Genomic DNA, 576,716 nt, shown 5'->3' on the forward strand with positions numbered 1-576,716 from the left:
GGACCCTGACAGGCACCTGTTTCGTGGAACGCTTTATCAAGAGGTTGCGGCTGGCCCTGTCTTTTACATTGGTACTGTCCTGTTGAAGAGAGTAATAGTAAAATACTGTGCAACTTCGAGTGAACTTGAAAACCTTTAAAAACCCAGCGTGTACTTACTTGGTGCAGCTCATCACAACATGTGTGCCGTCGTATATTTAAAAAAATGGCGGCAGCAGCATTTTTTTTTAAAGAGCTGATGAACCGGAAGTACCGGATGAGGCTACTGGAACCTGAAGCCAGCTGTGTTTAGTCAACAATACCGGACCTGGTCACATGTAGCACCCCCAATGCATGTGCGTGTTGAGACCCGTAGGTTCCATAGTGTCAAGATGATAAATCCAAAACAGTTCTTTCTGTCGCAGTATCCTGTTAATGTCACCTCCTCATTGAGAGAGAGTAAGATTATCAATAGTCATACATTGTAGATCATTGAAAGCATGCGTATGGGAAATGCAGTGTTGTACTAGCGGGGCTCCAATAAGTTGTTGGGTGATACAGGAGCGGTGTTCAATCATCCATGCGTGTATTGACCCGGTAGTCTTGCCTATGTATTACTTATTACATGGAGATCTAATCAGGTATACCACTCTAGGAGTTAAGCAGTTGGTATGGTGTTTCAATTTGTATAGCTTATTGTCAGCCCCATTTCTGAAATTGTCCACCTGAATAGTCATTGGACCTGTGCTGCAATTGCATCTGTTGCATCTGAAGTGTCCTGCTGGTAAGCTGTCATCCTGTAATTTGCAATCCGCTGGTAATGTGGCTGGACTCAAAATCTCTTTGAGGTTTCTCGTACGGGAAAATGCTATCCTTAGCTGTTGGCATAGGCGTAGTTTGACTGTTTCATTTGGGGGGACAAAGGAAGGGGCGGGGCATATTAGCATATTCATTTGCATATATGTATATGCAAATTATGCTAATATGGAGGAAGGAAGGGAGCAAGAGCTGGCTTTTTTGGGAATAACCAGTGTTCGTTTGCCAATGGATAGCCACTGAATCGGAGAGGCAGCGGGTTTGGCGACAGGCAGTGGTGTGCTGGTAAATGTTTAACAGGCTCTCCCCCCCGGTCCCCCTCTGCGCCCCCCCCCCCCCCAAATTGCAGAGCTGGCTATAGCCGTGGAGAGAGCCTGGGGGGGGGGGTATAAATAAGTAAATATAAACTTTTAAGGTTGAGCACCTGATTCTCAAAGTGAACATATTCCAAAACACTATATGAAAATAAAATGGTTTTTTTTTATCCCTTGTTGTCTGGTGGACTGTTTTTCTGATCATGATGGTCCAGTATCTGATTCTGCTGCTATCTGTCTCTTAACTACGTTTCAGGGCTTCCCTTTCCATTTATTTCTTCCTCCTTTCTTCTTCATTTCTGGCCTCAGATTTGCCTATTTTCTTCATCCATGTGCAGTTTTTCTCCTCTCTTCCTTTCCCTCATCTCATCTCCTTCCTCACTCTTTCCTCCCCTCCCTCCATGTCCAGCATTTTTTTTCTCTCCCCTGCCCTCCATCCACCCAGTCCCGCAGTGACCCTCCTCTCCCCTGTCCCCATACGCAGTGGCCCTCCTTTCCCCTGCCCTCCATCACCCAGTCCAGCAGTGACCCTCCTCTCCCCTGTCCCCATGCCCAGTGGCCCTCCGCTCCACCTGCCTCCATCCACCCAGTGGCCCTCCTTTCCCCTGCCCTCCACCACCCAGTCCAGCAGTGACCTTCCTCTCCCCTGTCCCCTTGCCCAGTGGCCCCTCCTTTCCCCTGCCCTCCATCCACCCAGTCCAGCAGTGACCCTCCTCTCCCCTGTCCCCATGCCCAGCTGGCCTCCTTTCCCCTGCCTCCATCCACCCAGTGGCCCTCCTTTCCCCTGCCCTCCATCCACCCAGTCCAAGTAGTGACCCTCCTCTCCCCTGCTTCCCATTATCGGTCGAGGACGCCCACGAGTTAGGCATGCCCCAGTCCCGCCTTCGCTATGCTTCTGACACCCCCTCGTGAACTTTGGTCATCCCCGCGATGGAAAGTAGTTGAGGATGCCCCAAAATTGGCTTTCGATTATGCAGATTTGGGTGACCCTGGGAGAAGGACGCCCATCTCCCGATTTGTGTCAAAAGATGGGCGCCCTTCTCTTTCGAAAATGAGCCCAAAAGTAAACTAATATCCTTCTCTGAGATGCATATAAAGAAAGAAATAGTAAATTTGGCTAGATCGGCAGAGCTGACAGTATGCGTCTGAGCAACGTAGCCTTGCGCCTTTTTGAAGTAGAGAGATACTGGATGGAGAGAGAGGGTAAGGGGAGAAATATTGGATGAGGAGAGAGGGAGACAAGGGGAGAAATGCTGTAGTGGTGGACACTGCAGCATCTGTGTAGAACTGTATTTATGTTACCTGAAGGAGGGTAGACGGGTTGGAGTACATTCAGATTGGATAGTAAGAAAGAACTAAATGTGGATAAAGGCAGAAAATAAAATTGAGGAAAGCTGAAAGGAGAGAAAAATTACAAACAGGAAATCCTGGCAATAAAGTAAAGAGAAGATGAGGAAAGTAGAAACCAGAGACTGGGACCAACACAAATGAAAAGAAGTACATGGCCAGACAACAAAGGTAGAAAAAAAAATGTTATTTTTATTTTATTTTAACATAAAGTAGTGTGGTAGCTGTGCTATTTTTTTTGTTTGTTTTATTTGTAGTTGTTAATTATTTGTAGTTGTTAATTTGTAATATAGTGAATGGAATATTTGAAATTTGTGTCTGCTGTTTTTATAGCAAGGGGAAATTTTTTTTTTTCTGGTGTTATCCTGTATGCCAGAGTCTGTATTTTGAGGGTTTCAGATGATTTTTTTGTCTACATATTTTATTAGTTTATAGTCAGTTTTAAGGGTTCTTTTGTTGGGCCTACAGACTTGTGTACTATTTCAATGACACCTTTTTATATGCTCCATGACTGGTTAAAATAGGTGTGGCTACTGTAGGGGTGGCGCCATAGTGACCCTACCCTTAAGGTTGGGCACTGTATGAGTACCGACATCTTTTTTTCATATTAAAAAAAAAAAGCACTGGTTATTCAACCAAGCCTACCAACAAGACCAGATGACTTTTATCTATGGGTAGAGAAAGGGTGGGGGAGGGGCAATAGGCTAGTGCCAAAATACTTTAAGGAAATAAAGTAACTAGGAAAACCACAGATAAATATCTAATTTCTGCCAAGACCAGTGGTAAACAGTTTTTAAAATGCAGTGCACAGGTTCAGAGCAAGACAATTTTAGTTTTTTGGAATAAGCACAGAAAAAGTTGAGAGAAACAGAATAGATCTCCACAAACCACAACACAAAGGTAAGGATTAGCCAGTTAGATATAAGGAGAGAATGCAGAAATACGCCTCCAACCGCAAGGCAGACCACATGTTAGGCCTTAGCTTCCCCATTTCAGAAAAGTAGCTGTAACCTAGGGGAAAAGAAAAATAACTTTTTTTTTTTACCTGGGGGGGGGGGGGCTTTCGGGGGCTCCAGAGAGTTCCGGAGGCTGCCTTCTGGGTCGGAGTGGTGGTCAGTCGGGAGAAGCGCTGCAGGAGGCAGCGCCACTGTTTTGAGTGACCTGGGACGTTTGGGCACGTCTTCGGGCCGTCGCGGAATGGAGGAGGCAGTCCCAGGAGGTCTTTGGGCGGGGTTTGGGCCTGAAGAGGTGGACCAGGCACTGCCGTTGTTTTTGGCCTCGTTTTCGGGCCGTCTTCAGCCGGTGGCAACGGTTTGGGGGAAGCATGGGGGTGTGCGGGGCCGTCCCGATAGTTTCGGGGCCGTTGGGAGTCCTCGCGGCGGCCGTCTTGGGCCGGTGGCAGCGGGCAGTGCTGTCCGGCCATTCTGAGGGGTGAAGGCGCTGGGATTTTGCATCCGCTGGGATCGTGCGGGGATGCAGGAGGCAGAAGAGTCCAGTTTTGGGGCCGGAGGGGGACAGCGTGCGGCTTGTTTGGCCAGGGAGGGCGAAGAAGACGTCGTGGGGGTGCATGCGCATGTCTCGTGCGCGCACTAACGTCCGTGTCCGGAGCTCCGGTAGGCCTCACTGAGGCCTAGGCCTAAGTTTGAACTGGAGTTCCAGGGAAATGGTGATTTTTGGGGCCGTTTTTTGTTTTGGCTCCATTTTTGAATGGTGACATTCGGGACCGGAACCACTGGTGGTGGTCGAGAGAGGAGAAATTCCTGAGTAAGTAGCCACACCTCTGCTTTTCATAGCCTGCCTACAAGACCAGGTGGCTTTTAGCTATGGGGAGGGGCAGGAGGCTAGCGCAAAATACCTAAAGGAAATAAAAGTAAGTAGGAAAACCAGAGGGAGGGATAGGGAAGCAGAAAGATACTGGACACCCTTTTTTTTAGGGGGGGGGGGGGGAGGTAAGGAAGTGGAGAAGCTGAACACCTGGGGAGGGGAGGGAAGGGAAGGTGCTGATCAAGAGATGTTGAACACCTGGGGGGTGGGACATGCTGAACACCTCAAGGAGGGGAGGTAGGGAAACAGAGATGCTAGACACCTTGGAGAGAGGAAATAGGGACAGGGAGATGCTGGACACTTTGTTGTGGGAAGGGAAAGTATGGAAGATGAGATGTTGGATATGGGGGAGAGGGCCTTGATCCACCCCTTAGTGTGGGGGTGCACAGTTTAAGGTTTGCCTAGAATGTCAGATACCCTGGGGCTAATCTTGCTAGGGTTCCTTCTAGAACCATGTAATTATGAGCTATTAGGTGTTGCTGTTGTGAATGATCCTAGATCCTTCTCAGTATGTTGGTGATGCCTATCTTTCAATACAAATTGAATCTGCTTTAGGAAGACAGATTTATGCTAGTCATTTCTTTATTTATTTTATAATATTTCAAGCATTTTGAAGATTGATGTGTGAATTCTTTGGCTCATAAAGAGTCTTTACTCTTTGATATCTGCTAATGAATTTATTTTAATGTAATGATACCCAGTTTTGCACCATATGTTGGGTAGGTGGCAAAAGTGCTATTCAGTGCACTTAAATGTATGGAATTAATTTGCAGACTCATTATCATTATATTGCTGTTCTTATGTCCTGTTAGCTTCCATTGGCCACCCGAGATCAACAAACCTGCAAAAAGCTTGAAGAACATATATCTGCCCCTTGGAGCTGGGGGGCTTGGAAGGGTTAAGATTTTTAATGCAGGATTTGTTTGGCAAAGCCATACCAAAACATTGCATAAACTTTGCAAAAGAACTTTCAAATGCAGCATGATACAGATTAGACATATTAAAAATATATAAGCAACTTACAGCAAGTGCATTGATTAGGATATCTGCACAGACTGAGAGAGAGTGAGATCACATCCAAATGAGATCTGTGCATTTTACCTTCCTGTTGTGGTATTCTTCCTTCTTGGCCTTTCATCGATTTTATCTTTTCTTAACTGGGCAAAGTGAATGTCAGTTTGGAAATCTATTTGTGTATTGAATTGATTAAGCCATTAACATGAATTTTCCTGCTAGTTTTTTTTTTTATATTATCATAGGGGCCCTTTTACTAAAGCTTAGCACACACTAACAGATATTAGTGTGCGCTGAGTGTCATGTGGCCCGTAGGTATAAAATAGGATGTGCAGCATTTAGCTCAGGCTAATGTCCATTAGTGCGTGCTAAGCTTTAGTAAAAGGGCATCTTAGTTATTTCTATTTTGTGTTATAAGAGACAGTGGATGCTTAACTGTACAGTTTTTTTCCCCATTTCATCTTCCTATTTATTTCTATCCTTACCATCCTTTTCTACAGCTTTCACTCCCCCCCCCCCCCCCCCCCCCCCATATATAACAGTTCCACAGATAGTCACTTCACCTGTTGTGAATGCTGGGAGCTGCTCCTTCCTGGAAAACACATCACTTTACGTGATGTTGGAGCCTATGGAACCAAACATCCTCAATTCCTTTTTTGCAATTTGTTGGAGAAAGAAGGTGTGGTCCTGTGAGTGAGGTTGAGGGTGGGCCTTCACATAACACAGCCGGACAAGATTGTAAACATGAAATAAGTGCTTATTAAACACTAGTAAAAGAGGTCCATTTCCAACAGAAAGGAAACGGGCGCTAGCAAGGTTCCATGGCCCCCTCCCTACTTCCCTCCCTCCGTCCTCAGATATCCAGGTGCCCCTCCCCCCCTCCCTCCTCCCACCTCCACCTCTCCCCCTCCCCTCCCCCTCCCCCTCCTCCTCTCCTTTCCCCCACATCCCCTCCCCGCCCCCACCGCGACCCCCGCTAGATACCGGAGCCACAAGGTGAGCCGACGGCGAGGGGGCCGTGCTCGCGGCGGTGCAGACGGAGAGAGAGCAGTCAAGTGGGGTGATTAGTGGCTGAGTCGTGGGAAGCCATGCCATCGAGGAGTGAACCGATCGGGCAAAGGTGGACCTGCTTCCTCACAGCAAGCCGGACGCTTGTGCTCGCAGCGACTCGCCCTCGCCCCCTTGGCGGAGTTGCAGTGAATGGACCATCCTCCACTGAGATCTCAGGGATCGGGGTCTAGACCACACGCAGGACCCTGGAGTATTGCAGCACCGCAATGGACGAGCCACGTGTAGCCCAGCTGTGGGAGCAATGGCAGCTCATTGCCCATCCAGTTTGCTTCCCCACCACCTGAACGAAACCACAATTCACGTCTAGACTGCCTTCTGCCATACAGAAAACCCACCTCTTCATCAGACTTCTACCCCCAAACACTGAAACAACTTTAAATATCAGAACCTGGGAAAAATATCTACACATCTAACTGTGAGTAAACTAGTTATTTTCAACCAATCAACCCGCTCACCATTACTATAATGGCATTAGAGCCACCTCGGACCCTTAGATACCATCCTAAGAACTAAGCACTACATCACAATCATCAAACGTGATCAACCATCAGCCCGAAACGAACCAGCACCACAATGAACACCACCAAACTGTTCCTAATAATCTACTCCCTATCCCTGATCCACCATACATTAACCACCCCTCTTACAGAGACCAACATCATACCCACAATACTCAACTTCAAGACTGTCCAGATACAACACACCTTACCAAACTAACAACCAAAACAATGGAAGATCTCCAATACGCGGACAAAATCAGCCCAAAGGAAAGAAAGGACACAACAAACCCACACTACAGGAGAACAGACAGCTAACAAAAATCAACATAAATTAGAACTTAAATGACCCTTACCAAATAATTCAAGTGGGATACATAAACGCCAGATCAGTAGTTAACAAAGCAACAACAATAACAGACTGGATCATATCAGAAAACTTGGACCTACTATTCATTAGTGAAACCTGGATTCACGATCAAAAGGACCCCATAATCCTAGATCTATGCCCCCCCCAGGTTACAAAATCACTCACTGGACCAGAAAGGAAGGCAGAGGCATAGCACTAATCCATAGATCCCACTTCATCGTAGCCAGTGTTGTGATGGTAAATGTTTAACAACAGGCTCTCTCCCTGGCCCACCTATGCGCCCCCCCTCAAAATTGCAGAGCTATAGCTGGGGAGAGAGCCTGGGGGGGGGGGCAATGCATTACTCTCTCCAGGAAAAAAAAATTAAATGATCCCAGGTTCTAAACTAATTCATGTTTAATGTGGGATAAAATGCCATAAATAAGTAAATATAAACTTATAACATTGAGCACCTGATTCTCAAAGTGGACATATTCCAAACACTATAATGAAAATAAAATTATTTTTTCTACCTTTGTTGTCTGGTGACTTTGTTTTTCTGATCATGCTGGCCCAGTATCCGATTCTGCTGCTATCTGTCCTCTTAACTCCGTTTCCAGGGCTTCCTTTCCATTTATTTCTTTCCTTTCTGCCTTTCTTCTTCATTTCTTGCCCTACATCCATAAGTAAATGCTGGGTCCTCTGCAGACTTGACTGTCCAGTGGATCCAGCTTCTGCCTATTTTCTCCATCCATGAGCAGTTTTTCTCCTCTCTTCCTTTTCCCTCATCTCATCTCCTTCCTCTCTCTTTCCTTCCCTCCATCCATGTCCAACATTTCTTCTCTCCCTTCCCTCTCCTCCATCCATGTCCAGCATTTTTCCTCTCCCTTCCCTCTCCTCCATCCATATCCAGCATTTTTCCTCTCCTTTCCCTCTCCTCCATCCATGTCCAACATTTCTTCTCTCCCTTCCCTCTCCTCCATCCATGTCCAGCATTTTTCCTCTCCCTTCCCTCTCCTCCATCCATATCCAGCATTTTTCCTCTCCTTTCCCTCTCCTCCATCCATGTCCAGCATTTTTCCTCTCCTTTCCCTCTCCTCCATCCATGTCCAGCATTTTTCCTCTCCCCCTCCATCCATGTCCAGAATTTCTTCTCTCCTCTCCATCCATGTGCATCTCCTTCCTGTCTTCCCTTCCCTCCCCTCCATCCACCCATGTCCAGCAACCCTCCTCTCTCCCCTGCACTCAATCCATCCATCCATCCATACCCAGTAATTCTCTTCTCTCCCCTGCCCCCTTCATCCATCCATACCCAGCAATTCTCTTCTCTTCTCTGCCCCCCCTCCATCCATCCATCCATACCCAACAATTCTCTTCTCTCCCCTGCCCCCCTCCATCCATCCATACCCTACTCTACTTAACATTTCTAGAGCGCTACTAGGGTTACGTAGCACTGTACAAAATAAACAAAGAAAGACGGTCCCTGCTCAAAGGAGCTTACAATCTAAAGAATGAAATGTCAAGTTGGGGCAGTCTAGATTTCCTGGGTAGAGGTGTAGAGGTTAGGTGCCGAAGGCGACATTGAAGAGGTGGGCTTTAAGCAGAGATTTGAAGATGGGCAGGAAGGGGGCCTGGCGTATGGGCTCGGGGAGTTTGTTCCACGCGTGGGGTGAGGCGAGGCAGAAAAGGCAGAGCCTGGAGTTGGCGGTGGTGGAGAAGGGTACTGAAAGGAGGGATTTGTCTTGAGAGCGGAGGTTACGGGTAGGAACGTAAGGGGAAATGAGGATTAAGAGGTAAGGAGGGGCTGCAGAATCAAGTACATTTGTAGGTTAGAAGCAGAAACTTGAATTGAATGCGGTACCTGATCGGAAGCCAATGAAGTGACTTGAGGAGAGGGGTGATATGAGTGTATCGGTTCAGGCGGAAGATAAGACGTGCAGCAGAGTTTTGAACGGACTGAAGGAGGGATAGGTGGCTAAGTGGAAGACTAGTGAGGAGTAGGTTGCAGTAGTCAAGGCGAGAGGTAACGAGAGAGTGGATGAGAGTTCGGGTGGTATGCTCAGATAGGAAAGGGCGGATTTTGCTAATGTTATAGAGGAAGAAGCGACAGGTCTTGGCTATCTGCTGGATATGCACAGAGAAGGAGAGGGAAGAGTCGAAGATGACACCGAGGTTGCGGGCAGATGAGACGGGGACGATGAGGGTGTTACCAACCGAAATAGAGAGTGGAGGTAGAGGAGAAGTGGGTTTGGGTGGGAAGACAAGAAGTTCGGTCTTGGCCATGTTCAGTTTCAGGTGGCGGTTGGACATCCAGGCAGCAATGTCGGATAGGCAGGCCGATACTTTGGCCTGGGTTTCCGCAGTGATGTCAGTTGTGGAGAGAGAAAGCTGGGTGTCGTCAGCATAAAGATGATACTGGAAGCCATGAGACGAGATCAGGGAGCCCAGGGAAGAGGTGTAGATAGAGAAAAGAAGGGGTCCAAGGACAGAACCCTGAAGGACTCCAACAGAGAGTGGGATAGGGGAGGAGGAAGAACCATGAGAGTGTACTCTGAAGGTACAATGGGAGAGATAAGAGGAGAACCAGGAGAGGACAGAGCCCTGGAACCCAAAAGAGGACAGTGTGTCAAGAAGTAAGTTCTGATTGACAGTGCCATACCCAACAATTCTCTTCTCTCCCCTGCCCCCCTTCATTCATCCATAAACAGCGATTCTCCTCTCTCCCCTGCCCTTCCCTCCCGCTCCCATCCATGTCCAGCGATTCTCCTTTGCCCCCACCCTCCCCTCCCATTCATATCCACCTGCCCGCCCTCTTCTCCCCCCAAAATCCCTCTTTTTTTTCTTCCTGCCACCCTGTATGGTTTAAATCTCTTTTATTAACTCCGTCGAAGTGGCCGCGTCATTAAAAGCCCTGCCCGTCTCTAGCCTTTCCTGAGTTCGTTCCCTCAGAGTCACACCCTCGCAGAAAGAGGAAAGGACATCAGAAGGCGGGACTCTGAGGGAACGAACTTGCGAAGGGAAGGCTAGAGACGGGCAGGGCTTTCAATGACACGGCCACTTCGACGGAGGTAATAAAAAAAGATTTACCCCCCCCCCCCAGGGCAGCGCAGGCAAACGAGGGCAGTGGTGAGAGGTGAGGTAAATGGGGTAAGCATGGGTTGTGGCGCCCTCCTGCTATGCTTACCTCGTTTACCGGAGCCGGCTCGCTCTGCAGAACAATCGGCTCGCAAGATCTTTAAAAATTTAACAACCTGCTATTGCGAGCCGGTGCGAGCCGGCTCCAGCACACCACTGACCGTAGCAATCATAACCGAGTCCATAACACCCCAACTTGAAATCGCCTCAGTCAGAATCCACCATATAACCTTGCTTGACCACCTTAACTGTGTCTTGTTTTACAGACCGGTAACTGGCATGAATGCTAATCACATTTTATGGATTTCATATCAAATACCTCTGTATCTAACTCCAATCTAATCATATTAGGGGACATAAACTTACACCTAGAACAGGGGCGTAGCCACGGGTGGGCCCAGGCCCACCCACTTTCCCTCCAGGGCCCGCCCATCGACATCTCCACCTTCGTTCCGGTCTCCCGCTGAACTCCACTGCTGCAGCTGCCGCCGCTTCTCTCCTGAGCAGCAGCAGGAACAAAAACAGGCGCTTCGCCGAGCCACCACTTCAGTTCAGCCGGCATAAGAAGATAAACAAGCGCGGGGCCGCCCACAGCAGCCTTCAGTCATGCGCTGTCGGCTCTGCCTGTCCTCTGCTCCCGGAACGGGAAATTGACGTCAGCGGGGGCAGAGGATGGGAGAGCCGAAAGCGCATGACTGAAGGCTGCTGCGGGCAGCCCCGCGCTTGTTTTTCTTCTTGTGTTGATGACGCTGCTGCTGCTCCTGTTTCAGAGGGCCAGAGTGAGAGAGGAAACATGGCTGGTAGGGGAAGGGTGTCTGAGAGAGCAGAGGGGAGAGAAAAAGAGAAGAGGACGCTGGAGAGTACAGGGAGAGAGGGGACATGGAAAAGAGCAGGGGAGGGAGAGAGGGGACATGGAAAAGAGCAGGGGAGAGCCAGAGAAAAAGGGGACATGGAAAAGAGCAGGGGAGAGCCAGAGAGAGATGGGGAGAGAAAGAGGGGACATGGAAAAGAGCAGGGGAGAGACAGGCTGCTGGGGAGAAGGAAGGTGAACAAGAGGGATACCCTGACTGGTCAGATGGAGAGACAAAGAGGAGAAATGCTGGATGAAAGGAGGGTGAAAGAGGAAAAATGCTAGAAGGAGGGGCAGAAAGAGGGAAGATGCTAGATGGAAGAGGGGTACAGAGAGAGAGATGAATAGAAAGATGGGGGAGAGAAGGAGGGGACATGGAAAATGGCAGGAGAAAGAGAGAGAAGCTGCTGGAGAGAAACTGGGGGAGACCTTAGCTGGTCAAATGGAGAAATGCTGGATGAAAGGAGGGAGAAAGAGGGAAAATGCTGGGAGCAGAAAGAGGGAAGACGCTGGATGGAAGGGTAGGAAGAGAAAGAGGAAAGGCACTGGTAGGATGAGAGAGGACATGCTGAATGGAAAAGGGTAGACAGATAACTGTCTAGAAGGAAGGGGAGATAGAGGGAGACGATGGATGGATTGGGAGAGGGTAATAGTTGGAAGGATGGAGAGAGAAAGAGGGATGACACTGGATGGAAGGGTAGGAGAGAAAGAGGGAAGGTGCTGGATGGAAGGTTAGGGAGAGAAAGGAGACGCTGGATTCAGAGAGAGGGAGAGACACTGAAATATAGGGAGAGAAAGGGGGAGAGGATAGAGTTAATGAAAGACTGGAGAATAAGAGGAAGGGGCATGGGGAGAACAAAAGTGAGGAAAAGATGAAAAGGGATAGGTAGATGAAGTAAAAAGAGGGAAATTAAAGAATGGATAGTAAGAATTAATTAAATCTGGACAGAGAATGAGACAGAAAAATAAATTGAAGAAAAAGAAAAAGGAGAGAAAAATTACAAATGAACAGGAAACCCTGGCAAGAGAGTTAAGAGAAGACAAAGGAATGCAGAATCTTGACTGGGACCAACACAATTAGAAAAAGTAAATGGCTAGACAACAAAGGTACAGAAAATAATTTTATTTTTAATTTAGGATAAAGCAATGTGGTAGCTGTGTTAATGAAGGCTAATAAATGCAAATAAAATAGAAAATAAGGTGATACCTTCACTGATTTTTAAAACACTTTTGATTAGTCTTCAGAGACCAGCACTTCCTTCCTCAGGTCAGGAGAGGATGTCCTGACCTGAGGCAAGAGGATTTGGCCTCTGAAAGTTAATTGAAAAGGGTATTAGACTATTAAATAAAATATTTTCTGAAATGGCAGTGGGATTAAGTTGTGTCAGGGGGTGGAGCCAATACAGAGTAGGGCAGGGCTGGGGGTGTGTACTAAAAATCTCTCCCTCAAAAATTGGGACCCCTTGGCAGCTCTGAATGCGCCCAGATCGGATGAAAGTTCCAGAGCGCGGAGCTGCCTGGAATGAATGGCGGCACCTGCTCAGCTGCCAGTCCAGGACTCCAGTCCAGCCCACCACCACCACGTGCACGTCATGCAGTGCACGTTTTACAGGAGGGTTGCGGAGTGGAGGTGAGGAGCACGAGCCTGGCCCTGGAAGGTTCTTCTTCATAATCGACGTTATTTCGAGGCGAGCCCAGCAGCAATAGGAGCCGGTAATAAAAATTTAAATACTTTTTTTTTTCATCATAATTTTTAACATTGTGTGATGTGTGCTGTGTAATTTTTTTTAAATTGAGCTAGCTGGGGCCTGCTGCCTGCCTGGGGCTGGTGGTCACTATTAAAATTTATTGTTGGGGAATTTCTGGGTGGGGATGGGCTCCTCATTGCCCTAGGTAATATGGGTGGGCACTATATAATATATATATATATATATATATATATATATATATATATATATATATATAGTGCCCACCCATATTAGCTCTGGGCCCAGCCAAAATATCAGGTCTGGCTACGCCACTGGCCTGAACAAAAAAAATGCATCTTTAACAATTTCTTAAATTGCAAAACATTTGAACATAAACACAACTGACCAGGTACAGCGTTCCACGTTAAACAGATAACATGAAAATGCCTTTATGGGATGAGGAATGGGTAGGGACTGTGCCTTACAGGGAAACTGGAGGTCTATATCTTCCCATGTGTTAACTCAGGGGTCCAGTCCTTAGAACACACCCAACCAATCAGGTTTTCAGAATATCCACAATGAATAAACCTGACTGGCTGGGTTGGTTGAAAAACCCCTGTGTTAATTGTTAAGATGACGCACAGAACAGTGGTTCCCAAACCTGCTCCTGGAGGCACCCCAGCATAGGGTTACCATACTTGCCTTGCCAAAAAAGAGGACACCAATAGCCAAGCCACATCCTCACCCCACCATGCCCCTCCCCTCTCTGCTATGCCCCTGTCCCCACTCCACCACACCCTCTGCCATGCCCCCACCTCCATGCCACACAGTCACCTTGATCCCCCTCACCAAAGAAAGCCTCCCTTACTACCTTCTACCCACATTCCATCCATGATCCACATCCCCTTCCCTACCTTATCATGCCCTGGTGGTCTAGTGGCCTCTTTGGGGGCAGGAAAGGACCCCACTCTTTCTTGCCCAGCGATGCTGCTGCCTGCTCATTGCAAGCGCCATTTCAAAATGGCTGCCGAGACTTCAAGCAGTGTGACCTCACAAGACTTCTGCGGAAGTCTCGGCAGCCATTTTGAAGTGGCGCCAGCAGCGAGCTGGAGCAGCATTGTCAGGCAGGAAAGAGAAGGGGTCTTTTCTTGCTCCGAAGAGGCCACTAGACCACCAGGGCATGATAAGGGAGGGGAGGTGGATCATGGATGGAATGTGGGGAGGACACTCTGAGGCCAGCCTGCCCGCAAACCGGGACAAACATTCAGAAGTCCTGTGGTGTCCTCAAAGGGAGGACAGATCCGGGTAAAAACGCACATTATGGTAGCCCTAACCCAGCAAGTCAAGTTTTCAGGATATCCACATTGCATATTCATGAGAGAAATTTGCATATAGTGATGGCAGTGCATGCAAATCTCTCTCATGAGTATTCATTGTGGATATCGTGAAAACCTGAGTGGCTGGGGTGCCTTCAGGACCAGGCTTGGGAATCACTGGCATAGAAGTTAATGCCACCTTAAGAGGTGTAACTAAATACATTGCATGCTATCGGCTGTGCCATTAATGCATGGTAGGAACTAGCTGGTAGATATCCAACCGGTGGCGGTCAGCCTTTTTTTAAATGCTGACTGTCAATGGCTAAATTAGCCCCCAATATTCAGTGCTGGGCCATGTGCAGGCACCGGCACTAAATATCCTGGGCTATTTGAAAAACCAGTAGTCACCAGATCTTATACAGTTCTGTCTGATATTTAGCTGGGGCCCACCTAAGACAATTATGCGGGCCCCGGCTGAATATTGGTCAGGACCCGCATATCTTTTAAATGTTTCTCAGCCCATCCAATCCTTTCTGATGTCCTTCCCCCTCAGATGACCCCCATTCAGATTTCCCTCCCTTTGAAATGACCCCCTTCCTATTCCCTTCCCCCTGAAGCAATACCCCCACCCAACCCCCCTTCCATCACAATGGCCCCCCCCCGGCCTACCTATCATCCCTGGTGGTCCAGTGGGGGACAGGAGCAAACCCCACTCACTCCTGCCCCTAGCAACTGCTTTATCAAAATGACTGGTATAGCTAGGCTTCCACTAGCGGTTACGGAAGCCATTTTGGTGAGTCATCCCCACCAGCAAAGGTAAAGGGCTGCTGCAGTTCTGGAGGGGGCCTGAGCCCAAAGTGGGGGGGGGAGGGGGAAAGAACCAGGCCCCCCAAGACCCTCCCATGGCTATGCCACTGCTGTTACAGATTGGGACTGTGAAAAAAAAACAGAACGATCGTAACAAGAACATAAACACTGCCATACTGGGAAAAGACCAAGGGTCCATCAAGCCCAGCATCCTGTCTCTGACAGTGGCTAATACAGGCCTCAAGAACCCGGCAAAAACCCAAAAACAAAACAAAAATTTAAATTAATAATGTTCAATGGACTTTTCCTTTAGGAATCTGTCCAGACCCCCTTTAAACTCAGCAAGGCCAACTGCTATCACTACATTCTCAGTGAATTCTGCTTTTTTCAAGCTGATAAAGCTACCAAATTGGTAGAGGGTTTCTTTTATGTAAAAAAAAAAAAAAAAAAAAAAGATCTTGGACTTCTGTTCTCCATTGGCAGTACAGTATAAATGGAGAAACAGATGCCAGTGGATACACCATGCTTTTTCTGGTACTGATCAATTGGCTGTATTTATTTGAAGGAAAGTCAAATGCAGTGCAGTCAGATCCTGGAACTGATGACATTGAATCCAAGATAAATGCATTGAAAGGGGAGAATTACTGAATCTTTAACTATGATGATTCTTAAATTCAAGTAAGTGATCAGAATAATTATATTTAGGGATTTATTTTCTAAGTTGCATTAGTTAATAATATGGCAATTAACTTGTGCTAACAGTTAACAGAGGCACCACCTTACGTTAGCTGCTGGGTTAACAGCTTTAACATGGAACAGAGCAGAGAATGGGCGGAGATTGTAACTTATAATTAATGCAGAGGTAGTTAGCACACCTAGGGCCTTGTTTACTAACGTGTTCTAGCGTTATTAGCATGCGCTAACTAGCGCATGCTAATGCTAGAGACAGCCATATATTCCCATGGGTGTCTCTAGTGTTAGCGTGCACTAAAAACATTAGCGAGCCTCAGGGGCGTAGCCATACTTCGGCGGGAGGGGGGTCCAGAGCCCAAGGTGAGGGGGCACATTTTAACCCTCCCCCAGGCGCCGCTGACCCCCCTGCCATTGCCGACACCCACACCCCCACCCGCCTGCCTGCCCACCATTGCTGACTTTGCCCCCCCCGCCGCTGACCATCTCGACCCCCCCCCCCGCCACCAACCTGCCGTTGCCTACCTTTGCTGGCGGGAGACCCCAACCCCCACCAGCCGAGGTCCTCTTCTTCTCGCAATAGGCTTCCTTCTGTTTCTGACATCCTGCACGTACAGTTGGGGTCCCCCGCCAGCAAAGGCAGGCGATGGCGGGTTGGCAGCGGGAGGGGGGTTGGGCGGGTCATCAGCAGGGGGGTCCAGGGCCAAATCTACAGGGGCCCAGGCCCCCTGGCCCCACATAGCTATGCCACTGACGCGCCTAGAGCGCGGGTTAGTAAACAGGGCACCTAAAAAGGTGAAGCTAATTTCAGATGTTACTGCTCCTTAACTATGCTACAGGTAATGGCATTTGGTCTGTGTTAGTTGAACAAGAAACTGCTTGGAATATCAACAGTTAACGCAAAAGATGCAATTACTGTATATCAAGTTTAGTAATTGACACATAAGTGCTAAATCTTACCACACTTTAGTAAATAGGACCTTGGTATTTTCTAAATGCATAAACAAAATACAAACGTTTCCATTTCTCCAAACAGTGTGTGAATTGGAAGCTCCATCTGAGTATGTTATAAATAAATTGTGAAGCAGAATTAATAAATGGTAAATGGGGTTTAAAAACAAGTGTGCTAGGAATTATTAGGAAAGGGATGGTAAATAAGACCAAGAATATCATAATGCTTCAGGTTTATTTATTTATTTGCTGCATTTGTAGCCCACATTTTCCCACCTCTTTGCAGGCTCAATGTGGCTTACATTATGCCGCAATGGCGATCGTCATTAACGGAATGAGAAGTACAGAGTATTATTACAACTAAGGTACATAAAATATCAAGTAAATTAGAAGTAAATAAATAAATAATATCAGGTATATGATATCAAGGATAAGGTATAACGTTCAATAATAACATTGTGATTAAAGTAACCAAATTAAAAGAGTTCAATGTTGGCTTGTTGCAACCTCACCTTGAGTATTGCATTCAATTCTGGTCGTTGTATCTCAAAAAAGATATAGTGGAATTAGAAAAGGTTCAAAGGACGACCAAAATGATAAAGGGGATGGAACTCCTCTCATATGAGAAAAGGCTAAAGAGGTTAGTTACATTTATGTTCAAATGTTCATTGTGATTGAGATTAGAGATATATAGCATTAATCAATGTACGCCTTCATTTAGCACTGTTAGTACAGGGTATTATTTGTACCTGCGGTAAGGATGTGTAGAGGTATTATACTGCATAAATCTTACTATATATGCATAGACATTATAATATATGTAGGTAGAATTTTAAAGGCTGGTTGTACAGCTTCTGCTTCTGTTCTCAAGTTCCTAGCTTTGAAAGTAATTGTGCATAGGTTCTACTTATCTTTTTACTGTGCATCGCTGGATTTGGGTCCTTGACTACAATATTAATTGTGGGTTTTGTCCTTTTTAAAAATATATATATTTCTGAAACACATGTTTCTCTTTCCTTATGTTCATGGAACTTTGGTGCAGTTGGAGCTGCTAGAAATATATTTTGAGAGTTGTTTGCTTTTGCAGACTGTCGGTTCTTCTGCTACAATAATTAGCTGTGAGACAGATGCAGAGGGAAATAATCCCACACGCACAAGACAGGAAGACAGGGACAGTAGAAAAGGAAAAATCCCAGCTTGAATCCCAGCTGCCCACTATGCATCATATTGCAGCTTGCCAAGAAAACTCAGACTAATGTAGAGAGAAAATCGGAGAAAACCTGTTAACCCCAAACGTCTTGGATGGGTTTCAATGTCTGTAAAGTCTTGATGGCTACTTGGACTTTAGTTTAGAATAATGTGAATTATTGCCTTGAATTTTTCATATGGCATTGCTCACAGCTCTTAAACAGTCCAAAGCATGTCTTTCTTTTGAAATTTCCTTATTCTTTGCCCATGTGATAGACAGGGAAAGTTGTCCCATCTGAAGAGGGATAGAAACTGGGCTACCTTTAGGGGGGGACCAGGGCAATTACCCTGGACCCCTATGCCACAGGGACTCCAAACATTGTCCAAAGGGGAGGCTTTGGGAACCCCCTCTTCAGTTTTTGCCCAAGCACCCTTTCCATAACACCGGCCCTGGGTAGAAAGTAAAGTTTTGGAGCTGAACAGTTTCCTGCTGCTCTTAGGTCAGTCTAGCTATGTAGTTGTTAATCTTCTACTTTGTGGAATGAATTTCTCAGTCTGAGCCATGAGCTAAGGAAAGTCTTTTCCTGGCCTCGTAGCTGAAATTGAAAACGTATTCACTGAGGTAGGGGTGTGCATCTATTAGTACATGTTCACTCAGGGTCATTTTACTAAGCTGTGTTAGCATATGAATTTAGCACACTCTAACACCAGACTTTCACAGGTGCTAAGCCCATTTCTAGTGTGGCCGTTAGACATTTTTCTATTTATTGAATTTCAAGCCATGTGCTAATCTTAGCACTAACGTGCAGCCATTTCAAAAAATTAAAGCAGGAGCACTTAGCTATTTAGGAGGTGTTAAGGGCACCAGTAATGTCAGAGTGCTAGCTGAATAGTGCTTCCATGCCCATTCTCTGCCCCTGACACACCCTCTCAAAAAAAAAAAAAAAGTACTGCATTCTCAGTGCATTCAAATGGTAAAATGAATGCAGAGCATAAGTACATAAGAATAGCCATACTTAGTCAGACCAATGGTCCGTCTAGCCCAGTATCCTACTTCCAACAGTGGCCAATCCAGGTCACAAGTACCTGGCAGAAACCCAATTAGTAGTGACATTCCATGCTACCAATCCTGGAGCAAGCGGTGGCTTCTTCCATGCCTATCTCAACATCAGACTATGGACGTTTCCTCCAGGAACTTATCCAAATCCTTTTTTAAATCCACATTTGTTAATCATTGTTACCACATCCTCCGGCAGTGAGTTCCAGAGCTTAACTATTCTTTAAGTAAAAAAAATAATTCCTCCTATTTGTTTTAAAAGTATTTCCATGTAATTTCATTGACTGTCCCCTGGTCTTTGTACTTTTTGAAAGAGTGAAAAATTGATTCACTTTTACCTATTCTACACCACTCGGGATTTTGTAGACCTCAATCATATCTCCCCTCAGCCAAGCTAAAGAGCTCTAATCTCTTTAGCCTTTCCTCATATGGGAGGAGTTCCATCCCCTTTATCATTTTGGTTGCCCTTCTTTGAACCTTTTCTAATTCCATTAAATCTTTTTTGAGATACGGTGACCAGAATTGAATGCAATACTCAAGGTGAGGTCAAACCATGGAGTGATACAGAGGCATTATATTATTCTTGGTCTTATTTACCATCCCTTTCCTAATAATTCTTTGCATCCTAATAATTTTTCGGCCGCTGCTGCACACTGGACAGAAGATTTCAGTGTATTGTCTAGATCTTTTTCTTGGGTGCTGACTCCTAAGGTGGACCCTAGCATCAGGTAACAATGATTTGGATTATTTTTCCTGTGTGCATCACTTTGCATTTGTCTGTGCTAGGTCATTTTTCCTGTGTTAAGTGTGCATTAGTGCTTAATGCAGCTTAGGAAAAGGGGTCCCTTCAGTTAGAATGGCTTAAAAAAATTGATTCAATGCATGGTTAACCTATGAATGAATGTATGTTAAGGGGAAGGGGTGGGATTTGATATACCGCCTTTCTGTGATTACAAAGTGGTTTACATATTATATACAGGTACTTATTCTGTACCTGAGACAATGCAGGGTTAAATGACTTGCCCAGAGTTACAGGGGGCTGCGGTGATAATCGAACCTGGTTCCCCTTATTCTCAGGCTACTGCACTAACCATTAGGCTACTCCTCCACTCAATCAATACTTGCTCAAAGATTATTTATAAAAAAAGAATGTGTGAAACAAATATTTAAAAAATGTCCAAACATTGGGGGAAAGAAGGCCAAACAAACCAAAATTGGTTTTCCCTGTGCACATCCCTTTTATGAAGGTTTTAATGCCTTTCCACCAAAACCCAATGGGGATATGACCGTATAGCAACCATTGCCAAAATATAAATAAAATTCACATGTTGAGAGCAACTCTATAAAGGGTGACCAGAAGAAGCCTATTTAAAGGAAGATTGCTGCTTACTGCCCAGCAGGGCAAATATACACCTATATTTTAGTCATGTGCACTTAACACTAGTCATAGAGCTGGTACAAGCGCTCACTCTTAGATTGTTAAATACATGTAAATTATTGGAGTCTATAACTTGCCTGTAGATGTGCACCCTGCCCAAACTCCTATCTTCAAACTAAGTACCATTGCATTTATAGAATAGCAAATAGCCAGAATACTTGCATTTGAGCCCATATATGCATAGAAATGTGCATATATCAGTTGACTTGAATTCAGCCAGTATTCAGGTCATTTATGTGCATTCCTGGCACCTGTTTCTTGACACCTTCTTCATAGATGTGCCTACATATGGTTTCACAAGAATCTTTAGTGCCTGTTTCTTGATTGCTGGCAAGGTCAGAAAGAATCATTTGTTGCCCCTACGATTTACAGAGATTAGCAAAGTGCCTTGGCAACAGTTGGAGGAAAGTGGAGTTGCCTTCTTTGATGTATTGCTTTGGTAGTCTTAGATCAGCTTGCATCATTAGAAAAACAGGGCCATGTGGCCAGATGCAGAGGATTTGTGCTGGGAAGCTTGATTTACATGGAAGGTTCCTGCTAAAACTTAACATATTTCTATAGATGTGAGGTCCACTTGGCTGAGATGCTGAAAACAGAAAAATCTAGAAAGAAATATATTTTGCCAGTACATTTTAAAACCTTGGTTCATTTTCTAAAACTTTTATAATGTTTATTGAAACTTGATGAAACAACATGATTTTTATTATTATTTTTTTTTAAACAGGACCATGAACCTTTATTTTCAAACTGAATTGAAGTTTGGAAAACCCTGGAGTATGTAGGGCCATTGATAAACATGCTGAGGCCCAAGGCAAAAATTTGGGAGGAGGCCTCAAAACCTATTAGGCTCTCAGGCTGTACCTTCTTGAGCTTCAGGTAGGCTTGAGGGATCAAGGCAATTTTGTATCCCCCTTACATTGACCTTGGGAGTATGCCTGTTTCTGTCCCATTTCTGTCTCTAGTGCTGTATTAAATCCTTGCATGCAGAGGTGATTCATTTGAACTGCAAAACAGGGCCACTGAGAGGGGGGGCAGGGGGGACAAACTTCTCCGGGCTTGGGTCTCTAAGGGCGGCCCGGTGCCAGGGTCAGGCTGCCGGCGCTGCAGACCCCGGCCTCACCTGCCTGCCCTCGGCTCCGTCCGCCACCGGGCCCCCTGCATTAAGATCACCAGCACCTCAGCTCCGTTTGGAAAGGCAGATCGCCTTCCTTCAGGCCCTCCCTGTGTCCCGTCCCCTCACGGAAACCGGAAGTTACATCAGATGAGGGCGGGACACAGTGAGGGAAGGCCTGAAGGGAGGCGATCTGCCTTTCCAAATGGAGCTGAGGCGCTGCCGATTTTAATGCAGGGGGCCCGGTGGCGGATGGAGCTGAGGGCAGGCAGGTGAGACCGGAGAATGCGGCAGCGGGGGGGGGGGGGGGGTCCTTGCCCCAGGCCCAGCTTAGTCTCTCGGCAGCCCTGCTGCAAAATGAAACATATAATTCACTACCATCACCAGAAAAATTAGCATTTGCCTTAAACCCCCCCCCCCCCCAAAAAAAAAAAACACTTTAGCATTTTATTTACTATGGAATGATGGTGGCCCTTGCACCCTGGAGGTTTCAGTTTTGGTGCTCAGCAGCCGAAGTGGCGCATAATTGATCTGAGAGCAATTACTATAGACTGCTTTCCCTGGAGGATAAAAAGCTCTTTGCTAAAACTCTATCACATGACCTGATTTTTAACAAATCAGACTAACATTTCAAAAGTGTCAAGGTCAGTGCCAGGAAAGACATGTAGCATTTCCTACATATTACATATTTTTCAGCAATAGAACATTAAACCCTATGCACACGTTGTACTTTTTGAATTGTAGCCCGTGAGAATAGTTCAGCTTAAATAAAGTGTTGTTGTGGGACTGATACATGGCAGCTGTAGGTTGCTTAATAAGCAGCTAATTTAGCTAGCTGTATTCAAGGATATTTCCCAGATCTCCAGAACAATGAATAGCAGCGTTGTTCGAGACTGCTCACATCCTTCTTAGCCTGGAAGCAGAGGGAGGAAGCCTTTATCTGTGCTTCTGTGGCAGGAGTGCATGATTAGTGGTTAGCCTAGGATAGGAACTCTCAGGGGAGCAAAGGGGATTGAACTTGAAGGAAGGAAGGAAATACTTTGCACAGGATAAACATAGAAAGCCTCAGGAAGGTTCTGCAGATGGGCAAGAATTGGTAAATCCAAATCCTCACGGGGCCTTGGAGTTTTAAGTAAAAAAAAAAAAAAAAAGTTTTGATTGCTCAGAAAGCAAGCACAAAACAGACATGGAAACTGCTGGAGATCTGCCCTATCCCAAACTATTTGGATCATTTTATAGTGAGTGATAGAAGTTCTGATCAAAGTGTATTTATATGTGAAGAGTACAGTAGCGTCTTGAAAAACAAAGGAGGTCATAAAAAAAAAAACAGGCTGAAACATGAAACAAGTGAGGAAGGCATATTGAGCATGATTCATGAAATTCATTTCAACCCCTCTCTGGACCAAATTCTATAAAGCCTACAAAAGACCCCTTGAAGACACAAATCACCTCCTAAACTATCCTATTCTAACACCATCTTCTCTAACTCCTCATCCATCTTCTGCTTACTTTTGATTGTATCCAATATCTTGTCATGACTCTGTCATAACAACACTCTGTAAGCCACATTGAGCCTGCAAATAGGTGGGAAAATGTGGGGTACAAATGTAACAATAATAATAATAATACATGGCGCTAAAAATGATAAGCGCTAAATGCTATTCTATAAACAGCACTTCGTCAGGCACAGTATAATGCTGGGATCTGTGCCTAACTTTTAGGTGCTAGGATTTACACCAACTGAAACCTAGTGTAACTCCCTGTACCTACATTATGCACGGATCAGGTTTATTCTGTAACAGTTCGCACAAATACTTGGAATGCCCATAACCCACCCATGCCCCTTATCAGATCCGTGCACAAGAATTCACGCACACATTTTTATAGAATAGTATCTAGCAAGTTGTGTGCATAAATTCTAACTATTGCCAATCGGCGCCAATAATTGCTTATTAGCTCCCAATAAGCGCTAATTAGTTCATTACTCAATTAAATTGGGCGCACACCCAAATTTTCACACACAACTTTGTGTGCCAAATATAGAATCCGAGAGTCTGTAGGCAAGTCTGTGTGTGCCCTCATGCATGTGTGGTTGTGTATTTGCATCTGTTTTCCCTCTTTGTATATGTGTGTATCTGTGTTGTTGTCTCTATATGTGCCTCTGAATTGGAGAAAAGGAATCAGCAGTTTGACTGGAGAGGTTGCCAAACATTCTGTTGGTTTCCAAAGAAGAATAAAATGAAACCATGTGTGGTAATATATTTAGCCATTAGATGTCACTCAACAGATTTCAGAGGATGCATTTTACATTTATTATTATTATTTGTTGCATTTGTATCCCACATTTTCCCATCTATTTGTAGGCTCAATGTGGCTTACATTGTTCCGTAGTGGCGATCGCCATTTCCGGAATGAGAAATACAAAGTGGTATTGCATTAAAGTTCATAGTGAGAGTAGATTAAGCAATCAAGTATAGAGAATTCATTATCGTAATGAGAAATAAAGTGGTATTGCGGTAAAGTTCATTCGTGACAGAGTACTGAGGTAGTCAAGTATAGAGAGATTGGTTTTGTCCAGTTTCGGTATGAGTTTTGTTGTCTAGTATTTAGGATGGATCATTGTGGTATGCCTTATTGAACAGGTTGGTTTTTAGTAATTTTCGGAAATTAGTTATGTCGTGTATTGTTTTTGTGGCTTTTGGTAGGGCATTACATAGTTGCTTGCTTATGTAGGAGAAGCTGGATGCATATGTTGATTTATATTTTAGTCCTTTGCAGCTGGGGTAGTGGAGATTCAGGAATGTGCGTGCTGATCTTTTAGTGTTCCTGGTTGGCAAGTCTATGAGGTCTGACATGTAGACCGGGGCCTCCCCATGAATGATTTTGAATGTAATACATTAAGTGGGAGCCAGTGTAGTTTTTCTCTTAGGGGTTTGGCGCTTTCGTATTTCATTTTTCCAAATATAAGTCTGGCTGCTGTGTTTTGGGCAGTTTGGAGTTTCTTAATAATTTGTTCTTTGCATCCGGCATAGATTGCATTGCAGCAATCTAGTTGACTTAGCACCACTGATTGTACTAGGCTGCGGAATATTTCCCTTGGGAAGAAAGGTTTTACTCTTTTGAGTTTCCACATTGAGTGGAACATTTTCTTTGTTGTGTTTTTCACATGGCTTTCTAGTGTGAGATTTCGGTCAATTGTAACTCCGAGAATTTTCAGACTATCTGAAACAGGTAGTGTAAAGTTTGGGGTGTTTATAGTGGTGGGTTTGTTCGTGTTGTATTGAGATGAGACGATGAAACGTATTTTTTCTGCGTTGAGTTTTAGTTGGAATGCATCCACCCATGAATTCATGATTTGAAGGTATGGGGGTTTATGTTTATGGTATGGGGGTTTATGTTTATATTCCAGTTTAATATGCCACCTTTCAGGCAAGCCAAGCAAGGCAGTTTTCATAAAATCATTAGTAAAAGGAAAGGAGCGCCAATCAGTAATAGGACAGAGGAAAGTATAGGACATAAAGTAAGCAGGACAAGCCCAGAGTTCAGAGAAAAACATTCACAGGTTAGCCATCCTAGCAGCCCACAGCATCCAGGGATTGTCCATAGGCTGTGGTAAATAGCCAGGTCTTTAGGCCTGCTCTAAATTTAATGTGGGAGACAGTGGGAGGGCTCAATACACAAAGACACAGGTATGGTTATAGTTTATTAAAACTTGTTATACTGCTCTAGCTGCCATGGCAGGGCAGAGCAGTGTACAATCTAAAAACAGAAAAAGGAAAGGAACTCCCATGTATTCAAAACTGGAGAATAGGAAAAAAAAAAAGCATAAACAGGAGAAGGTTTCAGAGGTCCCTTACTGTATCACCCTGGGCTGTCTAACGAAGTTTGATCTCCTAATGCTTCTTTGAAGAGCCAAGTCTCCAAATTAGGCTTGAAAGACTTAAGACACTAAGACTTAAGTGATAGGTCACTGCGAAGGGGAAGGGGTAGAGTATTCCAAATGTGGGGAGATAGGAAGAAAAAGACAGTGTCTAGTAGTTTCTAAATGGGCAGATTTTGGGCTAGAGAGTACTAGGCGATGATCGTTTATAGAACGAAGAACTCTAGAAAGAGAATAGGGTACGGTAAAACTTGAAAGGTAGTCGAGAAAACCAATTCTAAAACCCTTAAAAGTTAAGAGAGCTATTTTGTAAGTAAGCATTTGAGCAAAGGAGTAATATAATCTGAATGACAGGCCTGGTAAAGGAGTCTGACGACAACGTTTTGCAATAGACCAGTGTAAATGACGTAACGTGCAGTAAATAGAGAGGATGAGGGTATGAAAGCTATTATAATCAAAGAAGTGGCGAACCATCCGCAACTGATGAAAAGTAAAAAACCAAAGATTTGATAAATGTGAGATGTGACATAGGGAATGAAAGGAAGGAGTCCAGAATTACTCCTAAATAGCGGAAGGATGACACCGGTTGTTCCATTGTAATGGTGCAGTGCCAAAGAAGGCCAAGTGCCTTGTTGATTCCAGTCCTGATTGTCTTGATGAAGGGATGTGAAGTTGAAAGTCCTGAGCACACCGTAGGGTTCTACCAGGGGCACAGGGCCGCCGAGAGACTGAGCAGGGCCCGGGGTAGGGTAGCTGCTGCTAGGCCCTCCCCCCCCCCCCCCAGGACCACCACATAGCCAGACCACAAAAATTGGGGGGCATAGCCCATAGTGTGTGTATTGGGGGGGGGATGTTTTGCCCCACCTCCCTGTCCCCTGCCGCAACTCCACATACCTTGGCTGGTGGAGCCCCAAGCCCCCGCCAGCAGAAGTCTTCCTCCAACACTGTTCTCCACCGCATTGCCTGCCCTGTGGCTGCTTTTCCCCTCACATTGCACACCCGGGTCCAGCCAGGAGCAGGAGAGAGGCAGACTCTGGCACTGGGCCCCCCATTGGATGCTGGGCCCGGAGAGAATCTTGCTCCCCCCCGACCCCCTCTCAGCAGTCCTGCAGGGGTTATAGGGTGAAATGAAGGTAGCAAAATAAGAACAGGTGGTAATATAGAGAGCAAATGCATGAATTTTAAACTGAACTCGGAAGGTAACAGCCAGTGATGGTACATTAATAACGAGGTAACACAATCGTGTCTTTTTGCATAAGAAAACAACAGTATTTTGAACGGATTGTAACCATCAGGTTTAAGATATTGACATATACAGGCTAGACTGTACTGTCTTGGGTCAGAGGAGGCCTGTCCCCTGGGACCCCAAAGCAAGCAGAATCAGCCTTCTTTAGTATTACTATTATTACTACTACTTATCATCTCTACCATGCTGTACACAAACATGAAAAAAACAGTCCCTGCTCAACACAGCTTACAATCAATTCATGACAGGCAAACAGGATAAATAAGGGATTAAGTGGTTTAGCCCAGGTATTTGATTATTTCCAATTTTAGCACCCTAGGCAGTTGCCTTTATTGCCTATGCCAAACTCCCGACCTGTTCTCCATTGCATAGCACACTATAGCAAACTGCGCAGTTCAGCCACTAGGAGGGTAATTCTATAACAGGGCGTCTACTATATGAGCTGGTTATGGTGTCTAGCTTAAGCCTATTCTGTAAAGAAAAGTAGGTGCTAGCACAAGTGGCAGAAAATCTGCATACATTTAGCTAGAGTAAATATCTGTGCCTAGATGTATGCACGAGTACACATAAGTTAGAGTATTCTATCATTTATGTACGTACATGTGTATTCTGCCCATGCACATGCCTACCAGAACAGCATTCTAAATATTTGCTAAATTATAAAGAACAGTGTTGGATTTTTCAAGTAGATTCGGTACAACCTTATGGTTTAAATACCGAATTGGACTGGTGGTCTCTGGTTTGACTTTTGTTAAATGATGAATGACAATGGATTATGGCCGATCAATCATGTGTTGTAGTCATATGACTACATATTCAAAAACGGGTGAACACCAGTGCCATTTTTATGCGATAGATGCTGAAAGAATGGACCACACATTACTCCCCGGATTCTATATATCACACTGCCATTTCTGCATGGAAATTGAAGCATATTCCATAATACTACATGTAACCTAATTGGTTAACAAGCCAATCAGTGCTGATAATTGCTAATTAACAAGCAATTATTGATACTAATTGGCATTAATTAGAATTCATGCACAGAACTGTCTAGGTGTATCCTATAATGTACTATGTGTAAATTCTAAGTCGCATAGTTGAAAGGGGGCATGGAATGGATGGGTCATGGGTGTTTCTAGAATCTATGGGCATTAATATAAAATACACCTTGTCTGCGCTTAATGTAGGCGTCAGCATTTACACCAGGTTTTACTTGGTGTAACTGCCCATTACTAAATTTAGTTGTACGTATGGGCGCTTGGTGTATTCTATAAACCGTACAGAAATTTAGGCTTATTCTACAAAGTTTACCTAAATTGAGACATACTTTATAGAATGTGCTTAGTCGAATTTCATTTCGGCGCCCAATTTTTAGGGATGATATACAGAATCTAGTCCTACATGTCAGAACCAGAATGTTAATATGCTAGCAATGTAGGATATGATTTTGGGATGATTATTTTTTTCTCTTTGGTATTGTTGTTTTACAGCAGACCACTCCCCTGAAGGCGTGAATGAAACACTGGCCATTTTGGCAGTGGATCCGGCTGAGCAAAGATTTAAGCTAAGTGTGGATTTTCATAAATTCCACAGGATTGTGAATTTTTTTTTTTTAATATGAAAAGTTTTGGAAAAAAAGAAGAAAATGTGGAATAAGAGAATTGAAATAAAAATTATATGATGCACTAAAATATAAAGGACCAATGACAATATAGCTGAGCAGTGAGCAGTATATTCTTTATTTGTTGAGTTTGCCGTCTCTGAGGGTCCTATTCACCAATGGAATGTACTGTGGATAAATAATGAATTACTGTTTAGACTGGTTCCTCTAGTTAAATATATAGGAGCACAAGAGGTGTAATATCGCTGGGTGGTTTTGGAGAATGGCACTAGAAAAGCAAAGCACATACTTTCCAGCTAACTGGTATTTACCCATGTAAGTACCCAGTTGCGCATGTAGCACAGTAGTACATGAACAGAATATTTATGTGTCTTCTTGCTGCTTAAAGTTAAGCAATTCCTTTATAGAATTACCTATCAGGTGCCATTGTGACTAGTTCTGATCCACAATGGTAATGAAAACTGAGCTAAGCGGTGAGCGCTAAACGCAAGAGACAAGGGGATGTGATCTGGTTGTGTTTCGGGTGGGATTAGTGCAGGCCTAAAAAATACATGTCCATTTCCCATTTCAGAAGGGGAAGGCACATTCATTTTGTGTGGCGCTGCACTGGAGAGATTAGGAGTGGTCTCCTCCTTAATACCATAGTGTCTTTTATTCCACACCCCTCCCCTTCAAAGTAATATCAGAAAGGGATATCGGGTTCTCTGTCAGCTTTGGAAAACATAGATGTGTGTTTTTAAAATGGCAAATGAATTACAATCTGGTAAATAGAGAACGGAAACATAGGCACCCCGTATTAGAGGCTTAGCCTCCCCAGCCCAACTGTGACCTTCCCCTGCTGCCCCCACAAGCGCAGGGCTGGTGCAGCACTGCAGCCAGGCAGCTCTCCGACGGTCCCTTCTTCCTTCCTGCTCTCAGCTCCCCGACCGGCAGCCCTCCTCCTCTCCGTTCCTCCCTTCCCCGCCCGCAGGCGTGCTAACCCTTTTACTTTCTGTGGCAGCGACGTCAGTAAACAAGGCGGCACTGCAGGCTCGCCTCCAGCTTCTCCCTTCCCTCTTCACACAGTGTCCCGCCTTCTACGATGATGCATTTCCTGTTTTCGTGAGGGCGGGACACTGTGTGAAGAGGGAAGGGAGAAGCTGGAGGCGAGCCTGCAGTGCCGCCTTCTTTACTGATGTTGCTGCCATGGAGAGTAAAAGGGTTAAATGCTTGAGGGGGGCAGGAAGAAACGGAGAGGAGGGCTGTCGGGGAGCTGAGGGAAGGTAGGGAGAATCGCTGGACATAGAGGGCAGGGCAGGGGGAGAGAACAGATCGTTGGACATGGAGAGAAGGGGAGGGCAGGGGGAGGGAAGAGATCGCTGGAGGGGAGGGCAGGGGGAGAGAACAGATCGCTGGACATGGAGAGAAGGGGAGGGCAGGGGGAGAGAACAGATCACTGGAGAGGAGGGGAGGGCAGGGGAGAGAGGAGAATTGCTGGACATGGATGGATGGATGGAGGGGAGAGAAGGGGAGAGCAGGGGGAGAGAAGAGATGCTGGACAGGAAAGGAGGGGAGGGCAGGGGAGAGAGGAGAATTGCTGGACATGGATGGATGGAGGGGTGGTCAGGGGAGATTCTAAATAAGAATTACATAACCACTGCCCCTCTCACTTATTGTAAGAAAAAGAAACTATTTACTGATCCGATACAGCTTGAGAAACTTATAGAAGGGATGCCTGGTATTAAGTCTATTTAATTTCTTTATTTTAGTAGACATGAGTTTGTTACCCTGTTGACCCTGTTGAAATTTTAGATGTTGATACTTATAAATTGGCTGCTCTCACAGTACATAACCACTGCATACACATCCATTCCTAAATATATTTTAAAATTGGCTGTACGTTAGCAGATCCTGTTCTAAAATACTAGTGGAACTTGACATGTCATAACCTGGAAATTTCAATTCCAATTTGCATGTCCTTTCTGAAATCCACCTCATAATATATATTCACTACTATGAACCACTTCTAGCAATTACTATCAGAAAAACGTCATACCAAGGGCCTTGTTTACTAAACCTCACTGTAGGTGTGCTATTGTTTTTAGCATGTGCTAATGCTAGAGACATCCATAGGAATATATGGATGTCTCTTGTGTTAGTGCACACTAAAAACGCTAGAACGCCTTAGTAAACAGGGCCCCAAACATGTTATGGTTCCTGTATACAAATATTTCCTAATCAAAGCATATTGAATTCTACTTATTCAGAGGTAATAGAGAGCACTTTTCCTACTATTTACCCCACACTTTTAACTGAAAGAACAATTAGAAATAGTAAGAATATATATATATTAAGAATAAGGAACCATGGAGTCTTCATTGCGTAACTCTCACACTGTTGTAGCAAATCCAAACTAACTCCATTTCCAAACTTGCCTTAAAAAGGCTCATAATAAGATGAGTAGAATCTACCTGTATCCAATCAGAATAGTTTAGATGAGTCAGGTATTTCTGAATGAGAATTAGGCTCTGCTGTGTACAGTGAAAGTGAAACAAAAGTTTAAACATTCTGAAGAGGAAGCTGCCAAAAGAACACTGGAATAAAGTTATTCAAAGGTACAGCTTGGGGGAAGACTATAAGAAAATTTCAATGTGTTTGAAGATCTCTTCGAACACTGTCAGATCCATTATTGTAAAGTAGAAACATTTTGGCACCACTAAGACACTACTACTACCTCAATCAGGTCACCTTTCCAAAGTCAATAGCCATGGGTTGCGGACAAACTGATGAGGAAGGTCAGTACAATAACATTTTATGCTCTGTTGCATAGGATTTTTCAGTTCTTGGTAGAACTTTTCTTGGGCAATTGAATGGTTCTGACAACCTTCCTTATGTTATCTGCTGGGGAGGTACTTTTATAAGAGAGAAGATCTGCCAGTGAGCGGAAAACTCGAGCACCCCACGGTAGAAACAGTAATGTGTAAAAAGTGGGAGTACGACCAAGGATACCAGAAACTGGAAGATGTTCTTAAATAAAAACTTTATTGAAGGTTTGAAGACTCGACACAACGTCGTGTTTCGGCCGTCATACATATCATATATAAATGTACTTTTTATAGACTCCTGATGCAGGCCTGACGGCCGAAACACGACGTTGTGTCGAGTCTTCAAACCTTCAATAAAGTTTTTATTTAAGAACATCTTCCAGTTTCTGGTATCCTTGGTCGTACTCCCACTTTTTACACATTTGAGGTACTTTTATAAACATTTTTGAAGGTACGTATGGGCTTTTATAAAATTACTTTTGGAGTTACACACATAAAAGTACATGTGGCACGAAGAAGGAATGTACTTTTATGGGACCTGCATGTAGACGTGTCTAGGGTGAAGTAAAAATAAAGCATTACACAATAAAAAAAAAAAAAAATCTCTCATATACTCATTTCTATTATCATATCTAATGGAATTGCATATCCATGTTCATTCATTTTAAAAATCCACTGTCTTTCTACTACAATATTTTCAATCAGAATAAAATTCCAGCTGTAGTCTCCCTTTAAGTGAAGGACATTTCCTAAAGTCAAAGTAATCCCACATCAACCTCATTTCTTTTGGTATGAAATTTCAAATAACGGGACGTGTACAAGAAAAAGCTTGATTCCTAGCATCTTTATATCATATTTCTGAGGGAGAGAGTATTACTAATAAAAAAAATCTAGAGAAGAGCAGAGGACCCTGATGGCATATAAAGTACTAGCTTCTCCCTTGTGTTTACAGGACCAGATATGAACAAACCCATAAAGATAGTGATCAGAATTTAAGGCTTAGATCTATAAAGATCAGGTGCCAAGGAAGGGTCTTCAAAGCATGATATGACATGATCTCTCAATTTTAGACCCAGTGAAATCCAAGCTGCTGTGCCATGGATGTGCTGTAATCTGGCCACCTGTTTCTTATAGGTTACAACTAACAATGAATTAGCATAATGACCCAACAATCATTGCTGCAGATTCCTAATAATACAAAGCTGAACAAAATAAATCCTTAATTTCTTTATTGATATCCTGTGGTATTTTCCCAACAGTTTTTCTTTGTTATACATGTAATTGTTCCTGTAACTTCACCACCGACTGGGGCCATCTCTATCATTGCTGACCTCCTAATCCCAAGGATCTCTGTCTCTGCTGAATAAACTAATTGACAGATTGTAATTTTCAATCTGCTTATACAGACGGTCTGTTCATGGGTCTTGTAACTGACTAGAGCTCTGTGGTCAAATTTATTTCAGGTTTCATGCAAGTAAACAAACACATTGAAGCAGACAATCTGGGGCCTGTTTTAATCACTCCAAGCAGATCTGTCAAATATAATTTGGCACCAATTTCCCCCTCCTTTATAATTTCAACATTTTTATTGTGTTAGTCTTCAGTTTTTGATTATTTGAATCATTTGCATGGTGCATGTTTATACACTTCTAAACTAAAACTATGTGGCACACCTGACTTTAAATAACTTTGTGGTGTAATATTAACAATTTTATTTTTAAAATGTTTGTACGATTTTAGAGAGTGAAGCCTTCTATTTTGGCCACCGTTTTGTGAAATGACAACTTCATTGAACAGCCTGCAAGACCATCTGATGCCTTCACAAGCACTCTGTTTTCTTGAAAAGCGTATGTAGAAAAAGACAGTATTTTGAATAATGACAGGAGAATGGAAATGCAAAATTTGAGGAATTGTTTTAAAAAAAAATATGAATTAAACTAAGAGATTTTCTTCAGATTAATGACTGCAGTGCCAGCATCAGCCACTCAGACATTGCCATGGGGTGGCCCTAAGACTCGATTACTCCACCAAGAAAGTTTCATGTGCAAGTTATTAATATCACAAAGTGACATGGAGGCTGGAAAAGGCCACAATCTTCTGTGCTTAGGAATCAGCGATCCTGGGTCCTAGCTCCAGTTTTGCTACTTAATGTGGTTATTGTCTCTTTCTGGATCACTGTTTTCCTATCTCTAACAGAGATTTAAAGCAGCAGTTTTCTTTTTTTTTTTCTTTTCAAAACTGTGCTGAAATGATCAGGACCCTGTTCTGTGGATGCAGCTCTGCAGCATGTGTGTGTCCAAGTGATGTGTGAAAACTTTCAGCCCACTGTCAGAGATGAGGTTCGATATCTATTACAAATAAGATGTACCATGGGGTGCGCTGAGGCATTCTGTGGTAATTTTGGGATGTGCACGTGCTACTCACACAAATTTTTTTGCATTGGGGAAAGAGAGTGGGCGTGTTCTGAGCTAATTGATTAGTTTAGCTACATTGCTGCATACTAAGGGACTCTTTTATTTATTTTTAATTTTGTTACATTTGTACCCTGCGCTTTCCCACTCATGGCAGGCTCAATGCAGCTTACATGGGGCAATGGAGGGTTAAGTGACTTGCCCAGAGTCACAAGGAGCTGCCTGTGCCTGAAGTGGGAATTGAACTCAGTTCCTCAGGACCAAAGTCCACCACCCTAACCACTAGGCCACTCCTCTGCTTACAAAGGTGCACCAAAAAGTGGCCTACGGTAGTGTGGGCACGTGTATTGGATACGCGCTAGACCATTTCTCCAGCACGTCTGGGATAACGGGGGGGGGGGGGGGGGGGGGGTTGGGTCGGGAAATGGACAAGCGGCAAAATGAAAACCAGCGTACGTCTATGTACAGCCTGAGCCCTTACCGTGGTAAGGGCCCACAGACTTAGTGTTAAGGGCTCATATATTACCCATGTGGTAACCATCCAGCATGCGCCAACTGCCAATTACTGCCAGGAACACCCCTGCGGTAGAAAATTATTATTCCTACCGCATGTTTTTGGTGCATGCCAAACTCAGAATTACTGCCAGGTGCACGCACTAGCCAGGCGGTAATGCCGATTTGATATGTGCTGCACACGCATAGGCCATTATGCACCTTTGCAAAAGGGCCCCTAAGCAGGGCCGCCAAGGGGGGGGGGGGGGCAGGGGGGCAAAATTCCCTGGGCCCAGGACTCCAAGTAGGGCCTGGCACCGGGGTCTCTCGCCCTCTCCTGCTCCCAGGCCACCGGTGCCGCAGTCCCCAGTCTCCATCTGCCTACCTTCAGCTCCCTTCTGTCTGCCACCCGGTCCCCTGTATTTAAAAAAAAAAAAATCTCGAAATCGGCAGCGCAGTGCCTTCTGTGTGAAAGCAGCAGATTGCCTCAAGTGGGCCTTCCCTCACTGTGCCCTGCCCTCCTCTGATGTAACTTCATATTTCTGCGAGGGCGGGATACAGTGATGGAAGGCCCGCCCTAAGCGATCTGCTGCTTTCACACAGAAGGCGCTGTGCTGTCGATATCGAGATTTTTTTTTAATGCAGGGGACCGGGTGGCAGACAGAAGGGAGCTGAAGGAAGGTAGGTGGAGACTGAGGACTGCGGCGCCAGCGGTCTGTGAGCAGGAGAGGGAGGCGGGGCGATCCTTGGGGAGGGGGGCTGGGGTGGCCTTGCCCCGAGCCAGGCTCAGTCTCTCGGTGGCCCTGCCCCTAAGTAATTAGTGCTTGCTTAGCACGAGCTCTAACCGCCTACATAATGGATGGTGGTCAGACTCATGTGCTAATCTGTTTAAATAGCCACACGCTAATGGAAAAATCAGTGTGACCATTAATATAAAAAATTTTACCCCAGTGGTAACAATGCTCTTAGCGAGTGGGAAAGACTCATGTAAGAGTGTGCTAAGGCAAAGAGCCCCAAGGTTTGACCCACAGTTATTTATTTTGTTTTGGAGTTTTTTCATTGTGAATGTAATTGTAAGTGAGTGAAATATTTGTTGAGATCCTCATCAGATTTTTAAAAAGTGATATGTGTTGTTCTTTTCTAGTATTGTATGTAATAATAATAAAGACCTTACTGAAACTCCTATATACCAAGAAAATCATCCTTATAAATATGTGATAAAATCTATAAAATTGCAACAGTGGATTATATTGTTGTCAAGTGACTGTATGATGGTGCTGGGTTTTTGTTTTTTTTTTAGCAAACTTTCAAAGTGTGGACTATATTAATACTTTGTCCATTTTTTTCATGACCAATCCTCAAAAAGGTGCCCAAACTGACCAGATGACCACCGGAGGGAATTGGGGATGACCTTCCCTTACTCCCCCAGTGGTCACCAACCCCCTCCCACCCTAACAAGTTTTTAAAAAAAAATTTTGCCAGCCTCTATCCCAGTCTTAGGTGTCATACCCAGCTCCATGACAGCAGTATGCAGGTCCCTGGAGCAGTTTTAGTGGGTGCAGTGCACTTCAGGCAGGTGGATCCAGGCCCATCCCCACCTACCTGTTATACTTGTGCTGGTAAATGTGAGCCCTTCAAAACCCACTCGTAACACACTCTACCCACCTGTAGGTGCCCCCCTTCACCCATAAGGGCTATGGTAGTAGTGTACAGTTGTGGGGATTGGGTTTTGGGCGGGGGTTTGGGGGGCTCAGCACTGAAGGTAAGGGAGCTATGCACCTGGGAGCAATTTGTGAAGTCCACTGCAGTGCCCCCTAGGGTGCCCGGTTGGTGTCCTGGCATGTGAGGGGGACCAGTGCACTACGAATGCTGGCTCCTCCCATGACCAAATGCCTTGGATTTGGTCGTTTTTGAGATGGGCGTCCTCAGTTTCCATTATCGCCGAAAACCGGGGACAACCATCTCTAAGATCGATCATCTCAACATTTAGGTCGACCATCTCTAAGATCGACCTAAATGTTGAGATTTGGGCGTCCCCGAAACGAAAGATGGACGCCCATCTTGTTTCGATAATACGGGTTTCCCCGCTCCTTTCCCGGGACGTCCTTATTGATGGTCGTCCCTGTTCGATTATGCCCCTCAGTGACACCTAGATCTTTTTCTTTGGTGCTGACTCCAAAGGTGGACCTTAGTATCAGATAACTATGATTTGGATTATTCTTCCCAATGTACAAAACTTTGAATTTGTCCACATTAAATTTCATAGATGCCCAGTATTCCAATTTCCTAAGGCCTACCTGCAGTTTTCACAGTCCATATGTGTTTTTAACAACTTTGAATAGTTTTGTGTCATCTGCAAATTTAATCACCCCACTTGTCATTGCAATTGCCGGATCATTTATAAATATGTTAAACAGCACCATTCCCAGTACAGATCCCTGCACTACTCCACTATTCACTCTCCTCCATTGAGAAAATTGGCCATTTAATTCGAACCTCTGTTTTCTGTCCAAAAACCAATTCCTAATCCACAACAGAACATTGTTTCCTATCCCATTACTCTAATTTTCTCAGATATTTCTCGTGAGGGACTTTGTCAAAAGCTTTCTGAAAATCTAGATACACTACATTAATCGGCTTACCTTTATCCACGTTTATTCATGCCTTCAAAGAAATGAAGCAAATTGGTGAGGCAAGACTTCCCTTGGCTAAATCCATGCTGACTCTGTCCCATTAACCTATGTTTATCTATGTGTTCCGTAATTTTATTCTTTATAATAGTTTACAGTATTTTGCCCAGCACTGACATCAGGCTTACTGATCTGAAATTTCCCGGATCACCCCGGAACCCTTTTAGAAATTGGTGTTACATTGGTCACCCTCCAATCTTTAACAACAGATAACAGACCACTAACAGCAGATCAGCAATTTTTTTGTTTGAGTTCTTTTAATACCCTATGGTGCATGCCATCCGATCCAGGTAATTTACTACTCTTTAATTTTTCAATTTGGCTCAGCATGTTTTCCAGGTTCACCGAGATTTCTTTCAGTTCCTCCACATCATCATTCTTGAAAACAATTTCTGGTACAGGTAAATCTCTTACATCTTCTTCCATAAAGACTGAAACAAAGAATTTATTCAGTCTCTCTGCTATGGCCTTGTCCTCCTCCCTTGAATGCTTCTTTTGCTCCTTCATGATCTAACGGTCCCATGGATTCCCTCACAGGGTTTCTGCTTCTGATGTACCTGAAAAAGTTGTTACTGTGAGTGTTTGCCTTTATGGTAAGTTTCTTTTCACATCCTCTTTTAGCATTCTTTATCAATGCTTTGCATCAAACTTGCCAGTGCTTATGTTGCTTCTTATGTTCTTATGTTCTTCATTCAGGTCCTTTTTCCATTCTTTGAAGGATGTTCTTTTGGCTCTAATAGCCCCTTTCTCTTCACCTTTTAACCATATTAGCTATCATTTGCTCTTTTTTTTTCAACTTTGTAAACATGTGGAATGCATATAGTCTGGGATTACAAGATGGTATTTTTAAACAATGTCTATTCCTGATTTAAAATCCTAACCTTTGCAGCTGATCCTTTTAGCTTTTTAACCATTTTTCTCATTTTATCATAGTCACTCTTTCGAAAATTAAATGCTGCTACAGTAGATTTTCTTTCAGACATCACTCCAGATAGCTCAAATTTGATCATGTTATGATCACCGTTTCACAGCAGACCCAACACCGTTATCTCTCAAACTATGCCTTGCATTCCACTAAGGACTAGATCTAAAATAGCTCCCCATCTTGTCAGTTCCTGGACCAGTTGCTTCAAAAAACAGTCATTTATTATGTTTAAGAATTTTACCTCCCTAGTGTTCCCTGATGTAACATTTATCTAGTCAATATTGGGGTAATTGAAATAAAAAAAACTATACATAATATTCTACTTAATTATCTATATCATAGGACCTGCTGAAACCACTAAAAATGTGGAGAAAAAAGACCTCAGTAGAGGAAAAGAGATACACCTAATCTATATGGCAAAAGCTTCAATATAGAGGTGGCTCACATTAATCATTGGCCATTTGAAGATTTTTGACTATCCCAGTCTAGAAAGACTATTTTTATGTTGTAGTCATGTGAATATTCTTGATTGTGGCCCTTACCCCTGAAGCAGCAAGTACAATAAAACAGGGAACCCCTGTTGGGATTTTGGTTACACTTTAAAGATAAGTATTAATTTGCTCAGAAAGATTGAACATTTATAAGTTTGATGGCTTTTTTTTCTTCTATAATAGTTGTGTTCTGTATGGTTTGGACATTTGCTGAACAATTAGGATTGTGGATTTTCACCATATTAGATATATGTGGAGTTTTTTTTATGACCGATGATTAATGTGAGCCACCTATATATTGAAGGATTTTGCCTTACAGATTAGTTGTGTTTCCTTTCTTCTACTGAGGTCTTTTTTCTTCACATTTTCAGTGGTTTCAGTAAGTCCTATGCTAAGTAGTATATTATTGTCACAAAACCCTAGCTACCCACCTGGAGTTACCCCACAGTCACTCAGAGGGTCTATCCCCAGCACAGCTGGGGTCCACCTGCACCTGCTGCTTGTCCTCTTCACTAGCACTCTTTTCCACCGACTGGGTCACAACTGCCTCTGGGTGAGTCTCCCACTCTCAAATTATCCCCAGTGATTTCTAGGTTACTGGAGGCCACTCTCCCAATGGTTCCATAGTTCCGAGAGGACACTCACAGACTCAACACACAAATCACCAGGATTCTTTATCAGTCCAGACAGGCAGAGTCAACAAACTGAAAATTGTTTATTGTCTTAAAAATTGAACAGTGAAACAGAAAAAGTGCAATCGGCAAACAATAACAGGTAAGTGAAATATAGATCAGTTATAAAACTATCTGAACATTTGTTTCCTTTCAAAAAAGTACCTGAGATCCAGAAATACACAGATTATCAAATATAACTGATCACAGGGCCTCAGCAGAAAGATCTGTCTCTCTCTTCTCTCGGGCTAAGACTGGGGAAAAAGCCAGTAAAATCCAAATGAAATGAGCTCCTGGTACAATCAGAGCCCAGAACAATGATCTTTGAAAGTATACTGCAGACTGCCTTTCCAAAAGGCTTAAACAAAGAAAACAGATTTGGTTCTGCAGCAGCTTCAAAACAAATATGCACACCTGCTGGCCAAACTAGAAAAATACACTTCAGGAAATACCCAAAACATTTTACAGGCTTAAAACACAATGTTCTGTCACAATTATGTATTGATTTCTGATTGAATTCTATTGATTCTTTATGTTTATGGTAATTTAAATCACCCATTGTTATACTGTTGCCCAATGTGCCAGCTTTCCTAATTTCTGTAAACATTTCTTAACCTGTTACTTCTGTCCTGGCAGATGGTAGTACAGTCCTACCAGAATACTCCTTCCCTTAACACGTGGCATTTCTATCCATAAAAATTCTATGCTGCTATCTTTCTCATGTAGAATGTTGATTTTGTTTGATTCAGTTCCCTCTTAAACATATAGTGCAACCCCTTCCAATTTGATCCATTCTATCATTTGGATATAATTTGTACCCTGTTCACCCAGAATCCCATTGATTGTCCTTGTGACACCATGAGCTTGGGTTGGGATTGGGCTGGTAAAGTAATACAGCTAGACAAAGGGGTGAAACCAAAGATAAATATTTATTCAAGGGAAATCTCAGGCCTGTTCCTTTCACAGGGTCCGAGACATAGGGTAGTCTTTGCAGCCTCTGGCGGTAGGCCAAGCACAGTCTGCGACTGCCGGTGTTGCCACGTACTAAACACAGCCAATAAGTCCAAGGTTCTTCCCCGAGGTTCAGGTCTGGCTCCAGCCAGACCTCAAAGCAAAACTTATGAAGCTCAATCTGGTAAATCAAATGGCTTACCTTAGCCAGGTCGTGATTATGGAACAATACCTTCTTTATGCTGGGGATTTAAATCTTCTCTCCCTGGGCCTCCTTATCTTCAGCGTTGCTCTCTTTCATATACTCCCAGGTATGGGCTCCGTTCCTTTCAGCTCACTTCCTCCTGGCGCAGGATTAATGATCTTAAGGTAGTCCAGGCTATTGGAGGAACTTTTCTTAAGGGAGAGGGGGCAGTGTTCTGTAGAACCCCCTCACAGTCCTCCTTCTACCAGGTCTCTGAGATGCCTATTATATTTACTTCTTTATTTATTGCTATATACGCTAACTCTCCCATCTTATTTTTTAGGCTTCTAGCATTTGTAGACGGACACTTCAAATTGTGTGTTTTTTTTTTTTTCTTGCATCTTCAAGCTGCCTAGAAGCTGATGGGGATAATTTACTATTCAGATTTTGTTTGCACATTTCTATTTCTAATGGAGGATCTTATACTGTATTTAGTGAGGGTCTGTCTGTCTGTCTGTCTGTGTGTGTTTATGGAATAGGATTCTATTAGCTTGTAGTTTTCATGTAGGGATCTATCACAATCTGATTTATTTTGTCTTTCCAGTGGGAACTGAATTGGTGGATTAGAGCCTGGTACAGTATTTGCAGTGTTCTTTGCAGTACTTTGTGAGTCCTGGAAGTTCGTGCTCTTTTGGTAGGACATATTTTCCATATAAGTGCTATTTGTTTTCTTGCAGGATTTTCAGAATTGTTTGGGTTGTCTTTAAAGCCAGTATATCAATAAAGCTGTATTCAAATGTTTAGTCACTGTGGTCAAGTTGTATGTTTTAATGAATCCCTAAATGAAGAAAAAAATGACACAATTTCTGCACGGTACAAAATTTTAAACATAAGATCTTTCTTCAAATTGTTAATGCATATTTATTATTTATTTGCTGATTTTAAGAGATTGAAAATAATAAAAAGTGATATTTCATGTGCAAAGCTTTGGACACCTTTGCAGTGAAATCATTATTACTTTTTTTGTAAAGTTGTTAATAAAGCTCAAAAAGCAGATTGACTCTTTAAGCCTTGAATTAGTCAGCTGAAGACAATTCCACAGAGAACAAATATTCTGACCCTTCTAATCTCTCAGGTTATGATGATTGTTCTAATTTCAACAACAATGGGATTCCCTATGCAGCTGGCTGAGCAGTTGAAAGTGAAGATAGTCTTCACATGCTTTGTAAATATTAACTATTTTTAAAAAAATCTCGAAATGCTTCCAGCAATTTCAATTGCCAAAAACATTGTTAGTTACATGGAACTGTTGAAGTCAAAGCACAATCTACAAAAACAAGAGAAATCTGGTTGACCTGGCTAAACATTGGTCAGATTTACAAAACAGAAACTTTAGATCATTGCAAAATGATCTGTTGAAAAGTTTGTCAACACTGGAGCAGTGGTCTACAGTACTGTGTGTACAACAATGATCTGCATGGGAGAGTTCTCAGATGGAAGCCTCATCATCGTAAAACTCATTTCTATAGTTTGCAAAAGAAAGCTTTGATAAGCTTGAACAAAGTACTTCAGTGAAATTAAAATTGAACTGTTTGGCCACAATTACATATGACACATTTGGAGAATAAAGGTTAAGGGCATTTGAAGAAAGAACACTTTGCCAAGTGTTAAGCACGGGGGTGGATCTATTATGCTTAGGGGATGTGTGTTTTCCAGTAGTACAGGAAATATTATGTGGGTGGAAGGAAGAGTGGATTCAACTAAATATCCAAGCAAAAAAGAAGAACCAAATTCCACACTCCTCAACACAACATAGGAAACAGTGGAGATGACCAACGAAACAGCACAATAACCAATGATGGGATAATGACTTTATTGATTGGCTTTGATACTGACTCGACATGGGCTGTGTTTTGGATGAATGGCCTGCATCAGGACAGGAGTCTGACATCATAATGAATTATGGCAGATACAGTCACATTGGAGTGGAGGAGTAGCCTAGTGGTTAATGCAGCGGACATTGCTCCTGGGGAACTGGGTTCAATTCCCTCTGCAGCTCCCTGTAACTCCGGGTAAGTTACTTAACCCTCCATTGCCCCAGGTACAAATAAGTCCCTGTATATACTATGTAAACTGCTTTGTAGTTGCAAAAACCACAGAAAGGCGGTATATCAAGTCCCATTTCCCACTGGTAAATCCAAAGCAACAAAGCACTGTTATGGTCATAAATTCAATGAATATTGGATATACAAACTCATTTCAGCTGTCTTCTTGATGAAGCTTTCAACAGCCTGTTTTTTTTTTTTTTACAGTGTTCCAACATTCCAGAGGCTTCCTGAAGAGATGCTTTGTAAACTTGCTGATGCTCTAGAAGAGTTAAGTGCTTCTTGATGTAAATCTTTCAGTCATGATTTTGTAGATATCTCTTCTCTCTGGGTCGTTAAAAGGCAGCACCCTAGAATACTGAAATACTTCCTCCCTCCTTTCATGCTGTGAGGGAGTCTGTAGGCCATTGCCCCTTTCCTTCTATTGCCTTTCTCTGGATTATTTTTGCTGTTCACCACCTTGGGTGAAATTCTTCAAAAACATGGTAAATAAATCCTAATAAATAAAATAAAACACCTGAAAATCAACCAAACATGATGATGAATTCATATGGTCTGCCAGAAAAATTGACTGGCATTGGTGACCATTGTTGAAGCCTTTTCTACGTGTTTTTGTGTACCCTTGTTTTAGCTGAGGCAACGGAGAGTAGTTATTGGCACGTGTTTAACTTTGTAGCATGTAGGGGGTTGTGTGGGCCTTTGTTCACTTAGGGATTATTGAAATATACTATTTGAGCAGGGATTGCCTAAATGTTTGCACACAATTGTACATGTCATATTTCATCTTTATTTGATATAATGCAAATCATTAAAAAATCTAAGCAGTTTACAAATTAAGGGGCCCTTAAGTGGTCAACGGTAGTGTGGGTGCATGTTTTGGGCGTGCGCTGGGCCATTTTTTTTTTTACTGCAAATGGGAAAACTTTTTTTTTTAATAGGCTGGGAAATGGGCATGCATTGAAATTAAAACTAGCGCGCTCCTATTTATGGCCTGAGTATTTACTGCCACCCTTTGACCTAGCGGTAAGGGCTCACACCCTACCCTAGCAGTAACAATGCAGTGCGCACCAACTGCTGATTACCACAAGGAGCGCTCTCCGTGGAAGAAAATAGAAAATTATTTTCTACCACAGGATTTGGCACGCGCCAAACTCAATTACTGCTAGGGTGCACGCACTAGCCCAGCTGTTAGCCCTCCCGTGCCTTAGTAAAAGGGCCCCTAACATTGGGGAAACAAGAGGAAACAATTAAACAAGGATATACAGACAAGTAGAAAATGAGAAAAGAGCAAACCAAAGGAGCTAACATTATAATTCCATAACTTCTGAACAATAGGCTACATAATGGAAAGAAAGTAATATAAGACATGGGCAACACTGCATTCTCCCCCCCCCCCCCCCCCCCCCCCCCCACACACACAATCTGGGCTACTGTGGGATGGGTCAAAGTGGTGATAGTTTTACCTCAGACTATTTTGAACATTTCTTTATTAATATGCTACATTTAAATATCCAGTCATATTCTCCTGTTTCCATGTAAAAGAAATCAAGTAGTATAAATACTGAATATCCTATATAATAAAATGCACCTCCAACATTCTGAAGCCGAGAAAGTGAAGCCTTCAAGCCTTGAAGCATTCCTGCAACGTTCCGGAACTACGTGTCATCAATTGAGGAGATGACACAGAGTGCACGAATGCTTCAAGGCTTGAAGGCTTCACTTTCTCACACACACACTCACTCTCTGTCTCTCACATACACTCTCTCTCACACACAGACTCACACACACACACTCTGTCTCTCACACAAACACACACACTCTGTCTCTCTCTCTCTCACTCATTCTCTCTCACATGCACACTCCATCTCTCACCCACACACTCTCTCTCAAACATACACACTCCGAGGAAAGGGGGGCACGGAACACGCTGGGGAGGAGAGGGAGGGGGGCCAAGAACTCGGAGGGGAGGAGAGAGGGAGGGGGGCCTGCACCTCGGACGGAAGGGGGGCCTGGAACTCAGAGGTGAGGATAGGGAAGGAGGGGGTCATGGAACTCGGAGCCCCCCCCTACTCACACACTCTCTGTCTCTCACATACACTCTCTCTCTCTCTCTCACACACACATACACTCTGTCTCTCACACACACTCTCTCTCTCTCTCTGACACAAACACACACACACTCTGTCTCTCACTCACACACACTCTATCTCTCACACATACTTTCTCTCTCTCACACACACACACACACACTCACACTCACACTCACTCTCTCTCTCTCTCTCTCTCACTCAAACATACACACTCTGAGGAAAACCTTGCTAGTGCCCGTTCCATTTGTGTAAGAAACGGGCCTGTTTTACTAGTGTATTCATATTGTCAAATAATTTGTGAAAGTGAATCGAATATATGTTAAGGAGGAAGGGCAAGGCTTGTTTATTCCATTCTTGATATGCGGTCTTTCTGTAGTACAAAGCAGATTATATTTTACATACAGGAACTTTGTCTCTAGTGGGGTCCCAATCTAAGTTTTGTACCTGAAGGTTCACCCAAGGTGCTGAAAACTCGGTTTGGCACTGCACAGCCCCACCAGTTCCTAAAGGTAAGAATAAAACCAATCCATCACTGGAAATAAATTGTAGCTCTATGGATTGGATATGCCTGAGTGCTTGCATGTTTCTCTTTGTTATTTAGTTTAGACTAGCTATGCAACCTTCCTCTTTTTCCATAATTCAACCCATCTGCCAACTCAGAAAAGTAGTTGGCAATGATGGCAAAGGGTGGGGACTGGTGGTTGTAAAGAAGGACCAAAGCTGTGGCATACAGCTCTTTCCTTGCAGACACTGTGCAAAGAAATGACAGCTCCCACCAGTACTTCATGTCAATCCCAGATGTCATCTATATGATCAAGCTTTGTCTGAGAGATTGAATTTTGGATCCACTATTTGTTCGCTTGTCTGTTCTCCTGTGGAGAGATCACCTTCTGTGGGTGTTTGCAGAGATTGAATTTTTGCATAAACTCTCAACTTGCACAAATATCATCCTACTCCAGTAATATTCGCCACGTGTGCACTTTAACACTCTGTGAATTGATCCTATAATAATAATTTATTTGTTACATTTGTATCCCACATTTTCCCACCTATCAGGAGGCTTAAAGTAGCTTACATAGTTCCGGAGAGGTGGTTACAGAATCCGGTGTAGTAATAATAATAATAATAAAATAACAAGGCACAGTTATCCATGAATTAAGATTTTGGGTGCAATATTTGAAAGGTTACTCAAAAGGCATGGTTTTTTGTTTCCCAGCCTGGAGGTTTCCTCCTGTTCCTCTGGACCAGCCCATATTGGATACAGAGCCATGAGCTTTTGTTTGACCGTATTTTATATCCATCTGATATCTCACTTAATCCTAGCATTGCACTGACCATCCTTGGCTTAGATTAGGCTTCCTTCTGAAACACTGTAGCCTCCTCAGGCTGACTCCCCTTTTTCCCATTTCTGTCTTCTTCAATCACTAACAAAATGTGGCTGCCAGAAGGGTTTCCTAGCCCAGTGCTTTGACCCTGTTTCCTTCCTTTTTCAGTCCCTCTCCTTACATATCTTTCTTTAATTCCCTACACATGTAGCATTGCCACAGCACAGTCCCCATTTACAAAAATTTGCTCAGAACTTAAAAGGAAGACCTTTCTGACTTGTAAGAGGATGTTAAATGGGTGTAGTCTCTCAACCCCAAAACAAGCTAAAGCATCTATACAACCTAGGCACGCACTACCCACCAGTCGGGCAGGCCACAAGCACTCACTCCCCTGATACACAACACACTCATTATATCAGAGGTTCTAAGACTTTATTAACATATCAAACTACAGCACATAGTAACTTTACTTTGTGAAAAAGAACAGCACCAGCAGCGTTGAATAAATAAGCACACATAGTAAGTAACAAAATCCAAACGTTGACTTTATTTACTTATGACATTCATATCCCACATTATCCCAAAGAGTCTTGAGTTCAATGTGGCTTATAACAAGGATTAATCATTATAGCAACAACAACTACCAGTACATTAAGTATTATAAGTACAATACATTGACAGTTAGAATACAAGGAAGTTGCAGAATATCAACATATTGAGAGTTTAGTTTTCCATTGTCAAGAATTTGAAAAGAGATATGATTGCAAAGATTTTTGAAATTGAAGGTAGTTATGTTGATGTTTAATTGACTTTGGTAGGGATTCCTACCTCCAGTTCAGAAAGGACCTAAAGACCACCTCTTCAGGAAATTCTATGAGTAAAATATGCACTAATCATTCTGGAACAATACTACACAACACTACCTTAAACTGTAATGCATCTTTTCATACAAATTAACTAAGACCTATCTTCTCAAGAAACCCAATTACTATTCCATATGCACTGACAGTTATCTTGCCAACCTACTACTACTACTATTTAGCATATCTATAGCGCTATAAGGCGTACGCAGCGCTGCACAAACATAGAAGAAAGACAGTCCCTGCTCAAAGAGCTTACAATCTAATAGACAAAAAATAAATAAAGTAATCAAATCAATTAATGTGAACGGGAAGGAAGAGAGGAGGGTAGGTGGAGGCGAGTGGTTACAAGTGGTTACGAGTCAAAAGCAATGTTAAAACGCTATAAAACACAGCATCATACAATCTTGTAAAGGTAATTGAATCAATGCAATCTCTAACAAACTGTTAAAGGTAAACCACATTGAACCAAAACTCATTTTTGGATAATTGTGGGATACAAGTACGAATGAATGAATGAATAAATAAATTCCACCATTCTGTGTCTTGATAGGTGAAGTCAGTGACTTGATTCCCATCGGCCTAGAGCTGCAATTGCAATATATTTAACATCTATACTTATTGACCAAAAATAAAAATAAAGGAGGACCAATAGAATTCCAACTTGAGATGGAACTGTATTGATGATCCTCCCTTATTTTCATTTTTGCTCTGTGCCTTGATGCAGAGGGGTTTTCGCTTCTTTTTTTCATCTATATTTATTTACATTTTGTAACCATTGCCCAGCAGCATCCTGCTCTATTAATGCTGCCGTTCAACACCCTGAGCACTAGCTGCTCTGTGCTACTCCAGTTCTCTTCTAGAGTAAAATGCCCCCACCCCAGGTTTTTATTTATTTTGTTACATTTGTACCCTGCACTTTCCCACTCATGGCAGGCTCAATGTGGCTTACAAGGGGCAATGGAGGGTTAAGTGACTTGCCCAGAGTCACAAGGAGCTGCCTGTGCTGGGAATTGAACTCAGTTCCTCAGTTCCCCAGAACCAAAGTCCACCACCCTAACCACTAGGCCACTCCTCCTATAGCTCTGTTCTAAGGATCTCCCACTTAAAATCTGCTCCTCCTTGTAGTCTTTCCCTTTTCTTTCCACTTTACCTGTGCTATCTCCCTGAGAGATGCAGCCCAGAGTTATGTGAGCCACATTCTTACATGAGGGCCAGGCTTCCTTTATGTAGTCAGAGCACAATAATTTTAGAGAGCAATTTTCTTTCTTTTGACCTGTTCTGTACAACATTTTATGTCTGTGCCTTTTGTTTCTATCCTGTCACAAAGCTGCTGGGTTCCCAAATCCAGGAAGGAGAGTTTTTTTGGCCTCTCCTGGTTTTGAACTTATGCCCCAAAGTAGTGTGGGATTTGTAGTCCCTCATAACACCCATTGAAAACAGTGCTGCAAGTCCTATATTGCATCAGGATCAGGTTGTCTGAAATGTTTCTCTTGGACCTGGGTAACTTGGCAGTTCTGGTTTCATCCTGCTAATACAATAAAGGAATAGAAATGAAGGTAGTGCACCTTGGCGCCCAATTACAGCAGCTCCCCCATTTTCCCTCTATGCATGAATGAAACTATCACTTCCTATCCATTCATCAGGCTGTTGCTGGCCAAGGGCATCAAACCAATGAATTGATGGGATTAAATTTTGTTAGAATGGTCCATATTGTCTGTCCTCAGCATTGTTAACTTTGATATTAAAACAGAAATACCAAATTCATTTGTATACTGCGGAGGATCTTTATCCCTTCACTTGAGTAATTGCTATTCAAACTGCCTCCAAAATTAGTTTAGCGTCTGGGGAATATTGAATAAGCAGCAGCAGCAGCACCCCTACAGATTTTGGGATGTTCTCTAAGTGATCACTTGAAATACCTCATCCCAGAAGGTCTGATTTTTAGTGCATTCTCACCAAATATGGACAAAAAATTCATCATAGGCCACATTGATGTATGCAGCCCTTGCTCACTTCTTTATATGTAGTATTCAAATGTACCACGTTAATCACTGTGACCATTGAGGACTCTAAGGCAGATTCCTCAGTAACCAAGTCCTCTTTAATCATTTTTCCTAGCAAGAAAGTTCAGAATTTGTAGATAAGAGAATCAGCTGTGTACTAAGCCAGAATTGCACTCTGTCTGACACATCCCTTGGTGTCCCTGCCCCTCTCACTGTGCCATGCTCTTGCTTATGCCAGTGCCAATCTCAAAATGGCTGCTGGGATATCCTGTAGCAGTCTTGGCAGCCATTTTAAAGCAGCAGTGGCACTAGGCACAGCATCGGCACTGGGCAGGAAAGAGTAGGGTTCTTTCCTGCCCCTGGTCATGAGACTCTAGGGCTTGTTAAGGTACGCGTGGGGAGGGCCTACTGATGGTCAGAGGGCCAGTTTAGTAGGGGTACTCATTTTCATTGGGAGTGGTCAGTTGGATAACTCAGGGAAGGGTTTTGGTTTTGGCCAAAAATGTCCAAAACCTGGATTTCAGAATCGAAACCAAAATTCAGTCGACCTCTAGCGCATCCAGAGAGTACCTGATTGGTGCATATTCTATAAGGGAAAGTAGGTGCTTTATGGTGTTCTCTGGAACATTCTTAGTGAGTGCAGTGGGACTATCAGCATAGTACTTATCTGTTTCACATAATGTTTCATTTATGATTTTGGTATCTAAGTTGGGATCAGTGGCGTAGCAAGGGCGGAGCGGTGGGGGCGGTCCGCCACGGGTGTCAGCAGGTGGGGGGGGGGGTGCTCCGCTCCTGCTGCTCCCACCCAAAGGGCCGCTGCTGCTGCAGTCCCTACCTGCCTACCAGCTCTGTCGACAGACAACAGCCCTCTTCTGCCACCACCCTGCCTTTTAAAAAAAATCTGTGAAGTGGCATCTGCCTCGCACCTGCGCTACTTGTAAAAGAAGTAAATCTCCTCATTGTCATCGGGCCTGCCCTCCTCTGAGGTAACTTCCTATTTCCGCGAGGGCGGGATACAGTGAGAGAAGGCCCGACGACGAGGAGGAGATTTGCACCGGGCCCCCCCTTGAAGGCCGGGCCTAGGGAATTTTGCCCCCCCCCCCGCCCCTCCTCGGCGGCCCAGAGTAAAAACATCCCTTAACTGACAGTCCCAACTTTCTGAAGTTCATCAGAAAATTATATTTCCATTTTCCAGGGTGCAGTTTAACAGTTAGATGAATTTGTTTATCTGATCACCTATCCATCTCTCCAATCCTCTTTTTCCTTTCAGATTATCACGGCAATGCTTTGATGTAATTCACATATATATTCTGGCTCCCAAAAGCTAGTCAGAAAATGTATTGCTAGTTCAATAAAAACATATCACTTTATGGTGTCTTTTACTAAAGATTAGCTCATGTTATCTGCCACAGGACCCATTTTATTCCTATGGGCTCTGCTGCAGATAACATGCCCTAATCTTTAGTAAAACATCCCAGATATTCTTTTTTTGTTTATTTGTGTTTTTTTTGTTATTTATTTATTAACCTTTATTTGGCTAATCAGGCATGGGGTTTATCTGTCATAGAACAAACTCTAGTTAAGGATTTTTAAAAGAAGTGGAAGACTGTTTTTGAGGCTTCTGATTAAGATCAAACTGTGTCAAGCCTAGTGTTAGCATTTCACCTAAATATCTACATAACAGGGGCAGAACAGCAGGAGACTTCTGCAGCCAACAGATAAAACACAACTCCACCCAAAAATATCTTGGTTGCTATAACCAGTACCAGTGAATCAGCAGAGCAACTTTCCCAGTGACTGATTACATCACAAAGCTAACAGAAGTTGGAGTCAAATCAAACATCATATAACAGAAACGTTTCACTTAACTCCTAGGTGACTGTGCTAGTTGAATTCAATTAGATTAATGTGCTTTTTTCTTGATTTAATTGCTTCTTTTTTTTAATCTCATTAAAATCAAATGTGAGCGCCTTTCATGACTGCTGTGATATTTGTTTCTAAAACTCTGCTTTTTGGCATTCACCTTCCAGTTGTTCATGCAATATTTAATGCTTTAAACGTGCCCCTGTACCACTGTCTCCTGAAGAATGAAACAGAAATCAGAACATAAAACTACGACACTGTTTCATTATGAAACGTTGAATACCACCCAGCTGGTGCAGCAGACAAAAAGACTGACTTAACTCATCCTTTGCGAGAGCCCTGCCATGGACACCGAGTAGGTGACCCAGGGCACTGGACAACCACTTCTGTATATGTCCCTTAACTAGCCACAAATACATCAAACTAAACACCTCTACTAGTTTTATACAAGATTGATTTCATCTGACTGGTTTGTAAAACTGTATTCAACAATTCCCCCACCAATACTATCTAACCTAAGTTCCACTTATGATGTAAACTGCACTGGACTCCGAACAGGGGATATTAGCAGTATATAAGACTCGAATTGAATTATCCCCCACCCAGCTTACTGTGCTATGAAAGGCAAAAGGTTGATCTTATAATAGCCCTGGTGGCCCAATCTGTTTGGCTGCCTGTGGGGTGATGATGCTTCTTGAGATGAGGGACCCTGCATGTGTCAGGTAGCTCCTGTTCCAAGGGGGTCTATAACATCGTAAGTTGTTGGTGTTTGTCCTGCTTCTCACATCTTCAGAAGAGCACAGGATGGGTGCTGAGTACCAGCTGACTTTTCAGCTGGTGAAAAGGTGGCGCTATACAGGAAGCTGTGGCTTGTGTTGTGTGGCCAACGTTCTGAATTATAAGATTAGGTTCCTCTGTGGTTTGATGACATAAGTGGAAATAAGTATAAATATATTTTATTCCTGACCAGAGAGAAAAAGTATATTTATACAGTGGAAACTATATATTTTATTTCTGATGCAGTGGGTTTTTATTTTGAATCTCTACAAATATATTTAGTCCTCTCAATTTTCAAGCACACCCAGTTTCTTTCACTTAATAATACTGTTTTGAGCTTTATGTAAGACAACTTCATTTAAAGGAAGAGTAAATGAAAACTATGTGAATGCCAAGCTGAGTTACTTGAGTGGATGAGTTAAGGAAACTTTTTTCAAAGAAGAACCATATTTAACTTTTCTCCCTTTTTCCCTCCTCCTTCCTTTAGCTACTATCCCCCACCCTTGCTCCTCCTGGGTTCTCCATCTCCATTTTCTTCCCCACCTTCCCCAAATTCCCTCTCCACTTAGGTCTATTCCATCTGTCTCTTTGCTTTCCCTTATCTCCACTCTGTAGTACTATGTTTTCTGCAAGGAAAGTGGTAATGGTCAGTTCTTCCCTGTGGGCCCTTTCTTTAGTTAATCATTTATGCTGGAATTGGACCTAACAAGGCAACAGACATTCCATATTCAACCCTGCTGAGGCACCATAGAAGTTCCACACTCTTGCACCATCTCCATCCCACCTCCAACTTACGCTCATTCCCTACTCCCCTGTTCACTCGCTGATGCTCTTCCATCCTTCCCATTTCCTTTTCCATCCCTCTGTGTACGCCTATGGATAGAGTAGGGCAGTGAATGAAAAAGGTGGACTATTGGGGGTGGGGGGGGGGGAGTGTGAGTGAGTTTATGATGAAGTGTTGAGTGTTCAGGGAGTATGAAGAGGATTGTGGGGTATGTGTGTAACAGCGTTCCAAAACTTTGTTTAACCTCCACCCCCCCCCCCAAAGCAAAGCGTAACACAGCTGTAGCAATGAAATAAAATATTTATCTGTATATCACACACAAATTAATGTATTACCTTAAACCAGTGATTCCCAAACCTATCCACAATGAATATTCATGAGATCAGTTTGCACATACTACTCCCTTGGTATGCAAATCCATCTCATGTCGTAAACGTATAAATAAATGTAGAGAGAGACCATCAGCCAGCACCCCTTTTACTCCGTAACAAATACTGAGCCAACCCTAGGTATGTGCACGCAGTGTTTCATAGCCTTATTAACATGACACTGATTTCTTATGATCTCATAGGTCTCTCACTATGTATTGCATGTGTTATTAAGTGTCCAAAACAAGTCTAAACTTGTATTCAAAAAATAACAAATATGTATAGTTCCAACTTCAATGCACTACTAAAAATTGTGTTGTCATTAATTCTTACTATAGCCCAGCCAGTGGCGTAGCTAGGGTAGTTGACACCTGGGGCTGGTCATTTTTTAACACCCCCCTCCAAAATCCAGTACTAGGCATACCGAGAATACAAAACACTCAGGACCTATAGAGCAATTCTACCATACCATAAGCAGTCATTTCTACGACTCACACAAGGAAAAGGAAAGCATCTTAAACACTACAGTGAGCACTAGAACATCAATTCACCTATTGTAAAATGAAACCAGACAGAATAGTACAGATCGTCGATCCTGCACAGTCAATGCCAACTGAAAGCCATGTCTTTTTCACAAACAAAGATACACCCTAATCCACTATAGAATAAGTAATCATAAACTTTCTATTTAGACAAAAATTAAACTGAACCCCCAAGATGCCAGACTCTGCATACAATGCAACACCACAGAAACAGAAAATGTCCCCTAGTACCGTGCAAAATATAAAGACAGCAGATGTAAATTTGAAAAAACTAACAAGTACCAATCACCACTTTACAAATTAACAAATAGAAATAAAACAAATCTACAAAATAAAATAATACCATTTTATTGGACTAATACATTTAGCTTTCAGAGGCCAAAGCCTTCTTCCTCAGGTCAATACAGTATAGTGCTGTTACAGTATCCTATCCTGACCTGAGGAAGGGGGTTTTGTTATGTGAAAGTTAGTGAAAATGTATTAAAATTAGTTCAATAAAAAGATTACCTTATTTACATGTTCTATTTATAAACATTTACTAACACATCTACAATACTACTTTATCCTAAAGCAAAAAAATAAAAAAATATATTTTATTTACAGTTTGTTGTCTCTGGTTTCTGCTTTCATCTTCTTTTCACTGTCTTCCTTCCATCCAGCATCCGTCTTCACTCTCTCTCTGCCATCCAGTGTCTGCCCTCTCTGCTGTCCCCTCCATCCAATGTCTGCCCTCTCTCCCTGCCCCTTCCATCCACTGTCTGTTCTCTCTCTCCCTTCCATCCAAATCTGCCCTCTATCTCTGCCCCTTCCGTCCACTGTCTGCCCTTTCTCTCTGCCCCTTCAATCCACCATTTACCCTCCCCTCTCCCATCCATCCAGGGTCTGCCCTCCCTCTCACTCCCCCTTCCATCCAGGATCTGTCCCCTTTCTCTCTCTCTCTGCCCCCTCTTTTTGGCCCCCCATTCCAGCCCCATTATCCCACCTGCCCCTAGTTCCAGTTCCAGCCCCAGCCCACATCTCCCACCTGCCCCACTTTTCAGCCCCCAGTTTCATCCCCACTATCTCACCAGTCCCCAGTTTCAGCCCCAGCCCTTTTCTCCCACCAGTCCCGAGCTTCAGCCACTTCTCCCTGTCCCCTTTTCAGCCCCCAGTTTCAACCCCAGCCCTTTTCTCCCACCAGTCCCAAGTTTCAGCCCCAGCCACTTCTCCCTGTCCCCTTTTCAGCCCCCAGTCCCCACAGTTTCAGCCCCTGCCCCTTTTCAGCCCTCAGTTCCAGTACTAACCCCCCTTATCCCACCTACCCCAGGAATACCACATGAGCAGTGGCGTACCAAGGGCAGGGCAGTGGGGGCAGTTTCCCCGGGCGTCAGCAGGTGGGGGGGGGGGGTGCTCCGCTGGCGCCATAGTCCAAACCTGCCTACCAGCTCCGTCAACAGACGACCCTCTTCTCCTGCCACCCGGCCGGCACCCAGCCTTTAAAAAAAATCTGTGAAGCGTTTCGCGTCTGTTCTGCTGTAAATGAAGCAAATCGCTTCATCGCGTCGGCCCTTCCCTCACTGTGTCCCACCCTCTGGTGTAACTTCCTATTTCCGCAAGGGCGGGACACAGTAAGGGAAGGGCCGACGCGACAAGGCAATTTGCTTCATTTACAGCAGAAGAGACGCGAAACGTTTCACAGATTTTTTTTTAAAGGCTGGGTGCCGGCCGGGTGGCAGGAGAAGAGGGTCGTCTGTCGACGGAGCTGGTGGTAGGCAGGTGGGGACTACAGTGCCAGCGGAGCACCCCCCACCTGCTGACACCCGGGGTAAACCGCCCCCCCCCCCCACCGCCCTTGGTACGCCACTGCTCATGTAGTATTCCTGCACTAACCAGTTAGCATGTGTTAATGTAGATACACTGTTTAGCACAGGAGCACTCACTCTCTGCCCCTGATGCCCCCTCAAAAAAATACTGTAGCGTGTGCAGATTTGGCAGTTGCTGCAGGATGCCCGAATGCGTCCTGTAGTCAGCCATTTAAGCTGTGTTAGGTACGCCTTAGTGCCTAACGCATTGATTCACACGCTTGGGGGCTCTGATCATGGGGCGGTAGCAAACGCAGGTGCTAGTATGGCGCTAACAGCCTCTAGTGCCTGCGTTTGCTTCTGATCATCGGCATAGTAAAAGAGTCCCCAAGTGAACTTTAGCATATATGTGTCCTGGTACAACAGCAAAACTATATAAACTAAAGCTACAGCCATTTGCCTTGGGATTCCTTCATAAGAAAGAAACTCCTGGAGCAATAATTTTGACATAGTTATTAACAGATCAAAACAAATCAATCAGTCAATAAACTCTGCAACATAATATTCTGTGCTAAATATTTCTAGTTTCTGCGACTTTTCTGATTGCTGCATAAAGTAACATTTATCAGCGGCTCAGAAACTGGAATCGTGCCAGAGGCCACTTTTTCAGAGCTGTCCAAGCCAAAGGTATTTTCCTAATCAAAACTGTAACATAATCCTGCCACAAAGCTCCATGTGAAACACATAATTAGGATTGCCAACTGACTCCAGTTTTCAGGACAAGCTGATCCAGTCCTGGTTTTACCCTGCAGAATGCGGGGAGTGAAGGAGTTGCCCAGTAGTTAAGGCAGTAGGCTAGGAACCAGGAAAACCAGGCTTTAAATCCCACTGCTGCCCCTTGTGATCTTGGGCAAGTCAGTTATCCTGCCATTGCCTCAGATACAAATTTAGATTGTGAGCCCTCTGGGGACAGAAAAATGCCTACAGTACCTGAATGTAACTTATCTTGATCTACTACTGAAAAAAACTGTGAGCTAAATCCCAGTTCCTTCCACTTACTGATCTCTTCATGAGATTCCCCTAAGAAAAGCATGACTATAAGTCTGATTGCAGTGGGACAACACTAGGACCAGAATAGCTTGCCCTGAAAATCTGGACCAGTTGCAAACCTACAAATAATGCACTTAAAATGCATGTAGCAGGATGCCACAATTTTTATGTTTACTATGAGACTTTATATACTGTAGGTTCAAATAATTCAAAATAAAAATAACAAAAGAAGGAAAGGAACTCCAGCAATAAGATAGGAAAGACACAAGCATACCAAGTGTCATCCAATCAATCCAAACATAAATAAGAGTAAACAATAAATAATACAACAAAAATACTATTACAACTACTGTAAAACCTGAAACCAACTTGATCAGAGGCATCATCTCAATCAGGTCTATCTCCAGCCTGGGACCCCATTATGTCTCCAAAAGATAATTGAAGAAAATGTGTTTTTAAGGCGGTCTTAAAATGTGTCAAATTGGGTTCCGAACAAAGAGTGAGAAGGAAGTTATTCCAAAGGGAGGGAGCCATGAAAAAGAAAGCTGTATTTCTTGTACTCTCCCATTTTGCCTTAAAAGGCCCTGGAAGGACCAGTCTATAATCATTCATAGAGTGTAAAAAAAAAGGCTTCAGAACATAGGATATAATGTGCAAAGCTAAATAATCAGAGAGACCAATGTGAGCTTAATCCTAAAAATCACAGGTAACCAACATAGATGCTGAAGCAATGGGGATACTCGATCATATCTCCCTGCATTGCAAAGTAAACATGTGGCCGTGTTCTGTAATGATTGCAAATGCTTCAGGTTTGCTTGAGTAATTCTTGCAAAGACTACATTACAGTACCTTTCATACAGTAAGAGGAGCTGCAGCCAGAACAGGGCCAGTTAAAGTACTGAAGGGTGGTCTACTCTGGTGAATTCCAGTAATAGGAGTGCCTTGGAAGTTGCAGGGAAGTATAAAAACTGGATGTAGAGAGGGCCCAGAGTCTTCCTTCATACTTCCTCCCCAATGGGGGGAGAGGAAGGTGCTAGGCGCTAGGTTCTGTTCTATTATAAAATAAGGTCCTATTGTGTGCCCTTGGGGCACCTACATGGAGGCAACCAGTTATACAACTGCCCCAATAGGTAAGAGCCTGTTCTATTATGGAATACTAGTAAAAAAGGCCCGTTTCTGAAACCAATGAAACAGGCGCTAGCATGTGGCTTTTTGTGTGTGTGTGTGTCACAGAGTTATTTTGTGTGTGTGTGTGAGGGTGCGGTGTGTGTGCAGGTTGTTGATGTGTGTCTTTTTTTGTTTTGTTTTGTTTTTTGCTTGGGGGTTGGGGGATGTGCTGTGCTGTCCTTGGTCGCTGTTTGCTGCTGGCTGGGTCGCGGGTAATCCTTCCAGCTGGGCCGCAGCTTGTCCTGTTCGCCCATGTCCCAGATGGTGACGGGCACGTTGTTTTCTGGCTCCTCTGACTCCATGTCAAGCGATCCCAAATATAGTCTGTGCTATAGGCCCTCTGGCACTCTTCAGTACTGGCATTAGGCATTTAAAAATTCCCCCCCCCCCCCCTGTCTATTTTTGCACATACCCACAGCAGGAATATTCTTCTCTCGTTCCAGCGGTGGTTCTGTGCTCTCCGTGTTGCACAGATAATGAGCCATTCTGCTGGGGAATGCTCCTCCCTTATTGTCACGTAGTTTCCTCTGATTGGTCCGTCTTACGTTGCCTAGTGTTGCCTGGGAACGGTGTTGTGATGGTCCTTTGTGTTTCAGAATGTTGAGGGTGTTTTTTCTGATTGGTCCATCATGCGAGGGCGGGGCAGAGAGACATGGTCAGTGTTGTGGCTTCACCACCATGAATCCATGAACCCTTCAGGGAGTGACAGAGTGACTTCAGAACGTTGTCTTCAGAACATTGAGGGTGAGTTTTATTATAGTAGATAGTGCCTAGGTTCTATTATAGAATACCAGCATAATCCGCTATCAACACGTGTAACTTACAGTATTCCATAAGTTACATGTGTAAGTTGGAGCTCCACCCATGTGTATGTCTCCCCCTTGTAAATATGTGCTATGCAAGACAGACATTTATTTACAGAAAAGCATTTAGGTGGAGTGTGCGCACATAACCATATACATGCTAGTGTTCTAAATGTTTAAACTTCAGGAAATCACTAAAAACCTGTTTAAAAAGGCATATCCTACCGACCCAACATAAGTGCCTGAACTTTGCAACACAGCAAAACCACAGCTCGTAATGGACCCCACATAACCCTTCCTCTCTTCTATCCCTATTGCGTCCGAAACTCATGAATCTTATTCGACCACATCACCTTGTATTTGTAATCTACCGGACTTGGCGAACACCTTTACGGTACTATGTAAGCCACATTGAGCCTGCAAATAAGTGGGAAAATGTGGGATACAAATGTAATAAATAAATAAATGTGTGTAAACATTAGTTTCTAGTTTATAGAAGCCCTTTATCTCCCTCTTTCTAGAGCAGAATACCTAAATTTAAGTACTTATTGTGTGCTAAAACTTATGGAATACTAGCATTTAAATGACTAAGCAAATCACAGTTACCTGATGCTAGGGTCCACCTTGGGGGTCAGCGCTCAAAAAAAGGATCTGGGTGTCATTGTAGATAATACCCTGAAATCTTCTGCTGAGTGTGTGGTGGTGGCCAAAAGCAAACAGGATGCTAGGAATTATTAGGAAAGGGATGGTGAATAAGACCAAAAATACTATAATGCCTTTGTATCACTCCACGGTGCGTCCGCACCTTGAGTATTGTGTTCAGTTCTGGTCACCGTATCTCAAAAAAGATATAGCAGAATTAGAAAAGGTTCAAAGAAGAGCGACTAAAATGATAAAGGGGATGGGAACTCCTCTCATATGAGGAAAGGCTAAAGAGGTTAGGGCTCTTCAGCTTGGAAAAGAGATGGATGAAGGGAGATATGATTGAAAAATCCTGAGTGGTGTAGAACAAGTAGAAGGACACTCGAGGAAGTTACATGGAAATACTTTTAAAACAAATAGGAGGAAATATTTTTTCACTCAACGAATAGTTAAGCTCTGGAACTCTTTGCCAGAGGAGGTTGTAACAGCGGTTAGCATATCTGGGTTTAAAAAAAGGTCTGGACAAATTCCTGGAGGAAAAGTCCATAGTCAGACATGAGAAACAACTGCTTGCCCTGGGATTTGTAGTATGGAGTGTTGCCACAATTTGGGTTTCTGCCAGGTACTTGTGACCTGGTTTGGCTACTGTGGAAATCAGGATACTGGGCTAGATGGACCATTGGTCTGACCCAGTATGTCTACTCTTATGTTCTTATGTACACACATAAGTGGCAGAAGGGCACTCAACCCTATTTATTTCATCTCTCCTCTCTTCTTTTATTTTCGGAATGATTGTATTGTATGAATGATGACCTCTCTCCTATAATTTTATGCAGTTGTGTTCATACTTTTTAGTCTAGTTGTTTGGATTGTTCATTATTCTGATTTGCTTTGTAAAAAGAACAATTTTATCAAGCCTGAATAAACAAACATTCTATAATTATGCGCTAAAATGCTTAGCACATAGGGGAGGGGCTGACATTCTGTAAATTACATGGGTGAATGTTGCCTTTAGGTGCTAACATTTACGCCAGCCTTAGACCTGGTGTAAGTCCTAGGGGCCCTTTTACTAAGCCACGAAGGTGCCTATGCACGCCAATTTCAAATTACCACCCGGCTACTGCATGGCCCGGGTGGTAATTTCATTTTTTACGCATGTCCCCTATGCGCACCTGGGCGGTAAATGGCATTGTATGTGCATTGACCAATACCACCTGGTTAACATGTGAGACCTTACTGCTAAGTGAATGGGTGGCAATAAGATCTCAGACCCAAAATGAACACGCACCAATTTTCATTTTACCGCATGCCCATTTTCGTTCAAAAAAAAGGCATTTTTTTTTACAGGTGTGCTGAAAAATGGATCTGCTCGCGTCCAAAGCACATGCCTACACTAACACAGGCCATTTTCAGCACATCTTAGTAAAAGGACCCCTTTGTGCCTAAATGTTGACACTTTGATGCCATCTTATGCTAGCCTTCTATAACAGCAATTATGCTCATAAATTGCCATTACAGAATAGGTGCACTGCCAGCTTAATTTAGATGCCTAAATAGTGGCACCCAGTTATAGAATCTTCCCCTATGTGCCTTATTTTAATTGCTCTGCTTTTGTACATTTTTATTTGACTGGAGAGAGAGCCCAATAAATGGGTATATTTATAGAAATCCCTACCAGCCTTCACTGCTGATTCTTCCAGTGTGGTTGCATGTGCCTAGCCAGAGACTGTTAAAAGGATTTTCAGCCAGCCACCAGGGGTCCTTTATATTTGTTCTGTGTTGAAGGGAAGAAGATGATGGAGAAGAATTTGCAATTATAACCACAGACACCACAATTATTGTGTATGCCCATCTTTGAGATCACCCTCAGTCCTACAAATTGGGAAGACCAGCTGTTTCGCCCCCACAGTTGTAGGTGCACGTCTACACATATAATATAATTCAAGCTAGCATCAACTTCCTGTTGGACTTGTAATCTTTGTTTTCGTAAGTCACCCCTTGCATGTGATCCATTTCCTCCAGTCACTCCACTCCCTCAACCAACCATCCCAGGCCTCCTTCTCCTCTTTTCTTGACATCACCAAGGAGGAAACCACCCACCTCAACCAACCATCCCAAGCCTCCTTCTCCTCTTTTCCTGATATCACCGAGGATGAAACCACCCACCTTCTTTCCTCCTCGAAATGCACCACCTGTTCCTCTGATCCCATCCCCACCAACTTACTAAACACCATCTCTCCTACTGTCACCCCCCCCCATCTGTCATATCCTCAACCTCTCTCTCTCCACCGCAACTGTCCCTGACACCTTCAAGCATGCTGTAGTCACACCACTCCTCAAAAACCAATCACTGGACCCTACCTGTTCTTCCAACTACCGCCCCATCTCCCTCCTACCCTTCCTCTCCAAAATACTTGAACGTGCTGTTCACAGCTGCTGCCTTGATTTTATCTCCTCTCATGCCATCCTCGATCCGCTTCAATCCGGTTTTCGCCCTATACATTCGACAGAAACAGCACTCACTAAAGTCTGTAATGACCTGTTCCTTGCCAAAACCAAAGGTCACTACTCCATCCTCATCCTCCTCGACCTATTCACCGCTTTTGACACTGTCAATCACAATTTACTCCTTACCACACTATCCTCATTTGGATTCCAAGGCTCTGTCCTCTCCTGGTTCTCCTCTTATCTCTCCCATCGTACCTTCAGAGTACATTCATCTTCCTCTACCCCCATCCCGCTCTCTGTTGGAGTTCCTCAGAGATCTGTCCACGGACCCCTTCTTTTCTCAATCTACACCTCTTCCCTGGGCTCACTGAGCTCATCTCATGGCTTCCAATATCATCTCTATGCTGATGACACCCAGCTTTATCTCTCCACACCAGACATCACTGCGGAAACCCAGGCCAAAGTATCGGCCTGCCTATCTGACATTGCTGCCTGGATGTCCAACCGCCACCTGAACCTGAACATGGCCAAGACTGAGCTCATTGTCTTTCCACCCCAACCCACTTCTCCTCTCCCTCCACTCTCTATTTCAGTCGACAACACCATCATCCTCGGGGTCATCTTTGACTCCTCCCTCTCCTTCTCTGCGTATATCCAGCAGATAGCCAAGACCTGTCGCTTCTTCCTCTATAACATCAGCAAAATTCACCCCTTCCTCTCTGAGCACACCACCCGAAAACTCATCCACTCTCTCATTACCTCTCGGCTTGACTACTGCAATCTACTCTTCACCGGCCTCCCACTTAACCATCTATCCTCCCTTCAATCCATTCAGAACTCTGCAGCGCGTCTTATCTTCCGCCTTGACCGATATGTTCATATCACTCCTCTCCTCAAGTCTCTTCACTGGCTCCCGATCAGGTACTGCATACAGTTCAAGCTTCTCCTACTAACCTACAAATGCACGCAATCTGCAGCCCCTCAATACCTCTCTACCCTCATCTCCCCTTACACTCCTACCCGTAACCTCCGCTCACAGGACAAATCCCTCCTCTCAGTACCCTTCTCCACCATCGCCAACTCCAGTCTCCGCCCTTTCTGCCTCACCTCACCCTATACTTGGAATAAACTCCCTGAGCCCATACGCCAAGCCCCCTCCCTGCCCATCTTCAAATCCTTGCTCAAAGCCCACCTCTTCAATGTCGCCTTCGGCACCTAACCGTTATACCTCCATTCAGGAAATCTAGACTGCCCCATTTTGATTGACTGCACTTTTGTCCTTTAGATTGTAAGTTCCTTTGAGCAGGGACTGTCCTTCTTTGTTAAATTGTACAGCGCTGTGTAACCTGGGCAGCGCTTTAGAAATGTTAAGTAGTAGTAGTAGTCACTGAAAATCCTATCAGGTTCATGCTTTAGCCCAAAGCACAAGCTCTGAGCATATTGGTCATTTCATATTGGTCTGGCCCTCTTTTTCTTCTGAAGAAGGCATCCTCTTTTTCACCACAGATGCCCAACAACCTCTTCCCAAAATCTTTTCTGCACTGAACCCTGCATCTATCCAGTCAACAAACATCCCTTTTCCACTTCAACCACTGCAATAATTCAGAATCTGTCTCTCCAGTCACTCAACTTCCACTCCTTCAATCTAGGAGCCTATTATCCAGTTGATCAGTATCCAGTTTCAAGGATCATCCTGCCTGGGCAGATCTCTTGTTTTTCAGTTATCTACATGCTTGTAAGTTATCTGCTTCACTTATTTCCAATAAACAGTTGGAAGTTTAAAAAGCGAGTATTCCTTTGGCTGTTGGCTTGGTTTAGCTGTTTAATAATATATGGATAGGCGTTGTGAGAACAGCACACCAGCTACATGGATCTGAGTCCGTTTTATAGCTGTAAGGTACCATGCTATTCACTTCCACTCTGATACCTCTTGGTGCTGTAATGACTCCAAAGCCATAGACCAAACCATTTCTTCTCTTTCTCAATGCATGTCCTACTTGAACATTTTACAGAAGCAAATTACATTTATTGTTCTCTTTATTTTTTTAATTGCCTGAGTTCTGCTGTTACTTTCTTCACCCTGCCCTTAGGCCCTGGCTGATCTAATGTCTTTGGCAGGTTGCAGCTTGATTCCACGCTTCTATGTAGCATTCCTTGCCACTGCCACTAACTTACTGGGCTTGTCTTGCATGTTGGCTCAGTAGCTCACTTCTGAAACCACATCAACTTATATCTATTTGTGCAGCATCTCTGTTTATTTATCTAATAACTACGAGTTGATAAAGAGCATGATTCAAATATATAATATACACTGTGCTTGGAAAAAAAGTGAGCCCCCTAAACATTTTGCATTAGCAACCTCAAACCTGCCCTGAATTAAACTTTTATGTGCACAAAGTGACATCTATTTGTATCACCGATGCCAAATTACATAGGAATTCCTTGTCCTCTTTAAGAGATTTTTAATTTTTACAAACTGCGGTCACAAATCTTGGTTTCCAAAATGACTTAATTTCTTATTTACTCTCTGATGTCACCCATATCATTGCACGTTGATAAACAAAATGTTGTCAAAAGAAGTACATAAGTAATGCCATACTGGGAAAAGACCAAAGGTCCATCGAGCCCAGCATCCTATCCCCGACAGCGGCCAATCCAGGTCAAGGGCACCTGGCAAGCTACCCAAACGTACAAACATTTTATACAAGTTATTCCCGAAATTGTGGATTTTTCCCAAGTCCATTTAGTAGCGGTCTATGGACTTGTCCTTTAGGAAACCGTCCAACCCCTTTTTAAACTCTGCCAAGCTAATCGCCTTCACTACGTTCTCCGGCAACGAATTCCAGAGTTTAATTATGCATTGGGTGAAGAAAGTTTTTCTCTTATTTGTTTTAAATTTACTACACTGTAGTTTCATCACATGCCCCCTAGTCCTAGTATTTTTGGAAAGCGTGGACACTTCACATCCATCAGTTCCACTCCACTTATTATTTTATATACGTCTATCATGTCTCCCCTCATCTGTCTCTTCTCCAAGCTGAAAAGCCCTAGCCTCCTTAACATTTCTTCATAGGGAAGTCGTCCCATTCCTGCTATCATTTTTGTCACCCTTCGCTGCACCTTTTCCAGTTCTACTATATCTTTCTTGAGATGCGGCGACCAGAATTGAACACAATACTCAAGGTGCGGTCACACCATGGAGCGATACAACGGCATTATAACATCCTCACATCTGTTCTCCATACCTTTCCTAATAATACTCAACATTTTATTCTCTTTCCTAACCGCAGCAGCACACTGAGCAGAAGGTTTCAGTGTATTATCAATGACGACACCCAGATCCTTTTCTTGGTCCGTAACTCCTAACGTGGAACCTTACATGACGTAGCTATAATTCGGGTTCTTTTTTCCCACATGCATCACTTTGCACTTCTTCACATTAAACGTCATCTGCCATTTAGCCGCCCAGTCTCCCAGTCTCGTAAGGTCCCTTCTGTAATTTTTCACAATCCTCTCGCGAGTTAACGACTTTGAATAACTTTGTGTCATCAGCAAATTTAATTACCTCGCTGGTTACTCCCATCTCTAAATCATTTATAAATATATTAAAAAGCAGTGGTCCTAGCACTGACCCCTGAGGAACCCCACTAACTACCCTTCTCCATTGTGAATACTTCCCATTTAACCCCACTGTAGATTGAGTTTTAATTAAAATACTCAGAGTTGAAAAAGGCTGTGGCACTAAAAGATCAGATTTAAACATTCAGACTGTTCAAGTTGAGATTGACCATGTTGGAAACTCTAACTTTTGGGTAGTGTTATTTAAAATTTGACATCTCAGTAATATTAAAGTGGATTTCTATGAAACCACACAACATTGTTTGAAATAGATATTTTCTGCATGTAAAATTTTAATTAATTTGGTGCAGGTTTGCAGTTGTTATTGCAAAATGGTTAGGGGGCTCACTTTTTTTCCAGACACAGTGTATATCCATAATTTTAGAGTCTTTCTCTTTTGCTTCCAATTCAGTAGGTGGAATTCACAATTGGCATATCAGTAACAGAAAAGAAGTAATTTTAAATTTGTTATTTATGGAAGATCACCACTCACTTGTTCCTTTAATCTGCTAGGCAAACATCAAATGGGCTGCCAAAGCTGCAAGAAAAAGCAATACATGATCATATGCTTAGACGGCACAAAAATAAAGTCTGTATGCATTTGAAATCTCTTTTCAAGTAGCTAATACATTTATAAGGTCCCACAGATTCATTACCCATTGATTTTAAATAAACAGGGTTTTTTTTTAATTTAGGTATCTATCTAGGTATCTATCTATCTATCTTGTGGGTCATGAGACTTCTAAAGATGTGATGATCCAGGCTGTTCATCCGTTTTAGTTTTTTTCCTCTTGGGATGGATGTTTTATGTTCTGTTAATGATTTGAGTTTTGTTTTGTATTGATTTTATTTAATTTCATTGTGTATGTTTTATGTATGAAGATGTTATTGTGTGTGATATTGTGTGTGTGATATTCTGTGCTTCATCCAGAACCGAGAATGGGAAGGTTATAAATATTTTAAAAAATTTCCACCATCAATTCAAAGAAAATTAATTTAAGAAAAAGAGAATGAACATCATTTGTATAATATTGGAAAAACTGACATGGACTCAGTGGGAAGCACTATAAAAAAAAGTGTGCCTTTGCCATAATTTTAGAATGATTTTGTTGTTCTTCATATTTGGCCAGAGGTGAGAACCTCATTGGCTCTTGACTTCAGTGTGCCCCAGCCAGTATCTCTCTATCAACAGAGGGTCAGACAGACCATCAACATTATCATCTGATGCAAAAATTGCCTAAAAAGCCAAAAATACTATTTGCCACAGACAGGACTGATCGTTAGGGATCACTGCACCCTAAACAAATGCTGTTATTGGCACCCCACCTAGTGGAATCTTCACACACTAGCTTGCTGTATGGTTCCTGCCATTATGTTGTGGTTGGTTGGGCTGCTTTGGGTAGCCCAGAGCACACATGCCTAAATTTGGGGGAGGGGGTGATATCCTGAAGGCAGTGGCTCACCCCCTCTTTCATCACAGCATTTTCTTGGCTTGGTGCCTGTTTTCCTCATCTGAAGGTCCTGTAATAAACATACAACATGAAAGATGGGTTAGCAAGAAAGTGGACCAGAAAGTTTATTAATAGTATTATTAGTATTGTATTCAGTATATAGAGAAAATAGGAAAGTTAATGCACTTAAAGTAGGGTATGGGATATAAAGGATTGTGAAATTATTATAAATCCTTTTGCAAGGAAGGAAGTATTTAAAGTAGTACCACAACTGAAAGGGAGATGTAATCATGTACAACCCGGAACACCTTGGAGAGTTCACGAAAGTGCTGATTGTCACTATTCACAGCTCGGCTCAACCTCTGAGAATGGAGAGGGTCTGAAGGACTAGAGGTGAGCAAATACAACCCCATACCACATAACTAGGAACAAAAAGCTGGTGGGTCTAATTTTGCTAGTCAGAAAGGCTATGGAAATACTTCTGAAAGAATAACATTGTACCTTTAGTACTCAATGAGGTAGCTACATGAGTAGATAAATGTGGGGATGGTAGATATAAGCTTGTATAGACTTCAGTAAGGCTTTTGATACTGTTCCAAACAGAAGCTTGGTAAACAAGCTAGCTAGAATGAAAATAGAAAAGAAAACTTTTAAAGTGGGTGAGGAAAACTGGTTAAGCTGCTGAACACAAAATGGTGGGCAATGGAATTTAGTGTAGCAGCTCACAAACAGCACAATGTCCAAATTATCCTCCCTGGCATGAGTACCCCTGCTACAAGATTGGGGTAGTTGGCTCAAAACTTGTCCTTGGCTCCTCACCAACAGCTGCAACAAGGGGGGGGGAGGGTAATATCACTTAGAATAGGTTAATTTCTAGGGTTTCTTGAATATCAGTGCTGAATAAATGTTTCCCAGTGTCAGGTAGATGTATGCTATCTCTCCAAAAAAGACCCACACATTCATTATTAGTCTAAAACCTCCTAAGTGGAAATTACATACCCTCAGCTGTCTACTCAACTTCTTTTCCTTCGTTTACAAATTTTTATATGCACACAGTGACCCAAATAGGGTTCCAAAATATTTATTTGGAGTCACAACTGTGGCTGCAAACAAAACACTAGAGAGAAACATCACCGGCTTGTGAAGGCTGATGAGATGTTGCAACTCAGCCTGCATAAGCTTGATGGGAGGTGGGGACCTCAGCAGCATTGTTAGTAGATGCTACAATTTGGCCTTGAGCAGATGCATAGGTGAAAAGGTAGTGCTGGGTCACATGAAGTTTTTACCCACTAAAATGGGGTCACATATGCAAATGGTTTGTGAAGTATGCTTCTAGTGAATGGAAAGTGACCAATGGAGTGTCTTAGACCTCAATGCTAGAGAGAATTGAGGAGAAAATATGCCTTGAACAGGGCAGATTCAACTGAGAGTGGTAGAAGAGGACTTATGGAGAAAATATGGAGGGTGGTGGATACGTGGAATGCCCTCCCACAGGAGGTGGTGGAGATGAAAACGGTAATGGAATTCAAACATAAGTGGGATAAACACAAATGAATCCTGCTTAGAAGGAATGGATCTATGGAATCTTAGCAGACATTGGGTGGCGACGCTGGTATTTGGAGAATAAAACCGGTGGAGGGCGGACTTCTATGGTCTGCCCTGAGAAAGGCAGGGGCAAATCAAATTCGGATATACATATAAGTATTACATACCATGTAAAATGAGTTTATCTTGTTGGGCAGACTGGATGGACCGTTCAGGTCTTTATCTGCCGTCATTTACTACGTTACTATGTTATATGCCTTGAACAGGATAGATACACAGAGTGGTAGAAGAATGAAACGTCTGGAAAAAGTAGAAAACTGGTCAAGGATCTAGAACAGTAGTTCTCAACCCAGTCCTTAGAACACCAACTGGGTTTTCAGGATATCCACTATGAATATTTGTGACCCTCTTCCACTATAGAAGATTAGTGCCTGTCTCTTAGATTAGGGGTTCTCAAGCCAGTCCTTGGGACACACCTAGCCAGTCAGGTTTTCAGGATATCCAAAATCAATACACATGAGATAGATTTACATACATTGGAGATAGTACACATGCAAATCTCTCTCATGCATATTTATTTGGGGGGGGGGGGGGAACCCTGAAAACATGACTGGCTAAAAAGTGTAGCCTGAGGACTGGGTTGAGACTAGAGTAACATCAGGGAGTCCTTTAAGAGGCAGCCTATGAAAACTCACCATTAATGCAGGCAGAAGGGGCAGGGAGGAACATGACAATTACTAGCCTTTTGTGAACTCTATGCTGGCAAGCCTGGCCATCCCAGTTATCCCGGTTTCCTTCTTCAACCACTGGGATGGCATATGAGGGTCTGCTCCCCACATTCACACCAGGGAGACAACCCTAAAACAGCCAGTCCATGGAGGACTGTGCTTCACTGCTAGCGGATTGCCTTTTAAGGAGTGTATCCAAGGGGTTTGCATCTTTGAGTATCCCAACTCAAACAGGTTAGAATATGATCATAAAAATCACATAAATAATATCACAAAAGGACTCAAGTATATGGAAAGCCTATTAGACAAAGGGAACCTGAGTAAACACATAACATAGAGGGGCATAATCTAACGTCGCCGTCAAAATATTTTGGCAGCGGTGCAACAGCTGGCCGGAACCGTATTATCGAAAAAGATGGCCGGCCATCTTTTTTTTCGATAATACGGTTTAGTCCGGCCAAATGCCAGAGTTCGCCGGTTTTGTTTTTCAGCGATAATGGAAAAAAATGCCAGCCATCTCAAACCCGGCAAAATCCAAGGCATTTGGTCATGGGAGGAGCCAGCATTTGTAGTGCACTGGTCCCCCTGACATGCCAGGACACCAACCAGGCACCCTAGGGGGCCCTTCTAAAAATGTTTAAAAAATACCCAAATAGCTCCCAGGTGCATAACTCCCTTACCTTGGGTGCTGAGCCCCCTAAATCCCCCCCAAACCCACTCCCCACAACTCTACACCATTACCATAGCCCTTATGGGTGAAGGGGGCACATATATGTGGGTACAGTGGGTTTTGGGGGGGGGGTTGGAGGGCTCAACACTTAGCACCACAAGTGTAACAGGTAGGGGGGGGGCTGGGTCCACCTGCCTGAAGTCCACTGCAACCAACATAAACTGTTACAGGGACCTGCATACTGCTGTCAGGGAGCTGGGTATGACATTTGAGGCTAGCATACAGGCTGGTAAAAAAAGGTTTTTATTTGTATATTTTTAGTGTGGGAGGGGGTTGGTGACCACTGGGGGACTACGGGGAGGTCATCCCCAATTCCCTTCGGTGGTCATCTGGTCAGTTGGGGCACCTTTTTGAGGCTTGGTCGTGAAAATAAAAGGACCAAGTAAACCCAGCGAAATGCCGATTAATGCCGCTTTTTTTTCCATTATCCGCGAAAGCCGGCCATCTGGTAGCCACGCCCATGCCCGCCCATGTCCCGCCTTCGCTACACCGCCAACACGCCCCCTTGAACTTTTACTGGCGAGGCAACGGGAAAGTGGCGATGCTGTCAAAAAAGCCGCTTTCGATTATACCGATTTCGCCGCTTTTGATAGATCGCCGGCCATCTCCCGATTTATGTCGGAAAATGGCCGGCGATCACTTTCGAAAATAAGCCTGATTGTTTTTAAATTATTGCTTCATTTATTTAAGGAACAAAGGTCTTTTAATAAAGATCAGTGTATGTTATTTGCAGCAGGGCCCACAAGAATAAAATGAGTCCTGTGGCAGATAACATGACCTAACCTTTAAGAGACCCCTAAAGTTATCCAATACCCATATCACCCATGTGAAAAAGAAACTGCCCCTAAACTTAGGGAGTTTATCTTGTTGGGCAGACCAGATGGACTGTACAGGTCTTTATCTGCCGTCATCTACATGTTACTAAGGGGCCCTTTTACTAAGCCACGTAAGTGTCTAGGTGCGCCCAATGTGCACCAAAATCGAGTTACCGTCCAGCTACTGCATGGCTCTTGTGGTAATTTCATTTTTGGCGTGCATCCGATACACGCATCCAACAAATTATTTTCGAACTCGCATATTGGGCGCGCACCAAGTGGCATTTGACACACGTAGGTCATTACCACCCAGTTACCATGTGAGATTTATCGCTAGGTCAACAGCTAGCGAAAAGATCTGAGACCCAAAATGGATGCGTGGCAATTTTCATTTTGCTGCATGTCCATTTTCGAGAAAAATTTAAAAAGACATTTTTTACAGGTGCGCTGAAAAATGATTCTGCACATGCCCGTTACACGCGTCTACACTACCGCAGGCCATTTTTCAGCACACCTTTGTAAAAGGGCCCCTAAGCATTTTCTCCGGGAACAATATAGGACTATCGCCTCTGCCAGCTGGCATACGTGGATCCAGTTTAGTCCTATTCTTTTGTACGGTTATATGTAAAGTATCCTTTTCTTTCTTGCCCTTCTACTCTACTATTCTCATTTGTATCTGATATCACCCGGAGTTCTCTCTCTCTCTCCTGTTTATGTAAGCCACATTGAGCCTGCATATCTGTGGGGATAATGCGGGGTATAAATACCTTAATAAATAAATAAACCTGGCTGCACCACTTTTAGCAGCAATAATTGCAACCAAATGTTTCCTATAATTTGATAAACCAATCTATCAAATATAATTCCCACTAAACCTACTCTGGTAAAATCTATAAGCAAAAAAACTGTTAACAAGGGTAGCCTATAAAGTAAAAGTTAGAAGTTGAGGAGTATAAAGTTAGAAGTTGAGGAGTATAGAGCAAAATAAAGCTGAATGCAAGTATTGCTCTAGATAATTGAGAGACGCCGAGTAACGACGCCATCATCCGGGTGAGGAGCTACCACCTAGCAGATTTAAGTTAAGTGCGTTAACTTTTAGTGGTTTACGATTGCTGTCTAGATGATTTAAAGAGAACATTAACTGTTAGCTTTGTTAGCTTTGAAATTTTGAAAATTTAGCATATAAGTGTTTGCTTAGAAGTGTATAACATGTTACTATAATTCTGCTATGATATTGGTTAACATACTTTGGAAGGAGCCTGTAGACCAATTTAGGCTTTTTTTCCATTATGGTAGTCAGCTTTAAGATAGTATCCACAGGTGAATGTAATTAGTATAGGTCATTAAATACATTGGTTACTTGTGTAACCTTAAGAGAATTTTTTTGCAATGTTTTTTTTTGTTACATTTGTACCCCGCGCTTTCCCACTCATGGCAGGCTCAATGCGGCTTACATGGGGCAATGGAGGGTTAAGTGACTTGCCCAGAGTCACAAGGAGCTGCCTGTGCTGGGAATTGAACTCAGTTCCTCAGTTTCCCAGGACCAAAGTCCACCACCCTTACCACTAGGCCACTCCTCCAGCTTTTTTGATATCCAGTTTTTGATAGACAGTAGTGAAATTGAACTAGAGAGTCTTGAGTTTTAGTGCATGAGGTCAACAGTGGAAGTGATAGGATTGACCTCACTATTTAATAAGTATAATTTTTTTCCTAATTTTTTCCTGGTATTGGGTATTCACTATTTAAAACATAAAGAGCACAAAGAATGCTCAAAGAATATAAAAAAATTATCAGAGTACAGTCTCTTTAAGAGCTGTAACACTGCAGGTTAGCACTGAGTATGTGTAGGCAGTCAGCTGGTCTCATCTAGTCTAGCCCAGGAATAACAGCCTAATGGTTAGAACAGCAGCTGGGAAGCCATGTTGTTCCTTGTGATTTAGGGAAAGTATCTTAACCCTCCATTGCCTCAGATACATACTTAGATTGTAAGTCCTGTAGATACAGAAACTTACGTACTGTACATGAAAATAACTTGTCTTGAGATACTACTGAAAAAGGCATATGCTAAATCCAAAAATCCCTTCCCTTTGCTGTGCTCTGTGTAATGTCTAAAGTAATTATCTATAAAGATAAGAAGCCCTTCATATTTTCTATTTCTACAAAGCCAATTTTGCAAGAGTTGCCTGTAAATGTTCTTAAGGAAAATGCACTTATTTGTGTGTGAATGCATGTTAGGGTACGTAGCTTGTAAGCTATTGTGATTCAACTGCAGTTGTAAATTAAGTCAATGGAAATAATGCAGTTAATCTCCCAAATGTACTTATGATTTAATGTGAACTATATATTTGACAGAAGGAAAACTATATATTTGACAGAAGGAATTATAAGTACACGACGTTCGAGTTGGTGTAACTCATATAAATGAACACCGCACATGTGGAGGCAATCAGGTCATACGGTTAGCCTGAGCCAGGAGGAGATCTGCTTTGTGCCATGCCTAAACTTATTATCTATTTGTAATTAAGGGTAAATGCATGCTGCCAGTGAAGCACAAGAATCTTGAGCTGGAAACCAAAATAACTCTTAGATGTGAAGTTACAATAAAGAGGTGAGTGTCTTAATAAATGGTTTTATTTATTTGTTGCATTTGTATCCTACATTTTCCCACCTATTTGCAGGCTCAATGTGGCTTACAATGTTCCGTCATGGCATTCGCCATTCCAGATTAAAAGATACAATTGGTATTACATAAAGAACATGGATAACAATAGAATTAAGCAATCAGGTATAGAAAGAAAACAATCAGAGTAACAGGTAAGTGGAGATGCGATAGAGTTCCTATTATGGATCATTGTGGTATGCCTTGTTGAAGAGATACGTTTTCAGTGATTTACGAAAGTTGATTAGGTCGTAAATTGTTTTCAGGTTAAGTGGCAATGCATTCCACAGCTGCTTGCTCATGTAGGAAAAGCTGGACACATGTTTTAATCTGTATTTTAGTCCTTTACAGCTGGGGAAGTGAAGATTCAGGAATGTGTGTGCTGATCTTTTAGTATTTCTGGCTGGTAAGTTAATAAGGTCTAACATGTAGGCTGGGGCATCTCTGTGAATGATTTTATGAACCAGAGTGCAGACCTTGAACGTAATACGTTCTTTAAGTTCATTCCACTCACTATTCTGACATCACAATATGTCCTCCATTGGAAGAAGCACAGACCTTAGTAAACTGATTCACCGGCTGCTTTACAGTAAGGTGGCAATTTTATAAATTGGTTTCTCATTTTAGGTAACACAAAGGAGTTTGCTTAATGCCAATTCTATAACGGCTTAAGAGCATACCTCAGCCATTATAGAATACTAGTGCAAAGCCACATTGGTACATGCCCCCCTGATAGTTGTGCCTTATGTATTTAGGCATACTGTTTATAGAATAGCACCTAGTACTTACGTGCATAACTGTTTAATATTTAATAAAATTTGCTATAACACCTTTTCTGATGAACAGGACAAAGCGGTTTACAATTAAAAATAAGATGATAAAAAGAAAGAAAGGAACTCCAAATCAAGATAGGATAGACACAAACACTCAAGACCCACACCAATTAAGTAACTAATAAAGGAATCAGGATTCCTGACTACGAACTTAGTCCAAGCAAGAAAAGAGGAGGAAAAATCCCTCACATAAACGTGAATGACAAAAAAAAAACAACTGAGGTAGACTCAAGGAGGATATCAAGAAGTCTTTAATTCTAAACAGCATAAAAATGACCAGACATGGTCGTATTTTGGCACAAAGGCCTGCCTCAGGGGTCAAGTGGATCTCTTATCTCTTATGTTGTAGCCCAAAAACACTAACTAAAAGTCAAGATGCAGGCTGTTGAACCTTTGTATAATCTTCAGTAGGAAAAATGCTGTGCTGCAAACACCGTCTAACCAGCAACTGTAGGTGACATAAATTATGCATAATTACATATAAATATACATCACTGAGGGAGTGGACAACATGAAAAAGGATCTGAAAAAGTTAGTGTTTGCCAGTTAACATTTAATGTGAACAAGTGCAGAGTGACATACTTGTGGAGTAAAAATCCAAGGGAGTTGTATGTGCTAGGAGGTGAGAGTGGGGTGACAGTGTCTGAGGCTCTGAAGGCAATGTGGCCTCTCTCTATGCTAGGCTGCATAGAGAAAGGCCTAACAGCAGAAGAAAGAAGGTGTTGATGCCCCTATACAAGTCATTGGTGAGGCCCCAGTTGGAGTACTGTGTTCAGTTTTGAAGCCATATCTTGCTAAGGATGTAAAAAGACTTGAAGCAGTTTAGAGGAGAGGGGGAATAATGGTATGGGGCTTGCACCAAACGACGTACAAGAAGAGTCTGGAAGACTTGAATATTTATACCGTAGTGGAAAAGAGGGATAAGGAAGACATGATACAGACGTTTAAATACTTGAAAGGTATTAATATAGAAACAAATTGTTTCAAGAGAAGAGGTAAAGATAAATCTAAAGGACATGAACTGAGTTACAGGGTGATAGACAGGAATAATGTCAGGAAATTCTTTTTCATTGAGAAGGGGGTCAATGGCTAGATTGTCCTCCTGAAGGAGGCAGTGGAGACAAAAACAGTGATGGGATTCAAAAAGGCGTAGGATGAACACAAAGGATCCCTTAATTAGATAATGGATGGTTATAGAAAACAAAACTTCAATGACTGCATGTGTGTTGATGTGCCAAACAGTGATTAGATGGTAACTCTGGCTGTAAAGAACCAAGGCCAATGCTGGCCAGACTTCTATAGCAAGTTTAGGATGGGCTGAAGAGGGCTTTGATGGCAACTCCAGTAGTTGGAACACGAGGGCAATGCCATGCTGACTTTTTTGGTCTGATCCCATATATGACAGACTGGGATAGGCTGGAGTGAGCTTCAACAGTAACTCCAGTAGTTGGAATGTAAAGACAGGGCTAGGCAGACTTCTACAGTCCATGCCCCAGAAACGGCAAAGACCATGATTAAGGGGCCCTTTTACTAAGCTGCGTAGGTGCCTACTCGTGCCAATTCAGAACTACCACCTGCCTACCGCTTGGCCCGGGCAGGCAGCAATTTCATTTTTTACACGTTCAGTACGCACACCGGAAAATATATTTTTATTTTCCCGTGCTAACCAGGTGGTAATCAGCATTGTACGCATGCTGACGATTACTGCCCAGTTAATGTATGAGACCTTACTGCTAAAGTGAATGGGTGGCAGTAAGGTCTCACGCCCAAAATGGACGAGTGCCAATTATCATTTTGCCACACATCCATTTTCGGCAAAAAAAGGGCCTTTTTTGCAGGTGCGCTGAAAAATGGACCTGCACGCGTCCAATACATGCGTCTACACCAGCACAGGCCATTTTTCAGCGCACCTTAGTAAAAGGATCCCTAAGTATTTTACACCACATTCATTGCTTTGCTTGGGAGCTTAGCATTGGAAGGGGAGAGAGAGAGAGAGAGAGAGTAAAGCTGATGCAAGTGCCTACCCTGAATTCCACCGCAGTGGGAGACAGGAGCAAAGAGAACTGAGCTGGAGCTGTTTGCTACCTACTGATGGTCCAGGAAAACCCAGGTGCCAGGCCCGATTTTTCAGTTGCCATGGTGACCTGGCACCTGGGGTTTGTTAAGCCCTGCACTTGTTCCACTGATTTTCTCCATAGAACCTGTGTAGAGCTCAGCTTCCCCCATCCCATCCCTTGCAGCTCAGCCCCCTCCTTCCTATGACTAGAAGCCTTCCCATTGGCTGTATCTTACCACAGCTTCTGCACTGGAAGAGGGAGCATTAGTGAGCTTCTGGCTTTGAGACATTTCGTTTACAAATTTTTAGAATCCTGAAAATATCCAGACAGTTTGCAATTCTAGTCTCATGAATCTGGAGCACATCTGACAAGAACCCTCTAAACTTTTGGCCCAAGGCAGATACCTGATTTGCCTATGCCTTAATCTGGCTCTACTCCAAAGATCTATTAAAAATCAATTCTGGATAGGGTGTACTATATTGTAAAGATTTTAGAAGTAAAAGGAAGAGGCCAGAACAATAGTGAAATGGGGAAAGTGGCCAGAGAAATTTAAGAGGGAGCAGATGCTGGGCTAGAAGGGTTGAGAGAGGACATTTACATTGCCAGCCATGGGGAAGATTATTTGCATTTGAACTATACATTGTTGCAACTGACCTATAAGATTATGAAAGAAGACAGGGCAGACATTGCAGCGGCAGCCAAATTGTTGGTAGTAAGCTGGACATCACAGTCGGAGACAGAGTCACTAGCCAGAGCAACAACTGCTATCCTTATACAGCCTTCATAGAACTGCTTCTAAATTACAGTAAAGGACCCCTCAAATTGCAGTTTACACACAGTCTGTTTTATAAAGACACTACCAGGAGCCACAAAATGACAGAGCCTGGCACTTGCAAAATCAGTCTTAAATGAAAGGGCTTACTTTACGGCCTTCAGCTATAAGAAAGAATTATTGGGCCGTTTATACAGTGATCTGTCTTTCCAAGAGAAGCTTCTGATCAACAGGGTAAATATTAAGATGAAACTGACAAGAAGTAAAGATGCATTCTGTTTAATGAACGGGGATGCCAGAGAACACTACAGACTACAGATTTTGTCCTCCTCACTGTTTGTAATGAGAGTAAAAGTGTCACCAGGGCTAAGGTTGGGTCACGCAGAAGCACTGTGAAACTATCATGTACCACAACACATGTGGTTATCATTGCATGCTTTTCTTACATCATCACTGTAACGACATGTCTTTTGAAAATACCTCATACAAAAAGCAGTAATGTTAAGCCAGTAGTAGCTGTTTATTTAAATTCCTTTAATTAATCATAAACAACCTTATGATGGGCAAGATTGCGTCTTAGTAGGAAGTGCCGCTGGTCATTCCTCTCCCACCATAACTTTGTGGCAGTTTTTCACATTGACTTTCCTCTAATCTTGTGGTCACAAGCATGAATCCAGGACTGGTGTCTTCACTGCAGGTTGGAGCGCCAAGAAGTGAACCGCTCCTCCCTTTTGAAGCGGACATCTCACTTAGCCCAGAGATGTGGAGTCCTCCGACAATGCCAGCAGCCTTACTTGATGGTCTTGCTGGATCATTGTTCCCTGAAGAGGGTTTACCAGTTCTGGGAGCAGGGGTAGATCAGAGTAGTGGACTGCCGAGTGTAGCAGCGCAAGGAAGCGCTGCTCGAGATTCCATCAGAGTTCCTGGAGCCAATTTGGAGGAAGTGATTGAGCAGGACAGTGAACGCACCCAGGTGGAAGTCCCTGTTGCCTGCAAAACCAGCCGTGATTACTCTGGAGTTGATTTGGGAAGCCTTGGCGAGACTGGAGACTTCATTTTCCACTACAATTTTTAACTCTAGTGACTCAACCCCAATTAATCACTGGTAAAGTAGCTGACTTAAGAGTTGAAGGTATAGCGTTTGGAGATCTCCAAGTCATCAAATAAGTCTGAAATTGGAAAATTTCAAGAGGGACAATGTGCTTTAATTAAGAACTTATTACTGCAAAGGAACACAGAAAATTTTATTTATTTATTACATTTGTATCCCGCACTTTCCCACTAAAAGCAGGCTCAATGCGGCTTAAGACATTGTTTTATTAATTTTCCTACATTATCTGCTGTTGCCCCTCAAATTACTTGCTGAAATATTGAAAATATCAGAACAATCATATCCTCCTGTGTCTAGAATATATTATTTGACTTACATAAAGAAATCTTCTGACCAAGTGATAACAGAGGGGAATGAGATACCTTTTGATATTTTGAATTTGGCACAAATGATAGAAGATGAAATCATTGGAGCCCAGGCTGCTAAGCTGATTGTAGACTTTCAGGATCATTTTTGAAAGAGTTGAACATCCATCTTTCGACATAAATCGGCACTTGGATGTCCATCTCTCAGAGACGTCCAAATCTCAAGGGGGCATATCAGAGGCGTGGTGAAAGCGGGACTTGGGCATACCTAAGACTTGTACGTCTTTGAGGCATAATAGAAAAAGGCAGAGACATCCTAAACTAAAACTTTAGGATGTCTCTGCCTTTTTCTATTATGGCTCAAAGACGTACAACTCTTAGGTATGCCCAAGTCCCGCTTTCACCATGCCTCTGATATGCCCCCTTGAGGAGGCATTTCTCTGACTGTTATTTTTAATATTTTTGTCAGTGCAATGATTTTAATTTTATTGTTATTACTTAATTTAATTACCATCAGCATATTTTAATAGTCATTTTTTCTTAGTTATTTTTGTAATTGTATTTATATTAAAGTTGCCTGTATATGTGTTTTTTTAAAGAGGCGATTTGACTCCTAAAGCAGGCACTTGCAATGCCCAAATACAGGATGCGTCAAGTCACTTTTAGAACTGTTGAAAGTTGATTGACTACCAATAAACATCCCTGTGCTGGAACAACATTGGTCTTTTTTCTTTGTCCCGTTTGGTGTCCTTGGGGTCCCTTCTGCTTTTTTTGTTCAAGTTAGATGTAACACCATAATACGGCAGGCAAAAAGAGACTTTCAAAAGCAGCTTGCTGTAGAGGCAAGAACTAATACTACAATCCTTTTCAAGTACATCTGAAACAAAAAGACCATAAGGGAGCTGGACTGCTAGATGACGAAAGGGTGAAAGGAGTGCTCAAGAAGGATAAGGTAATAGAAAAACTAAGCTAATTTTTTTGTCTCCAACATCCTCTCAGTAGCCACATGAAAAACCTTCACTGATGGTGATGATTAAGAGTAACTAAAACAACTCACTGTAAGTCAGAAGCTGTAAGAGATTAAACTACGAAACTCAGGAGCAACAAATCACCAGGTCTGGATGGTATTCACCCCAAAGTTCTGAGAAATCTGAAACATGAAATAGGTTACTGATTACTAGTAACAGGTTAGCATAGTTGTTAGATAATAGGCTCAAGCTTAACCTGGCCAAATGCCACACCATGTGGACTGCAGACCCATGTTCTGCCCTCTCTCAGATACCTGCACCTACCTTTAAGGGACTATTAATTCCTCTGATAAACTCTCTTAAGGTCCTGGGCTGTCTTATTGAGTCTGGCCTTTCCTTTGACGCCATTAGATCCAGTTTTTGCTCTTCAGTGGGAGCCATTCGATCTTCCTTAGAGCCTGATGCATTACGTATGCTCCTGCAGTCTCTAGTTTTGTTTTGATTAGACTATGGTAATGACATCCTTGGTGGAATAAAGCAAAGGTAAGCAAAATACAACAGTGAGACTTTTACACCATTCCAATAAATTTGACATTATTTCCTTACTGGCCAAGGAACACTGGCTCCTGGTCAGTTACATTAATTCCTTTTAAAATAGTACTGCTTTTTCATACGACAGTCTCTCTTTTTTTTTTTTCTATTATTACTGGTCTCCCTCCTCTATTTGTCTAATCCTTTTATTATGTTACACTTTCAAAGCATTTAGATCACAATATGAAAACCACTGTCACCTGCCTCATGTCTCCAAATCTTATGATGAAGCAACAAAAGTCCACTTTTTTCTTTGCTGCCCCATCGCATTGGAAATCCTTTCCTCTTATTTACAAATAGAATCTTAACACAGATCTAAGCAGGGCCTTATTACTTTTTTCTTCTGTAGGGCTTTTGAAGAATAGTTGACCCAGGGGTATGCTGCTGTGCTTAACATGCTAATTCTTTTTTTTTTTTTTTGTCTACTTTTAACCTGTCAGCTTTGAGAAGCATTTTTGAAAGAACATCCAAGCCAGAATTGGGACTTCCCGCTCAATATAAAAAAAAACAAAAATCCATCTCTCAGCCATCTTCAAACAGGAAAAACATTAGGGTTTTCTGTTCAAAAATACATGAGAATGTCTAAAAATAACAGCCATTTTCTAAAATAACATGCCTAAATTATGAACACCAAAAAACTAGAGTGAAGGACGTCTGTCTGTTAGCATTTATACAGCTTGTTATACTGATTTTACAGTAGATGGGCACCTGGCTAAACCCTTTGGCTTTATTCTTCATGCTGGGGAATGCCTTTACAGTACTATGTAAGCCACATTGAGCCTGCAAATAGGTGGGAAAATGTGGGATACAAATGTAACAAATAAATAAATCTATACCTATTTCAATAAGGTGGAGCTTCTTGTGATCTTGGGCTAATCACTTAACGCTCCATTGCTTCAGATAAACTTATTTTATTTAAGTTAAGTTTCTTGCAGTATTTGATATACTGCCAATCCCTACAAAGCTTCAAGACAAAATACAATCCGTGGTATAACAAGTCTGTTGCATATTAATTCTGAGAGGGCATTATGGCATAAATGGAGGCCATGTAATGAGATAAAGATCCCTGGTTTTGGCATAGAAAACTGGATATTTTTAGAAAATGTGCAATATTTAAGATTTTAAACAACTATATAGGTTTAGATCTAATTTATTGTTTTTGATCAATTAGTATGCTCAATTCCTGACACAATTACATTTCAGATGTCATAAGGATGTTTATTGAAATGTACAATCCTCCATTTGATGTGATATGATTTTACATCCACCTACTATTGTGCATATAATGTATGTGATTCTATGCATTTTTATTTAAAATTGCTACGGGGCCCTTTTACTGAGCTACATTAGGCAATAATGCACGCTAAAACAGCAAAAAATGGACTACTGCGGGGCACATAACAGCATTTTGTGGTTGTTTTTGAATGTGTATGTGCTAACCACACTCTAAAAAATTTGTATTTTTTGTTTTTCGTAGGGAGATTGTAAGGGGTGGAGAATGGACATTCCTGTGCTAACCACTTAGCGCATCTATATTACTGTATGCTATTTAGCACATGGATAATGCAAGAGCCCTTACCGCCACCAAAACAAGTATAAGTGCTCCCACGGTAATTAAAAAAATGGCCACACTAATGGCAACATTAATGCACAGCCATTAATGGAAAAAATGAAAAATGGCCTTAGTGCGCAGAACAGCTAAGGTCTATTAATTAATTTATGCTATTTGTTTTTGTCTTTAGAATATTGTATACCCCGATGCAGCCAATCCAGGCAAAACATGGATATATCAGGTTATGTGATTCATTTTATGAATAAATATGATCTTTTTGATCACTCTCGTTTTGTAATTTTTTTGAGTACGCACTCTTTTTGTGGTTGCATTAACACAATCCAGGTCTCCTCTGTTGTTTTCACCTAGGTGGTATTCCTACTACTACTTCAAAACTAAACAGACATCTATAATTAATGTTCTCTTAAGAACAGAAGTTATTTCTTTAAAGTTCCATCATTCTGGTATGCCAAATATGACAAATCCCCCAAAATGTTCAATGAAGGTTCATTCCTATGAAAGCTCTCCTCATAGTGCTCAATATCTTCTCCTTAATGGTAAAGCTATGCAGACATGTAGCTATTACTCCTGGGGGAACAGGAGGAATTCTGTGCAGCATTTTAAAATTATATAAAATTCTGTATACTATATTTATCAAAATGATACAGTATAACTGCTGTCTGTAAGCAGCAACTAATTTAGACTTCTAGACAAAAACGTTCTTACTCAAAGATTTTTCCTAGGAGTACATAACATCATTTGTTTACATAACATCGTTTGTTTACTCTTTCCAAAAATACTTGGACTAGGGGGCATGCGATGAAGCTACAAAGTAGTAAATTTAATATGAATCGGAGAAAAATTTCTTTACTCAAAGTATAATTAAACTCTGGAATTTGTTGCCAGAGAATGTGGTAAAGGCGGTTAGCTTAGCAAGTTTAAAAACTGTCTGGATGGTTTCCTAAAGGAAAAGTCCATAGACCATTATTAAATTGACTTGGGGAAACTCCACTGCTTATTTTTGGGATAAGCAGCATAAAATGTACTGAGCTTTTTGGGGATCTTGCCAGGTATTTGTGACCTGGATTGGCCACTGTTGGAAACAGGATGCTGGACTTGATGGACCTTTGGTCTGTCCCAGTGTGGCAATACTTTTGTACAGTAATAGTGCACCAAAGCTAGGGCTTCTGGTTTCATTAATTTTTCCTGGGGGAATTCTGTGCAAATTCTGCAATGTGCAGAATTCTCCCTTGAGTAGCGTATGTGGGCACCTGTGTCTGTAAATGTGTGTGTATCTGTGTAGGTATACTGGGGGGTGGGGGGAAATCTACTGTCTTAGTTTAGGGTTTTCTGAATTTCCTATGTTTTAGTTTGGCAATCTGCATTTCCAAGACAAATTGCAGGTAACACCAACTTGTTTTTTTTCATCTGCTGACATTTGTAACAACAGTTATGACCACCACTGTGTTGCTGCAAGAAGGCAGCACTGCTAGCACCTTAGAGCTTCTCTTGGACTCAGTGTATTGCTGAAAAAAGAATTACTGAAAGCCAGAAGACCTAGCTATTATTGTATGCCTGGGGAAAATCTGCACCAAAAACTTTAAAAATTTGCATTTTTGAGAATGAACTTTTCTGCAGAGCAGTTTAAAATAACTACTACTTAGAGAGAATAGTTATATTGCATTATTTTGATATAGTATACAGAATTGTACATAATTTTAAAATTGTGTTTGCAGAAGGTGAAATTTATTCTTACCTATTAATTTTCTTTCCTTGAGTCTGTATATCCAGTCCAAACCAGCAGGTTGAGTCCCCCTACCAGCAGATAGAAGTAGAGACACTGAATTATCCCAGTGACACCAGCGGTATAAGGGATGGTGCAGCCTGGAATTCTCCAGTATGGAACTTACAAAATCAGCTAGGTCCATATAACCACATACCAACTTTGAGATCCCATAGAAACCACTGCAGTATACATCCTGAAGCCACAATATCTATATCCTATATAAAAAAACGCACCTCCAACATTCTGAAGCTGACTGCATGGCTGAGGCATTCCTGCTCTCTGTATCTATCTCCTGAATTGACATCACATACTTCTGGGTTCGTCACAAGCAGAAGTGACCAACCACACGAGGTTTCTCGGCTTCAGAATGTTGGAGGTGCATTCTATTAAATAGGATTGGTCAGTTCCTTGAAGCACAGCCACTCAGTGGAGTGGCGGCTTAGTGGTTAGGGTGGTGGACTTTGGTCCTGAGGAACTGAGTTCGATTCCCGGCACAGGCAACTCCTTGTGACTCTGGGCAAGTCACTTAACCCTCCATTGCCCGCCGCATTGAGCCTGCCATGAGTGGGAAAGCGTGGGGTACAAATGTAACAAAAAAAAAAAGAGCTCAGCGTCCTGCACAGTAATGCTCAGCCACCAGAGAGAGAGGGGGGGGCCTGACACCAGAGAGGGGGGGAGGTGTCTCTGTCACACACACATACACTCTCTCTCTCTCACAGTCAATGTCTTTCTCTCTCTCACTCTCACACACTGTCTCTCACACACTCTATGTCTCACACTGTATCACATTCACTCTCTCTGTGTCACACAGTCACTCACACACTCTCTTTGTCTCATACACTCAGTCTCACAGAGAGTCTGTGTCTCACACACACTCTCTGTACACACTGTATCTGTGTGAAACACACTCTCTCTCTCTCTCTCTCACACTGTCTCGCATACGCACTTGCACACACTCTCATTCTCACACACACTCTCTCTCACACACACATACACTCTCTCAAACATACACACTCTGAGGAAAACCTTGCTAGCGCCCGTTTCATTTGTGTCAGAAACAGGCCTTTTTTACTAGTCTATATCTATCTATCTATCTATCTATCTATCTATCTATATATATAAAATACAAAACTCAGGGAGAGAGCAGGCAAAGCCAAATCCCTTATTATGCTGCAAATCTTTCAGGGCGGGCCCTGGACTAGTCCAGCAGGATTCAAGGAAAGGACATTAACAACAAAAAATAAATTTCGCCTTTCATCATCCTGCTAGCCAATAGGATATTCAAAAGCAATACCTTACCAGCCAGGAGAAGACAAGGCCCCCTGAAAGCACTACTCTTCCAAAGGGCTGCATTGCCCTTGGATAGAATATCAATTTGTGGTGTTTCACGAATAAGTACAGTAAGGAAGTCACCCCTTGCAGATGGTGCAACTGCTTGTGTATACACTCAGAAATCCACCTGAGCTATAGTGGAATGAGCCTGTAGACCCATAGAGACCACCTTTCAACATAGGCCACCTCAAATGTAATTTTTTTTAAATTTGAAAATGTTTTAATCATACATAAACAAAGATGCAAAGAAAAATAATAAGTCCACAACTCCACATCAAAGGAAAAGCTGAATCATATCAAAGCAATCAAGGAAAACCCCCCAAAATATTCTGATACATCAGCACCTATACCATTTAGACTATTTTACTCTTTATCTCCTCACCTAACTGGTAATTACAAACATAGTATCAAGGATCAAAATCATTTAGCTTCTTTATAAGAAAATTTTCTGAGAAGGATCAAAGAAGATATAACGTAAATCAGAAAGCTTTAATATGCACTTGCAGTGGAAAAGAAAGTTGCCCCTATTGCAAGCATATGAGACTTTAACTGAAGAAATTGTTTCCTATGCAACAGTGTGAGACAAGTCACATCAGGAAATATGTGGTTTACCACCACAAAACAAATCTTTCTTCTTAAAATAAGACTTCAAAATCAACAGTTTGCCCTTTTCAGATACAAAAGAAACCAAGAGGGTAGCTCGCTCTGTGAAATTATCCTGAGACATTTCAAGGAACTGTGTTACATAGTAACATAGTAGATGACGGCAGAAAAAGACCTGCACGGTCCATCCAGTCTGCCCAACAAGATAAACTCATATGTGCTACTTCTTGTGTATACCTTACCTTGATTTGTATCTGCCATTTTCAGGGCACAGACCGTAGAAGTCTTGCCCAGCACTAGCCCCGCCTCCCAAACACCAGTTAATCTGGATCTATAACATCAGTCTCACCCTCCTTCTTGGAACTCTGTTTCATAGAGGGAATATAATAGCACAGGGAAATTAAGATATTATCAGATTCTGGTATTACCAAGACTTCTTTCAAGTATTTCTGGAATAGAACTTCAGATGACAATGAACAAATTGAAACATTTAATATTCTCAAGTTCCTATTTCTAGCCTGATTCTCCATAGCCTCAAGCTGCCTATGAAGAGAAAGGCTATCCTTAAAGCCAGAGGATCCATCATTCAGTAATGTCCCACATTTAGTCTCTAAAGAAGTCAAATGATCTGCCATTCCAGAAAATTTCTTGTCCATGGCATTCACCTTTGACACCACTTAAGAGGAAAATTCACATAACTGAGAAACCGGACCAGAAGAGAGATTCTCTAAACCCCTAACAACTCTCCATATATCAACCAAAGTTACTTCTCCTTGAGGAGTAATCTCCTCAGATGATAATGATCCTCTCTACAGTACTGGCAGTAGGGAAACGGAGGGATCTTTGGGTGATGACAGCAGGACAGCATCAGAGGAAGAGGATTTCTCTCTCAGAGGATCAGGGCACCCTGATAAGGTATCCCTAACTACTTCTGAACTCAAAGAAGCCATAGGTGGGGGTGGGGTAGGATGTTCCCCACTACTTAGTGAAACTCCTAACCAAGGGGTAGAGGAGGAAACTGCTAAAGATTCAAATGGGCCCACCTTCCCATGCTTGTCTATAGGACCAGATGACTTAACACCAAGCTGAGCAAGGGACTTACAGAAGCCTTTCCTCTTCCCCATAGTAAGGAAAAATAGTATCTTGGAAAAATTTCTCCTGGCTCCCTTGTCTTCTCTTGGGCTTCGAAGGGGTGCACCCCTTTGATCATGCTACTTCGGTCCGTGCCTCTGTGGCTGTGCTTTAATCTTCCCGGTCAGCCTGAGAGATTTATTTTTTTTATTTATTTTTGTTACATTTGTACCCCGCACTTTCCCACTCATGGCAGGCTCAATGCGGTGGGCAATGGAGAGTTAAGTGACTTGCTCAGAGTCACAAGGAGCTGCCTTGTGCTGGGAATCGAACTCAGTTCCTCAGGACCAAAGTCCACCACCCTAACCACTAGGCCACTCCTCCACTCCAGGCCACTCCTGATGATGTCACAGGACCAACTGCACTGTTCCAAGCTCCTTTGGGTTGGGTCTTCCACCTCAGGTACATGCTCTGGCAACCTCCAGCTCTTCAACTGAGCACAGAAGCGGCTGCGCTTTAATTTTCCCAGCCCAAGAGACGACATCACAGGGCCGACCACGCTGCTCCATCAAGCTCCCTTGGGCTGGTTCTTCCACTTCAGGTAAATGCTCTGGCAACTTCCAGCTCTCCCAAATGCAATCAAATGAGTTATGGAGAATTTACAGATTTCATGCCCTTGATGCAGCCCCTGAAACACAAAAAATTCTGACAGGTGGAAAAAGTTGATCACTTCCAAATAATGAATAACACTGCAGGCATCCAAGCCTATGAAGCTTCTGGGAGGGCTTTTAACTCCCATGCACTGAAAAGGTTGGGAGAGAAACTACTTGATTCATATGAAAAGAGGAAACTACTTCCAACAAAAATGAAGGCACTGTTTGGAGACACATTGGATCATCTGAAAAGGACAAGTAAGGATTTCTACAAGACAGGCCTGCAGGTGTGACACCTATCTGGCAGAACAAATGACTATCAGAAAAACTCCCTTTGTGAGATCATTTAGTGAGGGCTCCCTCCAAGGGTTTGAACTGCAGACCTGACAAAACATTGAAGACCAGGTTAAGATCCCACTATGGGAGAATAGCCTGGATGTTTGCGAAACAGGGAGCCCCCTGGAACTTATCCTAGAAACTTGAAAGAGCTGCCACTTGGACCTTCAGAAAGCTGAGGGCCAAGCCCTAATCAAGGCCACTCTGAAAGACCTCCAGTATAACTAGAACTTCCACTCACTAGGGGAAGTTCACACTATGCATTAGTGCACAACGATCCACATGGAGAAGACCAAAGCTGAGTAGCCCCTCTTTAAGCTCCACTTCTCAAAGGCCAAGCCATAAGCCAGAAGAAATTGATATCCTCCATGTCTACTTGCCCCTCCCTCAGAAACCATTGACCCCTCAACAGCCAGAGAGGGGCCCCCACCAGCAGGTGCACCAGATCTGCATACGAGGTATCATAAGATATGGATGCCTGGCTACTCTCTGGAGGATTCTTCCTATCAGGGGTCAAAGAAAAAAAAAGGCACCAGCTGCAGCCAGGGCTGCCCCAGTGAATCAATATCTGACAAAAGCCAAACTTCCTCCTGAAGCTGAAGAACTAAGCACTCTTCATATTCTGGTGTGAAGCCAAGAGGTCAGAACATTGTGGGTCCCAGCAATCCACTGGGAGCTGCAAGGCAGAGAAGCACAGCTCCTACTCCCCTGGATTGAGAGCATTCCAGCTGAGAAAGTCCACCTGCACATTTTCCACTGAAACTACAGATAGATAAACCTCCACCCAACTGTATCCGGCTTGCAGTGCCTCCACTTCCAAGTTCCCCCTTGCTTGTTGATGTAAGCCACTGCCAAACTATGTACATCATCACTCAGACCACTTTTCCCTTTATCAACAGGAGGAACTCACACAGTGTTAAGTGAATGGCCCTTATCTCCAGGCAATTAATGAGCCACATATATTGGGCAACCAAGACCAAGGCATTGGCTTCTCTACCCCTGAAGTTCTAATGGTGATGAACACTTCTCCAAGTTCTCACCAAAGAGCAACCAGCCCCTAGCTTAAATGAACCTCACAGGCTACACTGGCTGCCCAATGCTGCAGCCACAACTATCACCAGCTACAGGCAACTACCTCCAATGCTGCAGAGAGGAGATGCATATGAGATCACACAGCACATCTGCCAGGAAAGCCACCCCTGGCTCCAGATGCAAAACCTCTAGAGACTCTGGCAGCTGCTGAACCCAGTGGAGAAAAGCATAGGCCATGTAGCTGCCCATACATTGAAGTCTGGCCCCTGATTGCCAAGGAGATGAAAGTCTGTTTGAGAAGCTGTTCCACCTTCTTGTCATGGACATCCTTCAGCATAAAGCCCCCTTTGACTGGGGTTCATCATTTTCTTGGTCACTTCTTTGATCAGAGCATATACCTTAGGAAATAAAATCAAATTGACCAGGTACTCATGTGGCAACAAGTAGAGTCTATCCAAGAGTCTAGTACCTAAGAGAATACCATATGCAGCCTCCCATTCAAACAGTGGCATCTGATCTAGGATCCTATGCTGTGGAAAGGCCTTAGATGACCTCTGGAGTCCCTCAAGGATGGGGGATTCCTGTCCGATGGCTCTGCCTGGGAGGACATTGAAATATACAGGGCTATGGTCACTAAAGAATCAAAGGAAAAAGCAAATGACATAACCAACTACCGCCCAGTAGCATCTATCCCTCTCGCAGTCAAACTAATGGAAAGTATGGTAACCAAAACAGCTTACCGACTAGTTAAACAAATTCTCAATACTACATGAATCTCAATCAGGATTTCGATCCAACCACAGCACCGAAACAGTACTAATCACTCTTCTAACCAAATTCAAACAAGCAATTGTAACCGGCAACAGTGTACTTCTCCTACAATTCGACATGACAAGTGTGTTCGACATAGTTCACCATAGTTCACCATAACATACTATTAAACATCCTAGAATACTTCAGGATTGGAGGAAGCGTACTTAGTTGGATCAAAGGCTTCCTAACCGCAAGAACATACCAAGTGATATCAAATTCGAATACATTATCACCATGGAAACCAGAATGCGGAGTACCCCAAGGATCACCGCTATCACCGACCCTTTTCAACATAATGATGACATCACTAGCCAAATCTCTATCCAACCAAGGCCTTAATCCTTACATCTACGCAGATGATGTCACGATCTACATCCCGTTCAAACATGATCTAACAGAAATCACAAATGAAATTAAACACAGCCTCCAAATTATGAATTCGTGGGCGGATGCATTTCAATTAAAATTTAACGCAGAAAAAACACAATGTCTCATCCCATCATCACAATATAACACGAACAAACCCACCACTATAAACACCCCAGACTACACCCTTCCTGTTTCAGATAGCCTGAAAATTCTTGGAGTTAAAATTAATCGAAATATCACACTAGAAATCCATGTGAAAAATACAACAAAGAAAATGTTCCATTCAATGTGGAAACTCAAGAGTAAAACCTTTCTTCCCAAGGGAAATATTCTGTAGCCTGGTACAATCAATGGTGCTAAGCTACCTAGATTACTGCAATGCAATTTATGCTGGATGCAAAGAACAAATCATTAAGAAACTCCAAACTGCCCAAAACACAGCAGCCAGACTCATATTTGGAAAAATGAAATACAAAAGCACCAAACCCCTAAGAGAAAAATTACACTGGCTCCCACTTAAAGAACGTATTGCGTTCAAAACCTGCACCCTGGTTCATAAAATCATTCACGGCGATGCCCCAGTCTACACAACAGACCTCATAGACTTACCAACCAGGAACACAAAAAGGTCAGCACGCACATTCCTGAATATCCACTACCCTAGCTGCAAAGGCCTAAAATATAAATCAACATATGCTTCCAGCTTCTCCTACATAAGCACGCAACTATGGAATGCACTACCAAACGCCGTAAAAACAATGCACGACCTAACAAACTTCCAAAAATCACTAAAAACCAACCTGTTCAATAAGGCATACCATAATGATCAATCCTAAATACCAGACAACAAAACTTATACTGGACAAAACTGAACTCTCTATACTGGACTGCTTCATTTACTTTGTTACTAATGAACTCTTAACGCAATACCACTTTAGTTCCCATTCCGGAAATGAATTCTCCATATTTGACTGCTTAATTCACTCTGTCACTTATGAACCTAATGCAATACCACTTTGTATTTCTCATTCCGGAAATGGCGATCGTCATTACGGATTAATGTAAGCCACATTGAGCCTGCAATGCAATAAATAAATAAATAAATAAATGAGTTAACCTAGCTCCTCATGCCAAAACAGCCTTACAATGGGGGAGTCCTCCTGGTTCCAGGAAGGAGTCTTTCAAGGGAAGTACTACTACTACTAATTTCTATAGTGCTACTAGACGCACGCAGCACTGTACACGAAGAGACAGTCACTGCTCGACAAAGCTTACTTTCTAATTAGGACAAATAAGGGATAAGGGAGTTAACTAAGGTGGGAATGATAACCCATGGATACTGAACAAGTGAATAAGGATTAGGAGTTAAGAGCAGCATCAAAAAGGTGGGTTTTTAGCCTAGATTTGAATATGGCTAGAGATGAAGCTTGACGTACCGGCTCAGGAAGTCTATACCAGGTATATGGTGCAGCAAGATAAAAGGAACGGAGTCTGGAGTTAGCAGAGGAGGAGAAGGGTGCAGATAAGAGATTTACCCAGTGAATGGAGTTCCCGGGGAGGAATGTAGGGAGAGATGAGAGTGGAGAGGTACTGAGGAGCTGCAGAGTGAATGCACTTGTAAGTCAATAAGAGGAGTTTAAACTGTATGTGGAAACAGATAGGGAGCCAATGAAGTGACTTGAGGGTAGGACTAATACGAGCATGGCAACACTGGCAGAATATACGTCATGCAGCAGAATTTTGAACAAATTGAAGGGAAGAGAGATGGATTAGTGGGAGACCTGTGAGAAGCAAGTTGCAATAGTCTAAGCAAGAGGTGACAAGAGTGTGGATAAGGGATCTAGTAGTGTGCTCAGAAAGGAAAGGAAAAATTTTGGTGATATTATAGAGAAAGAAACGACAGGTTTTAGCAGTCTGTTGAACATGTGCAGAGAAGGAGAGGAGTCAAAGATGACCCCAAGGTTACAAGTTGATGAGATAGGGAGGATGAGAGTGTTATCCACAGACAGAGAATGGGGGAAGAGGAGAGGTTGGTTTAGGGGGAAAGATAAGAAGCTCAGTCTTGGTCACGTTTAGTTTCAGATGGCGGTGAGACATCTAGGCAGCCATGTCAGGCAAGCAGGCTGATACTTTAGCCTGGATTCCTGCTGAAATTTCTGGTGTGGAGAGGTAGATCTTGGAGTCTTCAGTGGAAATGTGGGATACAAATGCAACAAATAAATAAATAAATTAAAGGTGATACTGAAAACCATGGAATGAGATCAGAGTGCCAAGGAAAGAAGTATAGATGGAGAAAAGAAGAGGTCCCAGGACAGATCCCTGAGGTACACCAACTGATAGTGGGATAGAAGTGGAGGAGGATCCACAAGAGTATACATTAAAAGTATGATGGAAGAGAGAAGAAAACCAGGAAAGAACAAAGCCCTGAAATCCAAGTGAGGTCAGCGTATCAAGGAGTAGGCGGTGATCAACAGTGTCAAAAGCAGCAGATAGAGAAGGATGAGGATAAAATAGAGATCTTTGGATCTGGTCAGGAGCAGGTCATTGGAGACTTTAGCAAGTGTCGTTTCAGTTGAAAGAGGGCAAAAGCCAGATTGAAGTGGATCAAGAATAGCTTGAGATGAAAGTCAAGACAATGGCAATGAACAGCACACGTTCAAGTATTTTGGATAGGAAAGGGAAGAGGGAGATGGAGCGATAGTTGGAAGGACAGGTAGGGTCCAATGAAGGCTTTTTGAGTGGTGAGACTACAGCATGTTTGAAGGCATCAGGAACAGTTGAAGTGGAAAGTGAAAGATTGAGGATATGACAGATTAAATGGATGACAGTAGGAGAGATAGTGCTAAGTAGATGGGCAGGAATAGGATCAGAGAAACAGCTAGTTAGTTTCAAGGCGGAAAGAAAATCACTAGTCAGTGATTTCAGAAAAGGAAGCAGGAGTTGAAGGAGGGTTGAGAGAATGGACTAAAGGAAGGAAATGTGGAGGTGACTTAGTTGAGAATTCAAGTTTAATCCTTGGTGAGCCCCCAGGGATCCTTAAGCGGGGACTGGTGGGAAGGAGTCCTAGTCTGGGTTCAAATCCCTGTTGGGCTACCAAGGGCATTTACTGCCAAGGGTCAATGAACCTGGGCAGGTGGGGTCAGAGACCAAAGCTGGGGTGTGTTCTCCACCAGTCTATTTAATGCCTTCTATAATGGCATTCAACTGCAACAGGTGTCAGGACGACACATATGTCTCTCCCTCATCCCAGTAGACACACTCTGCTTAACAAAAATGGCAGGACAACAGCAACATGGCCACCATTTCTGCTAAAATCTGAGGTGCTACAGGCTGCATGGGTGAATCGGGAAAACAGAGAATCATGTTCAGTTCACTCTGTTGACTTTAGATACCAGGGTGCTAAAGTGGTGAAATTCACTGCCAATGACAATCAAGAGTCATCCTGATTACTTGGCATTTCGCAAAAGACTGAAAACTCTCCTCTTTGAGAGGTTTCTATCCATTGATGGAGTATCTTAGATTGCAACTGGCCATCAATGGTCTATAGTTGATATTTTGTTTATGGCTTTGTAACCTTGTCTATTTACTGTTAGCCACACTGAACTTGAGTATGTTCGGGATAATGTGGGGTATAAATGTAAAAAATAAAGAAATGATGCCCCTTGGATAGCTCACCTGAAGCACTTGGGAACAAATTAGGGTCAGGCCCACCACAGACAAGAGAATAGGAACAGACAGCAGGGCTGAGCCACCAGGTTCTAGCAGGCTCCACAGTGTTGGTCACCAAGCATGACAGGCCCTGTAGGCTTGTGGAAACACCTTTCTCTGAACCCATGGGCCTGACTGTGCTCTTACTGGAACTTCCAGGCCTAGCAGGTGTGGTGCTTGTTTCTCTCATCTGTGGGGGTTTTTTTTTTTGGGGGGGGGGGGGGGGGAATCTTTGTTAACATAATAGTGAAAGGAATAGCCAGCAAATCATTTAAAAATGTTTTTTTACTAGTCTCCTGCAGAGACACATGGGGAGGGGGCACAACTTTCCCTCCCAACTGGGAAGGGACCTGCAGGGACCAATGCCAATACGCCACACTGAGCTAAAGCCCATGGGATAAAACTCAAGGCTGCGGACAGACTTCTTTCCAGGCTAAAGCACCCCTTAACCAGTGATATCACTGGAGTATTCAGTATCTCTACCTCCATCTGCTGGTAAGTGGGCTCAACTTGTTGATCAGGATTGGTCAATAGAATAAGGAATTTTTGTGTCTGCAGAATTCTCATCAGTTTAAACACCCTGCTCCCTTAGATCATCCTCCAATACTCTATTGGCTTATCTCCTCCCACCCCCCATACAGACCCCTACCCATTCTCCATCACGCCTTTCACTCATTCTCTTCTCCCCTTCCACTTACCTTATGCTGTTCTAATGGTAATAGTGCTTGTAGTCTGCCAACTCCCATATATAGATTCAAAATGGATCACAGATTCAGAAGAAAAATCTACGTAAAAATACAGAACTAATAAAGGAACTTTTTAAAAAACAAATAGACCTTCAGTTGTTTATGAAATAACAGATAAGTAGGCATCACCCTAAGTTTGGCAGGCAGAGAACACCAAGTTAAAACTGCTTGGTACGGAATCAAAATTGCTAAAGATTTTTTTATATTTAACTAAAACAAAAGATGGGAAATAAATAAGACAAGGATCTCTAGCTTGTGATGAGGAAGGAGACAATGGGAAGGAAAATAAAGAAAACAGATATCTTGGACATGTATCTTTAAACATTATAAACCCAACAAGATAAATTAAAGAGAATACAAGCCTTAATGGGCAAACAATGAAGTTTCATCAAAGTAGACATAACATGATCCAACCTCATTTGTCTCAAAATCTTCTTGGCTGCAGTATTCTGTATCGCTTGCAATCTAGAAATCAGCTTAGTTGAAAGATGACAATATAGACTATTACAATGATCTAATTTAGAAAGAACTACTGCCTGGATTAAGATTGAAAAATGCTTTTCCTCAAAGAGAGAACGAATTCTTCTAAGACCATGCAACTTATAAAAAGTAGATTTAAAAACTATCTGTACGAGGCTTTAAAGATAAAGTTGTATCTAAGTAAACACCAAGTATCTTAGGTCTATATTAAAAGTTGACTATTTCTATCTAGAAGAGACAATTCTTTAGAAAATTTGTCTCTATTAAGTTTGAAACCATTTGCTGTACTTAGTATCTCCGGTTTTTTTCTACAAGACAGAATCAGCAATAGAGGCAATAGCAATGTATCCTGAATCAGTATCAACAGAAACATATCATCAGCATATGAAAAGAATTAACACCAAGAGAGAATAAATTATGGCAGAAAGATGTTGAATAATATCAGGGACCGTGAAGAGCCCTGAGATGGAATCCAACTAAATCATACCAATTCCGCAACTTAGACATCCAGGCGTCCGCTAACTTGACAACCAATGGTATGCTTGCTACTGGTCTATAACTTGCTGGGAGACTTACTTCCAAAGATGCACTTTTACGAAGTACAGTCAGAATAATTCCTCCTAATGTGTATGGGAAGAACATAAGAGTAGCCATTCTGGGTCAGATCAATGGTCCATCTAGCCCAGTATCCTGTTTCTAACAGTGGCCAAGTCAGGTCACAAGTATCTGGCAGAAACCCAAATCATGGCAACCATAGGTGCCCAGTATAAGAGGCTTGGAGAGGCTAAGCCTCCCCTGCTGCAGCAGGATGGATCAGCTGTGGAGTCCCGCTGCTCTGAGGGGTTTAAATTGTTGATTTACCTCCATCCTCACAGCAGGAGCTGCAGTGAAAGCCCTCTAGCCTTGTGTAACCAGTTGTAGAAATTGGTTTATGGTTTAATTTGTTTACCTTACTGCTGGGAGAGCGGGGGGGGGGGGGGGGGGGGGTGGGGGGTTGGCTGGAGGTGTCCTGGGTTGCCAGGGAGATATTTAACGAGCATGACTTCCTGACCTGCACTGAGGACAGATAGCAGCAGAATCGGATACTGGGCCAGCATGAACAAAAAAAGTCACCAGACAACAAAGGTAGAAAAGATCATTTTATTTTCATTATAGTGTTTGGAATAAGTCCACTTTGAGAATCAGGTGCTCAACATTTAAAGTTTATATTTATTTACTTATTTATGGCATTTTATCCCACATTAAACATGAATTAGGGTGTTTTGTGGCTCTACATGAGAATTGTGATGATATGATCCCTTGTTTCATATTGTTGATGGTCTGCATTTTCCGTATGGGTGGTATATTGGTGTATTAGGTTCTGCCCAGTGTAATATTTATGGTACAGTAAGGATCTGAGTGTGTTTTTTGCACGAAGTTGTGCATAGTGTTTTGCAGTTGAGCGATTGTGGTTAGAATATGCTTTGAGCAACCACTTTATTTTTTGACATATGATACATATCTAATATCTAAATTTAATAAAAGGAAATGTTAAATAGTAGTAGTAGTAGTAGTATTGTGACTTATTTTTATTTATTTTTTCTGTGTGTTATCAATTATGGATTTAAGCTCCACCCCTGGCCCCACCCCTAACCCCGCCCCCTTTAGCCTCCCCAAACAGTTGGGCCACCGACAGCCTATGATGGCAACATTCTATGCTACAAATCCCAGGGCAAGTACAAAGTGAACGGGTTATATCGGCATTACTGCACCAGCAGTTGCAGTGGTGGTGGGTAGAGTTATAACAAGAATAAACATTATAACAAGAACAAATCAGAATCCATAAGCCATGTTTCAGTAATAAATGTGAACCCTACCTGTAGACCCTTAGTTAAGTCCCTTATAATAATGCTTTTATTGCATACTGACCTAGCATTAAAATATATGCATGGAATTGGAAGGGATGAAGAATCCTCTTGCACAATCATTTTAGGAAGGTAGAAAGAGATTTCAAATTCACTTTAGATCTCACAATCTTTCTATTTCTATTACCTGGTCACTAATAATCTTAATAGGCTTCAAGAAAGAAAAGTCACATTGTAACGAGTCACAGAGCAAAGAGTTCTGATTAGTTTCAAAAATATTATAAAAAGTCATCATTCTCGTGTGCTCCCCACCCACCTCATAAAATAAATCAAAGAACCAATGCACGATACTTATAAGTACATAAGTATTGCCATACTGGGGCAGACAAAAGGTCCATCAAGTCCATCACCCTGTTTCCAACAGTGGCCAATCCAAGTCACAAATACCTGGCAAGATCCCAAAAAAGAACAAAACATTTTATGCTTATTCCAGAAATAGCAGTGGATTTTCTCCAAGTCCATTTTAATAATGGTCTATAGACCTTTCCTTTAGGAAGCTGTCCAAACCTTTTTTTTTAAACTCCGCTAAGCTAACTGCCTTTACCACATTCTCTGGCAACGAATTCCAGAGCTTAATTACACATTGAGTGAAGAAATATTTTCTCTGATTTGTTTAAAATTTACTATTTTGTAGCTTCATTGAATGCCCCCTAGTCCTAGTATTTTTGGAAAGAGTATACAGATGCTTCACGTCTACCCTTTCCATGTCACTCATTATTTTATAGACTTCTGTCATATCCCCCGTCAGCCATCTTTTCTCCAAGCTGAAGAGCCCTAGCCACTTTAGCCTTTCCTCATAGGGAAGTTGTCCCATCCCCTATATCATTTTTGTCGCACTTTTCTAATTCCACTATATCTTTTTTGAAATGCGACGACCAGAATTGAACACAATATTCGAGGTGCGATCGCACTATGGACCGATACAAAGGCATTATAACATCCTCACTTTTGTTTTCCATTCCTTTCCTAATAATACCTAACATTCTATTTCGTTTTTTAGCCGCAGCAGCACACTGAGCAGAGGGTTTCAACGTATCATCAACGTCCCTTTCCTGCTTGGTGACTCCTAACATGGAATCTTGCATTACTACTACTACTACTTACCACTACTACTTATCACTTCTATAGTGCTACAAGGCATACGCAGCGCTGTACACCATACATGAAAAGACAGTCCCTGCTCAAAGAGCTCACAATCTAAATAGGACAAACAGACAGAACAACTAAGAGGTAAGGGAATTAAAGAGGTGGGGATAAAAGGGGTACAGGGCAAGTGAGTAGTGGTTAGTAGTCAAAAGCAGCATTAAAGAGGTGGGCTTTTAGCCTGGATTTGAAAATGGACAAAGACGGGGCTAGCTCGGGAAGTCTATTCCAGGCATAATGTGCAGTGAGATAAAAGGAACAGAGTCTGGAATTAGCAGTAGAGGAGAAGGGGACAGACAGGAGAGATTTATCCACAGAATGGAGTATCCAAGGGGGGGGGGGCGTAGGGAGAGACAAGAGTGGAGAGGTACTGGGGGGGGGGGGGGGCGGTAGAGTGAATGCATTTATAGGTTAGTAAGAGAAGTTTGAATTGAACACGGAAATGGATAGGGGAGCCAGTGAAGTGACTTGAGGAGAAGGCTAATGTGAGCATAGCGACTCTGGCGGAAAATGAGTCACACAGCAGAGTTTTGGACTGATTGAAGAGGAGAGAGATGGCTAATGAAGAGTTATGCTAGCCCTTGCTCTCAGTAAAATACAGGCCAATGGCTCATAATAAGAGCTAGGCTTCTTAAAATCAGAATCATCTGATACAAAAGAGAGCTAGCTTGTAAAAATCAGAGATCACCTTTGAAACAGTTACATTTCACTGTGGCAAGTGCTGAACTGGCAAGGGTGGGGGCAATCTACTCTATAAACAATCCTGAGATTGGCACCTGCAAGATGTCATAAGCAAGAGTTGCTATGGTTACTTAGAGATAGTGCTGGGTCAGCTGTACCCCGGTTGAGAACATCCAAAGGGGGGGCTACAGGAAGGTTTGGGTACATGTGAAGTCATTCTGATCAACTGATAAGGACTAGGAGCCCTGTTGAGACAGCTGGGGTCCATTGAAATGAATAGGGCCAAAATTGTATATAAGCAGCAGTTTGAGGAGTATTAGTTCAGACGAGACGAGAAGAAGAAGGAGATGAGAGGAGAAGACGAACAGAGAAGGGAGACTCCAGAAGGCTAGAGAGAGAGGACGTGCCATGATATGCGGTTCCATTATGTGAATGCTTAACCTACCTGTATTACCATTGGTAAGATTGTAATAAACTATCTTATTATATCTACTACATACTGGGTTCCTTTCTAATTACAAGAGTCCATACTGCCTGACGGTGTAAGCCTGTCATGAGCAGATTCAAGGTTGGGAAAGCTAGATATTTGGAGGGCATATGTAACTTTGCCCAGAGAGATGAGACGGGCCACTGCTTGATTAGCAAAGGCAGATTCAGAAAAAATAAACACTAACAAGGAGGCCAGTGAGAAGCAGGTTGCAGTAATCTAGGCGAGAGGTGATAAGAGTGTGGATAAGGGTTCTGGTAGAATGCTCAGAGAGGAAGGAATGGATTTTGCTGATGTAATTGAGAAAGAAACGACAGATTTTGGCAATCTGCTGAATGTGAGCAGAGGAGGAGAGCGAGGAGTCGAAGACGACCCCAAGGTTACGAGCTGATGAGACTGGAAGAATGAGAGTGCCATCCACAGAAATTGAGAAAGGGGGGAGAGGAGAGGTGGGTTTAGGGGGAAAGATGAGAAGCTCGGTTTTGGCCATGTTAAGTTTCAGATGACGTTGAGACATCCTGGCAGCGATGTCAGATAGACAGGCTAATACACTGGTCTGGATGCTGGTTGAGATCTCGTGGGTAGAGAGGTAGATCTGGGAGTCATCAGCGTAGAGATGGTATTGAAAGCCATGGGATGATATCAGAGAGCCAAGGGAAGAAGTGTAGATGGAGAACAGGAGAGGACCAAGAACAGAGCCCTGGGGTACACCGATTGGTAGTGGGATAGATGTGGAAGAGGATCCACCAGAGTGTACACTAAAGGTGCGAAGCTATAGTTAGCTTATAGCTATAGTTTGGGTTCCTCTTTCCCACATGCATCATGTTGCACTTGTTCACATTAAACATCATCTGCCATTTAGACGCCCAGTCTCGTAATTTTTCACAATCCTCTTACAATTTAACTACTTTGAATAACTTTGTGTCCTCAGCAAATTTAATTACCTCACTAGTTACTCCCAACTCTAGATCATTTATAAATATGTTAAAAAGCAGCGGTCCCAGCACAGACCCTGGGGAACCCCACTATCTACCCTTCTCCATTGAGAATACTGACCATTTAACCCTACTCTCTGTTTTCTATCCTTTAACCAGTTTTTAAGCAGCAGTAGGACACTACTTCCTATTCCAAGACTCTGCAATTTCTTCTGGAGTCCTTTATTTACACAAGAACCCAAATATCTAAAAGCAAAACTCCCCTCTCTATAATCTATAATTAGAGAATAATTAAATATCAATCCAGTACGGATTTTCAATAACAGCTCTGACACACACATTTCTTACCCCTGCCCTACACTTTGTCTCCTCCAGTTCATCTCCCCTTCCACACATCATCTTGCCTTCTGTAATCCTCAATTCCCTCCTCCCCCCTCCACACATTCCCCACACAGCCTTCAGTTTATCTCCATTCACACATCCTCTTATTCTCTGTTCCTAGCATTGCCACCTACCGCCATCTCCTCTAGTTCATCTCTCCTTTCACACACATCCCATTATCCGCTGATTCTTCCCATCCACCTCCCACATTCCCTTAGTCCCTTGCTTCCCCAGTAGGTTCCTTTCCCTACTTCTCAACTAGAGAATGACACGGGAGCAGGAAATCGAGGTAAACTGCAGTAATCCGCAGTAAAACCGCAGGAATGGGGAAAATTTTCAAAGTTTTACCGCTGGTGCAAAAAGGGGTTATTTCCACGCCTCGCAGGAGCAGTAATAACCCCTGCACCCATGGTACAACAAATGCCTAGCCATGGGCGTAGTTTGGGGGGGGGGTGAGGGGGGCATTGCCCCCCCCCCAAATGCAGGGCTGGCGCAATTCTGCAGGAAGCTCTTCCCACCTTCAGCTCCCAGACAGGCTTCCTTTTTGTTCCTTCCTGCCCCACTCATGCGCGTTTAACCCTTTTATTTTCCTCTCAGCGATGGCCGTGAAGCGCACAACACAGTGGGCTCGCCTGCAGCCTTTCCCTTCCCTCACTCAGTGTCCCGCCTTCTTGCGATGATGTATTAATGTTTCTGCGAGGGTGGGAGGGGAGAGAGCAAATTTGCTGGATATGGATGGATGGAGGGGGCAGGGGAGAGAGCAAATTTACTGGATATGGGTGGATGGAGGAGAGGGCAGGGAAGAATGGAGAGTTGCTGGACACGTGTGGATGGAGGGCAGGAAAGAGAGGAGAATGGCTGGACATGGATGGATGAATGGAAGGGGCAGGGGGGAGAGCAAATTTGTTGGATATTGATGGATGGAGGAGACGCCAGGGGAGAATGGAGAGCTGCTGGACATAGATGGATGGAGGGGAGGGCAGGGGAGACAAGAGAATTGCTGGACATGGATGGATGAATGGAGGGGGCAGGGGAGAGAGCAAATTTACTGGATATGGGTGGATGGAGGAGAGGGCAGGGAAGAATGGAGAGTTGCTGGCCATGGATGGATGGAGAGAAGGGAAATCAGGAAGGAGATGCACATGGATGGAGGGGAGGGAAGAGAGGAGAAATGCTGGACATGGATGGAGTGGAGGGCAGGGAAGAGAGGAGAAATGTTGGACAAGGATGGAGGGAAGAAAAGCAACACCAGACTTTGTGGAGGGGGAGAGGGAGGGAAAGACACCGGACCTTGGAGGGAAGGGAGGGAGGGAGGTTGAGTGACACAACCTTGCAAGGGGGAAGAGGAAGGAAGGGCATGGGGTATAGGGCCTTGGAAGCAAGGGAATGAGAGAAACGGATGGAGCTGGGGACTGATAGGGTGATGAGATCCAGTGGAGGATAGATGAAGGCTAATAGGATGGGAATGAGGGCTAAGGAAGTGGTTGAAAAAAGATAGGGGTTTAAGAGACTGGATATTAAGTGAGAGACAGAGGGAGCAATGGTAAAAGCTAGTAGGTAGATGAGAAGTGAAACAGAGACTAAGGTAAGAGAAAGGGGGATAAACACAAATAGGGGGGGGCATGAAATGAAAGGTCACTGCCAGACAGATGTAGAGAAGGACAAAGGCAAGAGGAGAGAGAAGAAATGGAAACGCCAACGTGGAAAAGAATTTAGAGAAGACGGACATGTGGAAAAGAGATTGGGGCCATCCCAATTAGAAAAATAAAGTGCTCGGACAACAAAGGTAGAAAAGAAATATTTTTTAAAAATACTTTTTAAGGACTGAGATGTGCCTGCTTTGTGAAATGTACGTCTTTTCTATTTTTGTAGTTTGCAGAGTGCAGGAGAAAATACATTTCTGTTTCACTTTTACCAGTGTTTATTTATTATTATTAACATTTGTATAGTGCTACTAGACGCACACAGCGCTGAACACCTACCTGGCTTTCTTGAGGGAGATCTCCATTTCAGTTTTTCTGTGGTTCCCTGTTTCGTATAGTGAGAAAAGAATTAAATGTGCTTGGAGTTGTAGAATGATTAGAAAAATTAGTGCTCATTATTGTTTATGTGATTGAATATTCCATCACTGTTTCATTATTGCTTTCCAGACCAATTCAGTATTATCAGATTTTAAGGGCATTTGTTTTAATTTGTGTATGCAGTCCTTATATGCACATGATTTTGCTTTTTAAACCCAAAGGTAAATCTTAAGTGTGGTTAAACAGCGAGGCTTCTGTAGATAGGGACAGAGTTCGCGGGGACAGAGTTTGTGGGGACAGGGATAGAATTCACGGGGGCAGGGAAAGGGATAGAGTTCACGGGGGCGGAGACAAACTTTGTCCCCACGCCATTCTCTATTCTCAACCCTACCTCTGTCTCACCCCAGAATAATCACTGTTGCGGAGTGTAGCTGTCTTGCGATTCACAAATGCAGCTGATGCTGTGGCTTTCCTCCACTGTGCTTTTCTTAAAGTTTCAACATTCTTTGAGAACCATTTAATGCTGGAAGGCCACAGCAGCTGCTGAATTTGAGTCACAGCTCCACCTCCCAGTGGCTGAAGGTAAAATTATGTGCAAGTGTGCAATGCAGAATTTCCTGGGGAAGTTAGCATGCAGTGGACCCAAAGCATGTGTAAAAACTGCTTTATAAAATCTGTTAAGACAGTACTTCTCCTTGATTTTGAGTAGCCATCTAATAGAGCAGAGGGCTAAGGACCAGGGAAGCCAGTGTTCAAATCCCACAGACTCTGCTTGTGATCTTCGGATATTAACTCTCCACTGCCTGAAGTAGATTCCACATGGTAAGCCCTTCGCAGACAGGAAATCGCCTACTGTATCTGAATGTAACTCACCTTGAGCTAGTGTTAAATAAGGTGTGAGATAAATTCATATTTCCCCCTTTAATTGTATTCACTTACCTTTAAAGGGGGAAATATGAATTTATCTCACACCTTTTTTTTGTGTGCTCCCTTTCCCTTCTGGAACCCTTCCTTTTCTCTTAGATATTATACCCACTACTTTCAGGTTTTCACCATTCCTCTAAGCCAGTGGCTGTCAAAACCTGTCCTGGGTGACTCACATTGCCAATCAGGTTTTGAAGCTATCTGCAATGTCCATCCATGATCCAGATTTGAATAGTCTGCCTCGATTGTGTGCACATTTTCTCATGCCTAGTCATTGTGTACTATCCTTACAATCCAACTGGCTAGGGGGGGGGGGGGGTCCTCTAGGATGAAATTGGAAACCATGACTCTAGGTACTTCCATCTTTTTCTGCTTCTGCTTCTCCCTCTCCCTCCCAGCACTTTCATTCTCTTCTAGTTTCCAGTCCCATTTTCCACGTCCTCTTCCTCAACGTGCTCTCCAACCAGACTGGCTCCTCTTCACCCGAGCTTCATGGCACTTTTCCCCACTTGCCCCTTCTAATTATATTTCTTTCCAATTCTTCCCTTTCTCGGAATCTGAGTGTTAAGGGGTAGGCCCTGGATAAATGCGTGTGGGCCCTGCTGGTGAATGCAGGAGGTGCCTCTCTCCTAGCTCAAGATAAGCTCTGGAACGTGTAGCCAGAGTTGTAACAGCAGTTAGCATATCTGGGTTTAAAAAAGGTTTGGACAAGTTCCTAGAGAAAAAGTCCAGTCTGCTATTGAGATAGACATTTATCTATTTTATTTGAAACATTTCTAAACCGCACTATCCATTAGACCTAGGCTGTGTACATCAGGAACATACACAATAAATAAAAAAGGCATAGCAGAATACATAAGAACCACAACAAAGAATCACCAAATGAACTCCCCTTATCATTACTAGAAACTTGTGGCTGCAAGCTTAACTCAAGCTAAGTGAAAAAGCCTGGGCAAAAAGAAATAAATTTAACTGTTTCCTAATAGGAAAGGATCGAAGTTATAATACGTATGTTCACAGACAAAGAATTCCAAAGAGACGCACCTGCCCTGAGACTGGTAGCATGGAATATTGCTACTATTTGGGTTTCTGCCAGGTACTTGACACCTGGATTGGCTACTGTTGGAAAAAGGATTTTGGGCTGGATGGACCATTGGTCTGACCCAGTGTGGCTATTCTTATGTCAGCGGCCTATAGCAGAAACTCAATTCAGATAGCTAGCACAATTTTGATGTTTCAAAAATCTATAGCATTTTACAATAAAAAGGTTAAAAAAAAATTACAATATAGTTATGGAAGTAAAAGAAAATGGTGAGATATACAGAGGAAAGTTAAAGATGAATTCCAGGTTCTGTTGCTGGTCCCTATTGTCTCTTATAAGGCCTTATTTCTTGCCTGGTGGCAGGAAAGAAACTTTTGCTGCTGTAGATGTTTTTTTACCTTGCTTGTCCCAGTATTCTACAGTGCTTTCCCCACTAATTGTTTTGTGGAAAGTCTTACTTGTATCTTAAATCTTTTCATTTTGCTCTGTACAATGTACACAGTCTGATTTCTTGGGGGTTTCCTGTACAGTTTTTGTCTATGGTCACATTGTCTGTATAGTGAGGTTCTGTTTGTCTCTACCTACTTTCCTAGGCCCTGGCCTCATTGGTGGCAGTAACAGCTGTTTGTTTCCTTGGAGATGAGTCTTGCTAGCAGCTTGAAGCAGTTGAGTCTCAACCCAATCTGAAGTACAATTAATGGTGGCTGCACCTGTATCTTTCCTGGGGCTTGGTCCTATTGGCAGTAGTAGTTGCTTCCATGTCTCTCTGTGCCCTCTGGTGGAAACAGCCAAGGAGGTTAGATGAAAACAGGAGGCGGGATGACATCAAAATGTTGAAGTCAATTAGGTTAATTTCAGTCTCCTCCCCACAGCCGTCATACCCGTTCACGCAAAACAAAGCAAGCAAATCTATGAGCAGTTCTATCCACGAAGTCGTTCTTTATTGTTGGTAGCATTTTTATTTGATCTCACTTATATTTTTAAACATGCCAGCGTGTGCAGCACACAGATAGACACAGAGGAAGTGTTTCATCAGTTAGAGTAGTAATTAGTTCTAAATTTTAAGTTAAATGATTAATTGGCTTTCTTGAAAGGATTATATAAACCTTTGGCTTTATGACTAGGAACAAAAACATATACTTATTTATTCAATATCACAATTCCTCATGTACAGCCACAAAACACTCTTTTAGGGTGGCTAGTGTTCACAATGAGCTTCTTTTATTATCAACCAGATAAATGAGATCAGAGTTTTCAGTTTTGGCACAGTATAAGTCATCACAGAAACAAAATACAAGAAAACAAATGGACTGCATTAAGGGCTTGTAGCCCATTTAGTTATGATTAAACAAAAGAGCTGCATTAAACAAAATATTTATTTTTATTTTAACTTATAAAACCACTTGTCCCTGAAACATGTTCAAAACAGAATAATCCATTAGTGTATCTAAAATGTAAACTTCTACAAAACAGATGAAGATGTAATTCCATGTGCCCCAATGAAAGGAGAGTTTAATTTTACTTCCATTTAATTTCAATATATTCCATCTTTATAACACCAGGCTTCCCAAGGCAGATTACAACAGTTAAGATGAACCAATCAGGAAACAGGATATCCTCACTGAAATTTAGCCATCTGTATTTTATAGAATAGTGTAGAAAAATGAGCACAAAACAGAGTATATAGGTGCTGTTTCTACCAGCTACAATAATTTAAGCTGTTTTCAAGTGATATTCATTTTTTATTTCATGATATTTATATCTATATATGGGAAGCTTTCAAATAAATTAAAAACCTGTCAAATAGGTAAATAAAAAGGTCAAACTTTTTGTCCTCCACCTTTTAAGACACTGCCTATCCAAGTGGAACAGCTTTAGACTTTTTACAGAATGGACAACAAATAGGCAATCCTTTATTTCTAATGATCCTTGGCTATTGTTCTCAATAGTGTTTGCTATTGTATTGGGTGAGAGAAAATGGCGGCAATATCCTCCTACTGCCAGCAAGCTCTGCCTACTGTTTTCAGCCTATATAATCTGCTAGATAGTGCTCCCTGTCTCCTGTTTTCATCAAACCTCCATGGTAACAGCTTTTCTTACTTTTCAAGCTCCAGTTGATTTCAGAAGCCAAGGATTTTTATATTCCTGTATGTGGAGACCCAATTAAAAACCCAGTTGTTGTTGGAGAAAGTGCACACATGTGAAGCTGCACTCCCTTCCCAAAAAGTCAACACATATCTGCTTTCTATATGGATGTATGTCAGCAGGCAACACTAATTTGCTTTTGTTTTGTTCTCTATGCTGTTAACCATTCTTAAAAAAAAAAATAAAAAAAAAAGATTAAGGAATGAAGAAATGTACTTTTGGCTTGGCAGTTTCCTCCTGTTCCTTCAGACTTCCAGTACAAACACAATTGGCCTCCACTGTGTGCTAAAGGCACTGTGAGCCATCATTCACAACCACCCAAGGTATTTCCAATTTAACAATCATTCCACATAGCCAAGACCAGGGGTGCTCAAGGTCTGCAACCCCAGTCGGGTATTCAGGATTTCCACAATGACTATGCATAAGATCTATCTGCATCCAATGGAGGCAGTGAATACAGACCAGTCCTCTGCCAGAGCAAGAGGTTTCCTCCAGAACCTGCCACAAATATGCCTAACTCTAGCCACTAGGTGTCAACATTGAGTGGTTACTGAGACTCCCCATCCTCCATTAAGGTCTGTATAAATGCTGTTTCTAAAGTAGTGGTTTTCAAACCTGGAAGCTCTCCAGCCAGTCAGGTTTTCTAGATATCCACAATAAATATTCATGAGAGATATTTGCATGCAGTGGAGGAACACCATGCAAGTCTTTCTTATGAGTACTCATTGTGGATATCCTGAAAACCTGACTAGCTGAGGTACCCTCCAGGACCAGGTTTGGGAACCCCTGTTCTAAAGCATCCCATCTCTGCCCTCTCTATGGCAGCATGCTGAACTGCTGCTGAGCCACTAGACTGATCCCGTGATTTTGTTACAGCAAAGACAGCCCTGTTATTAGTGACTAAACAATGGGAGAATGAATGTTCCAGTTAAACAAGGTCAGACCTGGCTAATATTTGGACAGGACGCTGTTAGAAACTGCTAGGTGAGCAGTTTTGGAAATATAAGATCCAATCAGCACATTGAATTCACAAATATTTAAATCCTGGGGCCCAGGTCAACTGACCACATGTTAAAAGCTAGAGCTAACCCTTGCCCCCCCATCTACCTAATAATACAGTGGTGGGATCAATCTCTGTCTTCCTCTCAAATAGGAAAGGACATTCCAGAGTTCCAAAATGATCTATGATGGATTGTAAGTCTCCTTAATTGGCAATAATGGGTTCCAGAAGAGACCTGAGAATGGCCAACAGCCCACCTGTTACAAAAGAGAAGTTTGAGTGCTCATAAGAACCATGCCAGGACCCAAAGAGCCACTGCATACCTAGAGCAACCTCAAAAATGGTTGATATAGGTATCCAGATGCTATGCTAGAACTTCTTTCCATTAGGGCAGTTTCCAAAAACATTGCATGGTTTCCTTCTATAGGAAATACAAGAGACAAAATAAACATTTTGATATGATGTATTTATATTTACATAATACATTTTATAAAGCAATAACTACATTGACCCATACATATTAGAAACAATACAAAAGAAGTTAAGAACTAAAATGTACATCATACACTTGTATATATATTTTTTACACATAAGTAAAAATGCTTATATAAAAAAATCCATACAACAGGGTTTTACTTTTAGTATATAGATACATAAGGGATGTATGCTTTAGGCACTTTAATTTGTTAATGTGAATAACAGCTGAAAAATGATCATAAAACTTAAAAAAAAAAAAAAACAACAACTTTTGGGTTAATGTTTTGTTACCACAGATACAAAAATAAAATCTGGATCTCTGTCAGTGATTGATGTCAGTCTTGCAAAGCTGAATGGGAGAACACACTACACATGGCAGAGTGGGGATCAATGAAAACTATATACAAAAAGCCCCACTTCCTGACGCTGTGCCCTTGTACCAATGCCTTCACAAATAAAGCAGAAATGAAGCAAGATCTATATTGTCTTATAAAATAGCTGGAGAGGAGGAAGGAAGGACATTAACAATAATAATAATAATAATAAAAAGACACTGTTAAAAGCATTTTCTACAATAAGTTTACTTCAGTAAAAATAAATAGGGGCACATGATCTGACAACTGTAAGATCTCATATTAGTGTTGTGCTTTGTACAGATCCTACAGGGATGTGTGGATGTGGAAAAAAAAAAGGACATCCTATCACACTGTTTTGAAGCTGGCTTGATGTTCATTAGACACTATGGCGAGATTTGTCATCTGCTTAATAGGCACGCAATATTCATCCTTTTTACAACAAAGCTCTGACTACCCAGGGAAACCCATCCCTTTCCAATCTGAACTTAAATTTGAATCAAGACACAAGTCTAGCACTGGAACAGGCTGTATACTGCACATATTAGTTCATGGAGAATCTGTGAATGCTTTTTACCTATGAACTGTAAGAACATTTCAGTGAGAGTGGCAAGCATTTCTCAAATTTACTTGGCAAAATAAGTTCCTTTCTATTAAGACTAATGTCAATGTGCAATAAGAGGGAGGGTAAAGGCATGCATTCACTGGCAATTACTACACAGAGTAATTATGGCAGGAAAAGAAATGCCAGCATTCACAAGCCAGTCCCTAGCTGCCTCAAAAATATTCCGATTGTACTAAGCTATTTAGCTATAACTGTCTAAGTTTTTTTTTTTTTTTAAATACAAAATTATTTGGCTATCTCTTGCAATATATTAGAAAAATACTCTTTTCTAGCTAATTACAAGCCTTGTACAGGAGTAAAAGACAATGATGAAACTGTAATAAGGTTCAGATATTAATCACCAACAATGCTCAAAGCATAATATATAACCATATGTAACCACAAGTTAACATCCACTGGTTAAGAAATGACACTGCACGATTCCTGGAGTGGGGCAATGCTGTTCAAATACATGGTTTTATTTTAACACAAACTTAGAACTGCTCTTTACAAAGCACAAGTTTCACTTATGAAACAAATTAACAAAAAAAAAAAAAAAAATCATTCCATGTGTGTATAGTGTAGTGTAGTACACAAACACACCAAGCCACAGACAGATGCCAGATAACACAGCAACACCACCAGCTCCTCTCTCCCTACCCACAGCATGTGTGCATTCACAGAGCATTTTACAGATGGTAGAAGAAAGCACACTGGCATCATTTGTTTGCCAAGAATGTTCTTCCACAATGGGCTTTCAAAAATCATTTGCTCAATTACATATTATACCAGTAGCAAGAGAACATCTTAAGGGTACTGCAATTACTATGAATATATATCCAGCGACTGCCTTTTCTCTTTCCTTGAAATATTTTATAGCATATGATTTTCAGAATGGACTATGCTCATTAGATTCTGTCTATCAGACTTATAAAAACTGGCCAGATTTCTATATAATCACTTGTTTTATTTTTCCATGTCACCACTTTTCAAGATCCTCCCCACCCCTAATTGGAGCTATAGTACTTCCTAACTTGTTACTGATCACTTGCATAAAAATTAGTTTGATCAAGTCTGCACCAGATGTGTGTTTTACTACAACATGAAAACATTCAAAGTAAAATTACAAATCACTTTACATTCTACTGGATTTCAAGATTTAAATTTAGCTAAAAATGTTATTTATAAAACAATTTACATTCCAATTTCCCTTTTCTGTGAAATAAAACATCAGCTGAGAGAACTCAAACTTAAGGTAAGGCCCATTTCCCATTGTCAACTAATCGTTGATCCCTTGAAGGCTGAAAACAAAACATCTGCTTTTCCAAAAGAAATGACTCAAAACTGCTGCTTAAATGAATGTGGGATTTTTTTTTTTGGCTTGGAAGTGTAACAATACTGTGTTATGGTACAAGTTTGTTATGAGCATGCGTTTGATACTAGTTAAGCAAAGAATACCTGACTGTAGATTAAAATACTTCTGGTGGGATTTAATTCCTTTCTATCATACATTCCAAAACACTGCAGGAAGTGCCAAACTTGTTATGTACAGGAGGTACTTACTGGGCAAGCTTGGGCTAAACAAGTACAATCTGACCATTGTTTTCTCAAACCCCACCACACAGCAGCAAAGATCTCAGCCTTTTCACTGCTGACTAAAAAGTATATCATGTACCAGATGTTCTCCACGGTTACAGATTAATACAAAAGTCTATCCTTGTATATTAGTTTGTTAGATCCTCCAATGAGTGATCAACCCACAGTGGTCTTAAGACCAAACTTGATTTGCAGATGGTGCAAAAGCTGCCTGCACCAGAACATGAAATATTTTCAAACACTTCCGACCAATGTGCTCCTGGATTCTTAATCAAAGCAAAAAAAAAAAAAAAGTCTGTGTGTGGTCATCCAGCAGCTTTGTGTTTCCCACCACAGCACCTGCATATGACCCCACAGTGGTAGCATGCCCGTAGAGGCAAATAACAGCACATGCATGGGGCAAAGACAGACAAGGCGATAAGGGCCATCCACCGAAGGCAAAACTTTTCATCACTGGTGTCGCAAGAACAAGGGTCTGTATAGTCTCCTTCGGGATCAGACATGCAGTGATAGAGCAAACTGTCTGCACACCACATGCAACTGACTCGACGGATGCATGTTCTGATGGGATCTGGGGCATCCTGACACTTGCCCCGTCTATTCTCTTCATGATTGAACATGTCCCTACAGTATACACATCTTGACCTCTCGCCATCTTCCTTACTCCGTCTTGATTTACAACGTGTAGGTTGAGTCTTTATGACAGCACCCTTCAAGTCTCCTCCCAAACCAAAATCAGAGCTGTCTACATAGGGATAATTGTAATCATGTTTTGAGTTTTCACTTTTGGCAAAACGTACATATGAATCAACATCCTCTCGATGAATTGGAGCATGTCTGTAGTCTTCATAACCTCTCAGCCAACTTTTCTCCCGTGGATTAATGCGCACAATCTCTTCCTCATCGTCTGGAAAACTGACATGCCGAGGAGATCTAGTTTGACACTGGTGTGAAAATAAAGCTAATCAGATTGTACACTTTAACATACAGATAAGATATAACAACCAGAATGTAAACCCTTTGTTAAGCAAAGATCATGCAGATCCTATAGCCATTAGAAAACTGCATTTAAATCCTTAAAGGGGCCTTGATAACTGAGTTTTCTCAATCTACAAACTAGAGCAAGCAATGGGTCATGCATGACCCATTTTATCAGTGGCCCATGACCCATCAATTATGTGACCCATTTACCCATAATCCACTCACAATATATTGAATATAATCAATGACAATTTTGTGTTTAACAAGGAGAACACTGTTCCCAAGCATTCTGCCATCTTGCTAACCATGGGAAACATTCTCCCTTAAATGACCACAATAATAGATAATAGTGTGAAGTAATATTTGAAACAGCTTAAATAGGTAGGTCCCGACATTAAAATAAAGAGATCACATTTCAAATATATAGACCCATCAAATTTTGTGACTTTCAATCTGCTGACCCGTTGCTTGCTCTGTTACAAACCTATCAAGATTTTTTTAAAGTTATTCTTATGGAGTGGTGTTGCATGCAAAAATTATAAAATCTACTATAAATGTATAGAAGACAAAGCATGGCCAAGTCAGTTTTAGCAGTTTTTAAGCTGCCAGGTTAGGAACACAGTGCATTTAATATATAACAGCCTTAAAAAAAAATCAATTTATAGTTGTAATTTTAAGTTATTATTGGCATCAGCCTGCTAAAATTCTTTAGGAAATTTCTTAGCAGTAGCTTAAAAAACAATTATTAGACTGAAATGCTACATACACCACAGTAGTAGTAGTTGCATGGGTTAATCGCAAAGCAATAACTAGAAAAGGTAAAAAGATCAAGCACCACGCGAGTCAGGTTTTCTGGATATCCACACTATGCACAAGAGAAATTTGGAAGCAGTGCATGCAGATCAATCTCATGAATATTCACTGCAGATATCCAGAAATCTGATTAGCTGGTTTGGGAACACTGCACTAGGAACTCTACATTCAAAATTCCCAATGAAGTTTAGTTTTCTGGGCAGAACTATTGGAAATACTATTAATTGAAAATGTTTATTTTCTCCTGAATGTGAAGAGCTTGGTGCCTGGAATTTTCTTTGTAATTTCTGGAAGCAGTGTTGGAACATTGGCATTTTTCTGACCAGATGCACTACCAACAGCTGTCCCTAGGTTGCAAGCATTGCTTATAACCATGTCTGAAATAAATACTTGAAAGAAAACTGTAGTGGTGATCTGTGTAAGCTTCTAGAAGTGTTATAAAGGTTATTTGTTTTCTGAGAACTTGAGCTTTGAACAGTCTTCCTGATCAATTTGCTGTAACCAGTAAAAGCCAATAGTGAATAACCAAGTTGCTATGGACCTAAGTCTTATCAAACTAGCTTAGCCTAGAATATGAAAGAAAATACCTGACAAGCCATTGAAATTTAGGAGTATGATACAATAAAAAGCCATTTTGGTGTATGTGGCATTCAAAATAATAGAGTGAGGGGGTCTTTTTAGCTAAAGTTATCTGCAGCAGGGCCCATAGGAATAACATGGGCTCTGCTGCAGATAACTCGAGCTAAGCTTTAGTAAAACACTCCCTAATTGACTGATTTCTGTGTGGTTTATTCTAGTTTACAAAATACAGTGGATCTCTAACAGATATTTTGTTTTATAGACCTTTTGAAACAGAACAATCCAACCCAAATTTAAAGAAATGTCATGTCACCTTCTCTTGTTGATTTTTCCTGTAAAAATAATGTAATTATTAATTAAAAAGAACAGAAAAGAAAAGAAAAAAGCTCACTTGATCTAGGTGGTAGTGGTCGGAGCCATAATGGTCATGAACTTTTCCAAGAGTGCAATATCTGCTGTGCCTGCAGGGGAGAGGAGAGGCTAAAGCTCGACTGGGTTGTTCCCTTTTCTGAGAGGAATTAGAAGAACTGTCTGTGGCAGTCTAGAAAAAAAAAAAGAATAAAAAATACAGACGTATCTATTATGTGAGCTTTTAAAAAATATTTCCATTTCAATACAAGAATTATAATGTAATTATGCACAGTAAAAACTTCTCATCCTACTGTGAGCATCACATGCTTATTCTGTATTAACTTATCACCATCTATTTTAAAACTAAGTTCAGGGATCATCTTTTTTTCTCAAGTACTAATTTGTGCATAAAACATTGACAGTAAATATGCTGCTGCATTATTATTCACCAGGGGTTATCCTAGTATGGAGAAAACCCACACTGAGAGCTGTTGAATGCCTTAGGTGTATTAACCATATTTATCATACATGACAGATAATGTACCTATGCAATAGACTTTATACTATAACTTCAGCTGCGATGAGTTTAGCTGCTTTAAGAGGTCACTGTATATCATATCAATAGAATAAGTAGCAACATCTGAACTGATTTTCTAAAAGAAAACAATACTTTGGACTTTAGGCAGTCAGGTTTTCATATTGTTACAATACTGATAACATATAGAAGTCTATTTAGTAGTCAGGATCCTGTGATCATTCTACTGGATCTTATGACAGTCTTAGCCATAGGAGCCAACTTTTCAAAACGATTGGGGGTGCTGAACTTTTTTTTTTAACAGGTAGTGTATTCCCCCGCCCCCCTCCCTCCCCCTCCGAGTTCCAGTACCCTCTCTCCTCCAAGTGCCAGTCCCAACCCCAGCCTGACCTCTTCTCCCACAACAGTCCTCCGCTGGTCCATCCTCGCCTTCCTGCATGCCACCCAGAATTTTAAAACTCATCTTACCTCGGGGTCCCGGCAGCAGCAGTGAAAGGCGAGCAGGCTTGGCGCTTTAGCCTTCCCTTCTCTCTCAGCTCTGGTCTCGCCCTTGCGGAAACAGAAAATGAGAGCGGGACCAGAGCTGAGAGAGAAGGGAAGGCTGAAGCGCCGAGCCTGCTTGCCTTTCACTGCTGCTGCTGCCCGGACCCCAAGGTAAGATAAGTTTTAAAATTCTGGGCGGCATGCAGGAAGGCGAGGTAGGCTGGCTGGGAAGGGAACTTCCGACTTCCGGCGGGTGCAGAGCCGGTCCTAGGGTTTCTGGTGCCCTCCTGCAGCCTATTAGTCGGCGCCCCTACCCATACAGGGGTGGGATCACTATGGCTCCGCCCCTACAGTAGTCACACCCCTTTTACCAGCCATGGCATCATTGAAAACATTACACCAGTATAGAAGAAAAATAACTTGTGGGGTTTTTTTTTGTTTGTTTTCATTATAAATAATTTCTGTAAGCTGTTACAGCTCCATTATACTCTAAATGACACAAACCAAATTAGCATACAGACCATGAATTATGAGAACAGAGTCTTGCCAACTCTGAAAAACAATGTGTTAGCAAAATCTCAGAATCTAACAAACAGATCCCTATTCAGACACTTGGCCTTGCAGTCACACATGCAGAACAGAAATAGCCCCTCTTCAAATTCTTCAAAAATTAACCTGAAATCCTAAGAAGTTAGACTCTGCATGCAGCACAATACCAGAAAAACAAAGAAACACATTGCTATACATTGCAAAATAAGATAGCAGATGCAGCAGATGTAAATTCTGAAAGTGGACATATTCCAAACACTAAAATTAAAATAAAATAATTTTTTCTACCTTTGTCTGGTGACTTTTCTTTTCTGATCATGCTGGCCCAGTATCTGGTTCTGCTGCTATCTGTCCTCTTAACTCCATTTCCAGGGCTTCCTTTCCATTTATTTCTTTACTTTCCTCCTTTCTTCATTTCTTGCTGTATATCCATAAGTAAAAGCTGGGTCCTCAGCAGACTTGACTGTCCAGTGCATCCAGCTTCTGCCTATTTTCTCCATCCATGTGCAGTTTTTCTCCTCTCTTCCTTTTCCCTCATCTCCTTCCTCTCTCTTCCCTCTCCTCCATCCATGTCCAGCATTTCTTCTCTCTCCCCTCCATCCATGTCCAACAATTCTCTCCCTGCCCTCCCCTCCATCCACCCATGTCCAGCAACCCTCCACTGCCCTCCCCTCCATCCATGCCCAGCAACTCTCCTCTCTCCCCTCCATCCACCTATGTCCAGTAATTCTCCTCTCTCCCCTGCTGCCCCCCTCCATCCATCCATATCCAGTAATTCTCCTCTCTCCCCTGCTGCCCCCCTCCATCCATCCATATCCAGCAATTCTCCTCTCTCCCCTGCCCTCCCCTCCATGTCCAGCAATTTCTCCTCTCTGCCTGGGGCCTGCCCTCTCATCCATCTCCATCCATGCTCCTCTCTCCCCTGCCCACCTCCATCCATCTATATCAAGCAATTCTCCTCCCTCCCCTCCATCATGTCCAGCAATTTCTCCTCTCTGCCTGCCTGGGGCCTGCCCTCTCATCCATAGTAACATAGTAGATGACGGCAGAAAAAGACCTGCACGGTCCATCTAGTCTGCCCAGCAAGATAAACTCATATGTGCTACTTCTTGTGTATACCTTACCTCGATTTGTATCTGCCATTTTCAGGACACAGACTGTAGAAGTCTTGTCCAGAACTAGCCCCATTTTCAGGACACAGACCGTAGAAGTCTTGGCCAGAACTAGCCTCACCACCCAAACACCAGCCCCGCCTCCCAATCTCGGCTAAGCTTCTGAGGATCCAATCCTTCTGCCCTCTCATCCATGTCCATCCATGCTCCTCTCTCCCCTGCCCACCTCCATCCATCCATCTCAAGCAAATCTCCTCCCTCCCATCCCCTCCGTGTCCTGCAATTTCTCCTCTCTCTCCCCTGCCCGCCCACTCCCATGTCCACCTTCCCGTTGTATTTAAATTTACCTCCGACGTCACAGCAGCTGCTCATGCTCAGCGTTAGTGAAAAAGCTGCCCGACGTCTCTAGCCAATCCCTTCGCTTGTTCCTTCCCTCAGTGTCCCGCCTTCGTCTGACATCGTTTCCGCGAGGGCGGGACACACCCAATGGGGGATTTGGGGGCTGAGAGTTTATTTTTTTTTTAAAGCTGAGGAGGTAGGTATGTGTGTGGGGCCATGCTGTTAGTGTTGAATATTTGTAATTTAGACTTGGTGTTCCAGATGGTGTTTGCCAGTGCTGTTCCCTACAGCACCGGAGTTCTGTGAATTGAGCTCTTTGTGCCATCAGCAAATTTAATTAGCTTACTAGTTATTCCCATCTCTAGATCATTTATAAATATGTTAAAAAAAAAAAAAAAAAAAAAAAACAGCGGTCCAACAGACGCCTGCAGAATCCCACTATCTACCTTTCTCCTTTAAGAAAACTGACCATTAAATCCTACTCTGTTTTCTATCAACCAATTCTTAATCTATAATAGGTTCAACTCAATCTATATCTATAATAGAGCAACTCAAATGATAACGGAGATGGCACTCCTCTCGTATGAGGAAAGGCTAAAGATGTAAGGGCTCTTCATCTTGGTTGAGGGGAGGTATGAGTGAGGTCTACAAAAGCCTGAGTGGTGTAGAACGAGAAGAAGTAAATCTACTTTTTACTCGTTCCAAAAGTACAAAGACTAGGGGACACTCGAGGAAGTTACATGGAAATACTTTAGTTAAGTTGTGGAACTCTTTGCTGGAGGAGGTGGTAATAGCAATGATTTGTGTTTCTGCCAGGTAATTGTGACCTGGCTTGGCCACTGTTTGGAAAACAGGATACAAGGATAGATAGACCATTAGTCTGACCCAGTATGACTACTCTTATGTTCATATATCCATACCCCCAAAAGAACTCTAGAGAGGTTTCTGTGGGTAAGTCTTGGTTTACCAGAAGGGGCTATTCCTCCCTTTCAAAAAAAATTTTTTTTTTTAAATCTCCCATATAAAAAGAAAATGGAAGACCAGGGAGAAAGAGAACCCTGTGAAGGAATTTCTCCAGATAGTCGTGATGAACATTTTGGAGACTTCAAACCAGGAAAACACAGGACACAGGAAAATCCGTGTGATACCTGCCCCAAACACAACCCATACTGGAAAAGGTGTGTGGCAGCAGCCTGTACTTTGTGCTTTAAAACAGGAATATGAATAACTTCTGATTTTTTTTTTAGCTTAAACGCGCAGGACAGCTCCTTTCTGGAACACATATGCAGAACCATTCTTCATAAATGAATATGGGAGGGACCTGGGCCAGTCTGGAGGGACTAAAGGAAAGCAAATTAGCAGTTAAGATCTAATTTCTCCTTCGTTAGCATCCCTCCAGATTAGCCCAGGATTGGACTGATGGGAAGCAACAAAGCAGTAAACTTAAGGGAGGGACTCCATCAACCCAGATGTGAGAACCCTAGTTGAAAAAGACCGCTTCCTAACGACACTGTACGTCTAGTCTGTAATGCTTAGAAAAGGAATGCAAGGAAGCCCAAGTCACCGCCTTACAAATGTCCGCGGGCAGCACCAAAAATCTCTCCGTCCAAGAAGCTGCCCTAGTGAAATAGGCTTTGACCCCTTCCGGGACAGATTTCCTGACAAGCAGGTAAGTGGAAACTATCATTTCCTTAAGCCACCGATAGTGGGCATAGAAGTTGTCAAACCTACAATAAGCACAAACAGGCAGTCCTCCGTAACCTTAAGATAGTGGTTGATGGATCAGTTATGGGGTAGGTTTTGTGGGTATAAGTTTACTGGGTGGTAGGGCAATGGCAGGAGTAGTTTTGGGGGGTGGGGTACTATGCAGGATAGCAGGGAAGTTTGTAGGAGGGTAGTTTTCAGGTCTGAGGCAGTTTTGGAGGTTTAGTTTTGCAGGATGGGGCAAGTTAGGGGGTGGCAGGGAAAATAGAGACCACTATCTTCCTATACTATAAATGCTAGAACTCCTCCCAAAAACTGAATTGGGCCATTTCTTTTTTTTTTTTTGGGGGGGGGGGGGGGGGGGGGAGAGCTTATTTCCTGGTCCAATCTATTCTGTCCTTGAAGTTATGTCTTTTTACCGTTTTTCCCCATTGGGTTGGAAAGAATAAAAAGGGAAAACAGAACAAAATGACAACAAGCAACATTAAGGGGTCTGTTTACTAAACCTCGCTAGTGGCTTCCACGCAGTATTGCCAACACAGCCCATTCAAAGTGAATGGGCTGCGCCAGCACTAGCACACAGCCAGCCATGCTAGCGGCTTAGTAAACCCCAGTGTAAGTTTTTGATGGGAACAAGCATTTTATGCATATTTTTCCATGCCTGTATTCCCCCTTCACCAATGGCAACCTGGACCTAACAAAAACAGGCCCTAGGTGGGATAAGTTTGATACTAATGGTTTAGACAGGACAGACCAGGAGCAGACATAGGGAAGCTTTATTGGTTGCTTGTAAATGCATTTTGGATTAAATTGTGCAAGGAGCTGCAAATCTGCTGTAAAATTAAAGCTCATATAGCTTGGACCAGGAGGGATAGAACAGCTTTGTTTAGGCCAGGGCTAGAAGTGTGCACGGGGATGAAGACAACAGGAAACCTGTGGGAATGGGGACAAAAAGGTCATTACCACCGTGGAGACAAGAGGGGATGGACTGGAAGTGAATGGGGACAGGAGGGGATGGGGACCAGATTATGTTTCCATGTACACCTTGACTCAGCAACTTGACACGAAACATCTCAGTTATTTAAAAAAAACAAACCAAAACTATACATCCCCCGAAAGAGAAGCTCACTTTGAAGAAAACTGGTGAATGTGTTCAGCAATTTTGACAACAAGGGAGACCACTGATAAACTGGTGAGAATATCTGTTAATTTGTTTTGAGCATTTTGCCAGAGTATAATCTCAACTGAGCTAGTCTCATCTAAGCAGCTGATATGAAAGCAGCATTTTCAGATGAGGTTTGAATAGGCTGTTCAGGTCATAATCTCAATCTCTCTCTCTCTTACAGACTCCAGCCATCAAAAAGTGAAGTTGATTTGAATGACCTCACCACTGAGGTTAGCAAGTTTACAACATAGAGGCAGATGCAGCAACCAAACGTAAAAAAATCAAAATCGTTAAAGTCCCTAACGATTTTTAAAAAACGAAGAATGCACCAAAAAAAAAAGTCACACATGCTCAGATCGGTATTCAAACTTACAATGTATCAAAGAATCACAATACACATCGGTAATCGGCCCCTAAATCATGCGCAGAGCAGCCAAGCGTTTTGCTGGCTGCTCTGCGCATGCTGCAAATGTAAAAACAAACAAAAAAAAAAGCCACAACACATACACGTGGCTACCAGGTCAGCAAAATCCAAAAACAAAGGATCGGGAGGGGGCAAGGGCGCTCATCAGGAGCGTCCTGTATGGACGGCCTTGCCGCCCCCCCCGCTGCTCCCCACTTTCCGCCGCTCCCCCCCCCCCCCCCCCCCGAAAAAGCAAAATGCTAGCTGGCTGCCCCGGTCCCCCTCCCTTCCTGTTCCTGTGTTCTGCAGAGCGACCTCCGCCTCCCGCCATTCTTTCGCCCCGTGCCCCGCCCCCGCTGCCCCCCCTGAGGTCGACTACGCCGCTCCCCCCCTCCACCGAGACCCCCCTCCCTATTAACGACCCGAGCAGCGCCTCTCACCTCTTTCAGAAGCGCTGCACGGGCAGGAAGATCTATTGTGTTGGTTGTAGAGTCTCTTCTTCCCTGGCCCAGGCCCCGCCTCCTTCTTCTTGGAGACTCTACAACCAACACAATAGATCTTCCTGCCCGTGCAGTGCTTCTGAAAGAGGTGAGAGGCGCTGCTCGGGTCGTTAATAGGGAGGGGGGTCTCGGTGGAGGGGGGGAGCGGCGTAGTCGACCTCAGGGGGGGCAGCGGGGGCGGGGCACGGGGCGAAAGAATGACGGGAGGCGGGAGAGGGACCGGGGCAGCCAGCTAGCATTTTGCTTTTTCGGGGGGGGGGGGGGGGGGGGGGGGGGAGGAGCGGGGGGGGGAGCAGCGGGGGGGGGGGGGGGCAAGGCCGTCCATACAGGACGCTCCTGATGAGCGCCCTTGCCCCCTCCCGATCCTTTTTTTTATTTTTTTTATTTGATGTGTTTTCTGACGTCCTTTGGACCAATCACAGCGCTTTTAGCTCTACTAATGCGCTGGGATTGGCTCAAAGTTTGTTTATTTTTTCACTTAATGATTTTTCCTGGCACAGAGCTGTCCTAACGAGAGGGCCAGACCTCTCGTTAGATTTCCTGCCTTTTTCCTGCGTAAAGGCAATCGGAAAAGGTTAGTGCATGTCGTTTCAATGGGGTTTTCACACTAATTGCTCATCTCCATTCCGTTTTCGTTAGCTGCTGGCTTCCTCGGTAAAAGCCCTTTGATGCATGCAACGGATCAAATTTTCCTCGTTGGAGGGTCATTAAAGGCTCATTTAGCTTTAGTGCATCTGCCTCATAGTGCGAGAAGGTGGTTACACTCACTAATGCCCCTAAGATCAGAAGCCCAGCAGTGCTCTAAAATTAGTGCCAGAACATTGCGGGGCAATAATGTCCTTATGATCAGAGCTAACAGCAAGCAAATTTAGGTACGCTATTAGCTCTGATCATAGGGGAAAAGTGAGGGAGGACTGTGCTCTCGTGTCAGGGGGATGGAGAAGGCAACTGAGCCAGCAGGGAACACTATTGGGGGGGGGGGGGGGGGCGGGGTTAGGGGGGGCTTGAGGTCCACTGGAACAGAAAGACAAGTGCTGTGGTGGCAAAGATGTAGAACCTGCTTTGTGGAGGCAGGGAGGTCAGGAAAAGCCCCACACAAGTTCAGGGAGAGGGAGATAAAGAGGCCAATAGGGACAGAACCTGAGTTCAGGTAGTAGGGATGTTTACAGAGGGCAGGCATCGATTGATGAGAAAGGTCATACCCTAGTTCAGTGATGGCGAACCTTTCAGAGACCAAGTGCCTAAACAGCAATCCAAAATCTAATTATTTATCGCGAAGTGCCGGTACTCATTATGGGTGGGGTCACCACATATGACTCCACCCCTATGATAGCCACACCCCCTTACACCAGCCATGGCGCATATAAACAGACATCATTGAAAATATTATACTAGTATAGGAGAAAAAAACATGATTTTCTTTCATTATAAATCATTTCTGTAAGTTGTTACAGTTCCAGTATACCCAGTGCAAAATAAGACAGCAGATGTAAATTCTCACATTGGACATATTCCAAACACTAAAATGAAAATAAAATGATTTTTTTCTACCTTTGTTGTCTGGTGATTTTGTTTTTCTATCCATATTGGTCCTAGTCGCTGATTCTGCTACTCTCTATCTGTTCTCTTAAGTCCGTTTCCAAGGCTTCCTTTCCTCCTTTCTTCTTCATTTCTTGCCTCCATTTATTTCTTTACTTTCCTCCTTTTTTCATTTCTTGCCCTCCATCCATGTCCAGCAACCCCCTCCTCTCCCCTCCAGCCACAAATGTCTAGCCACCCTCCTCTCCCCCCTGCCTGCCCTCAAGCCCACCCAGCACCAGGCCGCCAGCCCTCCCACCCACTCAGCACCCAGCATCAGGCCTCCCTCCCTCCCAACCACCCACCCAGCATCAAGCCTCCCTCCCACCCAGCGGCACCCAACACCAGGCCTCCCTCCCAGCACTAAGCATTAGGTCTCCCACCCACCCAGCAGCACCCAGCGTCAGGCCGACCTCCCTCCCTCCCACCACCAGGCCGACCTCCCTCCCACCAAGCACCACGCCGCTTGCCCTCGCTCCCTCCCTCTTCCAAACAAGCATCAGCCCCGCCCGTCCTTCCTCCCTCCACCACGGCCCCCCTCCTCCTCCGCAATTGAAAAAACGTACCGGGTTAAGGCAGCGTCGGCAGCGGCAACGAAAAGCATAGTCTTAACTCGGCGCGCTTCCCTTCTGTCTCCCATGAGGGCGGGACCAGAGCTGGAGAGCGAGACAGAAGGGAAGCGCGCCGAGTGAAGACTACGCTTTTCGTTGCCGCTGCAGACGCTGCCTTAACCCGGTACGTTTTTTCAATTGCAGAGGAAGAGGAGGAGGGAGGGGTGGTGCTGGGAGGGAGAGAGGACGGGCGGGCTGATGCTTGTTTGGAAGAGGGAGGGAGCGAGGGCAAGAGGCTTGGTGGGAGGGAGGGAGGCCGGCCTGGTACTCGGAGGGAGGGAGGGAGGGAGAGTGGGCGGAGCGGACCAGCAACTGGTGCATGCCAAGGAAGAGGGCTCTGTGTGCCCTCTCTGGCACGCGTGCCATAGGTTCGCCATCACTGCCCTAGTTGACCCATCAGGACAGAGTAAGAATAATCAGGAAATGATAGCAGGTAGACAAAGGAACCAAGTTTGGCTGAGAAAGGGAGGAGGTCTTTGCAGGAGAATAGACCAGTGGCGTACCTAGGGTATTTGACACCCGGGGCCGATCATTTTTTTTTAACACCCCCCTCCAAAATCCAGTATTATACATACTGAGAATACAAAACAAAACAAATGTCATTCAGGACCTACAGAGTAATTCTAACCATATCTTAAAAAGTAACTTCTACGAGTCACACAAGAGTGTAGCTAGGAAAAGGCAGCATCTTAAACATTGCAGTGAGCAGAACATCAAACATCTATTGTAAAACTAAACTAGCCAGAATAGTACAGACCGTCGATCCTGCACAGTCAATGCCAACAGAAAACCACGTCTTTCACTGACACAGATACACCCTAATACACTATAGAATAAGTAACCACAAACTGGTTTTAATCATTGTGAACATTAAGACCTGCTAGTAAGCATTAGCAGTATAGCATATTATAAATAAAATATAAACTATAAACAACAGAAATATTTAGACAAAAATTAAACTGAACCCCCCAAGAAGCCAGAGTCTGCACACAATGCAACAACACAGAAACAGAAAGTGATAGTGATGTATGTCCCCTAGTACTGTGCAAAATATAAAGATAGCAGATGTAAATTTGAAAAAACTAACAAATAACAATCACCACTTTACAAATTAACAAATAGAAATAAAACAAATAAGGAAAATAAGACAATACCATTTTACTGGACTAATACATTTAGGTTTCAGAGGCCAAAACCTCCTTCAATACAGTATACTGCTATTACGGTATCCTGTCCTGACCTGAGGAAGGGGGTTTTGGTCTCTGAACGTAAGTCAAAATGTATTAAAATTAGTCCAATAAAAAATTACCCTTTTCCATTTTCTATTTATAAACATGTATTAACACAGCTACAATAGTACTTTAACCTAAGGCAGAAAAAATAAAAAACCTTTTATCTACCTTTCTCTCACTGGTTTCTGCTTTCCTCACCTTTTCTTCACTCTCTCCCTTCCATCCAGTGTCTGCCTCCTCTCTCTCTCTACCCCTGCAATCCAGCGTCTGCCCTCTCTCTTTCTGCCCCCTCCATCCAGCATCTGCCCCTTCCAACCACTATCTGCCCTCTTTCCCTTCCATCCAGTGTCTGCCCCTTCCAACCACTGCCGCCTCTCTCCCTTACATCCAGTGCCTGCTCTCTCTGCCCATTCCATCCACCGTATGCCCGTATGTCCTCTCTTCCCCTTCCAACCACTGTATGCCCTCTCTCTTGCTTCCATCCTAGATCTGCCCTCTGTCTCTGCCCTTCCATCCAGGGTCTGCCCTATCCATCCACTATCTGCCCTTTCTCTCACATCCATCCATGGTCTGCCATCCAGCTCTCTCCCTTCCATCCAGGATGTGCCCTCCCTCTTTCTCCCTTTCATCCAGGATCTGTCCTCTCTCTCTCTCCCTTCCATCCATCTGTCCTTTCTCTCCCTTCTATACAGGGTCTTGCCTCTCTCTCTCTCTGCCCCTTCCATCCACCATCTGCCCTTTCTCTCCCTTCCATCCATCCAGGGTCTGCCCTCCTCTCTCTGCCCCATCTTCCATCCACCGTCTGCCCTCTCTATCTCTGCCCCTTCTTCTGTCCACTGTCTGCCCTCTCTATCCTTTTTACTGGATCCATATCCCCCCCACCCCCAAATGCTGCTGCTCTTGCTTCAAGCTATCAACAGAAAAAAATAAATAAACCAAGATCGCGGGGCCTTACCTACTCGTGGCTGCTGACTCTGCTCCAGAACTTGAAGTGACGTCAAAGGGGCGGGATCGGAAGCCACGGGTAGCTTACACCCTGCAATTTTCCTGCTTTTCTTTACTCTACTGCTGCTAGTCTGCTGGATGAGAAGCAGCAGCAGCGGTGGCAGTGGTGACAGCTTGACAGGGCTGGAGGCTCCTGGAGGAAGGCGCGGAACCATCCAGCCAGAGGAGAGGCAATAGCAGCGGCAGTACTGGCAGGGGTGGAGCTGAAGGCGTGGAATCAGCCAGAAGAGAGGCAGGGACGACGGCCTGAACGGAGGGACTGGAGCAGCGGGAGCGGAGCACTCCCCCTTTGATCTGCACCCATGGCGGACCGCCCCCACCACCCCGCCCTTGGTACACCACTAGTAACAGACTTCATACAAACAAGCAGGGGTGGCTGCGGTACACACGAGACTACATTTCACACAATGCATTGCTCATATCTTTGCAGTGAAGACTGCAGCAGTAAAAATCCAAGTGAGAATAATAAAGGCATTAAACACATTTTAGGGCTATACTACAGGCTAGTGCAAGGCTGTTGGGAGAGAGAACACAAGTATCTAGCCAATGTAGTATTTGATTGCGGCATTGCCGCTACATTTGATGAGCAACCAGACTCCAATGCGAAATGTGGGAGGAACTTGAGGACTTGCCAAAACAAAACAATCGACCTCCTCTTCAACATATATGTCTTCTTCATCATTGACACTTCACCTCCAAACAAGTTGGGTACAGACACCTCTTTTGAGAATGTTACTTTTCGCATTTCAATGACGTTAGGCTGAACTGCAAGAACACGGTGAATGGATTTCGTCCCAGAACTGCCTTGACGCCACTATATGGTTTTTCTTTTTTTTTTTCTTTTTTAATCTCAAAAGCAACATGCAGGAAGCACAGTCTACATTAGCACTATTGTTTTTCAAGGAAGCTGACTTGCTTCTAAACTTCTTTTGAGGAATTTTTTTCAGTTGTATTTTTTGGCACATGGAAGATACCACCTTTTTACAAAGTCCACCAAAGCCTGAGCTTCAGCCTTCTGAGCAAGCACTGCATGATGCACAGAAACACAACCTCTCCACCAATGTCATCAACTGCACCCTTGCCATGAGTGGTTGCAAAGAAATTCCAGCTGGTATTTCTGCCAATGTGGGTTAGATGACAGAAGATACATTTTTGATTGAACTGGCCAGCACAGCCATGTGAAAAGATGACAACTTCAAAGGGATGTAAATAAATCCTCAAGGTGAACCTGGATAAGAGCCAGAAAAGTATAAACTGCATATTTATCGACTACAAGTGAACAAAGAAACTTGGTTATACGCCCAGTATGCTAACTGGATTTCATTCTGTGCTTTGGCTGTCTAGTTCTCTGCCAGATCCAGCTGTATAACAACCTTCTTTGAATTAGTTTTGAAGACTTGAGTTAGTTTATAAAGGTTGCTGCCTGAGCTCTCTTCACAAAGGTATGGAGATGGAAAAAAGGTGTCTGACCTTTCAAGAGTTTCAAATGGGACTCTGTTGTACCTTCCTGTGACTTTTTAATGATGCCACTGTACAAGTTGTTGGGGAGGCCCCACTTGGAGTATTGTGTTCAGTTTTGGAGACTCTATCTTGCTAAGGATGTGAAAAGACTTGAAGAGGTTCGCAGAAAAGTAACAAAAATGATAATGGGGTTTGGACCAAAAGATATATGAGAAGAGACTTGAGGAACTGAACATGTATATCCTAGAGGAAAGGAGGGATAGTGGTGATAGGATACAGAAATTTAAACAGTTGAAAGGTATTAATATGAAAACAAATCTTTTCCAGAGAAGGGGAAGCGGTAGAACTAGAGGGCATGAATTCAGGTTGCAGGGAAGTTAATTTAGGAGTAATGCCAGGAAATACTTTTTCATAGAAAGGGTGGTAGATGCCTGGAACGCCATCCTGTGAGAGATGGTGGATATGAAGAGAGTTTACAGAATTCAAAAAGGCATGGGATAAACACAAAGGATTCCTATACAGAAAGAGAATGGAAGCAAAGCAAAAGTTAGTGATGCATAGATGGTAACTCCAGTAATTGAGAAATAAGGCAAGTGCAGGGGAGACTTCTATGATCTGTGCCCTGAAATTGGCAAGAACAGAAAAAGATCAAGAATGTGTGTTATACTGCAACACACACTATGAGTTTATCTTATTGGGCAGACTGGATAGACCGTACAGGTCTTTATCTACCATCAACTACTATGTTACCATGTAATATCAAGTCCAGCTTTCTAATATGGTATCTGAACAGACAAGTGTTTTCTGGTATGTCTACATGCAACATCACATGACTAGGACAGAGTTCTGCAAACTTGGAAAATAAAATTTTGCTGTCAGTTTTCCTCTGTGAATATTCTAAAGACCTCTTTCAGTGTTGTCAACATGTACTGTTTTTTTTTTGTATAGTCTGCATTGCTTCACCAACTTGCTCACATATAGCATCTATTTGTCCAGGGCAGGTGTATGAGATTTCCATGTAAAACTCCTTCACTTTTTGGATAGTAGTTATACTTAGACGTCTTCCTTGATTTTGCTGGTTTATGGATGTTTAAACTGGCATCTTTAGCTATCTTTGCTATTGGAGCAGTCCGATATCTTGCAGATTTTGGAAGTAGTTTTTCAACCCTTTTAGCATTTCCTAGAACTCGTGGTATAATATACACTTTGGAGGGTAAGAAGTCACTCCTCGCAGCAGTGCCAGCTAAGGTTCCTTCACCAAGACCAAGAGAAAATCTATCCTGGCTCTCAATTTAACTTCCATTCCTTTTTCAGGTCTTTATCATACTCATAATTCTCTTCAGTTTCCTTATCCTTATTCTTTATCTGTTCCTTCTTTTCTTCATTTAATTGTATTCTAGCACTACATCTCTGCATATTTGTTTTAGCTGTCAGTGGTATTGACTAAATGAAAAATGAAGCAAGTTTAAGAAGAGAAGTGGGCAGCAAGTAGAAAAATGTATTCAAGGCTTATGGGATGTTTTACTCCCCATTGATTGTAGGGTCCTGGGCTCTGTTGGAGGGTGTTGGCAGGCAGAAGGGGTGGAGCAGTAACACCTGTGGACCCGGAAGCGCTCAGGCCACAAATGTCAGCAGCACTCCAGGTCCAGCAGGACAATGGAGAGCAGAGTCGCTGTATGGTAAATATCAAGAGAGCTACAAACTTGTAATTATTAATAAAAAAAATTGATCAATTACCAATTTGTAATAAGAGGTCAAAACTTTGTTCAAAGTAAAATGTCAATGTTTAAATATTTAAAAAGAAAACACGATTAATCCTAGATAATACAATTGACTGTGCAGTATGGAAACCTAGACATTAAAAAAAAAAAAAAAGGAAATGCAGTACTACTACTACTCAACATTTCTAAAGCACTACCAGACTTACGCAGCGCTGTACAGTCAAACATGAAGAGAGACAGTCCCTGCTCGAAAGAGCTTACAATCTAAAGGACATAACAGAGACAATCAAATTAGGACAGCATCGTACACCTGATTACACAATAGTTCATAGGGACAGACTAATAGATCTAAACAGCTAAAGACAATTAAGGTATGCAAATGCATAATACAGACAGATTGGTAGTGGTATTGAATAGAGGAGTAATGGTTAGGTTAAGTGCCAAAAGCAGAGTCGAAAAGATGGGCTATGAGCAAGGATTTGAAGATGGGTAGGGATGGGGCCTGAAGTATCAGTTCAGGAAGTCTATTCCAGGCAAAGGGTGAAGCGAGGCAGAAAGGGCGGAGTCTGCAGTTAGCAGAGGTGGAGAAGGGAGCAGAAAGGAGGGATTTGTCCAGTGAGCGGAGGTTACGGGTAGGAATTTAGGGGGAGGGTGGAGAGGTAAGGAGGGGCAGCAGAGTGAGAGCATTTTGTAGGTTAGTAGGAGAAGCTTGAATTGAATGCAGTAACGGATCGGAAGCCAGTGAAGTGAATTCAGGAGAGGGCTGATGTGAACATATTGGCTCTGGCGGAAAATAAGACGTGCCGCGGAATTCTGAACAGACTGAAAGGGGGATAGATGGCTAAGTGGGAGGCCAGTAAGGAGCAGGTTGCAGTAATCTAGGCGAGAGGTAATAAGAGTGTGGATGAGGGTGCGTGTGGTGTGCTCAGAGAGGAAAGGGTGAATTTTGTTGATGCTAAAGAGAAAGAAGCGACAGGTTTTGGCCGTCTGCTGGATATGAGCGGAGAAGGAGAGGGAGGAATCAAAGATGACTCCCAGGTTGCGAGCAGATGAGACCAGGAGGATGAGGGTGCCATCTACTGAAATAGAGAATGGGGGGAGAGGCGAGGTGGGTTTGGGGGGAAAGACAATTAGCTCAGTTTTGGCCATGTTCAGTTTTAGGTGGCGGTGTGACATCCAGGCAGCTATGACGGTCAAGCAGACTGAAACTTTAGCTTGGGTTTCAGCAGTAATGTCAGGTGTGGAGAGGTAGAGCTGGGTGTCGTCAGCATAAAGATGGTATTGGAAACCATGAGATGAGAGAGAACCCAGGGAAGAAGTGTAAACGGAAAAAAGAAGGGGTCCAAGGACAGATCCCTGAGGTACTCCAACTGAGAGTGGGATAGGGGTGTAGGATGATCCACCAGAACATACTCTGAAGGGTACAGTGGGAGAGATAAAAGGAGAAACAGGAAAGAACAGAGCCATGAAATCCAAATGAGGACAGTGTGGCAAGAAGGCGAGTATGATTGACTGTGTCAAAAGCAGCGGATAGATCTAGGAGGATAAGGATGGAGTAATGGCCTTTGGATTTGGCGAGGAATAGATCATTACAGACTTTAGTGAGCGCTGTTTCAGTCGAATGTAGAGGGCGAAAGTCGGATTGAAGCAGATCAAGGATGGCATGAGAGGAGAGAAAAAATCAAGGCAGCGGCTGTGAACAGCACGCTCAAGTAACTTGGAGAGGAAGGTTAAGAGGGAGATGGGACGGTAGTTGGAAGGACAGGAAGGGTCTAATGACGGTTTTTTGAGGAGCAGTGTGACTACAGCATGTTCGAAGGTGTCAGGGACAGTTGCGGTGGAAAGAGAGAGGTTGAGGATGTGACAGACAGAGGGGGTGATAGTGGGAGAAATGGAGTTAAGTAAGTTGGGCGGTTTCCTCTTCAGTGATATGAGGAAAGGAAGAGGAGGAGGCATGAGTTGGGTGATTGAAGGAGTGGGTTAAGGGAAGAAGAGGAGGCGGCGGCTTGGCAGAGAATCTAAGTTGATCTTCTGGACCTTGTCATTAAAGTAATCAGCCAGTGATTGAGGAGAGAGAGGGGGCGGGGGTAGGAGCTGAGGGTACTTTGAGGAGGGAGTTCAATGCAGCGAAGAGACGAGGAGGGTTAGAGCCAAGAGAATTAGTCAGATGGGTGTAATAGTCTTGCTTGGCGAGGAATAGGGAGGACTGGAAGGAGGTCAGCATAAATTTGAAGTGAATGAAGTCAGCATGGGTGCGAGACTTCAGCCAGAGGCGTTCAGCAGAGCAGGCACAGGACCGTAGGTATCGGATACTAGAGGTCAGCCAGGGTTGAGCGTTGGTACGCCTTATGGTACGGGTGGTGGAGGGTGCAAGAGTGTCCAGATCAAAGGAAAGAGTGGCATTGTAGGAGGAGACAGCCTTGTCGATAGACTTGGAGGACAAGATGGAAGAGAGGGGATTACAGACGCATGAGGAAAGGGAAGGAGGGTCAACAGCCTGGAGATTTTTGAAAGAAGTGGTAAGCGTCAGGCGGGACTGAGGGGGAGGGTGATGAAGTGTGAAGGTGATCAGGTGGTGGTCGGAGAGAGGAAGAGCTGAGGTGCAGAAGCTGGAGGGTGAGCAGATAGAGGAGAGGACAAGATCAAGACAGTGACCATTCTGGTAAGCAGGGGTGATGAAGCTCAGCTGGAGATTGAAGGAGGATGTCAGGAATTGAGAAGCGTAAGAGTCGGATGGGTCGTTAGTGTGGATGTTGAAGTCACCAAGAATGAGGGTCGGAGATGAAGGTTCAAGAAAAACGGAGAGCCAGGTATCAAAGTCAGTGAGGAAAGAAGAAAGGGACTTATCGGGGGGTCGGTAAATGACTGCAACTTGGAGTGGCAGCGGGTTGAATAAGCGGATGGAATGGACGTCAAAGGATGAGAAGGAGTGAGACTAAGGTATGAGAAGGGGCTGAAATCTGCAAGAGGGTGAAAGTAGAAACCCGACGCCGCCTCCGCGGCCAACTGGGCAAGGAGTGTGGGAAAAGAGGTAGCCTCCATGGCATAGGGCAGCGACTGAGGCACAGTTGTCAGGTGGGAGCCAGGTTTTAGTTAGGGCGAGGAGTTGGAGAGAACGAGAAATGAAGAGGTCATGGGTAAAGGAGAGTTTGTTGCAGACAGATCGGGCTTTCCATAGGGCGCACGAGAAGGGGAGGAAAGAGGGGGAGAGGAGGGGAATAGAAATGAGGTTGGAGACATTCCGGAGTGGTCTTTATAGATAGGATGAGGATTGGTGTGGGGGACCCGGATTGGGATTGATGTCCCCTGCGGATAGCAGGAGGAGTAAGAGAATACGAAGAAGGGTAGGGGAGGTAGGGCGACGAAGGCGGGATGTGCATAGGAGACATGGAGATGGGTCAACAGCAGGAAGGAAATGTTGAAGGTTGAGGGCTAAGGAGAAGGAAGGGGAAAGGAGAGAAGGTGAGGTGATGAGGGTAAGGGGAGGATAAAGTGTAGCAGCAGTGTAAAGTGTTTTTGGGCTAAGAAGTAGGTTGGGAAGGGACAGCATCAGGAAGAGTGTGCGCACAGGGGCCATGGTCATGGTCAGCAGAATTGGATTGCTGGAACGCTGGAATGAGTGAATCTGGTACCCTGGGCTACTGGGGGAAGGTGACGAATCAGGAACGCACTAAGATTGTTTGCTCTAGTGGAATCATGAGTAGTAGCCGGGATAAACTATGATAAAGAATAGATTGATTCAGATAAAGATGTAATTGGATGAGGTCAGTAGTGATAATTTGTGCTGTTAGGGAGGCTATTTAAGAAATGTCACTCTAGGGGTGGGTGGGTAGAGAGGAAGGGTGGGAGGGACTAAGCCTAAATCAGGAAGACAGTGCTGTCTGCAGCCTATCTCCAAAAGGGTAACCACTTCCTGTCCCACATTACCAGAATAAAACCTAGAGATTAAGCAGCTCTGCTATAGAAATTATATACCTCCATAGTATAAAAATTTACATTCATCTTTATGTAATTCTGTTACTGGAAAGCAAAGTTATTCACCGGTAGCAAGTGTTCTCTGAGGACAGCAGGCCAAGAATTCTCACATCTGACGGAACCCAGTGCGGATTCTGCCTAGTGTATACAACTACTTTAAAATTATAGCAGAAACCCAGCATGAATGCACAGGTGCCTTCCTGTCCAATGCACAAGTGCAGTTTCCTCAGTAGGTTAATATAGCTGAAGGAATACAACTTCTAGGAGAGGTGGGAGGGTATGTAAGACTATTTGGCCTACTGTCCTTGGAGAACATCTGCTACAGGTGAGTAACTTTGCTTTCTCTGAGGACAAGCAGGCCATTGGAATTCTCACATCTGGGAATCCCTAGCTACCAAGCTCACCAAAAACAATGCCAAGACAATAAGGACTCGAAAAGTCAAGGTCTGGTATTCAATCAACTTTAATCTATATACAATCTAGTTATAAAAGTGCAGCCTAGAACGTAACAAAATTGGGCCTAGGAGGGTGGAGCTGGATTCTAGACACCAAATTCTGCAGGACCACCTGACCAAAACAGCTATCATGTCAGGTATCCTGCTCAAGGCAGTAATGAAATGTAAAGGTGTGGACTGAAGACCATGTTGCAGCTTGCAAATCTTCTCGATGAAGGCTGATCTCAAGTGGGCTACCGACATAGGCGTAGCTCTGACCTGGGCATAAATGAAGAAGACACAATCTGCTACCCAACTGGAAAAAGTTTGTTTGCCGATGGCTACCCGCATCCTGTTGGGTCAAAAACAAAAGTTCAGTGGACTGTTGTTCGCTCTAGATAGAAGGCTAAGGCTCATTTGCCATCTAAAGTATGCACCGTGCTTTCACCAGGATGGGGATCTGGTTTTGGGGAAAATGTTGGCAGAATAACTGACTGGTTAAGATAGAACTCTGACACTATCTTAGGAAGGAACTTAGGGTGCGTGTAAAATGTAGGTACTTCTATATCAGATAATCACACAAAAGCAATTATTCTGGACTTGTTTGCTCAGGGATAGGACAGTACCTAATTGGCCCTTAGTTCTGCTAACTAGCTGTACCAATGAAAGGAACAATGCCACAGATGGAATAAATTATTATAAATATATGATTAGCCAAATAAACTATATGGATAAGTGATAATACAACTAATCACATCACTAATATCCTAAAGATTATTATGAGAACTTAAACTAGTATGTCTTGTGCAAAATACACACTTAGCAGCTAGCAATTCACTGACCACCAGTCCTGAAAAATCAGTCACAGATAAAACCGTGGACTAACTATTCTGACTGTAGGTAATAAATCCTATTCTCACCTCACCATCTTTATTGCAGACTTCCAATGGTAAAGAATTGGATTCCTCCACTGAGACTCAAGCTGAAGGCCCAGCGAGTCTCTCAGTCCAGGAATAAAATCCAAGGTTTGTATTCGGATACTGATAGCAGTCTTTTGGGTGAGGCCTAGTATTGTAGCTTAGCTGACCTTGTCAGTTTGTAACAAGGTATGTAGTTCACTGTGTATTTAGAAAATCAGTCTCTCACTCCTCTCAGAGCCATCTATCCACCAACAAGTCTTCTGGTCTTCTCCTCTTCAGTTCAATATTGGTATCTTTCTGGGTCAGATGACATCTATGGAACAATCACAAATGACGTAATTCTGTCCAACAGAATTCATGGTCATGAAGAGAGGCCTTAAACTCTTATCAGACTGTAGCACCCTCCCTGTAGATTTTCATACTCCCGGAGCCATCTGTCCCTGTGAAGTACGCTCCTACACTCTTCCCAGAAGATAACTGGAGCTAGTTGGCAGTAAACAACGTATCCTTGGATGGTCAGTATGGTATGCCCAGCAGTAATTTTTTCTTTCTGAAAAGCTGGCTTCTGATGGTTTCAGATGTATTTAGGGCACAGGCTGTAGAATCCATATTAGTTATAAAAGAATGGTTCAGGCTTATATAGGCCCTAGATCAGCAAAGGTGAGCTAGCAGGAAAATATCCCTACAAAAGAACTACTCTGTTGTAATGAATTTCTTATAAGGTGGATCAGCTACTAGAGTTTGAAGCTCACTGACCTTGCGACCTTAAGTGACTGCCATCAAAATACAATCTTCCAGGTCAGGCACTTCGGATAAAAGAAGCTTTCATCAGCTGGGAAAGGACAATGTTGAGATCCTATAACACAGTTGGAGGATTTGGGGGGGGGGGGGGCTTTGTCAACATCAAAACTCTCATGAATCGAACTAGAGGCTGCAGAGAGATGGGCTTACCTGTTACACGGAGATCGTAAGAACCAATTGAACTGAGATGTACCCTTACAGAGTTGGTTTTCAGAGAAGTACATGACATATTCAAGTAGTTTTTGTGAAAGACAAGAAAGAAGATCTATGGCAAACATTCTCCATTTAAAAGAATAACACCTCTTAGTGGAATCTTTCCAGGAAGCAGTGTGATTTTGGACACACCCTCAGGCAGATTCAAGGATTGAAATTCTACACTCTCAACATCCAGGCTGTGAAGGCCAGGGACTGGAGGTTGGCATGCAGAAGGGATCCCTCGTTCTGTGTTATGAGGGTCAGAAAACACTCCAATCTCCATGGTTCTTCAAAGGACAACTTCATCTGCCTCGGACAGTAAGTGGTGATTAGGAACAGAGTTCCTTGATGTTGCTCGAGTTTCAGCAGAATCTTCTCTATGAGAGATATCAGAGGATACACATACAGAAGACCCCCCACCCACGCCAGTGGAGAAGAAAGGCATCTGATGCTAGTCTGCCATGTGATCTGAGCCTGGAGCAGAACTAAGGGGACTTTGTTATTGAGATAAGTGGCAAAAAGATCCGAGAGAGTGCCCCACTCTCGGAGGATCTTGTGGACTATGCTCATATTGAGGGACAACGCGTGAGGCTGCATTACCCTGGTATGTCCACCAGGCTGCTGTTCTAGACAGCCAGGTACATGGCTTGGAGTACCATCCTGTGGAGGAGGGCCCACTGCCACATCTATACCGCCTCTTGACACAAGGGGTAGGATCCCATAGCCCGCTGCTTGTTCACTCAGTACATTGCAACCTGATTGTCTGTTTGAATGAGAACAATTTGGTTCTGTAGCTAATCTCTGAAAGCCTTTAGAACGTCCCAAATAGCAGCTCCAAGAGGGTGACGTCGAGATCAATCTCCTCAGCAGACCACACTCCTTGGGTGTGAAGCCCATCTACATGAACTCCCCATCCCAAATTGGATTTATCCGTTGTCAACATCTTCTAATAAGGTGTAATTCAGAATGCGAGTCCCATAGTAAAATTAGACCAAATTGTCCAGAGGAGGGAATGAACCAGCTCTAGAGGAACCTGGATGACATCTGCTAGGGTCCCAGTGATTTGAGACCACTGGGAAGCCACAGTCCATTGGGCGCCTCTCAAATGGAGACGAACCATGGGAGTGACATGTACTGTGGAGGCCATGTGGCCTAAATCTCAACAACTGCTGAGCTGTGACCTGCTTGCTGCTTCAGACTTGTGAGGCAAATGCTATCAAGGAGTCTGCTCTCAATAGGTGCAGAAAAGCCCAAGCTTGTAATGTATTGTGCAGGGCTCCTCTATATTCTAATTGTTGAGCTAGGAGAAGGTGGGACTTGAGGTAGCTGATGACAAACCATAGGAACTCCAGCACCCAAATAATTCTCCGCATTGACTTGCACTCCCTCTTACGATGTGCTCTTGACCAGCCAATTGTCCAGGTAGCGGAACACATAAAACTGTCAGTCTACACAGCGATGCTGCAACTACTGCTAGACATTTGGTGAAGACCCTGGAAGCTGACACGAGGCCGAAAGACAGAACATGATACTGGTAGTGGTGTTTCCCAACTTGGAATCTGAGATACTTCCTGTGCTTGGAAAGTATCAAAATGTGGATATAGGCATCCTTCAAGTCCAGAAAGCTTAGCCAATCTTTCTCCTGAATCATGGGAAGGAGGGGGCCCAGGGAAATCATCCTGAACTTTTCTTTGACCAAATTTCTTTGGGGTCTTTAGGTCTAGGACAGGACAGAATCCCTGTTTTTTGGGCACAAGGAAGTATCTGGAATAGAATCCCTTCCCTTCTTCCCCTGGTGGCACAGATTCAATTGCACTGGCCTGTAGAAGGGCGGAGATTTCCTCTACAAGTAACTGATTGTGCTGAGAGCTGATGTAAGATGCTGTTGGTGAGCAACTTGGTGGTTTGTCACACCAATGAAGTGCATAACTGAGACTGACTATTTGAAGAACCCACTGGTCGATGGTTATAAAGGGCCACCTTTGCTGGAAAAAATTTAGCCTCTCCCCCACTGGTAGGCCAACCAGAACGGTTACTTGGATTGCTGCTATGCTCTCCTGGAATCAGTCAAAAGCTCACCATTTGCTTTGACTCGGGAGCCAGCTGGGTCTTCTGTGGATGGGACCGACTTGGTCAGGAACGCTGGGCTGGGGCTGCTGGGTAGAAAGCGGGAAGGTAGTGGAAACCTATGCCTTTGACAGTAATCCACCTAGGCCCACTTGAGATCCTCCTAGTAGAGAAGGATATAGCTGGAGGCTGCCAAAAGAGGGACTGAATGATGTCAGTATGTTTTTTGGTGAGGTCTTCAACCACCTCCACCTTGTCCTCAAAAAGATATCTCCTCGGCAAGGTATACCTGCTAACCTCTCTTGAACCGCTGATTCAAGGTCAGAGATGCGCAGCCATGAGAGTCTATGCCTTCCACACTCATAGCAGAGAGCCTAGATGCAATATCAATACAGTCATAAGTGCTCCTGGCCAGATATATCCTGCACTACAGGTGCTTTTGGCCAACTGGTAAAAGTGGCCTGCTCCTGAGGGAGGGAATCTATGAAACTAAGTGTACTGTGTACCAAAGACTTCAAGTACATGCTTGTGTAGAGCTGGTGGGTCAGGATGCAGTTAATAAGCATACAGGCCTGAAAAGGTTTCCTCCCAAAGAAGTCCAGGGTCCGAGCCTCTCTACCTGGGGGAGCAGAGGCAGGAGTCCTGGAACTTTTAGCTCATTTGAGAGTAAATTAGACAACCAGGGAGTGGGGAGTCAATTGCACCCTCTCAAATCCAGGAGACTTCTGGATACGACACTGATTATCCACCTTGTTTGGTATAACCTGCACTGAGAGGGGAAATTCCCAATTCTTTAACAGCACATCCTTAAGGATAGGTTGTAACGGAACTGTGACCCCTTCCTTGGGAGGAGATTCATAGTCCAGGACAGATAATATTTCTGCTCTAGGCTCCTCCTCTGTCTCCAGCTTAAATGAGATGGCTAAGTCAGACTCTTCACAATACTCCAGATGGGTAGGTAGAGTCTGTGCCTGCACCAGCTCAGTGGAACTATGGCCAAACCCCAGAAGGCGGCAAGTTATAGCCTCTCTCTCATACTCCAGGGAAGTTTCCATCCCCAATGTACAGAGCAGCACCACATAGGTTGATGTTGACACCCATTGAGGAACTGGCGTTGAAGACCGCTCAACAGACAGAATATGGGTCTCAGGAAAGAGTTGAGGCTAAGTTGAAGCTGGCGCAAGCACAATTGATGACCGAGCAATGGGCAACAGAAACATCTATGCCAGCTCCTCCCTGAGCATGATCTGGTACTGCTCATTGAGGACAGGCATTGGCACAGGCTGGGGAGCTGGGTCTCAAGGACAGCTTGAGAAAGAGCAAGTGTCCAGAAGCAGGAACCTGGCTGCTCATAAGTACATAAGTGTTGCCATACTGGGACAGACCGGTCCATCAAGCCCAGCAGCCTGTTTCCAACCTTGACCAATCCAGGTCACAAGTACCTGGCAAGATCCCAAAAGAACAAAATAGATTTTCTGCTGCTTATCCTAGAAATAAGCAGTGGATTTTCCCCCAAGTCCATCTTAATAATGGCTTATGGACTTTTAGGTAGTTATTGAAACCTTTTTTAAAGCCTGCTAAGCTAATTGCTTTTACTACATTCTCTGGCAACGAATTCCAGAGTTTAATTACACATTGAGCGAAGAAATATTTTCTCTGATTTGTTTTAAATTTACTACTATATAGCTTCATTGTGTGCCCCCCTAGTCAGAGTATTTTTGGAAAGAGTAAACAAGCAATTTATGTCCACCATTCATCATTTTATAGACCTCTATCATATCTCACCTCAGCCATCTCTTCTCCAAACTGAAGAGCTCTAGCAACTGTAGCCTTTCCTCATAGGGAAGTCATTTTTGTCGCCCTTCTCTGTACACCTTTCCAATTCCATTATATCTTTTTTGAGATGCGGTGACCAGAATTGCACACAGCATTTGAGGTGAGGTTGCGCCATGGAGCGATACAAAGGCATTATAGCATTCTCATTTTTGCTTTCCATTACTTTCCTAATCCTATCTAACATTTTATTTGCTTTCTTAGCCTCCACTGCACTCTCAGCAGAGGGTTTCAAAGTATCATCAACGATGACACTTTGATCCAAATGGAACCTTGCATCATGTAGCTAGAGTTTGGGATCCTCTTTCCCACATGCATCACTTTGCACTTGCTCACATTAAACATAATCTGCCAGTTGGATGCACAGTCTCCCAGTCTCATAAGGTCCTCTTGCAATTTTTCACAATCCTCTTGCGGTTTAACAACTTTCAATAACTTTGTGACATCAGTAAATTTAATTACCTCACTAGTTATTCCCATTTCTAGATCATGTATAAATATGTTAAGAAGCAGCCAGCCCCAAGATGGCGTTGTGAATGGACGCACCTGTGTTAGCTCCTGGAAGTTGCTCTTTTTGTAGGTCCTCTTCGGCGCCTCTGTCGCCTCATCAAGCATGGGGAAACGGAGGGGAAAAGTGAAGGAACATCCCTCAGCTCCTGTGACTTCTTCAGCGACGAGGCAGACAACTTTGCAATTTTTCAGACAGCAACCAGGTCCTCAGGGCTTTTCGACCCCCTCTGCAACTCTCGGCGCTTCGGTGTCGATTGAGAATGGAAACGGGGCTTCCCTGAGCCCCGTGGAACGAGTTGCTCCACCCCAGCCTGGAGGGGAGTTGCTGGCAGCTCTGACAGGGAAGGAAGCTGAAGGGGCTCAGCCCGACCTGTTTGAGGGAGTGTCTGCAGTAACGGAGGCTGAATCTCAACGCCGAGAACTATTGCTACAATCAGCTTCAAAGGTATTGCCTCAGGATATAGTTTCTAAACTTGCTCGTGTTGAAGATCAACCTCACCCTTCTCCAGTCATTAGTGGTGTGAATAGACCAGCAACTGTGACATTAGAGTCACTATGGGATATGGTTTACAGCATTCACACTTCTATGCAAACTACTTTAAAAATGAATACTTCTGACATAGAGACTCTTTCTGAGGCTGCCCTGCTTCAGGCGCAAAAGACTGCACAGCAAACCTTAGATTTGGAGACTGTGAATATTAAAATTCAAGAAATGGGATCTGTAGAAACGGCTTTGGTTAAGGATAATAATTTCCTACATAAAAGATTGGAGTACCTAGAAAACCAGACTAGAAGATTTAACCTCAGGTTTCTTAATTTTCCCAAATCGCCTTTAATTTCCCCTTTGGACATGGTTAAAAAATATATGATTGATATTCTTGGAATGGATAAGGACTCACTGCCTCCCCTTACTCGGGCTTATTACATCAGGAGTGGTGGAAGAAAATCCCCCGATAGCAGGGGAAGGAATGGATATTACTTCTTTCCTTGAAAGTTCATTGGAGGTAATTACTCAGAGGTTGACTCTGCTTGTTACTTTTGTGCTGGAGCCTGACAGGAATGCCGTATTAAGGCTTTCCTTGAGACACTTAGAAAATCTGTTTTGGGGCTCAAAAATTCATATTTTTCCTGATCTCTCAAGGCCTACACAGATGAGACGGAGGGCCTTTTTGGAACTCCGCCCTAGGGTGGTGGCACTGGGAGCAACTTTTGTATTACGTTTTCCTTGTTATTGTAATGTAATGCTTGAAGGTAAACAGTTTCAATTTGTAGACCCAAAACAGTTAAAACAATTTCTAGACGCTAGAGTGGAATTGAATGTTGTGTGCCCTCCCTAAATGCAGGCTGGGGTCTGAACCAGAGGTTGCAACCACTAGTCCTTAATTATTGCTATATGTTTTACTTTAAATTCTAAATTATTGGATTCCAAAATTTCCTAAACTTGTGGACAGAAAGGCTGTTAATGATATTTCTCTATTTTTTATCTTTGCTTTTTGTATAAATGCCGATTGCATATTCATGTATTGTGATGATATATGGAAATATATGAATAAAGAATAAAAAAAAAATATATATGTTAAGAAGCAGCGGTACCAGTACAGACCCCCACGGAACCCCACTATCTAACTTTCTCAATAGAAAACAGTGAGTAGAGTATTACCAATCTTTCAACAAGTTTTTAATCCACAATAGGACATTACCTCTTATCCCATGACTCTCTAATTTCCTCAAGAATCTTTAATAAGGTACTCTGTCAAATGCCTTTTGAAAATCCAGATACACAATATCAACTGGCTCACCATTACCCATGTTTATTCCTTCAAAGAAATGTATATTGATGAGGCAAGATTTCCCTTCACTAAATCCATGTTGGCTTTGTCTCATTAATCTATGCTTATGTACATGTTCTATAATTTTGTTCTTTATAATAGTTTCAACCATTTTGCCTGGCGCTGTCAGGTTTACCGGTCTATAATCTTTTTAAAAAATTGGCATTACATTGGCCACCCTCGAATCTTCCAGTATCATGATTGATTTTAAAGATAAATTACATATTACTAACAATAATTCTGTAAATTCATTTTTCAATTCTATCGGTACTCTGGTATGTATACCATCCAGTCCAGGTGATTTGCCACTCTTCATTTTCTCAAATTGCCCCGCTACATCTTCCAGGTTTCCAGAGGTTTGATTCAGTTTCTCTGACTCGTCAGCATTGAATATCATTTCTGGCACTGGTTTCTCTCCCACTTCTTCCTCCGTGAAGACTGAAGCAAAGAATTTAATCTGTCCGCTATGGCCTTGTCTTCCCCCTTTTACCCCTCTGTCATCTAACAGTTCAACTGATTCTTTTAGAAACATGACAGCAGATAGTGGCCAAGTGGCCCATCCACAGTAACCACTAACTCTTTCTTTCCTAAGGGATCCCACATGCCTGTCCCAAGCTTTCTTAAATTCCAACACAGTCCTAATCTCCACGACCTCAACCAGGAAGCCATGCCATGCATCCATTACCTTTTCCATGAAAGAATATTTTCATAGATTCTTCTTAAGCCTATATCCTTTTAGCTTCATCATATGTCTCCTCATTCCAGAGTTTTCCTTCAAGGGAAAACTGCTCACCTCCTGTACATTAATGCCACTCAGGTATTTAAACATCTCTTATCATATCCCCTCTCTCTAGCCCCTCTTCCAGCATATACATGTTCCTAAGCCTGTCTCCATATGTTTTATGACCGAGACCGCTTACCAATTTTGTAGCTGCCCACTGGAAAGACTCTATCCTATTTATATCCTTCTGTAGGTGCAGTCTCCAGAACTGCATACAGTACTCTATATAGGGACTCTACAGAGACTTAAATAAAGGAACTATCGCCTCTTTTTTCCTGCTGGTCATACCTCTCCTTATGCAGCCAAGCATCCTTCTGGCTTTGTTCATCACTTTTTCTATCTGTCTGGAGACCTTAAGGTCAGACACAATAACACCCCCCGCCCCAAAGTCCAGCTCTTCCCATTATTTTGCTGGCTTCTTGCTTCTAATATACCTTAAAAAGTTTTTCCTATATGTTTTTAGCCTCCAACACCATCTTTTCAAAGTCTCTCTTGACTTTCTTATCAGCGCTTTGTATTTGATTTGTCATTCCTTATGCTGTTTCCTATTTTCAGTTGGATCCTTCTTTCATTTTCTGAAGGATTTTCTTTTAGCTCTAATAGCTTCCTTCACCTCACTTTTTTAAAGATACCGGCTATCGTTTGGCCTTCCTTCCTCCTTTTTTAATACATGGAAAATATCTGGCCTCGGCTCGGAGACTAGCGCACCAGAAGTTCCACTAAAGAGGGGGGAGCAATCTTCTCAGTGCCAGTGCTTCTTGGGTACCGGCGATGCCAATGTCCTGGCACTCCCAGCACTGTGCTTCGAAGAGGACCCACGCTTGTGCTTCTTTGGCTTTCCTTGATGCTCAGAATCTCAGTCCTTCGGTGCTGATGAGAATGACTTGGAACCCGTACATGTCCTTGGTGTCAAGTCCAATGCTGAAAGGTCTTGGGGATTACTATCAGCATCCGATGTCGAGGGAGGTGGAGACCTCCTCGATGCTGGTGCACTCCGAGTAATAGATGAAGTCTAAGAAGCCATCAAAACTGATGCTTCCGGTGGAATGTTGATGGACTGGCTTTCGAGGAGCCAATAAGTTTCTTCTGCTGGACCTGACATATACTCTGTGTCCTAAACTACATTTTTAAACAGAAAGGGTAACATCCTCTTGGGTCACTTGAAATGTGCCAGTCTTGAAAGGTCTGGAGTCCAGCTACTACTGCGATCCCCTAAATTTGCTCGAGGATGACTGATCCTTTCTCTGGGGATGCCTGGGTGGTTTTATGGCAACAGCCCCATCTCCTGCTTTGTGCACCAATGAGAAACTATGTAGATAATTTCTCACCTTCACTTGATCTTCAGCAACAGAATTACATCAATATCAGGACCAGTGCAGCAGAATTCTTCATGTGCACAGGATGAGATCGAATATGGTCTGTCTTAATGACCAGCAATGCTTGACCTCAAGGGGGAACAACATTTCCTCAATGTCAACACACCTCTAGCATCTGGAGCAGTTCAAGAACAAACTGATAAAATGAAGAGTAACAAAATATTAAACAAGATAGTATAATTACCAGAAACTTGATAAAAGCTATTCTGAAATAATTACTGCCCATGTGGATAAACAAGCTTAATGGGTAGTGCCAATATGGATTTTAATATAGGGAAGTCTTGCCTTACCATCTGTCAGATTTTTTTGTTAAAGTTGATAACAGGTAGATAAGGGGAAGGGTAAGTTGGTTGATCTAGTGTATCTGGATTTTCAGAAGGCATTTGACAAATGTCCTTCATAAGAGACTTCAGCAAATTAAAAAGCTATAGAAACATGATGGCAGTTTAAGGGCCAAAAGGCCCATCCAGTCTGTCCATCCTCAGTAATCACTAACTCTTTCTTTCCTAAGGGATCCCACTTGCCTGTCCCACATTTATCTTAAACTCTGACATAGTCAGCACGACCTTCATCAGTAGTTTCCTCATTCCACAGTTTTCCTTCAATTGAAAAAGGCTCACCTCCTGTACATTAACACCACTGAGGTATTTAAATGTCTCTATCATATCCCCTCTCTCACGCCTCTCTTCCAGCATATACATGTTGAGGTCCCTAAGCTTGTCCCTATGTTTTATAACCTAGACCTTTTACCAATTTCATAGCCGCCCACTGGACTGACTTCATCCTGTTTATATAGTTCTGTATTGCACACAGTACTCTAAATGAGGCCTCACCAGACTTATACAAGGCACTATCACCATTTTTTTCATGCTGGTAATCTCTCTCCTTATGCAGCCAAACATCCTTCTAGCTTTGACCACAGCTTTTTCTACCTATTTGGAGACTTTAAGGTCATGAGACACAATCACCCCCAAGTCCTGCTCTTCTTTAGTATGAAGCATTTCACCCCCTATATTGTACCGTTTCCCTGGATTCTTATAACCCAAGTGCATGACCCTGCATTTCTTAGCGTTAAATCTTAGCTGCCAATTATTGGACCATTCTTCAAGTTTCACTAGATCCTTCCTCATGCTATCTACACCCTCCGGTGTGTCCACCCTATTAGAGAGTTTGGTATCATCCGCAAAGAGACAAACCTTACCAGACAGCCCTTCAGCAATGTTACTCACAAAGATGTTAAAGAGAACCGGCTCAAGGACCGACCCCTGCGGTATACCACTGATAACATCTCCTTTCCTCAGAGCAAGCTCTATTTACCACTACCCTCCAATTTTTAACCCAGTAAATTTAGGTCCCATACTAAGGGCACTCAGTTTATTTGTCAGTCGCCTGTGCAGAACCCGTCAAAGGCTTTGCTAAAATCCGCCACATTTAGCAAAAAGCCTCCCAAGTCCAACTGTTTATTCACCCAGTGAAAGAAATCAGATTTGTCTGACACGACCTGCCTCTAGAGAAGCCATGTTGCCTCGGGTCCTGCAGTCCATTCAATACAAGAAACCTCACAATCCTCCGCTTTAGCGTTTCCATAAGTTTGCTCACCAATGAGGTCAGACTGACAGGTCTACAATTTCCAACCTCCTCCTTACTTATTCTGTTGTGCGGAGGGACCACATCCGCCCTTCTCCAGTCCTCCAGGACCACTCGAGACTCTAAGGAAGCATTGAAGAGGTCAGAAAGTGGAGCCACCAAAACCTCTCAGAGTTCATTGAGCACCCTCGGGTGTATCCCATCAGGCCCCATCACTTTACCTACTTTTTCTGTGGTCCTACCCCTAAGCCTTTCATCCATGAACACAGAACCGAAATAATTATTAAGCAGTTCAGCTTTATTCTTATCAGTTTCTACATATACCTCCCCCTCAGCTTTGAGTCTCAGAATGCTGTTACAGCACATGCTCCTGTCACTTATACAGTATATCTGAAAAACGTCTTGTTCCTCAATTTTACCCTATCAGCTATCTTTTATTCCATGTGCCTCTGCATTCCTGACAGCTTTTCCAGCTTCTCCTTGTATTTTTGCCTGTCCTCCTCTTTCTGAATCACCTTGTAATGTATGAAGGCTAACCTTCTTTCCCTTACTTTTTCAGCTGCTATGTTTGAGAACCAGAGTGGCTTCTTTTTTCTCGTACTTTTGTGTAATTTTCTAACATAATGGTATGTCGCCTTTAAAATACCTCCTTTCAGTTTTGCCCACTGATGCTCTACTTCCTTCAGCTGCTCCCATCCAACTAACTCTTTCCTAAAAAATTCCCTCATCTTGGCAAAGTTAGTTCGTTTGAAATCCAGGACCTTCAATCTCGAATAAGCCCTCTCCTCCTTTGTCTTAATATTGAACCACAACATTCAGTGATCGCTAGATGCCAGGTGATCTCCCACTGTAACATCAAACATTCCCGCGTATTTTCCTTTACCCACTGCTGAAACAATTCTACCTGTAGAGAATCCAAGATATCTTTGCTTCTAGAAGACAGACTGTGCAACAGGGAAGCAGCCCCAAATCAACGTTTGCCATGTTAAAATTGACTATTAGTAATACATCTCCTTTCCTAGCTATTTTGTGGATGTCTTCAATTAGGTCTCTGTCCATTTCTTCTGACTGTGAAGGTGACCTATACATTACACTAATGTAAATATATTTTCCTTTTCCTGTTACCAGTTTAACCCACAGTGCTTTAAGAATCCCATATCTCTTGCAGTTTTGTCACATATTATTTTTAACATATAATGCCACTCCTCAAGCCTTTTTTCCTATCCTGTACTTCCTGAATAGATTATAGACAGGTATAACTATATCCCTGTCACAGGTCTCTGTGAACCATGTCTCAGTGACCGCCACTAAATTCAAGTTTTTTTTTTATCATTGCAGCCTCCAGATCTAGAAATTTGTTTCCCATACTACAGGCAATGGTATACAAAGCTCTCCAGATGTGACTCTTTTTCCCCTTTTCTATAAGGGTATTTGATGTCTTACCTTCCTGATGGTTATTTACTACTACTTAACATTTCTAGAGCGCCACTAGGGTTACGCAGCGCTGTACAATTTAGCAAAGAAGGACAGTCCCTGCTCAAAGGAGCTTACAATCTAAAGGACGAAATGTCAAGTTGGGGTAGTCTAGATTTCCTGAATAGGTTAGGTGCTGAAGGTGACATTGAAGAGGTAGGCTTTGAGCAAGGATTTGAAGATGGGCAGGGAGGGGGCCTGGCGAATGGGCTCAGGGAGTTTATTCCAAGCATGGGGTGAGGCGAGGCAGAAAAGGGCGGAGCCTGGAGTTGGCGGTGGTGGAGAAGGGTACTGAAAGGAGGGATTTGTCTTGAGAGCGGAGGTTACGGGTAGGAACATAGGAGGAGATGAGGGTAGAGAGGTAGGGAGGGGCTGCAGAACAAGTGCATTTGTAGATTAGTAGGAGAAGCTTGAACTGTATGCGGTACCTAATCGGAAGCCAGTGAAGTGACTTGAGGAAAGGGGTGATATGAGTATATCGGTCCAGGCGGAAGATAAGATGTGCAGCAGAGTTCTGAATGGACTGAAGGGGGGATAGATGGCTAAGTGGGAGGCCAGTGAGCTAGGTTGCAGTAGTCAAGGCGAGAGGTAATGAGAGTTCGGGTGATGTGCTCAGAAAGGAAAGGGTGAATTTTGCTAATGTTATAGAGGAAGAAGCGACAGGTCTTGGCTATCTGCTGGATATGCGCAGAGAAGGAGAGGGAGGAGTCGAAGATGACTCCGAGGTTGCGGGCAGATGAGACGGGGAGGATGAGGGTGTTATCAACTGAGATAGAGAGTTGAGGGAGAGGAGAAGTGGGTTTGGGTGGGAAGACAATAAGCTCGGTCTTGGCCATGTTCAGTTTCAGGTGGCGGTTGGACATCCAGGCAGCAATGTCGGTAAGCAGGCCGATACCTTGGCCTGGGTTTCCGCAGTGATGTCTGGTGTGGAGAGATAAAGATGGTTATTTATGACTTTGGGGCTTTTCTCATCCATCCCCAGCAATTTTAGTTTTAAAGCCCTCTTTAGTACTTTAGCCAGTCTGTTACTGAAGACACTTCATGCCTTCTTTGAAAGATGGACACCATCACTGTTCAGTAGCTCTTGGAAAATCATCCCATGGTCCAGGAAACCGAAGTGCTTGCATTGGCACCATCCACGCAGCCACATATTTAGTTCCAAGATGCAAGCTATGATGTAGTAGGCAATGGCCTATTGGAGAGTGGGAACTGATTGAAAGATAGGAAATGGAGGACTAAATTGTCAGTTTTCTCAATGGAAAAAGACAGATAGTTGGGTGAAGTCCCAGGGAACTGTATTAGGACAGTAATTATATTTTTTTACATTTACAATCTGGAAAAAGAATGAATGAAATGATTAAAATCACAGGTGAACTGTGAGGAGGTGCAAGGGAATTTGGCAAGACTGGATGTCTAAATAGATATGGCAAAGGAAAAAAAATCAACTATAAACTATAAATGGCAGATGATATTTAATGTGAACATGCACAAAGTATGTTCCAGCTCTGGAAAGCCTATTTACTGGGTTTCATGTTTAGAGTCATGACCCAGGAAAAGGATCTTTCTATCATTACAGACAATATACTGAAATCTTTAGCTCTGTGTGTGTTGGTGATCAAAAAATACAAATAGAATGTGAGCAATTATTTGCAAAGGGATGGAGAATATAAAGGAGATTAAAATGCTTTTATCAACCTGTGATGTAACCACACCTTGAGTACTGTGTACAGTTCTTGTTACCCCATGTAAAAAAAAAAAAGGTGTGAAACTAGAGAAGGTATAGAGAATTAAGTAACCAAAATTATAAAGGGAAAGAATGATTTCCCTGAGAAAAAAAGGCTAACAGCCTAGGGTTTTTCAGCTTGAAGAAGAGACAGCTGAGAGGAGATATGACTGAAGTCTATAAAATCATGAGGTGGCAGAAGAACGGTTAAATAGGAGATGGTGGTTCATTCTTACAAATAAAACTAAAATGGGAAAATTAGGTTCTTACCTTGGTAATTTTCTTTCCTTTAGTCATAGCAGATGAATCCATTACAAATGGGTTGTGTCCACCTACCAGCAGGGGGAGATAGAGAGCACTGAAAAACCATAGTGCCTCTTGGCCAGGTAGCTCCATTTGCCTCTCAGTATTTGAAGCTTCCAAAGCAGTGTTACACCGCAAAGTAGAATAACATGAACTTTCCTCACAGCGAACAAACTCCCCAGAACAGGAGCAGTAATTCAAAGGAGGGACGAACTCAACCTCCTCTAACAGAACAGAAATCCTGAAGACTGTTTTCCAACTTCTCCCAATGAGGGAACATATCTACAGGAAAAACTGAACCCAAAACAGCATTAATCAATCAATCAATCAATCAATCAGGGAGCTCATGGATTCATCTGCTATGACTAAAGGAAAGAAAATTACCAAGGTAAGAACCTAATTTTCCCTTCCTTGTCATCAAGCAGATGACTCCATTACGAATGGGATGTATCAAAGCAATCCCTAGATAGGGTGGGAACAGGCCACACCATGCGCCAGCACTTGTGCTCCAAAATGCGCATCCCTCCTGGCAGCCACATCCAACCTGTAATGTCGGGCAAATGAGAACTTAGAAGCCCATGTCGCTGCACTGCATATCTCTTGAAGAGAGAGTGCTCCAGTTTCAGCCCAAGAAGAGGAAATCACTCTTGTGGAATGTGCCTTAAAGGCTTCAGGCGGAGGCCGGCCAGACAACAGATATGCTGAAAAAAATAGCTTCTTTGAGCCCACGAGCCAGAGTAGCTTTAGACGCTGGAGACCCTCTGCGAGGACCTGACAACAACACAAAAAGGTGATCAGAGGTCCTGAAAGCATTTGACATGCGCAGATACTGCAACAGAGCCTTTCGCACATCTAGAAGGTGCAATTGCAGAAATGGGTCTCGACAGGACAGCGCTTGGAGCTCAGACACCCATTTCGCCGATGTAATGGCCACCAAAAAGACCGTCTTTAGGGTCACATCCTTCTCCGAAGCTCGCCTAAGCGGCTCGAAGGGCGAACACTGAAGGGTCTTTAAAACTAATCCCAGGTTCCAGGCCAGACACGGAGCCGCACGGGAGGACGGAGCCGAAGCACCCCTCTAAGAAACCGTGCCACCTCCGGATAAGCAGCCAGGGAGAGGCTAGCCACCTTCCCCCGAAAACATGCTAAGGCTGCAACTTGAACACGCAGGGAATTATAGGCCAAGCCTTTTTGTAAACCATCCTGCAAAAAGTCAAGTATCGGCAAGACAGAAGCCCGCATGGATGTAATCGCTTTAGCAGCACATCAAGCCTCCAACTGGTGCCAAATCCGAGCATAGGTAACGGAAGTGGAACGCTTGCGGGCCTGAAGGAGAGTGGAGATGACCTTGTTGGAATAGCCCTTGTCTCTCAATTGCGCCCTCTCAATAGCCATGCTGTAAGACCAAAGCGGCAGGCGTCCTCCATGGTTACTGGCCCCTGTGACAACAGGTTCGGTACCAGAGGCAAAGAAAGGGGAGCCTTCACCAGCATCCGCCAGAGGTCCACATACCACGGCCGCCTGGGCCAATCCGTGGCAATGAGAACCACCTCTCCTTGATGTAGCCGAATCTGCAGGAGTACTCGCCCTATCAAGGGCCCAGGAGGGAACACATACAGGAGGCCCTGAGGCCAGGGTTGAGCCAAGGCATCCAACCCCGCCGAGCGAGGATCTCTCCGTCTGCTGTAAAGCACGGGACTTTGGCATTTGCGCTTGACGTCATAAGATCCGCTATGGGCATCCCCCATTTGGCACAGATCTGAAGGAACACTTCGTCTGCCAGTTCCCACTCCACTTGGTCGATTTGATGCCTGCTTAATCGGCTAGCACATTGCTCTGACCTGCAATGTGAGCTGCTGACAGAAACTGCATATGTAGCTCAGCCCAGTGGCAAATCTGTGCGGTCTGTGCCCTGCACTGAGTGCCACCTTGTCGATTTATGTAGGCCACTGCTATCGTATTGTCCGACAGAACTCTGACAGCCAGTCCCTCCAGGGTCGTGTGAAAGGCCAGAAGCGCCTGGAATATCGCTTTCAACGCCAAGTGATTGATGGACCACTCAGACTCCTCAGGTGTCCAGAGACCCTGGCCTGCCTTCCCTGGCAATGTGCCCCCAGCCCTTCAAGCTGGCATCTGTTACCACCAGGCACCAATCAGGAAGCGCTAGCAGCATTCCTCGCCGCAGCATGCTGAGAGCCACCACTCCATACTAGGCCGGGCTGCAGGGAGCCACGAGAGTCTGCGCTGGTAATCCTGAGATATTGGAGACTATCGTTGAAGCAGGGAACACTGCAGCGGTCTCAGGTGCGCTCTCGTCCATGGCCGTCATCGACCCCAACAGCTGGACTATGTCCCAAGCTTGCGGGCGAGGCATCCTCAGGAGCAGATGGACCTGGTTCTGAAGCTTGCACCGCCTTTACTCGGGTAGAAAGACAAACCCAGAGGCTGTGTTGAACCGGACCCCCAAATATTCTAGAGATTGATTGGGGGGGGGGGGGGGGGTGTCAGGTGACTTTTGGGTATATTGACGACCCAGTCCAGAGATTGAAGTACTGAGACCACTCTGGCTGTTACATGATGACTCTCTTCTGCAGAGTCCGCTCTGATGAGTCAGTCATCGATGTACGAGTGAACCCGGATACCCTCTCGCCTGAGAAAGGCAGCTACTACCACCATTACCTTAGAAAAGGTTTGGGGAGCTGTGGCGAGGCCAAAAGGCAAGGCCTGAAACTGGAAATGTTTTCCCAACATCACAAACCGGAGAAACCGGTGGTGCGGGGGCCAAATAGGAATGTGCAAGTAAGCTTCCTTCAGGTCCAGAGACGTGAGAAACTCTCCTGGCTGTACCGCCGCAATGACGGAGCGCAGGGTTTCCATGCAAAAATGCCGCACTCTTAGGTGACTTGTTGACTTCCTTTAAGCCGAGTACGGGCCGAAAAGACCCACCTTTTCGCGGCATCACAAAGTAAATGGAGTAACGACCGTAGCCGATCTTGGCGGGAGGCACAGGGACCACCGCCCCGAGGTGCAACAAGCCTTGCAAGGTCTCCTCTACCGCCACATCAGGACTCCACAAACACGTCTCTCAACGGGGCACTGAATTCTAATCTGTAGCCATCTCTGATCAGGTTCAAAACCCACTGATCTGAGGTAATCTTGACCCATTCCTCGAGAAAGAGGGAAAGACGTCCTTCAACTGCAGGAATCGAGGAGTGGGCCGGCGCACCATCATTGAGAGGATCGCCTATGAACTCCAGGCCTTGAGCCGGCCGCTGCGGAACGTTTGTCCGAGCAAAAGGAGTTCCTCTGCTGAAAGCGGGCACGTGAAGTAAACCCAGCAGAACACTCCGGGCGGTACCTTCTAGCTTCACGGAAGCGAGGTCTGGAAGAGGAGGGAACCGCTTGACCCTTGGAAGAAGGTTGCGGCCTATCCTCGGGTAAGCGCTGGGGTTTAGTTTCCCCCAGGCCTTTAATAATTTTCTCCAACTCCTCACCAAATAGGAGAAGGCCCTGGAAGGGCAACTTCACCAACCTTTGCTTAGAGGCCATGTCAGCCGCCCAATGCCGTAGCCATAGAAGGCGGCGAGCGGCCACCGCCATCTGTTTAGCTGAAGCTCTGACCAGATCATAGAGGGCGTCAGACAAAAATGACAAGACCGACTCCATCCACGATGCCACCTCCGCAAGGGCTCCGCTCCATCCCCGGGCTGTTCCACTGCCTGTTGCAACCAAGTGAGTCAGGCTCGAGCAGCATAACAACTGCACACAGATGCCCGTAAGGCTAGGCCTGAAATCTCAAAGGACTGTTTGATTGCTGATTCCAGACGTCGGTCCTGCATGTCCTTCAGGGGGACCCCTCCCTCTACTGGGAGGGTAGTCTTTTTCGTCACAGCCGTGACTAGGGCATCCACTTTAGGCATGGCCAAGTGTGCCAAGTGCTCCTCACTGAGAGGGTATAAGTGTCCCATTGCCCTGGCAACTTTCAAAGGCCCCTCAGGGTCAGCCCACTGATACGAAATAAGCTCTTGGATGGAGTCATGCAAAGGAAAGGCTCAAGCAGGCTTCTTAGTACTTTGCCATCCTCGGATTACCAGAGGAGGCTTCGCCCCATCACAGGATCTTCAATAGAGAGGGCCTGTAAGGCATCAGACATAAGCGCTGGCAGCTCCTCGCGGTGGAAAATCCTAACCACAGTGGGATCATCTGGATCCAGTGGCAATCCTACACCTTCCTCTGGCTCTTCGGACCACGAAGGCCTGCCAGACCCCTCAGAATCCCCACAGCCCGACCACGAGGGAGAAAGGGGGGTGCGCCACTCTCTGAAGGGGAATTTACCCTTCTGCGCTTGTCTTGCGGCCAACTGTCTGGGGAAAAAAATGCCTGATGGCAATCCCAGGCCGGTCTCCACCGGAGGGTAACCAGGTAGCAACGCAGAGTAAGACATCTGTGGCAGAGCTCTTTTTAACATGAATGCTTTATGTAAAAGCAATACAAACTCAGGGGAGAAAGGCTCACCTTAGCCTCCCGGTTCCAATCCAGGGTAAGCAGCTCCGCTGGTAGCCTCCATCTGAGGCTTCCCTCCGGCCTCAGACCGCTCCGCTCCTGCAGGGGTCGAGCCATGCGGCGCATCCAAGATGGCGCCCGCTGCCAGCTCACCGAGCGGGAAGAAACCTCGCTCGCCATCCTCGGGCTGGCCCTGATGTCTGAAGAGCATGATTTACAGAGCCCCGCTGCGGATCTGCGTTTGCCACAACGTGAACAGCGCTTAACAACCTCCGCAGCCATTGCCGAAAACGGCGGAAAATTTCAAAATGGCGGATTCGCGCCAAAAACGCCCCGATCGCGGGACCTCCTCGGAGGAGCTACAAGACTCTCTTACCTCACCAGACCGAGTCACAGAGCTCCGGTCATGCTGCACAGACAGAAGGAAGCCTCAGAATCGCAGCGCTAACAAGCGCGTTTTTTTTAACGCTGTGAGGAACGTTAGAGGCAACAGCTACAGAGGCACTCTGGAGGTTCAGGAGAGTGGGAAAGGCAGGGAAAAGACGAACCAATATGCCTGCATCCACATAGGGGGAAGGGTAAGGCAGGGAAAGGGCTAACCTATGTGCCTTTAAAGTGAAGCTGCAATAGCCACAACACCCCTGCGACAACTGGCAAAAGCCCAGGAGCCACCCCAGGCAGATATTTGAAGGAGCTGAATAAGCTGCGTCCAACCCTGCTGGGGAGATAGAGAATACTGAGAGGCAGATGGAGTTAGCTGGCCAAGAGGCACTATGGTTTTTCAGTGCTCTCTATCTCCCCCTGCTGGTAGGTGACACAACCCCATTCGTAATGGATTCATCTGCTTGATGAGAAGGAAAGCACATTTAAAACAAACCCAGAGAATATTTTTCCCACGCTACATACAATTAAACTGGAAAAAGTGGACAAGGTAGTTGACATAGCTGGCCCTAAAAGTTTAGACAAGTTACTGGAAAAAAAGGTCATTAACCATTAGCAGTCATTTATGTTTAGAAAAGCTACTGCTTATCAAACAAACAAATTGGAATTAATCTACTCCTTGAGATCCTGCAGATACTTGTGACCTAGACTGACCACTGTTGGAGATAGGATGCTAGGCTCGATGGACCCACGGTATGATCCAGTATGGCACCTCTTATGCAGACAATGATACACTTGTATTGGAGTTAGATGAATCAAAAGAGCTCTTCCTTGTGCTTTTGGATGGCCATAAAGACCCCTAGGGTGGACAGGTGGCGCAATGAAGGATATTATGCACAGTCTCAAGGCACCACAGTCACAAGGAAGAAAAAATGTCTGACACTGTGCTGCCTCACCATCTATACATTGCCATGGAGTCTTTTGCTTCTAGGATCATGGAAGAAAACAGCAAGCAGAAAATCAAATGATTCATTTTGAAAAGCTTACATACAATACTTTTAACAACTTGAAGCCATGCTAAAAATAAAGAGAGCTTTAAAAATGACAGAAAATTTTGATTATCCCCTGTGAGAATGCAACGCAAAACTGAAGCAACCTTACGAAAAACTTTTAAAAGTTATTCATGTCCGAAAAAAAGCCACAAATTTATTATCTATCAAAATTTGTGTCGCTCAATCACCACAGGGTCAGTTACAAAAATACATGTAATGAAATAAGTAGGGGTGGGCCCAATTCTGTTTAATATATTTGTGAGGGACATTGCTGAAGGGTTAGAAGAAAAAGTTTGCCTTTTAGCAGATGACACAAAGAAAGCCAATAGAGTGGATACCCTGTAGGGAGTAGAAACCATGAGAAGGAATCTTCAAACATTGGAAGAACGGTCAAGGGTCAGGCAATTAAAATGTAATGCCAAAAAGTGCAGAGTGGTGCACCAGAAAGGAGGGGAGAGATTGGTAAGCTTGGCTCAGGAGAGGATCCTGGGGGTGATGGTGTCCAAGGATCTCAATGTGACGAAACAATATGACAAGGCGGTTGCTGTGGCCAGAAAGTTGCTAGGCTGCAGAAACAGGGGTATAACCAGAAGAAAGGAGTTAAGTCATTGGTGAGGCCCCACTTGGAGTATTGTGACCAGTTTTGGTGGCCATACCTTGCTAAGGATGTAAAGACTTGAAGAGGTTCAGAGAAAAATGACGAAAACGATATGGGGTTTATGTAGCAAGATGTATGAGGAGAGACTTGCTGACCTGGACATGTATACCCTGGAGGAAAGGAAAAAACGGGACGATATGATACAGATGTTCAAATATTTGAAAGGTATAAATTTGCAGACAAACATTTTCCAGAGACGGGAATGTGATAGAACCAGAGGACATGAATTGAGGTTGAAAGGGGGCAGACTCAAGAATAAGGTCGGGAAGTATTTCTTCACTGAGAGGGTGGTAGATACTTGGAATGCCCTCCCATGGGAAGTGGTGGAGATGAAAACGGTAATGGAATTCAAAAATGCGTGGGATAACATCCAAAGTAGCTTAGCGAAGATTAGGTAGCAACACCGCCAATTGGGAAGCAAAGACAGTGCTGGGCAAGATTTCTAAGTCTCTGCCCTGATTGTGGCTGAATAGATTTGGATGGGCTACACTGCAGTTTTCAGGGGCTTTGACAACTTCAGAAATTTAAAACAAGGACAGTGTCGGGCAGACATCTATGGTCTATGCCCTGAAAATGGCAAGGACAAACCAAGACCAGGTATACATATAAAGTATCACATCATAAACTCATTACATACACTACATATGGTATCTTGTTGAGCAGACTGGATGGACTGTGCAGGTCTTTATTTACTATATGTGTAATAAAAGCTCCAACTAAAAGTATCTTATTCCATACATAGTAACATAGTAGATGACAGCAGAAAAAGACCTGCACGGACCATCCAGTCTGCCCAACAAGATAAACTCATATGTGCTACTTTTTGTGTATACCCTACCTTGATTTGGACCTGTCCTCTTCAGGGCACAGACCGTATAAGTCTGCCCAGCACTATCCCCGCCTCCCAACCACCAGTCCCGCCTCCCACCACTGACTCTGGCACAGACCGTATAAGTCTGCCCAGCACTACCCCCGCCTCCCAACCACCAGCCCCGCCTCCCACCATTGGCTCTGCCACCCAATCTCGGCTAAGCTCCTGAGGATCCATTCCTTCTGAACAGGATTCCTTTATGTTTATCCCACGCATGTTTGAATTCCGTTACCGTTTTCTTTTCCACCACCTCCCACGGGAGGGCATTCCAAGCATCCACTACTCTCTCCGTGAAAAAATACTTCCTGACATTTTTCTTGAGTCTGCCCCCCTTCAATCTCATTCATGTCCTCTTGTTCTACCGCCTTCACATCTCCGGAAAAGGTTCGTTTGCGGATTAATACATTTCAAATATTTGAACGTCTATATCATATCACCCCTGTTTCTCCTTTCCTCCAGAGTATACATGTTTAGGTCAGCAAGTCTCTCCTCATACGTCTTGTAACGCAAATCCCATACCATTCTCGTAGCTTTTCTTTGCACCGCTTCAATTCTTTTTACATCCTTAGTAAGATACGGCCTCCAAAACTGAACACAATACTCCAGGTGGGGCCTCACCAACGACTTATACAGGGGCATCAACACCTCCTTTCTTTTGCTGGTCACACCTCTCTCTCTATACAGCCTAACAACCTTCTAGCTATGGCCACCACCTTGTCACACTGTTTCGTTGCCTTCAAATCCTCAGATACTATCAGCCCAAGATCCCTCTTCCTGTCCGTAGCTATCAGACTCTCACCGCCTAACACATACGTCTCCCATGGATTTCTATTCCCTAAGTGCATCACTTTGCATTTCTTCGCATTGAATTTTAATTGCCAAACCTTAGACCATTCTTCTAGCTTCCTCAGATCCTTTTTCCACTCCCTCCCGGGTGTCCACTCTGTTACAGATCTTAGTATCATCCGCAAATAGGCAAACTTTACCTTCTAACCCTTCGGCAATGTCACTCACAAATATATTGAACATAATCGGCCCCAGCAACGATCCTTGAGGCACTCCACTACTCACCTTTCCCTCCTCCGAGCGAGTTCCATTAACCACCACCCTCTGGCGTCTGTCCGTCAACCAGTTCCTAATCCAGTTCACCATTTCGGGTCCTATCTTCAGCCCATCCAGTTTATTTAAGAGCCTCCTGTGGGGAACCGTGTCAAAAGCTTTGCTGAAATCTAAGTAGATTATGTCTATAGCTCGTCCCTGATTCAATTCTCCTGTCACCCAATCAAAGAATTCAATGAGATTCGTTTGGCACGATTTCCCTTTGGTAAAGCCATGTTGTCTAGGAGCTTGCAACTTATTGTCTTCCAGGAAATTCACTATCCTTTCCTTCAGCATCGCTTCCATTACTTTTCCAATAACCGAAGTGAGGCTTAGCGGCCTGTAGTTTCCAGCTTCTTCCCTATCACCACTTTTGTGAAGAGGGACCACATCCGTCGTTCTCCAATCCCTCGGAACCTCTCCCGTCTGCAAGGATATATTAAACAAATCTTTAAGAGGACCCACCAGAACCTGAGCTCCCTCAATATCCTGGGGTGGATCCTGTCCGGTCCCATGACTTTGTCCACCTTTAGCTTTTCAAGTTGTTTATACACACTCTTTTCCGTGAACGGTGCTCTATCCACTTCATTCTCATTTGTACTTTTTCCAGTCCATCATGGTCCTTCTCCAGGATTTTCTTCTGTGAAAACAGAACAAAAGTATCTATTTAGCAAATTTGCTTTTCTTCATCATTATCCACATAGCGGTTCGCAGTATCTTTTAGTCATTCTCCTTTCACTAATATACCTGAAGAAATTTTTGTCACCCCTCCTTACATTTCTAGCCATTTGTTCTTCCGCTTGCGCTTTTGCCAGACGTATCTCTCTCTTGGCTTCTTTCAGTTTCATCGGTATTCCTCCCCGTGTTCCTTTTCTTGAGTTTTTCTGTATTTCTGGAACGCCAACTCTTTAGCCTTTATTTTCTCAGCCACTTGCTTGGAGAACCATATCGGTTTCCTTTTTCTCTTGCTTTTATTTACTTTCCTTACATAAAGGTACGTGGCCCTATTTATAGCTTCTTTCAGCCTGGACCACTGTCCTTCCAGTTCTTGTACTTCCTCCCAGCCCATCATCTCCTTCCTCAGGTATTCCCCCATTTTACTAAAGTCAGCAAGCTTGAAATCCAGGACTTTAGAGTGGCCACTCTCCACTTTAGCTGTTATATCAAACCAAACTGTTTGATGGTCACTGCTGCCCAGTTGGGCACCCACTCGGATATTTGACACGCTATCCCCATTTGTGAGCACCAGATCCAACGTCGCTCCCTCCCTTCCTCGTGGGTTCCGTCACCATTTGTCTGAGCAAAACACTTTGGAAAGTATCCACGATCTCTCTACTTCTTTCCGATTCCGCAGACGGAACCTTCCAATATACATCCGGCAGATTGAAATCTCCCAGCAACAGCACTTCTCTCTTGTTTCCCAACTTTTGAATATCTGCAATCTGGTCTTTATCTAATTCCTCCAATTGTGTCGGAGGTCTGTAGACAACAGCCAGGAGGTCTGTAGACAACAGCCACGTGGACAGAGGTTCTATCATCTCTTTTTAAGGTGATCCATATCGCTTCTTCCTTTCCCCAGGCTCCTGTCATTTCAGTTGCTGCGATATCATTTTTCACATATAGAGCTACTCCTCCACCTTTACGACCCTCTCTATCCTTCCTAAATAGATTATAGCCTGGTATGTTTGTATCCCATTCATGGGAACCATTAAGCCACGTCTCCGTGATTGCAACAACGTCTAAGTCTGCCTCCAATATCAGGGCTTGAAGGTCATGAACTTTAATGCTTAGACTGCGAGCATTTGTGGCCATCGCTTTCCATGTACATTCATTAACATGCACATACAAAGTGCATGTTAATGAATGTCAATTTTAGCAAAGCTGAAATAGCATAACCTGGAGGTCTAGTAGAAGCTGAATGCAGCACAGATATTTGACACAGTAAGGATAGCTCCCTGTCTCATTCATATATATATATATATATCTATATCTATATCTATCTATCTGAGATTGCTATACCCATATCGGCCATAACTCTATACTACACCTATATGCTGTATCTGAAGAAATAGCATCAAAGCACACAAACACTTGTAGAAACAAGGAAAGAATCCTACAGAACCATTCAGAAAACAGTGCTATAGTTCAGAATAATACAAAAAACTCTACTTTTGAAAGCCCACATAAAAATTCGTATTAAAGGCCACATAAGCACCCTTTGGCATAGCCCTTCAGCACACAGCCTCAGGTGGAATAGTCCCTTAATTCAGTCTGTTCCAGGGAGAAGACAAAAAGCAGCAGGGCCCACAGGACAGGTATACGGCTTCTATCAGCCTCCTTCTTCAGAAGAACACAATCTGTCTTTCTTATATTTATTTCTCCAATATTGCCTCATATTTGTGTATATTTTAATACTTTAAAAAATATATTACATCAACATTAGGATGTTACATTGTTTTTAAATAAGAGCACCTCAAAATTAAATGTTACTAACAGGGATATGGAGTTGGTAGTCCAAACCTCCCACTCTGATTCCTCTATTTTTCTACTGTTTGACTCCAACTCCAACTATGCCTAGTAAATCGAAGGGAAATTTAATTACAGAAGCATAGGATATTTCACAAAATATATTTATTTAAAGTCTGAACAAAGAACCTGAACAAAAAAAAAATGAAATGATAAATTTCACATATATTATAAATGATGTAATTTTTTTTTTACTGGCTCTGACTTCAACTCCATAGCTCTGGTTACTAAAATATATATAAAATATATATGCTTATAAGGGAGTCAAGCAGTATATCATCATGGAGATGCTCTATGCCAGATATTCCCAAATAAGGTCAACAACTTAGGTGGGCACTCCATAGGTGCATCATCATTTTGCACATTCGGGGGGAGGGGTCACAAAAATTTGTAAAGCTGCATCATGGGGTCACAGCCACAAAAAGATAGGTGCGTAGAGTAGTGTTTCCCAATCTTTTCTTTTAGTAGTGGATATTTTTCTTATATTTTAGTATTCTCAGATTTTCTCTCTTGAAAACTTGAAAAGGGAAGTTGTAAGCTGAAACTTTTAATAAAAGCTATATAGCCGATTAAGTTACGCTGCTTGATGTAGCATCAGTTACTTTTGCAATTATTCAGCTTACTGCATGTAAGCTACAGGACAAATCTGATAAATGTTAGATATGTGGAAAATACAACACATTAAAAATCTCTCTCTATATAAAAGGCACCTCCAACGTTCTAATGAAGCCTCCAGCCGGAAGTTTGAGGCGGTCTAGATATCCATAAAAATCTCTCTCTATATAAAAGGCACCTCCAACGTTCTATTGAAGCCTCCAGCCGGAAGTTTGAGGCGGTCTAGATATCCAGTGTGCCCATGAGTGTCTGCCCCGTCCTCATGTCACAACGTGATGACATCAAGGGTGGAGCAATGACACTCGAGGGACGAAACGGACAAGGCACAGGCGCAGAGGAGGAGCAAGAAAAAAAAAAAGTGTGTCCCGACACGGAGCGAACCAGGAACAATGTGGGACGGAGGGAGGGAGGCAGCCAGGCAGACAGCCTCAACGTCGGAGGGCGAAATGGACAAGGCACTGGCACGGAGGCGGACCAAGATCGCCGCTCACCACACTCCCTCAGAGTTCACAGAACCCTGGCAACTGCAACCCCTCCCACCCACCCAAACACAGGGTCAACGCGCACTCGCTCCTACACCCCCCCCAGGGCCATTGCTCACTCGCACCCCCCCCCCCAGAGGCCGCCACTCACTCCCCGAGGTCGACAGAGGCAGTGCTTTAAAGTAATGCCAGCTGAGAGGAAGATAAGCACAGTACAGCAGCCTCGTGTTCACCTTTCCCATTCTCTCTCTGCGTCCCGCTCTCATTTCCTGTTTCGCAGAGAGAGAAGGGGAAAGGTGAACGCGAGGCTGCTGTACTGTGCTCATCTTCCTCTCAGCTGGCATTACTTTAAAGCGCTGCCTCTGTCGACCTCGGGGAGTGAGTGGCGGCCTCTGGGGGGGGGGGGTGCGAGTGAGCGATGGCCCTGGAGGGGGGGGGTGTGTGTGTGCGGGACCGAGTGCGCTTTGACCCTGTGTTTGGGTGGGTGGGAGGGGTTGCAGTTGCCGGGGTTCTGCAAACATTGAGGGACTGCGGTGAGTGGTGACCTCGGGGTGGGGGAGAGTAAGCGACCACCGACCCCGGGGGGGGGGGGGGGGGTGCTGTTCTCAGAGGGAGGGGGCCTGGAAATCAGAGGACACAGAGGGAGAAGGAGGGAGGGGCCCTGGAAATCAAAGGCCACAGAGGGAGACGGAGGGAGAGAAGGGGGGGAGGGGACACCTACAACTCACAGGGGACAGGGAGGAGGGCCTACAACTCAGAGGGCAGAGAGACAGGGAGGGGGACACTCTATATGGGTGAAAGGAAACACAGAGACATATGGAGAGGAGGGGAGACCAGGGGGAGAGAACAGATTGCTCGATGTGGACAGGAGGGGACGCCAGGGGACAGGACACATTACACTCACTCAGACACACACTCTGGCTCTGTCTCAATCACACACTCACTCATACTCACTCACACGCTCTCTCTCTCTCACACATACTCTCTCCTAACAGTTCCCTTAAAAACAAAATTACCATTACAGAACCTTGCTAGCGCCCGTTTCATTGCGTTCAGAAACAGGCCTTTTTTCCTAGTATGTTTATAAATATACTCTTTAGAAATGTTAGGATATTTGAAACACAGTAAGCCATTCAATACAAAACTGGAAATAAAACCGACAAGCGTATTGGCAACTTGTTCTCCTGCTCTGTGACACTGGCAAATTGTCTCGACATCCCAAGGCCTCAGTGTTGCAAAGAACTGGATTTAACATCTATGCGCCTTCAAGTTTTACAATGTCCTCCCGTACACCAAGGAGCATCCCTAGTCACATCCTTTCTAAAGAGAACCAAGTTATGTGACATCTCTAAATTCTGGAATGCACTCATTGAAAGGCTTTGCCTAATGTAAGACTATATCTACTTCAAGAAGCAGATGAAAGCCTGGCTCTTATCCCATGCCTTTAATGGAAGAGGCAAATTAATTAGCTAGTCACACAATCAAGAACTAACATCAGCCTCTCATCTCAGCAGGACTTGCTTACCACATGTACTATAGCTGAAATCAGTTGCATGCAATATTTCCTTAAGTTGTCACCCTATCTTATCTGGCTATATGCTACATCTGCACTTGTCCCCTTCTTGCTATTAATATGTTTTAATGGGTATGGGAAAATTAGGTTCTTACCATGATAATTTTCTTTCCTTTAGTCATAGCAGATGAAGCCATTACGTATGGGTTGTGTCCATCAACCAGCAGGGGGAGATAGAGAGCACTCAACTTTCACAGTGCCTCATGGCCTGCTAGCTCCACTACCTCTTCAGTATTTGAAGCTTCCTAGCAGTATGGCAAACCGCAATGGGAATAACATGGACTTTCCTCACAGCGAACAATGGCCCCTTAATAAGGGCATAAACTCGTCCTCCACTTAGTATAAACGGAGGGAATACTTGCATCCTCCTGGAGGGAATAAACTCATCCTCCCAAAACATGAACTGGAGGGAATGAACTCATCCTCCTATAACTGTAACAAGAATCCTGAAGACTGTTTTCCGACTCCCCAAGGAAGGAATATAACTTCAGGAAACAAGAACAGCACCTAAAATCAAAATCACTGCAATACAGACAATCATACAGGGAGGGCTCATGGCTTCATCTGCTATGACTAAAGGAAAGAAAATTATCATGGTAAGAACCTAATTTTCCCTTCCTTGTCATCAAGCAGATGAAGCCATTACGTATGGGATGTAACAAAGCAATCCCTAAATAGGGTGGGAACAAGCCACACCACGCGCTAGCACCTGTGCTCCAAAATGCGCATCCCTCCTGGCAGCCACATCCAGCCTGTAATGTCGGGCAAAAGAGAGCTTAGAAGCCCATGTTGCAGCACTGCAAATCTCATGAAGAGATAGTGCTCCAGTTTCCACCCAGGAAGAGGAAATCGCTCTTGTGGAATGTGCCTTAAAGGCTTCAGGCGGAGCCCGGCCAGACAGCAGATATGCTGAAAAGATAGCTTCTTTGAGCCAATGGGCAATAGTGGCTTTAGACGCTGAAGACCCTCTGCGAGGACCTGCAAACAGCACAAAAAGATGATCAGAGGTCCTGAAAGAATTTGTAATTCGCAGATACTGCAACAGAGTCCTGCGCAAATCCAAAAGGTGCAACTGCCCAAATGAATCTGGAAACTCCTCCTCAACAAAGGAGGGAAGAAAAACAGGCTGGTTTAGGTGAAACGCTGAAACCACCTTAGGCATGAAGGAAGGCACGGTCCGAACCGTGACCCCTGACTCTGAGAATTGCAGAAAAGGGTCTCTACAGGACAGCGCCTGGAGCTCTGACACCCGTCTCGCCGAGGTAATGGCCACTAAAAAGACGGCCTTCAGTGTCAAATCTTTCTCTGAAGCACGCCGAAGTGGTTCAAAGGGAGCCCCCTGAAGGGCCTTCAATACTAACCCCAGGTTCCAAGCTGGACAAAGTGCCCGCACGGGAGGACGGAGCCAAAGCACCCCTCTAAGAAACCGTGCCACATCTGGATAAGCAGCTAAGGACACGCCTTCAACCTTGCCACGCAGGGAGGCCAATGCTGCCACTTGCACCCGCACGGAATTATAGGCCAAGCCTTTGTGTACACCATCCTGCAAAAAATCCAGAATTGGCGAGACAGGAGCCCGCAACAGAGAAAGCGCTCTTGAAACACACCAGACTTCAAACTGGCGCCAAATCCTGGCATAAGCCACGGAAGTCGAGTGCTTACGGGCCTGCAGGAAAGTGGAAATTACCTTATTTGAGTAGCCTTTATCTCTCAATTGCGCCCTCTCAATTGCCAGGCCATAAGACCAAAGCGGCAGGCGTCCTCCATGGCCACCGGACCCTGTGACAACAGGTGCGGAACCAGAGGTAACGGAAAGGGAGCCTCTAACAGCATCTGTCGGAGGTCTGCATACCAAGGCCTCCTGGGCCAATCCGGGGCGACGAGCACCACTTCTCCTGGATGCAGCCGAATCTGCAGGAGCACTCGCCCTATCAAGGGCCACGGAGGGAAGACACAGCAAGCCAGGGGCCAGGGTTGAGCCAAGGCATCCAACCCGGCAGAGCGAGGATCCCTCCCGTCTGCTGAAGAAGCATGGGACTTTGGCATTGGAGCTTGTCGCCATTAGATCCATCTCGGGCTTGCCCCACTTGGCACATATCTGCAGGAACACTTCGTCTGCAAGTTCCCACTCCACTGGATCAATCTGATGCCTGCTTAGATAATCGGCTTGCACATTGCTCTGACCTGCAATGTGAGCTGCGACAGAAACTGTAGATGCAGCTCGGCCCAGTGGCAAATTTGTTCGGCCTGTGCGGCTAGAGCTCTGCACTGAGTGCCGCCTTGTCGATTTATGTAGGCCACTGCTGTCGTGTTGTCCGACATCACTCAGACAACCAATCCTTCCAGGGTCACTTGAAAGGCCAGAAGAGCCAGAAACACCGCTTTCAACTCCAGGCGGTTGATTGACCACTCCGACTCGTTGGGCGTCAACAGACCCTGGGCATGCTTCCCCTGGCAATGTGCAACCCAGCCCTTCAGGCTGGCATCTGTCACCACTAGGCACCAATTGGGGAGCGCCAGCGGCATTCCCTGCCGCAACATGCTGTCCGAGAGCCACCACTCCATACTGAGGCGAGCCGCAGGGAGCCAAGAAAGTCTGCACTGATAATCCTGAGATACTGGAGACCATCGTTGAAGTAGAGAATACTGTAGAGGTCTCAGGTGCGCTCTCGCCCATGGCACCACTTCCAAGGTGGCCGTCATTGATCCCAACAGCTGGACAATGTCCCAAGCTCGCGAGAGGGGCATCCTCAGGAGCAGACTGACCTGATTCTGAAGCTTGCACCGCCTTTGCTGGGGAAGAAACACATAGCCCGAGGCTGTGTCGAACCTGGCCCCCAAATATTCTAGAGATTGCGAGGGGGTCAGGTAACTTTTGGCCATAATGATGACCCAGCCGAGAGATTGAAGGACTGAAACCACTCTGGCTGTAGCTAGATGACTCTCTTTTTCTGAGTCTGCTCTGATGAGCCAGTCGTCTAGGTATGGGTGAACCCGGATACCCTCTCACCTGAGAAAGGCAGCTACTACCATCATTACCTTGGAGAAGGTTCGGGGAGCTGTGGCGAGGCCAAAAGGCAAGGCCTGAAACTGGAAATGTTTTCCCAACACCGCAAACCACAGAAACTTCTGGTGCGGGGGCCAAATTGGTATGTGCAAGTAAGCTTCTTTCAGGTCCAGAGACGTGAGAAACTCTCCTGGCTGTACCGCCGCAATGACGGAGCGCAGGGTTTCCATGTGAAAATGCCGCACTCTTAAGGACTTGTTTAGCTCTTTTAAGTCCAGGTCGGGCGAAAAGACCCACCTTTTCGTGGCACCACAAAGTAAATGGAGTAGCAGCCTAAACCTTGTTTGGCGGGACGCACCGGGGTCACAGCCCCTATCTGGCACAGACTGTGCAAAGTCTCCTCTACCGCTGCCCGTTTGGCGGCAGAACCGCATCGGGACTCCACAAACACGTCTCTCACCGGGGCATCGGAATCTATTCGGTATCAGTCTCTGATCAGGTCCAAGACTCACTGATCTGCGGAGATTTTGGCCCACTCCTCGAAAAAGATGGAAAGTCTTCCTCCGATGACAGGAAAGGAGGAGGGGGCCGGCGCACCATCATTGAGAGGGTCGCCCCTGGACTCCAGGCCTTGAACTGGCAGCTGCGGAACGTTTGTCCGAGCGAAAGGAGTTTCTCTGCTGAAAGCGGGCACGCGAAGTGAACCCAGCAGCACGCCCCGGGCGGTACCTTCTAGCTTCACGGAAGCGAGATCTGTAAGTTGAGTGGACTGCCTGAACCTTAGAGGAAGGCTTCGGCCTATCTTCGGGCAAGCGCTGAGGTTTGGAATCCCCCAGGCCTTTAACAATGTTTTCCAGCTCCTCACCAAACAGGAGAAGGCCTTGAAAAGGCAACTTCACCAACCTTTGCTTATGGCCATGTCCGCCGCCCAATGTCGTAGCCAAAGAGTGCGGCGAGCCGCCACTGCTACAGCCATTTGTTTAGCCGAAGCTCTGACCATATCATAAAGGGCGTCAGCCAAAAGGACAAGGCCGACTCCATCCGCGGAGCCACTACAGATAAGGTCTCTGCTCCATCACCGGGCTGTTCCACTACCTGCTGTAACCAAGCCAGGCAGGCTCTAGCAGCATAACAACTGCATGCAGATGCCCGAACAGTGAGACCTGCCAAATCAAAGGACTGCTTCAGAGCTGAATCAAGCCTGCGGTCTTGAATATCCCTCAGGGCAACACCTCCTTCAACAGGGAGGGTAGTTCTCTTTGTCACAGCCGTGACCAGGACATCCACTTTAGGCATTGCAAAGCGAGCCAAATGTTCCTCAGAGGGTATAATTGCCCCATAGCCCTGGCAACCTTCAAAGGTCCCTCGGGGTCAGCCCATTGAGCCGAAATAAGCTCTTGGATGAAGTCACGCAAAGGAGAGGCTCAAGCAGGCTTTCTGGTACTAGCCATCCTTGGATTAACAGAGGAGGCTGTGCCACTCCCAGGATCTTCAATCGAGAGGGCTTGTAATGCATCTGAAATAAGCGCTGGCAGCTCCTCGTGGTGGAAAATCCTCACCGCAGACGGATCATCAAGCTCCTGTGGCAATTCTGCACCCAACTCTGGCTCCTCAGCCCAAGAAGTTCTGCCATACCCCTCAGAATCCTCATAGCCTGACCACGGGGGGGGGGGGGGGGGGGGGGGGGGGGGGGGGGGGGGAAGGGGTTGCGCCACACTCAGAAGGGGAATTAGCCCGTCTGCGTTTATCAGGAGGATAAGAAACAGGCAAAGCCAACTCCAAAGGCCAGGATCCACCAGGGGGGGGGGGGGGGGGGGCAAGCAGAGGTCCGAAGATCCCTGTGGAAGAGCTCTTTTAAGCAAGTACGCCCTATGCAGCATTACAAAATCAGGGGAGAAAACTGCTCCCTGACCGCCCGGATCCTGCCCAGGACTATCAGCTCTATTATTAGCCTCACTCAGAGGACCCCCCCCCCCCCCCCCGGATTCAGGGCTCTCAGTCGCACGGAGGCCGCACCATGTGGAAAATCCAAAATGGCGTCCGCTGCCAGCTCAGAGCGCAAAACATCACCGCACGCCATGCTCGGGCCGGCTCTACCGTCTGTACAGCACGAATTACAGAGCCCCGCTGCTGATTTGTGCTTGCCACATTTAGAACAGCGCTTTACAGTCTCCGCAGCCATCGCCGAAAACGGCAGTAAAATTAAAAAATGGCGGTTCACGCCAAAAACGTCCCGATCGCGGGCCCACCCCGGAGGAGTCAGAAAACACTCTTACCTCACTAGACCGAGTATCACAGCTCCGGTCCTGCAGAAGAATCTCAAGAAAAAAACCTCTTTTCCAAGATCGCTGCGCTAAAGCGCGAAGCGACTTTAATTATTATTATTTTTTTAACGCTGTGAGGAAAGCAGTGGCAAAAGAGGTAACTAAAAACACTCCGGAGGCTCAGATAAGTGGGAAAGGCAGGGAAAGGCGAACCAATGTGCCTGCATCCACTGAGTGGGAAAGGACAGGGAAAAAAGCAAGCTAATATGTCCACATCCACGGGGGCATGGGTAAGGCAGGGAAAGGGCTGACCTATGTGCCTTCAAAGTGAAGCTGCTATAGCCTCTAACACCTCGGCTAACAACTGGCAAGCCAGGAACCACCCCCAGGCAGATTTTTGATGGAGCTCCCTGCTAGGGGAGATAGAGAATACTGGAGAGGCAGTGGAGCTAGCTGGCCATGAGGCACTGTGAAAAGTTGAGTGCTCTCTATCTCCCCCTGCTGGTTGATGGACACAACCCATACGTAATGGCTTCATCTGCTTGATGACAAGGAATTTGATAATGTGTACTGCTATTTGAATGTGGGTACTGTTACTGCCCATTTCCAGGTTATCACTGCTGTACACTGCCTTGGGTGTACAGCAAGAAGGTAAATAAATCCTAATTTACTTCAAAAACGAAGTAAATAAATCCTAATTAAAAAACAAAATCATATCAAAGAACAAGGCTCCCTCTGCCCTCTCCCAGTAGCCAAACATATCAGGCACCAGCATGGATAAATGAATTCTATGCTGAAGTAGCAACATGTTTTTTAATTACTATAACACCTAAAGGAATCCTTATTTGGGATGACAGTAAGTGACAATTATCTAATGAAAGAAACAGACTGTACAGAAAATTAGACATCTGGCTATGTGATGTTATTTGTGTACCCTTAGGAGATTATACTAAATTTTAAATTAAATGTTTTTAATGGAGACAGGGTCTAAGTCATTTTCTGAAGACTGCAGATATTTATAGTAGATTACACCACATTCACAAGAAATTCTGAAATGGTAAACAGCACACAAAAGTTGAATTTAAGAACGCATTAACCTGAAATTTTACTACTATCTTCAGAAGCTGAGAAAACTATTGCACAGCTGTTCTGTTTAGCATGTTTAAAATACACAAGTTTATTAAATATATTTTATCAAATAATCAAATGAAGAAATGTATTCTAAGATAATGCATGCGTAACAGGATAAGCAAACAAAAACAACAAAAAATGGAAAAAAAAATAGAAAAAAAAAACACTTTCTGGTTTGTGGATTAGAAGTGGTCTGAGCCCAATATTTTAAAATCAGACCATAAGTATTTTTTTTTCAATTAAAATATTTTGATTTGATACCATATAATCTTATACAATCATACATTAAGAGTTTCAACCTACTTACTCCTCCGTCCATTAACACATTTTGTCAGTATTTTCTTAATATTGATTCTCAAACAACTTCTGATCTAGTGTTCTGTTTATAGAACACTCACATATAGTTTGGCTTTCCTGAGCTTGCATTTATACTTTTCTTTCTATTACTATCTGTCAATAATTTGAGATCAAGGTACCACTTTTTAGGTTTTTTTTTCTGTAGACCAAAACATTGGAAGAGTAAGCGGGAACAACAATACCCTAAAAAAAAATGGAATTCTGAGAAAAATAACTCCAAAGCTCTAAAGACTATATATATATACTAGTAAAAGAGGCCCGTTTCTGGCTCGAAACGGGCGCTAGCAAGGGGATTGCACAGAAGCGTTTCCAGTTTCCGCACCCACTGCACCCCCTTTCCACCCCCACGCAGGTCGTCAATACCGCCGGCTCCCCCCTCTTCGTCCGGCCACCCACCTAACATACCTGCCCAAACACGATCAGCTGTTTTTTTTAGAAGCAAGACGGCACTGCAGGCAGCCAGCAGACATTGGCTGTTCACTCTGAAGCCTCTCCTCCTCTGGCCTCTGACGTCGCTGCGCTCCTCCGGGTTCGTCCACCAGGGGCATTGACGTCAGGTTAGAGGAGGAGTGGCTTCAGAGTGAACAGCCAATGTCTGCTAGCTGCCTGCGATACCGTCTTGCTTCTAAAAAACAGCTGATCGTGTTTGGGCAGGTATGTTGGGTGGGTGGGTGGGTGGACGGAGGCGGGAGTTTATGATATTATTTTATGGCGCCTTTTTGCTGCACCGGATCGGCGTGTGAGGTGTGGGAATTGTGTGTCCCTCCCTTCCAGAGAGTGTGTGGCAGGGCCCCCCCTTGTTCTCGCGGCGTCCTTCGTTGGTGTTGTGGTGTACGTCAGTTTTTGGTGGGTGATGCGATTTGTTGAGTGTATTTGCTCCGTTCTCAACGTCATCACGTTTGACGCGAGGGCGGGGCAGACACACTGCGATCTAGAAACTACAACTTTGGAAAGAAATTTCTGAGGCTTCATTTAGAACGTTGGGGTTGCGAATTATGTCCAGATGGGGCGTGGCTGAGGGCGGGGTCTATGAGTAAGAGTGAGTGGTGCAGACAGCCTAGCCTACCAACAGGACTTCAGTGTTTTCCTGGCACAGACTGAGCTTCAGAATCTTGGAGGTGAGAATTATATATATACTAGTAAAAAGGCCCGTTTCTGAAACCAATGAAACGGGCGCTAGCATGTGGTTTTTTTTTGTGTGTGTGTATGTGTCACAGAGTTATTTTGTGTGTGTGTGTGTGTGTGAGGGTGCGGTGTGTGTGCAGGTTGTTGATGTGTGTCTTTTTTTGTTTTGTTTTTTGCTTGGGGGATGTGCTGTGCTGGCAAAGTGGGTTGGATTGGTGTGTGGCTTTGAGGGTGTGTTTCTGTTGTGTTGTGTGTGTGTTGTTTTGTCTGTCAAGGAGGTTTGTGGAGGGGGGGTCTTTCTGTTGGTGAAATGTAAATGTGGTTGTAGGGGGGTCAGCCTTTGTTGAGTGTTTTTTTTTTTCCATGTTTTTTTTTGTGTTGTGCTGAGGCAGCAGTGTTGTTTTAGATGGGCGGAAGGTAGAGGAGCACGTTCTTTGTCTGTCGGTATTTTTTGGCCGTTTCAGGGCTGCTGTAGGGGAATGCTGGAAGAGAAATATGCTGTTGGAAGCAGCGCCATCTTTTTCCATTGGGCTGGGGTTCTGGGCATCCTGGAGGTGGGTGACGGCTTGCTTGAGAACGGGGATGGTTGTTTTAAGTTGGCGGAGGGGAGAAGAGCACGGTCTCGGGCCGTCGGGGGGTGATCCGGTATGTTTGGTCCATTTCAGGCCAGCTGCAGGGGAATGCTGGAATATTTATGCGCTGCAGGAATCAGCGCCGCCTTTTTCCGGGTGCTCGGGGAATCCCCGAGGTGGGAGACAGCTTGCCTGAGGCTGGGGATGGTTGGGCACGTCCTTGGCCGCTTCAGCAAAAGGGGAAGAGGAAGGGGGTGGGGAGTTACCTGCAGCCGCCTGAGAAACCATGTATTCTTTGTTTGTTTTGTATTATTAGTTTGCATTTCTGTTGAAGAAAGAGTGGATGCCTTTCGAATGATGGAGGTGGTGCGTCGGTGTGCGGTTGTTTCGTTAGTTTGGCAGCCAGTCTCCAGCGATTCCTAGGCAGGGAAGGAGTACTCCTCCCCCTTCCTTGGTCGCTGTTTGCTGCAGGGGCGTAGCCAGCCTTCCGTGGGGGAGGGGTCCAGAGCCCGGGGGGAGGGGGCACATTTTAGCCCTCCCCCTGGCGCCGCCCCCCCCCACCGCCGACATTGCCGCCCCCCCTCCCGCCGCGAACCCGCCGCCGCCGCAGCCTACCTTTACTTTTGCTGGCGGGGGATCCCACTCCCCGCCAGCCGACGTCTTCTTCTCAGTCGCTTCCTGCTCTTCAATTTGTTTGCTGACGTCCTGCACGTAATTGTACGTGCAGGACGTCAGACTCAGAGAACAGAACTGTTCTCTGAGTCTGACGTCCTGCACGTACAATTACGTGCAGGACGTCAGCAAACAAATTGAAGAGCAGGAAGGACTGAGAAGACGTCAGCTGGCGGGGAGTGGGATCCCCCGCCAGCAAAAGTAAAGGTAGGCGGCGGCGGGTTCGCGGCGGGAGGGGGGTCCTGGGGTGAATCTGCGGGGGCCCCGGCCCCCTCAGGCCCCACGTAGCTACGCCACTGGTTTGCTGCTGGCTGGGTCGCGGGTAATCCTTCCAGCTGGGCTGCAGCTTGTCCTGTTCGCCCACGTCCCAGATGGTGACGGGCACGTTGTTTTCCGGCTCCTCTGACTCCATGTCAAGCAATCCCAAATATAGTCTGTGTTATAGGCCCTCTGGCACTCTTCAGTACTGGCATTAGGCATTTAAAAATTTCTCCCCCCCCCCTCCCCCGGTCTATTTTTGCACATACCCACAGCAGGAATATTCTTCTCTTGTTCCAGCGGTGGTTCTGTGCTCTCTGTGCTGCACAGATAATGAGCCATTCTGCTGGGGAATGCTCCTCCCTTATTGTCACGTAGTTTTCTCTGATTGGTCCGTCTTATGTTGCCTAGTGTTGCCTGGGAACGGTGTTGTGAGGTCCTTTGTGTTTCAGAATGTTGAGGATGTTTTTTCTGATTGGTCCGTCATACGAGGGCGGGGCAGAGAGACATGGTCAGTGTTGTGGCTTCATCAACATGAATCCATGAACCCTTCAGTGAGTGACTTCAGAACGTTGAGGGTGAGTTTTATATATACACACATACATACATACATATGAGAAGAACTTGTCATCAGTACTGTCACTTTCCCAGTATGGCGGTGCTTATGTACTTATGAGAAGTATTCTCATTCCTCACTGGCCAAAAGAACAATTTAATTCTGCTTCATTCTAATGTTTGTCCTCAAAACTTGTCATCAGCATTGTCACTTGTAGGCAGCGCATAAAAAATTATATTGAGCAGCTTTTTAAAATACTCAATTATATAAGTACATAAGCACCGCCATACTGGGAAAAGACCAAGGGTCCATCAAGCCCAGCATCCTGTCTCTGACAGCGGCCAAACCAGGCTTCAAGAGCCCGGCAACCTCCCCCCCCCCCCCAATTTTTTTTTAAATAATATTCAATGGACTTTTCCCTCAGGAATCTGTCCAAACCCCATTTAAATTCCGTAAGGCCAGCTGCTGTCACTACATTCTCCGGCAATGAGTTCCAGAGTCTAACTACACGCTGAGTAAAGAAAAACTTTCTCCTATTTGTTTTAAATCTACCATATTCTAGCTTCATCTTGTGTCCCCTAGTTTTGTAGTTAGAAAGCGTAAACAAACGCTTCACATCTGTCCGCTCTAATCCGCTCATTATCTTGTAGACTTCTATCATATCACCCCTCAGCCACCTTTTCTCCAAGCTGAAGAGCCCTAACCTTCTCAGTCTTTCCTCATAGGGAAGTCGTTCCATTCCCTTTATCATTTTCGTAGCCCTTCTCTGCACCTTCTCTAATTCCTTTATATCATATTCCTTTACTACATAAAAAAAAACAAACAAAAAACCAACCTTATAAATCAAGCCCTCCATTCATCAACGCTCTCCCCCCTCCATGCCAATCATAGTGCAGACAGCACTAAAACTCGAGGAAAGAAGATTCAGCAACATTCAACAGCCAACACCTAATGGCCAAGATAAGGGGGTACATGTAATATACATACATAGTAACATAGTAGATGACGGCAGAAAAAGACCTGCACGGTCCATCCAGTCTGCCCAACAAGATAAACTCATATGCGCTACTTTTTGTGTATACTTTCTGTATACTTTACTGCTCACTTCTGTTTAGTGAACTAGTTGCCAGTGGGAACCATTGAAAATGTCTCACAGCAGAGAATTGTTGCAATGGTTGGAACAGATTCAAAGAGCCTATTTTAAAAATAGGGGAAGCCCCCACATAGTAGCCGAGGTGGAAGCACAAAATGCTAGCGAAGGTAGTAATATTAAGTTTACTGACTGACGGCATGGCATCACAGCTTTCAAAATCTTCAAGGTCAACAAAGACAGGGAGTGGAGAAGTAGCCTAATGGTTAGAACAGCAGGCTGAGAACAGGGAAGCCTGGTTCAAATCTTGTTGATAGTCTTTGTGATCTTGGGCAAGTCATTCAATCCTCCATTCTCTCAGGTGCAAAGTTAGATTGTATACCCTCTGCAGAGAGTGAAAATATCCACAGTAACTAAATGTAACTTGCTTTGAACTACTACTGATGGGTTGTAAGCTAAGGGCTTTTTTTTACAAAGCTGTGTTTGTGATTCTCGTGCAGCAAATGAAAGGAAGCCCATAGGAATTGAATGGGCTTCCTCTCATTTGTCGCACCGAGAACTGGTAGTGCGGCTTTGGTAAAAGAGGCCCTAATCTGCTCCCCTCCCCCGTTACTGGATCACATTACAATGTACTATGGGCTCCCTACATTACAACGGAAAATAAATGGCCTCTCTCTATTGAAAAAGAAAGAAAGATAAAGAAACAAGGATACAAATTATTGGGGGAAGCTGAGTGAAAAGGATAAGCAAGGGATTTCTACATATTCTTCCATCTTGTGAATGAAACTGGATTAACAGTTCAAAATATATTGGTGGAATGGACAAATTCTGATTTTATGAGGCCAGTTTTACATTAGGAAGCTACGCTAAAGAGGGATTGGGAGCAATGAATGAGTTATACAAAGGGTTTCTTATAAACGAATATGACTTGCTTCCTCTGGTAGTTCAGGCACATTCTGCAGTAAGAGAAAATTCTGTGCCCAATCTTAGTAATTCTGAAGCACCTGTCCACATAAAAACAGCAAGGCAGATGATCCACAAAATCCAGAACGAAGGCAGAAGCGCGACGATAGAAACAAATATCCATCACCAAAACCTTTATCCGCAGCATTAAAAAACACATTAAAAGCCCGACACAGCCATGTTTTACCCACTTCTGGGCTGTGTCAGGGGCTCATTAATAACTGTTAATAAATAATAAACAAGTTAGTAAAATCCTAAAATATTGATAGTAAATTAAACCAATGACAGTAGCACCTTAGAGATTTCCTTACCTAGAAAATTAAAACCCTCTCTCATTCCAGATCAACTAGAAGCAAAGTAAAATGCTTACACATAAAAGCTATAATATGTACAAAAGACGGAATGGAGAGCAACATACCCAAGCGGTGTCTTTAAGAAGTTTCACCTAATTAATTCAAAGCTAAAAAAGACAGATTATAAACCATACTTTTCAAGTCCCTCAAATAATGATAAATATAAAACTGTAATATTTAGGTCAGATAAGATGTCCCTAAAAGAAAGTAAAAAACAAAGTCTAAAACACCTACCAGCACTTTCTCCAGCATACAGCATGTAAGCACGGTGAATCTGTACATGCTGTCTCACTCACACATTTAACTCAGCTGTCAAAAGGGTTAGAGGTCACTACATTAAAACAACCTAAAAAAACTTGATAAAACCATAAACAGTTTAGAACTAAAAGATTAAGAACATAAGAATAGCCATACTGGGTCAGACCAATGGTCCAGGATCCTGTTTCCAAAAGTGGCCCAATTCAGGTCAAAAGTACCTGGCAGAAACCAAATAGTAGCACCATTCCATACTACCAATCCCAGGGCAAGCAGTGGCTTCCCCATTGTCCTGTCTCAATAGCGGACTATGGACTTTTCCTCCAGGAATTTGTCCAAACCTTTTTAAACCCAGATATGGTAACCCCTATTACTACATCCTCTGGCAAAGAGTTCCTGAGCTTTAACTATTTGCTAAGTGAAAAATATATTCCTCCTATTTGTTGTAAAAGTATTTTTATATAATTTCATTGAGTGTCCGCCAGTCTTTTCTTTTTGGAAGAGCAAAAAATCTATTCGCTTCTACTTGTTATACACCATTCAAGATTTGAAGACCTCAATCATATCTCCCCTCAGCCATCTCTTTTCCGAGCTGAAGAGTCCTAACCTCTTTAGCCTTTCTTCAAATAAGAGGAGTTCCATCCCTATTATCATTTTGGCCGCTCCTCTTTAAACCTTTTCTAATTCTGCTATATCTTTTTTCAGATACAGCGACCAGACTGAACGTAATTCTCAAGGTGAGGTCGCACCATGGAGCAATACAGAGGCATTATAGTATTCTCAGTCTTATTAACCATCTGTTTCCTAATAATTCCTAGCATCCTGTTTGCTTTTTTGGCTGCTGCAAACTGGGTAGATTTCATCGTACTGTTTACAATGACACCCAGATTTTTTTTTCTCAGATGTTGACTCCTAAGGTGGACCCTAGCATCAGGCAACTACGATTCAGATTATTACTAGTAAAAAGGCCAGTTTCTTAACGCAATGAAACGGGCACTAGCAATGTGATGAGTTCCTGCCATTAATGTTTCCACGGTTGTATTCTGAATATAATTGTTGTTTACATGTGTAAGATTCTTTATATACAATATTTTTTGTGTAAATTGTGTTACAATGTGGTAAAAGTTTTCCTTGTTCAGGCCCTTCAATCAGTTTAACAATCACATCAGAAGAGCTCCTTACTCGTGAGAATGCAACATACAGTTGCCCATGTGAGAGACAGAGAGTGACAGTGTGTTTTACAGACAGTGTAAGAGAGATACACAGAGTGATTGAGAGTGTGTGTGTGATGTCTGTCTGTGTGTGTGTGTATGTGTGTGAGTGAGTAACAAGTGATTAAATGTTTGTCTTCCCTTCCGTTCTGTGCACTTGCCTCCACTGATGTTCATACCTCCCTGTATAAGATTGTTTGTTAGAGATTCAATCCACTCCACTTCCCTCCTCCAAGTTCCGTTCTGTCTGATTGGTTCTTCGCTCCTGTGACGTCGCGTTTGTTTGCTTGGTAACTATGCAGCATTCCGTTTCCTCAACGTGAGGGTGGGGACAGTGAGAGCCAATGAAATGCTGAACTACAGACTTACGAACCCTACACTGCCACAGTGCCACAGAGTCAGCTTCAAAATGGTGGAGGTGCTTTTTATTATATAGATTATTCCCAATGTGCATCACTTTGCATTTGTCCATATTAAATTTCATCTGCCATTTGGATGCCCACTCTTTCAATTTCCTAAGATCTTCCTGCAATTTTTCACAGATCATAAGCGTTTCATGGTCTTTGTGTCATCTATAAATTTAATCACTTCACTCGTCGTTCTGATTTTCAGATCATTTATAATATGTAAATATCCCAGTACAGATCCCAGGAGCACTCCACTATTTACCCTGCTCCATTGAGAGAAATGTCCATTTAAGCCTACCCTCTGTTTTCTCTCCAATAAGCCATTCCTAATCCACAACAGAACACTGTCTCCTATTCCTTGACCAGTTTTCTCAGGAGTCTGTCATGAGGAACTTTGCAAAAGCTTTCTGAAAATCTAGATACACTACATCAACCGGCTCACCTTTATCCACATTTATTCACAACTTCAAAGAAATGAAGCAAATTGGTGAGGCATGACTTCCCTTGGCCGAACCATGCTAATTATGTCCCATTAAACCATGTTTATTTATGTGTTCCATAATTTTATTCTTTATAATAGTTTCCACTATTTTACCTGGCACTGACGTCAGGCTTATAAATCTGTAATTTCCCGGATCACCCTGGAATCCTTTTTAAAAATCGGCATCATATTGGCCACCCTTCAATCTTATGATGGAAATATTTAAATACTAAAGCTGCTAAAACAAAATCCAGAGTAAAAATGCTTATACTGGCTCAAAAACTCTAAAACCTGCACCAATTTCAAAATGATGGTCTCATTTGGAAGAGCTTCTCTTGCTGCTCAAAATTGCATCAAAACTAATTTTTCCATGCTCAAATCACTCACAAAATGTTAAAAACGCTAAAAATTGTATGCATTCCAATGATGTCAATCACACATCGATGATGTCACTGGATGCTCCGGGCACAGAAGATAAGTGTGACTGATGGGTTGTGCACCTCGCCACTGGCACCTTGCCAACAGAGGGTGAGTGCCTCCAAACATATCATGGTCCTTCAAATAGGACATTTAGTAAACCAGAAACATTTATTTTATTTATATTTTTTAAAGAAATAAACTAGCAACACAGCTCCAACAAAGAAACTCCTAACTTCTGAAAACACAGATACCTGAAGGGAGGGATCTGGGCCGGTCTGGAGGGACTAAAGGAAAGCAAATTAGCAGGTAAGGTCTAATTTACCCTTCCTTAGCGTCCCTCCGGACCGGCCCAGAATGTGACTGATGGGAAGTAACAAAGCAGTGAATTATGGGAGGGACCCTAGTAGCCCTGCTGACAAAACGCGTGCTCCCGAAAGCAACCTGCCGACGACTGAGGATGTCCAAACGGTAGTGCTTAGAAAAAGAATGCAAAGACGACCAGGTCGCCGCTCTACAAATGTCTTCTGGAGGCACCAGACAACGCTCTGCCCAAGAGGCTGCCTGACCTCTTGTAGAGTGAGCCTTAACATGCTCTTGAACAGGTTCTCAGAAAGATGATAAGCTGAGGCAATCATTTCTTAAGCCATCGAGAAATAGTGGGCTTAGAGGCATTGAACCCTTTGCACGCACCTCCAATCAGAACAAACGATCAGATCGCCGAATGTCATCTGTAGACTTAATATAGTGTTTCAACACCCGTTTGAAATCCAAACACTCAAATGCCGCTGCTCCTCTGATTCGGAGAAAGAACCTAACACAGGCAATACCACCAGCTGAGAAACATGAAACCGAGTTACTACCTTGGGGAGAAAGGAAGGAACTGGCCGCAACACTACGCGATCAGGACAGAACTCCAAGAACAGCGATCTACACGACAACGCCTGCAACTCCGAAACTCGCCTAGCCGAAGCAACGGCCACCAAAATACTGTCTTCAGAGTCAAGTCCTTCAGAGTACAGGACGAGAAAGGCTCGAAGGGAGACTTAGTAAGAACTGTAAGCACCAAATCAGATCCCAACGAGGAAAAGAACATTGAGAGGGAGGACGAAGAGATTAACCCCCCCTCAAAAAACGCACTACATCCGGATGACTAGCTACAGACCTCCCTTAGATACAACCACGAAAACATGACAAAGCCGCAATCTGCACCCTAAGAGAAGCCAAAGCAAGGCCTTGTCAAAGCCTCGCTGCAAAATATCTAAAATTTGTGGAACCGAAGCCACTAAAAGGAGATAGGCTAAACGCCTCACACCAGCCCTCAAATATCCTCCAGGTGTGCACATAATTCAAAGAGGTAGAACGGTGACGAGAGCGAAGCATAGTAGCAATGACCTGAGCGGAATAACCTTTCTTAATCAGCTTAGCCCTCTCAAGAGCCAGGCTGTAAGACAAAATCGATCCGGATGAACAACCGGACCCTGCGATAACAGATCTTGCGTGACCGGAATGCTGAAGGGAAGGATCCACCAGAAGACGCCGAAGGTAGGCGTACCACAGCCTTTGAGGCCAATCCAGTGCCACCAAAATCAGAGATCCCTTGTGAGACTCGACCTTCTGAAGAAGACGTCCTATCAGAGGCCATGGAGGAAAAGCATACATTAGACCGGCTGGCCAGGATTGAAGAAGATCGTCCACTCCCTGCGCTTTTGAATCCTTGCGACGACTGAAGAACAGAGAAAGATTTGCATTGCCGGCGGAGGCAAACAGATCCATCCTGGTCTCTAAAAGGTTGATGGATTACAACATCTCCTGATGAGACCAGAGACCCTGAGCACAAACTGCCCCTGACAGTGAGCTCCCCAACACTGGAGATTGGCATCTGTTGTCACCACAGTCCAGCTGGGCTGAGGCATACCTTTGGCCACATTGGCCTCCCAAGCTACCATCGAAGACTGGTCTTCACTTGGAGCGAAAGCGGCAATCTTTGATGATGAGAATCCGTCTGGGACGACCATCTGGACAGAAGGGACCGCTGGGTAGGTCCTCATGTGAGCCCTGGCCCACGGAACTGCCTCGATTGTTGCCGCCATGGATCCCAGAATCTGAAGATAACTCCTTGCTGATGGACAGGGATACTGCAAGAAACTGACGAATCTGAGCCTGCAACTTGAGGACCTGGGCTGGCGGAAGAAACATGCGACCTCGCTTTGTGTCGAACAGAACTCCCAGATACTCTAAGGTCTGAGTAGGCTGAAGATGGCTGTTCTGCACATTGACTACCCAACCTAGGGACTGTAAAAATTCTACCGCCCGAGCAGTCACCTGAACACTCTCGTGGAACGACTTTGCATGGATCAACCAATCGTCTAAGTAAGAATGGACTAAAATGCCTTCTGTTCTGAGAGCCGCAACTACAACTACATTGGTAAACGTACGAGAAGCAGTCGCAAGTCTGAAGGGAAAAGCCCCAAACTGAAAATGGTGACCCCGGACTGCAATACGGAGGAACGTTGATGTGCAGGACGAATAGGAATGTGGAAATATGTTTCCGTAAGGATCAAGAGAAGTGAGGAACTCCCGGACCGTACCGCAAAGTCTCCCTACGAAACGAGGGCACTTTGAGAGCTTGATTGACTGCTTTGAGATCCAAATAGGGCAGAAGGAGCCCTCCTTTTTGGGCACCAGAACGTAAATGGAGTAAAGGCCTTGATGCTGCTCTGTCAAAGGGACTGGACCAAATGGCTCGAAGGTCCAGAAGTCTGCTGAGAGTATCCCTGATCGCTCGGGCTTTGATGCAAGAACGGCAAAGGGATTCTAAGAAAGCATCTTGACAAAGGGTGAGCAAACCCTAATGCGTACCCCTTCTCGAATAACCTCTAATACCCACTGATCCGAAGTAATCTGGGCCCACCTCCCTTGAAATTGTGCCAATTGAGCACCCACTTGGACTAGAGGTTGGGCCTGCAACCTTCATTGTTGAGAGCGGGAGGAGCGAGAAAAGGAAACTGCCTGCCTCTCGACCTCCTCGAAGGACTGAGTCCTTTGGAAAAATCTGGAGCATTGCCCCTGAAAAAATCTGCCTGGCCGAAACGACGAAACTCACAGCCTCTACCATGACCTGAGAAATTGCCACGACCAGACCTCTCAGACGATACTCCAGCAACCTTGGAACTTTAGCCTACCTAGGCTATGCACAGCTTGTCTAATTCATCTCCAAACAGGAAAGGAGCCCTTAAAGGGAAATTTACTAAGCTTTGGACTTATAGGCCGCATCCGCCGTTCAACCACGCAGCCAAAGCGTATGACGGGCCGCAACAGAAAGAGCCTTAGACTAAGAAGAAGCCCGAAGCAAATCATAAGGAGCATCTGCCAAAAAGGCTGAACCATTTCCAGCTTAGCCACTTCATTATCAATAGCTGAAAGATCATCTGAAGAACAGTCCAACACCCTCTCAGACCAGTGGAAGCAAGCTCTCGCTACCAAGGACCCACAATTACAGCTTGCACTGCCATAGCAGAAACATCAAAGGCATTCTTTAACAAGGATTCAATACTGCGATCCTGGGATCTCGCAGAGCAGTACCACCATCTACCGGGCCAGTGTTACGCTGGTAACCGCCGAAATACTGCATCCACTACTGGGGGTTGTAACAAGTCTTTATCTGAGTCAGAACCGGATAAAGCCTAACCACAGACCTAGCAAGCTGAAAAGCAGAATCAGGAATCTCCCACTGAGCCTGAATAATATCTCTAATACCTTGATGCAATAGGGAAGGACTTACTTGCTCTGCGAATACCTTGACCAGCAAAATCCATCTTTCTGGGCTCAGACCCCTGACCATCCGATCACCAAAACGCAAAGTAGAAGAAACCTGAGCAATAAGCTCCTGAAGGTCATCTTTATGAAAGCTCCTTACCAACCGAAGGATCTCACCCACGGAAGAGAATCCTCTCCCTCTGCTGTCTGCTCCAGCTCCTCAGAAAACTGCTCCTTAGGAAACCATACCTCCTCCTCTAAAGATGGCATTTCTTGAACGGAGAAAAAAGAAAAATCCTGTTACTGTCTCCTCAGGAAGCCTAACCGTTTTCTAGGCAAAGAAGCCCCCCCCCCCCCCCCCCAGGAACCTGTTCCCGGAGGGTCCACAGGAGCTGCTTGTGCAAAAGAATGCCTGGTACATCTGTACCCACAAACTCAGAGGAAAAACCTCCTTATCCACTGTCAAAACGGGATTTTAGATGGCAGACATAGGCAAAACAGACCGAGCCTGAGGTGCAGGCGACAGCGATCCATTCAAAATGGCAGCGTTTCCTGCCAAAATTGGGAGCAAGGAAGATGCGACCACCGGTGAAACGCCCGAATCGGACCCCCCTCCCCCGGCCGACAAACTCCTGGTACCTGCACTCTTCTGCACTAAATTTTCTGCCGCGGTGCAGTACTTACAGATACCACTCGCACCGAGACCCCGCCGCTGACAGACGGAACAGCGGCAGAGTTTTTCGGACATCGCTAAATCATCTGATCACAAAAAAAAAACTGCAAATTAAAGGAGCTGTTCTGCTCGTTCAAATAAACCACGGCAACAGCAAACCGGAATCTTTTTTTTTTTAAGCAGCTGCCTCTCCCCACCTCTAAAGCTCTTCCCTTGAAGAGTTTGAGGAAACTTTTCTTAATTTCTCTCTCTTTCTTTTAAAATAAAGAAAGCTAGCCTGAATTAAAGCAGCCAGCCACAGAAATCAATTGGGAGGGAATGGGGGGAGGGACTCGTCCTCCCGAGTGTAACACCCCTGAGGCACTAAGAGACCCCCTCGGGCCTCTGGCTCCAAGAACCAGGTTTTCTTTTTTTTTTTAAAAAAGATGCACAGGAATAAAGCCACTGAACCCAAATAACCTTAAACACCAGAGAAAAAATATGACAGAATAGAAAGAAAGGAATGAGACTGAAGGGCTCACCACCTTCCACCTGCTGGAGACAGATTACTGGATCTTTTTCTAGTTGGCAAGGGCTGTTATTGGCTCGCTAGAGTCAAAGTTTTTTTCTTCTCAGTTTCCACCTGCTGGAAGGCGTGCACAACCCATCAGTCACATTCTGGGCCGGTCCGGAGGGACGCTAAGGAAGAATGATCTCTTCTCTACGTGACATACTGTGCTGACATAACATTCACCAAATTAGAGTGGTGAAATTTGAGCATGCCCAAGCTATCAGTACCTACAAATCTAACTGTATAAGTATTGTTGATGCAATGTCTTATTCAAGAATTCAAAACCAAATATTGAAATACGTATTTAGGATTTAGATCATGCCTTTTCACAGTAGTAGCTCAGCTACATACAGATACAGTAGGAATTTTCCTGTCCCCTCAGCATATTACAGTCTAACGGGCCAATGTAATATGCTGAGCGTTCAAGCTCAGTGTACTGTTTCCCAAAGCATGTACAAAAATTATCTGCATCCAATTCTGCAATCAAACTGTATCCAAATACTTTGTGTAAAAACATGTAAAAGCACACTGGTCACCACAAAAATACACACATACTGGCATGTGTTAGCTCTGGAATCAATGTTTTATGCACCAAAAATTCTACGGGCATCTGAAGCTGCATTCAAAGAGTATATGCGCGTCTGGAATGCTATTCTGTGTACAATTATTATTGGCATATATTTAATTTCTGCAGATGAGAGCTTTACCTTTTTAACAAACACATTTCCCAAATAACGTTGCATTTGGTGACAATTACCTCAGCTTCTCATCCCACTGCTGTTCTCTCCCACTGACCCATCCCTTTCAACAAAACAAAGTTGTGGGTTCTTCATGCTTACCTAAAAACAAACAAAAAAACCCCCCAACCTGCCATGAAAACCTCACTAAGGCTAGCCACAGAGTAATGAGCTAATTTTTTACTCCTCTTCAGACCATGAGCTAATTTTTTTTTTACTCCTCCTCAGACCATGCACTAAAGCTCCAATGTTAGAAGACTCTGCATTCGGGTTTCAGGAATTCTGCACACATTTTTCATCTGGATTTAATAGCTAATACCTTCATTACCAATAGATTTAAACGAACAGATACTGATCTACATGATCTTTGTTGTTTTCTCGTAATCTAAATCCCTTTTTCCATAGGACAGACATGACACAAAAAAAATTTACAGAACCCGCACTACATTCTATACTTTATTATATCGGCCTCTACCGTTTTTACCTGAGGCAATGAGGGTTAACAGCTTTTCTAAGGCCACAAGAACTGGCACTGTGATTTGAACTCTGTGTATGGGAAAGGGACATGGGACTTGATATACCGCCTTTCTGAGGTTTTTGCAACTACATTCAAAGCGGTTTACATATATTCAGGTACTTATTTTGTACCAGGGGCAATAGAGGGTTAAGTGACTTGCCCAGAGTCACAAGGAGCTGCAGTGGGAATTGAACTCAGTTCCCCAGGATCGAAGTCCACTGCACTTTCTACAGTTCAAAGGAGGAATATGAAGTCCCTGCTCCTAAACAGAGCTCTGTCCAGTATGAAGCAATGAGGGTTAGGGTAGCGGACTCCTCAAGCTCAGCAGCAGTGTCTCCCCTATGCACAGTTTTGGTTGCTGGAAGAGGAAGTTTTCAGATGGCAGGGTGTGTGTGTGTGGGGGGGGGGGGGGGGGGGGGGGATCACCAGCTCAAGTATTTTTATTTTGTATAGGGAAGAAAGGGTAAAGAGTTGGTAGAGGGCAGGGGCAGAGAGAAATTTTCATGCCCACTCAATATTAGCTGTCAGGCTAAGCCACTGGTGGGAGGTCCCACCTGTCAGCCAAGGGCAGAAGGTATTCTTTGGAGTTTTTGGAGGGAAGCATAAATGATCCAGCAAGCCAAACATTCAGTGTTGTCTTCCCTCAAAGGGCTAAGGAGGAGGAGGAGGAGGAGGAGTAGAGGACCAGCTCTCTTGAGCCCAGGAGACTGGTACCCAGTGCAGCAGAGCATGGTTTTCTGCATGTAACTGTCTAGGCTACAATTCTGTAGACAGCAGGCTCTCTAAGCCGGTTAGGCTTTAACAAGGATGAAGAAAATTTCAAAATTAACAGGACAGCCTTCCCTTCTGTTGGTGAGAAAAGAATCCAAGAGTACAAGCAAGACCTGTATTTCCGGGTACATCCTTACTGAACATTTGAAGTACCCGCACTGAGTGGAAGGGACCTGGTACCTAGGTGCATACCTCACCTCAGTGGAAGACTGGGGTTTTAGTACTTTTTGCTGGTACTTTCATGTCTAAATAATTTTGTTAGCTTTAGAAGTGAACCTGGCATTTTTGCTGCTGTTGCTTGCATCTCATGAAAGAAGGGGGGAAATGGGACTTGATATACTGCCTTTCTGAGGTTTTTGCAACTACATTCAAAGCGGTTTACATACATTCAGGTACTTATTTTGTACCAGGGGCGGTTAAGTGACTTGCCCAGAGTCACAAGGAGCTGCACTGGGAATCAAACTCAGTTCCCCAGGATCAAAGTCCACTGCACTAACCACTAGGCTACACCTCCACTCAGGTAGATGAATAAATTATCCCCAATTCAGAAAAATGCCTCAAGGAAGTGCTTGGGGGGGACTGGCTTGGCGAGTTCTGTGTCCAGAGGACACCATTGCAAAGATAGTGTTTAATATGAATGGATAAAGACTGATGTTTGAAAGTGAATAGGTTTTGGCCTCTTATCCAAGAGAGCTTAAGTTAAAGCAGAAAAGAGGATCCATCGTATGACTGTCTTCAAAAGGAGGTGGAGAGAGCAGGGAAGCAGAACACTGATTTTCCAAAATCAAGGGCTACCTTACTGCAAACGTTTTGCCCTTTTTCTTGTGATTTTGTATATATTTTGTATTTTGCCGAAACCGTAAATACTTGTGTTATATAAGATTACCTTGTGTACTCCTTTGTTTTTGTCTTGTGCTTTTAACTTTACTCAAGTTTAGGCACTGCATTTTATTTCCTCGTCTACAGAACCCTTTGTATTTATTTTGCTGTTTTTCTTGTTCTAAAGAGGCAGGCACTCATTTACAAATTTTTCTGACTTGTCTTGAGGCCACCCTCCCCTTAAGTAGAGGCAAGGGCTGCACATGTAGACAAAACACTCTTGTACTTTTAAGAGAAGGCTATTCTAGAAACTTACTATGAAATCAGAATTTGCTTAACTTTCAAAGCTAAGGCCTGAAAACTAAATTAGAATATCAAATTGTATTTCTGCTGCTCCTGGAAAAGGCATCACATACACAAACCATTCTATAACTTTACAAAATAGATTTGACATGAACTAAAGTCAGGCTCCTTTCTCCCCCAACACAGATCAAATCAGTTTTACACAAATTACAGGAGACAAAGGACTCAAACCAGACATTTGTCTATGTTTAAATATCCTGTGGAAATTACAGCCTTTCTCCTGAATAGCAGTGGTTAAATAGTCATTTGCCCTGCGGTTCTGTATCAGCCTCCTTCCTGTCACCAGTAAGACAGATGGTCGAAGTCAGCACTGGGAGGCACTTTTTTTCCCCTCTCTCTCAAATACATAGGCTAGGATACTTTGGCCAATCACAGTCCCATCCAGTAATTCCAGATCCAACTTCTCCTCAGCATTCTCTTCAGGCTTCACTAAGGCTGCTATGTTCTATGCTGAAAGGCAATTCCCTAATCCTTTTTACTGTGCTAACAGGAAGCTGTCCATCATCCTCTTGTCAGCCTGCCAGCCCTGCCTCTTTCTCAAATACAGTGTTTACAGGCTGAGCCTGGCTAGCTCTGTGTCACCCTCAAGAGCAAGAAAGCAGGCTTGGAGACCAAATAAGGAACAGAGGACAGATTTTCCATTTTTCTTTTAAATTAATGGCCTACCAAAAAAGACATTAATCATGTGCCACAGAGAGATGAAACAAACTTTTCTACTTCTTTTCTTTCAGTATGTCAGCATCATAGACCGTATGTGACATATATAATCCTCCAATCACCCCCTCTCCAAGATCTGCAGCATTTAGATAGCTATTAAAGAGGGCACTTCAATGCAGCCAAAAGGAAATTCTGCCACGCTAGGAAATGCTCCACTGAGCTGCGGGTGTGAAATATAAAGGTGTAATGTATATTTCAGCAAATGGAGAACACATTTTAATGAGAATTAAACCCCAAACTGTACTGGTAATGATTTTATGTGCCATGCCCTCCATCTCCCTTTTTCAGTGACCCTTGTATACACTATTGAGCTACATCCAAGATGCCTATATCCTTAATTACACCCCAGGGAACTATTCACCAAAATTTACAAAATTATGCACCTAAAAATAAAGCTATTTGCCAAAAAATAAAAGTTATATTAAATACTTTTATTTTCACAGAACATAATAGAGCAGTATAATACTTTATTAGAACGTGAATACAATAGATACTAGTACTTTAGCACATGCAACAATTATGTGAACATATACTGATGGGACCAGATACCTCAGGTCATTAAGATTATGAAAAAAATTAATAGCTGTATAAAATAACCAAATTAAAAACTCAACTTGTCCAAACCTGAGCTCAAGTTGATTCACATATTCAGATTCACGGGCTGATGCAGAAAGCCATGTGGCTTCTACCCCAAAATTAATAACAAAACAATTCCATGGCTATGCAGTAAGCAATGAGCCTGCAAATTACTGCCACGTTAAAAATGTGGCAGTAATTCACAGCCATGTCAAATGGTTCACGGACTGACAGGAAGGGTGACTAAAAACAAAAAGTCACCGGCTCTGTACCCTGCGACAGCTTTCTGCATTGACCCGTCATCTCCAGTCATCATGAACCTCCTCCCCCCAACTTGACTGGATCCAATCCCTCTGCCCCTAACAAAATCCTTGGTAGTCTAGTGGCTTCCCCCACTCTCCGATTCAAACTCTCTTCACACTAGTTAAAAAAAAAATTCCCTAGTATCTAATAACACTCTCCACTCCCAATTCCTTTCCCATGCCTCCTCCTGGGCATATTTGGAAAAGAGGCAGAAGTGATGCCCCCTAGGACTAGGGGGCAAGCGATGAAACTACAATGTAGTAAATTTAAAACAAATCGGAGAAAATGCTTCTTCACCCAATGCGTAATTAAACTCTGGAATTCGTTGCCGGAGAATGTGGTGAAGGCGGTTAGTTTGGCAGAGTTTAAAAAGGGGTTAGATGGTTTCCCCTAAAGGACAAGTCCATAAACCGCTACTAAATGGACTTGGGAAAAATCCACAATTCCAGGAATAACATGTATAGAATGTACATTTGGGAAGCTCACCAGGTGCCCTTGGCCTGGATTGGCCGCTGTCGTGGATAGGATGCTGGGCTCGATGGACCCTTGGTCTTTTCCCAGTGTGGCATTACTTATGTAATTATGTACTTATGAGAGCATCACCACCTTGGAAAATGGGATGCATTGAGCAGGGTCAGCCTGCCAAATAATGCATCCCTTATTTGATAGTCTCCATCCAGACTACCAGTAAGGAAAAAATTATCTTATTTAGCAGACTAACTCCACTCCCAGGATGCAATGAAGGGGATAAGGTACCATAATTTCCCAAGATGGCAGCAACAGAGGGAGGAGTTGAGTGGTCATTGCTCCTCCCTCTTTTCCAGGTATACCCTGGGTAGGTGGTGTCTGAGAAGCCTGGAGAGTTACAAGAACCCAAGGACCCATGCAGATAGTTGTATCAGGAGGGTCAGGGTTTTGGGGAGGAGGGGATGCCTCTTTTCTTTCTATGCCGCCTCAGACCTGGCAGTAGATTTCTGGTCTACTGTGTGAGCACAACACATCAGCACATAGCTCTGTATTGTTGTGTGTTAAGCAAAAGGCTTCTTACCATACCTCTGAATACGCTATGTGCAGATGTCTACTGCGAGTTAACTTCAATGTTGAAAACCCTTTCTAAATCCAGCAGCCAGTAATGAGCATATAAACTGCTGGTTAACCGCATGCTTCTGCCTGCAGTAGCTTTCTGAATTGACCCCTAAGGGTAAGTTCTAACCCATGAGCCTTAAAATCTAAGTTATATTTGAGGTAATAGTGGTTAAGTCACCTGGCCAACATCACAAGGAATGTCAGTGGGAGAAGCAGGATTTGAGTCCTGACTTTTTTGACCTTGTTCTCAGTCTGCAGCTGTAACCACTACGCAACTCCTGAACAATTTAATGGTAGAGGGGCATGGCTTGAGAGATAAACTGTCTTAAGCTTATGATCTAATGCAATCTTATAGAGTCAAACGTTTAGTAGCTTGCTGAAAACTGGCAGATAATGGGCAAGATGTAAGGAATGTAAGTTTATATTGTCATAAACCAAGCCGTCAGGGATAACAGCAAGGGTCTGGATGGAGGAGCAAACCCTCGTTCTATGTTATTAATGTTGGGAAAGGATCTAATCTCAATTGTTCCTTGCATGATAACTCTAGGAGAAGAGGGAACCAAATTTGATGTGACCAATAAGGAGCAATTAGGATCATGGTCCCTTGTTCTCAACGTAGCTGGAGAAGAGTTTTCCCAATGAGGCAGTGGAGGAAAGACATATAGAAGATCTGCTCCCCAATGAAGCAGGAAGGCATCTGGGGCTACACAGTTGGGAGCATAGATTATGGAACAAAAGTGGGGAAGCTCATTGTTCTGAGAAGTCTATCACTGGGATCACTCACTGTTGGAATATTCGATGAGACACAGGCATGCTGAAGGACCATTCGTGAAGCTGAAGGACTCTGCTCAATTTGTCTGCCACAGCATTCTGTTTGCTAGCTAGATAAACCGCTTTATACAGATGTTTCAAGAAGCTGCCCAAGTCCATATCTGGATTGCTTGGTGACAGAGGTGGTAAGAACCTGTTCCCATCGCTATCTGGTTGACCGTGCAAACGAGAATTATCCGATACAGAATACAATCTTGGAAAATTTTAAGGGCATTCTAGACCACTCGTAATTCCAAGAGATTGATATAATGTTTTTCCTGTGGGGACCCAGAGCCCTATGTATGAAGACCATTGAGAAGAGCACCCCACAATACAATGGAGGCATCGATATCCGAGGTGAGGCCTTGGTGATGTAGAACGGGTTAAAACGGAAGTCTCCAAGTAAGATTCATGGGAATCATCCACCATTGTAGAGAGTGGCGAAACAGTGGAGTAACTCGAATGTGGGCTGAGAGAAACCCTGTGGCTTGAGATCACCGAGAAGAGACAGCCTGCTGATGCAGTGGACCCAAGCCAATGGTGTTAAATGGACTGCAAATGGGCAGAGCATCTGATGCACATACTTGGGTGGATCTGGATATCTGGGTGGAGAGATACATTGTTTTCTGCTCTTGGTTGAGGGAGGAAGGCTTGACCCTGAGTATTTATTTTATTTATTTAAAAATTACTAACCAGCCTACAACTAGGCAGGTAACAAATCAACATACACAATTAAAATAAAACATACATAAAATATAGTATTCCAGCTAATCAACAAATAATATTAATTCCAAGCGTGTTCAAATAGGTAAGTTTTCAATAATTTAACAAATTGAACTCTACTACTACATCAGGCAACCTGGAAGTCTGTTCCAAATTTGTGGTCCTGATATTGAAAAACAGATTTCCATGCACTGAAGTTCCAGGAGACTTAAGGTGGACAGGACTAAAGTCTCTGCCATTTCTTGGAAGGCTGCCTTGATTAACCAGTCGTTGAGGTAGGGGAAGATGTGTATGTCCCACTGGTGGAGCAATGCAGCTACCACTACCAGGCATTTTCTGAAGACTTGAGGAGCTGAAGCCAAGCCGAATGGCAACACCTTGTACTGATAATGCACAGTCCCACAGTGAAGCACAGGAACTTTCTGTGGGCTGGGAGAATAGGTATGCGGTGTATGCCTCCTTTAGATCGAGAGAGCAAAAGTCATTCATTGAGTTGGATTATGGAGAAGTGATCCTGGGGAAACCATGCAAATTTTTTCCTTGAGTAGGAATGTTTAAATCTCGTACAGAATTGGTCATACCACTCCCCTCCCCTCGTCTTTTTTGGTATGAGAAAGTACCTGGAGTAAAACCCTTGACCCCTCTCCAGTGTAGGAACTGGTTGTATTGCATTCTGTCAGAGGAGGCAGAAAGGTCCTCTCAAAGTACTACCTTTTGGAGGGGAGTTGAAACAAGGCTCCTTGGTGGGTGGTTGGGAGGTCTTTTTTTCCCCCCAATGCAGAGCATAACCATGCTGGATGATTTGTAGTACCCAACGGTCTGAAGTGACAAGTGGTCACCCTCCGTTGAAAGAGGATTAGCTTGGCTCCTATTGGTAGGTTGACTGGCATGGACAACTGGACATGGCAATGCTCTCTAGGAAGGAGTAAAAAAACTAGGTTGTTTAGATTGAGAAGGGGTCTGTGAATTTTGTCCCCCATTGCTGCCCTCAGGACGGAGCGCTGGGGCATAGTCCCTTGAGGTGGAGTAGGTAGTAGTAAAGACACTTAGACGTATATTAGAGCATCAAAATCTTCCTACAAATCTTCTAGAAGTGGCGACATTAGTCCTGTGGCCTAGACAGAGTTTTAATAATTAATTTTTTAAAAATTGGGTCAGCTACTTCCTCAACTTGTCCCGAATAAGTTATCTCCCCGACAAAAGGCATTTGGCATATGCTCCTGGATGGCAGCTTCAAGGTCGGAAACTATAGACCAGGAAAGATGTCTCTCTGGTACTCCCAAGGCGGATATGCAAGAAGAAATTTGGGCCTGCTGTGCTAGATATTTACGACAAACTAGAAATTTCATGTGAATTGTGACGAATGCAGCAGCTTTTACAGGAGTAAGGGGAGTCTGCAAAGTAGACAGTACTTTTTGTATAAGAGTCCTAAGTAAATTGTGTTAGTTGATAATCTAGTATGCGGTGGTTAGAATAGTAGAATAGCTAATAGTTATTGTAGTGGGCTTTGAGCCTGGTGACCTGGATTTGATTCCCACTGCAGCTCTTGTGACCTTGGGCAAGTCAAATTAACCCTCTATTGCTATAGGTACAAAAAACATAGACTGTGAGCCCTCTAGGGACAGAGAAAGGTACCTGCATATAAAGTGTTCAGCGCTGGCTTACGTCAAGTAGCGCTATAAAAATAATAGTAGTAGTAGGCCTGAAATGTTTTCCTGCCAAAACAGTCTAATGTTCTAGCTTCTCTGCCTAGAGGAGGAGCATGAGATCTCGCACTGTGAATATGAGTTTAAGGCAGATTCCATAAGAAAAATGATGGTGTAACTGAGTTTTTTCAAACCCAATGCATTTCTGTATCCTGTACATTGTATAATTTTCTGGAGCAACTTGACTGTTAGTCGAGTCTCCCTGTTTTTAATCAAAAAGCTCTGAATGAGGTTCCCCCTCCGTCTCTAATTTAAAGGTATAGCTTGGGCCATCTCATGGACAAAGCCAGAAAGGATATACTTTCTGGAGGAGACTTATGGCTCTCCAGTGGAGGAGGGTCCTGAGGGTCCCTGATCTGTCTCCCAGGAGAGGTCTAAGTATGACTCTTGAAAGTACACCTCTTGGGGGGGGGGGGTAGTACATGAAGAGTGTGTTGACTAGAGTATCGTCTCTGCGTGGAAGAGCGTCGAGGCAGATAAGTCTGAATCTGGAGACGGTCCCTCTGCCGATACACGCAACAGTTGGATTTGTGGTACTCTCGATGGTCGGAACCTCTCCCACAACTGTCTCTTATGTATAAACGGGCTGGGCTGAGGCTGGCGCAAGCACCCTGTAAGCCTGAACAGACAGCATATGCAGTAGCCCTAACAGCTCTTGTTTGAGCATAGCCTGGACTTCCTCCAGTAGAGCCGGCTGAGAAAGCGATGTCTGAAGTATACCCTGTGCAGGCTAGGAGATTGAGGACCTCAGTGGCTCTCACTGAGAAATAAGTTGTAGAGAAGGACAGCGGTCACTACAACATGGATGCTTCCCGTGCATCAAGGATGTCGATGCAGGGGAGGTGTTGGCAGAGTGCCTGGATGTAGAACGATGGTGATGCTTCCTAGGGTTTTTACACTGAATGTCCCTTGATGCACATGGCACAGACAGGGAGGACATAGAGTCCTACATAGTCTCAGTGTACAGTCCAATTTTGGACATTCCAATGTTGCATCGGTGTCACCATCGGGTGCACCAATGCAAGTTCCGCATCTAAAGCTGAATCCCTACCATGCTTGATACCAAATCAAAACGTTTTTCATGTTGGATTCTGCAGGCTTTAAGTGCCCTCTTTTCCAGTACTCAATACCTCCTGCATCAGGAACTAGAGACTGGCGGGGGACCCTGAGATTAAGCAGGGTCCTAGCACTGACCCCTGAGGAACCCCACTAACTAACTTTCTCCATTGTGAATACTGCCCATTTAACCCCACTCTCTTGTTTCCTATCCTTCAACCAGTTTTTAATCCACAATAGGACTTTTCCTCCTATCCCATGACCCTCCAATTTCCTCTGTAGCCTTTCATGAGGTACCTTGTCAAACGCCTTTTGAAAATCCAGATACACAATATCAACCGGCTCCCCTTTGTCCACATGTTTGTTTACACCTTCAAAGAATTGAAGTAAATTGGTCAGGCAAGATTTCCCCACACAAAGCCATGCTGACTCGGTCTCAGTAATCCATGTCCTTGGATGTGCTCTGTAATTTTGTTTTTAATAATAGCCTCTACCATTTTTTCCCCGGCACCGAAGTCAGACTCACCGGTCTATAATTTCCCGGATCTCCCCTGGAACCTTTTTTAAAAATGGGCGTTACATTGGCCACCCTCCATCTTCCGGTACCACGCTCGATTTTAAGGATAAATTGCATATCACTAGCAGTAGCTCCGCAAGCTCATTTTTCAGTTCTATCAGTACTCTAGGACGAATACCATCCGGTCCAGGAGATTTGCTACTCTTCAGTTTGCTGAACTGCCCCCATTACGTCCTCCAGGTTTACCGTGATGTCAGTAAGTTCTCCGACTCGTCCGCTTGAAATATCATTTCCGACACCGGTATCTCACCCAAATCTTCCTCGGTGAAGACCAAAGCAAAGAATTCATTTCAATCTCTCCGCTACGTCTTTGTCTTCCTTGATTGCCCCTTTTACCCCTCGGTCATCCAGCGGCCCAACCGATTCTTTTGCCAGCTTCCTGCTTTGAATATATCGAAAAAAATATTTACTATGTTTTTTTTGCCTCTAATGCTATCTTTTTTTTCGTAATCCCTCTTTGCCTTCTTTATCTGCGCCTTGCATTTGCTTTGACACTCCTTATGCTGCTTCTTGTTATTTTCAGACGGTTCCTTCCTCCATTTTCTGAAGGCATTTCTTTTAGCCCTAATAGCTTCCTTCACCTCACTTTTCAACCAGGCCGGCTGTCTTTTGGAGTTCCGTCTTTCTTTTCTAATTAGTGGAATATGTTTGGTCTGGGCCTCTTAAATGACTATCACTGCAAAAAATGCACATGCTTCCAAAGCTGAATGTCTGCAACAAACTGACTGAAAATATTTCCATGTTATACAATACAGTGTCCTATAGTTAATTTTACACTTCAGTCTACCATTATCAAATAAACCTGGAAGGTGAATTGATGATCAACAAAGAGTCTTTCCATTGATACTGTAAGAAAAGAATGGAACTATTTTGTCATTTAACAGTATATATTAATTACAAATTGAAGGTTAGAGGTCAATAGATTTCATACTAGTGACATGCAACAGACATCATAGGTCATGATGCATGAAAACCTATGCACTAAACCAGTGGTTCCCAACTTTTCTCAGGTCACAGCACCCCTAGTGTACACATTTCTTCCCCCCTCCCCCTCGCTAACAATATTGATTCCTATCTTTGCTGACAGGGATGCCCAAGCCCTACCAGCTGAAGAAGTCCACTGCCAGCTCCAGAGCAAATTTGTGGAATGCTTCAGCCACTGATGCTGGCATTCCCACTTCCTTATTTTCCCCCTTTCCAGCCAATGTCTGCCTCCTTCACTCCCCCTCCATCCAGCATCTACTCCATTCTCCCACTGTCCACCACCTCTCTCCCTCGTGCCCCAGGCCCAATTATCTCATGCAGTATCTCTCCTTTCCACCCCTCCATCCCTATGTCCAACATTCTCCCTCTCTCAGCCCACTCCATGCATCTCCCACCCTCTCACCCCTATATACCAGATATTTTCTTTTTCTCACTCCTTACCACCCCTTTGCTGCATCTCTCCCTTCCCTCACAACAATTCTGCCCCTCTCCTCCCATGCATCTCTCCTTCCCTTACAACTCCTTTGCTGCATCTCTCCCTTCTCCCCAACAATTTGGCCCCTCCCTCTCATCACCCCTTTGCTGCATCTCTCCCTTCCTCCCCAACACTTCTGTCCTTTTCCCTCCCTTCCTCCCACCCACAACAATCCCTCTTGCTTCAACGGGTCCCTGGCAACAGCAGCGATTCCCACATGCTACCTGCCACTAACCTAGAAGCCTCCTCTCTGCTGCGTCCTTCCCCCAGGTTAGCGTCAGGCAGCGTGTGGGAATTGCTGCCGGGAACCTTTCTACTGTTGCTCCTCATCTTCCGGTGGTGGTGGTGGGGGCAGGTTTAACTGCTCCCTTGCAGCCTTCTGCCTCCTCAACCTTCCTGCGTGCATCTCCCAGCTCCCTCTGTAGTACCCCTGTGAGTTTGAAACGCTGCACTACATTGAACTGCATACACCCAAACTATATGCAAACAGAAGTGGCTGTATTGATATCTTATGTTATTAGGCCCAATTTTCAAGTACATGGGTGTTGGGAAAGTATGCATACGTTGGCCCCTTGCAGAGAGAAAGTAGTAGGCTGACGTTTCCTAATACACAAGTAACCAAAAATTTATGCCTGATGCAGTAAACAATCATTGAAAAAAAATCTGTATACAAAAATGTGGAAAAAGTCAGGAGAACATACCAAATGCCATCGTTATATGGTAAAATGATGTCTTACCTGATAATTTTCTTTCCTTTAGCTGCAGCAGATGAATCCATCAACTGGTGGGTTGTATCCGTCTACCAGCAGGTGGAGATAGAGATCACTGACTTCAGTTAGTGGTATTGGACTACCAGCCCCTCTGTAAGCTAGTATATGTCTCATCACAAAGCAAGAGTAGCTCCAAACAATCAGAAAACCTTCCTCACCAATAAAGAAACAACATCAGAACATTCATAACGAATTGAAGATAAAATTGCTTCCAACTGTATAACTGTCATGGTAACTGGAAAACAGAAAAACAAGTGGAACAGAAAGGAACAACAACTTCCCCGAGAGAACAGATCAAAAATGCGACGGTAAGCCAGGGAGGGATACTGGAGTCATCTGCTGCAGCTAAAGGAAAGAAAATTATCAGGTAAGACATAATTTTACCTTCCTTAGCGCAGGCAGCAGATGAATCCATCAACTGGTGGGATGTACCAAAGCAGTATCTAAACAGGGAGGGAACCCGTCGCCCCACTAGTCAAAACCGCTGACCCAAAAGCAGCATCGGAACTGGATGCCACATCCACTCTATAATGCTTGGAAAAAGAGTGAACAGAAGACCAAGTAGCTGCCCAACAGATCTCCTGCAAAGACAAAACTGATGACTCCGCCCACGAAGCCACTTGCGCCCTAATGGAATGCGCCCACAAAGGCATAGGCGCAATCCAACCAGCCAACAAGTACGCCGAGGAAATAGCCTCTTTAAGCCATCTAGCAATAGTTGGCTTGGAAGCTGCTAGGCCTCGACGAGAACAAAAAACAAGAACAAATGGTGTGTGCGTCTAAAAGCATTAGACATCTCCAAGTATCGTAGGAGGATGCGACGCACATCCAAAAAATGAAGCTTCCGAAACGTCCCTGGAAAATCCTCCTCCCGAAAGGAAGGCAGAAAAAAAGAGGCTGATTGAGATGAAAAACCGAGGTAACCTTCGGCAAAAAGGAAGGCACAGTGTGCAACGTGACTCCCGCTTCTGAGAACTGTAGAAAAGGGTCTCAACAAGAGAGGGCTTGAATCTCGGAAATCCTCCGCGCCAAAGCAATAGCTACTAAAAATACTGCCTTTAAGGCAAGATCCTTATCAGAAACCGTACGCAAAGGCTCAAAAGGAGAATTCTGCAACGCCTTAAGAACTAAATTAAGGTTCCAAGCCGGACAGGGCTGACGTAAAGGAGGGCGCAGATGTAGAGCCCCCCCCCCCCCCGCAAAAAACGAACCACGTCTGATGCGCCACCAAAGGGGAGCCTGACACTCTACCCCGAAAACACGCCAGGGCTGCTACTTGCACTTGGAGTGAGTTATAGGCTAGACCTTTCGTAATCCGTCTTGCAAAAAAGCCAAGAGCCGAGGTACTGAAGCCTGAAAAAGAGACCACGCACGCTCGTTACACCAGGCCATGAAGGTGCGCCAAACACGGGCGTAAGCTGTGGGAGTGGATCGCTTACGAGCCTGCAAAAGAGTAGCTATAACCACATCAGAATAGCCCTTTTCCTCAAACGTGACCTCTCAATAGTCAGGCCCTAAGACCATAGTGGCAGGGATCCTCCATGATTACTGGACCCTGATGAAGAAGGCCGGGTAGAACTGGAAGCCTCAATGGCTGTTCCTCTAGAAGACGAACTAGGTCCGCATACCAAGGACGCCGAGGCCAATCTGGTGGCACCAGAACGACCCAACCCGGGTGCATAGCAATCCGCAGAAGAATTTGCCCGATTAAGGGCCAAAGAGGAAACACATAGAGAAGACCACTGACCGGCCACTGTTGAAGAAGAGCGTCCAGCCCTGCAGATTTGGGCTCCTTCTTTCTGCTGAAGAACCAAGCTGCCTTGGCATTGCTCTGGGTCGCCATGAGATCTATCGTCGGCGTCCCCCAAGTCTGACATATCAACTGAAACACTTCCTCTGCCAACTCCCATTCGGCCGGATCCAGAATGTGTCAGCTGAGAAAATCTGCCTGAACATTGCTGCTCCCCGCAATGTGAGCCGCTGACAGACATTCCAGATGAGTCTCCGCCCATCGAAGAAGTTGAGCTGCTTCTGTCGCCAGAGCCAAACTCCGAGTGCCGCCCTGACGATTGATATAGGCTACCGCCGTCGTGTTGTCCGAAAAAACTTGGACCTGCTTCCCCTCCACGAAAGACTGAAACTGCAGGAGGGCATAGAAAACTGCTCCGAGTTCCAGGCGATTGATCAGCCAACCGGCCTCGGTCGATGACCATGTCCTCTGGGCACACCGTTGCAAAGAGCTCCCCAACCCACCAGGCTGGCATCTGTGACCACTACAATCCACTGAGGAATTGCCAGAGAAACACCCTTCTGCAAATGAGGACCGTGGCACCACCACGTAAAGCTGCGCTTCGCCCTGGCAAGCCAAGGGAGTCTGCGCTGATAATCCTGAGAATCGGAGATCACCTGCACAGAAGGGAAGACTGACGTGGTCTCATGTGAGCTCTGGCCCAAGGGATCACCTCCAAGGTTGCAGCCATGGAATCGAGAAGCTGAACATAATCCCACACTCGAGAACTGGACAACCGAAGAAGTTCAGATACCTGAGAATGGAGCTTGAGAACCTGCTCCTCCGGAAGAAAGACACGCCCCAACGCCATGTTGAAGCGAACTCCCAGGTATTCTAGCTGTACAGAAGGCACCAGCTGACTCATGGGCAGATTTATCACCCAGCCCAACGACTGCAACAGACAAATGACTCTGTTGGTAGCCCTGCGGCTTTCTCGAGCCGAATCGGCCCAAATTAACCAGTCGTCCAAGTTTGAATGAACTCTGATCCCTTCCTTTCTTAAAGACGCTACCACAACCACCATGACCTTGGAGAAAGTCCGAGGAGCTGTAGCAAGACCAAAGGGAAGCGCCCGAACTGGAAATGATGTCCTAGAATGGCAAATCGGAGTAATCTTTGATGTGGCTGCCAAATAGGAATGTGCAGATAGGCCTCCTTGAGGTCCAAAGCTGTGAGAAACTCTCCTGGCTGAATCGCTGCCACCACAGACCGCAAAGTTTCCATGCGGAAATGACGCACCCTCAAGAACTGATTTACCTTGCAGAGATCGAGAATGGGCTGAAAGGAACCTCCCTTTCGAGGCACCACAAAATAAATGGAATAACGACCCGTCCGAACCTCGGAAGGTGGAACAGGAACAATCGCCCTGAGATCCAGGAGGGAACAGATAGTCTCTTGCAGAGCTACCCGCTTGGCAGAAGATACACAACGGGATTCCAAGAAAAAGTCGCCTACGGGAGAAGAAAACTCTAGCTTGTAACCGTCTCTGATAATATCCAGAACCCAAAGGTCTGAGGTAACGTTGGCCCCACTCTTCGAAAAACAAGGTCAGCCGACCTCCAATCTTTGAAATGGAAGAGTGAGCCTGCGCGCCCCATCATTGTGAAGGACGTCCTGCAGGCCCGGGTCGTGAAGAGGAGGCTACCGAGCGTTTATCATTGCAAAAGGAAGAACGCTGCTGGAAACGGCTCCGCTGAAAGTTAGGAACCGACCGACCAGGACGATAACGTCGTACCTCTTTGAACCTAGACTGAGCTGAAGAAGAATTAGAAGAGGGTATCGCAGTAGACCGAGCTCTATCCTCAGGGAGGCGCTGACCCTTTGAGTCACCCAAATCCTTGACAATCTTCTCTAAATCCTCTCCAAAGAGTAGTCTACCTCGGAAAGGAAGCCTAGTAAGTCGCTGCTTAGAGGCCAAATCCGCCGACCAATGGCGCAACCACAGCAATCGGCGAGAAGACACCACCAGAGCCATAAGCTTAGCTGATGAACGAACCAAATCATAAGGTCTTGCTCTTGCACCTAATGAAGCCAACTAAGGCATGCCCTGGCTGAATGTGAACTACAAATAGATGCTTGAAGAGCCAAAGCAGACACCTCAAAAGAACGCTTTAAAAAAGCCTCTAGGTGAGGGTCCTGCGTATCCTTCAACACAACCCCTCCTTCAACTGGAAGAATTGTCTTTTTGGTAACAGCCGTCACTAAGGCATCCACAGTAGGAAGAACATACTTGTCCGCCTGATCCGAAACCACCGGATAAAGGCGAGACATTGCCTTGGCCACCTTAAACCTCCCCTCAGGATCAGACCATTGAGCAGAAATGAGCTCCTGAATAGCCTCATGAACTGGGAATACCTTAGAAGGCTTACGGGTACTGGCCATCTTAAGATTGACCGAAGAGGAGGACGCAGACTCTGGATCAGCAATGTCCAAAGCCGCCAACGCATTCGAAATCAGCGAAGCAAGCTCATCCTTATGAAAAACCAGCACAGCGGTAGGGTCATCAGGCTCTTCCTGTTTCAATTCCCCTTCCTCAAAATCTTCTGTCCTAGAAGGACGGAGTCCCCTGACAGCGCAGCAAAGGAGGGCAAAGAGGACCCAGGTCCCAAAGAAACTCCCACAGCAATAGAAGCAGTTCTCCTCCTCTTAGAAGGGAGAGAGTCCTGAGCAGATAACAATCCTGCCTACGAGGAATGAACAGGGAGCACAGGAGTCTGAGTAACAGGCTGAGAGGCAGCTTTCTTTAAAAGGAAAGCTTGGTGCAACAACAAAACAAATTCTGGCAAAAACGGATCCCCAGAGCCCCCAGAAACGAAACAGGCATCCTAAAAGCGTGGAGAAGCTGAAGGAAGTCTCTCTGACTCAGGCGTCAGCAATGGCTCTGAAACTGCCATCAGCTGACTGGCGGGAGCCGCGTTGGCGGGGAGAGACAAAATGGCACGCAGAGCAGTGCTCTCAGCGCGGGAAGCCGAAGGCTCTCCTACGGCCGCATCAGCCGGCAGACTTGGAGCAGCCCGCTACACAAAGCCCCGCTGCGGATCTCTTTTTTTTTTTTTTTAAGGTGAGGAAGGTTACAGAGGAAAGCAAGCAGACCAGGGAGACCAACGTGGGACACGGGGTAAGGCAGGGACCCCCAAAAGAGGTATGCCGCCAAGGATGACACCAGTGCCAACCGCCCCCACACTCAACTGGCTATCAAACAGCAGCCCAGGAGGAGTCCCCAAAGCAGAAAATTCAGGAGCTGGTAAGGAGACATCCACCACCTGCTGGAGATAGAGATATACTAGCTTACAGAGGGGCTGGTAGTCCAATACCACTCACTGAAGTCAGTGATCTCTATCTCCACCTGCTGGTAGACGGATACAACCCACCAGTTGATGGATTCACCTGCTGCCTGCACTAAGGAAGTGTACATTTTAGTGTGTCATAGTACAACTGATATTTTGCATAGAGATTGCACCTGGACTTGGAGGAGTATTGCATGCACATATACCACAATATGTGAATATCAGGTTATGCGTATCTGGGGAATGCCAAATGTATACTCTGCATATAAATTTTATTGTTATGATGTTATGCAAATCTGTGCAACTGCACACACTGCCATCATTTTACAACTACAGCATTTCCTTTCTTAATACCAGACACAGGGACTTGATCACCTCAGTTCCTCATACCCTACCATTAATAATTTCATTCTAGACTGGCGAGACCCTCTTCAATAAAACAAACAAACAAACAAAAAAGCGTTGTGTGTTAATTCATGCTGACTCAAGAAACTGTCACAAAATCCTCACTTATGCTAGTAGCGGAAAAGTAACCCATTAGAGAGAAAAGTGACCTAATATTAGTGACGGAAAAATTGACCACTTTACTCCTTCTCAGAAAACCATGCATAAAGCCTTTGGATTATGTGCAAAACTTCTTTGCATTCAGGTTTAATAGCTAATGCCTTAATTACCACTGGATTTAAATGAGCAGAGACCAATACCTATGCAGTTTTTTTGTGTGCGCTAAACTTCTCTCTGCACACAGACCTCCTGAATTTTGCTACACTTGCCTGAAAATGTGCAGCTGTTCTGAAACCCAGTTCTTCATGATTTCTTTAACTACTAGTTTAAAAAGCATGCTAGAACAGTTCAAGGAAAAGCTGGCATGGCAAGTTTGGATTACCAGGCAAGCGCTGAAAAGTAATCCAGTAATCACCACTTAAAACCACAAAGGCCTAAATATCATATACTCACAATGTGCCAGAGAAACTTGCTAAACTGCAGAAGAAAATCAGAATACCATTCCAGCTTCAGCTTCTAAGTGACCCAACCCCCTTCCCCTCTACCCAGGATTCTATAATCACTGTGACAGGTAGTTGGGAAGCAGCTGCTAATGATAGTTTTGCTTTGAAGCACAGGAAGTCACCTTTTAACCCAGCCTGCTGCTGTTTGTCTCTCAGAAACTTTAACAAAAGAACAGAGACAAGAAAAATGCAAGAGAATCTGGTCAGAATATTGCAGGAAGCCTCTGACCAGGCTCTCTTTATGCTGATCTTTACAGCTTAGAACTCCCCAGCCAGGCAGGATTCAGCCTTTTTGAGCATAAATGATCCCCTTTAGTCCGTGGTAAAGCTGTGGTGAAAAAAGGAGTGAAGGCTAGTCGGCTCTCTCAAGCCTTGGTGGGCCCTCCCTAGGCCTACCTTAACACTCCTTGGCAGTTTAGTGGCCTCTTCTGGGGCAAGAAAGAACCCCACTCTTTCCTGCCCACTACCACCACTCTCTGGTCAGTACTCTGCTTCTTCAAAATGGCCACCGAGACTTCAAGCAGTAATCTCATAAGACTGCCTCAGGAAGTCTTGGCAGCCATTTGCAAGAAGCAGCGGCAGTGGCCAGGAAAGCGTCGGGTTCTTTCCTGCCACAAAGGAGTACTTCTGATGCAACTCCTAGCTCCCTGGTGAGTTTGTATGCTGCAGGCAGGGGCTGTGAAAAAACTGGATGGCGTATGTGTGTGTGTGGGGAGGGTGGGCAGGAAAGGCTGGGGAAAAGTACTATGGATGGTGTGTGGGTGCATGGAGAGGGGCTGGATGGTGCTGGGAAAAATATGGATGGTATCTGTGTACAGCAGGGGGGGCTGTAATACTGTTTAAATTATGGCAAATAAACTTGCAAAATTTGCAAACAGAATGGGACCTCACAGAACACCCGAACCTGGCCAGTGTAGCATTATTAATGGAATGCATTGCCAAAAGACCTGAAAAACCATGAACCATCTAAACTTTCGAAGAAACCTAAAAACTCACCTTTTTAGAAAGGCATACCCAACAGAACCAACATAGCTCCCGACCACAGAAACACAACATCACTAACACATGAAAAGGACATAACACAAAATCTTCAGTTGCTCGATCCCCTAGTGTGGGTGAACCACACCATTTAAACAAACTATCCACCTTGTATTTGTTAACACTGCAGTTTGTAATCACATTGAGCCTACAAATAGGTGGGAAAATGTGGGATACAAATGTAATAAATAAATAAATAAACTTAAGTTGAAAAGTTTGCAGTTCCCAGGTTTGCAACTGGACTGCTTGGATACAATGCCAAATGTAATATAATCTTTAAAAGCAACTATGTAAGTAAACTTACTTTAAAACAATTCAGTGAGCATTTAGAACAAAAGCATTAAAGATCCATTCCACAGTCCAGTTTCATTCTGATTTTTAATTTTAAACACTGGTAGTTAATAGGTCCATCAACTAGTCACTGCCATCATTATGAATCTAAATAATACATACATTGCTATCCTGTTCTGGGCCAGAACCTCATGCAATCATCATGTAAAGAATAGGCTTTGCACAAACACAATGGAGTAAAAAGAGAAGATTTGTGTTTTGTCTGGTGGCTCTCTTGCTTCAACTAGAACCTATCTCAATTAGGGGCTTAATTTTGCAGCCACCAGGGTGAATTTTCAGCATTTTGTCTCTTCCCTCACCCCTTACAACCCATCTATCCAAGCCATAGTTTTTTGTAGGCCAAAAACCGAGGATCCTAAATCTCATCCTTTAGATACGGCTGCTAAACAGACTAGGATTCCCCAATATAATCAGAAGCATCTCCACACCATCCCAAACCCCCAGGAATCAAATTACAGTAGAAGTGCCCAAATTTATTTCTCAAGGGCTTCAAAACAGGCTATGTTTTAAGGATATTCCTAATGTGTGTGTGTGTGTGTATATATATATATATATATATATATATATATATATATAATGATTTGCATGCATATTAACTTCTTTCTATGCACATTAACCTGAGATATCCTGAAAACATGACAAATTGAGCTCTCTAAACTACAGACTGGCCCAAGAAAATCATTTTTAAGTGCAGGAAGAAGGAACACTTATAATGCAAGAAATTCCAGACAAAACTAATAGAGCTTTCTTGTGTGCATGCGCATAAGAGCACCTATTTAAAAAATAAAATGCCATGTGTCAAATTCCTCTTGTTCCCCATGACATCTTTTGGAAAGTTGGTACAGATTGTTTAGAAAACAAAAAAAAAAAAAATTGTGAAGTATCAAAACTGCATTCATGGATTACATACACTTCTAATCAGTGAATTAAAAAGTTAAAGGCTCTTTGGTCTGCCTTCAACATGGAGATCTCAGGTTTGTGGGTGTTTTTCTTTAAATTTCCTTTTACTACCCCCAAGATTGTAGTCAAGACTTAGCATTGAAGATGAAGTGTGCTTTTAGTGTTCTTTTCTTCACTGGAAGTAATTCCATATACAGACCATTTTCACTGTTGGAGTTGAAACAGTAAAAGGAACAGGAGGTAGTACTTACTGGCAAAGAGGAATAGCCCATTGACAGAAACAAATTTGTTATGTGAAGGAAATGCTACTCACACCAGAAGGTTTTTTTTTTTTTAACCAGCCTGTAGACTTTGGAAAAAGAAAACCCAAAAAAACAACAACAAAAAAAACCTCCTTAGTGAGTGCTGAATAGCAAAGGAGTGGGGGAGATAAGGATCTGACACCACTGGATGTCACCCAGCAACATCCAAAGTTTATTGACAGTAAAGGAGCAAATATCCTCCAAGAGGAAATCCCCCTGCTGGACTGACACTCAGTGGGAACTGGGGCAGGAGCTGGTGGAAAGGCCACCAACCATCCACTTGGAGACAACAGAAAAATACAGGACCTTCCAGGCTGCACGATACCCTAAAGGGGCGAGTCACAAGAACTAATTTTTTCTCTGTCTCAATCTGCTGGTAGGTGGACATAACCTATTAGTCTGGACTAGTATGACAAGGAAGTAGCCTTTCATAATACTGTCCATTCACTAATGCTTTCAGCAGTGTACAAGATTCACACAGGCCATAGTCAAATGCACAGACTACTCAAAACACATCTTGATGCACACAAATGAAAACACAACCAACCCCATCCCCTTTATATATCCCAGCACAGAAAATTTTGAGAATTCTTAACGAGAATGAAATGAACTAAGTAACAGGCAAGCTGCTTTTCTCAGCAATCCAACTAGTACTACTGCTTTAATCATTCATGCAATAAACAATAAAACTATACTCACTGTAAACACATCATCATCTCCAACCTCAGCCTCATTATGGATTGTAGAAGAGGAAGTTGTAGATCCTGGAATGCAAGAAAAATGAAACGTATTTTATTCTGGAGTTGAACTTTAATTAGGTCTGAGAACGTGCACCATGGGGTACAAGATTAAAAAAAAATCAATAAAAGGGAACAGTAAACGGTTAACATATGCTTCTACTAAAATATCTCTTTCTTGTCTTAAGGAACGTGAAGGCTTAAATATAAACAAAATCTTATACTCCAGCCATATAATAATTCCAAAAAGTTGTACTATTCAAATTACTCATAATGATGATAATTCATATAAATATTTTCCATGCTTAACAAATGCAGCAACTTCACTTGATGCTGAACCATAGCACTCATTTACTGCGTTAAATCTTGTTATAATCATGTCCCAATTTTTCTATAACTGCATATTTATAGCAGTCTTTAGTCATTTATCCACCAGCATTATTTTGTGCAAGAGATCTTTTCAAACAACTATATATAAATAGGATTTATGTGATAATCACTGTTCCTTGAAAGTAGGGTACAGCACATACAATTCCACCACAAAAGCCACTAAAATAAGGTCATCGCTTTCTGCAGCACTGAGGTAGTGTGCTCCCAAAGATCTTGAAGCTGTTAAATGTTTTTTTTTTTTTTTTTTAATAGTTGTAGAGTGTTTCTGCCAATTTTTACACAAGAGGATAATGTGTGGAGACTAAACTCTAGCAATACGAATAATTTTTTGTATGCTGTTGAGAAAATATGTCTTCACTGGGTAATGGGGTTCACTGCCCCGAGTGTGCTCTTACCACTAAAATTATGAGTGCTGAACTGCTGAAATAAGAGGTAGACATGTAAAATTGCCAATTAAAAAAAATGATATATGCATACACGATACCCTTTATTTGACTTGGTGAAAAAAAAAAAGGTTGGGATAGTGGGCCTTATTTAGATTAAACAGAGGTATGTGTTAACTAATGCAGGGAATGGTGATCCTACAGTTCACCTACTACCTGGATCTGCATGATATTCTCCCACCATCCCAATTCGGATTCTGTGCGCTTTTTAGCGCAGAACAGTTTTGTATTCCATGTTAGACCATGTCTGACTACTATTAACTACTACTATTTAGCATTTCTATAGCGCTACAAGGTGTACGCAGCGCTGCACAAACATAGAAGAAAGACAGTCCCTGCTCAAAGAGCTTACAATCTAATAGACAAAAAAATAAATAAAGTAAGCAAATCAAATCAATTAATGTGAACGGGAAGGAAGAGAGGAGGGAGGTGGAGGCAGTGGTTACGAGTCAAAAGCAATGTTAAGAGGTGGGCTTTCAATCTAGATTTAAAGGTGTCCAAGGATGGGCAAGACATAGGGGCTCAGGAAGTTTATTCCAGGCGTAGGGTGCAGCGAGACAGAAGGCGCGAAGTCTGGAGTTGGCAGTAGTGGAGAAGGGAACAGATAAGAAGGATTTATCCATGGAGCGGAGTGCATGGGAAGGGGTGTAGGGAAGGACGAGTGTGGAGAGGTACTGGGGAGCAGCAGAGTGAGTACATTTATAGGTTAGTAGAAGAAGTTTGAACAGGATGCGAAAACGGATAGGGAGCCAGTGAAGGGTCTTGAGGAGAGGGGTAGTATGAGTAAAGCGACCCTGGCGGAAGTGAAGGAAAAAGCTCACTGCTACTCCAATTTGATCTATTCTCAGTGTTCAAACCTAGTGGACCATATTCTCCTCCTGTGGGGCCTCGAAGAAATGGGAATCATAGGAAATGTTTTAAAGTGGTTCAGAGGCTTCTTGGAAAGTAGATTGTGCAGGGTCAAAGTGAACAAAGACATCCCAAAACTGGAGAAACAGATGCAGGGTCCCACAGGGTTCCCTGCTTTCTCTGGTACTATTCAGTGTTTTTCTCCGATCCTTAAGTTCACAGTTAAGAGAGAAACGGCTTTCTCCACTACATCTACACTGATGACATCTCAGTGATAATCCCCATCCAATCAATTCTCAGAACCTATTAGAAAAATGGATACACGCTCATAATTTAAAACTGGATACGGAAAAATCCCCCCAAACTTAATGTTTTAACTCAAAGCCAGAACAAATCCCCAAGTTTAATACCATCGATCTAGTGGACTTTACTCTCTTCTATCATTAAACTCCTAGGCATTCAAATTGACTGTGCTTTTTCCCTGGAGGCACAAGTTAAAGCCTCGGCCAAAAAATGTTTCTTCTAATTAGAAAGCTCCGCACCATTAGGAAATACTTTCAAATCAGTCAATATGAATGTTTGGTACATGCACTGCTAATATACTTGGGCTGCACAAAGACCTTAAGAGAATTCAATCATTAAAATACAGCAATCAGACTAATCTTTATGCTAACAAAATTAGACAGTGTCTACCCCCCCTTTTTTTTTTTTACATCAGATTACATTGGCTGCTCATTGAGGTGAGAGTGTTTTTCAAACTGACATGCTTCCTTTTAAAATACTACAAGGACTGATCCCCAACTATCTGATAGCTCATTTCTGCTATGCAACCCCAACCAGAACTAGGAGACAGGAAGCTGTCAATTTTTTCACTTTCCCCTAAAGGGTAAGAAGAGGCCAACACTCTGACAAATCCCTGGTCATTCAAGCAGCCAGACTTTGGAAAGACATCGCAGGAATGTTTTCTCCTTCACAACCATATCATTTCGAAAGAAGATAAAAACTCTATTTAAGAAATATGTACTATAACTAGACCGCTGACTGTCTCTAAAGTAACCGCTATAATTCTCAGAGGAATGGTCTGATATCTATCAAACATATAAACGGCAAGTGACTGACTCACCTGCAAATGCGCAGTACAGACTTCCCTCTCTGTCCCGTCCTCGCGTCAAGATGTCAGAGGGCGGAACAGAGAGGGAAATGGAGTCGGACTGTCGGATTGCCGCTGCTGCCGCCTGGAAACGAACATCGCGCAAAACCAACCTCCACCCCCATCCCCGCTCCCGCCCCCTCCATGTCAGGCCCCCTGCACTGACCTGACAGCACCTCTCACGTCTGTGTGGAAGCGCTGCAGGCAGCAGCAGAGTGATCTGCTGCTGCCTGTAGCGCTTTCACATGGAGGTGAGAGGCGCTGTCAGGTCATGCAGGGGGCCTGGCACGGAGGGGGGAGGAGAGCGGCGGCGAGGAGGGTAGCTGGACATGGGGGAGGGCAGGGGTGAGAGGGCATGGTTGCTGGACATGGGGTGAGAGCAGGGCAGAGAGGAGGGTTGCTGGACATGGGGGGGAGGGGGAGGCCAAGGGGAAAGAGGAGGGTTGCTGGATTTGGGGGGGGGGGGGGAGGATTGGTGGATGGCGTGAGGCCAGGGGAGAGAGGAGGGCTGCAATACTCGCCTGGTTTTATGGGCTTAACGGCTAGTATCTCTATAAGATTTTGTAAACCGCTTAGAACTGAATAGGTGTTAGCAGGATATAAGCCCCAAATGTAATGTAATGTGTTAGAAGTCTTACAGATACACTATTAGAACAGACGCGTCCAAGCAAAAGCAACAGATTCATTAGGCAGCACTGTTCCCTGTCTAAGCTGAGCCAGTGAGGGGTGCTGTTTCACTATCACATTTCCATAGAAAGGGCTAAGCAAGCTCTGCAGGAATTCAGGAAACCTGCTCGCCCATTAGAAACACAATATTGAAGCACAGCCCCCCCCCCCCCCCATCCTCCACACTGGCAGCAATGCAACTGGAGGACTCTCACTCAGCTTAGAGGGAACAATGACTGCAAGCAACACAAAATATACAATTTTTTATGTAAGAAATTCAGTAACAATTCTGAGAACCCTCAGTCTAGCAAAATCCACTTGAAACACCTACATCGCCTATTCTATTTTTCTTAGACAGTATCGTTTTAGGGAATAGGTGCAATGAGACTAACAACCTTATTAAGCCCTCAGTAATCTGGATGAGGGCAAAGGAATCTATTGTGGGTCCTCAGAGCAAGAGGCATCTTTCCTGCAAGATACGCCTCTTAATTCCACTAATTACTTGGTAAAGTGCCTATGTAGTAGCAGCTGTTGGCCCTCAAGTTGATCAATCATTTGATATACTGTCCATCAACAAGGCCATCTAGGCAGTTTATATATAACATACAAATTCTAGAGAGAAAAAGGGCCACTGTGACCGTGATGGTCTATTATATCTCTTTCACCTCTATTTTTGTAGTTCCGATCATCCACAGCCAGGCATCAAATGAAGTAAGCCGCTTCATCAGCTTGCATAACATTGAAGTAATGTGTTTTAAAAACAGACTTCAAACTTAAAATAAGAGGTTTCTGTACTAAAAGGCTGATGGGGAGGTTGTTCCACAGGGATGAGGCAACTACAGAGAAAATGAGTGTATAGATTCATAACACATTTGATGAAAAGATTGGTACTGTCAAAGTGAACGTTGAGATGACTGAAGTGAATGAGGAGGTATACGAAGTAAAAGACAACGAAACAGGAAAGGGGGACCCCTGTGTGACACTTCCTATGTACAAGATGTTAAGATTTTATAAGGGATTCTGAAAGAAGTTAGTAACCAATGTTCCTACTGTAGTAGCGGTGTGACATGATTTATTTATTTCCACAATTTCTAGACCCCAACTTCTGTAGTGATGGGGATCTGAAAGATAGACCTCCACTGGCTACCAGTCACTTATTGAATGACTGGCACTGAATCTGGAAAGGTTTGCCCTGCTCTCTGCTATCTTTCAGAGCTTAACAGCAATGGAAAACAAAGCAGTTGTGGATTAAGGAATACCAGATGTTCACTCAAGAGAAATAAAGAAGCACAATTGGTTCTGAAAACATTTAGAAAGGCGCATCAGAGCAGTTTTATTGTTCTGGAGTGCCTGATGCGTTCTCTCTTTCATAGCAGTGCCAACACCATTGTTTACCGGCAAAAGTAAACATTATACTGCAGAGGGCTATCCAAAAGCCACATCCAACTAGTAAACCAGAGGATTATGAGGAGTTAAGATTGTGGTGTGGTCACAACTGTTCACGTGTTATCTTAAGGAGAAAGAGTAGTAACAGATGTAATAAAGCATTGGTAGACAAACAATTAGGCCCAAAGACTACATCTGAAGCCTAGTCCAGTGGGAATAGGAGGTGCCCCCCAGAAGCTCCAACAGCAACATCATTTTTTTGCCTGCCAATATCACTTCTGACTGACGTGACAATGCTATTACTGTGGGCCATGACCCCTCTCACCTCTGCGAACCAGATAGAAATCTCTAGGGGACTATTATTTGCATTCTTCTGTCCTAAAGGGCCTTTTTCTCATGTTAGGTCTAATGAAAAAAAAGTCCCTTGATCTATACAATTTTATAAATAAAGACAGAAAGAATAAAATGATACCTTGTTACTACACACATTTTTGGCTAGCTGCTGGAGATAAAACCTAGACATCTGATGGCATTTGAAGCATACTTGCTTTGAGCCTCTATCATTGGGAGTAATGCATTTTTAAACCAAACCTCCCTAGGCACCAAAAAGTACAAAACCATGACCATGACATTAAGCTGCAAAACTAATTCCAGCAAATTATAAAATGCAGTAAACTCCATTTCCCAGCAAATTATGCAACAGTCTGGTTCAATGTCTGAAAAACAATGTGCCCTATTTTGCTCTATTATTAATGCCAGAAGTACAGTTTGAAGAGACATGACAGCTTCTACAAAACTAAGAAGTGAACAAATCTTCACACTATAGCCAGTAATGTCTGTTTCTTATCATGTAAACTACCTAAGTGCATCCTGTATGTGAAGCTGTTTTGAAAGGCATGCTGGAGCATCCTTCAAAAACAGCAATACAAGAAAATTTCCACCCACTCAATTTTTGCAGTCCACTGCACCGATTAGCATAGTGTAACAGATGCTGTTGGTTCACTGTCACCTGCACTCAGAGGAAGGGAGAAAAACAAGGATCTGCTTAATATGAATATAATTTCCCATACAGTACAGTCTTGATTATTCAACCTTCGCTAATCCAACCATCCAGCACATCCAACAGACTTCCCTGGTGATATCATTGCATTTATTTCTATTAAAAATCTTTGTTTTATAACAATTTTTGAAAATTGGGAGCTCTATGCCTTTGTTTATGCATTGTTTTCTGTATTATATTACAACGAGTCGGTCCAGTTTATGTCAGATAATCGAGACTGTAGTGTACTTTGTTTCTTCGCTGGAGTTTGCACTTTTCTTCTCTGCTTCTTACTTTGAATTGGCCTTTACAACTATTCAGGCTTTTCCATGTTTTATAAACACACCCACCTAGCCAAGCCCTCATAGCAATAAGTCATTGGAAGGGGCAGTGGAACACCTTTCTACTCAGGAGGGTCAAACAAACCAAGCTCTGACCTTGTCCCCCCCCATCTTCCTGGTTGCTGATGTTGTGTGGAGCAAAAGAGTGGTGGGCCCATGGATCCTGTGGCCCACCCCATTCTGCTGCCTATGCTTGGCTACAGGCCAGACTGCGGATCCCTCAAGAGCCCAGGAGGTATGCACCTGAGTCTGGCTACTAGGTTTCACCACTGTGCAATGGTGGAAACTCCTCCTCCAAGGTGATATGAACAGTCCCCTCAATATCTCCAGCCCTACCTAAGCTGTTGTTTTTTTGTTTAATTAAAAAAAATGTTTTTTTTTTACCTCAAAAGCTGCACAGATTTCTTATGGTTATCAAATATTCCTGTTTATAGTGAAACATTTACTGCTCATTTCTGTTTAGCCTCAATGTTTTATTCAGATCCACACAAACATGCAACTGTGGACGCTAATGTGCATCCAAGAAAACAGACTCCATTAATTTTGGCTACAATTTATGATTTTACCTCATTAGTACACTGTAGAGCTGATATAACATAGCTTGATATCACATGGGGTTTAACCCCCTCCCCCTTCTTTGTTATTCGTATTACACTGTAGACCCAATATAAATATTGGACCCCCAATGTCCACATTATATGGCATCTACAATGCACCAAAAAAGAATTCCTCCTGTAATTTTGTTACTAGGATTGTGCTCTTCTTCAGATGACCTCGGGGCAAGGTACTGGGTTCCATTTGAACAAAGTGGCCCAAGCTTCAAAACTGTATACCACTGTTTGAATCACTGCCTCAGGGAAAAAAAGCCATTAGCCTTGGTAAAGACATGCAAGAAACAGAAGCATTTCAAGTATTTTAAAACAATTCTCTAATTTGTTTTGTATCAGAACCAACTAAATCCAGGGAGCAAAGTGCAACTACTACAGCAGAAGTATGCTGAATTTTGAAAGGCCATAGCTGCATCCTGTAACATGGATCATGAGGTCCACAAACTCAAAATCTCACTTCAAAGCAGGCTTTATCACTGTTTGAAATGATAGAAGGGACCCATACATTGGAAGACATTTCTTTTTTGCACAACTATAAGGTGGTCATAAGAACAAAACTGCCAAATCAAAGGTTCATCTAGAGCAGCACTCTATGTCCAACAGAAACAAGCAGCAATGCTCAGAGAAAATACAGGGTACAATGAGAATTATCCATCTGTCATACCCTGTCAATTTTTAACCATTGTGGTTAAAGGTACACTGGACTCAGGATGACACCCTGAACCACTATGCTAAGTATTGCTAATTCCTTGACTCCCCTCTCCCTCCAAGGAGATTGTGACAGTGTCCATTCACAGAACCATGAAGGACGTGCAGATGAGAATGTGCGAGACCCTTTTCTCTGTCACATGTATTAACAAGAAGGTCAACTCTATAGAGTCCAGAAAGCTCCCAGATTTGAGGAACAGCAGCTTTCACCATTCCCATAGTGGTCAAATCCACTCTCAAAAGATACAAAAAGTTCCAAGACACTTATCCTCACTGACTTCAGGGAGAGAAGTTCAAGACACTGGAATCTTTTGGGAGGAAATCTATTGAGAACGCCATTTTCACTTCCGCAAAGCTTCTTACAAGTTTTTCATAAGCATGTATTTGCTAAACATTGTGTGCCATGTTGGGGAGTTTGCAGATTCCTCAGGATAAGAATGGGCACCTTTGACCTATATGGTTCAAAAGACCTATCATACTTTCAGTACAGTATCAAGAGATTTGTAATGGGTACTGGCACCTGGAGACTTGCCTAGCTCAATGCTTCAGACCCAAGACATGATGTGCAAGAAAAGCTTGCAGAAACGCTATGCCATTGAATGAATCTGTTTGGAGATTTATTTGAAGAATTTGGTATTCCACTCATTTGATGGGCCAAGACCTAAAGGGAGCTTCACTAACCTTCCATCAGCTAACATACTCCTCACACTTTTACCTCTGAAAAAGAGCACCTTGCCTTGACCAGGTGAGCTTGAAAATTAGTGGCCAGTACCCATCATTTTTCTGTAAAATAAATTGTGATCAAAACAGACTGCACTCATCTCAAAGACTGGCTAAAAAAAAAAAAAAAAAAAGGTGGCTAGATCAAATAATTCTGGCTCCAAACCTGGGTATGGAACAAAGAGTTCTTGTATCCTGCACAGATATTATAACAGAAGATCTGCCCTCAACACTACTGCTGCTAGATTTCTTAGACAGCTTCAACACTGTTGACCCCAATATTGTGCTTGAACGACTGGCAGAAACAGGTATTCATGGTGAATTCTGTTCAGCGATACCACACCATCACCTTGGGCACAGAGCTGTGGGGTGCAGTAGGGATCCATGCCATCACCTATTTTATTTAATATCTACCTTAAGCTCTAGCTGATCGTTTTGATTGATGGACACAACTCTACATCTACACCAATAATATACAGCTATTCATTCCCAATGAACCAGATTTACCTACAGTTTTGAGTAAACTGTCTAAACAGCAGCTCTAGAATAGGTGAAACACAAACTGTCTGAACCCTAGTACCACAGATTCTGTGGGTTCCTAACACAAGGAGTCAGGCACATGACCTTAAAATTGCAGGGCAAGAATCCTGGGATATTGCTAGACCTCTCTCTTGATTCCACAAATTCATACAATGTTTAAAAGGAGGTTTTATCATCTGCATCAACTACATAAATCTCTCCCCACATATTGGGAAGACAAGTCTGATCAAAGTTGTCCCTACCATAAGGTCACAGCTCGATCACTCTAATGGCCTGTACATTGGTCTTCCAACAAAGTCTGTACCAGCTCCAATTAATTCAGAATCCCATGACTGATAGTGGGTTGAAAGTAGAGTAACACCATCCTGAAAAAACTGCAACAGCTACAAGTACTCCACTGCATTAAATTTAAAATTATTTTTCATCTTCCAGACTTTCAGAGCATATAGGCCAGCGGAAATAAATAGGTTAACCTTCTATATATCTTTGAGGCCTCTATAGTTCTGCCATAAAGCATCTCTAACTGTACCCTTGCCAAAGGAATCATGAATAGTTCACACACTATGGAACGTACTCCTAGAAGGGCTACACATAACTCAGGACTACCTCAGATTCAGGAAATGAAAGCTTGGCTCTTCTCCCAAGCCTGTAATGGCTGGGGTGACTGACCAGGTAATCACTCATACTGCATCACCACTACCTTGCTGCACACACACTGTGAGGCCAGCAGTACATACAATCTATTCTCAATCTAAGCACCCGCTTCTATTTAGCCCAATGCCTGTGTCTTACCTACCTTGTCTGTCCATATTCAAACTGCACACGCTCCATCTGCTCCATTTTAAGATGTTGTACTGTATGCATCATTCTACTGTACTGTTTTAATATGAACGATAGACACTTATTGCTATTAATATAATTTGGTTATTTCCAAGTTTCTCTCACTGTTCTGTCTATAATGCAGATATTTGGTCATTACATTATCTAAGCATCTGTGTTTTTTCCTCATAAGTCTTTTCAGTCCCTTCCCTTCCCACAAAGCCACTTTGCATTTCCTATCTTTATTAATATTTCTGTTCAGTGTTCACTGTGGAAGAACTGGGATTGCACAAAATGGACACAAATAGGAATGCAAATAAAATAGACTAAGCTTTTTTCAAAATACAATGATCATGCAGGACTAACTAAACTAAAAGGAGAAAAAAATGATAGGGCTGGATAGAAGACATCTGAGAGTAAGGAAGGAAATTAGGGAGTTTTAGCAGCAATACTGTCTGACCTTTCTAACACTTCTTTGAAGATGTAGTTCCCTTTCACAGAAAAGTAAGGGGGAAGGCTAGGAACTATAGGTTTAGTGAGCAAATTAATGGCCTCGTTGAGAAAACAGAACAGTGCAGTTTCTGGAATCTAATGAATTACAAAATTAGCCTCCAGGTGAGGGTAGCTGAGAGAAACATTATTCCACAGAAGTATTTTCCATATTTAGCAGGACTGATCAGACCCACAAGTGGATGTCGTCATCAGAACAACTAGCTGTTCCACAGCTCAAAACTAGTATAAGGTTCTGAATATGAACTGACTTTTCCACATGAAACCAGTTCTACATCTCAAGAATGAACATAACTGTTAAGGAGGTGGAAGGGATTGCAGGCCTGATCAACCCTGCTGTCTACAGAAAACATCTGTTACTAGTGAGAAGCAATGCTTTTCCTATTAACAAGCAGGACCAAGTCAGAAACCTAAGTAGGAGAGTCCCAACCTCAGGGCTCTCAATCATAGGAGCCGACTCTGTGGGTGCTTGAACACCCCCAATATTGAGAAAAATTCCTTGTATGGGTCCAGGGAGGGGTTATTTCAATTGGGCTTAGCACCCCCAATAATTTTGAAAAGTTGGCTCCTATTATCGCAATTAGCTATAATTTGATCTCTGTCCAGGAGAAGCCTGATCACAAAGATACATACAAGAGCTGCTAACATGACCACAAAATGTTGGCCAGTACAGCTTCACCAAATACACTGTCTGATCAGTAATACAGTGGTGGAAATAAGTATTTGATCCCTTGCTGATTTTGTAAGTTTGCCCACTGACAAAGACATGAGCAGCCCATAATTGAAGGGTAGGTTATTGGTAACAGTGAGAGATAGCACATCACAAATTAAATCCGGAAAATCACATTGTGGAAAGTATATGAATTTATTTGCATTCTGCAGAGGGAAATAAGTATTTGATCCCCCACCAACCAGTAAGAGATCTGGCCCCTACAGACCAGGTAGATGCTCCAAATCAACTCGTTACCTGCATGACAGACAGCTGTCGGCAATGGTCACCTGTATGAAAGACACCTGTCCACAGACTCAGTGAATCAGTCAGACTCTAACCTCTACAAAATGGCCAAGAGCAAGGAGCTGTCTAAGGATGTCAGGGACAAGATCATACACCTGCACAAGGCTGGAATGGGCTACAAAACCATCAGTAAGACGCTGGGTGAGAAGGAGACAACTGTTGGTGCCATAGTAAGAAAATGGAAGAAGTACAAAATGACTGTCAATCGACAAAGATCTGGGGCTCCACGCAAAATCTCACCTCGTGGGGTATCCTTGATCATGAGGAAGGTTAGAAATCAGCCTACAACTACAAGGGGGGAACTTGTCAATGATCTCAAGGCAGCTGGGACCACTGTCACCACGAAAACCATTGGTACACATTACGACATAACGGATTGCAATCCTGCAGTGCCCGCAAGGTCCCCCTGCTCCGGAAGGCACATGTGACGGCCCGTCTGAAGTTTGCCAGTGAACACCTGGATGATGCGAGAGTGATTGGGAGAAGGTGCTGTGGTCAGATGAGACAAAAATTGAGCTCTTTGGCATGAACTCAACTCGCCGTGTTTGGAGGAAGAGAAATGCTGCCTATGACCAAAGAACACCGTCCCCACTGTCAAGCATGGAGGTGGAAATGTTATGTTTTGGGGGTGTTTCTCTGCTAAGGGCACAGGACTACTTCACCGCATCAATGGGAGAATGGATGGGGCCATGTACCGTACAATTCTGAGTGACAACCTCCTTCCCTCCGCCAGGGCCTTAAAATGGGTCGTGGCTGGGTCTTCCAGCACGACAATGACCCAAAACATACAGCCAAGGCAACAAAGGAGTGGCTCAGGAAGAAGCACATTAGGGTCATGGAGTGGCCTAGCCAGTCACCAGACCTTAATCCCATTGAAAACTTATGGAGGGAGCTGAAGCTGCGAGTTGCCAAGCGACAGCCCAGAACTCTTAATGATTTAGAGATGATCTGCAAAGAGGAGTGGACCAAAATTCCTCCTGACATGTGTGCAAACCTCATCATCAACTACAGAAGACGTCTGACCGCTGTGCTTGCCAACAAGGGTTTTGCCACCAAGTATTAGGTCTTGTTTGCCAGAGGGATTAAATACTTATTTCCCTCTGCAGAATGCAAATAAATTCATATACTTTCCACAATGTGATTTTCCGGATTTAATTTGTGATGTGCTATCTCTCACTGTTACCAATAACCTACCCTTCAATTATGGGCTGCTCATGTCTTTGTCAGTGGGCAAACTTACAAAATCAGCAAGGGATCAAATACTTATTTCTCCCACTGTATATATATATATATATATATATATATATATATATATAAAGGAGCAACTGCAGCTATTTGAAATTTACATCAGGTATGCGTGTTGTTTTAAAGATACCATCTTGGAAGCCCAGACCAGATGTATTCCACATATTAAAAATAGAAAGAAGGTCAAATGACAGCTGTCATGGTTAGAAAGTGAGATGAAGCAGGCTATTAGAGCCAAAAGAACATATTTTAGAATATGGAAAAGGAATCCAAATCAAGAAAGCAGAAGTGCATAAGTGCTGGCAAGTTAGATGCAAAACATTGTTAATGAAGGCAAAAAGGGAATTTGAAAAGAAGCTTGCTGTAGAAGCAAAAACTCATAGTAAAATCAGTAAGGAATAACGAGGCACTCATGGACAACAAAGGCCATAGTAAAGAGAAGAAAAAAATCTTTGCTTGGGTCTTTACTGAAGAGAAATGTTATTTTAAAGGTGGCAAAACTCAGTGAACCTGGAAGATGTAATAAGCCAAATTGACAAGCTCAAGATCAATAAATCACATGGACCAGATGGTATACACACCAGGGAACTGGAAAAAAAAACTCAAAAAATGAAATTGCAGATCTACTGTTAGTAATCTGTAACCTGTCATTACAATCATTCATGGTATCTGAAGAGCCGACATGTATTAGACAAGGGAAATCACGCTTCAACAACTTGCTACATTTTTTTGAAGGTGTAAATAAATATGGAGAAAGGTGAGCCACTTAATGTGGTGCATCTATATTTTCAAAACGTTTGACAAAGTTCCGTATGGAGAGACTCCTGAAAAAAATTTAAAAGCCATGTTATAGGAGACATCTTGGCTCCCTCCCCCCTCCCCCCCTCCCTCCGAGTCCCCCTGCTCCTCCCTCCCTCCGAATCCCCCCTCTCCTCCCCTCCGAGTTCCAGACCCCCGCGCCTCCCTCTCTCTCCTCCCTTCCGAGTTCCAGGCCCCCTCCCTCCCTCGCCTCCTGTCCCCTCTGAGTTCCAGGCCCCCCTTCCTCTCCTACCTCCCCTCCGAGTTCATGCCCCCCTCTCTTCTCGGAAGGGTGGGACCAGAGGCAGAGCTGAGACAGAAGGGAAGGCAAACTGAAGCGCCATGCCTGCTCGCCTTTTACTGCTGCTGGCGGACCCCGAGGTAAGAACTTTTAAATTCAGGCCGGTACGCAAAAAGGCGAGGGGCAGGCGGATGACTGGGAGAAGAGGGCGGGCAACATAGGTTGGGTTGCCATTCGGAGGGGAGAGAGAAAGAGGGAGGGAGGCGCAGGGGTCTGGAACTTGGAGGAGAGGGGGGCATGGAACTCGGAGGGAGGAGAGGGAGGGAGGGGGCGGGCCTGGAACTCGTAGGAGGGGGGGGGGGGCGATTCTCCCACGATTGAATCCTCACCTCCAAAGTTCTGTGGCTGGCTGGTACTGGTTTCCATTCACTCTCATTGATCTGCCCTCTGATGACATCACATTCCGACGCGAGGGCGGATCAATGGGAATTGTGTTATGAACCCAGGCATCCAGACGTAGAACGTTGGAGATGCAAATTATTATATAGGATAATGAAAGTTTGTGTGGATAAGAAACACAAAATAGTCAGTATTTAAACTGAGTTATGAAAAGAAGTAGATGTAGACTATTGGAGTGAACACAATCAAATCAAGGACATAGTTGCTGAGCAATTGGAGTTTGTAATTAAAAGTAAGAGTGTGACAAAAAAGATTATTCATTTATTTAAGATTAGTTCTTTTCTTTAAAAAAAAGTTGAACTGGAAATGACTATTTGGAGCATGGCCTAATATTTTGATGTACTATTTTGCTTAAAAAAATTGAGTAAATTAATAAAGAAATGAGTTTGGAATAAGAGCCAAAATATTTATTAACTTCAAGTGCTGCTTCAAAACATTTATTGTGTTTCGTGGAAATAAATTCTTAAGGCCATGTTTACTAAGCCGCATTAGCGTTTTTAATGCACGTTAACTATGTACACGCCTACAATATCCCTATAGGTGCCTACATGGTTAGTGCGCGTGCTAATTGTAGGCACATTAAAAATGCTAACGCACCTTAGTAAACAGGGCCCTTAGGTTCTTAAAATTATTTGGAACTTATTTCTTCAATATTTGCTATAATGCTTGAAACCTACTTTCAGATTTAAGTATGTGTAATAAAAAATAGGTTTAAATGGCATTCAAGTACATAGAAAATGAATGGATTGATGAAATTACCCTAATTGTACGGCTAAATATTTTCTGTGTCTATGATAATCAACGCATTCATGATGAAATCTATTGAGATGCAAAAAAGGTGAAGTAGCAAAGCACTTGTTTGCACTACTGAGACACAATATAGAGTATGACAGACCATAAATAATACACTTAGACTTTATAGACTTTGTTCATACTAAGTTAGAGCATATATTTGTTGGACTCAAAAGTGTTCAGTCTGATATTTATATTTACATGTGATTTAAAAGATACTAGCTAAACATTAAGCACACTTTCTTCACTCAGATTTTAGCTTTACAATTAGGGTAATTTTAAGAACCTAAGAATTTATTTCCAAGAAACACTCGCAGTACATATTTTGAAGCAGCACTTCACGCTAATTATTTTGATTCTTGCTTATTCCAAACTCATTTCTTCATTAATCTACTAATTTTTTTAAAGCAAAATACTTTATCAAAATATTAGGCCATGCTCCAAACAGTCTGCTTCCTCGCACTTATCTCCAAATGTCTGACTTGTTAGCCTCATCATCATACGTACTTATACTGAGAGCATCATAAAGCTATAATGAAGCTATTTTGCATGCCAAATATGGCTGATGTGCTGAAGAAATGGTTTCCCAATTCAAACCTGCACTGAAAGAACAGCAGCCTGTGACTAGATAACAACAAAAGCAATTGGCATAATGCTCACAAGAAAATCAGTGGTAGAATCTCTCTCAGAAAATACTTCCCCTCACCTGTTCCCTGTCCATTTCAGCAAGAACCAAACACTGATGCTGTGCAAGTGGTAGATTGATTTAAAACTGTAGGAACAACAGATGTGTTAACTTACAAAATTAAAATACGAGGATGAAGATAAATAAAAGTACAAAATAATACTACACTTCATTAAAATGTGTTCAGAATGATAGAAGCTAAACAAAATTGTCAAAGAAAAGCCTCAGATGTAAATTTGGGCACAATATCTATGCTCTCAAAACAATCAACCATCAGCAGAAAAACCTTGAGCATCTGAAAAAAAATGGAAGACAAATACTTCTTCAACATTAAATATAAGCGAAGTTAAAAGTGTTTAGTATTCTGTATTAGATAAACCAGCATTTAGAGTGGCCCTCCTAGCAAAAGCCAGTGGTTTGCCTTTTTATGCTGCTGCCTCAGGGGATCACTCAGACTCTAAACACCCAAAACAGCCACCTGATGTGCCATGCTGGGTCAGACAACAAGTACTGTGAGCCTAGCATTCTGACAGTGGCCAAATCAGATTACCAGGAAATACCCAGCAGATTCTAAAAGAGCATATCCATTCTTAGTGCTCACTCCCAGGGATAAGAAGTGGCTTTCCCAAGCCTATTTGGCTAATAATTAGCTATGGATGTTTCCTCCAAAAACTTAGCCAAACCACTTTTAAAAACTCAGTGATGCCAGATGCCTTGATCATGTTCTCTGATAAATATTGCTTGATTGTGCACTGAATGAAAAAAAAAATCCTATCTGTAATTTGTATTCACATTTCAATCTCAAGCCAGTTTCTGCTCCTCGGGATAGCTGGAGATGCAGCAGAAACAGTTTTTACAGCCATGTTGATGACGAAACCAAGTGTCCCTGTGATTGCACAATAACTTCCTGCAGGCAAGATTTAGGATGCATATCTACCAGGTTCCAGAGACCACAGCCTATCACTTCTGGCCGAAGATTGTTTTTTGTGATGATGGGGCTAGCTGGGATCTGCCTTGACCATTCATGAGGCTGAAGGACTCTGCTTAATTTGTCTGCCACAGCATTCTGTTTGCCGGCTAAGTAAACAGTTCTTATACAGATGTTTTGAGAAGTTGACCAAGTCCATATCTGGATTGCTTGTCGACAGAACCCGTTCCCTCCCTGTTTATTCAAGGTAATACATCGTAACCTAGTTGTGAGAATGAGTATTATCTGGTTGTGTATATGGTCTTGGAAAGTTTTGAGGGCGTTCCAGACTGCTCACAATTCCAGGAGATTGATATGCCCTTTCTTCTATGGGGACCAAGAACCCTCTGTGTGGAGACCATCAAGGTGAGCATCCCAACCTTCCATGGAGGCATCCTTGGTGAGGACTCTGATGTGGAAGGGGCTAAAATGGAAGTCCTCGAGTGAGATTCTGGGAAACCATTCACCACTGTAGAGTGTCGTAGCTGTGAAGTAACTCAAATATGAGCTGAAGGCAATCCTGTGACTTGGGACAACTGAGAGGAGAGTGTCCACTGAGGAATTCAGAAGTGGAGTCAAGCCAATGGTGTTACATGGACTGTTGATGCCATGTGACCAAGTTGGTGGAGCATCTGATCAGCAGATACTTGCGTGGATTTGGAAATCTGAGCAGAGAGATGAATTATGTTGTTGGTTCTTGGTTGAGGGAGGAAGGTTTGACCCTGAGTAGTGTCTAGGAGAGCCCCAATGAACTTTAAGGTCTGAAAAGGTTGAATATGTGATTTGGGGTAATTATCACAAACCCAAAGAGTTCTGGCAGCCTTATGGTGGACAGAATCAAAGTCTGTGCTGCCTCTTGGGAGGCTGCCTTGATAAACTAGTCATCGAGGTAGGGGAAGATATATTTCCCACCTGCGGGGTGTTGCAGTACAACTGGCAGGCATTTTGTGAAGTCTTGAGGAGCTGAAGGGTAAGACTTTGTACTGATAATGCAAATTCCCACAGAAGCAGCGCAGGAACTTTCCGTGGGCAGAGGATAGGTATGTGAGTGCATGTCTCCTTCAGATCTTGACAAAGCCAGCTATTGAGTTGGATCATAGGAAGAAGTGATCCCAGGGAAACCATGCAAAATGTTTCTTTTGAGTAGGAATTTGTTTAAATCTCGCAGGTCAAGAACTGGTTTTACACTCCCCATCTTTTTTGGTATTAGAAAGTGCCTGCTGTAAAACCCTTTGACCCCTCTCCAGTAGAGAAACAGGTTCTACTGCATTCTGTGGATGAGGGCAGAAAGCTCCTCCTAAAGTACTGTCAGCTGGAGACAGCTGAAATGAGACTCTCTTGGTGGGTGATCAGGAGATCTCTTTTCTCCCAATGCAGAGAATAATCTTGCTGTATGATATGCAGCACCCAATGATCGGAGGTTACAAGTAGTCACCTCTGTTGAAAGAGGAGAAGTCTGCCTCCCACCAGTAGGTCGTACGGCATGGACAACTGAATGGTGGCAATGCTCTCTAGGCAAGAGTCAAAAACTGGGTTGCTGTTTAAACTGAGAAGTCTGATTTCTGTCTCCACTGCTGCCATGAACGTGAGCATTGAAGCATAGTCCTTTGAGGTGGAGTAGGTGTGGGAGTGTAACAATGCTTAGGTGTATAGTACTTGGAATGTCAAAATCCCCCTTCAAATCATCTAGAAGAGGCAGCAAAAGTCTGTGGCCTGTACAGTTTTAATTGTATGCTTTTTAATTAGGTCAGCCACTTCCTCAACTCTGTCACCAAATAATTATTCTCCACGACAAGGGACATCTGCTAAATGTTCCTGGATAGCAGGTTCAAGGTCAGAGAATCTGAGCCAGGAAAGATGCCGTATTGATACTCCTAAGGCAGAGATCCGAGAAGCAATATCAAAGGAATCATAGGCCTGCCTTGCCACATATTTATGACAATCTAGAAGTTTCCTGTGAATTTTGAGGCACTCTTCAGCCTTTTCAGGAGGAAGTCAGTCTGCAAAGGAGAGAGTACTTTGTATTAGAGACTTTAAATAAACTGTGGAATAAAGTTGATAATCTAGTATATGATTGGTTAGCACTGACACCTGAAATGTTCTTCTGCCAAAAGTGTCTAATGTTCTAGCTTCTCTACCTACAGCAGCAGAAACATGAGATCTCAGACTGCAAGTATGTTTTAAAGCAGATTCCACAACTAAGGAATGATGGGGTAAAAAATTTTTTTCCAAAACCAGTACATTTATGTATCCTGTACATTGTATCAATTTTCTTTGGAACAACCTGAACTGTTAGTGGAGTCTCCCTATTTTTGATGACAGTATTCTTCATAATTGTATGAAGTGGAACAGTAATTCCCTCTCTAGGAGGTCATAATCAAGAACCTCAGAGTTCTGAACAAGGTTCTTCCTCCGTCTCCAATTTGAAAGTTATTGCTTGGGTCATCAAACAAAGCCAGGAAAGGATCGGATACAATGCCACAGGACTCCTTAGCCGAGAGGTGCTGTGGGACCTGCTATATCTGATTCCTCAAAAGTACTGTTCTTGGGAGGTACGTGGAAGTGTGTGTAGACTAGAATGTTAGCTCTGCGTCAAAGATGCATCAAGGCAGATGGGTCTCCAAGCTTGGAAAAAGCTCCTTTGCTATCGATGCATGCATCTGTCAGGTTCATGGTGCCCTTGATGGTCAACGCCGAATTCGTGTGCGGGACCACTCCTGTGACTCTCTCTGATGTATTGACGGGGTAAGCCTATATAGACTGTGCATGCAGTAGCCCTGAGAGTTCCTCTCTGAGCATAGCCCGGATTTTCTCCTCTAGAATAGGCATCAGTATCAGCTGAAAAAGCAGTGTGGATGCAGCCTGAGTTACAGCCTGTGCAGGCGTAGGAGATCTTGAAGACCTCAAAGGCTCTCGATGAGAAATAAGTTGGAGAGAAGGAGAGCGGTCACTGGCATAGATGCTTCCTGAGCATTGAGAATGTTAAGTGTTAAGAGTGCCTGGAAGGAGAATGATGGCAATGCTTCTTTGTTCTGTTATCCTGCAGGTCACTCAATGCATGCGGCACCAACAAAGAGGACTTAGAGTGCTTACATGGTTGCAGTACAGAGTCCGATGTCGGACCTTCTTGATGTTGCATCTGTGCACCCAATTTCATTGTCAATGCAGGTTCTATGTCGATTGCCAAATCTCCTGCCATACTCAATGCAGAACAAAAAGATTTCCACACTGGACTCTGCAGGCTTTAAGTGTCTTCGCTTGCATGCGCAGGCAGAGCCACACTGTATGTCTGAACACACCAATTATGTGGGTCTGTGCCTGAAATTGGTCCAAACTAAGTACAATTCTTAAAGCCACTCGGCACCCTAATTGACATGGAGAGAAGAACGGACGATGTAAGGTCAAAAGGCTCAATGGGCTGGGGAGATCGAGTAGCTGCATACTCAAAAAAGGTCGATGCTTCCCAGGTAAAAGAAGGGATCAGAGGTCCGTAAGGCTGAAAAAAAAGAGAAAAATAATAAAAAATAATAATAATTTGAAAGTTAATAAACTGAATAAAAATAAGAAAAGGAAAGAAGAACATGAATAAAAATATCCTGATAAAGGGAAGGCACTGAAAAGGTAAAGTTTGACGCACTAAGATTAAAAAGTCAACTCCTCAGCTCCGCAGAAAACGCTAGTCTACTGACCCTGCACTCGAGCATCGGGTGGGAAGGCACCTACGCATGCACGCTGGGGGCTCAACCTCAAAATTTTAAAGTGACAGTTCACTATGGAAGTGTCCACAACGAGCTCTGTGGATGATGTCACTCGCATGTGAGATTATTATACCTGCTTGTCCTCTGAGAAGTATATATATATTTTAATTTATTTATTATTTTAATAATTATACAAAGAATATACTTCTTTGAAAAGATATACCAAATACAAACAATTTGCTCTTAGGGATATAGTAAATAATCAAATATACTCTTAATTTGGTTACTACAGTCCTCAAAAATGAGATTCAAGATTAAACAAAACCATCAGAAGCTGGTATTACTAATTAGAAACAGAGGAATATCAAGCAGTGGCACTCCTAAATTACAAAACCCAAAACCAATATAGAATTAACATTGTTCCTTCCTCTTGTCAAGGAATGACCTCAATTGTTCAGGATCAAGGAATATGTATTTTGTATCCTTGAATATCAAAAAATATTTACAAGGAAAACGTAACTGAAAAACTGCCCCAGCATTTAAGGATTCTTGTCTCATGAGCAGGAACTTTTTCCGCCTTTGTTGAGTCCATCGAGCTATGTCTAGGAACATAGAGACCTTGCCTCCTTTAAAATCAGGATGGATCTTTTTAAAATAAAGCCTCAATAAAGATTCCTTATCTTGCAAAAAGACAAATGATACAATTAGAGTTGCTCTAGTCTCTGTATTGTAGACAGACCGCTCTAAAAAGTTCGACAAATCCAACTTTTCAGGAGAAATGTCCTGTTTAGAAGTAGAAAGGGAGGATTTTATCTCCAAATAATACATTTTTTGAAGAGGGGGGAATGATTGATCTGAATAGTTCTATACAGTGGGGAAATAAGTATTTGATCCCTTGCTGATTTTGTAAGTTTGCCCACTGACAAAGACATGAGCAGCCCATAATTGAAGGGTAGGTTATTGGTAACAGTGAGAGATAGCACATCACAAATTAAATCCGGAAAATCACATTGTGGAAAGTATATGAATTTATTTGCATTCTGCAGAGGGAAATAAGTATTTGATCCCCCACCAACCAGTAAGAGATCTGGCCCCTACAGACCAGGTAGATGCTCCAAATCAACTCGTTACCTGCATGACAGACAGCTGTCGGCAATGGTCACCTGTATGAAAGACACCTGTCCACAGACTCAGTGAATCAGTCAGACTCTAACCTCTACAAAATGGCCAAGAGCAAGGAGCTGTCTAAGGATGTCAGAGACAAGATCATACACCTGCACAAGGCTGGAATGGGCTACAAAACCATCAGTAAGACGCTGGGCGAGAAGGAGACAACTGTTGGTGCCATAGTAAGAAATGGAAGAAGTACAAAATGACTGTCAATCGACAAAGATCTGGGGCTCCACGCAAAATCTCACCTCGTGGGGTATCCTTGATCATGAGGAAGGTTAGAAATCAGCCTACAACTACAAGGGGGGAACTTGTCAATGATCTCAAGGCAGCTGGGACCACTGTCACCACGAAAACCATTGGTAACACATTACGACATAACGGATTCCAATCCTGCAGTGCCCGCAAGGTCCCCCTGCTCCGGAAGGCACATGTGACGGCCCGTCTGAAGTTTGCCAGTGAACACCTGGATGATGCCGAGAGTGATTGGGAGAAGGTGCTGTGGTCAGATGAGACAAAAATTGAGCTCTTTGGCATGAACTCAACTCGCCGTGTTTGGAGGAAGAGAAATGCTGCCTATGACCCAAGAACACCGTCCCCACTGTCAAGCATGGAGGTGGAAATGTTATGTTTTGGGGGTGTTCTCTGCTAAGGGCACAGGACTACTTCACCGCATCAATGGGAGAATGGATGGGGCCATATACCGTACAATTCTGAGTGACAACCTCCTTCCCTCCGCCAGGGCCTTAAAAATGGGTCGTGGCTGGGTCTTCCAGCACGACAATGACCCAAAACATACAGCCAAGGCAACAAAGGAGTGGCTCAGGAAGAAGCACATTAGGGTCATGGAGTGGCCTAGCCAGTCACCAGACCTTATGGAGGGAGGGAAAACTTATGGAGGGAGCTGAAGATGCGAGTTGCCAAGCGACAGCCCAGAACTCTTAATGATTTAGAGATGATCTGCAAAGAGGAGTGGACCAAAATTCCTCCTGACATGTGTGCAAACCTCATCATCAACTACAGAAGACGTCTGACCGCTGTGCTTGCCAACAAGGGTTTTGCCACCAAGTATTAGGTCTTGTTTGCCAGAGGGATTAAATACTTATTTCCCTCTGCAGAATGCAAATAAATTCATATACTTTCCACAATGTGATTTTCCGGATTTAATTTGTGATGTGCTATCTCTCACTGTTACCAATAACCTACCCTTCAATTATGGGCTGCTCATGTCTTTGTCAGTGGGCAAACTTACAAAATCAGCAAGGGATCAAATACTTATTTCCCCCACTGTATCTCTTTGAGAAATTTAGCAAACATGTCCTTCGGAGCAACAAACTGAGACTTAGGAAAATTCAGCAGTCATAGATTCAAATTTTTTGACAAGTTTTCCATATTTTCTATTTTCCTTTGAAGAGAAACACAGTCTCCCACAACATGTGGGTCTGTTGTTGCGATATTTCCCCAATTTGCGTCTCTCAGTTAGTTTGCTTTGATATTATCCCCTCCATTTGTCCTTGATAGAGTTTATCTGTGAAGCATTATTCAAGGATAATGTTATAAAAGAGGTACAGAACTTGTGGAGGGATTACAATGTTGTCCAGATTGATTCCAGCGACACTACTGCGAGCTTTACTAGGGGTTGAATCGCCGATACGCAAGCAGAAATTTCTTCTGGCGTCGTTGTCAGGAAATACCTCCATAGTTTCCCCCGTAGATGTTTCTAGCGTCCGCTGGGCTCCCTCGGCTAGTCCCAAGTTTTCTCCAGGCTTCGCAGTCAGTTCCAGAGGGCGCCGCTCCTTCAAATCTTCACTTCCAGTTTGATTCGGTACAGCCCTTCCAGAAGCATGCAAAAGCGTCGGGATTGAAGGTCCTAACGGACTGAGCGAAAGTTCGCTCTCCTGAGCGGGGCTCTTCCCTGCCTCGCTAGCGGAAACGTCCGCGATCGGAGTAGACGCCAGAAATGCAGTCAAAGTTTGCTGCCCAGGCAAGGTAGGATTCTGCTTTGGGAGAGGCGGTCCCCTTAGCTTTCCTTTCCTTTTCGGCATGTTTAGGAGGAAATATTATCCAAAAGAAAGACAAATTCTGGGAGCGTCTTTGCTACACGTCCTGCTCGGACGCCATCTTGAATCCTCGTAGCGAGAAGTATATTTTTATGTACATTTCTGAGGTATACTATACCTGCTTGTCCTCTGAGAAGTATATTTTTATGTACATTTCTGATGAACTAAAACGAAAGAATTGTGACTTAATATAAGGGTCAAAGTTCAATTGTAATTGAAGTACTTGTTTTAGCAAAGATTTAACATACCCGGCTTTTTGCCATTTTGACTGTTTGCAAATTCTTGAGCATTCAAGGGCAGACATATAAAACAAATAGCCAGTACTCAAAACCTTATATTAAATTAAAGTTAGCCCATTTTACTTGTAAGGTGCAGACAAGCACAGAAAATGTTTACAAGCAACTTATGACAAAATGTCTGACTACAAACATAGAATACAACCAGAAGGATGCATATGGAGCCTGTAAGCCATGTTAAGATCTACAGTACAGACAGGGAATGCTAATCATTCTTAATCTTGGGCATATAAAGGACAGGAGTATATTTTATCTATTCTTATATCCCACAATTATCCAAAAGCAAGTTTTGGATCAATGTGGCTTACAATTATCAGGAGGGATTACAGTGTTAGTATTTGATTACATGTAATTATGGAACTTTTCAACGTATGAGGTTAGCCATAAGCTTACTTGAATAAATACATTTTTAGTCCTTTTCTAAACTGGAGATAGTTGTTGATACTTATGTCCTTGGGGATTGAATTCCACCATTTAGAACCCAGGTAGCTGAATCCAGCAGTGTAGATAGATTTGTAGATGGTCTCTCTGCAGTTGGGTAGGTGGAGTAATAAGTAGTTCCTGGTACCTGGGCTTGTATTTCTTGGAAATAATTTGATCAGGTCTAGCATATAGCTGGGAGCCATGCAGATAGTATTTGAAGATTAAGGTGCCAGTTTTAAAGAATAGTCTAGCCTTAATGTGGAGCCAGTGTAGCATTGCAAGCAATGGAGTTGCCATATTTCGACTTTTTGAAAATTAGTCTTGCTGCTATGTTTTGGATGGTCTGCAGCAATTTTGGCAAGTTTTCTTTGCATCCTACATATGCTATGTTGCAGTAGTCTAGTTGTGGTAGTAACAGAGATTGTACTATGAAGCGGAATTTTTCTGCGGGGGGGGGGGGGGGGGGGGGGGGAGAATGGTCTCTGATCCTTCTCAGTTTCCATAAGGTTTTGAAGCTCTCTGCTGTCACTGCTGAGACCTGATATTCAAGAGATTGGTGTTTGTCAAGAATGGTTCCTAATATTTTTAATTGTGGTTCAATAAGGTATTTTGTTTGGTTGATTGTTATAGTTTGGTATTTGTGGGATTGTGCAAGCTAGAAAGAATCAGTAATTTGGTTTTATCTCTATTTAGTTTAAGTCTGAAAGCTTTGGGCTATCGTTCCATGAGGCCAATTCCTTCTTTTGCCTTATCCGATATCTCTATGATATTTTTATTGAATGGTATATAGATTGTGACATCATCATACATATATGGGTTGAATCCCATTTTCTCCAGTTTATTTACGAGTGGTGCCATCATAACATTGAATAGTATTGGTGATATGGGGGATCCTTGTGGTACTCCACATCCTGAGTTCCATGAGATAGAAAACTGGTTGGACATTTTTACTGTATATGATCTGGTCCCTAAGAAGCCATTTATCCAGGCTGCCACTGTTCCACTGATTCATATGTTGTCTAACAGGATCGTTAGTGCTGAGTGGTCTACTACATCGAAAGTACTCAAGAAATCGAACTGTAGTAGCAGTAAGTTCTGACCTTGGCTTATCAGTTATCAGTCATCTGAACTTTGTTATGAGCATGGTTATGACTGCCTCTGTGCAGTATAGTGGTCTAAAGCCTGATTGGGAGTTGTGGAGGACTGAGAATTGTTCTGCTACTAGACCCACCATCAATTTGGTCAATAGTGGTATGGAAGCCACAGGTCTGCAGTTTGTGATGTCACTGATCTTGCTCGTGGCATTTTTTGGGATTGGAATGATTATAATGTTAACCTTATCGGAGGGGAAGTGGCCTTTCAAGAACATATATTCTATATGTTCCGTGTATCGTTCGATGAACCAGTCTGGTGGTCCACCAGTCATCATATAGTTAAGGCAACTGTCTAATTGACATTTAGCATGTGTGTACTGTGTTAGCATTGTTTTGACTGATTTGGCTGTGGGTATTTTAAAGGAGGACCATATTCTGTCTGCATTGATATGGTCATTATCTATTTCATGCTTGTATAATTCTGTGAGGGACGTTTACGGTTCATTGAGAGTTGATCTTATTTTTGCTCTAAATATTGTGCAAGCTCATTCGCTGTTGGTGGCATTTCATTTGATGTTAGTAGGTTCTGGGTGTGTAATAGGCTGTTCATAAGTTCGTATATTTTCTTTGTGTTGGTCTGTTCCGAGTCCATGTATTTGTTGTAATATTCTGCTTTAGCTCGCTTTATGTTCTGCTTATACATTCTTAGTGCTTTTCTCCATGTGTTTTTGTTCAGTTCTGTTTTTTCATCTCTATTAGTTCATCCTTGAACCAGGGGTGTGCTTGTTTCTTGCTTTCATTTTTGAGAGGTGCTATTTTATCCAGTGTGTGTTTGCTTAGTTCATCCCAGTTTCTCATGAAGTGAACGTTTGGTGTTGTTTGTTAGTTTATTCTGTGCTGTTAGCCAGAAGATATTGTTGTCCACCTTCCCTCTAGTTGTGAAGTTGTGCGTTGTTCTTTGTTCCCTTTTCTTACCATTTTCTTTCCACTGGAGAGTGACTGTGAGTTTACTATGGTCTGACCATATCACTTCTCATTTATGATTTTCAAGAATGTGGTTATTAAGAGTCTGTAAGCTAATATATCTAGTTGATGGCCTTTTATATGAGATGATGTAGCTTGTGGTGTTTTGAAGTTCCATTGGCTTAGGAAGGTGATTAGATTTCTGGAATTGGGGTCCTGTTGACTTTCTAAGAGGAGGACATCCATGAAGTCTGTACAAGTGTTTGATAAGAAATCCATAAAGTTGTCTTGAGCATTTGCCCAGTTTGCTGGGATGCAGTAGAAGAGTACACAGCATAGTGGACTGAATACTGTCATATGCGATTCTGCATGCTAGGATTTCAATGGTTGGGGATATTTTCGGCAACTGGTTTTACTGTCAAGAAGGCTTTTGTAAATTAAGATGACCCCTCCTCCTTTCTTTCTGGTTCTGTTGGTATGTGTGATTTTAAATCCTGGAGAGCATATGTCGAGGATTGCTGGGTCAACTCTGTGGTGCAGCTATGTTTCTGTTATGAATAGAAATTGTTCATTTTCAATCCAGTCTCTAATGACGTTTGTCTTATTAATTACTGATCTGACATTTATGTAACTTATCGGTATAGGAGCACGTGTCACTTTTGGTTCTGACAAATTGCACATTTTTTAATTGTCTGTGTATTGTGTTTTTTCTGGGTTTCTGTTCATTTTGTGTATTATTCAATTTTGCTATCCTACAATTGGTTGGTATCTTGTTTTCTGGTTTGATTTGTGGTTTGTGATTTGGTTCTGCTATTTGGTGCTATGTGTATCTTCTAGCAGAGGTGAGTACAGGAATTTTATACCATTTGTTTTGGGCAGTAGAATGCAGCCCAGTATATGTAGCTAAGTAATACTGAGACAATTAGCAGTTAAAAATACTACTCATTGCACCATTGAACAAGTACTACCTCCATTTCAGTTACACAAAAAGTATAGCAGAACTGATATCTCATAGATAGAAAAAGCTTAAAGAAGTCAGGCACCAGAGTGTGAAATCTATCCTCCCCCACAGAAAAATATAAAATGCAGATGCAGTATTATATTTCAGTACCTTCAGTGAGATCCTCAATAGCTTTCCTCACTCCTCTGTCAAATGCTCGTGCATCAGCAGGGCTTTGGAAGGTAAGCCCAAACTTCCTGTTATCAACCTTCCAGTGATGAAATGTAGGAGTTGCTTTTGTATAGACCAAATCCTTCTTTAAAAAGCATTCCAATACCACCTAGAACATTAAAATGTAAGGTTATATTTACAAAGGGAGGATTTGAGTTCTGGTACAACAGATGATCGTTTAATTATACACAATACTGGTACAAAGTTTCTGGCTGCCTGGGTGATTTCAAAATTTGGCAACCAACCATCCTTGCCATCACCACAGCTAATTTTTTCCCCTCCTTCCCAGTGGTGCTCAACTTCTCTAAACTGCTGCCAAGCTGCTGCTGCCAACAATTTCCCTCTCTTCCCCTACTCAAATCTGGGATCTACAACACATTGATTACTGAAACATAATTTATATGGGCTGTACAGATATGATTATAAAGAAACTTCAAACTCTGTTAAATACAAATGCTCAATTAATATTTAAGATACTCAAGTATGACAGTCACACACCATTGTTGTTGCAATTGAACTGGTTACCAGTACAGACATGTATTGTTTTTAAGCTTTGTTGCTTGCTTTTTTAACTTGGGTATGGTGAAACACCCGCTTATACGTCAAGTCTAATTTGATTATCGGCTAGAAATACTAGACCTGGATCCAGATTTTTTTTAATTCTTCAGTATTCAGACCCCAAAAAAGGTGGTTTATAAAAGATTTTTTGTTGGTTTATTTGCAGCTAGTAATTGGAATGATCTACTTAAAGAAATTCAAATGCAATCTAACCATGCAGCATTTTGAAAGTTGTTGAAACCTTTTTATTTTTAAAATATTTGAGTTTGAATTAATTAGCGTTATCGGTTGTTTGTTTTTAATGATCTGTACTTGGAACTTGACCAGTCTATTCTTTTGTAAGCCACACTGAACTTTAAAGGTATGCATGGCATACAAATGCCATGTAATGTGTGTATGCCTTGTAGCGCTATAGAAATGATAAGTAGTAGTAGTAATGTAATATACCACATCTGCTCAGCTTCACAAATATCAAATACTATATGATAATAGCTGCCGTTAAAAAACAGAGCTTCAGAGGTGATCTTCCACTTAAGCCATCAGCTTTGGATAAAATGGAAATGGGACATACCTCCTTTTCTGTGGTTTTTGCAACTACTTTTAAAGCAGTTTACATAGTATATACAGGTACTTATCTGTACCTGGGGCAATGAAGGGTTAAGTGACTTGCCCAGAGTCACACGGACCTGCAGTTGGAATCGAACCCAGTTCCCCAGGATCAAGGTTTGCTACACTAACCACTCCTCCACTAAGTAGATGTTTCACCTTATGTCTTCATCAACCATCTTTTAAATATTTTTTTCATTTTCTTTATACACGCCGCAGAAGAATTGAGGGGGATGACTTGAGAAAGCTTTGGACGAAACACGTGTTATTACAATTACCCCCACTATGCAATTCAGATAAGTAATGCTTATCATGATCAAAGAATAGCGTTAGAGCATACGTTAAGTTTACATACAGTATTTCTATGAAAAATGATAAAGAAACAAAAAATATATATATTAAAAAGATTTCAGATTCAAGAAGACATTATATTCCATTATTTCCAAAGCCGATGGCTTAAGTGGAAGGTCACCGCTAAAGATCCGTTTTCTATATTCTCATTATATGTTTATTAGATTTTTTTTTTAACAGCAGCAATTATCATATAGTATTTTGACATTAACTGAATAGCTGTTGTGATAATTTCAACTTCCATTACGTCAGCAGATGAATCCAGGAACCAGTGGGAGGCATACTAGACGGCCAGTCCCTAATCTCTCTAGTATATGTCTATCTCCAGCAGGTGGTGGACGGATCTGTCCCAGCTCCTGGATTCACAGGGCCTTTGGAGTCTCCTGGGCTGTTGGCCAGTTGAGGCTAGGCGTGTGTGTGGTCTCTGACCCCCTTTAGAAGAATACTGCATGGCTGTCCCTGCTTCACCCTGCGAAGATTCTTCTCCCTGTTCCTTGGCTGCTCTGCTGTTAAATTCCTCTGAAAAATACAAAAAACAAACAAACAAACAAAAACAAAAACAAAAACTGGAGTTCAACCAGGCAGTGCTTGATTAAGGACGGGAGTTCCCCTCTGCAAAAGGTGGTGGCAGTTTTCTAGACTGGGGAGTCAGTGACTGTTTGTGGCAGGGAGTTTTTGTCTCCCCTGCGATCCGGTGAGTGAAGTGTTCCCCCCCTCCCTCGTTCATTTCTGGGCACGTTTTGGATGGCGACTGAAACGGTGAAGCACTGTTCCCATTGTGGGAAGCACAGGTCAGCGGCAGGATGTGCTGAACAGGGAGGGGAAGAGTCCAGTACTTTTTCTGGTGCTGTGGTTTCCCTCGCAGGGACTGCGGAGACGGGCACCACCTTGGATTTCGCTGGGGCTCCGCTTTCAGACTCGCGGCTTCTGGCTCATTCCCTCGCTATCTCCAAACGTCGAGACTAGACTGGATTAGACCCCCCCCAAGGCCTCTAAACAGCACCGGGGGCTGTCCCAGCTGATGAAAGGGAAGGATTCTCCCTCGAGTTCATTTTATTACTTCATCAGGCTTTTCTGCTCCTCAGGGGGATTCTGTTGGACCGATGTCTCTCGCCCCTTCTCTGCCTAGGTGCTCCGGGGGTTCGTTTAGGGCCACAGGCATGGAGGATCTGGAGGAGGGGGAATTCATAGCGGAGGAACCTGATGATCCTTCTGTGGTCCGTATTTTTCATAAGGAAGAGCTGACCTCTCTTATTTCTTCTGCCTTAGAAGTTTTGCACATCGAGGAGCCTGAGGCTCAAGTTGCTGCAGCAGTAAATGTGCACATGGTGAGCACGAGGAGGCCTTCTAAAGCCTTTCCGGTTCATGAGGCCATCCAGGAGCTGATCTCGGCGCAGTGGTCGGAGCCGGACGCACCTCTAAGGGTGACCAAGGCTATGGGCCGTCTTTACCCAGTGCAAAGCAGCCAGGCAGAGAAGTTTGAACTTCCCCGCGTTGATTCTTTGGTGACAGCGGTCACCAAGAAAACCACCCTTCCGGTGGAAAGGGAAGTTGCATTAAAGGATATGCAGGATCGCCGTCTGGAAGCCATGCTGAAGCGCGCCTTTGAGGTCTCGGCTCTGGCCCTTAAAGCTTCCATTTGCAGCTCTTATGTGGCTCAAGCTTATATGGACTAGCTTCAACTCACTGCTGATCAGGAACAGGAGACGACTTCTGGTCCTTTGGTGACCGTCTCCAAGATGGAGCCAGCTTTGGCGTACCTAGCGGACACATTGTATGATTTGGTGTGTACTTCAGCAAAGCACATGGCCTTGGCAGTCACTTCTCGGAGACTGCTGTGGCTTCGACATTGGGCTGTAGATATGGCATCGAAGCAATGTATTATCAAATTGCCCTTTTGGGGTAAACTTCTGTTTGGAGAAGATCGTCAAGGACTTGGGAGATTCCGAGTCTCAGCGGCTGCTGGAAGACATGCCCAAATCTTCGCCTCAGGCCGGCTCCAAGAGACCTCGGTTTCGAGAGGCTAGACACTATCGACCGGGTAGACCTTCTTCGTCCTTTCAACATCCTCGATTTTAGCAGCGATCTTCCTTTCGTGGGGATAAAAGAGGTTCTGGGACGGCTTCCCGACAAACATAGTAACATAGTAGATGACGGCAGAAAAAGACCTGCACGGTCAACCCAGTCTGCCCAACAAGATAAACTCACGTGTCATTTTTTGTGTATACCTTACCTTGATTTGTACCTGTCTTTTTCAGGGCACAGACCGTATAAGTCTGCCAAGCACTATCTCCACCTCCCAACCACCAGCCCTGCCTCCCAAGAAAAATGTCAGGAAGTATTTTTTCACGGAGAGAGTGGTGGATGCTTGGAATGCCCTCCCGCGGGAGGTGATGGAGATGAAAACGGTAACGGAATTTAAACATGCATGGGATAAACATAAAGGAATCCTGTTCAGAAGGAAGGGATCCTTAGAAGCTTAGCCGAGATTGGGTGGCGGGGCAGGTGGTTGGGAGGCGGGGCTAGTGCTGGGCAGACTTCTACGGTCTGTGCCCTGAAAATGACAGATACAAATCAAGGTAAGGTATACACAAAAAGTAGTACATATGAGTTTATCTTGTTGGGCAGACTGGATGGACTGTGCAGGTCTTTTTCTGCCGTCATCTACTATGTTACTATGTCCTAGAGGCACTATGGTTTTCAGTGTTCTCTATCTCCCCCTGCTGGTAGGTGGACACAACCCATTCATAATGGATTCATCTGCTGCCGATGACAAGGAATTAACTTAATAGAGAGAGACTTTCGGCCAACAAGGGGGAACTGGATATTTACTCTGTGGGTAAAAACATCAATATGTTGAAATGGGTAGCAGCTCAGGAATCCATTCTCCGAGTTGCATACCTTTCTGGAAAAGAGAATGTAATTACAGGCAAGCTAAGCCAAGTCTTGCAAATATTTTCTAGACCAGCAAGTGGCAAACACCTTTTTCTGTTAGAGAGCTCTAGAGGTGGTTTTATTCACCACCAGATTCCACCTCCTGAAGCAGCAGGTTCGCGAAACAAGTGGCCCTTATTGCGCTTTTGGATAGTGGAATTTGTTCATGTTCTGCAGCACTTGGCGAGTTCCTTTACGCATTGGAACAGTAGCGATTTGAGGAGCTGATATTAGTCAAGCTAAGTACTTGTGGGAGTTTATTTTGATATAAGTCATGAACTATCAGTGGTTTATGTTAGAACTTTAGGGATTTGATGTGGATATTTTAGTTTTTTTTTGTGACAAATAGACTGTGGGGATCTGGCTGTTTTTCTCCCTTTTTTTTTTTTTTAGTTAGCAACTTTTTTTCTGTTTCTGGAGGTTTTTTTTTGTTGTTGTTGTTGTTGCTCTCTTTTTCTTTAGATAGATAAGTTAGCCAATGAAAATATCTGGGAACCCCTTTCGGGGTAGACTGACACGTTTGGTCAGACCATTGCTCTTTGGATTTTGAGGTCTCGTTTGTTTAAATTGTGATATTTTTCATAGCTCCCCACAGTCTGGGTTAGCCATCTTGTTAGCAAACTGAATGTTTCATGCTCTTTTGAGGATAGCATGAACTAAGGACATTGAAGGGTGACATTATAGTTTGCAGGCTCTCTCTCTCTCTCTCTCTGTCTCCTGAGGGCTTTCAACCTAATTTTATACCCGAGACAATGGTACAGGATCACAAGCAGCAGCAACAGGATTTCAACCTGCTTTCCCCAGTTATCAGGCCGGTGCTCTAACTACTAGGCTATTCAGGTGATTACCTCAATTAGTGATTTACTGTTGCACTATTAACTCTTCATATGTCTGACATCAGAAGCACCATCAAGATGATCCATATTGCTTCTTTCTCTCCCCAAGACTACTTATGCACTACTTTAATACTTTTTCACATAAAAGGCTACTGCTATCCCGTTTCAGCCATCTCTATCCCTCTTCAAGGGAGCATATAGCCCTGTATAGTCATATACCATTCTGGAACTCAGTGAACCCTAACTCCATAGTAACATCTAAGACTGCTTCAATCATTAAGTCTTGAAGATCCAGAACCTTGTTGCTTAGATTTAGCACTCTAACTCCTGGTTATTTGAGCTCATTACCTTCCAGCTATTTTTGTTAGCTATATTCTACATAATGCAGATCTTTCCTTATGCCAGAGTCACAAACCATGTAATCTATGAGCTTCCATGGTTAAAATGGATCCTCTGTGTGTCAAAAACCATAATACAATGCTTTCCAAGTGCTCATAGCCAAGTACAAAAAGCAAATCAAATCAGAGGACAACAGCCAAGAAAGCTACCCCTGACTCTAAAATAGCCACCTCTGATTAAGCTGGAAGCTGCTGAAAATAGAAAACCACTGCCTGAGCTACATAACGTCCAAGAATCATATCCTGGACTGCAATGGCTGCAGAATTAAGTTAATTTGGGCATTTCTATTCCACTTCTATCCCCAAAGGGGTTCCAAGTGATTTATAATTATCTTACTAATACATAAATCTCCATCCAAAAGTAATCCCAAACATTCCATAAAATATATCTTAGTAATACAATTTATACCTGACTATCACAAAAGAAATTCAGTAAACAGTTCTTGCTGATACAAGTCTAATTACTTGATAGAACTTGAACATATTGGTTGATTTAAAATAGACTATCTCCACCTGCTGGTAGAGGGACATAACCGACAAGTCTCTGGATTGATTTGTGGGACGCTATGGAAAGCCAAGTTTTAATCTGTATACATACTTTTAAGTAGTTTCTTTCTAGCTGTACTTCTTTCAAAAGTTTATTCCAAAGTTGGGGAGCTACACCCTAGGGGTGACAATTTACAACATTCTACAGAAGGAAATTCCACTGAAAAAGTTTTGTTCAAATCTCAAAAATTGCCGAGGGATGTAAATCCTTACCATTTCTGAAAGATAATTTGATGTTAAACACCATACAGTTCTAAAGACTACATATAATCTACATATAAATGAAATAGAGAGCCAGTGCAATTCTTTTAAAATCTAAGAGGCTCTATCACATCTTTAGCTCTCTTAATTAGCCGTATCATCAAACCATAGTCTACCAAAAAATATTTTACTTAATACCACATTAATCAAGTTACAGTAGTTAATTGAAATCACAGCTTGAACTTTCATATGCAAATCTTTCTCAAAGTAGACAAATAACATCTCAAAAGCCACGACTTACACAGTACCTTTGAAACCTGATATTCCACAGGAAAAAAAATTACTAAAAGACTACACACAGAAGATGACAAAGATAGTCACACCATTCACAACTGATCAACATCAGGAAAGCATTTTTTAAAATCTCCCTTATGGCTACCTATAAGATCTTAGTTTTCTCCAAGTTAATCTTGAGTTGATTATCCGACATCTAACTCTCAACCAATTTAAAACACTTCTTTGACAATGAATAGGAACAAAAAAAAAAAAAACAGTGGAGATGACCAAGGACCAGTGCGGACCCAAAACAGTTCTTAGAAAATCTTTAATTGATAAGGGTTAGCATATATACACATGAAGAGGTACACAATCACTATGGGGACTCAACACGGGCCGTAATTTGGCTAGATTGCCTGCATCAGGAGTCTACCATACATAATTCTGAACAGGAACAAAGTACAAATTAAAACCATATAAATATTACCTATAAGGCTTTTCTATAAAATGACATGTATATAAATGCACATACAAGCATCAACAGTGAGCATGAATTGAATAGATTTAAAAGACCAAGCTGGAGTGATGTTTAAAACCAATAGTGAATCAATAAAAGATATCAATATAAAATCAATATAAGAAAGCAGGTGAGTAACTGTAAAAAATGCAAAACAGATATACCCAAAAGTGCATACATCAAATGCACAGAGTTATGTATATGTACACAAAGCACAGTAAAAAACCTATGTGAGAACGAAAGACGAGGAAAAATGTCAAGGTAAAATGAAGGTTTCTAACTGAGTGAGTGTATATATATATGTATGTGTGTATATATATATATATATATATATATATATATATATATATACACACACTACAAAGGCAGACAACCAATGTGATAAAGGCTGTTTTTCCATTGAGTTAAATAAAAATGACATCGTGGAGATTGATCATCCTTTTGCAAGCATGATTCACACCATTCGTCACGCAATTCAAAACTTGCATATCATCTGCATAACAAAGCGTTCTAATCCAAAAGCATCTAAAACATATCCCAAATGACTCAAGTAAATGAAAATAAAATTGACGATAAAGGGAACACCTGTAGTACCACACATTTCAATTGCCAACTCCTAAAATGAATCCAAGCTTATTTTACAATCCTGATTTTTTAAAAAGCCTTACACCACCAGCTAAGTACATTACCTGCTAACCCTATAACATCTAGATCTTTAGTCAATAAATCATGGTCTAGCAGGTCAAATGCTGCTGAAAAATCCAATTGAACTAAGAAAGCATAGCTACTTTTAGCAACCTTAATTTTTCAATCACATCAATTAAAGCAGTTATACTATGAAAGTCTGATTGTGTTTGATAGAGAATATTATACTTCTCCAGATATTGCACTGTTTTGTCAATACTGCTTCCATTAATGTGACAGAAAACAGATACAACTAGTTTACAATACTTACAAGAACTTCTATCCCCCTTTTCATCTTTTTTTTTTTAAATTTGTATGAAGTCTTTATTGAGTATTGAGAAATCCCTGTACAAAGGATACATGAGGAAGAAACAGTGTACAATCGTACAAGAAAATTTAAACAAGATAGCCGCAGCATAATCCTCATGAAGTTACTTTGCAACAATAAGTACATAAGTACATAAGTACATAAGTAGTGCCATACTGGGAAAGACCAAAGGTCCATCTAGCCCAGCATCCTGTCACCGACAGTGGCCAATCCAGGTCAAGGGCACCTGGCACGCTCCCCAAACGTAAAAACATTCCAGACAAGTTATACCTAAAAATGCGGAATTTTTCCAAGTCCATTTAATAGCGGTCTATGGACTTGTCCTTTAGGAATCTATCTAACCCCTTTTTAAACTCCGTCAAGCTAACCGCCCGTACCACGTTCTCCGGCAACGAATTCCAGAGTCTAATTACACGTTGGGTGAAGAAAAATTTTCTCCGATTCGTTTTAAATTTACCACACTGTAGCTTCAACTCATGCCCTCTAGTCCTAGTATTTTTGGATAGCGTGAACAGTCGCTTCACATCCACCCGATCCATTCCACTCATTATTTTATACACTTCTATCATATCTCCCCTCAGCCGTCTCTTCTCCAAGCTGAAAAGCCCTAGCCTTCTCAGCCTCTCTTCATAGGAAAGTCGTCCCATCCCCACTATCATTTTCGTCGCCCTTCGCTGTACCTTTTCCAATTCTACTATATCTTTTTTGAGATACGGAGACCAGTACTGAACACAATACTCCAGGTGCGGTCGCACCATGGAGCGATACAACGGCATTATAACATCCGCACACCTGGACTCCATACCCTTCCTAATAACACCCAATACAATAACAACATGAATTTCAACTCTGCCAACAGCACAGTGACTCCAAATTTTTGAATTTTTAGTAAAGTAGCCTCCCCCCCCCTCAACACCCACCTATCCCAACCAACTAGACCAAGTTGCCTCCCCTACCTCTCCCCCCTAACATTCACAGTGTTTCAGAAAGGGCTCCCATATTGCCTCCCACTTCGCCTCCGTATGACTACTACTACTACTACTTGACATTTCTAAAGCGCTACTAGGGTTACGCAGCGCTGTACAATTTAACATAGAAGGACAGTCCCTGCTCAAAGGAGCTTACAATCTAAAGGACAAATGTACAGTCAGTCAAATAGGGGCAAGTCTAGATTTCCTGAAAGGTATAAAGGTTAGGTGCCGAAAGCAACATTGAAGAGGTGGGCTTTGAGCAAGGATTTGAAGATGGGTAGGGAGGGGGCTTGGCGTAAGGGCTCAGGAAGTTGATTCCAAGCATAGGGTGAGGCGAGACAGAATGAGCGGAGCCTGGAGTTGGCGGTGGTGGAGAAGGGTACTGAGAAGAGGAATTTGTCCTGTGAGCGGAGGTTACGGGCGGGAACGTAAGGGGAAATGAGGGTAGAGAGGTAATGAGGGGCTGCAGACTGAGTGCATTTGTAGGTAAGAAGGAGAAGCTTGAACTGTATGCGGTATCTGATTGGAAGCCAGTGAAGTGACCTGAGAAGAGGGGTGATATGAGTATATCGGTTCAGGCGGAATATAAGACGTGCAGCAGAGTTCTGAACAGATTGAAGGGGGGATAGATGGCTAAGTGGGAGGCCAGTAAGGAGTAGGTTGCAGTAGTCAAGGCGAGAGGTAATGAGAGCGTGGACGAGAGTACGGGTGGTGTGCTCAGAAAGGAAAGGGCGAATTTTGCTGATGTTAAAGAGAAAGAAGCGACAGGACTTGGCTATCTGCTGGATATGCGCAGAGAAGGAGAGGGAGGAGTCGAAGATGACTCCGAGGTTGCGGGCAGATGAAACGGGGAGGATGAGGGTGCCATCAACTGAGATAGAGAGTAGAGGAAGAGGTGAAGTGGGTTTTGGTGGAAAGACGATAAGCTCGGTCTTGGACATGTTCAGTTTCAGGTGGCGGTTGGACATCCATGCAGCAATGTCGGATAAGCAGGCCGATACCTTGGCCTGGGTCTCCGCGGTGATGTCTGGTGTGGAGAGATATAGCTGGGTGTCATCAACATAAAGATGATATTGGAAACCATGAGATGAGATCAGCGAGCCCAGGGAAGAGGTGTAGATTGAAAAAAGAAGGGGTCCAAGGACAGATCCCTGGGGAACTCCAACAGAGAGTGGGATGGGGGTGGAGGAAAATCCATGAGAGTGTACTCTGAAGGTGCGGTAGGAGAGATAGGAGGAGAACCAGGAGAGGACAGAACCCTGGAACCCAAATGAGGACAGTGTGGCAAGACCTCGCACAGCCCGAAGTCTCTCCATTTCACATATGAACCATAATTTATTTAACTATCTCGTCAAAGGAGGGACATTTGTAGATTTCCAGCAATCACAACTCTCGTCGCCACCATTGCTTGTCTGGTCAGCAAAGCCTGAGACTTAGTAACACCTGGTGGATTTTTTTGCGAATATAAAAAACTCGGGGGACCATTTAACAAGCCTTTGAATCCAATGCTGCAGTCTATATTGTATTGCTTTCCAATAGGCCCAAATTTTAAAGAAAGCCCACCAGATATGACCCATTGTACCACTCTCACCACAGCCACGCCAGCACATTGGTGAAACTCCAGGAAACATATGGTGTAACCTAGCCTGAGTCAAATACCACCGGTAAAGCACTTTAACTACATTCTCCTGAAAAGGAACTGAAATAGAAATCTTGGACCAATTATTCTCAAAGAAGGACCAATCACCCTCGTCAATAATCACCCCCGGTTCCTGCTACCACCGCACCCTATGAACATGGTTAGGACCCAACTGTCCACGTATAAAAGGAGTACAGACATGTAATAAGACCCCTGGTAGTTTTGGAGTCTTCACAGAGGTCCTCAATAAACGTATTCTCACGCACTACGGTGGCCTGGATCTCCTTTGAGCTAAGAAAATGTCTCAACTGACAATAAGCAAACAACTCATTGGGTAAAATAGGGTATTGTTCTTTCAGAGAATCAAAAGAAAGCAGACAGCCGTCGTCAAATAACTGAACCCAGGATACCAGACCCAAAGATCACCACCGATAGAAGGGCCCTGGGGAAACACCAGGAGGAAAGAGTTGGCTGTTTGCTATCAGCGACAATTTAGATAACACCTCGTCCGGCCTAGCAAACAGCACATCCCAATAAAAGAATGTAGACAAGATCGATGGACACAGGTCTTTACGCAAAGACCTATGTTTAAGGGGAAGCCACATCATGGCACGCGAAGCGGACAAGAGACTACCTCGGCCTGTTCCAATTTCACCCATAACTTATGAGGATGATCCTGATACCACTCAAAAGCCGCTCGCGCTTGGGCCGCCTTGTAATACCACAAAACATTTGGGACACCCAGACCCCCCCTCCTCCTATCCTTATACAATAAAGCCCTAGGCAATCGAGGGCGCTTATTAGCCCAAACAAAGCGAACCAATTTGTCCTGCACAACCGCCAGGAAGCCCCTGGAAACCCTAATAGGAAGAACTTGGAAAAGGTATGTCAAGCATGGTAATACATTAATCTTCAATACTGCAATTCTACCCAACCAAGACAGGTCTGTAATATCCCACCTCTCTAAGTCTCTATAGATAGCCTTCAAGAGAGGCGGGTAATTGGCCAAGAACAGCTCTGAGAAATTAGAAGCAATAGTGACCCCCAGGTAAGCTATACCTCCTGTTACCCATTTAAAAGAAAAAGATTGCTGGAGTGACTCCAAAACCGGATGAGAGATTCCAATCGCAAGAGCCTCTGAATTACATTTAATTTGAAACTGCTGAATATAACGACAAGCCTTTCATCAGGTTTGGTAATGAGATTAATGGTTTTGTCAAAGAGAGAAACACATCGTCAGCAAAAAGCGCCAACTTGTATTCCCTATTACCAACCTGAATACCTGATATATTAGGGTCCGACCTAATGTACATTGCAAGGGGCTGCATAACCAATGCGAATAGCAGTGGCGAAAGAGGGCATCTCTGCCTAGTCCCACGAGACAAGGAGAACATCACCCGAACACAGGCCCTAGATGACGTATACAGAGCCCGAATCCATCTACAAAAGCCCGAACCAATTCCACAACGATCCAACACTTGGAACATAAAAGGCCAATGGACTCTTGTCGAAGACCTTTTCAGCGTCCAGTCCTAATAAACAAACGGGAAGGTTCAGTTTCTTAGAGACGTGAAGCAAATTAACCATTCGGGGAATATTGTCCATGGCCTGTCTATAGGGAATAAAACCCGTCTGGTCTGGATGCATTAAATCAGGCATAACTTTTGCAAGATGGTTGGCCAGGACCTTTGCTAAAATTTTTATATCAGAATTTAATATAGAAATGGGGCGATAAGAGGCACATTCAGTCGTATCCTTGCCAGGCTTAGGAATAACCACTATCCAGGCTTCCATCATAGAAGAAGGAAATTCATCTCCCACTAAGATCTCGTTTATAATCTCTGTCAAGATGGGAGTCAATTCCCCCTGGAATGCCTTATAAAAATCATTGGGTAACCCATCCAGACCAGGTGATTTCCCAGTTGAAAGAGCCTTAATCACCTTAGCAACCTCCTCGAGTGAGACCTGCCCGTCTAATGCTTCCCGCTGAGCTGCTGTAAGTGTAAGGAAAGAGCATGCCAACAAGAATTTATGTCTAGCTTCAGGATTAGTATCCGGAGTGTAAAGCGATTGATAAAACGAGTGGAACTTCTCCCGTATTTGTTTTGAGTTGGTCACCGTCTTACATGCCTTGTCTCACACTTTAAGAATAGTCCTGCCGACCCCTGACTGTCTCAATTTAACCGCCAGGGCCCTACTAAAGACAAAACGTGAGTGCCTCTGCTGGTCGTTGAAGAACTTTAACTGGTCAGAATATATCTGGTCCAACTTCAGGCATAACGCCTGAATTTCCCTCAGTTGTTACAGAGTGAGAAGATTTGTGTCTTTCTGATAAAAGATTCAACTGCGTTAAACACTTAGCAACCTCCGCCCTTTGTTGTCTAGCCCTAAAGCTGGTCTTTTGGAGGAAATAACCCCTAGAGACTGCCTTAAGCGCGTCCCAGACAACTCCCAGAGAGGGTCCCGAGTCCACATTAAGCTCCAAATAATCTTGTAGAATCTTTCTATAGCCAGCTAGAATTTCCTCCTCCTTTAGCAGAGTAGTATTCAATGACCATCTCCTCTCCTTCTCCTCCCCACAGAGCGAAGGAAGACTAACCCAGACCGGTGCATGATCCGACAAGATAGCTGTTCCAATATCTCATGTCCATCCGGAATGAGTCAATGATACATCTACAAAAATATAGTCAATACGGGAATAAGTATCATGAGAATGGGAATAAAATGAATAATCCCGGACCCCCGAGTGGGAAACATGCCATACATCTGATATTCCTAAATCTCTAGCAAACCTGTTCAAAGCTTGGGAAATCATGACCGACACTACTACTACTACTACTACTACTATAGCACCAGAAGGGAAGCCCAACCTATCCAGCGCCGGGTGTTGCGTGGTGATAAAGCCCCCCCCCCCCTAATAAATTTCCCCGGAGGGCAGGACGTAAACTGTCCCACCAGTTTACTTCCTCTCTGCGCTTCATTAGGAGCGTAGATCGAAGCCAATGTTACAGCCAGGTCTCCCAGTAGTACGCTCAAAAGCAAATATCTCCCCTCTCTGTCTCACTTCGTTTTCACCACCTGAAACTGTAGTGAGGAATGAAGCAAAATGGCCAACCCCTTTTCTTAGATCCATCTAACGCATATGCACAGAAAACAAAGGGATATTGAGGATGGGATAAAACCTTTTCATGGTCCCTTCTAAAGTGTGTTTCCTGGAGAAATACCACCTGTGATTGAAAATGGGTTAGTTCTTTAAACAACCTTTGGCATTTTTGTGGAAACTTCAGGCCTTTCACAATGTAAGACAAAAATTTTAGGTCCTTGGTCATATCAAACAACTAACAGGCAAGCGTACATCACATACTTCCAAACCTGGGAGTCCCCTATAGCCACTTTTACTACCAACCCCCCCCCCCCAGCAGATCGCAGAACACCCCCCCCTCCATGACCCCACCCTCCTCCCCCCCTAATCAACCCTCTCCCCAACTCATACCCCCACCAGACAGCACTGTTAGGTCCTGAATAGGAAACACAGAAAGAACACCCCGGAAGCCAAACAGACCCCCTCACGTCTCTCACACCCCACAGCCACCCCCCCCCCCCACTCATGCTTAATTCACCAGCACGTGTACCATCTGTCCTCACTCCAGAACCCATGCATCACCCCTCTTCCCACTAAGGCAAATGACCCATAAAAATATAGATATTGTTGCACAACAACCATGTCACCTTAATAGCTAACACAAACAGGTAGAGAAACTAAAGAAACTAAAGTCTGGTCCTGCTGCTTCTTGGCCTTCTGGGGAACTCTCTTCCACTTCTTCAACTGTGCCCTTGTCGAAGGAGCCAAGTCACTTGGTGGTATGGCCGCTGTGGTCAGACCTGCCTCATGCAAAAACTTCCAAGTCTCCGCGAGCCTGTGGAACCTGACCTGCTTACCACTGATCACAAAACACAGAGTGAAAGGGAAAGTCCATCTGTACGAAATTTGTTTAGCGGGATCTCTAGAACTGGCTTCATTGCACGCCGCTGCGCCAAGGTGAATAGTGACAGGTCTTGAAAAACCGTCACCTTCGCTTCATTGTAATCCAAGGGTGGTAATTGGCGCGCTCTCAACCATAACTTCTCCTTAAACGAATAGGAAGAGAATCGCACTATAATATCTGTAGGTCTGTTGTCCCTTGTTTTCCCAAGTGATCTGTGTGCACGGTCCATCTCTACTGCCTCTGGTGCCAAGGTTTCTCCCAAGATTTTCAGGCATAGTGTGCACACGACTTCTGGGACATCCTCCAGGTTACCATTTTCTGGAACACCGTGGAACAGGAGATTATGTCTCTGACCGCAATTCTCCAAATCGTAGATTTTGTATTGCAGCTCCTCCGCCTGTTCTGACAACTGCAAGAAATGGGAATCCACGGCAGCAACTCTCTCGGCCTGCTCATCTGCACGCTCCTCCAGAACCTCAACCTGGCCTCCTAGCTCACGTTGATCAATACTAATCGCGCCCATATGTTCTAAGATCTCAAGACGCCTTAATGTCCGTTCTGATCTCCTCCAAACATTTTGCCAAATCCTTTCGGGAAACCTTTTTTAGGGGTCGGGCGTCTTAAATCCACCTGAGAAGAGGCCGAATCTGATCCAGATGAGCGGCCCAGTGCAGGAGACACGTGTCGTGAAAGGCCCTTCGCTAACTGCCTCGTCAAGCAGAGCTCGCCCTCCCTGAGCTGCGATGCTGAATTTTTGCTCATTTCAATCACGGACTCACCGTGAGCCCCACTGGTCAGTCAGAGAGGAACACAGGAACGGGTGGCGGCAGATGTTGCAAGTTAAGTGCAGGAGCTAAGAACTCAGGCGTCCATTCAACTTCGTGACGTCACTTTCTTCCCCATCTTTTTTTTTTTACACTACATAATAGTGTGTCTCATGGATCAGTACTGGAGCTGATTCTATTAAACATATACTGTATGAGTGACACTGCTGAAGGATTAGAAGGAAAATTTTGCTTTTTTGCAGATGATACCAATTTACACCAGAGTGGATACCCATGAGAAGCAATCTACAAAAACTAGAATGTTCTAAAGTTTGGCAGTTAAAATTTAATGTTAACTGCAAAGTGATGCACTTGGGGTGTAGAAATCTGAAGGAGCTGTATGTGGTAGGGGGCAAGAGGCTAATTTGCATGGATCAGGAGAGGGCACTTGGGGTAAAAGCATTTGAGGATCTCAAGGTGGCAAAACAATGTGCCAAGGCACCGAGTATTGTGTTAAGGTTTGAAGGCTGTATCTAGCTAAGGACATCAAAAGACTTGGAGCAGTTTAGAGGAGGGCAACAAAAATGGTATAGAGTTTGCACCACAAGATGAATGACAAGAGACTTGAAGACCTGGATAAGTATACCCTAGAGGAAAGAAGGGATAGGGGAAAAAGGATACAAATGTTTGTATATTAATATCTAGCAAGTATTTAAACAAATTTCTTTTCAGAGACAGGAAAGCAGAAGAAGGATATGAAATGAAGTTGCAGGGTGGCAGGCTTGGGAGTAACATCAGGAAATACTTTTCCCACAGAGACGGTGATAGATGTTTGGAAACTCTTCTGGTGGAGACTGTGGGGACAAAAACAATAATGGAATTCAAAAATATGTGGGATAAACACAGAGGATCGCTACACAGAAAGGGGCTAGAACAAAAGCAATACTTAAATGACTTTCACACTTTATATGGGCTTACAGGTGTGAAAGCACAACTCCGGCCACCTTGCTGGCACTGACTAGATGGACCAAGAAGGTAAAATTATGTCTTACCTGATAATTTTCTTTCCTTTAACGCAGCAGATTAATCAAGGAACTAGTGGTTAAGTCCGCCTACCACAAGGTGGAGAGAGAAACAAGCTAAAAGCATGGATGCTGGATGGCCAGCTCCTTCCTCAGTTAGTATGTCATTCGTAAGCATTTGCCAAGGCTAAAAATATGAAACCAATAACAACCAGAAACCATCCTCACTATGAAAAACAGAGAACCAAATAAGAACTTCGAAATAACTGCAACTTGATCCAGAAATCGGCATCCTTTCCGTGTTCCCATATCTGTCTGAACTCTGCAAAAGAGAACCCGTAAGGAAAAAATAGCCACACTGCGCGGAAAATGAAAAACCCGTCGGCTGAACTAGGGAGGGATCCTGTATTCATCTGCTGCGTTAAAAGAAAAAAATTATTAGGTAAGACATAATTTTACCTTCCTTGTCACTTGCAGCAGATGAATCCAGGAACTAGTGGGATGTACCGAAGCATTCCTTAAGTAGGGTGGGAAGTTGACGCTCCCCGCGCCAACACTCCCGCCCCAAAACTCGCATCCTCCCGAGCAGACACTTCTAGCCTATAATGCTTCGCAAAAGTATGGGACGCCCAAGTAGCCGCCCGACAAATCTCTTCCAGAGATAAGGCTGGCACCTCCGCCCAAGAAGCCACCTGTGCCCGAGTAGAATGCGCCTTCAGGGTCACTGGAGACACCCGCCCTTGTAGCAGATACGCCGCTCCAATGGCTTCCCTAATCCAGCGAGCAATGGAAGCCTTAGAAGCCGCCTCACCTCTTTTCGATCCCGACAAGAGCACAAAGAAATGATCCAAGCATCGAAACTCGTTAAGAGATCTGCAAGTACCGAAACAAGGCTCTCCGCACGCCCAGGAAACGTAGTGAGGCAAACTCCCCTGGATAATCCTCTCTTCGAAAAGACGGAAGATAAACCACCGGATTGACATGGAAAGTCGAAACCACTTTAGGTAGAAACGACGGCACCGTCCGGATCGACATCCCTGCTTCAGAAAACTGCAAAAAAGGATCTCTGGAAGACAAAGCCTGAATTTCAGAAATCCTCCTAGCCGAAGCAATGGCCACCAAAAACACTGTCTTAAGTGTTAGATCCTTCTCAGAAACCTTATTCAACGGCTCAAACGGTGGGCCTGGAGGGCTCGCAGTACCGCATTCAAATGCCACGCCGGGCACAGCTGTCGCAGAGGAGGCCGAAGCTGAAGCGGAACGGACCACATCAGAGTGAGCTGCTAAAGAGGAACCGTTCAGTTTGCCCCTAAAACAAGCTAGCGTGGCCACCTGCACTCGAAGAATCACTTGGACCGCTAAATAACTGAGTAAAAGGGGCTATCAGGAAGACAAAGCTGTAGCGGAGAAATTAAATGAATTCTTTGCTTCGGTCTTCACTGACGAAGATTTGGGTGGTATTCAAAGCTGACGAGTCAGAGAAACTTAATGAATTCTCTGTAAACCTGGAGGATGTAATGGGGCAGTTCTACAAACTGAAGAGTAGCAAATCTCCTGGACCGGATGGTATTTATCCCAGAGTACTGATAGAACTGAAAAATGAGCTTGCGGAGCTATTGTTAGAAATATGTAATTTATCCTTAAAATCAAGCGTGGTACCAGAAGATTGGCGAGTGGTCAATGCAACGCCGATTTTTTAAAAAGGTTCCAGAGGAGATCCGGGAAATTATAGACCGGCGAGTCTGATTTCGGTGCTGGGCAAAATAGTAGAGACTATTATTAAGAACAAAATTACAGAGTATATTCAAAAGCATGGATTAATGAGACAAAGTCAACATGGATTTAGTGAAGGGAATCCTGCCTCACCAATCTATTACATTTCTTTGAAGGGGTGAACAAACATGTGGATAAAGGGGAGCCGGTTCATATTGTGTATCTGGATTTTCAGAAGGTGTTTGACAAAGTACCTCACGAAAGACTCCAGAGAAAATTGGAGAGTCATGGGATAGGAGGTAGTGTTCTATTGTGGATTAAAAACTGGTTAAAAGATAGAAAACGGAGAGTAGGGTTAAATGGTCAGTATTCTCAATGGAGAAAGGTAGTTAGTGGGGTTCCCCCAGGGCTCTGTGCTGGGGCCGCTGCTTTTTAACATATTTATAAATGACCTAGAGATGGGAGTAACTAGTGAGGTAATTAAATTTGCTGATGACACAAAGTTATTCAAAGTCATTGAATCACGGGAGGATTGTGAAAAATTACAAGCTGACCCTACGAGACTGGGCGTCTAAATGGCAGATGACGTTTAATGTGAGCAAGTGCAAAGTAATGCATGTGGGAAAGAGGAACCTAAATTATAGCTATGTCATGCAAGGTTCCACGTTAAGAGTCACGGACCAAGAAAGGGATCTAGGTGTCATCGTTGATGATACGTTGAAACCTTCTGCTACATGCTGCTGCAGCTAAGAAAGCAAATAGAATGTTAGGTATTATTAGGGAAGGAATGGAAAACAAAAATGAGGATGTTATAATGCACCTCGAATATTGTGTTCAATTCTGGTTGCCGCATCTCAAATAAGATATAGTGGAATTAGAAAAGGTGCAGAGAAGGGCGACGAAAATGATAAAGGGAATGGGAGGACTTCCCTATGAGGAAAGGCTAAAGCGGCTAGGGCTCTTCAGCTTGGAGAAAAGGCAGCTGAGGGAAGATATGATAGAGGTCTATAAAATAATGAGTGGAGTTGAATGGGTAGATGTGAAGCGTCTGTTCATTTTTTCCAAAAATACTAGGACTAGGGGGCACGCAATGAAGCTACAATGTAGTAAATTTAAAATTAATCAGAGAAAATTTTTCTTCACTCAACGTGTAATTAAACTCTGGAATTTGTTGCCAGAGAATGTGGTAAAGGCGGTTAGCTTAGCGGAGTTTAAAAAAGGTTTGGGTGACTTCCTAAAGGAAAAGTCCATAGACCATTATTAAATGGACTTGGGGAAAATCCACTATTTCTGAGATAAGCAGTATAAAATGTTTTGTACATTTTTGGGATCTTGCTGGGTATTTGTGACCTGGATTGGCCACTGTTGGAAACAGGATGCTGGGCTCGATGGACCTTTGGTCTTTCCCAGTATGGCAATACTTATGTACTTATATGCCAATCCCTTTTTGAAGACCATCCTGAAGGAACTCCAGAATAACTGGAATGTCCGCCTGAAAAGGCACGCAAAGCACACCATGCCGAGAAAGCTTTCCACACTCACGCGTACGCTGCTGAAGTAGACTGCTTCTGTGCCCCAAAAGAGTGGCAATGACTGGTCCTGAAAATCCCTTCTTCCTCAGCTGCCACCTCTCAATAGCCAGGCCATAAGACCAAAGCGGGAGGAATTTTCCATCTGAACTGGCCCTTGATGCAACAGATTGGGAGTCACTGGAAGTCGCAATGGTGGCTCTGAGAGAGCTCGAATGAGATCCGCATACCATGGCCATTGGGGCCAACCTAGGGCCACTAGAATGACCAGCTCCCGATGCTGCCCTGTGTGGCAAAGAACTCTCCCTATCAGGGGCCACGGAGGAAAAACATACAGTAGCTGTTGTTCCGGCCATGGCTGGAGAACAGCGTTCAATCCTGCGGATCCTGGCTGCCGTTTGCGGCTGAAGAACTGGGGAACTTTGGCATTGCAGGCCGTGGCCATGAGATCCATTACTGGTCTTCCCAACGTTGACAGATCAGCTGAAAAGTTGAGTCCGACAGCGTCCATTCCACTGCGTCCAAAAGAGTCTGGCTGAGAAAATCCGCTTGAACATTGTTTTGACCCACAATGTGCGCTGCCGACAGACTCTGAACATGCGCTTCTGCCCATACTAGAAGACGAGATGCTTCCACTGCCAAGGGAAGACTGCGAGTGCCCCCCTGCCGATTGATGTAGGCCACTGTTGTGGTGTTGTCCGAGAATACACGAACCGCCTGCCCCCTGCAGAAGGTCCTGAAAACTCCGCAACACATTCACGACTGCTCGCAACTCCAGACGATTTATCGGCCAAGTTTGTTCGAGAGGAGTCCACGTCACGATCCCTGGGCTACTCGATGAAGACAATGGGCTCCCCAGCCCGCAAGGCTGGCATCTGTCATGACTACCACCCAACTGGGAGACGCCAGAGAAACGCTGACCGGAGCCACCACATAAAACTGTCCCTGGCCCGGCTCGACCAAGGAAGGCATCGTTGATAATCCAACGACGTTGGTGACCATCTGCTCAAAAGGAAATTCTGAAGAGGCCGCATGTGAGCCCTTGACCATGGAATGACCTCCAAGGTCGCCATCATGGAACCGAGGAACTGAACATTGTCCCACACTCGGGGAGCGCGACGACTCAATAATATCTGTACCTGAGAAAGTAATTTGATCCTTCGCCCCTCTGGGAGAAACACATTCCCCACTTCGTATCGAATTGCACTCCAAGATACTCCAGACTGAGTAGGAACCAGATGACTCTTGTCCATATTGCCCACCCAACCTAAGGATTGCAACACCGCAATCACTTGGTCGGTGACCACTCGACTCTCCTCTGCTGTCGTCGCCCGAATCAGCCAGTCGTCAAGATATGGATGCACTCGAATTCCCTCCTTCCGCAGGAACGCCGCCGCCACCACCACCACGACCTTGGAAAAAGTGTGTGGGGCAGTGGCCATTCTGCAAGGAAGGGCCCGAAACTGGAAGTGCTGACCCAGCACCGCAAATCTGAGAAATCTCTAATGGGGCTGCCAAATGGGAATGTGCAGGTAAGCTTCCCTCAAATCGAGAGCCGTCAAAAATCTGCCTGGTTGAACAGCAGCAATAACTGCCCTAAATGTCTCCATGCGAAAGTGACAAACCCGCAAAAACTGTTTTACTTTTCTGAGATCAAGAATAGGCCGAAAAGCCCCTCCCTTCTTTGGAACCAGAAAGAAGATGGAATACCGACCTGTGCGCCTTTCGAGAGGAGGAACAGGCACGATAGCCCCTATCCTTAGCAGGTCTTGCAAACACTGCAGAACCTCTTGGCCCGCGATACACAGCGGGACTCCAGAAAAAAGTCTGTGACGGGAGAAAAAAATTCTAGCTTGTAACCTTCTCGCACCACTCTGGAAGAAACAGAGAAAGCCGACCACCGATCTGCTCTCCTACCGAGTGCACCTGCGCCCCATCATTGGGAGGCCCGAGGAGCCCCCTGACGAGAGGGGGGTCCAGCCGGACACTTCTCGTTGTGAAAGGAAGAACGCTGCCCAAAACGAGGATGCTGAAAGGCTGTGTTGGACCGACCTGGGCGATACCGGCGTGTCTCTCTGAAACGTGACCTCGAGGCTCCTTTCTAGGTCTTCCCCAAAAAGCAATTTCCCTCGGAAAGGCAATTTAATGAGCCGTTGCTTAGAGGCCATATCTGCGGCCCAATAACGGAGGCACAGAAGACGCGAGAGGAAACTGTCAAGGCCATGAGCTTGGCCGAAGCACGGACCAAATCATACAAGGCATCTGCCAAGTACGCCAGCCCTATATCCATCAGTGACATCTGAGGAGTTTCCAGCATATCAGACTCCGAAATCAAATCCATGACAGAATGTAGCCAACTGAGACAAGCTCTAGCTGCGTAAGAACTACAAACAGAAGCTTGAAGTGTCAAAGCGGCTACCTCAAAGGCACGTTTTAAAGAGGCCTCTAGCCGTCTATCTTGCATATCCTTAAGTGCCACACCACCTTTCACTGGAAGAGTAGTCTTCTTAGTGACCGCCGTCACCAGGGCACCCACCCTAGATAAAGTAAACTACTCTAAATGGTCCGCTGAAACCGGATACAGCCTGGCCATAGCATTGACTACTTTCAGCCCCTCCATCCGGATCCGCCCACTGGGCCGAAATCAACTCAATAGCTTCATGTACCGCCCTCCTCAGACCCCAAAGAAAGCCTAGGCTTTTTAAGGGAGGAGAAATCCTCTGGGGAAAAACCCCAAATCTCTAGGTTACCCCCAAGACCCCCTGAGAGAATCAAAGGCCGAAGCTGTCGCAGCCGCGTGGGGGGGGGGGGGTCCTTTTCTACTAAACGCCTGATGGAGTAGCAAAATAAACTCTGGCGAAAACCCCTCCCCTGCAACGGAGGAGGTCACAACCATGGCATCTGGACCACCGCTCACAATGCCTGACAGCCCCCTGACTCCCCTACCAGCGGAGAAGCAGCTTTGCCCAAAACCGCTACCAGAGCCGGTTCCGCGACCGATTGGAAAATGGCGCGAGAATAGTCAGGCTCTGGGCAGGAAAGCACGCTCTCAAGGGGGAGGGGGCCACTGCTCCGTCGAGTCCCGCCAAATTATCGCAGCCTGCGCTGCAAAGGCCCGCCGCCAAATGCTGTTTTCCACCTCCGCTGCCATCGTCTACCCCCCCGAACAGGAACCCAGCAGGACTTACCGCGGACCGGGAAAGCGCGGGAATTGACAGCTGAGCTGAAGAAAAAAACTCTTCGACTCCACTTCGAGGCAGGCTCAGACAAGCAGGCAACAGAAAACAGGGCTCGGACAGCAGTAACACAAACCTGCTCTCAGCAAAAACACACTTCCCTGTGCTTCTGTTTCTCTTTTAAACAAATTCTATGGTTCTCTCTTTTTTTTTTTAGTGAGGAGGCAGAAACAAACAGGGAAGGAAAGGAACAGCAAAAGCCTGTTCAGAGGGAATTTGAGGTGCAGCAGGGACCCAGCAACTGCGTATGCTGCCAAACGGGACACCACCAGTCCACCACCCCCCGGCTCAAACTGGCCATCGGCCCAGGAGCACCCTCAGAGGCCTTGGGCCCAGGAGCTGAAGTAAAGTAGTACATATGAGTACATCTGCTTCTTGCTGGCCTCCCACTTAGTCACCTCTCCCCTCTCCAGTCGGTTCAAAACTCTGCTGCCCGTCTTGTCTTCCGCCAGGGTCACTTTACTCATACTACCCCTTCTCCTCAAGTCGCTTCACTGGCTCCCTATCCGTTTTCGCATCCTGTTCAAACTTCTTCTACTAACCTATAAATGTACTCACTCTGCTGCTCCCCAGTATCTCTCCACACACGTCCTTCCCTACACCCCTTCCTGTGCACTCCGCTCCATGGATAAATCCTTCTTATCTGTTCCCTTCTCCACTACTGCCAACTCCAGACTTCGCACCTTCTGTCTCGCTGCACCCTACGCCTGGAATAAACTTCCTGAGCCCCTACGTCTTGCCCCATCCTTGGCCACCTTTAAATCTAGACTGAAAGCCCACCTCTTTAACATTGCTTTTGACTCGTAACCACTCGCCTCCACCTACCCTCCTCTCCTCTTTCCTGTACACATTAATTGATTTGATTACTTTATTTTTTATCTATTAAATTGTAAGCTCTTTGAGCAGGGACTGTCTTTCTTCTATGTTTGTGCAGCGCTGCGTACGCTTTGTAGCGTTATAGAAATGCTAAATAGTAGTAGTAGTAGTAGAGTTTATCTTGTTGGGCAGACTGGATGGACCGTGCAGGTCTTTTTCTGTCATCATCTACTATGTTACTATGTAAAAGCTGTCCACCACCTGCTGAGAGAGAGACATACTGACTGAGGAAGGAGCTGGCCATCTGACATCACTGCCATTAGTTTGTTTATCTCTATCTCCACCTGCTGGTAGGCGGACTTAACCACTAGTTCCTGGATTCATCTGCTGCAAGTGACAAATTTGTTTATCTCTATCTCCACCTGCTGGTAGGCGGACTTAACCACTAGTTCTTGGATTCATCTGCTGCGACAAGGAAGGTTTGATAACAGGAGACAGTATGATGTCATAAGGCTGAAGCCAGTCTCCACTCACTCTATGCAAAGTGGTTTTAATTCTCCCCAGTGCTGCTACTGTCATTTTGGTACACCCAAAACAATGAAATTGATAGGGTAAGAACCTCCACCTACTGGCTTCAGTTCACATAATGGGCCAGATAGGCTCAAACCATCTCCTATTATCAAACTTCTTTGGGATGTCTGTCAACAGACAAATGATCATTTGTTTCAGCACAAGCAGGTAACATTCTAATTAAAAGTTCTCCTCTTAATAAGCGAGGGAGCAAGAGCCAAGGTGACAATTACCCTTATAAAAGGCCTCCTTAAGTAGCAGTTCTATCTTTCTGTCAAGAACATACTTAAGCATCAGCCTTCAAAAACAGGACACAGTTCCTTTAATGGTCACAATCAATATTCCAGTATAGACCTGACACGGGCCGTGTTTTGGCGCACAGCGTCTGCGTCAGGGGTCAAATGCGATCAATTATAAAGTGAGTATTTTGATCAATCTTCTTTTTGATGATATAGGAGTGCAAAATGCTCTACAAAAAGACACAGCGTATTAGGAACACTGAATCCCTTTGTTCCTTAATCACTGTTCCTAATACGCTGTCTTTTTGTAGAGCATTTCACATTTGACCCCTGACGAAGGCGCTGTGTGCCAAAACATGGCCCGTGTCGGGTCTATACTGGAATATTGATTTTGACCAATAAAGGAACTGTGTCCTGTTTTTGAGGCTCCTGGTGCTTTTTGTTGTATTTCAGACCCTGTCTTGTACTTTGAACCCTCTCTGTACTGTTATAATGAACATACCTAAGAACAGAAACTCTTAATTGGAATAGTAATTCTTTTGGTCACTGTTGTCACTAAAACATCCACTTTTGGAACATGAAAAAGCTGGTCCAGATCTGCCTGGAGAAGGAAGTACAATTCATTCATCAATTTGGAACCCCTAAGGAACAAAACCAGTACTTCTCATTCTGCAAAGACCAACTGTAATAAAGCTATGTGAAGCAGAAAGGCCTTACTTAGCAGGTTCCCTCAAACCCTCCAGGATAGGGTCACCATAAGAAGTCTGCTCCTCTGAATCCATGGAGATACAAACTGCAGAGACTACTTGAACAATAAACAACTCATTTCTCCCAACAAAAAAATGAACTAGTAGAGCAGTAGTTCCCAAACCTGATCCTGGAGGCACCACAGCCAGTCAGGCTTTCAAGATATGCACAATGAATATTCATGAGATAGATTTGAATGGAGTGAAAGCAGTGCATACAAACTTCTCTCACGAATGTTCACTGTGGATATCCTGAAAGTCTGCCTGGCTGGGATGCCTCCAGGACTAAGTTTGGGAACAACTGTACTAGAGAATTGTCTATTTCTTCTGGGGACAGTTCTCCAAACTCCAGCAAGAGTCCCTGAGGAGCAAGGTCATCACTATCCAGATTCCCTACTCCCCAACGTTCTTCCATAAGGAACAAGGGTTGGATTATTGAGCAGTGTATGGAACGCCCAGTCAGAGGACCTAGGATGCTTACTACAGTCAAAGGGCCCCTCAAAAGGATCTTTAGTCATTTGAGGCTTAAATACATCGCACAGGGCAGAGGCCTCAAACCTGGAGTGCAGAAAGAGCCTGCTTAAGTCACTAATGCCCAGATGACCAAACAGCGCTCTTAAAATAGTGCTGGAACAGCACAGGGGCTTTACTGCCCGTATGATCTGAGGTAACAGAATGCAAATTGTGGGAGGACTGTGCCTGAGCCTGGGACCACCAGACCCCAAACAGCATGGCCCTGTGCCCCCACCGAACTCCCACCCCCAGCCAGCAAAACAGGGGCTGGAAGTCTGGCAGACTTCCAGCCCCCAAGACACAAGTTCAGGGGGGGCTGGAGATCTCCAGCACCCCTAACCCCCCTCTCACATCCCCTCCCTCCCCCCAAAAAAGCCCTAGTGGCCCAGTGGGCCGCAAATCAAACTCCCCCCCCCCCCCCCAAACCTGGTGGTCTAGCAGCCCTCTTTCCTGCCCCCCCTAACTTTGTTGAAGGAGGGAGGTACACTCCCTCCTCTTCCAGTAGCACAGTCTTGAAAACGGCGGTGCCCAGCCCTCCAACAAAGGTATGGGGGGAGGGTGTGGGAAAGAGGGACCCAATGAAAACAATCACAGTCACTGACAAAAATCGGCCTCTGTTCACACTGAAAGCCGAAGAAATACAGCGGAAATGAGACCTCCCTTGAATGAGGCTGCTGAAGGGCAACAGCTCCAAGGGATTCTCCAAGTCAGCCAAAAGTTTCCCTAAACCTCCAGCATCGCATGTAGGAGCCGGTGGCAGTACTTAAACACTAGCTTCCACAAACCCACAGCATCTGCCTGCTGGCATGATGCTGATCACAGCTAAAAAAAAAAATTAATTAATAATAAGCACCTCTGCTTCAGGCAGTCCTTCTAGTAAGCTTTAAGAGGAATGAGAAACTCCCCCCCGGTTCTTGTTCATGCAAACGCAGATACTGCTGTAAGCTAATCCCTCTGTCTGACAAAACTTTTTTTTTTTTTAAGTAACTTTATTCCCTTAGCTAGGGAAAAAAATTAACAGAGGGGAGTGGGGGGGGGGCGCGTTACCACCCCAATGAAAAGCCCCATAGGAACCAATGCTAGATAGCCTCACTGAACAGAAACTCTTGAGCCAAGGCCCAGGACTCCAAAGGAGAAGCAATTCCAACTCTGATGAGCCCACACCCTCCACCCTCAAACATTAGACATCTGCTGGTATGGCAACATAACCTACTAGGTCTGGGCTGTCCAGGAGGATAAGAAAAAAGTAACGAAGAACAAGAAAAAGAAACAAAAAACTGATTGAACAAATCTTTGCGCTGATTCTATAGTTTGTGGAAGCCCCTTCTGTAGCAACAGCAGCTATGAGTCCTTTATGATAAGTTCCACCAACTTTGAATAGTAGGATGGTGGAGTTTTTGCACATTCTTCTGACTGAATAGTTCAAGCACAGGTTTAATTAAATCAACTTTTCTCTAACAAAACCAATCATCAAAAGCAGATCTTACAGTGACAAAGGAGAAACTAGGTCTTACCTGAATTTTCTTTCCATTAGTCCTTCTCACTATTCCAGAACCTGTGGGACAGTTTTATCCATCAACCAGCAGGAGGAGATAGAGAACTGAAAACTGAGCTGAGACATCTGTCTCAGCATCCAGTCCAGCTCCTCAATATTTATATAGACAAGCAATAAGGAGAAACTCAGAACACACACAACCTTAAACAACTCACTAACCTAACACTACCCAGACGAGAATACATGTGCAGACTTCTCTCATCTCTGGACAACTTGTAAAGAACAAGAGATATGCAGGAAGCATCATGCAAAGTAACAGTCATCATTTGACCCATTACTTCACACCGACTAAACATCTCAGAAACCTCGGGCAGGTCTCTGGAATAGTGGGGAAGGGCTAACGTAAAGCAAATTATCAGGTAAGACCTAATTTCTTTTTCCATTACGTAGCTTCCCACTAATCCAGAACCTGTGGAATGTGTTTAAAAACCAATCTGTAGAGTGGGTGGGGTCTGACAAGAGAGCCACCAAGAATGCTGCCTTTAGTGTACAATATGTGTGTCCAAACTCAATCATCGAGTGCCACAATCCAGTCGGGTTTTCAGGATTTCCCCAATATGAATATGCATGAGATCTATTTGCATGAACTGCCTCCAATGTATGCAAATAGATCTTATGCATACTCATGGTGAAAATACTGAAAACCTGATCTGGCGAGGGCCAAGGTTGGATAACCCAAGAGTAAGATCTCTCAAGGTGGCTTTCTGGAGTGGCTCAAAAGGAGAATTCTAGAGAGCCCGAAGGACTAATTAAGGTTCCACTTCTGACATGGCATACGTAAGCAGCCCACTCCCCGCAAGAATCAAATAATATCTGGGGTAGTCACAAAAGACGTCTTCTGTAGTCGGCCCGACACAGACCAAAGCCGCAACCTGAACTTTTAGAGAACCCAATGCCAATCCTTTCTAAAGGCCTGCCTAGAGAAATACTAGGATGTGCATGATCTGAGCAGAGGAGGGAGAAAGTCCACACTCAGAAAACCATCCCTCAAAATATCTTCCACAGCCTCACATACACCAAATATGTAGAGCATTTCCAAACCTGAAGCAAGGTAGCAATGACCGAATCAGAACCACCTTTTAGTCTCAACTGAACCCTTTCAATGGCCAAGCCCTAAGACCAAAGAGACACTGATTCACCATTAGTGCCAGACCTTGCTTCAGTAGGCCGTCTATCTGCGGAAGACAGAGAGGATCCCGTCCAGCAGTCGAATCAGGTCCACATACCACAGCCTCCATGGCCAATCCAGGGCTATGAGAATTATTCAACCCCAGTGCAATGTGATCCTTTTCAACAAATGGTCTACCATGGGTCAAGGAAGGAAGACATACAGTAAATGCATCTCTAGCCAGGGCTGCAGAAGGGCATTGATCATCAAGCCCAGTTCTTTCCAATGGCTGAAGACCTTGGGCACATTGGCATTCCATTTAATTGCCCATCTAGTTCAGAAGCAGAAAACCTCATTGGTCTACTATCAGCTAAAAACTCTGGCCAAATAGTTCATTCTCCTGGGTCCAAGGAATGCCTGCTGAGAAAGTCCACCTCCACATTCAATGGCCCAGCGATGTAAGTTGCCAACAAGCAGAGATCTTTCTCTGCCCAACTCATGAGGGAGGCTGCTTCCGCCATTGAATGCCTGCGGGACCCACCTTGCTTGTTAATATAAGCCACCACTGTCAGGTTGTCAGAGAAAACTCAGACCAAGGCACAGCCAGAAAGGAAGCAAAGTCGAATAAGACATTCTTGCACTGCCTTGAGTTCCAAGCAGTTTATCTACCACTGAAACTCCTGTTCTGTCCAGGTGCCCTGTGCTAGATGGAACTTGTAACGAGCTCCATAACCTGACTTGCTGGCATATGTTACTACCACCTCCCACTGTGTTAATGGAAAGGGAGCTCCGATGGTCAAATTTCTAGGATATTCTGTGTGGCAATCAGCGTCCAAGGAAGATGAAGATCATACTTCTGTGACACCGGAGACAGCAGCTGAGAAAAAACTCCTGCAATGGTCACATATGAGCCCTTACCCATGACACCATTTCCATCACCGCCGTCACTGAACCCAGAACCTGGATGTAGTCCCAGACCCTGGGCCTGCCTTGACTGAAGACGAATCTGTTGAACAAGCTCTTTGACCTAAGTTCTGCAAAGAAGATCTTCTCCCTTGCTGTGTCAAATAGAACACCCAGGTACTCCAGCGTCTGTGATGGAGTTGGTCTACTCTTCTCAAAATTGATCGCCAAACTAGGCAACTGCAGAAAACAAACACCTTTGTGGCTGCCATGCTGTCTGAATAGGACAATGCACAAATGAGCTGGTCATTGAGATATGGGTGAAATCTGAATCCCTGGCCCTGAACGCAGGCCACCACCACAACCTTGGTAAACTTTCTTATTGCCACAGCGAGACCAAAGGGCAAAGCCCTGAACTGGAAGTGACGGCTCAGTAAAGTAACACATAGAAACCTCTGATGTGGTGGACATACAAGTATATGCAAGTATGCTTTGAGATAGAGGATGATGAGATATTCTCCTGCTTGAACCGAGGCTATGACTGCTCTTAGTGTTTCCATGCAAGAGCGGGACACTTGAAGGCACTTTGAGATCTACCACTAGATGAAAAGTGCCTTCCCTTCTTTGGGACCATGAAGTAGACAGAGCATCTGCCTTGTCCCTGTTTAGCCTGATGAACTGGAACAATGGCCCGGAGGCCCAGCAAGCAATCTACAGTGGACTGAACCTCAACGCCTTGGTTCCCTTTCAACAAGAAATCTTAAAGAAAAGTGACCGAGCGGGAGAACTCCAACTTGTAACCTTCTGTAAGAATATCCGGAACCTACTGGTCTGACATGATTATGGTTCATACTTCCCGAAACTCCTGAAGATGTCTTCCAACTGGAGAAAGAGAAGAGTGGATCAGCCTCACATCACTGCAAAGCTCAGATGGCATTGGTCACTCTAGCAGACTAAGAGGACAATTTCCTATTCACACGACAGAAGATTGGTGTGCCTGGAAGCGGGACTTCTGACTATACTGTTGATGACTAGGCCAATAAGAGCAAACACTAGAATTAGAAAAGGTTCAAAGCGTGAACACAAAGATGGAGGGGCTGGAACTCCTCCCATATGAGGAAAGCCTAAAGAGGTTAGAGCTCTTCAGACTGGAAAAGAGACCACTGAGGGGGAATATGATTGAGATCTACAAAATCCTAAGAGATGTAGAGTGGGTGGAAATGAATCGATTTTTCACTCATTCAAAAAGTACAAGACCAGGGGACACTCAATGAAATTGTATGGAAATACTAAATAGGAGGAAATATTTTTTTCATTTGAAGAATAGTTAAGTTCTGGAACTCATTGCTGGAGGATGCGATAACAGTGGTTAGCTTATCTGGGTTTAAAAAAAGGTTTAGACAAGTTTCTGGAGGAAAAGTCCATAGTCTATTATTGAGATGGACATGGGGCAAGTCACTACTTGCCCTGGGATTGGTAGCATGGAATGGTGCTACTAGTTCAGTAACTGCCAAGTACTTGTGACCTGGATTGGCCACTGCTAGAAGCAGGATACTGGGCTGGATGGACCATTGTTCTGACCCAGTATGGTTATTTTTATGTTAAGTTCTTATGTTGTACCATCTGCTGTCTTAAAACAGAGATCGAGAGCCTCCTGAAGACAGACTAGAGGCTTTTGGCCACCACTGTGGCTTAGCTTCCCCCAATTCTTTCACCAAGTTACTGAGATCTTCTCTATATAGCCACTTGCCCCAAAAGGACAGTTTAACTGGTTGTGACTGATGCTGCATCCGTTGCCCAATGCCACAACCAGAATTGTCGACATGCAGAGACAGCCAAAGGCATCCTGCAAGTCGTAACATGCTATAAATAGCATCCGTCAAGTAGGATAACCCCATTTCCAACTGGGCATTATGGTACCTGTCTTGTGTTGCAGACTGCTGATGCCATTTCAGGCATGCTCTTGCCATGAACGAGCTGCACACTGTCACCTAAAAGCCTAAGAGGTCACTTCAAAGGCTTGTTTCAGCGAGCCTTCTAGCTTCCTATCTCAAAGGTCATTTAGGGCAATACCCCTTCCAACAGCAAAATGATCTTCTTGGTCACCACCGTAACAAGGGAGTCTACACTGGGGTGTTGGGGAGTTCAATTTCTCTTTCTCCAGAATCAATGGGTAGAGGAGAGCTGTGCCTCTTCCCATTCTCTGCCCTGCCTACATTGAGACCCATTCTGCTATAATCAGGTCTTGAATATCTGGATACATCGGGAAGACCTTAGAAGGACATAAGTACATAAGTAATGCCATACTGGGAAAAGACCAAAGGTCCATTGAGCCCAGCGACAGCGGCCAATCCAGGTCAAGGGCACCTGGCAAGCTACCCAAACGTACAAACATTTTATACATGTTATTCCCGAAATTGTGGATTTTTCCCAAGTCCATTTAGTAGCGGTCTATGGAATTGTCCATTAGGAAACCATCCAACCCACTCATGATTGAAGATGAAGAAACTTCTGAAGCCAAAGCAAATGGCTCTTCAATGAAAAGCACCGCCAATGCCTCAGAAATAAAGAGTACTGAGCTCTTCTTTATGAAACAATCTCAGTAATTTCGAGTCATCCCACTCCTCAGGAGGGAGCTCTCCCTTCTTTAACGGCTCCTTCAATGATGGCTCTTCTGAATTGTTCGAGGCCACATCAGAAAAGGAGGGAAAAGCAGAGATGTGGGCAGATGAGGAAAGAAAGTGAAGCACCTTGCAGCAACTGACTGTCCTTGCTTCAGCAAATAGGCCCAATGTAAGAGTAATATAAACTAGAGAAAGCAAAGATCCCAATACAGCTTAATGCCCCGTCGGGCTATGAGGTTATAAAATAGCAGCTGTGCTCTGTGCACGATCAGAGGCTGTTCCTCCCTGCCACTCGGCCCTGACAAAATAGTGCCTGTTCTCACGCCCTTCTGCATCAAACTGCACACTGGCCTTGCTGGAGAGCCCGAAGTCTCCAGCATATTCGGATACTGCACCAGATCTGAATACGTGCTGCTGCTTTCTGTTTCCCAAATGCCCCACGAGATTCCCAGCTTGCACGCACTGCAGCGCCCCAACACCAACTGGTGGATCTCACTGCAGGAAAAACACAACTTTATTTGCATGAGTCACTATTCATCCTGACAGGCACAGGTGCAGTACAACGCAGTCCCAAGTGGTGAGTGAGGATCCTTCCCCTGTACCAAGTGGAACTCACAGCCCTCTAAGCGGTTCTGAGTCAAAATTTAGTCAGACTTATCACTACCAGCTGGTCCCCCCAAGCTTACAGTCCCCACAAGTCATACCTCAGATGAGAAAGTATCAGGACTGATACCCTGCCCCACCCTCTCCAGTAAACCTATTTTAGTTTTTTTTAATTTTAATGTTGTTGTGCTGGAAAAAGAGAGCTCCACAGGAAACTGGAGAGAGCTGAAGGGAGGAAGCAAATTCACAGGGTACCAGACAGAGGGATCTGAAGACTTCCAGATATGACTCTGCAGACTCAAGCCACCCGCAAAGCTCAAATCGGGACCAGCTGATCAACTCGACCAGAAGCAAAGCACTCAGAAGCTGAAATAGTGGGAAGGTACGTAATGGAAATGTAATTTAAAAAAACACAAAAAATAAAATCACAAATACAATCCTCCAGACCAGGACATTAAATTTAGAGCCAAATTTTGCTCCTCTAGGCATCTGCATTGTAGAAAAATAAGTAAATTAAGCCCTCTTTCAAATTTTTAGTTATCATGAAATCAAACCGGATTACCTGTTTGTCTTTCAGCCGTTCACCCTGGATTAGAAAATCACTTCCACCATTGCCCTCAGGGTAAATGACCTTACGGACACCAACTCGGCTGATACCACCTCCTTCTTGTGATAACCATCCCCCACTGGAGTCATCCCGGGTCATAACCACAGCTTTGACGCGCACAATATAGCTGTCACTACAATGAAAAGAAAAAACACTTTTGTGAGAACATATACGTCATATTAAGCAACATTAGAATGCACTGGGTTGTGCACAGTTTATAGGTAAGACCATTTCAACCAAACAGTACCTTTGATAAAAATGATCTTTACTGAAATTTGTAAAGGTATTAAGCCATGTTCTCAAATCATCAAGCTCATCTTTACTATGCATTGTGAGAAATTATACTGATTTTTTTCCAAGAAAGACAAATGCAGGCAGAGAGAGGGGAATGAAACAAAAAAAAAAACAAACAAAAAAAAGATTATCCAGCATAAAATTCCTCCTCCCCCCTCTCTTCACTACCACTTCTAAACCCTGCATACTAAACTCTTCTGGTAAATGCTGTGTAAGAGAGCCTGATGTACTCACTAACATGATTTACATTTACGATTGACAACTTATTAGAGAAAATCCAACAATTGCCCTGCTCCATGCCCCGCCCCCAGAGCCGTTGCCACAACCTTGAACCCCCCCCCCCAAACTGACTACACTAAGATTTTCATCTAAAAAAAAAAAAAGACACAAGTACATACATTCTATGATTATTTCACAAACCCTGTCTGATGCTGTAACAAACTAAAATTACATTTTGATGTCCCCTCAGGAAGGCCAATACACAATCCCACCACCAGAAACACTATGCATAAACTTGTGAAAAAAAAAAAACCAGACACAGAACCTTACCATACTATAACAGAACTAAGTCCCAGAACAACAACCTTATCCGTGAAAAGGCAGGACTGTAAATATTATACCAGGCCTAAAAACACCAATATATTACCCCCTGATTACAAAGCTACACTAGTGGCTTAGATGGGCTGTGTCGGCATTGTTGTGCAGCTTTGTAATTTGGGGGGGGGGGGGGGGTTAGTGAGAAATCAAGACACAGGACTGCTAGAGATCTCTATACAGAAACATGTTAGCAGCTGCACTTTGGTCACACACAAAAAACAGACATACTCTCAGCAAATATGGAACAAGTGATCACAGATCAGTAATAGAGATACAAAGGCAAAAGACTGAAAGCCTCAAAAAGTCAGACCTGTGTACACAGCATTACTAGAGAAATAGAAACTGAAATGCAAAATATCAGAGATGCATAATTCCCAAAGTTGACATTTTCCAATTAATAAATTGAAATACTTTTTCCTACATTTGTAATCTGAACATTTTATTTTTCTATTTGATTTGATCCAAGTGTCTTCTGCTTTTTTCCTCTAGTTCCAGGGTCTCCATTTGACATTTCCTCTCTCTCCTGTCCAGTATCTCTCTCTTATGACCCTGTTCCTATACTCCCCCTCTGTTCAGCATCTGTCATTAGTGTCCCTATCCTCGTCTTATACTCTGCTTCTACTCTCTGCCCTATCTTGCCCTGTCTAGCATCACCTCCACCTCTCTTTTGGGGAGATGGGAGGTTGAAAGGATTTAAGCTCTGCTGTCCTTGGAGAACATATGCTACTGATACGTAACTGTTTTCTTCAAGGAAAAGTAGGATTGAAAAATTCTCATCTATGGGGCTCCTTAGCTACAGGCTATATTCAACGGAGAAATACACAGCAAGAGGTACTGCAAACAGACACCAACATTTTTGATGGCAACAGCTGTATTTATCATGTTTTCTTTTTTTGTTTTTTGCTTTTAAGAAGGCAGCCTGAAATTTAAAGAGAGGGTCCTGGGGGAATGGAATTGGATTTTAAACCCCAAATCAACTGGGCAGCTGTCAAAACAAAGCTCCCAAACATACAGATTAGTCCAAAGCAATAGAAGAATGTGAATGTAAGGATGGAAGTCCATGTCGCTCCTCTGCAAATCTCTGCTATGAAGGCTGATCTCAAAAAAGATATAGTAGAATTGGAAAAGGTACAGCGAAGGGCGACGAAAATGATAGTGGGGATGGGACGACTTTCCTACGAAGAGAGGCTGAGAAGGCTAGGGCTTTTCAGCTTGGAGAAGAGACGGCTGAGGGGAGATATGATAGAAGTGTATAAAATAATGAGTGGAATGGATCGGGTGGATGTGAAGCGACTGTTCACGCTATCCAAAAATACTAGGACTAGAGGGCATGAGTTGAAGCTACAGTGTGGTAAATTTAAAACGAATCGGAGAAAATTTTTCTTCACCCAACGTGTAATTAGACTCTGGAATTCGTTGCCGGAGAACGTGGTACGGGCGGTTAGCTTGACGGAGTTTAAAAACGGGTTAGATAGATTCCTAAAGGACAAGTCCATAGACCGCTATTAAATGGACTTGGAAAAATTCCGCATTTTTAGGTATAACTTGTCTGGAATGTTTTTACGTTTGGGGAGCGTGCCAGGTGCCCTTGACCTGGATTGGCCACTGTCGGTGACAGGATGCTGGGCTAGATGGACCTTTGGTCTTTCCCAGTATGGCACTACTTATGTACTTATGTACTTATGTACTAAGTGGGCTATCGACACAGTCAGACATTTCTCTCTAGGGACAGCTCAGCATTTTTTTTTTGTTACATTTGTACCCCGCACTTTCCCATTCATGGCAGGCTCAATGCGGCTTACATGGGGCAATGGAGGGTTAAGTGACTTGCCCAGAGTCACAAGGAGCTGCCTGTGCCTGAAGTGGGAATCGAACTCAGTTCCTCAGTTCCCCAGGACCAAAGTCCACCACCCTAACCACTAGGCCACTCCTCCATGAGCATACTGCTAGCATCATGAAAAGTGCCTGTTTACTAATGCCTGCCCTCATTCCTATTTGGATCAAAAGAAACAAAAAGCTGTAAGGACTTTCTAGGGCTTTGGTCTGCTCCAGATAGAAAGCAAACGCTCCCCTGCAGTCTAAAATATGTAGTGAGCTTTCACCTTTATAGACATGAGGTTTAAGAAAACTATTTCACAGGACTACTGACTGGTTAAGATGGAATTTCAACACAGCCTTAGGAAGGAATTTTGGATGGATGTAAAAAAAAAAAAAAACACAACTAAGTGTAAGGCGGATTAGTTACTAGGGTCTGGAGTGCTGAAATAATCGCCGTCAAAATGAATACCTTCCAGGTCAGGGACTTCAAGACGCAGGTATCTAGTGGCTCAAAAAGGATCGTTCATCAACTGGGTAAGAAGACTGAGGTCCAAAGACACTGCAGGAGGCCTGAGTCCTGCATAACAAACTAAAGGCTGTACAAAGATGTGTTTACTTTCTATCTGATAAGCTCCAATTACATTAAGGTGTACCCTCACAGAGTTGAACTTTAGACCTGTCTCTGACAGATGTTGAAGGTATTCAAACAGTTTTTCTGTGGCACAAATAAAGGGCTCTATGGCTTTGCCCTTACACCAGACAGCAAATCTCTTGCATTTAAATCCACATAGCATATGCCCTCTTAGTGTAATCCTCTCTGGCAGCTGACAAAACATGTGAGATATTGTCAGACAAGTTTAGAGAACTCAATGTCAACCTCTCAACAACCATGAGGCGAGGGCTAGGGACTATGTTGGGATACAACAGCATGTCCTGCTCTTGTGCAGTTTAGGGCTTCTTGGGCCCTCAGCTATCTGGGATGAGAGCAAGAACCCTGTCTAGACTGGGAGGAACAGGAGGGTTAAAGGATACTTAGGCCAGGTAAGAAGTGGGCCTGGAGAGAATCTTAAGTGTGTTACTATGATGCTTAAAAAGAGCAGCATCTTGCAACTGATTGCTTAAGAGATTCTCTCAACAGCACAGCATGTCAGCGAACTTTTCCTGTGTATCCTGTTTTAGGCCTACAACCAAGTGAGTCTGTGGATGCCAATCCCATTGAAGAACCTTCAATGTTATACTGAAAATACAAGTTGCACAGATTATGTATTTTCTACACTCCTCCCTAGAGGGATCAGGGTTGAGTTCCAGGCACTGCAAGCACCATTAGTATGTCTAATGATATGATCCTGTTGCACTGAGAACATCTTTTGAAACTACTGGGGGGGGGGGGGGGGGGGGGGGGGCAGTCTTCTTTTGGGACATTTCATCCACAAAAATAGTAAGTAGTGAATCAAATGACTCAGCGGTGACAAAAATATCTGACCAAGAGACCACACTGAGCTTCTGCAAAAAAAAGAAAACAAAATTCACAAAAAAGCCTAAGGAACTATTGGGTACTCATTAAAAGACCACATGACAGCGACAAGGCAAGACTTGAAAAAATAAATTACAAAAACCTTAAGGTACTGAGGTGACCGCAACAGAAAACAGGTTCGACTGACTCCATGAAAAAGTTACTGTGGGCCTGCTTCCCATGCTGGGCTCTATCAGTGACATCACCCACAGGTGAAATTTTTAGTCTTGCTTGTCAACGGGGAGTATCTTGTAGTACAAATCCAGAGGAAGCTGCAGTAGCTTCTGTCAAGAGTACATTCTTTTTAGATTCTTTCATGCTATGCGTGCATTACGTTTCAAAGAGACAGGACACTAAAAAAGGTGCTGAAATATTTTTATTTATTGCATTTATATCTCACATTTTCTCACCTATTTGCAGGCTCCATGTGGCTTACATAGTACCCGTGATGGGCGATAGCCAATTCCGGTATGACAAGTACAGAGTGGTATTGTGACAGAATACATTAGGTAATCAAGGAGGAAGAGTTAAGTTTTGTCCAGTTCTAGTATTAGTTTCATTGTGTTGCAGGGTTCAGGCATTTAAGTTGGATTGTTAGGGTATGCCTTCTTGAACAAGTTGGTTTTTAATGATTTCCGGAAGTTTGTTAGGTTGTGCATTGTTTTCATGACGTTTGGTAGTGCATTCCATAGTTGCGTGCTTATGTAGGAAAATCTGGATGCATAGGTTGATTTATATTTTAGTCCTTTGCAGCTTGGGCAGTGAAGATTTAGGTTATGTGTGTGTTGATCTTTTTGTATTTCTGGTTGGTAAGTCTATGAGGTCTGCCATTTATACCAGGGCCTCGCCGTGAATAATTTTATGAACCAGGGTGCAGATTTTGAACGCAACTCGTTCAAGACTGAGCTTCTTATCTTTCCCCCTAAACCAACCTCTCCTCCTCCCCCCATTCTATATTTCTGTGGATAACACTCTCATCCTTCCTGTCTCATCAGCTCGGAACCTTGGGGTCATCTTCAACTCCTCCCTCTCCTTCTCTGCACATATTCAACAGACTGCTAAAACCTGTCGTTTCTTTCTCTATAATATCAGCAAAACTCACCCTTTCCTTTCTGAGCACACTACCAGAACCCTCATCCACGCTCTTATCACCTCTTGCTTAGACTATTGCAACTTGCTTCTCACAGGTCTCCCACTTAGCCATCTCTCTCCTCTTCAATCTGTTCAAAATTCTGCTGCACAACTAATATTCCGCCAGGGTCGTTATGCTCATATTAGCCCTCTCCTCAAGTCACTTCACTGGCTTCCTATCCGTTTCCACATACAGTTCAAACTCCTCTTATTGACCTATAAGTGCATTCACTCTGCAGCTCCTAAGTACCTCTCCACTCTCATCTCTCCCTACATTCCTCCCCGGGAACTCCATTCACTGGGTAAATCTCTCTTATCTGCACCATTCTCCTACACTACTAACTCCAGACTCCGTTCCTTTTATCTTGCTGTACCATATGCCTGGAGTAGTCTTCCTGAGCCGGTACGTCAAGCTCCATCTCTGACCGTCTTCAAATCTAATCTAAAAGCCCACCTTTTTGATGCTGCTTTTAGCTCCTAACCCTTGTTCACTTGTTCAGAACCCTTATTTTATCATCCTCACTTTAATATTCCCTTATCTCTTGTTTGTCTGTCTTAATTAGATTGTAAGCTCTATTGAGCAGAGACTGTCTCTTCATGTTCAAGTGTACAGTGCTGCGTACGTCTAGTAGCGCTATAGAAATGATAAGTAGTAGTAGTACTTTGATTGGGAGCCAATGCAGTTTTATTAACCACAGAGGCAAACCTTACCATAACTATGTAACTTTATTATATGTCCCTTAATACTTTATTCTTTTTGAAAGAGAAATATGATGCACATCTCATTAAAATAGTCCAAACTCAAAAATGAATACGAAGAAAGTATATCAAAGATCTATCACATACACACATCCCAATGCGGTTATCACCTTAAATAATTATTTTCAGTGGATCATCAGAAGGAGAAAATCCTGTGAATCAATTCTACACTCACCACAAACCATCAGTCCTGTTTTTGTAAAAACTTATAAAAATGAGACCAATGACTAATACATCTTAGTGTAGAATTGTTTCATGGAGATTTTCATCTTCTGATGGATCACTGATTTTCTTTTTAATTTAAGGTGGTAACTACATTGGGGTATATGTATTGATAAATCTATCTCCAGTTTACACAAGACTGTTTTACTGTGGTGCAGTTGGTTTAGGAGAAAGCAGGGAGAATACATAAGCATACAGGAACATAATATATTTATTTTCTTAGGTTAAATGCAAAATAACTGATTGCTGTATTAACATACCATGCCTAAAATCACATAGAGGTGCATAATTGAAAGGGGTATCCAAGTTTTCCTGAGGACGTCCTTGCAGGATGTCCCAGCGAAGGGGCTGGGAAACCTGTATTATCGAAACAAGATGGGCGTCCATCTTTCGTTTTGATAATACGGTCGGGGACGCCCAAATCTTGACATGATTGTCGTCCTTAGACTTGGTTGTTTCTGATTTTTGGCGATAATGGAAACTAAGGACACCCATCTCAGAAATGACCAAATGCAAGCCCTTTGGTCATGGGAGGAGCCAGCATTCCTAGTGCACTGGTCCCCGACATGCCAGGACACCAACTGGGCACCCTATGGGGCACTGCAGTGGACTCAAATTGCTCCCAGGTGTATAGCTCCCTTACCTTGTGTGCTGAGTACCCCAAAACCCACAACCTTATGGGTGAAGGGAGGCACCTACATGTGGGTACAGTGGGTTTCTGGTGGGTTTTGAAGGGCTCACATTTACCACCACAAGTGTAACAAGTGGGGGGGGGGGGGGGGGGCTGGGTCCGCCTGTCTGAAGTGCACTGCACCCAGTAAAACTGCTCCAGGGAGCTGAATACTGCTGCCATGGAGCTGGGTATGATATTTGAGGCTGGCACAAAATATTTTAAAGAACATTTTTTGAGGGTGGGAGGGGGTTAGTGACCACTGGGGGAGTAATGGGAGGTCATCCCTGATTCCCTCCGGTAGTCATCTGGTCAGTTCCAGCACCTTTTTGTGGCTTGGTCGTAAGAAAAAAAGGACCAGGTAAAGTCGTCCAAGTGTTCATCAGGGACGCCCTCCCCCCCCCCCCCCCCAATTATGGGTCGAGGACATCCATGTGTCAGGCATGCCCAAGTCCCGCCTTCGCTACGCCTACGACACGCCCCCGGGAACTTTGGTTGTCCCCGCGACAGAAAGCAGTTGGGGACGCCCAAAATGGGAAAATTAGGTTCTTACCACGATAATTTTCTTTCCTTTAGTCATAGCAGATGAAGCCATTAAGTATGGGTTGTGTCCATCAACCAGCAGGGGGAGATAGAGAGCACTCAACTTTTCTCAGTGCCTCATGGCCAGCTAACTCCACTGCCTCTTCAGTATTTGAAACTTCCAAAGCAGTATGGCAAACCGCAATGGGAATAACATGAACTTTCCTCACAGCGAACGATGGCCCCTTAAAACAAGGGCATGAACTCAAAAAAGGAGAGAATGAACTTATCCTCCTGGAGGGAATAAACTCGTCCTCCACTTTGTATAAACAGAGGGAATACTTGCATCCTCCTGGAGGGAATAAACTCATCCTCCCAAAACATGAACTGGAGGGAATGAACTCATCCTCCTATAATGTAACAAGAATCCTGAAGACTGTTTTCCGACTCCCCAAGGAAGGAATATAACTTCAGGAAACAAGAACAGCACCTAAAATCAGAATCACTGCAATACAGACAATCATACAGGGAGGGCTCATGGCTTCATCTGCTATGACTAAAGGAAAGAAAATTATCATGGTAAGAACCTAATTTTCCCTTCCTTGTCATCAAGCAGATGAAGCCATTATGTATGGGATGTAACAAAGCAATCCCTAAATAGGGTGGGAACAAGCCACACCACGCGCTAGCACCTGTGCTCCAAAACGCGCATCCCTCCTGGCAGCCACATCCAGCCTGTAATATTGGGCGAAAGAGAGCTTAGAAGCCCATGTTGCAGCACTGCAAATCTAATGAAGAGATAGTGCTCCAGTTTCCGCCGAGGAAGAGCAAATCGCTCTTGTGGAATGTGCCTTAAAGGCTTCAGGCGGAGCCCGGCCAGACAGCAGATATGCTGAAAAGATAGCCAGTCGTCTAGGTACGGGTGAACCCAGATACCCTCTCGCCTGAGAAAGGCAGCTACTACCACCATTAACTTGGAGAAGGTTTGGGGAGCTGTGGCGAGGCCAAAAGGCAAGGCCCGAAACTGGAAATGTTTTCCCAACACCGCAAACCGCAGAAACTTCTGGTGCGGGGGCCAAATTGGTATGTGCAAGTAAGCTCAGGTCCAGAGACGTAAGAAACTCTCCTGGCTGTACCGCCGCAATGACGGAGCGCAGGGTTTCCATGTGAAAATGCCGCACTCTTAAGGACTTGTCAGCTCTTTTAAGTCCAGGATCGGGCGAAAAGACCCGCCTTTTCGTGACACCACAAAGTAAATGGAGTAGCGGCCTAGATCTTGTTTGGCGGGAGGCACCGAGGTCACAGCCCCTATCTGGCACAGACTGTGCAGAGTCTCCTCTACCGCCGCCCGTTTGGCGGCAGAACTGCATCGGGACTCCACAAAAACGTCTCTCACCGGGGCATCGAATTCTATTCAGTATCTGTCTCTGATCAGGTCCAAGATCCACTGATCTGCGGAGATTTTGGCCCACTCCTCGAAAAAGAGGGAAAGTCTTCCTCCGATGACAGGAAACGAGGAGAGGGCAACTTCACCAACCTTTGCTTAGAGGCCATGTCCATCGCCCAATGTCGTAGCCAAAGAGTGTGGCGAGCCGCCACTGCTATAGCCATTTGCTTAGCCGAAGCTCTGAACATATTATAAAGGGCGTCAGCCAAAAAGGACAAGGCCAACTCCATCCACGGAGCCACTTCAGATAAGGTCTCCGCTCCATCACCGGGCTGTTCCACTGCCTGCTGTAACCAAGCCAGGCAGGCTCTAGCAGCATAACAACTGAATGCAGATGCCCGAACAGTGAGACCTGCCAAATCAAAGGACCGCTTCAGAGCTGAATCAAGCCTGCGGTCTTGAATATCCTTCAGGGCAACACCTCCTTCAACAGGGAGGGTAGTTCTCTTTGTCACAGCCGTGACCAGGGCATCCACTTTAGGCATTGCAAAGCGAGCCAAAATGTTCCTCACTCAGAGGGTATAATTGCCCCATAGCCCTGGCGACCTTCAAAGGTCCCTTGGGGTCAGCCCATTGAGCCGAAATAAGCTCTTGGATGGAGTCATGCAAAGGAAAGGCTCGAGCAGGCTTTCTGGTACTAGCCATCCTTGGATTAACAGAGGAGGCTGTGCCACTCCCAGGATCTTCAATCGAGAGGGCTTGTAAGGCATCTGAAATAAGCGCTGGCAGCTCCTCGCGGTGGAAAATCCTCACCGCAGATGAATCATCAAGCTCCTGTGGCAATTCTGCACCCAACTCTGGCTCCTCAGCCCAAGAAGTTCTGCCAGACCCCTCAGAATCCTCATAGCCCGACCATGGGGAGGAAAAGGGGGGTGCGCCACACTCAGAAGGGGAATTAGCCCTTCTGCGTTTATCAGGAGGATAAGAAACAGGCAAAGCCAACTGCAAAAGGCCAGGATCCACCGGGGGGGGGGGGGGGGGGGGGGGGCAGGCAGAGGGTCCGAAGATCCCTGTGGAAGAGCTCTTTTAAGCATGTATGCCCTATGCAGCATTAAAACAAAATCAGGAGAGAAAACCGCTCCCTGACCGCCCAGATCCTGCCCAGGGCTATCTGCTCTATTATTATGCTCACTCAGAGGACCCCCCCCCCCCCCCCCGGATTCAGGGCTCTCCGTCGCAACGGAGGCCGCGCCATGTGGAAAATCCAAAATGGCATCCGCTGCCAGCTCAGAGCGCGAAAGATCGCCGCTCGCCATGCTCGGGCCAGCTCTACCGTCTGTACAGCATGAATTACAGAGCCCCGCTGCTGATTTGCGCTTGCTACATTTAGAACAGCGCTTTACAGTCTCCGCAGCCATCGCTAAAAACGGCGGGAAAATTCAAAAATGGCGGTTCGCGCCAAAAACATCCCGATCGCGAGCCCACCCCGGAGGAGCCAGGAAACACTCTTACCTCACTAGACCGAGTATCACAGCTCCGGTCCTGCAGAAGAATCTCAAGAAAAAAACCTCTTTTCCAAGATCGCTGTGCTAAAGCGCGACGCGACTTTAATTATTTATTTATTTTTACGCTGTGAGGAAAGCAGAGGCAAAAGAGGTAAATAAAAACACTCCGGAGGCTCAGATAAGTGGGAAAGACAGGGAAAGGCAAACCAATGTGCCTGCATCCACTGAGTGGGAAAGGACAGGGAAAAGCAAGCTAATATGTCCACATCCACGGGGGCATGGGTTAGGCAGGGAAAGGGCTGACCTATGTGTCTTCAAAGTGAAGCTGCTATAGCCTCTAACACCCCGGCTAACAACTGGCAAGCCAGGAGCCACCCCCATGCAGATTTTGATGGAGCTTGAAGAAGCTGCAGCCACCCTGCTTGGGGAGATAGAGAATAGTGAAGAGGCAGTGGAGCTAGCTGGCCATGAGGCATTGAGAAAAGTTGAGTGCTCTCTATCTCCCCCTGCTGGTTGATGGATACAACCCATACGTAATGGCTTCATCTGCTTGATGACAAGGAACGGCTTTTGATTATACCGATTTGGGCAACCCTGTGAGAAGGACTAAAGATTTGTTTGCGATTTGTGTTGAAAGATGGGTGTCCTTCTCTTTCGAAAATAAGCCTGATAGTAACAAAAGCACGTTAGAGCTATTTCCAGTACTAACACAGAACTACTAATTGACTTGGATTGGCCACTGTTGGAAACAGGATGCTGGGCTTGATCGACCTTTGGTCTTTCCCAGTATGGCAATACTTATGAACTTATGTATTGGCACAACCCATAATCACTTGCATGCACTTTCGAGGACCCTCCTCATCAAACAAAACAAAAACAAAAAAACAAGTTCCAAAATGAACAGAGGCCACCTGCCAATAAGAACTGCAAGAACCAAGGCCCTTAGCTGAGCTGCAACTGGAACCAGTGGGACAGCACTGGGTGGAAGGGTGCTGCAGGGGCCTGAAGGGTGCTGCAGGGGCCTGAAGGGTGCCAGGCCTACTCCTGCTCCAAACACTTGCTGCATTACAGTCCAACAGTTTGGCTAAAAACCTTTGGAGGTATGGTAGTCCCTAAATGATTTTCAGAGGACTGTGTTTTTGAGGAACTAACTAAACTAAAGGTGAACAAGGTGATGGGGCTGGATGGGATGCATCCAAGGGTACTGGACGAACTTAGAGAAGTTCTAGCGGCTCTGCTAGATGAACTTTTCAATGCTTCTCTAGAGTCAGCCGTGGTCCCAGGGGCTGGAGATGAGCAGATGTGGTCCCTCTCCACAAAAGCAGAAGTAAAGAAGAGGTTGGAAAACTACAGGCCAATAGGTCTGACTTATGTGGTAAGTAAATTAATGGAAACGCTTTTAAAACAGAGAATAGTAAAGCTTTTATAACCCAATGGCTTGCAGGACTTGAGGCAACATGGTTTCACTAAAGGCAGGTCTTGTCAGACAAATTTGATTAATTTCTTTGACTGGGTGACCACAGAGTTGGATTGAGGGAGAGCTCTATATGTGGTATATGTAGATTTTAGCAAAGCCTTTGACACAGTTCCTCATAGAAAACTAATAAACAATGAAGGCTGGAGCTCTAAAGACTGGGAGGCAAGGGGGGGAAAGGGTGAAGCAGGTACCCAGAAGACTGAGTATGCCCCCCAAAGTCAGCACCACCAGCCAGACACCCCTAAACTCAACTGGCCAAAAGGACCCAGGAGTATCCCCAACAGACAAAACCAGGAGCTGCTGAAGCACCGTCCACCACCTGTTGGAGATAGAGATGTACTGAGGTGAAGGAGGAGCTGGCCGTCTGGTATCACTACCTTCAGCTTTGTAATCTCTATCTCACCTGCTGGTAGATGGACACAACTCACCAGTTCTTAGATTCATCTGCTGCATTTGTTAACAGCACACAAGTCATATCTACCACAGGGTCCTTTTAGGCAATAGGCCTGTGGCAGATAATGTACAACGGTATTAGAGCATGCTAATAGTGATACCCCTCCCCAGCTGTATTTTCAGATTTGCCAAACATTGATGATTACACTAATACCTTTCTGTGCTAAAGGATCTTGGTAGCTGTCATAAACAAGTTCCCCGTTTGAATTATTTAGAATGGCATCATGCCAGACTTTTCTGTCAAATATTAAAATTTAGTCAACCCCATCTACAATGAAAACTAATGAATAGCTGCAAATTCACAATAGTTTTAGGACTTACAGTTCCCAGTGAATGCAAAAATCTTTTGAAAACCAAGTAATACTATTTTTTGGCCCCACAGTTACTTCTCTTTTGGTCTTCTACGTGGGCAATGGTGCCATAAGCCTTCATACAAAACTAGCTAAGGATTCACCCATTTTATATCATCTCTTGACTCACCTAGATATAACTAATTCAGCCACAAGTCCTCGGCCCGGACACCATGCACTAGGGCTCCTTCCAGAAACCTGTATTTATCAAGCTCTAAATCCTACCATTAGGGACTTCTTTTTCCCGGCAGCTATAAACCCTGCTTTGGCAGCATCCCCGATACAGTTAATAGTTCAGCATAGCTTTTGTTCAAAACTAATAGAAATGTCACTGCACAGTAAGCAAAACTTCACTTAATTTTCAGAAGACCTAGCTTAACTCAGCCCAAAACTGATAGTTTCAATACTTTGACTAATGGCCATAATCGTTTGGCTCAATTCAGCTATGATTATAAATTATAGAGAAAAGATGAGAGGAACCAGTCATAGAATATGCATTCTTAATTGCTCAAAACACATAAGCACACCCTCTTTTCTTCCACTCCTACATAAAGCCAGGAAATGAATATTGAGCCTTCCTGTTACATTTTCAAGGAAAGAAAAAGTCTTTAGAGTGAATAAGGCATTTATTAGCAATTAGTGACAGATGATAATGAAATACATTTAAGAAAAAAATTTCAGTATCTTTCAGTTTAGTTTTTAAGCCATGATGCTGGGAATTTAGAGAACAAAATGTTTTACACATGCTGCCAAACTGCCAAAGCCTCCTGCACAACATGGAGAATCGGAACTAACACTATTTTCTTCTAGAGATTAGGCAAACAGAAATGTGCTTGCCTGCTTTACAAAGGACAGACATGTTCAAACAGTAGAGTAAATTGTATTAAAAAAAATCTGCCACTAAAATCTCTTTCTGTAATTACAGGGCCAGACTTGTACTAAACACCAAAGCCTGTATATCGGGTATCTAAAAGCACACAACTAATACAGTACTTGCTCTGCACTAGGCCCAAAATGTTACAATAACAACTGCTCCTCAGAAAATGTTTGTCATGACTCTCCCCTCCCCCCCACTCCTCCTCCAAGTCCACTGGGATGGCCTGTCTTTCAGCACAATTTACACTTAAAACAATTAGATCCCAATTCAAAACCTGTTCAGAGGGGAAAAGATAACGCCATTGGATAAATAATTCATTATATATAAAAAAAGCTGCCTAACCCTTCCTGCTTGCAACGGGGTCTTTCACTGGCAGCATTAAAAAGAAATAAAATTAAAAAAAGATCAGAAAGGCTGCCTAGGTTTTATAAATGCCTTTTCTCCTGAAATGACTAGCATATCACACTGTCCAGCTATGCTGAGGTAATATAACCTGAATGTTTATTCCACATCTCTGTCAACTTATTATCTTGCTGACCTATAGGAGTCCCTTGACCCCTGATGCAGGCGTCCGTACGCCGAAACACGGACCGTGTCGGGTGTCCATTATAAATAAAGAACTACATTTTTCTCAATCCTGAAGGCCAAGTGTTTGCTTTGTTTGTTTGTGAGATTTCAACCGGGACAGGACAAAGCCAAAGGAAACAGCTAAATTATCAGATTTCAGTATGTGAGGATTGTGTATTTGTCCCTTCACTGATAATTCTCTCACTCTAAACTTTGGCAAGTTCACTAAAGCAAAAAGTATTTTCACAAATCACTCACCCTTTCTGTCCAAGGAGAATGTTTTATTCAAGATTCAGAATTTATCAGCACTCACATACCTGTTTTTCTTTTATTTAAAAAAATAAAATAAAATGTAAAAGAAGAAGCACTCATAATTTCACTCACCAACTCTTTCAACATGTTTCAGCTAAACTTCCTCTCTGAACCTACTGCTTGAGCCATTAGCTAATAAAGCAATCTCCAGGTCACCTGATAATTATGCACACTTCCCTTCAGGCATCTCAATGTATACAAAGTTGCCAGGGGGCCCCCTAACACACTCAGCAGGAGATAAGGGGGCCCGACCCCAGCTCCCCCCCCCCCCCACCCCGCTCATTGCCCCACTCAGCTTCGCCCACAACTCTGCCCATCCTGAATCATTGGTCCACCCCAGCACAACTGTAGTGATGCCTATGGTATACATCCTCTTTTCAAGCCTTCCTTTACCTTGTGGCTGAGAGGGGAGGGATCCCTTAAAGCTGGGTGGAAGACAGCCCAGTGGTGAAGAATGATACCCTCAAGAAGGAGGAGTTCAGCAGCTGAGCAGCAGCAAAATAATGACTACCCAGGAGCTGGTCACAGAGGCAGAGCGAGAAAGATTACAGTTTAATGGAACATGAGGAAGACAAGACACTTCAATTTATCTAGTAATACTTTGTGGGGGTTAGTGCTCCAAATTATCTAACTGGGTATCTGATACTCTGCAGTAACACATAATGGATTACTTCTATTCTTTGAATTATTATGGTTCTGGGACATTAATGCCTCAATTGTTAAAATTAACATTTGGTACGGTACCTTCTATGAACGTACAGTTAAGTCAATAGAACCTGTAAATACTGTCAGCCACCCTGTTCAATCACACCTGTGTTTTGTTTTTTGGAGGGGGCAGAAAAGGGAGATGAAGCTAAACCTCACTGGCTAGCACCCATTTTCCTCCAATAGATGCACCAGGCACAAAGTGTTCAGGGATCCAAAGACTCGCCAGCAATGAGATTAGCCAAGGGGATGCTACAGTATCATCTTCAAAAAGGCAAACCTTTCCCAATAGTTCATGCCTTTGTAGCTCTAGCTATATTATATTCAGGTACAGGAGGTACCCAGAAGGTTTACAATTTAAGTTTGTACTTGGGACAATGGACAAACCTGTTATAATGCCTTTGTGTTGCTCCATGGTGCAACTGCACCTCAAATATTGTGTGCAATTCTGGTCACTGCATCTCAAAAAAAGATATAGCAGAATTAGAAAAGGTAAAGAGAAGGGCGAGAAAATGATGAAGGGGATGGGGCAACTTCCCTATAAGGAAAGGCTAAAGTGACTAGGGCTATTCAGTTTGGAGAAAGATGGCTGAGGGGCGATATGATAGAGGTCTATAAAATATAGAGCGGAGTGGAATGGGTAGATGTGAATTGTTTATTTACTCTTTCCAAAAATACTAGGACTAGGGGGTGCGCAATGAAGCCAAGTAGTAAATTTAAAACAAGCCATAGAAAATATTTCTTAATTCAACATGTAATTAAACTCTGGAATTCATTGCCAGAAAGTGTGGTAAAAGAGTTAGCTTAGCAAGGTTTAAAAAAAGGGTTGGATAAATTTCCTGAAAGAAAAGTCCATAAACCATTTCTAGGATAAGCGGCATAAAATCTGTTTTACTCTTTTGGGATCTTGCCAGATACTTGCGAGACCTGGATTGGCCATTGTTGGCAACAGGATACTGGGCTTGATGAACCTTCAGTCTGTTCCAGTACATCAACGCTTATGTTATGTTCTTAATCTCATCTGGGGTCTTCCACTCTGCTAGCATCATGCAGAAGAGCAGGAAATGCTTCAAGGGCCTTGAAAGACCTTCTGAAGGCTTGGCTGAAAGGGCCTCAGAAAGGTCAAGGGCCTCCAACACCAAGTTAACAAGGAAAACATTTCCTGCTGAAATAGACAAGTGACAGAATTCTCCTCCTCACGAGGAAGGAACTCCATCTCAGAATCAGGGTCAGGGGGTGACTGGGTTTCCAAAAGGTCCCCATGACCTCCAGAAAAGTATCTGAAACCACAGGAGCCTCTGTTTGAGCACAGTCTTCCCCCACCAGCACCACTTGGCCACTCATACTGTGCTGCTAAAGCCTGTTTAGCTAGCTGGCCTAAGTGCTGGAGCCATTCAGAGCTCTCCAGGGGCCCCATCAGACTCCACTCGATGGCCAGGCCCAGGGGTGGTGTGGAAGATACCCATCTGTCCCTTGAAGTCCCTGATGGGTGCTGTTATTGCAGAAAAGTCTGCAAGCCATTATTAAGATGGACTAGGGAAAATCCACTAATTTCTAGGATAAGCAGCATAAAATGTATTGTACTGTTTTGGGATCTTGCCAGGTACTTGTGACCTGGATTGGCCACTGTTGAAAATGGGATATTGGGCTTGATGGACCTTTGCTCTGTTCCAGTATGCCTATGCTTATGTTCTTATGAAAAAGAACCATTGTGGGAGGGGGATAGCAGACGTGCCTGCCAAACGCATCGGGACAACGGGTCTAGACAACTCCATTAAGTGAACGTTAGCACTGCTCTGGGCACCACTGACCTGCTTCCAAAGCTAAAAATGATCTGTCACAGGTGGAGTACAGGGAACCGACAACTGTACTCAGCTGCTGGCTCCTGCAGTCTAGTAGCAACGGCATGCCTAGCTGGTGTGCCAAGATCTGCCATAACCCAATGATCCTGCAATCCTCCCTGTGTAGCTGTTTGTGCATTTTTTTTATTGCTGCAAAGGCAGCCCCCCCCCCCCCCCAATTAGCTTTATTCCTTATACAAGAGAATAAAGCTAAACCAAGCAAAATAAAGTTTATTTTGGGGGTGGGGGTGGGTGAGGGGCTTGTTTTTGCCTGGAGCTACAGGAGAGCACTGGGGGAAGAACTAAAAGGAGTTCAAGGGCAGAGAAGGGGGGAGATAAGGACTGGCACTCCCTTCAGCATGGGCCCCACAGGGACCTATGAGCCAAGCTAACTCTCATGGGTGATGGCTGAGCCTGGAGCCGGGCTTCACACTCAACCAGGTCTACCTATGGATCAGCAACCTAGAAACAGGCCATTAGGTCAGCCTCAACTGCTGGGAGTTAGGCCTTGGACCAGGAGCACCAGCCTTAGCAACCTGCCGTCTGCTGGAAGTACAGAAATACTGGAGTTTTGCAATGAGCACCCAGTCCACAAAACATTAGTTTCTCTATCTCCATCTGCTGACAGGAGGGGGATAAAAACCCGCTTGTTCAGGATGGTAAAGCCTAGACAATATTTTGAAGCATATGCATACACAATATTTCAAGTTACAGTGCCTCTTGTACACTGCCTTGGGCGAATCTTTTCATGAAGACTTAAATCTTAATAAATTAGAACATGGCAATTTAATATCACTTTCATTTTAAATATATGTATATACTGCACTAACCACAGTACTAGATGGTTTACAAATGCTCACAAAATACAGACACCTACATATTACTATAGTGAAACCATCTCATAAACAGGCCAATCCAAAATAAATATATACTGACAATTTTACCATCACTATTACGATTCAACAATTTATAAACAATTATCTGTTTAGTTAAAAACAATTCCAGACCTATCAATTCCAAAAATACTGGTCTCTACTTAAGCCATCTTAATGTATCAGGAATAGTCATTCACTCGGCAAACAAACAAGAATAAAATCATCACCACATAGCTTGGTCACTTGTCCTACTACCATGGACATACGATCCTCCCTAATTAAACCCATCTGTCCTTAAAGACAAGATGCATCCAATACCAATATCATCTACTGATTACTCAAATAACAAAAATAATTACCCTAACTGAAAGCTTGCTGAAAATAAATATGCATTGAGGTGTTTCCTAAATTTCAGATAGCTATCAGTTGCAATTCTTGTGGTAGCTTATTTCATTCAACAGGCCACATTACTAACAAAACAAAAACAAAAAATAGTTTGGGTCTCTACCAAGTGGCATTACTTCAGTGAGAGTATTTCAACAACTGTGATCTCTCTGATATCAGAGGCTGCACAGTTCTGTATATCCTTAAAATTTGATTTATATATTCAAGTGCCTTGCCACTCAGGACATTTCAAAGTACTTTAGATATAATTCAGCATTTCACAGATAACCTATGTAATTTCATTAAGAGTAAAGTGATCAAACCATGATAAAATTTAAAAGCACAGAAACAAAAATCAGACTCATGTTTCTAAAAATATGGGAATTCTAGGTCAAAAAGGACTCTCACTACAAATGCTGAAGGTCAGTTGACCAATAAGTTACTTTAAGCAGACACATGTAGTGCTTTCACAAGCTTTGATGTTGCATGGTATGTGCCATCTTTCCATACACTACTGAATCTGAGTAAAGCCTTTTTTTTTTTTTTTTTTTAATAAGATCTATACCAGACATGCCTATGATTTTTACAGTGTATACTAATATCTTAAAAGCTTTTTGGAAAAAGCTCCTCAGAGCTTTTCTGCAGCACTATTTTTTGACTTGCCCACAAGTCACCCACCCACAACATGACTAATTCTGTTCTTCCTCTTCCCAAGCAATGCATTAATGACACACAGTTTTTGATGGATTAATATTTAAAAAGATAGGCTACCAAGGGGCTCTTAGGTCTACAAGTCTGCACCTTGCATTCAGGATCATAATTCTCAATAATCTACTCAGGAAAAATAAAAAAAAAATCAAATAAAAAAAATCACACTTAATATTTAGGTTTAAAGCTGGTTAAATTTTTCAAAAATTATTTTCCTACAGACTGCCTTGTGACAGAAAATTGATTATGCATTAAGACTGGCAATGTACTGAAATAAAAGTAGCATGTTCTGTGCAATCATGAAGGGGAAGGAAGGGAAGAGAAAGCGATTTGGAATTCGTATGGAGAAATGTTATGTCTAAGTTTCCACTTTCAACAATATGACTGAAGTCATTCAACACATATGTTTTAACAACTCTATTTGATAAAATGCCTGAATGGAATGCAAGAAAAACATGTAGATCTTCTTTGGATATCACTGTTCAACCTACTCTGTTGATATATTAGCATTCAAGAGAATCAGTCCAACTCAAGCAAGTATTTCAGATAGTGATCTGGAGGGAAGCTGCTTTCCTTCAGATGAATATTATGATTAGCAGTAGTCTGGCTGACTTTACATTATTAATCTGGCTGTCAAAATGCATTAAATATCTACTGAAAGGAAAACTTTTCAGGTCTCCATATACAGTGAATACATCTGTCAGCACCATAAACAATGGCAGACAAAGAAGCTGTCTTAGGTACAGTATTAACGAACCTGAATTAAAATTTCGAGAAACTACTGTTACAGTGCCCAGTCTAGACAATGTTATATGTTCTACTTGCTATGACCCTGCCAACTAAATGTGTCAAAACCCACTATTTGACACATTAGCAAGATTGTTATAGGATGTCACAATTTGCTAAGTCTGTTTCTTATACAATTTCTTAAGATAAAAATTCAAAGTTATACCAGATGGAGAAAATGTGTGTACATATCTATTAAAGATATATATCTTAAATCTCTATATCTACACATATAACACACATTACTCCTGCCAGAATTCAGTGCCAAAAAAAATATCAAAAATCTGAGCACAAAATTTGCAAATTCTGCAAGATTGTCATAATTTAATCAATATTACAGCCCCACTCCCTGTACACAGATACCACTCATATTTTTCCCCAACCCTCCTCCCTTGCAGCCACACAACGCATCCTTTTTTTTTTTTTTAAGCCGTTCTCCCCCCTCCACAGCAACCACTTTTCTTTTTACTGTACCTCCCCTCCCCCCACATAGCATCCACTTTTTTTTTTCACAGCCCCCCCCTCCTCTCCTTGCCCCTTCCCTAGCCAGTGATGTTGGAGAAGGAGGAGCTGCATCGGAAGTACCTCTTCAGGGCAGAAAAGAACCCCATTCTTCCTGCTCGCTGCCACTACTTTGGGCCACTGCCGCCACTTTTTCCAAATGGCTGCCAAGACTTCCTGCGACAGTCTCACAAGATTACTAGTAGAAATCTTGGCGGCCACAGCCAGAGAGCAGCGGCAGCAGACAAGAAAAAGGGAGGTTCTTTCCTGCCCCAGAATGGGCCACTAGCCCACCAGGGAGGGCCCACCGAGGCTCAGGACTGCAAGGGAACCAACCAGCCAGCACCCGCAGGCTCGAGGGGATGGCAGGGGAGCTGGCTCACAGCGTAAATTCTGCACAAAAATGTTGAATTCTGCTTGCCTGGGGAATTCACAAAGAGTAATATAAATACAGACACACATAAATGTATATGTGCAAGCACACATACACAAACGTTTTAAAAACAAAATCTGGTCTAAAACTCAAGTAAAATACTGCATAGCATGTTGATATTATCAGGACCAATATAGAAATATTTAAATAAAAAGGTCAATAAAAGTTTGTAAATATCCCACACCTCTATTCCCTTTACCTCTGGTTGCCCCGAGGCTGCACAGCTGGCTAATTCATTCATGTGCCTCATTCATAATGGACAATGATAAAGTATTTAAAGAAAAGTTGATTCTGGCTTAATGTGTCTATTTTCAGGCTATATCACATTACTGCAAAACTGGGACTTCGGATATTGAAGAACATAATAGCCATACTGGGACAGACAATCAATCTAGCCCAGTATCCTGCTTCCAAAAGTGCCCAATTCAGGTCACAAGTACCTGGAAGGATCCCAACCAGCAGCAAGATCCTATGCTACCAATCCCAGGAACAGCAGTGGTCTTCCCCATTTCTTTGTGAAGGGTCTTGAGGAGAGGGGTAGTATGAGTAAAGCGACCCTGGCGGAAGATGAGACAGGCAGCAGAGTTTTGAACCGACTGGAGAGGGGACTAAGTGGGAGGCCAGCAAGAAGCAGATTGCAGTAGTCTAAACGAGAGGTGACAAGGGTGTGGATGAGGGTTTTGGTAGAGTGCTCGGAAAGAAAGGGGCGGATTTTACGGATGTTGTAAAGAAAGAAACGACAGGTCTTGGCAATCTGCTGGATATGAGCAGAGAAGGAGAGAGAAGAGTCAAAGATGACCCCAAGGTTTCGAGCTGAGGAGACAGGGAGAATGAGAGAGCCATCAACAGAAATAGAAAACGGGGGGAGCGGGGAGGTGGGTTTGGGGGGGGGGGGGGGGAAATGAGAAGCTCGGTTTTGGTCATATTTAATTTCAGGTGGCGTTGAGACATCCAGACAGCAATGTCAGACAAGCATGCTGAAACTTTGGTTTGGATGCAAGGTGAGATATCAGGGGTAGAAAGGTAGATTTGGTAGTCATCAGCATAGAGATGGTAGGAAAAGCCATGGGATGAGATTAATGAACCAAGGGAAGAAGTGTAGATAGAAAAGAGGAGAGGACCAAGAACAGAACCCTGAGGTACGCCAACAGGCAGAGGGATAGAAGTAGAAGAGGATCCACCAGAGTGAACAGTAAAGGTGCAGAGGGAGAGGTAGGAAGAGAACCAGGAAAGGACAGAGCCCTGGAATCCAAGTGAGGACAGGGTATCGAGAAGTATGCTGTGATCGACAGTGTCAAAAGCAGCAGAAAGATCAAGAAGAATGAGGATGGAATATTGACCTCTGGATTTAGCCAGTAATATGTCATTGGAGACTTTAGTAAGCGCAGTTTCGATTGAGTGGAGAGGGCGAAAACCAGATTGTAGTGGGTCAAGGAACTCAATTTATGAATAGAGACCATGGTCTAATTCTCTAACAATAAAAAAAAAAAAGAAGAGGAAGGGAAGTCCACTATGGAACAACTACAAGGAGAAAAGGGAGTACTGTTCTTTCCTGGTTTTCTTCTCATCTCTCCCAGTGTACCTTTAGTGTATACTCTAGTGGATCCTCCTCTACTTCTATCCCACTATCAGTTGGTGTACCTCAGGGATCTGTCCTGGGACCTCTTCTTTTCTCCATCTATACTTCTTCCCTTGGTACGCTGATCTCATCCCATGGTTTTCAGTATCATCGTTACGCTGATGACTCCCAGATCTACCTCTCCACACCAGAAATCTCAGCCGAAATCCACGCCAAAGAATCAGCCTGCCTGTCTGACATTGCTGCCTGGATGTCTCAGCGCCATCTGAAACTAAACATGACCAAGACTGAGCTTCTTATCTTTCCCCCTAAACCAACCTCTCCTCCTCCCCCATTCTCTATTTCTGTGGATAACACTCTCATCCTTCCTGTCTCATCAGCTCGGAACCTTGGGGTCATCTTCGACTCCTCCCTCTCCTTCTCTGCACATATTCAACAGACTGCTAAAACCTGTCATTTCTCTCTCTATATCAGCAAAACGCTCCCTTTCCTTTCTGAGCACACTACCAGAACCCTCATCCACGCTCTTATCACCTCTCGCTTAGACTGTTGCTTCTCACAGGTCTCCCACTTAGCCACCTCTCTCCTCTTCAATCTGTTCAAAATTCCGCTGCACGACTAATATTCCGCCAGGGTCGTTATGCTCATATTAGCCCTCTCCTCAAGTCACTTCACTGGCTTCCTATCCGTTTCTGCATACAGTTCAAACTCATCTTATTGACCTATAAGTGCATTCACTCTGCAGCTCCTCAGTACCTCTCCACTCTCATCTCTCCCTACATTCCTCCCCAGGAACTCTGTTCACTAGGTAAATCTCTCTTATCTGCACCCTTCTCCTTCACTGCTAACTCCAGACTCTGTTCCTTTTACCTTGCTGCACCATATGCCTGGAATAGACTTCCTGAGTCAGTATGTCAAGCTCCATCTCTGGCTTTCTTCAAATCTAAGCTAAAAGCCCACCTTTTTGATGCTGCTTTTAACTCCTAACCCTTATTCACTTGTTCAGAACCCTTATTTTATCATCCTCACTTTATTATTCCCTTATCTCTTGTTTGTCCTGTTTGACTGTCCTAATTAGATTGTAAGCTCTGTCGAGCAGGGACTGTCTCTTCATGTTCAAATGAACAGCACTGCGTACGTCTAGTAGCGCTTTAGAAATGATAAGTAGTAGTAGTAGTAGTACAGACTCAATACAGATCTGAATTTCTGCATAAAAGAGCCTGTCTCAGGAGTCAACAAATCTGATTTTCAGTTGTCCTAGTTCCACAGTTGGAATTTTCCAAAATTCTAAGTGTAAAACTAAGTTTCTGCAAATTTCTTGTGTGGTGTTATAATGAGCTCCAATTGCCTTAGTACGCTGATGACAGCCTTGCAAAAAAGATTTGCTGACTCCTGAGACAGGCTCTTTTAACGCCAAAATACAGTTCTGTATCGAGTCTATACATTAAAATTATTTCCTTTTTCTCTTATGTTGGTTTCCGATTGGTCCTCCCCCTACTCCCTCTAATTCTTTAACAAGCCACTTTCAAAATCAGGCTAAAAAGAAGTATAATCAAAGATGGAAATTATCTCTTGATAGCCTAACATGTACATTCTAGTACTCAAAATGAGAACAAGGCACTGAAGATTTAAGGCTATAAAATTTGAGGTCATATATCTGGGATGCAAAAATTCAAGGGAGCAGGTGCAGTACTTCTGTCCACAAGAGCGAGATCTGGGGTGATTCCTAGTATTTTTGAAGCGTTATTTATGCTTTCCAAAAATACTAGGACTAGGGGGCATGCAATGAAGCTACAATGTTGTAAATTTAAAACGAATCAGAGAAAATGTTTCTTCACTCAACGTATAATTAAACTCTGGAATTCATTGCCAGAGAATGTGGTAAAGGCAGTTAGCTTAGCGGAGTTTTAAAAAAGGTTTGGCCAGCTTCCTAAAGAAAAAGTCCGTAGACCATTATTAAATGGACTTGGGGAAAATCCACTATTTCTGGGATAAGCAGTATAAAATGTTTTGTACTTTTTTGGGATCCTGCCAGGTATTTGTGACCTGAATTGACCACTGTTGGAAACAGGATGCTGGGCTTGATGGACCTTTGGTCTTTTCCAGTATGGCAATACTTATGTACTTATTAGATTATTTTAAGATTACCAAATATGTAGAAAAGGTAACAAAAGTCAGAAGGATGCTTGGGGTTCATAAGGGGAAAAATGGCTGATTGGTAGAATGTATAGGAAAATGCCAGTCCCCCTTTAGCACACTGCCTAACTCTAGAATGCTCAGCAGAGAAGGCATGGCTCGGCCAAGGGAAAGAAAAGTCCAGAGCTGAGTCAAGCCAGGGAGGCCCAGGGAAGACAGGAACAACCCCTCCAGCGTACACTTTCACAACTTGTGTGTAAAGTATCAAGACTAGCTAAGGGGCAGGAAAAGGTTTTGTTCTCATTACTAAGGTTACATACCTGTGAAGAGAACAGGATTCAGCACATATTTATTTGCACATGCTAATAAAGAGTTTGTTTTACGTTTATATTGTGGTTCGCTTGTGTTTGTGGAGTGGAGACTCTACATTCCATCCCCCGTTCACACTATCGCAGGTAAAAAAGATAATCAGAGACTTTGGAATGTTATACACAATTCTGGAAACAGCATCGATATAAACAAGATGGAGTCAGTATATAGAGCAGCTTCTAAAATGGTCACTGGACTTCCACCATAAAGCAAATGGGGATGGACAACCTAAATATGTATACTCTGCCACAAAAGATATGATAGACATTTAAATCCCTCCATGACATCCCTGGAATGAGGACTCAAAGTTGAGGATAAAAGGAAGTACAATCAGGAGATTATCTAAGCAAATATCTCTTTATGAAAAGAGGGAACGATCCATAGAATAGTCTCCCAGTAGAGGTGATGAGGATAGTGATTTATACTGCTCACCCAAGAGTTCAGGGCAGTTCACAATAACAGTAAAAAAAAATAATTAAAAAAAAAAGTTGAATCAAAACAAATATATAATCAAAATTTCAAAAATGATACACAAAAAACTAAGAGGACCAAGCCTATATAAAAGTTTAAGACAAAGTAATTTAAATTCAATCCTTACAGCAACAGGGAACCAATGTAGCAATTTCACTAATGGAGTTAACGCTACCAAAACTTTTCTTGATAAGAATGATCTTAGCTGCTGTGCTGTGAAGCAACTGGAGCTTTTTAAGAAAAATAATCTTTGGAAGACCCAGATAAAAGAATGTTACAATAATCCAAACAAGATAAATGTATAACTTGTGCAATCATCTGAAGATCCTCCAATGAAAAGTAATCATATATCTATTCGGCATCGTAATTTGTGAAAACATGATTCTACAATCTGATTTACCTGAAACTCCATAAAGGCTGAATTAATCAAAATTCTGAGGCTACACAGGGAAGATCATAAAGGGAGCTCTTTGCCCTCTAAAACCAGATGTTTTCTAAGCTTAGTCTCCCTTTCCATCAACTCACATAATTGTAGTTTTCTCAGGGTTAAATAAGCTTTCACCCAATTTTTTTTATAACAAGACTGTAAATATGCATGTGTGATGAGAATTTTTGAACTAGAAAAATAATTTAGATGTCAACAAAAATAAAATATAGTATCTAAATTCAAGAAAGCATGGGACAAATACAGAATATCTATGAGGGAGAGGGAAAAGGGCCTGCAGAGCTTAATAGTATGTGTAGAAGGGCAGACTGGATAGGTCAGAGCCTTTACCTGCCATCACTTTCCATGTTTCACTGCCAACCCTTCTCTGAAGGAATCTGAAAACAGGGTTAGAGGCAGTGCTTTTTTTTGCAAGAAAAAAAAAAAAAGGTTACCTGTACTCTTTGTGGACGGGGTCACCATCTATTAGCTCTGCCCCCTATGGTAGCCACACCCCTTATAACAGCCATGGTGCATATAAATAGGCATCATTGATATTTTATACCAGTATAGGAGAAAATAATGATGTGATTTTTTTTCATTATAAATAACTTCTGTAAGCTGTTACAGCTCCAGTATACCCAGTGCAAAATAAGAGAGCAGATGCAAATTATCAAATTGGACATATTCCAAACACTAAAATGAAAATAAAATGTTTTTTTTCTATCTTTGTTGTCTGGTGAGTTTGTTTTTCTGATCCTGTTGGCCCCAGTCTCTGATTCTGCCGCTCTTTATCTGTTCTCAACTCCATTTCCAGGGCTTCCTTTCCATTTATTTTTTACTTTCCTCCTTTCTTCTTCATTTCTTGCCCTACATCCATAAGCAAAAGCTGGGTCCTCCATGGAATTGACTGGAGAAGGTATAACATGGTTCCAGCCTTTGCCTATTTTCTCCATACATACGCAGTTTTTCTCCTCTCTTCCCTTTCCCTCATCTTCATCCATGTGCATCTTCTTTTCTCTTTCCTCCCCTCCATCCATGTCCAGCATTTCTCCTCTCTTCCCTGCCCTCTATACATCCATGTCCAGCAATTCTCCTCTCTTCCCTCCCCTCTATCCATCCTCCTCTCTCGCCTGCTCTCCTCTCCATCCATTTCCAGCATTTCTCCTCTCTCCCCTGATTCCCCTCCATGTCCAGCGATTCTCTCTTCCCTGCCCTCCCCTCCTATTCATGTCCAGCATGTCTTCTCTCCCCTGCCCACCCCTCCCATTTCCAGTGATTCTCCTCTGCCCTCTATCCTCCCCTCTCATCCATGTCCAGCGATTCTCCTTCCCCCGTCCTCCCCTGCCATCCATGTCCAGCGATTCTCCTCTCCCTCCTACTCCCCTGCTATCCATATCCAGCGATTCACCCTCCCTCCCATCCTTCTCTTATCTGAGACCCCCCATTTTCAGCCCCCCCCCCCCCCGACCCAGTCCCTCAGCTTACCCTCAGCTCCCTGGAGAGCTCCCTTCTCTCTGCCACCAAGCCCCCTGCATTTTTAAAATCTCTGAATTGGTAGCGCAATGCCTCACATCTGCAAAACAAGCAGATCACCTCAGGCCTTCCCTCACTGTGTCCCGCCCTCTCGGAAATAGGAAGTTACATCAGAGGAGGGCGGGACACAGTGAAGGAAGGCCCGAGGCGATATGCTTGTTTTGTAGATGTGAGGCACTGCACTGCCGATTCATAAATTTTTAGTAAGCCACTGCTTGAGAGGTAAATTTAAAAAAAAAGGGCTGGTACACAGTACCGGTACAAAAAAAGCACTGGTTAGAGGAGAGTGAGTATGTTGGCACTTAGGTCGATGGGGGGGATGAGATGGAGGAGAACAACTGGAATGAGAAGAAGGGAGAACAAACACGAAAGGGTGTGGGGATCTACCAAGGAGCAGGGCACCTTCTCTTCTCTCTGGATTCTCCCAGAATTCCATTAACAGCCATCTTCCCCTTTCTGACCTCCCATCTGATTTCCAGCACTTTCCTCTCCAGAGCACCCCTGTTAAGGTCTCCTTTCCCAAGGCCACAGAACCTACCACTCGTTCTCTTCTCCAATTTCCCTTCTCTCTTCATCTCCTTATCTCCAATCCTCTCTCTCTTCCCATTCACAATCTTTCCTCTTTTCCCCCTTCCTCAATCTTGATACTCAAGATTCTCAACCCATTAAACTCTCCGATCAAATTATTCAAACACAAAATAAGTCTACATTATTTAATATGCAAACTTATGTAGCACTGCCACATAATAGCTGAAGAATTAAAACTCTGCTTTAGAAACTGGGGACTGAAGAATCCCTATTCAGAGTGGGGTAAACCTGGCTTAGATTCCAACACTATATACTTTACAAAAAAAGACAAGAATCAAAAATTCAAATCATTAAAGATTTGGTTTCCCTGGCAATTCCATCCCATCATGTGACAACAGTTTATGCAAATTAAAAATCCTGAAAAAGCTGCAGTGAGAAGCCATAGATGGAAATCACTCCCTGCATATGCAGGTGAGTGGAACACACTTACTGTAAAGATGTACATACCTATGCACTGCTGCTACTGAGCAGACAATGAAAAGGAATGGTAGTGACAGCGGTGTGCATACTGTCTGACTGCAGCTATTTCATTCCGGAAAGCAATGAGACGGCTGAACGCTGGAGTATGTTGTAGAATGTATCAATTTTCAGTCCTCTGAACAGTGTATGAAGCACAACAAGATTAAAGGGTATTATGCAAAAACCTGATAATTCCACTTTAAGGACAAATAGATTTTCTTACAGACAAATTCTTTCATAACGCTGTTCATCATCTACTTATTTTTGCTGAAAAACATGTAAAGTCCTTGTATTAACCATCACAAAATTTTATTGCATCTTTGGCTTTGTGCAAAATGCCGTTAAGTCCACTAGAAGTAGTCAGAAAAATAAATAAGAGAGGCTGATTTCCCAATACAGGAATCACTTTGCATGCACAATATTTTTATATCCATTAATTACTGATACAATTAAAGAGTTCATTTAGGTTAACTTAATTTCTAATGATAGTTTTGCAAAGTAGTATGTTTAGGAGAAAAATGAAGGGAAAATTAGGTTCTTACTGTGATAATTTTCTTTCCTTTAGTCATAGCAGATGCAGCCATTACAGATGGGTTGTGTCCATCAACCAGCAGAGGGAGATAGAGAGCACACTTTTTTCAGTGCCTCATACCAGCTTGCTCCACTGCCTCTCTTCAGTATTTGAAGCTTCCAAAGCAGTATGGCAAACCGCAATGGGAATAACATGAGCTTTCCTCACAGCGAACGATGGCTCTACAACAAAGGGCATTAACTCAGAATGGAGGGAATGAAACATCCTCCCGGAGGGCATAAACTCATCCTCCACTGAGACATAACTGGAGGGAATAAACTCATCCTCCAAAACATGAAAATGGAGGGAATTAAGTCATCCTCCTTTAATTGAACAAGAATCCTGAAGACTGTTTTCCGACTTTCTCCCAAGGACGGAATCTCCAGGAAACACGAACAGAACCTGAAATAGATTTACAGCAGATAGCATCAGACAGGGAGGGGTCATGGCTGTATCTGCTATGACTAAAGTAAAGAAAATTATCACGGTAAGAACCTAATTTTCCCTTCCTTGTCATCAAGCAGATGCAGCCATTACAGATGGGATGTATCAAAGCAATCCCTAGATAGGGGGGGAACAAGCCACACCACGTGCCAGCACTTGCGCTCCAAAATGTGCGTCCCTCCTGGCAGCCACATCCAGCCTATAATGTCGGGCAAAAGACAGCTTAGAAGCCCATGTTGCTGCACTACAAATCTCTTGAAGAGAGAGTGCTCCAATTTCAGCCCAAGAAGAGGAAATTCCTCTAGTGGAATACGCCTTAAAGGCATCAGGCGGAGGCCGGCCGGCAAGCAAATAAACTGAAAAGATAGATTCTTTAAGCCAGTGGGCAATAGTGGCTTTAGACGCTGGAGACCCTCTGCGAGAACCTGATAGCAAAACAAACAGATGATCAGAGTTCCTGAAAGAGTTAGTAACTCGCAGATACTGATACACAGCAGAGTCCAGCGCACGTCCAACAGGTGCAATTGCCCAAAAGATTCTGGAAACTCCTCCTCGACAAAGGAGGGCAAGAAAATAGGTTGGTTTAGGTGAAACGCTGAAACCACCTTAGGCAAGAAGGAAGGCACGGTCCGAACCGTGACCCCTGACTCTGAGAATTGCAGAAAAGGGTCTCTACAGGACAGCGCCTGGAGCTCTAACACCCGTCTTGCCGAAGTAATGGCCCCTAACAAGACGGCCTTCAGTATCAAATCTTTCTCTGAAGCACGCCGAAGTGGTTCAAAGGGAGCACCCTGAAGGGCCTTCAGCACTAGCCTCAGGTTCCAAGCTGGACAAGATGCACGCACGGGAGGACGGAGCCGAAGCACCCCTCTAAGAAACCGTGCCACATCCGGATAAGCAGCTAAAGACACGCCTTCAACCTTGCCACGCAGGGAGGCCAACACTGCCACTTGCACCGCAGGGAATTATAGGCCAAGCCTTTTTGTACACCATCCTGCAAAAAGTCCAGAATCGGCGAGACAGGAGCCCGCAGGGGTGTGATCTCTCTGGAAGCACACCAGACTTCAAACTGGCGCCAAATCCTGGCATAAGCCATGGAAGTGGAACGCTTGCGGGCTTGCAGGAGAGTGGTAATTACTTTATTGGAATAGCCTCTGCCTCTCAATTGCGCCCTCTCAATCGCCAGGCCATAAGACCAAATCGGCCGGCGTCCTCCATGGTCACCGGACCCTGTGACAACAGGTTGGGAACCAGAGGTAACTGAAGGGGATCCTCTATGAGCATCTGTCAGAGGTCCGCATACCAAGGCCTCCTGGGCCAATCCGGGGCGACGAGCACCACTTCTCCTGGATGCAGCCGAATCTGCAGGAGCACTCGCCCTATCAAGGGCCACGGAGGGAACACATACAGTAGGCCCGGAGGCCAGGGTTGAGCCAAGGCATCCAACCCCGCCACGCGAGGATCTCTCCATCTGCTGAAGCAGCATGGGACTTTGGCATTGGTGCTTGTCGCCATTAGATCGCTCACGGGCTTGCCCCACTTGGCACATATCTGCAGAAACACTTCGTCTGCAAGTTCCCACTCCGCTGGATCGATCTGATGCCTGCTTAGATAATCGGCTTGCACATTGCTCTGACCTGCAATGTGAGCTGCCGACAAACTGTAGATGCAGCTCGGCTCAGTGGCAAATTTGTTCGGCCTGCGCGGCTAGAGCTCTGCACTGAGTGCCGCCTTGTCGATTTATGTAGGCCACTGCTGTCGTGTTGTCCGACATCACTCTGACAGCCAATCCTTCCAGGGTCACTTGAAAGACCAGAAGCGCCTGAAACACCGCGGTTGATGGACCACTCCGACTCCTCGGGTGTCCATAGACCCTGGGCATGCTTCCCCTTGCAATGTACGCCCCAGCCTTTCAGACTGGCATCTGTCACCACTAGGCACCAATCGGGGAGCGCCAGCGGCGCTCCTCGCCGCAGCATGCTGTCTGAGAGCCACCACTCCATGCTGAGTCGGGCCGCAGGGATCCAAGAGAGTCTGCACTGGTAATCCTGAGATACTGGAGACCATCTTTGGAGTAGAGCATACTGTAGAGGTCTCAGGTGCGCTCTTGCCCAGGGCACCAGTTCCATGGTGGCCGTCATCGATCCAAGCAGCTGGACAATGTCCCAAGCTCGCGGGCGGGGCATCCTCAGGAGCAGACGGACCTGATTCTGAAGCTTGCACCACCTTTCCTCGGGTAGGTACACATACCCCGAGGCTATGTCGAACCTGGCCCCCAAATATTCTAGAGACTGCGAGGGGGTCAGGTGAATTTTGGCCAAATTGACGACCCAGCCCAGAGATTGAAGTACTGAGACCACTCTGGCTGTTACATGCTGACTCTCTGCAGCAGAGTTTGCTCGAATGAGCCAGTCGTCCAGGTAGAGGTGAACCTGAATACCCTCTCGCCTTAGAAAGGCAGCTACTACCACCATAACCTTCAAAAAGGTGCGGGGAGCTATGGCGAGGCCAAAAGGCAAGGCCCGGAACTGGAAATGCTTTTCCATCACCGCAAACCTCAGAAACGTCTGGTGCGGGGGCCAAATTGGAACATGCAAGTAAGCTTCTTTCAGGTCCAGAGACGTGAGAAACTCTCCTGGCTGTACCGCCGCAATGACGGAGCGCAGGGTTTCCATGTGAAAATGCTGCACTCTCAGGGACTTGTTTAATTCTTTTAAGTCCAGAATAGGGCGAAAAGACCCTCCTTTTCGCGGCACCACAAAGCAGATGGAGTAGCGGCCGCAGCCGTGTTCGGCGGGAGGTACCGGGGACACGGCCCGTATCTGAATCAGACATTGTAAAGTCTCCTCTACCGCCGCCCGTTTGGCGGCAGAACCGCATCGGGACTCCACAAACACATCTCTTACAGGGGCGTTGAATTCTATTCTGTAACCGTCTCTGATCAGGTCCAAGACCCACTGATCTAAGGAAATGTTGGCCCACTCCTCGGCAAAGAGGGAAAGACGTCCTCCGATGACAGGACTCGAGGAGAGGGCCGGCGCACTATCATTGAGAGGGGCGCCCCTGAACTCCAGGCCTTGAGCCAGTGGCTGTGGAACGTTTGTCCGAGCGAAAGGAGTTCCTCTGCTGAAAACGGGCACGAGAAGTGAACCCAGCAGCACGCCCCGGGCGGTACCTTCGAGCTTCATGGAAGCGAGGTCTGTAAGAGGAGTGGACCGCCGCACCCTTAGAGGAAGGCCGAGGCCTATCTTCGGGCAAGCGCTGAGGTTTAGCCTCACACAGGCCCTTCACAATTTTCTCCAACTCCTCACCAAACAGGAGAAGGCCTTGAAAGGGCAACTTCACCAACCTTTGCTTAGAGGCCATGTCCGCCGCCCAATGCCGTAGCCAAAGAAGACGGCGAGCCGCCACTGCTACTGCCATGTGTTTAGCCGAAGCTCTGACAATATCATAAAGGCCGTCAGCAAGAAAGGACAAGGCCGACTCCATCCACGGAGCCACATCTGAAAAGGGCTCTGCTCCATCAAACCGGGCTGTTCCACTGCCTGTTGCAACCAAGCCAGGCAGGCTCTAGCAGCATAACAACTGCATGCAGACGCCCGAATAGTGAGACCTGCAATTTCAAATGACCGTTTAAGTGCTGATTCCAGTCTACGGTCTTGAATATCCTGCAGGGCAACACCTCCTTCAACAGGGAGGGTAGTTCTCTTTGTCACAGCTGTGACTAGGGCATCCACTTTAGGCATAGCAAAGCGAGCCATATGCTCCTCACTCAGAGGGTATAATTGCCCCATAGCCCTGTAAACTTTCAAAGGTCCCTCGGGGTCAGCCCATTGAGCCGAAATAAGCTCTTGGATGGAGTCATGCAAAGGAAAGGCTCGAGCAGGCTTTTTGGTACTAGCCATCCTAGGATTCACAGAGGAGGCTGTGCCACTGGCAGGGTCCTCAATAGAGAGAGCCTGCAGGGCATCAGAAATAAGCGCTGGCAGCTCATCACGGTGGAAAATCCTCACCGCGGAGGGATCGTCCAGATCCTGAGTCACTTCTGCAACAGACTCTGGCTCCTCAGACCATGAAGGCCTGCCAGAGTCCTCCGAATCCTCGCAGCCCGACCACGGGGGGGAAAATGGAGGTGCAGCACTCTCTGAAGGGTAATGAGCCCTTCTGCGCTTCATATTCTGCCAATTATCAGGGAATAACGCCTCAGAGGGCATACCCAGGCTAGAATCCACCGGGGGGGGGGGGGGGGGCATTAGAAGAGGCCCATGCCGGGCTTTGTGGGAGAGCTCTTTTAAGCATGTATGCTTTATGCATTAATAAGACAAAATCAGGGGAGAAAAACTCACCCTGGGCACCCGGATCTCTGCCGGGGCTAGTAGCTCCCATATCAGCCTCACTCCGAGGCCTCTCCCCGAGCTCAGGACTCTCCGTCTCAGCGGAGGTCGCGCCATGTGGTAAATTCAAAATGGCGCCCGCTGCCAGCTCAGAGCGCGAAGAATCGTCGCTCGCCATGCTCGGGCCGGCTCTAACGTCTGTACAGCACGATTTACAGAGCCCAGCTGCTGATCTGCGCTTGCCACACTTGGAACAGCGCTTTACTGTCTCCGCAGCCATTGCCGAAAACGGCGGTAAAATTCAAAATGGCGGTTCGCGCCAAAATCGCCCCGATCGCGGGCCCACCCCGGAGGAGTCAGAAAACACTCTTACCTCACTGGACCGAGTATCACAGCTCCGGTCCCACAGAAAAAGGCAAGGAAAAACCTCTGTTCCAGCGTCTAAGCGTGACGCAACTTTTTTTTTTTTTTTTAACGCTGTGAGGAAAGCAGAGGTAAATAGAACTCCGGAGGCTCAGGTGAGTGGGAAAGGCAGGGAAAGGGCAAACCTATGTGCCTGCATCCACTGTTGGTGGGGAAGGACAGGGAAAGCTAAGCAATGTGCCCACATCCACGGAGGTATGGGTAAGGCAGGGAAAGAGCAAACCTATGTGCCTTTAAAGTGAAGCTGCTATAGCTTCCAACACCCCTGCTAACAACTGGCAAAAGCACAGGAGCAACCTCCAGGCAGATTTTAGATGGAGCTCGAAGAAGCTACAGCCACTCTGCTAGGGGAGATAGAGAATACTGAAGAGAGGCAGTGGAGCAAGCTGGTATGAGGCACTGAAAAAAGTGTGCTCTCTATCTCCCTCTGCTGGTTGATGGACACAACCCATCTGTAATGGCTGCATCTGCTTGATGACAAGGAATGGCCTATTTAGTCTGCCCAACCATGTCATCTACTACCACTTCCTCTCCCTTAGGGATCCTATATACTTCTCCCAAGCTTTCTTAATATAGTTGTTGTCTCTACCACCTCTACCAGCAATTCCACAAATTCACCATCCTTTCCGTGAAGAACTCTTTCCTCAGATTACTTCTGAGTCTATTTCTTTTCATCTTCATTCTATGCCCCTTCATTTCAGAGCTTCCTTTCTATAGAGACTTACTTCCTGTGTATTTATGCCATGTAGATATTTAAATGCCTCCATCATATCTCCCCTCTCCTGCCTCTTTGCAAAAGTACAGTGCAATTAGCTTAAGTGCAAGGGTCTGGGACCAAAGAAATACATGCAGTAAACTGGAGCGTGTACTTAACCGTTGTGACCCAAAGAAGCTTGAGATCTGATAAACATATGTACAGTACTGTTTATTATACGTACAGTATACAGTCTCCGTTAACTGATGTTAGGCTTACTTGAAGTAATCAGTGATAGTCCTCTGTACACTATTGTGTCTGTGAGTTCCATAGACTACGTCTGCCAGACGGTAAAAACTGTCATTGCACTGACATCCAGTGGCCTCCAGATAGGCCCACACAATGTTGAGATTCTCCAGTGCTCTTGCAAAAGTGACAGGAGGTTGTTAAATTTCGTCAGCATGTGCCTCGCTGCTCATTTCATCATCAGCCGTTGCTTGCGTGTAGGTGCATATCTCGACATCAGTGCTGTCGTCAGCTGTTTGTAGATCGTAATCAACAGCTACGTAGTGATGAAACTCCTCTTCAGTAACACCGGCTGGGATGTCAATAGCCTGTTCATCTAACGTGTTTGCAACAGCTGCATCTGTTTTGTTCATCTCCACATCCTTAACAAAGCTTGTAGCAGTTCACAATGGTTGCCTGTGTAACATGATTCCAGGCTTTTTTCTGCATATGTAGGGAATCCAACAGTGATAGATTACGAGCCTGTTCAACAGCACGTTTATCCTTGCCAGTCTGGTCATCCATAATGCTCACCAGACGACGTAGCACAAGAGCCCGATAATGTTGTTTGAAATTGGCTAATATGTCCTGATCCATAGGTTGGATCAGAGAGGTAGTGTTTGGTGGCAGGAAGACCACCTTGATGTTAGACAGCCTGACATCATCACTGTGTGCAGCACAATTATCACAAAGCAACAAAATCTGATGCTTTTGTGCTCAAATTCTAGTGTCTAACTTCTTTAGCCACTGCTTCCAAATTTCCCCAGTCATCCATGAATTTGCATTAGCCTCGTATGACACAGAAAGTCGTTTAACATTCTTGAAGCAACGGGGCTGTTTGCTCTTTCCAATGACGAGTGGTTCCAACTTCTCACTCCCATCCATATTGCAGCAAAGGAGGATCGTCAGTTGGTCCTTCGACGTTTTACTTCCTGCAGTTTCGGCTTGTTTGAATGCAAGTGTTCCATCAGGAATCGCTTGCCAGTAGGGACCGTTTTCGTCAGCATTGAAAATGTCACGAGTTGCAAACTCGTTCAAGATGGTAGGAAGAACTGAAACAACCCAATTTTCAGCACCAAAGTCACCAGCGTCTTGTTTTTCACCATGCTGTTGTTCCTCTCCTTCCATCTTTCCAACCATCCAACAGTGGCTTTGAATTCAGTTAGTCCAAGATTTTCAGCTAGCTGATTAGCTTTCTCCATAAGCAGTGGACCACTGACAGGAAATTGTCTGCTCCTGATTTGAGAAAACCACCGAAGAAGAGCATCTTCTACATCCTCAGCTTTTCCTGCCCATTTACGTTTCCTGTGTGGATTTGTATTGTTTTGCCAGTCTTCCAGAAGCAGATCTTTCTGCTTCAAGATATGTGAAATTTGACTGGGATTGACACCATATTCTTGAACAATAGATACTTGACTTTGTTTGTTTTCTCATTTTTAACAACTTCTATTCGTTCAGCCAGTGTTAAAGTCTTAAAGTTCCACGATGACGACTCCAGTGTACACTCTAAACTTTCTTTCGCTTATTCTGCCTGTGGCAGTTAACCAGATTTCAAATTTATCGGCCCTTTGTCACGTGCCAATCAGCTTCCATATTCTGTGTGCGCGCTTATGTGAGTCTTTCCTACAGAGGAGTGGTCTTAAACCATGCATATAAGCGAATCTTGCACTTATCAGTGGTGCGCTAAACCGAAGTTTGTCCCCATAGAAATTGATGGCACCAAAAACGGGACCGAAGTACGGCATGCAGTTAAACAGAGCATGTGCTTATCCGACGTGCACTTAAATGGAGTGCACTGTCTATATATTGAGATCCTTAAGTCTGTCCACATACGCTTTATAACGGAGACCACTAGCCATTTTAGTAGCCGCCCTCTGGACTGACTCCATCCTGGTTTGTATCTTTTTGAAGGTACGGTCTCCAGAATTGTACACAATGTTCTAAATGAGGTCTCACCAGAATCTTATATAGTGGGCATCAACACCTTTTTCCTACTGGCCATTCCTTTCCCTATGCATCCAAGCATCTTCCTAGCTTTCACCACTGCCTTGCCTACCTGTTTAGCATGCGCTAGCCTGGCTGATCATTCTGCCACCCAGAATTTATCATCTCCGAGGAATGGCAGCAATATTGGATGTCATCGGCTCCAAAATGGAAATTGGAAACCAAACTGCTGCAGCTGGCTGGTTAAGGTGAATAGACTTTTCTTGCACAAATGAGTTGTATCAACTACTATTTTTGTGATGTGCAACAAACATATGGCTATGAAATTTTTAACGTTTTTATATAGTGTGATGTAACAATTTCTAGAGCACACAATAAATCTTAGCTTCTTGTATTAGCACAACTATTACATTATTAATTGGACACAGAATGAACTGACAGTGACCTGAGCCCCCTAACCACCTAAATGATTAATCTAGAAGTGGAGAGTGGGCCCCTTACTGCTGCCCTATTGTCCCCCAATGGTCAGTCCACTCATGATCGAACATTAATACTTCGAAAAAAAAATACGTTAAGAAGCTTTAAACAGTAAACATCACATTATTTTTGTTATTCTGACATTGCTTTGATGACATCCTTTTACTAAGGTGCGCTAACAGATTTAGCACGTGCCAACAATTAACACATGCTAAATTGCTAAGCCACCTATTTTATACCTATGGACTTCTTAGCATTCAAAATATAATAATCGTGGTCCTGACCATGAGTCTTCATGTCAACCCGTCTAGTTGTATTGCTAGTTAGGTTGGAGAAGGCATTTACTCCTTTGTCGTAAATTCCATCTCCAAGGGGGGAATCTGTAGGGGTATTTCCCTTTGATCTATCTTGAGCTGGTCTTGGCCTATACAAGCCTATGACGGTACAATAAGATGGCTGCTGCAATCCTCTGACCTGCACATCTCTGTGTCAGCAAGATCCAGCTTCAGCTTGTGGAAAATCACTGACAGGCTTGCTGAAGCCAAGGACATTCTGTGTTCCAACCATCCCCCTTCTATCTCTGAGACGCTGGGAAGGGAGTCATACTCATGGCACCAGAAGTTACCATCTCCAAGGTCACAAAACAAAGAACTCTTCTAGCCCATGCACTGGACTGTACGAGAGGCTAATTGGTCCAGGCTATCACCCGAGCGAAAGGTCTGGAAGAAGCGGGAAGAGTGGAAAAAAGTTAGTCGGAGACCCTCGGAGGAGGAGTACCTGTGAAGGAACTGAGAAATCCAGCAAGGCTCGGGGTGAGCTAGAGACTGTATGATACCAACCTTGTGACCTGCATAACTGGTGCAAATACCTGTGGCAGAGATATTGGCTCTGAATACCAACGAAGCGACGGAAACTTGCTTGTTTGCTGAGTAAGACCTGCACTATATCTAAGACACAGACAGCTGAGATAGCGTCTGGGGAGATGCTGCTCCGGTCTCATCTGAAGCCGTCATCAGGACAGCGTGTTAAGATCACAGTGATATATTTCCTAGTCTGGGGTTAGGCAGTGGTTTTATCTAAGTACGACTGGTTTATGTCAGCTCTTGGTCAGGGACAGCTGCTAATGTGTATTTTGCATAAGATGTGATAAGTTTTCGTAAGGATCATTAGGATATCATTTGTACTGTTCTAATCATTACTGTACATAGTCTCAGGATAATCAGAGTGTAGTTAGACAATATATTTTGTTAGCATGCATATCAGTAAGAGATATTATACTGCATATAAGCTATTGCAGAGTGTTTCTATTTTTCTACCTACAATAAATTATAATAGTAATTATCATCTGTGACGTGGCTTTGGTTCTTTGGCGAGGAACAAAACACTGGCAGGGTGCCAGCTCCAAGGTTCCTTTATAATATCCCCTAGACTGAGCGGGAACTTTGTAATAAGTATTATCAGGGAATAATTATTGCCCTAATTACTTATTTTCACCCTACAACACCTTAGTTAAAGGACCCCAAAGTTAATACAACTATAAAAACCTGTAAATGATGGCTTTCACGGGGGGGGGGGGGGGGGGGGGGAGTAAATACAAGAGCTGCTTTTGTCAAAATGTGATTTTTGGCCCTTCAATTGTCATTTCTGCTGGTGTTGGGTTTCATCTGGCTCAAGCCTCTGCCTGCTACAATTCACCTTGGAACTGAGTTTCCATCTCAGGCACTGTGGCACTTATCCCCATCTACTTGTGATGTCATCAGGAGCATCTCTCACCATAAAAGCACACAACACTGAAGGATTTTTATTTGTAATCGTTATTTTTACTTCTTTTGTATCTATTTGAACCTTTTATTTGCTGCATGATTTTTCAGTTAGACTACTACTTGTTTGTTGTTTTTAGCCTATTTTTAATTGTATAATGGGCTGGATATTTGCTCTTTTGTTTATTGGGGACCGTGGGGGGGGGGGGGGGAGCAATCGGGATAATGGGATCAACGGTTCACAGCATATTCCAGTAATCTTCTCTGTTATATGAAGAGTAAGCGCTAAACTTGGTTAGGGTGGTGAACTTTGGTCCTGGGGAACTGAGGAACTGAGTTTGATTCCCACTTCAGGCACAGGCAGTTCCTTGTGACTCTGGGCAAGTCACTTAACCCTCCATTGCCCCATGTAAGCCGCATTGAGCCTGCCATGAGTGGGAAAGCGCGGGGTACAAATGTAACAAAAAAAAAAAACCTCTCTGTTCCTGTTCTGAATAGATGTTTTAAACTGTTCTTTAATATTGCCTAACAGCATTGAGGCATTTTATGGTCACAGGCTTTCCCATAAAAATTTTAGGTCTTATTTAGCTAATAAAATGTGTTTCTTTTCTGAGGTCTGTCCATTGAAGTCTCTCTGTCTCTCCCTGTATTTTCTTACTTTAGTTCCATGTTTCTACTTTAACGCAAGATCGGTATGCAATAAGGCTCTTTTGCTGAGATTTGCTAGGAGATGCAGATGTGGGACTTGCTTTCATTGTTGAAACTTGATCATCAGATATGAACAGCCCTTTATCTGAAATTTTACCTCCTGTTTATAAAATCTTACATAGCCCAAGGTTAAGCAAAAAAAAAAAAAATGGACTTGCTTTAATTCATAAGAGTTTCTTTTCTTTGAGTTTGCTTAATTTGACAATTATCCTGGCACTAGAAACAATGGTTTGCCAGCTATATGACTATTTTTATCATGTTCCTGTAAGAACATTATTATACAGACCTCCAAAATTTGGAGAAATGCGCAAGTTAATAAATTTAAATAATTTTGCAAGTTTCTACTCAATCCATCCCACTGTTTTTTTTTTTTTTTGTTACATTTGTACCCCGCGCTTTCCCACTCATGGCAGGCTCAATGCGGCTTACATGGGGCAATGGAGGGTTAAGTGACTTGCCCAGAGTCACAGGGAGCTGCCTGTGCCTGAAGTGGGAATTGAACTCAGTTCCTCAGGACCAAAGTCAACCACCCTAACCACTAGGCCACTCCTCCACTCCATAGTGGGCAATATAAATTTACATTTTGAGGATATTTCTGAACCAAATGTAAATCATCTCTAAATTATCTGGAATCTTCAAATTCAAGTTTATTAGAAAATTTACTATCCTGTCCTATAAAAGGAGGAGGATTTTTGGATTCACCACAGATTAGTACTATATATACCGCTCCAACACATGACAAATGGTATTCCTCAGATTTACTAGTGTGAATGTCTCGCTTATTATCCCTGGTTCTTGTTGCTGGCAACTTGTTCATTGGTCTTACCATTATCAGAGTTGTAGTAGACATCAAAAAATTGTTTGATAAAGAAACACTGATAAAAAGGTATTTTTGGTCATCAATTATCACTAAATTCGAGATGAATGAAACTGACCCACGTAAATCTTTATCGAATTGGAATTCTACTCAATACACTAGATTCTGTTGTTCCTTTGGTAGTGCTCTTATAAACCTTCTTCTTGGAAAACAATTACTCTTCCACAGAAAAGTTGTAATCTAGACAGAAGTAGGCGAAAGTCTGGGGATGTCTCAGTTAAAGCACAGGTGAACAAATAGGGTTATATAAGCAAGAAGTCACCAAGGCTAATATATATATATATATATATATATATATATATATCTAATATAATAAAACGCACCGTGAACGTTCTGAAGACAACGTTCTGTGAAGCCGGAAGCTTGAAGCCGGAAGTCTGAAGCCTTGAAGCCTGAAGCCTTGAAGCCATCTGACGTCACTCCCAGGCTGAGGCTGAAGGGTTCGGGGATTCGTGGTGTGAAGCCTTCAAGCCAGCCAGCCGTCTCTGCCCCGCCCTCGCGACAAAACAAACAAATCCGGAAGCGAAACGTCAGGGAAGGAGGCGGCGCTCCCGACGTCTAGCCTTCCCTTCGCTGTGTTCCGCCTTCAAAACAAGGCGGAACACAGCGAAGGGAAAGCTAGACGTCGGGAGCGCCGCCTCCTTCCCTGACGCTTCGCTGCACGAACCGCCACGGAGGTAAAGTTAAAAAGAATTTAAAAAAAAAAAAAGGGATGCATGGATGCGAAGGGGTGGGGGGGCATGGATGCGAGGCATGGATGCGAAGGAGGGGGCATGGATGCGAAGGGGTGGGGGGGCATGGATGCGAGGGGGGGCATGGATGCGAGGCATGGATGCGAAGGGGGGGGCATGGATGCGAAGGGGTGGGGGGGCATGAATGCGAGGGGGGGGCATGGATGCGAGGCATGGATGCGAAGGGGGGGGGGGAAAGAAGAGGGCGGGCCAGGCTGGGACATGGGAGAGAGCGTAGCATGGATGCGAGGGGGGGGGGGGTCATGGAAGGGCGAGAGGGGACTTGCTGGAAAAGGATGAATGGAGGCGGCAGGGGACAGAGGAGCATGGATTACAGAGCAGGCCTCAGGCAGAGAGGGGAAATGCTGGATAGGGAAAAATGGAAGGGCCAGGTGACAGATGAGCATGGATGGGCATGGATTGGAAGGGCAGGACTCAGGGAGAGGGGAATTGCTGGATAGGGATGAATGGAGGGGACAGATGGGCATGGATGGATATGGATTACAGAGCAGGCCTCAGGCAGAGAGGGGAAATGCTGGATAGGGAAAAATGGAGGGGCCAGGTGACAGAGGAGCATGGATGGGCATGGATTGGAAGGGCAGGACTCAGGGAGAGGGGAATTGCTGGATAGGGATGAATGGAGGGGACAGATGGGCATGGATGGATATGGATTGCAGGGCAGGCCTCAGGCAGAGAGGGGAAATGCTGGATAGGGAAAAATGGAGGGGCCAGGTGACAGAGGAGCATGGATGGGCATGGATTGGAAGGGCAGGACTCAGGGAGAGGGGAATTGCTGCATAGGGATGAATGGAGGGGACAGATGGGCATGGATGGATATGGATTGCAGGGCAGGCCTCAAGCAGAGAGGGGAAATGCTGGATAGGGATGAATGGAGGGGGCAGGTGACAGACAAACATGGATGGCCATGGATTGGGAGAGCAGGGCTCACGGACAGAGGGGAATTGCTGGAAAAGGATGAATGGAGGGGGCAGGGGACAGATGGCCATGGATTGGGAGGGCACGGCTCACACTCTCTCTCTCATATACAATGTCTTTCTCACTCTCACACACTCTGTCTCACACTGTATCACATTCACTCTCTATGTGCCACACAGTCACTCACACACTCGCTTGGTCTCATACACTCACTCAGAGAATCTGTGTCTCACACACACTCTCTCTCTCTCCCACACACACACACTCTCACTCACACTGTGTCTCACATACACACTTGCACACACTCTCATTCTCACACACACACTCTCTCACAAACACACTCACACCCAGACTCACGCTCTCTCTCACACAATCACACTTTCACTCCGACTCTCAAACAGTCACTCTCACATACACTCTCCCAAACATACACACTCCGAGGAAAACCTTGCTAGCGCCCGTTTCATTTGTGTCAGAAACGGGCCTTTTTTACTAGTATATATATATTTGTTTGGTTTTTTTCCTGATTTAATTGGAACTTTGTGCCCTTTAAAAAAAAATCAATTTTGTAAAAGACCTTACTACTTTGCCAATTTCTGATTCTATGGTTCATCTAAAACAACCAACTGCTAATGAGCTAGTTATCTATTTTTCTGAGAAGGTCTCTCCAACACAGCAGGCTTTACTTGTAGATCACTGTTCAGCTACATCTGTTTTGCCATAAAGGAAATACCATGATGTTCCTGTGGACAAGATTTGGTCTACACTCCTGTTATACAGAGGAAGCAGTGGAACCTATAATAAATGACCTTATAGCTGGAGTGAGCTTTGATGACAGCTTCAGAGGTTGTTAAGACCAATGCCGGGCAGACTGCAAGATAGGCCACTTTGTTAGGGCAGACTAGATGGACCATGCAAGTCTTTCTTTGTCCATATTGACTATGTTTTTTTCTCTTATTCTTTGTGCAAGATAGCTATCCTGCTTTTCTGTTGAATAATTCTTCTGAGATTGTTGTGTGGATCAGCTGGTTTATAAACTGTATTTTGAGATGCAGGTTTCCTTCCTTGGGGGGGAGGGGGGGGGGGGGAGAATGTTTCAACTCCTATTCCTAAGTCTGAAGGCCCAGATCCGACTAAAACTGCCAAGTAATCCTTTTTTTCACAAAACTAGTTGAATCTGTAGTTTCTAAACATCTATACGTTTAGTCCAGTTTGAACATTTCCAACCCACACAACGTTTCAAAGTAAAAAGAGCAGAGGGTCTTGGTGGGCAAATGGTAATGTTGTAATTTGATATTTCAGCTGCATTTGAAAGTTGACCAATTCACTTTTAAGAATTAACCCCCCACCCCCTTTTACACAGCTGCACTAGCAGATGCTGGTGCAGTAATGCCAACAGAGTCCATTCAAAGTGAATGGGCTGTATTGGCATTGCAGTATAGCTTTGTAAAAGTGGGAGGGAGAGGGGAGAGAAATAAGTGAGCTTGGACTATCAGGTCTAATGTTACATTGGTTTACTAATTTTTTTCACCATCAGGAAATATTCTGTGCTGAAAAACAGTGAACGCTCATTCATTTGGCAACCCCCACGTTGAGTCCCTCAGGGCTCACCTCTTTTTCTGGTCTTATTTAACATCTTTATAACCTCTTTGGTTACAAGCAGGGGGAACATTTGTTCTCCTATACAGATGATTTTTTAAAATTCTCATTCCATTCCACAATTATTTAGACCAAACCTATTTACAGGTATCTCGCTGTACTAAGATTAAAGCTTGGGTGCTTTCTCATTTTTTAAAACTGAAGATAGGACAGACTGAGGTTCCTTGGTTTAGTAGGTCTGCAAGCTATTCCCATTAAGTTGGGGTGACTCTCTAGAAGCAAGTCATATTTCTTGATTACTGGGAGTTATTTTGGACTCTTCATTGTCTATGGAGCCCTAAATATGTACTCTAATTAAGAAATGTTTTAAAGCTTAAATAGCTAAGAATATGTTATTATTTCAATGAGGTCCATTTTGCAATTTATTTGTTTATAGCTTAATTTTATCTCAGATTAACTATTTTAATGTGGTTTATACTGGAGTCTCAGCTAGGCTTAATAAGAAACCAACTACTGAAAAATACAGCAGCTCAATTTTTAGATCCAAGGGGTATTAGGAAGTCATCCTGCTGTTAATTGACTGCTTCTGTATTTGAAATAAGTTTTGTGAAACAGAATGGAGCAAGACCATGCTAAGTTTTAATGTCATCCTCTGCTCATAGCTTTCAGATGGCTGGCTGACTAGTAACATAGTAGATGACGGCAGAAAAAGACCTGCACAGTCCATCCAGTCTGCCCAACAAGATAAACTCATATGTACTACTTTTTGAGTATACCTTACCTTAATTTGTATCTGTCATTTTCAGGGCACAGACCGTAGAAGTCTGCCCAGAACTAGCCCCGCCACCCAATCTTGGCTAAGCTTCTGAGGATCCCTTCCTTCCGAACAGGATTCCTTTATGTTTGTCCCACGCATGTTTGAATTCTGTTACCGTTTTCATCTCCACCACCTCCCGCGGGAGGGCATTCCAAGCATCCACCACTCTCTCTGTGAAAAAATACTTCCTGACATTTTTCTTGAGTCTGCCCCCCTTCAATCTCATTTCATAACCTCTAGTTCTACCGCCTTCCCATCTCCGGAAAAGGTTCGTTTGCGGACTAATACCTTTCAAATATTTGAATGTCTGTATCATATCACCCCTGTTTCTCCTTTCCTCCAGGGTATACACGTTCAGGTCAGCAAGTCTCTCCTCATACGTCTTGTAATGCAAATCCCATACCATTCTCATAGCTTTTCTTTGCACCACTTCAATTCTTTTTACATCCTTAGCAAGATACGGCCTCCAAAACTGAACACAATACTCCAGGTGGGGCCTCACCAACGACTTATACAGGGGCATCAACACCTCCTTTCTTTTGCTGGTCACACCTCTCTCTATACAGCCTAGCAACCTTCTAGCTACGGCCACCGTCTTGTCACACTGTTTCATCGCCTTCAGATCCTCAGATACTATCACCCCAAGATCCCTCTCCCCGTCCGTACATATCAGGCTCTCACCGCCTAACACATACGTCTCTCGTGGATTTCTACTCCCTAAGTGCATCACTTTGCATTTCTTCACATTGAATTTTAATTGCCAAACCTTAGACCATTCTTCTAGCTTCTGCAGATCCTTTTTCATGTTTTCCTCTCTGTTACAAATCTTAGTATCATCCGCAAATAGGCAAACTTTACCTTCTAACCCTTCGGCAATGTCACTCACAAATACATTGAACAGAATTGGCACCAGCACCGATCCCTGAGGCACTCCACTACTCACCTTTCCCTCATCCAAGCGAATTCCATTAACCACCACCCTTCTTTCCCCATGACAAAAGGCATGTGTTTTAAGAAAACCTGAGATGACACATTTTCTTTTCAATCAGCCTAAATCTGGAATGGACTACCTCTTTCTGTAACATCTGACAATCTTTTTGTTTTATAAATGCCTAACTTTTAAAAATAATTAACTTTCTTGGTACGTTTATTGATGATTTCTTAAGCACATCTTTTTATTAGCAGCACTAGTAGTAGTTGTTGATTCCTAGATCTTTTGTTGGATTCTCTTTTTGTAAACCACTCAGGACCCTTTCGGAATATGCAGTCTATAAGTGTCCAGAATAGATTAAGTAAAACATTTGCCTCTTCCCACTGAATCGCTGAATTTTCAAACACAACTCGCGAGAGGATTGTGAAAAATTACAGAAGGACCTTACAAGACTGGGAGGCTAAATGGCAGATGACGTTTAATGTGAACAAGTGCAAGGTGATGCATGTGGGGAAAAAAGAACCCAAATTATAGCTACGTCATGTAAGGTTCCACGTTAGGAGTTACAGACCAAGAAAGGGATCTGGGTGTCATCGTTGATAATACACTGAAACCTTCTGCTCAGTGTGCTGCTGCGGCTAGGAAAGCGAATAGAATGTTGGGTATTATTAGGAATGGTATGGAGAACACATGTGAGGATGTTATAATGCCGTTGTATTGCTCCATGGTGCGACCGCACCTTGAGTATTGTGTTCAATTCTGGTCACCGCATCTCAAGAAAGAAATAGTAGAACTGGAAAAGGTGCAGCGAAGGGCAACAAAAATGATAACAGGGATGGGACGACTTCCCTATGAGGAAAGACTAAGGAGGCTAGGACTTTTCAGCTTGGAGAAGAGACGGCTGAGGGGAGACATGATAGAGGCGGGGCTGGTGTTTGGGTGATGGGGCTAGTTCTGGGCAAGACTTCTACGGTCTGTGTCCTGAAAATGGCAGATACAAATCAAGGTAAGGTATACACAAGTTGCAGCACATACGAATTTATCTTGTTGGGCAGACTAGATGGACCGTGCAGGTCTTTTTCTGCCGTCATCTACTATGGTACTATGTATATAAAATGATGAGTGGAGTGGAACAGGTGGATGTGAAGCGTCTGTTCACACTTTCCAAAAACACTAGGACTAGGGGGCATGCGATGAAACTACAGTGTAGTAAATTTAAAACAAATAGGAGAAAAATTTTCTTCACCCAACGCATTATTAAACTCTGGAATTCGTTGCTGGAGAACGTAGTGAAGGTGGTTAGCTTGGCAGAGCTTAAAAAGGGGGCGATTTTCTAAAGCACAAGTCCATAGACTGCTACTAAATGGACTTGGGAAAAATCCACAGTTTCAGGAATAACTTGTATAAAATGTTTGTACGTTTGGGTAGCTTGCCAGGTGCCCAAGACCTGGATTGGTCACTGTCGGGGACAGGATGCTGGGCTCGATGGACCTTTGGTCTTTTCCCAGTATGGCATTACTTATGTACTTATATGTACTTTCATTATTTGGTGTTCCCCAGGGCGCTACTGGGTGCTATTTTGCTACCTTTACTTTTTAACATCTACATGGCTCCAACTGAGAACTTGGTGGCTTAGTATGGAGTTCATATTAAACTATTTGCTGATGATATTCAATTGTGTGTTCCTTTTGGGTCCATTTGAGATGATCAATTAAAAAAACCTTTAACTATGAAGGCAGTAACAAGTTGGATGACTGCAAACAAAATTACAGGCAGAACCCTTATGGGTTCCTAGAGACAGCCATTTAACATCACCCCATCCCAATACTGAACATGAATTTATTGGCTACAGATCATATACATAGTCTTGGAGCTTAAGCAGATTCTAGTTTGACTTCTGATTACCAAAGTTTCATATGTAGTTAGTACATGTTTTTATTATATTTGCCAAGTTCAAAAAAATTCATTTGCTTTTTTCTGTCAAAGATTTTGCACAATTACTTTATTCATTTGTAATCTCTCAAATGAATCTTTTCTAATACCTAGTTTCAGGATTTACCTGTTAAAAAAACATGTTCAAAACGCTGCAGAGTAGTTATTGATAAATGCTGATCCAAGAGATGTGTCACCAATTAATATGTCCTTACATTGGCTTCTGTTGTGAAATGAATCTCCTTTAAGTTGTATATGTATATATATTAACCCTGAACTTAAAGGAGATTCATTTCACAACAGAAGCCAATGTAAGGACATATTAATTGGTGACACATCTCTTGGATCAGCATTTATCAATAACTACTCTGCAGCATTTTGAACATGTTATATATATATATATATATATATATATATATATATATATATATATATATATATATATGTGAAGGTAATACCCTAGGTAACTTATGTACCTTCAAACCATTTCAGTTCCCAGGGGGAACAGCTGACTCGGCTACCTAATTTATTAGGTTATGATTTGCACATTTTTTACATTGGTATTTGTGTTTTAAGAATTGCTTACTATTTCTTTTAATTTACAAGTTCAGATTTTGTAATATTAATGTTTTAAATGGTTGTGTATTTTGTATTATGGTTTGATGCTTATGTATACTTTGTAATCCATCTTGGCTATACATACACATTTTTTTTAAGGAGGAAGAAAAACAGTTTAATTATTGATACTAGATCCTTTTTTTCTTTAACCGAAATACTATTTAGCATTGATTCACAGGTATTTTTGCTGATTTATTTATGATTCATTAACAGATGCCAATTAGAACAAAATATTAGCAGAGTGGAAATATATATATGGAAAATGGAGCCAGACAAAAGATTTTAGGCTGCATGGAAATTTGTTTCACTTTCTTGCACTTTATTTTACTAATGCTTTATACATTTTTTCTTCTTTTCCTTTATTTGTGCAATTCATTTTGTTGTTCTTTGAAGAGCAGAGGATTGGTCTAATGGCTAGAACATCAAGCTAAGAACTAGGGAAACCAGGATTCAAATCCCACTGACACTTCTTGTGTTCTTGGAGAAATCACAAACTTCCACTGCCTCATGTAAAGTTGTGATTATAAACCCTGTGCAGACAATATCTACTGTACCTGAACATAACTCACCTTGAACTACTGAGAAAGACTTAAGATTAATCCAAATCCTTTGACTATGCTCCCAAGTAACCCCTCCAACTTTTAAAGGACTACTCCATTCCATCCTACCTCCTACCAGCTTAGTACATAAGTACATAAGTACATAAGTAGTGCCATACTGGGAAAGACCAAAGGTCCATCTAGCCCAGCATCCTGTCACCGACAGTGGCCAATCCAGGTCAAGGGCACCTGGCACGCTCCCCAAATGTAAAAACATTCCAGACAAGTTATACCTAAAAATGCGGAATTTTTCCAAGTCCATTTAATAGCGGTCTATGGACTTGTCCTTTAGGAATCTATCTAACCCCTTTTTAAACTCCGTCAAGCTAACCGCCCGTACCACGTTCTCTGGCAACGAATTCCAGAGTCTAATTACACGTTGGGTGAAGAAAAATTTTCTCCGATTCGTTTTAAATTTACCACACTGTAGCTTCAACTCATGCCCTCTAGTCCTAGTATTTTTGGATAGCGTGAACAGTCGCTTCACATCCACCCGATCCATTCCACTCATTATTTTATACACTTCTATCATATCTCCCCTCAGCCGTCTCTTCTCCAAGCTAAAAAGCCCTAGCCTTCTCAGCCTCTCTTCATAGGAAAGTCGTCCCATCCCCACTATCATTTTCGTCGCCCTTCGCTGTACCTTTTCCAATTCTACTATATCTTTTTTGAGATACGGAGACCAGTACTGAACACAATACTCCAGGTGCGGTCGCACCATGGAGCGATACAACGGCATTATAACATCCGCACACCTGGACTCCATACCCTTCCTAATAACACCCAACATTCTATTCGCTTTCCTAGCCGCAGCAGCACACTGAGCAGAAGGTTTCAGCGTATCATCGACGACGACACCCAGATCCCTTTCTTGATCCGTAACTCCTAACGCGGAACCTTGCAAGACGTAGCTATAATTCGGGTTCCTCTTACCCACATGCATCACTTTGCACTTGTCAACATTGAACTTCATCTGCCACTTGCACGCCCAATCTCCCAGTCTCGCAAGGTCCTCCTGTAATCGTTCACATTCCTCCTGCGACTTGACGACCCTGAATAATTTTGTGTCATCGGCGAATTTAATTACCTCACTAGTTATTCCCATCTCTAGGTCATTTATAAATACATTAAAAAGCAACGGACCCAGCACAGACCCCTGCGGGACCCCACTAACTACCCTCCTCCACTGAGAATACTGGCCACGCAATCCTACTCTCTGCTTCCTATCTTTCAACCAGTTCTTAATCCATAATAATACCCTACCTCCGATTCCATGACTCTGCAATTTCTTCAGGAGTCTTTCGTGCGGCACTTTGTCAAACGCCTTCTGAAAATCCAGATATACAATATCAACCGGCTCCCCATTGTCCACATGTTTGCTTACCCCCTCAAAAAAATGCATTAGATTGGTGAGGCAAGACTTCCCTTCACTAAATCCGTGCTGACTTTGTCTCATCAGTCCATGTTTTTGTATATGCTCTGCAATTTTATTCTTAATAATAGCCTCCACCATCTTGCCCGGCACCGACGTCAGACTCACCGGTCTATAATTTCCCGGATCTCCTCTGGAACCCTTCTTAAAAATCGGAGTAACATTGGCTACCCTCCAGTCTTCCGGTACTACACTCGATTTTAGGGACAGATTGCATATTTCTAACAGTAGCTCCGCAAGTTCATTTTTTAGTTCTATTAATACTCTGGGATGAATACCATCAGGTCCCGGTGATTTACTACTCTTCAGCTTGCTGAACTGACCCATTACATCCTCCAAGGTTACAGAGAATTCGTTTAGTTTCTCCGACTCCCCCGCTTCAAATATTCTTTCCGGCACCGGTGTCCCCCCCAAATCCTCCTCGGTGAAGACCGAAGCAAAGAATTCATTTAATTTCTCCGCTACGGCTTTGTCCTCCCTGATCGCCCCTTTAACACCATTTTCGTCCAGCGGCCCAACCGACTCTTTGGCCGGTTTCCTGCTTTTAATGTATCTAAAAAAATTTTTACTATGTATTTTTGCTTCCAACGCTAATTTCTTCTCAAAGTCCTTTTTTGCCCTCCTTATCTCCGCTTTGCATTTGGCTTGGCATTCCTTATGATCTATCCTGTTACTTTCAGTTGGTTCTCTTCTCCACTTTCTGAAGGATTGTTTTTTGGCTCTAATGACTTCCTTTATCTTACTGTTTAGCCACGCCGGCTGACGTTTAGTCTTTTTTCCCTTTTTTCTAATACGTGGAATATATTTGTCCTGAACCTCCAGGATGGTGTTTTTAAACAGCATCCACGCCTGACGCAAGTTTTTTACTCTGCGAGCTGCTCCTTTCAGTCTTTTTTTCACCATTTTTCTCATTTTGTCGTAATCACAGCAACAGTACCCTATTTGCACAAGCTAATGTCACTACCTCGGCCATTGCCACCATATCATCCTCTTCCAGCTCCAACCAGTATTTTTTCCCGTTGAGTGCTTGTGATTTTCCCAGACCTGATTAGCATATTATGTGTAGTAGGACCTGTCAAAAAGCAAGACTGACAATTTGCTAAAACTGTTTCTGAAACAAATATTCCTACTACAGTATATTATGTATGTTTATATTTAAAATACTTGTTATACCATAGTAGTAAAAAAAATGTTCAGAAACATTGTTAACTATCAAGTCCAATATTAACTAAAATATAGTACAAACAATGTAGCTAATCTAGAATTATTTTGGAGGCCAATATATTATGACCAAATAAAGTTTCTAGAGAATTGTAGGGTGAGATCATTTTTAAGAAGCTACAGGCAACTATACCCCTCCTTTAATGATTTACTAGCCAAAATGAACTAACTAGGTAGGGTTTTGTTGTTGTTTTTTTATTGTCCCTCTTTGTTCTCTTTCTAGAAGCTTTTGTTCAACCTCTCCCTCTCTTCCCAGATTATGCAAGAACAGTGGGCTAGTTCTTCTGGTCCCCTTTCCTTCCTTATGCCTCCTTATGGTTTCACTCAGACTAGGCCAGTGATGGGAGCCAGGTGCTGAACTTTAAGTACAGGGACAGATCTATTATATTATGTATTTCATTTCTTGAAAGACGTTAACTTATCAGTATGAGGGGTTTGGGGGTGAGCCTGTGCCCAAGTGGAGCAATATATTATTCGTGCGTCAAAACAGTTTGTATGGAAAATATATCTAGTTTACACAGGACAATTCCCTCATAAAACCACAAACAAATGTGCAGTTTCACAGGTGTGCTAAAAATCATATCCAGCTATACTATTAGGGCTTACCATGAAAACCGAGACTGCAAGCTAGTTACAGTGCTGATTAATTCTCATTTTTAAATATTTAAAATGTAATATTTTTTTTTACAAACTTAACTCAAGACACAGCAAAAGGTTAAATTTAGTAATCAGTATTGAGATAGAACATTAAAAAAATGTATTTCCAGATGGAATTACAAAAAATGGATGCAGGCGGCTCCATATAAAAATAAACACTCGTTTTATAATATTCCATTTAAGACTAAAGACTTCACGTAAACCAAAAAGAACTGCTTCAAGCTATTGTCTAGACAGCACCTTTCCTCCTACCTCTGTTTTCTCGGGGACAGATCAAATAACTTTGTTTTTCATAGAAACTGATATTAATACAGAAAGCCTTGGTTTCTAGCTTATGAATCACTGAACACAGTTAATTTTATATTTATTAAAAAAAAAATCCAAGTAACATCCATTTTTTTAAGGCAAAAGGAACACAGAATTAACCTACCTGCTGGGAGATGCCATTTCCTCTGCATTTTATACCCATTATAGAGCCTTTTATTACCATTATCACTACTACAGAGCTTCTCATAAAATGGATCCTCTTTGTGTCTCAGCTGGCTGACTGAAAAGCGGTTTCCCCCACATATGATTCAGTCTCCTTGATAAATATACTGCATTGTACAAGATGAGTCAGAGGGTTATTCTGCGTTGTACAGGCCGGTTGTGCCATTACTCACATTTGCATCCTGCTTCTCAGAGCATGGGAGCTAGGAGCATCCTGTACTGACAATCCTTTTCCAATTAAAATACTACTTTTTGAAAAGCAACGATTATGGAATTTAGAGGTGATTAAAATTCACCAAATATAAAACATTTAGCGTATACTAAAGCTTAGTATGTGCTAAATTCTAAGAAGCCCATTATATACCTGTGGGCTTCTTAGAACATGCTAATGCCCGTTAGCCTGCACTAAGCTTGCGCTAAGCTTTAGTAAAAGGGCCCCTTAAATCGTTAAGAAAAAACAAAAAAAAACTTCACCTCACCCTAAAAGATAATTGGTACAATGTACAATGCTGGAGACTGAGAAAATACTGAGGCTAGGGTCACATGGCCAGGGCTCTTATTGGCTCTCTAGAGTCAGAAGTTTCTCAGTCTCCACCTGCTGGAAGGCGTACACAACCCATCAGTCCAATCCTAAGGCTCTGGAAAATAATTATGTATCATAAGTGCTGTAAGACCTATAATATTTTTTGAGAATGTGTGAAAACATTCTCATGATGACAGAAATCTAGTGACCCCATGGTAAATGGAAACTCAAGAACATCAGACCATCAGCTAAATGGTGACATGATTTTATAGAGACAGCTACCACACCAAACAGGATTACTGTCCACCATGGAAGACAGCAGTTTTAGATATGTCTGTCTTCTAGTCTATGATAATCTTTCTTATAACAGAACTGACAAGATTTCAAGATAGCACAATATTACACATCTCCATGTTTCACAAACTATATTTCCATATAAGTTGTTTAAACAAAACAAGTTAGTATTGCCTACAGCTTTATGGGAATAAATACTTTATCACTAAAATTATGACAGTAGTGTCCGGACAAACTGCAATATTCTGAGGCAACTAATTAGCAATATGAACAAAATGGAGGGGGGGGGGGGGGGGGCGCATGTTACGGATGGTTCCTTGCCACAAACCATACGACAACTAGATGGCTAGATTGCTGGCTCCAGTTCTCTATTCACTTTTTGATCCACAAAGCTATTATGAACCATATAATTTTATATTTTAACTTTTTATTGATGTCACAGTTTAGTACATGTAAAGATCAACAAATCTCTGTCTTCTTAAACAAAACCTTTGACTAAAGTGTCATCAAACTTTTACTGTAAGTTCCCCTCCCTCTCCCCACCCCATCCCCACTACACCTTTGTTATTGTGTACTCATTCCCATTACAACCATCACATATTGCAATATAAACAATATGAAATATCAACTGACTCCCAGTCACATCAACACAGTTCAACATAGGCATACAGGTCATCCCTCCCCCCCTCCCCAAATTCGTCATAAGGCCCTTTAACAAGTCAATTCCCCTAACTCTAGAACCATATAATTTTAATAAACCAATGTTGAGAACCAGTTACCTGCTTTGAATATTGTCTTGATGGATAATTTGCCCAGCAAGCAGTAATTACTGTGTTGTGGGATACACAAAAACACTTTCATTCTGTAGTATTTAGTTATATTAGAAAAATAAAACCCAGCCTTAAGGGCCACTTTCGAAAATGAGAAAGAACAAAATAGACTGCTTTGAAGTTCTGACTTCTAATCTTTTATTCAAATTTTATAGCCCATTTTGACAATAAGAATAACAATTCTTTGCATGCATCTGTTATAAAGATATAGGATAGGAACCTGGCAGGGGAAATTATCAAACACCTTTATAGAGATCTGTAATGACCACATGAAATTTCTAGACATGCTTGTTCTTTTGGCACTTAGACGCATAAGATTACTATACAAAACAGAAAAGGGGTATGAAGCCTTGATGACTGGCCCTACTGTGACAATTCAACTCTTCTGCGTGTCTGTTAACATGTGTCCAACATATGTGAACATCTTCATCACACTAAACAGAATACAAACTTAAGAACTGGAAGCAGACAGAAAAGACTACTCATCATGGTGTGGTCACTAATTTTAAACTGAGTAGTTGATAACCACATTACAAGTACAAGTGACTGGCTTAGGCATGTCATTTTATCATCATAGGTAGAATGTTCCATCAGCCAATCAATTTTCCTGCAGTATTCCTGGTTTTGGACAGAGACAGGCTAATTGATTACATCTGAGCAAAAAGGGGGCTTATCATTCTGTCCTGCCAATTTATGGAAAAATTAATTCTTACCTGATAATTTTCTTTCCTTTGGTCCCAAGAGATCAATCCAGAGACTTATGGTTATGTCCATCTCCCAGCAGGTGGAGATAGAGAGAAGTGCTCTGCCATAAGGGTCCTGTACCATAGCCTCTCTTTTCAGTATTCATAATGACAAAGCAGCAAGGCAAAACTAGAAGAAAAACAGACCCATCTTGCCTCTAAAAAGAACCACTGTAAACCAACAAATGTGAAACTGGACGAAACAAAATCAACAAAGTGGGTGGTGCCAAGACAAACCTGCGAACACTAGCCACAATCTATGACTTGTTCCTTTCAAATCCCTGTTCTTCCACCCTCTTCAAAAATTAGAAAACAAAGTCAAGCATCTATTGCTCAAGAATATGGTGTCAATCCCAGTCAAATTTCATTTATCTTGAAAAAGAAAGACCAGCTTCTGTAAGACTGGCAAAACAATACAAATTCACACAGGAAACAAAAACGGGCGGGAAAAGCTGAGGAGGTAGAAGATGCTCTTCTTCTGTGGTTTTCTCGAGTCAGGAGCAGACAGTTTCCTGTCAGTGGTCCACTGTTTATGGAGAAAGCTAATCAGCTAGCTGAAAGTCTTGGACTAACTGAATTCAAAACCACTGTTAGATGGTTGGAAAGATGGAAGGAGAGGAACAACATAAAATGGTGAAAAACAAGACGCTGGTGACTTTGGTGCTGAAAATTGGGTTGTATCAGCTCTTCCTACCATCTTGAATGAGTTTGCACCTCGTGACATTTTCAATGCTGAAAAAAACGGTCTCTACTGGTGAGCAATTCCTGATGGAACACTTCCAACAAGCCGAAACTGCAGGAAGTAAAACGTCGAAGGACAGCCTGACGATCCTCCTTTGCTGCAATATGGATGGGAGTGAGAAGTTGGAACCACTCGTCATTGGAAAGAGCAAACAGCCCCGTTGCTTCAAGAAAGTTAAGCGACTTCCTGTGTCATACGAGGCTAATGCAAATTCATAGATTATTGGGGAAATTTGGAAGCAGTGGCGAAAGAAGTTAGACACTAGAATGCGGGCACAAAGGCATCAGATTTTGTTGCTTTGTGATAATTGTGCTGCACACAGTGATGATGTCAGGCTGTCTAACGTCAAGGTGGTCTTCCTGCCACCAAACACTACCTCTCTGATCCAACCTATGGATCAGGGCATAATAGCCAATTTCAAACAACATTATCGGGCTCTTGTGCTACGTCGTCTGATGAGCGTTATGGATGACCAGACTGGCAAGGATAAACGTGCTGTTGAACAGGCTCGTAATCTATCACTGTTGGATTCCCTACATATGAAGGAAGAAGTCTGGAATCATGATACACAGGCAACCATTGTGAACTGCTACAAGCGGGCAAGCTTTGTTAAGGATGTGGAGAGGAACGAAACAGATGCAGCTGTTGCAAACGTGTAAGCTGTTGATTACGATCTACAAACAGCTGACGACAGCACTGATGTGGAGATATGCACCTATACACAGGCAACAACGGCTGATGATGGAACAGAGAATGAAATGAGCAGCGAGGCACATGCTGACAAAATTCAACAACCTCCACCTGTCACTTTCGCAAGAGCGCTGGAGAGTCTCAACACCGTGCCAGCCTATCTGGAGGCCACAGGATGTCAGTGCTATGACAGTTTTTACCGTCTGGCAGATGTAGTCTATGGAACTCACAGACCCATTAGTGTATAGAGGACTGATTACGTCAAGTAAGCCTAACATCAGTTAACGGAGACTGTATATTGTACGTATAATAATAACACGATTACTCTAGTGCTCTCTAAAATTGTAACAATCAATACTACTACAGCACTATATATTTGTCAACACAGTCTTTTATATTGTTTTAATAATCTCGACTTCAGATTTCCGGTGTGTTTATTTTATTTCATAAACTTCACCTCTCCGCTGTATCTATATCTTGGCAGCGGGAATCCTCATTAGCCTTGATTATTGAATTTTCAATTTTTTAATTTTTTTGACATAGCACTTATCTTATGTTCCGGCTTTTACTGGTTAGCTCTACAGTGCGCTTCTGTTTCGTAACTTCTTCATCTGGAGCAATCACTTTAGTATGCCAGTTCTCGTGCCCTATAATTAAATATCTTTTGTTAATTTTTCGGCTGTGCTAACCTCTTTATATTCTATCTATATAACGTCTCAAGTACTCACAGTTATGTCGTTTAGCTACTTAGCTTCTCCGTCTTTTTGCTTGTGTGCATGTCTCACAATGGCGCCGATCACATGTTTATATGACGTCAGACGCTCCGAAAGCTCCCAATCAGAATATTCGAGAACTCTTTGGATTCCTTATCTATTTTCATAATATTATAAGAAAACTTTCCATTCTATTTTGTTGTTTAACCCTGTAGGATTTAAGGATTCAAGTCTATATATCCAGCGTTGTTCTTTCTGTAATAATCTTTTGTTACGATCTCCACCCCGTATGGCTAAGGGATCATGATCTATTACCAAACATTCATACTCCTTGAATTCGTGATCCTTTTCCAAACTATGTTGCACTAAAGGTGCTTCTCTCTTTAAATTTAAAGTTGTGTTTGTGATCACTCATTCTTGTTTTTAAAGATCTTTTTGTCTTCCCCACATATATTTTCTGGCATGGGCAAATTAAGATATATACTACATATGTTGATTCGCAGTTTGTCTTATATCTCAGCTCATATATTTTATCGTTAAGGGGGTTCTTAAATTTATCAGTTGTTCTCATTATATTACAGTATTTACATTTTCCACATCTGGTATGTCCTGGTGTAATAGTGTCAACAAGATTTTCTCTTTTTTCTTGAAGTAATTCTTTTAAATTTTGATTCCGAGTGAACGCTATTCTAAGATTTTTATTGCTAAATGCTGGATGCATTTGCATAAGTCTCCAATTTTTCTTTATGCTTTTTGCAACCTGATTGTTAGTATGGGTGTAACGTAGCACACACGTTTGTGTGTCAGAATCGGTCTTTTCATTATCCTTCTTCTTTAGTAATAGTGATTCTCTATGATTGAATCTTGCTCGTTTATACGCTCTGTTGATTATATCATCTGGGTAACCTCTTTGTGCAAATTTTTCTTTCAACGTTTTAGCTTGTTCTTTAAACTTTTTAGTGTCTTTGCATACTCTACTATATCGCAATAATTGAGCTATAGGTAAACTTTCTTTCATTTTTTGCGGATGATTGCTGGAGAAATGTAGCAAAGTGTTGCGATCTGTAGATTTGACATATATGGTGGTATCTAATTTATTGTCTTGTTTTGAAATTTGAATATCCAAAAAATTAATTTTGGTGTCTGACGCTTGCATGGTGAAGGTGATGTTTTCATCTCTTTGATTCAACCAGTCTTTAAATTCAGTAAATTCATCTAGTGTTCCTTCCCATAATACAAACACGTCGTCAATATATCTATTCCATTTTTTGATATGAGATTTCCATGGGTTTTGAATTATCCATTTATTTTCAAAGTCAATCATATATAAATTTGCTACTGCGGGAGCACATGTTACTCCCATTGCTACTCCTTTTTGTTGTTGATAGAACGTTCCGTTGAATATAAAAAAATTATTAAATAAAGCTATTTCTGTCATTTTTACGAGAAACTCAGTTGGCACTTGGTGAAGTCGTTGTCTTATTGTCAGATTATGCTCTACTATTTTTAAACAATCCCTTTGTGGTAAAGATGTATATAATGAGACCACATCTAGCGTTACTAATATAGTGGAATCGTTAATATTCTGTATCTCTTCTAGTATGTTTAAAAAGTGAGTGCTATCTTGTATGTAGGATTCACTATTTTTAACTATTGGTTGCAGAAACCAGTCTACATACTGCGACAATGGTTCTAGGATTGAGTTTCTAGAAGCCACTATCGGTCTTCCCGGGGGAGTTTGTAAATTCTTGTGAATTTTGGGTACTGTATAAAATACAGAGCGTATAAACGAGCAAGATTCAATCATAGAGAATCACTATTACTAAAGAAGAAGGATAATGAAAAGACCGATTCTGACACACAAACGTGTGTGCTACGTTACACCCATACTAACAATCAGGTTGCAAAAAGCATAAAGAAAAATTGGAGACTTATGCAAATGCATCCAGCATTTAGCAATAAAAATCTTAGAATAGCGTTCAATCGGAATCAAAATTTAAAAGAATTACTTCAAGAAAAAAGAGAAAATCTTGTTGACACTATTACACCAGGACATACCAGATGTGGAAAATGTAAATACTGTAATATAATGAGAACAACTGATAAATTTAAGAACCCCCTTAACGATAAAATATATGAGCTGAGATATAAGACAAACTGCGAATCAACATATGTAGTATATATCTTAATTTGCCCATGCCAGAAAATATATGTGGGAAGACGAAAAGATCTTTAAAAACAAGAATGAGTGATCACAAACACAACTTTAAATTTAAAAAGAGAGAAGCACCTTTAGTGCAACATAGTTTGGAAAAGGATCACGAATTCAAGGAGTATGAATGTTTGGTAATAGATCATGTTCCCTTAGCCATACGGGGTGGAGATCGTAACAAAAAATTATTACAGAAAGAACAACGCTGGATATATAGACTTGAATCCTTAAATCCTACAGGGTTAAACAACAAAATAGAATGGAAAGTTTTCTTATAATATTATGAAAATAGATAAGGAATCCAAAGAGTTCTCGAATATTCTGATTGGGAGCTTTCGGAGCGTCTGACGTCATATAAACATGTGATCGGCGCCATTGTGAGACATGCACACAAGCAAAAAGACGGAGAAGCTAAGTAGCTAAACGACATAACTGTGAGTACTTGAGACGTTATATAGATAGAATATAAAGAGGTTAGCACAGCCGAAAAATTAACAAAAGATATTTAATTATAGGGCACGAGAACTGGCATACTAAAGTGATTGCTCCAGATGAAGAAGTTACGAAACAGAAGCGCACTGTAGAGCTAACCAGTAAAAGCCGGAACATAAGATAAGTGCTATGTCAAAAAAATTAAAAAATTGAAAATTCAATAATCAAAGCTAATGAGGATTCCCGCTGCCAAGATATAGATACAGCGGAGAGGTGAAGTTTATGACGTATAATAATAAACAGTACTGTACATATGTTTATCAGATGTCAAGCTTCTTTGGGTCACAACGGTTAAGTGCACGCTCTGGTTAACTGCATGTATTTCTTTGGTCCCGGACCCTTGCACTTAAACGGATTGCACTGTATTTCCATGTAACTTCATTGATTAGGTGTCCCCTAGTCTTTGTACTTTTTGAAAGAGTAAAATAAAACAAATTTTTTTTTTTTTAAATCTATTCACTTCTACTTTTTCTACACCACTCAGGGAGTGGGACAAGAGAAGATGATGACAGGAGGTGGAGTATAATAAAGAATGTCATTCGCATAGAGTGCGCTGAAATACCAAAAGACTTAATAAAAGTGGCAAGAGGACTTAAAAATGAATTAAAAAGAAAAGGGGAAATAATTGGGGCACCTCACGACACAGATCCTTTTGTTCAAAAACAGTATCAAGCATAACCTGAAAAGAGCAGTGAGATAGAAAAGAAGTGAACCAAGATAAGACTATAACCGAGATTTCTAAAGAGGACAGGACAGATGTGCAAGTAAAAAAGAATGGTTAACCAAGTCAAAAGCTTCAGAGACATCAGAAAAAACAGCTAGACCGAATTTGTGCTGATCAAAATTAGAGTGAAGTTCGCTGAGAACAGTCATAACAGTTTCTGTACTATGGTTAGATCTGAAACCAGACTCCCTAAGATGGAGAGCTAACTATGTAAGCCACATTGAGCCTGCAAATAGGTGGCAAAATGTGGGATACAAATATAACAAACAAATACATATTTTTTTCTCAGAAAGATAAGAGACTATTATGCATAACCTTCCTATGCTCAAACTAGAATTGTGATCTAATTTGGCATGCTATTTTTGATTGGGAGGAATCAGTCATTTAAAAGAGAGAAGTTATCAACGTGGGTTATCGTTATTTTATGGACAGTAACCAGATCTCATTGCATAAAATGGGACCTATGCAAAAACAGCATGAGTTAGTGGAAAACTACCACATCTTAATGATAGCCCACACAGATAACTACTTCCCTTAATGTGGTTTAGATGTTATACTGAAAAATTCTAAACCTTGAACTTAAAAATTATAAAGTTTAATTTTATTGGAATACTTCAGTATTTAAAAACATACAATACCAAAGGGATCCTTGAATAGAAATTAAGTGACACACAGAACCAGATATCACAAGAAAAAAGCAAAACAGAATTTTTTTTTAAAAAGCCACTCTTACTGTCAGCACATCAAAGCCCCTAACTGATATACAAAAGGTTATCATGTCCAGCGCCTTTGACCATAACCACACCATACTGTTCTCTTCCTGTCTCAAAAAACTTGAAAATTCTTGGAGTCACCATTGATCGAAACCTCACTCTTGATGCCCACGTAAAAAAACACTACGAAAAAGATGTTCTACTCCATGTGGAAACTCAAAAGAGTAAAACCTTTCTTCCCGAGATTCATCTTCCGCACCTTGGTACAGTCATTCCCTCCTTTGAATTATAGCTCCAGTTTTGGGGCGTTCATCCGCTATGAGGAAAGTTCATGTTATTATGCTTTGCGGTGTAACACTGCTTTCAAATACTAAAGAGGCAGATGGAGCTAGCTGGCCATGAGGCACTATGGTTTTTCATTGCTCTCTATCTCCCCCTGCTGGTTGATGGACATAACCCACATGTAACTCCCTCAGCAGCCATCGCCGAAAAACGGCACAATAAAATACAAAATGGTGGCTTCACGCCAAAATCACCCCGATCGGAACGCCGTCCGCAGGCCCTCCCTGGATGAGCTGAGTACCGCTCTTACCTCAAAGGACCGAGTCCACCGAGCTCTGGACACGCTGCACGTCAATAAAAGCCTCCGAACAGCAGCGCATAAAAAGCGCGTGTTTTTTTTTTTTTTTTTTTAAACGCTGTGAGGCAAGTTGGAGGCAAACAGCTACAGAGGTACTCCGGAGACAGTAGAGGGTGGGAAAGGAAGGGACAGGGCGAACCTATATGCCTACATCCACAAGGGGGAAGTGGGAAAGGCAGGGAAAGGGCAAACCTATGTGCCTGCATCCACAATGGATAAGGCAGGGAAAGGGCGAACCTATGTGCCTTTTAAAGTGGGCACCACCAGCCACAACACCCCAGCTCAACTGGCCAAGCACAGGAGCCTACCCAGGCAGAAATTTTCAAGGAGCTGAACAAGCTGCGTCCTACCCTGCTGGGAGATAGAGAAATACTGAGAGGCAGATGGAGCTAGCCGTCCTAGAGGCACTATGGTTTACAGTGTTCTCCTGCTCCCCCTGCTGGTAGGTGGACACAACCCATTCGTAATGGATTCATCTGCTGCTGATGACAAGGAATATATTTGTTAGAGGTTACTTATTTGAATTCCTGTGTCTATAATCACAAACACACATGTAGAAGTCTTAATATCCTACATATCAGCTTTTAGAGATGGCAAAACTGAAATGCTTCTTAAAATTACATTTCATACAGCATTATATAATTTTCTTTCTATATTTAGGTCTTTGAAATATAGCTCTGAAAATGGATGCAAGTGAAGCAATAGACTATTTGAACAGTGTTATTTTTAAGTCAAATACTTTCACAATGGTCAATGAGATCACAAAAGCACATACTTAAAAACCAAAGCAGGTATGGTACATTAACATATTCCAGACCAACTTTCACCTGTATATGACACAAAATACACAATAGAATTCCCATTAAGTGTTAAGTTTGCTCTCAAAGTTTACGTTTGAGTAGAGAGGATTCCCCAGCTGAACGACTGTTTCATCCACAGAATTATAACACACCCATGCTCGGGGCTGGTGAAAATAACATCTTTAATCTAGTGGACAACTATTACATAGTCTCTCCTCACACATACACACACTTTACAAAGCTCGGTCTCCCTAATTAATTTTCTATTTTTACTTTATGATCATATTGTAAGGAAGGTTTTCTTCCCTTTTTAATGGTAACTCAGCTAACCAGCAGACATTGCAAATCTGTAATCTATCAGTTCTGTCAGACTTTTCTCCGCACAACCAGCACTGCAGTAGGGTGGGACATTTCCTGTGGGATAATTTGCAACTTGGTGGCCACATTTAGAATAATTAAAATGTTATTTCTTAGGCTATCAAGATTGTTTCTAAGAAAACAAAGTATGTAGCCCAAAAATGCCATTTACTTCAACAACAAATTAAGTATTTTCTGTTATTTCTCTTTTATGCAACCTGGCAACCACTGTGGGCTAATACTTTTGGTTCAAACCGAACCATAAGAACATAAGCGTTGCCATACTGGGACAGACCGAAGGTCTATCAAGCCCAGAATCCCATTTACAACAGTGGTCAATCCAGATCACAAGTTAACCGGCAAAATCCCAAAAAAGTAAACCAGAGGTTATGCTGCTTATCCTAGAAATAAGCAGTGAAATTTCTGAAATCCATCTTAATAATGGCTTATCAACTTTTCTTTCAGGAAATTATCCAACCCTTTTTTAAACCCCGATACGCTAACTGCTTTTACTACATTTTCTGGCAAAGAATTCCAGAGTTACTGAGAGAACAAATATTTTCTACGGTTTGTTTTAAATTTAAGTACATAAGTACAGCCATACTGGTTCAGACCGAAGGTCCATCAAGCCCAGAATACTGTAACAGTGGCCAATCTAGGTTACAAGTACCAGGGAAAATCCCAAAATAATACAATGCATTTTATGTTGCTTATCCTAAAAATAAGCACTGGATTTCCCCCCCAAGTCCATCTTAATAGTGGCTTATGGACTTTTCTTTTAGAAAGCTATCCAAACCTTTTTTTTAAACTCAGCTAAGTTAAATGCTTTTACCACATTCTCTGGCAACAAATTACTTTAATTACATGTTGAGTGAAGAAATATTTTCTCTGATTTGTTTTAAATTTACTACATTGTAGCTTCATTGCGTGCCCCCTAGTCCTAGTATTTTTGGAAAGAGTAAACAAGTGTTTCACATCTACTCATTCCATTTCACTCATTATTCTATAGGCCTCTATCATATCTCCGCTTTGCTGTCTTTTCTCCAAGCTGAAAAGCCCTAGTGGCTTTAGCCTTTCCTCATAGGGAAATCGTCCCATCCCCTTTATCATTTTTGTCACCCTTCTCTGTACCTTCTCTAGTTCCTCTATATCTTTTTTGAGATGTGGTGACCAGAATTGCACACAGTATTTCAGGTGTGGTTGAACCATGGAACAATACAAAGGCATTATAATGTCCTGATTTTTGTTTTCTATTCCATTCCTAATAACACCTAATATTCTACTTGCTTTCTTAGCCGCAGCCACACACTGAGCAGAGGGTTTCAACGTATCGTCAACAATGACACCTAGATCCCTTTCCTGGTCAGTGACCCCTAATATGGTACCTTCCCATCATGTAACTAGAGATCGGGTTCCTCTTTCCCACATTCATCACTTTGAACTTGCTCACATTAAACATCATCTGCCATTTGGATGCCCAGTCTCGTAAGGTCCTCTAGTAAATTTTTCACAATCCTCTTGCGATTTAACAACTTTGAGTAACTTTGTGTCATCAACAAATGTAATTACCTCACCAGTTATTTCCATATCTAGATCATTTATAAATATGTTAAAAAGCAGTGGTCCCATTTCTGCCAATATCCGTAGTGGAAAACGGCTAGATAAGGACCTTTCCACTGACAACCACGAAGGAGTGCAGAAAGAGAACTCTTGTAAAACCCACTCATACCCTTTGGACGGAATAAAGGAGTTGTGATAAGTAGCAAAGTCTGGAAAGTTGACCCCACCCATCTGTTTAGGCAATTTTAGTGTGTGAACTTGAAGCGAAATCCGGGGCGGTTTGGATTTCCATAAAAACTGTGTCAGGAGCCTATCAACTTTCTTAAAGAAACTAACTGGAAAGGTAACAGGGTAATACTTAACACATAATTGATCCTAGGTGCCAAAGTCATTTTGATGGTATCCAATCGTCCCCACCAACTAAGGGACAAAGGAGACCATTTAGAAACTGATTCTTGCGCAGAAGTTAAGATTAATTCAATATTCTTGCTGATGGTATCTTGTAAAGTCCTCCCCCAAAAAATACCCAAATATTTGATGAAGGAAGTTTGTATTTTAAACGGGAAAAAACTCAAATCTTGAAGCATTACATCGCCGTGTAATGGAAGATGCTCAGTGATAATCGCAACAACTGCAGCTTTTGCAGCACTGGCAAAGTCTCTGCCGAAACCTGCTGGTTTCCCTTCCAATATGTTTCTCTGGCACAATAAGCAGGTAATGATTGGCAAGAAAATCATAAATTGGTCTACGTGGCAGAAGTGTGGCATTTGGTTCCTGAAACAACTGATAAATGGTGTTTTTAAAACATTTGCACAGCTCCAAGCTGAGTTTCAAGTACCTGATTCTCAACTGTTACAGTGGTATCAGTTGCGTAGTGTACTTACATCTAAAAAGTGGACCTTCAATGGTGTCACCAATGATATGGCTCTCACTCACTTTCTCACCACTCAGTGCAGGATGCAGCCCAAAGCCTCACTGTTTTACAAAGCTATGAGGTTGCCTATTCCTGCTCCACGATCCTCTACGCAACATGTATGGGGAAATGGACCTTCAGGACTGTCAGATGCTCAATGGACTTGTGTGTGGTCAAGGGGTCCAAGGGCTTCCCTGTCGGCCACAATCTCACAATCTCTCTTTTTTATGTACCACAGGGCCCTTTGGACACCTAGAAAGAGCAAATTGTCTGGGACTTCAAGTTGTGATTTATGTTGGTCCTGTAAACAAACCACAGGCACTCTTATGCATCTTTTGCTAGAATGTCCTAATCTGGTACTGTTCTGGGCAGGTGTTTGGGATAAGTTGCAAAGGATTTTTGGGTTTCAGGATTCTTTTCTACCAAAGTATGTAATCTGGAAGTCAATTTGCACCCCATTTATATTTGCAGAGAGTGATAAACTGCTTTTTGACTTCTTGGTCTCTTTTGCGTTGAAATTAATATTGCATTGGAAAGATAACTCTCCAATCTATGTCATTCTTTGCTGGAATTGGGTCTTATTGTACAAGAAATATGAGCAACTGTCAGTGAATGATATCCCTGGGTCTAATTCAACCTCTTTCTTTTATCAGCTGTCTAACTGTATTGCCTAATGTTTGATCTCGGCTTAATGTATAACATTGTCTTGTATAAGTTTTTTTTCTCTTTTGTTTGCTGTATTTTTGAAAAACTCAATAAAATAAAATAATTTAAAAAAGCAGTGGTCCCAGCACAGACCCCTGGTAAGCCAGTATCTACCTTTCTCCATTGAGAATACCGACCATTTAACCTTACTCTCTGTTTTCTATCTTTTAATCTACAATAGAACACTATCTCCTATCCAATGGCGCTCCAATTTCCTCTGGAGTCTTTCATGGGATACCTTGTCAAAAGCCTTTTGAAAATCCAGATACATAATACCAACTGGTTCACTTTCATTCACGTTTGTTCATCCCTTCAAAAATGTGTAGTAGATCAGTGAGGCAAGATTTCCCTTCACTAAATCCATGTTAGTTTTGTCTCATTAATCCACGCTTTTGAATATGCTCTGTAATGTTATTCTTTATAATGGGCAAACATTTTGCCCAACACCGACGTCAGGCTCACTGGTGTAAAATTTCCCGGATCACCTCTGGAACCTTTTTTTTTTTTTTTTTTTTTTTTTTTTTTAAATCGGCGTTACATTGGCCACCCTCCATTCTTCCAGTACCATGATTGATTTTAAAGATAAATTACATATTACTACGATAGCTCTGCAAGGTCATTTTGCAAGCCTATCAGTACTCTGAGATCAATACCATCCGGTTCCAAGTGATTTGCTACTCTTCACTTTGTCAAATTGCAAAATTATATCTTCCAGGTTTATAGAGATTACATTCAGTTTCTCTGACTCGTCAGCTTTGAATGCCATTTCTGGCACTGGTATCTCTCCCAAATCTTCCTCTGTGAAGACCGAAGCAAAAAATTCATTTAATCTCTCCGCTATGGCTTTGTCTTCTCTGAGTGTCCCTTTTACCCCTTGGTCATCTATGGTCCAACTGATTCTTTTGCTGGCTTCTCGCTTTTAATATACCTAAAAAAGTTTTTACTGTGTGTTTTTGCCTCCAATGCAATCTTTTTTCAAAGTCTCTCTTTGCCTTCCTTATCAGTATTTTGCATTTGACTTGCTATTCCTTATGCTGTTGCTTATTATTTTCAGTCAAATCCTTCTTTCATTTTCTGAAGGATTTTCTTTTAGCTCTATTTGCTTCACCTCACTTTGTAACCATGCCAGCTGTCACTTGGCCTTCCTTCCTCCTCCTTTTTGGAACATTTCTCACCTGGGCTTCCAGGATGGTATTTTTAAACAACATCTATGACTGATGTAAATTTTTTACATTCACAGAAGCATTTCCTCTAAGTTTTTTTTTTCACTATTCTTCTCATTTTATCATAGTCTCTTTTTTGAAAGTTAAATGCTAACATATTGGATTTCTTGTGTGTACTTAATCCAGATCACATATCAAATCCGACCATATTATGATCACTTATCAAGAGGCCCCAGCACCATTGCCTCCCGCACCAGATCATGCGCTCCACTAAGGACTAGGTCTAGAATTTTTCCTCCTCTTGATGGCTCCTGTACCAGCTGCTCCATAAAGGAATCCTTGATTTCATCAAGGAATAACATTTCTATATCTGTCTGTTTATCCTAGTCAGGTGAACGGTAGTACACTCCTATCACTATCCTTTTCCTCTTTACCCATGGAATTTCTATTCATAGGGATTCCAATATGTGTTTTGTGTCCTGCAGAATTTTCAAAATTATTTGATTCAAGGCCCTCCTTAACATACACAATGCTACTCCTCCACCAATTCGATCCACCCTATCACTATGATATAATTTGTACCCCAGTATAACAGTGTCCCTCCTTTCACCAGGTCTCAAGAGATGCCTATTATATCTAATTTTTCATTTAGTGCAATATATTCTCTCATCTTATTTCTTAGGCTTCTGGCATTCACATATAGACATTTCAAACTATGCTTGTTTTTCCTATTTACATCTTGCCCAGCAGCCAACAGTGATAAACTTGCAAACTTTTGTCTGCTTTTTATTTAAACAGAACTGCTCTACTATGGTCTCTACTGCAACCTTGCTATCGAGATACCCTATCTTCCCTGTTTTGGCGATATCTTTGAGAGATACCTTGTTCTGAACCATGTGCTTTTGAATGTTCATCAGCCATCCCCAATTTCTTGTTTAAACGCCGTTCTATCCCCTTTATAAATGCTGGTGCCAGCAGCCTAGACCCACCCTAGTTAAGGTGGAGCCCATCATTCCGGAATAGGCTCCCCCTTCCCCAGAATGTTGCCCAGTTCCTTATAAATCGAAAATCCTCCTCCCTGCACCATCGCCATCCTTGCATTATCCTATCTAGGTGACACGTGAGGTCTGCCACCATTGCACCAGTCAGGTAAGTGACTAGGCAATCCTCATATCCACCAGCCACCCCGCTATCCACATGCCTAAAAATCAAATCACTAGCCATCCTAACCCTTCCCTCCTGGGCAGAAATTCCTGGAGACATATCCTCAGTGTAAGAGGATATTGCATCCTAATTACTTTCAGCTTCACCAGGGTGATGCTCTCCTTTAGAAGACCTCCCTCCTCCAAGGCAGCACAAGGCTGCCAGACTGCAGGTGGGACCTCTCTACAACATCCCTATAGGTCTCCTCTATATACCTCTGTCTCCTGCCGCTCCTCCAAGTCTGCTACTCTAGCCTCAAGAGAACCGACTCATTCTCTGACAGCAAGGAGCTTTTTGCATCGAGCACACACATATAACCTCTCGCCAACTGGGAGATAATCATACATACGACACTCAGTGCAAAAGAATGGCTAGCACCGCTCCTGTTGCTGGTCTTAGTAGCTTCATTGCATGCCCCCCAGTCCTAGTATTCTTGGAAAGAATAAATAAGTTATTCACACCTACCCATACCACTCAGTATTGTATACACCTCTATCATATCACCCCTCAGCCATCTCTTCTCTAAGCTGAAGAGCCGTAGTTGTTTTAACCTTTCCTCATAGGGAAGTCGTCCCATCCCATTTATCATTTTTGTTGACCTTCTTTGTACCACTGTTCAGACACTGAATCAAAATGGCAGCAAAACATCAAGGAGCCTCTATTATGGCTTTTCTTTGCTCAAAATACAAAACAAGTCTCACCTATGGTAAAGTGGGTGAGCATTTGAGGCCACTGCTTGTATACTAGCAACCAAACTACAGTTCAGAAGCAACAAAAGTTTTATTAATATTCAAACACAAAAATAAACATGTCTTCCCACTCAGGTGGTTACTTCAGGCTAATGAACATTTATTCAGGCAAACATGAAAGATGACTGGTTCCCTAACAGGCCAAGAAGTTACAAAGAGGACCTCAAAGTAGTCTCTAGCACCAAATAAAGCACCTGGGATTCATCCTAGTGGCCCTGCCTCTTTCTTCTGGATCTTCGTTTCCCTAAACCTAGGTTTTTATACTTGCTGGTTAGGACCCCTGCCATGCCATATTGGGTGGCCCAGTGAGGGTTAAGAGAGGACTAGCGTTATCATATACTCTCTCTCACAACATCCTACACTGTTCCCACATGCATATATCTTCCTCCATTATATCTGAATGAGATTTAGAACAGTGGACAAAAATGAACCAATTCCAAGCAGGCTCTACTTAAGCCAAAAAGCAGGACATCACATTTTAAAGTGCACATAAAAGCTTATCTTCAGGGCTGGTAGGTTGATTTCCACAAGCTTAGAGGAAGGTGGGGGCTTCAGCTATAATCAGGAGTATGTCAGGAACAAAGCTGCAAGGATGACAGATGGCCTCAATAGGGCGAAGAAAGGAATGGGGAAAGAAAGCCAACTGTAACAGGGATGTGCGTGAGATAGTTGTAGCAAGGAAGGAAGAACAAGAACACTTCAGTATTTGGGGGCACGAGGAAAACAAGACAGCTGCAAGACAGGAAAGAACGTGAATGCATATATGTGGGGGGGAAAAAGGCTTTCAAATTCCTGTAACATACCTATACAAACTGTTACAGATCAGAGCAGATTTGAAATGGTTCTTGATATGAAGAGGGTATTATAGTTCACTGCAACATTTTTCTGTGGTCAGTGAGTACTTTCTGTAGACACCAGCTCCAGTAAAATAAATAGCCTATCTTAATTTCCATACTACTATATTTAAGGAATAAAATAAACTTCGTGACCAAATAAAACAAAATTCTAATTACATTGATATTGGAACAAATACATTGATTGACAATTTTTTTTTAGTTCTACTAAACTGTATGCAAAGCACATACTTATTAAATCATCCAGGTATAATACAATTACAAATCCAATAACTGCACATCTGACTTTCCTGGGACAGCCTGAAAGTTTTTTCTTCCAAAATGTAGAAACTGAATATCTAGAAGCCCTGCTATGTACAGACACTCCCACATAAATCCTTTCTAGAATTCCCAATCTATGTATGAGTAGACCTTTTCTGGGAAGGAAGAAACCGTACAGTCACTCGTCCACAAGAAAAAATGAAATCTGATTAAGATGAAAGAAAAAACATGACAGCATGATAAAAGTTTCCCACACTCTGTTTCTCATAACCTCCCACCATACTACCTACTTCAATCTAAAATGAGGTAGTACATTTGAAAAGCTTAATCTGGCATACAAAACCTTTTGCAAACTAAAAGGTCTCTTTTACTAACATCCACTAAAGGCTTAACAACTAATACAGGATTTTAAGACAACTGCTGTAAAGGCAAAACTAATACTAAACACTTTCTCCAGTATATCTGAAGCAAAAAAAAAGACCCAACTGGACTGCTAGATGACCAAGATGTAAAAGAAAGTATGTAGGGCAGAAAAATGTATTTGCCTTATAATTACTAATGAAGATTTTGGGAGTCAATACTCACAATAGAAATCATTTTCATCAGTGATTCAAAGCAATTAAATCTAAAAGATGTAAAAATAATAAATGACTATGACCTGAGAGGATTCACCCCAGAATTCTGAAAAGATGGAAAAAAAAAAAAGCTAGCCCATTATTAGCAATCTATAACCTAGCATTTAAAACGCCACAGTACACAGGGCCCAGAGAGAGCCAATGTAACAATTTGTAACAGCTGAAAGATGCATGCTCTAAGCATTCCACAAAGCATGTTTCTTTATGGAGTGAATCCTTGGAATGTGTTGAGTAGTTAGGAGAAGGTGGGCTTAACAGCAGCAGGAATTTGAAAAAGTGATGGAGAGATTATGATTTGAGTGGAGGCTGACTGAATGGAGTACTTATGAATGGGTGGTGTGTCATGTGTGTACATCTGGGAGTTGGCATATTCATGAGATCTAGGGGCTTCGTGGGTATGAACTATGGAGGAAGGAAGCTGGGTGCATGGGAGGGGGGTGTAGTAGTGTTGAGTGCATTTAAAAATGTGAGTGGGGGTTGTGGGGTCTGTGAAATGCGAGAGAATGAAGTAGCCACCTACTGGTTAGAGCAGTGGCTAAAAACCTGGGAAACCCAGGTCAAATCACAGTAGCGCCTTGTGATTTTCAGCAAGTCACGAAACCCTCCACTGCCTCAGGTACAAACAGATTGTATGTTCTCAATGAAAAGGAAAATACCAACTATACCTGAACATAACTCATCTTGAGCTACAACTAAGACAGACATGAGTAAAACTTAAAATCCCTTTCTCCTAACCATGAATGCACAGGTGTGTAGGCTGGCTTTTGAATGCGCAGAAAATAAGGAGCCTATAAATGCTGTGCCTGTCAGTGCAAAGGGATGAGTAACAATGAGTAAAATGCAGCAGAAATGAGTTTAAATTACCTCCCCCACCCTTCCTTCACCCCCACTTTCACAATATTCTCCTTTTCCCCCCCACCTTTTCCCCTCCCGTTACTCCATACCTTTATCAGCTTATGGAATCTTCACTGGGAGGAGCTGGGGACTAACTTAGTACGCTAATGTGATTCTGGTCTAATCTTAAATGACATGAACTGGGGATTTTTGTCAGCATATTATATTAATTTACCTGAATGCATTTGTTTGCACAAGTGCAAACAAGCAGATGCACATGAACAGAAAGGCTGACCCTGGACAGTATCACCTGATGCGAAACACACCTAAAAAAAAAAAAAAAAAAGACGTGGATCTGAACAAACTACAGATCAGTGAACCTGATGTTAGTGCTGGGCAAAATTATAGAAGCTAGCCTAAAAAAAGTAACACACAAAAAACATTACTGAACACAGGCAGCAGGGGCTTAGCACAGCAAGTCTTGCCTTATGAATTTAGATTTCTTTGGAAGGTGAAAACAAATAGGTTGATAAAGATAGTCAACTGATACAGTATATTTAGGTACCTTCTGAAAATCCAAAGTCCCTTGTGAGAGATGACAAGAAATTACAGAGTCACAGGATAGAAGCCAGTGCCTATTAGATTAGAAACTGGTTAAACAGGAAACAGTGGGACTATTTGGTCAGTTCACCACAAGGAAAATGCTGAACAGTAGGGTGCCCAAGGGTCTGTGCTGAGATCAACATTCATAATGATCTGGAGAAAAGAGCAGCAAGTGAGGTGATCAAATCTGCAGATGACAAAACTACTCAGTTGAAAAACAGCAGAGCATTAAGATGGTCCTTATGAGACTAAAAGACTGCAATTACAGGTACAAAATGTTGGGTGGTGACTTCAAAATTAGTACCCAATAATGATTTGTGAGTCACTGTGGACAATATTGAAATTTTCAGCCCAGTGTGCAGCAGCTATCAAAAAAAAAAAAAAAAGCAAACAAAAGTTAGCAATTATTCAAAAAGAAGCTGAATTAAAAAGAAGAAAGAAAACAAGAATTATGCCTCTGTATAGGTTCATGGTCTGACTGCACTTTGAGCACTATGTGCAGTTTTGGTCTCTCCATTTCAAAAAGGATATAGTATAACATGAGAAGGATCAGAGAATGACAACTGAAATAAAGAAGTTGAACACCTAACATTTAAATAAAGGATAAACAAGAAAGGGCTCTGAGGTTAGAAAAAAAGATGGCTAAAACAGAGAATAACTTTACAAAATCATGTGCTGGCGCGTGGTGTGGCTTGTTCCCGCCCTATTTAGGGATTGCTTTGATACATTCCATTCATAATGGATTCATCTGCCGCTGATGACAAGGAAGGGAAAATTAGGTTCTTACCTTGGTAATTTTCTTTCCTTTAGTCACAGCAGATGAATCCACGATCCCTCCCTGATTGACTCTGTTTTGTGTTCAGTTTTTCCTGCAGACATGTTCCCTCATTGGGAGAAGTTGGAAAACAGTCTTCAGGATTTCTGTTCCTTTATGTTATTGCTCCTGTTCTGGGGCGTTCGTTCGCTGTGAGGAAAGTTCATGTTATGCTACTTTTGCGGTTTAACACTGCTTTGGAAGCTTCAAAATACTGAGAGGCAGATGGAGCTAGCCGTCTATCTCCCCCCGCTGGTAGGTGGACACAACCCATTCGTAAGAACCTAAATTTTCCCTTTTTTCATGGTATGTCCTGTTTTAATGTTTAATGAATGGTTGTTAGTTGTAGTATAAACCCCCTGGTGGCAGAGCAAGGTATTACAATGATGGTACCAAATATGTCACAATGTTTCCCTGAAATGACACCACCAACCAGGGAGTTTTAACAATAAAAGAAAATATTTTTTTTATTAGTTGAATTATATTTAAATGCTAATGAAATTTTATCAACTTGCAAATTTAACATATGTATTCCAATTACAGGTTAGCAACACAAATCAGTTTAGTCTCTAGAAACCCTTCAGGCTCCAACCTTTTCCAGCCCAAGGTGCAGCAACATTAAGACAAATGTTGTGCAGCATATAATCTTCTGTGTTGCAGTTAGCGATGATATGGAGAGGACTTTATGGCTGAAAAAGGCATCAGGGAAGCACTGGAAAACATCAGTATTTATTTTATTTATTGTGAACATTTATATCCCACAAATTCTAAAATGGAGAGGGTAATAGGGACACGTGAATATATCACAATGGATCAGTTGTTTGTTGTTGGTTTTTTTTTTTAATTAAATTTAAAAACACCACATCAAGCAGCACAACACTTGTACAGTAAGAGCTGAGGAAGTAAAACTAATAGCAAATATACAAAAAAAGACAAACGTCTTCAAATCTCTCTATACTTTAATAATAGCGAGAACGAAGAGACCTACAGGATAACCATCCAAGTTAACAACCTAATCTTACTAAAGACAATTTAAAATCATAGCACTAACAGAGCAATTCCTAGACCTTCCAACAGCTAACCTTTTGGTGGCCAAATAGGCCAACAATTGAGAAGCTGAGCAGCAGCAAAATATACACTTTGGAGAATGTAATCTAACCATGCAGGAAAAAAACTTAACACCCCCCCCCCCCCCCTTGCCATAACCACCACCTCCATGTCTTTTGAGTTTCCTTGGAAACATCAGGAAAAAAACATGTCGTTATTTAAAAAAAAAAAAAAAAGTTTTCGGCAAATTCTTTATTTATACATTTTCATTTACATCCAGCGATATAAATACTGGCAATATCAGAAAATTAAAGTTAATAAAGAAATATTCATTTATATCAATACTGATATAAGTTACAGAAAATACAAATTTAAATTTTGACCTCCATAGATTGAATCAAGATACTAGGAAATGTTTAACAAAGAAAAAAAATAGTAATAAACAAAGTTATTATAACGGAAGGGACATAACAGCTGTCTGCAGCCAACAAAACAGCATCTCTAACTAGGGAGGCAAATCTTGAGGTGATTTAACACATTCCTTTGAAGGAATAAATTCTAAAAGCTTCCAGGGAGTAAAGAATATATAATTAACCGATTCAAAGGCAATATAACATTTGCAAGGAAATTTTAGCAAAAAAGTAGTGCCCAATTTAAGGACTCTAGCTTTATAATTCAGAAATTCTTTTCTCCTCTTTTGCATACTCCTTGCCATATCTGGAAAAATCTGAATCTTTTGGCCCAAGAAGACATCATTTAAATGGCGAAAGTATAATCTTAGAATATTATTTCTGTCCATTTCCAGCGCAAAAGTGACGATAAGTGTTGTTCTCTCTGTGATAATTTCCAGAGAGTTCTCTAGAAATTCAGTCAAATTTAAATTTGGAGTAGCCTGCGGCTGCTCGTTAAGAGGATTTAGAAACACCAGAAATATATTGGGTCTGTGTTATAGGGGGCTAACCCTCCATTGGGATTCCAAATATATTACTGAAATATCTTTTTAACATGTCCGTTGCTGCAATTAGAGGTGATTTGGGAAAATTTAATAGTCTCAAATTGTTCCTTCGGCCATTATTTCCCAAGTTTTCTAATTTCTTTTCCTGAATTTCTTTTTAATTAAAGTCACCATTAAGTTTTGTAGTTTCTCAACCTCAGTTTCCATCTTTGAAATTTTTTCTTTTTGTTCCTGAAAATTATTAGACAGATTTTGACAAGTTTTAGTTCCATAATTTCACCCTTAATAGAGGCATTCATTTGTAGTAGTGTGTTATTCACCCCTTGAATTGCATCCCATAATGAGTTCATAGTCACCACTGCTGGTCTCAATAATCCTCCATGACTCTCGGTAGTGGAACCTCGGGAGACAGGGGCACCGACCTGCAACTGCCCCTGTTCTGCTGTTTCCTTCCCCGGGGTCGAGGTGCTCGAAGGTCCTCCTTCCAACGGCATTGAGGATACAGCTTCTAACTGCCGTGGTCCCTCCGGCAACCTTTCACTTCTGGGTTGTGGAGGAGTGGTGTAGGAGGGAGGACTCAATGTCGCTCCCTTGATGCTGTGCTCCGCACCAAACGAGGTCGAGCCCGTCAAAGCAGGCATCTGTTCGCCAAGGATCCCGACTCTCCAATGTTGCTTGGTGAGAGACTGGCATCAACGATGGAGCCACTGAGGTAGGAACCACCATCTTCCCCTTTCTTTTCCCCATCTCAAAGTCGGGGAAAGAAATTCCCTCGCAAGTTCAATGTTAAATCTCAGGAGCTTCGGGAGCACACAACCGTTCCTGATGCCATCTTGATTCCCCATTTTCAGCAATTTTTAACAGTCTTCATGAGTAAAGCTACTGAAGGCCACCATGGACGCAGACCAAGAAGCTTCCAGAAAGCCTGTTAAATTCCTCAAATCCAGATATTACACTGCTTTTAACTCACATTGATTTTGAGACTGTAAATTTTCTAGCCATTCGATAGTTACAAAAACATCACTGAGAAATAAACCCAGAGGAAGAAAAATTCAATATATGCATACTCCCTACTTTAAATGTTCCTTTTCCCATTTTCTGGTTGTTTTAAATCTTTGCTTTAAACCTATGTAAACCACTGAGTCATATGGAGTGGAGGAGTGGCCTAGTGGTTAGAGCACTGGTCTTGACAGTTCAAATCCCAGTGCTGCTCCTTGTGACCTTGGGCAAGTCACTTAACCCTTCATTGATTCAGGTACAAACTTAGATTGTGAGCCCTCCAGGGACAGGGAAATACCCTGTGTACCTGAATGTAACTCACCGTGAGCTATTACTGAAAAAAGTGTGAGCAAAATATAAATAATGTTCTGAAATGCAGTATATCAAGCTCAAAGTCTCGGTTTTTCCTCTAATATTGGTCAAATCTTTGATCAACAGTTTGTACAGATTAACTCATCTTTATCCTTCTCCAAATTGACCACACAAGTAGCCACCTTTTCCAATTCGGTTGAATTCTTCTCAACTTGTGATTGTACCAACGTTAAATTTTGGGGCAGCACATTCACTCTCTGGCCAGGTCAGTTATGGCCTCCAAAACTGCATCTAAAGTAATCATCGTGGCCTGTGTTTGCAGATATAACAAAACTTGAGGCAAAGTTCCTCTTCCTACTGCTATCACCACAGCCATCAATGGTGCCTCCTGAGATGTAGAGGACTCTGGTTGCCATAGAACCTCTGTCCTCTTCAACACTGGAGTTCCAACCACTGGGACCTCCAAGTTAGTTTCCTCTCTCGGCCTTGGTCCTTCTGTGGCTTTCAGCGTAGGTGCATGGGCCTCTGGGACCAGCACAAGGCTGTGATGGTGGAGGAGCTCAAAGACTGGGGCTGAGAGTAACGTCCAACCCATGGGAGACATTGTTTTCTCCCATTCCTTGAGCAACCTCCAGTGGGTCACCTGCCGATCTCTGTGGTTGAGCTCCCAGTACTAAGGAAAGTATCAATTGCTCCAGACAAAGCCACAGTCGCAAGCTCATTGATCAGCTCCTTCTATAGAAAAGCGCAGAAGGGTCATTCCATGCCAAGTGGTCTAAAATTTAAAAAAAGTTCCCACCATCATGTTCACCAATTTTGTTCAAATTTTATCTGTTGCATGAGTCAGGTGTTAAACGAAGTTTCCCAAAATTTGATGTCTCTAACTGCAATAGTTGCAGATCTAGACTCCCTTTTCTGAAAGGTTGTCAGTCCATGAGCGCGCGACTTTACCAAAATGCCATTTTTGGGGTCTAATAAAATCCAAACACATTTATAAGAATGGCTAAAAAATTCAAATCCTGTACAGTTTTTGATGCTAATTCCGATGAAATACATTTTAACATTATGGATGCAAAATCCAGTCAAAAAAGTTGACTCAAAGTGTGCATCAAAATTGGTCACGACTCATCGGAACATATCTGGACCAATATTCAGACTGCAACACCTTCTATGCAAACAAAGATACGGACTTGAAATTTTGAACAAGCATTATGCTTGTGCTGGACATTATACTGCCAGATTTGCAACTAACCAGCATCTATAACCGCCCTGCAGGATCTCTTCAAAGTTGGCACTGTCAGCACAAATGGTAAAATGTACCAAAGTTCAAAGCCAATTATTAAAAAAGAGTCTGCCTGAATCAGCTTGTGAACAGTATCTATCGCAACCTTCTTACAATCTGCAATCTTGGAGCTCTTAGGAATGCCTTTGATGCGTAAATTACTGTGGCACATTCTATTTTGAATATCTTCCAGTTTTAACTGCAAAGTCTCTTGAAGCTGTGAAACTGATCTAAGTCTCTTGTAATCTCCCATCACTTCAGCCAACTCATTCATGTGCGCATCCAACTCCTCAACCCGATGACCCAGATCCTATACATCAGTGCACAACTCAGCCACAAACTAATTTCCTCTTTAACCCCCGAAATCTCAAATTTCATTTCAGAAAGCCACTCACGTAATTTGTCCTGGGACATAGCTAGTAAGAAGTTAGCTCCATCATAGTAACCTAGTAAATGACGGCAGATAAAGACCTGAATGGTCCATCCAGTCTGCTCAACAAGATAAACTCATTTTACACGGTATGTGATACTTTAAATGTACCAGGACACAAATGTGGAACATTATATGAGTCAGTAACCAGAGCTGACTGCAAGACCGCCGAATCAGAGGTCCACCATACTGCTCCCAGGCCTCAGACCAATTAGCTGATATCACATATTCATGGATGTCAGCAGTCTTCCTCCTAGTCATCAGGCGCAGCTTCAGGAGTACTAGACAAGCACTGAATTAAACCCAATACAAGCGGATGATGAAAAGAAGAGCTTCAAGGACAGAGCTCATGGCTCAGACATCCCTTAGGGCAGGTGATGTCATTTTCTCCCTCCACCATGCTGTTTTAACGTGTGTTAGCATGGATCTGTTCTAACATCTGACTGATAAAACCTGCATTAGCTGCTCAACACAATTTAGTAAAGGGGCCTTTATATATTCAGGTTAGTATGAGAAGCCATTACCTTTGTATTTCCATTTGATGTACAGAAACAAACATTCAAACCTCTCATTTTGTAACGTCTTAAAATCCTAGTTAAAAACTGAAGGGTCATAGCTATTTCTCTACCCCCCCCCCCACCCCCGCCTCCCATCCCAGCCTCCCTTTTGATCTAATCTGCTTCTTCCCTCCTCTCCCATGCTTTTGCATCTAGAGGTTTCTCCTTGCTTTCTTAACTTGCTTCTTCACAGACCAAGCATATTTGTAAGAAGGTAAAATTGTCTTACCTGATAATTTTCTTTCCATTAGTCCCTCAGATCAATCCAGAGACTTGTGGGTTATGCCCCTCCTCTAGCAGGTTAGATAGAGAAAACTCAGACGTTTGCTACAATAGAGCATGTGCAGCCAGCCTCACTTCAGTATAACCAAAGCAGTAAGAACCATAGAACACTCTCCTGTCTCTGCAAAAGCAGCATAAACTTGGAAGAAACTCTCCAAGCTGCTATAACTTAGAAATGTAAATATAAACACACCCTAACAGCCTTACCCGTCCATAGACAAAGGAACGTGAACAGAACCGACTGAAGTATACTAAATCCGATCAGAGCTTACGAAAGCGAATTCCAGGGAGGGGCTCTGAATTGATCTGAGGGACTAATGGAAAGAAAATAACATAATAAGTACATAAGTAATGCCATACTGGGAAAAGACCAAGGGTCCATCGAGCCCAGCATCCCGTCCACGACAGCGGCCAATCCAGGCCAAGGGCACCTGGCAAGCTTCCCAAACGTACACACATTCTATACATGTTATTCCTGGAATTGTGGATTTTTCCCAAGTCCAATTATCAGGTAAGACATAATTTTACCTTCCATAGCATCCCCAGATCAATCCAGAGACTTGTGGGATGTACCAAAGCAATCCTCATCAAGGGTGGGACTGGCCTACTCCGGCCGCCAACACAGAAGTCCCAACAAGCGCTTCTCGGCGCAACTTCAAGACGGCAATGCATAACAAAGGAATGCCAAGACGACCAAGACGCCGCTTAACAAATGTCCTCCAATGACACCAGACAACACTCTGCAAAAGAAGAGGCCTGAACCCTCTTGGAGAGTGCCTGAATGCGAATAGGGAAAAAAATCCCCCAACAACAGTAAGTCAACGCAATAGCCTCCCTAAGCCACCAATCGACCGTGGCCTTAGAGGTCATGTTCGCTTTCTTATGACCTGCGAATAGCACAAAAAGATGATCTGCTTTCGAAACAAATTAGTCGCCTCCAAATAACACATCAGAGGTCCCCTAACGTCTAAACCCCATAGAGCTCGAAAATTGTGAGGGAAATCCTCTTGCTTGAAGGATGGATGGCAACACCACTCCCTGGTTAACGTGAAAATGCGTGACTACCTTAGAAACCAAGGACGGCACCCTTCGAATTGTCACTCCCGCCTCCGAAAAAACGGAGCTAGGGGTTCTGCACGAAAGGGCATGAAGCTCAGACACCTGCCTGGCTGAAGCCATTGCCACCAGAAACACAGTCTTCAACCTGAAAACATTCAAGATCTTTACTCAGGGGCTCGAAAAGAGACCGCCAAAACGCCCTAAGGACCAGGTTCAAATTCTAATCCGGCACCACCGGAACCCAAGGAGGTCTAAAATGCCCTACAACGCTAAGAAAACGAACGAACTCCGGAAGAGACACTAAGGAGTGGCTCTCCGAACGACCCCTCCAGGAAGCCAATGCCGCTAACTGACCCTTTAAAGTACTTAGCGACAGTTCCTTAACTATCACTTCCTGCAAAAAAGCCAGAACGGACCCAAGAGGGTCTGATTGAGGGGAAATGCCTGCCAAAGAACCCCAAGCCACAAACGACCTCCACACTCCATCATAAGCAATAGAAGTGGAACATTTGCGCGCCTGTAACATGGTCCCAAAAACTGCCTCTGGCTATCCTGGACACCTCAGACGCGACCGTACAAAGGCGAGGCTATAAGCCCAAATGGAGCGTGACCTTTCATGACTACCGGCCCCTGATGGATACAGTGAGACAGGTGGAATGGCTCGTCGATCAGGAGGCGAATCAAGCCTGCATACCAAGGACATCTGGGCCAGTCCGGCACAATAAGTATTACCGGACCCGGAAGACGCGAGATTTCCCCACTACTTGACCGACCATCGGCTACAGAGGAAAGACATATACAAGCTTCTCTGTCGGAGGGAGCCCCAGCAGATCCCGCCGCCGCATCCTGAGACCGCGGCACTAGCGAGAAAATGGCACTGGCGGGATCAACCGTTCCAGTCACAGACTTTCCCGCCAAGCGAGAAACGCTCCCCTTTTGGCGCCATGGTGCCCAACACGCGATCCCCTGATCCGTACTATGACTCACTATCGTCGTGGAACAAATCTCGCAGGGAAGCGACGTGCCACCATGCCCCACAGCACGAGCCGTGCTTAACGGACTCCAACAGAACGGACATAGCCCCAAAAGCCTTACCTTCTCTGCAGTCCCAGCCCTGCTCACGTTCCAATTAAGCTGAACGGAGAATTGTTCCAAGCGCCAAGCAAGCTAAAATGAGGCTGGACTGGAGAATCGTTCCGTCTGGTTCTTTTTTTTTTTTTTTTAAGAGACAGGAGAGGAATACAGCCAAAATCCTCAACAGAATTTAAGTAGGCTGACAGGGGGAGAAGGGTAGGGACCTGGCACCACCAGGTGTATCCCAGAATATGCTCCAGCACCTCAACCCCAGAGAAAGCTCAACACACCCGAGGGAACGGGATAGGAGCCTCAGGCCACAGAGCTGCACTTTATGCTCCCTTCTACCTGCTAGATAGAATACTGAAGTGAGGCTGGCTGCACATGCTCTATTGTAGCAAACTTCTGAGTTCTCTCTATCTAACCTGCTAGAGGAGGGGCATAACCCACAAGTCTCTGGATTGATCTGGGGACGCTATGGAATAATATATTTCTATTCTCCACCAATTACCTATAAGGTAATATGATAAGCATAAGAATATGTAGGAAAAAGGGGGAATTAAATATTATATTTGTTGAATTACATTAACCTGAACTGCAAGGTTGAAAGACATGTGCTCAGAACATAAAGACCATATATCTTTCACAAGTGGAAATGTGCGTTTCAAGATATCAAGTCTGAAATATAAATTATGCTGGATATGGTAACTCACTTTGATAGAGTCTGCTGGTAGCTGGTTGGACTGATGAAGCAGATCCTTGCTGAAATAGAAGTCTTTCTTGCAGAGTTGGTGGAGCCTGGAGCTTGGAGAAAGTCTTGTCAGAGTGTGTTTGAAATCCAGCAGAGAGGCAGGAGGCAGATCCCCGAGAGAGAGAGACTGGTCAGGAATCGATGAGCCAAGTGTCCAGAAGGGAGAAGCCAGCAGCAAGATAATTCAAGCCCCTTTTGTAGTAACTGGTCTCATCTATTTTTAGTAACTGTTTTCATCTATTTTTAGTAACTGGTTTCATCTATGAGGCTTTGTCTGACCATCTGTGACAGATACACATCCATAAGGCATCTGACAGGATTACAAGTGTCTTTGCCTGAGAGTAGGTGGGCTTCTCAGTCTGAGTCATTGTCTGAGAATAGGTGGAGTTTCATTGTCTTTTGTTAGGTATAGTCTCTGTGATTGCTGTCCATCTTCAGAGTTTTTGTTCTTTTGGAGATGTGTTGATGTCTCCACCTAGCTAGTTTTTGTTATCAGTAGTTTCCAGGGGGAAGAGGGGGGAGATGAAAGCCAGACCAGTTTATCTGATTCTGTCCCAATAAGTCTTTGCAGCTGTATTTTTATATTTGTATCTGATCCAGCAAAATCAATAACTCTGACAATTAAATTCATATCATGCTACATATTAACCCAGCAGAAATTGACTGAGATTTTACTTAATTCCCTGACTTTTAAAAAAACAAGCACATGGCACAACATGAACAAATACAATAGGCATTTCCCTTCCTAAAAAGGCTTGTAATGTAAGTTTTGTACTTAACGGACTGTAGGGTTAAGTGTCAAAATGATTCTCCCTTTAAGTTCTTGTCAAGAAACAAGGCGTTCCATAAATTCCTATGGTGGTTGTTCATACCTGCAGCTGACCTGAGATACTAGACTGGAAGAAAAAAAGCCCACTACCACACTCTTTCCTACCCCAAATAATGCTCTTCAAAAACAAGCTGGGATGACCCAGCTAGTCACTATGATATTTCGGGGCAAAGCTAGAACTAATCATCCTCCAGTATTTTCAGATTATGCTTATTTAAAACTTTCTATAGCATAAGAATGACAATGGATACAATTACTCTTCAAGCTTAGAAAGCTAGTACTGAATCCTCATTCATGTTCTGTTAGAGAGGACTACAATGGACGCTGCTACTAGTATTTTTCGTAAATTTTATATAGCAGGCAATAGCTGCACATCCACTAAAAGGGATACTGGAGGAAGAAAGCATTATAGCAACCTTGCAGAAGATACCACTGCTCTACCAACCAGCCAGTGCAGAGGTACAAAATGCTACATGATATAAAAGTTAGCAAATAGAACAGAGCTTTGTAGTCCTTTTATTTAAAAAAAAAAATGAAAATATGATCAATGAAGGTCTGTGATACTGAAATTCATGCACATCCTAACATGCAGTGGGATGAGAAGTGGAGACACAGCCTAATGGTTAGTGCAGTGGGATGAGAAGCTGAAGAAACTTTCAGCCACTGCAGCTCCTTGTAACTCTAGGCAAGTTACATAACCCCCTATTGCCCAGGTACAGAAACAGACTGTGAGCTTAACAAGTTCAGGGAAAGTAAATGTAAGTGCAGTTTATCAAATCCATAACACTTTACCTCCCCCCCCCCCCCCCCCCCCAAAAAAAAATAAATGTTTCCAAATCATAGTTGAGAACTGACCTGTTGCTAGTCTCTTTCACAACTCCTATATGATAAGAGAAAACAGCCATCAAGTCTAAACTGTAAGTTTATCTAAAAATGTTTTTCTTCCTACCTCCATACTCTATGTATTATTATTATTATTTGTTACATTTGTATCCCACATTTTCCCACCTATTTGCAGGCTCAATGTGGCTTGCATAGGACCGTAGTGGCGTTCGCCAGTTCTGGAATAACAAATACAGGTGTTATTGTAGTAGAATAGCTTCATGTAAGGTAGGTAAATTAGGGAACTTAGGGAGGAAGAGGGGAGTTGGGGTGTGTCCAATAACCTTCAACTATACGTATTTAAAAATGCCCATTGAAAAAACACGGTTTTCTCCTACATTTAGCAATTAAGACATTAGTCCTTGGGGGTTTGATAAGAAGCCTTTGAATTCCAATAGCATAGCTTGACACTGAAACATGCAACAAACATCTACCTTCACTATTAGCTCAGAACACTGTTGATCCTGAAAGGAAACCCAGATCTGGTTTTGCCTGCATGGAAACACACAGCTTTTCCATTAAGCCCTGCCACTAGCTGTAAATATCTCTTATGCTTTGCATCAGAACACTTTCTACAAGAAGTAGCTCATCTGTGCAACAAAAAGCTAATTGCTACCTTTGTAGGACAGCAGCTCAAGCTTCAAAATGAAAAACAGCTGATGCTGACTCATGCTTGCATGAAAAAAAACTCTTGTTCTCTTATAACCTAGGCAACAAGATCTTTAAAGCAGTGGTGCTAGAAAACTTCCCTATATCAATTCCATTCTTCTTACTCTGTTGCTCTTGATCCTTCCCTTTCTGATGTAACACAAATTCTTTTAAGTTTTTGCATTAACTATGATCAATCATGTTCTTTTTGCCATTATTAACCCTCTTCAATATCACAATGCCGTTCTTCAAGCTATTTAAACCATTAATTGCTCTGAAAAAGCAGAACGAAAATGACAGATATTTATGACCAATGGCAACAGTGCATTATTTAACCTGGGTCCATAAAAGAGGCGCAAAAGGAAAACAGCAGGTTTCATATTTTGCAGAGAAATAATGAAAAGTCAGAAGAAAAAAGGGATTGCTTCTTGCGAGTTTGAATCACTGATTTAATCCCCACCCCATTATGTAGCACTATTCCTACAGTTCTGATGAATTTTCTTTCTTCTATTTTTTAGGCCAAGAGTGCAAAAAAAAAAAAAAAAAAAAAGGATTTGGGGGGGGGGGGGGGGGGGGGATCTCCAGAGAGTTTGCTACAAAGAATTCATACCAAGGGGGGGGGGGGGGGGGGGGGGGGGGGGGGAAGCAAAGATACTTACCTGTAGCAGGTATTCTCAGAGGACAGCAGGCTGAATTCACATTCCCACAAGTGGGGTAGACCAGCATTAAAAAAAAATTGAGCCTTTTGAGAGCACACCTCGTCCCACAGTGCATGCGCGGAGCCTTCCCGCCACAGCACATCCTCTTCTCTTTAGTTTAATACAATAGTATAAAATGAAAATTTAGGAAGAAACAATTCCAAGGGGAAGTGGGCGGGATTGTGAGAATGTGAAGCCTGCTGTCCTTGGAGAATACCTGCTACAGATAAGTATCTTCGCTTTCTACGAGGACAAGCACAAGTGGGGAACCCCTAGTATCCAGGCTCACCCAACACAACAAACAGTGGTCAATTGGGCCTTGCAACAGCGAGGATGTAATGCAGATTAACCTGAAACTATATACAAACTAGCTGAGAGTGCAGCCTGAAACAGAATAAAAAAAGGTCTAGGAGGATGTTGGATTCTAGACCCCAAACAGATTCTGCAACACTGTCAACCCAAACTGACTGTTGTGTCGGGGATCCTGCTCAAGGCACTAATGAGATGTGAATGTGTGGACATAAGACCATGCAGCTTTGCAAATCTCTTCAATGGAGCCTGACTTTAAACGGGCCACTGACGCAGCCATGGCTCTAACATTATGAGCCCAGCTTGGGCATAAGTGTAGGAAATGCAATCTACTAGCCAACTGGAAATGGTGCGTTTACCGATAGGGACTCCCCTCCTGTTGGGATCAAAAACAACAAAACAACTGGGCAGATTATCTGAAGGGCTTCATCCGCTCCGTGTGAAAGGCCAACGCTCTCTCGCAGTCCAAGGTGTGCAAGCTGCTTTCACCTGGGTGGGCATGAGGACAGGGAAAAAATGTTGGCAAGACAATCGACTGGTTTAGATGGCACTCCGACACCACCTTTGGCAGGAACTTAGGGTGCATGCAGAGGACTACTCTGTTGTGATGAAACTTAGTATAACCTGCACCCACTAGCAAGCACTGAAGCTCACTGACCCTATGAGCTGAAATAACATCCACCAAGAAAACAACCTTCCAGGTCAAGTACTTCAGATGGCAAGAATTCAGTGGTTCAAAAGGAGCTTTCTTCAGCTGGGTGGGAGAACGACACTGAGATCTCATGACACTGGTGGAGGATTCACAGGGGGCTTTGACAAAAGGGAAAGGGAAAAGGAAATGGGACTTTGCATTTCTTCGCATTGAATTTTAATTGCCAAATCTTAGACCATTCTTCTAGCTTCCTCAGATCCTTTTTCATGTTTTCCACTGCCTCCCAGGTGTCCACTCTGTTACAAATCTTAGAATCATCCGCAAATAGGCAAACTTTACCTTCTAACCCTTCGGCAATGTCACTCACAAATATATTGAACAGAATTGGCCCCAGCACCGATCCCTGAGGCACTCTACTACTCACCTTTCCCTCATCCGAGCGAATTCCATTAACCACCACCCTCTGGCGTCTGTCCGTCAACCAGTTCCTAATCCAATTCACCACTTCGGTGAACACATGCACTCTCAGCCTGTTTAGCAACGCGGTGACTACCACTAGACATTTTGTAAAAACCCTGGGAGCTGACTTGAGGCCAAAAGGCAATACGCGGTACTGAAAGTGATGTGTTCCTAGCCAAAATCGTAGATAATTCCTGTGAGCTGGAAGTATCAGAATGTGTGTATATGCATCCTTCAAGTTCAGAAACTCCTCGGTGCCAATGAGGACATCAAATCCTCACGTTGCCTCGGGGTCGGGTCCAACGATGGCCAGTCCTGGGGGGCCTGTGTAGCGGGAAACCTCGAGGCAGATGTGAGACCCACTCGACACATCACTGCTCCCAGTGTCTCGCAACAGCCATGTCTATTCGACTTCCGATGCTTCTTTCAATGTCGACGTCAACGCCAAAGAACTAGACCGAGCTTCAAAATATTTTTCTCGTTGATCGTCTTGGGCAATTTGTGCCTTTTCTTCATATGAAGGCAAAGGACACAATTTGCCAGGCTATAGTCTGGCCCGAGGCACTGAATATACCAAGAATGCGTTATCAGTACCCGAAATGGACCGGTTTCACCGGGAGCAATGCTTGAAGCCACTGGAGTCTTCGATGACATGGAAGAAAAAGTAACACAAAAACAAGAAAAATCACCGATAACACGGTAAAGGCTCTTCCCGGGCGTATAGGGAGCAACGCAGGATACAGCTATATCCTCTCGCTGAAACAAATACATTGAAGAGATTTGGAGGCGCTGCGGCCATGTGCAGTGGGACACGGCTAATGTTCAGAAGGCTCTCAAAATTTTTTATGCTGGCTAATGTGCCGAATCCCGGGTGGCACGGATCATCTACCCCACTTGTGAGAATTGGAAGCCTACTTGTCCTCGAAAAAGTTTCACACAATCTATGCATAAATTAAATGTTTCATTTCTGATCGGCATAATAGGAAAAAAAAAACATGCAGCTAGGTAAAATTGGTATAACAAACATTTTTTAATAGGATTTATTTACTGCATTTTTGAAGGACTTCACTCAAGGCGGTGTACAGTAAGAATAAGTCAAACATAAGCAATAGACAATTACAGCAGTAAAAATATTCAAACAGAAAGAATGAAGAACATGAGCTATCAAACATTTCTCCATGGGGCCTTATTGTTCCTTACTTCCTTTCCATCATGTGTTGATCTCTTTCTTCATTTGTCTCTTCACTGGAGACATACCCAGCGGTTAGACCAGTGAGATGAACACCGGAGAAGCCAAGATTCAAATACCAGCGATACTAGCGATTGTGAGCAAATCATATTGCCCTGCATTGTAAAGTACAAAACCCTCTAAGGCAGGGAAATACTTATTTTACCTGACATTTTAACTTGACTTGAGCTACCAATGAAAAAGTGTGAACTAAATTAAAAAAAAAAAAAAATATATATATATATATATATATATACACATATATATTTTTTTCCCTAGCATGGGAATGTGGGGGTGAAGCCGCAGTCTTTCCACTATTTCATTTTTACTGGTTTCTGTCATCCCTTTTAAATCACTTCTTCATCTTCCCTATTTCATCTATTTTGCCTTATTCAAAGAATTTTGTCTTTTCACATTTACTCCTTGTTTCTCCCTTTCCTTCAACTTCTCTTTTGCTTTCCTCTTCCTAAATTCCTCTGAAGGTAGAAGGCCAGACTATGCAGTTAAAGAGGCAGCAATCAATCCCCAGGAAGTTTTTATGTTCCACCCATGGGGAATAAATATTTTTCCTCTAAATTGTAGTAACGTGGTAGTGGGGTTCACTCAATAAATATATTACTGTTATTATCATCACTATCGAGTAAGAGTAACTACAGTGGGGGAAATAAGTATTTGATCCCTTGCTGATTTTGTAAGTTTGCCCACTGACAAAGACATGAGCACATTCTGCAGAGGGAAATAAGTATTTAATCCCTCTGGCAAACAAGACCTAATACTTGGTGGCAAAACCCTTGTTGGCAAGCACAGCGGTCAGACGTCTTCTGTAGTTGATGATGAGGTTTGCACACATGTCAGGAGGAATTTTGGTCCACTCCTCTTTGCAGATCATCTCTAAATCATTAAGAGTTCTGGGCTGTCGCTTGGCAACTCGCAGCTTCAGCTCCCTCCATAAGTTTTCAATGGGATTAAGGTCTGGTGACTGGCTAGGCCACTCCATGACCCTAATGTGCTTCTTCCTGAGCCACTCCTTTGTTGCCTTGGCTGTATGTTTTGGGTCATTGTCGTGCTGGAAGACCCAGCCACGACCCATTTTTAAGGCCCTGGCGGAGGGAAGGAGGTTGTCACTCAGAATTGTACGGTACATGGCCCCATCCATTCTCCCATTGATGCGGTGAAGTAGTCCTGTGCCCTTAGCAGAGAAACACCCCCAAAACATAACATTTCCACCTCCATGCTTGACAGTGGGGACGGTGTTCTTTGGGTCATAGGCAGCATTTCTCTTCCTCCAAACACGGCGAGTTGAGTTCATGCCAAAGAGCTCAATTTTTGTCTCATCTGACCACAGCACCTTCTCCCAATCACTCTCAGCATCATCCAGGTGTTCACTGGCAAACTTCAGACGGGCCGTCACATGTGCCTTCCGGAGCAGGGGGACCTTGCGGGCACTGCAGGATTGCAATCCGTTATGTCGTAATGTGTACCAATGGTTTTCGTGGTGACAGTGGTCCCAGCTGCCTTGAGATCATTGACAAGTTCCCCCCTTGTAGTTGTAGGCTGATTTCTAACCTTCCTCATGATCAAGGATACCCCACGAGGTGAGATTTTGCGTGGAGCCCCAGATCTTTGTCGATTGAAAGTCATTTTGTACTTCTTCCATTTTCTTACTATGGCACCAACAGTTGTCTCCTTCTCGCCCAGCGTCTTACTGATGGTTTTGTAGCCCATTCCAGCCTTGTGCAGGTGTATGATCTTGTCCCTGACATCCTTAGACAGCTCCTTGCTCTTGGCCATTTTGTAGAGGTTAGAGTCTGACTGATTCACTGAGTCTGTGGACAGGTGTCTTTCATACAGGTGACCATTGCCGACAGCTGTCTGTCATGCAGGTAACGAGTTGATTTGGAGCATCTACCTGGTCTGTAGGGGCCAGATCTCTTACTGGTTGGTGGGGGATCAAATACTTATTTCCCTCTGCAGAATGCAAATAAATTCATATACTTTCCACAATGTGATTTTCCGGATTTAATTTGTGATGTGCTATCTCTCACTGTTACCAATAACCTACCCTTCAATTATGGGCTGCTCATGTCTTTGTCAGTGGGCAAACTTACAAAATCAGCAAGGGATCAAATACTTATTTCCCCCACTGTATATATTTAAATATAGGCAGTTTTTTTTTTTATTAACAGAGGAAAACAGTCTCAAAGTGGGAAAATTAGGTTCTTACCTTGGTAATTTTCTTTCCTTTAGTCATAGCAGATGAATCCATTACGAATGGGTTGTGTCCACCTACCAGCAGGGGGAGATAGCACTAAAAACCATAGTGCCTCTTGGCCAGCTAGCTCCATCTGCCTCTCAGTATTTGAAGCTTCCAAAGCAGTGTTACACCGCAAAGTAGAATAACATGAACTTTCCTCACAGCAAACGAACGCCCCAGAACAGGAGCAGTAAATCAAAGGAGGAACAAACTCAACCTCCTGTAACAGATCAGAAATCCTGAAGACTGTTTTCCAACTTCTCCCAATGAGGGAACATATCTACAGGAAAAACTGATTGATTAATGCTGTTTTGGGTTCAATCAAACAATCAATCAATCAATCAATCAGGGAGGGATCATGGATTCATCTGCTATGACTAAAGGAAAGAAAATTACCAAGGTAAGAACCTAATTTTCCCTTCCTTGTCATCAAGCAGATGAATCCATTACGAATGGGATGTATCAAAGCAATCCCTAGATAGGGTGGGAAAAGGCCACACCACGCGCCAGCACTTGTGCTCCAAAATGTGCATCCCTCCTGGCAGCCACATCCAGCCTGTAATGTCGGGCAAATGAGAGCTTAGAAGTCCATGTTGCTGCACTGCATATCTCTTGAAGAGAGAGTGCTCCAGTTTCAGCCCAAGAAGAGGAAATTGTATTGTGGAATGTGCCTTAAAGGCTTCAGGCGGAGGCCGGTCAGACAGCAGATGTGCTGAAAAAATAGCTTTAGATGCTGGAGACCCTCTGCGAGGACCTGACAACAACACAAAAAGGTGATCAGAGGTCCTGAAAGCATTTGACATGCGCAGAAACTGCAACAGAGCCCTTCGCACGTCTAGAAGATGGAATTGCAGAAATGGGTCTCGACAGGACAGCGCCTGGAGCTCAAACACCCGTCTCGCCGATGTAATGGCCACCAAAAAAGACCGTCTTTAAGGTCACATCCTTCTCCGAAGCTCGCCTAAGTGGCTCGAAGGGCAAACACTGAAGGGCCTTTAAAACTAACCCCAGGTTCCAGGCCAGACACGGAGCCCGCACGGGAGGACAGAGCCAAAGCACCCCTCTAAGAAACCGTGCCACCTCCAGATAAGCAGCCAGGGAGAGGCCCGCCACCTTCCCCTGAAAACATGCTAAGGCTGCAACTTGAACACGCAGGGAATTATAGGCCAAGCCTTTTTGTAAACCATCCTGCAAAAAGTCAAGTATCGGCGAGACTGAAGCCCGCATGGGTGTAATCACTTTAGCAGCACACCAAGCCTCCAACTGGCGCCAAATCCGAGCATAGGCAACGGAAGTGGAACGCTTGCAGGCCTGAAGGAGAGTGGAGATGACCTTGTTGGAATAGCCCTCGTCTCTCAATTGCGCCCTCTCAAGAGCCATGCTGTAAGACCAAAGCAGCAGGCATCCTCCATGGTTACTGGCCCCTGTGACAACAGGTTCAGTACCAGAGGCAAAGGAAGGAGAGTCTCCACCAGCATCCGCCAGAGGTCCGCATACCACGGCCTCCTGGGCCAATCTGGGGCAATGAGAACCACCTCTCCTTGGTGTAGCCAAATCCACAGGAGTACTCGCACTATCAAGGGCCCAGGAGGGAACACATACAGGAGGTCAGAGTTGAGCCAAGGCATCCAACCCTGCCGAGCAAGGATCTCTCCGTCTGCTGTAAAGCACGGGACTTTGGCATTTGCGCTCGACGCCATAAATCTGCTACGGGCGCCCCCCATTTGGCACAGATCTAAAGGAACACTTCGTTTGCCAGTTCCCACTCCGCTGGGTCGATCTGATGTCTGCTTAATCGGCTTGCACATTGCTCTGACCTGCAATGTGAGCATAGAGAAACTCTTAAGAAGAAATGCCAGAATAGGATCAGTGGATGGAGAGAACGAGCAAAGAGAAGAGACTGTCTTCTGAAGAAGAGAAGGGGTAGAAGGGTAAAATGAGGTGAGAGAATCAGTAGGATTAGGTGATGCTGAATGAGGAGAACAGGAAAAGGAAGGTGGAGGGACAGCTGTAGGTGGCAGGGAAAGTAGCCGAAGGACAATCTTATCTTGGAAATCAAAGGCAAAATTATCAGCAGTCAATGAGGATGGAGGTGCAGGGGCTGGAGAATTTGCAAGCTGGCTGAGCAAGCAATGGAGTTAGGTAGTCTGATCCTGTGAAAGAAGCTGATGGCGACACAGGTTCCACTTCGAGTGCCAAACCTCTTCCCATGTAGAACCAAAACGTTTTTCATTCTGGACTCTGCAGGCTTTAAGTGTCCTCACTTGTATCCTCAGGTAGAAGTCGTACTGTCTCCAGAACCAAGCACTTAAACCAATTATAGGGGTCTGTGCCTGAAATGGGCATATTGCATCGAGTACACTTCTTAAAGAAGTCATACCGTCTCTGGAGCCAAGCACTGAACAAACCAATTATGGGGCTCTGTGCCTGAAATAGGCATATTGCATCGAGTACACTTCTTAAAGCCACTCGGCACCCTTGATGACAGAGGGAAAACCAATCGACACAAGGTCAAAAGGCTCAATGGCCCAGGGAGCTCGAGTAGTTGCATAATCCAAAAAAGATAAAAGAAGGACTCTGAGGCCCCAAAGGCTGAAAAAAGAAAAACTGAAAAATAAATTTGAAAAATTAATAAATTGAACAAAAATAATAAAGAAAAGAATATGAACAAAAAATATCTTCCAAAAAGGAAGGCAGCAAAAAGAAAATGCTAAACTACTGGTCCCATGCTCAAGCGTCTGGCAGGAAGGCACCTGCACATGCACGGTAGGAGCACTGTTTCAAAGTTTTAAAATGACAGTGCACTATGGTTGAGTCCGCACTGGGCTCCATGGATGGCATCACCCACATGCGAGAATATCATGCCTGCTTGTCCGCGAAGAAAAAAAAATTTGTATTATTGGTGCCACAGAGTTTCCAAAATCCTATAGTTTTAATATTAAAAAAAAAATGTTAAAAAGCATTCACTGGAAATTAATCCTAATGTAATATTTCCATTTGAAGGTAAATTGGATTCAATCCTAAAATTAGGCTGCTCTGGAATATAAATGCAATCTTATTAGTATGAAAATCTTATGGGGGCCCATGGACAAAAAGATTTTATGACGAGATCTGAGAAACAAGATTCTTTTTATGCTTGTTACTAACAGTTTGTCTACCCACTTTAAAAAGTAAAAAAAAAAATTGCTTTGAATACAAGTTTAAATTGCCACATCTGAACCATATTACTGTGAACTGGAGGTTCACGTGCCTCCTTCCTACCACCCAAAAGAAAATGAATCCCACATGAAAGAACACACAGATAGTTATCTGCACGTTTCTGACCTCATAGCAGGTGGGTTAAGCTGTTCTGCTGATAGCTTGATGAATGTGGCCTATTTCCTTCCTGATAAGGGAAATCCTGATGCAAAAGTAGGTTCATTAGAAGTACTATCCTTCACCAAATTATTGTTCGATATTTATAGACTATGGCAGGCACTGCCAACAAGGGCAGTTTTAACATTAAAGATGCCGGCCTGTAAGTATCAAGCCACTTGATGGAATAAAACTTGCTAAAATATTGCAGAAACAAGGTTACTTAAGATTTGTCATGGCATTGCACTTCTGATAAAAGTCCTCAATATGACTGGCGGGGGAAACCCTCCAAACGCACAAGAGAATTTAACTTAGAACATTTGTATGTTCAATCTTCATATGTGAAAACATCAAGTCCTGTAATTGTACCTTAACAGGTGAGTTATACTCAGGTACAAGTCCCCCCCCCACCAACTGGGCTTACAACTCAAGTTATACCCAAGACAATGGAGGCTAAAGTGACTTGCCCAAGGTCAGACAATGAGTGGAAAAAGCAACATTTGAACTCCATCTTTCCCAATTCAAAATCCCAACTACTCATACATTTTGCATTAGCTTCAAATGCTATATGCTGAATATTATAGTAACTAGAGAATAAAACTCATCTCTCTATATAAAAGGCAACCCCAACGTTCTGAAGCCTCCACGGAAGTTGAGGCGCCCGAGATATCCGGTGTGCCCTGTCTGCACCGCCCTCGTGTCAAAACGTCATGACGTCGAGGGCGGAGCTATGACACTCGAGGGCCGAAACGGAAACGCCACAGGCACGGCCACGGAGGCGCAGCAAAAAAAAAAAAAAAAACCTCCCCACATACAGCCCCCAACAAGGCAAGTAGCTCGGAGGGACGGAGGGAGGGAGCCCCTTGCTAGCGCCCGTTTCATTGCGCTCAGAAACGGGCATTTTTTCCTAGTTAACCTATAAAAGGAATTTTTTAACCAGAGTACAATTATACAATATATCCACCAGGTACTCACTGTTCCTTAATCAAAAACTCAACTTTACAAATAGCTTTTATTCCTCTGATCAATAGATATGAACAGTTCTACAATCTAACACAACGTGCCCACAGTATTCCAAAAGACCCCCCCCCCCCCCATATTTTTTCACTCACACACCTCCACAACCTATATTATTATTATCATATTCCCATACACCTCCTTAGAAAACCCTTACAACAGATATAAATCTGAATGAATTATGTTGGAAAACCCACGGGATTCCCCCGTATAAATGTTCATCGCAATGTCCATGACCATATGCCAGATTTTCTTAAAGGCACATCCCTAGTCCAGAATTGCAAGCTTCATAAACCAACGATGAAACTTTTTTGTTGGCTATTCTTTCAAGTTGTGGACCTCTTCATGTGGTGAGCGTCTCGCAGGGTTACGGCCTGGCTGCTGAAGGCACCATAGCGCGTCCGCATACAATCAATCACAACGGTTCTTGGTTCTCTATGCGAGACCGCATTTCATTACTATCTTCCTCAGGAGAACCACGTTCCACAACCCAAAGGGCTGTTTTCCAAACCTATGCAGTCAGTACTTGAGTTCTCTAGAGACGTGAGAAACTCTCCTGGCTGTACCGCCGCTATGACGGGGCGCAGGGTTTCCATGTGAAAATGCCGCACGTTCAGAGACTTGTTGACTTGTTTTAAGTCTAGGATAGGCCGAAAAGACCCTCCTTTTCACGGCACCACGAACGGGTGGTACCTTCTAGCTTCACGGAAGCGAGGTCTGTAAGAGGAGGGAACCGCCTGACCCTTGGAAGAAGGCTGCGGCCTATCCTCGGGTAAGCACTGGGGTTTCGCATCCCCCAGGCCTTTCACAATTTTCTCCAACTCCTCACCAAACAGGAGAAGGCCTTGAAAGGGCAACTTCACCAACCTTTGCTTAGAGGCCATGTCAGCTGCCCAATGCCGTAGCCACAGAAGACGGCGAGCCGCCACCGCTACAGCCATCTGCTTAGCCGAAGCTCTGACCAGATCATAAAGGGCATCAGCCAAAAATGACAAGGCCGACTCCATCCATAGTGCCACCTCCGTAAGGGGCTCCGCTCCATCTCCGGGCTGTTCCACTGCCTGTTGCAACCAAGCGAGGCAGGCTCAAGCAGCATAACAACTGCATACAGACGCCCGTAAGGCTAGGCCTGAAATTTCAAAGGACCGTTTCATTGCTGATTCCAGCCGTCGGTCCTGCATGCCCTTCAGGGTGAGCCCTCCCTCTACTGGGAGGGTAGTCTTCTTCGTCACAGCCGTGACTAGGGCATCTACTTTAGGCATGGCCAAGCTTGCCAAGTGCTCCTCACTAAGAGGGTATAAGTACCCCATTGCCCTGGCAACTTTCAAAGGCCCCTCGGGGTCAGCCCATTGAGCCGAAATAAGCTCTTGGATGGAGTCATGAAAGGAAAGGCTTGAGCAGGCTTCTTAGTACTTGCCATCCTCGGATTACCAGAGGAGGCCTCACCAATAGAGAGGGTCTGCAAGGCATCATTAATGAGCGCTGGCTGCTCATCGCGGTGGAAAATCCTAACCGTGGTGGGATCATCTGGATCCAGTGGCAATCCAGCACCTTCCTCTGGCTCCTCAGACCACGAAGGCCTGCCAGAATCCCCACAGCTCGACCACGGGGGGAAAAGGGAGGTGCGCCACTCTCTGAAGGGAAATTTACCCTTCTACGCTTGTCCTGCGGCCAGCTGTCTGGGGAAAAAACGCCTGACTGCAATCCCTGGCCAGCCTCCACCGGAGGGGAACCAGGTAGCAACGCATAGTCAAACACCTGCGGCAGAGCCCTCTTTAACATGAACGCTTTATGTAAAAGCAACACAAACTCAGGGGAGAAAGGCTCACCCTGGTCTCCCGGTTCCAATCCGGGGCAAGCAGCTCCTCTGGTAGCCTCCATCCGAGACTCCCCTCCGGCCTCAGACCTCTCCGCTCCTGCGGGGGTCGGACCATGCAGCGCATCCAAGATGGCGCCCACTGCCAGCTCCACCGAGCAGGAAGAGACATCGCTCGCCATGCTCGTGCCGGCCCTAACGTCTGAGGAGCACGATTTACAGAGCCCCGCTGCTGATCTGCACTTGCTACTACGTGAATAGCGCTTAACCACCTCCGCAGCCATCGCCGAAAACAGCGGAAAATTTCAAAATGGCAGATTCGCGCCAAAAACGCCCCGATCGCAGGCCCTCCCCAGAGGAGCAACAAGACGCTCTTACCTCAACAGACTGAGTCCCAGAGCTCCGGTCACGCTGCACAGGCAGAAGATAGCCTCAGAATCGCAGCGCTAACAAGTGTGTCACGTTTTTTTTTAACACTGTGAAGAAAGTTAGAGGCAACAGCTACAGAGGCACTCCGGAGGTCCAGAAGAGTGGGAAAGGCAGGGAAAGGCCAAACCAATGTGCCTGCATCCACATAGGGGGAAGGGTAAGGCAGGGAAAGGGCTAACCTATGTGCCTTTATAAAGTGGAGCTGCGATAGCCACAACACCCCTGCTACATCTGGCAAAAGCACAGGAGCCACCCCAGGCAGATTCTTGTAGGAGCTAAATAAGCTGCGTCCAACCCTGCTGGGAGATAGAGAATACTGAGAGGCAGATGGAGCTAGCCGTCCAGGAGGCACTATGGTTTTCAGTGTTTTCTATCTCCCCCTGCTGGTTGGTGGACACAACCCATTCGTAATGGATTCATCTGCTGCTGATGACAAGGAACAAGATATACTCAGCAAGTAAAGATTTTACGGCTCTTTTTACCAAGCCTGACTTCTCCTGATGGTACAGCAACAAAGTGATCAACTGTTGACCGTAAAAGCTGAAGGACTCTGGATAGTAATGCCTTAAACCTTTTGTCCTTTCTATTTACACATTAAAATAAAAAAAAATCATACCAAGCTTTTCCTTTAAAGTACAATGAACAGCCACCTTCTGTCAAAAAGCCATTTTTATCTGAGAAACTGAGTTTATAATAATTTTTCTAATTTAAAAGCAATGGTTTGAATTATACTGCTAAAAAAAGAATTTATGGTAAGCATGGCTATCATTAAATTGCAATGTTGGCATTTCCCTTATGATCTATTTTGACATTTAAAAAAAAAGGCACATCTGACTTAACTGCAGACAAACCAAAACATCAGTCTTAGTGCTGGATTCTGGCCTGGAAAACAGTGTGCAGATGGAAATAAAAATTAATACACAAACCACTATATGTTCAGATGTGAGGATTTAAGATTGCTGAAGATATGAGTGGCCTGGTGGTGGACTTTGGTCGAGGGGAACTGAGGAACTGAGTTTGATTCCCACCTCAGGCACAGGCAGCTCCTTCTGACTCTGGGCAAGTCACTTAACCCTCCATTGCCCCATGTAAGCCGCATTGAGCCTGCCATGGGAAAGCGCGGGGTAAAAATGTAACAAAAAAAAAATTTGACTGGAAAGCTCTTTGCTTTGAAACTGACCTGATGGTCCAACCAAAAGGACAGACACAGGTGGCTCCCTCAGATTCCTGGTTCTATAGATCCATTTTAGGTGCGCAGAATGCTATGGGAACCCTGACTGGCAAATGATAGACTGGTAGCATCTGACTTGGAGGCATCATTAAGCCGAGTCACAAGTCACACTTCTCCAGGGTTAGATATCACCTATATAGTATTTTATAGCAATTCTCCTTAATCGTTCTTAATACAAATATGCATCTTGCTTGATTAAAAAATGCTTCCATTTTTCTTCTTCTAGCTCTGCACCCTAGCCATGTTTCCTTTGTAAATATACTATAAAATATCAGTCTATGAGTCCATATTTTATAAACCATCCTAGCTAACTACATTTGAACGACTAAAGGGCTGCCAGTATTTCTGATGCAAAACATGGTTCTATAGTATTGTTGGTAGGTGGGGAGGGGGATGTTTAACTTATTTCCCAGAAACCTCTTGGCTTTTCTTTGGATGTAGTTTTTCTTTTTTGCTGTTTTTGATCCCCTGTACTGTAGACTTAATTTACTGCAATATTTTTCATTAAATAAGTTTGCTTTTTTATCTTTTATGGATAAAATGTTATGTATCCTTTTCTTCATTTGTATTTGATACTTGTAAGTATTACAGTTATGCATCCAAAAAAAATAAATACAAAAACCTTTATACAACTAAACACTGATTTTATATAACTAGTCTTATGAACAATGCTCCTAAGCAAATCACAGGAATTGGAGCTGGTCACCATGACCTTTATCAATGTCATATCCTTCCACAAGCAAGCTTTCATCTGAATTGTACAAATTTGAAGTCAGAGGGAAAAAAAATAATTTCAGTCAGCATGACAATGAAAACTCATTTTACCTCTTTTTATAAAACCTATACTCACCTCTTTGTATTAATTTTTTGTTGCCATGATGCAATCCTTAAATTATCGGATAACCTAAACAATTTGTTAGAACTTTTACCACACATTAAGTTTTCCAAAACAAACCACTATACAAATGGAACCAGAAATGGAATCGTCCACACGCATATCTCCCTGTTAGATATTAGTACAATGGAGTATTGGGAGAGTTCACTGGGGTAGTGGACCCCAGTGGATTCTGAAATATACTAAGAATTTCACAAGGGTTAACATGGGGTAAAAGAACTGTTTTGATGCACTACTTACTTTATGCATACTAGAGAGCCTGGAAAGAAATTTTTTAAACTGGTGCTTAGAAAAATAACTTTTGCATATTTTAGTGCACTCAGTTCTAACACCCATGTTAATTTAATGGCTGTAAATGAGATCTGCATTAAACAAAGATCATTAATATGAGCTGAATAATCCACTAATGGCCTATGGTAATGCATTTTGTGACCCTGATCCCTGGATGTCAATGTACTGATCTGTGAAAAAGCAGATAGCTAAAATCAAATTCCAGAGGCTGATGAAATAAGTGATATGTTAAGAGCTATAATGGAGTACCTGACACACTGAAAAAGCGAAGTTACTTACCTGTAGCAGGTGTTCTCCAAAGATGGGATAACCCCCCCCCCCCCCCCCCCATCTTTTCAGGCACAAGAAAGTACCTGGAATAAAATTCCTTCCCTTCTTCCCGACGGCACAGGTTCTACCGCATTAGCCTGTAGAAGAGTGGAGAATTCCTATACAAGTGCCTGCTTGTGCCAAGATCCGATGAACGATACAATTGGGGGACGAGGCAATTTGGTGGTTTTGACCCCACAATGAAGGGCATAACTGAGAGACTATTTGAAGAACCCACCGGTTGGAGGTTACAAGCCTTCCACCTACTGGTAGGCTGTACAGAACACTTACTTTGAGTGTGGCTATGCTCTCCTTGGGCAAGTCAAAAGCTCACCCCTTGCTTTGACTGTGGAGCCAGCTGGGACTTCTGAGGTCAGGGCTCACGAGAGACCGAGTACACTGGGCCTGGGGGTTCTGGGCAGAACGAGAAGGAATCAACCATTAGGCTAGGTCTCCACTTCTCAACCCACTGCATGTAAAAAACACATCAGTATCACAGACCTTCACTGGACATCGAGAAAAGAATTGCGGTCAAATTAAACTCAATTGTGAACTATAAAAAGTGGGAGCATTCAAACCGAGGTCAGTGCTCTAGCCTAAACAGGCCTAGCAACTCCCAAAACAAAGGAAACTTGAAGAGACAAACAATACAAAAATTCAAGGGTAACAGAATAAAATAAAGAGGACAAATTCACAGGAAGTGCTCCCTGCTCCGTGGAAAAACGAAGACCAAGGGACCTGTGTTCGTGTGTCAGGGGAGAAGGCACTAGCACAGGTGTGGTGGGATGCTGCTAGAAAATCTGACTAGTCAGCATCCGTACCGGGTTCCGGCGGATGACATCACCCAACCTGTGAGAATACATCTGGCCGCCTTGTCCTCATAGAAAGAAAATTCTACACCCAATGCCGTAAATTAATGCACACAAACTACTGTGACATTTAAATGGGTGCTGATTTGGGGGGGGGGGGGGGGCAGAACTGTGCATACTGCCATAACATGCAACTGTGTTCTCCATTAGGTGACTTTTTTTTGGGGGCGCCAGTTCACTATTCAATACAGACTTGGGATTAGCCTTGTACACCAATACTAGGAGGGGAAAAAATGCAACTCCCACCTCCCCTCAACTATCCAGTTCAGAGTGCATCAGGGTTTTCCCCTACAGCCTAATTTGCTTGTGAGGTGTGTTTCCCATAATGCTTCCCAGCAGTTTTCTCTTGGTGATGGAGATGTTCCCTGTGGAAGCTGTAAACTGAACCCTCTTACTATTGAGGATTTTATCCTGGGGAGCTTTTCTGCTACTTCCATCCAATGGCTGCATGGGGGGGACCCAAGTAGAGTGTTTCCTGATTTTCACTTCTAGCAACTCCCACTACATGAAATGAGACATTGCAAAATAAGGCACACTAACAATACTAATGCATTCAAAAGCAGTACTGCATGCCAGTAACTATGGGCCAGAGTGCTCAGAACAGTACGAGTTTCATCACCTAGCTTGTAGGACAATAAATTTGTTTCAACCTGCTTCTGACAGAGAAGCCACTGAAAATTGGTTGTGGAAGTATTTTGCAATCTCAAAAACACTAACCAACCATTCTTTCTGGAGCACATAATTCCTTTAATAAAAGTGCATCGAATAAACACTAACCACTGTTTATTCCTGAAAATAAACTATAAGAAATAGGTCTGATTTTTATTTAGATCTATTAGGTACACCTAATTCAGACTGACACACCGGATTCTGGGGTTGATGAACCTTGGACTGACTTGGCATGCTTATCTTGTGCTCATAAGGGAGTGTCTTCATTACTGGAAAGTGAATGATACATACCTGTAGCAGGTGTTCTCCGAGGACAGCAGGCTGATTGTTCTCACGACTGGGTGACGTCCGCGGCAGCCCCCACCAACCGGAAAAAGCTTCGCGGGACGGTCGGCACGCAGGGCACGCCCACCGCGCATGCGCGGCCGTCTTCCCGCCCGTGCGCGACCGCTCCCGCCAGTTGAATGACTAGCAAAAGATGAAACACACAACTCCAAAGGGGAGGAGGGAGGGTAGGTGAGAACAATCAGCCTGCTGTCCTCGGAGAACACCTGCTACAGGTATGTATCATTCACTTTCTCCGAGGACAAGCAGGCTGCTTGTTCTCACGACTGGGGTATCCCTAGCTCTCAGGCTCACTCAAAACAAGAACCCAGGTCAATTGAACCTCGCAACGGCGAGGGTATAACAGAAATTGACCTACGAAGAACAACTAACTGAGAGTGCAGCCTGACCAGAATAAATTCGGGTCCTGGAGGGTGGAGTTGGATTTACACCCCAAACAGATTCTGCAGCACCGACTGCCCGAACCGACTGTCGCGTCGGGTATCCTGCTGGAGGCAGTAATGAGATGTGAATATGTGGACAGATGACCACGTCGCAGCTTTGCAAATTTCTTCAATAGTGGCTGACTTCAGGTGGGCCACTGACGCTGCCATGGCTCTAACACTATGAGCCGTGACATGACCCTCAAGAGTCAGCCCAGCCTGGGCGTAAGTGAAGGAAATGCAATCTGCTAGCCAATTGGAGATGGTGCGTTTCCCGACAGCGACCCCTAGCCTGTTAGAGTCGAAAGAAACAAACAATTGGGCGGACTGTCTGTGGGGCTGTGTCCGCTCCAAGTAGAAGGCCAATGCTCTCTTGCAGTCCAATGTGTGCAACTGACGTTCAGCAGGGCGGGTATGCAGCCTGGGGAAGAATGTTGGCAAGACAATTGACTGGTTAAGATGGAACTCCGACACCACCTTCGGCAGGAACTTTGGGTGGGTGCGGAGCACTACTCTGTTGTGATGAAATTTGGTATACGGAGCATGAGCTACTAGGGCTTGAAGCTCACTGACCCTACGAGCTGAAGTAACTGCCACCAAGAAAATGACCTTCCAGGTCAAGTACTTCAGATGGCAGGTATTCAGTGGCTCAAAAGGAGGTTTCATCAGCTGGGTGAGGACGACGTTGAAATCCCATGACACTGTAGGAGGCTTGATAGGGGGCTTTGACAAAAGCAAGCCTCTCATGAATCGAACGACTAAAGGCTCTCCAGAGATGGCTTTACCTTCCACACGATAATGGTAAGCACTAATCGCACTAAGGTGATTCCTTACTGAGTTAGTCTTGAGGCCAGACTCTGATAAGTGTAGAAGGTATTCAAGCAGGTTCTGTGCAGGGCAAGAACGAGGTTCTAGGGCCTTGCTCTCACACCAAACGACAAACCTCCTCCACTTGAAAAAGTAACTCTTTTTAGTGGAATCCTTCCTAGAGGCAAGCAGGACCCGGGAGACACCCTCCGACAGACCCAACGCAGCGAAGTCTACGCCCTCAACATCCAGGCCGTGAGAGCCAGAGACTGAAGGTTGGGGTGCAGTAACGCTCCGTCGTTCTGCGAAATGAGAGTCGGAAAACACTCCAATCTCCACGGTTCTTCTGAGGACAACTCCAGAAGAAGAGGGAACCAGATCTGACGGGGCCAAAAGGGCGCTATCAGAATCATGGTGCCGCGGTCGTGCTTGAGCTTCAGTAAGGTCTTCCCCACCAAAGGTATGGGAGGATAAGCATACAGGAGGCCGGTCCCCCAATGGAGGAGAAAGGCGTCCGACGCTAGCCTGCCGTGTGTCTGAAGTCTGGAACAGAACAGAGGCAGCTTGTGGTTGGTCTGAGAGGCGAAAAGGTCCACCGAGGGGGTGCCCCACTCTCGGAAGATCTTGCGTACCACTCTGGAATGGAGCTACCACTCGTACGGTTGCATGACTCTGCTCAGTCTGTCGGCCAGACTGTTGTTTACGCCTGCCAGGTATGTGGCTTGGAGGAGCATGCCAAACTGGCACGCCCAGCGCCACAGCCCGACGGCTTCCTGACACAGGGGGCGAGATCCGGTGCCCCCCTGCTTGTTGACGTAATACATTGCAACCTGATTGTCTGTCCGAATTTGGATAATTTGGCAGGACAGCCGATCTCTGAAAGCCTTCAGCGCGTTCCAGATCGCTCGGAGCACCAGGAGGTTGATCTGCAGATCCTTTTCCTGGAGGGACCATAGACCCTGGGTGTGAAGCCCATCGACATGAGCTCCCCAACCCAGGCGAGATGCATCCGTCGTCAGCACCTTCGTGGGCTGCGGAATTTGGAATGGACGTCCCAGAGTCAAATTGGTCCGGATGGTCCACCAGAGCAGTGAAGTGCGGCAACTGGTGGAGAGGCGGATGACATCTTCTAGATTCCCGGTGGCTTGGAACCACTGGGAAGCTAGGGTCCATTGAGCAGATCTCATGTGAAGACGAGCCATGGGAGTCACATGAACTGTGGAGGCCATATGACCCAGAAGTCTCAACATCTGCCGAGCTGTGACCTGCCGAGACGCTCTGGCCTGCGAAGCGAGAGACAGGAGGTTGTTGGCCCTCGCTTCGGGAAGGAAGGCCTGAGCCGTCTGGGTATTCAGCAGAGCTCCTATGAATTCCAGAGACTGGGTTGGCTGGAGATGGGACTTTGGGTAATTTATCACAAACCCCAGCAGCTCCAGGAGTTGAATAGTGCACTGCATGGACCGGAGGGCTCCTGCCTCCGAGGTGTTCTTGACCAGCCAATCGTCGAGATATGGGAACACGTGCACTCCCAGCCTGCGTAGGTACGCCGCCACCACCACGAGGCACTTTGTAAACACTCGTGGGGCGGAGGCGAGCCCAAAGGGCAGCACACAATACTGAAAGTGCCGTGCGCCCAGGCGGAATCTGAGATACTGTCTGTGAGCTGGCAGTATCGGGATGTGAGTATATGCATCCTTTAAATCCAGGGAACATAGCCAATCGTTTTTCTGAATCATTGGCAGAAGGGTGCCCAAGGAAAGCATCCTGAACTTTTCTTTGACCAGGAATTTGTTCAGGCCTCTCAGGTCTAGGATGGGACGCATCCCCCCTGTTTTCTTTTCCACAAGGAAGTACCTGGAACAGAATCCCTGCCCTTCCTGCCCGGGTGGTACGGGCTCGACCGCATTGGCGCTGAGAAGGGCGGAGAGTTCCTCTGCAAGTACCTGCTTGTGATGGGAGCTGAAGGATTGAGCTCCCGGAGGACAATATGGAGGCAGGGAGGCCAAATTCAGGGCGTATCCGCACCGCACTATTTGGAGAACCCACTGGTCGGAGGTTATGAGAGGCCACCTTTGGTGAAAAAATTTTAACCTCCCCCCGACCGGCAGATCGTCCGGTACGGACACTTTGAGGGCGGCTATGTTCCCGTGGATCCAGTCAAAAGCCCGTCCCTGGCTTTTGCTGTGGAGGCGCAGGGGGCTGCTTAGGCGCACGCTGTTGACGGGAACGAGCGCGCTGGGGCTGTCCCTGTGCCTGACGAGGCCTTCAGGCCGGCTGGTTGTACCTACGCTTTGCAAAAGAATAGGCTGCAGCCTGCCGGGCCCGGGAAAAACGTCCACCTGTGGAGGTGGATGCTGAAGGCGCCCGGTGGGAGAGTTTGTCGAGGGCGGTTTCCCGCTGATGCAGTTGGTCCACCATCTGCTCGACCTTCTCACCGAAAATGTTATCCCCCCGGCAAGGGACGTCGGCCAGTCTCTGCTGGGTGCGGTTGTCCAGGTCAGAGGCACGCAGCCATGAGAGCCTGCGCATCACTATACCTTGGGCCGCAGCACGAGATGCCACGTCACAGGTGTCATAGATACCCCTGGACAGGAACTTTCTGCACGCCTTCAGCTGCCTGACCACCTCCTGATAAGGCCTGGACTGCTCCGGCGGGAGCTTCTCGACCAGGTCCGCCAGTTGTTGCACATAGGTCCGCATGTGAATGCTCATATAGAGCAGGTATGACTGGATGCGGGTCACGAGCATGGAGGATTGGTAGGCCTTCCTCCCAAACGAGTCCAGAGTGCGAGACTCCCGCCCCGGGGGCGCCGAGGCGGTATCCCTCGAACTCCGTGCCCTCTTGAGAGCAGAATCCACGACCGCTGAGTCATGGGGCAATTGGGGCCGCATTAACTCTGGGTCGGAGTGGATCCTGTATTGGGACTCTGCTTTCTTGGGAATGGTGGGGTTAGTTAACGGTCGCACCCAGTTCCGAAGCAGTGTCTCTTTGAGGACATTGTGCAGCGGCACCGTGGAGGACTCTCTAGGTGGTGATGGATAGTCGAGGACCTCGAGCATCTCGGCCCTCGGCTCTTCCACAGAGACCACGGGGAAGGGAATGCTAATAGACATATCCCGCACAAAGGAGGCAAAGGAGAGACTCTCGGGAGGTGAGAGCTTCCTCTCCGGTGAAGGCGTGGGGTCTGAGGGAAGGCCCGTAGACTCCTCTGAGGAGAAATATCTAGGGTCCTCCTCTTCCCCCCACGAGTCCTCATCCTCGGTATCGGACATAAGCTCGTGTAGCTGAGTCCTGAACCGGGCCCGGCTCGACGTCGAGGCACCAGGGTCTCGGTGTCGTCGAGCGGTGGACTCCCGCGCCGACGGGGACTCCACCTGCGTGGCGGTCGAGACCGGCGCCGCAAGCGGCGGCGGTGTCGACGGCCCCGGCGCCGGGCTAGAGCTCGCCGGCGCCAGACATCGGCACCGAGGGCGCAAGCACCCCCGACGCCGGCACAGCCTGGCGCATCAGCCCTTCCAGGATCCCCGGAAGGATGGCTCTGAGGCACTCGTCCAGGCCCGCTGTCGGGAAAGGCGGTGGGGCCGGTAGGGGTGTCGGCGTCAGAAGCTGATGGGGGCCAGGAGACGGCACCGAGGTGCCGGAACCCCGACGCGTCGGTACCTCCACAACCGACGGGGACCTCTCGACGAGTACGCTTCGGCGTCGCCTCCTCTCCGATATCCGGATGCACCGAGGGCGACCGGTGACGACGCTTCTTATCCTTCTTGCGATGCCCGTCACCGGCGCCGGAAGGCATGGAGGAGGAGGAGGTCGATCCCCCTCGGTCTCGAGGTACCGGGTCAGACAGGGTTCGGTCCCGTGGCCCACGAGCTGAGGGAGTGACCGGGGCCGACTGCCCACGCGGCCTCTCACCTCCACTCTCACCGGAGGGCCGACGGGACCTGTTCTCCTGGGGTCAATGCCATCGGTGCCGATGTCTCGGGCATCGATACCGGTACCGAAGGACCGGGCGTCGATACCGATGCCGTCGAGGTCGACGTCGAGGGGCCGGCGCAAGTTCCAAAAAGACGGTCCCGCAGAACTTGCCTCGCAACCTGAGTCCGTTTCCGGAGACCGAGACACAGGGAACACGACTTGATATTGTGCTCCGGCCCGAGGCACTGGAGGCACCAAGCGTGGGTGTCGGTCTGCGAGATCGGCCGGCCGCAGCGACCACACTTTTTAAATCCACTCGGGACCTTCGAGGACATCGACGGAAAAATCGCGTCGGCGAAGTCAAAGTCGTCAATGGTGGCTGAAATCACACCTCGAAAAAAGAAACGACCGAGCGGCCACTAGGCCGCAACGCGGCGTCCCCGCTGGAAGCGAGGGAAAAGGGGAGCGCGTGCTCCACACGCTCAGGTTTTTTTTTTTTTTTTTTTTTTGAAAAGGAAACCGGCGGTAACCAAAAACAAGAGAGAAAAAGAAAAGCGACGATCCGCGTAAACGCGATCGAAATTCCGGCGGCTGAAACAGAGAGAGCGGCAAAGCACAACTCTCTCCAGACGCGGAAAAAAAGGAACTGGCGGGAGCGGTCGCGCACGGGCGGGAAGACGGCCGCGTATGCGCGGTGGGCGTGCCCTGCGTGCCGACCGTCCCGCGAAGCTTCTTTCCGGTTGGTGGGGGCTGCCGCGGACGTCACCCAGTCGTGAGAACAAGCAGCCTGCTTGTCCTCGGAGAACAATTGATACATTAGAAAATGTGCACACTGTTGAAGCAGCAGTTAACTAACAAACAAACTGAAAATAATTTTAAAAGCCTAATATGCACTTTGTGATGAGCAGTGTGCTTCAATTGTGTCCAAGATGAAAAGAAATTTAGAAGGTCCCAAACTAAAAACATATGGCTTTCCAGTTTACCTGGTTATTTTTTTTTTTTGTGCTCTCAAACATCTGATTGATATATGTTTTACCACCTTAAATGCTGTGATAACAAGAATAAAGAAGGAAAAGACCTCAGACACCGACCTCAAACTAGCACAAAATGCTTATGACTGGGATTGTACTTTCAAAAACCTGCTACATTATTTGCCTTCACTATGTCGCAGCTTTACTGTGTGCCATTTTCAATATAATGGTTATTAGTCTTATAGTGTGTTTCCTTCCTTTTATAATTGGGGATGAAAGGTTAAACAACTATGGCCTATTTATCCATTCCGCCTCACTTAAGATTTTATAAGCATATAGCCCATCTCAGTCTTTTCCCAGCTGAACAGCATTAACCTGTTTAGCCTTTTCTTCATAAGAGAACTGTTTCATCCCCTTTTATCATTGTTGTTGCCTTTCTTTAAACCTTTTCTAGGTCTACTATGTACTTTGTGAGATGGGGCTACTAGAACTGTGCACAGTACTCAAGGTGCAAACCTATACAGAGGCATGATATTTCAAATATAAACACAACTCTAATGATCAAAGACAGAAACAAAGACCGAGAAAAACAATTACAGTCATCTTCCAAAGACGGAGAGTCCTAAAGGCATCCCTCCTAATCCTCACTAGACAACTCCTCGTACCTTACTACCTTCCCAACCCCTCTATCCCACCCCCAATTATCCCTCCTCAAACCACAGACCAAAAGAACAAGTAACGTGTTGTGTGTACTTCAACATTTGTCAAAACCCACCCCTCCAAACTCTGTATCCATGCAAGAATCCGTGTCGAGTCCCATTTATGACAGTCTTTTACATATAGCTGTGAGACGTGACATCTCAACTAGCAAAGACAGTTTTAAGTACCAGTCTTGTGAAGTCGATTCAAGTTGCTGCTTCCAGTAGGCTGCATGACTATGAGCTGCAGCCAATCCAAGACATTTAATTTTTTGTTGCCACCAAATCCCCAATGCATTTGCCAAGCCCAATCAATAGTGGATCATCCACAAAGCAGCAGATAACTCATCTATCACCGTCCACCCAAAACAGCAGCAAATTGTCATATGCCCACCAAATGCGTAAGAAGGTTCCACCCCCTGCGATAGTACCAGCAGAAATCAGACATCCCAGGATAAATAGTGTGCAGGCGAGAAGGAGTAACGTACCACCGAGTCAACATCTTATAAGCATTTTCTTGTACCAAAACACAAAAAGAAGCCCTCCTCGCCGCCTTAAAAATCTGTTCCCATTCCTGCGCTGCAAAAGTAAGCCCCAAATCCTGTTCCCAACTAGACATAAATGTAAAGTGAGCACATTCAAAACCCCAAAAGTATTTGCATAAAAATCAAGAGAGGGTGAGGGAGCCTCCCCAGGGCTAACCACAAATTCTCCAAATGTTCTAACTCAACAGGATTTATCTGTAGCCACGCCTGGACCAACATAAAATGTTGAAGCTGTAAAAATAAAGAAATTCCCAGGCAAAAACCTTAGTACTAATCACCTTACCCCCTGCAAATAAATGCCCAAATCTTACCACTCCCAAGGCCTCCCAGCATTGAAACTGCTGCCTAAGCCTCTCCCACCCAAAGAGAGGGTCCAAGCAGTCCAAGCTAATAGAAGCCAAGGTGGACATCCTCCCCCCCATCCCCAATACCTCTCCCCAGATCCCCGTGAGATGCCTAGAAAGTGGATTTGGCAGCACTGCTTGTTTCTCCCACAGGGAAAAGGAGAGCCACAAAAGCTGTTTCAAAGGGAAGGAGGGACCGGAAAACTGCCAACACCAAATAGCAGGTTTATCACCTCCAAACTCCCACTCCAAAAGAATACGCAATTGTGCAGCCCAATAATACCAATGCACATTAGGCATTGCTCTCCCCCCCCCCCCCCCCCCCCCCCCCCCTCACTGCTCGGGCTACTCCAAAGGACCTTCCTAGCCAGGTAAGGATGCATTATCACCCCAAACAAAGAAGAAAAATTCACCTTGCAAATTTTGAAAAAGCACTTTAGGGATCGCAACAGGCAAAGTGTGAAATGAAAACAAATGAGGTAGGGCATTCATTTTCAGCACCAAGATACGACCACACCATGAGAACCACAACCCCCTCCATCTGCCTAGATCCCCCCATATTATTGGTAACATTTGAGAATAATTATAATGAAAAAGTTGAGGTAAGTGCCGTGGGAGCATAATCCCTAAATAGCGAAGTACTTTTCGAATGATTTTAAATGGAACATTCTGCTGCAGGAGAGTCTCATCGTGTTCAGATGCAGTAAGAAGTAAAATCTCAGAAATCCATATTTATCTTAAAGCCCGCCACTTTGCCATAATTGAATAATTCCGCCATTATAACTGGCAAGGTCAGCTCCAGATGCCAAATATAGAGCAAAATGTCATCGGCAAATAGTGCCAATTTATGTTCCGAGGACCCCACCTGTATTCCCTTCACATCCAAGTTCTTCCTAATATGGATGGCCAAAGGCTCAATTGACAAAGCGAAAAGTAGGGGAGATCAGGGTCAGCCCCATTGCTTGCCACGCCCCACAGGAAAAGCTTCAGAGTAGGACCCATTTACTCTCACTCGAGTCAATGGTACTGCATACATGGCCTTTATCCACTTACAAAATCCCAGGCCAACCCCTACCTGGTCCACTACAGCCCATAAGAAAGCCCAGCACACCCTGTCAAAAGCCTTCTTGGCCTCTATAGCTAACAAAATCACCTTGTCATGGGCCAGCTGCGCCCCCCACATCAAGTGCAATGACTGCCTTACATTATCCCCCACCTGACGTCTGCTAATGAAATCCAACTAGTCTACATGTATAAGAGTAGGCAAGACCCATGTCAGTTTATCAGTCAAAATCTTGGCAAGGAGCTTGATATCCAAAATTCAGGAGGGAGACAGGTCATTAAGACCCAAATCTTGCCAGGTTTCAACAATACCAAAATCCCTGCCCCCACATCAAAGGAGGAAGAGGGTGACCTTCCAACAGAGAACTCCCTACCCTCATCAAAAGAGGCTCCACTTCCACTGCAAAGGTCTTGTAAGGCTGGAAAAGCCATCTAATCCAGGAGATTTACCTGGTTTAAGCTTCTTAATGCCCCCCAGAATATCCTTCAAGGTAATAGACTCAACAGATCCTTGGTCCTTCTATGACAATCGGGGAATCGAAATAGAAGAAAGATAAGCATCTATGACCAAGGGGGAAATCCCATCACGTTGTCCATAAAGATCAGTATAGTACTCTACAAATCTCTGTAAGATCACATCATCAGAGTGATATAATCTATCCTCTGCCCCTTTAATCTTCTGAATATAAGATGCAAGTTGGCAGCCCCAAAGAAAACATGCAAGCAGGGAGCTCAATTTATTGTTACATTTAAAAAAAAAAAAAACGGCTGTCATAACGTCCATCTCTGAAACTCAACTTCCGCAATTTGATGCTTCCCCAGCTCATCCTGTCAGGGATTAAGAGCCCGCTGTTCCTCTACTGCTAGGAGACGTTCTCTCAACTGTAAGGATAAAGCAGTCCTTTCTACCTTCCTCCGTGCACCCCACTTAATAAGCACACCATGGAGTACTGCCTTAAGGGAATCCCACAAAATCCCATCACTCACAGCTCCCGTATCGTTAGTCTCTAGGATATAGAGAAGCAAATCTCCTCACAAACCCACTTATCACCAAGGAGAGACTCATTACGGTGCCAGAACGCTCTACTTTCCGATCCTCCCAGGCCCGAGAAACTCACCCAAACAAGGGCATGATCTGATATATGAATACTCTCTACTCTTGCATCCAATGTATTTCCCCAAATATTTCGATGCGATCAAATCAAATCAATACAGGTATAAATATCTTTAGTATGTGAGTAAAATGTAAAATAGACCTAAGGGGAAGGAGGGAAGAAGCGACAGACCTGAGGGGAGGGAGAGAAGAAATGCTAGATCCAAGGTGGAGGGGGAAGAAAGAAAAGATGGACCTGAAGGTGGAGGGTAGGGAGAAAGATGTTGGACTATACAGGAAGGGAGGGTGGGAAGAGAGGGGAAGATATACTGGACCACAAAGGCAGGGAGAGAGGAAGAGATATTGAACCATAGGAACAGGGAGGGAGGAGATAGGGATGCTGGACAAATGGGGGGGGGGGGGGGAGAAACTGGGAATGGGGAAACCATAAGAGAGAGGTCATGGGGGATTGTCAAGAAGGTAAGTGAGAGGAGGATAATATGTACAGACGGTAAAATGCAGTAATAGGGAGTAAAGAGAAGGGATTAGGAGGCAGGGGAAGGAATAAGATGGGGGTGAGAGGAGATGGAAAGTTGGCAGGTAGTTGAAAAGTAAAAAGAAGCAGATGGAGGACTGCAGGGTGAGAAAGCGGTATAAGAGTGATATAAGGATTCTGCAGGCTGCTGTTTGGTGGTACAGTGTTCTTATAAAGGGGTGCCCGGTTACTTTAATCAATATCTATGCACTCAAATGAATAAAACAAGATTCCACTGTTTCAAAACAAGTACAATAGTATATTTGCTTATTGTAAAGGACATTACTTTGAATTTCAATTTGAGCCAATTCATGGTTGATAAAAACCTGAATATCTGCTCCTCAGAAATCTTGTTACTCCCCCCCCCCTCCCCCACAAAGTAATCTAAAACATACCGGTAATTTGACTCCATTTGTGGAACAGACCTGTACTCACAAAACCCTAATTACTAAGAGAACTCAGAACAATCTATATTCTGATAACATTCTAACTGTTACCACACAAAAATGAATCTCCTTTAACCTAAACTAGGAAGCCTCGTGCCAGCTAGAACTACAGAAGACCGAGCATCAAGAGAAAAACAAAAGATTTCAGAACAAGTTACAAGTTAAAACAGAAATTATAAAATTCATTGTTGCAAAACTCTTTCTGGTCATTTATGATGCTCATGAAATTAGGTGTGCTGGTGTATTTTCAAATGTATCAAATTTAAAATCTCATCTGTCATTAATAGATGTCAGGACACACTTTCCTGTAACAGAAACCTTATCTTTTCAATTGTTTACCAGCAGGCTGCCAAGTAAGCACGCTGTAACAAAATTTTTCTATTCTACTTAGTTCTTATAAACTGACCGTTGGTTCCAAAATAGGATTCATAGAGGTTTACAGAAAAAATACCTCAATAGAAAGAGGGAAGTTACAAGCAAAAGTTCAGTGTGAACACAGAATTAACCTTCACATAAATAAGTCTTAAGCAACTTCCTAAAGTGAATATATGACAGTTGTGTTTTCAGGACCAAAGGCAGCGAATTCCATTGATGTGCTCCCTGAAAAGGAAATGATTTTTCAAAGATGAATTTGTATCTGACATTTTTTATAGGATAACCCAATCTTAAAAGTTCGATAATAACAGAGATTTCTCCCAGAAAAGAAGATCTCCAACATATCCATCAACCCTTCTGCATTAGACCCAAAGAGTGCCTTGAAAACCATACACATCAGTTTAAAACTAATATGCTGTGCGATTGGCAACCAATGTAATTCCCTCAAAACACTACCAAACCAACCCAATCCAGAAATCAATCTGATCGCCGAATTCTCAATAGTTGCAAATGATATTTCAGCTTACAACTGATCTGAGAGTATAAAGAGTTGCAGTAATCCAGTTGGGGAAGAAGTGTAGCCTGTGCTGAAATTCTAAATCTTCCTTCCTTAGTGAGGACCTATTCACCCACAGTTGTCTAACTTTTAAAAACAATCTTTTCTCAAAGTAGCAACCTGTTTTTCAAATGTAGGTTTGGAATCTAAAATAACTCCCAATACTTCAGAAGAACCCTCAATTTTCAAGCTTTTGCCAGAAGCTAAGACAATAGGTAAAAGCATGTTACAACACAAAGAAGGAATATGGATCTAACCACAGAATGAAAAACCCACACAGAACACTGTTGATACATATTCAAAGTGCTAAATATGTAGCTGAAACTTGGTGGTCATTTGGAGGCATATTTTTAAAGCACTTAGACTTATAAAGTTACATAGCAACCTATGGAACTTTAAGTGCTTTGAAAATGAGCCCCCTTTGGTCACCTAAGGAAAACTGGTGGTCAAATCAGAGAGTTGTCACCATCAACCATGCCGAACAGTTATACATATTAACAGAATGTGTAACTGCCTTCTACCCGCCAACAGCTTATACTTCATGAAATACAGTAACCACACACAGATTTTTCGGGACATTTGTACTTCTATACTCAAGCCAATAAAATCTAACTCAAAACTAAAATAAAAAGCTGAAAAGAAGCATTACCCACTAAATATATCACAGTTCTTTTGACTTAGTTTTCCTCAAACCACAATAACTGCTACCACCACTTACATTCATTCTCCAATTACCATAGCAACAAAACACTGCTTACAGTTAGCACAGCATACCATCTCATAGCTGAGCCTGAAGCACCTCTCACACATCCAAAATTTTTAAGCATACAAATAAAAGGACCAGAGTTAATTACTGAATAACTTTCTCAAGGAAACCAGGCCCATAAAACACACAGAAAAAAAGTTACAACTACAACCTCTAGCCTTTAGGCTTCGGGCAAAGTGATATTTGACAGTTACATTCACTGCCTTGAATCAATATTTGCCCACTATGGGTCTGGCTGCTATGTCTCATACACACTAATGAGTATTTGTATGTACCAGCTCGCCCACTACCACAAGATCGCAAACTAAATAGTTCCATATTTTCAAAAAATGTACATCTCATGGGGGTTGGTAAGTTAGCAATACACTTGTTTCAAAGATAATGTTTCCAAAGTTGAAGGAACACTACTTCACTGTAACCAAACTACGAGATAATCATCAATATGGATTTAACGAAAGTAGTCCACACTATATACACTTCTTTATTTGAAAAAGAAAGCCTCAAAGCTTAAAATCTCTGTACAACAGCAAAAACCTTCAGCAAAACATCATTAGAGTGCTGGCGAGGAGGCCACAAAGAAAAATTGGGTTATACCCATACTGAACTACTGATTGCCTGAACAAAAGTAAAGATAGGACTCAACTTCTGTGAAAGCAGCAGTATGTTTCCTCAAGGTTCAGTGTTAGGTCTGGCACTGCTACACCTGTATTTCAGTGAATTACAGGAGGCTACAGAAGACTAGGTAGTAAAGTATAGATGACACCATCATAAATGCACACAACAGGTTGTCAATACACCATGACTTCACTGGGTTTGAGATAATACATGCGGAAAGGCTTACAAAGTTAAGGATCTTCAATTTGGAGAAGCTTTAAATGAGGGGACATATGACATAAGTCCATAAAATCAAGAGGGAAGTAGAATGGGTAAATGTGAATCAGTAGTTCACTCTTTCAACAGCACGAAGACTAGTGGACACATATTGCAGTAGTACATTTAAAACAGAAGAAATTTTTTTTTTTACACAACACATAATTAAGCATTGAAATTCATGGTACAAGTTGCTTAGTGTAGCTGGGTTTAAGAGAGGTTTGAACAAGTTCAGAGGAAAAAGTCCATAAACCATTATTAAAATGTGGACTTGTGGGATCCTGCCATGTACTTGACACCTGGATTGAAAACAGAAGAGCCTGCCATGAGTGGGAAAGCGCGGGGTACAAATGTAACAAAAACAAAAAACCTTATATATACTGATCCAGATTACACACAATAGAGTCCTTAAAATTAGTGCAAAAAAAGAAAAAAACCACTCTAGATTCCCAATATCAAACAGGAAATAATGAAAACACTAGTAAAAGAGGCCTGTTTCCGAAAGAAATGAAACGGGTGCTAGCAAGGTTCCACGTCCCCCTCCCTCCCTCTCTCCTCCAAATTCCATACCCCCCTCCTCCGAATTCCATACCCCCTACCTCCCTCCCTCTCCTCCGAGTTCCAGGACCCCCTGCCCCCCTCCCCTCAGAGTTCCAGACCCCCCGCGCCTTCCTCCCTCTCTCTATCCCCTGAGTGCAAGCACGACCTGTCCTCCGGCAGCCCCTCGCCTTCCTGCGTGCCCGCTGTAATTTAAAAATTCTTACCTCGGGGTCCGGCGTCTGCAGTGATGGCGAACGGCGCTTCAGACTGCCTTCCCATGTGTCTCAGCTCTGCCTCTGGTCCCGTCCTTCCGGAAACAGGAAATGAGGGCGGGACCAGAGGCAGAGCTGAGACACATGGGAAGGCAGTCTGAAGCGCCGCTCGCCTTCACTGCAGACGCCGGACCATGAGGTAAGAATTTTTAAATTACAGCCGGCACACAGGAAGGCGAGGGGCTGCCGGAGGACAGGTTGTGCTTGCACTCCGAGGGGAGAGAGAGGGAGGGAGGCGCGGGGCCATGGAACTCGGAGGAGAGGGGGGCCTGCAACTCGGAGGGAGGGGGGGTGATTCTCTACTCACCTCCGCTAGCTGGTGCTGGCTTCCCTTGCATCTCACTGATCCGCCCTCTGACATCATCGCCAGGGCGGACCAATGGGAAGTGTATTACGAATCCAGCCATCCAGACAGAGTTGCAAATTATTATATAGGATGATAGTTATCTTTAAATTAAAAAAGAAAAATATTAAAAAATAACTGTTAAGATTCTAGTCTTTTGTTGAAAAGAGTCTGTGGCATTCCAGCAAATTACAGAAGCAACACAGATGATAAATGTTGAGGAAACTTTCCACCTTCAGGGGCCCATGTAGAAAACTAATGTGGATTTTACAGTATATTTTACTGGCCAAGCAATGGTTTTGTCACAGGTGGTAATGCAGTCATTTGTCTACTACTAATACCAGTACTAATCATTTCTATAGCACTACTAGTCATTACACAGCACTGTACACATTATATGCGGGTACCTTCTCAGTCCTTAGAGGGCTCACAATCTAAGTTTGTGTACCTGGGGCAATGGAGGGTTGGTTGGATGGCTAGCCCAAGGTCACAAGAAGCTGCAGTGGGAATTGAACCCAGGTCACCAGGATCAAAGTCCGCTGAACTAAACATTAAGCTAATCCTACATCTCCACAGCCATGCAAATTTTCCTTGTAGTGAGAGTACCACACTACAAGGAAAATCTGGTCTTACTTGTTAACTTTTCCAACCAGAACATATAGGTTCCATCCATCAGATAGACCAAAATGAGTTACAAGCTCAGCATTATAAAAAGGTTCTATGCAGCCACAACTCATCAGTATTTCTGTATCAAAGCCAAACGGTGGACCAAAAAAAAAGTAGAAAAAAAAAAAGACACTCCTAAAGAAAAGACAAATCAGAACTCCAAAACAAAAGGCCTGCCTTCAAGGAAACCAGAAAGAAATGCTGCAAAAAAAAAAAACATTCCATAACAAGAAAAAACAGCCTATAAGACTATTGGGGGTGGGGGGGAGTCTCAGGGTCTCTGGACTGGTTTGGTTGGACTTAAGAAAAGTTAAGACCAAATCTTTCCTTCCTTATCAACCGAAGCAGATCAGTCCTGAACCTTTGGGATGTAACAAAGGGGCTAATTTTCAAAGCACTTAGCCTTCCAAAGTTCCATAGGTTTCTATGGAACTTTGGAAGGCTAAGTGCTTTGAAGTAATCCTTAGGTAGAGTAGAGCACAACCAAAACCAAACCAGCATCTCAAAGATAAAATGAAACTAGCCTCACCCCAGCCCCCAAATGGTTACTGCTGTGAACTGCTTAAGAATATTCATGGCAACGCAAATGACTTTTCGTACAAGTCTTAAAACATGTTTCAACAGATTTATGATCATACTTGAGTGGTAGAATTGATTCTTGTATAAATTTCACAGTATTAGTAATATTTTTATTTGTATTTTATCTAATGTTTTGATATTTGTGATGTCCACCATTATTACAAATGTATTTTGTGAACTGCTTAAACTAAGATTATGTAGTGTATAAATTTGTAAATAAATAAAAATTGGCTCAGAATTGCTGATCAAAAAGTCAAGGCACCTGTTGAGAGATTGAGCTCCCCCAGCTGAGGAGTCTTGCTTCTGTCACGATTATCAATCAAACTTTGACTCTGGGAAGGTTCAGTTTATGTCAGCTAAAAAGCAGCGGGGGGGGGGGGGGGGGGAGCGGAAGTCAGGAGCTCTCTCTTGGGTTTCCCTTTCAACCACTTAAAAGCACCTATGATGATCTGAGGAAACAAAACTTCACACACACACACATTTTTGTTTATGTGTGTGAGTGAGTGGAAGAGTGATCGATATATACAAGAGCTGAATTCACCCCCACACAGTCATATTAAAAAAAAAAACCAGCTCTTTGTTGAAGAGCTATGTAGCGTTCCACTCTTTTCAGGGTAGATTTTAAAGAGGATATAGCACCGAAGTGTACTGGTGCTGTGTACAGAAACAGTGTCCTACTTTGTGGAAACCCGGTGGTGGGAGGCGGGGCTGGTGGTTTGGAGGCGGGGATAGTGCTGGGCAAACTTATATAGTCTGTGCCAGAGCCGGTGGTGGGAAGCGGGACTGGTGGTTGGAAGGCGGGGATAGTGCTGGGCAAACTTATATAGTCTGTGCCAGAGCCAGTGGTGGGAGGTGGGGATAGTGCTGGGCAAACTTATACGGTCTGTGCCCGGAAGATGACAGGTACAAATCAAGGTATACACAAAAAGTAGCACATATGTATCTTGTTGGGCAAACTGGATGGACCATGCAGGTCTTTTTCTGCCGTCATCTACTATGTTACTATGTTATGATCAATAGGGCATCAGGTTTTTGAAACGTTAGATCATACAATTCTGTTACTGATGTTGCAAGATTTAGGAATGGTCAATGTGGTGTTCAGGTGATTCCAGCCCCTCTTAGTGGGGAGGAGGTCACAGGAAGTGAATGGAATGGATCAACCTTGTTGGAAATCTGTGCAGAGGTTCCTTGAGGATTACTACTACTACTACTATTTAGCATTTCTATAGCGCTACAAGGCATACGCAGCGCTGCACAAACATAGAAGAAAGACAGTCCCTGCTCAAAGAGCTTACAATCTAATAGACAAAAAATAAATAAAGTAAGCAAATCAATTAATGTGAACGGGAAGGAAGAGAGGAGGGTAGGTGGAGGCGAGTGGTTACGAGTCAAAAGCAATGTTAAAGAGGTGGGCTTTCAGTCTAGATTTAAAGGTGGCAAAGGATGGGGCAAGACATAGGGGCTCAGGAAGTTTATTCCAGGCGTAGGGTGCAGAGAGAGAAGACGCGAAGTCTGGAGTTATGTTTGTGCAGCGCTGCGTATGCCTTGTAGCGCTATAGAAATGCTAAATAGTAGTAGTAGTGGAGTTGGCAGTAGTGGAGAAGGGAACAGATAAGAAGGATTTATCCATGGAGCGGAGTGCACGGGAAGGGGTGTAGGGAAGGACGAGTGTGGAGAGATACTGGGGAGCAGCAGAATGAGTACATTTATAGGTTAGTAGAAGAAGTTTGAACAGGATGCGAAAACGGATAGGGAGCCAGTGAAGGGTCTTGAGGAGAGGGGTAGTATGAGTAAAGCGACCCTGGCGGAAGATGAGACGGTCAGCAGAGTTTTGAACCGACTGGAGAGGGGAGAGGTGACTAAGTGGGAGGCCAGCAAAAAGCAGATTGCAGTAGTCTAAACGAGAGGTGACAAGGGTGTAGATGAGGGTTTTGGTAGAGTGCTCAGAAAGAAAGGGGCGGATTTTACGGATGTTGTAAAGAAAGAAACGACAGGTCTTGGCAATCTGCTGGATATGAGCAGAGAAGGAGAGAGAAGAGTCAAAGATGATCCCAAGGTTTCGAGCTGAGGAGACAGGGAGAATGAGAGAGCCATCAACAGAAATAGAAAACGGGGGGAGCGGGGAGGTGGGTTTGGGGGGGGAAAATGAGAAGCTCGGTTTTGGTCATATTTAATTTCAGGTGGCGTTGAGACATCCAGACAGCAATGTCAGACAAGCACGCTGAAACTTTGGTTTGGATGCAAGGTGAGATATCAGGGGTAGAAAGGTAGATTTGGGAGTCATCAGCATAGAGATGGTAGGAAAAGCCATGGGATGAGAATAATGAACCAAGGGAAGAAGTGTAGATAGAAAAGAGGAGGGGACCAAGAACAGAACCCTGAGGTACGCCAACAGGCAGAGGGATAGAAGTAGAAGAGGATCCACCAGAGTGAACACTAAAGGTGCGGAGGGAGAGGTAGGAAGAGAACCAGGAAAGGACAGAGCCCTGGAATCCAAGTGAGGACAGGGTATCAAGAAGTATGCTGTGATCGACAGTGTCAAAAGCAGCGGAAAGATCAAGAAGAATGAGGATGGAATATTGACCTCTGGATTTAGCCAGTAATATGTCATTGGAGACTTTAGTAAGCGCAGTTTCGGTTGAGTGGAGAGGGCGAAAACCAGATTGTAGTGGGTCAAGAATAGCATGTGAGGAGAGAAAACCAAGGCAGCGGCGGTGAACAGCACGCTCAAGTAATTTGGAGAGAAAAGAAAGGAGGGAGATGGGTCGGTAATTAGAGGGACAAGTAGGGTCGAGTGAAGACTTCTTAAGGAGAGGTGTGACCACAGCATGTTTAAAGGCAGCAGGGACAGTCGCAGAGGATCTTATTTATGTCCAGTAAACGGATGACACTAAGAACGGGAGGGGGGGGGGGGGGGGAGACACTAAATTACTGCTATTGGTGTGCTATTGTCTCAAGAGTGTGGGCAAGTGAATGATTAAAAGATGCTACAAGCTTGTACTATCACCAAGACACATTCTGAGGGTGAGGTGGGAACCTTTACCAGTGGAGCTGAGTGGCACGTGGTGTTCATATCCAGTGTCACCTATGATGCAGAATGTGGGATGAAAGGGGAATCTGATTTTCTAGTGAGGAGCAAGCAAAGACAGCGATGAGTGCAGCACTCTATAATATAAATTAATCAAGACTGCTCAGATGGCTGAGAGGTAATTTGCACCTTGCAAAATTTAGAAGAACATTGCAGGACTTTGGTTTTAGGAGGCACACATGGGACTCATCCATACTATAGAAATGGTGCAAAATGAGAGAAAAATTTGAATAGACAGGCAAGGATATCTTTTGAATTAAAGGTTTTGCATTGTTTGTTGGTTTTCGAGAGGGTGAAGTTTAAGATGTGCTCCCTCAAAGTCCATGCACTGAAGAAACTTCAACAGTACGTTTCTTTGTGGCCCCTTTATTCAGGTCAAGACAAATCTAACTGTCATGCCTGGATTGAAAGAGACAAAGCCATCAACTGGAAAGGTGACTGCTTTTCTTTAAAATGTACTCTGAGGCACTGTGTTCAGATTCAGAGACAGCTGCAATCATCTCTTCGCCGAGGCATTTAGCTAGCCATTAAAAAGGCAGGTGGGGTTGTTAGGGTTGCAGAAGTCAAATATTTCTTAAACAGGAAGTTTTCAGCAACCTTCTAAACTTAATGTAAGAAAATTCTCTTCTTATATAAAGCAGCTTGGTATTGAAAGGAGGTAGTTAAATACCTCTTTACCTGAACATTATTTACTGATGGAAAATGACAAGGAATTTTTTATGCAAAATCTTCCGACAGGAAAAAAGTGGCGTGTGTAGACCACACATGTAGTTTGGGGCCAATTCATGAAACATTCTAAAAAAATCATGGAAAAATGTCTTACCTGATAATTTTCTTCCCCTTAGTCACAGCAGATGAATCCAGAGACTATCTACCATCAGGCATGTATTTCAGATATAGTAAAACTTGAAGTCTTCCCAAATACAAATCAGAAGTACAATAATCAACTTCAGGAGGTAACAGAAAATCCCCACAATTGGTACCATCTAATGTAATTTGTTCCCTCAATTTTGATTGAAAGTCTGCCAGGATTTTGTGCAGGAGGAGTATCTGCAGTAGGCAAATTGGGTAATAATTGACTTTGATGGAGATCAGAAAAGACCTTAGTAAGTTTCTTGGAGTGGAGATACCCCTATCAAATATGAATAGAATTTCCTAGCACTAACAAGCTGTCAAATAATTCCTCGTTTGTGTTATTATGAAAATGATACTGTAATGCACCTAGGAATTTCTAGGTGGATTACAAACTGAATATATAAATATCTAATATAATAATTTGCACCTCCAACGTTCTGAAGCTGACTCCGTGGCAGCTTGGCAGCAAAGCCGTGTAGTGTTCGTAATCGCCCCGCCCTCGAGGGAACTCTGTGGTTTCGCTTCTGTTTCTGCAGTTCCTGTGGTCCCGCCCTTCTGCAAACAGGAAATGAGGGCGGGACCTGAGGAACAGCTGAAACAAGTGGCGTCTGTACTTGCTGCACTTTTGCTGGACGAGCAGGAAGTAAAACTTTTTAAACAGCAGCTGCCACGTACGAAGGGCTGGGGCACCCGCACACATCCTCCTTACTGTCGGAGGCCACAGAGGAAGGGAGGCGCGCGGACATCGGAGGAGAGGGGGGCCCGGATAGAGGGGGGAGGTCCTGAGGAGAGAGGAGGGGGGAGAACATTAATGGCAGAAGGTCATTACCTTGCTAGCGCCCATTTCATTTCAATGAGAAACGGGCTTTTTTTACTAGTATAAAATAAATCAATAGTTAAGAGCATACAAAGCGAGGGCTCCTAACAGAGCACATGAGCTTAGGTATACAATTATAATTTTCCTAGTTTCAGAGAAGGCCTCACCCACATTTTCAAAATGAGTGATATTCTGAAATCACCATGGTGCGACCGCACCTTGAGTATTGTGTTCAATTCTGGTCGCCGCATCTCAAGAAAGATATAGTAGAATTGGAAAAGGTGCAGCGAAGGGCCACTAAAATGATAGCGGGGATGGGACGACTTCCCTATGAAGAAAGACTAAGGAGGCTAGGGCTATACAGCTTGGAGAAGAGACGGCTGAGGGGAGACATGATAGAGGTATATAAAATAATGATTGGAGTGGAACAGGTGGATGTGAAGCGTCTGTTCACGCTTTCCAAAAATACTAGGACTAGGGGGCATGCGATGAAACTACAGTGTAGTAAATTTAAAATAAATCGGAGAAAATTTTTCTTCACCCAACGTGTAATTAAACTCTGGAATTCGTTGCCGGAGAAAGTGGTGAAGGCGGTTAGCTTAGCAGAGTTTAAAAAGGGGTTGGACGGTTTCCTAAAGGACAAGTCCATAAACCGCTACTAAACGGACTTGGAAAACTCCAAAATTCCAGGAATAACATGTATAGAATGTTTGTACGTTTGGGAAGCTTGCCAGGTGCCCTTGGCCTGGATTGGCCGCTGTCGTGGACAGGATGCTGGGCTCAATGGACCCTTGGTCTTTTCCCAGTATGGCATTACTTATGTACTTATGTACATACAAAAAAATATTTATGGCTGAACATAAGCCAAGGACCAAATCTCCAAAAACTAAAGACAATATTACACCAAAAACTAACAGTATTCATAAAAGAGATGAGAAGAAAATGTTTACAAAAGCAGGCATCAACGCAAATATCAACCAACATTATGGGGAGCCAGGGAATTTTTTTTTTTTTTTTAGGGTGGAAGAGCTGGTATTGCTGCCTCTTTCTATTTCATTTATCTACCTCCCTCTTTCAGCTTCTTTCACTTCTCCAATGTCTAATTTCATCTCTATTAAACACTGACTCTGGTTGTGCAACAGGGCTCACACCAGGCCACAGTTGCAAGTTCAATGGTAGCCAACAGGGCCAGATCTAATATAGTCCTCCAGCAGCTTTGCTGCTTACTGTACTTGCACATCCTCCTTGATACAGCTCAGTACGAGTTCAGTTGCAGCCAATGACAAAATTTTAGTTGCCCAGGCAACACAATGGCTTTTTTTTTTGCTATAAATCTGAAGATGAGAAGTGCTGCTCTCAAAGATGAGATTGGAATCTCTGCTAATAAATAGCTTCACAAAAAATGAAATAAAAAGTGTAACCATAGACCCAGTAAGCTATACTCCTCCATCAAATTTAGTTTTATTAATGACCACCACTTAGGTCCATCTGGCATGTAGAAGATGCTATATGTAACTTACCTCCGGTTTACTAAGCAGCACTAGCAGCTGTCCATGTGCTAGTGCCGACAGAGCCCATTCACTCTGAATGGGCCATGTCGGAACTAGCACATGGACAGCCGCTAGCACTGCTTCATAAACAGATCCTTTACTGATTTATAACAGAAAGCAATTGTATAAGTCAGTTTCTGGGATAGAGTTCCATCATGTCTTCTAGGAAGAACAGAAAAACAAATAAATAAAAGATTATGTATATTAAAAAAAAAATACATGACTTCCAGTCTGAGGCTCATTTAGCTGCATGTAAGAAGGGCTCAGGAGTTTGCTTCCTCTCCTTATGGCTAAATCTGACACAGCACACCATGTAAAAGCAATGAAGGGAAAATTAAAACAATACAATTCGGAAAATGTATGTGGGGAAATTAATTGAAAAAAAAAAAAAAAAAAACTGCGATAGAGGATGTGAAATCCAGCACTCCCAGCTACTGCAACTGGTAGCAAGGGAGACAATGGAATCATTAAGCCAGAGGTAGCCCTTAACTTGGCTGTACACGAAATCAGAGGATTAAAAAAAAAAAAAAAATCCTACAGACCATCAGTAATCTACAAGGGAAATTTGAAAGTCTTATTTATTGATATTTGCTATTCCACCATACCTTGGTAAAAACAGGTCTTGTAGCAATAATTTCTGAAATGGAGGACCAGATCACAACTTTTCAGGAATAACAAGAACAAAAGGGGGAAGAGGCCCAGTTGCTATAGAAATAATTAAAAGGGGCTGACTAGAAAGCTAGAAGCTCAAGAAAACAGAGCAAATTTCATGATTTACAGAATGCCAGAAAGCGCTGAAGGGCCAAGTGCCTAGGCCTGTCTGAGATACTTGTGGAAGGGGTGCTTCCCAAACTCTCCTGTCTCTCATATGAAATAGGATACATTTGGAGTTGCAGCCTAGGCCATGAATGCCTAGCACTGTCAATCATTGGGAAATTGCAGCAGAATGAAAATGTGAAGCACACTGCAGGAAGCTAGAAGAGCTGGATTTATGATGTTTCAGAACAAAATCAGCATTCACCCTCATTATGCAATAGAATCTGGGAGGAAGTAGAAAGTTAATGAAATACTGGGAGTTCTTCCAAAAGAGTGGGTTAAAGGCTGGATTAAAGGCTGGAATCTGGCTCTCGGCAAAGCTGATAGTGCTAGAGAACGGTGTACTGAAGTGACATCTCCTGCAGTGGTGGCAAAATATGTGAAGGAGCTCAAGATGACAGCAAGAAAAGTGGAGACTATTGAAAAGAAAAAAGGCAAGGACCCAGGATCTTCCATGTAGTCATCAGGAAGTGGATGGAGGTGCAATGAAAGAGAAGCAGATTAAAAGAACATGTGAAGGTAGAAAGGGCTCAAAAGGTCTGTGTGTTAATATGATCCATGACAACTGGGAGGAAGGATATGGAAGAGGTGGCAGAAGAAACAATACAGGAGACGGGATGCGAGGAGGAAGAACTGACCAGTATACCACAGCATTCTGTGCTTGATGATAGTAGGTTTTTTGTTGTTGTTTATTTTCTTTACATCCAGTGCTGAATTTTAGTACTACAAGCCCTACATCGTGGGTTGGGAAGAAAGGTGGAAATGCTGTTTCTTTATATGAGGTTATGGCATACAAGGGAGATACAGAGTGGCAGGAGAAGGGCAGAGTAAAGAAGGTCAATTAAAATCTTGGGGGGGGGGGGGGGGGATTTATGAGAGTAAAGACCTTAAGAATCTAGGGGAAGATGTGTGGAGAAGTGAAGGATGCAAGCAAATGGTGGGTCTGGGAAGAATGCAGGAAAAATTGCTGGGGGTTGGTGTATAAGTAGAGGAGAAATAGGAGATGGAGAGGGACTGTGTTGAGGGGGCTGAGACTAGCAGGCAGGGGAAGGGGTAAGGGAGGGAAGAGGAGGATGGGGGTGCTCACAACTGGAATGGTCTAATACCTATCACATTCCAAGTTTTGTACTTTTTAAGTGAAATCTTAGTAAAGCTGTTCCCATGTTGAGAAAACAGTACTCTGACTAAAAGTGGTAGTAAGTGTTCCCTATAGAGCTGCAGCCCTGTCCCACGCTTCTGTTCAGCTTCCCACAAACCACATTGCTCCACTATACTCCTAAAGCCACAGCAACTGGTGTACCACGCTGCCATTTCCAATGGTGTCTCCATCACACTGCCAGCCGACCGTGTCCGAGCGTATATTCACTCGTCAGGAACGCCGAAGCTGACAGAGTGGAAGGAAAATAAGACTCTGCTGTGGAATCCTGTATTTGCCCAACTATGTGTATCATGCTTTTGAAATAACTGCAAAGCAAAAAAAAATATACACACACACTGCAAAACTAATTTTAGTGAAAATAATGCAATTCACAGTTTGTGCGTTGTTGATTAGTTATACCTCCCCAGTAATACTGAAAAACAAGAGGGAAAGAGAACCTTATTGTATGATTAAAGCACTGTCACTGAAGAACTGTAGCAAACAAAATTTTATTAGATAGATATAGATAAATATAGATATATAAGGTAAAATTATGTCTTATCTCATCTAGTATCACTATCTATCTGCTACAGCGGCTAAGGAAGATTGATTTAAAATAAATAAAAGTAACCTAACCACAGAGAACTGAATGAATGTCAAGTTCCATACAGCAGGTGTAGAGGAAAAAGCCCAATGTAACTTTTGTTTAAAAATACCTTCTTGTAAAACTGTTATTCCTAAGTACATGGCAAGAAAAACTATATTAAAAAAATGTTTCAAGGGTAGTGATGTAAATATTGCCCTTGACCAAAAGCAAAAAAAAAAAAAAAGATACAAACTTGTCAAATATGCAGGATCTAGGGCTAACCTGGTCGCTTGTGCTTTGTACTGTGATACGGAGGAACTACATTTGATTCCTAATGCAGGTGCTCTGCTCAGGGAGCCAATCAAAGCTAAGGAACCTTCAGAAGGAAAGGATTCACTACCATTCTTCAATAGTGATACCTAATGGTCAGATGGAGTTCATATTAGCTACATTCCAGAGACAGCTGCAGTTTGTTTCTACTGGTCAAAGGCATCACTGCAATTGTTGGGTGACCCAATAGAGAAGCAATCTATATAATGTTATTCCTTAGGTCAGTCACTTCTCAACTCTTGTTCTGCAAAGATCATTAACTACTGCAAAAATAATTTACACTCGGGGAATGGCAACTCTTTCAAGCCTCAAATCTCTCTTTGGGATATGAAACAACCAATTCCCATATAATTCCACTGACCCCCCCCCCCCCCCCCCCCCATGTCTTTCAGAGGTCAACTTTAACAAAAACTGTCATTTTCCAAGACCTTCCAAGAACTTACCTCTCAAGCCTGGAAAAGTGACAGTCTAAAACAAGGTCAATGTTCAAAGCCCAGCATTTTCAGAGTCATAAGACAGTAGTCAGCCTCGGTGGCAGAGATTTCGATTCCTGTATCCCCTCACTGCCTGGAATGACCTGTTAATTTCTCTCTATGTGTCGCTCTCTCTTCAAATCTATAACTGAAAACTCGTATTTTCTCCCTTCTCAAATTTTAGCCCTAAACTGGGTGGTGTAGTGTACTTCATACAAGTTTTTAAAGACACACTGAGGCTCATTTTCAAAGCACACAGACTTACAAAGATTTACATATGTTACTATGAAACTTTGTAAATCTATGTACTTTGAAAATGAGCACCTTCATGGGACAGAACAGCAGAAGGATAAAAAAAAGATAAGCTTGTGAATTTGTGCAAGTATGCAAACTAGTTGTATTGGACTGATGTAATTAACAGAAAAACCTAAGACACTATGGGGTCCTTTTACCAAACTGTAGGAAAAAGGGCCCTGCGGTAGTGGGGGGGGGGGGGGGGGGGTTCTCACACGCCAGGGCCGTTTTTTCCTCAGCCGGTAAAAGTCGAAAACAAATGGCCAAGCGGTGAGATAACTTTTACTGCGTGGCCATGCGGCAGGGAGCCCTTACCACCACCCACTGAGATGGCAATAAGGGCTCCTGAACTAACCCAGCGGTAACCAGGGCAGGACTACCGTCGGTGGCCGCACCGGGCCGGCAGTAGTCCCGGAAGAACAAGTGGTAAGCCCACATTGGGCTTACCACTGCTCTGTAAAAGGGCCCCTATATAAAGAGGGGCATTTTCGATATGTCATCTGAGTCTGACTTTGGACATTTTGCTTAAAACATCCAGAATCCGAACAGCGAATATAACAATTTTTGTAACGGCAAAACATCTTTTCTTTTCCCGAAAATGGCCCCTTGCTAGATGTTTTTTGCGCTCTGTGTGTATCTTTTTGGTCCATTTTCAAAAAAAAAAAAAAAAAATCCAAGTGAAAAACACACAAAATCAAGCCACTGGGATTTGGAGGAATCAGCATTCTTAGAAGACTGACCACACAGACATCCCAGCAGAGTGGTGGGACACCCTAGGGGGCACAGCAGTGACCTTCATATAAAAGCTCCCAGGGTACACATCTGTTACCCCCTTATACTGTATGGGGAGCCCTCCAAAACCCACAAAAAAAAAACCTACTGTAACCAACTATATACTACAACAATAGCCCTTATGCCTGCAGGTGTCACCTATATGTGGGTTCAATGGGGCTGATGCTTTCCACCACAAGTGTATGAGTAGATTATGGGCCTGGGTCCCCTTCTCCACAGTGAACCACACCGACCACTAGGCTACTCCAGGGACCTGCTTGCTGCTCTAATAGGAATGGCCATAACATCCAAAGCTGTCATAGAGGCAGCTATGTACTGTTTCTTTGCAGAGTAAAAAGACAGCACAAATGGGCCTTCAAGTCTGGGACAGACAAGAGTTCTTTATTGAAAAGGCCCCTGATGCATGCGGACACTCACCAAAACACAGCCCAAGTTGGGTCTTTTCAATAAAGAACTCTTGATTGCCCCAGTCTTGAAGGACCATTTGTGCTGTTTTTTGCTTGGTTAGCGTACCTGTGAACCCTCTCTTTTACCATTTTATGTACTGTTTCTTTCACATTTTTGGGGGGGTGGGGGGGTCAAAGGGGGTCAATGACCACTGGGGGGGAGTAAGTGCTCATCTGGTTATTTAGGGCACTTTGTGGCTTACTCGTTATTAAGACAGGTCTGGCTCAAAACATCTTTGTTTTAGTCCTGGAGATTTTTGTTTTGTTCCATTATGGCAGAAAAACATCCAAGTGTTAGGAACACCCTAATCCCGCCCCCAACATGCTCCCTTATGATTTAGATGCACTGCAGACGAAAAGCATAGATAAACGTCTGCAAAGTAGATTTTGAAAATAGTGATTTGAATGTCTGGGCAAGTAAATGTCCAAATGCTGCTTTATGCCACTTTTTAAATGTTTTTTTCTTTCGAAAATGAGCTCCAAAGTATACATTCTCTTACCTTCTACTTGCCAAATATGAATTTCATCCTTATAAACATGTCAATTTCTGTAATACTTTGTTTCATGTCAGACATGACATTATAACATTTCCTAGGTTACATAAGTGGGATATGGAACTTGATCCAAGATTTATACTCAGTTGGGCTCAGTGACCAGACAGAAAAGGAAGTGTACACAGAAAGCTGCTTCACAATGCAGTTTCGTTAGACTGTCCTTTGTAATTTGGTTGTCAGGTTGGTTTTATAGAGCACTCCTGCAGTTGAAATATCTAACCTTAGAACAAAGAGAGAAGACTGTATAGTTTATAGCAGGCACACAATGCCTGCAAAATGGACAGTCCCTAACTTCACAGTGAAATTCAATTTAGCATACAAGCAGTGTAGAAAACAAACAAACAAAAAAACAACAACAGGATATCAAAAGTCAGTTATTGAAGTGTGTAAACTACATATTAGATGGTAAGAAAAACATCTATTCCTTTTAATAATAGCTGGAAATAAATTTAAAGAGACCACGTCAGACTTTCTAAAAGACCTACAACTAATGGCTCCTTTTACTAAGCCACGGTTGTGATTCCTGCGCAGCAAATGCGACAAAGCCAATTCAATTACTATGAGCATAATTGTATTTGTCGCACCGGGAATCACTACTGTGGCTTAGTAAAAGGAATCCTACATGTTAAAATTTTTTCTTCAAATATTATCCAGCATTAAAGTGGTGTATTTTCAAAGCAAACTTTGAAAGTCTAAGTGCTTTGAAAATGAGTTCCATAAACAAAACAATTCAAACCAAATTTTTCAAGTGACACTGCTAGCTAAATTTCTCAAATTTCTATTTGCTTTACGCTTCTTTATTGTAATCTCTGCTCTCATTTTTTAAAATCTATTTTGCTTTTACTTCTTTCACCTGTTTTTATTCTTTTCCTCTTCATGCTGCAACAAAATACACATGCAAAGACCACAGGATTCTGACCACCACTCCAATTTTTATAATAATAGGCGAAGTCAAGTTGGTAGAAGCTTTCAAAAGCGTTAAACATTAATCTCTTCAAGAATTAAATAAGAACCTGAAGAAACATATCTCAATTACTTTGGGCCAGATGTACTTAATGGTTTTAGGTCCCATCCTTCTCTCCCAGTTTTTGGTCCATTTAAACTTTTAAAGTAATGTTAACCGAACAGGTCTGCCCCCCCCCCCCCCCCCCCTTGTTTACATATCAACAGCACTGTGGAGTCTGTATACCATTTGACTCCGACTCTTCTATTCTTCTACTGTCCAACTCTGGAATTAGACTTTAAATTTTTTGTTCTGGATCTAATGTATATAAAACATAACACTAGTAAAAGAGGCCCGTTTCCAACAGAAAGGAAACAGGCGCTAGCAAGGTTCCAGGGCCCCCTCCCTCCCTCCTCAGAGTTCCAGGCCCCCTCTCCTCTGAGTTTCATGCCCCCTACCTGCCTCCCTTCAAGTTCCAGGACCCTCCTCCTTCTCCCCCCCTCTCTCATCCCTGTGCCGTCCGTGTTCCACAACCCCGCGGCTCCCTCCCTCTCTCTGGCCTCCGAGTGCAAGCAGGACGTGTGCGGGTGCCCCAGCCCTTCGTAAGTGCTAGCTGTTGTTTAAAATGTTTTACCTCCTGCTCCGCCGGCAACAGTGAAGTCCAGTACGCACAGACGTCGCTTCAGACTGCCTTCGCTTTCACTTCCGTTTCAGCTGTTCCTCTGGTCCCGCCCTCATTTCCTGTTTGCGGAAGGGCGGGACCAGAGGAACAGCTGAAACAGAAGCGAGAAGCGAAAGCAAAGGCAGTCTGAAGCGGCGTCTGTGCGTGCTAGACTTCACTGTTGCCGGCGGAGCAGGAGGTAAAACGTTTTAAACAGCAGCTAGCACTCTGTATAAGTTATGATCAATGAACTTAATGGTAGGGGGGGGGGGGACAATACTAAAAGCCTTACAAAAAAAAAAATCAGGATGACTTGTTTTTAATTGCAGATGAGATATATTATAGTTGCTGGAAATCTCTCTTTTTTCGTCCCTCCTACAATTATAAATATAAATTTGTCAGGGAGCTGTTGTTGTGCCAATCCTGATCAGAAAAGTAAATCATCATGATACCCGATACTAAACAAGTGAAGAATAAAGTCACTAGAAAAACATTATGAGGTGTATTTTCAAAGCACTTACTCCTCAGTTTACTAAGCCGCGTAGAAATGCCGACACAGCCCATTCAAAGCGAATGGGATGTGTCAGCATTAGCGCAGCTTAGTAAAGGGAGGGAGGGGTAAGACTTACAAAGTTACATAGTAACCCATGGAACTAAGTGCTCTGAAAATGAGCCCCTATGTACAGTAAGGGCCCTGTTTACTAAGCTACATTATAGGCACATTAGTGTCTTTAATGCACATTAACCGTGTACTCACCTACAATATCCCTACATATGCCTACACGGTTAGCACGCGCACTAACTGTAGGCATGTTAAAAATGCTAACGCCCCTTAGTAAACAGGGCCCTAAAACAAAAATAATGCCTAAGGCTAAACTCAAAAGGGGACACAATAACTACCAAAAGGCAAACACTTGAAATTTTACCACTGCATTCAGGTGATTTAGGTTACTTTAATACATATACTTCCTTTCATGCACACAGTCATGAACTACAAAAACCATGAAAGGAATACATTGAACAAAAAGAGGTAGAATCAAGTATTTTGACACAAGAAAACTTTCTACCTGTACTGCATTACAGAAGTATTTACAGTATTAAATCTCAATAAATTAAGTCAATCAATGCCAGCTAACACTGTGCTAGCAAAAGAAAAACTCAAAATGTGATTTACATTCTAGAAGTATCTATTTGAACTGGAAGCCAAAAACACATTTTTCCTTCTGACTGCACCAATGCACTTTCAACTTTCCATAGGATTAGTCAATTAGGGCCCTGTTTACTAAACAGTGTAAACGCGCATTAACCAATGTGCGCGCCTACAATATCCCTATAGGTGCCTACAGTGTTAGCATATGTACTAATTGTAGGCGCATTAAAAACGCTAACGCACCTTAGTTTGACTGGAATCACCTCGCAACTAATTCAGAAGTGGGATCAAAAGACAGTCTAGTAAGCAAAAATATTAAAACAATGCATAAAATTCAGGTTTCACAGACAAAAGGTTCACTCTAATTTAGCAGAGCATTGATTTTAACCCACAGGTTAATGGATCTACTAAACCCCACACCCTGTCTCTTGTCAGTGGCCACTCTAGGTCCCTTGGAGGTATCCTGTGGATCCCAAAAGGAAGATCAATTCCAGTTGCTACTCCAAAATAAATCTGTAAGGAGGTCTTCTACAAAGCCTTGCTAGTGGTAAATGCCGAGCCCCCCATTATATTTCTATGGGAGTCTCTGTGTTTTTAGCTCGCAGTAAAAATCAGCTGGCGGTAAACGTTAGCGCAGCTTTGTAAAAGGCCCCCTTAGTAATTAATGGACTTATCCAGGCCAGAAATTAGCCCGTTTTCTTTTTTTTTTTTTTTTTTTAATTCTCTCTAACCAAACAGAAGTCAGAAAGAATTATACAATGTTGAGAATGTGTGCGTCTATCTAGCAGCAAAATAACTTTCCAAAAATGTAACTGAATGGGATGAAACATGGCATGTGGATATCGGTAAAACCACTTTTAAAGAAGGACTATATCAGCTTTGAAAATAGACCACATCAGACCAGGGGCTCCAGAAAAATGAGCCTGCCCATTCTCATGGCCCAATGCAATTCTATGGGAAAAGAAGTTCCAGCTCCTGTAGTATACAAACTTACATCAGTGAAACAATTCCTCCTTTTCAAACTGCTTCTCTGTTCTCTACTATTCCCACCACCCAGAAACTTCCCCCATCTCCAAAGAATACTCCTGAACCTGCCTTATCCCCCCCTCAAAAAAAATATCTTATGCAACTCTCCAAAACCCCGCAAACCAACCATTTAACATATATCCTAACACTGCCACACAAAGGGCAGCACCAACACAAACATGCAGCCACAACCTATACACATTTCCCCACACCATATCACCCAAAGGCAACACCTATAGTGGAGTAGAAAAGAAAATAAGCCATAATCCACAGGCTTTCTCCACTTGTTATTTCAATCCTGCTACATTGTTAGCCTTGATAACATCCTCAACTGTTCGCAGACTCAAAAAAAAACATTTAATTTTTATTTTGAAGTCTACCACCAATTAGTTTCATGGTGAGTACACTAAATCTGATCTAAAAGAGTAAATAACTGTTCCCAGTTATCAAAGCATTTAACAGGTGTGGAAAAAGTTATCATATCCCCTTTCCATCATCTCATCTCCATTCTGAAGAGCACTAAACTGTTCATCCTTTCATCATAAAAGCTTTGTCATATCCTTTATCATTTCTGTTGCACGTGTACCTTTCAAGATCTGTGATATGTTTTGACACTGAACAACCAAATCTGCATAAAATGTTCAATGTAAGATTCCACCATAGATCAGTTTTGTTAAAAAAAAAAAAAAAAGGAACAGAAGAATTCCTATCACACAATTTACTTTTAAGATTGCTAAGCTCAGGATTTCAAAAAAGTATTGTACAGAATGTCTCCAGTTCTTTTCACCAAGTGGTAAGTCCCAATTAATATTCACCTTCATTCCTAAATACAAATTACGATACTAACCTAAACCTTTTTGTTTAAAATTCTTTTGGGAATCCCACATATTTCCATAGTATTTTTTCAGACTATGGGCACAATGGGAGCCTCCATCTAGTGGCCCCAATGACACACAGTGACATCCTATTAATGGTATATAAGTGTCCAGAGTCCATTATAGAACACTAGTGTAAACCTGGTTATCAGCATGACCTACATTTATGCACCCACAGTTGCATCAGCCACAGACCTGGTATAACTGAAGGTGCCTATATGCAGCAGACATGCATGTAACAAACAGTATTCCTAAATTATAGTAAATCTATAAATTAATGCAAGTAAAGGGCACCCAAATGCATGTGCCTGATATAGAACTGCCCTTTAAATGTCCTTTTTGTAATTTTTAACAAAGGAGTAAAGAAAACAAGAATTGGCAAACCTATAAATCGTTTAGAAATAAACTGCAATGTAAGGTGGAGATAAACAGATCATGTAAAGTTTTTGTAGCAACCTGTCTGAGAACTATGGGGGTCTTTTACTAACTATTAGCAAATGTTATCTATCATGGGCCTATTTTATTCCTGTGGGCCCTGCTGCAGAAAACACACATTAAAGATTTGTAAAGACCCCCCTATTTTTCCTTTCAAATGGCACAATTCTTAAAATTCTGAAAAACTTTGAAATGCAGATTTTCAAAAAAGTTTGTTTCGGACATTGAATTTATTTATTTTATAGAGAAAATAAAAAAAAATCTGAAATAACAAAAGGAGTGCTGTATTTTTGTTCACTAAAGGCTCTCTCTTACTACAAGGAAACAAATGTTGTTCATCATAAAACAAGCTTTTTTCCCCAACTAACCCAAACTGGTAGTTCTGGTCATGGAATGTCACCAAACCTCCCAAAAACCTTGTGCTGCATCCAAAATTTAAACTTTTTTTTAACCAGTTCAATTGCATTCTAAACATAATTTGCACATTCTAAATAAAACGCAGAAACAACTTTTGTGCGTTACATTCCATGTCATGTAATGTTTACACAAGCGAGTGCATCACTGTTACACACAAATTCCACAAAAAAATCTTTGAACAGAATGAAAAATGGGATTTCAGTGTTTATTATCGCTCCTAAGGCTGAAGATTACCAGTACAAATATGTCAGTTCATTCTCTTACCAAAATGTTGCTAGTGTCACTAGTTATAAAAAAATGATGTAAAATGGGGTTTAAAATGAAACCAAAACATACTCAAATTCTTCTATAGGTTTGGTTAAAAAAAAATAATAGTCTGAATGTCCACTATGCAGTTAAATGTACATTATCAAATAAAGTACTTTACCCAAAACCAGAAATACTAGATCCTTATGTTCTTCACTAAATTGTATACAACAAAGTTAGACTGCCAGTCTTACATAATCTAGCATACCCAACGTCAATGTTCTATCAACCCTAGGGCCGGTAAAGTGGGGGGGGGGGGGGGGGGGGGGGGGGAAGGCTTTAGAGTCCACAATACCGATTTCCAATTGCATCAAATCCTTATACTTCCTCACAATTATGCTATAGTTTTACTGCCCATACTGTTTTTTGCTATATACTCTAAAACGAAATCACTGTTGCAGGTTTGTTGCGTCAGCAGTAAAACAATTTAAAAAATGTACACCGTATATACTATATTAAAGTAGTATTTTTGTTGTTATGGGCCTAAGCAGTGTGTGTCTTCAGGTGCCCCACTTGCTCCGTGCAGAAGACGCTGGGCCTGAAGCGTGGCAGCCGCACGGCGCTCTCCCTCCCTGCCTACCCAAGCACAGGAGGTGGCCCAGGAGCTGAATGGAAGAGTCTGAAGGTTACTGTATTTATGAATGGCCGGGGATCATGTGACAATAACGGGATTGTTTTATTCACAAATAAAGCCCGGCCATTCCAAGGCCGAGAATCCCACACACACCCGTCCCTGCCCTCGGAGTACGCCGAGGCCCAACCCACTCGCCGTTTTTTTTTCTCCCCTTCAGGGTTTAGGAAAAAAAGGCACGTTTCCAACCCCACCCCGCCTCCTCCCTAAAAGAGAAAGTGAGCAGCGCCCGAGGCCGGCAGTGCACCGGATCCAAAGCAAATGGAGTTCAGCGGCCGCGATCGCCCCTTTCTTTCTCCCTAACAACACTGCAAGGCCCGATACCGACTGCTGCACACGCTCCCTCCTCCTCCTCTTCATCAGCGAGGCAATTTTTTTTTATGAATGAAAATGCAGTAGAGAAAGAGGAAAAAAAAAAAAGAAATGGCGGATATGGCCGGACTCGCAAACACCAGACCTATAAGAGACCGCGACTCTGTGCGTGAACTCTCTTCTCTACGTGTGTACATAGCGATGCATCTAGAAATACAATCAAGGGTGCAAACCGAAGGGCACCCTACTTTCCCGTACTGCGGTCTCCAGCCTCATTAGTTCGACACCTCTGCGCTGCACAGATTAGTAAAGCAACGGAACTCAAGCAGATCCCGGCGCCTCTGCCGACCCAATAAAAGACCCGGGGAGGGAGGGGGGGGGGGATAAAATTGTACAGCTGGCTGTCCCCCTCCCCCCCCCCAAAAAAAGAAGCTGTGTAACATGACTAAAAATCTCTCCCAGTCCCCAACATACAGAGAAACCAAGGAAAGGGGAAAAATTCCGGCAGGGAAACCGAACTCGAGCTCCCCTAAAGTAAATACCTCCCCACCACTGCAACAAGGCAAGCTCGGTGCAAGAGCCACAGACACACACAGCACAATCCGCTGAGCACAGACAAGCATCGCCGGCTCACTTACTCTTCTAGCTGAGTTTCCTCGCTCATTTTCTCTTTTCACCTGGAAAAGTAATATCCAGCAGCGAGCGGCTCTGCGCGCTTCATTTTTCTCTTCACATTGCGATGCAGCGCAGCAGCAACTTTTCGGGGGAGCCCAGACACAGAGAGAGAGAAGAGAGGGAGGAGGGAAGGACAGAGAGGGAGGAGAGTGCGGGAGGGGGAGAGCGCGCTGGAAGCGCCCAGGCCCCTGTTCCTGCTAGCTCCCCTTTATCCCCCTCCTTCAGTCCTGTTCAATATTAGGCAGGAGAGGGCCGCAGCTCGGTCCGTGCCTCTCGTGCTCGCCACCCTTCCCCCCCTTCAGGAGCCGTGTACCACCACAGCAACTCGGTGGTGGCCCCGTCCGAGCCCCATCTCCCTCACTCCATGTTGGATTCTCACACTACCAGCGACTGGAGAGGAAGTTGGGCGGAAGCGATGACGTCATCCTAGCAACCAGCTGCCAGACTGCTGCTGCGGCCAAACGTGGAGGGAGTGAGAGGAGACGAAGGGTTGGGGGTGGGGAGGGAAGGACAGAGGTGCAGACAGGTTTTTTTTTTCCGTTTTAGGCTTTGGAGGGCCGTTCTGTGGACGAAGAAAAAGGAAAGGAGGGATTAGGACGTGGCCCCTCTTGTCTTCCCCCCTTCTCCCTTGGTGGAACACTCCGTTCCTGGGGGAAACAGCAAGAGGCGGCGCGAGAGGGAGCTCTGGCAAGGGTCACGCGAGCACACACAAAAACATTAGCATGCTCCTGGCTTATTACTGTTTCGATCGACTTTCTACCATTTTGTGTCTGCAGCAGGAAAACTGTTGGTAAATAAAGCCCGTGTTTTTATATGTTTTTAAAATAACTCATATTTCAACTTGGCACTAACATATATTGTTAGTCTTTTATAGACAGTGTTTCCCACTTTAGTTACATCTTCTTTTCTAAACGCCCCCGCAGAAAATAAGTTAACTTACATGTCTGTCGTCCTTCTCATTTGAACTTTGCAAGATTTTGACGCTGCTAGTAAATGACCTTTTCACTTTTGAAAGCATTGTTAAAAAAAAGTAATGTTTTACGCGTAAAAAATGTTTTCACTTCTTTTCCAAATGACCTGCTGTTTGAGGCATATCATAGTTATGTATTCATTTTTATTGTAGGTAATGGGCTGTGTACATGTGTGAAACAAAAGATAATGGAGAGTGCGCTTGATCAAACAAAAACGCATTTGTTCTTTATAAATGTTTGATTACATTGTTCTGCATTCTGTACTATTGGGGCTCTATGGCTGCAATCTGCATTCCTTCCATGAAAGGAATAGCAGAACCACACAACTTGATTTGCGCCTGGTGGCACACAGACCTTGACATTCGTATTTAATTTCTGAATATTTTGCCATGAGAGGGGCTCTTCCAACTGCATCAGATCTAAGGGTTTCTCAGAAATACTACTTGTTTTGCATTACCTTAGGAGTGAATGGTCAAAAAGAAAGAAGATGGGTTCCAAAAGTGCATAAACCAGTACACCCTCCAGCGCGCCCTATAGTCTCCACAAAAATTCCATACTTGAACCCCTTTCGCAGTTTGTGGACGTTTTTTTGCAACCCATACCCACAGGCATTTCATCTTTGTTGAACGATTCCACTCTTTTTTTTTTTTCCCAAATGTTATCCCAAGTGGGAAACAATATAACTTATATGTGGCTTGGAACTTTAGATATTACTTCATTCATGTATACGAGGATTCCTTAGCAAGGAGCTTTGGATACCATCAGAAATGTTTTGAATCAAAGACCACCAATGAATCGTGTTCCAACTAGTTTTTTGTTACAACTTTCGGAGCTAGTTATAGAGAGGAAATTATTTTTGGTACGAAAGGTCATTCTGCCAGCAAACCCAAGGGGTGGCCATGGGGGCGATCATAGCTCCACCAGTAGCCACATTATATGTGGCACAATTTGAAGAAAAGAAATTATATCCCTCTGACAGGTTCAAAAGAGTTTCATTTTGGAAACGATTCCTAGATGACATGTTCTTCCTTTGGAATGGAACTGAAGACAACGCGCCTCCAGCACGGCTTAGTAAACAGGGCCTTTAGATTGCAACTCACTAGGGACAGATAAAGTGGCTGAATGCAATATGTAAACCACTTTGATTGTACCACAGAAAGGCAGTATGTGAATAATCTAATAGAAAAGAGATAAACCCAGCCAATACTCTGAAATTTCAAATAGAAAACAAAAACAAAGAAAATTCTGGGAGCAGTTAACAATATTGATCATAATCCTTTGTCAAAGAAGACTACTATGTCCTGTAAATTCTGTTTGCTCAATGGTTGCAAGTCCCAAAACCTTGTCTTGCATCTTTAAGTGAACTTTGGAAGCTTACGGTATGTGGACAGTTTAGCTGTTCTTGAATTAAGTGTTCTGTATTACAAATATGAGACCTTGATTCTTTCCCCAAGTTTCTGGTCGAACTTGATGGCATGTGAAAGAAACAGAATTGTCAATGGGTGCCATTGTTGGTATTCAAGGACAGACTCTCAATTCAATAGTACTAGTGAATATAAATGGAGATTGATCTGTGTATTACTCGTAGTAGCAGCAGAGGTTTGGAATGGCTCCAGACCAGTTGCATAACAAGGGTTTGTGGTGCCCAGGGTCCAATCTTCATTTGTGCATCTCCAATTCCACCCCCCCCCCCCCCCCAAGCCACTCAGTCACAGCTGACAGCAGGAAAGCACAGCAGACATTATGCCAGGGCTTCTCTAAACTCCTTTTCCTGTAGCTCACCTGTTTTGCCCAGATGGTGCTCCCTAGAGTTCTGTGGCACACTGTGTGATTCAAACAGCACTGAGCAAGGAAGGAGAGTCACTGACAACATTAATGGCATGTTAGAGAGTGCCTGGTCTGACTATGGTGCCGGGTAAAATGGTAGAGACTATTATAAAGACCATTATAAAGAACAAAATTACAGAGCATATTCAAAAGCATGGATTAATGAGACAAAGTCATCATGGATTTAATGAAGGGAAATCTTGCCTCACCAATCTACTACATTTCTTTGAAGGGGTGAACAAACGTGGATAAAGGTGAGCCGGTTGATATTGTGTATCTGGATTTTCAGAAGGCATTTGACAAAGTACCTCATGAAAGACTCCAGAGGAAATTGAAGAGGCATGGGATAGGAGGTACTGTCCTATTGTGGATTTAAAACTGATTAAAAGATAGAAAACAGAGAGTAGGGTTAAATGGTCAGTATTCTCAATGGAGAGAAGGGTAGTTAGTGGGGTTCCCCAGGTGCCTCTGCTGGGACCGCTGCTTTTTAACATATTTATAAATGACCTAGAGATGGGAGTAACTAGCAAGGTAATTAAGTTTTTTGATGACACAAAGTTATTCAAAGTCATTAAATCACGGGAGGATTGTGAAAAATTACACGAGGACCTTACGAGACTGGGCGTCTAAATGGCAGATGATGTATAATGTGAGCAAGTGCAAAGTGATGCTTGTGGGAAAGAGGAACCCAAATTATAGCTATATCTTGCAAGGTTCCACATTAGGAGTCACAGACCAAGAAATGGATCTAGGTGTCGTTGTTGATGATATGTTGAAACCTTCTGCTCAGTGTGCTGTAACGGCTAAGAAAGCAAATAGAATGTTAGGTATTATTAGGAAAGGAATGGAAAACAAAAATGAGGACATTATAATGCCTTTGTATCACTCCATGGTGCGACCGCACCGCGAATATTGTGTTCAGTCCTGGACGCCACATCTCAGAAAAGATATAGTGGAATTAGAAAAAGTGCAGAGAAGGGCGACAAAAATGATAAAGGGGATGGGACGACTTCCCTATGAGGAAAGGCTAAAGCAGCTGGGGCTCTTCAGCTTGGAGAAAAGGCGGCTGAGGGGAGATATGATAGAAGTCTATAAAATAATGAGTGGCTTGGGTAGACATGAAGCATCTGTTTACGCTTTCCAAAAATACTAGGACTAGGGGGCATGCGATGAAGCTACAATGTAGTAAATTTAAAAGGAATCAGAGAAAAGGGCAAGTCACTTAACCTTCCATTGCCCCATGTAAGCCACATTGAGCCTGTCATGAGTGGGAAAGCGCGGGGTACAAATGTAACCCAAAAAAAATGTTTTATTTATTTATTTATTGCATTTGTATCCCACGTTTTCCCACCCATTTGCAGGCTCAATGTGGCTTTCTTCACTCAACGTGTAATTAAACATTTCTTCACTCAATGTGTAATTAAACTCTGAAATTTGTTGTCAGAGAATGTGGTAAAGGTGGTTAGCAGACTTTTAAAAAGGCTTGGACGGCTTCTTAAAGGAAAAGTCTATAGACCATTATTACATTGGACTTGGGGAAAATCCACTATTTCTGGGATAAGCAGTATAAACTGTTTTGTACTTTTTGGGGATCTTGCCAAGTATTTGTGGATTGGCTACTGTTGGAAACAGTATGCTGGGCTTGATGGACCTTTGGTCTGTCCCAGTATGGCAATACTTATGTACATATAACTAACCCCATCCTCCTGGGATTAGGTTAGAGGATGCCCTACACCCCCTACCCTGCTACATCACTGCTTCTGACCATTCCCTGAAGGAATCCTGAATGTTTCATGACTTCCCTAGAACAGAAGCAGGAGTGTAGCTACCATTGAGTGAGCTCAGGATAATGCCCAGGGTCCCCCCCACCCAAGTCTGGTATCTCACTCTGTCACTCTGTTCTGCCTCTTATAGGTCTGGCATCTCTCTAACCCAGTGGTTCCCAAACCTGATCCTGAAGGCACCCCAGCCAGTCAGAGTTTTGCAGTGCATTTTTTCTAGTGAAAAAGGTGCCGGTACTCAAATGCCAGGCCACCCTTCAGGTGTGGGGTGATCACTGAGGGACCCACCCCACAATAACCAGGCCCCCAACCAGTCACAGAATCTATGACAAGGCAGAAGTGGTGTGTAGAGCCTGAGCTCTTTCATTAAAACTTGGGGACCATGGGTCAATTTTAGCAGACAATGGAAAAGGTGGTGGTACTCAGTACCCCCAAGTACCCCCTCAAAAAAAGCCCTGGATTTTTGGGATATTCATGAGAGAGAATATTCATGAATATTCCAAAATTAATATTCATGAGAGAGATTTGCATGCAGTGGAGGCAGGGAGTGGAGGAGTGGCCTAGTGGTTAGAGCACTGGTCTTGCAATCCACATGTGGCCAGTTCAAATCCCACTGCTGCTGCTTGTGATCTTGGGCAAGTCACTTAACCCTCCATTGCCTCAGGTACAAACTTAGATTGTGAGCCTTCCTGGGACAGAGAAATATCCAGTGTACCTGAATGTAACTCACTTTGAGCTACTACTGAAAAAGGTGTGAGCAAAATCTAAAAAAATAAATAAACACATGTTTTGGAATTTTGATGGTTGTGGCTGTAAGTGGAGAGTTTATTTTATTTTTTTATGTAAACATCAAAGGATTTTATGGTCAGTTTTGGTTGTTTTTAGGTGAAAAATGTGGGATGTCCAGAAAAATTTCTGTTTTTAAAATTTAGAATTGCAGTGACTTTATTATGGGTCTGAGTGGACTTTGTGGTGAATTGAATGTTGCTTGATGTTAATTTCTGTGGTAAAATGGGATAACGTTTATTTTTCCATTATAGTCTATGGGTTTTAGTGGATCCAAAATGGAGATTAGCCCTGTAACAGGTTCCATTTTTGAAACAAGTTCTGAAGGTTCCATGCGGGAGCTGGTTAGATGATGGAAGCAAGGTCACCGTCTCCTTGGTGACAGCTTCTTTGGCAGTTGAGCAGAGGAACTGAAGTCCTGGAAGGTGGTGAATGCATATGGGAGAGCTCTGGTGTCTGTGACCAGAACTGAGAAAAGTGTTGGTATTCAGGTAGAAAGCAGTGGCGTAGCTAGGGTAGTTGACACCCGGGGCCGGTCATTTTTTAACACCCCCTCCCCAAATCCAGTACTAGGCATACCGAGAATACAAAACACTCAGGACCTATAGCGCAATTCTACCATACCATAAGCAGTCATTTCTACAAGTCACACAAGCATCTTAAACGCTACAGTGAGCACTAGAACATCAATTCACCTATTGTAAAACGAAAACAGACAGATTAGTACAGATCGTCGATCCTGCACAGTCAATGCCAACCGAAAGCCATGTCTTTTTCACAAACACAGATACACCCTAATCCACTATAGAATAAGTAATCATAAACTTTCTATTTAGACAAAAATTAAACTGAACCCCCGATGCCAGACTCTGCATACAATGCAACACCACAGAAACAGAAAATGTCCCCTAGTACTGTGCAAAATATAAAATTTGAAAAAACTAACAAATCCGATCACTTTACAAATTAACAAATAGAAATAAAACAAATATAGAAAATAAAATACCATTTTATTGGACTAATACATTTAGCTTTCAGAGGCCAAAACCTCCTTCCTCAGGTCAATACAGTATAGTGCTGTTATAGTATCCTATCCTGACCTGAGGAAGGGGGTTTTGTTCTCTGAAAGTTAAGTCAAAATGTATTAAAAATTAGTCCAATAAAACGATTACCTTATTTATATGTTCTATTTATAAACATTTATTAACACATAAACACAGATACAATACTATACCCTAAAGCAAAAAAATTAAAAAAATATATTTTATTTACAGTTTGTTGTCTCTGGTTTCTGCTTTCCTCATCTTCTTTTCACTGTCTTTCTTCCATCCAGCATCTGTCTTCGCTCTTTCTCTGAAATCCAGTGTCTGCCCTCTCTAATGTCCCTTCCATCCAGTATCTGCCTTCTCTCTCTGCCCCTTCCATCCACCATCTGCCCTCTTTCTCTCTCCCCCTTCCACCCATCATCTGCCCTTTCTCTCTGCCCCTTCGATCCGTCTGCCCTCCCTCTCCCATCCATCCAGGGTCTGCCCTCCCTCTCCCATCCATCCAGGGTCTGCCCTCCCTCACGCTCCCCCCTTCCATCCAGGGTCTGTCCCCTCTCTCTGCCCCCTCTTTCCACCTGCACCTAGTTCCAGTTCCAGCCCACATCTCCCACCTGCCACCCTTTTCAGCCCCACTATCCCACCAGTCCCCAGCCCTTTTCTCCCATCAGTCCTGGGCTTCAGCCCCCAGCCACTACTCCCTGTCCCCTTTTCAGCCCCTAGTTTCAACCCCAGCCCTTTTCTCTCACCAGTCCCGAGCTTCAGCCCCAGCCACTTCTCCCTGTCCCCTTTAAAGCCCCCAGTCCCCACAGTTTCAGCCCCTGCCCCTTTTCAGCCCCCAGTTTCAGACCCCTCCCATGAGCACTTCCCTCCCCAGTCCCCTTATCCCCTCTGAGCACCCCCACCCCTCCCCAATCCCCTTCTCACCTCTGAGCATCCCTCCTCTGAACTCCCCCACCCCTCCCCAATCCCCTTCTCACCTCTGAGTACCCTTCTGAGCTCCCCCACCCTCCCCAATCCCCTTCTCACCTCTGAGTACCCTTCTGAGCTCCCCCACCCTCTCCAATCCCCTCTGAGCACCCCCACCCTCTCCAATCCCCTTCTCCCCTCTGAGCACCCCTCCTCTGAACTCCCCCACCCCCTCTCCAATCCCCATTCTCCCCTCTGAGCACCCCCACCCTCTCCAATCCCCTTCTCCCATCTGAGCACCCCTCCTCTGAACTCCCCCACCCCCTCTCCAATCCCCATTCTCCCCTCTGAGCACCCCCACCCTCTCCAATCCCCATTCTCCCCTCTGAACTCCCCCACCCCCTCTCCAATCCCCTTCTCCCCTCTGAACTCCCCCCCCACGACCTAGTCCCGTCCCCCCTCCATTGAAGCCACAGAGCCCTCTTCTCCTGCCACCCCCCTGCCTTTTTCTTTTTTTTAAATCCGTGCAGCGCTTCGGCTCTGCCCTGTGTGTGCTGCTGTGAAAGAAGTAAATCGCCAGCGCTGGCTTCGGGCCTTCCCTCGATGTCCCGCCCTCTTGTGAAGTAACTTCCTATTTCCTCGAGGGCGGGACATCGAGGGAAGCCCCAAAGCCAGCGCTGGCGATTTACTTCTTTCACAGCACACGCAGGGCAGACGCGAAGCGCTGCCTGCGTGGCTGCACGGATTTAAAAAAAAAAAAAAAAAAAGGCAGGCAGTGGCAGGAGAGAGACGCGACGGAGCACCCCCCCACCCGCAGACACCCGGGGCGGACCGCCCCCACCGCCCCGCCCTTGCTACGCCACTGGTAGAAAGTGCTGGATTCTGAGTTAAATCAACAACACTGTAAGACTGGCATGGTTCCTGAGGGAATGCGTGTTTTGGATATGATTTTCGGTTGTGACTAAGGGTGTGATTTTACCTGACTGGTGATTGAGAATTGGTAAGAATTGTTATGGATCACCTTGCCATGAACTGTTCGAACCACTCTGGGCCATCTCCGCATCTGGATTTCCTCCGTCCATCTTAGCCTCTACTACTACTACTACTATAAATTATTTCTATAGCCTCTCTTCCCTTCTTACCCTGTTCCTTCCCCCCTATCCAGTGTAATTGTAGTTGATTAATCTGTACATTGTAAGCCACTTTGAGTCTGCTTTATGTGGAAAAAAGTGGGGTATAAATGTTCATAAATAAATAAATGAGTGATGTTTGGTGAAGGGATTGTGGATTTTAAAGTCCTTTCAGCTTAGCAGTAAAGGAAAGCGTGTCTGAAAGGAGCCTGTTGAATAAGCCACGACTGCATTATTAGACTCACAGTGTATTTGGCCAATACTGAAAGTGAATCCACACAGGTGCTCTTTTTTAGCATAGGGTCTGAACAGTTTTAGAACAGGTTTTATTAGACAGAAAAAAAAACAGTATTTGGTTATTTTTTAATACTTAGCTGACCCAACAGTATTTAAAAATATATATATACCACAGATGCTTGTGCCGATGCTAGTGGGTCCCTTATTGGGATATTATGAAGAGAGTCTTGAGCACAGGGCTTTTTTGGTGTATGCCAACACGGCGTTGATATCATTGATACCGAAACCTGGGAAATCGGGCACGAATTGTGATTCTTACAGGCCGATCTCATTGTTAAATGTTGATACTAGAACGTATACTAGCGACTAGATTATCTGGGGTTCTTCAGCATCTAATTGGCAATGAGCAGGTGGGTTTCCTTACAGGTTGTCATTCTGTGGTGAATGTATTGTTGGCCATGTCAAATGTACAGTGGAGGGGAATACATGGAGTAGTGGTGGGACTGGATGCAATTAAAGCTTTTGATCAAGTTGATTGGTCTTATTTTTTTAGGCTTCTGTGATGCATAGGTGTTTCTGGCTGGTTTTATCGGGCTGTGCGTCTGTTGTATGAAGCTCCTAGGCAGCTGTAATGTTAATGGAGTCCGTTCCGCCTCTTTTCAGATTGAACGCAGAAGTGTCCACTCTCCCCCTTCTATTTATTTATTTATTTATTTATTTACGTCAATTTATATACCGTATCTTATTGCTACTTAGAGCCCTTTCTTCAGATGCTCCAACTGGACCCAGATGTTCATGGCCTTCCGCTGGGGACCTCCCATTTAAAAATCCTAGCTTATGCAGATGACATAGTACTCATTCTTTCCGAACCTCAAGTTTCTTTATCAAGCGCCTTAAGTGTGATAGAGGAATTTAACTATTTTTCAGGGCTCAGGCTGAATCTGCCTAAATCTGTCATGCTTCCTCTACCAAAGGAAGTTCGCTGTGACTGGAAGGGGCCTGTTCAGTTTCAATTGGCGGAGCACAATTTGAAGTGCCTGGGAGTATGACTTTTGAGTGATTTGTCTCTCTTTGTCAAGGTTAATATTCCCCTACTATTAGAGGTTTCAGCTCATAGACTGCAGACTTGGCAGCACTTCCCATTTTATTACATACACGTCGTTCTCGAGAGAGTTTTTCGGGAGCCTGTGCCCTATTTTATACCCTCCTATGGAGAGTTTGGCGATTAGTTGGATGGCTCCTGGGAAGAGATGTTCACACCACTCCACTGCTCCCAATCTGTGGAAATGCTGACTTTCCCACCTGGCTTGGGGAATTCTGCGTTTGTGCCTTGGACTAGGTAGGGAGTGGTGTATCTTGTGCATAGTACTATCTACTCCTTTGCTGATTTGCAGCGGATGTATGAGCTTAGTGGTCATTTGCTTTTTCAATATTATCAACTATGCCATTATGAGGCATATTTTCAAAGCACTTAGCCTTACAAAGTTCCATAGTAACCTATGTGTTCTCATTGCCAGTGAAGGCCCTCTGAGTCCGCTCATGAACGCCTAGTAGAAGCTTATTGGCTAGATGCCCAGCACTCTGTCCCTATGAAATGCTATCACAAATTTCTTTTTGGTGAGTCTAAGAACCATGGCTCATTGTTTGAAGTGCAACCATTCTCCTGCCACACTGGGCCATATGTTCTGGTCCTGTCCTACTATTCAGTCTTTCTGGGTGATGCTTATGTCTCACATAACTTCCCTTTGGCACTGGCGATGGAGACCATCTGCTGTATGCTTATTTGGTAAGATTGGTTGTGCCTTGCCAGAGCCTCAGGGATATATGTAGGTTTTTTTTAAGCACTCTATACTAATGGGTAGTAATGCTCCAGCAAGCAGCCATGGAGTGCTGTGGCATTGCAGATATGGACTCCATTCCTGGTAAAAAGTTTCAACACATATTGGAGCCCTTTTGGACGCCTTTGACTTCTGAAAAACACAGAGGCATATTTTCAAAGCACTTAGCCTTCCAAAGTTCCATAGAAACCTATGAAACTTTGGAAGGCTAAGTGCTTTGAAAATATGCCTCACACAGGCTCATTTTCAAAGCACTTAGCCTCCCAAAGTTCCATAGAAACCTATGGAACTTAGCCTCCCAAAGTGCTTTGAAAATATGCCTCTAAGTCATCTCCTTAACTGTTAAGGGTGATTAGGAGTAGTTTGTTGTACCATTCCTTTTTGTTCTGCATTAACCTATGGGCAGGGTTGTTGAATTAGGGGTGGGAAAGAGGTGTGTACTTTATACTATTGTAACCGGTCAATACTGTTGGATGATGATTGTTGTATTTTTCTTTAAGTAGTGAATAAACGTCATTTAAAATATATATACCACAGATAATGTTCCTGAGTCAATGCTGTAGACAGGAAGGCAGGGTTTTTCTTCCTTCTTATTTGGTTCAGTTTAGGGTAGTTGGAACTGCTGGAGAAGACCACGCTACTTAAAGTATAGGTCCTACTGTAAGAGAGACCAAAGTGGGAGTCAAGCAAGCCGGAAGCCGAGTGAAAACAGCACTTCACGAAATGAAAGGACTTGGGAGGTGGGGGTATAACAGAGAGGGGTATACTTACCAGTGGTCTTGTTGGTATCTGGAGTGGAGGTGTGGGTGACCCTGGAAAACACCAATGGGGACAAAGAATCAGTTCTTAAAGGAAAACCTGAAGAAAATTTAGAGAATGTAAACAAAATGTAGTTAACACTTGAAATACTTAGTTAAACAAAACAAGGCTTTCAAAAGAAATTTGTTATAGAAATTCTGTTTTACAAAATACTTTGTCATGTTTGAAAACTGGGGAAACAGGGGGTCTGGTGACGTCACGCATCAAGATGGCTGCCTGAGTGAAGAGCTCCGGCGGTCCCACCATTAAAAGCAAGAAATACAGCATCTAACTCACGATTACAGCATAAGGCAAGAGAGGAAATAGCGGCGGAAAGTCGCGAGAACCAGCTGAATATGATCGCTCGAACGTCCAAACAATCGTTAGCGGGATTTGCATACACGGGCCCAAACACGGCGCCATCACAGACCGCCCCGAAGGAATAGCATGGCGGAGGAGCGAACATTCGAGAACTCGACGCAAAAAGCAATGCAAAGTTCGCAATCGCTCTTCACGCCGGATGAAGCGCTAGTGGAAGAGACGGAACCGCTGGTAGAGATACGTGAATGGCTGAAAGAAATTACAGGGGAACTTAAAGCAATGCGAACGGACCTGAACACGCTAGGAGAGGATCTCCGCGGTGAGATTACAGCTTTGGGGCAGCGGGTGGCTGAAACGGAAGATCGTCTAGATGAACAAATGGACTTGATTCAAAATTTGACGGAGCAGAAAGAAGAAGATAAGAAAACATCTCAGCAATTGTGGAATAAGCTGGAAGATATTGAGAATAGGAGCCGACGGCATAATATCAGGTTCCGCGGTATCCCAGAAAGCCCACAGTATTCAAACTGTGAATTAACAGTCCAACAAGTGGCAAGCATGCTACTGAAAGAAGCACAAACCACAATAGAACCAGCAGACATTGCAATAGAGCGGGCCCATAGGTCCCTGGGAACAACCAGGAATAATCAACCAAGAGACATAATAGCATGTTTCGTGGATTATAAAATCAAGGAGAAAGTCATGCAAACAGCAAGGGAGCACCCAGAATTTGTATGGGACACACATCGCGTTCAACTCTACCAAGACCTGGCAAGTATCACGCTCCGCCGGAGGGCAGAACTGCGGCCCATCACACAATACCTCCGTTCCCAAAATATCAAATACAGATGGAGTTACCCCTTCGCGTTGCGGTTTTACAAAGAGGGTAAACTCCACCAGATAAGAGGAACAGAAGAAGCAGCAGCCATCTTCCCTGACCAAGAATGGAGCACCACGATCGAGAGCAGACAAAAAGCAAGACCGGGGCAAATGGACAGACCTAGATGGCAAAGAACATCGGCAGGGAAAGGCAGGCTGCAGCGTCAGCGATCTGAAACAACATTGAGGCGAGGAGAACAGACAGTAACTTGAGAATGGACTTAAAGGTCCAGAGAAAGAAGACATAATCTCTTGAATAGAGCTCAACACTGAAGAGTGAATGAGGACTCCTGTAACCTCACAGTTATGATCTAAAGGTTGGCAAACAGCATGTGTACCTACAAGTAAAGTTTAAAATGTTAATTGTTAAGCTAAAGTAAATGGTTTGAGCAAAACTAGATGCAATGTTAAAATCAATGTTTGAATAGAGTATAGAAGTATGTTAGATGATAAAAGAAAGGAGTTGGGGGTGGGATGCGGGGATGTGGCCGGACTCCTGAAACACCTGACCTAGTCATGGAAGGTGTAGTTTGGTTAGGGGAAGGGATGTTGGGGGGGAGGGGGAATATAAAGCGTACAATAACCTCAATAGAGATAAGATCTCATGGTAGTCAGCATAGTGGAATGAGTAGCCACAGAATGGGAGTGATATCTGCTCTTTCATTTGTTGTTAATTAGGAATAATGGGAACAATAGAATTAATGACTATTAATGTGAAAGGCCTTAATTCACCAGCAAAGCGGCAACTCCTCTTTAAAGAGGCACTCAGATTAAAAGCAGATATGATATTTGCCCAAGAGACACACTTATTACCTATGCATGAGAAACTATGTATACACGGAGGGTACAGGGAAATATATTTTGCATCGAATTATATGGAAAAGAAAAAAAAGGGAGTCATGATAGCCCTAGCGAGGAGGTTGCCCTGGCAGGTACAACGGGTAGTGAGAGATAAAGGGGGGCGATATATTTTGCTAAACATACGATTGGGGGCGGAAACTTTCACCCTACTGAATATCTATGCCCCAAATGAGAAACAAGGCTCCTTTTATGGAGAGCTATCGGACGTATTGGCAAAATATGTGGATGGGGAACTGATAATAGGAGGAGACTTTAATCTTACTATGCATCCAGTTATGGATAACTCAAATGTGGGGGTGCGATATGCCCGAACTGATAGAGCAAAACTACATAAATTTATAAATTATTGGCAGATGACAGACATATGGCGACATTATAACCCGATGTCACGTAGCTACACGTATTATTCGGCGGTGCATGCATCGTACTCCCGAATAGATATGTGGATGGGAGGACAAAGTTTGCTACAGAGGGTGCAAGGGGTACAAATACAGAGCAGGACATGGTCTGATCATTCACCCCTGACGCTAACATTAAGGTGCACAATAAATAGAGTAACCAAACCACGCTGGCGAATGGATGATAGTATGTTAGCAGACCCCAATGTGATCAAGCAATTAGAAAGCCATATCCAAACCTATATTGCACATAATAACACGGGGGAAGTGAGTGATGACATATTATGGGAAGGGCTTAAAGCAGTCCTTAGAGGACAAATAATATCATTACAATCGTATAGATGGAGGCAGAAACAACATAAAATACAACACCTACATATAGAGCTTGAACACCTACAGCATACTATAGATAAAGGGAAACATACAACGAGCGTAGTTCAACGATGTCAACAAGTACAATTAGAACTTCGGGACCTACAGTTAGCAGAGGTGGCGGAAGCACTTCAAAGAACACAACAGCAATATTATGAGTTTGGTAATAAAGCCTCCCGGCTATTAGCATATAAATTAAAAAAACAAAAGCTGAAAAACCATATACATGCAATAGAGGATAGCACAGGGCAGCGACAGACTGCAACTGAGGATATTAAGCGGGCTTTCCATGCTTTTTATAAACAATTGTATACAGATGATATGCAGTCAGAACCACAAACAATTCAAGATTATTTAGAAGGGATAGAGCTCCCTCAAATAGGCTCAAATCAAAATGAGGAACTGTCGACACCCATAACACTGGAGGAGGTGCAATGGGCAATACATAACTTGCCTAACGGCAAGGCTCCAGGGCCTGATGGATACACGAATAAATTTTATAAATGTTTTGGGAAAATATTGGCACCGTTGTTGGTTCGGGTTTTGAATGAGATAGAACATCAAAAAGAACTGCCTCACTCGTGGCGATTAGCACATATTAGTATTCTCCTAAAACCTGGGAAAAACCCACTGCAATGTGGATCATATCGACCCATATCACTCTTAGATACAGACTATAAAATATTCACGAAAATTTTAGCCAGGCGTTTACAGAGGCTTATGCCGGCATTGGTACAGAATGATCAAACAGGGTTTGTAGAAGGAAGACAAACATTTGATAATATCAGACGGGCACTGCATCTAATACAAGAGGCAAATAACACACAACAACCAACAATCTTACTTTCTCTCGACGCGGAGAAAGCGTTCGATCGAGTACACTGGCCCTATATGTTTAAGGTTCTGCATAAAATGGGAATGACGGGCCGATATATAAAATGGTTACAACGTCTTTATGAGCAACCACTAGCAGAATTGATTATAAATGGGGAATGCTCAACCACTTTTAAATTAAATAGGGGGACACGGCAGGGATGTGCACTTTCTCCCTTGCTTTTTGCCATCACAATGGAGCCCTTAGCCCAGATAATTAGAGCAAATGAGGCCATTCAAGGGATCCAAATTGGTCATAAGATGCATAAAATTATGCTGTTTGCAGATGATATCCTTTTGACTCTAACAAACCCTCATGGATCATTACAGACTATTGAACAAATATTGGGGCAATTTGGGCAAATAGCAGGATTCAAAATAAATATGACAAAATCAGAGATATTGGGCTTAAATATAAATGTAGAGGACAGAGATAAATTACAAGAGCGACACCCGTATAGATGGACAAAGCGCTCCATTCAGTATCTGGGAGTCAATTTGACACCCAGTCTAAAAACTCTTTTCGAGGCAAACTTCCCAGGTAAATTGCGAGAAATGCTACAGGAATTAGAGAGATGGGAAGGACTGGAATTGTCCTGGTTAGGCCGGATACAAGCAATAAAAATGATATTGCTGCCCAAAATTTTATATCTCTTCATAGCATTACCAATCCAAATCCCCAAAAAATTCTTCAGACAACTAAAGAAAAAAACCTTTGCGTACATTTGGAACCATAAGCCGCCTAGAGTACAAGCAGAAATGCTATACCAACCCAAAAAAAAGGGGGGAATGGGAGTGCCGGACTTTTTTAAATACTTTCAAGCAGCACAGCTAAAAATATTAGCAGCATGGATTACTGAGGAAGACAAGCCATGGTTACAAATCGAAAAACACTGGATAGGACTTAATCACCCAGCAGCATTATTATGGCTCCCCAGTAAACGGGTTAGGGCAATGGCAACATTACTACCCCCAACAGTGGCATACCCATTAATGACATGGAATACTGTACGCCAACAATTTTGCCCACAGAGAACCTATTTCCGTAAAATGCATATACAAGGGGCACCGGGATTTTCATGGGAAGAGGGAGATACAATATATAAGCAATGGAGACAGAGAGGGTTGAAACAATTGGACCAAATATGGGAAGAGGGGGCAATACGTTCATATAGTGAGCTGCAAGATGAATTTAATCTCCCAACACATCACCTGCTATACTACACTAGAATTAGAGATTATATTCTTCGAAAAGCCAAAGGGGAACTACAAAAGGAGGAAACAGAACTAGAGCGGGCTATGGGAGGAAATAGTCGTAAAAGATGTGTGTCAAGAATATACGGGGCACTACTCTCATATAAAAACCCAATCCAGCAGTACATAAAGAAATGGGAACAAGATATAGGGGCCACACATGAACTGAAGAGTTGGGAAAAGGCGATGGGCGTTTTATTAAAGGGATCAGTAAGTAGTTCCATGATAGAAAACGGATATAAGATCCTGTATCGATGGTATTATACCCCTCATAAAGTAGCGAAAATGTTTCCAGGCTCTTCAAATCAATGTTGGAGGGGATGTCAAATGAGGGGGGATATGAAGCATATATGGTGGTCATGTCCAAAGATACAATTGTATTGGCAGGAATGTCTTAAGCTATTGAAACAGATATTGGGGAAAGAGTATCCACAAACACTAGAGCACTGCTTGTTGCAATTTCGCCCTCCTGGACTTCTGACACCTCTCCACCGCTTGGCTTCCATGTTTCTGGGAGCGGCAAAGATAGCACTGGCGGCTGCCTGGAAGCAATCGTTGGCTCCACCAATTGTCCAAGTTTTACATAAAATGGACTACATGTATCAAATGGCAAAGCTTACAGGGATGAAAAACAATCAATTGCTCCAGTTTACCAAAATCTGGGACAAATATAAGCTTTGGAGAAGCCAAGCAGGAATTGACTTAGATGCTCAGCAATTGATAATACCACGGAGGTGAAACCACTGGGCAAATGAGGTCATCTTTGGGGGCCAGAAGTACTAAATATAACAGCAGAGACACCACAGAGATCCATAGAACTATGAAGAGACTGGGGGGGGGGGGGGGGGGGGGGGGGAGGGGAGGAGGGAAGGGAAAGGGAATATTTCTAGGATGTATAAAATGATGTCAAAGATTGTATTCCGAAGTTGTGTATACTTTAAAATAAAATTTGGAAAAAATAAAAAATAAATGTGGATTTTAAACTGTTGGCAAAAATAATGGCTAACCGTATAAAAAGAGTATTGCCAAAGTTAATACAGGAGGCACAAGTAGGCTTCGTAGAAGGCAGAGTAATAGCTAAAAACCTCAGGAAAATCATAGCGGCCTTGGAAATGCGGAGGCGCAGGAGCGCCCAGTCTCTACTTATCAGTTTTGATGCCGAAAAGGCTTTTGACAGAGTACACTGGGCGTTCCTGTTCGCGACGCTGGAAAAATATGGGTTTAATGGCCGGTTTTTGGCGGCAGTACGGACCCTGTATCATAGGCCGAAGGCAAAAATAAGAGTCAATGGGGTGGAATCAGAGGAGTTCTCAATACAACGGGGAACTCGTCAGGGGTGCCCCTTATCCCCGATGCTATTTGTCTTGACTCTTGACCCATTGATTCGAGAGATAATAGATAATCCGTTAGTAAAGGGGATACAACTGGGGCGCTCAGTATTCAAAATAGCGGCCTTTGCAGACGATCTTCTAGTTATGGTCACAGAACCACGGGCATCCCTCTCGGCGTTAATGGAAATTCTGAAAGAATATGGAGACTATGCAGGCCTTAAGCTGAACTTAGCAAAATCTGAAGCACTAGCTTCATCACTAACAGTTAAGCAACTATGGAATCAGGATTTTCCCTTGAGATGGGCAGATAAATCATTTAAATATTTAGGAATCAGATTGACCATGGACTTAGAGAATTTATATGAGATTAACATCAACATCATGGTGGATGAGACTAAACGCCAGTTAGAGAAATGGGAGGGTCTTCCATTGACGCTGAGAGGCAGGATAAATCTAATTAGAATGGTAATACTCCCGAGATGGTTATACCTCATGCAGACGCTCCCCGTGCGAGTATTGAAGAGAGATTTGGCTAGAGTCATGAGGGTATTTAGTAGGTTTTGCTGGGCACAAAAGAAACCTAAAATGCAAACTCCGTTATTAGTGGGAGGATGGGGTCATAGAGGCTTAGGATTGCCAAATCTAGCTGGATACAATCAGGCATGTCTATTAAGGCATATAGGAGACTGGGTTGGCCAGACTAATTTATTCACACCGCTAGACATAGAAGAAGAATATTTCGCCCCTTATGACATGGTCACTTTGCTGCATCTGAAGCAAGACCAGCTCCCGGCTCACCTCAAACGATGTTCGTTGCTTCAACCGCTGAAGGCAGCATGGAGGTTGATGATTAAAAAGTTGGGAGGAAGTGCCACAACATCAGAGCTCTTATCATTTAGAGGGAACCCGAATTTTGAACCAGGTCAAAGTAATTCGGTATTTTTCAGATGGGGACAACTAGGAATTATAAGAGTGGAGCATTTATTAGGAGCCGCAGCGACAATTATCCCGTTTGAGCAACTACAGGCAAAGATTGGGACTACATGGGGAGACCGATTCGCTTATGCCCAAGCCAAACACTACATCTTAGCCTTACACCAATCAGATTTACAAAGGAAACTAGGGGGTAAAGTACGGACATTTTTCCAACCCATGGAGGTGGCGGGGGTGACAGTATCAACCATATATAAAATGTTGCAGAAACGAACCCCACCACACAACTTAAACTATATCATACAAAAGTGGGAAAAGGAATCGGGAACCACCCTAGCGGGATGGGACATTGGGACAACACTGGCACATATCCCGGCCCTCACTATCGATGAGAGACTTAGAGAATGTGGATTCAGAGTGGTGGTGAGGGCCTACATGTCTGGACGGCAACGGGGACACATAGGCGGCACAACGGCGGAGAAATGTGCTAAATGTGATTACATACCCCACACTCTATACCATGCCTTTTGGGGATGCCCAAGAATAAAAGCTTTTTGGGAAGAGATCCAGAGATTTATGTCTTTTATAGTAAAGAAACCCGTGGAGGGAACCTGGGATCATTATGTGTTAGATACACAAACAGCATTCCAAACGCTGGCTGGGGGGGATAGAATATGGTGTCGCAAAGTATGTTTGGTGGCTAGGAAAAATATTTTACAAAATTGGATCTTATCAGACTACTGGCATTGGAGAAACCAAGTGCACGAGTTGGCCACTTGGGAGGCCAGGGAAGCAAAGGGATCTCCGAAACGAAAAAAAAGTTTTATAAAGATCTGGGATCATTACATACAAGAACTAAGCCCGCAAGGACGAAGTCTGCTTCTTAATTTGCTGTAACCCTGATACGGGGAGTGAACCCCCCTACAAAACAGCCCCACATATAAGGTTGACACGCAGGGAAGGGGAGGGAGATACCCCTGGGCTATCAGAACCAAGCCCAGAGGGGATAAGGGAATATAGGAGATACTAAAAGAGTACTGAACATGTAGGTTATTTGGATGTATGAGTACCAAGGGATTGGGAGGCGAGGCGGGGAGGGGGAGGCTGAGGAGAAAGGGAGGGGGGGGAAATTACAAGTGTGAAGATCCCGATCAGAATTGATTTGGCCTATAGAGCATAAGTTGTTGTTGATGATTTAGCCTAGTAAGAAACATTGTGTGATTAATATGCTAAATGCTAATAAACCTGTTCAGCTATAAAAATTCATAGACAATTCAGGGGGTGGAGGGAACTGGGACAGGGGAGAAAAGTGTTAAAAAGTTTTGACTACTGTTCAGTAAAGTGTGTGATTTATGCAGCATAATTCATTGGTGAAATGTGTCAAGTAAAATATACTGTTTGGATTTAATATGCTGAAATGTTAATAAAAACTGTTTAAACATAAAAAAAAAAAAAAAGAAAACTGGGGAAACAAAGGTGTTTTGTCTGGCTTCTGTGGTTAGGAATCCTTTTCTTAGATCATTTTCACTCGTTTTAGAAATTTGCAAGCAAGTTTAGTTTAAATGTACACCTCAGCCAAACTGTGACCGGTGTGATGAGCCACAACTGTAAACACCAACAAGTCTTCAGGCCTGGCATATCTAGCATTGAGGTATGTTACATTAAGATATTTCATTTGTATTGTGATGACGTAAGTATCATATCTATGTTAGATGAATGTACTTCCTTGCTGCCTATTATGATATCATTTGTATTGTGATATTATATGACTCCTGCCTTGTCCTGCCTTGCTCAGTCTAGCCCTGTCCTGTCTAGCCTTGCCTTGTCCTGTCTAGTCCTATCTGCCCTTGTTCCAGCCCAGCCTCAGTTCCTGCCTTGGATCCCGTTGCTTCAGTTTCTGCCTTGTGCCAGCCCAGGGGACTTGTCTGCCCTACCTCCGATTGCGGTCCAAGGGCTCACCATCTTGTGATCATGACAATATTCCCCTGCAGTTCACATAAACAGTTTGGTCTATGCTGGCAGAGGAGGAGGAAGTGACTGGATGTACAGTGGTTCATTTCCTCCTCCTTTTCGAATCAAGTCTTATATACCGCTAAAATCCCCTTTCCAGGATTCAGTGCGGTTTACATCAATTAGTTGACATTAGTCAGTACAGCAGAAGGGAAAGCGGACCAATAATCACAAGATACAAAAACATAAGAAAAAAAAAAGTCCTGTAGCAGTTCTAGGGTACAATAGCGTAATGGTTGATCATAAAACAGTCTTTGGGAATAAAAGTTTTTAGGTTCTTCCTAAAGCTAAGGTAGTTGTTATTTGCCTTTATAACAAAGGGAAGAGTGTTCCATAGAGAAGTTCCTGATACAGGGGAGAGTAAGCTAAAAGTCTTCTTAAATCTGATTCCCTTGCAAGTCAGAGATGATAGGAATAATTGCTCTTTTAGTCTATTGGATCTAGATAGACATGATGTATCAATTAACAGGATGTGATGCCATATAAAATTATACAAGTGGCTTTGAACCTGATTCTTGCCATACAATATCTATGGGGGAAATGGAGAGAGACCCAGTGCCATCACTAAGCAAAATTTCTGCACTTTGCAGTTGCGCAAGATTCCCCTAGGCGCAAAATTGCTAAAAATAGATCTGCAATTTTGTTTTTTTAGCTTTATCAGTACTCTGGGGGTATATACTATTAGGTCTTGATGATTTGTCCTATCACATCTTCGAGGTTCACAGAGATTTGTTTCAGTTCCTCCAAAGATCATTAAATACCATTTCTGGCATAGGTTTCTTCCCTATATCTTCTGTGAAGACTGAAGCAAAGAATGCATTTAGTCTCTCTGCTATGGCTATAGGAGCCAACATTTCAAAGTGATTGGGGATGCCAAACACACTACAAATTACCACTCCAAGGATACAATGATGGAGCTTGCTCAATATTGGGGATGCCCAACACCCACTGGCACCTACAGAGCTGGCTTCTATGGCTATAACCTCATCCTCCCTGAGTGCCCCTTTTACCCCTCAATCATCTAATGGTCCAACTGATTCTCTTATTGGCTTTTTGCTTCAAATGTACCTGTAAAGTTTTTATTGTATGTTTTTGCCTCTAAGGCAAGGTTCTTTTCAAATTCTCTCTTTGTCTTCTTTATCAGTACTTTGCTTCTAACGTGCCATTCATTATTCTGTTTTCTATTATCTTCATTTGGATCCTTTTTCCATTTTCTGAAGCATGGTTTGTTTGTTTTTGTAGCTAAAATAGCCTAGTTCACTTCACTTTTTAACCATGTCAGCTATCATTTGGCCTTCCTTCCAACTTTTTTAATATGTGAAATACATCTGTTCTGTGCTTCCAAGATGGTATTTTTGAACAATGTCCACACCTGATGTAAACTATTTACCTGCTCCTTTTCACTTTTTTTTCCATTTTCCTCATTCTATTGTAGTCTCCTTTTTGAAAGTTAGATTTCCTGTATGTACTCACTCCAAACCAATTTATGATCATGTAGTGGAGCAAGATGGTGTCTGTGCTGCAATGATGTGCTCAGTGTGATATTTAAACATCGTTCTTTCTGTAGTGGGCAGTATTGTATAGTAACTAAGGGCTTCATTTATCAAGCCATACTAGTTGTTCCGGCGTAAAGCCCATTCAAAGTGAATGGGCTTTGTCTGCATTGCTGCACTGGGGACCACTAGCATGGTTTGATAACAGAGGCCCTTAGTAAATGTAACTAGTTACTGTACTTAAGTAAAAGTATTTTGTCACTTTTAAAGAAATACAGAATAATATTTTAGTTTAAATGTTTCTATTAATTTATAAAATACAATACAAACAGAAAAGTATGCTAGAGATACAAATGATGGAATAGCCTAAACGAAGTGGAGAGCTTTGACTCATAGCTCCTAACAGATTCTAAAGATAAACATAGCATCAAAACAGTACCCTAAGCCCCCCCAACCTCAGATCCCCTTCTCCAGAGAGAATCGATAGGAGATAGTCAAAAGAAAACATTAAAGGTTCAAGTCGCTAAGTGCCCGAGTTGGTACATATTGTATATAGGCTCCCCAAATTGCCCAGGAATTTTTTTTCCCATTTAGCAGTAAGCCAGGCGTCCCTAGCCTCCAAAACAATTAACTTATGAAATGCATTTCTCCAGTGCCAGAATGTGGGAAGATGATCCAAAATCCAATACTGTAAAATGTGGAGTGGCATAATCGAAAGGGGCGCCCAAGTTTTCCTGAGGACATCCTTGCAGGACGTCCCGACGAAGGGGCGGGGAAACCCGTATTATCGAAACAAGATGGGCGTCCACCTTTCACCAACCGGGCACCCTAGGGGCACTGCAGTGGACTTCAGAAATTGCTCCCAGGTGCATAGCTCCCTTACTTTGGGTGCTGAGCCCCCCAAAACCCACTACCCACAACTGTACACTACTACCCTAGCCCTTATGGGTGAAGGGGGGCACCTAGATGTGGGTACAGTGGGTGTGTGGTGGGTTTTGAAGGGCTCACATTTACCACCACAAGTGTAACAGGTAGGGGGGATGGGCCTGGGTCCACCTGCCTGAAGTGCACTGCACCCACTAAAACTGCTCCAGGGACCTGCATATTGCTGTCATGGAGCTGGGTATGATATTTGAGGCTGGCATAGAGGCTGGAAAAATATTTTTTAAAAAATTTTTGAGGGTGGGAGGGGGTTAGTGACCACTGGGGGAGTAAGGGGAGGTCATCCCTGATTCCCTCCGGTGGTCATCTGGTCATTCAGGGCACATTTTTGTGGCTTGGTCGGAAGAAAAAAAGGACCAGGTAAAGTCGTCCAAGTGTTCGTCAGGGACGCCCTTCTTTTTTCCATTATGGGTCGAGGACGCCCATGTGTTAGGCACGCCCCAGTCCCGCCTTCGCTATGCCTCCGACATGCCCCCGGGAACTTTGGTCGTTCCCGTGACGGAAAGCAGTTGAGGACGCTCAAAATCGGCTTTCGATTATGTCAATTTGGGCGACCCTGTGAGAAGGACACCCATCTTGCAAATTGTGTCGAAATATGGGCGCCCTTCTCTTTCGAAAATAAACCTGAAAGTGTTTACTTATTACACAGACTTTTTAAATAATTTGTTCATATCTCGTAAACAGAACATACTGGTCCATTTTACCAAACAAAATAGCTAATGGAGATGAAATAAGGGATTTCCCCAAAAGTGACTCTAGAAAACCCTGAGAGAGAGCAGACACAGGTGGGTGGAAACAAAGCAATCAAGGAGCCTGCAGCCAGAGAAGAACTATACACACATGGCTCAGGGCTGTGCCAGTCAAGTGTGCATGTCGACGGGACGCCACTTGCATTGAGGTAGGGGACATGACAGTATCTCCTCCTTAAGGACCCCCTTCTGCCTAGGTCCAGGTTTGGATGGGTAGCGGGTATGGAACTCCTGGATCAATTCAGGTGCATGGACGTTGGCAGTTTACTCCAATATTGTTGGACCAACGAGCACACCCAAAACGCATCAGTCAAGGTATTCTCCTGAAAACCACACTTAAGTCACAGAGGAGAAGTAATAGGCCAGCTTAGGCCACCTGTATCTGTGAAAAATATGATTGTGTAAGAATACAAAATTATCATTCATGGTGCGTAGCATTATGCACCATAAATACAATTTGTTTTATGGCCTTATCAGCCCCCTGCAAGTGAACCCCAAGCTCCCTTTTCCATTTTGTTAGGAGTAGGTCATAATTCTTCATGGGAGATAAGGTTTCAAATAGTTTAGAAAGACTGACAACAGAAATTTGGGGTTGACCTGAGAAGGCAAAAAAGGCAACCAAGACAGCAAGAAGCTCCCTAGAACAAGAACCCTTCAAGCTGATGCCCTATCCAGGGCCTTCAACCCTCCCGAAGAACCCGAGGAGTCCTACCTCATGCTTAATCCTGCCTGTGTCGCCTCCACTACCGTGGTCACTCCCACAATCATGAAGACTTCTGTACCACCCCAGTCTAGGAAAAAGGTTCTCAAATGGGGACACTCCTCCATGTTTGCTGGTCACTCTGGATTCCGCAAGACCTTTCACTTGATCTCTCAATACTATTGGTGGCCACACATGGCACAGGATGCCTGTGCCTGAAACAAATCCTCTCCTGGCAAGCCTTGGGGATTTTTACAGCCACTGCCAGTTCCACAGCTGCCTTGGCAAGGAAGTATCTATTTATTTTGTTGCGGATTTACCACCTTCCCAAGGCCACATGGTCATTTGGGTCATGGTGCATCGATTTTCTCAAACGGCCCATTTTATTCCCATGAGATGTCTCCCTTCAGCCGTCACTCTTGCCAAGACCTTCATCCAGCATATTTTCCGTTTACATGGCCTCTCTCTCCGAATCATAAGTGATCGGAAATCGCAATTCACTTCTAGGTTCTGGAGAGCTCTGTGTTCTGCTGTTGGCATCACCATCCATTTCTCATCCACATACCACCCACAGACCGATGGACTGGTGGAATGGGTCAATCAAATTCTCAAGACCTTCCTGCGAATGTACCCTAATAACCAACAGGATGACTGGTCTACATTACTCCCCTGGGCCAAATTCACCTACAACAACGGCTTCCACACTGCCTCTCATACGTCACCATTTTTTACGGTGCATGGGCGCCACCCACGACTACCACTTCCGATCCCTCAGACCAAAGCCTCGCCTCTGCTCCAGCAGACCCTCACCAATATCCGGGACATTTGGAACAGGGTCCAACAACATCTTCAGCTAGCTGCTGCTAGATACAAGCTTTTCGCAGATCGTAAAAGGCGGTCTCCAATTTTTCAACCTGGACAAAAAGTTTGGCTCAGTACCAAATACTTGAGGCTCCGTTTACCCTTCTTCAAGTTTGCTTCCCAATACATTGGACCCTTTTCAGTACAATCTCGGGTGGGAGCTGTCATTTATCATATCCAGTTACCAGCTAACCTCAAGGTCCACAATGCCTTTCATGTGTCCCTGCTAAAGCCATTCTTAACCTCTAAATGGCACCCAGAGCCGAAGAAGTTCCTGACTCCAAGCCTGATCCTGAATTCAAGGTAGAAGAGGTTCTACTCCAAACGTCAAAGGGGACAGCTGTTCTATTTGCTATCCTGGAAGCACTTTGGTCCCGAGGATAATTCCTGGGAGCCCGCTGCCAACGTCCATGCACCTGAATTGATCCAGAAGTTTCATACCCGCTACCCATCCAAACCTGGACCTAGGCAGAAGGGGGTCCTTAAGGAGGAGATACTGTCATGTCCCCTACCTCAATGCAAGTGGCGCCCCGTCGACAAGCACACTTGACTGGCACAGCCCTGAGCCATGTGTGTATAGTTCTTCTCTGGCTGCAGGCTCCTTGATTGCTTTGTTTCCACCCACCTGTGTCTGCTCTCTCTCTCTGTCTGCCTGGCTTCCCTTGCTTCTCTCCTATTGGTCTTCCGGTTCCTCCTTCCCCTGCTCTTGTCTTATGGCTGTGCTCCTTCTCCCTGCTGGTCCCTGCTGATGTCAGACTTTATCAGCTGAGCTCCTCCTGGACTCCATGCTTCGGCTTCTACTTTGGTAGGTGTAACTTGCTCAGTAGTGTGCTTCTTCTCTGCTTTGTCCCTCGTTGCTGACTTTGCCTACTACTACTACTTAACATTTCTAGAGTGCTACTAGGGTTACGCAGCGCTGTACAGTTTAACAAAGAAGGACAGTCCCTGCTCGAAGGAGCTTACAATCTAAAGGACGAAATGTCAAGTTGGGTCAGTCAAGATTTCCTGAATAGAGGTGTAGTGGTTAGGTTCCGAAGGCGACATTGAAGAGGTGGGCTTTGAGGAAGGATTTGAAGATGGGCAGGGAGGGGGCCTGGCGTATGGGCTGAGGAGTTTATTCCAAGCATGGGGTGAGGTGAGGCAGAAAGGGCGGAGCCTGGAGTTGGCGGTGGTGGAGAAGGGTACTGAGAGGAGGGATTTGTCTTGAGAGCGGAGGTTACAGGTAGGAACGTAAGAGAAGATGAAGGTAGAGAGGTAAGGAGGGGCTGCTGATCGAGTCTATTTGTAGGTTAGTAGGAGAAGCTTGAACTGTATGCGGTACCTGATCGAAAGCCAGTGAAGTGACTTGAGGAGAGGGGTGATATGAGTATATCGGTCCAGGCGGAAGATAAGACATGCAGCCGAGTTCTGAACGGACTGAAGGGGGGATAGATGGCTAAGTGGGAGGCCAGTGAGGAGTAGGTTGCAGTAGTGAAGGCGAGAGGTAATGAGAGAGTGGACGAGAGTTCGGGTGGTGTGCTCAGACAGGAAAGGGCGAATTTTGCTAATGTTATAGAGGAAGAAGCAACGGGTCTTGGCTATCTGCTGGATATGCGCAGAGAAGGAGAGGGAGGAGTCGAAGATGAGACGGGGACGATGAGGGTGTTATCAACTGAGATAAAGAGTGGAGGGAGAGGGGAAGTGGGTTTGGGTGGGAAGACAATAAGCTCGGTCTTGGCCATGTTCAGTTTCAGGTGGCGGTTGGACATCCAGGCAGCAATGTCGGATAAGCAGGCCGATACTTTGGCCTGGGTTTCCACAGTGATGCCTGGTGTGGAGAGATAAAGCTGGGTGTCGTCAGCATAACGATGATATTGGAAACCATGAGATGAGATCAGGGAGCCCAGGGAAGAGGTGTAGATTGAAAAAAGAAGTGGTCCAAGGACAGATCCCTGAGGAACTCCAACAGAGAGCGGGATGGGGGTGGAGGAAGAACCATGAGAGTGTACTCTGAAGGTACGGTGGGAGAGATAAGAGGAGAACCAGGTGAGGACAGAGCCCTGGAACCCAAATGACAGTGTTGCAAGAAGTAAATTGTGATTGACAGTGTCAAAAGCGGCGGATAGGTCGAGGAGGATGAGGATGGAGTAGTGGCCTCTGGATTTGGCAAGGAACAGGTCATTACAGACTTTAGACAGCCTGTACCTGGATTACTCTCTTGACCTGCTACCTGCGTACTGACTTTGCCTGTACCTGGATTACTCTCTTGACCTGCTGCCTGCCTACTGACTTTGCCCATACCTGGATTTCTCTCTTGACCTGCTGCCTGCCTATTGACTTTCCCTGTTCCTGGATTACTCCCCTGCCTGCTGCCTGTCTATTGACTTTGCCTGTACCTGGATCACTCTCTTGCCTGCTGCCTGCCTGGCTAATAAGTTCACCACCCTGCTTCCAGCTCCGTCTCGTAAGTCCTGCAGGCCGCCCGCACCTAGGGGCTCAACCTCTGGGGAACGGCGGTCAGCGCAGGTGAAACCCGGAGTTGTCCAGCCGCCAAGCAGAACCTGGTCCGAGTACCGGGCTCAGCAGCACTGTACTTGGTACAAGAACTCACAACTCTGACAGCCCGCCCTTATTCACGTTACCACAGTGTTCTTTAAAGTGCAAGGGATTTTCTTTCTGATTCCTCTTGATTATCTTTCGTTTTGACTAATAAGATCCAGTACCTCTCGCTCTTACAGAGTATCTTGATGGTGATTACTCTATGTTTGGATACCTGCAGTAATCAGGCATCCAGCCAGAGTTAGCCAGGTTACTTATCTGCACAGCTTTAATTTTTTTCTTGGTTTTTCTTTTCTTTCTCCCCTTTTTTTGAAGCTCCATATAATCCCCCTACCTTTTTGTGGACTTAAGTATCAGCAGCAAGATAGTTATATTGCAAACAGTGAGTTTTTTTCATTACGTTTTTTTGTATCTTGTGTATGGATTATTGCTTATTGCCCAGGTATTGTTTGATCAAGTGTATATATGTGTTTACTTTTTTTTAATTTTACATATATATATGTATATATATGTGTGTGTGTGTGTATATATATATATATATATATATATATATATATATATATATATATACAGTGGGGGAAATAAGTATTTGATCCCTTGCTGATTTTGTAAGTTTGCCCACTGACAAAGACATGAGCAGCCCATAATTGAAGGGTAGGTTATTGGTAACAGTGAGAGATAGCACATCACAAATTAAATCCGGAAAATCACATTGTGGAAAGTATATGAATTTATTTGCATTCTGCAGAGGGAAATAAGTATTTGATCCCCCACCAACCAGTAAGAGATCTGGCCCCTACAGACCAGGTAGATGCTCCAAATCAACTCGTTACCTGCATGACAGACAGCTGTCGGCAATGGTCACCTGTATGAAAGACACCTGTCCACAGACTCAGTGAATCAGTCAGACTCTAACCTCTACAAAATGGCCAAGAGCAAGGAGCTGTGTAAGGATGTCAGGGACAAGATCATACACCTGCACAAGGCTGGAATGGGCTACAAAACCATCAGTAAGACGCTGGGCGAGAAGGAGACAACTGTTGGTGCCATAGTAAGAAAATGGAAGAAGTACAAAATGACTGTCAATCGACAAAGATCTGGGGCTCCACGCAAAATCTCACCTCGTGGGGTATCCTTGATCATGAGGAAGGTTAGAAATCAGCCTACAACTACAAGGGGGGAACTTGTCAATGATCTCAAGGCAGCTGGGACCACTGTCACCACGAAAACCATTGGTAACACATTACGACATAACGGATTGCAATCCTGCAGTGCCCGCAAGGTCCCCCTGCTCCGGAAGGCACATGTGACGGCCCGTCTGAAGTTTGCCAGTGAACACCTGGATGATGCCGAGAGTGATTGGGAGAAGGTGCTGTGGTCAGATGAGACAAAAATTGAGCTCTTTGGCATGAACTCAACTCGCCGTGTTTGGAGGAAGAGAAATGCTGCCTATGACCCAAAGAACACCGTCCCCACTGTCAAGCATGGAGGTGGAAATGTTATGTTTTGGGGGTGTTTCTCTGCTAAGGGCACAGGACTACTTCACCGCATCAATGGGAGAATGGATGGGGCCATGTACCGTACAATTCTGAGTGACAACCTCCTTCCCTCCGCCAGGGCCTTAAAAATGGGTCGTGGCTGGGTCTTCCAGCACGACAATGACCCAAAACATACAGCCAAGGCAACAAAGGAGTGGCTCAGGAAGAAGCACATTAGGGTCATGGAGTGGCCTAGCCAGTCACCAGACCTTAATCCCATTGAAAACTTATGGAGGGAGCTGAAGCTGCGAGTTGCCAAGCGACAGCCCAGAACTCTTAATGATTTAGAGATGATCTGCAAAGAGGAGTGGACCAAAATTCCTCCTGACATGTGTGCAAACCTCATCATCAACTACAGAAGACGTCTGACCGCTGTGCTTGCCAACAAGGGTTTTGCCACCAAGTATTAGGTCTTGTTTGCCAGAGGGATTAAATACTTATTTCCCTCTGCAGAATGCAAATAAATTCATATACTTTCCACAATGTGATTTTCCGGATTTAATTTGTGATGTGCTATCTCTCACTGTTACCAATAACCTACCCTTCAATTATGGGCTGCTCATGTCTTTGTCAGTGGGCAAACTTACAAAATCAGCAAGGGATCAAATACTTATTTCCCCCACTGTATATATATATATATATATATATAAATAATCACATTATGATCACTGTTCCCAAGTGGCCCCCAACACTGTTACCTCTTGCACCAAATCCTGAGTTCTGCTAAGGACTAGGTCTAGAATTGTTCTCCCTCTTGTTAGTTCCTGAACTAGCTGCTCCATGAAGCAGCCATTTATTTCATCTAGGAACTTTTCTCCCTAGCATGCCCTGATGTGGCATTTATCCAATTTGGGGGTTACTGAAATCAACAATACTACAAAAAAGGGGATAACAGAAACAAATCCAAAAGGAAAAAAAGTTTTCTGTTACAAAGGACCACAAGCGAAGAAGTACTGATCACATCAAACATATAAAATGCAAGTGAACGTACTCACCCGCAAATGCGCAGTAGAGACTTCCCTCTCTGTCCCGCCCCCGCGTCAATACGTGATGACGAGGGCGGGACAGAGAGGGAAACTGCGCGAAGGGGAGGGAGGGAACCGCTCTCCCCCCCCCCCCCCCCGGAGGTCGCTGCTACTGCTCCCCCCACCCGGAGTCGCCGCCGCCGCCCCCCCCTCCACCTAGCCCGGGCCCTCTCTTCGCTATTGAACTTACATCGCCGAAAAACGCAGCAGGGCAGATCAGCTGAGCTCCCATCGGCCTTCCTTCCCTGCCTGTGTCCCGCCCTCGCCGACGTTACGTCACATGAGGGTGGGACACAGGCAGAGAAGGAAGGCCGACGGCGGCTCAACTGATCTGCCCTGCTGCGTTTTCGGCAATGTAAGTTCAATAGCAAAGAGAGGGCCCGGGCCGGGTGGAGGGGGGCAGCAGCGACTCCAGGGGGAGGGGGACCGGTAGCGGCGACCTCGGGGTGGGAGGGGCCGCAGCGACCTCGGGGGGAGGGGAGGGAAGGGCAGGAGAAATGCTGGATATGGGAGGTATCAGAAGGAGGGGGGGGCCTTGGAGCTGGGATGGAGGGACGGACGGAGGGGGCCTTGGAGCTAGGAGGGAGGGACAGAGGGCCTTGCAGCTGGCAGGGAAGGAGGGGGGCCTTGGAGCTGGGAGGGAGGGACAGAGGGGGGCCCTTGGAGCTGGGACGGCATGGGGCCTTGGAACTGGGAGGGCAGGCAGGGGCCTTAGAGGGGGGGAGGGATGGAGGGGGGCCCTTGGAGCTGGGATGGGGGAAGGAACGGAGGGGGGCCTTGGAACTGGGAGGGATGGCAGGGGGCCCTGCAGCGGCGAGGTGGGGGGAGGGGGCCTGCAGCGGCGGGGGGGGGGGGCCCTGGAAAACCCCCGTACCAATACTCGCCTGTTTTAACTGGCTTAACGGCTAGTATAGTATATAAAGGAGGCACAGTCCTGAGACAACCAGGTTCATGCTTATTCGCAATGAGTTCTTATGAAGCCTGAACAGCACCATTTTAGAAAAGTTGTGGAAGTGGGAATATAGATGCTTTTGCTAAATCATCTACAGCCTGTGACATATTTTACAAATGCAGGACTGAATGTGTAAGCCCAGTGCAAAATCAACATATTTCTTCCCCTGACCACGATGTATAAAAGCCCATCAAAAACATAGAGGACTTCAGTGGCGATGTCTGAAAGTGTTGGAATGTCAAATGTATATTAAAAAAAGGCCAAGAGTTCCCATGACACTAAAAATGGTCCACAAGAGCCAACACAAGAATTCCCTGCCCCCATAGGCTTCGTCCATTGTATCTGTGAGGTCCCCATGGCATCCCAGGTATCTATTCAGTGCCTATAGAGCAGTGATGGCGAACCTTTCAGAGACCGAGTGCCCAAACAGCAACCCAAAATCTAATTATTTATCGCAAAGTGCCGGTACTCATTATGGGCGGGGTCACCACATATGACTCCACCTCTATGATAGCCACACCCCTTACACCAGCCATGGCGCATATAAACAGACATCATTGAAAATATTATACTAGTATAGGAGAAAAAAATAACATGATTTTTTTTTCATTATAAATCACTAGTAAAAAAGGCCCGTTTCTGTAGGCAAGGAAACGGGCCTTAGGCATACAATTCCCCCCCCCCCCCCCCCGTGCTACGGCCCCCTCGAACCCCCCCCCCCCTTCTGCGAACCTGTCGTTCCCCCCCCCCCCCCCCCGTGCGAGCGAAAACTGCCGCCACCGCCGCCGTGTTGTTCTTCCCTTCCCGTAGGTTCTTCAATCATCTTGTCTGGAAGTTCCTCTGCGTGCGTCCGACGTCAGACGCACGGAGTTAAACTTTCTGAGAAAATGATTGAGGAACCCACCCGAAGGTAGTGCACGACAGAGGTGGGGGGGGTGCGGTTTTCGGCGTTCCGGGGGGGATCGACAGGTTCGCGGAAGGGGGTGGGTTTCGAGGGGGCCGTAGCGCGGGGGGGGGGGTGACAGCTGATTCCGAGGCAGTAGGAGGAGTAGGGAAACACGCTGCACGTGTTTCCCTATTCCTCCCCTTGCCTTGGAATCAGCTGTGTTGACGTCAGTGACGTCCGTGCGTGTCTGCCTCGCAGACCACCTGCAGCCAGGGAGCCACGGTCCCAAGCATAGAACGTTGGAGGTGAGAATTATTATATAGGATTTCTGTAAGCTGTTACAGCTCCAGTATACCCAGTGCAAAATAAAACAGCAGATGTAAATTCTCAAATTGGACATATTCCAAACACTAAAATGAAAATAAAATGATTTTTTTTCTACTTTTGTTGTCTGGTGATTTTATTTTTCTATCCATATTGGTCCTAGTCTCTGATTCTGCTGCTCTCTATCTGTTCTCTTAACTTCATTTCCAGGGCTTCCTTTCCATTTATTTCTTTACTTTCCTCCTTTCTTCTTCATTTCTTGTCCGCCATCCATGTTCAGCAACCCTCCTCTCCCCCCTGCCCTCCCAGTACCAGGCAGGCCTCCCTCGCACCCAGCAGCAGCCCTCGCACCCAGCAGCACCCAGCACCAGGCCTCGCACCCAGCAGCAGGCCTCCCTCCCACCCAGCAGCTCCCAGCACCAGGCCTCCCTCCCACCCAGCATCAGGCTTCCCTCCCTCCCAGCACCAGGTTGCCCGCCCGCCCTCCAACCCACCAAGCATCAGGCCGGCCGCCCGCTCTCCCTCCCTCCCAGCACCAGGGCTCCCCCTCCTCCTCTGAAATTTAAAAGGCGTACCTCGGGGTTAAGGTGGCATCAGCAGCGGCAGCGAAAAGCGTGTTCTTTGCTCGGCGCACCTTCGGCCGTCTGTCTCTCAAGCTCTGGTCCTGCCTGGGCGGGACCAGAGCTTGAGGGACAGAAGGGAAGGCCGAAGGCGCGCTGAGCAAAGAACACGCTTTTCGCTGCTGCCGCCACTGCCGCCACCTTAACCCCGAGGTACGCCTTTTAAATTTTGGAGGAGGGGGGCCCTGGTGCTGGGAGGGAGGGCGGGTGGGCAGCCTGGTGCTTGGTTAGTTGGAAGAGGGAGGGAGGGCAGGCGGCCTGGTGCTCGGAGGCAGGGAGAGTGGGCAGACCAGCAATGGCACACGTGCCAAAGGAGAGGGCTCTGCGTGCCCTCTCTGGCATGCGTGCCATAGGTTCGCCATCACTGCTATAGAGGAAAGCATTTATTTTTCACATTTATAGAGTGCTTAAATCAAAGCGGTTTACAATAAATAAACAAATAAATCTCAGCTCCTGCATCTCAGCCCCCACCCCTACCCCCCTCAGCTGTAGTATCAGTTGGTCCCTCACTGCAGCAGGATGCATGTGAAACCTCTGTACTGCTCAAACAAACAATATCCAGTTATCTATATTGATTAAAGGAATGGGGTGTAATGACTTCAGGGTATAATGTTGTGGTATTACTTTTTATCCACAGTGATTTACATATTGGAATCATCATTGGTCAACACCACCTTCCGTCCATTTTAAAAGTTATTTATATGAATATTATCTCCATATAATTTTAAAAAATTTGTACTCATCTGAATTATTGGCTTTTTTTCTGAAATGTTGGCTTAGGGGAATTGATAATCCAACATGGCACATGTTTCGCTGATCACTTTCTCAAGGATATCCCCTAAAAGTATTAAAAAAAAATCATATTAACAAAATTCTTAAATACAAAAACTCCCAAAATACAAAATAAATCATTATATACCTTATGCTAGCCCTAGCTCATCCTGCTGACGTGATCTATTGTGGCCAAGATGGCAGTTGCATCTTTTTCATCTATATTTATAGTCTCAGTTGACAGCAAGAATCACAGGGTCCCAAGTTAGATTAATGTAATCCACTCGACCTCCATGTTGCGTCCTTTGATATTCATCGTATTTAAAGTGAAAATCCATTCCTTCTCTTTAAAATTTTAAAGTCTCTCATGTTCACCTCCCTCCCACCCACCCTACTACCACTTGATCAATTACTCTCCAACGGATGTCAGTAACTATGTACCCTTTCTCCAACCAATAATCTACCAGAGGGGCCTGTTTATTTTTAGTGACAATCCATGATTTATGCTCAGTGATTCTTAATTTCACTGCCCTGATACTACATCCAACATTTACTAGTTTATAGGGGCACTCAGTGATATATACTACATTGGAACTAGTGCAAGTGGCGATTGTTTTCGCTCTTAACAAATGTTGAATCTGTCCATTCAACCAAGTAGGGCCCACTATAGAAAGCGGGCACCATTGGCAATTTCCGTAAATTTCATGTGTAGCTTGTTGTTGGCCAGTGATGATCTCCACATATCATTGTCTAGCTAACAACTCCCCAATTATCTGGCCACAAGTGTATGCAGGACCGTGTTAGGAGGGAGGCAAACAGGGCAGTTGCCCTGGGCCCCACAGCTCCAGGCATCTTTCCCCCTTCTCCCCACCATAATCTGCCCCTCTCTTTCCCTCACATTCTCGATCTTCTTTAAAATGTATTTCCCTTCTCAGAGGGGCCCTGGTGCAACAACCATCCTCACAAGCTGCCTCCGGGTGCTCCAAAGCTTCTCCTCTCTGCAGTAAATTGTAAGCTGCCCCCCTTTGGTGCAATTTCATGTTTCCACCTGGGCAGATCATGGCAGAGAGGGGGAAGCTTCGGGGCAGCCGTAGGCAGCTTGTGAGAATGGCTGCTGTGCTGGGGCCTCTCTTAGAAAGGAAATACATTTTTAAAGAAGACTGCAAGGTGAGGTGAAGGGAAGAGAGGGAGACGGACCATGGTGGGGAGAAGGCTAAGAGATGCCCGGACTGCATAGTAGCAATGCAGGTGGGGAGATCAGAGGGAGGAGGAGGAGAGGGGTTCAGGGGCCCCTTAACTTCTGCCCTGGTCCACCACATCTAAAACTGGCTCAGAGACTTGCATAGGAATGGGGTTCGTTCCCGCGGTGACGGAAGCACTTCTGCAGGATTCCCGTGGGGACGGAAGCTGTTCCTGTGGGGTTCCCGTGGGGACAGGAGCAATTCTTGCGGAGTTCCCGTGGAAGTGTATGTTGCACTTGTGCCAGTCTCTCACTTACCTCAGCTCTGATACAGGCACAAGCATCAGATATTACCTGACCTACTGGTGTGTGCATGTGGCGACCTCTCAGTACACGGTGCCAGTGAATCAGAGACAAGTCTTACATGTGCACACCAGAGTGTTCCAAGATCCAACTTCTGTTCCTTCCTTGCCTGTAGGGCTGCAGCTCGAATCCAAAGAGAGACTGAGAGAGCCGACCAGAATTTGTTTTTGTGTGTACCATTAAATTTTTGCACGGATGTGTTGGGACAGGTTAAATTCTTGCGGGGATGGGTGGGAATGGGTAAGATTCCAGTGGGGATGGGAAGGGATGGGTAAGATATCTGTCCCCATGCAACTCTACTCTGAGTGTATGCTAATAACAGGGAAAGAATCAAAAAAAGAATATAACTGAAGTAAATATCGAGTTCTCATAATGTTTACAAATTTGGCAGAATTCTGAAAATAAGGTAACACACAGGTTAAAATCTCCTCTTGTTCTTGCAAAATTAATTCTCGCTGTACTGCTGCCACCATGCAGCAACATGTATATATTGTTCAATCTTGTTGTATACATTGTTTTTAAACCACATTTGTGTACATACTTTTATTAATGATTTCTGCACACATATATTTGTTTTGATGAATAGAAATGTTAGGTAAGTGATTAACAAATTCATTTTGCAAAATACAAATGTTTGAACTGTTATACAGAATAGCTGAGTGCATGTCTTCTCATTTGTATCCCAGAAGCCCCATTACAACACCATGGGTAATTTTATTGTCACCCAGCTGGCACTTCACACAAGAGGCAGCATAAGGCAGGCAAATGTCTATTCCTGCCTCTTTCACCATTCTTCTATCTCATTGTTAAACCCCCAACAGATTTCACAAACATAACAATTCTCCTGTATACAATAGATCCCCCACCTCAACAGATAATACAAGCTGACAAGCCTTAGAAATAAGCCTATATACAATTGCATCCTTCCAATAGATGAAAAACACCACCATAAGGGAATGGGACTTGATATACTACCTTTTTGTAGTTACAATCAAAGTGGTTTTTATATACAGGTACTTATTTTGTACCTGGGGTGATGGAGAGTTAAGTGACGCCCAGCATCACAAGAAGCTGTAGTGGGACTTGAACCCAGTTCCCCAGGATCAAAGTCCACTGCACTTAACACTAAGCTACTCCTCCACTCCAAGACTATACCATATTTACCCCCACCAACAGAATCAATGGAACAAGCATAAAAATGTCCCCAATGTAGAATTGGCTCCCCCCCCCCCCAACAACCAATACAACATAACCCCTGTGTACAACCGCCCCAAAGGAGAAACCTAAACAGCAAATACAGCATTAGCCCTATGTATAACTGCCCCCATCAGAGAAACCTAAACAAATACATTAGCCCTATTTATAAAGGTTCTGTCCCTTACAACAAATTGCAATCCTGCCTAGAATTGAATGGCTTATTTCCAAATCCCTCTAAGTCCAATACAACTAAAATGAGCTTAGCAAGTTTTGGAAATAAGCCCTTCAATTGTTCAATGCAGTTCTCAGATATCCCATGGATCCTCAGCTGCACTCCAGGTAGGTGGGATCTGTGAAATAGGACAAGGACAGACATAAGGAACAGAAAGTTATAAAATGTCTCACATACCCCTGATAGTGTCTGAAAATCACATCAAGCACAGACAAGTTTTGAGGGAACACGTACACTTAGAGGTCCATCTTCCACCATGCTGCCTCCCTATATAGACTCCAGATGAGGCATGGCAATCAGGGTGCCCCACATACATCCCACTGCTCTGTATAATGTTGGTAATTATGTTTAATTGGGCAGCCAATTGGGGTTCATATTCTGAGCAAACACATGGGCTAGGCACCAAAGATGACCCATACAGGTTTAGGACACCTAAATTGTTTATAGCTGCCAGTCATTCCACTAAACATTTTGCAGCCGCTTTGTAACATGGCAGGCATAGATGTTGTGCAGCTCTAAATCTTTTCAGCTGCTGGCAATTTTAGAAACCTTGAGTAAAAATTAGCAAAATTTACAGCCCTTCCACCCTAAACATGTTTGTAATACCTAGTTAAACGGCCAGCTTTCTATTTTACAATCTCTGCTAGAAGCTGCATAGGGAGGGTTCTAATGGCTTCAAAGCAGCATCTCCTGTCCTGCAGGGGAAACTACACTTTGGTGTGTGAGGGCAAAGGCTCAGTGCCTACACCAAAGCCTGAATTCCATTTTCCACAACAATAGGGACATAGAAAATCTCAAATGAAAGTGGTGTACACTGCACAGAAATGCGAAGGTGAAGGTTGCTGGCGGATCCCAACCTAGCAGTGCAATGCTAGCTGCTGCCATGGAAGAACAGATCCTCAAATTGCTAGATGAAGAGGCTGTGCAGGCATTGGGTATCTGAACATCTTAAGGCAGCCAGGGGCTAGCAGTGAATATCTGCTCACAAAACTTACTGCCCATGCATCCAGTCACCTGTCCCTTCTACTGTGTCCATTTTATACCTGCACCTGTTTAGAGGTAATGGTGACACAAAGTCCACCCGTCCCGGGCTTTATGTTAGAGTGGGATGAGGGTACTAGGCGGGATGTCTGTAACAATATTGCAATGAGTAGTACCATCAAAGAGCAGAGTTACATCCCAGTACCTTGTGGTACAGGCCAGGCCTACAGTTACATCAACCAGCCCACAAGTATGGTTGGACACAGCCCTTGTTTACGGTCCTCTGCAATGCCATGCCCTGGTCTGCTGTGCTCAGAACTGTTGTGATACACTTGGATGGTTGGGAGACATGCAGGGTTGGTGATGTGCATGATATAGGTTTAGACAGGTTTTAGTGTTAAACTATGTGCACATATATCTTGGGGGTTGTGATAGGTGCTTGTGATCAGACTGGGTTCAGACAACATCACAGTACAGAAATATCTTTACTGGGAGTTAATACTTATATTCACTATCATTTGGACCATGCTAATTCTGTGCTTCTGCTTTCGTTAGACCTCTCTGCCAATTTTGATCTTGTGGATCATGCCATTCTACTTCAATGACTCATCTGTTGATATCACAGGTTTGGTTCTAGATTGGTTTGCATCCTTTCTATTGTCCTGAAAATATCAAGTATGTTCCCAAGGAATGCTCTTTGGATCTTGTTCTGTGACTTGTGTAGTAACACAGGACTCCATCCTGGCACCTACCCTATTCAAATATTCTTGGTACCTCTTTTAACTCTACTTCAGTCCATAGAACTTACTGGCTTCATATATGCAGATGACATTCAAATATTGGCATTACTAGATCCAAATAATCCTCAAGAGATTCAATCCCTGAATAATAAACTTACACACGTATCCACCTGGCTACATGACAATAAAATAAAACTCAATCCTGACAAATATAAGGCTATATTATTCTCTACTACACCTGATCTGCCTCTTGCTGTGCCACTTATGCTCTATGGGGTCTCTTAAGCATCTTGGCATTTTTCTCAATCATACCCTAAAGTTTTCAACCTCAACTTTTATATCTAATTCACCGTTGTTTTTTTCAAACACTGCCTTGAGTGAATTCCTTCAAAAAGGTGGTAAATAAATCCTAATAAATAAATACATAAATTTAATACGCTTTATCAGATCACTTCTTTACCCTTTGGCTCACAATATCCTGGTCCATTCCCTTGTCCTCTCTCAATTAGATTATTGTAACTCTCTGTACAAAGGTCTGAGACAAAAGAATCTGCGTCATCTTCCAATTTTCAAAACATCTCCATTAAAATCATTACAGGGTCAAAGAAATAGGATCATGTAACCCCGCTCCTTAAAAGTGCCCACTGGCTACCTATCACACAAAGGATCACCTTCAAAATTCTTCTATTTTCAAAATAAGAAAGTGTAAAACCACCTCTTTCTTGGAGCGTGCTTTGACTCCATATGCCCTTTCTCAAGCATTCTATTCATCCCAACACAACCTTTTGGCTGTGTGATCCTTCTGTCATATTAGACTCGATATTACACGAGAATCTATTTTTTCTGCTGCTGGTCCCACTTATGGAATTCTATGCACTTTCACCTCAGATCACAAACCACTCTAGGAAAATTCAAAACAGACCTTAGAACATTCCTCTTTGAGGATACATTTAACAGTGACTGATGTATCTGCATTTTGGTGTGTACAGTAATATTTGACTTCTGCTACAAGCACCTGCTGAGTCACCCAAATGCTGAAACTATGACCCATGGGCAACTTTCATTGAACATGGTAAAAAAGCACTCAGTTTTAGCATACCTTATTAGCACACTCTTAGTATATAAGCCTTGCTGTGAAGCTAAACTAAACCAAAAGAGGAAGCAGTAAAACCAAGGAACAGGCAAGGTGTTAGTTTGACTCTAGCTAATGCTACTTCTCTTCTAGCTCTTGTTACCTTCCTGCCTGCCTTTCCAGTTGCGTCCTTCTAGGTCAGTGACTCATTTATTTTTATGTCTATTTCAAATGTACTATACTGTCTTTACTGGCACGCAGGGCAAGGCGATGTACAGGCTAAAAGAACATGGAAATGAACAACAATTTCTCCAGAGGGAAGCATAAAAACACAGTCAATAAAGTAATCAAACAAGTCATAAAGGGAGAGGGGGTCAGGCAGTGGTGTGCTGGTAAATTTTTAACAACAGGCTCTCTCCCCGGTCCACCTCGGCGCCCCCTCCCCCCCGTCCACCACTGCACCCCCCCCCCCCCCCCCGTCCACCACTGCGCCCCCCCCCCCCGTCCACCTCTGCGCCCCCCAAAATTGCAGAGCTGGCTATAGCCAGGGGGGGGGGGGGGCAATGCATTACTCTCTCCAGGAAAAAAAAAATTAAATGATCCCAGGTTCCAATCTAATTCATGTTTAATGTGGGATAAAATGCCATAAATAAGTACTGTAAATAAATATAAACTTTTAATGTTGAGCACCTGATTCTCAAAGTGAACATATTCCAAACACTATAATGAAAATAAAATGATTTTTTTCTACCTTTGTTGTCTGGTGACTGTTTTTCTGATCATGCTGGCCCAGTATCCAATTCTGCTGCTATCTGTCCTCCTAACTCCGTTTCCAGGGCTTCCTTTCCATTTATTTCTTTTACTTTCTTCCTTTCTTCTTCATTTCTGGTCCTCAGCTTCTGCCTATTTTCTTCATCCATGTGCAGTTTTTCTCCTTTCTTCCTTTTCCCTTATCTTATCACCTTCCTCACTCTTCCCTCCCCTCCATCTATGTCCAGCATTTATTCTCTCTCCCCTCCTCTCCCCCTGCCCTCCATCCACCCATGGCCAGCGACCCTTCTCTCCCCTGCCCTCCATCCACCCATGGCCAGCAGTAACCCTCCTCTCCCCTGCCCTGCATGCACCCATGGCCAGCGACCCTTCTCTCCCCTGCCCTCCATCCACCCATGGCCAGCAGCTCTCTTCTCTCCCCTGCCCTCCATCCACCATGGCCAGCAACTCCCTTCTCTCCCCTGCCCTCCATCCACCCATGGCCAGCAGCTCCCTTCTCTCCCCTGCCCTCCATCCACCATGGCCAGCAGCTCCCTTCTCTCCTCTGCCCTCCATCCACCCATGGCCAGCAGCTCCCTTCTCTCCCCTGCCCTCCATCCACCCATGGCCAGCAGCTCCCTTCTCTCCCCTGCCACCCCCTCCCAACTTGTTCTGCAAATTCTCCTGCTTCCTCCCTCCCTCCCGATCAGGTCCCTCACCGACCCTACCTTGGCCATCAAATTCTTCGGGGCAGGCAGTGTTGCCTGCCCGCTGCCATCACTGGCTTTCCTCCGCTGCCCGATCGCGCTTCAAAATGGCCGCCGAGACTTACAGAAGTCTCGCGAGGCCGCCTCTGGAAGTCTCAGCGGCCATTTTTAAAGCGCAAACAGGCGGCGGAGGAAAGTCAGCGATAGCAGCGGGCAGGCAACACTGCCTGCCCCGAAGAATTCGATAGTCAAGGTAGGATCGGTGAGGGACCGGATCCGGAGGGCGGAGGGAGGGAGAGCCGGCTCGCCCTTTCCAACAACCGGCTCGCAAGTCCGGCCAAAATTTAACAACCAGATCTTGCGAGCCGGAGCGAGCCGGCTCCAGCACACCACTGGGGTCAGGGGATGAATGATACAGCAAAGAGGGAAAAGGACAGAAAATTACAATGGAAGTAATGGTTACGTATGTTACAAAACCATCATCGAAAATCATAGACTAATTGGAAGTTTTCACTGCAGTTTTAAAGCTTTTAATTGATAAATTGCTATGCATGGCTAAAGGCAGGTTATTTCAAGTAAAAGGGACAGCAAAAAGAAGGCACAACGTCAAGTAGTTTCAAGTTGGTCTGCCCTGTCACCAGGGAGAACTATACAATGGTCATTAATAGATTGCAGAACATGGGAAGGAGAGTAGAGAATGAAAAGGGCTGCTAAATAGCAAGGGGGGGAGTGCCCATTTAAAAAACTCAGCGTGAAAGTACTAAAATTTTGCATTATTGAACTGGAAGCCAGTGGTGGTGTTTGAGAATAGGCGAATCATGGTTTGATTTACACAGTAATTGAATTGTTGTATTTTGTAATGATTGGAATTTTTTTTAGATTGACTCGGGAAATGCCACAGTAAATGAGGTTATATAGTCCAGCTTTGAAATAAGAAGAGAAGTACGAGTGAATGAAAAGAATCATGATAATAAAGCATCCTGACAATAACTAGGAGTAGCCTAGTGGTTAGTATAGCGGACTTTTGTCCTGGGGAACTGGGATCGATTCCCGCTGCAGTTCCTTGTGACAATGGGTAAAGTCACTTAACCCTCCATTGCCCCAGATAAATCGCTTTGGATGTGGTTGCAACTATGTTAGCAGATGATTAAAAAAAGCAAACCTGTTTTAAGCATATTGGGGTAAAAGAAAGCTGGTGATCAACAGTGACCCTTAGATAGTGAAGAGTCCAGATGCATAATAAAGCTGCCCATAAGGTTAAGAATGATAAATCAAAATACAAGTGGCCAAACTTAAGGATTAAACTTTTTCTTCTCCAGGCGGGGGTCCTGCTAAGTGCTAAGTGCTGCTAAGGTCCTTTTTACACACAAAAAAGTTTTATGATATTTTCTAGAAAAGATTAAGAAAATTAGAGGGCACAATTTCACTTTAAATCATTGTACTGAACAATGTTGCGTCGAAAGCTTTGTTCAGTTGAAAAAAGATTTTAGGCACTAGGTTTTTCTTGTACTGACATAAGGTTAAGAACATCAGATGGATAAGATCCAACAGGCGACTTTTATCTTTGTTGAGGATCAAATGGTGTGGTCAAAAAGTCAGTTTGTGACAGCATCAAGGCAGCTTGTAGAGAATGAAATGAAGGGGCATCTGGGTCAGTGTAATTGAGTAGGAGAATATCATTAGCATAAAAAAATGCGGAGATGCCAAAAGATTTAGATGAGAAAAAACCAAGTCCCCCTATGGCATTTCCTTGTGCTACAAGAAAGGAAAAGCATGTGAACCTATGAGGGACCCTTGGCAACATATACAAAAAGAGGTTGAATTAACAAAAATTTGAAACTTATGAACAGTAGTACCTATTTTCAAGGATTCAAGCATAAGTACATAAGCATCTCCATACTGGAACAGACCAAAAGTCCATCAAGTCCAGTATCCTCCAACAGTGGCCAGTCCGGGTTACATGTACATGGCAAGATCCCAAAAGAGTAAAACAGATTTTGTGCTGCTTATCCCAGGAATAAGCAGTGGATTTTTCTGAAGTTCATCGTAATATGGTTTATGGACTTTTAGGAACATGTCCAAATCTTTTTTAAACCCTGCTAAACTAACTGCTTTTACCACTTTCTCTGGCAATGAATTCCAGAGCTTAATTACACATTGAAGAAATATTTTCTCTGATTTGTTTTAAATTTACTACTTAGTAGCTTCATTGCATGCCACCCTAGTCCTTGTATTTTTGGAAAGAGTAAACAAACAATTCATGTCTACCCATTCCACTCCACTTACGATTTTATAACCTCCATCATATCTCCCCTCAGCTATCTCTTCTCCAAATTGAAGAGCCCTGGCTGCCTTTCTTCATAGGGAAGTCGTACTATCCCCTTTATCATTGTATCATCCTTCTCAGCAGTGAGAGGGATGCTATTCAGTCTTTTGCACTGACTGTCACATGATTGTCTCCCAGTTGGCAAGAGGTTACATGTGTGTGCCCGAAGCAAAAGCTCTCAGAGAATGAGTCAGTTTTTTTGAGGCTAGAATAACAGACTTGGAGAGCTGAGAGAGACAGAGAGGTATGTAGAGACCTACAGGGTAGTTGTAAAGAAGTCCCACATCCAATCTGGAAGCCCCTGTGCTGCCTTGGAGGAGGAAGGTCTCCTAAAACGAGATCACCACCCTGGTGAAGTAGGAAACACTCCTGTAGCCAGGACCTGCCCACCAGGGGATGCACTATCCTTTCACACTGAGGATATGTCTCCAAGAACTTCTGCCTAGGTGGGAAGGGTTAGGACAGCTATTGTAGTTGGTGATTCGAATATTAGGCATGTAGATAACTGGGTGGCTGGTGGACCTGAGGCTCGCCTGGTCACTTGCCTGCTGGTGCAAAGATTGGTGGACCTTAAATGTTACCTAGCTGATGGGGAGAAGCCGGCTGTCTTGGTACATGTGGGTACCAATGACCTAAGAACATGTGGGAGGGAGGTTCTGAAAACCAAATTTAGGCTCTTAGGTAGAAAGCTGAAGCCCAGATCCTCCAGGGTAGCATTTTCAGAAATGTTTCCTGTTCCACATTCAGGACCCAAAAGTCAGGCAGAGCTCCGAAGCCTCAATGCGTGGTTGAGATGATGGTGCAGGGATGAGGGATTTAGATTTGTTAGGAACTGGTTAACGTTCTCTGAAATGGGGAGTCTGTTCCGAAAGGATGGATTCCATCTTAACTGGGATGGAACCAGGCTACTGGCGCACAGTTTTAAAAAGGAGATAGAGCAGCTTTTAAACTAAAATGGAGGGGGGGAGTGAACAGTTGCCCAGGAGGGTATGGTTTGGTGTGGAGTATCCTTGAAGGAAACTATTGAAACAGGACATTTAGGGAACCCCAACAGTGATGTTTCAACAATGACGAAAGAAAGCCAGGTGTGTTTAAGGAGACAAGGTAAAGGATGCGCATTATCCTCATCAACTTCTAAGCAGCTTGTAGATGAAAGGAAAAAACACAATGTAAAGTGCCTGTATACAAATGCTAGAAGTCTAAAAAATAAGATGGGAGATTTAGAGTATATAGCACTAAATGATGAGATAGATATAATAAGCATCTCAGACACTTGGTGGAAGGAGGACAATCAATTGGACACTGTGTTAATAGGGTACTAATTGTATCGCAATGATAAAGGGGATCAAATTAGAGGGGGTTGACCTATATGTTAAAAAGGGAATTGAGTCAAACAAAATAAACTACACGCAACAGATAGCAGCATGGGATCATTATGGATAGAAATTCCATGTGTGACGGGAAGGAGTATTTTTGTAGGGCTTTACTACCATCTGCCTGGACAGAATGAAGAGACAGATGAAGAAATGTTTACATAAATGAGGAAAGCTGGCAAATTGGGCAGCAGTATAATAAGAGGTGATTTCAACAACCTCAATATTACTACTACTACTATTAAATATTGACTGGATAAATGTTACACCAGGGAGCACCAGGGAGATAAAATTCCTAGATGTAATAAATGACTGCTTCATGGAGCAACTGATCCAGGAAATGTCAAGAGGGGAGTGCAAGACATAGTATGAGAGGTAATGGTGTTTGGTTCACTGAGAAGCTGACCATGAGCTACTATCTGAAATAAAACCACAAAGAAAATCTACTGTAGCAGTATTTAATTTTTGAAATGGTGAATATGATAAAATGAGGAAAATGGTTAAAAAGAAGTTAAAAGGATCGGTAGCAAAGGACAGGACATCAAAGGGCTCATTTTTGAAAGAGAAGAACGTCCATCTTTCAACATAAATCGGAAGATGGACGTCCTTCTCCCAGGGATGTCCAAATTGGTATAATCGAAACCCAATTTAGGACGTCCCCAACTGCACTCCGTCGCAAGGACGGCCAAAGTTCAAGGGGGCATGTTGGAGGCGTAGTGAAGGCAGGACTTGAGCGTGCCTAACACTTGGACGTCCTTGACCCATAATCGAAAAAAACATGGACGTCCCTGACGAACACTTGGACGTTTTCACCTGGACCTGTTTTTCTTACGACTAAGGCACAAAAAGGTGCCCAAAATGACCACACGACCACCGGAGAGAATCAGGGATGATCTCCCGTTACTCCCCCAGTGGTCATTAACCCCCTCCCACCCTCAAAAAACATCTTTAAAAATATTTCGTGCCAGCCTGTATGCCAGCCTCAGATGTCATACTCAGGTCCATGACAGCAGTATGCAGGTCCCTGGAGCAGTTTTAGTGGGTACTGCAGTGCACTTTTGACAGGTGGACCCAGGCCCATACCCCCCCCTACATGTTACATTTGTGGAGGAAACAGCGAGCTCTCCAAACCCCACCACAAACCCACTGTACCCATATATAGGTGCCCCCCTTCACCTGTAATGGCAATGGTAGTGGTGTACAGTTGTGGGTAGTGGGTTTTGGGGGGCTCAGTGCACAAGGTAAGGGAGCTATGTTCCTGGGAGCAATTTATGAAGTCCACTGCAGTGCCCCCTAGGGTGCCCAGTTGGTGTCCTGGCATGTCAGGGGGACCAGTGCACTACAAATACTGACTCCTCCCATGATCAAATGGCTTGCATTTGGTCTTTTCTGACATGGAGGTCTTTGGTTTTGAAAATCGCCGAAAATCAGAAATGACCACGTCTAGGGACGTCCAAATCTTGGGACGGCGAAATTTAAGGATTTGGACGTCCATCTTGTTTTGAAAATATGGGTTTCCCCGCCCCTAGATTTTGCCGTTTTGCAAGGACGTCCAAATCGCAACTTGGACGTCCTTTTAGAAAATGCCCCTCCACATCAGGCATGGACGTTGTTTAAAAATACCATCTTGGAAGCCCAGACCAGATGCATTTCACATATTTTCAAAGGTGGAAAGAAGAGAAAATGACAGCCCGCATGGTTAAAAGGTGACGTGAAAGAGGATATTAGAGCCAAAAGAATGTCCTTCAAAGAATGGAAAAAGGACCCAAATGAAGAAATTAAGAAGCATCATAAGCACTGGCAAGTTAGATGCAAAGGATTGATAAAGAAAGCTAAAAGACAATATGAAGGGAATATGAAGGGAAACTTGACACAGAAGCAATAAATCACAGTAACAACCTTTTCAGGTACTTCAGGAGGAGAAAGTCTGCGAGGGAATCCATGGAACCGTTAGATCATGAAGGAGCAAAAGGGGCACTCAGGGAGGACAAGGCCTTAGCGGAGAAACTGAATGAATTCTTTGCTTCTGTCTTTACGGAAGAAGATATATACCTATAATAAGCAAAAGTCTCTTTCAAATAATAAGCACAAAGTACTTTAAATATCAAAAACTGTCCACTGGAGTACAAAAATATATATATTCAAAGGGAAAAAGCCTCAGAACCCTTTTCCTCCACTTCCATTATGGAAGAGATAATGGTAGGAACAAATAAGGGTATGATTACTTCACTGGCATTAAAAAAAAAAAACCCTTTGAACATCAATTTGTTAAAGCTCCTAGCGGACTAGCTTTAGAGGATCAATGAATAAAAAGTGACAAAAGATAAATTAACAAACTTAACACAAACTGCTTCAAACACACACTGACAGTGGCCAAAGATTCGCCAATAAAGATGTGTCAAGGTGCTATAAGTGTATTCAGCTTAAGAATGTGTTTCTCTTCTGAAAGCGTTACCAAATCCTATGGGGATCACCAGCTGCTCGGTGATATGAAAACAAAAGTTCTGTGTTGTAGGCAGTGTTGGAAAAAAAGCAGGGTGACCAGGACTTTTGCATTAGTTACCATACTTTAAGTTGTACTTCCGCTGTGCAGGAAAGATTGACATGGTGGTCAGAGGCCACATTTTTTGCATTGTTCCCTGAACATAAAAACACCTGCCCAGAAGTACTGCAAAGGAGAGAGGACTGTCACAAAGCAGAGACTGCTGCCAGAGTTCATTAGGACAGTATGGGCCATAGTGACATGTACTTTTCAGCTTTCAGTACTAAAGTTGGGGGAAGAAGCTGGCATGATAATGTCAAACTGAGGCCCATGCTTGTGACAGTCAAGGGGAGGGTGATCAGGGTCCATTGGACAACCTGGGGAAAAAAAAGATTTGGGGAGGGCTACAGGGGGTGGGGGTATGTTGAGGTCCATTGGACCACTAGGGAAATTAAAAAAAAAATGGGGGGGGGGGTGGGGGCACTGGGAGGTGAGAAGTAGGAAGCACAAGTAGGCAGCCTTTGCAGCTGCCTGCTTGTGCTTCTGCCCTCTCTGACAGCTCCAGAGCAGCCGAAAAATTTGTTTGTTAAATTAGTTACTCTGGAGTTGTGCATCCCCCAGAATATACATTAGAATAATAATGAGCTCAATGTAATACATTTGCATAGGGTTCTCAGTGACTGCTAATGGCACATAACAGAGCCAGGGAAAACTCCTTTGTGTTTTACTAGCTACATAATTGCTTGCTTTAGACTGGCTGGAACCAGTCTAAAGCAAATGTTAATATCAGGGTAAGCTTTTTGCATCTGGCCCATAGTCAGTGGTGTACCAAGGGGGGGGGGCAGTGGGTGCAGTCTCCCCCGGGTGCACGCCACTGGGGGGGGGAGGGGGTGCCGTGCGTCTGTCGGCAACGCTCGTTCCCTGCTCCCTCTGCCCCGGAACAGGTTACTTCCTGTTCCGGGGCAGAGGGAGCAGGGAACGAGCGAAGCCGACATGCGCGCGGCACCCCCCCAGCAGATAAAAATGCACCCGGGGGGTCCTTTCGCAAGGGGGAGGTGTCCGTCCTTTTGCCGGGGGGAGGTGTCCTTTCGCCGGGGGTGGGGGGGTCGCGCTGCACCCAGGGGGGGTGTCCTTTCGCCGGGGGGAGGGGTCACGCTGCCCCTGGGGGGGGGGGCATCGGCGATCCGCCCCAGGTGTCAGCCACCCTAGGAACGCCACTGCCCATACTCTGTACGTGTAAATCGTATTCCAACATAAAACAACTTTAGGGGAATGTTACTAAAGCTTAGCTCGCATTATCTGCAGCAGGACGCAAAGGAATAAAATGGGCCCTGCTGCAGATAACTCGAGCTAAGCTTTAGTAAACAGCCCCCTTAATGCGGTACTTTTCCAATACAAATGATTTAGCGTGTGACACATTTCTTCCTGCTTGCATTTATAGTATAAAACTGAAATTCACTAATGGAATCGGATTTCTTTACACACTCCTTGAGGTCCTTCTCTGTTCCCTCCTGGATTTTAGATATGCCCTCTATGGTAAATGGGGGCTGGTGACATATGTTGACAGAGGCCAGGATAAAATGCAGAAGAGAGAGGCATGTGCTCATTTGGAGCAGAAATTGCGCTGCAGCAGGGTGGCATGTGCTGAGGTTGGTTCCTTGGTAGTGGTCCACCAAGAGCTGTCCTGGGGTTGCTAGGCAACCCCGTGTCTTTTGTGTGAAGAAGAGACAGTTAGATGCAGTACCGTAGACCCGAGAGATGGGGCGGAAAAGAGCACTCTGCTCTCCATTTCAAGAAAAAGGACACAGTTCAAAACACAAGCTTTTACGCTAAATAAGTGAGTTCAAGGGAAAGGAATACTTTCAGTGTGACACTACATCTGTGTGTTGTGTGGGAGGGGAATTTTGATGTTTACTTTCCTACCCTGAAAAATCAAGACATTAGGAAAAGCAATGGTTAAAGAAAATAATTCATAATATTAACAAGTGGTCTTGTAAGAAAAAAAAATATCACTCCTTCGTTACGATCAGTGTGTGAGAGCTGAGGAGAAATTCAATTGTCAGAATTCTAAGAAATCTTTTTTGTGCCTTTAAACCAGTGTGTCGGAGTAGCCGAGTCATAGGAGCCAGCTCTGTGGATACCAGTGGGTGTTGAGCACCCCCAATATTGAACAAGCTCCTTCAGGGGCCGATGCAGAAAGCCTTTCAGTAGAACTGGCTCAATGTGTATCTCTACCATAAAACTACCACTTAAAAGTTTTGCCCTGGTGTCTAGTGGTACCTTCTCCCTCCCTCCTTCCCCTTCCAACCTGATGAGTTTAAAAAATAGTCCCTGGTGTCTAGTAGGGACCCCCTTCCACCTGACCCCTCACCCAGGTCCCCTCAGATCTTGCACCTCTAAATGAGGCAGAAGTGATGCCCATTCATTTCTTCTTCCAGGCCGTCATCTCTAAAATGGTTTCTCCCTGCTCTACGTGGTGTATCATGGGATGCACTGGGCAGGGCTAGTCTGACATATAAAGGCAGGGCCAGGCTACTGTGGGAGTAAACCTCAGCACAGAAACCCTTTTAGCATGCAGTGGCCATTAACAAGCAGGTACATTCGTTAACAGTGCACTGCAGCCCGCAGTATTTTTCTGCATTGGCCCCTCAGTGTATCCAGGGAGAGGCCTATTGGTTAGAGCAGAAGGGTGAAAACCAGATAAATCAGGCTTCAAATCTTGTTGATGCTCCTTGTGAACCTGGGCAAGTTGCTTTGCTCTTTAATGCCTCGGGTACAAACATAGGGCAATATTCAGCTTGGAAAAGAGACGGCTGAGGGGGGGATATGATTGAGGTCTACAAAATCCCTAGTGGTGTAGAATGGGTAAAAGTGAATCGATTTTTTTACTCTTTCAAAAGTACAAAGACCGGGGACACTCAATGAAATTATATGGAAATACTTTTAGGAGGAAATATTTTTTCACTCAAAGAATAGTTAAGCTCCAGAATTTGTTGCCAGAGGATGTGGTAGCAGCGGTTGGCGTATCTGGGTTTAAAAAGGGTTTGCACAAGTTCCTGGAGGAAAAGTCCATAGTCCGTTATTAAGATGGACATGGGGGAAGCCACTGCTTGCCCTGGGATTAGTAGCATGGAATGTTGCTGCTAATTGGGTTTCTGCCAGGTACTTGTGCCCTGGATTGGCCACTGCTGGAAGCAGGATACTGTGCTAGATGGACCATTGGTCTGACCCAGTATGGCTATTCTTATGTTCTTATTTACTAATGGGCATTTTATGCAGTGGAACCTGTTTACTGATAATGAGAGCAGTTCTATAAAGGGGAAGCCACAACATGCCTACTTGTAGCCTATTCTGTAAAGAAAAGAGCATGTGCACTTTTCTTTACACTATATCAGCATGACATGTCAAAAACATGCCCACAATTAAGATGCGATAATTTACACCACTCACAGAACTGGTGTAAATGCTATTTCTAATCTACATATGAAAATATTCACCCTGCCTATGCTGCACCCAGACTCTTCTCATTTGAATGTCCACCTGCAAACTAAACACCATCGCATTTAGGTGCCACGTTATAAAATAACGCATACAAGGGCTCATTTTCAAAATGGAAAAACGTCCAAAACGTGGCAGATGGATTTTTTTTTTTACAAAACGTCTTAATCGCTATTTTCAAAACCTATTTTTAAGCCAGTTTTCTATGCAGTTTGTATGTAGTGCGATTTGCCGATTAGTATAAGGCATTCCTACTCTCTGCCACAAAACATCCACCGTGCGATAAAATTTTTTTAATACTTTTTAGTGCAGGCTTCCCATGGTAATGTCTTTTTAGCATTCGGTAAACATACATTAGTGCTTACTGCTGCTTAGTAAAAGGACCCCTATATGATTTGCTCAAGGTCTCACAGTATGCAATGGGCAAGGAACCTAGACTGTGGTCTCTGGATCTCCTCTGTACTTTAACCACTACACCACTCTGCCAGCACTAAAAGAAGTGCAGATGTTCTATTTTCTTCAAATAGGAGTTTTTACAGAACGGTACTGCTCCTTTTATGAATGCTATAATCACCCTGCCATATTGAGATTTAATTTCTGCAGTAGTACTTGTAGGTCTGTTAAAAATCAACAAATATGTTGTGGCTTTCTCCATCTGCTAGGATTACTGCAGAAATGTCATCTAGGGATGGCAATATGCTTAAGCATGTTACATGAACAAATATTCCATTTAATATAAAAAAGCTAGTCTTTTCAAAAGTGTCCTCTCCTCTGAGGATGTTGAATAAGAAGCTTTTAATTCAGTCAAAAATGATTGAGCAGTCTAAGATTAGAGGCTGACTGGAACTTTGGTTTCAGTTTTGGCTTTGGCACCGAAACTGGCTTGAAATCTGCATTTGGCCTTATTTCACTTTCGGACAAAAATGCTTGCACATTTTCAGTCGAAACCAAAATTTTTCTTTTATGTTGTTTTGAGGCTCTTCTTCTCCTCTCCCCCGAACCTAGGAAACCTTCTTACCAGACCCATCCATAGACTGTCACTGGGCCTTACCTTACTGCTCTGGTGGTCTAGTGGCAAGTTGGGGCAGGAATGATCCCCAGTTGCTCCTGTCCATCTTATGCCCACAGTTAAAATGACTGCTGTGACTTCCAGAGGCAGTCTATCAAGATTGCCATAGCCATTTTGGGATTGGAGCCAGCGTGGGTAAGAGTGACTGTACTTGCTCCTGCCTGTGATGGCTCCAATCTTGAAATGGCTGCCGCAACTTCCAGCAGCAATCCCGTGATGGGCAGGAGTGAATGGGGATCACTTCTGCCCTGACTCACCACTAGACCACTGAAGTGGGGTAAGGTAGGCCCAGGGGCAGTGGCGGTGGTGGTGCGGTGGCATATGAGTGGGTTTGGGGGGGGGGGGCTTATTTTCTGGAGGGAGGAAGAAAGAAGTGGGAGATGGAGCTCCTGTAGTTTGGAGGGAGTGGGGGTGGTAGAGGAGGAGGAGGGAGGGAATGGGGAACTGTGCTGGTTTCAACCAAAACTGAGTGGCGAATTTGGGCCATAGATTCATTTCAGCCAAAATTGGAAAAAAACTCAGTTTTGGTCGCCCTCTATCTCAGATTTGTAGGTACACTGATGTTAACATACTAGGTATATAGAGAAACTGTAATCTGTATTCCAATTATATGACATATGAAGTATTCCTATATGATGTTTTTGCGACCACAAAGGTCCTGCCTTCAAATGTGACCAGTGCTTTTTTTGTGCTGGAACAGCGTACTGGCACCTTTTTTCCCAGGGCCGGGTCACCTGCCCGCCCTCAGCTTCCCAACATCCCTCCTTTCTGTCCCTGCCGCCGCCCTGCATTTAAATCTTTTACCTCAAGTCGAGACGGTGGCAGCAGTGAAAGCAGCAGGCTCGCCTCCAGCCTTCCCTTCCCTCTGTATCCCATCTTCTTCTGATGTATTTCCTGTTTCCGTGAGGGCGGGATACTGTGAGGGAAGGAAAGACTGGAGGCAAGCCTGCTGCTTTCACTGCCGCCGCGGCTGCGACTTGAGGTAAAATAAAAGATTTAAACGCAGGGCGGCAGCAGCAGGAACAGAAAGGAGGGCTGTCGGGAAACTGAGGGCGGGCAGGTGGGGCTGGTGTTGGAACTGGAACGAGTCACTGGACATGGATGGGAGGGGAGGGGAGGGGGCAAAGGAGAATTGCTGGACATGGAAGGGAGGGCAGAGGAGAATCACTGGACATGGATGGGAGGGGAGGGCAGGGGAGAGAGGAGAATCACAGGACATGGATGGGAGGGGAGGAGAGTTGGTGGACATGGATGGATGGAGGAGAGAGAAGACAGGAAGGAGATGCAAATGGATAGAGGGGAGGGGAGAGAGGAGAAATGCTGGTTATGGATGGAGTGGAGGGCAGGGAAGAGAGGAGAAATGTTGGAGGGAAGGAAAGACAGAGGAAGGAGATGCACACGGATGGAGGGGAAGGGAGAGAGGAGAAATGCTGGACACGGATGGAGGGGAGGGAAGACAGAGGAAGTAGAAATGCAGGACATGAATGGAGGGGAGGGAGGACAGAGGAGGAGATGCACATGGATTTAGGAGAGGGAGGAGAAATTCTGGGCACGGATGGAGGGAAGGAAAGACAGAGGAAGGAGATGCACATGGATGGAGGGGACGGGAGATAGTTGAAATGCTGGACATGGATGGAGGGAACAGAAGAGAGAGGAAGTGAGATGAACATGGATGGAGGGGGAGAGGAGAAATTCTGGACAAGGATGGAGGGGAGGTAAGACAGAGGAGGAGATGCACATGGATTTAGGGGAGAGAGGAGAAATTCAGGACACAGATGGTGGGGAAGGGAGAGAGTTGAAATGCTGAGCATGGATGGAGGGGAGGGAAGAGAGGAAGTGAGATGAACATGGATGGAGGGGAGGAGAGAGGAGAAATTCTGGACATGGATGGATGAGAGGGAAGAGAGAGGAAGGAGATGCATATGGATGGAGGGGAGGGAAGAAAGAGGAAGGAGATGCATACTGATGGAGATGAGGGAAAGGGAAAACAGGAGAAAAACTGCACATGGATGGAGAAAATAGGCCAAAGCTGGATCCACTCTATATCTCCTCCAGTCAAGTCTGCGGAGGATCCAGCTTTTACCTATGGATGTAGGGCAAGAAATGAAGAAGAGGAAAGTAAAGTAATAAATGGAAAGGAAGCCCTGGAAATGAAGTTAAAGGAACAGATAGAGAGCAGCAGAATCAGAGACTGGGACCAACATGATCAGAAAAACAAAGTCACCAGACAACAAAAGGTAGAAAAAAATCATTTTATTTTCATTTTAGTGTTTGGAATATGTCCAATTTGAGAATTTATATCTGCTACCTTATTTTGCGCTGGGTATACTGGAGCTGTAACAGCTTACAGAAATTATTTATAATGAAAAAAAAAATCACAAGTTATTTTTTTTCTCCTATACTGGTATAGTATTTTCAATGATACTTGTTTATATGCACCATGGCTGGTATAAGGGGTGTGGCTACTGTGGGTGTGGCTACCGCAGGGGCAGAACCACAGATGGTGACCCCGCCCCTAATGAGTACTGGTACTTTTTTTTCCTGCAAAAAAATGCACTGAATGTAACCAAATCCTGTACTTCAGGCTGATCTAGCTGGACTAAATTAAGATTTCCAGATCTGAATAATCATGTTTTAGGATACAGCATGTTTTAAGATGGAGGAAACTATTACATTCCTGAATGAAAAACAGTACAGTTGTTTCTTTGTTTTATAAGTGTGGCAACCAGTAAATAGATATTCTTTTCAGTTATATTTGTTGATCAAGAATCATCTGTATAGGATACTGTAGACTGTTAATTCTCTGATTATGCCTCCTCCAAACAGTACATAAGCTAAGTTTGAGGAGTGGGAAGCTGAATGCATGATTCATCCAAATTTGTTAAATATAAAAGTTATTTGCTGACTTTATGAATAAAAATATTCATATCATTTGCTAAAAAATAGAATCTCTAAGGTCCTGAAAATCCAGAGGAAGCTAAACAAACTTCATCATATATGCTTTTAGACTAGTACCCCATTCCATGTGGCACAATATAGTAATCAATTTTATTACAATATGCATGAACCTCAGTCCTTCTCTGAGATGTGTTCTCATGATATCACCAACATCTGGCTTTGAGCAGAGGAACCTCACTGAACATGCTCAGATCATAGTATGAGCTTGAACTAAGGAAAATTAGTCAAACATTTGGTTATAGCTCATCACCAAGGATACTACATTTAATCAAGCAAACACACATTTGTAACCCAAGGGAAAAACACAGAAATCTGTCATTCAAGATGGAGCAAGTATTGTCCTATGTCAAGGGTCCTCAACCCAGTAGCATAACCATGGTGAGGGGGGGGGCTTGGGGGCCTGGCTCTCCCAACTTTGGGCTTAGGCCCCCTCCAGAACTGCAGCACCCTTTTAAATGGCTGTCAGGGATACTGAAGCCCCACCAACCAAAGAAATACAGTTCCCAAGCAACTCCCCTCCTCTTTGTGCTGCTTCTTTAATGCAAAAGTCGGCGGTGTGCCTGCAGCCAGCAATGCTGGGTGTTCTCACTCATTCTCAGTTTGCACAAGAACTGAGCATGCTCAGGGAGTCCTGGAGTCTGCAGCTGGAGGCATATCTGCATTAAAGAAGCAGTGCATGAAGGAAGGGAGCAGCTTGGGAACTGTATTTCTTTGGCTGGTGGGTCCTCTGCATCCCCCCCAACAAAGGTATGTTTAGTGTGTGTGTGGTGGGGGAGGGAAAAATGTGTTGTCCACCCAGTGCACCTCTGTGCCCCTGCCTCAACCTACTCCTCAGTACACAGCTAACCTATCAGGTTTTCAGGATATCCATGCTGAATATTAATACAATTCTAATTTAAGTTCACACGCTATAAGTAGTTGTACCAATAAACAATTTATAGTCATCTACAACTGTTACAAATTATTACAAAATCTTTATTATACCATAATTTCTTAACATAATTACATCACCCATGTTATCTAAAAAATCCCCAATCACATTCAAAATCATTCACTTCAATCATCCACACACACTTATTATCTTAAAAATCATACCTTCTAATATCGAACACCTTCACATATATTTAAACTCCTAATGAGTAGGTTGAATACTCAATCTATAATGTGTCTAATACAATTTAACAACTTCTCCATGTCATAGATGCCTGCATTCTTTTTTATCTTTTATATTCTTCTTTATACACAGATTTCCATAATAGTATCTCTTCCTTTGTCTATTTTCATAATTGTCCAAGGAACAATGACATGTTCTTAATTATTGCTGACTCCATCAGGTTTCTGCCAAATCATGTCACTTCTACATTCACCACTGTGGAGTATATTTCAATTCAATATCCATACTCATCACAGAATAAATATTCTGTAGTAGTCCTTTCTATCGCTTTAACTTTATCGGGCAAAAATTCACGCCCTTACAATAACTCCCATCTTATGTCCATTGAGGTAACCTTGTCCAGACCCTACACGATCGTGTTTCGCTTACAAAGCGTCTTCAGGGGTCAAGAATCTACAATAGACAACATTATCTAAATATTCATTCTAAAAATATATCATATCTTAAAAACCAAATAACCAATCCCTTACCGGCTCAACCAGGTTGTGAGACTCTCAGTAGCATCGGATGTGCTGGTGGTAACATTCACAAGAACGCCCACACGTGCGCATACCGTGCAGCAGGATACCGAGGTTTAAATACCTCCTTACACATTCAACCATTCAATTTCCTTGTTTAGACCATTTGGATTCACTGTGTTCCACAGGAATATCAGACGCTGTTCTCTCCTTAATAACATTAAAGGTATATTGCCACCCCTCTCAGATTTAACATGTCTAAGAACTACAAATTGGAGGTCATGTATTTCATGTTTTAAATCTAGCCAGTGTGAAAAAAGAGGTGCTTCCACCCGTTTAGTGTGTAAATTACTCAAATGTTGAGCAATTCTAAGTTTGGTTTTCCTCGTAGTAAGACCAATATACCATAAATTGCATGGGCATTTAATCCCATATATGCAATTCATGGTATCACAATTCGTACGTCCTTGTAACCGGTATATTTTATCTGAATGGGGGATGACAATCTCCCTTACTTGCATTGTGTATTCACAATACACACAGTGATTACACCGCTCATGACCTGAATCTCCCGAGCTCGTGATCCCACCATTGCTACCCTGGGTTAATTGTTCTCCCAAATTTCTGCCTCGAGAAAATGCGAACCGAGGCATATTACCAAAGGTCTCATGTATCCCTAATATGGACCAATGATGTCTTATAATTTGTATAACACTAGTAGATGTTTTAGTATACGGAAGAACACATGTCAGCTGATCACTTTTCTGCCTTTTCACTCTCTGCTGCTGTCATTCCTTATGATAATTAAACGCTCTTTTCGAGGCTTGCTTCAAAATTCTACCCGGATAACCTCTCTGTTTGAACCTCGTAATCATTTGATGAGCTTGGGCAGTATATTCTTGTCTAGAGCTGCATAACCATCGAACTCTAAGCACTTGACTCGCAGGTATGCTGTTCTTCAATGATGTCGGGTGATGGCTACGATAGTGAAGTATGGCATTACGATCAGTTTCTTTACGATAAACTTTAGTTACAAATTTGCCCGTTTCCCATCTGATATTTACATCGAGGAAATTCACCTCCTGATAGCCAATATGATGAACAAATTTGATATGAGGACTAACTCTATTCAAATTATTCAAAAATTTAGACAAGTCTTCTTGTGTACCCTGCCACACTAACAAAATGTCATCTATATATCGTAGCCATTTTTTAACGCCAACAAAATAAGGATCTCCATATATAGCTTGTTTCTCTAATTGGTCCATATAGAGGCATGCTGTGGTGGGGGCTATAGTAGCCCCCATCGCAACTCCCTTAACCTGAAGAAAAAATCAATCCCGAAATTTGAAAAAATTATGATAAATCACTAATTCTGCAATCTTACCTAGCAGCTGTATCATCCGAGCAGGTTTCCAACAATCCTTTAATCAAAAGCACTGCATCCCTTTGGGGGAATATTTATTCTGTGATAAGTATGGATATTGAATTGAAATATACTCCACAGTGGTGAATGTAGAAGTGACATGATTTGGCAGAAACCTGATGGAGTCAGCAATAATTAAGAACAGTTGTAGATGAGTATAAATTAATGAATATTAATGAGATAGATTTGCATACAATGGAGGCAGTGCCTGCAAATCTATCTTATGCAGATATGATTCATTCTATTTTTACATCTTGACCTGACTTACTAAGGCTTTTCTCCTATTATATGCCTTTAGGAAAAAGCTTAATGAATCAAGCCTGTAGCCTTGTCCTTAATACTTTATAACCACAAACAATAGTACATAACTGGCACATTCATGAATGGATTGTAGTAAACATCTGAATTTTTAATCTTCACTCTACCTTTCCTAAGATAGGATATAGGATACAGTCATACTGATAGACAGCAACCTACCCAAAATTGAGAGGGAGGTGGGGACTTGGTTTACGGATAGGGAAATGGGGAAAGACTGGGCATCTGTATGGTACATGAAAAACTGCATCAGATTCATATAACTGAGATTGTATTTGTTTGATCCATGCCACATCTTTTTCATACATAATGCAGGTATATTAGAAGTATAGTTGACTTGATATACTGCCTTTCTGTGCTTACAATCAAAGTGGTTTATATATTATATACAGGTACTTATTTTGTACCTGGGGCAGTGGAAGGTTAAGTGACTTGCCCAGAGTCACAAGGAGCTGCAGTGGGAATTAAACCCAGTTGCCTAGGATCAAAATCCATTGCACTTATCATTAGGTTACTCCTCCACACCTCCACTACTGCTATTAATTTCTTATGGCACCTGTGGATAGGAGACAGTAAAACGTCTGTATTTTGAAAATAGCTCTCCCAGATATGGTATTGAACATTACCTAGAAGAAGGTTAGCTATTAGAAAAAGAGCCCTTTGAATTCTATTATTTTTATCACACCATGTCTGTTATCGCCAGATTGAGTGAAGAGATGACAGAAGCTGTTCTGACCAGCTCTAACAACCAATGAAGATGGCTGCCTGTGGTCCTCTGAGGAAATAATATTTGTATGTTGGATAACATTTAAAACTATTGGCAGTAAACTGTTTGTTGGCTACAAAGCTGGTATGATCTAAGTGAACTAAGGATGCCAAATTGTGCTCCAACTCCATCATAAGGAGTTTTACAAGAATTTTAACACTTTTGTTAAGTAGAGAAATAAAGTGAAACAAAGACTATTTAGAGGTCCATCCATATTCAAACGATTTATCAGATCAACTCAGTTTTTACCCACATAAATTTTCTTTTTAAATATTTGCCTTTCTTTGTCTGGATAACTTTGTCCACACATCTTCTCTTGTGATGTGTGGACAAAGTTACATAAACAAAAAAAGCACAGAGCCAAAGACATAGTGAGGGTGGATTAAAATATTTAGCCGGATAGGACGATATTGAGTGCTATCCTGATAAATTTATATGGACAAATCAATTCCCAGAAATAGTCGGCTTAAAGTTACCTGGATAACTTTAACTAGCTATTTAGATTTCTAATAAGCTGTACTGAATGTCCAGATAACTTTATTTAGGTGAAGTACCTGTTTACTGGGTTTTTCAATGTAGTGTTTTTAGGGCTTGAGCCATTTTCCCTCAAATTCTATACAGTGCGACTTAAGTTCCACGTAAATCTGGTCGTATTCTAGATTTGCGTACACAACTTGATTGGCTTAACAAGCCAAACAGCGCTGATAATTTCCACTTAACAAGTAATTATTGACACTAATTGGATCTAAGTTGAATTTACACTCTCAACTGTCTAAGCCAGTGGTTCCCAACCCTGGTCCTGGAGGCACCCCAGCCGGTCAGGTTTTCAAGATATCCACAATGAATATTCATGAGTAAGATTTGTGTGTAGTGGAGGAAGTGCATGCATATCTCTCTCATAAATATTCATTGTGGATATCTTGAAAACCTGATTGACTGGGATGCCTCCAGGACCAAATTTGGGAACCACTGGTCTAAGCGTATTCTATAAGTGATGCATGTAAATTCTAGAATGCAGATCTTAAAAGGGGGTGTGACCATGGGTGGGTCATGGGCGTTCCCAGCATGTACGTGTAGTCTTATAGAATGTGCCCATTCTGCGTGTAACTTAGGTGGTGGCGGCATTTATACCAGATTTTCATTGGCAAAAGTGGCTGCAACTAAATGTATTCACAGAAAATGGGCATTGGGCATATTCTATAAACTGCGCCTAACTTTAGGTGTTGTTTATAGAATATGCTCAAGCGTATTTTTTTTTTTGCGCCAATTTTTTAGGTGTCATAAATAGAATCTAGCCCTTTATGTCTACAGGAAAAGACTGCAGTTTAGCTCCCTTATCTACGGCATACTGTGATCCTTCATAGATTTATTTTCATTTCTTTTAGATAACGGAGATAAGCACCTTCATTGGATTGGGTAATATCTTTTTTTATCAGTAGCCTCTTGTAACAGAACTTTAAGACTGGGAGAAACACCTTATACAGTTTTGGTAAAATTTAATAGGTAATCCATCAGGGCCAGGGCTAGATGATTTGTGCTTGTTCAGCTTTTTTATGACTTTGCTGTAAGTTTGGGGAGACTTACATGGACCAGAAAATCGAAAACTTATTCACCACTGTTGTAGGAGGTTCTGAATACAAAAATCTATAAATCAAATTATTTTATGATTCTGCTCTGAGAGGTCACTTGGAGAGGCATTTTCAAAAGGAACGTCCAAGTTCCGATTTGGACGTCCTTGCAAAATGGCGAAATACAGGGACGGGAAACCCGTATTTTCAAAACAAGGTGGACGTCCATCTTTCATTTCAAAAATGCCATCAGGGATGTCCAAATCCTTAAATTTGGTCATCCCTAGATTTGGATATCCGTAGACATAGATGTTCCTGACTTTCGGCGATTTTCGAAACCGAATATGTCCATGTCAAAAACGTCCAAATACAAGACATTTGGGCGTGGGAGGAGCTAGCATTTGTAGTGCCCTGGTCCCCCTGACATGCCAGGACACCAACCGGGCACCCTAGGGGGCACTGCAGTGGACTTCATAAAATGCTCCCAGGAACATAGCTCCCTTACCTTGTATGCTGAGCCCCCCCAAAACCCACTACCTACAACTGTACACCACTACCATAGCCCTTACAGGTGAAGGGGGGCACCTATATATGGATACAGTGGGTTTGTGGTGGGTTTTGGGGAGCTCGCTGTTTCCTCCACAAATGTAACAGGTGGGGGGGGGGGGGGTATGGGCCTGGGTTTGCTTGTCTGAAGTGCACTGCAGTACCCATTAAAACTGCTCCAGGGACCTGCATACTGCTGTCATGGTCCTGAGTATGACATCTGAGGCTGGCATAGAGACTGGCAATCAATATTTTTAAAGATGTTTTTTGAGGGTGGGAGGGGGTTAGTGACCTCTGGGGGAGTAACGGGAGGCCATCCCCGATTCTCTCCGGTGGTCATGTGGTCATTTCGGGCACCTTTTTGTGCCTTCTTCGTAACAAAAACAGGTCTGGGTGAAAACGTCCAAGTGTTCGTCAGGGACATCCATGTTTTTTTCGATTATGGGTCAAAGTCGTCCAAGTGTTAGGCATGCCCAAGTCCCACCTTCATTATGCCTCCGACACGCCCCCTTGAACTTTGGATGTCCTTACGACGGACTTCCACTAGAGATGTCCAAAATTGGGTTTCGATTATACTGATTTGGACATCCCTGGGAGAAGGACGTCCATCTTCCGTTTTATGTCGAAAGATGGATGTCCTTCTCTTTCAAAAATGAGCCTGAAAGGCACCTTGATCATTACTGTACATACTTTAGAGAGAAAATGATGTTGCTACTAAGACCTTGATTAGAAAATTGTAGTGCCCTCTAAAGGTTGTTAGGCTCCAATACTAACCCAAGTGGCATCCCAGCCTCAGATATTCTGTTCTGGATGTTTTTCTTTCTTCCTGGCTTTCCGAAAGCCTCAGTATGTTCCTTTATAAGGAGGAGGAAATCTTACTGACGAGGAAGGGAAGTTTTAAACTGCCACTTAAATGGCTTTGCTGGAAATATAGAGACAGTTAGATGAAGGAATCGAGTACATAGTTAGATAATAAGGAACCTGTGAAATAACCCCTAGTAGGGGTTGGCAACTTTGAAATAATCACTTTTGGAATAAAACTTAGGAAGATCCAAAGAGAAAATAAATGATACTGTAAGATTCCCTACACCAGATACCCCTTGTTTCCAAAAGAGTGGTGAACCTATGCTAAAGTTGTGTCTGCTACTGAAACCCTTTCATACCCAAATGGTTTGTTAATAACAAGGTCAAGTATACATTATAAGATCAAAAATTGTTCCAGCACCAATTTTCAGAGAAGGATACTTGAATACTTTTTGTATGGAAAAGAAAACTACAAGACCTATGTATGTAATCTTGACATTATGCTGCAAAACAGCAGTCAAATTTTCATTCTCCAAACTGTGCCTGCAGATACAATTCAATAAGCATTTTAAGGGCAATACCTGCAACTTCATGTGGTTATTTAGGTTTACCACATGAATAACAAGATGGTAAAGATAAATTATTCAGTGGACACATTAAACTTTTAGAAAGAAAAAAACATAGTATGACATGAACAAAAAAGACAAGAAAAAAGGGGATTATAGGTAGGAGGAAAATTAGAGCCCGAAGAACTGGAATGAAAAAAGCCACAAAGATACAACAGATATAAGGCTGTAATTACATCTTCCATATTTGCCAATGTGAAGTAAGAGAGAGGAGGTAATGAGTTTATTCATAGGCCACAGTGAAGGTATCTGTTTCTTCACAATTTTTTTCCTTTCCTAAGAGGAAATAATTGTTTCTGGAAGAGACCGATGGATTTTAAGAACATAAGAATAGCTATACTAGATCAGACCAATAGTCCATCAGCGACTCAGCTGAGTGTACTGACAGAATGAACCCTTTCCTTAACCACTTGCGGTGTTACCTCTGTCAGCCAAGTATTGCCTGTTTGTCTTTGTCCCGCTAGGGCGGGCCCTTTGCCTGGTCTATTGTAGGCCATATGTTTGCATTGCTCTGTTAGTATTGAGATGCGCAGCTAGGCTGCTTATGTTTGATTTCCCTATACAGCTAGGCTATTCTGCTTTATCTTTACTGTATACTTTTTGCTTTGCATTGTTTCCGCTAGTAGTGAGATGCGCAGCTAGGCTGCTTATGTTTGATTTCCCTACACAGCTGGGATGTTCTACTTTACCTTATTCTATGTTTTATGTTTGCCTTGCTTCAGCTAGGTTAGACTGTATAGCTAGACTGCCTGTTTTCCTTTTTGTGCCGTTTGGCTAGGCTACCCTTTTAGCCTTGTATTTCTTTGCTATTAATAAAGCTGCCTCAGTTCATCTCCACTTGTCCAGTCCAGTTCTTGGGAGTACTCTTAGTTCTGAGGGGACTCTGTCTACCCAGAGGTGGTTGAGTGATTCTCACGTGGCCACCTCTGGGCCAAGGGCTTACAAACGTCACATCTGCTATTTTTATGTTTTGCACAGTAAAGGAAAAAATGTATCTGTTTCTATTTCTCTATTATTGCATTACATGCAATCTCATTACTTGGTATTTCAATTTAATTTTTGTCTGTACATTTCTATTTTTGGTTGTGGTAACTTTTGTGCTCGGTGAGGGCCTATCTGTGTTCTGTTTGATTGAGGCCAGGTATTCTGTTAGCATGACATTTCTATGCAGGGCTGGAATTAGGGGGATGCAATTAGGACAACCTCCCTGGGTCCTCATGCCATAGGGGGCCCCAATCCTGCCTAAAACTGAAGAGGATACAGTTTACCAATGGGTTGTGATTTCCCCTCTCCAATTTCTGCCATGGACCCCTGCCTCTCTAACACCAGCCCTGATTCTATGTAAGGATTCTGTAATACCCTGGTTTGTTCCATTTTTCCAGTGTATTGATGTTCTAGGGCCTACTACAATATTTACAGTGCAGCCTTTCCTAGGCAAGATCCTTGTGTGAGTTCTGGGAATTAATAATGAAGAAATTGTAGATTTGTTCTTTGGGTCCTGCGTAATTTCTGTAGGGTTTTGTATTACTTCACAATATGCCAATAGGGTATGTTACTGATACTGAGGTGGCACAAGAATAGTTTATGGTTTATTTAAAACTAGCCGTTGAGAGGGTCACGTGATGATTTGAGGGAGGAAGTCGTGTATTCCATCTCTCCGGGACTTCCCCTCCCCCCCTTGCGATAAAACAACGGAAAAACGCCGCTGTACTTTCCTTTAACCGGCACAGCTTGTGTGGGAAAGTATATGGATCATTTTGTCACCCGCAAAATGAGACCGACGCCAAGTAGAATGGCGAAAAAAAGCGGCGAGAAGCAGCGTGGGCCTGAAGAAAACAAGATGGCGCCGGACCCGACATTAATATCGCTGCCACAGTTCCACCCGCTCCAGTTGCAGCAGCTCACTGAGGCGGTGAAGAAAGCGCTTGAGCCTCAATTCACCAAACTATCAGACCAGCTGGCGGGGGTAGAGGCCCGCCTAGACGAAACGACCCGCAGGACAGGGGAGTTGGAGGTCCGAGTAGCTGAACTGGAAGATGCGGGAGCGGCCAAGGATATAATAATACAAGACCTGCAAAAAGAACTGCTGAGGCAAACGCAACATTTAGATGATATAGAGAACCGATCGAGACGATCGAACTTGCGATTGATTGGCATTCCCGAATCAGTCCCAGACCGGTCCCTAGCGATGCAGTTGGAACGCTGGCTGAAAACGGAGTAGCGCTTTCGGATAGCTTTGGACCTTTATGCCTGGAGAGGGCGCATCGGCTGGGACGGAGGGCCGATGCTGGAAATAGGCCCCGGGCAGTTATAATCAAGGTACACAACTTCCTTCATAAGGAGGAAATCCCGAGAGGAGCCAGAGCGAAATGGGATACCTTGGCTTATGATGGTGTAGCAGTGAAGATATTCCAGGATTATTCCGCCGCTTTGCAGGAGCGCAGAAAGGCCTTTGCCCCTATGTGCCGCCAGCTAGCCCAGAAAAATCAAAGATTTATGCTCCTCTATCCAGCACAGTTGAAAGTGCTGCAGGAGGGAGGCTGGCAGACTTTTCGAACTCCAGAAGAAGCGCAAGTCCTGTTAAAAACCGAACCACCCATGGGAACGGACCAGAATAGCTGAGAGAGACACAGCAAGGCACATCAGCTGAGCTGCCGTGGGCCCTTCCTTCTCTGCCTGTGGCCCCGCCCTCCTGTGACGTAACATCAGCGAGGGCAGGACACAGGCAGAGAAGGAAGGGGCAGCTCAGCTGATCTGTGTTGCTGCGTTCGGCGAATGGATGTGTAAGTTCAGAAGGGAAGAGAGGGCCCGGGCCGGGTGGAGGGGTGGCGGCGACTCCGAGTGGGGGGGAAGGGGTAACAACCTCGGCGGCGCAGTTTCCCTCTCTGTCCCGCCCCTCCCGTCATCACGTATTGACGCGGGGGCGGGACAGACAGGGAAGTCTCTACTGCGCATTTGCGAGTGAGTACGGTCACTCGCCGTTTATATGTTTGATTTGCTATACCGCCATGACTAATTGCCAGCTCTCGGTGGTTTACAGTACTTTAAAAACATTATAAAGGAAAGGAACTATAACAATTGATAGGAAAGAAGGGGAGAGCACACACTCAGAGGGACAGGAGGATAAAAAAATTATGAGGCCAGGGGAAACTAGTGTCAGGAGAGGGAGGGGGAGATAGAGTTTAAATAGAAGGTGAGGGTAGGATAGCAGCAATTTATTTCTTCAGCTCAGATTGAGGTATAAGCCTTTGCAAAAAGCCAGGTCTTTAACTTGGACCTTAAATTCTTAAGTTTTAGCATGAATGTCTAGTGGGAGGGAATTCCGGTGGGAAGGAGCAGCAAAGAAAAAGGCACAATGACAGGTGGATTCTAACTCGGCAAGTTTAGGACTAGGCAAGGTTAAACGGTGATCATATAGTGAACGAAGACGGGCTGGTGAATAGGGAATAGTAAGGCAAGAAAGGTAATGGGGTAGACTGAGCCAAAGGGACTTGAAAGTGAGAACTAACAGTTTAAAACATATTCTTTGGGGAATAGGTAACTAGTGGTATTTTTGTAATAACAGGCATACACGATCATATCAGTGGGCATGACATAGCAGCCGGATGGCTGTGTTCTGTAGGGACTGGAGTTTTCTTGATAGAAGTTTGAGTACAACCTAAGTAAATAATGTTATAATAATCTAGTCTTGTGACAAGCAGAGCAAGGATTAGTGAGTGAAAAATTTCAGAGCTAATGTAGTGACTAATTACACGAAGTTGACAGAGTATGAAGAAGCCTGCTTTACACACATTGGAGATCTGAGGTGTGAATGATAAATGAGAATTAAGAATGACTCTAAAACATGAAACTGTTTGAAAAGTGGTCCCAAAAAACTGAAGCAGAATAGATGGAGCAGAAAGACCTCCATGTTACAATTTTGTCTTTGTTGATGACTAATTTGTGATAAAACAACCAGTCAAAAATGAGTTGGAGGCAGTCCAAAGAGGTCCAAGGGATGGATTCAGTGGTTTTGTGGGGTAAAGCAAAAGGATGCTATCTGTGTAGAAGTGAAATGAAATGCCTGTGGATTGTATCAGAGTGGCTAGAGGACTGGGGAATAAGTTGAAGAGAAGGGGAGAAAGGACTGAACCCTGTAGGACACCGCAGGGTAAGGATCGTGGAGAAGACTTAGACGAAGCCAAAATAACTGTATAGGTATGATTAAAGAAACATGATGTAAACCAAGACATAACAGAACCTGAGATACCAAGAGAGGAAAGTCAGGACAGTAAAAGAGAGTGGTCTACAAGATCAAAAGCTGCAAAGAGATCCAGAGAGATAAGGAGAACCATCTTGTGTTTATCCCAATCAGTATGCATTTCATTGAACACCGCAGTAATGTCAGTTTCTGTGCTAAAGTGTGATCTGAAGACAGATTGCCTAGGATGGAGGGCAAGTGGGTTTTTGTTTTTTAGCAAAAGAAGAAAGTTAGATGAATACAATTATTTTCTAAGACCTTGGAGAGGAAGCAGAGGTTCAAGACCGGCCGACAATATGCAGGAACAAGTGGGACCTGGGAGTGTTTCTTAAGAATGGGCTTAACAATAGCCACTTTCCAGCAGAGTGGCATCTGGCCAAGAGAGAGACTAGTGTTTATCAGGGACAGCATTTCAGGAAGAAGATTCAGGTCAGTATGCTTTAGCCAGGAGGAAGGAAATAGATCCAACTCACAGTAGGTGGTGGCTTTGGTGAGGGAGAGAGCACTAGAGAGAGAGTGGTGGGTTTGAAGATAGAAAGATTCCCAGGAGGCACACCCTGGCATGGGAGAAGGTTTCAAAGAAGGGAGGAAAGATGATTGAGGAGAAGTGGATGAGGTAGGAAAATATTGAGAAAGACAATCAACTGTGGGGGCAGAAGGGGTGATACCTGGCTGAAGATGATGTCAGACTATGAAAAATAGAATAAACCTCTTTGGTTAGGTTCGAAGCCTTTTTGATGCAGTCTGCATAGTAGAGGGCCTTGGCTTTACAAAGATGGCAATTATAATCCTGAAGCCTAGATCTATACAAAAGAAAATCAGAGGTAGATTTGGTTTTCTTCCAAATACATTTACATCTGTGCAATTGCTTTTTGAGGAGGTGTAAGCCACTATGATACCATGCTTGCTTATGACGAGATTGGGAGTGAGTGACCAATATGGTGGGAGCCACTTGGTCGAGAATGGAAGACAAACGTGTGGAAAGAATTTGTTTGTTCATTAAGCTGTAAGGAATTAATATCCAAAGGGAATGAGAATAGGCAAAACAAGATGGACGAGGGATCAACTTGGGAAAGATGCAAGGGAAACTTGCAAGGAAGGTGGACAGAAAAGTGGAGGAGTAGGTGGTCAGACCAGGGTACAAGAGAAGAACAGAGAGCCCTAAGTTCAAAAGCAGAGCTAGTGGGGAGAATGATAAGGTCTAGAGTGTGTCCCTTTTGGTGGGTTGGGAAGGCAATCCACTAGAAGTGTTGTAGATCAGCCAATAAAGAAAGGAAACCTCTGGACCATGAACCAAGCAGGTTATCAACATACACATTAAAGTCTCCGAGAATGAGGACCTCAGGGGAGCAAACTGGCACCTCTGTGATCATCTGGCAGCAGGCCACCCAGGAGATCGATGCTACGGAAGATAGACAATAGCATAATAAAAGAATGAGAAGGTTTGAACCGGTGAGTCTTACCATAAGGGCCTCAAGACAGGAAAATTTAGGAGCTAGTTTTGAAAGCTGGAGTTTAGTAGAGTAGAGGATAGCGAGGTAAGTGCTATGGGGAAATGTCCTAGTTCTGCTCTGCCTCTTGGACTGAGGTATGATCACTTGGGTAATCTCCTTCACTTTCTGGATCTGAGCCCTCACTTGTCCCTCGCCAGAGAAACAGCCCAGGTACTGGACTTCCTGTCCTCCCAGGAAACATTTCTTTGTATTTGCTTTTAAACAGGCTGCTCTCAGACTGAACAGGAATGCTTCTATTTGTATCAAATGGGTCTTCCAGTTTTACTATAGATGACAACATCATCAAGTATGCAAGTACATAACTGCCATGGGGTCTCAGCAGGGTCCCTGTGAAGTCTGAAGGGCGGCACTTTAAACTACATGCAACTCCAGAGGCATAGAGAAGGCTGTCTTCTTTTTAGCAGCTGGAGTAAGAAGCACCTTTGGTCAGTCTAATGCTGAAATACCTTTCGATCAATTCATCCACTCTTGGCATCAGAAATGTTTCAAGTTTGGAAAACCAAATAAAAAAGGAAAACCCACACGTCCACAGATGGTCCAAAAAGACCAAAAAGAGTGGAAATGACCACAGTCAGTCTATTTCAGGATACCAAGAAAAAAGTTTTATTCCAAATGTAAAATCTCAAAAATAATAGCAGTGCATACAATGATCCAAATGTAGGTACAATCTCTGCAAACTAACCATACACTATATAGATGGACCTTACAAAGGCCATGTTTCGGCAAACCTGCCTTCCTCAGGAGTTCTTACTGTATGTAGCATAAAGTACACATACACAGTAGGGACTGTGAATAACAACAACTTCATGAAGTACAGTGCCAAGTCTCAACAAACTGTAGTACATTGTCGTGGCACACTTTGGTTTTTCCAGACCCATACTGGGTCAGACCAATGGTCCATCTAGCCCAGTGTCCTGTTTACAACAGTGACCAATCCAGGTCACAAGTACCTGGCAGAAACCCCTCTTGTGCACACTGTAATAAAGCAAAAATAAAAACAAAATCCTACCTGTCTGGCTCTGATTGTACTTCTTCTGGTCCCTATCTAGGATACGGCTAGTATCTTTAGCTCAGATTCCTGGTTCTGTGCTGTACTGCTTTTAAATGGAGAAGTGGGTGAGGATTGAGTCTGAGTATTAAAGACAAAGGTATAAAGTAAAGCAAGACCCTTTATTAAAACAAAATAGACAAACCTGTTACTTCACAGGAACAGTAACTTGGAAATAAAGTTTCTTGGGATTCAGGTGCCATCTTTATACAGGCCTTTTGCTGACAGCTCCCAAAGTCACTGCATGCATGCCTACCTGCAATGTTACACAAATCCTGGCCTGGCTCCAAGAAATAGGTTTCTGATAGCTTACACATAGAGTGGAAGCACACACAATAGGGCTGCCCTGACTTGACTGTGCTCAGGAGTTTATCTGACTGCCTGAACAACATCCTCCTTGCTCTGTCTTGTCACACCATAGGTGCTCAGTATAAGAGGCTTGGGGAGGCTATGGTAATACTAGGGCCCAACTAAGGAACAGGTTATTTTGAGTAGTTAGTCTTCCCTGGATCAAACTTGCTTTCCTTGTGCCACCATCATCCAGCTGGATAGGCAGTGTCTTAAAAGGTGGAGGATAAAGGATTTTTTTTTTTTTTACATTTATATCACACATTATCCCAAGCAAAGTTGGCTTACATTTTAAAATACAGTGAGACAGAATAATAGAATTCAGTTATATCATGGGAGCAGATAGATGGATATATCTGAAACATTTAACATAGTTGAGATTAGCATATATACCCAACTGGGTATTTAAAAGTTCATACTTTAATGGAAGTAGACAAAACAAGAAGAACAAAATTCTCACAAAATAGTCAATATAACAAAACAGCACTTTGAATGCACTTCTGCTTGAAGAAAATGTACTTTATTAATGTCTACTAAAAGTTTTTTGAACTAATCCCTGGACTACTCTGGCTCTTTCTAGGTCATCCTTGCTGTTTTGTTATATTAGCTTTTGGCAATGTGTATTCTGATCTTTTGAATTTGTTTCTGTATTTATAGTATTTCTATATGCACAGTCTGACTTCATGAGGTTTCCAGTTCTGTTTTTTTTGCCTTCATATTTCTACTACTGATCTGTGGTCCCTTGTTTCATATTGTTGACAGTCTGCGTTTTGCGTATGCTATTCTGCTAGCATGTATTATCTATGTAGAGATCTTGTTGCAGTCCTGTTCTGTTTTTTTATTGGGTGGTGTGTTGGTGTATTAGGGTCTGCCCAGAGTAATGTTTGCAGTGCTGCCTTTTCATGCATAACATTGTTGCTCTTTGAGTCCTCGGAGTTCGTGCTGTTATGGTACAGTAAGGTTCTGAGTGTGCTTTTGCACAAGTTTGTGCATAGTGTTTTGCAGTTGAGGGATTGTGTGTTGGCCTTACTGAGGTGGCATCAACACTTTAATTTAATTTTAGTTTGTCATAACATCAGGTATGGTTTTAAAATATTTTGGAGGATCTGATGTTGAATTGTTCCATAGATGTGTATGTGGTTTAGTGTTGGTAAATGCTTGAAATAATCAAGGTTAAAATAAGATATGCACATAGAAGCATTACTTGTCAATAATCAGCAGCCCTTGCTTGGGACTCAGTCTCTTCTCCACGATGACAAATTTGTACATCGAATATACTGCAAGAAAACTTTCACTCGCTAACCTTCAATCTCACTAATTAGGGTGGTATTTTTCACTATTTTACTTTTACTTATTTTTTTTCTGCGTGTTGTCAGACAATTTTGGATGTAAGCCCCACCCCTGGCCCCACCCCTGAACCCTCCCCCTTTAGCCTCCCCAAACAGTTGAGCTGCTGACTGCCTTTGTACTTGTGACTATTTTGCTTTTACTTATTTTTTTTTCTATGTGTTGTCAGACAATTATGGATGTTAGACCCACCTCCTTTAGCCTCCACAAACAGTTGGGCCATCGACTGCCTATGTTTAAATGTCACATGCTATAGCACTGTTAACCAATGTAATGAGAAAAATATAGGACTAATATGTTCAGAATGATGAACACTGGTCAGCATTCTTGCTGCAGAGTTCTGGATGGCTTGTAATGCTTCGAACGTATTCAGAGGCATGCCTAAAAACAATAAATTACAATAATCCAATCTTATCAATTAATGCTTGAAGAACTGTTCTAAAATGTGTTGAAACAATAATCATTTTTAATCTTCTACATAATCTCAACCTAAAAAGAGTATCATCCAAACTCTCCTTAAAAGGAAAAAATTGCATATCATCTGCATATAACCAAAAATGCACATCAAGCTCTTTCAACAAACTACAAATAGCAACATATATATGTTGAAAAGTATAGCAAAAAGAATAGGCCCTTGAAGAACCCCTGTACTCGGTCATAATTTCAGTCTCAGCCCTGATTTTTGAAACACATTGTGGCATTACACTAATTTTGTGATGCATCAGATCAGCAGCCAGGAAGTGCTTGCCTGTAAGTTTTGAAAGCATTTGCTGTGCTGGTACACAATGTGAAGAGTAGCTGACAGCAGAGTGATTGATTCCTGTTGCTCTTAAGGTAGTTAGAGGGCAGATGAAGGGAAAAAGGTGGGGGGGGGGGGGGGGGGAGGCTCCAGAGGAAGATAAAAATTTGGAAAGAAGAGAGGGGGCAGATAGTGGGGAAGAGAAAAATGGAAAGTAGGTGGAAATAATGGCTAAGAACGGGAAAGGGATAGAGATGATGGATATTGTGTTATACCCCTGAAGCCAAGGCAGTGATTCTTAAATCTGTCTTGAGGAACACTGGCCAATTAGGTTTTCAGGATATCCACAATAAACATGCATGAGATAAATTAGCACAACAGGGAGGCAGTATATGTATATCTAGCTCATACATATTTATTGTGGATATACTGAAAACCCACGGTAATTTTAAAAATATCCAAACTAAATATCAAACATTCAGCCCCATCCAACTGCTTGACAGTGTCGGAATTGATAGGGCTTGAACCAAAAACTATAAAGAGCTGACAGGGGCGTAGCCATGGGTGGGCCTGGGTGGGCCCAGGCCCACCCAGTTTTGTTTCAGGCCCACCCAGCAGTGGAGGCAGCGGAGCGGAGGGAGCAGGCTGAGCTCCGATCCCGCATCTGCCCTGCCCGCCCGCCGTACCTTTAAATATTACAGTTTTGCTGGAGTCGCGGGCAGCCGGCATTGAAGACATCGGCAGGCTTACGCCGGTTCCAGCAGCCTTCCCTTCCCTCGTTGCAAGTCGGATGATGGCTTCGCCCTCGTAGAAACAGGAAATACGTCAGAAGAGGGCGGAGCCATCATCCGACTTGCAACGAGGGAAGGGAAGGCTGCTGGAACCGGCGTAAGCCTGCCGATGTCTTCAATGCCGGCTGCCCGCGACTCCAGCAAAACTGTAATATTTAAAGGTACGGGGGGGGGGGGGCGGAAGGAAACAGGGCAGACAGGAGAGGAGGGTTGCTGCACATGGTGGAAGAAGGGGAGAGGAGAGGGCAGGGGCGAGGAGGGTTGCTGGACATGGTGGAAGAAGGGGAGAGGAGAGGGGAGAGGAGGGTTGCTGGATGAAGGGAAGGGGAGAGGAGGGTTGCTGGACATGGTGGAAGAAGGGGAGAGGAGGGTTGGTGCACATGGTGGAAGAAGGGGAGAGGAGGGTTGCTGGACATGGTGGAAGAAGGGGAGAGGAGAGGGCAGGGGAGAGGAGGGTTGCTGGATGAAGGGAAGGGGAGAGGAGGGTTGCTGGACATGGTGGAAGAAGGGGAGAGGAGGGTGCTGCACATGGTGGAAGAAGGGTTGCTGGATGGAGGGAAGGGGAGAGGAGGGTTGCTGGACATGGTGGAAGAAGGGGAGAGGAGAGGGCAGGGAGAGGAGGGTTGCTGGATGAAGGGAAGGGGAGAGGAGGGTTGCTGGACATGGTGGAAGAAGGGGAGAGGAGAGGGCAGGGGAGAGGAGGGTTGCTGGATGAAGGGAAGGGGAGAGGAGGGTTGCTGGATGAAGGGAAGGGGAGAGGGGGGTTGCTGGATGAAGGGAAGGGGAGAGGAGGGTTGCTGGACATGGTGGAAGAAGGGGAGAGGAGGGTTGCTGCAACATGGTGGCAGAAGGGGAGAGGAGGGTTGCTGGATGGAGGGAAGGGGAGAGGAGGGTTGCTGGACATGGTGGAAGAAGGGGAGAGGAGAGGGCAGGGGAGAGGAGGGTTGCTGGATGAAGGGAAGGGGAGAGGAGGGTTGCTGGACATGGTGGAAGAAGGGGATAGGAGAGGGCAGGGGAGAGGAGGGTTGCTGGATGAAGGGAAGGGGAGAGGAGGGTTGCTGGATGGAGGGAAGGGGAGAGGGGGGTTGCTGGATGGAGGGAAGGGGAGAGGAGGGTTGCTGGACATGGTGGAAGAAGGGGAGAGGAGGGTTGCTGCACATGGTGGAAGAAGGGGAGAGGAGAGGGCAGGGGAGAAGAGGGTTGCTGGATGAAGGGAAGGGGAGAGGAGGGTTGCTGGACATGGTGGAAGAAGGGGAGAGGAGGGTTGCTGCACATGGTGGAAGAAGGGGAGAGGAGAGGGCAGGGGAGAGGAGGGTTGCTGGATGAAGGGAAGGGGAGAGGAGGGTTGCTGGATATGGTGGAGAAGGGGAGAGGAGGGTTGCTGGATGGAGGGAAGGGGAGAGGAGGGTTGCTGGACATGGATGGAAGAGAGGGAAGGGGAGAGAGAAGAATGCTGGACATGGATGGAGGGGATGGAAGAATGAGGAAGGAGATGAGATGAGGGAAAAGGAAGAGAGGAGAAAAACTGCACATGGATGAAGAAAATAGGCAGAAGCTGGATCCACTAGACAGTCAAGTCTGCAGAGGACCCAGCTTTTACTTATGGATATAGAGCAAGAAATGAAGAAGAAAGGAGGAAAGTAAAGAAATAAATGGAAAGGAAGCCCTGGGAACGGAGTTAAGAGGACAGATAGCAGCAGAATCGGATACTGGGCCAGCATGATCAGAAAAACAGTCACCAGACAACAAAGGTAGAAAAAAATCATTTTATTTTCATTATAGTGTTTGGAATATGTCCACTTTGAGAATCAGGTGCTCAACATTAAAAGTTTATATTTATTTACTTATTTATGGCATTTTATCCCACATTAAACATGAATTAAATTGGAACCTGGGATCATTTAATTTTTTTTTCCTGGAGACAGTAATGCATTGCCCCCCCCCCCCAGGCTCTCTCCCCGGCTATAGCCAGCTCTGCAATTTTGAGGGGAGGTGCACGGGGGGGGGGGGGGGGGGGGGGGGGGGGTGGGAGGTGGACGGGCGCAGAGGTGGACCGGGGAGAGAGCCTGTTGTTAAACATTTACCAGCACACCACTGTCTAGTGCCCACCCATCCAACCTGTTGGCCCACCCAAAAATTGACTTCTGGCTACGCCACTGGTTACAGAGCCAAAGAAAGGCCAGGGGATATTCATCTTCTGGGTGCAAAGGTACTAGGTCTCCTACACAAAACTTCCGCTGTGCACCTCCCTCAATTTTCAGGGCCCTAATTCCCCTCCTCCAATTCAACAATCATGATCATGCCAACAGTACGTCTTCCAGAATGAACATAGAAAAATGCAAAATTGGACATGATTTTGAAATACTAAACTTTATGGGGTCAATATTCAAAGTGAATTAACTGGCTAGACATGGCTCCTGGCTGGTTAAATCACCTCATCAGGGCTAATCCCAAATTTTCAGCCACCTCTGGCTGAAATTCAATGCTGGTGCCTGGACATGGTGCGACATTGAATTTCCAGATTTAACACTAGCACTGGTCAGCAAAACAGTGATCACCACTGGCTGAATAATGGGCCCTTTCCTCATTATATGCTAATATGAAAGAATTTCCAAAATTGATACTTCTGGGAAAATGGGTTATATTAAATTTCCCACCAGCCCTCTGGAACCTTTGCTCATCTGACCTACTTCCTGTTCTTTGGTTCTTGATCTACATCCAGCTTGCATTTCTGATTGTGTGTTCCAGATCCATGCCTAGATGTTTTCTTTATCATCCATTTTCTGCAGGTATACCTTCACTTAAGAGTCCAGTAATCAATGACTAGGCATGTTTGAATAGCTTGTACCAGCCTAAAATCAGAGGCTGTGCTGGAACAGAGACTGGGGCATCCAGCACTCTGAAGGACACAGAAGATGCTGTTCAAATAATGCAGGCCCTGCTGAATAGCCTTCATCCCAAGCCACATAGTAGTCCACATCTGCCCACTTGCCTGAGGAACCTCAAATGCCATTCCTAGAAAATCTTGAATAGTACAAGATAGAATTTCATTGGATTCCTTCACCAATATAATTCTGATTCTGACTATGTCCATATACCTGCAATATCTGTGAAGTATGCACAAGAACCAAGACACTATGGGAAAACTCACAGGCACTCACGTTGCCATTACCAGTACTGTCCAGGTCCTGGAGCTACTCTTGTCTCAAGGGAAATCCACTTCATTTTTTTTTGTTACATTTGTATCCCGCGCTTTCCCACTCATGGCAGGCTCAATGTGGCTTACATGGGGCAATGGAGGGTTAAGTGACTTGCCCAGAGTCACAAGGAGCTGCCTGTGCCTGAGGTGGGAATCAAACTCAGTTCCTCAGTTCCCCAGGACCAAAGTCCACCACCCTAACCACTAGGCCACTCCTCCACTCATTGCACCAACAACCTCTCCTCAGCACATGTAATGGCAAAGATGTTGATTAGAGGTGGTCTGACTCATGGTTTACCATCATATGCAGTCTCTGATCAAGGAAACCAGTTTACATCACAGTTATGGCAAGAGATAATCAGGCTACTGGACTTCCAGGTTGTTTGTCAGTTACGTCATGTTCTGTTTGTATTGACTAATGATTGTAAATTGTTGTTCTATGTGTTATTCTGTTAAATTAGTTTGATTATCTCTGGATTTTAAAGATTGTAAACTGCTTAGACTGTAATTATGATTTGCAGTATTAAATCTATATATTGGCAGGGTATCATCCAAACTCCAATGGCCAAACCAAACAAGTACATCAAACCTTGCAGCCGTTCCGTCAGTGTTTTTACACTACTACCAGAATTACTGACTGGATCCAATTGTTCTCAAGTGCAGAGTTTGCATATAGTAATGCAGAACGTTCCTGAACAGAGACTACTACCTTGTTTGCTAATTTTATTCATGGTACCACTCAGGTGAAGTACAACAATTGAGACTCTCCAAGAATTTGAAAGAAGTGCATTACTCAAGTTCAATAAGACCATGATGGAAAAAGCATGCAGATAGATGGTGGCAAGAAACCTCTCAATTTGCAATGGAAGTTAAAGCCTGGGTGGTGGTGAAGCATATACCCCCAGATTCTATATAGTGTGACTTAAATTATGCGAGCAAATCTGGTCTTCATGTACATTGTAGGTAACAAGCCAATCAGCACCCATAATTGCCAATTAACAAGCAATTTGACACTAATTGGCATTAATTAGAATTTATGCACACAACTATCTAAGTGTATTCTGTAACGTGATGTGTGTAAATTCTAAGTTGCATAGTTGAAAAGGGGGCGTGCCCATGGGCATGGAATGGGTGGGTCATGGGCATTTCTAAAATCTATGTGCATTGTTATAGAATGCACCTGGGCCACGCCTAATTTATGTGTCGGCATTTACACCAACTTTTACTTGGCGTTACTGTATGTGACTAAATTTAGTCGCATGGATGAGCGCTTGACATATTCAATAAACCGCATGGAAATTTGTGCATTTTCTATAATTTAGGCATACTTTATAGAATACGCCTAGGCATATATTTTTTGTCGCAATTCTATAACTGGGTGCCAAATTTAGGTGCAGCACGCTGAGCACTAATTCCATTCTATTTGGAGGCAGTTAATGCATTTTATTTTCCTCTGTTGCCATCAAAATAATACTATGTGCTCCATTGCTATTTCAAATTGTTTGTTTCAATGTATATTTAATAATTCTAAATACATAAAAATAAAGAAATAAAAAAAAAGAGACCAACTATGCTGATGCTTCCCTTGTCCACCAAGCTATAGTGTTTGGTTTGCCTCATTCACTGGATGCTCTAAAGTGAGAATGTACGTTAGCTAATTTAAATAAAAGACAAAAATACATGTGTCCCTAGAAATCCCTATCCATTCATTGCCTCTTTTTGATCTAAGTCATTATGCTGTCTGATTTTTTTTTTAGTCTTATTTATTTTAGTGTTATTTATACTTCTAAGGATAAAAGGCCACCTAGAATAATCTCTGTCAAGAATATTGTTCTGGCAGTGCTAGCAATTAGAAGTGTTTAGTGTTGGGTTCTGTTACTCAGTACAACTTAGGAAACCGTGTTTAAATCCTGATGATCTGCAGCTCAACATCCTGTTTTACAGCTGGCTGCACAAGATTGTTTCCTTTTCAAAGTTCTTTCCATTCAATGAATTTAATTTTATCCAAAGGAGGGACTCAGAACCAGCTAAAACCACCAGGCTTTTCAAAATTTCAAGGCAGTTACCTCTTTGATTGGTCTTTATACTAGTTTTCAGATCTGGGCTCCATCAGAATCCTCTTTCTACCTGTAATGGCAACAGTATATACACATACATAGAAAACATTTGGCTGTAGTGTGAGCATCAGTCAATTTGAAAGAAAGCAGCAGTTAACTCGTACTTGTTCTAAGGAGGGTCTTGACTATCGCTTTCTCTCAAACTGACTTTCACTCACACTACAGCACAATTTTGTTTCCGTGGTTACTCAGTATTAATTCTACTTTACTTATTAATCTTGCCTTGTTACATAACAGTTTTAACTACATGTCACTCTCACACACAGACACACTGCTATGTTTTTTTTCCTATCAGAGAAACTTTACCACAGTGATGGGCTGCTTCAGAAATGTACTTTAAAATTTAGCAGCTCTCTAGTATACCTCTGTTCTATCCAGTGACCCTGCCTAATGGGCCAGATTCAGTAAATGGTGCTTATAACTCAGCGCCCCCCAAAATAGGCTCATTATAGAATAGCATTATGTGCCGATTTTGCTGCCCAAATTTGAGTACTACGATGTACACTTTTGCTGAAACCAGGAAAAATTAACAACACCCAATTTGGGCACATATTCCCAGTATTCTATAACACTGCATGCAAATTTTAGGAATGCTCCTGACCCACCTATGAATCACCCAGGGCCATGCTCCATTTTTGGTTATGCACTGTGGGGTTTGGGCACACATTGTTATAGCATAGTGCTTGGCAAGATGGCACACAAATTTAAAATTGGTGAAAATTAGTGCCAATTAATACCCAATTATTGACGTGTCATCTTGGAACAGCATGCAAACATCTTTGCCCAGGATTGGGCACCATATAAAGAATTCAGGGGAATGTGTCTAACTGGCTACACTAACTGTCAAGTTAGTTTAGTGCTTATTAATTTTTTTGTAGCTGTCACCCCATAGCCAAATAAAATTGTAAGACCCCCTCCCCACGAGAGGTGCAGAATAATGATACACCTATAGAGAGCCCGCCTAGGTCATGACCCCAAACACAGGGTTTGTGACCCCCATCCCACAATTTGGGAAGCTCTGCTTTAGTCCCTGCCATGAGACAGCTTTCAAAATCAGCCTGTCAGCTGATTGCCTGCTGCCTCAAGACCAACAGATTCCATCTTCTATAATAATTCTGGCTTCCCCTGAACACTTATATAGAGAGAACTGTTCCATATGTCCAAATGTCCCTTAAGGCATACCTCTGCCCATCACTCTGCTCAAACCTGTTCAATGCCCCCACTTTTTTTTCTATAGCAGTCACCACTTATCTTTCAGGGCTGTCCTTGTTCCAGGCTGTCCTCTACTTTTATCCTCACTGCAGTAGGAGATTGTCCAAGGCCCTGCTGCCTTGCATGGGTCGCTGGGTTGTTAAAATCATCTCTAGTACCTGAAGATTGGAGGGTGGCCAATATAACACCTATTTTTAAAAAGGGTTCCAGGGGTGATCTGGGAAATTACAGACCGGAAAGCCTGACTTCAATGTTGGGCAAAATAGTGGAAACTATTATGAAGCACACATAGACAAACATGATTTAATGGGACAGAGTCAGCATGGATTCAGCTAAGGGAAGTCTTAACCTTACCAATTTGCTTCATTTCTTTGAAGGCGTGAATAAATATGTCGATACAGGTGAGCAGGCTGATGTAGTATACCTAGGTTTTCAGGAAGCTTTTGACAAAGTTTCTCATGAGATACTCCTGAGAAAATTAAAGAGTTATAGGATAGGAGGCAATGTCCTTCCAGCCCCAATGTCAGATTCTTCTCCCTAAATCAGCCCCCTTTTCCTAGCCCCAGCAAAAGACCATTCTCTCTCCTCAACCCCTTGCCCCTGCAGACTCTTCTCCCTAAATCAGTCCCCTTCTCCCAGCCCCAGCAATAGATTCTTCTCTGTACTCAACCCCTAGCTCCAGTATGTACCCTGTTCTCCCATCCCCAGAGTCTGCCAGTCTGCCTCCATCTTCCACTCCTCCCAGCCCCCATATTGGACTCTCTCCCACCTCAAAATGTTCCCAGCCTTTTATCAGAAGCATCCCTCCTTCCAGCATTATCCTTTCTTGCCCTCCCCTCCTGTGGTGGTCCACCCCCCTTCCCTCTTCCCTCAAGCATACTCTCTTCCCCGCATCTCCTTCTTGCTTCCGGGACTGTCAGCACCGGGGGGGGGGGGGGGGGGGGGGGAACAAAAGAAAGAAAAGGGCACCCTGCACAGAGCCTCATGCTGAAGCTCTCAGTCAGGCTCTGATGGTCCCACCCCTTTTGAGGCACAGTTCCTGCTGCTGTGGGGAGACCACCAGAGACTGACTGAGGGCCCGATGCACCAGACTGAGGCCCTGATGCACCAAAGTCCCCATAAAGCACTGAATGCTACTTCCACCTTTGTAAGTATTACCGAGGTGGAAATAGTGAGTGATGCATTAAAAAAACTGCAAACAAATCAGTTGCATGGAGTTTTACTGTACAGCTCAGACCAGGGCATGCGCAAAGCAGTCAGTCGGTAAGCTTGCTGCTATGTACATGCCAAGAAGTGCAAAGTGATGTACTTGGGATGCAGAAATACAAAAGAGATGTACCGGATAGAAGGAGAAAGATTGGTAAGCTCAGCTCAGGAGAGGGACCTTGGGATGATAGTGTCTGAAGATCTCAAGGCGATGAAGCAGTGCGACAAGGCGGTGGCTGCGGCAAGAAGGATGCTAGGCTGCCTAGAAAGGGGTATAACCAGCAGAAAAAAGAAGGTGTTGATATCCATGTACAAGTTGCTGGTGAGGCCCCACTTGGAGTATTCAGTTCAGTTTTGGAGGCTTTATCTCACTAAAGATGTAAAAAGACTTGAAGCGGTTCAGAGAAAAGCAATGAAAATGGTAGGGGGGTTTAGGCAGCAAGACGTACATGGAAAGACTTGCTGACCTAAACATGTATACACTGGAGGAAAGGAGAAACAGTGATGATATGATACAGATGTTCAAATATTTGAATGGTATTAATTTGAAAACAAACCTTATTGTGAGGAAGCATTTTTTCACCGAGAGGGTGGTAGATACCTGGAATGCACTCCCGCAGGAGGCTGTGGAGATAAAAATATAACGGAATTCAAAAATGCGTAGAACAAACACAAAAGAATCCTGTATAGAAGGATCAGATCCAAAGAAGCTTAGGAGAGATTAGGTTGGAAAACTGGTGCTGGGCTGACTTCTATGGTCTGTGCTCTGATAGAGGCTGAGTAGATTTGGATGGGCCAGAGTGGAGCTTTTCGGGTGTATTGACAACAACTTCAGAAATTTTAGAACAAAGCCAGTGCTGGGCAGACTTCTATGGTCTATGCCCTAAAAATGGCAAGGATAGATCAAGAACAAATATACATATATGATATAACACGTCATACCATATGTACTGAGTTTATGTTGTTGGGCAGACTGGATGGACCGCATAGGTCGTTAACTGCCGCCATCTACTGTGCATAAGTACATAAGTAAGTACATAAGTAATGCCACACTGGGAAAAGACCAAGGGTCCATTGAGCCCAGCATCCTGTCCACGACAGCGGCCAATTCAGGCCAAGGGCACTTGGCAAGCTTCCCAAACTGTGTTACTATGTTTAAACTCTTATATTTTATCAGAAACAAGAACACATTTTCTTGTAACAGAAGACAAAAATTATCATCACAGGAACACTTTCTACATTCACTGAGTTAATTTGCTGAGTTAATTAAATGGTGTTGCTTAAGTCTCCAGTGAAATTATAATCAGAATGATGTAAATGTTCAGTTCACGTGATCATATGCTTTTGACAAATCCTGTGCAGTCCTTAGAAGCGTTGGTGTTTGCCCAGTTTAAAATCCCATGTTGAGGTTGGTGTTTTAAACAAGGACGAAAAAAAATCATCTTGTTTCATGGAGAAATGCAGGCTACTCTAACCATAAAGGGAATCAAATTGCCTCTCTATTCTCAAATGTTTGCAATAGTTCTTCTTTTGTTTCACTAAACTGGAAATAGAAATAAGCAAACATTATCCAGATCTGCCAATTTACACAGATCCAGGGGGAGGGGGAGGGGAGATTTTAGGCCAGTCCTGAATTTCTGGTGACCCTATCTAGTGCATTATGGAAGATGCAGCACACAAATGCATTACCGTTACAAACTGCTCTGAAATATACATTCAGAACAATGACTGGCCAAGAAGCCTCCTTCCTGGAGGCAGTTCTGCATTATCCAATAGGTCACTGTAGTAAAATTTCTCTCTCAAAACAATATAAATCTATTCCTGATTCCTTACAGTCTAGACTCGCCTCTTTGTTAGACAATTAATTAAAACACCATGAGCATCCTGCACAAGCAAAATCCTCTTTTAAAAACTTTTCCTTGCCAAGTTTACCAGGCTGTATCTCATTAAACTATATCCTAGCCTCCTCTGCCTAAAAGAAAGAAATCGCATCTCTTTGTACCCTAGACTTCAAGAAGATAGGCATTGTTGATTAATGAAACTTAATTAGTACCTAGTCCCTGATGGTGCTAATAGGTAACTTGTTAATGAATGTAAGTAAAGTTTACACTGTCTCTGCAGGGTTGCCAGGTGGAAAAATTTTTTCCCACCCAAACCAGCCTAAATCCAGCCCAAAACCCACCCAAACTCAAACCCCGCCCCTGACACCCCCACCCCCGCGTAATCACCCCCGCCATCATCAACCCCGCCATCACCGGCCCTGCCTCCCCCGTCACCAGCCCCGCCTCCCTTGTCATCAGCCCTGCCTCCTCCGTTATCGCCCCTGCCCAGAACGTCACTAACCCCGCCCAAAACATCACTAACCCCGCCCCCCGTGGCCGAAAAAATCGCCTGAAAACCGCCCAAAAAAAAAAAAAGAAGCCCAAAAAACCGCAACCCGCCGCGGGCAAAAATTTCCTGCGGCGGGTCACGGAAAACCGCCCAATTGGGCGGTAAAACCGCCCACCTGGCAACACTGTGTCTCTGGTAGAGGAATTAATTATAGTAGCCTATCCTCTCATGTTGTGATACTGATTGTCAGCCAATAGCAATGCAGGAACCTCCAACGAATAGGGTCACTTGTTTAGTCTGCAATGGTCAGTTCAAAATCTCCATAGCGATACCTCTCTCTCAGGTAATTTTCTGGCCTTTAAAAAAAATGTTTACATCAAGTACTCTGCCTGATATATTTTTTAAAGGGATAGGATCTATATTCAGGTCCACAATCAGTGTTTTATTTAAACACTAGCCTTGGTGTTTCAAGTTTATTTATAGCTTGATATCCCTTCTACTGGAGACCATCTAGGTGGCTTACAATATAATTAATAAGTAAATAAATAAATAAACACACATATATAAAATTAGAAGTGAAATACAATCTTGATAGAAAACAAAAGAAAAGAAAAGTAATTGCTATGGCTAGAGACTTCTGGATCCATGTGCGCATCACCTGGAAAATCCCAACAGCCAGTATTTATGGTACTGGACAGCCAAAGTCCCTCTCAAAGTACAAGTCAAGCAAACATAGTGAAGGTAACACACAGAAAAAATGGAGCTAGATGATGTGTGAATCATGCAAAAATTTGATTTGGTATCACCTTAGCTGTGTTTGCTTGACTGGACAAGCAAACCCAAATATGGTAGAACAAATTAATTAAAAGCTTCGGCAAATAAGTAGGTCTTTAAGGTCCACCTTAAAAACTTATCAAATGATCTTTATAAACATAAGTGGTAAAGCATTTCAAAGTGTAATACTGAAAATTCTACTTCATATTTTAACTAATTGGATTGAAGTTATACCCACATATTCATGCTGGCTACTATCCAGATATCGGCACTGAATATCCAGGTATAACGGGCAGAGCTGCGATTATCGAGATAACCATCTGGATAATTTAGGACAGCTTTTTGCTGAATATCTCTGCATTCCTGGGTACCTCCTGGCTCTGCCCAGGCACTATGGGCTGGATTCAGTAAATGGCGCTGAATGGTATTCTATAACAGGTGCTCTGGAATAGATACCTTTTATAGAATAGCATGTAGCGCTGAGATCTGCACTCCACTTTGGGTTTAAGGATTTACACCAGCTGAAACCAGGTGCAAATCCTGGCATCCAAGTTGGATGCAGATCTGCACTATTCTTTAACACTGCAAGCACTTAAGGGAATGCTCCTGACCCGCTCATGTCCCTCCTATCATTACACCCCCTTTGCAGATCCACGTAGAAACATTTAGGTGCTATTGTACAAGTGGGTGCATGTGTTTCACATGGATCTGCCATTTCTGCCTCATTTCGGTGCCTTGCATCTGTTAGAACGCTTTTCTGTGCCTAATGTTAGACACCAGATATAGAATTTGGGGGTCTTCATGGACCATTGAGGTTGTATCCAAATAGTACTGGGGTAGTCTGCAGAGATTTTCAGCAGCATTATCTGGAGAATGCTGCTAAAACTTTGGGTATGCTCCCAGTCAGTGGCTCTTATAGGGATAGCAGCAGCTGGGTATTATTGTTATATTTTACTTGATAAACAAAAAATAACTTAGCATCTTATTTTATTGAAAGATTTCTTTTTTTAAAAGAATTTATTTATTTTGGCGTTGGACTTTTGTTTTCAGTAGTTCAAAAGGCAGAGGCTAATAATACTTCTTGAATTCACAGCACTTCTGAGGTGTTAGTCTCCCCTTCCCCACCTTAGCTTCCAATCTGACAAATAGACCACCAATTAGGGGGTTAGATTAAATAGAATTGTTGGGCATTGGTTGGAAAGCAAGGCTGGCCCATTCACTAAGCAGTTTAGGCATTTGCGTAGGGTGGCAAGATTTAGGGGTGACTCCAGCACCAAAATGACAAGTCAGTATATAGATCTCCATGGCTAGCTTGGGTCTTGAGCATCTGTGCATGCTGGAGATCTATTGGGTTCCACCCCTTCTAAAAGAGTAAGTTTGGAGGGAGCAGGAGCCAGCAGGCCTTAGGCATATATAGAAATGTAAGGGCCCATGCTGGCTACAAATAATCTATCAATGCTGACTGCCGCATCACCTCCCTAGACGAAGGAAAGTAAGCCACTGAATACTTCATGGGGGAAGGGGTGGAAAGAGGGAAGGACAGAGATGCTGGAGACCATGGGGGTGGAGAGAAATGCTGGAGATCAAGTTGGGGAAGAGAAGTAGGGAAAGAGAGATACTGGACACCACATTGGGTAGAGCAAAGGAGGAAGATGCTGGGGAACATGGAGGGAAGTGGGGAGGGAAGGAAGGAGAGAAATGCTGGATACAATGGGGGGTAGGGAAGAAGGGGTAATGCTGGTCTATGGAATGGTAGGGAAGAGAAGAAATGATGCTAGAAATGGGGAAGGAGGGCCTTGAGCCACCCCTTGATGAAGTGGGATACACATCAGGTTTTCCCTGGGGGAAGGGCAGCCCAATTTTCATCTGGAGGAGCTGCTGGCATGTGGAACAGTGAGGATGCCTACTTGGAAGCCCTCTAACTTTCTGGTGTTCTTGGAGGACTTGTACTCATAAGAGTGATGTCATATACAGGAACCACCAGAACAACTAGAAACACGAAAAGATCAGCACGCACATACCTAAATCTCCATTATCCAAGCTGCAAAGGTCTAAAATATAAATCAACCTACGCATCTAGCTTCTCCTACATAAGCGCGCAACTATGGAACACACTACCAAATGTCTTGAAAACATTACACGACCTAACAAACTTCCGGAAATCATTAAAAACCAACCTGTTCAAGAAGGCATACCCTAATGATCCAACTTAAACGCCTGAACCCTGCAACACAATGAAACTAATACTAGAACTAGGCAAAGCCTAAGTCTTCCTCCTTGATTACCTAATGTATTCTCACTCATGATCTTTAACACACTACCACTCTGTATCTGTCATACCGGAACTGGCAATCACCATCACGGTACTATGTAAGCCACATTGAGCCTGCACATAGGTGGGAAAATGTGGGATACAAATGCCATAAATAAATAAATAAAAATCCTAGGATAAGAAAGAAACCAGGATTTGTAAACTCTAAAGTTCCAGGCTCAGCAACCACTGTGTCTAGGAAGCAAAGGGTAATGGTGGTGAATGACTCCCTTCTGAGGGGCATGGGAACATGATGTTCCAGGAGGTGTGCTGTCTGTGGGGGGCCAAGTTCCTACTTAGATGTTATGGAGACATTGCTGAGACTCATGAAGCCTACTGACTATTATTCAATGCAGCTCGTCCATGTTGGCATTAGGTATTCCACTGAATGGGAAAGAGGATGAAGCAGATAGGGTGCAGATGGTGCTCTTTTCAATCTTCTCAGCCATCAATAAAGCCCAAAAGCAGAGAAGCTCAAATTCTGGAGAGGAATGCATAGTTGTATGGATGGTGTCATAACTGTGAATCTGAACCTAAAGAAGAAGGATGTATTTTTGTCAAGTTGAAGATTTTTCAAAATTAATTTAAAAGGCTATATAGTTTTGGAGGTTTTTCAAAGACTGGTGATTAAAAGTTCAAGTCATTCCACATTATTACATTTTCAGTGTCTAACTGCTGAGGTATTTTTTGTCCATTTCAATAACAATCATTTCAGAGATTCTGTAATTTTTTGCTGTCTTACCAGCACTTATATTAAGTGGTCTGTTTGACTTATATGCCGGGTACCCTGTGAAGCTATTGATATATACATCATTTGCAGAAACAATAATGGGGTATATATTCAGCCGGCACTGCCACCAGTGTTAAGCGCCAGAAATTCAATGCCGGGCCATGTCTGGGTTTCAACATTGAATTTCCAGGTTTCTAGAGCTAGCTACACCATAACTGGTTAAATGAAATGTTCAGCACTTAACTGGATATGGGGCGCTGCATAAAAATAGGATTGACTTTTATGCAGTTATCTTGGCTGGTTAAGTGCTGAATATTTGTATTTAACCAGCCAAGTTCTGACTCTACCCTCAGAACACCTTCAAAGTAGCCGGTTTTGGTTTAGGTGCTAACCAATTAAGTGCCAGTGAAAATGACCAGTTAGCCCTGAACAGGTGATTTAACTGGCTAGGAGTCGTTTCTGGCTAGTTAGACAGCTTTGAACATTGACCTCCAACCTTTCCAGCTAAATTCTAGGCTCAGGAATCTATCTATCGGTGCACAAAGCAGCAATTGGAAAGCTACAGATAAAAAAAAAAAAAAGAAGTGTTTCCCATGCCAAGCCCCCAGCCTCTTTATGTACCCTGGAGGAGATAAGGAAGTGTTTGAAAGCATCATCCCAGGGCAAATGGAAGGCAGCACTGAAAGTGCTGATAAGGAGCATCAGGAAATTATTTGCCTTGATGATGAGCCCCTACAGGTGCTTCAGAATATGAGGTTTAAGAAGTTACTTCATCTCTTCAAATTCCTCATTACCACGTGCCCTCTAGGACAACTTTTAGTAGGTGAGTGAGCCACAGCCAGTATAATCAAATGCATAGCTGGGAAAAACAGAGGGTGATTTTCATTGAGAGGTTAGCAGGTGTCTGCAACAGATTTCCAGTGTAAGTTATATGCTCCAAAACATTGACAGAGTTCAAACAAACATGGGATAGACATGTGGAGGGCAACTTTGTAACAGTGTAACTATACTTAGGCATCCAGAGGGTGCCTGTATGGCTTTTATACTATACAGGAAAGTAGATGCCAACTTTCCCATATAGAATACAAGCATAACAGGTGAAATATGTGGCTATAATTTAGTTCTGTGCACTTACATCAGTCATAGAGCAGGTGTGGATGCTTGCTGAAACACATGCATAAGTAATAATGTTCTAGAAGTTATGTGGTAATTGTTGCCTTGGCTATGTTACGCCCAGACTCTACTCATGACTACCCTCACCTTCAAAACAGTGGTGTAGCTACGTGGGGCCACGGGGGCCTGGGCCCCCCTCAAATATCCTCTGGGCCCCTGGTTTTGCTGGCAAGGATCCCCAACCCCCGCCAGCTGAAGCGTTCTCCAACGCTGCCAGGTTGCTTGGCCTGCTCTGTCACGTCCAGCACGCTCCTTTTAGTGAAAGTATGCTCAATTTCACTAAAAGGAGTGTGCAGGATGTGAGGGGAAGACAGAGCAGGGCAGGCAACGTAGCAGCACCGGACACCAGCACTGGACAACGCTTCAGCTGGCAGGTGTTGGGGACCCCCGCCAGCCAAGGTATTTGCTGCGGCAGTGGGTGGGGAGTGGTAGGGCAGTAAGGCAGCAGGGGTGTGGAGGCAGAACAAAATGTGCCCTCCCACTCTGGGCTCTGGTCCCCTCCCACCGCGAAGGCTAGCTACGCCCCTGCTTCAAAATATGTGCTATCACATTTAGGTGACATTTAAGGATCATAAGAACATAAGCATTGCCATATTGGGACAGACTGAAGGTGCATCAAGCACAGTATCTTGTTTCTAACAGTGGCCAAACCAGATCTCACCATGGAGTGCAACACAGAAGCATTATAATATATTTTTTTTAATTTTCTATTCCTTTCCTAATAATTTCTAGCATTCTGCTTGCTTTTTTTGGCCACAGCTGCACTAAGCAGAAGATTTCAATGACAACACCTAAATCCTGTTCCTCAGCATTTGAAGCTTTATTGGGGGGGGGGGGGGGGGGGAGATGGCCTACTGCAGTGCTTCCTCATCTTTTTGTGCTTGTGACCGCATGATTGCAGTCAGATACAAGTGTGTGACCTCCTGGAGTTGCAGAGTATTGATGTACATATGGTCGTGACCTTAAAAGCAGGTTTTATGACCCCATTTGGGGTCCCGACCCACACTTTGGGAACATTAAAGAATAGCATGAAGGTAGAATCTTGGAATTTACATACATATGTGTAGTGTAGATATGTGTCTGTATATGAAAGTATTTTGGTCATTTGCGGGCATACTTGGCACCTAAATGTACGGCAGACAATGACAAAACTAGTAAGAACTGTGACAAAACAGCAGGCAGGTTCACATGGATAAGCTATAAAGATCCTTTTCTACCAACATTTTCTCTATTTCTATGTAGCTAAATAAATGCTTCTAAGGGGGAAGTTAACCTGTCTTAATGGTAGCCCACATTAATAATATTTTATCACAAGTTGTGCTATTTTAGCTCAGGGTCTCATTGCATAAAACCTCTGTGCTAAAAGAACACGATTTGTGGTAAAATAAATGTTGATAACTTTCCCTGTTGCAGGCTTAATTTCGAAAGAGAAGGGCACCCATCTTTCGACACAAATCGGGAGATGGGCGTCCTTCTCCCAGGGTCGCCCAAATTGGCATAATCGAAAACTGATTTTGGGCGTCCTCAACTGCTTTCCATCGCGGGGATGACCAAAGTTCACGGGGGCATGTCGGAAGCATAGCGAAGGCAGGACTGGGGCATGCCTAACACATGGGCATCCTCGGACAATATTGGAAAAAAGAAGAGCATCCCTGACGAGCAGTTGGACGACTTTACTTGGTCCATTTTTTCTTGTGACCAAGCCTCAAAAAAGGTGCCTGAACTGACCAGATGACCACCGGAGGGAATCGGGGATGACCTCCCCTTACTCCCCCAGTGGTCACTAACCTCCTCCCACCCTTAAAAAAAACTTTAAAAATATTTTTGCCAGCCTCTATGCCAGCCTCAAATGTCATACCCAGCTCCCTGACAGCAGTATGCAGGTCTCTTGGAGCAGTTTTAGTGGGTGCAGTGCACTTCAGGCAGGTGGACCCAGGCCCATCCACCCCTTACCTGTTACACTTGTGGTGGTAAATGTGATCCTTCCGAAACCCACTGTACCCACATGTAGGTGCCCCCCTTCACCCCTTAGGGCTATGGTAGTGTTGTACAGTTGTGAGGAGTGGGTTTTGAGGGGTTCAGTACCCAAGGTAAGGGAGCTATGCACCTGGGAGCAATTTCTGAAGTCCACTGCAGTGCATAGGCGGTCGGTGGCCCAACTGTTTGGGGAGGCTAAAGGGAGCGGGGTTAGGGGTGGGGCCAGGGGTGGAGCTTAAATCCATAATTGTCTGATAACACACAAAAAAATAAATAAATAAAAATTAAAGTAACAATACATTTTATTAAATTTAGATATTAGATATGTATCATATGTCAAAGAATAAAGTGGTTGCTCAAAGCATATTCTAAGCACAATCGCTCAACTGCAAAACACTATGCACAACTTTGTGCAAAAACACACTCAGAACCTTACTGTACCATAAATATTACACTGGGCAGAACCTAATACACCAATATACCACCCATATGGAAAATGCAGACCATCAACAATATGAAACAAGGGATCATATCATCACAATTCTCATGTAGAGCCACAAAACACCCTAATTCATGTTTAATGTGGGATAAAATGCCATAAATAAGTAAATAAATATAAACTTTTAATGTTGAGCACCTGATTCTCAAAGTGGACATATTCCAAACACTATAATGAAAATAAAATGATCTTTTCTACCTTTGGTGACTTTTTCTGATCATGCTGGCCCAGTATCTGGTCTGCTGCTATCTATCCTCAGTGCAGGTCAGGAAGTCATCCTCGTTAAATATCTCCCTGGCAACCCAGGACACCTCCAGCCAACCCCCCCTTCTCTCCCAGCTGTAAGGTAAACAAACCATAAACCAATTTCTACAACTGGTTACACAAGGCTAGAGGGCTTTCACTGCAGCTCCTGCTGTGAGGATGGAGGTAAATCAACAATTTAAACCCCTCAGAGCACAGCAGGGGAGGCTTAGCCTCTCCAAGCCTCTTATACCGGGCACCTATGCTGCAGTGCCCCCTAGGGTGCCCGGTTGGTGTCCTGGCATGTCAGGGGGACCAGTGCACTACAAATGCTGGTTCCTCCCATGACCAAATGGCTTGGAATTGGTCGTTTCTGAGATGGGCGTCCTCGGTTTCCATTATCGCCGAAAACCGGGGATGACCATCTCTAAGGACGACCATCTCTAAGGTCGACCTAAATGTTGAGATTTGGGCGTCCCCGACCGTATTATCAAAACCAAATATGGATGCTCATCTTGTTTCGATAATACGGGTTTCCCTGCCCCTTCGCCGGGACGTCCTGCGATGACGCCCTCAGGAAAACGTGGGCGCCCCGTTCGATTATGCCCCTCTAAGTCTCTTTACTTACATTAAATTAAAATAGTGCATTTATGATGTATCCATCCTCCTTCTGTGATGTGGACTAGATTATTTCCTGGAGTGTTTTGTTTATATAGTTTATTGTTTGAAATAAAAAAAAAAAAAAGGAAAACAGAAATGTAAGTTGTCAATAGAGTCCGTAATGCTGAATAAGCACCCTTTACTTTACTATGGGTAGGTTGAACCACATCAGAGTCTAACTCCTCATCTGACATAGAAAAGCTAGGCTTTTTTTCTTACATTTGTACCCCGCGCTTTCCCACTCATAGCAGGTTCAATGCAGCTTACATATTATATACAGGTACTGTATATAAGTTTACTGTATCTGAAAAGTGTATACACCAACTGCAGACCTGCCAAATTACCCATTCCATGAGGGACACTTCTTGGCTAGTTTTGATTTTGAACTTGTATCCAAAAGCAGTGTGGTATTCGTAGTCCCTTCGTTTACCCACTAAATCAGTGATCTAGGTCCCGATAGTACATCAGGAGAGGGTTGTAAGGAATTCAGAACCTGACTAAAGTCTCCCCAGTGGACCTGGATAACTTGGGGGCCCTTTTACTAGAAGGCTGACACACAGCAATGGGCTTACCATGCGGCAACCCAGAACTACCGCCGGCCCGATGCAGCTGCCGGAAGTAGTTCTGCCTCGAGCACACACCATTTCTGGTGCTATGGAAAATAATTCCATAATTTCTAGTGTGGCGCTAACCCTACGGTAATTGGGCAGTGCCACGTGCTGCATGGTTACCACTGGGTTACTGCAAGAGCCCTTACCGCCACCTCAATGGGTGGTAGTAAGTGCTCCCCCTGCACTTGCAGTAAGAATAATCTTGCCATGCAGTAAGAATAATCTTACTGCATGGCCATATCTTTTTTAAAGGCTTTTTACCCACTGTGTTAAAAAGTGCTCTGGCGCACGGCAAAAATTGCCGCTGCCGCTACCACAGGGCCCTTTTTACCGTAGCTTGGTAAAAAGGACCCCTTGATAACTTTGTAACTGCTTCTACAATTCTGTAGAATCCAGAACACACAACATTTGGTAATCTGATTTTTGCCATTAAGGTACTGCTATCGAAGAGTTCTTGGACTTGTGCTAATTGAATCCCTTTTTGTCTCTTACATTATGTCGAATATGTGTGCACATATTTTTCTGTTTAATGACTTTTCGGAAATGGAAAAAGACCCACTCTTCAGCAGACACTCAGCAGGGGGTGGTGGCATTGACAACAATCCAAGAGGCGGGAAAAGCATCACATATCCTTATAATCTAATAAACAGGAAAGCTCAAACATTTACAAGGCCTAATTATTTTCAGCCTGCATATGGCAACCTAGAAAAGGTCATTATTTACAAGACATTACAAGGCTCAGGGCAGAATGTTGAATATTTGTGAGGTACAAACAGGCACAAGTAGTTTATAGACCAAATTCCAAATGTGAAGAACTCTGAAACTATAGAACTGCAGATGCATTATCTGTGAGCAGGGCTGGCCCAACCATCATGCAAGACTAGGTGACTGCTTAAGACAGCAGCTTCTAGGGGACAGTAAAAAGAAGCTGCAATCAAAGCTAAATAGCAAGTTCTGACAGCCACACAAACTCGAAAACCATCAATGCTTATTTTACCTGTAAAACATTTAGGGGGTAAATAAAAAACAACAAAGCAGTGGAATCAAATGCATTTATTGTTCCAATAAATGCAAGGGTATTTTTCCAATAAATGCATTTGATTCCACTGCTTTGTTGTTTTTTATCTACTGTTTTGTAAGCAGTTGTGTGCCTTTTTGTTTTTTTTTTTGTTAAACATTTAGGGGGCCCTTTTACTAAGCAGCGGTAAACACTAACAAGTGATTACCACATGGGAAAATGCACTACTGCAGGGTGTGCTCAGGCATCCTGCAGTGTTGTTAGCATCTGGGCACACTTCCCATGTGCTAAAAAATACATTTTTATTTTTTAGTGCTGGGGACGTGTTTGGGGGCGGATTCTATATAGCGTACCTAGAGATCCACGCCGAAATCCAAGTTTATTCTGTAACAATGTGCATAACTAATTGGCTCAACAAGTTAATCAACGTTGATAATAGCTCTTAACAAGCAATAATGAGCACTAATTGGCAATAATTAGAATTTACATGCATAGCTCACTAAGTGCATTCTGTACTGCAGTGTGCCTAACTTCGAACATGCGCAGGCAAAAAGGGCATGGTTATAGGCATGGAAATGGGCATTTCACGGGCGTTCCAAAATTAACACGCATAATTATAGAATATGGCCATGTGCACCTAAATCTATGAGCTGGGATTTATGCCATGCTTTCATTGGTGTAAATTGAAGCACGTAGTTATGGGCGCTGATATCTCAACTAAGCGTATTCTATATACCACACCTAAATCTAGGCACTGTTTATAGAATACACTTATTCGGCACTGATTTGCATGCCAAATTTTTAGGCGCCATATATAGAATCTCCCTCTAATTGGTTAGCACCTTCACATTGCTGTATGCCTACCGATTAGCATATGGTTAGCGCGTGAGCCCTTTCTGCCTTCTAAATCGGGAATGTGTGAAATTAACACGCAGGCGTTAATTAAGGAAATGAAAAATTGGCCATTTAACAGCTGTACTAAAAGTGGTCTCAGTGCGCAGGGAAAGCCACGTGCTAGTCATAGCACAAATTGAAAGGGGTCCCTTAATATTTAAAAGCATTGTGTCCAATTATGTGTTTATTGAACTGTAAAGTTTAATTATCAAAATCTTGGAAGGGGAGCTGATGGTCTAAGGTCTGGAAAATTAAAGGGGATGAGCTGTAAGGCTAAATGTTCACCTAGAGCACTTAAACATGAAATTGCTGATCTGCTGTCAGTGATCTGTAACCTGTTGATAAAATCATTCATAGTACCTGAAGAACGGAAGGTGGCCAATATAACACCTATTTTTAAAAAGGGTTCCAGGGATGACCTGGGAAATTACAGACCAGTAAGCCTGACTTAAGTGCTGGGCAAAATAATGGAAACTATTATAAAGAAAAAAAATTATGGAACACAGACATTGGACAGAGTCAGCATAGATTCAGCCAGGGGAAGTCTTGCCTCACCAATTTGCTTCATTTCTTTGAAGGTGTGATTAAACATGTCGATAAAGGTGAACCTGTTGATGTGATAGTGTATCTAGATTTTCAGAAAGCTTTTGACAAAGTTCCTCATGAGAGACTCCTGAGAAAATTAAAATCATGGGATAGGAGGCAATGTCCTTCTTGGATTAGGAACTGGTTATTGGACAGAAAACAGACGGTACGGTTAAATGTCCATTTTACTCAATGGAGGAGGGTGTATAGTGGAGGGGGATGAATAGTGGCGTGCGGCAGGGATCTGTACTGGACTGGTACTATTTAACATTTATAAATGATCTGGAAAACAGAATGATGAGTGAGGTGATTAAATTTGCAGATGACACAAAACTATTCAAAGTTGTTAGAACACATGTGGGCTGTGAAAAATTGCAGGAAGACCTTAGGAAACTGGATGACTGGGCATCCAAATGGCAGATGAAATTTAATGTGGACAAATGCAAGGTGATACACATTGGGAAGAATAATCTGAATCAGTGGACCTAATGCTAGGGTCCACCTTGATAGTATCCAAGAAAAAGATGTAGGTGTCATTGTAGACAATCGCTGAAATCTTCTGCTCAGTGTGTAGCGGAGGCCTAAAATGAAAGCAGGATGCTAGAAATTATTAGGAAAGGGATGCAAAATAAGACCAAGAATACTTTAATTTCTCAGTATCGCTCCATGGTGCGACCTCACCTTGAATATTGCATTCAATTTTGGTCACTGTATCTCCAATATGATATAGAGGAATTAGAAAAGGTTCAAGAAGAGCAACCAAAATGATAAAGGGGGGGGGGGGGGTGGAACTCCTCTCATATGAGGAAAGGCTAAAGAGGTTAGGGCTGAGGGGAGATGTGATAGAGGTCTACAAAACAATGAGTGGTGTAAAAGTGAATCGATTTTTTACTCTTTCAAAAAGTACAAAGACTAGGGGAAACTCAATGAAGTTACATGGAAATATTAAAACAAATAGGAGGAAATATTTTTTCACTCCAAGAATAGTTAAGTTCTGGAACTTGTTGCCAGAGAATGTGGTAACAGTGGTTAGTGTATCTGGGTTTTAAAAAAAAGGTTTGGAGGAGTTCTTGGAGGAAAAGTCCATAATCTGTTATTGAGATAGACATGGGGAAGCTACCGCTTGCCCTGGGATAAGTAGCATGGCATGTTGCTACTATTTGGGTTTCTTCCAGATATTTGTGACCTCGATTGGTCACAGTTGGAAATAGGATACTAAACTAGATGGACCATTCGTCTGATCCAATATGGCTATTTTTATGTTCTTACCCAATGCTCTTGCATGGTTGTGAGTTTCATGGTTACGGTTTTTTTTTTTTAAGTTTTAACAATTGTGAAAAATATATATGCTTCTATTTTATCTTTTTTTTCAGCTATTGAGAAGAAACTCTATGGTTAAGCTTTTTTTACTTTCACATTGTCCTTTGTTGATCAATAGTTTTGGCCTTCTACATTCACTTATGCTGACTTGAGATAGCAAGAAGAAAATAAACAAGTAGCATACTGGCAATAGGAAAAAGTCACATTTGTTCACAGCTAGCGGTTGGGATGTGGAGGCGCTTTGGCATCTGATGGGTGACAATTAGAAGTGGTTAAAAAACCCAAATCAGCTTCCAGTATACAGTGTATCCTTAATATTTTATGTGAAGAATTTTCACAAGGCATTACTTATTTCTCTTATAGGCAGAGGGTGTTAGATGCTGTCCGGACTTCCACTTATTTTGCTTGACACTCAGATACATTAACTCCCTAATTCTATAAAAGTTGCCATAAATTGTGCATGCATATTTGGGTTTGTGCTCAATTTGCGAGTGCTATTTAATTGAATAATGAGCTAATTAGCACCAATAATTGGCTTTAGCAAGCAATTCATACTAATTAGATTTAATTGGCATTTTCATGTGATCTGAAAAAGGGGGCATGGAAATGGGAGGGTAATGGGCGTAATCAGCATGTTCCTAAAATTAACGCACATTGCTATAGAATAATAGGGTGTGATGGGGTCTACAGAACACTGCCCCTCTGATAGCCAGGGCCACCTTAAGAAAGATCCTTCCATAACTAACCAGGGCCACCTTAAAAGCACAGGTCCCGCCACAGGAGGAACTGAGCCAGGCGGGGTGGAATTGAGACATGGAGTTTAAAAGGGAAGGGCCAGGCAGTGGGAGCTCTGGGTTTGGTTGTTTCTCAGTGTGGTTAGAACTAATAAATTATATAGACTTCTTAGCTATATGGTAAGCTGTATGGTGGAAAAACAGCATATCTATTGTAACCGTGACCTCACCCTGGGCATGATACTTCGCCCTACAATACCCTCTAGCATAAACTGACAAGGTTGTTTCTGGGTAACCCCCAGTCCTCCCCTCAGGTCAGAGTCACCTCTCAGTCACAAAATGTCTCTTCTTTTTCCTCTTCTTGAAATCGTAGGTCTTTCTTTCCTTGCATCTTCTTACATGCTTCTCCGCCTTACACTCTCTGGCTGGATCTCTCTGACTGAAGTCCAATTCTCCATCTGTACCTTTTCACCTCGCAGGCCAGGAAAACAGTTGCAGTTCTTGCCCCGCAACAGTCTCTAGCTGCATCTCTGTCCATTTATTCCGGCCCCTTACTTCTCTTTGCTTTATTTCTTTAGTGTCTTTCCTGATCACAATTTTCCTCAATTTATTCTTGTATTTATTTCCAGATTCTGGTAACTTTTTCTTCAGTACCATTTCTTTTCTTACTGAACTGACTGTCCATTCAATCTCTTCTGAATTTGCTGATTAATTTATTTCCGACCATACTATATTTTCAGGACAATCGCTCCCAGGATTTTTTTTCTTTACCTTATCAACATCTGCCTGGAGTTCTCTGTTTTCCACAAGGGGTTCAAAAATTTCCTGCTGCTCCAACATCTCCTCCTCCAGAGAACTCTCCACATGGAGCTCTTCCTCTTGCACAGGTTCCCTGTGTGGTTGTATCACCAGAGGATCCTCATTTACCACTTCTCCTTCTGGCAGCTCAACTTCTTCAGAGTGAGAGAACAATATTGATTTAGGAAGTGATTCCACCAACTCAGGAACTGAGGCTTCTTCATTTCCATTCCCCTCTGCCACTGGCCGCTCTTCTTCAAACACCAGAACCGGTGACTCCACGTCCTGCTGAACATCCGAATTTTCTACAACTTCCTCCTTTTTCCTTCTTTCTTCCTCAACCAACTTTTCAAACGCCCTCTCAATCTTATCTAATTTCTCTTCCATTAGTGCTAGTAGCTGAGCTTTCTTCTGTCTTTGAAGCAACTCCTCAGACGAGAGGGTCAGGACCTCAGTGGTCTGATAGCCCTGGTACCACTGTGTTGGACTAGACCTGGGTTGCCGGACCCTTTCAACTTCAGGGCTTGACTCATATTCCCACAGGCCTAGGTTGCTGCTTCTGGTTGCCATGGACCTCTGCATCCTGTCATGATGGAGGTCTTCCACTGCCCACTCAGCTCGGCAGTGTCACCAGACATGACCTGCTTGACCACACTTGTGACATATGAGAGGCCTCCGGTCCCTGCTTCTGGTTGTCTTGGACCTCGGCATCCTCTCATGATGGAGGTCTTCCACTGCCCACTCAGCTCAGCAGTGTCACCAGACATGACCTGCTTGACCACACTTGTGACATATGAGAGGCCTCCGGTCCTCTTGAAATGAGAACCTCCCAGCATTCTCACACCACTGTCCATGATGCCAACCTGCATTTTTTCTACAGTATTCTTCTTCTTCCCAGTAATCTTCTCTATTATAATCTGCTTCTCGATCCCAAAATCTTCTCTGTTTCTCCATTCTGTGGCTGGGAGTGAACTCAGACCCTCGAGGGACCTAAAAATTAGCCAGAAAAAAACCACTGATACACATTCCACAATACACTTTAAATTTACAGGTAAGGCCACCCCCAGGGTGATTTATCCTGTCCGTGATGCCAATTGTAAACCCCCTGGTGGCAGAGCAAGGTATTAAATGATGGTACCAAATATGTCACAGTGTTTCCCCGAAATGACTCAACACCAACCAGGGAGTTTAACAATAAAAAGAAAATATTTTTTTTATTAGTGAATTATATTTAAATGCTAATGAAATTTTATCAACTTGCAAATTTAACATATGTATTCCAATTACAGGTTAGCAACACAAATCAGTTTAGTCTCTAGAAACATTGAGAGCATCCTCAGATAAGTATAAATATTAGTTACATAAATCATTTAAGTATGTTCAATTCCACAAAACACCAGACTCTTAAAAGTCTCCCCTCTCCTGTCCCTCAGACCCCTGGAGACCCCCAAGGATCCCAACATGTAAGTTTTCCTCTACTCTCTTTGTCTTCTTTTAGTTATCTCTCACTTATTTTCAGGTTTTCTTTATTATTTTCTCTTATGTGCACTTTTTAAAACAGTTTCAGTCACTTAGCTGCTCTCTTTGTTTTCTCTCTCTGGCTCTCTGGAACGGTGGGCGCCTTTTCTTTCAGGTGATGATCTCCAGCATCAACTTTCTTCCAGTCTTTCCCTAGTAACATGTTCTCACCAATAGAGCTCTCTCCCAACTGCCAGCCTGAGCTGTTTGTCACTCTCCTGAGAGTTCCATCAGCATGCGGAACACTCAGCGCATTCACACAGACTACTCAGTTTCACTGCACTACTGCTCACTGTCTCTATACCAGATCTAGAAGGAGCCAGGTAATCTTTTAAAATTTAACCCATAGGGTTACACTATGTTAGTTGAATGTTCTAATGCATGCTTATTTATTTTGTGCATTTTTACCCCACATTTCTCCACAAGATCAGGCACAATGTGGCTTACATTAATACAAGAAGAAACTATACAATGCATGGAGGACACAGTTACAGAGTGAGACAGGCAGGGAATGGAATAGGGGACTACATGGGATGAGAGAAAGGGGCAAAGCAACCGGCAGATAATCATATATAGGCAGCAAGGGTGAGGGGTTAAACAGAGGAGTTGCCTGTGGAATATGCTTTGGCAAATAAGAATGTTTTTAAAGACTTTTTGAACAGTTGGTGGTCAGCCAGTTCTTTCAGTTGTCTTGGCAGAATGTTCCAGAATTTTGGGCAGATGTAGGGGAAGGACGAAGCAAAAAGGGTCTTGTATCTAACATTCCTGCAGCTGGGATAATGGAGATTGAGGTAGGTCCTTGCAGTCGGGAGCGCATTGCGAGAAGGTAGATCTATGAGTTGGAGCATTTATTCTGGGGCTTCCCCATGAATAATCTTGTGCGTTAGTGAGCAGATCTTAAATTGAATACGATCTTTAACAGGGAGCCAGTGTAATTTAAAATGCAGTGGCTGTGCATGCTTATTAGGTGTATCAATATTATGCTTACATTGTATTATATCTCTATTATTTGAATTTCAGTGCTGTTAAATGTGTATATTTTTGATACTGTTTCATGATAGTCCTATTAGGCTTCAATTTGCTGTTTTGAAGTTTACCTCATTTATTGTATTTGTGTTTATACTTGGCCTTTTTACTATTGTTATGCTGTTAACAAAATTGTTCATTTTTTGTTAAACTGTATCTACTGTACACCGCCTTGGGTGAATCTCCATGAATATAGTTAATAAATCCCAATAAATAAATAAATAAAATAGAGGGACCCTTTTACTAAAGCTTAGTGTGCCCTAATGGATATTAGCATAAGTACATAAGTAATGCCACACTGGGAAAAGACCAAGGGTCCATCGAGCCCAGCATCCTGTCCACGACAGCGGCCAATCCAGGCCAAGGGCACCTGGTAAGCTTCCCAAACGTACAATCTATACATGTTATTCCTGGAATTGTGGATTTTTCCCAAGTCCATTTAGGAGTGGTTTATGGACTTGTCCTTTAGGAAACCGTCTAACCCCTTTTTAAACTCTGTCAAGCTAACCGCCTTCACCACGTTTTCCGGCAACGAATTCCAGAGTTTAATTATGCGTTGGGTGAAGAAAAGCTTTCTCCGATTTGTTTTAAATTTACTACACTGTAGTTTCATCGCATGCCCCCTAGTCCTAGTATTTTTGGAAAGCGTGAACAGATGCTTCACATCCACCTGTTCTACTCCACTCATTATTTTATATACCTCTATCATGTCTCCCCTCAGCCGTCTCTTCTCCAAGTTGAAAAGCCCTAGCCTCCTTAGTCTTTCTTCATAGGGAAGTAGACACCTATGGGCCACATGGCACTTAGTGCATGCTAATGTCTGTTAGCGCATGCTAAGCTGTAGTAAAAGGGCACCATAGTGGCTATTGTTTAGACAAAAAGAAGATCATACATCAGGGTAGGCAGCTCTGGTCTTGGCGTGCCAAAAGCCAGTTGGGCTTTCAGGAATGCTGAAAAAAACAAAAGGTCTTATCAAAAAACAGTAAATACTTGTTATTTTTATAGGGAAAAGACCTCAGCTGCGCTAATCAAAAAAAGATATATCCCTGAGGAAGCCTGTTATCTGGGTGAAACGGGCCCCCTAGGAGTTTAAAAAAAGATAAGTGCAAGTTATTTTTTGATTTAATGATTTATGTTAGGAAGAAAAGTTTATTTATTTATTTATATCATTTATACCCCACAATTTCCCACCACTGGCAGGCTCAATGTGGCTTACAACATTAAGTTAGCAAACAGGAAAGTACAATAAATGGAAAGTGATATGAGGGCTGAAAGGTACAGGGTTAAGAGAAAGTAGGTAAGTCCACAAGATCTTTAGAGGAGTTGGAGTCCAGGAATCACAGAGGCAGGACGGGATCTTTAGGGTAAGCTTGCCCAAATAAGTAGGTCTTGAGAAACTTCCTGAAAGTCAGATGATCCTGAACCGTTCTTACATATTTAGGTAATGTATTCCACAAATGAGTGTTGATATAGAAAAAGGTGGAAGCATACGTGGTTTTATACTTGAGACCAGAACACGCAGGGTAATGGAGGTTTAAGTATGAACGAGAAGATCGAAGCGAATTCCTTGGTGGTAAGTTGACTAGGGCATCCATATATGCTGGTGCTGCTCCATAGAGGATCTTATGGACTAGCAGTGGCGTAGCAAGGGGGGGGGGGGGGCGGGAGGGGCGATCAGCCCCGGGTGTCAGCTCAGGGGGGGGGGTGCTCCCTGCCAGCTCCCCCCCTCAGCGCATCGACACCCCCTGACCAGCTCCCGCACCCTACCTTTAAAAAGAATATCAGAATCCGAGGTGAGGCGCAGAGCCTCACGACTGCCCTGCACGTAAAAGAAATGTGGACCGTCGGGCCTTCCCTCGCTCTATCTGTCCCACCCTCCGCTGACGCAACTTCCTATTTCCGCAAGGGCGGAACAGACAGAGTGAGAGAAGGCCCGACGGTCCACATTTCTTTTACGTGCAGGGCAGGTGCGAGGGGCTGCGCCTTGCCTCGGATTCCGATATTCTTTTTAAAGGTAGGGTGTGGGAGCTGGTCGGGGGGGGGGGGGGTCGATGCGCCGAGGGGGGGGATGTCATCGTGCTGCACCCGGGGGGGTGGGGGTGCAATGGCGAACCGCCCCGCCCCGGGTGGCAGCCCCCCTGCTACTCCACTGTGGACTAGGGTGCAAATTTTATTGAAGAAAAGTCAAAAGTTTGAAAAATTAAGATAATTCAGAAAGCAAAGAAAAGTTTAATGAATGAAGTTAAAAAGGGTTTTGGACCAATGAATGAAATTTAACCACAATTGACACTGATGAATGAGCAATCTACATAACATCAACAGCAGTGATTTCTGAGGTCCTTACGGGTTTTTTATAAGACCGCTTGTATTTTCGTCATTGGATTCTGGACTTAAATCTCCATTTTGATCTATAGCTTTCAGGAATGCTACAATGAATGTTCATGAGGTGTATTTGCAAGCAGTGGAGACAATACATGCAAATACATTTCATGCATATTCATTGTGGATATCTGAAAGCTCAATGGCTTGTAGCACTCGAGGTCTGGAGTTGCCTACTTCTGCTGCAGATCATTTATCTACCTAGTTCAATTTTCCAGAGGCCTAAGATCTGGGGAAAGTAAAAAAAAAAAAACATTCACTACTTCTTAAAAAGTATTCATTCTCCCTTGGGGTACAACTGTTCAGTGGCACCTAGAAGATAGCTGAGCAAAGTCCTCGAGGGCCGCAAACAGGCTAAATTTTCAGAATATCCCTAATGCAGGGGTGGTCCTCGTGGGCCACAACCCAATCAGGTTTTCCTCAATGAATATGCATGAGATATATCCGCATGCACTGTCTCCATTGTACGCAAAAAGATCTGATGCATATTCATTGCTGATATCTCAATGAGTTTTCTCTTGGGTAACAATGTTTTACTATAGTCAGGGCTGTGCCAACACGGTAAGTGGGGTAAGCACCGCAGGGGGGCGCCTGCCTTCAAGGGCGCCGCATGCGCCTTCCTCCCGCGGCCTGCCCAGCTGTTCGACGACGGCCTTCCCACTTCCAGTTCCCGTCCGCGGCACTGCTGGCTTGTCCCCTTCCAGCCTGCCTGGCCAGCGGTTCCTCCTCCGCTCTGGACATCACGAGACGACGTCTCCTCGGCGGTGCGCGTGCTTTACATCTTCGCGGTGCTGCTCGTCTCCTTCCAGCCTGGCCAGCAGCTCCTCTGCTCTCGACGTCATGATGCCTCCTCCCCCTGCAGCACCCTGCGTGTGCGCCAAGTGAGTCTCATGTCCTTCAGCCAGGCCAGCTCGCTCCTCTGTCCCAGGTGCTGAGGCCAGGGCCGGTCCAGCCCGGTAAGCTGAGGCTCTCAGCTGACTCCAATGTACCATAAAGTAACTATTAATACAATATTCAATTCATTTAATACATTTTATTCATATCATATTTTTTTTATCAAAAACTTTAAAATACCATATAACAGTATTTCTCAAACTGTGTGCCATGGCAAACTCACAGGGGTGCCGCGGGGGAAGATGGGCATTCATCCTTAAGGGCACATGCCATATGCAAGCTGCTGTTAATCCCAGGCCCCGCTGTACAAAGGTAATATACCACGTAGTCATGGGTGACCATGGGGTAGCAGCAGACAGCGTGTATGAGTTGCTGCCGCTGCTGCGGACCCATTGAATTAGGAGTGTGGTCTTAACATTTGAAATGCTTTTTTGACTATAAACCAGGCTGTGGGCATGGGAAGGAGAGACTCTCCGGGGGGGGGGGGGGGGGGGGGGAGAGAAAGGGGCAGATGCTACATGGAGAAGAGGGGTTGAGAGGGGGAAGAATTGTTGGACATAGGGGTGGAGGAGAGATGTTGCATGGAGAGGGGAGATGGTTGCAAGAGGGAGAAATGTTGAACATAGAGGTGGGGGGAGGGAGAGGGAGGGAGATATGTTGCATGGAGGAGAGGGTTGAGAGAGGGAGAAATGTTGGACATGGGTGGAGGGGAAGGGAGAGATGCTGCATGGAGAGGGGAGATGGTTGCAAGAGGGAGAAATGTTGGACACAGAGGTGGGGGGAGGGAGAGGGAGGGAGATATGTTGCATGGAGGAGAGGGTTGAAAGAGGGAGAAATGTTGGACATAGGGGTGAAGGGGAGGGTCAGATGCTGCATGGAGAGGGGAGAGTTATTTAAGAATATTATATTTTTCTTTCAGTTTAACTGTTTGGACCTAACTACTTAATAAGCAGAACTGTCATGCTGTGTTATGGTATTTCTTTTGACTTTGGGGCACCATAAAAAATTACTGCGGCCTCTGGTATATTGGAGTAACTAAAAGGAAAGTAAAACAACAGATAGCACAACATTTAAGTAACCTTAGGATACAGCTCCCCTGGTGGAACATTGGAGTGTGGTGCAACATCAAATAACGGATTTAAAAGTTGTCGTATTACATCAATTACAAAGCATTCGGGAGGGCAACATATCAGCTATGTTAGAAAGGAAAAAGCAGCACTTTATATACACTTGGAAAATAGTAACCCCTATGGGATTGAACAAAGAGGTAGAATGGAGTTTGATTTAAATAGTATGGCAATATTCAACCTATCAAATCTTGCAGCTCAAATATTTTAAGGAGCGTATATACACTGGTGTTTTTTGATCTACTCCGGTGCTTTAGGTGTGTGAGCAAAATCTTTGGATTATCTTGGCCCATTGATGACTGTAAAAGAAGAGATTAATTACAGAGTAAGGTAAAAAATGGGTATAAAATGAAGTGTATGGTTTATAGGAAAGGTTAATATATATTTAACATGCATGCACATATATATTCATTTAGTTTTCAGTCTCGGCCCCTGACGACGCTAATAATGTGAAACATGGAACCATGTTGGGTGGACATAAACACTGAGGTTTGGGCATGAGACTTGAATTCAGATGTTCGAGTTGGAGATCTATTGTAATCTGATTTTCAAGCTTGTCCTCCATCAAGGCCACATTTGAAAGAGCCATATAAGAACATAAGAATAGCCATTCTAGGTCATACCAAAGGTCCGTCTAGCCCAGTATCCTGCTTCCATGGCCAAACTAGGTCACAAGTACCTGGCAGAAACCCAGTTAGTCGCAACATTTCATGCTACCAATCCTAGGGCAAGCAGTGGCTTTGGAAACTGCACAGAACGAATGCAGCGTGGCTGGGGTAAAATATGTAACCTAATACCAAATAAACAGCTCCAGCCAATATTAACTGTTGGTCGCAATACTCATTGGGTAAGATGGAGAAAAAGCCCTCAGAAACCACTAGTATGATACTGGTGGTTTAGTGCGAGGTTATACAAAGTTTTATAAAATAACTCACGCAGCGGTTCTATCATTGGGCAAAAAATTTAAATCGGCACTCTTCTATATCCGTTCGACGGGGACCACCGTTTCACCTAGAAACATGGCTTCATCAGGAACGAAGTGCTCTCTTGTAATGTTGAGAATTTGAGCTGGAGGCATTTTTAAACTTATGCCTCCAGCTCAAATCATAAGCTAAGTGCTACTCACTATTCTGTGTGTTGTTGAACATAAAGCACACAAATAATACTGCTTAAATACTGCTTAAATTGTGTGTAGAACCTTGAGATTTAAAAAGTAGTTCGGGAAGTGGAGTTTTTTGCCCAATGATAGAACCGCTGCGTGAGTTATTTTATAAAACTTTGTATAACCTCGCACTAAACCACCAGTATCATACTAGTGGTTTCTGAGGGCTTTTTCTCCATCTTACCCAATGAGTATTGCGACCAACAGTTAATATTGGCTGGAGCTGTTTATTTGGTATTAGCAAGCAGTGGCTTTCCCTATGTCCATCTCAATAAGACTATGGAATTTTCCTCCAGGAATTTGTCTAAACCTTTTTTTAAACCCAGTTATACTAACTGCTGTTACCACATCCTCTGGCAGCGAGTTCCAGAGCTGGACTATTCTTTGAGTGAAAAATATTTCCTCCTATTTGTTTTAAAAGTATTTCCATGTAATTTCATTGAGTGTCCCCTGGTCTTTGTACTTTTTGAAAGAGTGAAAAATCGATTTACTTTTATCCATTCTACACCACTCTGGATTTTATAGACCTCAAACATAACCCTCTCAGCCATCTCGTTTCCAAGTTGAAGAGCCCTAACCTCTTTAGTCTTTCCTCATACGGGAGGAGTTCCATCCCCTTTATCATTTTGGTCACTCTTTGAACCTTTTCTAATTCTGCCATATCTACAAGCTTCTTTCCTGACACACTTGTAGTTCCCATATATACTTTGCCTAGGTGATACTTGCATTTTGGTTTCTGTATTTGGCTGTTACTTTGACAGTTAATTATTCAACAAACATGGAAGTTCAACAGCTAGAAGTTATACCAGCAAAATCTAGTCCTAACTGAGTCACTCTTTTGATTTATTGAAGCAGAGCTGCAGAGGTGGATAAAATCATGCTGAGTGCTTTGAATAATTATGCCATCCTGGCTCTTTCCATATAATCTTGGTTAAATATTAATTCATTTTTGGAAAACATTTGCATCTCATATGCTCGCTTAGCAAAGAGCCGTCTCCCTCCCCCATTCACTCTCCCAGGGCTGTTCTTGTTCTGGGTGGATTCTTAGAGAGTCCCAGGTCCAGGTAGATAAAAATGAGAATGGGCATTAAGAAGCAAACACAGAGGTGGAGTAGACCAGTAACTAGTGGTTAAAGTAGCAGGCTGAGAAGTGGAAAAAGCCTGGGTTCAAAACTCACTTCTTCACTGATGTTCCCTGTGACCTCTTGCAAATCACTTCACCCTCCAGAGCCTCAGGTATAAAATTTAGATTTTGAGTAATCTGAGGCCGGAAACTGCCTGCTGTGCTTGAACTGTAATCTGCCTTTAGCTTGGATTTGCAAAGACAAGTAATTACTATAAATCCAGCATCTAAATAATACCCTATAGGGTGTTTCTGGGGTTCCCATTAAGCACAATGGAAAAAATAGACAGAACACAAAAACATTCCTGGAAAAAGAACAAAAAAAAAACATTTAAAAATGGAGCTGCAAGATTTTCTAAATGATTTCCAACATGTGAGCTAAGTGGCATGAAAACACCTTGCATGCTGCTTCCTCTCTAATGCTGGCAGCACAACCATTTTCTGTAGTTGTAGGCTAGTTGTGTGGTGTCAGGCTTAGAGAACACATGGCATGATGAGGAGATGTGCCTTTATTCAGAGGTCAGATTCATTGTGGGGGGGGGGGGGGGACCCTAGAAGTGACTGACAGGGGTCCCTGACACCGAGGCAGTAGGGCTTTTGAGAAGGAATCCCTCCAAAAGGCAGTTTATATCAGGAGGTGAGTGGGAAGGAGGGCAAAGCAGGACCCCCCCCACCCCTCCGGACACTAGCTTGAACATTTCCCAAGGAGATGTTGTGGGTATTTTGACATGCAGAAAAAAGAAATTGATGATGACCACTGTTCTACACAGTCAGTCATGCAATATGAAAGTAGCATGACTTCCAGAAAGAGTTTTAAGCCATAAAAATAAAATGAGTCACACACATAAGTCTAAGATAACAGGGAAGAATCAAGGCAGCTCTTGGGTTTTTAGCAGAATGTGAAAATCTCCTTTCAGGCTTGAGCCTGAAAACCGATGGGGACAGTGAGGTAGGTATCTCTAACAATAACCCATATGACTTTCATATTGGACTCTAGGCAAACATACATTTGTGAGTCCCTAACTTGGACCCCCATCCCATTTACTTATTTTATCAAACCCCTCTCACAAAGTCACTTTCACTATTTTCTTGTGTCTCCACCTCCTAACACCCACCCCACTGCACCCCAGGGTCTTCATTTATGTCCTTTTTCACACACCTCTCCAGCATTAGTGTGTGGAAAGCTGTAGGGCCTAGTTGCAGATGTGTTGGCAGTAGCAGGTTGTGAGTGAGTGCTGTATGTCAAAAGGGATTGTGAAAGTGCATACTTTAGGTGGAGAGCCCTAGTGCTTAGAGCTGTGAACTGAGAACCAGAGAATCTGGGCAAGTCATTTTTAGCCTTCAGAGCCTCTGTGGACTACACTAAAAAGTGAAATTGAAGGTCAAAGTACAGGTGATGTATCCAAGATATAAATCTACAAAGATTTAAGGATCAAAATGGCTTCACAAATGGACATGGATCAGCTGCGAGGCATGCTTTTTTTCCCCGGGTTCTGAAGTTGACATCATAATGGCTATGGTGATGTCAGCCTGATCTACGGAGCCTAGCAGACCAACTCGGAAGGAGCCATGGTCCCAGGCAGCAAAACAGAACGTTGGAGGTGAGAATTATTATATATGATGTACAGTAGAACTGCTTTTATATGGAAAATTATCTTCGTTAGCTTGATGTTCCTTCATGTTGGGTACCTTAATTTTTCTTCCACTTGTCTGTGTCCATGTCATCTCTGTAGCCAGCAATTTCAAGATCCAGGAACTCCTACTGGCCTATCTACAAAAAACTCAAAGGGAGAAAACCCTGCCTCCCTTCACTCTACATGGCTGCACCTAACCTCAGTCAGTGTCTTTCTTAGCTTAGTAGCCTTGACTACTAATTAATTTGAAAATAAATAATTACATAAGTACATAACTACATAAGTATTGCCACACTGAGACAGACCAAAGGTCCATCAAGCCCAGCATCCTGTTTCCAACAGTAGCCATTCCAGGTCACAAATACCTGGCAAGATTCCGAAAAAGTTCAATACATTTTAAGCTGCTTATCCCAGAAATAGCAGTGGATTTTCCCCAAGTCAATTTAATAATGGTCTATGGACTTTTCCTTTAGGAAGCCGTCCAGACCTTTTTAAAACCCCGCTAAGCTAACCACCTCTACCACATTCTCTGGCAATGAATTCCAGAGTTTAATTACACATTGAGTGAAGAAAAACTTTCTCCGATTCATATTAAATTTACAACTTTGTAGCTTCATTGCATGCCCCCTAGTCCTAGTATTTTTGGAAAGGGTAAACAAACGATTCATGTCTACCCATTCCACTTCACTCATTATTTTTATAGACCTCTATCATATCTCCCCTCATTCATCTTTTCGCCAAGCTGAAGGGCCCTAGACGCTTCAACCTTTCCTCATAGGGAAGTCATTTTCGTCATTCTCCTCTATACCTTTTCTAATTCCACTATATCATCCCTGCCTAGAAAACCTAGTTTTCTTTTTAACATTAAACAAATGTTCCCTAGTCTATCCTTAAAATTTTCTTCTAATTTTTATAAAGTACATACAATGTCACGCACACCACAATCTAAACCAGCTGTCAATGGCAATGTTTCTCACAGCTTTATTAAACTGAGATTAGAGCCAAAATTAAGGTTTTATTTGCTTGAATCAAGCTGTTCAAGCACTACTGTATTGGGTTTTACAGTTCTAATAGACTCTCACAATTAAGTTTGCACCAGAATTAACTTTTCCTGAATTCTGAGATTAACTGAGGAAACAGAGCAGCCACTCTCTCTCACTCAGAGTTCCCTGTCAGACTGCAGCACCACTGTTAGAATGCACACTCAGCACAGTGTAAACAGCTCCTCATAAGTGGTCAGTTCAAATGAAACTTCTGCTCAGCTGAACCTGTTTCCCTTAATAACTCGCTATCCAGGTTCATCAGACTGAGGACATTTTTAAATCCTTACAGCTTTCAATTTAGTAACAAAAAAGCCCCTTTGGATTCCCCAGATACCATGTTTTTTTTTAAATACTTCTCTCCTAGAAAATTAACATTTATTCATCCATCCGTTTTAATTTTAGTTCATTCCAACATATATATTCAGCTTTTCCCCACAAAAAATTCAATTCTGAACACTTTACTTTCTCTTTTAAAAGATATTTACTCTCTTCAAAAGCAACCTCTACACAAACACACACTGTCCTTATTCTTTACCATAAAACTTAAGACAGATAAGTTGAGAGTTTCACCATTGCCTCAACTCAAATCTCCAGCACATCTCTCAGCTGCTTCCCTTTCAAGCTTACTCTTCTAACTGAACTTTAGAACTGTCACTCACTCCTTCTGTGCTCATCACATACACAGTGTCAGAGCTCTAGAGTTCTAGTTACAAGTTGCAGCCTTTTAAGCAATGCTTTCCTCCACTCACTCTTTCTATCCAGAATGCCTCTGTTTGCTGCCCACCTGCTGCCCCAGCTCTACCAGTATTACACCTTATTTATTTATTTATTTGGATTTATTTACTGCTTTTTTGAAGGAATTCACCCAGGAATAAAATGGGCCCTGCTGCAGATAACTCGAGCTAAGCTTTAGTAAAAGGACCCCCTCAAGGCAGTAATTATGCTGCCCAGATGACCATTCATACCTTTCCATGCAGTTTTTCCTCACAGTTGCACATTTTTTATATACCCCATTTACATATTGTTTTAGATCCATATCCCTACATTCATCACATTGCACTTCCTCACATTAAATGTCATCTCCAATTTGGATATCCATTCTCCCAGTCTTATAAGGTCCTGTTGCAATTGTTCACACTCCTCTTGTGATTTAACCACTATGAATAACTTTCTGTCATCAGCAAATCTGATCATCTCACTCGTTATTTCTGTTTCCAAATCATTTATAAATATGGTAAAAAGCAGTGATTCCTGCACAGATTCCTGGGGAACACCATTATTTACCCTTTTTCATTGAGAATACTTACCATTTAATCAGGGCTTTTTAGAGGGGTTACTTGGGGGTACTGAGTACCGGCACCTTTTCCATTGGCTGCTAAAATTGACCCATGGTCCCCAAGTTTTAATGAAAGAGCTCAGGCTCTACACACCAATTCTGCCTTGCCATAGGTTCTGTGACTGTTTGCTGGGGGCCTGGGTATTGTAGGGAGGGTCCCTCAATGATTACCCCCACCCCTGAAGGGTGGCCCAGCATTTGAGTACTGGCACCTTTTTCACTAGAAAAAGTGCACTGCATTTAATCCTACTCACAGTTTTCTCTTTTAACCAGTTTTTAATTCACAATCAAAAAAACTGCCTCTCATCCCATTATTTTTTCATTTCCTCAGGAGTCATTCATGAGGTACTTTGTCAAATGCCTTCTGAAAATCCAGAAACACAATATCAACTGACTCACCTTTGACTCACCAATGACCTATTACTGGCTAAATCCAGAGGTCAATATTCCATCCTCATTCTTCTTGATCTTTCTGCTGCTTTTGACACTGTCGATCACAGCATACTTCTCGATACCCTGTCCTCACTTGGATTCCAGGGCTCTGTCCTTTCCTGGTTCTCTTCCTACCTCTCCCTCTGCACCTTTAGTGTTCACTCTGGTGGATCCTCTTTTACTTCTATCCCTCTGCCTGTTGGTGTACCTCAGGGTTCTGTTCTTGGTCCCCTCCTCTTTTCTATCTACACTTCTTCCTTTGGTTCATTAATCTCATCCCATGGCTTTTCCTACCATCTCTATGCTGATGACTCCCAAATCTACCTTTCTACCCCTGATATCTCACCTTGCATCCAAGCCAAAGTTTCAGCGTGCTTGTCTGACATTGCTGTCTGGATGTCTGAATGCCACCTGAAATTAAATATGACCAAAACCGAGCTTCTCATTTTCCCCCCCAAACCCACCTCCTCGCTCCCCCCGTTTTCTATTTCTGTTGATGGCTCTCTCATTCTCCCTGTCTCCTCAGCTCGAAACCTTGGGGTTATCTTTGACTCTTCTCTCTCCTTCTCTGCTCATATCCAGCAGATCGCCAAGACCTGTTGTTTCTTTCTTTACAACATCCGTAAAATCCGCCCCTTTCTTTCTGAGCACTCTACCAAAACCCTCATCCACACCCTTGTCACCTCTCGTTTGGACTACTGCAATCTGCTTCTTGCTGGCCTCCCACTTAGTCACCTCTCCCCTCTCCAGTCAGTTCAAAACTGTGCTGCCCATCTCGTCTTCCACCAGGGTCGCTTTACTCATACTACCCCTCTCCTCAAGTCGCTTCACTGGCTCCCTATCTGTTTTCGCATCCTGTTCAAACTTCTTCTACTAACCTATAAATGTACTCACTCTGCTGCTCCCCAGTATCTCTCCACACTCGTCCTTCCCTACACCCCTTCCCGTGCACTCTGTTCCCTGGATAAATCCTTCTTATCTATTCCCTTCTCCGCTACTGCCAACTCCAGACTTCGCTCCTTCTGTCTTGCTGCGCCCTATGCCTGGAATAGACTTCCTGAGCCACTACGTCTTGCCCCATCCTTGACCATCTTTAAATCTAGATTGAAAGCCCACCTCTTTAACATTGCTTTTGACTCGTAACCACTTGTATCCACTCGCCTCCACCTACCCTCCTCTCCTCTTTCCTCTACACATTAATTGATTTGTTTGCTTTATTTTTTTGTCTACTAGATTGTAAGCTCTTTGAGCAGGGACTGTCTTTCTTCTATGTTTGTAGAGCGCTGCATACGCTTTGTAGCGCTATAGAAATGCTAAATAGTAGTAGTAGTAGTACCTTTATCCACATGTTTATTCACCCCTTTGAAAGAAATGTAGCAGACTGGTGAGGCAAGATTTCCTTTAGCTAAATCCATGTTGGCTTTATCCCCATTAATCTATGCTTATGTAAATAGTAATTTTGTTCTTTATAATAGTCTGTATTATTTTGCCTGGGACCAAATGTCAGATTCACTGGTCTATTAATTTCCTGGGTCACCTCTGAAGCCCTTTTTATGAATTGGCATTACATTGACTACCCTCCAATCATCAGGTATCATGCTTGATTTTAAAGATAAATGAGAAATTATTAATAATAGCTCTGTGAGTTCATTTGTTTAAGTTTAATCAGTACTCTGGGATGTATGCCTTCTGGTACGGGTGATTTGCTACTCTTTAGTTTTTCAAATTGCCCCATTACATCTTCCAGGTATACAAAGATTTGTTTCAGTTCCTCCGACTCATCATCATTAAATACCATTTCTGGAATGAGTATATTCCCTATATATTCCTTGGTGAAGACCAAAGCAAGAAATTCATTTAGTCTCTCCATTATGGCCTTGCCTTCTTTGAGTGCTCCTTTTACCCCTTGATCATCTAGGGTTTCAGATGTTTAAACAAATTTTAGTAGTAGACAAAGGCAACCTGAGTAAACATATAACACAGTTTTTAAACTTTTACTTCATTTATTTAAGGAACTAAGTTATCCAACACCCATATGACCCACATAAAAAAGTATCTGCCCCCTTAGTTAATCAACAAATTGACTAAATATAATTGATAATTAGATTCAGATGACTGAACACAACCAGGCTTGGTTGTAGCCAGCCCTGTTGAATCTAAATCTCACTATATATTGCACCTTACCATGAGAGTGAAGTAGTGGCCTCAAAGTTTCCACAAGAACACTATGCCTCGATCAAAGAAAATTCCAGAAGAGACGAGAAAAAAAGTTGTTGAAATATATCAGCCTGGAAAGGGAGAGAGCCATTATCTCCAAATGGAGACAACTTTGAACAATGGTAAATCTTTCCAGGAGTGGCCAGCCTGCCAAAATGACTCATCTGGAAAGCCATAGGACATACAAAGAACTGCAAGCTTCTCTAGCCTCAGTTAAGGTCAGTGTTCTTGACTACACAATAAGAAAGTGACTGGGCATAAATGAGATTCATGGGAGAATAGCAAGGTGGAAACTACTGGGATCCAACAGTAAAATGCTGATTTCACATTTGCAGAAACATACCCAGATGATCTCCAAGCCTTTTGGGATAATGTTTTATGGACAGACAAGTCAAAAGTGGAACTCTTTGGAGAATACAGGTCCCATTATGTCTGATGTAAAGCAAATACAGCATTCCATTGTAAGAACAACATATCAACAGTCAAACATGGTGGTGGTGGTGGTGGTGGTGGTAGTGTCATGGTGTGGGACGCTTTGCTATCTCAGAACCTGGAAAACTTGCAATTATTGAAGGAGTCATGAATTCTGCAGTGTACCAGAAAATTCTTAAGGAGAACATCTGGTCATTTATCCATAAGCTAAAACTGAAGTATAATTGAGTTATGCAACAAGACAGTGATCTAACACACAAAAGCAAGTCTACATCTGAAATACTGAGGAGAAACGAAACAAAAGTTTTGAACTGGCCTAGTCAAAGTCTTGACTTGAACCTAATAGAGATGAAGTCACAGGACCTTAAGCAGTTCATGCAACAAAGCAGTTCTAGAAAGAAGAGGTGGGCTAAGATTCCTCAACAGCAATGTGAAAGACTAAGATCAAATTATAGGAAGCATTTAGTTGAAATTATTGCTGCTAAAGATGGAGCAACCAGTTATTAAGTTTAGGGGATGGTTACTTTTTCACATGAGTGATATGAGTAATAACTACATGAAGTAAAATTTAAAAACTGTGTTACATTTGCTTAGGTTCCCTTTGTCTAACATTACATTTTGTTTAAAGATCAGAAACCATTCAGTGTGACATTAATGCAACAGTAAAGGAAATCAGGAGGGGTAAATACTTTTTCACATCGCTGTACCTCCATCTACATATGTGTTTCCCCATATTTTTAATTATTATGATTATTATTATTAAAGTTTTTATTTTTGTTGGGCCCTGCAGCTTTCTTTGGGCTTTTAGCTGAATCATAACTAGGGGTCCAGTGCCATGAGCCTACATTTATAGCCATACAGGGATTTTCCCTCGTTATATCTCCCTTCCTAATTCACTCAGTTCACTTAGGGGCCCTTTTACTAAGCCACAGTGAAACGTGGCCTGTACTAGTTTTGGTGTGTGAAATTGGCGCATGCTGGGCCACTTTTTACAGTGGTGGGAAAAAGGCCTTTTTAAAAATGGGGCAGTAAATGGCTATGAGCTAATATTAAAATTAGCTTGTGGCTATCTACAGCCTGAGTCCGTACCACCACCTATTTAATAGGCTGTAAGGGCTCACGCACTAACTCCACGGTAATTGGGTAGTGCAAGGCAATGTGACGGTGCTATCGATTACCACTGAGAATGCCTCCCATAGTAGAAAATAGAAAAATGATTTTCTGCAGTGGGAAACTGTGCATGCCAACTTCGGAACTACCACTGGGATCCCACACTACACTACCCTAGCGGTAGGGCCGATATGGCGCATGCCACCCACGTGGTAGCCCTACCATGCCTTTGTAAAAGGTCTTCCTATTGCAGTTGCAGGCCTTAGCCATAGGGCTCTGCAGTCATTGGCTTTAAATCTGACCACTAGGGGTTGCTATTGTACTAGGACTGGGCTCCATTGTCCCAAGGGCTACGAATACTGCATTTACAGGGCTCTTCCTAGCTCATTTCTTAAAGCTGTTCTTTTGGTATCTTTAGTCCTCTCATTTTCATACCTGTGAAAGATAGCTGTCACTGGCTCAGTGATGGTTTGTTGGTGTCTAAGTATTCTCTTCAATTTCTGAAATGTTTTGAAGTAAAATGTATTCTTTTAAAAGTCTGTTAGTCATCCGATGCTTTCCAGCAGCTGTGGCTCTCCTAGGGATCAGTTTTTGTGTCCTTTCTAACATTTCACAAGTAGCAAGAATCCCGCTTTTTGGAATACCGTGGAACCTTTTCTCCTTGTTAGTTTTGTCATGCACAGGGCCTCCTACTATGCTAAACAATAGGTTATGGAGCAACCTTCCTCTCAAGTCCTGCCTAAAGCACAAATCCAATCTCATAGTGCATAAGAGTTCATCTTGTGCTCTCCATAGTCTATGAGCTTGAGTTTCAGTGGCATATTTTAGCAAGCTCATGACAGATTGCCATTTTTGATGTTTCTGACTTGGAATGCTGCCCCAACACCCACCACTGATGCACTAACACGACTGCTTGACTGCCTACGCTCATTCCCATGTGTTTGGATTGCAGCAAGCCTGTTCACAACAAGCTGTTTTGCTGGTTTCATTTGCGCACATGAGACAGCCACAGTTGGCTTTACTGCTGTTGTATCTTTTCTACAGAAAGCCTTCTTTAATGGTGGCTGTAGTGTCACATCACACTGGATGGTTGATTTTTTTTGTTTTTTTTAAAAATTTGCTCACAGAATAAAACACTTGACTGACATAAGATTGAAAGACACAAAGGACCCTGTTTACTAAGGTGCGCTAGCCTTTTTAGCACATGCTAAAAATTAGCGCACGCTAACCGCGTAGACGCCTATAGGAATATTATAGTGCAACTTAGTAAACAGGGCCCAAAGTTTCCTGGTGCCTTCAGATGCCTAATAAAGTTATATGAACTACCTACCATATAAGGGAAAGGAAACCTTTATACCTATTGGTTCTGGGGTGTTTTTTTTTTTTGCTTCATATATATTTAATAAACTTAATTTTACTTGAGGTCAGACGAAACAGAACCAGAAAACAGATTTTCTTTTTTAACCAAGGAATCAGTAGTGATATTCAGAAACCTTTTATAGAAAAACAGTTAAATAAAAAAAAATTTACATTTAAACAAAAGTATAAAGTTTTTTTTCAAAAGATTTGTCATATTCCATTTCTAATAAAATTTGCCATCTTGTCAGAGAGTGCTACTTCTTAATTGTTGGATCTCAACCCTGTCCACAGGAAACAAAAAGCCAGCTTTTTGGATTTGGCTTATACCCTTTTCAATAGTAGCTTAAGGTGAGTTACATTTAGGTACACTGAGTATTTCCTTGTTGGGCTCACAATCTAAGTTTGTACCTGAGGCAATGGAGGTTTAAGTGACTTGCCCGAGATCATAAGGAGCAGCAGTGAGATTTGAACTGGCTGCCACCTCTGGATGTTAAGACCAGTGCTCTAACCACTGGGCCACTCCTCCACACACCATTTGACTTTCAGGATATGCACCATGAATATGCCTGAAATCAGGACCGCCGAGAGACTGGGCCAGGCCCGGGTCAAGGCCGTCCCCGCTGCTGCCCCCCCCGAGGTCGTCGTCGCTGCCGCCCCCCCATCCACCCACCCCTCCTGAATTCAAATCACAGCGCCTCACCTCGCTCCGTGTGAAAACGCAGCAGCGGCAGTCTGCAGATCGCCTCCCTTCAGGCCTTCCCTCCCTGTGTCCTGGCCTCGTCTGATGTAACTTCCACGAGGGTGGGACACAGGGAGGGAAGGCCCGAAGGGAGGCGCTCTGCAGACTGCTGCTGCTGCGCTTTCACACGGAGCAAGGTGGTGAAGCACTGTGATTTGAATGGAGAGGGCCTGGCCCGGTGGCGGACGGTCGACGGAGCCGAGAGCGGGCGGATGGGACTGCAGCACCAGGCCCCCCTTGGAGGCCCGGGCCCATGGAATTTTGTCCCCCCTACCCCCCCTTTCGGCGGCCCTGCCTGAAATGGATTATCATGCGCAGCCTCCACAATTGATCCATTTGAAACTTGAAATTTCCTGTAAATGTTTGAAAATGTAGGCTTTTATTCAATTGCTTCACAAAAAATTAGCAAAAAAAAAAAAAAAACCATCAACACCATTTTCAGTTTACCTTTTGTTTTGTGGCACGAGACAGTTGGGCAATTCCACTGGTATTACCCTATTGTTATGATGCTTTATGATTTGATTGTGTATCAGTTATGTTAGCTAATTTTATTGAGTTTTGTTCCTGAATTTTAGTAGAGTCTAAATATATTTGCAGGTCGATAGTCAAAGTGATTTAAGTGGGCAGGAGAGCCTCCTGACTGTTTAAATTGCTTGTGCCTGCCTAGCCACCGATATTCAGAGCACTTAACTTACAGTACCACTGAATATTAGCATTCACTAGCCATGTAGTAAGTGGGCCGTTGAGGGGAGGTACAGGGGGCAGAGCAGAGGAGGAGCTGGGAGTTATGCGGGTACTGGCAATATTCAGTGCTGAAGCTTGCATAGTTAACTGTTCTTGCAGACCCACTTAAAAAACAATCCTAACTTTGCATGGTTAGCTATGCAGGAGTCAGTACTGAATATTGGCTGGCACCTGCATAACTTCTGGGTCCCGGCCTGTAGAGTACAATGTCCTCTCCCTCACACCCCCGACATGATCACTGACCCATCCAAAACATTTGTAGATCTCCCTCACACCCCCTGACACAGTTGTGATCTCTTCTGACACAATCACTGAACCCTCTCACCACATTAATGGACCCTCCTCTACTACTACTACTTATAATTTCTATAGCGCTACTAGACGTACGCAGCGCTGTACACTACTCCTACTCCCTTGACACAAATGCAGAGCCCCCTCCCACATCCTGACCAAATCGTGATTCCCCTCTCCCCCCAAGTTAGGCACCTGGGCCTATCTTACTCCCTGGAGATCCAGTGAGGTGATGGGGACACCCCTAGTGACTCCTAGAGGTTGCAGTGACTATTTTTACAATGGAGTCACTAGGGACAGGAGTGAGTGGGGTTTGGCCCTTACTTCAACACCCCAGTGGATCACCAGGGGGCCCTGATCTAACTGGGTGGGGAGGGGAGTCTTAATTGTGTCAGGGGTTGGAGGGGTTCTGCAATTGTATTGGGGTTGGAGGGGAGTCATTCTATAATATGTGTGTGTGTGTACACAGTTACAATAACAAGTAAATGAAAACCTACATTTCATCAGTATATTTATTGAAATGTTGTCAAGATGAATTGGATTGCAATCAAGGAAGCCTCTGCCCACCTTTCCCGAGGATGAAGGGCAGATCTCAACAGCAGTCTCCATTAGTTCAATAGTGCCTGACAACATGATTGGGTGGTAAAACTGTTCCTTGAGAAACCTTACTGGTGAGACTACTGGCCAGGTCAAAGCAAGAGCAAAATTGAGAACAATGTGTATTGCCTGATGGGATGACTTCCACCCTGTTTGTCTCTATGTATATGTGTGTGCATTTCGCTGTGCTGTAGCTGGTGTGTGCTGGTTGCTAGTGGTGGTGGTGGTAGTAGTAACAAAAAAAGAAAGCCACACGGAGTGTGGAGGTGCACTTAATCCCCATGAAAAAATAGGGAAAAAAGTGGGAGAGTGGGGGAATATAGGCTCTTTCCAATCAAAGGGAGACGTATATTGGAATAAAATGTAATATTTATTATAACAGGTTGACTCAACACAGCTGTGTTTCGGCACCGTAGCGCCTTCTTCAGGAGTCAATAAAACCAAATATAAAACATAAATAAATATAAACTATAAATAACAACAATCATAGAAGAATATTATAGATATATTAACATAAAAGGCATCTATAAAAGCATAAATTATAATTGAGAAAAAAAGACATGAATAAAAGTTATAAATAAAAAATGCATGAAATGTTGTCATAAAAGTGGAGGAGTGGCCTAGTGGTTGGGGTGGTGGACTTTGGTCCTGGGGAACTGAGGAACTGAGTTCAATTCCCACTTCAGGCACAGGCAGCTCCTTGTGACTCTGGGCAAGTCACTTAATCCTCCATTGCCCCATGTAAGCCGCATTGAGCCTGCCATGAGTGGGAAAGCGCAGGGTACAAATGTAACAAAAAAAAATACAAATTAGAAATGAGAACACAGATAAAAACCAAAATAGTAGGGTATGGTGTTGCAATTGAAAACTTAAAATCTTAAGATTCGCAGAGTGATAAGAATGGGTGACACATCAATATCATATATAAACTGTAACAAAGAAAATTTTTTTATATATAAGAAAGGTGGACACAGTACCATGGTTAACACATTTGTAAAAAGTAGTAGAAAAATGGTACAAACATTTCACACAGTAATCAGTATGGATGTGCTTCTATCAGTATGGAACAATAAAGAAATGTATATGTGTAAACAAAGAAAACCATATTATACATATTACATATCCAATGGAACCAATATTGTGCTACAAAATATTCGAAAATATGTACTTTTGTAGTTAATACATATGGATGGGTATCAGAATAACATAAAAAATAAAAAAATATCTACTATAATAAAACTCACCCTCAACATTCTGAAGACAACGTTCTGAAGTCACTCAGTCACTCACTGAAGGGTTCATGGATTCATGGTGGTGAAGCCACAACACTGACCATGTCTCTCTGCCCCGCCCTCGCATGACGGACCAATCAGAAAAAACACCCTCAACATTCTGAAACACAAAGGACCATCACAACACTGTTCCCAGGCAACACTAGGCAACGTAAGACGGACCAATCAGAGGAAACTACGTGACAATAAGGGAGGAGCATTCCCCAGCAGAACGGCTCATTATCTGTGCAGCACGGAGAGCACAGAACCACCGCTGGAACGAGAGAAGAATATTCCTGCTGTGGGTATGTGCAAAAATAGACCGGGGGGAGAAATGTTTAAATGCCTAATGCCAGTACTGAAGAGGGCCTATAGTACAGACTATATTTGGGATCGCTTGACATGGAGTCAGAGGAGCCGGAAAACAACGTGCCCGTCACCATCTGGGACGTAGGCGAACAGGACAAGCTGCGGCCCAGCTGGAAGGATTACCCGCGACCCAGCCAGCAGCAAACAGCGACCAAGGAAGGGGGAGGATTACTCCTTCCCTGCCTAGGAATCGCTGGAGACTGGCTGCCAAACTAACGAAACAACCGCACACCGACGCACCACCTCCATCATTCGAAAGGCATCCACTCTTTCTTCAACAGAAATGCAAACTAATAATACAAAACAAACAAAGAATACATGGTTTCTCAGGTGGCTGCAGGTAACTCCCCACCCCCTTCCTCTTCCCCTTTTGCCGAAGCGGCCAAGGACGTGCCCAACCATCCCCAGCCTCAGGCAATCTGTCTCCCACCTCGGGGATTCCCCGAGCTCCCGGAAAAAGACGGCGCTGATTCCTGCAGCGCATAAATGTTCCAGCATTCCCCTGCAGCCGGCCTGAAATGGACCAAACATACCGGATCACCCCCCCAGCGGCCCGAGACCGTGCTCTTCTCCCTTCCGCCAACTTAAAACAACCATCCCTGTCCTCAGGCAAGCCGTCACCCACCTCCAGGATGCCCAGAACCCCAGCCCAATGGAAAAAGATGGTGCTGCTTCCAACAGCACATTTCTCTTCCAGCATTCCCCTACAGCAGCCCTGAAACAGCCAAAAAATACCGACAAAGAACGTGCTCCTCTACCTTCCGCCCATCTAAAACAACACTGCTGCCTCAGCACAACACAAAAAAAAAACTTGGAGAAAAAAAACAACATTCAACAAAGGCTGACCCCCCTACAACCACATTTACATTTCACCAACAAAGACCCCCCTCCACAAACCTCCTTGACAGACAAAACCACACACACACAATACAACAGAAACACACCCTCAAAGCCACACACCAATCCAACCCACTTTGCCAGCACAGCACAGCACATCCCCCAACCCCCAAGCAAAAAACAAAACAAAAAAAGACACACATCAACAACCTGCACACACACCGCACCCTCACACACTCACACACACAAACACACACACACAAAATAACTCTGTGACACATACACACACGTGCAAATTAGTGCTGATAATTGCTTGTTAACATCCAATTATCAGTGCTGATTGGCTTGTTAACCATTGCGTGTGCAAATCAGAATATGCCCAGATTTGCATGTGCAACTCTAGTCGCATTATATAGAATTTGGGGGAATATGCACAATTTCCACAAGTGCACACCATTATCGGTGAAGACAAAACACAAAATGTTTTTTTCTGCTTATTTTCATTTGGTAACTACATGTAGTAACGTAGGATATTTTGATGATGTTTCCTATGTCATTGCAAATGACAGCCTATCATTAGTGAATCTCACTTCAGAAGCCTAGACTGAGGAGAGAACTGCTGTACACCCTGGGCAAAACCTGGGGTGTACAGCATGGCCTGCTATGTGTTCCACCACCTAGCCCACAATGGCAGGATGCCTGACTTAGAAGGCCCAATGAGGAAGAGGGGGCTATGCAACCTCAGGACATGACACCCCCACAAGTCGACCAACATGGTGTGGCTGCAAGGAGTGAAGTCATCCAAACAGGGAGATAGGATAGTGGAAAGAAGTCTATAAAATACTGAATGGAGTGGAATGGGTAGATGTGAATCGCATGCTTACTCTTGCCAAAAATACTAGGACTAGAGGGCATGCAATGAAACTACTAAGCTGTAAATTTAAAACAAACTGGAAAAAATACTTCTTCGCTCAACGTGTAATTAACCTCTGGAATTTGTTGCCAGAGAATGTGGTAAAAGCATCTTCCCTTTGTTGCTGTCTTTATGACGCTCCTACTCTTCTCTGTACTCTCTTGCTCCTTCTCCTGCTCTCTGCTGGGGATATCAATCCCAATCCTGGTCTTCCACATCAGCTCTCATCCTATTCATGCAGGTCATGCCGTGAGTCTCCGATCTAACTTCTGTTCCTCCCATCTCCCTTTCTTCTCTGCCATTCTCATGTGCTCTGTCTGCAACAAACTTTCCTACATCCATGACCTCTTTATCTCTCTTACTCTCCACCTGCTTGCCTTAACTGAGACTTGGCTTTGCCCTGAAGACTCTGCTTCAGCTGTGGCCCTACGTCATGGAGATTACCTTTTCTCCCAAACTCCTTGCCCGGACAGGCCACGGAGCTGGTGTCAGGCTACTACTCTCACTCTTTTGTAGATTTCAACCTCTTCTTCCACCTTTGTCTCACTCCATTCATTTATTTACTCCTCTACCTCTCCGAGTAGCAGTCATTTATCGACCCCCCTGATAAGACCCTTTCTGCATTTCTCACTGACTTTGACTTTTGACTTTCTTTCTTTCTTGAAACTTCATCTCCTCCCTCGTTCTTGGGGATTTTAACATTCATACTAATGATCTCTCTAACTCATGTTTCTCAGTTTCTACTCTAACATCTTCTTTCAATCTTCAACTGTGCTTTACTACCCCTACTCACCAGAATGGCCACTGTCTTGATCTTATCTTCTTCTCCCACTGCTCACTCTCCAGTTTCTGTGCCTTAGCTCTTCCCCTCTCTGACCATCATCTGAAAACTTTCAACCTTAAACACCCTTTTCCCCTGTCCCGTCCAATCTCCACCAATACATTTAGGAATCTTATGGCTATTGACTCTTCTACTCTGTCTTCCAGTGTTTCAAACCTCTTCTCAACCATTATGTTATCCAGTTCTGTCAATCAGGCTGTCTCTTCCTATAATACTATTCTCTCCTCTGCTCTGGATACTCTTGCTTCTCCCATTCCCCTGTTCAGTAAGGCATACCAAACCGCAGCCTCGGCTGACCTCTAGAATCCATTGTCTACGTTCCTGTGCCTGATCTGATGAACACCTTTGGCTGAAATCCCATGCTCCTGCTGACTTCATACATTTCAAATTCTTGCTGACCTCCTTCCAGTCTGCTCTTTCAGTTGCCAAACAGGACTGCTACATCCAGTTGACAAACTCTCTTGGCTCAAACCCTCAACATCTCTTTCCCACACTGAACTCTCTCCTCAAAGTGCCTTTCTAGTGCACTGGTCCCCCTGACATGCCAGGACACCAACTGGGCACCCTAGGGGGCACTGCAGTGGACTTCATAAAATGCTCCCAGGAACATAGCTCCCTTACCTTGTGTGCTGAGCCCCCTAACCCCCCCCCCAAACCCACTACCCACAACTGTAAACCACTACCATAGCCCTTACGGGTGAAGGGGGCACCTAGATGTGGGTACAGTGGGTTTGTGGTGGGTTTTGGAGATCTCGCTGTTTCCTCCACAAATGTAACAGGTAGGAGGGTATGGGCCTGGGTCCGTCTGTCTAAGTGCACTGCAGTACCCACTAAAACTGCTCCTGGGACCTTCATACGCTCTCATGGACCTGCGTATGACATCTGACACTGGCACGAAATATTTTTAAAGATGTTTTTTGAGGGTGGGAGGGGGTTAGTGACCACTGGGGGAGTAATGGGAGGTCATCCCTGATTTCCTCCGGTGGTCATCTGGTCGGTCATTTCTGGCAGATTTTTGTGCCTTATTCGTAAAAAAAAAAAAAAACACATCTGGGTGAAAACGTCCACGTGTATGTCATGGACGTCCTTGCGTTTTCTGATTATGGATCAAAGATATCCAAGTGTTAGGCACGCCCAAGTCCCGCCTTTACTATGCCTCCGACACGTCCCCTTGAAATTTGGACATCCTTGCAACGGACTTCAGTTGGAGACTCCAAAATCGGGTTTCAATTATACCGATTTGGACGTCTTTGGGAGATGGACATCCATGTTCCGATTTATGTCGAAAGATGGATGGCCTTCTCTTTCAAAAATGAGCCTGATAGTCTTTCATTCAATGTAGTTCGCAGAACCTAAATGCTCTTTTGGAGACCACTGACTTTGGAGAGTGTTGTGCTGTTGGATGTCATTCTCAGCCTCTATCATCATGCCTTTCCCCTGCTCAGGATAGGGTCGCTGATGCTCTGTTGTGTCCTCTGCCTCAGTCTCCTCCTGGAAATGCTCACTTTCCTCTGCTCTCTTCCTCAAAAGGTCCTCCTTATCCTCCACCTTCTCTTCCTCTGATGGCATGTTCTGCTGTTTCTCTTCTTCAGATACACTCTCTCTTTCTCTCTTTGCCATGGTCTTCCTCTTTCCAGGCTCTTCAGCAGGGCACTCAGGTGCTGCTCTTCCAGGTCCGGATTCTGGTCACTGGCATGTGATGGTGTCCTTTGCTTGCTGGCCTCCTGAACATGAGAAGGACTGTCCCCTTCATCTCTGCTGGCAATGTTTTCAGCCTGGTGTACAACTGCAGCATCTGCAGGATGGAAGACAGCAAGGCATCTGTAAGACTGTCTGGAGCTGTAAATCCTACCAGCAGGTAACATACATTCTATGCTTCTTTCTGACATATGGTATACCTGCTGAACAGAATGTATCCTTAGTACATCATTTAAAAGGAAATATGTTAACCTGTACTATGTCTACACAGGATGTCTAGCAGCAAAGCAGACAGCATACATTTTTAGTAGTCAAGAATGTAAATATTTTAAGCCTTTTAAATATACAATATGTAGAGGATGGTAGTCTGCTGGACAAGTCAGTGTGGGTATTTGTTGTACTCATATGACACTTTTAATTGATAGATGGAGGGGAAAAGAGTTGGATAGAAGATGGGGAAAACCATAGTCACAGTGTGGTACAGGTACCTGTGGCATCATTATATACATGTACGGGTGTGTTCCAGGCCTAGAGGTGTGCAAAGGCAAGGCCCATGTTCCCCGTGCAAAAGTACCTATGGTTCATCATCTATGTATTTGAAAGGACATGAGTGGGCTGAGAGGGAAGGGATGGGTATGAACTAACCTCTTTCACAATCATATTTCACAGGTGCAAAGTAGAGAATAACATAGGCCAACTCTCATCTGATCTTTTGAACACTGTGTTATGTTGGTTCACCCAAGATATGGTGTCCTAGTTACAGGTGGCCAGTACCTTCCATTCAATGGCTGTGAGGGTAATGCGGCTTCCAGGGTCACATAAAGATGGGCAGCTTTCTACTGGTAGGCTTTACCATGCACATCCTACCAATTTTCAGGTCCTCAGTGTTACAGTTTTGACAGTATATTACATTTAGTCATTGGCATACAGCTGACTGAGGCCCCAGGAACCCTGTATACCACAGTGTTTATGGATTTTTCTCACAAGGGATCCGATGCTCAATACTCCAGCGTTAGAGGCAAATTATCGCATCTTAATTGTGGGCATGTTTTTGACATGTCATGCTGATATATTGTAAAGAAAAGTGCACATGCACTTTTCTTTACAGAATAGGCTACAAGTAGGCATGTTGTGGCTTCCCCTTTATAGAACTGCTCTCATTATCAGTAAACAGGTTCCACTGCATAAAATGCCCATTAGTAAATAAGAACATAAGAATAGCCATACTGGGACAGACCAAAGGTCCATCAAGCCCAGCATCCTGTTTCCAACAGTGGCCAATCCAGGTCACAAATACCTGGCAAGATCCCAAAAAAGTACAAAACATTTTATGATGCTTATCCCAGAAATAAGCAGTGGATTTTCCCCAAGTCCATTTTAATAATGGTGTATGGATTTTTCCTTTAGGAAGCCGTGCAAACCTTTTTAAAACCCTGCTAAGCTAACTGCCTTTACCATATTCTCTGGCAATGAGTTCCAGAGTTTAATTACATGTTGAGTGAAGAAAACTTTTCTCTGATTCATTTTAAATTTAGTACTTTGCAGCTTCATTGCATGCCCCCTAGTCCTAGTATTTTTGGAAAGAGTAAACAGATGCTTCATTACTACCCATTCCACTCCACTCATTATTTTATAGACCTCTATCATATCTCCCCTCAGCCGTCTTTTCTCCAAGCTGAAGAGCCCTAGCCGCTTTATCCTTTCCTCATAGGGAAGTCATCCCATCCCCTTTATCATTTTTGTTGCCCTTCTCTGTACCTTTTCTAATTTCTCTATATCTTTTTTGAGATGCAGTGACCAGTTTTGCACATAGTATTCCAGCTTTGGTCGCACCATGGAGCAATACAAAGGCATTAGAACGTCCTCATTTTTGTTTTCTATGACACCCTTCCTCTGTGCCATGAAATATAAGCCCCCCCCCCCCCCCCCGCCACCCAACATTTTTGCAGTTTATATTCCCTAAGAGCCTCACACCAAACAGGCTGCATCAGGGTATGGTTCTCTGACTCTAAATCAAAAGAGAATAATATATCACTATACATATCTCTCTAATAATTCTGAACAGTTGTTAAATCTAAGGAGCAGAAATGGATTTTTATCATAAATACAGTGGAGGTCTTAACCTGGAGATTGGAAGGGTGTCAATATTATAGTCAAGGCTGATTGGTGGGTGGGGAGATTCTTTTTGCTCTCTTTCTCTCTAACGTTTTTTTAGAATAAACTTGGAACATGGAAACATGTGATCATTTATTTATTTAATGTTGGCATCTTTTGAGTGGCTATCATTTTGGAAAATAGAAGATGACTAAAAGCCAGGTATAGTTTGCTAGTAAATTAGTTATTCCATTGTTAAGAAATGATGTTTCAATCATTTTTATTCAAAACTTAAGAAGAAAAATTAACATCATCATGTATGAACGTCTGATATTTTCCCCCATGTGGCTAAACTAACACATAGTACTTCTACCCCAACAAATAGGACTTAACCTTCCCTCCCATTCCCTTCCCCTCCCACCCCCCCTTTTGTTTCCCTTGCTATGGCATCAAATGAACATAATAACGCAGGGTACAGGGCAATATCTAGAAGTTTAACAGTCTACTCCTGGCAGTTGGAGTCAGAGTATTCCAAAAGGGAGTCCAAGTGAGTTGGAAACACACTCCAGTCTTCGTTTTAAAGTCTTTAATTCCCACCCTCTCTACCCGCAGTAACGTTATCATACGCACACGCCACTGCGATACTGTAGGGTAGTTGTATGTAAGCCATTCTGAGAGTATTGCTTGTTTAGCCACTACAATAGCTTTGTGTACAAAAGCGGTAAATCCTGATGGGACAGGGTGTATGAGAACAGGATGGCCCAGGAGCAGCGCTGAGTCATACTTCCAGCCCGCCTTCCACATCTCAGAAACATATTGTACTAGCTCCTTCCAAAATCGGACTATGCCCTTGCAGGACCAAAACATGTGCCCGAGGGTGGCCCCCGGATCCCTGCATTTGAGGCACTCTCCCCAAGGCGAGAGTCCCATGTGAAAGGCTCTTCTGGGAGAAATTTAGAGTCGAAGAGCAAATTTGTATTGTAGCGCCCAGTGCTGCGTCATGTTCATTGTTTTGCACATTGTAAGCACATGGGACTTGAACTGAGGCAATGTAAGGGCCATGGGGATATCTCGTTTCCAGGCAGCCAGTAACTTGGCATAGTCCAGTTCGGTAACTGTGTCCCTGATGTGCCTGTGATGGAACGTGAGGGGCACTTTTTGCTGTGCCTCTAAAGAGAATGCTGTTGCCAGCTTTTCCTGGACATCCTCCGCCAGCGTCTCCCAGGACAAGGAACGTATATAATGCTTTAGCTGTGCATAATAGAACTCATCGGAGGGCGGCAGGGCGTATTCAGCATAGAGCTCCTGAAATGGCTTTATCTGTCCTTCACGGGTAAGTACTTGTAACAAGTATACTATCCCTTTCCTTTTCCATCTGCGGAACACCGAATATAGCCTTCCAGGTGCAAAGGCAGGGTTCCCGCATATTGGCAAGTATGGTGTAACATTCGAAGAAAATCCGTGTAATTTACAGATCCATTTCCAAGTTGCTTTTGCTGATGTCATTATTCCTGTATGCTTCAGTAGGGGCAGCAATGGTAATCCCATCATGTGCAAATAAATGCTGAAGTGCGTTTCTGGGTATAATTGTAATTCCAGTTCTGTATTTGTATGGTCCTCCAATGTTAAGAAATGATTTTATTATTATTAGAGAGATATGTATAGTAATATATTATTCTCTTTTGCTTTAGAGTCAGAGGACCATACCCTGATGCAGTCTCTTATTTGGCAAAACATGAATCATGTTGGCTGCGGGTCCCTCTGTTTAGCTAAGTACTAAATTGTGCTGTTTTAAAGCATTAGTCAAAGAGATTAAAATGAGATTAAAAGTTAAAAGAATAAATAAGTTATAAAGACTGATGACAAAGTTGGTAAATCATAGGACTGAGTTCCTATGTGGAATGAGTTACCACTGAGATCTGGCACATTGCCTGTGATAATAAGATTGCCATAGCTTTGAGACTGTAGTAGCACTGGGTGTATTGATACAGTGCCATATTACATAGAAGCTGCCAAGACACATTGCGGCCCTACCCATTATATTGGGTTACTTTCCATTAGGTATGCTGATGGGAACAAGCACCATCAGTGAACCACAGCCATGGGTATTTGCTGTGCAATACTTGCATTAGAAAGGGAACAAAGGTTTGTTGCTTTGCCAACCTTCCTAGGCAAATGTGAACTAGGGCAGAGGAGAAGCTGGGTTGAGGTTTGGCCTGTAAGATCTGTGTGACCACATTGGAGAGAGCTGGACCACTGCAGGCTTGGGCTGCCTTATGTTCCATAGATCTTTCTGTATTGATATTGATACAGATTGTAGGGTGAGCCATTGGGCCACTGGAAAGTCCTCAACCCAAGGATCAGGAAGCTCAGACCAATGGCAGATGAGTCACAGGAGAGGCTGCTGATCTGAGGGTCGACACAGACAACTAGGAGAATGGGAAGATCTGGGACAGAAGCAGCTGAACCCAGAACTGGCCCAAGGCGAACTTGTCTGGAACAGGAACAGCAGCTGGAACCAAGGTACACTGGACTGGAACTGGAACAGGAACAGCAGGAACTGAGACAGGAACCAAGGCAGACTTGGCTGGGAACACACAGCAAGGAAAGCTGATCTTTGCAAAGGTAGTGAGAGAAGTGCTGGCTGGTTTAAAAAGTCAGTATCACTCACATCATCTGGACGTGCCCAAGTCACCCCTCCTGCAAAAGGATGAGTGGAGCACATTTGCGCATATGTTTAGTGTTCAGGCTGCCTTGATGTCATCTGTGGTGGTCCCACTGTGATGGGAACTTGGTTCCCCGAGTGTCAAATGGAGCCAGAGTGGAAAATGCTGGCGTCGGAGAGGCTGCGCTGGGCTGTGGTCACCTAAGTAGGTGTGTCAGAGTTGGGGCATGGTGGCGGCCGTGACAATACCCCCCTCAAGGCCCCTGTCCGCCCTACATTGGTTCCGGTGGAATCATTAGAGAAGGACCATGGCATGGACCTGGCCAGCTGGCTCCCAGGAATTTTCCTCTGGATCACAGCCTTTCCAGACAATGAGATATTATAATTTTCCATGCACCTTTCAGGAATCCAGGACACTATGGACCTTGTTTTCCACATCGGGGCCTGTGTCAACTGGTAGGAAACTAGGTGGGGCCTTGGCAGTTTTCCTCAGTACCAGAGGCTTCAACAGAGATACGTGGAAGGATTTATAAATCCATAGGTGAGTAGGCAGTTCCAAATTGTAGGTGACTGGGCCTATCTGATGGATCACCAGATACTGTCTGATGAAGCGAGGAGCAAACAGGACTGATGGGGTCTTGAGACGCAGATCCTGTGTAGAAAGCCAGATCAAGTCTCTTGTATGGAAGCGGGGAGCAGGCTATCTCTTTTGTTGGCTGTTGCTTGTATCTCTGGGCAGCCTGTATTAGATGTCACATCATTTTCCATATCTGGGAGAGAGAGGTGATCGTCTCCTAGACAGCAGGAACCTCTGGGTTAAGAGGTACTGGCATAGGCAATCAAGGGTGTTGACCAAACTCTACCCAGAAGGGAGAGGCTCTGGTGGAGTTGCTGATGTGGTTGTTGTAACAGAATTCTCCCCAGCCTAGTAGTCGTGATTAGTCATCACGTAAGGTGGAAACATATGCACGCAGGAAAGCTTTCAACATCTGATTGACTCTTTCGGTTTGACAATTAGTCTGTGGATGGTATCCAGACTTAGAAGTAAACTAGGCTCCCCGATCAGAGATGATGGATTTAGGCAGCCCATGAAGGTGGAAGATCTCCCTCAGGAAATGTTGGGCCAATGCAGGGGCTGATGGTAGTCCAGGGAGAGGCATGAAGTGAGCCAGAGAGAGGGAGGTCTGTGATAAAGTCCATTAAAAGATATGTCCAAGGTTTCTTGGGTGCTGGGAGTAGTTGCAGAAGTCCCCAAGGACAGGCATGGGACAGTTTCTGGCGAGCACAAATGGGATAATCTTAGTCAAATTCCTTGACGTCCTTCCTCAGGCTAGGCCACCAGTATGAGCAAGATATCAGTTCTGTGGTACCTCGAATCCCAGGATGTGTGGCGATTTTAGAGTCATCTCCCACTTGAGTACAGTCTCCCGGAGTCATTTGGGCACTATGGTTTTGCAAGGTGGAACCGACACTGTGGTAGCAGTCAGGATCCAAGCTGGGTCTATGACATGCTGGAGGTCAGACATCTCGTCCATGGTTTCCAGAAATCGAGATAGTGCATCTGCCTTGCTGTTTTTCTCTGCAGGCCAGAAGGGCAGCTGAAAATCAAAATGGGAGACAGCATGCTTTTAGAGGGTTAAGACAGCATGCTTCCTGGAGGTACAGCAGATTCTTGTGATCTGTCAATATGATAAATGGGTACTTTGACTACCTCGAGCAGGTGGTGCCACTCTTCCAGTGCCTTCTTTATGGCCAAGGGTTCTTGGTCTCCAATAGCATAGTTCCTTTCAGCTGAAGAGAACTTCTGGGAGATGTAGGCACAAGGGAGTAGTTTACCATTGGTATCAGCCTGTCATAGGATGGAGCCAGCCCCTTTGGTGGCGGTGTCTACCTCAAGGACAAAACATTTTCCAGGATCCCGGTGTCAAAGAATTCGGATGGTCATGAAGGCATTCTTCAGGTGGTCAAATGTGGCTACAGCCTCTATTGGCAAGGCTCGAGGGTTCGCTTGTTTCAGAGTAAGAGCCACCAAAGGTGCCACAATGGTGGAGTAGACCAGGATGTCATCAAGATAGACGAGAACACATTTGTACAGTAAAACTCAGAATATGTCATTGACAAAATTCTGGAAGACAGCAGGGGCATTGGCTAGCTCAAACGGCATAACTAGGAATTCGTGGTGCCCGTGTCTGGTGCTGAACACTGTTTTCCACTCATTGCCCTCCTGGATGTGGATTAAATTATAGCTCCTCGTAGATCTAGTTTGGTAAAAATATGGGCCTCTTGGAGCTGGTCAAATAGTTCTGAAATAAGTGGTAGGGGGTACTTGTTTTTAATGGTAAATAACATTTAGGCCCCTATAGTCGATGCACAGACATAGACTCCTGTCTTTTCTACCAATGAAGAAAAACCCTGCCCCTGCTGGGGATGTAGATGGGCAAATAAACTCCCTCTGTAGGTTATTCTTAATGTATGCTGACGTTACCTCAGTTTCAGGTCAAGAGAGGGGATAGATTCTACCTCTAGGGGGCATCATCCCAGGGAGCAGATCAATAGGACAATCATAATCCCAGTGGAGAGGTAGAGTCTCCACTTGTTTGAATTTTAATTTTTTTATTTAAGAGTCTCCACTTGTTGTTTGGAGAATACGTCCACATATTCTTGGTAGGCTTGGGGAAGGCCTTCTTGGGTTTCCATCTTACTGGTGGCCATCAGAATGATGGAATCTACTGACCCCAGGCCGAGAGCTCACCCAGCTCACAGTCAATAAAGGGATTGCGTTTTCACAGCCAAGGAAGGCCCAGTATGATGGGGTTTACTGCTGTCTGGAGAATGTACAGCGTTATTGCTTCTTTATGAAGGACCCTGATCCTTAAGCATAGAGGAGCAGTTTTAGCCTTGATGATTCCTTGGATATTCCCTTATACTGAGGAAACAGAGATGGGTCATGGTAGCTCCTGAGTGGGAATGTGATAGTGACGGACCAGGGCCTCATCAATGAAGCTACCATTGGCCTCCGAGTCAATGAATTCCTTGGTGGAAAAGACCAGGTCCAGTTCTATGGTGGCAGGGATTAGCAGTTGGGTGCGGGGAGTTTGTCTGGGGTTACTTAGTCCTGCTTCCCCAGCCAGAACTAGGCTTGATATTTTCCTGGCTTCTTGGGGCATCGATATGCATAATGGCCTTTCTCCCCAGAATATAAGAACAAGGCCTGGGTCTGTTTCCGCTGCTTTTCTTGGTCCAAGAGACTCAGTTGATCCACCTGCCGAGGGCTTCGAAGGAGGAGGAGAGAATTTGTGCTGGAAATTGGAAGCCAGACAAAATAGCCTGTGACCAGCTTGATGCTCTTGTGCTCGTTCACTGAAATGGATATTTACTGGGCCACGGTCCCCTAAGTAGGTGGATCATGGTTGGGGTCAGGGCACGGTAGCAGCTGTGACAGTTATGCAATGGAGTAGGGGCTCTCTGCCAGTGTGAATGCATGTAGACATGACAAAGGGGATGGGGAACCATGTACCAGCAATAAATACACTTCAAAAAGTGGATTACATACTGTCAAGAGCTTTACTTTAAAAGAATATTATTTGTTTATTTGGGAAGGGGGGTGGGAAGCAGGGAGAAGGAGGGAGGGAAGGAGGCCACCTTAGGGAGAGGAGGAGGACAGGTGTCAAGAGGTTGCAGGGCTAAGGGACATCATGACAGGGCATGTGGAACATGCCCATTCATTCAAGAATGAATGTCAAGCGCACCAGAGTCTCAAGCATTCAGCTTTGAACAAGAGCCATCTCTCATCCATATTCTTAGTTTATGGTCCATACGAAACAGCTGTTGGGCTATCTGCACTTCACTTCAGCAGCTAGTAACCCATTCACAGTAGCACGGCTGCACCCTCAGACACCTCAAGGGATGTTTCATTGGTTGCCTGAGGAACAGCCAAGGTAACAGCTGAATGTCAGGGGTCTCTTTTATGTCAGACATCTCCATCTCTTGATCATCATCATGAGCTGGCATGTGGAAACAGGCAGGGAAGGTTGGTTGGGAGGGAAGAGGTGGAGGAGAAGGTGGTAGGAGCAGGATTGCTGGGAGGGAGTGCTGTCTGGGGCTCCAGCTGGTTGGGGCCAGACTTGCATCTGCATTGCCTGGAGGTCCTGCAACTTGTTGCTAGACTGTGGGTGTAAAACAGAAATAGCTGTACAAAGATTGCTGCCAACATTGCCCATCCATGATTAGGTTACCCTACGAGTGGCATCACCCTAGCAGGTGGGATGTGTACATGATTAGGACACAGTTGTAAGATTTTGCTGTGCTGAGTACTTACTGGACAGATTTCCCCAGGCAACTCAGGGTGGTTGAACAGTCGATTTTGAAGAGCCTTTGGTATAATGGGGATGGGAGAGGTGAAAAGTGTGGCCCTAGGGTAATGAAATTAGATGTTGTGAGGTGCTGCTTCACAGATATTGTGACCTGTGTGGTTAAGTACTGAGGATGGACTTCCAGAGATGTTTACTTGGTAGAGGCACTAATGCATGAAGAGTGAGGGCAAGACCACAGAAGTTCCAAAAAGATTACTTTATTCAAATTCAGATGTATGATTAAGCTTGAGTCTATCACAGATGCGATTACATGATGTGGCCATGTTTTGGCTGAAATGCCTGCCTCAGGGGTCCAAAACTGATTACATACAGCCAGTAAGGAGAAATATATCAGCACTGGATATTACACTAAAGGCTCACAGTTACCCCTCTGGTCCTTCAAATGTATGTTTTGTAGGAATACGCTGGATGTCTTTTTTTTTTTTCTTGCTCTGGGTCTCATCCAGCCAATCCTGTTAATATACAAGAATCTGTCTTTCTTCTTCAGACCCTCAATTTGCATAGGAAGAGAGATAGAGGAGAGAGATTGACTCAGACCATTGAATTAGAGAGGTCCCTTCTGGGCCTACTGTGGATGCTGGGAAATGATAGGGCACTTCCCTTCATTGCATGTATGTATGCTCAGACTCATAGTGATGGCTTCTGAAAGTTCTGTGTGTATATCTGGCACAGGGATGACTCTTGTAGCCAGGGCATGGGTCTTTGCCTTTATAATGGCAACCTGTTCTGTGATACACCACCCACTTACACTTCCCTTTTTTTCTTCTTCTGTGTGTTGCTGTCTAATGTGGGACCTAGATATGACTCCTGCATGGTGGTAGGGGCAGATGGTGTTGCAGTGGATCAGGGTTGGCAGCTGGGCCCTTCATGAAGCAGCTGCATGGCCCTGCTCACATGTGTTATTCCTGGGAGCGAATATGCTCCCCCTTTACTTACCCTCCTCTGCATCTCCAAGGTGCAACCCCACTCAGAGCAGACTATTGGCAGGTGTATTGTATCATGCAAGTTAGCTACCTTTCTCCCTTTTCCACTCCCACTGTTTCAGCTTCCCTGGGTCACTCCTGTGAACCTTTGGACCAGTGCAGTGTTTCACATTACTGTTTATTTGAGAGGCATGTCAGGGCATGTCTATGGCTAGTAACATAATAAATGTTGGCAAAGACCTGCACAGTTCATCTATCTGCCGATCAAAGTGGCCAGAGTTGAATCTGGCATTCTGCACAGGTTCCACTTCTTCATGATTTAGCACTGGTATACGCAATGTCTGTCTCTCCCTGCCAATTGTGGGGCACAGGCCGTAGAAGTCTGACCCAAACTAGTCCTAGTTCCCGTCTATTGGAGTTGCCATTGAAGACTACTCCAGTCTTGATCCTAATCTGTTTTTGCCATTTATGGATCCAGTCTGTAGAAGTCTGCCTGGCATTGGTCAAAGCTCACTCCAGTTATGAGGTCATTTAACTTTTGCTTTAATTGGATTCCATCCTTTTTCTATATAGTGTTCTGCTGTATTTATCCCATGCATTATTGAATTCTGTCACTGTTTTTATCTTCACAACCTCCCATGAGAGGGCATTCCAGGCATCCACCATCTTTCTGTTAAAAAGTATTTCCCGACATTGCGCCCAAGTCTCCCACCCAGCAACCTCAACTTATGACCTATAGTTCTACTGCTTCCCCATCTCTAAAAAAGATTAGTTTGCATATTAATACCTTTTAAGTTTTTAAATGACTGTATCATATCCCCCCTATCCCTCTTTTCCTCTAGGGTATACATATTGAGTTCTTCAAGTTTCTTCTTATACGTCTTTTAGTACAAGCCCCATATCATTTTTGTCACCTTCCTCTAAACCTCCTCAAGTCTTCTGATGTCTTTAGTGACCAGGCAAATGGATGACATCAGAATGCAGCTTCTAGATTCCTTGGCCTCCCCTTCATTAACAGGTACATATACTGTCAGACTTAAGCACATATTTGTTAGCACTGCATGCCGGGACGTATGTGTTTGGACAGGTGATATAGGTTGTTCCTTTGTGAATGTGGTTGGGTTATTTGTAACCTGTCCTCATGCCGACTCAACTCAGTATCCTTTCACAATCCCCAATACCAGACCTTCCAAAACTAAGGATCAGGACCCCAAATGGGGTCACAAAGCTTGTATTTGGGGTCACAACCTGAGCTGGATCTCCATAGGTGCATCATTATTCTGCATCTCTGGGGAGGATCACACAATTTTATTTGGCCATGATGATGGGCTCATGGCAACAAAAAAGATTGATAAGCACTGCCCAATGTGATCCTCTTCTCTGTGGGTATTGGTGATTTGTATCTGCGTCACCTATCACTTGCATGTGAATCTTTTAATAGCATGGAGAACTGTCAGACAACTCTCACTGTCAAACAAATGAACTTCGGGCATAGTTCATTTTTCCCAGATCTGCCCCCCTCCTTTCCCATTACCTCTCTGGGGTAGGAGGCTGCCCTGTTGTAGCAACTCTCCTCTGGCCCAACGCTGGGAACAGACTGTGTTCCCGCCCCAGGAAAACTTGGCCAGGAGAAGGGTGTCTGCAGCTCCATGCTTTAGCTTGTGGCCTTTGGTAGTCTTTTGGAAATGTCCCCATGTCTGCAACATCAATGCACATGGCACTTACAAGTATGCACAGGTGCAGAGATGTAAGCAGATGTCTGATGCCCTGTTGAAGGTAGGCATATACTTTTGACCCCACAAAGGCACCTATACTATAAAGTGTGTACCCATCTATGCATAATTTATAATATACAAACATACATCTATTTGAATGCACCCAGATATTTAGGCACTCCTGAATAATTTTGCTCTTTTAGGAAGTATTTTTTATAAAATGTTGGCAAACGAGGAGGAAAAAGGGACAAGATGGCAATGGAGCACAGCTAGGTGTGGTTGAAGCAAGCTCCTGATTTTGTTGGTGTTTTCCCTTTATTTCCCTTTTCCTCATGCTAAAGCGTCAGGGCAAGGCTAGGGGAACTCTTCCCCCTTCGTCTTCAGCTTCTTCCACTTGACAACCACAATTACGTCTTATGCACAACTGCTGTCGGGCTTGGGAAGGGCCAGACTTGGTCAGTGATGTTTCACTGAGCCCGCAAAGGCCTGATCCCCATCCAATTCTGAGGCATAACACTGAGAGAATCCGGTGAAGTGTAGAAGGGCTAGCTACTGCTGGTGTTGCTGTGGGTCAGTCTCCTCAATTGATCCCTGAGAATAATTCTTCATCTCAGACATCTGAAATGATTTCAGAGTTGTCCATGGAGGGGAATGCTTAGATTGCTGGAAGTTCAGAATATCAAACTGAATTACTTTCATCAGGAATCACGTTAAATGTTCAACAGACAGCTAAGACCTGCTGAAAATAATGGAATCGCTGCTGAAGGAAAGGATAGCTGACTTTTTAGAAGCCAACAGGCTACAGAATCCGAGGCAACATGGCTTTACCAAAGGAAAATCCTGTCAAATGAATCTGATTGACTTCTTTGACTGGGTGACCAAAGAACTGGATGAAGGACATGTGATAGATGTGACCTACTTGGATTTCAGCAAAGCTTTGATATGGTCCCTCACAGAAGACTCATGCATAAACTGAGAGGACTGAACTTAGGACCCAAAGTGGTGAACTGGATTGTGGTGGTAAATGGAATTGGATTAGAGGAAAAGAAGGTGAGTAGTGGAGTGCCTCAGGGGTCGGTGCTGGTGCTGATTCTGTTTAATATATTTGTGAGAGACATGCTGAAGGTTTAGAAGGAACAGTTTGCCTTTCTGCGGATGACACAAAGATAGCCAATAGGTTAGATACCCTGGAGGGAGTAGAAACCATGAGAAAGGATCTCCAAACATTAGAAGAATGGTCGAGGATCTGGCAGTTAAAATTTAATCAAAGTTCAACAATCTATATAGAGGAGGAAAGAGAAACAATATACAATTCTTCATAAAAACTCTTTCCGAAAAATAGCAAGCAGTATTTGAGTTCCCCCACATTGTTTGATGGAGTACAAAAATCCTCAGGGGGAAAAAGCCTCAGAACCCTATCCTCCACTTCGTATGATGGAAGAAAGTTATGGTAGGATTACTTAGGGTGCTCTTATGTCAAAGGCATAAAAAAAAAACCCTGGAAAAAGCTCCAAACAAACTAGTTATCAAGAATATCCAAACATACAGTGACAAAATCAAAAAGACATTCAAACTTAGGGCTCTGTTTACTAAGGCGCGTTAGCATTTTTAACGCGCCTAGAATTAGCACACGCATTAACCATATAGGTTCCCATAGGGATATTGTAAGCGTGTATACAGTACACCAGTACCATAGCCCTTAGGGGTGAAGGGGGACACCTAGATGTGGGTACAGTGGGTTTCTGTTGAGTTTTGAAGGACTCACATTTACCACCACAAGTGTAACAGGTAGGGGGGGATGGGCCTGGGCATAGCTGCCGAGAGGGGGGGCAGGGGGGACAAAATTCCCTGGGCCCGGGCCTCCACGGGGGGGCCCAGCGCCGCAGTCCCACCTGCCCTCCGTCATTGACCGTCTGCCACCGGGCCGGGCCCCCTTCATTGAAATCACAGCGCCTCTCACCTCCGTGTGAAAGTGCTGCAGGTAGCAGGGCAGCAGATCGCCTCCCTTTGGGCCTCCTTCCCTCCGTGTGTCCCGCCCTCATCTGATGTAACTTCCACGCGGGCGGGACACAAGGAGGGAAGGAGGGCCGAAGGGAGGCGATCTGCTGCCCTGCTGCCTGTAGCGCTTTCACACGGAGGTGAGAGGTGCTGTTATTTTAATGCAGGGGGCCCAGCCCGGTGGCGGATGGAGGGGGGCAGGTGGAGGGGGGAGCGGCGGCAGCGGCGACCTAGGGGGGTGGAGGGGGAGCGGCAGCGACCTTGGGGGGGGGGGGCGGCAGGGGCCCCTGGGCCTGGGTCTGCCTGCCTGAAGTGCACTGCACCCACTAAAACTGCTCCAGGGACCTGCGTACTGCTGAGAGGGACCTGAGTATGACATTTGAGACTGGCATAGGGGAGGTCATCCCCGATTCCCTCCGGTGGTCACCTGGTCAGTTCGGGTACCTTTTTGATGCTTGGTCGTAAGAAAAAAGTGACTAAGTCGGCCAAGTGCTCGTCAGGGACGCCCTTTTTTTCCATTATGGGTCGAGGATGCCCATGTGTTAGGCACGCCCAAGTCCCGCCTTTGCTACGCCTCCGACACGCCCCAGGAACTTTGGTCGTCCCTGCAATGGAAAGCAGTTGGGGATGCCCAAAATCGGCTTTTGATTATGCAGATTTTGGCGACCCTGTGAGAAGGATGCCCATCTCCTGATTTGTGTCGAAAGATGGGCGCCCTTCTCTTTCGAAAATGAGCCTGAAAGTGGACCAGTTAAAAATACCCACATACTCTGCAATTACCCAGACTATTCAAAATTATCTTCATAAATTTCAATGTAGTCTGTTATCTAGAAGTTCAGCCCACTGCCATGGAGAATATCACTTCAGTAGAAAATATTCTAGAACAATATGAAAAAAAGAAATTGGCATCATGAACTTGGGAATGTCTGTTGGATATTATTAGAAACCCACAAGTGAATAATATAGTCAACTCTCACGTTTTTATGCAAAAATGAAGGAGGAAAAAGGCCTCATAATACTGTGACAGTTTTTTCAGAAGAAACCCCCCGCTTCAGTGGTGTGCTGTACCGCAGTAAAAAAACTCTTAATCATAGGTCTCAGAAAACCTCCTGTGCAGAAAACATCATCAATCAAACAGTCCTTATTTTTATATTATTCTCTTTTTTAAACTTATCTTTAAAATGCCGTGTCTGTGTATGTGGCATTCAATCTCCACAGGAAGAACAAATAGCAGTGTGGTCCCGATGGACCCGTTTCGCTTCTTCTTCCTCTGGAGATGACACTGCGCTCGCCTTCCAGGCTAACTGGCAAATGAGCGCTCCCCAGCCAGAACCTTAACAAACCAAGGGCCCTGTTTACTAAGGTGCGCTAGCGTTTTTAGTGCGTGCACAAAATTAGCATACACTAACTGTGTAGGCACCCATAGGAATATTGTTGGTGCCTACACAGTTAGCATGCGCTAATGGTTAGCACGTGCTAAAAGCACTAACGCGCCTCTAGTGCGGCTTAGTAAACAGGGCCTTTGGTTTGTTAAGGTTCTGGCTGGGGAGCGCTCTTTTGCCAGTTAGCCTGGAAGGCGAGCGCAGAGTCGTCTCCAGAGGAAGCAGAAGTGAAAGAGGTCCGTCGGGACCACACTGCTCTTTGTTCTTCCTGCCGAGATTGTACCGCCGTATACACAGACATGGCATGTTAAAGATAAGTTAAAAAAGGGAATAATATAAAAATAAGGACTGTTTAATTGATGATGTTTTCTGCACAGGAGGTTTTTTGAGACCTATGTTTTTTGAGACCTATGATTAAGAGTTTTTTTTACTGCAGTACAGCACACCGCTGAAGCGGGGGGTTTTCTTTTGAAAAAACTGTCACAGTATTATGAGGTCTTTTTCCTCCTTCATTTTTGCATAAAAACGTGAGAGTTGACTAGACTACTCACTTTTTGAATTATTTTCATATTGTCTGAAGTGAAGAGGATCTGAGATTGATTTTCACTTGGTGTGTTGGATATTATTAAACAGATGTTTGCTGCTAACATCTATCTATCTATCTATCTATCTAATTTGTTAAGCTGTTGGCAGGCAGTGGGATGTGCGTGCCCACTATAGAATTATCCTTCTGGAGGTATTGCAAAATACCTGAGATAGCCCCAACATTTATTCCCTGCCCTTCTTCATAGCATGGGTGTAACTGTCTCCTTCTTTCCACTTCCTGGATCGGCCAACCCAGTTAGGCTAGGGGAAGCAGTAGAAGTGGGAAGAAGGAGTCAGTGGTACTGGAGCAAATGGGGGCACCCCTGCAAGTGTTTACAGGCGTCTGCTTGCCATACTTGTTCACAGAAAAAAAAGCTAACAGATTCAGTGCTGTTATCAATTCTCTGATAACCACAGAGTTAACAGTTCCCCATATTTAGGATGAAGATGTATTTTATTTTTGCCAGACATTTTCTCTCATTTATACTAAATATTGCTTGTCTGCAGTAGGGAGTTAACAGATCCCCCTCTTTCATCAGCAAATTTCTTTGAAGGAGTATGGTCCTCCTATAAATCACTCTTTCCTCCCTTCTTCCTCCCAAGTATGTATTATTAGAAAAAGAAAACAAGGGCCTAGAAGCTGTACCTTATCCCTGGCAGGAGTCACGCATGGAACATGTGGCATTATGAGTCAGTTTTCTGTAGGAGTTTCTGCAATAAGCACACCTTAATGCCATGGGCTGTACTCTGTTCTGCTTATCAGTTCTGCCAGCTAAATGCAAACAGACCAGGAGGAGTGTGGATTTTGTGCTTCTAAAGAAATCCTACTATTTAAAAATTAAATCTGCTCAGCTCTTTTCCTTCCCTTGTAATGGAATAGGTGGATCGGCATAGAGAGAAGCTACTCTCTTAAGAGCTATCACTTGTTGGCTGTATATTATGGCCTGCTTTTTCACTAAATGAAAAGCATATGTCCAGAGGGTTTATTTTGCTTGCCTGATAGATAGATGACCAGTAGGTCTAAAGTGAAGACTCAAACTTGTTCCCACTCGCCAGGCCAACTGAGGCTAGAGAACCATGAAAACAGTGCTTGCAGTCTATTTGTCATTTGTAGCAACATGTCTATACTATGTTGCCTATTGACTTGAAAGGATGGTCTAAGCAGGGGTTCTCAACCCACGACACACCCAACCAGTCAGATTTTTAGGATACCCACAATGAATATGCATGAGATACATTTGCATACTATGGAGGTAGTACATGCAAGCAGGGGCATAGCCAGACACACAATTTTGGGTGGGCGTGGGCCCAAGATGGGTGGGCAGAAGAACTCCGCTCTGTCCCACATGTGATTTGGGGTCTCCCTCTCTCTCCTGCATGCCATATGGTCTCTCAAACATCCTCTCCCCCGCATACCTTTTAAATAGCAGATTTTCACCGGCAGCGAGCAGCAACTAATACACACTGCTCATGTTGGTTCCACAGCCATCCCTCTGATGCAACTTCCTGTTTCCGCATAGGCAGGAATACATCAGAGGGAAGGCTGTGGGGCCAGTGCGAACAGTATGTATCAGTCGCTGCTCGCTGCAGGCGAACATCTGCTCTTTACAAAGTATGCAGGAGGGACAGTTGTTGGGAGTTTTCAGCTGGTGGGGCTTGGGGATCTCTGCCAGCCACATCATAGGTGTACTGCTACTGGATGGGCCTGAGCACAAAGTGGGTGGGCCTGGCCCATCCAGGCCGATCCTTGGCTACGCCACTGCATGCAAGTCTATCTCATTCATATTTATTGCGGATATCGTGAAAACTTGACTGGCTTGGAGGGGCATAATCGAACAGAAACGCCTATCTCCATGGGCGTTTATCTCCGAGAACGGGTCCGTGAAGGGGCGGACCCAAGCGTATTTTCGAAAAAATTAGACGTCCATGTTTTATCCGCCAAGTTGTGAGCTGGGCGTTTTTGCTTTTCAGCGATAATGGACAATGAAATCGCCCAGCTCAAAAACGAATAAATCCAAGGCATTTGTTCGTGGGAGGGGCCAGGAGTCGTAGTGCACTGGTCCCCCTAACATGCCAGGACACCAACCAGGCACCCTAGGGGGCACTTTTACAAAAACAGAACAAAAGGTAAAAGAGCTCCCAGGTGCATAGCACCCTTCCCTTGTGTGTAGAGCCCCCCAAATCCCCCTCAAAACCCACTGCCCACAAGTCTACACCATTACTATAGCCCTAAGGAGTGAAGGGGGGCACCTACATGTGGGTACAGTGGGTTCGGGGGGGGGTTGGACGACTAAGCATTAAGCAGCACAATTGTAACAGGTAGGGGGGGGATGGGCCTGGGTCCACCTGCCTGAAGTCCACTGCACCCCCTAACAACTGCTCCAGGGACCTGCATACTGCTGCCAGGGAGGTGGGTATGACATTTGAGGGTCAAAATAAAAAGTTGTGAAACATCATTTTTTGAGGTGGGAGGGGGTTTATGACCACTGGGGGAGTCAGGGGAGGTCATCCCCGATTCCCTCCAGTGGTCATCTGGTCATTTAGGGCACTTTTTGGGGCCTTATTCGTGAAAAAACAGGGTCCAGGAAAAGTGCCCTAAATTCTAGCTAAAAACGCATACTTTTGTCCCATTATCTGTGAAATGCGCCCATCTCTGTTCGGCAGATAACCACGCCCCAGTTCCGCCTTCGCCACACCTCTGACACGCCCCCATCAACTTTGTCCGCATCCGCGACGGAGTGCAGTTGAAAACGTCCAAAATCGGCTTTCGATTATACCGCTTTATTCGTTTTTGTGAGATAAACGCCCATCTCCCGATTTAGGTCGGAACTTGGGCGTTTTTCTCGTTCGATTATAAGCTGGTTGGTGTGTCAGAGAACGGGGTTGAGAACCTCTGTTCTAAGAACTAGATTAAAGTGTGCTACTGTATTAGTGCATAATGCCATTTGACATGTGTTATTAATATATAGTTACCACTGCATAAATTGGACTGTGTGGTAAATAACGACCCAGGTTCAAATCCCACTTCAGCTGTTTGTAATTCTTTTTGTAAATTGCAAGCTCTCCAGGAACAGAAAAATACCTACTGTACCTGAAAGTACACCACCAATAGCCTTCAGTCTTGCAAGTGTCTTATATATTTAGATACAGTAGGTATTTTTCAGTCCCTGAAAATAAGAACATAAGTGTTACTATACTGGCACAGACCAAAGATCCATCAAGCCCAGTATCCTCTTTCCAATAGTGGCCAATCCATGTCCTGGCAAGACCCCAGAACAGTAAAACAGATTTTATGCTGCACAAACTTGGTCCTGGAGGCAACTTAGCCAATTAAGTTTTCAGGATATCCACAATGATACCCACAGGTATCTACTGTACCTAAATATATAAGACACTGCCTCCACTGCATGCAAATCTCTCTCATGAATATTCATTGTAGATATCCTGAAAACCTGACTGGCTGAGGTGCCTCCAGGAACGGGTTTGGGAGCCACTGTCCTAGAAATAAGCATTGGATTTTCCCAAGTACATCTTAATAATGGCTTATGGACTTTTCTTTTAGGAAATTATCCAAACCTTTTTAAACCCTGCTAAGCTAACTGCTTTTACCACATTCTCTGACATGAATTCCAGAGTTTAATTACACGTTGAGTGAAGAAATATTTTCTCTGGTTTGTTTTAAATTTTCTACTTAGTAGCGTCATTGTGTGCCCCCTAGTTCTAGTATTTTTGGAAATAGTAAACAAGCGATTTAACTTTACCTGTTCTAGTCCACTTCATATTTTATAGACCTCTATCATAACTCTCCTCAGTCATCTCTTCTCCAAGTTAAAGAGCCCTAGCTGCTTTAGGCTTTCCTCATAGGGAAGTCATCCCATCCTCTTTATCATTTTTATTGCCCTTCTCTGTTCCTTTTCTAATTTCTCTATATCTTTTTTGAGATGTGGTGACCAGTTTTGCACATAGTATTCCAGTTGTGGTTGCACCATGAAGCGATACAAAGGCATTATAACATTCTCCTTTTTGTTTTCTATTCATTTCCTAATAATTCCAAACATTCTATTTCCTTTCTTAGCCACCACTGCACACTGAGCATAGGGTTTCAACGTATCTTCAAGATGACACCTAGATCCTTTTCCTGGGCAGTAATTCCTAATGTAAAACCTTGCATCACATAGCTATAGTTTGGGTTCCTCTTTCCCACATGCATCACTTTGCACTTGTTCACATTAAATGTCATCTGCCATTTGGATGCTCAGTCTCCCAGTCATGTTCAGGGCCGTGCCTAGGGTCTCCGGCGCCCCCCTGCAGTTGGCCCCGCCCCGCCCCCCGAAAACGATCGCTACACTACCCGCCCTCTTCTCCCCAGATCCTTTTCCTTTTTTTTTGTTTAAATTTACCTCTGTCTGGCGGCAGCGTAGCGTTAGTGAGAAGGAGGCGGCGCTCCCCCGCCCCGATGTGTCAGTCTTCCCTTCGCTCAGTGTCCCGCCTTCTTCTCACGTCATTTCTGATGTCAGAAGAAGGCGGAACTGAGCGAAGGGAAGACTGACACGTCAGGGCGGGGGAGCGCCGCCTCCTTCTCACTAACGCTACGCTGCCGCCGGACAGAGGTAAATTTAAACAAAAAAAGGAAAAGGATCTGGGGAGAAGAGGGCGAGGTAAGCATGGTGCGGCGGGGCGCCCCCCAGAGGATGGCGCCCTCCTGCCATGCTTACCTCGCTTACCGTGTTGGCACGGCCCTGGTCATGTTAGATCCTTTTTATAATTTTTCACTATCCTCTTACTATGTAACACTGTCTCATCAGCACATTTAATTATCTAACTAGTTATTCCCCTCTCTAGATAATTTATAAATATGTTAAAAAGCAGCGGTCCCAGCACAGACCCCTGGAGAACCCCACTATCTACCCTTCTCCATTGAGAATACTGAACATTTAACCCTACTCTCTGCTTTCTATATATTAACTAGTTTTTAATCCACAATAGGACAATATCTCCTATCCTTTGACTTCTAATTTCCTCAGGAGTCTTTCATGAGGTACTTTCTCAAATGCCTTTTGAAAATCCAGATACACAATATCGACCAGCTCACTTTTATCCACATATTTATTAACCCCTTCAAAGAAATGTAGTACATTGGTGAGGCAAGATTTCTCTTGACTAAATCCATGTTAGCTTTTTTCTTAAATGGACTAAAAAATAAAACATCCAAATCACAAAACCTTCTATTTTCGAAAACAAAGACTTTTTTCTTTTTTTGAAAATGACCTTCTTTGCTATTCAGATTTTGGACGTTTTTTGCAAAATGCCCCTCCACGTAACTTTGTAAGTCTAAGGTCCCTATTTACAAAGGCGTGCTAGCATTTTTAGCGTGTGGTAAAAATTAGCACATGCTAACCATGTAGATGCCCATAATATTTCTATGGGTGTCTAAATGGTTAGTGTGTGTTACAAATGCTAGCACGCCTTTGTAAACAGGGCTCTAAGGGCTTTGAAAATACACATCAAAATATCCCAAACATTTGCACAAAACTTAGTTGTTGCTTTACTCCCTCAGTGCCTCAGCTACTGGAACTCACTAACTCTGCAACCAGCAGCTTTCAAGGACCACAGCATCAGGTAAGTACACAAAGCTACTCATTTGCCTTAACATAATTCCAGTTCTTAGGGCCGGTCTTAGGCAGGGGCGACAAGGCTGGTCGCATAGGGCCCCGTGCCTCCAGGGGCCCCATGGAGCTCCCTCCTGCTCCCCACTATTGTCACAATCTGACTCGTTGCCTCCCCTCCCCCGAGCAAGGTGTCCTCTCGGCACATACCTGAAGCCACCCTGGTGGTCTAGTGGAGTCTTCATGACAGGAAAGATCCCCAGTCCTTCCTGCCAGCGCTGACCCCCTTGTTGCAGCATCACTCTTTAAAAATGGCTGCTGAGACTTCCAGCGGCGGCCTTGCAAGACTGGGATGTGATGAGATCACATGCAGTGTTTAGGGATCAAGAATTGATGATCGCATTTTCTTGGGGAAGGAATATCAAAGAAAACATCAGTCCGTCTGAATTGCCTCCGGTGCCAGCAGTCACGGTGGAGTCCATGGAAAGAGGACATTTTAAATGTGGACATTGCAAGACCTATGACATCACCTTGGAAGGCGATGTTTGGACCAATCCTGTGGATAAAGAAATCTATCGTTTCACTCGCCACACTGACTGTAGATCATCCCATGTAGTGTATACATTGCGGTGCCCTTGTCCAAAATTGTATATCGGGAAAACTACTAGATCACTTAATATCCATATTAATGTACACAAACACAGCATTTTACATCAAAGGTTGGTGGCACCTTTGTTATCCCACTGTATACAATGTTCACATTCTTTGGATGACTTTTTGTTAAGAGTAATTGACAGCACCACCCCTAGAGCTTGGGGAGGTGATGTCAAGAAGAGACTGATACAGTTGGAACAGCGTTGGATTTTCCATTGGGGTCTACAGAACCACATGGCCTCAACGCGAAGAACGACTGGGTGGCTTTTTTTGAGTACACTTTTTTTTTAGTACATTTATTTTTTTTTAGTATAATCATTTATTTTTGGAGTGCATTTCGGCACTTTTTTTTTTCTTTCTTTTTCCACTGTAGGGGGTATTTTGTATCCTAGCTATTATTGGAACATGGGTTTGTCTACCCAATTACATCAGTTGTTCCTGACTGGTTCTCTACTACGTAAACGTAGACATGGACATTTTCGATTGGCTGGCTGTCATGGGCAGCTGATTGAGAACAGTGGCATTCCTGGGGGGGCGCTGACACCCGGGGCGGATCGCCGATGCGCCCCGCCCCCCCGGGTGCACACCGCTGGGGGAGGGGGTGCCGCGCGCCGGTCAGCGTCGTTCGTTTCCATGCTCCATCTGCCCTGGAACAGGTTACTTCCTGTTCCGGGGCAGAGGGAGCATGGAAACGAATGACGATGACTGGCGCGCGGCACCCCCCCCAGCGGTGTGCACCCGGGGCGGACCGCCTCCACCCCGCCCTTGGTACGCCACTGATTGAGAATTGACAGGTTCACCAGCACGCATGCGTGGGCGTTTTAGTATATATTGGCGTTTTTTTTTTTCAGGCTCCTGCATTTAAACTCTAATAGACGGAGCACTTGTTAAGGTTAGCTGCTGTTGTGGTTTGCTTTTTACTTTCTCCTTTTTGTTGAGTGTGAGTAACACCATATAGAGTTTTGGTGACTATTGGATGTGTAACGTCTTGTTTTGTTTCTTGCGCCGCCACTGCTGAGCCTGAACTGGTATCCACAAATGGGGAATCCTGTGTCCCCTGAAGAAGCCTTTTGGTGAAACGGGTCTGTTGGGTCTCAATTGCCATTCGGGATAACTACATACAGTCAAGCTCAGTCAGTTGTTAAGCTGAACCTTTATTTATTTTTATATGTTTGGCAGTGGGATGCGCTGGTTACACAGTTATATTCCTTTTTTTCTTTTTTCAAATTGATGCATGATAGAATTAAAAAACATTTCAGAAAAAAATAAATAAAAAGAGATACAAATAATTTTGCACAACCGTTGTGGTTGGCTGGGGGTTTTTTGACTGATGATTATAGAGAGCAGATACGTGACCAGGATGGTCTAATTGCTATAGGCTTGCAGTAGCAGGTCATTAGTTTCTGAGGTCTTTTCCCCCATTTTGTGTCTTTTTTTGATTGTGTGGTGTTAATCACATTCAAAGTCTTTGCTCGCTTTTTGTCGTACCAATAAAATTTATCAAACATACATAAAATGTGAATAAAAACAAAATATAAATACAGATCAAATCAATCAAATCACATTTACTTTCTTCAAAAGATATACTAACAACTGAATGCTTGCAGAAATAACAGTTTTCAAATCACGCTTGAACTGTGAGCAAGTTTGTATACACCTCAAGGTAAGTGGGAGATTACTCCAAAGTTTGGGTCCAGCGACTGTCTCTTCTGCTTCCTTCGCCTGCTCTCTGCTCTCAGCCCCTCCAGCACTGTCCAGGGCTTCTTTGCACTGCTCCACTTCCTCAGGGCTCACTTTGGCTCAAGAGGGCTCTCTCACTCTCTTCCTAGGAAATCTAGCTTGTAGCTCCTGCTTTCCTCTCTCCCAGGCTTGCCTGCTTCTCTTTCTCTATGAGCCTGCCTGCAGCTCTTCTTTGCACGGGCTTGTCTGCCTTCCTCCTGGGCTTGCCTGCAGCTCTTCCTCTTTTCACAGCCAGCTCCTCCCAGAGCTGGTAGCCTGTATAAATAGGCTCCACACCTCTCTTCTTGCTCCTGAAGCCCTCCCCCCAGGACTTCCCCAATGCTGGCAGCCACCCTTCCTCCTGCCAGAGAAGGGGGCACAAAGTAAACTAAAAACCCTGCAGTAAGGGTCTAACATGGGTTGGGATGGGATCTGGGTATATATTGGGTATGCAGGAAATTGACCATGGACTCTAGAAACAAGAAGAACAATCTTGATGTTTTAGGGAAGATTTATTGATAAAAAGACTCGACACAGCACTGTGTTTCATTCTATGGCCTACTTCAGGAGTGTAAAAAATAAATATATACAAAACAATAACCAATATAATGTGAACAGTAATATTAAAATAAATGAGATTATCAAAAAGGAAAACTGATAGAAATCATATACATCAAAAATAATAATAAAACTGCAAATATAAATATGAGCAAACATAATATATATACGGAGGAGTGGCCTAGTGGTTAGGGTGGTGGACTTTGGTCCTGGGGAACTGAGGATCTGAGTTTGATTCCCGGCACAGGCAGCTCCTTGTGACTCTGGGCAAATCACTTAACCCTCCATTGCCTGCCGCATTGAGCCTGCCATGAGTGGGAAAGCACGGGGTACAAATGTAACAAAAATAAAATGATTTATTTATTTATTACATTTGTATCCCGTGTTTTCCTGCTCATTGCAGGCTCAATGCGGCTTACATAGTAACAACAGAATACAATCTGTAGTATCTGAATCAACAAAGGAGGTATGTGGTAGAACAAATGAACAAGGGTAAATGGGATAAAAGAGGTATGAGAGAAAGGATAGGGATAGGTAAGTAATACACATGTAAAATGAGATATACATATACAAAAATAAATTAAAAACATTGTCTATGAACCAACCTGTAGGTGACAATATCTTCAATGTAGTATCTTTTCAATAGAAAAAAATACAAAGGGAAAGCCTTCAAAAAATACAACAGATATTATTGACAATTCATCCATATTGCTTATTATATATGTACTGTATATGCATTCCAATAATTTCTATTCCAATTATTTTTGTGGACCTTTCTTTTGTATTGAAAAGATACTACATTTTTAAGTAGGAAAAAAACGTTGTGCATTTGTGTGTGAGTAGTCATACTTTCAAAGAAGTTTGTGTTGAGAGTACAGTTTCAGCTGCATAGACTTGAAAAGAATACAAGATGTTAAAAAAAAATCTAAAATGAATGGTTGCACTAGATTTCAGTTCAAAACTAAAGAAATGTCTGTGTTGTATTCCAAGTTTTCACTTGTTAAATAGATTTTAATGTAAATTTTATACAGTCTAAATATTGTTCAAGCACAGTGCAAAAGGTTTTCAGTAAAATTGCTTTTTTGAGTGCATGACATAACATGATGCAAAAACATGATATTTGATACATAATTATGGCACATTTTATAAGTGTTTGTTGCTTGCTAACCCTTGCCATAGAATATACTAATTTTCTGTCACAGGAAAGTAGAGGCCTTAGTCACTGTGGGGGTTAATCCTATAACTACACCTGATTGGTACCTATTACTGAAGGTCTATCAGTCCCAGTATCCTGTTTCCACCAGTGGCTAATCCAGGTCACAAGTATCTGGCAAGATCCCAGAACAGTAAAACAGATTTTATGCTGCTTTTCCTCAAAATAAGCAGTGCTTTTTCCCAAGCCCATTTAATAAAGGCTTATGGACTTTTTAAAGGAAATTATCCAAACTTGTTTAAAACCCTGCTAAGTTACCACATTCTCTGGCCATGAATTCCAGAGCTTAATTACATGTTATACGGTCTGTGTCCCATATATGGCAAGATAGATCAGAATGGGCTGGAGTGGGTTTAGATAGCAACTCCAGTAGCTGGGAAGTAGGGCCAGTGCAGGGCAGATATTTTTATGGTCTGAGCTTTGAAAATGGCAAGGATGGATCAGGAGCAAGTATGCATATTGTATACCACATTTATATCATATGAATGCAGGTCAGTGGGAGAGGGGAAGACATCATATAATAGTACTTAGTGAGTAAAATGTTATAATAATAATAATATTGGACTGTTGGTTGAATAATGCTTTGATAATGAGAACGTGACTGTTGGGCAGACTGGATGGACCATGCAGGTCTTTATCTGCCGTCATTTATTATGTTACTATGTTGAGTGAAGAAATATTTTCTCCTGTTTGTTTTGATGTCCCCATGCATACCCCCGCCCTCCCACTCTGTCAGACTGTCAAAGTAATGCTTTGATGTTTCTCTGATATATACTATCTGCTACCACATTTGCTTATTTCCGATCTGAGGAAGAAGGGCAACCTTCGAAAGCTAATCAAGAAATGTATTAAGTTATGTCCAATAAAAAAGGTATCATCTTATTTTCTTTTCCATGTTTTATTTTGTTTGATTTCTATTGATATCCTGTTTGTTTTAAATTTACTTCATTGTGTGCCCCCTAGTCCTAGTATTTTTGGAAACAGTAAACAAGCGATTCACGTTTTTCTGTTCCACTCCACTCAGTATTTTATAGACCTTTGTCACATCTCCCCTCAGCCATCTCTTCTCCAAACTGAAGAGTCCTAGTTGCTTTAGGGCCCTGTTTACTGCGTGTTAATCATGTATGCGCCTACAAAATCCCTATAGGCGCCTACATGGTTAGTGCTCGTGCTAATTGTAGGCACATTAAAAACGCTACTATGCACATCCTGTGTGCCGACTCCATCACGGGCTACTTTTTACCACCATTTGCTACAAGGCCCCATAGTTAATTTAAAACAGTGTCCGCAAGCACCCTCCGTGCTGTCCGCTCTTGCTTCGACACCTCTCTGTGCTGTCCGCGCTCCGCTCAACACCTCTCTGTGTGGTCTGCGCACCTCGGAGCACCTCTCCGAGCTGTCCTTCTTCGCCCACACAATTGGGGCTAATCCATCTCCTCAACAGAATTGTTCCGGCTCACTTGCAAAAAGCAATTCACAGTACTGTTTATTCTGCAGAGCACTTTTATTTCAGAGCCCCACCAGCCGGCGCATAGAGTATGCGCTGTATTCCAGCTGCTGGTCTCTGTACAACTTACTTCCCTTCTTCTTCCCCTCTCCCCACAAGCCCCCAACAGTTCCCAAAAGTTCAGTCTTGAGACTCCAAACCCAAATGAAATAGACTTTTGAGTCAGTCAGTTCCTCTACTCACTTTCTCCTACTGCCTAGGAGATAGAGGCATTTTCTCCTCCCTCACTTGTCAGCCACCAACACTCTGACAACCTCCCACAGAAAATGTACAGACTGACCTTCTTCATGTAATTACCCTCTGTCCTGAGCAGAAGAACTCCATTTGCTCCTGTTCAGCTTCTTTCATGGCCTTTTCACCGTCCTCCTCCAGCTCAATCTCCTCCCACTCCATGGAGTCTTCCCCCACCTTCTCTCCCAGGTGCTGCTCCTCCCCTTGATTGTCCTCCATCTCCCAATCACCTGCTGACCTTTCTGCCTGCTGGGAGTTGGAGTGCTGTCCCTCATGTTCCCTCCTCCCTTGCAAGTGCTGCTGGGTTCTGTAGTTCACTTCCTTTCTTGCAAGTCTCCTACCCCCTTTCTCCGGCAGAGAGTGATCTTCCTTTCTAGGCCTACTGCCCCTGTCAGTTCTTCTCTGCCTTCCCTCTACCTCCTCCTTACATACCCCCCCGCTTAAGAACCTTTTACCCTCCCGGGGCTTGACTCCTTCAACCTCCTGCCCGGCCATTCGGGACAAAATATCCACATTCCCCAATAGTTTGCCTGCCCGATGCTCCACCCGGAACTGAAAGGGTTGCAAGGACAGATACCAACGCATAAGTCTGGCATTAGCGCTTTTCATCTGCATTAACCATTTCAGGGGGGCATGATCCGTAATAAGCCTAAAGGGCCGTCCCTCTAAATAGTATTGACACATTTGGGTGGCCCACTTAATAGCCAGACACTCCTTCTCAATGGTGGCATATCCTTTTTCATGAGGAAGGAGTTTACGGCTCAAATATAATACAGGATGTTCCTCCCCCTCATGGATCTGAGAAAGTACTGCCCCCAAGCCCACCCCCGAGGCATCCGTTTGCAGTACAAAGGGTTTGTCCCATTCAACTGCCTTCAGTACCGGATCCTCACATAGCGCTAAACGCAACTCTTGAAAGGCTTCTTTCTCCTCCTCCCCCCATTTCAACTGATTCGGCCGATTCCCTTTTAGCATATTTGTTAAGGGCTCAGCCTGTGAGGCAAAATGGGGAATGAACCTGCGGTAGTACCCGACTAGCCCAAGGAAACTCCGCAGCCTTTTTTTGGTTGTCGGATAAGAAAACTCCCTAATACTTTGTACTTTATCCAACAAGGGTTTTACCTGCCCACCCCCCACCTTATAGCCCAGATATTTAACCTCCTGTTGGGCGAAGTGACATTTCTGGGGATTAAGTGTGAGACCTGCCTCCCGGAAAGCTGTTAACACCTTCCTGACCTGCCTCATGTGTGTCACCCAGTCCTCACTATGGATAATAACGTCATCCAGATAAGCCGCAGCATAACTCTGATGAGGCCGTAAGACCCTATCTAGCAGGCGCTGACAGGACGCCGCTGCGGAGTTTAATCCAAACGGCATCCTCTTAAATTGAAAGAGCCCCAAGGGGGTAGAAAAGGCCGTCTTGGGTTTAGACTCCGCAGATAAAGGAATCTGCCAATATCCCTTGGTCAAGTCCAGCGTAGACAGATACTGAGCCGACCCCAACCTATCTAATAAATCCTCAATACGAGGCATAGGATAGGCATCAGGCGAGGAGAGGGCATTAACCTGGCGGAAATCAATACAAAACCGCCAGGTATCGTCTTTCTTAGGCACCAGCACCACTGGACTTGACCAAGGACTATATGATTCTTCAATAATACCATACTCCAGCATTTCCTTCACCTGTCTAACCACCTCTTGTTGTTTCACCGGGGACAGCCTATAAGGTCTTTGCCTAACCACCCGGCCCTGATCTGTAATAATCTCATGCATGCTCAAATGGGTCTCCCCCGGACAGGGAGTAAGGACATCCTGGAACTCTTCTAGTAGTGCCCCAAGTTCCTGCTGCTGATCCTTATTTAACTCCTCTGCAATGTGGGGCTTCAGGGACTTAAAGATGTCTGAGATCTGAGGCCCCAGATCCTCCTCCTCCATCGCCTTAGTCCCGCCCCACAGCACCTTCCTTTCCCTCCACAACTTTAACACATTCACGTGATATGTTTGCTTTCTCCCCCTCTTATTCCTCACCTCATACGTAACGGGCCCCAATTTCTTAGTAATCACCCCCGGTCCCCTCCACCGACTTTCAAATTTATGAGGGCCATCTGCTATCATAATTATGACCTTCTCCCCTTCTGCAAACCCTCGCTCTTTCACTCCCTGATCATAATATGATTTTTGATATTCTTGACTTTTACCCAATTTATCCCGGGCGTAGCCCCCCAATCGTCGCAACCTACTCTTCAGGTCAAACAGATAAGAGACCACCGTACAGTCTCCTCTATCCGGTGGCACCCATTGTTCCCTCAGGATATCCAAAATTCCCCGCGGGCCCCTCCCATACATTAATTCAAACGGAGACACTCCTAATGAAGCCTGCACACTCTCCCTACAGGTGTATAAGACAAATGGCAAGAGGCGATCCCACTCATCCATACAGCTCCCCAACCCTCTACGCAAGAGAGTCTTAAGAGTCTTATTAAGACCATTGGTCTGAGGATGGTAAGCTGCGGTACGGATGTGTGCAATACCAAACGCCTCCCATACTTGAGCCAATGTACGGGAGAGAAAATTAGTGCCTCTATCAGTAAGTACTTCCCGGGGAAACCCCACCGTACAAAAAATGTGAATCAGCTCAGCGGCAATCACCTTAGCTGACACTGTACGCAGGGGCACCGCCCACGGGAAACGGGTGGCCATATCTAACACCACCAAAATATACACAAAACCCCTCCGTGACTTGGGGAGCGGTCCTACAATATCCATAGCCAGGCGGCCTAGCGGAACCCCAATACGAGGCAAGGGACATAAAGGCGCCCGCTCTGGCCCCCTCTCGGCTACCTTCTGACAGAGCCCACAGGAATTGCAATACCCTTCCACTTCTTTATAAACCCCTGGCCAATAAAACCTTTGCAAAACCTGGTCCAGGGTACCCTGTGTCGCCTTATGTCCCCCCAGCGGGTGATCATGAGCTAATCTCATGATCAGGCTACGAAACCCCTTGGGTATCACCAACTGTTTCTGCCACCCGCTCCCTATTGCCGAGCTAACTCTAAATAGCAGCCCCTTCTCCACCCTAAAATGCGGGGAAGAGCCCCCCTCCCCTTCTCGGGCCCTACTCCAGGCGTACTGCAAGGTCCCGTCAGACTCCTGCTCCTTCTGAAAAGAGGGAAACTGCTCTAGGAGCTTCCCCAGGTCCCTTGGAAAATCTCCTTCCCCCTCAACCTCTATCATGGCCTGCCTTCTTTTCCATTGAGCTCCCTTATTTTGCCGGACCCCTTTCCTACTTTTCCCCGGGGTACCAAAAATCTCAGGATGAAAGGGAAAAACCTGATCCAAAGGAAGACCTTTCCCACCCTCCTGCTGTGACTGACACTGAGCCCGGGTAGTTACAAAGGCTTTTCCCCCTTTCACATATAGGGAAAAAGGGGCCCAGTCCCTCCCCAGTATCAGGTCCTGTGGCAGCCGAGACAACACCGCTACTAATATCCGGTGTGCCCCCATAGGCCCTTTTACGGTCACCCAATGTAAAGGATACCTAGTACTAGCCCCATGAATGCATTGAATAGCTACCTCCCCCTGGCTAGCCCCTCTCTGATCATACTTTCCCTTACTTATACGGGACCATAATCTCCTTGAAAGCATAGATTGGTCAGCTCCCGAGTCTAACAGGGCCTCCACTTTCACCCCCCCCCCCCACCTCCACGACCTGAGTAAAGGGATTGGACACCTGTTTATAAGAATGAGAAGTAAAGCCCTCCTTGGCCCTACAATCCTTCCTTACGTGCCCTTTATGCCCACACCTATAACAAATACGATCCCCAGCATACCCCGAGACCCCCATTCCCCCTTCACCCATACCGGCCAGTTCCCTCTTTGCCTGCAGAGGCTTAGCCCCTGTCATATATCTTTCCTTTCCCGCACGCACCCCGCCCCCACCCACATGTTGGGACTCTAGAAAGCATTCCATACTTTTAACAACTTCATCCAAAGACCCACAGCCCCGCCTAATCAAGTCCCTTCTCAATTCTGCTGGTAAGGCCTCCAGAAACTGCTCCAACACCAGCTCTAACATTACTTGAGTCACTGAGTTTTTTTCGGGTTCTAACCACTTGGTGGCCAAATCCAGTAATTTCTGGGCCAAAGCCCTGGGCGTCTCTCCTTCTGCCCACCTCCACTCTCTAAATTTCCTTCGGTAGGACTGCTTACTTAGCCCGTACCTGTCCAGAATAGCCCGTTTAAGCTTAGCATAGTCCGCAATCTCAACAGCCGGGAGACTGCGAAATGCTGCCAGTGCCTCCCCGGATAATGCCGGAGCCAGTCTCATAGTCCATTGCTCCCCTGGCCAGGCTGCAGCAACCGCTACCCGTTCAAATGCCCCCAGATAATCCTCTATGTCGTCCTTATCGGACAGCTTACCCCAGGGTAACCAGTTCATCCCCGTCAGGCCTCCGGTCAACGGTGCTCCTCCCGTTGCAGCTCCCTCTGGCCTCGTCGGCCCTGGCTGTTCCCATGCTCCTCCTTTCAACAACTCCTGACACAGTTCCAGAAGCGGCTGTTGCTGGGCCCTCAATGCAGCCAAGGAGTCCTCCATCAATTTGTGTGCCAGTTCCTGTTGTTTTTGGAATTGATGGGCCATGAAGGAAAACATCTCCTTTGGATCCATTGTGCTGGCCTTCTTCTCTCCTAGACAACACACAAAAACAACAACCTCCAAGTGCAGCTGCTTTTATAGGTTTGCCACCCTGCAACCACACCCATGCATCAGCAAAATCCCTTTCCAGCCCTGCTATATGCTCACCGGATAGCCCAGGATTTTGCGCCTTGCTCCTCCTTCTCTTGGAGAACCAGGAAGTTCTGTCAAATATCCCACCACTGCCACCAAATGTCCGCAAGCACCCCTCCGTGCTGTCCGCTCTTGCTTCGACACCTCTCTGTGCTGTCCGCGCTCCGCTCAACACCTCTCTGTGTGGTCTGCGCACCTCGGAGCACCTCTCCGAGCTGTCCTTCTTCGCCCACACAATTGGGGCTAATCCATCTCCTCAACAGAATTGTTCCGGCTCACTTGCAAAAAGCAATTCACAGTACTGTTTATTCTGCAGAGCACTTTTATTTCAGAGCCTCACCAGCCGGCGCATAGAGTATGCGCTGTATTCCAGCTGCTGGTCTCTGTACAACTTACTTCCCTTCTTCTTCCCCTCTCCCCACAAGCCCCCAACAGTTCCCAAAAGTTCAGTCTTGAGACTCCAAACCCAAATGAAATAGACTTTTGAGTCAGTCAGTTCCTCTACTCACTTTCTCCTACTGCCTAGGAGATAGAGGCATTTTCTCCTCCCTCACTTGTCAGCCACCAACACTCTGACAACCTCCCACAGAAAATGTACAGACTGACCTTCTTCATGTAATTACCCTCTGTCCTGAGCAGAAGAACTCCATTTGCTCCTGTTCAGCTTCTTTCATGGCCTTTTCACCGTCCTCCTCCAGCTCAATCTCCTCCCACTCCATGGAGTCTTCCCCCACCCTCTCTCCCAGGTGCTGCTCCTCCCCTTGATTGTCCTCCATCTCCCAATCACCTGCTGACCTTTCTGCCTGCTGGGAGTTGGAGTGCTGTCCCTCATGTTCCCTCCTCCCTTGCAAGTGCTGCTGGGTTCTGTAGTTCACTTCCTTTCTTGCAAGTCTCCTACCCCCTTTCTCCGGCAGAGAGTGATCTTCCTTTCTAGGCCTACTGCCCCTGTCAGTTCTTCTCTGCCTTCCCTCTACCTCCTCCTTACAACAGAAATGTAACTGTCAAATTTCAATATATATAATATATATATAATGCATGTGGAAAAACAGTTCTGGGTATCTATTTGTTTTCTGTGTGGACAAAACTTGTGTTATTGTATTTATGAAACCTTAACAACACAAATATTAGTGTCAAATATTGTGACAACCCTGTATCCTGGGCTCCTTCAGCCCTCCGAGCGGTTGCTCTTCATTCCCTGCCTTGTATTTTCTACAAGTTCAGGTCAGGGCCGTAAAATGATCTGGTTCTGGTTTTCCCCCTTTATTCTAGCCATCAGGTGCTCCAACAATTCTAGCAAACAAAAGAAAGTAAAAAAAATGCACAGTCCAATAATAATCTGAGCAGGCCCCACCCCTCCACCCCCTTCAAGAGGTATCCAGTTCAAAATTTCCAAGGTTCAAACACTTTACTCTTAGCAGTCTGCCCTTCCACTAGAGAGGAGCTGGCAGCCACCTCCCCCTCCACAGCACTAATCTGGTTATAGCCTCCCGCAGCTGCCTTTTCAGGATCAGGAATTGTCCTTCAGGAGGCTTCCCAGTCCATCTCATCGATCCTCCCTGTTGAGGGTAAACACCAAGGCAGAGAAACTTGCATCCTGGAGATGAATATGTGGCTGCACAGATGGTGTCCTCAAGAGTGTTTTGACTTCCTGGATCGTGGGATGCTTTTCTAAGGGCTGCTGAGCAGAGATGGTCTCCATCTATCAAAGAAGGGAAGACTGGCTAACCTACTGAAGAGGGCTTTAAACTAGGATTCTTGAGGCAGGATGATCAAAGTCCCCAGGTAAGTGAAGCATTAAGTACCTCTACACAAATGGGGAAAAAGGAGCAACGTCTGGAAAGCAGTATATACTAATGCCGAAAGTATGGGAAATAAGGTTTTAGATCTTTAGGCTGTGATGGAAGAGGCTGATTTGGATTTAGTGGTAATCACAGAAACATGGTTCACAGAGAACCATGACTGGAATATAGTTATACCGGGTTATACTGTGTTCAGGAAAGACAGAGTAGGAAGAAAGGGAGGGGGAGTGGCATTATATGTTAAAGATAATATTAAAGCCACACAATTACAGGACCTACAGGGTACGGAAGAGGCACCGTGGGTCAATCTGGAAAGAGGGATTGGCAAATAAATTTATATTGGTGTGATATTCAGGCCTCCTTCACAAACAGAAGTGAACAGAGATTTAATTGAAGACATTCAAAATATAGCTGTGAAAGAGGAAGTTGAACTATTCCAGCAGTTGGTAATGGAACCCATGCAGGATGGGGGTCATACTGGACTTAGTGCTTACTAATGGGGAGAGTGTTTCTGATGTTATAGTAGGAGATCATCTGGCATCCAGTGATCACCATAGTTTAATAGTAAGATAGGTGTGGAGAGGGTTCATTCAAAAGAGAAATAACTTTATTTAGATGTGGGATTACCTCAAGGAATTGCTGTTTGGATGGGAACATCTGGAAGAACTTGGAAAAAACTGGGCAAAACTGAAAGGAGTTATTGTAAGGGCAACAAAACCTTTTTTGTAAGGAAACTAAATAAAATTAAGAGGAAAAAGAGGCCGCATTGGTTCTCAAAAATAGTAGCTGAAAAGGTAAGGAAAAAGAGCTTAGCCTTTATAAACTACAAGAGATCACAGAAAGAGGAAGACAGGCGACAATATGTGGACAAAGCACGAGAAGCCAGTAGAGTAGTCAGGAAAGCAAAGGTGCAAAGTGGAAGAAAAAATAGCCAATACAGTAAAATGGGGGGACAAGACATTTTTTAGATATGTTAGTGACAGGAGGAAATGTAAAAGTGGCACTGTGAGACAAAGACGAAGGGAAGGAATATGTAGATGCTGATAAAGATAAGGCGGAATTCCTTAACAAATATTTCTGTTCTGTGTTCACAGCTGAAGGGCTGGGAGCAGTACCACAGAAGACAAACACAAATATGGATGGAGGGGTGTTAGTCCCTGAACGATTTTCAGAGGACTGTGTTTGTGAGGAGCTGGCTAAACTAAAGGTGGACAAAGCAATGCGGCCAGAGGGCATATGTCCGAGGGTACTAAGGAACTTAGGGAAGTTCTAGTAACTCTGGTGGCTGACTTTTTCAATGATTCTTTAAAGCTGGGAGTGGTCCTGGAGGACTGGAGAAGAGCAGATGTGGTCCCGCTCCACAAAAGCAGAAGTAAAGAAGAGGTTGGGAACTACAAACAGGTAAGTATGACTTCTGTGGTATGTAAATTAATGGAAACACTTTTACAACAGAGAATAATAAAGCTTTTGGAATCCAGTGGATTACAGAACCCAAGGCAACATGGTTTCATTAGAGGCAGGTCTTGTCAGACAAATCTGCTTAATTTATTTGACTGGTGACCAGAGAGTTGGATTGAGGGAGAGCACTAGATGTGGTGTATTTAGATTTTAGAAACGCCTTTGACATGGTTCCACATAGACAATTAATAAATAAACTGAGTGTCCTTGTTATGGTCCGTAAAGTGACTGACTGGATTAGGAACTGAATGAGTGGAAGGTGACAGAGGGTAGTGGTAAATGGAGCTCATTCTGAGGAAAAGGATGTTACCAGTGGTGTGACACAAGTTTTGGCTCTTGGGCTGGTTCTTTTTAACATTTTTATAAATGATATTGCTGAAGGGCTGTCTAGTAAGGTTTGCCTCTTTGTGGGTGATACCAAAATCTGCAATAGGGTAGATGGTGTGGATAGCATGAGGAAGGATTTAGCAAAGCTAAAGGAATGGTCTGGAATTTGGCAGCTTAGATTTAATGCTAAAAAAATGCAGGGTAATGCATTTGGGCTGCAAAAACCTTGAGGGAATGGTACAGTTTATGGGGGTGAAGAACTTTTGTGCACAAAAGAGGAGTGGGACTTGGGTATGATCATATGTGATGATCTTAAGGTGGTCAAACAGGTAGAAAAGTTGACGGCGAAAGCTAGAAGGATGCTTGGGTGCATAGGAAGAGGAATGGCCAGTAGGAAAATGGAGGTGATGATGCCCCTGTATAAGACTCTGGAGAGACCTCATTTAGAATATTGTGTACAATTCTGGAGACCTCACCTTCAGAAAGCAAAGCTTTTGACATGGTTCCCCACAGGAGGCTCTTAAATAAACTCGATGGGCTGAAGATAGGTCCCGAAGTGGTGAACTGGATTAGGAACTGGTTGACGGACAGACGACAGAGGGTGGTGGTAAATGGAGTTCGCTCGGAGGAGGGAAAGGTGAGTAGTGGAGTGCCTCAGGGATCGGTGCTGGGGCTGATTATGTTCAATATATTTGTGAGTGACATTGCCGTAGGGTTAGAAGGTAAAGTTTGCCTATTTGCGGATGATACTAAGATTTGCAACAGAGTGGACACCCTGGAGGGAGTGGAAAGCATGAAAAAGGATCTGAGGAAGCTGAATGTGAAGGCAATGTGGTATATATCATTCAGTGTAAAAAATGTAACGAAGGATGCTATATTGGAGAAACAGGCCAGATGAAGACAAGATTCAATCTGCACAGACATCACATGAAAATAGCCGGTACCCGTCAAGCCCCCACCCCTGTGGGCCAACACTTTAGAAGACCAAAACACTGCACCAGTGATTTCACAGTAAGAATACTGAAAGGTAATTTTAAAACAATACAGGAACGTAAGACCTTTGAAATAGGAATGATTGAATATTTTAACTCCCAACAGACAGGACTTAACAAGGATCTGGGTTTTCTAACCCATTATAAACCATAAAGTTGTATTTCTCTGTTTATTACCCTCCTCTCACCTACCAACACCCATCCTGTTAGAATATCAATGAAATGCTTTGATGTCCCCATGCATACCCCCACCCTCCCACTCTGTCAGACTGTCAAAGTAATGCTTTGATGTTTCTCTTATATATACTATCTGCTAACACGTTTGCTTATTTCCGATCTGACGAAGAAGGGCAACCTTCGAAAGCTAATCAAGAAATGTATTAAGTTATGTCCAATAAAAAGGTATCATCTTATTTTCTTTTCCATGTTTTATTTTGTTTGATTTCTGTTGATAACCTTTAAGAGTGGACTAACACGGTTACCACACCTCTCCACTGCACCTGGGAAGACATGTAGCAGTGGTTTTGTTTTTTGAGCTGTAGCCTGCGGACGCTCCCCCCGGGGGGGGGGGGGGGGGGGAAGCGCTAAGCTGTAGGACTGTTTAAGGAGAACGAACTGAGTTCTTGAAGCAGTGGGGTTTATGTGTCTGTTTACCCTGCTGTGCTGTTTCCATTGAAGAGGAAAAACAGTGGGGGCTGTGTTTTTGTTCCTGTTTTATTTTGAATTGCTGGACTGCGAGCACCAAGGAAATAAAACTTGCTGGTTTTCTTTTGGAACTGTTGGTTACCCGAGTCGGACCCTGTGGATTATAGTGGGTTATGGGGCTGGGCATGAAGCTTGGCCCATAGCTGGAGTCTCAAAGGAAGAGACGGGATCCTGAGAACCCCTGGCGGAGGGACGGATCTTTTACAATACTTCTTCATGGAAATGGTGGTGATTTCTTGGAGTGGCCTCCCAGTGGAAGTAGTGGAGACAAAAATAGTATCTGGATTCAAGATAGTTTGGTTCAAGTACATAGGATATCTAAGGGAGTGATAGGAAGAGTAGATGGCATGGATAAGCAGAGTGGATAGACCATATGGTCTTTATCTGTCTATATTGTTCTATGTTTTTATGTAATTTCTACTTGGGGGCCCTGCATCTGTAGCATATGGAGACTCAGTGGAACCAGGAAACTGATAGAATATTATTTTGTAAATGAAAAGTATTTGACTAGTTATATTGAAAAGACACTAATTTCTTTGAGAAATTTATTTGAATATTACTGTTCTGCTTTTCCATCTGAGCAGATGCTGTTTACCATCTGAGCAACATGATGACAAAGTACTTTTGAACAAAAATGGAACTGTATCGGCTGCCTGCAAATGAATTTTCATTTGTTGCCTGAAGTGCTTTTGAGTAGGTTTGTGGGAGGTAGGTCAGGCTTTCAGAAAGTCCCTGCTTCACAAGTTTGACAAAGCAAAGATGCCAGCATTTGAAAACTCCCAAGAGGAAGCCTGGTCCCAAAATTAGGACGTTGTCTTTATCTCTTGTGGAAAACTTAAATATAGCTGGGCATCCCAGGGCATAATCCTGAGGGAGGCCCATAATGTGGCTGAGCTGACCCCCTCACCTCTCTTCATCAGGACATCAGGTGGTCTGAGGAAAAGTACAGGCTGTGCTAGAAAGAGAGCTGGCTGAATAGAATTTTGAATTTTGATTGGTGCTTGTGAGGAGGCTCAAGCACCAATCAAGTTAGAAGAACAAAGTAAGCTTTTTAGGGTGGGGATTATAGGCAGCAATTAATTTTTGAAGGGGATTCCGGATGGTCAACAGGTTGTTTCAAGGCCTTGCCTCAGTTTCATTTTTCTGCTTACTCACCTAATTCAAAATAAGAGCATACAAATGAGAAAAAAAACAAACAAAACAGTAGACAAAATGCGAAAATGGAAACCCTGAGAAGCCAGACTATGAGCAGTGCAGCTCCAGAGAAAGAGCAAGGAAAGCATATTTCCACTGATAATGAGCAAACTTCCAAGACATAAGAAATGAATAGTCCAAATTCTGAGATATTTGGGTCTCTAAAAACTAAAAAAAAAAAAAAATCAGGCCAGTATTCAAAAATCACTCAGATGTTTGGTGCTGTGCTGAGCACCTATGCGCTTTAAAAATTTCAAGGCATTATATATGTGAAGGCTAATTTTAGATAGAATGTAGAAATTGGAAGTGATATGTGCAGGTTGGGATGTGTACAGTTCTGATAGTATTTTAGAAAAGAATCTGGTGACTTTTCTCAAATAAATGCAGGAATGCTCATGTATGTAGCAGCAGTCATTTTACAATAATTGTGGAAAAGATCAACAGAAAAAAAATTGGCAACTGACACCTGTAAGTGCTGACACCACACATCTATATTTACACATATATGTGTCTCCATTAGAGGTGTGCCTTGGGGCATAATCTGGTTCCCATCCCCACCTATAACCCAGTCAATTCTATTCCATCTCCACCCCATCCGCATCTTATTGCTACCATTCCCTCACCATCTCCAGTCAATTCTTTTCTGTTCCGCATCATCCCCATCATATCGGTACCATTCCCACAGTTTTCTTTCCCATCCCCATACCAACCTGCATTTAAAAGATCTTGTAAATTAAAAAAAACAAACAAACATAAAATGCATCCTATAACTTGTTAAAATTTAACACAAAACAATAGGCATAATTTTGTTAAATATGAAAGAAAAACATTACCTTGAAGGGGCCTGGTGCTCTAATGGCATTTTTAGGGGCAGGAAAGAACCCCACTCTTTCCTGCCTGCTGCTGCTCTGCCCGGCACCACCACATTTTCAAAATGGCTGCAGAGACTTCCTGCAGCAGTCTCACAAGACTACCGAGACGAGCGAAACTACTGCGGCCATTTTGAAAATGCAGCAGGATTCAAAATTCTGAAAGGTTTTTGGCTTGCTAAGGGGCTCTTTTACAATGCCACGGGAGAGCTACTGCAGTGTTGGCACATGCCAATCCGGCACTATTGCCAGCCTACCATGGCAGTGGTACCCACACCACATGCAATTTCCAATGTGATGGGGAAATTGTTTTTATTTTTAGTGCCGGGGGCTTACCTAGTGGTAATTGGGCAGTGCTGCATGCAGCCTGGTTACCACTGGGTTAGCGCAGGAGCCCTTGAGGCGGTAGGGGCTCCCTCAGGAAATGGCCATGTGGTACATGTGTACTTACCGCATTTTCCTTTTTCTGCCTTTTACCCGTAAAAGGAGCCCTAAATTTGTAGATGAGTTGCCAAACTAATATATAAGGTATATAAGTACAGAAAACAAAATAGACACATACAGGGTGCTGATGATGTTGAGTATTGTCTCCAGTTAAATTAGGCCAGATAATAGTGAGAAATGCTATATCCTCTTACTACTGCTGCCTTTCCTGTTTACTTCAGGATTATACTAAGCTTTTCCTGCTCATTCTTTTGTAGGAAGTCTTTTATTTATTATTATTTTTATCTGTCAGCTTTGGTAAATGCACACCACTTCGATCTTTCTATTTTTTGCACAGTAAAACAGGAAATCATCACCATTTATGTCACATTTTTCCATCTATGGAATCTCAAAGCATGTTACAGCTGTCCCTTGGTACTAATTTCCAGATAGCTGGACTAAAACATATGAAAGCTCTCTTTTTTGTCTCTATGTACCTTACCTCTGTGGTAGACGGCATCAAAAGGAGAGCATCTTGTGAAGAAAGTAATGCTCTTCTGGCACATATCAAGTTAGTCTTTCAGTTGCAGGAGCCATCTTTAAAGGGGGCTTTATAAGTCATGACACCTAAAAATTAATTCTGTAAAGACAATGGGGGTAATATTCAACCGGCAGTGGTCGGTGCTTTTTTAAAACGCTGACCGTGGTCAGCTAAATTAGCCCTGGATATTCAGTAACGTGCTCTGGCTGCCAGATCTTGTTCAGTTGAATATCGGCCAGGACCCGCATAACTTTGTCTATTTGTTACCTCTCCGAGCTCCCTCCTCCCATTTACCCTTCCCTCAGCCCATTACATTAAGAACCCTCTCCCTCTCTGAATGTCCCTGCAACCCCTCTGGTCTTGATAGGCCCCCAGACCTACCTCCAATCCCTGGTAACATAGTAACTTAGTAACATAGTAGATGACTGAAGAAAAAGACCTGCACGGTCCACCCAGTCTGCCCAACAAGATAAACTCACATGTGCCATTTTTTGTGTATACCTTACCTTGATTTGTACCTGTCTTTTTCAGGGCACAGACCGTATAAGTCTGCCCAGCACTATCCCCGCCTCCCAACCACCAGCCCTGCCTCCCACCACCGGCCAAGCTTCTGGGGATCCCTTCCTTCTGAGGAGGATTCCTTTACGTTTATCCCACGCATGTTTGAATTCCGTTACCGTTTTCCTCTCCACCATCTCCCGTGGGAGGGCATTCCAAGCATCCACCACTCTCTCCGTGAAAAAATACTTCCTGACATTTTTCTTGAGTCTGCCCCCCTTCAATCTCATTTCATGTCCTCTAGTTCTACCGCCTTCCCCTCTCCGGAAAAGGTTCATTTGCAGATTAATACCTTTCAAATATTTGAACGTCTGTATCATATCACCCCTGTTTCTCCTTTCCTCCAGGGTATACATGTTCAGGTCAACAAGTCTCTCCTCAAACGTCTTGTAACGCAAATCCCATACCATTCTCGTAGCTTTTCTTTGCACCGCTTACATTTTTTAAAACATCTTTCACAAGATATGGCCTTCAAAACTGAACACAGTACTCCAGGTGGGGCCTCACCAACGTCTTATACAGGGGTATTAAAACCTCTTTTCTTCTGCTGTCAAACCTCTCTCTATACAGCTTAGCAATCTTCTAGCTACGGCCACCACCTTGTCACACTGTTTCGTCACCTTCAGGTCCTCAGATACTAGCACCCCAAGATCCCTCTCCCCGTCCATACCTATCAGACTCTCATCGCCTAACATATACGTCTCCCGTGGAATTCTACTCCCTAAGTGCATCACTTTGCATTTCTTCACATTGAATTTTAATTGCCAAACGTTAGACCATTCTTCTAGCTTCCGCATATCTTTTTTCATGCTTTCCACTCCCTCCGGGGTGTCCACTCTGTTGCAAATCTTGGTGTCATCCGCAAAAAGGCAAACTTTACCTTGTAAGCCTTCGGCAATATCACTCACAAATATATTGAATAGAATCGGCCCCAGCACCGATCCCTGGGGCACTCCACTACTCACCTTTCTCTCTTCCGAGTGAACTCCATTTACCACCACCCTCTGGCGTCTGCCCGTCAACCAGTTCCTAATCCAGTTCATCACTTCGGGTCCTATCTTCAGCCCATCTAGTTTATTCAAGAGCCTCCTGTGGGGAACCGTCTCAAAAGCTTTGCTGAAATCTAAGTAGATTACATCCATAGCACATCCTTGATTTAATTCTCCGGTCACCCAGCCAAAGAATTCAATGAGATTCGTTTGGCACGATTTCCCTTTGGTAAAACCATGTTGTCTCGGATCTTGCAACTTATTTGCTTCCAGGAAATTCACTATCCTTTCCTTCAGCATCGCTTCCATTACTTTTCCAATAATTGAAGTGAGGCTTACCGGCCTGTAGTTTCCAGCTTCTTCCCTATCACCACTTTTGTGAAGAGGGACCACCTCCGCCATTCTCCAATCCCACGGAACCTCTCCCGTCTCCAAGGATTTATTAAACAAATCTTTAAGAGGACCCGCCAGAACCTCTCTGAGCTCCCTCAATATCCTGGGGTGGATCCCATCCGGTCCCACTGCTTTGTCCACCTTTAGATTTTTAAGTTGTTCATACACACTCTCTTCCGTGAACGGTGCTATATCCACTCCATTCTCACATGTACTTTTGCCAGTCCATTGCAGTCCTGCTCCAGGATTTTCTTCTGTGAAAACAAAACAAAAGTATCTATTGAGCAAATTTGCTTTTTCTTCATCATTATCTATATAGTGGTTTTCAGCATCTTTCAGTCTCACAATTCCCTTTTTAGTCTTCCTCCTTTCACTAATATACCTGAAGAAAGTTTTGTCACCCCTCCTTACATTTCTAGCCATTTGTTCTTCCGCTTGTGCTTTCGCCAGATGTATCTCTCTCTCTTGGCTTCTTTCAGTTTCATCCGGTATTCCTCCCCTTGTTCCTCTTCTTGAGTCTTTCTGTATTTCAGGAATGCCAACTCTTTAGCCTTTATTTTCTCAGCCACTTGTTTGGAGAACCATATCGGTTTCCTTTTTCTCTTGCTTTTGTTTACTCTCTTTACATAAAGGTTTGTGGCCCTATTTATAGCTTCTTTCAGCTTGGACCACTGCCCTTCCACTTCTCATTCATCCTCCCATCCCATCAGCTCCTTCCTCAGGTATTCCCCCATTTTACTAAAGTCAGCATGCTTGAAATCCAGGACTTTGATTTTTGAGTGGCTGCCCTCCACTTCAGCAGTCATATCAAAACAAACCGTTTGATGGTCACTGCCGTCTAGGTGGGCACCCACTCGGCCTCCACTTTAGCAGTCATATCAAACCAAACCGTTTGATGGTCACTGCCGCTCAGGTGGGCACCCACTCGGACATTTGACACATTATCCCCATTTGTGAGCACCAGATCCAGCGTCGCTCCCTCCCTCTTGGGTTCCGTCACCATTTGTCTGAGCAGAGCACTTTGAAAAGCATCCATGATCTCTCTACTTCTTTCCGATTCCACAGACGGAACGTTCCAATCTACATCCGGCAGATTGAAATTTCCCAGCAACAGCACCTCTCTCTTCTTTCCCAACTTATGGATATCTGTGACCAGATCTTTATCTAGATCCTCCAATTGTGTTGGAGGTCTGTAGACAACACCCATGTGTATAGAGGTTTTATCATCTCTTTTTAAGGTGATCCATATCGCTTCTTCTTTTCCCCAGATCCCTGACATTTCAGTTACCTCAATATCATTTCTCACATACAGAGCTACTCCTCCACCTTTTCGACCCTCTCTATCCTTCCTAAATAGATTATAGCCTGGTATGTTTGCATCCCATTCATGGGAACCATTTAGCCACGTCTCCGTGATTGCAACAATGTCTAAGTCTGCCTCCAACATCAGGGCTTGAAGGTCATGAACTTTATTGCTTAGACTATGAGCATTTGTGGTCATCGCTTTCCATCTACATTTTCTGGTATGTGTTTCAACATTTGTTATTTGGGGTTGTTTTTTGTCTTTGGGTACCTTCATATCTTTTTGTTTCACCTCCATTGCTTGTTCTTCCGTGTCAGTTCTATTTTGAGGAACATCACAGTGCTGTAATGGAGCAAAAGAATTCTGTAGGGGCAACACTTGTGAGGGTGGATGCCTCTGTGTCACATAACGAAGTCTGCCTGAGCCTACGGTGAACCATCTATTCTTAGGTGGTTTTATCATTTGAGGTAGTGGTGTGAATTTGGCTTGATTCTGTGCATTATGATGTTGTGCAGTCTTAGAAGTTGCTTTAAGTGCATCTAATTCCTGCTTTACTTTACTGAGCTCCTGTTTTAAACTAGTGAGCTGATGACAGATAGGACAAGCCTTAAGGCTCCAGATGGTTGGCCTTGAAACTAAAGAACCACAATTATTACAGAGAATAAAAGTCATCCTGATTTGTTGGAATGGGTATGAACAGGTATGCTATGATAGGGTTTAACCGTGTGCAAGATTAATTTTGCTCCTCAGCAATCTGAGACAGTTGTAATTAGAGTGGAGTTAATTTGTGATAAGTAGTTATTCAGAAAAGCTATTTAGGAAGTGTCAGTCTTGGGGTGGGTGGGCTTAAACCTTTCCTGTGGAATGTGTTTACTGTAAAACCTATCTCTAGGACTGTGTTAAGCCACTATTTATTTATTTATTTATTTATTTATTTGTGGCATTTATACCCCGCTCTTTCCTGCTCGATAGCAGGTTCAGTGCGGCTTACAAAGTGTTCTACACAGCTGTTTGGGACAAGGGGAAGACAAGATTAAGTCCAGTGGTGGTGATGGGAGCAGGAGCGAATCTCACTCCCTCCTGTCCTTAGAAGCAGGGGCGTAGGCACGGGTGGGCCTGGGTGGGCCTAGGCCCACCCACTTAAGCCCAAGGCCCACCCAGGAATGGTGCACCCCGAGTCGTGGCATTCCTCCTTCCCTCCCTCGCCCGACCGTCAGACTTCCTCCGCTCCTCCTCCGTTCCCCCCTCAGTTCTGTCCGTCCGCCGCCCCCCCCCACGCAAATGTTTTTAACCTGTCCTTTTTGTTTAAGCAGCGACCGACGTGAAGACACTGCTTCAAGTTCTCCCTTTCCTCTTCACTCAGTGTCCGTCCCGCCTTTACGATGACGTATTTCCTGTTTCCGCGAAGGCGGGACGAACACTGTGTGAACAGGAAAGGGAGAACATGAAGCTGGCGAGCGTTGCAGTGCCTTCACGTCGCTCGCTGCTACTGAAAGAAAAAGGCCAGGTTCGTGTGCGGGGGGACGGAGAGGACTCGGAGGGCTTTTGGGGAGCTGAGGGAGGGCAGGGAGACTCGCTGGCCATGGGTGGGATGGGAGGGGAGGGGGGAACGGAGAGGATTCGGAGGGCTTTTGGGGAACTTAGGGAGGGCAGGGAGACTCGCTGGCCATGGGTGGGAGGGGAGGGGAGGGGGGAACGGAGAGGATTCGGAGGGCTTTTGGGGAGCTGAGGGAGGGCAGAGAGACTCACTGGACATGGAGAGGAGGGCGGGGGGGGGGGGAGAGAACATTGCTGGAGGGAAGGGGACAGAGGAAATTGCTGGACATCAGGAGATGGATGGATGGAGGGGAGAGAGGAAGTTGCTGGATATGGATGAGGGGAGGGGAGGGCAGGGGGAGAAAACATAAGGACACAGGAGGATGGTGGACATGGTGAGTGAAAAAATATCAAATAGAAAGAAGACACTGCATAAAACAGAGGACACTGGGACCAACGCGAATAGAAAAACTAAATGATCAGACAACAAAGGTAGAAAACATTTTTTTAATTCAGAATTTATTAATTGGAATATGTCAGCTTTTGGAAATGTGCATCTGTGATATTTTGCATGTAAGTTTCAGTTTTTCTAGTATTGCTGCATGCTGAGTCTGACTTCTTGAGATAACTTTCCAGTTCAGAAATTTGCCTTCATATCTGTTGTGTCATGTGTTTTTCATGTGTGATCAAGGTGCAGTATTCTGCTAGCGTGTAGTATTTGCAGCCTTTTTTGTTTTGTTTTTTTTGTTTCACTAGGTTGTGTACTGGTGTTTTAGAGCCCAGTGTAATTATAGTGCTGCCTTTTCACGCATAAGGTTGTAGCTCGTCCTGTCCTTGGAATTAGTGCTGTTATGGTTTGGTAAGGTTATAAGTGTGTTTTTGCACAAGTTTGTGTATAGTGTTTTGCAGTGGAGAATTTGTGTATTGGCCTTACTGAGGTGGCACCAAAACATCAGAAAGGGTGTAGAGCCTAAATCATGAGACACTACCTCTTGAAGGATCTATATATGGTCGTTAATAAAAGGAGCTCATTGTGAACACTATCCACCCTAAAAAGGTGTTTTGTGGCTCTACATGAGAATTGTGATATGATCCCTTGTTTCATATTGTTGACGGTCTGCATTTTCTGTATCGGTATATTGGTGTATTAGGGTCTGCCCAGTGTAATATTTATGGTACAGTAAGGTTCTGAGTGTGTTTTTGCACAAATTTGTGCATAGTGTTTTGCAGTTGAGCGATTGTCGCTTTGATTGATGCTTTGAGCAACCACTTTATTCTTTGACATATGATACATATCTAATATCTAAAATTCTTTGACATATGATACATATCTAATATCTAAATTTATTTAAAGGTATTAATTGTCAGTGGGGTGGAGCTAGGGAGAGATGCCAGACCATAGACTGGAGGCGTGGAAGGAAGAAAAGTGCTGGACCGATTGGTATTAATTGCCTTTGGAGAAAGTCTTCAGCTAACAAAGCTTGAGGATCCTCATTAGCTAAAGTATTTATATTTTGAGGTGGAGGTATGGCGGAGCAGTGATAATTTTGTGCCCACTCACTTTAGGCTCAGGCCCACCCAAAATTGGCTGTCTGGCTACGCCACTGCTTAGAAGCAGGAACTTCAAAATGGCTGCAGCAACCTCTCGCAGCAGCTTTGTGCTATTGCCTGAGCTCCTTGAATTAGTGTCCAATAAAGCTTAATAGAACAGGCATGTTTGACCAAAATGATAAAGGGGATAGAACTACTTTCGTATGATGAAAGGCTAAAGAAGTTAGGGCTCTTCAGCTTGAAAAGAGATGAATGAGGGGAGATATGATTGAGGTCTACAAAATCCTGAGTGATGTAGAACGAGTAGAAGTAAATTGATTTTTTTACTCGTTCTAAAAGTACAAAGACTAGGGGACACTCGAGGAAGTTACATGGAAATTCTTTTAAAACAAATAGGCGGAAATATTTGTTCACTCAACAAATAGTTAAGCTCTGGAACTCTTTGCCAGAGGATGTGGTAACAGCGGTTAACATATTTGGGTTTAAAAAAGGTTTGGACAAATTCCTGGAGGAAAGGTCCATAGTCTGCTATCGATACAGACATGGGAAGCAACTGCTTGCCCTGGGGTTTGTAGTATGGAGTGTTGCCACAATTTGGGTTTCTGCCAGGTACTTGTGACCTGGCTTGGCCACTGTTAGGAAAACAGGATACTGGGCTAGATGGACCATTGGTCTTACCTAGTATGGCTACTCTTATGTTCTTATGTTCTTAGGCATGCATATACTTACAGTAAAAATAATATGCCACTTCTCATCTCTCACCACTGCACTTAACTAATGCTCCCAACTTTCTATATGATTGCACAAAGTATGTTCTCCAGCTGCTGTTAAATCCCTGTAGACTTCCAATGTCAGCTTCCTATTTTCCCCTTGTTGAAATAGGATTGTTTCTAACAGCTTTGATTTTCCTGTGCAAATTCTTTTGCACATCTGTTCCTAGTAAAAAACCACAAAGTTGAAAGTACTAATATAAGGGTACATTATTATTTAGTAGGTCTTCTACTTGATCAAGAGATTCAATAAAGATGATATTAAAAAAAAAACAAATTAAAAAAAGTAACCCCTGCCGAAACAGGTCTCTACAATGTCCCAGCCCAACTTCCTCAAGTATGTCTCTCAATGCTATATAGTAAGATAGAGATCCAGGATGAAAGTGTTTTAGCCAGCTCTGGGGAACAGGCAGCCTTGCATGTGTAACAGTTGCTTGACTACTTGCCATTCCTTTAATAGGGGCAATAAAATATTCACAGATGCACATTTCCAAAAGCTGACATATTACAATTAATAAATTCTGAATAAAATACTTTTTTCTACCTTTGTTGTCTGATCATTTAGCTTTTCTATTCACTTTGGTCCCAGTGTCTTCTGTTTTATGCAGTGTCTTCTTTCCATTTGATATCTTTTCACTCACCATGTCCACCATCCTCCTGTGTCCTTATGCGTCCTGTCTACCATCTGTAGCCCTGTCCCTATCCTTCCTCAAATTTCAGTATCTGCCCTCAAGGTGTTCCGATTCAGCCCTTAAATTCAGAGGTTTCCCCTCCATCCATATCCAGCATTTCTCCTCACTCCCCTCCCCTCCATCCATGTGCATCTACTTCCTCTGTCTTACCTCCTCTCCATCCATGCCCAGCATTTCTCCTCTCTCTCCCTTCCCCTCCATCCGTGTGCATCTCCTTCCTTGTCTTTCCTTCCTTCCATCCTTGTCCAACATTTCTCCTCTCTTCCCTGTCCTCCACTCCATCCATGTCCAGCATTTCTCCTCTCTTCCATCCCCTCCATGTGCATCTCCTTCCTGATTTCCCTCCCCTTCATCCATCCATGCCCAGCAACTCTCCATTCTCCCCTGCCCTCTCTGCCATCCATCCATATCCAGCAAATTTCCTCTCTCCCCTGCTCCCTCCATCCATCCATGTCCAACAATTCTTTCTCCCCTGCCCTCCCCTCCATGTCCAGCGATTTTTCTTCTCTCCTCCTGCCCTCCCCTCCATCCATCCATGTCCAGCAACTCTCCATTCTTTCCTGCCTTCTCCTCCATCCCAGGGACGTAGCCAGACTTGCATGGGAGGGGGGTCCACAGCTCGAGGGGAGGGGGCACATTTTAGCCCCCCCCCACCGCCGCCCCCCTCCCGCCGCCATCGTCGCCCCCCGTCTCTGCCGACCCCCCTCCCGCTGCGAACCCGCCCCCGCCGCCGCCTACCTTCTGTTTTGCTGGCGGGGGACCCCACTCCCCGCCAGCCGACGTCTTCTCCCGTAAAACGCAGCAGCCGGCACTGGCAGAGAAAAGTCTTCATCCTCGCATGCTGACGTCCTGCACGTTGTACGGGTTCGCCGGGAGGGGGTCCCCACGGAAATCTACGGGGGCCCAGGCCCCCTCAGGCCCCACGTAGCTACGCCACTGCTCCATCCATCCATATCCAGCAAATTTCCTCTCTCTCCCCTGCTCCCTCCATCCATGTCCAGCAATTATCCTTTCTCCTCTGCCCTCTCCTCCTCTCCATGTCCAGCAATTTCTCTTCTTTCCCCCTGCCCTCCCCTCCTATCCATGTCCAGAGATTCTCCTCTGCCCTCCCCCCATCTATGTCCAACAATTCTCCTTTGACCCCCCACCCCTCCCATCCATGTCCATTGACTTCCCAAGCTCCCCCTTTTTGGTCCCTGGGTTCTAGGTCCATCCATGTCCAGCAACTCTCCATTCTCCCCTGCCCTCTCCTCCATCCATATCCAGCAAATGTCCTCTCTCCCCTGCCCCCTGCATCCATCCATGTCCAGCAATTCTCTTCTCTCCCCTTCCCTCCCCTTCCCTCCATGTCCAGTGATTCTTCTCTGCCCCTGCCCTCCTCTCCATGTCCAGTGATTTTGCCACTCTCCCCTACACTCCCCTCCAATCTACGTCCAGCAATTCTCCTCTGCCCTTCCCCCTATCCACGTCCAATTCTTAGGTAGTGCTATAGAGAATCCCGGGGAAAATGTCAGAAATTCACACGCAATAGCCATGTTAGGTTCTTACTCCTGTCCTCCCTACTATCCTACTCATCCACCTCACGTTCTGCTGCTTTTTTTAGCTGTCATGCCAATACCTTGCTAGCTCTATTCCCGTTTTTCAAAAATCTCTTTTGGTTTTTCTCAAAAGGTATTCCACACTATTGCTGTCTAAAATAGTGTTTCCCAAGTGTGGTCCTGAAGTACCCCTTGCCATTCAGGTTTTCAAGATATCCACAGTGAATATGTATGAACGTGATTTGCATTCACCACCTCCATTATATGCGAATCTCTTTCATGCATATTCATTGTGGATATCCTGAAAACCTGACTGGAAAGGGGTACTCCAGGATTGGACTTGGGAAACACTGGTCTAAAAGATCTAGTTGATGTTTCCTTTCCACTATTTGTTTATAAATTAACACTTAGCTGCTCTTTCATATTTCTTTCTGGAAATCTTCAATTTACATTAGTAGTTCCTGTCATTGTCTCACCCTCTTCGATATCCCTCTTATATATGCCTTACCAGCTTCCCACACCATATCAACCCTATATCTCCTGCATCTCTTAATACCCTATATTCTAACCATTTCTTCATAACTTGTTTCTTTACTTTTTACCTGTGAAAGCAGAGAGAAGTTTACTTGCCACCCCTTTTGTAAACCCGTCCTCACCTCCCATTCAATGTTCCCATAATCATAGCATGATCATATAAGACTATAGAGTATATTTTTAGATCCTCTCACTTAACTGGTCTTTAAACATTAAAAAATAATACAATCTGGAGTATGAATTATTTTGTAGGAGAAGTATGCATACTCTCTACTCCCTTATTTAAGTAACTACCACACATCTACCAAATCGTGTTGTCCCAAATAACTCCTTAGTTCCCTTCCTTCTCATTAGACATCTCTTCAATTCTTCTGGGAACAGTCTCCCCTTCCTACCATACAGTTCATGTCTTCACAAATCATTAAGTCACCCACCACCTTAACTCGTATCTCAGGCAGGACCTTCTTGAAAAACCCCTCCTTAGAACTGTTAGAGGCATATATATTTACTAATGTCACCTCCACAGACATATTGACCTGTCCTACAAACCAAGTGAATCTTTCCTTATCATCCCCTCACTATCATATGTCAGAAAACAAGATAAACTATTCCTAATTAGTATAATTCCCTTCTTGTTTGAACCTGTAGGTGTGAATTGAATCTTCTCCATGCCCTGCTTTGTAACTTTCAGCTTCATTCAGGGTCAGTCTAATCTCCTGGAGAATGGCAGTGTCAACCCTTTCCTCTCTCAGATGTTTAAGGAACTTCTTTTTTAAATAGGATTATTCAGGCTCCTAGTGTTCCAAGCAGCTGTTCTATATTTCTGGCTGCTCATTAGAAATGTGGACACCAGTCTCATATTTACTCTCTTTCTCCTTCCCACCCTTAGAGCTCCTCCTTTCCTAGCTTCATCGTGGATCTCATCATCCCCCAACTTCCCATCCTCTTGTTCCATGCCTCCTCTCCACTAACAATTCCTATCCCCTTCTCCCCTCCCTTTTCCAATCATACCATCGGAAGCAGCCCGCCACCCTTTCCCAATTAACCACACCATATATAACTTCTCTCTAATTTCCGTCATCCTTAAATTCCATTCACATCCTCATCATTCTCATTCTTATGTTTTCTGATTTGACATATCTCCTTCTCCATACTGTCCACAATCTCACTTTAACCATTTACACCAGTTCTTGATATTTTGTTACCTGTCTAATAGTTCATATACTGGTAATGGCATAGGATTCAGTGTCCAACATGGTGCTGATCCCTGAGGGCACTTTCATAGTCCAGTTCAGCCTTCGCCACTTTCTGTCCCTAGTCAGAGACATCCTGCTCTTTAGCCTTCCTGGTGGAATTCTATTCTAAAGGCCTCTTCATCTGGGAGACCAAGCAGAAATCTGAGCCTCCTTGTCTCCCCTCAGGCGCATTTCACAGATGCCCCTGGCTGGACTTGCTGGGCTGTCATTAATTTCAAATGTCCAGACTTGACCCTTACCTCACAATTGATTCTTTTTGCTGCTGCCTTGAATCATCCTATATTTTTAAAAAGTTTCCATGTCCCGCACATTCTGCAGGAACTTATGTTTTCCATCCATATTAATAACAAGCTTCACTGGGTGTCATATTCCTGCCTGCTGTGCAAACCTCATGCCTGTATCACTTGTTTGTACTTTAATAGTTCTCTTCTCCTTCTCATAGTCTCCCTGCTGAGATATGGGAATATTGTGACCTTATTCTCTTGCTTTTTGCTGCTGAGCCAGCTACCAGCTGCAATGCACGTTCTGTTTCAGGGTACTGAAACTGTTTAACTATAACTGCTCTTGGAGGCATCCCTAGTCCTGGTTTCTGATGTAATTTCCTATGTGGCCTTTCAATGTCATATGGCTACTGTGCTGGCATACCTGTAAAACAGTTACCCAGTAACTTATGCACATATGCTACCATGGGGGGCGGAGATGGAGGCGGAGAGGGGGGGCAAACTTCCCCGGACCTGGGCTTCCAAGGGGGGCCTGGCGCTGGGGGGTATCTCTTTCTCTCTCTCCTGGTGCTGGGCCCAGAGTGATTGTGTCCCAACAGGAGCAGGAGAGAGAAAACTCCGGCGCAGCGGCTGGGCCCCCCTTGGCGGCTGGGGAGGACCTGGAGGAGCAACTCCAGCGCTGCTCTTCTGCCCAGCTGAGTAGCACTTTTCCTCTCGGGGCGCATGCTCAGTTTTCAAACTGAGTATGCCCTGAGAGAAAAAGCAGCTGCAGGGGCGGGCAATCGACAGAAGACAGCGCTGGAGGAAGATGTCTTCTGCTGGCGGAGCCTCGGGATCCCAGCTAGCCAACAAGGCATTTTGGCAGTGATCTGGGGGGGCTGCTATGATCTGGGGGGGGGGCATTGACCCTGTCCTGCCCCGGGCCCGCTGGCGGCCCTGCTCTGGGTCCGGTTCAGTCTCTCATTGGCCCTGTACCATGTTGCCATGCTCAACTGCCTTGGGCAGACCAAGAATCCTTAAATTGAATCTCCTACTTCTATTTTCCTGATCTTTGAACTTCTCTGCCATCAGCTTGACCCACTTCTGTAAAGCCAGCCTCAAATCTCAATCTTCATCCTACATCACTTCCACCTCATGAATTTGGCCTTCCTCTGCTTTCTTTCCTTGAAGACCTCTAATTTTAACTCTATTCGGTGTGCCACTGTATCTGTTATCTATAATCTCGCAGATAGTATTTCATTGAGGTCACTGAAAAGGGTTTCTCAGTTTCCCTCAGGTATCTCCTCCTCCATATCCACTGTTGATTTTGGTGATTTTCTGGCCTTGCTTTGCTCCACACTGATACTCGATTTAGAGGTCTTTGCCATATACAGTACATTTCCCTAATTGACAGGGTCAGTTTTTGCTTCAAGATACGCGGCACCCTACCACCCCAACCGCAGGATCTGCGGGGTATCCCATATAGTTTCTTATACTATTTCTGGAGGGAGAGAGCAGTCTTTAGGGGGGATTTGAGAAGAGAACATGAGTGGAGTTAACCACATCTGCTCAACATGGCTGCCCAACTGGAAGTCCCTTCCATTACAATTTTGACAGCATGTTTCTATTTCTAATTTATGGTCACTTATTTTCTATTTGATAAGCATACATAATCAAGAAGACGTATTTTATAATTTCTACATAGGGATAGCCATCAAGCTTGGTTTGTTTTCCATTCTACTTCTTCCAGTAGGCACAATATTGGTATTCTAGCACCTGTTATAATATTTTCTGGAGACTTGCTGAAGGATCCTAGCTAAGTAAACTCCTCAGCAACAAGACAACCAGAGTCACTCCAGCTGATAGTCATGGGTGATGGTACCTAAAGATGGCAAAAGATGAACCCTCGGTATAGCTAATTCATATCACATATCATTTTGTGTGCTTGATTAGGCTAATTAGGTTGGGAATAAGGTTCCTTGCTAAAGAAATTAGAAACTAATAATGAAC

The 576,716-nt window shown here is 43.8% G+C and overlaps 1 protein-coding gene and 1 long non-coding RNA gene across 2 annotated transcripts; both read right to left on the reverse strand.

Moving 5' to 3' along the window:
- Positions 1-19,218: 19,218 nt before the first annotated feature.
- On the reverse strand, positions 19,219-27,874 carry LOC115464809. The gene is made up of 3 exons (XR_003941274.1): positions 27,784-27,874; positions 23,177-23,181; positions 19,219-19,230 (listed from the first exon to the last, which is right to left on the reverse strand). It is a non-coding gene; the product is annotated as an uncharacterized LOC115464809 (long non-coding RNA).
- An 80,034-nt stretch (positions 27,875-107,908) lies between these two features.
- SPRED2 (sprouty related EVH1 domain containing 2) lies at positions 107,909-399,379 on the reverse strand. The gene is made up of 6 exons (XM_030196364.1): positions 398,960-399,379; positions 262,549-262,726; positions 229,155-229,323; positions 201,931-201,995; positions 111,543-111,692; positions 107,909-109,722 (listed from the first exon to the last, which is right to left on the reverse strand). The coding sequence occupies exons 1-6, from the start codon at positions 398,983-398,985 to the stop codon at positions 109,084-109,086; spliced, it is 1,227 nt and encodes a 408-aa protein (XP_030052224.1). The 5' UTR covers positions 398,986-399,379; the 3' UTR covers positions 107,909-109,083.
- Between the last annotated feature and the right edge of the window lie 177,337 nt (positions 399,380-576,716).

This window comes from Microcaecilia unicolor, chromosome 3 (assembly GCF_901765095.1).
Source record: "Microcaecilia unicolor chromosome 3, aMicUni1.1, whole genome shotgun sequence".
Classification (NCBI taxonomy): Eukaryota; Metazoa; Chordata; class Amphibia; order Gymnophiona; family Siphonopidae; genus Microcaecilia; species Microcaecilia unicolor.

Coding starts and splice junctions, on each gene's coding strand:
- SPRED2 (XM_030196364.1), bottom strand. CDS start 398,985: ATGAGCGAGGAAACTCAGCTAGAAGA. Junction 262,727..398,959: donor GAGGAAACTCAGCTAGAAGA/GTAAGTGAGCCG, acceptor TTTTCATTGTAG/TGACAGCTATATTGTGCGCG. Junction 109,723..111,542: donor ACCACTACCACCTAGATCAA/GTGAGCTTTTTT, acceptor TTTTCACACCAG/TGTCAAACTAGATCTCCTCG.